Source organism: Alligator mississippiensis, chromosome 1 (genome assembly GCF_030867095.1).
Source record: "Alligator mississippiensis isolate rAllMis1 chromosome 1, rAllMis1, whole genome shotgun sequence".
Lineage (NCBI taxonomy): Eukaryota > Metazoa > Chordata > Crocodylia > Alligatoridae > Alligator > Alligator mississippiensis.
Window position 1 is genome coordinate 453,453,056 of NC_081824.1, and position 576,716 is coordinate 454,029,771.

Genomic DNA, 576,716 nt, shown 5'->3' on the forward strand with positions numbered 1-576,716 from the left:
TTTAGTGTAGATTTTGCATTTGCAATCAGCACATTGCACAATATGGGTTTGATTCCGTGCTTCCAATTCAGAACTTTTATCATTTAATTTTACTTGGTTGGTGTTTACTTGTGTGCAATTATGCTTGGTACACCGCATGGTGGGTAAAGTACCTGTATGTTTTCCTCCAATGCGGGTATGTACTGTCCAACCCATTAGTGGGTTCACTGAACAGAGTCATTGTACACTTCCCTGATTTTCGTGACTAAATAGCATAATTATTTGACTATGACATTCTACATGAGGTATATGTCCAGCATCTGTGAATTTCTTCTTTAAATTTGTTACAATAAGTTGTTCAAAGGCGCTGGATTCATGAAATTGTGTACAGGTGATGAACTGTAATCTAGCTTGGATTTTCCTCATGTTAGAATTAGTGATATTTTCATTTTGTTCAGTTAATGTTATGAAATTTTGCATTCTTTGTGTAATGTTTTTTGTAATGGTCACATGTGTAGTGGCAAATTCCAAAAGTGACATGAATTCAGGTTTTACTGTTTCTTCCCATTCTTTATCTTGACTTTTCTGTGCCCAGTCTGTCCAGACTAACCTGCGCTTTTTTTGTGGTTGCATGCAGTTAATGTTATCTGTAATGCGCATGGCAGTGCGGGAATATTCAGGAGATTTTAAATGCCAGGCTACTGTGCTTTGTTCTTGGTGCGGTGGATCCCTTATAATTAAGAGATAAGGTAATATCCCTTTTCTAGTATGTACTATAGTCCGACACCAAGTGCTAGTGGTAAGCTGGCCACTGTTCTGGACAATGTTAGGTTTCCAGAAAAGTTTATTCCACTTGCATTGGATGATACCATAGGGGTCTATTGTAGCATTTTCAAATAACCCTACTGGGATAATAGTTAATTTTACCCCAAATACACCCTTTTCTGGGTGTGTTCTCACAAAACCCCATGGTGTTGGATAGTACTCAGTTTCATTTATCCCTTCTTCTGTTAATTTAATGCCATATGAATATGGTCCATTAATTATATCACGAGGATTTAATAATTTGGAGGGGTTCCATGGTCCTTCCCAAGGAATATTACATTTAAAGGAATAACCTGGTATTGTGAGAGTCCATACGTCAGCATTATATCCCAGAATCACGTTGGGTGGTCTATGTACTGGTCTGCATAATGTTGCATTGGTTCGCCACATCCAGTTTTCATCTCTGGGATCATTTTCATCCTTGATCTCCCACTGTTGCCACTTCAATCCTTGACACCTGTAACAAAATTAAATGATTGCTTAGGTCCTTGTGAGACCTAGCTTCATGAGGTTAGTGTTTGATTGTTTTCAGTTAAACAAAAATAAGTGTTGGGATGTTTCCCCAGTTGATCGATTGCACCTTTTGTTACTTTTTCTTCTTTGGGTAAGTGTATCCACACTTTATCATCTTTTTTATACTTATATGTCCACACTGGAAACTCTTTCTTTTCGTGTTTCAACCACATGGTTTTATCATTATTGCACTGAATTAAGGTTACATGCAATACTGCATCCCAGTTTTTAAAGGAAATTGATTTTAAATTTGTTTTCAATTGTGTCTTCAAAATGTGTCTCTCCACAACCCCATTAGATTGTGGATGATAAGGAGTGTGCACATGGTGTTGTATATTATTAATTTGGGCTTTTTCTTGATTTCTTCCTCCTGCACTATGGTTCCTATTTGATCAGCTACCTCCCAGGGTGTCTGCCCCACCAGCGGCAGTAGCCAGGCTTTTACTCCTGGAGTTTTCAGTACATTTGCTGCTACCTCTAACGACATCCTGTTGCAAGTTACTTGTTCAGGAGTGCTGATAAACAAACAATCATTCCTTAATCTCTGTTGTACTGCCGCTAGGGTGTTTGGGGGTGCTGTCCAATGGGCAAAACTAATTCCCCATATTATGTACCTGATGTTATTCATACCCCCTTCTAAATTTTGGGGAAAGTTTAGAGCTCCCAAATGATTTTTTACCCCGGTGGCAATTAATCCAGCTAAAGTTATGGGATACATGCCTCCCAGAATTATATTCATGGTATTTATGAGAATTGCCCCCTTACTGCTTCCCGAATTTCTCATTAGTGGAAGGGCCTCCTCTGAACTTAATAGGGTCTCTATTCCGTTTTCTTCCTCTATAATCCTTCCTAGCCACACATAGCAATTTTCATTAGTACGTCGTGCTGTTCTCCTAGCCAAATCCTCTATTTCCTCCCTGTTCCTTTCTCTATAGATATTCTGCCTAATTGCAGGATTTGTTCCTTGTTGTTTCCAGCTGATAGTTACTATAGGACATGCCTCCAGTATTGGCTCTGCTCTACCTTTAGCTACTTCTCCTACCTCATAGTCAGCTTTTAATTCTTCCAATTCTACTGTAACTTCTGCATATGGGGGTGGAGTGGATGGAGCAATTGGAGAGGGTGCAGTAGGTTGCACAGATATTTTACTTGGTTTCTCTCCATGCTCCTCTGTTTCATTTACTTTACTCTGGTTCATAACCAATTTTAAAACATTATTCTCGGCCACTAAATTTTCTACCTCATGCAATAAGTGAATGATTTCCCGAGCTGCCTCTCCTAAGAGGGACGGGTAATTAGGTTTTTTCAAAGGACCTCCTGATGCTTGTTTCCAACTTACTTCTAACTCTCTTAGTATCTCTCCTGCCCTTGAACGCGTTATCTCCCTTGCTAGTGGCAATTTTAACTGATCGTAAACTCCTTTCGCTACCACCTTTCGCATTCTCTCTCGAAAACCTCCCTCTTCGTTTCTACTTTCTTTCTTCCTACACACCTTTACTTCTGGCTTTACTTCCTTATTTTCTGAACTCCAACTTGTGGACCATATGATTTCTGAATTCCTCCCAAACAGCATCTTAAACTTTCTTGTGTAAACATAAGACTATACGTGATTGTTTCATCCTCATTATTAAGATCCCTTATATTTACCTTCCAAGTTCCCTCATTATCATTGTGGAACGTGCAATGCTGCAACACATTCATCCCATTTTGAAATGGGCAACCAGCGCATCCTGTTCGTGACGCCATGTCTCTAGTGGGTTATGGAATAGAGAAAATCCCACACAATTTACTGATTCGTTTTGATGCGCTGGCTGGGTGAGTAGTTAGCTGATTGCACGATTTCACAATGATTACACACTTAATTTATACAACACAATTTTATTTTAAAACTCTTTGCTACGTATATAACACTGCTTAGCTTTAAGAAATACCACAAATGTTAAAAACACAATAACTACATGTATCAGAAACAACGCTCCGAATGCACTTCCTTCCCAAACAATGCTATAAGAATTAGTATTACAAAAACAACTACAATTACAACTAAAAGTTAAATTTGAATCAATACTATTATTTTCATAACATACTTACAATCCTAGAATTCCGAGAAGCCAAACACCTAAATATGGTTTCGTTCCTCAGTAGTACAATGTAATGGGTTGGCCTCAGTAGTACGGTTCAATGGGCTTGCCTCAGCAATACGATTCAATGGGCTGGCCTCAATACTGATAGGACTAAGTCCCCTTCTTTCAGTCCCTTTTGGGCAATCTGCAGCTTCAGCGTGAACTAAGAGATTCGTGTTCACGGAGAGGGTGGTTCAGGTGATCAGTCTGATCCGGCCTACACTTGCGATTCTTCCTTTGTTGTTCCGCAAGTGTAGTCACCTCCAATTTGGGAGAGTAAGTTACAGTTTTTATTGAGTGAGTTGCCGTCTTGGGCCACTCCTACTCAAACCTGTCATTACCCCCAAATTTGGGCTCGGATCTTACTCAACAGATTCTTTTGCTTAGTAATTAGTTTCTTTTGTTGATCATTTTAATTACTTCGGGGAACTTCCATACCACTGCAAGTGACCTTTTCTTACCAATCTGGTCAAAAGGCCCTAGGGTTTGATCTCTCGGAACTCAGGATATTTGCTTAAGGGTCAATTTTCAGGCTCTCTTTGTAAAAGACTTCTAAAGATAAAATTCAAGAGTTAAAACTTTAAGCAAAGTCTGGATTTTCCACATGTAGTCCAAAACAATGACCTAGATAAGGAGATAAATCTTATCTTCTTCCTGAAACTGGCTAATGGGCAACCATCACAAACATTCAAACTATTTCATTCAATATGACAGACCTCTAAATCAGTGCACATTAAGAGTGATAGCATGCAGTGGAACATGTATGTACAACTGCCAGCCAGCTCCACAGATGCAATGGAGAATCAAAACCTTAACTGTTCTGTGGCTCAGCCTAGTCCTTTTCCTTTGTCACCTCTTTTGTCCTTTGATAAACTGAGTTTTTTGTCCATTGATAGACTGATTGCAATGATGTCTCTCTAGACTGAATATTTTTCGATCTCATTTCATTCAGCACAACAGAGCCCTGCTCTCAGATGGGTCTCCGGGTACTGTTGTCATACAAAGAATTAACAATAGCCATTATAACTGGACTCTGTCACCCTAGGCTGGCCAAGAGAAGTGGAAAGAAGGGGTAGTTTGCAAAGAGGTTTTGGAAAAATGTAACTTCCTTTCACCTAACAGACACATCGTTTGTGGATCAGAGGTCTATAATAGGGATGCTATGGGTGTAAAGTAGAAGAAATCTGGCAACCCCCCCCAAACTAGAAATCTATTTATTTTAAGCAGGTGGGGCAGCCATGGGTGGGGGGGCTGGGGGAGTGGGTGGAGGTCAGGGGGGCTGGGGGAGCAGGCAGAGGATGGGGCCTGGCAGGGGTCCCCCCATGGTCCCCTCCCCCTCCTGCCGCCCCCCTCCTCCACCCCTACTTACCAGCTCAGAGTTCAGGATCAGCTCCCTGCTGCAGTAAGCAGGGACTACCCAAATCCCCGAAGCTCTCCAAATCTTTTCCAAATTGATTTGGAGAGCTTCGAATCTATTCAGACCTTTTAATTCATCCCCTGATTGAATTCAGATTTGGAGATTTGGCCACTGAATCAGGCCAAATCTCCTCTGAATCGAATCAGCACACCCCAGGACACAGGCAAGCTTTAACATCTCCATGCTGCAAAGGAGGAAACTATAGCACAGAACAGTTAAGCGATTTCTCCCACTGTTGTGGGAGCAGCACAGCTAGGAGAAGAACCCACGGCCCCTGTTTCCAGACTTACCTTTGCCATCTCTGACTTTAAATACTTCACCAGGGAAAAAAATGTTCAGTCATGATGTTTGTGACCCGCTGTGAACATGACCAGGTGCAGTGGTACCAGGCCAGGTTGCCAGCCTAACTTATTACTAGGGGTTTTTTTTAGTGTTATGAGTTCAGAAGTGGGAAAGCCACCTCCTCCAGAGGTGCATGCATTCATGAGGCTATTCAGTTGAGAAATGATAACCAACCAAAAGCTGCTTCTCCTGTCTCTCCTCTTACTCTGTCCTCCCAACACAGGGCAGGCATGACAAAAAAATGTCATGTGCAAAACAAAACAGGCCACATAGTCTTCTCTCTGCACATTTTCTGTGCTGTTGTAACTTAACCAGAATTATCCCTGCTGATGAGCATCAGTCTGTGGGAGTGGAGAAGCAGGGCATAATCCAAGGCAGACTTCTGCAGAAGTCTATGGGCTTGGGAAGGCAATGACCACAGGAGGGGATGGGGCACAAGTACTGATGTGGGCAGGGGTGTGGATGAGGTATGCTGAGAGGGACTGAGCTGGGTTTTGATGACCTGAGAGGGCAAGTTGTCGGGGAGACTGCAGGCAGGAAAGTGTTCCTGGCCCAGAGAAGAGGGCTCCCAGAGGGCTCCTCAGCAGCCAGGCCTGCAGTAAGCCTCAGCTCCTGACCTCTGTGTCGGGTTAGGAAGAGTGAGCAGCTTACTTGGATGCTGGGAGCTCTGCCTATCCATGCACCAGCTGGAGTCCTGGGTTTGCATGCCAATCAAAAGCTCTGAGCCACTTCTGCTGGGACAAGCCTCCTGGTTCCTGCACTTTGGTTTTGGCTTATTTCTGGACTTCAGCTTTGGATTTCCCTGTGGTTCTGCTCTCTAGCTCCTCAACCCAATTTGGCTCTCAGACTTCAACATGTGGATGATCCCTTGGCATCTGATCCCTGGATCCTGACCCTGGACAGTGTTGTGTACTCTGCTCCTGGATTTCCCTCTAGATTTTAGTAATATGGCTCCCATCCTCTGCCTCAGCCTCAGCCCTCTGCTTTCCATCCGTGGTCTAACCACCAGGCCAGACCTCCTACCCCCTGGTCCCTTACAGTGGCTGAGCCCTGGGATGCTATTTACAGAGTGGCATCCTGAGATCAGTGTACACCCACATCTCCCACTGTGCACCGAGGTGGTAGGATGCCTTCCTAGAAGTGCAAGCTCAGGCTGGTGGCATTGTCTCCCCCAGCTCTTACTTGGACTTCTTGGAAATCTTCCTCATCTGCCAAGATAGCCCGAATACCAGTGGCCCACCATGGTGTGGAAAGGACAGCAACTCACTGCCCTCACCAGCCTGCAGCAGTCTCTGGACGTCCTTTTCCTTCTCCTCCATTGCTGCTGCTGTGGCACAAAACTTCTGGAGAGAGTTTCACACGCACAAGTATTCTCAAGGGATGGGGAGTGCACAGTGCAGGTGAAATCCTGGCTCTGCTCAGGTAAGTGGGAACTAACTTTGCCCTTAACTGCTGTGGGGCTGAGATTGTATTCCACACACCCAAAACCAGCCTCAGCTCCTTCCATACAGCCATCCCCTCCCACAGTCCTAGAGAAATGCGTCAGGGGGAAGCCTAAAAACAGGGAGACCTGATCTGATATTTAGGTCAAATTCATCAGTCACAAGATTGTGATATTTGAAATAATAATAACCACATAGACACAAGCTGGCCTTGTTTGGTATTTTCCATGTCCCTGAGAGCAGAACTGGACCCCTTGCAGGATGTTTAAAACATCCGAATGCCGTTGGGTACCCAACTGCTATGGGACAGGCCTTATCACGTGACTTGCTCCTCCAAGCTGTATTTAATACGTACAGCTATATTCATACGGTTGTACCAGACCAGGTGATGACAGAGTATTGAATCCAGGGCATTAGTTTCTGACTTCTTCCAGTACCATAAATTGTAAATATGCTAACTGCCTCAATGTAAAGTCAGCAGATTTTCTGCAAACAAGACCTTGCTGACTTGAAACTTCAGGTGGAAGCTGGAGAGCAAAGCACATCACAGCCCGCCGTCTCTTTCCAAGACTTTTCCCCAGTGATTGTTAGGTAGGAGAGTCTACTTGTCTGCTTAAAGGATTCCAGACATTTGCACAGCGGCGCCCAGGTGTTTGCATACCATGACCTGCCTGGTGAAAACTTGGGGCCAGCTTCTCACTGTGCTGCTGCTAATCACCCCCTTTCTCTTGAGTGTTTTTTTCCTAAATCCTAATGGAATTTTCTTTGTCAAAGGAAAGGCTGCAGAATTGTGCATTAAAAGTCTGTAAATGCACCCAAGGCCTGACCCTGCCTTTTCTGAGTACAGAATTGCCCACACTGTGAGGTAAGGGGATGGCCCCGGGAATAAAGAGCCTTTCCCCTGTCTGGTAACCAGGGATCCTGGATTTCTCTGATAAAAAAAAAAAAAATCCCCAATTTTTGGATGTAACCTCCCCACCTCAATGGCTCCCCCGGGGAGCAAGGAGGCACGTGGTGCCAGGGCCAGGGAGCGGAGCAGTGTCCTGGAGCCAGAGGAGCTTCACTGGGGCAGGCAGTGGCTCCTCCCCAAGTTGAGACAAGGCAGGGATGGAGGCTGGGGCGGGGAGCTGGCGCGGGCTCCACCAGCTCCGGGGAAGTCCTCCATTCCCCACCCCTGATGCAGGGGATCGGAGCACTTCCCCGGAGCCAGCGGAGCTTGTGCCAGCCCCCGGCTCTGATCCCTGGCCCCCGGCCCCAGTTTCCAGCATCCGGCCCCCAGCATTCAGGCCTCAGCCCCCTTCGGTAAGTGTCCAATGCTAGACCAAGGCAGCACGCTGACGGACCGAGGTGGAGCGCTCACAGACCGAGGCGGCATGCTCGCGGACCGCTACTGCTTGGAGGGAACGTTGGTAGCCAGGCTGGCTCATGCGAAGGTGGAGCTTACAATGGGGGAGACAGATTTGAAGACCTGGTGCCATAGAGATGGGTCGAGCCCTCAGAGCAGAAGGAGACAGGGCATCTTGGCTGCATTGTGCTTTTTTCTGCAAATAGTACAAAGTTCACAGGACTTGCACGAAGGAGGCTTTGAAAGCAGAGCTGTTGAGGAGCACAGATCTCCAGGGGAGTGTGGAAGAGCTCTGTACGATGGAGGACAGCTTGCTTGTGCCCGAACTTGGCAGCTGAAGACAGAGAGCCTTCTCTCTAAGAGCCCCCCAGCACAGTGCTCAGCCTGATGCACTGAGTAGCATTAAGTGGAAAAGGGCTTGGAAATGGCCACTTCACTGCCAACACCATGTAGACATGGCTGTGATTACTGAATGTGCTGAATGACTGGTGAAAGCCTGAATTAAAACAAAGATGAGGGAGTGGGGAGTGAGGTGGTTCAGTTTTTGCTGATTATAGGATAACAGATCAGAAAGCCTGTTGGATCCTCCCTGCCCAGCACCCTGGTAGTATGGCCTGGCAGGACACACCAAAGACTCTGGTGTCATGGGTAATACAGAGTGCACTGATCTGTGCAGACCCCACAGCTTTGTGTCGTTGCAATGGAGGAAAGTAACTGCAATACCTCTGTTCCTGAATGAGTCAGTTAAGGAGGATCTCACATTTTAAAGCCAGATGTGCAACCTAGTGAAATGCTCTGTCTCAGGTGAAAAAGGCCCCTGTCACAGGGTTGCTAGTGCTGGGAGGGAGCAGGTGCTGCCCATCTGGCCCTGAGGAGGAGGCTGGGGCAGCAGCTGAGAGCGGATAAAGAGGGCACAGGAAGGGCTACAGCTCTGCATTGCTGTAGGAGGAGGTGATGGGAGCAGCTGACTGGGGCTGGGCAGGGCTAGGTAGGAGTTCGTGGTGAGCAGCAGCGGACTCTGGCCTTGGCTTTACCTGAGTTGTGAGCTGGAAGTGGCAAAGGCAGAAGGGAGGAGAGGCAGCAGTGGGACTGGCTTGTTGATCTGCCCTTGCTGGATAGTCAGAGCTGGACGCTTGGGGCCAGGAGAGCAGCAAAGGGTTTATCTGCTGGCTTCTCTGGGGCTCAAGAGGGTTGAGAGGCAGGGACGAGTGAAGGGGCTTGTGTCCCTGGGCTGGGGAGCAAGAGATGGAGAAGACTGTGAAAGATTGCTGCTAGGTCAGGGACTGAGGAGCTGTGCTTGGAGCAGGGGAAGAGTGTGTGCAGGGCAACAGGACTGAATAGGAAAGAGATCATTTGTACAGTGTCAAAGGTTAAATGGAGCCTTCCTCCCCAGTAACATCCTCTTGTCTTTCTCCATGTCTGAGAATTGCAGATGGGGATTTTATCCACCCAGAGAACAGGAATATCGTGTGCGACTTACATGACATATTGGCATCATTAATTACTCAAGCAGTTACAGACAATTGTTAACACTGTATTGAAAGAAAGAAAGAAGAGTGAAAAAATGACATTAATAGCAGTCTTCGCTCCTCTTCTTCAGTCCTCTGAGGTCTCTACGATAAATGTGAAACTTGAGGAATAAATCCCAAATAAACACCAGGAACCTGATTTTCCTCTCAAAGCAGGGAAAACACAAGTGGTGCTGTCAAGGCAAAAGGGGATACATAAGGTTGCTTGTAGTATGGAAAAATGACAGCCTTTAACTAGAAAAGACAGAAATCCTGAACATTGGGAACCCCTTGCATGAAGAAGGCAGGTGCTGCAGTTATCCTGGGAGGCACTAGAGCGTACTTTCTAATAGGCATTGCTCTTGGGAGGAGAATGAAAATGTTTCTATTTTTTTATGTTCTTAAAAAAAAAATAGTGGGGAGGGGCAGGACGAAGAAGGGAAATTGTCTGCAATCAGGAAAGGGTCTTCTAGTAAACAGTCACGTGGAAGGGCCCCGAGGGTCCCAATGAGCAGTACCAATGAGCAGCAGTCAATAGGCTGCAGCTGCAGGAAGAAGTTGGGAACAGATGTCAGGGCCTGCAGGAGAGGAAGGAAATGCCCAGTTCACGCATAGCAGAGGCATGGCCATGACAGCATCCCCGTCCAGAGCGGAGTTGCTGTGGCCACAAGTCACATGCCCCGAAAGCTTTCTGGGGAGTGCCAACGAACAGCTTCCCCTGGAAGAGGCTGATTCCTCACATAAGCTCAGAAGTGGTAACTTCAAGTCAGGGTGGGATCCTGAAGTTTGCTTGCAGGTCTCAAGTAATGAGACACAATGGAGCCAGACAACCATCTGCCCCAACTTACTGTAGAAGTTGAAATGCAAGCCATTGGGAAAAGTTAAACAACTGTGTGTGGTTAGGGTGTAGAAAAGGAGATGCAGGGGAGGTATTATTGAAATTTATGGGACGAGTCATTGGACTGAACTTTTAAAATGACCAGTTGGTTGAAGGATAAAGTGGGTACCAGAGCAGAAGGAGGGCACTGAGCACAGTGCCTCGGTTTACAAGAAGTGATGGCTCCCAACAGCAGGACCTTGAACGTGTGTCAGACAAGATGGGACACTGGCAGGAACCTGTTACGCTCCCCCAGATCAAAGGAGAGAACCGACCGAGTTGTTCCTGAAGTGCCGATCTGCAAAGTGAAGAAAGGGAATCAATATGAATTACCCTCGGGATGTACAAAGACAAGTAGGAAAACTAGTTCTGAAAATTTGCAATCATTTTCTAAAACACAAGATATCTCATCCATTATAGGGTAACATGGTTTTAGACCACATTGTGATGATGGCTGGAAAGAGGTTGTTGGAAACATGCTGGCTACACACCATGACCTGAATACCATGATTCTGGAAGAATGGAAAACATGTGCAAACAAATTGACTTTCTTCAGCTCTGGGAATTATGTTTGGAAAATGTGGGAAAATGTTGGGAGTTTTTCAAAAAGGGTTACTGTAAAGTCTTGTAATCTTATTTCCCCATTACTTTCCTTAAAAGTCCAGCTCAGTTAAGAGGAGAAACGGATAAGACAGGTGGCAGGGCAAAAGAATAATAGAGAGATTTTAATGCTCAAAGGAAAAGAAAAGAGAGAAATGATGACTCCATTATATGACTGTTAACAATCACGCAGGGAGCTGGAGGCAGAGGGAGCCCTTGGGCTTTAAAACTGTATTGACTTGCCCCGGCTCCTGTCCATGCTGACAGGAGCCAGGGGCAGTAGGACCAGGAGAAGCCTCAGCAGGACCGACTAGTGCAGCCCGTCCCACCCCCAGCAATTGCACTCCCTGCCTACAGCAACCCCCTGCTAGGGTGTGTGTGTGTGTCTGGTGTGGGTGTGTCATGGGGGTGTGTGTGGGGTGTGTAGCCAGGGACAGAATGGGTGGGTAGGTGCGGTTGTGGAGCAAGAAGCACAGTGTATGGGTGTGTGTAGGTGTGCAGCCCAGGGCACAGTGGGTGGGCGAGTGTGTGTGTGTGCAGCCAGGGGCAGAGTGGGAGGGTGGGTGTGCAGCTAGGGGCATAGTGGGTGGGTGGGTGTGGGTTTGCAACCAAGGGAAGGGTGGGTGTGGTTGTGGAGCCATGGGCAGAGTGTGTGGGTTGGTTGTGGGTGTGCCGGCCCGGCTGCAGCAGGGCCCAGCCTGGCTCCATCGCTGCACCTCAGACCGGCCCCAGGCACCGCGTGGGGGTTCAGATGGGGGCAGCCAGTGTTTTGTTGGGGGCATTGAGCTCCTGTTACGGGGTCCCCCCACATCTGGCCCTGGGGGTCTCGGGGGTCACCAGTGTCGCTGGTTTTGGGGGGACCTTGAAACAAAGACAGGAACAGGATCTCAGGGCTCAAGTGGTCACCGTTTCTTCCTGTATGGGAAAATATGAAGCTTTCATTTCAAAACATCGATATCTATAATTCGATATTTTCCATATGTCAGGTATCCACCTTGTAGCCGTATTGGTCTAGAGGAAAAGGCAATCAGGACTCGTAGTAGAGATGATCTCTTTTATTAGATCGACAAGATTTTTGCAAAAAGTGTCTTTAATTGCAAGCCCGACCATCCCACACAAGCGCTTGTCTAGCCTATTCCAAACGCTGCACAAATGACCCTCTCGCACAGGTAAAGCGTGCGCAGCCTGAGGACCCCAGGAGCTGCCTTACCTGACGTAAATAAAGCAGGGGACAAGGACGCTCGCTATATCCTGCCACTGCAAGGCTGTTAAATACACTTCAGAGGTCCAAAGAAGAGAGCTGTGCCCTCTGCCTCCCCCCACTGTCCTGGGGACGGGAAGGCGACCCGTCCCCCCATGGTCTGCACCATTAAGGTCCCAGGGGAAACTCCTTCTTGACCCCAAAAGAGGGGATGGATTAGACCCTGAGCAGAAGGGCAACACCCTCCAGCCGGGGACCGGGAACTATGGGATTCTTGCGCCAGTGACCATGATGTTACTGCGCACCCAGGGAGCTGCACCCCTGAGTCTCCCAGTCACCCAGAGACCCTGTGTGCACTGTGGGGCTCTGCAAGGAAAAGCCTGAGTGCACACAGGCAGCGGGGAAGGGTTCAGGTGGCTGTGGAGAGTCCAATCTGACCCCTTTTAGACACAGGCATTTATAGATGACCTGGTTTTCCCCTGCCCTGAGCCCAGCCATGCAGGTCCGACTAAAGCAATACCGGTGCTTGGCTAAAGCCTGTCATTGAGAAGCACCTCCTGGCTGGAACAGAGCACACCTGGAGAGGAAGGATCCAGGTCATCCCAGGGGAGAGCATCCTACGGCTTTGTCCTGCCCTGCTCGCATCTTGCACCTCCTTTCGAATTCCAGCTACTCCAAGTTGAAGACTCTGCTCTGGACTTTCATGTTTTGTGCAGTCCTTACAGCAGCAGCAGTGACTCTGGACACTCAGCCTGGGACACCCCAGAGGTTCTGGGAGTGGAGATGTGCTGAGCACCTGCCTTTGAACACCAGGCTCCCTCAGGTGTCTCTGCTGGGGTGCCCAAAGCGGAGGCACCCGCAGTCCGAAGTGGCATTTGCAAAACTTGTGCAGGACTCACTGCCTGACCCCACCTGGCTCACCTGGGCTCAGCTCTCGGCTCAGCCACAGGGTGCTTGGCCTGAGTCCTGATGTCGGTGGCGCTGCAGACTCCTGTGTCCCCGTAAGCCCTGCTGAGCGCAGAGCAGACAGGCTGTTGTGCTGCCTGGGGAAATGCCTCACTACATGTCAGACACATGAGCAGTGATACCCCCTCCCCACCCTAACGCCGTGCTCAAAGTGCGGCAGGCACTGACCTGCAATACTGATGGTCCCTGTTTTCTCCTGGTTCAGGAACAGGCTCCTGACAGAACAGGTCATGTTCTGGTTCGACTCTGCCATGAACACAACTGAAACCTCATGAGAAATAGCCCGGCAGTGTCTGTGAACATCTTCTCAGAGGTGTCCTGTCCTGAGTGGTGCTGAGTCGGGGGCCAAACTTGTGGGGGGCACATGCCCCCCGCCCTGTGCCCACTCTACCAGTTGCCTGTGAACACACCGCATTTGTCTCAATGTAGTCTTTTCAAAGGTGGTAAGTGTGGAGACCAGCAAACATCCCCTGGGCTCAGCTAACGGCATGTGAACTGGCTGATGATTAGCAAGACAGGTGCCGAGTCCAGAGCCCCCAGTGTTTCACCCTTATTACAGAAGGGTTGGAGGCTGGCGAGAAAAATCCAGCAAAATACTCCATGCAGAGATTAGGACTCTCATGTCTGCATCAATACATGGGAAAAATCCCCACACTCCTCACAGCTCACTTTCCATAGGAGTGCAGCTTTGTATTGCTATGTGAGAGACAAGGGTTTGCATCTCACCTCAAAATCAATATATGAAAAATCACATCAACATCAGTCTATCCAAGATATAGACAATTATCAAAATATATCCAATATCATCAAAATTGCAGAAAGATCAATATAACCAGGAAAGATATCAACCAAAAAATCCTTGCCTCTCACGTTGTTCCTGGACCACAGCTACAGCATCCCTCCACCACCGCCATTACATGTGACATGTCAATGAAATGAAGCGTTAAAAATTCTGTCCAACACAAAGCTTCTGCCCCAGCCCCATGGTCCTGCCCCAGCGTGCGCCAGCTCTCGACTGACCGCAGCCTACCCTGAGGACAGGATGTGAATGGAAACCCCCCGGGGCTGCTCTAGGGAGCACACGCTGCAGGAACTGGAGGCTGAGACGGGACTCTGGGGACTGATAGGTGAATTATCATCTGCTCCCATTAAGCCCTCCAGCCTCTTTCAGTGCACCATGGGCAGGCCCAGACTGTAACAGGAGGTACCCACCTGTCACCTGCAGCTCCAGGACAGCTTCTTCAGAGGAGACACGGGACTGGAAGAAGCAGGTGTGCTGCCTGTGGGCAGAGGGTCGCACCCTATCTATTCTTAGGGAGACACTCCCAGAGGTGATGTTGTCCTTCTGCACCTGAGTCCTCCGAAACGTGCCTGCAGCTGCTCTCCAGGCTGATCCTGACCTCCCCGGTACAAGTGCACCACTGAAGAGAACCGGGACCTGAACCATCGCACCTCCATGCTCTCAGCGCTCGTCGCAGGGGAGAGGCGGCAAGGAAGGGCTGCGACTTCTCCCACCGATGCAACAACTGGCTGGGCTGGGCTGGTCCAGTCACTCTGAACTGTGCTGGGCAAGAGTGCAAGGCCAGAGGGAAATGAAACTGGAAAGAAGCCATGAAGGGTGTCAATGCCATTTCAAAGGCAGCATGACATAAAGATGGACACAGGCAAACATGCATGCAGAGCAGCCTGGCTGGAGCGGGCAGAGGACAATACGGCCTCCCTCGGCCTCCCTCTGCTGTGGGTCAGCTCTTCGGTCCTGGGCCCAACAGTGACAAAGGAGAAGGGACGGGGCCCCTGCACATGCAGGGACAGGAAGCAGCCAGGTATATAGCTCTTGCTTTTGGATGTGGGCAAGATGGCCCTGTTGTGCTGAGGCAGAACAAGTTTGTAGGACAAAGCTCACAAGTCTCTGCCCTGCCTCGTTCGAGCCTAGCATGGCTGCTTCTTCCAAGTTTTAGATGAGAAGAGATGGGGAGGATCAAGGGTGGGTGAAAAATGGCCTTGTGTCCAAGTGCAGAGGAAGGAGGAGAGCTTAGTCCTCACCAGGGATATAGGAGGCAGATAATGACTCCACACAGAAGTCTGCAGCAAAGCTGTCTAACAGGAAACTCCATTTATTTTCTGAGACAGACAAAAGCATAATGTTCAACTAGGCAGAGCAACCCAGCAGGACCAACGGTTGAGTGCAGGTACATCAACGCCACGTGGCATGCTGAAGACACAGAGAGGAAACGTGTCCGAGGATGCTGCGTTGTTCTCATGATCATTCTTGTCTTTGAAGAGCTGCACCAATATCAAGCCCCCTCCAGCCCTGCAAGCCAGCACTAGCAAGCACATTTTGCAGGTGGAAAAGCTGGGAAGAAAAGCGGCAAGCCAGCAGCAGAAGCCTGGATAGGAGCTGAAACCCCTTTCTCTCTCTCCTTCCTCTCAACAGATTGCTGACTTACACCTCTTTCTCAGCTGATCAAAATAAGAGCTACCTTGGTCCTTATATCTGCACAGCCACACACACACATCTACACGCAAACAATTACATAGATACCCAATTATAAAGTGTGGTTTATCTGTGTTTCTAGGCAGAAGTGACTTGCATCTCAAATGTGCTCGGTCCAGGCCAGGATGAAACACCATCTACCCTACACGTCTCGGTCTGCACGTATTTTGAGCAGGGACAGCAGGAGGCATTTTCATTTGTACCGACAGCAGAATTGGAGCAGGGGAAAGGAGACCTTGCTCGGTGTAAACTCGCTTTGCTGAAAGCAGCTGCTGTGAAGGGCTCCATAGGCAGGACCCCATGACGCCCTTTGCATCCCGGGCAGGCGGGCGCTGGGCCTGGCAACAGCCCGCAGGGGATGCTCCGCCGTTGGTTCCCCGCGACTTCATGCTCCCTTGTCATGGGCGCGCGCGGCTGCCGGCTCACGCGGTCGTTTGTATCAGCGCAGCCGGTGCCTGGGGGGAAGAGAGAGGCTCTGGGGGGCTGGGGAGCGAGTAGGGCATGGAGCGAGGCCAGGGGACGTGCAGGGGCACAATGACGACGGGTGTCTGGAGCCGCGCAGTCGCCGTTCTGTTTGAGACCTCAGTGCTGACACTCCTGCCCTGGAGCTGACGAACTGTTGGCTGCGGATGACCAGGGGCAGAAATCATACGAATCAGAGAGAAGTAGGGCTGGAAAGGCCTCCAGAGGTGGGGGCCAGGGTCTCACAGCCGGAGGCTTGCCCCTCGAGAGGGCATGCCAGGGCTGGCTTCAGGGGGTCTTTGGGAGAGGAGTCTGGATACTGCAATGTGCAGCCATTTGCTATATCATCCATTATATGTCAAGACACAACAAACTAGGCAGAAAAGAATCCAAAGAGGTTGTTTCTTTACTCCTGATGCCACGATAATTAAAAGAACGTCTCCCCCAGATTCAGAAAAACCAGTCTAGCCTTCGTGAGTATCCTCGTATATCTAATGCCTCACCAAACGTTATTTCCACACCTGCACTGATGTCCACATGACTTAATGTTTGCAGGTTAACCATAATACTACTACAGTAAAAGCCCTGTTATCTGGCCCGAGTGGGGAATTGGGGTGCTGGGTATCTAAAAATTCCTGTTACCTGAGGCCAGACACGGAGCGGGGGGAGGAGACGGACAGGGGGTGGTGGCCGGACGTGGAGCACCGGCAGCACAGGATGGACATTTTGGCTGGACGTGGAGCAGCGGCAGCACAGGGTGGTGGGTGGTGCCACTGACCGCCCTACGCATACTTCCCTCCCCTCTGCATCCGGCTGGCCAGAAATTCTAGTGAACAGAGTATTCTGGTTAATGAAATGCCGGATAACAGAGCTTTACTGTGCTTTCACAACCATGATTGCCCTGGGATCAAGAAGCATTATATGCATTGTATACACTATTTACAATGCGCTTAATAATTTGTACAACACTGATTGCTCATGCTGTTAATCGCATAAGGACCTTTCCACTCATTCAGTTGCCAAGAGTGGTACCATTTGATCACCTTTTTCTTCTTTCAAGGCACTTGTACCCCATACACCATTTTATCCACAGTTAGGAAGGGTCCTTCCCACAAGAGCAACAAGCAAAGTTGCTGCTGTTTATAGCACTGCACCTTGACTTTAGTTCCCACATCCCATTCAATAACTCTAAAAGGTACAAAGTGCTTGTACATCTTCTGCTGTTTTGGTTCAGATTCCTGGTGAATTGTAACTGGATTTATTTAATACTTTTGAGCATGGCATTAATCCACTGATTATTACAAATTGCAGGGTTGAATTCAGTTGGTTCATCATTAGTAACGAACCATGCCCCTGGCATTCTCATCTCTCATCCAGTATTCACCATGTGCGGAGTGTAACCACGAGCAGCTAGAGTTCCTCATAATGCCATTAATATTTGTGGGAACTTTATATCCCAATCCTTATCATTTGCATTAATAATCTTTCTAAATGCCATTTTGATGGTCTGATTAATTCGCTGTACCAACGCTGATTATTGCGGGTGGTAGGCGATGTGTAATCTTTGGTCAGTATTAAATACCTTACATGTTTGGCTTGTAATTTCCCTGACAAAATGCAGTCCCTGATCAGATTCCATTATTACGGGCATTCTCCATCTTGTGAAGACTTGATGAATTAATGTCTTAGTGGTAGCCATTGCAGTACATGGTCTTAACGGGTATGCTTCAACCCACTTGTTAAATATGTCTATAATTACCAGGCGGTACTGGTTGTTAGGTTGCGTGACAGGCAATGGATCACTTAAATCTATCTGGATTGTATGCCACAGGTCTATAATCCTATGGTGACATAGGGGTCCCTTCTGTACCTGAAGATCAGCATTATTAGCTGCTCACGCAATGCAGGTATTAATGAAGTCCTGAGTATCCTTTACCATAGCAGGCCACCATCCAATTTTGAGTAATCTGGGCACTGTTTTCTCCAAGCCAAAATGACCAATGCTAAAGTCTTTGCAGACTTGTTCTGGAGGCACCCACACAGCGGGCGAGCCGGGGCACTGAGCCATCACTCCACGGTCACGGCATAGCCCAAGGCACAACACCACACCATGATGTTACCAAATTTGCCTATTACTTTGGGGTGTGCTCATTTATTAGGGATAGTTTCTAGGGTCTTGGTGATTCTGTCAGTGTGCTGCTTGTGTTACTGTATGGAGCTGTATCGCTCCCTTCTGCAAGCCCTCACCCCCAATGGAGCTATCTTGCAGGACTCCATCTCAATGGGACTGGGTTCCTCCAGTCACCAAATCAGTCATACACAGAAACACACACAAATTAACGTGACACGCCTGACCTGGCTGGGCTGATCAGCATGGACAGTTTGACACCCTCATATGCCAAGAATCAGTTCATAAGAGCAACAATAAAATGCAGTCAGACACAAGCACACAGGTGAACAGAATCCCTCTGAATCCAGCTGGGTGTCCAGCTGACACCCTCACGGCCCAGCATTCAGTTCATAAGGGCATGTCTGAGGCAAACTGGGTCAATCAGCCTGTACAAGCTGATCCCCTTATGTGTTTCAAACTCAGCACATCCCAATCTTTGGCCTCTTGATGAGCAGACCCCACAATATTTTTGGCCTTCACAGGGATCTTTAGCTTAGGTAAAAGAAGCATTGCTGCAGAGCACAGAAGGAAAGAGAAGCAGAGAAGGAAAAATATACCCAGTTACTACCAGTTTGACTATAAAAGTTATTTATTGCTAAGCATATGAAATATATAATGGTACTAGTAGTAATAGATATGCAAAAGAAAAACAAACACAAACAATTACAGTACTACCCTGGTTTCACTAAGTAATTGGGGAAACTTAGCTCAAGCTTACCTAATACAGTTCAGGTTCAGAAGTTTATGCCTAGACAGAAAAGAGAGAGAGAGCGCTGAGATCTCACCAGTCCAAGGTACTGAGGCTGCAGAGCTGACGGGCATAGTTCGTAGCCGAGTTCCTGAAGAGAGAGACAATCTGTTCTTCCAGCATCCCAAGAACGACAGGGGATGGTGTCAGCACAGGAGTTTTCTTCTTTCTTTCTTTCTTTCTTTCTCTCTTCTTCTTTGTCTTCTTCTTCTTGAAGCACACACAGTTTTTACAGATTTTTATACCCTCAGTTCAGCTGCTTTAAAGCATCCTTAATTGTGTAAATCATTGTCTTTTCTATTGACAAGGGGTTATCTGGTTTGGAACATCTCAAGAAACTGATTGATAATCAGGAAACACTTAAAATTAGGGAGTAACCAAATGCTTGGAAGCCAGCTTGAGATTCCTATGGATGGCAGATATACTGATGGGATATCTCATGGTTTCTTCAGAAATAATAGATAGCTTGCAGCATCAGGATTTTGGATTTTTACTTGTTGTGAACAAGCCTCAGCTTAGCATGACTTTTCCAGATTTTACTAGAGTCTTTTAACAGACTTAAAGCAATTATTGGAGTGCTCATAACCTTTTGTGGAGAGGACTCCCACCAGTCGTCTCGGGAAAAGTATGACAGCACCTGTGATTAGGGTTCCAACAGGCTGGATGTTGTGATGAACCCTTAACCATTGTTCAAATGTTGCCCATATCCCCTCTGACTCCGTCTCTTGCCTCAGCATTCCCTAACCAGGCAACCGAGTTTTAGTCAATCAAGTTTAAATAAGCCTCCCATAGTGGGACCGGGGAATGTACGGCCCGAGATGCCTATTCAACTTAGAGGTGTGTGTGTGTCTGGGGGGTGGAAAAGTCCTTAGTAAATCCAGATTAGAACTGGTCTGATAAATGCTGAGCTGGGTGTGTGTGAAGATGGGTTGATTAACATTTCGAGCACAGATTCCCCATCATGCAGTGCTCCCCTGCTTCTCTGGTCCCAGAATTCACTGCAGTCTCTGCTTCAGGCTTTCTGTTCTCCATCTCTCATGTAAATGAATCATCATCTGGTTCCATCTCGGATGCAAATGAGACCTAGGGCAGTTGGTTCACTCTTGTCACCCTTATCTGGAGGGTCTTAGGTATGTCTCTCACTGCATCTTAATCAGTTTCGTTTAGGTAGAGGAGAGGAGGGGGTGGGGGTGAGTCATTTGTGAGTGAGACAGACTGCATCCTGTGCCAGTGTTGGGCCCCAGCTCAAGTCTGGGATCGTGCCCGCTATGCAAAGGCCAATAAAGATACCAGGGGTGAAAGTATAAAGAAGGTTTATTGCTAGCAATAAAAGGTGCGAGCGGAATAATTTCACCTAACAAGCACACCAGATCACTACCACTAAGCATCTTTTATACAGGAGTTTTCAAGTTCTCACCAGCGTATTTGTTTGCTGATTGGTTGTAAGGTGTGACGCAAGAAGTTCTTTACTAAGCATGTCTCTATACCTGTGTTTTAGCTATGTATCTCATTTACATACATATATGTTTCATTAGCATACTTTTTCCCCACCTAGAGGCGTGATTTTTAGTATTTTAATGAGCTCTTTAACCCAGTACCTTGGCTTCTGCTTTTGTTTTCAAGCCCCCTTTATCTAGGACTGTCTCCTCCTTATCATCGCAGATGGGCATTCGTCTCATAACATTCTCTTTTGCTTCGTCTCCGAGTAGTGGTTTCTAGGTCACTCCTTACACCAGGGTTCCCAAGAACACACAGCTGAGACATAACAATTCCCCCCGTTGATGGGATGCTTGCATTGAGCAAGTATCCCCATCACGTTCTTGCTCCATAGTACTGGTTCTGGCCTTCTATCCATTGCAATCGTCGCATCAGTTTCTGGATCCAGCAAACTAGTAGCATCAGACTAATTACTAGTATAATTTGAAAACTAATGATTACTACAATGGGGTGAAGCATGACATTTAAAAGACCTGTTGCATTGAGGCTCCACCCAAACAAAACCTCCCACCAGGAGTGATGGCCTGCATTTTTAACTGTAGCTGCTAGCTTAGAGATCTCCTGACTGTGGTGTTGAATCTTGAGTTTGCCATTCTTTCCCAAAGCTTTGAGTCTTTGCAGTTCAGCTTGTAAGGAGGGATGAGTTAATAGTTCCTTAACAGTGATGAGACCCATTCCTAGTAAAATGGGGGACACCTCTTTGTAGAGCTCAGGGTAGGCATTCAAACGTTGTATGGTCCATATACGTACAGTAAACTTAAGATCACAAGTAACAATAGTGGTTACATTACAGAAACAGCGATGAATATAAGGCACCATAGGTTGAATCCAATATCCATTAATTAATACAGTATCACATCTTGTTCTCATGCACACACATGCTTTACCCACATAAACAATAGCAGATTCCCTTTCTTGGATAACATCGAAGGAACAGTGAGACTTTTTCCCAGGTTGTGGGAAAAAACATTCATCATGCTCCTCCAATGCTTGGTCTTCACAGATGTAACCTAAACCTTCTTTTCTCCTACACCCTTTTACATTTACTGTTTTCCACGCACTATCTTTCTGCCAGGCCCAAGTGTTATGATCCCTGGAGTACATCACTGAGCTATCATCAATTTGTAATCCCAATGGGACTACTGGGTGGATTGTTCTAATTTCCTTGCCTGCCACAGTTACAAGGAATAACTGCAAGCTTTGCTGGTGGTGGTTGTATGAAGCATTAACTTATCTCCACCAGGGCTGGAGGGCTAATTCTTCCTCCATTACATGGGGCCGAATTAGGTTGATTGCTTCCATGGGAATTTTTCCCATCATGGCTTGCCGAATCATTCCCATGATGACATTTTGGGTGAGAGCCTGAGCTTGCTCACACGCTAAAACCAATGATACATTATTTTGGAGGGACTGTATACCAGACAACATTAATTTTTCATCCCCTTCTATGAGTTTTTCCCACCCAGGAAATACCTTACTTATTAGCTGCTGTTCTTCGCTTAACATTTTTAAAGATGCAGTTAATGGAGTTCCCATTTTCCCCATATTTTCAGTGGCATATGACAGCTTATTAGCAAGAACTTCTATATTTGCAGCATCAATTAAAGAGACTCCTGCTCCTACCAGTGCAATTTAATAACTTATGGTACAGGTTCCTCTTGAGTCCATGATGGCTTACAGAACTGGTAGCAATGCTGTAGGGCCAGGGGGGTGCTTCCATTTCCATAGAATCCATGCATATGGCACAGCCATTTTATTTCCCAGGCTCCAACTGGCAAACACTTCCAGAGTTTCAGAGGCATTGCAGGTTCAGAATAGAGTCTGGACATCAGACTCCAGATACCTATGCACAGCAATGCTTTGGTGCAGCTATGGAATGTCATAATTCGTGTTTGGAGACCTGTGAGGGGACAGAGAAGAGAAAAACAAACTCCCACACTCCCCCCATATATACTGGGAGAAGCTGGGATCAACCTTGCAGGGGAAAAGCGGAACATTGATCTACAAGAGGGTGGCCATAACAAGTTGAGCGTTTCTCTGGCCTTTTCCTGCCTCAACATCGGGGTAGGCACTGACAAGCCTATCTGATGCATATTTTCCAACAGCTCAAAGCCGTTCCTTCCTGCTAACCAAGAAGGGTGGCCGGCAGGATAGAGAAGACTGTTTACCCTATTCCTTGAGGGTCAGGTGGTTTACTCTTCCATTCTTTGAGGTGTGACGAATGAAACCATTTTTTCCAAGGTTTTCTACCTTTTCCATTCAGGATTTCAACCTGATAAACATTGGGGCTGGCTCGATTTACAATAAAGCAAGGACCATCCCAGGTGTGAGTCAAAGAGTGTTCCTTTGCTGAAAACTTCCTATACATTACTGGTTGGCCTATTTCCCATATTAAGGGAGGTTTTTCCCATCCTAGCTTCTTGTCTGTTTTGCTGTACTAACCCTAGCTGTGTTGCCACTTGTTTGTGTAGAGCAGCTGTTGTTTCCACAAGAGTCTGTACCCATTCATCTGTCACCACCTTCCCTTCCCAGGCATTAGGCAGTTCTATTCCTAACCACCAGCTTTCAGGCATGCGCATGTGCCTTCCAGTCATGACCTCAAAGGGAGTGTACCCATGTATTGCCTTAGAGCCTCTTAGGGCCATCAAGATGATTGGTAACTTTTCATCCCAATCTTTTCCTGAGCTTTTTACCTGTTTTTCAAAAGCTTCCTTCAGAGTGCGATTCGTTCGTTCTACTTGTCCAGAGGACTCAGGGTGTCCGGCTATGTGGAAACGTTGCTTAATGCCGAGAGCCTTACATAGCTCTTGCATAACCTCTCCCACAAAGTGAAATCCTAAATCTGAATCAATTACTCTGGGAATTCCCATTCTTGAGAAAACAATGTTGAAGAGCTGTTTAGCAGTGACAGAGGCAGTGTTGGTTTTAGTAGGGATGGCTTCCACCCATTTGGAGAAGGGATCTACTATTACCAGACAGTATTTATTCCCTCTACTAGTGGTGGGCAAAGGACCTATATAATCTATCTGAATTCGGGACCAAGGACCCTCTATTCTTTGATGCCCCAATGCATTCTTTTGAACTTTGTGATCAGCATTAACCATGGCACACTGTAAGCAATTATCACACCATTGGTCTACATCTGCTTTCATGCCTGGCCACCAGCCTGTATCTTTAATCCTGTTCAAAGTATCCTGTTTTCCTTTGTGCCCTTGCTCATGCACAAACTGAATCAGATCCCCCCGTACCTGGCTGGGGATTATCCAGTGCCTTTGACCATCTGTATTTACTGCCCACCAGACATTATCAAACTGCTCAATCTTGTATTTGCCAGTAAGATCTTTTCCTGCTTTGGCTAAGGACTGGATTTCTGTATCCCCATGCTGAAGGGTACTTAAGTCTAAGGTATCTATTCCTTTAGTCCCTAAAGTTTGTCTCTGGGTAGTTACTGCATCTATTTTCTTTACCTGGTCTGTCTTCAGTGTAGTTACTAGTAGCAGCATTTTTGGCTAAGGCATCAGCTTTATTGTTCCTTTATTGTTCCAATGTGCTTCTTCTGAGTGATTTTTCTGGTGCCCCTTTGTGCGAGTCACCCAGGTGTCCCCAGTTCTTTCTTTGATCAGGTTGGCAATTTTTCTCCATTTGTCTGAATGAGAAATGGGACGCCCATCTGCAGCTACCATTTCTCTAACTAACCAAAGTGGGAGCCACACAGTGATTGCTCTGGCTGTCCAGTCAGAGTCAGTATAAATAGCAACAGAAGTGTCCCAAGATTCATAAGCTAGGACAGCTTTAACTGCCTCTACTTCAGCTGCTTGGGCAGAATGAGGGCGAGCTGGTCCTTGGAGCACCTCTCCGTCATTTATGCGGATGGCTCCATACCCTGTTAGGGGATGCCCTTTATGATAGAAACTTGATCCATCTGTAAACCAAATTACAAACCCCTTCTGTTGTGCATCTGCAAGCCTCTTATCTCCCTTGACAGGCCATTCAAGGTGTTTTAGAAGAGGGAGGGGGCAGGTATGCTCCTCTCCTTCTATGATTAATCCATATGGGGCTGGTGAAACAGCTTGCTCTTTTTTAAACTCTACTCCTCGGTTTACTAGGGCGAGGGTCCACTGAGCAACGCGTGGGTTAGAAACCTGGCCGTCTTGTATTTTCCCTGATATGATATACTTAAGCAGGGAATGCACAGTCTGAACAATGACCTTTGACCCTCCAATAATAAAATTCCCCAATGTGCAAGGCTCCAGACCAGAGCAAGACACTCCTTTTCACAGGGGGTGAAGCTTTGCTCTGTTCGATTAAGGAGCCTGGAGGCATATGCAATGACTCAGAGCTTATCACATTGCTTTTGACTAAGAGTGGCTCCAATACTTGTTTTTGAAGAGGCCAACTGAATTACAAAAGGAAGGACAGGATCCGGATAGCCCAGAGCTGGAGCACAAACTAAATCTTGTTTTAAGGTAGCCAGAGCAGTTTGTTGGTCTGCTCCCCATTCCCAAATCCTGTTTTTCTTTAATAATTTATACAGAGGCTTAGCTTTGTCAGAGAACATTTCAATGAACTCTCTGGAGAAGTTAAAAAGTTCCCAGAAGAGCTTGCAAAGAGTGTGTATCTGGGAGAAGGCAGCTTTCCTACGGTTTCTACCCTTTGCTGATCTGGAGTCCTGCCATCCTCTCCAAGACATACACCCAGGTATTTCACTTGTTGCTGCACTAACTGAGCCTTTTCCCTATTTACCTTAAATCTAGTTTCCTGTACTATAGTCAGCACCTCCTTAGTGATTTCTCTGTTCATTTCTGCAGTGGGGGTGTGTATCAAAATGTCATCCACATATGAAATTACGTGCGAGTGGTGCTTAGGGCTCAAACGGTTCCACATTTTAGTGACATGGGCATGGCAAATACTAGGGGAAGAATGGAAACCTTGGGGAGTTCGGCTGAAGGCATATTGTTGTCCCCTGTAGGTGAAAGCAAAAACTTATACCAACATGAAGGATGGAGAGGTATAGCCATGAAAGCATTGGCCAAATCGATTACAGGGAACCATTTGGAGCCGGCTGCTACTGCTGCTAAGATCTCATTGTATTTAGCTACCACAGGAGCAGCGGCAGGGGTGGCTGCATTTCAGGCACGGAAGTCTATTGCCATTCTATAAGTGACCCCGTCCGCTTTAAGGACTGGCCGTACTGGCGCATTGCAAATACTTTGCATAGGCACAAGCACTCCTTGTTCTAAGAGACTATCTATAGTAGTTCTAATGCCTTCCTCTGCTGCCGCTGGGTATTTATACTGTCTTTGAGGAGGGGGAATCTTTTCCTTCAATCAAAACTTCAGCATTTATTTTTCCACACTCTGCCTTATGTTTAGTCCACACACTGGGAAATTCCTGTACCCATGGATCACTAATGGAGGTTAGGGTGGCAGTAGGTGCCTTTATGGTAGCACAATGATGCACAGCAGAGACTTCTGCAGGTCCTCCTTTTAACTCCCTTAACACCCCATTAGCTAGCTCTACAGTTAGCTGAAATGCCTGGAGGAAAGGAACTCCTAGGATTCCCTTCTCATTTCCCTCATGAGCACAGCACTCTACTTTTCCTTGCAATCTGTCAATTTGCAAGGGAACATCCTGCCAGACAGGAGCTTCCTGAATTTCTCCCCCATATCCGCTGAGCTGAACATGTTTCATGGTGGGTCTCCCTCCAGAGATCCACCGGGGACTTAGAATATTTACCGAGGATCCAGTATCCACTAGCAATTGGGCTAACATCCCTGGGTTCCCCACTGTAGCCCTCACAGTGGGTCTCCCTCATGCATCACACTGAAGTCTTGTGACCAGTTGGGGAGGCCCGAGGAGAACCGGGCACCTCTATTGATCAGCAGACTCCCTCTGGAGCCTCCACTCAGGAGAGGAGGCAGGGGTCTGGCGCTGACAGGGAGCGGGCACATGGGATGCACTCTGTACTGGGGCAGTGGGCTGAGGAGGTGCTCCCTGCATTAACTCTGCTTTCCACATGGCTTGAGACAAAGCATTAATCAGGACACTAATGGGCTGACCATCATATTTTCCCATATCTTCCCCTAAATTCACTAGCTCTTTCCAAATCATTCTCCTAAGGGTCTCTTTGGGCTGTCGTTGCCCAGGGTTGTGAGGCAAAGGGGGATTAGAATTGGGAGGGCGACTGGCAGAGTGAGGACCATTATTTGCAGAGGTGATAGCCTGCACAGGCTCTAAGTAATCTTTTTGCCTGCTTGTCTCTCTAAAACACCAGTCTCTCGCAGCAAATCTCCTGCTTGTTTGATTTTTGCCACTAGTTCATTCCATCTTATGTGTTCTAAATCCACAACCCCATGGTCATTTTCATCTGGGAATTTAACCCTGCATAGGTGCTCTGTATTAATTCAAGTCCCTGATAATGGAAAGTGATGACTCCATTCTGTTCTGTCTGGGGCAATGAATCAGAGAGAGCTGCTAGCATTTTCTTTCGGATCAGGTAAGATTCTGGGGCTTCTCCTGGCTTCTGCTCTTCCATTACATACAATTTCTTAAGGGAAGAAGCAGGCAGTAATATTTGAAGAGCACTTATCATCCATTCCTGGGGTCCAGGAGCAGTTCGCTCCCAAGAACTTATGCCCATGTCTAAAGCATCTGCATCACAAGGAGAAGCACATAACTGAGCTACTTGAGTTAAGTCTGTGCCATCAGCAGAGGGGTACATTTGCCAAACCCGAGCCAGCCATGCAATAGCAGTGTCTCAGTTCAGTGGCCCCAGTCTCTCAGCAATAGCCTTGGCTTGCCTGGGAGACCATCTCACTATGTCAGTGACTATTTCCATTGTGGGAAGATCATCTCCTGCAACTAGGCGTTTAACCTCCTTTGTGGAAACGGGCAACATTATGCACATAGGGCCAATCGGGGTTGATTGGGCTCTTGGGGACTGCTTCAGGGAGTGCCTCCATTTTCCCAGGGGACTCAAAATCACAATCCTCTCTCAGCCTTACAGCTGCTATCATTCCCTTATGGACACTAAGTTGGGCATGCAATTTACTGATCTCTGCCTCACACTTCTGATGGCTTGCTGCTGTCTTTGCTGCCTTTTTTTCCTCTGCCAGGAAACGAGTTGCTGCTCTCACTTCTTCTAACAATACATTTGTGTGCGCTAATTCTTTCTTATACAGCTCTAACGTCTTGCTTACCTTGTCTCTGTCTTCCTGCATATCTCTAAGTAACATTACCAGTTTAAGCTTTTCTGCTACAAAAATCACACCCGTTTATCTCACAATCTTTCAAACGCTGTTGTAACTGTTCTTTTTCAAGCTCCATCTCAATTATTTCCAAACATGCATAAAACAATGCCCAGGCAGCAGCTTCATCTTTTGCACTACTACATGGCTTAAGAATGGTGCAATACTGTTCAAAACTCAAACCTGCCTTAGTCAGGGGATTCTCACCCTTGAAGCACCCTTTTTCCCAGGGACATTTTCCCTTCTTCATTACCCATCTCTCTAACCTGCAGGGTTTCTCCTGCTTCAAACCAGCAGCTAAAGGAGTTTTACCAGACATCTCCATTTCCCTTATCACACTAATGATCACTATCAAGAAGCCTCTTTTACACAGTCACTTAGATTCCACACTGCCACAGTATTACTCCACAATCCTAGTTCTAAAGTACAACTCTTAACTCTACAGCATGGTCTTAAAGTTATTCCACAACAGTTCTTAACTTAAAAGTTACAGGAGGTCTATGAGAGAGGGACCTAGCTGAAGGAGCTTGGTCTGATAAGAAAGAAAAGAGAAAAAAGGAAAAGAAAAAGGAAAGTAAAGCTTTCAGGTAGGTGCCTCAGTTTACCACTTTGCAGCAACTACTCAACAATTACCATGTGATTAGGGTCACATGCTGCCAGCTATCTCCACCAATTTTGTTACCAGATTTGCCCATTACTTTGGGGTGTGCTCATTTATTAGGCATAGTTTCTAGGGTCTTGGTGATTCTGTCAATGTGCTGCTTGTGTTACTATACGGAGCTGTATCTCTCCCTTCTGCAAGCCCTCACCCCCAATGGAGCTATCTTGCAGGACTCCATCTCAATGGGGCTGGGTTCCTCCAGTCACCAAATCAGTCATACACACAAACACACACAAATTAACGTGACACACCTGACCGGGCCGGGTTGATATGCATGGACAGGCTGACACCCTCATATGCCCAGAATCAGTTCAGCAGAGCAACAACGAACTGCAGTCAGACACAAGCACACAGGTGAACAGAATCCCTCTGAATCCGGCTGGATGTCCAGCTGACACCCTCATGGGCCAGCATTCAGTTCATAAGGGCACGTCTGAGTCAAACTGGGTCAATCAGCCTGTACAAGCTGATCCCCTTATGTGTTTCAAAATCAGCACATCCCAATCTTTGGCCTCTTGATGAGCAGACCCCACAGTAATTTTGGCCTTCACAGGGATCTTTAGCTTAGGTAAAAGAAGCGTTGCTGCAGAGCATGGGAGGAAAGGGAAGCAGAGAAGTAAAAATACACCCAGTTACTACCAGTTTGACTATAAAAGTTATTTATTGCTAAGCATATGAAATATATAATGGTACTAGTAGTAATAGATATGCAAAAGAAAAACACACACAATTACAGTACTACCTTGGTTTCACTAAGTATTTGGGGAAACTTAGCTCAAGCTTAACTATGACACTTCAGGTTCAGAAGTTTATGCCTAGAGAGAAAAGAGAGAGAGCAAGCACTGGTATCTCACCAGTCCAAGGTACTCAGGCTGCAAAGCTGACAGGCACAGTCCTTGAAGGGAGATGTTCTTGGGACGCTGGAAGAACACATCAACAGAGGATGGTGTCAGCGCAGGAGTTTTTCTTCTTTCTTTCTTCTTGAAGCACGCACACTTTTTTTTTTTTTTTTTTATACAGACTTTTATACCCTCAGTTCAGCTGCTTCAAGCATTCTCAATAGTGTAAATCATTGTCTCTTCTTTTGACAAGGGGTTATCTGTTTTGGAACATGTCAAGAAAATGACTGATAATCAGGAAACACAAGGTTAGGGAGTAACCAAATACTTGGGAGCCAGCTTGAAATTCCTATGGGTAGCAGATATACTGATGGGATCTCTCATGGTTTCTTCAGAAACAATAGATAGCTTGCAGCATCAGGATTTTGGATTTTTACTTGTGCACAAGCCTCAGCTTAGCATGACTTTTCCAGATCTTACTATAGTCTTTTAACAGACTTAAAGCAATTATTGGGGTGTTCATAACCTTTTGTGGAGAGGACTCCCACCAGTAGTCTCGGGAAAAGTATGACAAGACCTGTGATTAGGGCTCCAAGGGGCTGGACGCTGTGATGAACCCTTAGCCATTGTTCAAACGTTGCCCATGCCCCCTCTGACTTGGTCTCTTGCCTCAGCATTCCCTAACCCGGCAACCGAGTTTTAGTCAATCAAGTTTAAATAGGCCTCCCATAATGGGACCGGGGAATGTATGGCCTGAGATGCCTATTAAACTTGGGGGGGGGGGGGGGGGGGTGTCTGAGGGCGGGGGGAGGAGCTCTTAGTAAATCCAGATTAGAACTGGTCTGATAAATGCTGAGCTGGGTGTGTGTGTGAAGATGGGTTGGTTAACATTTCGAGCACAGATTCCCCATCATGCAGTGCTCCCCTGTTTCTCTGGTCCCAGAATTCACTACAGTCTCTGCTTTAGTCTTTCTGTTCTCCATCTCTCATGTAAATGAATGGTCATCTGGTTCCATCTCGGATGCAAATGAGACCTAGGGCAGTTGGTTTACTCTTGTCACCCTTATCTGGAGGGTCTTACGTGTATCTCTCACTGCATCCTAATCAGTTTCATTTATGTAGGGGGGTGGGGGGGAGAGTCAGACAGACTGCATCCTGTGCCAGGGTTGCCCAAGAACACACAGCTGAGACATAACAACCTGCTCCCCTTCCCAAATGTCCTTCAAACCCTCCTCCCGTATCCAATTTCTTAACCACCTCCCCGTGCTGTCCATTGTTCCCCACCCCCCCGACACCTCCCTCCCTATCCCCCTCTTCAATAATACAATTATAATCCCCAACAAATACCTTGTTCCCTCCCCATCCCCCACATATCCCCAGCTTCCAGAAAAATTCCCTGTGCTCAGCCCTCACTGCAGGTGCATACACATTAAAAATCCCGACCTCCACCCCCACCTTCAGGTGCTGCAAGAAACCCTCAACTAGCGTTTCTACTGCCAACACCCTCACCTGTGCCTCCTTAAGTAAAACACCCACCCCCGCTATCCTATTCCCTTCTGCCCCTGCCCACCAAGATTGCCCCTTCTCCCATTGTTTCCTTAAAAACCTATAATTCCCCTCCCACCCTATCCCACACTCCTGCATGCAAATTATATCTGCTGAAATCGTTTTCAAACACTTCCCCTCCATCTCCCACCTCTTCCTCATCAAAAGGCTCCTCATGTTTAACGAGGCCACCCTCAACATCATTTCCAAAACTTTCAAAAGAAAAGGAACACCCTTATCCCCTTACCCCTCCTCCCCACTCCCACTCTCTAACTCACTCTGACCCTTCCGCCACAGACGGAATCCCTTGTCTCCATATTCCCGTAGTCGCCACCAAACCCTCCACCGCCCCAGGGCTCAAAAATCCCACCCTCTCCTCCCCCTCCCCTGTTCTGTCTCTTCCCCCTTCCACCTTCTCCTTCCGTTTCCCTTCCCCCTTCCTCCCCTCCCTCTTTCCCCAACTCTCCAGGTTCGTCCACTTCCACTCCCACTCTTTTCTTACCCCCTTCCCCACTCCCCCCCCGCTGTTTCTTCCTTTTCTTTAAACCCCCCTCCTGCCCTTGCTCCAGGGCTTCCATTCCTTCTGCCCAATCTCCCCCCTTGGGCTTTTCTGCTCCCCCTAATCGCTCCACCATCCCTCTCAGTTGTTTCAAAGCCTCACCCCCACCTTCTTTCTCTCCCTTTTGTTCTTCTCCCTTCCCTTCCCCCTCCACTTCTTCCTCTGAAAGCCCCAGCACTGCTTCTTCAATCCCTTGTTGACCCCCGTCCCCCTCAGGTGTCTCCTCTACAAATGATCTCCTCCTCCTCCACCCGCACCTCCAGCTGTTCCTCATTCCCTCCTTCCTCCGCTCCCCTCTGTTTCTCCTCGTCTCCACCCACCCGTACTCTGTTTGCGTAGGAGTACGGGCACTCCTGCTGAATGCGACCCTCCTGCCTACACCCGGTGCACACCAGTTTTTCTGTACAGAACTGTGCTCTGTGCCCCATTCCCCTACACCGAAAACAAACTGTTAACAAACAAAATGCAGCCAAGTTCCCCCCCAACCCACACCTGCTACACACCTTCGGCTGGTCATGGTATGTAACATACCCCCTGCAAGGCCCAATTTGAACCACCAGCAACAAATGCCTCAGACCCCCAGGGTTCCCCACCTCTTCATGTAATAAAACTTGTGCCCTCCACGACCCCGTCCAGACCCTCCATCCGTCAAAAACCCTCTCCACATTCAGCACATGCTGCACCTTTCTCTCCAGCCAATCCACCACATCCCCTTCCTCCAAAACATCAGTGTACAACTTAATAAACAACACCCGCTCCCGTGCTTTCTGGCCCACTTCAAAATTTAGCCCCTCCAACTCCCCACACTCCACAGTTGCCTTATACGCTTCCCAAAAAGCAAAGTAGGCCTTGCAGTTCCAAAAGGACACGTGCCACTCCTTGAAATTATCAAATGCCACCACACAACTCAAGTCCACAGGCTCCACCTTCAGTGTGGCAAACAGTACCCGCGCCATAAAGTCCGCCCGGCTCAAAGTCTTTGAGCTGTTAAACCCCTTTCTAGCCAAAGTCAATTTGACCCTCCATCTTTTGTCCCTCCTCCGGTCTCCATCTTCCTGCTCCGGCCCAGAAGGTACCGCCGTCCACACCACCATCTCCTGCCCACAAGCCTCCTGCCGTCCGCCCTCTTCGGGGGTCTTCCTCCTCCCCCCCGCACTCTCTCGGCTGGTCCTTCCCACAAAGCTCCATCCCTCCTCCGCCGCCATCCACTCACCTCCGTCTCTGCTCCGCTCACCTCCTCCCGTCTCCCGACTTCTCTGCCCTCTCTTGCCTGGATCTTGCTCTCTTTGCCTCCGCTCCGCTCCCGTCTGCTCCACCAACTCCATTGCCACCGCCACCTCCATCATCGCCCTCGCCGTCGCCGTCCCTGCTCTCCTCCCAGCGCCTGGCCTCCCGAGGCCCGACCAGGCAGTGGCCGGACCTGCGCCCGACCGCCAAACTGATCTTGTGGTAAAAATATAGCATAATCTATATTTTCCTGCTTTTATAATTGCTTCTGCATATTTTCATAATTGCTTTTGCTAAGGCATATATGCTAATGATAGATTTACGAGTATGCACAAAGACTTCTACAGACAGAGCCAGGAACAGATGCAATAAATAACTCCTTACGAGAGATAAGAGAAGAGGGGCAGGGAAGATGCTGAGGTGGAGAGACCAGACCCTGACCGAAGGATGACCGCGAGGGGCTTAAGAACTGCCCCTGGGAGGGGATTTAAGATGTAAATGAGACATGTATGTAAACCATCATAGAACATGTAACTGCTAGACATACGATGCAAGACGTAATGCTAAGTCTGCCAATAATTGCACGATACGTTGAAATCTATTGTTTACCTTGGCTATAAAAAGACGTTTCAGACCCAGTTTGTGGTCGACCCTTGATCCGAGTGGCACAACTCCTGGGTCGGTCTGTTTGCAAACAAATAAATCTGAAATTGGACCTAGCCTGTGTGTGACTCTCTCCTGGGGTGGATTGGACAAGCCTCCAGGGGCACGAAACTAGCCGTTTGTGCAACAATCTGAGCCTTCAAGAGGCTGAGAAACGATAACCCACCCAGGGCTGGAGGGGGAGCGGACCCCCCGGGGCCAGCAGCCTGGGGGGCCCTGCAAGCAGGGCCAGGAGTGGCCCCAGCGGTGTGGCGACTGACTGATCAGCTGGCTGGCTCTCCTGCAGGAAAGCCACCATGTGGGCGGGGGCTAGCAGATGTGTGCCGCTCCTTCCTCGACTCGACTCCTTGCTTCAGTCAGTGTGCCTGGGTTTCTAGCATCTTTTTAATCCTCTTCCAGGTGATCCGTCCTGTGGCGGCGTGGTGACTGGTCGACTGGCTGGCTCTCCTGTGAGAAAGCCACTGTGTGGGCAGGCCGGGGCTGCCAGGTCAGGTGTGTGCCGCTCCTTCCTCGACTCGACCTTGTCCTCAACTTGACTCCTTGCTTCAGTTTGCCCAGGTCTCAGTCTACTGCTTTCGTTCAACTGGACTGGACTGGCCTGGCTCGCACCCCACTGCTGTGTCTTTCATCGTTGTCAACGACAACACTCGACGAAGGCAGCGTCTGGTCTTAAGGGGCCTTGCGGGCCGAGCCAGGGAGCAAGGGGGGGAATGGGGGGGGGGGAAGCTGCAAGGCCTGCCAGTAGCGGGGAAAGCTCCAGCCCCCCAGCCTCCCCGGCCCTCCGGGTGCCGCCACCCAGGCCATGGCAGGCCCCCTGCAGCGTGGGCCAGCTCCCAGCCCGTGTGCCCTGCCCACCCGGGCCCGGGCCTCACGGCCCCCCGCCACTGCCAGCGGAGTAGGCCCGCCAGCAATGCCGCCCGGCAGGCCGGGGGGGCGGGTGGGAGCGTGCCCACCCGCACCCCTGCTGGCCTCCTGGCTTGCTGCCCAGTGGCCTTTTGCATAGGGCACCCCCCCAGGGTTGGCCTGGGGTCACCAGCTCCAGGAGGCCCATGCTGCTGCTGCTTTTGGAACCGACAGAGGAGAAAGGCGCTCCCCCCCAAGAAGGGGAGTGGGCACCGGGCCCGGAGGCACTGCAATACCGGGCCGATGAGCGGAGGCGCTGGAGCAAGCTCTGAGGCCCGCTCCCAGCACCAAAAATGCGTTTAATGCGTCAGTCCTCATAAATTGAGGACATATCAGCAATTAAACTGATAAGAACAGATTTTTTTTTTTTTATCATCAAGTACCAAAAATATTTGAAAACTTTCAACACAAACAACAAGATCTCCAAACTTTTCTGATTCAAAATACAACGTATACATTAAACCCCGTAACATAACATTCCTTTCAAGACAACCAAAACACATTACTTCCCCCCCCCAAACAACCAAAATAAAACACTTCAACATATCCCTCCCACCTTCGCCACCACCAATTCAACCTCTTTTTCATTTCAATCACTCCCTCTTTCATTATTTAACACAAAATCATAATATATACATTCCCTTTTAGATTCCCATTTTCCTCCTTCCCCTTATCCCAACTCTCCCTCCTTCTACTCAAATAACCTCCTCCACTCAATCCCTTCCCACTCCCCTTCCCCTCTATTTCTGTAATACCCCAACTCCGCATTCAACAAATAAATACTCTTGTGACATAAATTAAAGCCCCTTTTGCACTAACAAACACCTCACCTTCCATACTGCCACCCATGTACAAAGTAACAAAACCCTAATTTCCCATTCCCTCTCCTTGTGGTTCACTAACCCATACCAAGCCCCCTCAAAGTTAACGAAAGCCCCCCACCCTACCGTTCTACAAAACCTACTCACCCTCTGCCATACCCTTTGTGCAAAACTACATTCCCATAAAACATGAAGAAAAAAAATCGCCTCCTCCCTCGTGCACAATTCTCGCGGACACTCCGCCCATCTCAGCAAACCCCATCGCCGTTGCTCCACCCTTACTGGTAACACCCTTCGCACCACCCACCAAGCAAAATCTTCGTGCTGCCCCTTCCACCTCTTTCTCACCATTCCCTTCCATACCCTCCCCACCTGCGCACACAACAACTCCCCTATATCCGTCATCCCATCCCTTCCCCTGATCTCCCTCAATACCCTCTTAGCCTCCCCCAACCCCTCACACCCTAACCCCTCCAACCCCTTTACCCTCAAGAAATTCCACCCCCACGTGTACCACTTCACCGGTTTATCTGCCCACAACTGCCTCCACCATCCGCCATACAACCCCAACCTCCTTAAATACCTCCCCGCCCAGTATCTACAAAACTCCCCCACTTTCCTCCCCTCCAACCTCGCTACCCTAACCACCCCCTTCCAAAAATACACCTAAACAAAGGCTTCCAAATCAGGTAACCCCCACCCTCCCAACTCCTCCCTCTCGTACACCTCCTGCCTTGCCACCTTCTCCATCTTCCTCCCCAGAAAAACAAACAGACTTCCCTCTGTACCCGCCACCAGGTGGGTGGGTACACCACCACTACAAACAACACCATAGGTAACAAAAATTGTTTAATTATCCCCACCTTCCCTCTAAATGATAATTTCCCCATGCCCCATATCCTTAACACCTTCTTCACCCTCCCTCTAACCTCCTCCCACGCCCGTTCCCCTTTCCCTCCTACATCCATGTACACCCCCAACACTTTCAACCCCTTCCTCTCCACCTGCCACCCTTCCTTCCCCAACCCCCTCCAATCCCCCACCACCAGCAACTTGCTCTCCCCCCTATTCACCCATGACCCCCCCATACTCCCTAATTCCCTCTACCACCCTCCTCAAAGACCCCTCATCCCAAACCATAAATGTAACATCATCCATATAGTGTCACACTCAACTCCCCTCCCCCTGGCACCGGTATTACCCTCACCCTCCCATCCCTTCTCACCCGCTGAGCCAACGGCTCCATCCCTCACACACACAGTCCTGGAGAGAGGGGGCACCCCTGGCACACCCCTCTCTCCACCCTAAACTCCCCTCCCAAAAACCCCTTCACCAATATCCTACTATGTGTCCCATCATACAATGCTCTCACCCACCCCACAAATTTCCCCGGAAACCCCATCCGCCCCAAAACCGCAAACAAAAACCCGTGCTCCAAACTGTCATATGCTTTTTCCAGATGCACACTTCCCACCACCACCCTCCAACCCCTCTTCCCCACATACTGCATCATATCCCTCCAAACCCACTGTGTATCTACCATTCTCCTACCCTTCACCGCACATGTCTGGTCCTCCCCCACCACCTTCCCCATTCGTGTTGCCAACGCTTTTGAAAATAACTTGTAGTCTACGTTCAATGACGTGATCGGCCTCCAGTTTTGCAGCACCTCCGTTTCCCTTTTTGTGCAACAGCACCACCACCCCCACCACAAACCCCTCCCCCACCACCCCTGACCCCATGATCTCCTGAAACACCCCCACCACCTCCCAAAACCTCTCATAGAATTCCACTGGTAACCCATCCACACCCTGTGTCTTCCCCTTTTTCAACCTCCCCAGCACCTCACCTCCTCCTCCCTTATATCCCTCTCCAGATCTGCTTCCTCCCCCTCCCCTAACCTCTTTTCCAACTCCCCCAAGAACCTCTCCCCCACCTTCCCATCCACCTCCCGCTTTTTATACAACCCCGCATAGAACCTCGTCACCTCCTCCAACACCTCCCCTTGCTTCTCGACCCACACTTCCTCCCCCATAACCACCGCCCCCACTTCCCTGCTCCTCTTCTTCACCCTTTCCGCAAAATACTTCCCCCATTCCTACCCCTCCCCCACCCACAGTGCCTGTGCTAGAAACATCCTCTTCCTGCTCCCTACTCCGAAACCATTCCTCCACCGCCCGCTTCGCCTCCCCCAACTCCCACTTCACTTCCCTCCCCACCCCCCCACCCCCAATCACCTCCCAGATCAGATTTTGAACCCTTCCCTGCAGCCTCCCCAACTCCCTTCTCTTTTTGCACGCCTTCCATTTCCCCACCCGTATAAACCACCTTCTAATCTTTTCCTTCGTCACCCTCCACCACTCCCATTTGGATTTAAACAGCACCCTCATTGTTCTCCACCCCTCATATTTCCTCCCAAAAGCTCCACATAATTGTTCATCCCCCAGCACCCTTGTATTTAACTTCCACACTCCCCTCCCTAACCTGTAAATCCACCCTCAACACCTTGTGGTCACTAAACCCCACTTCTTCTACTTTCTTACCCTCCACCCTCACCCCCTCAGAAACTAAGACAAAAAAATCAATTCTCGACACCCTCTTTCCCCCCTCGGATCAATCCTCATTCCCACCCACTCCCCCTCCCAAACATCCTGCAACCCCTCCTCCCGTATCCAGTTCCCCAACCACCTCCCCGTACTATCCAGACACCCACCCCCAACACCCCCTTCCCTATCCCCTTCCTCAGCAATACAATTAAAGTCCCCCACAAAAACCTTCTTCCCTCCCCCCCCCCATATCACCAACCTTCAAAAAAACTCCCTGCATTCAGCCTTCACCGCAGGCGAGTAGACGTTGAACACCCCCACCTCCACCCTCATGAGTTGTAAACAACCCTCAATTAACCTCTCCACCCCAATCACCTTCACCCGTGCCTCATTAACCAATATTCCCACCCCCACCGCCTTCTTCCCTCCCACCCCAGCCCACCACCATCTTCCCTTATCCCATCTCTTTCTCAAAAACCTATAATCCCCTTCCCACCCGATCCCACACATAATATCAGCTTGTACCATTCTCAAATACCCTCCCACCCTCTCTCACCTCTTCCTTGACAACAAACTCCTCACATTCAGCGAAGCAACACACAAAGCACTCTCCATTTTAAACATTTCAAACCACAAACTCCTTCCCCTTCACACCTCTTCCCCACTCCCACTCTCCAAAGACTCCACCGAGGACTCTATACCCTTCCTCCATATCCCCGTTGTTTTGACCAGGCCTTCCACCGCTCCTGGACTCAAGAATCCCAACCCCTCCTCCCCTTTCCCTCCCTCTCTTCCATCTTCTTTCCCTTTTTCGTCTCTTCTTCCCTCCCACCCTTTCCCCTCCCCTTCCCTTCCCGTTCCTGTTTCTAACCCCAACATCTTCTTCCCCCCTTTCTCATCCCTCTGTTACTTTCTTTTCTTTAAACCCCCCTCCTGCCCTTGTTCAATCGCTTCCATTTCCTCTGCCCACTCCATCCCCTTCTTTTGCCCCATTCCCAATTGCTCCACCATACCCTGCAGTTGTTTTAACACCATGTCCCCCCCTTCTCCCTCTTCCCCCCTCTTCTCTTCCATCTCTATTTCCTCCTCCAACAACTCCATCACTGCTTCCTCTATCCTTTCTCTTCCTCCCTCACAGGTGTTTCCTCCACTACCATCTCCTCCCTCTCCACCAGCACCCCCAGCTGTTCCTCCTCCTCCATTCCTCCCTCCTTTTCTTTCCGCTCCTCTCGATTTCCCGCCATCCGCACTTTATTTGCGTATGACAACCGGCACAGCTGTTGCGTGTGCCCCTCCTGCCCACAGCCCTTACTAAAAAAACTCTCTTTGCAAAACTGGGCCGTATGCCCCATCCCCCTACACCAATAACAAATCGTCAGCTGGCAAAATGCCGCCAGGTGCCCTTCTTGCCCTCGCCTATTACACAATTTAGGCTGGTCACTGTAGGTAACATACCCTCTATAGGGCCCAATTTGCACCGTCGACATTAAATGCTGTACGGCCCCAGGCCTCCCCACCTCCTCATGTAGTACCACCTTTGCCCTCCATGCCCCTGTCCAAATTCCCCACCGGTCTCGCTCCTTTTCCACATAGAATCACCCTTTGCACTCCCTGCTCCAACCAAAACTTCATCTCTCCTTTCTCCAGCATGTCACTATACATTTTTATATACAAACACGCGTTCCCACGCCTTTTGCCCCATATCAAAACATAACCCCTCCAATTCCCCACGCTCCGCCGCCTTCTTATGAGCTTCCCAGAACGCTGCATAGCTCTTTTCGCTCCAGAAAGGAATATTCCAAATCCTCCTGTTCTCAAACGCCACCACACAACTCACGTCCTTCGGGCTCACTTTCAACGTGTTAAATAACACCGAAGCCATGAAGTCCCATGCCTCAAATTCTTACATCCCTTATGGCCCTCATGGTCAAAGTCACCTTCACCCTCCATTTTGTCCAAAATCCTCTATTTTCTTCCTCTGATCCAGCAGCTTTTGCCGCCCCTGCCATCTCCTTCTCCTGCCCCAGGGTCTCCCGTCGACCTCCCTCCGCCGCTGCTGCCTCTCTCTCTTTGGGGGTCTTCTTCCACCCCACTCCCGGCTGGGCCTGCCCTCGCCGCCACACTTGAGTCCACCCCTCCTCCGTCGCACTCTCTTCCAACCTCCTGGCTCCCCCTCCGATCTTGCTGCTCCCGTCCTCCGCTCTCCTCAGCTCCCGCCTCCGCCGTCGTCTCCGCCAAAACCGCCGCCTTGGGAACTGCAATGGCTATGGCGGTAACAGTCTCCTCCATCCTCCCCGGCACCCAGCCTCTCAAGGCCCGACCAGGCAGCGGCCGGACCTGCGCCTGACCACCAACCTGATCTAAGCCTTCAAGAGGCCGAGAAGCGATAACCCGCCCAGGCCTGGAGGGGGAGCGGGCCCCCTGACTTGGCAGCCCAGGGGGCCTGGCAAGCAGGGCCGGGGGTGGCCCCGGCGGTCGGTCCTGGGGCCTGGCGACTGACCGACTGGCTGGCTGTCCTGCAGGAAAGCCGTGTGGGTGGGCAGGGGCTGGCAGGTGTGTGCCGCTCCTTCCTCGACTCAACACACTTTAAAGTTCTCATGCGCAATTACAGAGCTCAAGTCCTTCAGGTCCACACCACAGTCCCCAAAAAGGACCTTTTCCATAAACTCTGTCCTTTGGAGCCTTGTTGCTCCCCCAATGCCTTCATTCAACAAAGTCACTCGGACCCTTAACTTCACCCACCACCATGGGTCTTTCTCTCCCCACAGGGATCCTGCATAGTCTCCTTCTTCTTCTCCACGTTCTTCCTTTTTCCCCCAGCCTCTCCCTCTCAATCTTTCCTTCCTCTCACTGTCCTGCTGGTCCCACCGCTCCTTCCTTTCTTCCTTCTTCCCCACTGATATGACTCTCTCTGCCTCCTCGGCCTCCTTTTCTCTCAGCCGCTCCTCCTGCTTCCTCTTCCTGTCCACCACAGACCAAATGCCCTCCTCCATTGGCTCACTGTTTTTCATCGTCTCCGTCCTCTGCTCCTCACCATCTTCCGACATGCTCCATGGGCGTGAAGAGGGAGCCTGGTGAGGGCTGGGGACATAGGAATAGAGGAGCTTTCCCCCACTGTCACCCTGAGGAAGAGGAAAAGGAGGAGGCACAAGCTAGCTTTGTGAACAAGGGGTGAACGAGGGATGCCTCTGAGGGCCAACCCACCTCCTCAGCTGCTGCTGCCACCACTGTTGGGCAAGGACAAGTCCTGTGGTGACTCTTCTGCAGCAGACAGACTAGAAACCAACCCTCAATGCCCTGTAATCGTTGTCATCATTGCCAGCTGCCTGCCTTTGCCTGGCTTTCAGACTGTGGCAGTGGCTCAGGAGGCCTCCCAACAGGCAAGCAACTGGTGCTGCTGCTTTCTTCAGCCTGCTCTTTGGAGATTTACCCCCTCCCTATCAATTGACATTAGCGGTGGCAGCAATGACAATGCTTGATGAGGGTAGTATCTTGTCCTGCCTTCCTTGCAAGGGTCTGTCTGATGCTACCCCAGGCTCTGCTAAGCTGATGGAGAACAAAGGGCCTGGAAACAGGGCTCGCCTTACCCTGCCATCTGCCCCACTGTGGCCTGCTGCTCCCAGCAGTGGGCCGGGCCCCTGACTGGCTGCAAGGACTTGGCCAGTGGCTTGCACCACTCACTCATCTGCCTGTCACCTGCCCAGCCTACCTGGGGCCCACCCAGCCTGCCTGCAGCTGGGCCTCGCTCCCCCAGGTGGGCATGACTGCCACAGGCGGGTTCTGGGCTCTAGCTTGCACTTGAAGCAAGTAGGCAAGCCTGCTTCCTATGGTGCTTAATAGGCAGGGTGAGGGTCCTGGCTGGGGCTAACCCACCTTTGCACAGGGCCTGCCTCCTGGGGTCAGTCAGGAGTCATAGCTCAGGTTCAGGCTCAAGCTCCTTCAACCTGAGCAAAGCATCTCAGGAAGCTGCTGCTGCTGCTTTTACAAATCAGTGGGAAGTCACTCCCCCAGGGGGAAGAGGGCAGCAGACATGGAGACCCTGCAGTACAAGGCCGATGCATGGAGCAGCTGGAGCAAGCTCTGAGGCCCCCTTCCAGTGCCAAAAATATGTTTAATGCATCAGTCCTTCTCGGATTGAGGATGTAGCAATGAGAAAAGCGATAAGAACAGAGTTTTCATAGCAAAATATACTCATAACAAAATAAAAACAAAACCAATGTCACATATCACCGAGACTAAACACAAACTCCTATCTATCCAACTCAAACACCATCTTCAGCTTCAGATTTATACCTATACATCCATAGTGCCAACATAAATAGCATCGCATAATATTGACATGCATACTAGGGCTGTGCAAAGCTTTGGATTGCGATTTGGATTTGGAGATGATTCAGAGGCCGAATCTAAGAATCCAAATTGAATTGCTAGAAGCTTTAGGCTTTCCGAATCGGTTTGGAGCTTTAGGAAAAAAATTGGCATTTCAGCCATAGGGTGTAATGGGGAATCAATAAAATATCTATAACTTGGTTGTCTTTTGGATGATTCGGATGAATCTTGAAGGATGGTAGCTGCTGCAGAGGGCATGAAGCCTGCCATGTTTCAGGGTGATAGGCACAGGGGTTTCTGGGAAACTGCACCTCAAAGTCCTGAAAGCAAAACTCATGTCATCTGTGTGTGTTAAGGCACAGGGGGGTGAAAACTGCAGGCCTGCTAGGGCCTTCTGAGGCCTTGGTGCCTGCCAGCTGTCAAAGAGATAGGTGCAGGGGGAATCTGGGTACTGGGGCCCTGCACCTCTGGCCGCAGGCAGGCAAAACATGTGACATGGGTGCTTGCGGGACAGTGTGTGTGTGTGTGTGTGTGTGTGTGTGTGTGTTCGTTCAGGTGCGCCCTTCCTGGTGCTGGGGCCTCTGCACAACATGGCAGTGTGCCCCTGTGAGGTCTCCTCCTCCCCTGCAGATGACAGGTCAAAGTAACTTAACTGGCTCAACACCAATAGCACCAGCAGCATCAAAGAGAGGGGGAAGTGGGATGTAGCAGCCCAGGTAGAAGTGCAGAGGTGCCTGGGGAGTCGCATGTCCGGCAGGAGGCGGCGTGCCAGAATTCCCCTGTCTAATCTATATTGAGCCCATGAGTTTCTGTACCTAGGAGACTGATGAGGTGTAGTTCATAGGCCCGACTGTGAAAAGTGGTTTGTAATCTGTTCCCTCTCAGGTACAGGCCTGAGAGACCGGAGGCAGAGTATTTTTCTGGTGAGGAATGTGCCCCCACAGGTAGTTGGGTATTGTTGTCTTGGATCCATCCAACTCCCCGGCTACCTCTGCACTTTTACCGGTGCTGCTACATCCCATTTCTGCCCCTGCCCCCACCCAGCCTGTCCCTCCCCCCACGACGCCTCCATTTCTATTTCCACTGAGTGGCTTTCTTGTCTGCATTGCATGCCAGGCCAGGCTCTGGCTTCTTTACTATTCCTTCCATCCAGGGCCAGGAGACACACCAACTGTGTGCACTTCCTCAGCCTGACAAAGGGTTTTTCAACCCAAAATCCCAAGATAGATTTTTTATTTCAGTTTTTTCATTATAAACATAAAACATAAAAACACAATAAAAGCCATCATAGCTTGAGAGCTGCAGCAGGACCTAGCAGGCCTGCAGTTTTCACCCCCGTGTCTCAACACACACACAGTGTCGCCTGTGTCATGAGTGTTGCTTGTCAGCAGCTTAAGGTGCAGTTTCCCAGAAATCCTTGTGCCTACCACCTTGAAACTTGGTGGGCTTCATGCCCTTGGCCACAGCTACCACCCCTGGAAGATTGATCCAAATCAGCTGAAGAACAACCAAGTTATAGATATTTCATTGATTCCCCACTATACCCTATGGCTGAATCTCCGAATCAGCTCCACATCTTTCCCGAATCGATCCCAGTGCTGGGTAGGGAGGGCCACCCCACATGCTTTACTCATCCTTCCTTCCAGGTACTGCCACTCTGCTCTGGGGACTCCACCACCTACACCAGGCTCAGTAGTAAGTACCGATTAGGGAGGCCAGTGCTGGAGTTGCTGTCCCTCTGACACAGGGCAGTGCTGCTCTAGTCAGTGGAGAGCGCTACTGGGGAATGCTGCTCTGACCATCCTCACTGGGTCATCATCACCACCCCCAATGCTTGTCACTACTCCACTACTGGCTCTCTTCAGCCTCTCTGTGGAGCCCCAGGCCTTTCAGACGCTGATTACCCTCATCTGCAAGTGCACAGAATTTCAGCTCATTTAGCAACAGGAAGTATCAGGTGTAGCCCTGGACCCACTACAGGGATTTTTATTGACTTAAAAAGACCACACAGGAAGTGAGTGGCTCCTATCTGGGATCTCCCCTCTTTCTCCCACGTACATAGCAGCTTTCTATTAAATCTAAGGGTCACCCCATTGCAGACCTGGCACTGCTTAGAGGAGGGCTGACCCATCAGTGACCTTTGTCTAACTTTGTGTTACCAACTGGTGTGTGCCTACAGGTGTCACTGATTTGGCAGAAAAGGCCAGTGGACACAAAACTTGATCCACCTGCCCTTTACAGTAGCCTGTTTTAGACCTCGAGCAGTAAACCCAAGGCCACAAACAGTGAGAAAAGGTGTGAGAAGCCCCCTCCTGAAGCATGCATACTAATGAGGGTGCAGATCAGGAATACACTTAGTTGCCATTCTAGCACATAACCAGAGTCAAGCATGGAAAACATGAGTAGAGTGACCCTCACATAGTCAGGTAAAAAGAGGTCATTTTTACAATCAGTTTCTGTGGACAATGCTGAAAGTGTGTTGTAAGTAAAACCTCAGGAAAGTCTCTGAAAATAGGTTGGTCTTCCCTTCTTTGTTAACAGTAGTTGGGACACAAGTTCTGCCAGCACCTGTTCACTCCTGCTCTCTGTTTTACAGGTAACAGAAAAAATGACCCCTTCACTGGATTTATTCACTTGGGGCCATAATTGTGGAAACTGTAATAGAAGCATTAAGTTACAGAGGATTAGGAAATCATTAAGAGAAGTTTTAATAAAGAATCAATTTGAGATCAATAAAGGTAATGAGTTGTGGTACTTGTAACTACTTAAAACACTTTCAACTAATGTACTCATAAATTCCCAGAACACATACTGCTCCTGTCTGTGACATGCTGATAAACTAAGTGTTTGTAAACCATTTATATGAACCATCAGACTAAGCAAGCAAATTTCTATGCTACAGAGTTTGTGCTGTGAGATACCTGGTTAAACTGTTTCAGTGATCACTGTTGTTGAAGGTTCATCTCAGCTGGGCCATTTCATGAGATTAAAGTTGTTAAAAACAGTTTCTGCTGGTGCTGCATGCACAGGAGCAGACAAGCATACAGTCTCAGTGGTCTAAAGACCTTTTTTTTCCCTCTTTTTCTACCTCCATGTTCTCACTGGAAAATCTAAAAACTCTTCCTTTCTTACAGCACAAACATCTGGCATCACAAGAAAAGACTTCCTGGCATTGCCTTTGTTGCCATAACTGGCAGATCCCCAGTGAGTGGAAGCCTCTTGTAGAAAAGACTTGGAGGCTGATTGCTTTGGTCCAGAACATTTACAGTGAAAGCCCTGAGGTTAATTGTGTTCAGCTGTGGTAGATAACCACAGCCTTGCAATGGCCCGCTGTAGGAACTGCTAACTAATGTTCTTGGGGGTGATGGGGCACTAGCCTAAGGGAGACACTCCAGCAGTAGCAGAGTGGGGGGCAGATGGGCTGCACCTATGCAATTTCTTATTTCTATAGGGGGAACCTTGGGAATCTGTTTATTCCTCCTGCTAGTGTGGACTGATGGTCCTAGCCCCTTGTACTGTGTGGTCAGAAAATGTGTTTCAATTACCAGCCCACCTAAATCATGCCATGAGACTAAAGCAGGTCATTAGTTAATTTGTAAGTTGTTTGACATTAGCCAGAAGTGAACAAGAGGGCAAATAATGCCTAATGTATAAGTGCAGCTCAGAAATTTCACAAAGAAAATAAACTAAGCACAGATTTGGTCCTTAAACAAGGAACAAGAAGTATTAATGCAATTCGCCAAAGGGATCAGGCAGCTTTAGAAGTGCGGGCAGCCCTAATTGCTGATGAGGTGCAGGTGGAAAGGATCAGGCCGCGGGGTGGACCCCGCCCCCTCCCCCGCAGTTGAAAGAGCCTAGCTGAGAGCGCATGAAGGGGAAGGTTGTGGTTGTTGTTATAGTTAATACGGGGGAAGTGGTTGCTTGTTTTGCATCTAGAAGGGCACTGTTTCTGTTTGTTAAATTTGAGGGACTGGGGTTTTTATGTTTGCCTCTTTTCTGAGGGAGGCTTAAAATAGGTGGTGTGTTAAGGGGCTTGGAAAGACATGTGATTGTGTTTTGGCAAGCCCAGTTTGCAGGAGTTGTAGTTCCTATATCTTCAAAGCTGTGTGGACCGTGTGTTTGCCTGCTGGTATGTAGCGCTCTCAAATATTTATTTTGTTTATCTTGGTTTAGAAAAATGTGCGTGTGCTAGTGCCCCTTGTTTCTTGTTGTCTTAATAGTTGTACATGTGGTGTTTGGTCACTCTAGTCACTGTCACTAACTTTTCTGCCCAAGTATGCTGTGGCAACTTGATGCTTTTCCTCTTGAAAGGAGGAGTACTTCTGGGCTCTTCTGTAGTTACAGCATGCTTAATGTTGAACTGTATGATTTTTAACTTGACAAGAGTCTTGAAACTTGCTTCTTGCAAAGAGGCTGGGACAATTGGAGGTATCTAAAACAGTCTAGACGGTATCAATGAGCAGTTTTCAACTCGGTTTAGTGGAGGTGGCTTCAGAACTGGTTGGAGCACTCCTCCAGTGTAACTCTGGTTTTGGAAGCCCCAGGAGCTGAACTAAATGCTTTGCTTTATGCAGCTGATTTGGAAAGCCTGTGTATGTTATGTTTAGTGTAGTCGGCTTTGGACTTTCTGTACTTCCATTTGCTCCTCATGTTACTACATATGCATATATCTTGAGAAGCTTAATTCCTAAGCTTATAAGGTGGGTTGAGACCTGTGGCTGCAAGGTGTACTAGACTCCTCTGCATACTAACCTTTTCTGGAGTTGCTAGATGCCATTCAGGGTTAAAGAAGGGAAAATGGGGGCTTAGGATCTGCACACAATGGAGCGTCTGGAGGGCCAAAGCTCGGTGTAGGCCTAAATGCAGAACAGGCTCAAAGCAATAGCCCATGATCCTGGTGATCTTCTGAACTATTCCAGGAGGTTTAGATCACTGTCAACGGGCTTGTACACCTAGACACTTGTGGTTCATATGGCACTGGAAACTGTCTGCCTTTTGTTGTGTCCATGGCCAGCAATACCTGTTCTTATGGTTGATTGTGATGGCACAGTAGTCTTTCCCCAGGTGCTGCTGCTGCAGTTGAGGGAGTGGGTAGAATGAAAGCTTCCAGTCCACGCAGCCCCTCAAATCTAAATCTTCTGCCTATGACTGCCCTGCAGTTAATGCTGTAAGGGCTCTAGCTCACTTGCTCCCTGTCATGCCAAGCAGTCTTGAGTGTACTCCTAAGGTGAAGTAATAAGGTCCTATCACTAGGACGCTTCTGTGACCACCTTTGTGACTGGAGAGCCTGTGAGCTAGAATGGACCAAAGCAGGGTGATGTGGCCCACAAAGCTGTGTTTTAGTATTATTTACTGTCCCGTGCCCCTAGACCTTAGAACCACCACACTTGGGAAATATGAAGCATGGTACCCAGATGTAACTAGCCATGCTTCGCGGTACAGGTTGGAAATGCCTTGTTTAGGGCTGCCCAACTGGGGGCTAAAATGTGAAAATTGGGACTGATGGGTGTGGGGGTTGCTCAGCCATTTTAGTACTGCTACTGTAGCAGGTATTTCTAGGGCTGCAAAAGATGTCATGTGGTGTGTGGAGATGAAGTGGTTTGCCACTGCTATAAATCAAGTTCTTCCTCTGTATTTGCTTAAGCATGGTGCTTGCATGAAAGCCTGAGTTGACCCAGGGTTGCATATTTGGGGGTGGGAGGGAAGGTGCTGCTTGTTGGTTTTCTGCTCTCTCTGGCTTTGGTTTTATTTGTTTAGGGCTCTTCCCCTTGCCTGGAGTTAGGTCCACTCCTATCCACTGAGGCATTTTGAGTCTTGAAATGCCTCCTTAACAATAAGAGGGAAATGTTTTTAACCAGTACCAAGCCCTATGTAGCACCCATCTCTGGTAGTAGCTAAGCAGGCTACTGTTGACCAGTGAACTACCAGCATGGCTGACCTCTGCCTCTATGCCAGACAAGGGATGGGGCACCCTCTTTGGAGCAGAACTCGCTTGAGCTCTATGCTAGTGGAAGCTGGGAGAGTAAAGCTAGTTAGCTGGGTAGCAAGTAGGGTGGCCATCCTAGCAGAAAACCAGGATGTCCTCTAATCGGTCTTCCATTGATACAAAACTGGATGCCTTTATATCCTCTATTTCTCTCCAAGTGAAAAATAGAGGACATAAAGGCATCTGGTTTTGTATCAATAGAGGACAACTGGACTGTTCTCTATGATGAACACCCTACTAGTTAGCCCCTGGGGTTGTCCTTGCTTGTGCTCATGCAACCTTGCAGAACTCTGCTTATCCCAGAGATTGTAGCACAAGTAGGTATGTGGGTTCAATGTGAAGATGAGGGTGAGAGACAGAATCTTTTGCCTGTGCTGGAGAAGTGGTCAGGAACACTTGCAAGGCTGGATTAAGGCCTGAAAGGCCAGGGCTAAAATGCATTTTGGGATGCAAGATCATCTGTCGGCCTTGGAAAAGAAAGCAAAGCTCTGTGAAATCCAGTTGCTTGGCCTGTTTCGTCATCTCTGTTCTTCCTAGTTCTGTGCACACCACGCTTGGCTGTCCAATTCTGACCTAACCAAACTTGGGACAAGACACTGAGGCTCTCCACAGTCTTTCTGGCTGCTCCAGCAAAGCCTGCCTAGACTTGCATATAGTTATCTTCTCAGCAGTAGCTGAAGAAGTATTGGGTGTGGCTTGCCTTACAACCTCACATCTGCAAATCCTTGTATTTGCCAGGATTTCTCCTGAGCATTCTTTGCCAGCCCTTCGAACTCTGGGCTGTCTGCTGCTGTGGCTGACTAGGCTGCCGGGAGTTGGGGGAGGCAATGTTCTAGGCAGGAGCTCTGCATCAAGCAGAGAGAGGAAGAGCAAAGCTTGAGGGGATATATGTGATCTCTGTAGTCTGGAAGAAGTTCATTAGAAATGCTTCTTCAACCATCTTTGCATGGCAGGGAGGAAACCTGTAGCGAGTTGAACAAGTCAAGTTGACTTGTCATGGGCAAGAAACAGTTGAGTAAAGGTTGTATATGGAGGTAGTCTGCCTGTGCAGGGCTGGGTTGTAACAGTCCCTTGAAATTGACTTCTCTTCCCCAGCGGAGCTAGCTGTGGAGCTAGTGGAGATCTTGGAATGAGTAGCCCTGGCTGGCTGCCAGGGGAGCACAACTCGGCTGCCCAGAAGTACACAGCAGTGACGCATCCTCTGTCTACTTATCAGCAGGGTTCCTGCAGAGTGAGCTACTGTCTTCTGGTAGCATCTTCTCTTTACTGGGGGTTAATTTTGTCCCGTGTCCCCAGGTGTGCCACCTTACCAAGGCTTGGCATAGTGCAGATGGCACCTCCCTGCAAAAGGCAATGGCCTGATGGTCAACTAAGTAGCTTCCTGTTTGGCAGGGTTTAAAATGGGTGTTGCCAATAGATGTGAGAGGCGGTTCTGCCTTTTCTCAGCTATTGCATCCCTCCAGTCTATATGATCCTGGGGTAGGGGTGGGGAGGGGGTTAGAGCTCCAAGCTTCTGCACATGGGGGTGAGTTGTAGTATCAGCTTGTAGAGGATGAAGGACAGCAGAAAACCTGGTGCTGCTTGTGAGGCAAAGCTAATACCTCCTTATGGTACACCTCTGACCATTAATGCCTTTTACAAGAGCGAACCCAGTTTCTCTTCTAGCTTCTCAGGTGGTGTGTGTTACTTCAGTGTCAATGTTGTTCCCGTAGCTTAAACCAGGGCAGGGAATGCTCTCGGTACAGTTGAGCAAGAAGAGAATTAACCCAACCATCCTGAGATCAGCATCTGGATGGATACTCCACCAAACACCTGGAGATTTTTATAGCTCTCTTCTCTGCAGACTGTGACCACTTAGAAGAGGATGAACATTTCACCTTCATCCTGTGCTGCTGCTTCCCTCCTTTCTTTCATGTCAGTTGGGCCATTTTTTTTTTTTCTTTTTTCTTCCAGACGGTTTCTAATATGGTCAAATCAAGGGTGGGGTTTTGAGTATAAGGCCAGGACTTATATATTCTCTGAGCCTCTCTCTCCTGTGTTTAGTTGCCAGGGCATGGACAGAGGAAAGATCTTGGAGCATCCAAAGAGGAACGGGAACTTGCAGTGGATCTGCTTGGAGGACAGTGACTGTTTCTGTATGGCTGCATGGTAAGACCAAGCTAGGTTATGATGTGGAGGGGTAAGTTGTTGAGGTGAAGGTTCAAGTTGCTGTAGGGCACCCATGGTGATAATATCAGCTGGTGCATGCTTCCAGGTAGCAAGTCTTCTTCCCCCTTCATTTGGTAATGATGGATGAAGTCATTATACCAGACATATGACTCAATTCATGGGAAGTGACCTGTCCTGCCAACTTGACTAAGATGTGTAGTGCTTGTAACGGAACAGTCCCCCTCTAAGAGGGCTTACCAAAGGAGGTTATAACCATAGGCAAACATGGGTACCTCTTCAGTCTATGCCTACACAATTTGAGGCAAGTGCAAGGATCTATACATGGATGAGATGCCTTGAGATCCAGTAGTGATCATTTAAAAGGAACTGTTCAGCCGTGGTTGTACTCTTGACCCTACTGGAAATTCCATTAGTCTTGTTAGGAACCGGCTGAGGGACAAGACTATCAAAATATGGTGAAACCATCTTCTAATGACTAGTGAGAGAGGCATGTTGAGACGCTTCCATGGTCTAAGGTTGCTGGCTGATTATGTTAGTTTCTTTCCCTAAGCCAATAGCCTCCTTGGTCTTGTCTGACTGGAGAGAAGACTTGTGAAGGGCTGGAAAGTTACTCCAGAGATCATCTAGTCTAACCTGCTGCTTGTGGCTGGAACATCCCTACCCTGACCATCCCTTTGAGCCATAATCTAATCTCTACACGAGACTACCCTCAACACAGACCTAATGCACTGACCTGCTGCAGGTAAAGCAGGGGAGCCATGGCTGCCCATGTCTTGCCCCTAGAAGGTGTTGTCGATACAGGCTGGAGAGATCCTGACCAGAGGGTTGTGCCCTGCAACACAGAGGAAGGCGGCAACCCCTCTGCCCCACAGCCCACACCAATCTAACCCTGGGGTAAACGTCTTTCCTAGAGACCCATGTGTCTGACCCTGAGTGGAGGGGTAAAGGCCTTTATCCAGGAGCCTCCAGCTTTGCTCCTAGCAGGAGAACTGGCACACTCCAGGTGAAGTCCCCAGTCTTGGCTTAGCCAACCCCCAATGCCTCTGGGGAGGCTTAGAAACACCCTGATATACACAGCAGAAAAAAGAGGTGTGGAAGATGGGGATGGGAGCAACAGGTAAAGCACAAGCATGGAAAATACCCAGAGTAGAAAATGGGCATGTGTATGCCTAGATTATCCCCGCCCAGTGGCTGCCCCACCTCTTCTTGAATGCCTCCAGGGACTAAGAGTCCACAGCTTCCCTAGGCAGGCTGTTCCACTGGCTGGCTTCTCACGGTGGCTTTCTCCCAGATATCCACCCTAAACTTACTTTGCAACTTAAAGCCATTGATTCTTACATCCTTCTCCCTGCAGTGAGTGAGAGAGAAGGTGCTTTTCCCTCCTCCTTTCTGGCAGCCTTTCAAGTAATTCCTTCAAATGCCACTTGGGTCAAACTGGTCCCTCTAGATTATGGATAGGACACAATCTCTGTCTTGAAACCTTTGCTGAAACAACATGCCGTCTCTTAAGAAGGAATGGGGCTTCAAGCCAGTGTTTCAGTAAGGCAGTGAAATGATCTTTCTTAATGACATTGGCTTGCCTGTAATCCTCCGTATCGAATTGGGCATGTTGGAAACATGGTGCTGAACCTCCCAGTCTTATCATTAATCCCATGATACAGATTTCTGTAGACCTGTGTGACTGTATCAGCTCTGTTTGAAGAAACAACACCCAAGAAGAACCCTATTTTTCTGCAGTAAACCTAGATGAAGAAAAAAAAATAGCTGGGACACCTTTTAGAAGCTTTGAAACCAGACGGCAAATAAAGGTGTTTTGGAATTGCTTGATTCATAAAGCCCCTCTCAAGGATGCTTGTGGGAGCTGACTTCTTTCCATGTTTTGGAGTGGTCAGTACTACAAAAGCAACCAGGTTTTCATGGATAATGGAGAAGATGGGTGCATCTATGACCCTCTGAAAACAGGTTGGTCTTCCCTTCATAATTCCCAGTAGTTGGGACACAAGTTCTGCCAGCACCTGGTATTGTAGCTACATTTGCCAAGAAAACCATCTTCATTGGTGTGCAGTGATGCTTTTAACATTGGTCTCTTGGCTCACAATTTTGTGTGAGCTACAGCTCATGATAATGCTTGCCAGTTCTTCCTTGTTCTTCAGTGTGGTGGCCTCTCCTTGAGCTAAGCTTCCCGCAAGGGAATGGTAACCATCTTGCCTGCCTCTAAGGGTTTGGGAACATTGGTTGTCAGTCCTACTTGAATGATGGCCCTGAGCAGAGATGTCCAGAACCTCAATCGGGGCCCGTCTGAGAAGTGGCCAACTCGTAAAGTAAACACAGGTTTTCAAGGCAAGTATGAAAGCATGATATAGTTTAGCTACTATGAGCCCCTCGGGAGCCAGACTCCTGGAAATACAATTTGGTGGCTGTCAATTTAGCCATTTCTCAGGACTGAAGGGTTTGTTTTTTTTGTCCTCACAACAACTCCACCTTCAGTACAGGCAACCTGCTAAGGAAGTGGTCTCTTTGTAAGCAATGTGCTACTCTGATAGATTGTCAGGTCTGTTGTCTTCAGTGCTGAAACTTATTCTTCCCCCAAGCCCTTGCTATCTGTCAAGCAGTGCAGCTAGGGCAGGCTGGTCTTGTGTAATTTGGTAAAATTCAATAGTAATCTTCTCAAAGGTTGCAGTGATGACGCCTGTGCAGAACTACTGCAAGAGAATGCCATTGCGCATATTACCCAGCTGGGAGAGCTCCCTCAGCCTGACTAAGGGTGTTTATACCCTGAAGCTTGCAAAGAATTTTTTCCAACTGTTGGCTTGTCTAATAAAGGATGGGTAAATGTGATACAAAGAACCTTGTCTGCCTGTCCTTAAACTAGCATAGCTACAATCTAAACAGCCTGGAGAGCTGCTTTTTCACCTAGGGTGGAGCTGAGGGGGTTGATTTAACTTAGTGGCTCAGTAGCTGCCTGATGCCTCCTAATCCCTCCTCTCCACAGGTGTTAATGGCCCTTGACCTTGACCTACTTGTGGTAGCTTCTCTTCTAGGGATTGCCTTGTCTGTCATCCACTCCTGGTACTGTTTCTTGCTCCCCCCAGCATGTTCAGTAAGGGTGTGCAGCTCTCTAGGAGCCGGCACCTGGTGGCGAATGGGAACAGTTGGGACTAGGGAGAGGGGCAGGGCTAGAAGCAGGCTGAAGTGGGTAGTGGTGCAGCAGTGGGGAGGTGGAGGGAGATGCCAAGGTGAGGTGAAGGGAGCTCCTGCAGTGACCCTTTCTTGGGTTACTCCTGGAGCACATGATGGAGCCTGAAACAGTGACACAACCAGGGTGGCAGAAAGCCCTGCAGAGGTGGATGGGCAGGGCTGTCTCCTGGGGTCGGGATGCTGCCAGCAGCTGAAGCAAGTTCTCCCCTGGCAGTGTCATAGTCTTGGTCTGTGGAGGGTGGAGGCCAGATGGCACGGTGCAAGGTGGGGTGGGGGTTGGGTGGGGCAAGGTGAAGCTTTTGGTGCCCTGTATCCACATGCCTTGTGGTTGGGGAAATGGTTTTGGAGGGCTTTGAGGAGAAGGGACCTGCGAGGCCTTAAGCATCTAAGCGGGGGGGGGGGGGGCAGTTGTAAGCAAGGGGCCTTAGGGGGCAGTGGGCCTTGTGGGGAGTGCATGGTGAGTAGGGTTGGAGCCTAGCCAGTGCAGGGAGGTGTGGGGGCAGCTGGGTTTTGGGGGGGAAGCTGGGTTCTGAGAAAATGGAAAAAGGTTTGTGGGCAAGGGGGGAGCAGGGTATGCAAGGAGCAGCAGCGAGGTTTGAATATGTGGAGGTGCCTGAGGCCCCAGAGAGCTGGAGCTGGGTAGTGAGGAGTCGGGCAGGCTGGGCATGAAGGGTTGCATCTGTGCAGGATACTGTGGCTTGAGAGGGTAGGGAGGAGGCAGGGTAGGACTTGGAGGGGTGTGAGGAGATTGATGGGTGGGAGAGGGAGGTCAAGGGGCTCTTGAGGTGGCAGGGGCAGCATAGGAAGGGCAGGGAGAAGCACTTCAGGGCCTTGCAGAGGGTTGGGGTGGGGGGTGGATGAGTGTGAATGCTGGGAGCAGACCAGGCTGTGGGCTCGGGCAGGTATATCTCTGCCTGACGGGCATCATGTGCTCCACACCACTGGAAGAAGCAGTGAGCAGTCAGGGCCTGGATGTCTTTTCCTGTTTTTGCTAGGCTGACAAACTGAATAACGTATCTCAAGACCCCTAGCATAGTAGTAAGGCTTTTATTTCCTTCATCACTGGTGGGGGAAAAAATATTCATTGTGTTGATAGAGCAATGCACCAGACAAGGTAACTGCCCATGGAGTCCAGTGATACCAAGTACCCAGCTGCTCTCTTCAAATCACAAGTGTATGACATGAGCTGCCCTGAAATACCTACCTTGAATTCCTCTTCTTTTACACTGTCTCCACACCCTATGAAGGTGGCTGGCCCTGCATGCATGTATTATAGGGTTTGTATGCAGCCTGCTAAAATTTCAACCAACACGTTCTCATCCCTGGTCCCCAATCTCGGAGAATGGGGCAGACGCATGGATGGAGCAACTCTTCTGTAGCCCGGTCAGTAGAATCAGCCCTACCTCCAAGTGAGCCTGCTGGTTCCCTGTGTAGGAAGCGGCCAATATTTGAATGCAGTGGAGTCAAAGGACTTGATGGTGATCCAACAGGCTTCACCACTTCTCCTGAGATTGTGTGGATCAAATATTGAGACCTTGGGGCCTTCAAAATTTGTAGCAGCTCTAGCATCTCGGGGGCAGCAGTGGCTCTTGGCCTTGTCAGACACGAGGCATCCCTCAGTAAATGTCTCAGCTCTCTTTCTTCTGCTTTTGTTTTTATACTCTTGGCAAGAGAGCCCGCTTCATTGTTTTTCCCTACTTGAAAAGAAGTAGGGAAGATGGTAAGAGGTCAGGATGTTTTTGATGCTGTCCTATTTGCAATCTGTGGCACCTATTTCTCTCCTGAGATGCATGTTTGCATGCTTAATGGTGCAACCTTGTGAGGTCCCCTGTGGCAGCTGTGAGAGGATCTCAAGGCACTCTGCCATGCTATAGCATCCTGGTAGAGAATCACTGCACTAAGGGCTCTCCAGCTTAGTTCAGGAGCTTGAGACCAGCATCACACTTCCACAGCTTGGTGCTGTATAGTATTGCAGGTTAGGACTGTCCTGGAACAGCCCCCATCCCAGTCCACTCATGTATTGCCTTCCTTATAAACAAAGGATGCTAAGTTTCTCTTTTTGCTGGGGTGGGGGCAGGGGCATGACTGTGTGTGTGTGTGTGTGTGTGTGTGTGTGTGTGTGTGTGTGTGTGTGTGTGTGTGTGTGTCCACGCTCATTGAAGGAAGAGAATATAATGGTATTTACAGTAGTGTGTATGTGTGTGTGTGTGTGTGTGTGTGCGCACACCTATAGTGGTGCTTGGATGAGCCCAAGTCAGAAACCCTGTGTTTGGGGGAACTTCAGATCAACAGCACAACTTTGCATCTGTCTTGTTCTGGTATGCAAAGCTTGCTCATGGTTCTCCTGGTTGGGATGCTTTGGGTTTTGGGTACAGAACAGACTTGACAGCTTCTATCCATCACCAGTGAAGGGAATCGCAGTAATTGTGGGCAATAAAACTTGTGGCTCGTTCAGCTTTATAGGCATATAGGTCCTTCATCTTTTGCATTTGTAAGGTTTTAACTATTGTCTTGATGCCACTTACACCCGTGTCTGTGTCTGTCTCTCTCCAGAGCCTCATGCCCGACACTGCAGAAGTGTGAGGCCCAAAAGAGGCTTTCCAAGCTGGTGACCTGGATGAAGAGATGTGGGAAGTCTGAAGCCTGCAGGAAGTTTGAAGCCTCTGTGAGCAGATTTACCAAAGACCTGTCAGCTGTTGCTCGACTAAGGCAGTGGAAGATGGAGAGCCAGCCCAGCTGCCTTTAACAGCGGACCAGAGTCCCATGGCACTGCTCTTCTCCCCAGCAGTGGGCCAGCCTCCTGTTTTCCCCAAACCTTGGGACTTGCCTGATCTCTTCACAGCCTGACAACAGCCCTTCTGCTATCAGGGCTTCTTTTGCAGGCTTGGACAAAGACTCAAGGTACAGTCACAGTTCCCATAACTATCACTGCCCAGTTGAGAGAAGCAGCAGGTGACGCATCTTCAGCCTGATGCCCTATTGTCACATACCAGAAGCAAGAGAACATGTGCTTGCTCCAGCACGTGTCCAACAACCCACAAGAGCGCAATAGAGACCCTCGCTTAAACCAGTGGGGGAACTTGGGAGGGAGGTAGCACGCACTGGCAGCAGCTGACTTAGAATCTGGGAAGTTCTCCAACTTTCCCTTCAGTCTGCCCTGTGTTTTGAGGTGGCTTGTTCCAGTACCATCACAAAGGCTGTGACCCCTTCTTATTCACACTGCTTGGTTTCTCTGGAACTTTTTGCAACTGAACCAAAGCAGTTCTTGTTTGGATTGCAAAGGTGTCAGTTAGGTGGGGTTTTCCCCTTCCTGTGCAAGATGCAAAATCCTCCCTTCCAGAACTGTCTCTTGTATACCATCATGGAACGCTGCTGCTGCCTGTGGCTGTCGTGTTTCCTTTTGACCTTGGCTTACGGTCTGTGCTGACATAGCTGCTAGTGGGGTGTTTTGATTTTTAGCTTTTTTATATGTGGGCAGGGGGAGGGGAACTGTTGCAAGGAACCTGACGCATGTATAGAGAGATGTTGGCTATAATAGGAGCATCTGGTTAGATCAGTTCCTGCTACTAACTTTTCCATGCCAAAGGGCTGATGATCTGCATTGGGATGATCTGCTTGATCATGTTGTCATGTTGGCTTTGCTCCATTTGCTCTGGCTTTGTTGGCCAGCAAAGGAAAGGAAGAAATGAGTACATCAACTTACAGGTGTGACCATCATACTTGCTTGGTGGTCTGATAGAGACAGTCTATTAGACATCTCGTGCTTCAGCCACATGTCTGTAGTGTGGCATAGGATTTGAAAATGGCCAAGAGTGGCAAAAGTAAGGCTTACAATAATATCTTCTCAAAAGATGAAATAAGGTACTGCTACTAGTGCTTTCCAAGAAACAACTTTTTTTTCTTTTTCCACCGGACCAGTTCATGGTATCCTTGACCAAGAGAGTTCCTTCTGTTTCCCCAGGCTGTGGCTTCTTAGTGCATAGACCATGCTGATCTAGACTAGCATAAGCACATAGTATCCCTAATACCAGCTCTTGCAAGGTCCACAGTCTGCACCTGTAACTCTGTGGCTCCAGTTACTGACCACGGCCCTGGCTTGCTAGACTGCTGTTGCTGGTCTGCTTCTGGATCCTGGAGCCTCACTCTGCCCCAATGCAGTGAGATCTGACTGGGCTCAGGATGTTGTATACAGTGCCTGCAGGAGAGACTTCCTACTACAATGGTGTCCTCAACTGAGAGGCAGCAGGCCTGTAGGGCACTGGGTGATGATTGCATCGGGAACCCTTCTGCCACTCCCCTCAGCAGAGGGGCTTGAGGCTAAGCTCCTGGTGGAGGCCAGAGTGAGACGTGGACTACAGCTTCAGACCAAGATGGCACAGAGTCCAGCCTGCAGGGAAGTGGGACCCAGACTGCCTTGAGCTGATGTATCTGGCTAGCTGAAGCAAGTTTTGGCTGCATGCCCAAGTCCTGGAAGAAGGTAATAACCTGGCTTCTCCACAAAAACAGTGAGCCTGATCTTCTACATCCCTGGAGGCCCATCATCCTTTGCTCTGCCATATGTGTAAACAGTATGCTGGGCTACAACTCGGCCCAGATCACCTACTAGGCAGTGAATGGAAGGGTCACTGGTCTGAATCGGGAAGCTTTCATGTCCCATGAGGGCTGTTGAACAAAACTTTGCTGCTGGTGACCCACAACCGCACCCAGAGAGCACGGTGTCCACATGCAGGTTGGTGCAGGCTTCTGGCGCAGTCCCTTACCCAGGCATCTTCATCATCTTCCAGGAGCTTGGGATGTCAGGCCCGACTTCCCCAGCTGGTCCATAAGGTCTACAACAGCTACAGTATCACTTCCTGCAAATGGGTGTGAAACACTGTTCCTGACAGACACTCGGCCCATCTTTTTGTGCAGGGGTCCCAGGCAAAAAGGTAGATATCCAGGTCTCTGAGGATGACTTGATGAACTCCTGAAGGTGCTAAGCAAAAGCAGTGAGGCAGCTGACTGAGCAGAGCTTTTGTTTCCATGCAGTCCAGTGTGTTTCACTGTCACCTTTGGAAATAAATTGTTATGGCTCCCAGTATCGCGATCCAGTGTGCACCCACAAGACAGGTGGCAAGTAGTTAGGCCTACCTCGGCCTTAGTTCATGCGTGGGTCATTGAGCATGGTGGGTACAGAAGGACACCATGCTGGGCATGGGGCAGGATGCCTACCACCTGGACCAATTTGTGGGTACCCTGGCCAAAGACGGAAGGAGTACCATGTCTCTGGCTGCAGCTTTTGGGCTTGTTCCATCTCAGCTGCAGCTTCCAATTCCAGAGCCAGACCCCTCTATTCACAGTTTGTAGGAAACCATTTTGGACTGCCCTCGTACTCCAAGCATCTAATCGCTTATCCAGACCACCAATGCCTTGGTCCCAAACAGTCTACCAGGACCAGTCCTTTCAGAGCTGTGGGGCAGGCCCCAAAATGGACATGCAAACTGCACTCTGCTTGAACATCCCCAAAAGCCCTTTGTAGCTCCTGACTCCCAAGAAATGATGGTCCATCTTCAGCAGGCAGTTCAGCAGCTCCAGGCCCTGATTGAATCCCTGAAGGGGAAAAACGACCTGTTTGCCTGCCTGGAAGAGGCACAGGCCAAGGCTGGGTAAGACCTGGCAAGAAGACAAACCCACATGGGCAGTAGCAGCACTTGCTTCTGGCAGGAGGGCTTTAGCTGAGGCTCAAATCCCACTCCCTGAGCACTTGAGCAGGAGCCAAGGAAGTGTTCTGGGATTCCTGAATCAGTGCTGCCTTCTGTTCCCCCTGCGCCCCATCATTTGTTCCACAGACCAGGCCAAGATGGGACTAATCATCAGCCTGCTTGCAGGGGGGAGTCCTGGCCTGGGTCACCTGCTGATACCATGGAACCTCGCTACTGATTTTTCTGATGACCCCCAGAAAACCTGTAGGCTATGCCCTAAGTTGGGCCTCTGGGGGCATGATAGCCTTGTGATGGGGCATCTCAAGCAGGCCTTCCTCAGCAGTCCCATCCTTGCACAGACTTCTTACATTTGTGATGGGGGCAGTGTTGTGGGGACAGGTGTCCCAATATAGCGGAGCCTGAAGATCTTTAGTACCCTTCTACCTGCTACTGAAGATAAATAGCATCCGTATGATCTAGTTTATGGTATTTGGAATGAGGAGGCCCTTGACATGAAAGCAGGCTTTTCACAGTGGTGTCCCAACCTGGAGGGGGACCGCACCCCATAGAGGTCCTCATGGATAAGCACCACCTGGAATCTCTGACCTGCAAGAAGCCTGAACCAGAGACACTGGGCTGGTTCCTAGCTTGCTAATGGCTTCAGTTCTTCTAATTGTGTAGCAGCCAGAGACGTGCATTGGCAGGAGGGATGCCTTGTTGTGGAAGAAATACCGCTCCATTGCCCACCACAGCACCTGTCAATTTTTCTGGGGCCACAGAAGTTCTTATAGGCAGCACTGGGGGGAGGGATTGGATGGAAGTGATCCAATCTCCTTGTCAAGACCTTCTGTTCACTGAGTAGTGTATTTGACTGGCAAGGTTACAGACTGTCCGACTGCTTCTAGAAACGTGCAGGAAATGCACGTGTCCCCAACCTAGTCCAAGCTTTCCATCAGAGTTACCCAGAGAAGGCTGTCCCAGAAGCCCTTGTCCATGCATTGTGCTAGGAAATGTACTGTAAGGAGACCAGACTGGAGCCCTGGAGTCGGGGGCTCCGTCGGAAGACCAGAGCTACTCATCATCTCCTGAGCAGGTGCCACCTGCAGCAAGCCCAGAGCAGAGGCCTGGTCCCGCTGGGCTGAGTGAGGCAATGCAGGCAGCTAATCCCCCTACAGTCAGTATCTGGCCTTAGACAAACCAAACGACAAACAGTAGGCCTGTTCTTGCTTTTGTCTTGTTGTTAGTGGTCCCTGCTTCATCCCTGTGGATGGTGGTTTTTAAAGGGTTGACGAGAAGGGGAAAGAATGAAGATGAGGGTGGAGGTTGGGGCCCAGGAGTGGTCATGCATCTTTTTCTACTTTAGCTGGTGCCCAGGATGTTTTATCCTTGGGTTTTACAGACCACTTTATGCTAAAAGGGGTGGTGTATATGGAGAAATGGTGTGTAACGATGTGTCTTATGGAAATATAAATTTGTGGCTTTTAGGGGCTGTGGAGAGCTCTTGTAAGGGGTAGCAGGCACTGAAAATCTGTGTTAGGAACATGTGGGAATGGTGGCACACGGTAAGGAAAAGAACTGAGCAGTTTGTCATGAGAGCGGGTGGTAGAGGATGAGGGCAAGGTGGAAGAGCTTGAGGTGAATTTGTGCTCCAGTGCTGCTTAATGCCTGTGGAGTGGGGCAGGACATTCAGGACTGAACTAGATCTCATCAAGAGGGCCATGGAAAAGGGTTGCGTTTTTTTTCTGTTCGTGTCGCATGGACAGAGAAGGGGAAGGGCTCATCCTGCTACTGTTAGATAGCCAGAAGGACTTGGCTGTTAAAAGGGTGCAGCAGTGCACTAGACTGCCGAGGGAAGCTGTGGAGCCTTCATCAATGGGGGTGTGGGGAAAAAGAGGTTAGATAAACACGGATCAAAAATGATCTAGGAGTAACTATACCTATGGTCTACTCTGGCTCTGTCCCATTAGGCAACCAGCGAAGCCCAGAAGCAGGCGGCTGGCAAAGAATGGTTTTCTTACCCTTTGTGTGTGTTGTGGGAGGTATTTTCATTCCTCGGAAGCACTGGGTGTTGACTACCACCAAGGCTGGAGATTGTGCCAATGCTCCTGCCTCAAGTGAAAAGCAGAAGTCCATGGCTAAAGCATCTTGGCCCCTTGCTCATGGTCATACTGATTTGCCACATTTGGAGTGAGGAAGGAATATTAGCCCCTCATAGGGATTGACCCATATTGTGGGCATAGGTGCCTTCCTGTAGCAGGGGCACGGCTCTCTTGCTTGTTCATCGTTCTGCATCTTCTAACAACCCTTTTAGGAAAAGGACATGGGTTACTTGCCATGGCTTCATTTGTGGCAAGTTAGGGTTTTATATGTGGGGGTAGTTCTAGAAAATAAGGTGGGGATAGGCATGATCCTGCTTCAGGCCAGGGTTGGACTAGAGGACCTCTTGTGGACCTTGCCAGCTCTTTTTCCTCCTTTTGAGGAAGAAGGGGTGCAGTGATCTGAATATCCTTGTGGAGGAAGGGATGATGGTTGGAAGGCATGCAAAGATTTCACATGGGAGTTTGAGAGGAGGGAGTGGGGGGTGGTAAGCAATGGGCTACTGTGCTTTCGTGTTAAACCTGCTGCTTCCCCAGTTGCTGTGGTGTGCTGTAATGGTTATTCTGATGACAGCCTGTCTCTTGCTAGAATATTGTGTGTGCTGTTCAGACTACATGAACAACTTCCTGCTCTCTCCTAGTGGCACTCCAGCTTTGGTTCATACTGCTTTCAGTTCTTTCCTTCTCCCTCAGTTTCATCAAGAAATAGTTGCACTATCCTTCTTCCTTCTCAACCCAAGGTGTCTTACCTAAAAAAAATAAATAAAAGAAGGTAATTTTATATCTTCCTTTTAATGCAATTGACAGAGGAATGGTTGTCTTCTAGACCTCCTACTTGTGCACCTTGTACAGCTTCCTCTTAATGTCTTGCATCCTTGTCTATAATTCCTCTAATTCTTCAGTCCTCTTTATCTTTTCCTGGCCCAAAAAAACAGAAAATTCTCATGGTTTTTTTTTCTGAATCGTCTTCCACTACTCTAGCATTCTCCTCAGCATCTTCCATCCTTCATATAACTTCATGTTTCTTGACAAGCTTTCTCATCCTGCAGTGTTTAACCATGCAACTTTTTTATACGCCTTTCTCACTGCTTGCACATTTGTCCAAGCACGCTTGAATTCTCAGGATACGATCACTAAAAGCTACATCCCAAATCTTCTTCCCAATCAAAATTCATTTTGATGCCAGGACAACCTCTCTTCTCAACACCTTCCTCCCACCTGGTTCCTCTCGTGTGGCCACTTTCTCACCTGTGTGTGTGTCAAATGCGTCTTTATTGATTATTTCATATAACGGGCTCAGTGAGCTCAAACATCCCCTCCCCTAACACTTTTCTCCAATTCATTTAATTAAAGTCCCCCACAGTGTCCCCTGTCTATCCCCACCTACATACCCTTTTTGGGGAGACAAGAACCCCAGAAGATGGGTAAAACTGCGAGTTATAGTTACTCTAGTGCAAGTAGGGACTTGTGGGGCCACAACCATGGGCAAAGCAGAGTTCATCTACTGTTTGAAGATGGCAAGATGGATCCATGGGACTCGAGTGTTGTTGTAGCCCATGATAATTTCAAGCTGTGGATTGTGACTTTTTTTTTCTGGAAAAGAGGGGCATATAAAGCTCTCTGGCAAAGATGTCTGTGAAAATAGCTGATTGGGCTGAGATGAAGGGCTTATGTTTTTGATGTTGGAGAGGAAGCACCGGAAAGGGTGTTTTCCCCCTCCCCCATCCGCTTTGAATGGCTACTGATGTGTTGGAAATGGAGGACCTAGGAAGATTGCTGGAGAGTTGGGTGCAAAGGATATTATGGGTGGAAAGGTTTTTTGTAAATGCCAAATGTGGATGGGGTCTTGGTCGGTGAGGGTTATTTTAGAGGAAGAAGGGAATTTGGGGGGGGCAGTGCATCACTTCCTTGCCATCTACTAAATTGGGTCCACACGGGGGGGGCGGGTATGTGAATTACTATGGGAAGCCTAAGTTGTGTAGTAAATGTTGGGTTGGGGGTAATCTTGTTGCTTTTTGCATATATACAGTTGCTTTCAGTGTGTGGAATGGGGACACAAGGTGAACACTTGTATGAGGAAAGTTTGAATGCGTTGTTCGTGGAAGGGAGGGATGCACTTGGAGAGAATGTCCTTTACCAGATGCCAATGTTGCATGGCCCAAGGGGGATAGGGAGGAGGATGAAATAGAGGAAGGTGAGAGCGAGTCACAGCCTGCTATAGAGGAAACTCCCCACATCCAAAAAAAGGCTTCCATATATTAAAAGAAACGTGGGGTGGTGGGGGGGACTTTTGAGGTGAGGAACAGTTGTTTGGTTTGTTTGTTCGTTTGTTTTGTTAGAACGATTAGGGGAGGTGGGCATTTTATCTACTGCCTCAGTGGGATAACTTGATGGAGCAAAAAAGAGACGGGAAGAAGTCTGAGAAGGTTGTAATTGGGGGCGGGGGGTACAAGGATGGAGGAGGTTTGGGAAGGGAGGAATTTTCCACGCGCTGTGACAAAATCAGTTCGTGGTGCCCAGAAGGCCCGGGATGCCGGTGAGCTGGGGCCTTCTCTGCTACTAGCAGGCCTTGCAGCCTCTCTCTTCCCCGTCCCTTAGCTCAGCTCACAAGGCTGCTTAAGACCACACGCTGCCTTCGTCCAGCGTCGTCGTCTTTGACGATGACCAAAGCCACAGTGGTGAGGCGGGGGGCACGTCCAGGTGAAGTCAAGTGAAATGAAGGCAGTAGACCGAGACCCGGGTGAACTGAAGCAGGGAGTCGAGTTGAAGCAGCACACACCTGCCAGCTCCCGCCCACACGGTGGCTTTCCCGCAGGAGAGCCAGCCAGCCAGTAGATCAGTCACCATGCCACAGGACCGGCTGCTGCCCCCAGGGGTCCCACTCCCCCTCCAGCCCTGGGTGGGTTATCGCTTTTCAGCCTCTTGAAGGCTCAGATCGGGGGGGTGGCTGGGCTTAGGTCTGGCTGCTGCCTGGTCGGTTGTTTTCCACGCTCAACGTGGACCCAGTGGACTTGAGTTGTGTCATTGTGTTTGACAATTGTAGACAATGGCACATGTCCTTTTGGCACGCTAAGGCTTATACAGCCTTTTGGGAGGCGCATAAGGCGGCTGTGGGGAGAGGGGAGCTGGAAGGTTTAAATTTCGAAGTGGGCCAAAAAGCGCGGGAGCGGGTGCTGTTTGTCAAGATGTACAATGATGTATTGGAGGAGGAGGAGGACATGGTGCATTGGTTGGAGGAGAGGGTGCAGAGAGTGTTACATGTGGAGAGGGTATTTGACCGGTGGAGGGTTTGGACCGGGTCGTGTTGCTGCACGAGGAAGTGGGAAGCCCTGGGGGAGTGCGGCATTTGCTGCCCGTGGTACAGATTGAGCCTCATAGAGGGTACATTATGTATTACGATCAGCCCAAGGTGTGCAGTAGATGTGGGCTGGGGGGGCACTTGGCAGCCTTTTGCCAGCTTACTGTTTGTTTCCAGTGTAGGGGGATGGGGCACAGAGCCCAGTTTTGTAAAGAAAAAGTGTGTACTGGTTGTAGGCGGGAGGGTCGCACGCAGTGGGAGTGCCCATACTCTTATGCTAATAGAGTACGGGTGCAGGAGGAACAGAGGAGCGGACGGGGAGGTGGAGGAGGAACAGCTGGAGCTGTGGTCAGAGGAGGAAGAATTGGTCATAGAGGAAATACCAGATGGGGAGGAAGGGCAACAGGGTATTGAGGAAGTGGTGCTAGATTTATCGGACAAAGAAATTGAGGGGGAGGAGAAGAGGGAAGAGCAGAAGGGAGAGGGGGAAGGTGGGGATCTGGCATTGAAGCAGCTGAGGGGCATGGTGGAGCAACGAGGGGACACGGGGAAGCCCAAGGGGGAAGACTAGGCAGAAGAAATGGAAACACTTGAGCAAGGACAGGAGAGGGGTTTAAAGAAGAGAAAGAAACAGTGGGGTGGGAAAAGGAATAAAAAGGAAGTGGGAGTGGAAGCAGAGGAACTGGGGGAGTTGGGGGGGGGGGGGAAAGGAGAAAGGGGAGAAAGATGGAAGAGGGGTAGGGGAGGAAGGGGTGGGATTTTCACTCAACAAGGCATGGGTGTGTGGGGTAGGGTGGGAGGAAAATTATGGGCTTTTAAGGAAATGATGGGATAAGAGGCAATCATGGTGGGCGGCGGTGGAAGGGAATAGGGTGGTGGAGGGGGTGGGGGGAATTTTACTCAACAAGGCACAGGTGAGGGTGCTTGCCTTAAACTCTGATAGAAGGTTGTTTGCAACACCTGGAGGTGGGGGTGGAGGTGGAAATTTTCCATGCTTATGCACCTGTGGCGAGGGCAGAGCAACAGGCGTCTTTTTTGTAGGTTGGAGGGGAGGAAAGTGGGGGAGTTCTCCCTACCCAATAATCAACAGATACTTGAGGAGACTGGGTTTGTATGGGGGGCGGTGGACATGGTTGTGGGTAGATAAACTGGCAAGGTGGTACACGTGGGGGTGGAATTTTTTGAGAGCAAAGGCGTTGGAGGAGTTGGGGTGTGAGGGGTTGGGTGAGGCAAAGAGGGTGCTGAGGGAGATTAGGGGAAGGGATGGGATGGCATACATAGGGGAGTTGGCCTGGGCACAGGTGGGGAGGGTATGGAAAGGAATAGTGGGGAAGGGATGGAAGGGGGAGCATGAGGATTTTGCTTGGCGGGTGGTGCGGAGGGTTTTACTGGTGTGGGCGGAGCAACAACCGTTGGGACTATTGTGGTCGGCGGTGTCCGTGAGAGCTGTGCACAGAGGAGACAATTTTTCATACGTTATGGGAGTGAAGTTTTGCACAAAGGGTGTGGCAGAGGGTGGATAGCTTTTGTAGAGTGGTAGGGTCGGGGGCATGTGTTAATTTTGAGGGGGCTTTGTATGGATTAGTGAAGTACAAGGAGAGGGAATGGGAGATAAGGGTATTGTTACTTTGTACACGGGTGGTGGTGTGGAAGGTGCGGTGTTTATTGGTACAAAAGCATCTTTATTTCACTTCATGGGAGTGTATTCAATTAGCATATGTGGAGTTACACTATTATAAAAATAGAGGGGAAGGGGGGTGGGATGGGATTGACTGGTGGTGGCTATTTGTGTAAAAGGATGGAGGGGCCGGGACAGGGATAATGAGGAAGATGGGAGAATGTGGGAAGGGATTTTACATTATATTATGTATAATTATAATATATGATGGCTTGTGTTATGTATTGTTACTCAGGAGTGAACAAAATGTAAAAGAGGGTTGATAAGTGGTGGTAATGGTGGAGGGTGTAATTAGAAGTGTTTATTTGGTTGTTGGAGAGGGGAGAAATTGTTCAAGCTGGAACGCTTGTGACAGTGTGCTAAACGTATAGTTTCTAATCCTGGAATGGAGAATGTTTGAGTTCGTTGTTCAAGTTGAAAGGTTTTGAAATATTTTTGATACTTTTGTTACTAAAAAAACAAAACTGTTCTTTATCAGTTAAAATCGAGGACCGACGCATTAAATGCTCTTTTGCCGGGGGCGGGCCTCGGAGCTTGCTCCAGCCCCTCCATGCATCAGCCTGGTATTACAGTGCCTCCAGGCCCAGTGCCCACTCCCCTTCCGGGGAAGCGCCTTTCTCTTCTGTCGGTTCCAAAAGCAGCAGCAGCACGGGCCTCATGCAGCTGGTGACCCCAGGGCGACCCGGGGTGGGGACCCTATGGAAAGGGCTGCTGGGCAGCATGCCGGGAGCCTGGAAGGCCCACAGGCAGGTGCGTGCCCGGGGGCCCGCTCCTCCTCCGGGCCTGGGCGGGTTATCCCTTCTCAGCCTCTTGAAGGCTCAGATCAGGTTGGCGGGTGGGCCTAGGTCCGTCTGCTGCCTGGTCAGGGCTTGAGAGGCCGGGAGGGGAGCGGAGATGGCGGTGGAGATAGCGAGAGCGGTGAAGGAAGCGGCGAGGCGGATGGAGGTCGTGGAGCGACATGAGAGCGGAGCAGAGACAAGGAGGTCCAGGAGAGAGCGGGGAGAGGAGTCAAACCAGCAGAGGAGGGGAGTGGAGTGGAGAAGGAGGTGAGCAGACGGCGGCGGAGGGGTGGAGTGTTGTGGGACGCTGTGGGAAGGTTCAGCCGGGAGCAGGGGGGGGAATGGGAAGACCCCTGAAGAGGACGGACCAGCGGTGGCGATGGAGGGCGGATGGAGGAAGGAGTGTGGGCAGGAGAAAGAGGCAGCAGGGACGGCAAAAGTGGCAGGTCCAGAGATGGAAGAGGAAGACGGGAGAAGGGACGCTTGGTGGAAGGTTAAGGTGACCTTGGCAAAAGAAGGCTTCAAGGGAGCAAAGACTTTGAGTCGGTGGGACTTTGTGACACAAGTTTTGTTGGGGGTGCTGAAGGTGGAACCTGCAGGCTTGGTGTGCGTGATGGCATTTGATAATTATAAAGAATGGCACGTTTCCTCTTGGAGTGCAAGAGCCTACAATGCGTTTTGGGAAGCCCATAGGGCAGCGACGGAACGGGGGGAGCTGGAGGGGCTGAATTTTGAGGTTGGCTGGAAGGCACGGGAACAGGTGGTAGACATTAAGATGTATACGGATGTTTTGGAGGAGGGGGATGTGGTGGACTGGTTGGAAGCAAGGGTGCAACGGGTGAAAATGGTGGAAAAGGTGTTTGACCGGTGGAGGGTCAAACCGGTGGAAATGGTGGAAAAGGTGTTTGACTGGTGGAGGGTTTGGATGGGGGCTTGGAGGGCATGAGTAATTTTGCAAGAAGAGGTGGGGAATGCAGGGAGGGTGAGGCATTTATTGCCAGTGGTGCAAATTGGGCCGCACAGGGGATATATTACATATTCTGACCAGCCAAAGCTGTGCAGTAAGTATGGGTTGGGGGGGCACCTGGCTGTGTTCTGTTTGTTAATGATTTGCTTTCGGTGTAGGGGGATGGGGCACAGAGCACAACTTTGTGTTGAGAAGTTGGTATGTGCCGGGTGCAAACAAGAGGGGCATTTTCAATGGGACTGCCCCTTCTCCTACGCAAACAAAGTATGGGTGCAAGAACATGGTGGGGAGCAGAGAGAAGTGGAGGAACGAGGGGATGGGAAACACCTGGAGGTGTGGGTGGAGGGGAAGGAGATGATGATGATGATGATAGAGGAAACACCAGGTCTTCAATTTGTTGTCGTTGGCCTCCCTCCCCCTCAGGTATTAGAGCTGGTAGAGGAAGATGTAGAAGGAGGGACAGAAGGGAGAGGAAGAAAGAAGGGGGGAGGCTCTGGAACACCTGAGAGGGATGGTGAAGCGGGGAAAACCTGAAGGGGGGAGTTGGGCGGAAGAGATGGAAGCCCTGGAACAAGGGCAGGAAGGAGGCTTAAAAGGAAAAAGCAAGGGTTGGGGGGAAGAGGGTAAGAAAAGAGTGGGAGTGGAAACGAAGGGGGGGATTTGGGAAAGGGGAACAGAAGGGGAAGGAGGGAAGAGATGGAATGGGGAGGGGGGGGAGATTTTTGAGTCCTGGAGCGGTGGAGGGTTTGGTTGCAAGAACAGGAATATGGAGGCAAGGGATGGTGTCTCCAGGGGAAGGGTCAGAAAGTGAGTTGGGGAGTGGGAGTGGGGTAGAGGGGTGAGGGGACAAGAGTGGGTTTGTTTGTTTTTGAAAAATTTTGAAATGGTGGTGAGAATAGCCTCACTAAAGGTAAGGAGCTTACTAATGAGGAAAAGGTGGGAGAGTGTGGGGGTGTTTAGAAACGTTTGCAGCAGATGTTATTTGTGTTCAAGAATGTGGGATAGGGTGGGAAAGAGGCTATGGGTTTTTGAGACAGCATTGGGGAAAGGGGCAGTCCTGGTGGGCGGGGGCGGAAGGGAACAGGGGCGGGAGTGGGTATCTTGTTGAATGGGACACGGGTGAGGGTGATGGGGGGTGGAGACATTAATTGAGGGGTGGCTACAGCACATGAAGGTGGAGGAGGAGGAGGTGGGGATCTTTAATGTGTATGCACTGGTGGTGAAGGCTGAGCGGAGGGAATTTTTTTGGAAGCTGGGGATATGTGGGGGAGGGAAGAAGGTTTTTTGTGGGGGATTTTAATTGCATTATAGAAGAAGGGGATAGGGAAGGGGGTGTTGGGGTGGGCAATTGGACAGTACAGGGAGGTGGTTGGGAAATCGGATACAGGAGGAGGGGCTGCAGGATGAGTAGAAGGGGGAGTGGGTGGGAATGAGGATGGATCTGGGGTGGAAAGAGGGTGTTACAAATTGACTTTGTTTTTGTGTCTGAAGGAGTGAGGGTGGAGGGGAAGGAAATGGGAGAGGTGGGGTTTAGTGATCACAAGTGGCTGAGGGTGGATTTACGGGGAGGGGAGTGTGGAGGCTAAACACCAGGGTGGGTGTGTGTGTGGGGCTTTTGGGAGGGAATACGAGGGGTGGAGAACAACAAAGGCTCTGTTCAAGTGGAAATGGGAGTGGTGGAGAGCAACAAAAGAAAAGATCAGAAGGTGGTTGATACGAGTGGGGAAGGAGAAGGGAATTGGGGAGGGTGCAGAATTTGATTCAGGAGGCGATGGCGGGGGAGGGAAGTGAAGCAGGAGTTGGGGGAGGCGAAGAGGGCAGTGCAGGAGTGGTTTCGGGGGGAAGGAGAGGGAGAGGATGTTTTTGGCACGGGCACTGTGGGTAGGGGAGGGGGAGGAGTGGGGAAAATATTTTGCTGAGGGGGTAAGGAAAGGGAGGAGGGAGGTGGGGCGGTGGTTACAGGGGAGGGAGTGCGGATAGAGGAGCAAGGGGAGGTGTTGGAGGAGGTAACGGGTTTCTATTCGGGGTTGTACAGGAAGCGGGAGGTGGACGGAGAGACGGGGGAGAGGTTTTTGGGGGTGTTGGAAAAGAGGTTGGGGGGGGGAGTGAATTTGGAGAGGGATATGAGGAAGGAGGTGGTCAGGGAGGTTTTGAGGGGGGATGAAAAGGGAGAAGACACTGGGGTGGATGGATTGCTGATGGAGTTTTATGAAAGGTTTTGGGAGGGGGTGGGGGGGATGTGGAGGTGTTTCAGGAGATTATGGAGACAGGGCTAGTGGGGGAGGGGTTTTCAGTGGGGGGTGGTGGTGCTATTACATAAAAAGGGAAGCAGGGAGGCTCTCCTGAATTGGAGGCCAATCACACTTTTAAATGTGGATTATAAGCTATTTTCAAGGGTTTTGGCAACATGGATGGGGAGGTGGTGGGGGAGGACCAGACATGTGCAGTGAAGGGTAGGAGGATGGTGGATACACAGTGGGTGTGGAGGGATATGTTGGAGTATGTGGGAGAGAGGGGGTGGAGGGTGGTGGTGGGCAGTGTGGACCTAGAGAGAGCTTATGATAGTTTGGAGCATGGGTTTTTGTTTGAGGTGTTGGGGCGGATGGGGTTCCTGGGGAAGTTCGTGGGGTGGGTGAGAGCACTGTATAGGGGGGCACGGAGCAGAATTTTGGTGAAGGGGTTTTTGGGAGGGGAATTTAGGGTGGAGAGGGGGGTGCGCCAGGGGTGCCCCCTTACACGAATAGCCCCAGAGAGTGGCATAGAGCCATTGGCGCAGAGGGTGAGAAGGGATGGGAGGGTGAGGGGAATTCCGGTGCCGGGGGGAGGGGAATTGAGGGTCACGTTATACATGGATGATGTGATGTTTATGGTTTGGGATGAGGGGTCTTTGAGGAGGGTGGTGGAGGGAATTTGGGAGTATGAGGAGGTGGCGGGGCCACGGGTAAATAAGGGGAAGAGTAGTCTGTTGGCGGTGGGGGAGTGGAGGGGGTTGGAGGAGGAGGGGTGGTGTGTGGAGAGGGAGGGCTTGAAGGTACTGGGAGTGTATATGGATGTGAGGGGGGAAGGGGGAATGGGCGTGGGAGGAGGTTGGAGGAAGGGTGAGGGAAGTGGTAGGGATATGGGGGACTAGGAAGCTGTCATTTAGAGGGAAGGTGGGGATTATTAAGCAATTCTTGTTGCTAACAATTTTGTTCGTGCCGAGGGTGTACCCGCCCACCTGGTTGCATGTGAGGCGGGTGCAAAGGGAAGTGTGTCTATTTTTTGGGGTGGGAAGATGGAGAGGGTGGTGAGGAGGGAGGTATATAAGAGGGAGGACCTGGGAGGGTGGGGAGTGCCGGAAGAAGAGGTTTTTTTGTACGTGCACTTTTGGAAAGGGGTGGTGAGAGTTGCGGGGCTGGAGGGGAGGAAAGTGGGGGCAATATGTAGGTGTTGGGTGGGAAGGTATTTGAGAAGGTTGGGGTTATATGGGGGGAGGTGGTTGGGGTTGTGGGCTGAGAGACCGGCCAGGTGGTATACGCGGGGGTGGGGTTTCTTGAGGGCAAAGGGGCTGGAGGGGTTAGGGTGGGAGGCATTGAGGGAAGCAAAGCGGTTGTTGAGGGAAATGAGAGGGAGGGATGAAATGGCAGATATAGGGGAGTTGGCGGAAGGGCAGGTGGGGAGGGTGTGGAAGGGGGAGCATGAGGATTTTGTGTGGTGGGTGATTAGAAGGGTGATACCGGTGAGGGTGGAGCAGCGGAAATGGGGGTTGGTAAGGTTGGGGGAGTGTCCAAGGGAACTGTGTGTGAGGAAGGAAAGGGTGTTTCACGTGTTGTGGAAATGTTCATTTGCACAGAGGGTTTGGAAAAGGGTGGCGGGGTTTTGTAAAGCGATAGGGTGGGGGGATTGTGTGAGTTATGAGGGGGCGGTGTACGGATTGGTGAGGCATAAAGTGAGGGAATGGGAAATTCGGGCATTATTATTGTGTACACGGGTGGCGGTGTGGAAGACGAGGTGTTTATTGGTTCAGAAGGAGCTTTGTTTTACTTCAGGGGAGTGTGTTTATTTAGCATATGCAGAATTGGGGTATTATAGGAGGAAAGGGGAGTGGGAAAGCATTGATTGGAGGAAGTTGTTTGAGTAGGAGGGAGGGGAAGGGTTGAGAGAAACAATGTTATGATTTGTGTGATGTGTTGATCAATGGGACCGAGTCGAAATGTTTGAGTTGGTTATGTAAAGGGGGGAGAAGCGTTTCTTCGTGGTTCGGGAAAGATTCTTATGTTATGACGTGAATGTTACTGTTTTGAGACTTGAAGCGAAAAAGCTGGTGTTTTTGTTGGTTGTGTTGAAAGGCTTATGGTTCTGATACTTTGTTAATTAGGAACAGATTTTTTTTTTTTTTTTATCAGTTAAATCGCTGATATGTCCTTGATGTGAGGACTGACGCATTAAATACATTTTTTGGTGCCTGGGGTGGGCCTCGGAGCTTGCTCCAGCCCCTCCACGCATCGGCCCGGTATTGCAGTGCCTCTGGGCCCGGGGCCTGCTCCCCTTCCAGGGGAGCGCTGCCTTCCTCCTCTCTGGGTTCCAAAAGCAGCAGCAGGGGCGGGACCGCGACCCCAGGGGGGCAGACCGTATGCAAAGGGCTGCTGCTGGGTGGGCAGCACACTGGCAGGGGAGCAAGCGCGCCCTCCTGCTCGGCAGCACTACCCCCCCCCCCAGCCTTCCACTGGGGGGGGCTGGGACCCCGCCCAGGGCTGCAGGACCCAGGCCTGGGCAGGCGGGGGGTGCGGGCCGGGAGCCCGCATGGCCCCACTGCGGGCCCAGAAGCAGTGCCCGGAGGGTGGGTCGAGGAGGCCGGGGCCTTCCTTGCTACTGGCAGGCAGGCCTTGCAGCTTCTTTCTGTGTGTCTCACCCTCTGGCTTGGCCTGCAAGGCCGCTTAAGACCAGATGCTGCTGCCTTCGAGCGTTGTCGTTGACGACGACCAAAGCCAGAGTGGCGGGGCGTGGGCAAGTCCAAGTCGAGTCAAATGAGAGCAGTAGACGGAGACCGGGGCAAGTGGAAGGAAGCCCGTGTTGAGTTGAGTGCGACGGAGGCCCGCCAAGGGTGAACTGAAGCAAGCCCGAGTCGAGGCGGGCGGGGGCAAGTTTGCTCAAGTCTAGTCCAAAGAAGCTGCAGTAGGCCACTCCCCGGGTGACCTGAAGCGAGGAGTCGAGTCTGCAGCGAGCCTGCAATGCGATGCTGCGGCAAGTCAAGCAACCAAAGTGCTTGCTTGCATCCTTAGATGCTTCTCAAGCGAATCCCGGGACGTCTTTCTCCCCTTGTACTCAGCCTCAGTGAGGCCACAGCTGGAGTACTGCATCCAGTTTTGGGCTCCACAATTCAAAAAGGATGTGATGTGGAGAAGCTGGAGAGAGTCAGTCCAGAGAAGAGCCACACGCATGATCAGAGGTCAGGGAAGCAGACCCTACGATGACAGGCTGAGAGCCCTGGGGCTCTTTATCCTGGATAAACCCCAGGCTTGCTCAGGGGTGATCTGATGGCCACCTCCTAAGTTGATCAGGGGTGAGGTGACCACCAGTATCTGGGGGAACGCTTGTTCACCAGAGCGCCCCAAGGAATGACGACTAGGTCGAATGGTCATCGACTACTACAAGGCCGTTTCAGGCTGGACATAAGGAAGAATTTCTTTCCTGTCCGAGCCCCCAAGGTCTGGAACAGCCTGCCCCCGGAGGTGGTTCAAGCGCCTACCTTGAACACCTTCAAGAGCAAACTGGATGCTTACCTTGCTGGGATCCTATGACCCCAGCTGACTTCCTGCCCTTTGGGCAGGGGGTTGGACTCGATCTTCCGAGGTCCCTTCCAGCCCTAATGTCTATGAGTCGAGTCGGGAGCGGCACACACCTGCCAGCCCCTGCCCACCCACACGGTGGCTTTCCTGCAGGAGTGCCAGCCAGTCGCTCAGTTGCCAGGCCCCAGGATTGACCGCCGCTGCCCCGCTGGGGCTGCCCCCGGCCCTGCTCGCCTGGCCCCCTGGGCCACCGGCCCACGGCGCCCGCTCCCCCTCTGGGGCTGGGCGGGTTATCGCTTCTTGGCCTCTTGAAGGCTCAGATCAGGTTGGCGGACGGGCCTAGGTCCGGCCGCTGCCTGGTCGGGCCTCGAGAGGCAGGGCGCTGGGGAGGACGGAGGAGATGGCAGAGGCGACGACTAGTATGCAGATGATGGCAGAGGCGGGAGCTGAGGAGAATGGAGGTCGGGAGCAGCAACATCAGAGGGAGAGCCGGGAGATTGGAGAAAGAAAGAAAGAATTGACGGAAGAGGTGAGCGGATGGCGGAGGAGGAAGAGGGGTGGACCCGAGTACAGCGGAGAGGGAAGACCCAGGCGGGAGCGGGGGGGAAGAAGACCCCCGAAGAGAGAGGAGCATCGGCGGCAGAAAGGAGTCGTCGGGAGGCCCCTGGGCAGGAGAAGGAGGCGGCAGGGGTGGCGAGACCAGAGGAACCAGAAGAGGAAAATGGAGGCCGGGGAACAAACAATGGTGGGTAAAAGTAACCCTGACCTTGGAGGGTTACAAAGGGAACAAGACTCTGCGGCGTGGGGACTTTATGGCAGAAGTGCTGTTTAAGACTTTGAAAGTGAACCCCAAGGACTTGGACTGTGTGGTGGCCTTTGATAGCAGGAAGGTTTGGAATTTAACCTTCTGGAAGGAGAAATGCTATATCGCCTTTTGGGAGGCGCATAAGGAGGCATTAGAGCGGGGGGAATTGGAGGGGTTGGTTTTTGATATGGGACAGAAGGCATGGGAGAGGACACTATACTAAGATGTTTAGTGATATGTTGGAGAAAGAGGACATGGAATCCTGGCTGGAGCAGAGGGTGCAGAAGGTGGTATTTGTGGAAAAGGAGTGTGACTGGTGGGGGATTTGGATGGGGGCATGGAGGGCGAAGGTGGTTTTGCATGAGGAGGTGGTTGGGAGGCTGGGGGCTGTTAAGCACTTAGCTTCAGCTGTGCAAGTTGGTTCCTGTAGAGGTTACCTGACCTATTTTGACCAACCCAAATTGTGTAACGGGTGCGGGCAAGCAGGGCACCTGGCGGCGTTTTGCCGTTTGACTATTTGTTGTTGGTGCAGGGGGATGAGACACAAGGCCCAATCTTGTAAAGAGAGTTTTGTGTGTAAGGCTTGTGGGCAAGAGGGGCATGTGCAGCAAATGTGTCCCTTGATGTATGCCAATAAAGTGTGGATGGCAGGGCGTGGAGAGGGAGGAATGGAGGAGGAGAAACAGCTGGGGGGGATGGGAGGAGATGGTCATGAAAGAAACACTGGTGGGGGAGGAGGGAAAAGAAGAGAGAAAGGCAGTGATGGAGTTGGTGGAGGAGGAGTTAGAGACAGAAGAGAAGTGGGGGGGGAAGGGGAGGAGGGCAAGGGGGGGGGACACGGCTTTACAACCATTGTGGGGTATGGTGGAGGAACTGGGAGCGGGGCAAGGCCTGCCGGTAGTGGGGAAGGAGGGAGAAGGGGTGGGCAGAGCAAATGGAGGCAACTGAACAAGTGAAGGAGTGGGGTTTAAAGAAAAGGAAGAAGTGGGGGGGGGGGGAGAAAGGGGGGAAGAAGTTGGGGTTGCAAACTGAGGGAAAGGGTGGGAGGGAAGAAGGAAAGGGAGGAGGGATTGGGATTTCTGAGCCCAGGAGCGGTGGAGGGGTTGTTTGAAACAACCGAAATATGGAGGATGGGGGTAGAGTCCTCAATGGAGTCACTGGAGAGTGGGAGTGGGGAAGAGGGTTTCACGGATTGATTTTGTGTTGGTTTCGGAGGGGGTGAGGGTGGAAGGGAAGGAGGTGGTGGAAGTGGGGGTTTAGTGATCACAAGATGTTGAGGGTAGAATTACGGGTTGGGGGAGGGAGTGGGAGAGGAAGCAGGGTGTGGAAACTAAATACAAGGGTGCTGGAAGATGAAAGGGTGTGTGGGGAGTTTGGGAGGGAATATGAGGGGTGGAAGACGACAAAGGTGCTTTTTAAGTCTCATTGGGAGTGGTGGAGGGTCACAGAGGAGTGTCACAACCCAAATGAATCAGTGCCCATGTCACTTGCAAGAGATACCATTCAGACCATCTGATCAACTAAGGGTTAAAACAAAATCCTGGTGGAGAGCTGTATATAATTTATGCCCACGTCACCAACGAGAAACAAAACTTAAGACTGGTCAGGGTGAAAGGGGATAGCCCTGCCATAAATCCCTGCAATTGGTCAAGAAGCAAGCTCAGACCCCTCTCGTGTATTGGACAGGAAACCTGACCCACTACCTTGTAACCTGAGAGCACAAAGAACTGCTGCTTGCCAGATAATTAAAGATTCAATTTAGCAGTTCATCATTGGATACTTCTGAGAGACCTCTGTCTATAAATAGTTTAACAACTTCCGCCTAAGTCGGAGACCTCTGCCGGAATCTCTAAGGAGAAACCTAAGATCATCATCAGAGTAAATTGACAGCTTGATCACCTGTCAATATCTTCCTGTCAGCGTAATTATTGACGTATCAAAGCCCTGCAGGCACGGTAACGCGTTCCCGGTGCCACGTCCATCATTGTTAGCTGTAACCTGAAACTACGCTTGATCGTAATTGTTGTATCGTTAGCTGTAACCTGAAACCATATGCTTGATTATAATCACTATAACTGGAGAAACTGCAACGGAGCAAAGGCTCAGCCTGTGTCACATGTCATGGCGACGTAAGTAAACAATCTCCTGTAACCAACACGCGTCTGTGCCTGGTTAATTTTCGCCCCATCCATCACTACCTGCCTGTCAGGTGGAAGTTTTATTGCTCCGGTGGTGAGGGGGTCAGCAAGCAGCTACCGGCGCTGCTCTGATCTCCGACAAGGAGAAGATCAGGAGGTGGTTCATTTGGGTTGGGAAGCGGAAGGGGTGGGAGAAGAGGAGGGAGTTGAGGAGGTTGCAGGGAAGGGTTCAGGGGTTGATTTGGGAGAAGGAAGTGAAGCAGAAGTTGGGGGAGGCGAAGCGGGGGGTGGAGGAGTGGTTTTGGGAGAGGGAGAGGATGTTTTTAGCATGGGCACTGTGGGTGGGGGAGGGGGAGGAATGGGGGAAGTATTTTGCAGAGAGGGTGAAGAAGGGTAGCAGGGAAGTGGGGGAGGGGGTGCGGGTAGAGAAGCAAGGGGAGGTGTTGGAGGTGACGAGGTTCTATGCGGGGTTGTATAAGAAGCGGGAGGTGGATGGGAAGGTGGGGGAGAGGTTCTTGGGGGAGTTGGAAAAGAGGTTAGGGGAGGGGGAGGAAGCAGATCTGGAGAGGGATATAAGGGAGGAGGAGGTGAGGGAGGTGCTGGGGAGGTTGAAAAAGGGGAAGACACAGGGTGTGGATGGGTTACCAGTGGAATTCTATGAGAGGTTTTGGGAGGTGGTGGGGGTGTTTTGGGAGATCATGGGGTCAGGGGTGGTGGGGGAGGGGTTTGTGGTGGGGGTGGTGGTGCTGTTGCACAAAAAGGGCAACAGGGAGGTGCTGCAAAACTGGAGGCCGATCATGTTACTGAACGTAGACTACAAGTTATTTTCCAAAGTGTTGGCAACGCGGATGGGGAAGGTGGTGGGGGAGGACCAGACATGTGCAGTGAAAGGAGAATGGTAGATGCACAGTGGGTTTGGAGGGATATGATGCAGTATGTGGGGAAGAGGGGTTGGAGGGTGGTGGTGGGAAGTGTGGATCTGGAAAAAGCATATGACAGTTTGGAGCACGGGTTTTTGTTTGCAGTTTTGGGGCGGATGGGGTTTCCGGAGAAATTTGTGGGGTGGGTGAGAGCATTGTATAAGGGGGCACATAGTAGGATATTGGTGAAGGGGTTTTTGGGAGGGGAGTTTAGGGTGGAGAGAGGGGTGTGCCAGGGGTGCCCCCTCTCTCCAGGACGGTTTGTGTGTGGGATGGAGCCGTTGGCTCAGTGGGTGAGAAGGGATGGGAGGGTGAGGGGAATACCGGTGCCAGTGGGAGGGGAGTTGAGGCTGACACTATATGGATGATGTTACATTTATGGTTTGGGATGAGGGGTCTTTGAGGAGGGTGGTAGAGGGAATTAGGGAGTATGGGGGTGTGGCGGGCCCATGGGTGAATGGGGGAAGAGCAAGTTGCTGGTGGTGGGGGATTGGAGGGGGTTGGAGGAGGAGGGGTGGCAGGTGGAGAGGGAGGAGTTGAAAGTGTTGGGGGTGTACATGGATGTAGGGGGGAAGGGGGAATGGGCGTGGGAGGAGGTTTGAGGGAGGGTGAAGACAGTGGTAGGGATATGGGGCACCAGGAAGCTATCATTTAGAGGGAGGGTGGGGATAGTATAGGCAACAAAAATTGTTATGGTTTTGTTTGTGGTGATAGTGTACCCGCCCACCTGGTTGCAGGTGTGGTTGGTACAGAGGGAAGTTTGTTTGTTTTTCTGGGGAGGGAAGACGGAGAGGGTGGCAAGGTGGGAGGTGTATAAGAGGGAGGATTTGGGAGGGTGGGGATTGCCTGAGTTGGACGTTTTTGTGTATGTGCATTTTTGGAAAGGGGTGGTGAGGGTAGCAAGGTTGGAGGGGAGGAAAGTGGGGGAAGTGTGCAGGTATTGGGCTGGAAGGTATTTAAGAAGGTTGGGGTTGTATGGGGGGAGGTGGATGGGATTGTGGGCAGAGAGACCAGCAAAATGGTATATGCAGGGGTGGAATTTCTTGAGGGCAAAGGGGCTGGAGGGGTTAGGGTGTGAGGGGTTGAGGGAGGCAAAGCGGGTGTTGAGGGAAATGAGAGGAAGGGATGGAATGACAGATATAGGGGAGTTGTCGTGGGTACAGGTGGGAAGGGTATGGAAGGGAATAGTGGGAAAGAGGTGGAACGGGGAACATGAAGGTTTTGCTTGGCGGGTGGTAAGAAGGGTGTTACTGGTAAGGGTGGAGCAGTGGCGATGGAGTTCAAGGTCGGGGGAGTGTCCACGGGAATTGTGCACGAGGGAAGAAATGTTTTTTCATGTTCTATGGGAGTGTTGTTTTGCACAAAGGGCTTGGCAGAGGATGGGGAGGTTTTGTGGAGCAATAGGGTGGGGGGATTGTGTTAATTTTGAGGGGGCGGTGTATGGGTTAGTGAGTCACAAGAAGAGGGAATGGGAAATTCGGGTGTTGTTACTATGTAAACTGGTGGCGGTATGGAAGGTGAGGTGTCTGTTAGTGCAAAAGGGGCTTTATTTTACAGCACATGAGTGCATTTATCTGGTGTACGTGGAATTGGGGCACTATAGAAGTAGAGGTGAAGGGGAATGGGAAGGGATTGAGTGGAGGAGGTTATCTGAGTAGGGGGGGAGGGGGTAAAGGAAAGTAAATGTTATGTTTTGTGTGGGATATTGAAAGCGGGCGAATGTAAAAGAGATTGATTGAGGGAGGTAAGGTGGGAGGAGAGATTGAAATAGTTGATTTGTTTGTGTAAGGGGGGAGGAATGTGTTTTGGTTGTCCTGGAAAGGAATGTTATGTTACAGGGGTGAATGTAAACGTTTTGTGGTTTGAAGCTGGGGCCCTGCCTGGGGCTGTGAGGCCTGGGCCCGGGCGGGGGGTGCGGGCCGGGAGCCTGCCCAGCCCACGGGGGGCCTGCTGCGGCTCCAGGGACGGCACCCGGAGGGCCGGGGAGGCCGGCGGGCAGGGCCTTCCCCACTACCGGCAGGCCTTGCAGCCTCTCTCTCTCTGTCTCTCTCGCCCTCTGGCTTGGCCCGCAAGGCCGCGTAAGACCAGACACTGCCTTCATCGAGCGTCATCAACAATGACGAACAAAGCCACAGCAGCGAGGTGTGGGCAAGTCCAAGTCAAGTACAATGAAAGCAGTAGACAGAGACCGGGGCAAACGGAGGCGAGTCAAGGAGAGGCAGGGGCAAGTCCCAGTGGAGTCGAGTGCAACGAAGGCAGTAGACAGAGGCCCACCCAGGCAAACTCAAGCAAGGAAGCAAGCCCGAGTCGAGGCGGGCGGGGGCAAGTAAGTCCGAGTCAAGTCCAATGAAGCTGCAGTAAACCGAGCCCTGGGCAGGCAACCTGAAGCGAGGAGTCGAGGAAGGAGCGACACACACCTGCCAGCCCCCGCCTGCCCACACAGTGGCTTTCCCGCAGGAGAGCCAGCCAGTCGGTCAGTCGCCAGGCCCCAGGACCAACCGCCGCCACCCTGTCGGGGCTGCCCCCTGCCCTGCTCGCTGGGCCCCCCCAGGCCGCCGGCCCCAGGGGGCCCGCTCCCCCTCAGGGCCTGGGCGGATTATCACTTCTTGGCCTCTTGAAGGCTCAGATTGGGGATGGCCGGGCGGAAGCCTGGCTGTTTCCCGGTTGGGCTGACTGGAGACCGGGAGTGAGGAGGAGATGGCGGCTGGTGGAGTGGTTTCGGTGGCAGAAGGATCAGTGGTGGCGAGGAGTATGCTGACGGACGGGGTGGAGCGGAGCACAGCGACAACAGAGTGGTGAGCCAATGGAGGAGGGCGTATGGATGGTGGTGGGCAGGAAGAGGAAGCAGGAGGAGCAGGAAGCGGAGGAGGCAGCGAGAGTTGAGGCAGCGGGGAAGAAAGAAGATAAGGAGCGGCGGGAGCAGTGGGACGAGGGCTCAAGAGGGAAAGGTTGGGGAGAGGAAGAATGCGGCAGAGAAGATACAGGACCCATGTGGGGGGAGAAGGACCCACGGCAGTGGGTAAAGCTGAGAACTAAAGTGACTTTGCTAAAAGATGGCTTTATGGGAGAATCGAGACTCGAAAGAGCTGAATGTATGGAGAGAGCGTTATTTGGGGACTGTGGAGTGGACGCAAAGGACCTGAGCACAGCAATTGCGCATGAGAACAGAGCGTGAACTATTACTTTTTGGAAGAGGGGGGCCTATGACTATTTTTGGGTGAGACACGATAAGCTGATGAGGGCAGGGGCACTAAAGGGGTGTACCTTTTGAGGCGGGAGAGAAGGAACGGGAGGGGGTTTTGGTTATTCGGTTGTTTAATGAGATGGTGGAGCGGGAGGACGTGTCACGGTGGTTAGAGGGGAGGGTGTAGAGGGTGATGTTGGGGGAAGAGTTGGAATCAGTATTGAGAATGGAAATGGGAGAGGGGGAAGGTGAGGAAGATGGAGGAGGAGAGTGTGTCCTGGGTAGCCTCCATGGAAGAATTAACAGAGGTTCAAGAAGGGGAGGGTATGAGAGATAAGGGGAAAGTGGGGAAAAGGGAGAGCTTGAAGAAACTTGAGAAGGGGGGGTAAAGGAAGTAAGCGGGGAGGGAAAGTGGGGAGATACTTGAGACAGAGGGAAAGTGCAGAAAGTGGTGGGGGAAAGGAGATGAAGCAAGTGGGGGGGGGGAGAGGGAGGTAAGAAGCGGGAAGGGGAAGGAGATGTGAAAGGGAAAAAGGTTGCTGCATAGGAGGGAGGAAGAAGCAAAGAGTTGTGAAAGGTGGGGCAGGGGGGGTGGGCAGAAGGGTTTCTTAAGCCCAACAGCCATTTTGGCCCTGGCAAATGCTATGGGGATGAGGGCAGAGGGGATGAGTATGGGGGGAGGGGAGGGAAAGAAGATCCGAAAGGGAAGTGGGCGGGGGGGGGAGGGAAGCTGTGGGTTAAAAGAAAATGCTATGGATAGTATTGCTGAAAATGAGGAGCTTGTTACAAAGGAAGAAATGGGAAAGGTTGAGAGGATGTTTAGAACAGCACGAGGTGGACATTCTTGTAGGCAAATAATGTGGAATTGGGTGGGGTAGGGATTACGGGCACCTGTGGAGAAGGTGGGGTTGGGGGCAATCATGGGGGGCAGGGGTGGAGGATAAGGCAGTGGGGGTGGGAGTGTTGATGAGGGGGAGGGGGGGATTTTCAGGTGAAGGGTGTTACAATGCTGGTGGATGGGAGGTTGCAGAGGGTGAGTTTGAGGGTGGGAGGGGAGGAAGTTATTTTATGGAATGTATATGCACCTGCGGGGAAGGCGGAAAGGATGGCGGTTTGTTGTGGGGGAGGACGGCATAAGATAGTAGTGCGGGATTTAAATTGTATTATACAGAGAGGGGATTGAGTGGGGGAGAGTGGGGAAGGGAATATGGATAGTATGGGGAGATATTTAAGGGATTGGGTAAAAGACATGGGAGGGGGTGCAAACAAGGATGGACCTGGTGGGGAGGAAGCAATTGCAGATAGATTTTATGTTTGTTTCACCAGGGCTGAGGGGTGTGAGGAAAGCGGTTGGGGATGTGGGTTTTTCAGACCATCAAATGTTGAGGGTGCAGGGGGGAAATGGGGGAGAGGGATATGGAACTTGAATTTGAAATTATTAGAAGATGAAGGGAGGTGTGAAGAGCTGAGGGAGTTATATAGAGGGTGGAGGACACTTTTGGGGTTTGTTTGCAACACGATGGGGATGGTGGGTGATGGTTAAAGGGAGGGTTAAAGAATTGTTCATCGAAGAGCGGGGAAGGGAATTGAAAGACAAAGGGTTGTGCAGGAATTGTTGAAGAGGGCAGGGGAAGGGAGGGAGGTTCGGGTGAAGTTAGGGGAGGCAAGATGGAGAGTAGAGGAATGGTTTGGGGAGAGGGAAAGGGTTTTTCTGGCTAGGGCACCGTGGGTGGAGGAAGGGGAAAAGTGGAACGAATACTTGGCATCGAGGGTGAGGAAAGGGAGGGCAGAACTGGGAAAAATAAAAACAGGGAAGGGGAAACGGTTGGAAGGAACAAAGGATATATTGGAAGAGGCGACAAATTTTTACGAGGACTTGTATAAAGGGGGAGCAGGGAGGGGACGGGTCGCAGAGGAGGACAGGGAGGGTTTGGAGGGGGACATTGGTGGGAGAGGTGGAAGGGTGTTTGAAAGAGATGGCGGGAAGGAAGGTGCTGGGGTTGGATGGGTTGGGGAAGGATTTTTACTGTAAATTTTGGGACCTAATGGGAGGAGATATGGTTATGTTGTTTAGGGAAATCACGGAATTGGGTATGGTGGGTGAGGGGTTTTTGGATGGGATGGTAATTCTGTTACATAAAAAGGGGGAGAGGGGGGATCTGAAGCTGGAGGCCAATTACATTATTAAATGGAGCTTATAAGTTCATGAAGGTGCTGGCAGGGCGGCTGAAGAGGGTGTTGGGACAGGTGGTGAGGGAAGGACGGACGTGTGCGGTGGAGGGAAGGAAGATTTATCAGACACAATGGGTTTTGAGGGATATTATAGAGTATGCACGGGTGAGGAAATGGGATTTGGGGATAGGAAGCTTGGACTTGGAGAAGGCTTATGATTGGGTGGAGCACGGGTTTTTGTTTGAGGTATTAGAGGGGATGGGGTTTCCAAGGAGGTTTGTGGGGTGGGTGAAAGGGGTATATGAAGGGGCACAGAGTAGGATGTTAATAAAAGGATGTTTGGGAAGGGGTTTTAGGGTGGGGGTGGGGGTTTGTCAGGGATGTCCACTGTCACCGAGGTTGTTTGTGTGTGGCATGGAGGTTTTAGCACAAAAGATAAGGGGGGATAGGTGTATTAGAGGGGTGCAAGTTCCTGGGGGGGAGGTTAAGGGTTTGCTTGACATTACGGTGGTGGTAAGAGACAAGTATTCGTTAGGGAGGGTGTTAACACAAGTGAGGGAGTATGGGGGAATTTCTGAGGCAAGGTTGAATAAGGGGAAGAGTATTGTGTGGGTACAAGGGGTGTGGGAGGATATAGAGGGATTTGGGTTGAAGGTAATTGGGGACAACTTGAAGGTTTTGGGGGTTACTTTTGACAAGGATGGGAAGGGGAAGCGGGCATGGGAAGAATTAAAAGGGAGGGTAAAAAAAGTAGTAGGGTGGTGGAGCACAAGGGGACTGTCCTTGGGTGGTAAAGTGGAAGTGATTAAGAGATTTTTATTGCTAGTGGTGTTATTCATGGGGAGGTTATCCCCCCCCAGTCGTAAATATGAGCAAGGAAGGTGCAGAGGGAAGTTTGTGTTTTCTTTTGGGGTGGGAAAGTGGAGAGGGTAGCAAGGAAAGAAATATATAAGGATGGGGAGAGGGGTGGATGGGGGGGTTTGTGTATGGGCATGTGATGGCAGGGATGGTGAAGGAAGCATTGAGGGGGGAAGAGTATGCAGGGAAGTTTGGGAGGTATTGAGGGGGGGAGGTTCTGGAGGGCTTCAGGGTTCTTTGGGGAAAGATGAACGGGGATATGGGCGGAAAAGCCATCTTTGCATTATGGGACAGCAGGAAGTTTCATTAGGGTTAGGGAACTGGGTGGGTTGGGGAGAGAGGGGTTGCAAAATGCAAGGGGGATGTTTCAAGTGATTAGGGGGAAGGATGGGCTGACAGATGTGGGGGAACTCTCCTGGGCACAGGTATGGCGGGTGTGGAAGGGGGTGGTAGATAAGAGGTGGGAACTGGGGCATAGGGAATTAGGGTGGAGGGTTGTTAGGAGGATATTAATGGTAAGGGAAATTACAATGTAGATCAGGATTGGTTAGGTCACGGGTATGTCTGGGGGAGTTGTGTCAAGGGGAGGAGTCGGGACACCATATATTTTGGGAATGTGATTATGCACAAAAGGTGTGGGGGAGGGTGGGGAAATTTTTGAGGGAGTTAGGGTGGGTGAAGGGGATTTCATATGAAGGGGTGTTACATGGATTAGTGGAGGAGGGGGAAAGAAGCTGGGAGGTGCAAGTAATTTTGATGGGGGTGAGAGTTGTGTTGTGGAAAGTGAGGTGTTTATTGGTCAGGAATAGTTTATTTTTTTGCAATTAGGAAATGCTTACAATTAGGGTGGCACGAGATAAAGGGGTATATAGAGGAAGTGGGGGTAAGCAGACAGGATAGGGTTAAGGGGGGCTATGGCATGGGGTAAAGTGGAGACATTTGTTTGAGCCAGCAGGGATAGGGTAGTGGGATAGAGGGAGATGAATGGGTGGAGGAGGAGGAAGGGTAGTGGAAAGGATGAGAGAGGAGAAGAGAGACATTTGGGGGAAACATGGATGAGTTTGGTTTTGGTAGTAGAACTATAATGGGAATAGATGAAAGGATCAAATATGAATTATAAGATGTAGACGGCATGGGGTGTGTTTTGTGTTGCGTCGGAAAGATATAGGGTTTGTGTGAATGTTGGCTATGTGTAAGCTCGTTGGTTTTCTCTGTTATGTATATGGTGTTTAAGTGATTAATGCGTCGAAATTATACAAAATATAAAACGCATTGTTGGCGTCGGGAGCAGGCCTCGGAGCTTGCTCCAGCCCCTCCATGCATTGGCCCGGTATTACAGTGCCTCCGGGCCCAGTGCCTGCTCCCCTTCTGGGGGAGTGCCTTCCTCCCTCCTCAGTCAGTTCCAAAAGCAGCAGGGGCAGGGCCACGGACCCTAGGCAACCCCAGGGCAGGTGCATGCTGGAAGGGGAGCGTGTGTGTGCACCTGCCCGCCTGCCCTCCTGCTAGGCAGCACTGCCCCTGCCCCCCACCCCCGGTGGCGGGCTGGGGCCCTGCGGCCTGGGCGGGCGGGGGTTGGAGGCTGGGAGCCTGCCCAGCCCGCGGGGGCCCGCTGCGGCCCTGGGGGCGACTCCCAGAGGGCCGGGGAGGCCAGTGGGCTGGGGCCTTCCCTGCTACTGGCAGGCCTTGCGCGTGTGCGTGCGCCTCTCTCTTTTTTTTTTTTTCCACCTTCCCCCCCCCCCCCCGTTAGGCTCGGCTTGCAAGGCAGCTTAAGACCAGACGATGCCTTCAATGAGCGTCATCGTTGTTACCAACGATGACAACCAAAGCCACAGTGGCGGGGCGTGGTCAAGTCAAATGAAAGCAGTAGATGTAGACCGGGACAAACAGAAGCAAGCCTGAGTCGAGGCAGGGGCAAGTCCCAGTCAAGTCAAGTGCAACAAAGGCAGTAGACGGAGGCCCACCCAGGGCGAACTGAAGCAAGAAAGCAAGCCCGGGTTGAGGCGGGCAGGGGCAAGTAAGTCCAAGTCAAGTCCAATGAAGCTGCAGTAGACCAAGCCCCAGGCAGGGGACCTGAAGGGAGGAGTCGAGTCGAGGAAGGAGTGGCGCACACCTGCCAGCCCCCGCCCACCCACATGGTGGCTTTCCCGCAGGAGAGCCAGCCAGTTGGTCAGTCACCAGGCCCCAGGACTGACCGCCGCTGCCCCCGGCCCTGCTCACCGGGGCCGCCGGCCCCGCTCCCCCTCCGGGCCTGGGTGGGTTATCGCTTCTCGGCCTCTTGAAGGGTCAGATCAGGTCGGCGGTCAGGCATCGGGAGGCTGGGCGCCGGGAGGTGAGCGGAGATGGTGAGAGCGATGAAGGAAGCGGCACTGCAGATGGAGGGCGTGGAGCAGACGACAGCAGGGTGGTCTGGGTGAGAGTGGGGAGAGAAGTCGAACGAGCGGAGGAGGTGAACAGAGCAGAGAAGGAGGTGAGCAGACGGTAGCAGAGGAGGGATGGAGTCTTGTGGGATGTCGTGGGAAGGTTCAGCTGGGAGTGGGGGGGGAATAGGAAGAGCCCCGAAGAGGGCGGCAGTGACGGAGGGTGGGCGGCAGTGACGGAGGGCGGACGGCAGAAGGATCGTGGGCAGGAGAAAGAGGCGGCAGGGACAGTGGAAGCATTGGAGTGGGAGAAGGAAGATGGAGAGCAAAGGAGGGACATAATGTGGAGGGTGAAAGTGACTCTGGCGGAAGAGGGGTTGAAGGGCGTAAAGACTTTAAGTCGGATAGACTTTATGACGAAGGTGCTTCTTGGTGCGCCGAAGGTGGACCCCGCAGCCTTGGTCTGTGTGGTGGCTTTCGATAATTATAAAGAACGGCATGTATCTTTTTGGAGCTCGAAAGCGTATTCGGCCTTTTGGGAAGCCCATAAGGCAGCTATGGAGTGTGGGGAGTTGCAGGGGCTGAATTTTGAAGTAGGCCAGAAAGCACGGGAGCAAGTGGTGCATATTTAAGATGTATACGGAAGTTTTGGAGGAGGGGGATGTGGTGAATTGGTTGGAGGGAAGGGTGCAGGGTGTGTTAACGGTGGAGAAGGTTTTTGACGGGTGGAGGGTTTGGACGGGGGCTTGGAGGGCATGGGTTCTGTTGCAGGAAGAGGTGGGGAGCCCTGGGGGTGTGAGGCATTTGTTGCCAGTTGTTCAAATTGGGCTGCATAGGGGGTATGTTACATACACTGATCAGCCAAAGCTGTGTAGCAGGTGTGGGTTGGGGGGGGCACTTGGCTGCTTTCTGTTCATTAACTGTTTGTTTTCAGTGTAGGGGAATGGGGCACAATTTTGCATGGAGAAATTGGTGTGTGCTGGGTGTAAGCAGGAGGGGCATATTCAGCAGGAGTACCTGTATTCGTATGCGAACAGAGTACGGGTGCAGGGAGACAGTGAAAAACAGGGGAGTGGAGGAACGAGGGAATGTGGAACAGCTGGAGGTGCGGGTGGAGGAGTAGGAGATGATTATAGAGGAGACACCTGAGGGGGAGGGAGGTCAACAACAAATAGAAGAAGCAGTATTGGAGCTGTTAGAGGAAGAAGTGGAGGGAGAAGGAAAGAAAGGAACAAAAGGGAGAAGAAGGAAGGCGGGGCGAGGCTCTGAAACAATTGAGAGGAATGGTGGAACAATTGGGGGGAAGCAGGGAAAATCTGAGGGGGGAAGTTGGGTGGAAGAAATGGAAGCCCTCGAGCAAGGGCAGGAGGGGGGTTAAAGAAAAGAAAGAAGCAGGGTGGGGGCATGCTTGAAAACTCTCAGCAGATATAATTTGGGTGCAAGAGTGTGGGATAGGGTGGGAAAGATTATGGGTTTTTAAGAAAGCAATGGGAAGAGGGGCAATCTTGGTGGGTGGGGGTGGAAGGGAACAGGGTGGTGGGAGTGGGTATTTTGTTGAATGAGGCACGGGTGAGGGTGATTGGGGTGGAAGCTAATCGAGGGTCGTTTACAGCACATGAAGGTGGAGGTGGGTGCGGGGAGGAGGTGGGGATTTTTAACATGTACTTGCAGTGAAGGCTGAACGGAGGGAGTTTTTTTTTTGGAGGTTGGGGATGTGTAGGGGGTGGGGAGGGAAGAAGGTTTTTGTGGAGGACTTTAATTGTATTATTGAAGAAGGGGATAGGGAGGGGGATGTTGGAGGTGGGTAGCTGGATAGTACGGGGAGGTGGTTGGGAAACTGGATACAGGAGGAGGGGTTGCAGGATGTTTGGAATGGGGAGCAGGTGGGAATGAGGATTGATCCTGGGGGAAAGAGGGTGTCTAGGATCAATTTTGTTTTTGTTTCTGAGGGGTGGAGGGTAAGGAAGTAGGAGAAGTGGGGTTTAGTGATCATAAGTTGTTGAGGGTGGATTTACAGGTTGGAGAAGAGAGTGGGATAGGGAACAGAGTGTGTACAAGGGATTGTGTACAATTCGGGGTTGTACAAGAGGTGGGAGGTAAATGGGAAGGCGGGGGAAAGGTTTTTGTGGGGAGTTGGAGAGGAGGTTAAGGGAGGGGGAGGGAGCAGATCTGGAAAGAGAGATAACGGAGGAGGAAGTCAGGGAAGTGTTGTGAGGGATGAAGAGGGAGAAGACACAGGGTTTGGATGGGCTACCAATGGAGTTCTATGAAAGGTTTTTGGGGGGGGGCGGGATGTGGTGGAGGTGTTTAGGGAGATTATGGGGACATGGGCAGTGGGGGAGGGTTTTGCGGTGGGGGTGCTATTGCACAAGAAGGGAAACAGGGAGGCTATCCAAAATAGGAGGCCAGTTACACTGCTGAATGTGGATTATAAGTTGTTTTCGCAACACGGATGGGGAAGGTGTTGGGGAGGTGGTGGTGGGGTGACCAGACGTGTGTGGTGAAGGGTAGGAGAATTGTAGACACGCAGTGGGTTTTGAGGGACATGATGCACTATGCGGGGGAGAGGGGTTGGAGGGTGGTGGTGGGTAGTGTGGACCCGGAGAAGGCGTACGATAGCTTAGAGCACGGGTTTTTGTTTGCAGTTTTGGGGCGGATGGGGTTTCCGGGGAGACTTGTGGGGTGGGTGAGGGTGTTGTATGATGGGGCACATAGTAGGGTGTTAGTGAAGGGGGTTTGGGGGGGGGAGTTTGGGTGGAGAGAGGGGTGCACCAGAGGTGCCCCCTCTCTCCAGGGCTCTTTGTTTGTGGGATGGAGCCATTGGCTCAGCAGTTCAGAAGGGATGGGGGAGGGTCAGGGGAATACCAGTGCTGGGGTGGGGGGGAGCTAAGGTTGACATATATATATATATATATATATATATATATATATATATATGGATGATGCCACCTTTGTGGTCTGGGATGAGGGGTCTTTGAGGAGGGTGGTTAAGGGAATTGGGGAGTATGGGGAGATGGCGGGGCCACAAGTAAATAGGGGAAGAGCAGGTTGCTGGCGCTTGTGGAGTGGAGGGGTTTGGGGAAGGAAGGGTGGCAGGTGGAGAGGGAGGGGTTGAAAGTGTTGGGGGTGTACATGGATGTAGGAGGGAAAGGGGAATGGGTGTGGGAGGAGGTTCGAGGGAGAGTGAAGGTGTTAAGGATATGGGGCATAAGAAAATTATCGTTTAGAGGGAAGGTGGGGATAATTAAACCATTTTTGTTACCCATGGTGTTGTTTGTAGCGGTGGTGTACCCACCCACCTGGTGACGGGTACAGAGGGAAGTCTGTTTGTTTTTCTGGGGAGGAAGATGGAGAAAGTGGCAAGGCAGGAGGTGTACAAGAGGGAGGAGTTGGGAGGGTGGGGGTTACCTGATTTGGAAGCCTTTGTTTATGTGTATTTTTGGAAAGGGGTGGTGAGGGTAGCGAGGTTGGAGGGGAGGAAAGTGAGGGAGTTTTGTAGATACTGGGCGGGGAGGTATTTAAGGAGGTTGGGGTTGTATGGCAGATGGTGGAAGCGGTTGTGGGTAGATAGACCGGTGAAGTGGTACACGCAGGGGTAGAATTTCTTGAGGGTAAAGGGGTTGGGGGAGGCTAAGAGGGTATTGAGGGAGATCAGGGGAAGGGATGGGATGATGGATATAGGGGAGTTGTTGTGTGCGCAGGTGGGGAGGGTATGGAAGGGAATAGTGAGAAAGAGGTGGAAGGGGCAGCACAAAGATTTTGCTTGGCGGGTGGTGTGAAGGGTGTTACTGGTAAGGGTGGAGCAACGGCGATGGGGTTTGCTGAGATGGGCAGAGTGTCTGTGAGAATTGTGCATGAGGGAGGAGGCAATTTTTTTTTTTTTTTCCATGTTTTATGGGAATGTAGTTTTGCACAAAGGGTATGGCAGAGGGTGAGTAGGTTTTGTAGAACGGTAGGGTGGGGGGCTTTTGTTAACTGTGAGGGGGCTTTGTATGGGTTAGTGAACCACAAGGAGAGGGAATGGGAAATTAGGGTTTTGTTACTTTGTACACGGGTGGCGGTATGGAAGGTGAGGTGTTTGTTAGTGCAAAAGGGGCTTTATTTTACGTTGCGAGAGTATTTATTTGTTGAATGAGGAGTTGGGGTATTACAGAGAGAGGGGAAGGGGAGTGGGAGGGGATTGAGTGGAGGAGGTTATTTGAGTAGAAGGAGGGAGAGTTGGGATAAGGGGAAGGAGGAAAATGGGAATCTAAAAGGGAATGTATATATTATGATTTTGTGTTAAATACTGAAAGAGGGAGTGATTGAAATGTAAAAGAGGTTGAATTGGTGGTGGCGAAGGTGGGAGGGATATGCTGAAGCATTTTATTTTGGTTGTTTGGGGGGGGAAGTAATGTGTTTTGGTTGTCTTGAAAGGAACGTTATGTTACGGGGTTTAATGTATAGGTTGTGTTTTGAATCGGAAAAGTTGGAAGATTTTGTTGTTTGTGTTGAAAGTTTTCAAATATTTTTGGTACTTGTTAATAAAAAGAAAAAAAAATCTGTTCTTATCAGTTTAATTTCTGGTATGTCCTCGGTTTATGAGGACTGATGCATTTTTGGTGCTGGGAGCGGGCCTCAGAGCTTGCTCCAGCCCCTCCGCGCATCGGCCTGGTATTGCAGTGCCTCCGGGCCCGGTGCCCACTCCCTTTCTGGGGGGGAGCGCCTTTCTCCTCTGTCGGTTCCAAAAGCAGCAGCAGCATGGGCCTCCTGGAGCTGGTGACCCCAGGCCAACCCTGGGGGGGTGCCCTATGCAAAGGGCCACTGGGCAGCAAGCCGGGAGGCCGGCAGGTGGGCATGCACCCACCCACCCCCTGGCTTGCCGGGTGGCATTGCTGGCGGGCCTACCCCGCTGGCAGTGGCAGGGGGCCGTGAAGCCCGGGCCCAGGAGGGCAGGGGGTGCGGGCTGGGAGCTGGTCCAGGCTGCAGAGGGCCCGCCATGGCCCGGGTGGCAGCACCCAGAGGGGTGAGGAGGCTGGCGGGCTGGGGCCTTCCCTGCTACTGGCAGGCCTTGCAGCCCCCTCCCCCCTGCTCCTTGCTCCCTGGCTTGGCCCACAAGGCCCCGTAAAACCAGATGCTGCCTTCATGGAGTGTTGTCGTTGTTGACGACCAGACACAGCAGTGGGGTGCGAGCCAGGCCAGTCCAGTCCAGTTGAATGAAGGCAGTAGACTGAGACCTGGGCAAACTGAAGCAAGGAGTTGAGTTGAGGACAAGGTTGAGTCGAGGAAGGAGCGGGGCACACCTGACCTGGCAGCCCCGGCCTGCCCACACAGTGGCTTTCCCACAAGAGAGCCGACCAGTCACCACGCCGCCATAGGACGGATCACCTGGAAGAGGATTAAAAAGATGCTAGAAACCCAGGCACACTGACTGAAGCAAGGAGTCGAGTCGAGGAAGGAGCGGCACACATCTGCTAGCCCCCGCCCACATGGTGGCTTTGCTGCAGGAGAGCCAGCCAGCTGGTCAGTCAGTCGCCACGCCGCTGGGACCACTCCCGGCCCTGCTTGCAGGGCCCCCCAGGCTGCTGGCCCCGGGGGGCCCCCTCCCCCTCCGACCCTGGGTGGGTTATTTCTCAGCCTCTTGAAGGCTCAGATCAGTTTGGCAGTCGGGCGTAGGTCTGGCCACTGCCTGGTTGGGCCTCGGGAGGCCAGGCGCTGGGAGGAGAGCAGGGATGGCAACGGCAAGGGCGATCATGGAGGTGGCGGTGGCAATGGAGTTGGTGGAGCAGACGGGAGCGGAGGTGAGGACAGCAAGATCTAGGCGAGAGTGGGGAGAGAAGTCGGGAGACGAGAGGAGGTGAGCGGAGGCGAGGGGACAGCGGCGGAGGTGGGATGGAGCTTTGTGGGAAGGACCAGCTGGGAGGGGGGGGGGGGGAGAAGGAAGACCCCCGAAGAGGGTGGACCGGCAGCGGAGGGTGGACAGCAGGAGGCTCGTGAGCAGGAGAAAGAGGCGGCATGGATGAATACGTTCTGGTCTGGAGCAGGAAATTGGAGACGGGAGGAGGGACATAAGACGGAGGGTCAAAGTGACTTTGGCTAGAAAGGGGTTTAACGGTGCAAAGACTTTGAGCCGGGGGGACTTTATGGCGCGGGTACTGTTTGCCACACTGAAGGTGGAGCCTGTGGACTTGAGTTGTGTGGTGACATTTGATAATTTCAAGGAGTGGCACGTGTCCTTTTGGAACTGCAAGGCCTACTCTGCTTTTTGGGACACGTACAAGGCAGCTGTGGAGCGCGGGGAGTTGGAGGGGCTAAATTTCGAAGTAGGCCAGAAAGCACGGGAGCGGGTGTTGTTTATTAAGATGTACACTGATGTTTTGGAGGGGGATGTGATGGATTGGCTGGAGGGAAAGGTGCAGCGTGTTGAATGTGGAGAGGGTTTTTGACGGGTGGAGGGCATGAGTTTTATTGCAGGAAGAGGTGGGGAACCTTGGGGGTGTGAGGCATTTGTTGTCGGTGGTTCAAATTGGGCCTTGCAAGGGGGTATGTTACGTACCATGACCAGTCGAAGGTGTGTAGCAGGTGTGGGTTGAGGGGGCACTTGGCTGCATTTTGTTCGTTAACCGTTCGTTTTCGGTGTAGGGAAATGGGGCACAGAGCACAGTTCTGTACAGAAAAACTGGTGTGCACCGGATGTAGGCAGGAGGGTCACATTCAGTGGGAGTGCCCGTACTCCTACGCAAACAGAGTACAGGTGCAGGGGGACGGGGAGAAAGAGGGGAGCAGAAGGAGGAGGGAATGAGGAACAGCTGGAGGTGCAGGTGGAGGAGGAGGAGATGATTTGTAGAGGAGACACCTGAGGGGGAGGGGGGTCAACAAGGGATTGAAGAAGCAGTGCTGGGGCTTTCAGAGGAAGAAGTGGAGGGGGAAGGGAAGGGAGAAGAACAAAAGGGAGAGAAAGAAGGTGGGGGTGAGGCTTTGAAACAACTGAGAGGGATGATGGAGCAATTAGGGGGAGCAGAAAAGCCCAAGGGGGGAGATTGGGCAGAAGGAATGGAAGCCCTGGAGCAAGGGCAGGAGTGGGGTTTAAAGAAAAGGAAGAAGCAGCGGGGGGGGGGGGGGGGGGGGGCGGGGAGGAAGGGGGTAAGAAAAGAGTGGGAGTGGAAATGGACAAACCTGGAGAGATGGGGAAGGGAAACAGAAGGAGAAGGTGGAAGGGGGAAGAGACAGAACAGGGGAGGAGAGGGTGGGATTTTTGAGCCCTGGGGCGGTGGAGGGTTTCTCGGGCCGTACATTCCCTGGTCCCACTATGGGAGGCTTATTTAAACTTGATTGACTAAAACTCGGTTGCCGGGTTAGGGAATGCTGAGGCAAGAGACGGAGTCAGAGGGGGTATGGGCAACATTTGAACGATGGTTAAGGGTTCATTACAACATCCAGCCTATTGGAGCCCTAATCACAGGTGTTGTCATACTTTTCCTGAAACGACTGGTGGGAGTCCTGTCCACAAAAGGTTGAGCATCCCAATAATTGCTTTAAGTGTGTTAAAAGACGATGGTAAAATCTGGAAAAGACATGCTAAGCTGAGGCTTGCAGCATCAGGATTATGGATTTTTACTTGTGCACAAGCTATCTATTGTTTCTGAAGAAACCATGAGAGATCCCATCAGTATATCTGCCATCCATAGGACTCTCAAGCTGGCTCCCAAGCATTTGGTTACTCCCTAATCTTAAGTGTTTCCTGATCATCAGTCAGTTTCTTGATGTTCCAAACCCCTTGTCAATAGAAAAGACAATGACTTACACAATTAAGAATGCTTTGAAGCAGCTGAACTGAGGGTATAAAAATCTGTAAAAAGTGTGTGTGCTTGGAGAAGACGACGACGACAACAAAGCAGAAGAAAGAAGAGAGAGAGAGAAAGAAGGAAACTCCTGTGCTGACACCATCCCCTGTCATTCTTGGGATGGTGGAAGAACAGATCATCTCTCTCTTCAAGAACTGTGCTACGAACTGTGCCTGTCAGCTCTGCAGCCTGAGTACCTTGGACTGGTGAGATCCCAGCGCGCGCGCTCTCTTTTCTCTCTAGGTGCAAACTTCTGAACCTGAACTGTATTACTTAAGCTTGAGCTAAGTTCCCTAAATACTTAGTGAAACCAGGGTAGTACTGTAATTGTTTGTGTTTGTTTTTCTTTTGCATATCTATTACTACTAGTACCATTAATATATTTCATATACTTAGCAATAAATAACTTCTATAGTCAAACTAGTAGTAACTGGGTATATTTTTTCCTTCTCTCCTTCTCTTTCTTCCCGTGCTCTGCCGCAACGCTTCTTTTACTTAAGCTAAAGATCCCTGTGAAGCCCCAAAATATGGTGGGATCTGCTCATCAAGAGGCCAAAGATTGGGATGTGCTGAGTTTGAAACACATAAGGGGATCAGCTTGTACAGGCTTGTTGACCCAGTTTGAACTGAATGCTGGCCTATGAGGGTGTCAGCTGGACACCCAGCCGGATTCAGAGGGATTCTGTTCACCTGTGTGCTTGTGTCTGACTGCATTTTATTGTTGCTCTTATGAACTGATTCTTGGCATATGAGGGTGTCAGCCTGTCCATGCTGATCAGCCCAGCCAGGTCCGGCATGTCACGTTAATTTGTGTGTATTACTGATTTGGTGACTGGAGGAACCCAGCCCCACTGAGATGGAGTCCTGCAAGATAGCTCCATTGGGGGTGAGGGCTTGCAGAAGGGAGCGATACAGCTCTGTACAGTAACACAAGCAGCACATTGACAGAATCACCAAGACCCTAGAAACTATCCCTAAAAAATGAGCACACCCCAAAGTAATGGGCAAATTTGGTAACACAGTGGTGTGGTATTGTGCCTTGGGCTAGGCCGTGACTGTGGAGTGATGGCTTGGTGCCCCAGCTCGCCTGCTTTGTGGGTGCCTCCAGAACAAGTCTGCAACGACTTTAGCATTGGTCATTTTGGCTTGGAGAAAACAGTGCCCAGATTACTCAAAATTGGATGGTGGCCTGCTATGGTAAAGGATACTCAGGACTTCATTAATACCTGCATTGTGGGAGCAGCTAATAATGCTGATCTTCAGGTACAGAAAGGGACCCCTATGTCACCATAGGATTATAGACCTGTGGCATACAATCCAGATAGGTTGTGTGACAGACAATGGATCACTTCAATTACCAGATGGTACCGGTTGTTAGATTTTAGACATATTTAACAAGTGGGTTGAAGCATACCTGTTAAGACCATGTACTGCAATGGCTACCACTAAGACATTAATTCATCGAGTCTTCACAAGATAGAGAATGTCCGTAGTAATGGAATCTGATCAGGGACTGCATTTTGTCAGGGAAATTACAAGCCAAACATGTAAGGTATTTAATACTGATCAAAGATTACACATTGCCTACCACCTGTGATAATCAGTGTTGGTACAGCAAATTAATCAGACCATCAAAATGGCATTTAGAAAGATTATTAATGCAAATGACAAGGATTGGGATATAAAGCTCCCACTGCTATTAATGGCATTATGAGGAACTCTAGCTGCTCATGGTTACACTCCGAACATGGTGAATACTGGACGAGAGATGAGAAGGCCAGGGGCATGGTTCGTTACTAATGATGGACCAACTGAATTCAAGCCTGCAGTTTGTAATAATCAGTGGATTAATGCCATGCTCAAAAGTATTAAATAAATCCAGTTACAATTCACCAGGAATCTGAACCAAAACAGCAGAAGATGCACAAGCACTTTGTACCTCTTAGAGTTATCGAATGGGATGTGGGAACTAAAGTCAAGGTGCAGTGCTATAAACAGCAGCAACTCTGCTTGTTGCTCTTGTGGGAAGGACCCTTCCTAACGGTGGATAAAATGGTGTATGGGGTACAAGTGCCTTGAAAGAAGAAAAAGGTGATCAAATGGTACCACTCTTTACAACTGAATGAGTGGAAAGGTCCTTATGCAATTAACAGCATGAGCAATCAGTGTTGTACAAATTATTAAGCGCATTGTAAATCGTGTATACAATGCTTATAATGATTCTTGATCCCAGGGCAATCATGGTTGTCAAAACACAGTAAAGCTCTGTTATCTGGTATTTCACTAACCAGAATACTCTGTTCACTGGAATTTCTGGCCAGCTAGATGCAGAGGGGAGAGAAGTTTGCATAGGGCAGCTAGTGGCACCACCCACCACCCTGCGCTGCCGCTGCTCCACGTCTGGCCACCACCCCCTGCCCGTTTCCTCTCCCCGCTCTGTGTCCGGCCTCAGGTAACAAGAATTTTTAGATACCCAGCACCCCCATTCCCCACACGGGCCAGATAACAGGGCTTTTACTGTAGTAGTATTATGGTTAACCTGCAAACATTAAGTCATGTGGACATCAGTGCAGGTGTGGAAATAACGTTTGGTGAGGCTTTAGATACACTAGGATACTCACGAAGGCTAGACTGTTTTTTCTGAATCTGGGGGAGACATGCATTTAATTGTCATGTCATCAGGAGTAAAGAAACAACCTCTTTGGATTCTTTTCTGCCTAGTTTGTTGTGTCTTGACATATAATGGATGATATAGCAAACAACTGCACATTGCAGTATCCAGCCTCCTCTCCCAAAGACCCCCTGAAACCAGCCCTGGCATGCCCTCTCTAGGGCCAAGCCTCCGGCTGTGAGACCCTGGCCCCCACCTCCGGAGGCCCTTCCAGCCCTACTTTTCTCTGATTTCTATGATTCCTGCCCCTGGTCATCCTCAGCCAACAGTTTGTCAGCTCCAGGGCAGGAGTGTCAGCACCGAGGTCTCAAACAGAACGGCGACTGCGTGGCTCCAGACACCCATCATCATTGTGCCCCTGCACGTCCCCTGGCCTCGCTCTGTGCCCTACTCGCTCCCCAGCCCCCCAGAGCCTCTCTCTTCCCCCCAGGCACCGGCCAGGCCGATACAAACGACTGTGTGAGCCGGCAGCCGCGCACGCCCATGACAAGGGAGCGTGAAGTCGCAGGGAAGCAACGGCGGAGCATCCCCTGCGGGCTGTTGCCAGGCCCAGCGCCTGCCTGCCCGGGGTGCAAAGGGTGTCGTGGGGTCCTGCCTATGGAGCCCTTCACAGCAGCTGCTTGCAGCAAAGCGACTTCACGCCGAGCAAGGTCTCCTTTCCCCTGCTCCGATTCTGCTGTTGGTACAAACGAAAATGCCTCCTGCTGTCCCTGCTCAAAATACGTGCAGACCCAGATGTGTAGGCTAGATTGTGTTTCATCCTGGCCTGGACCGAGCACACTTGAGATGCAAGTCACTTCTGCCTAGAAACACAGATAAACCACACTTTATAATTGGGTATCTATATAATTGTTTGTGTGTAGATGTGTGTGTGTATACATACGTGTGTGTTTGTGTACAATGTCTATATGAGAGAGAACAATGATTTTAGGGAGTATTTGGGTGTACGTGAGAGTCTGCCTCTTGTCTGTACTGCCATGATTTTCCTGCACCTATCTTCTTTTTAGCTCTCTCAAATCTCCCATGACTTTCTTGGCATCCCTGCTGGTGTAGGAAAAGCCATGAGAAGGTCCTCAAAAAGCTGGCTGTGCAGATATAAGGACCAAGGTAGCTCTTATTTCAATCAGCTGAGAAAGAGGCGTAAGTCAGCAATCTGTGGAGAGGAAGGAGAGAGAGAGAGAGAGGGGTTTCAGCTCCTATCTAGGCTTCTGCTGCTGGCTTGCCGCTTTTCTTCCCAGCTTTTCCACCTGCAAAATGTGCTTGCTAGTGCTGGCTTGCAGGGCTGGAGGGGGCTTGATATTGGTGCAGCTCTTCAAAGACAAGAAAGATCATGAGAACGACGCAGCATCCTCGAACCCGTTTCCTCTCTGTGTCTTCAGCATGCCACGTGGCGTTGATGTACCTGCACTCAACCGTTGGTCCTGCTGGGTTGCTCTGCCTAGTTGAACATTATGCTTTTGTCTGTCTCAGAAAATAAATGGAGTTTCCTGTTAGATAGCTCTGCTGCAGACTTCTGTGTGGAGTCATTATCTGCCTCCTGTATCCCTGGTGAGGACTGAACTCTCCTCCTTCCTCTGCACTTGGACACAAGGCCATTTTTCACCCACCCTTGATCCTCCCCATCTCTTCTCATCTAAAACTTGGAAGAAGCAGCCATGCTAGGCTCGAACGAGGCAGGGCAGAGACTTGTGAGCTTTGTCCTACAAACTTGTTCTGCCTCAGCACAACACGGCCATCTTGCCCACATCCAAAAGCAAGAGCTATATACCTGGCTGCTTCCTGTCCATGCATGTGCAGGGGCCCCGTCCCTTCTCCTTTGTCACTGTTGGGCCCAGGGCCTAAGAGCTGACCCACAGCAGAGGGAGGCCGAGGGTGGCCGTATTGTCCTCTGCCCGCTCCAGCCAGGCTGCTCTGCATGCATGTTTGCCTGTGTCCATCTTTATGTCATGCTGCCTTTGAAATGGCATTGACACCCTTCATGGCTTCTTTCCAGTTTCATTTCCCTCTGGCCTTGCACTCTTGCCCAGCACAGTTCAGAGTGACTGGACCAGCCCATCCAGTTGTTGCATCGGTGGGAGAAGTCGCAGCCCTTCCTTGCTGCCTCTCCCCTGCGACGAGCGCTGAGAGCATGGAGGTGCGATGGTTCAGGTCCCGGTTCTCTTCAGTGGTGCACTTGTACCGGGGAGGTCAGGATCAGCCCGGAGAGCAGATGCAGGCGCGTTTCAGAGGACTCAGGTGCAGAAGGACAACATCACCTCTGGGAGTGTCTCCCTAAGAATACATAGGGTGCGACCCTCTGCCCACGGGCAGCACACCTGCTTCTTCCAGTCCCGTGTCTCCTCTGAAGAAGCTGTCCTGGAGCTGCAGGTGACAGGTGAGTACCTCCTGTTACAGTCTGGGCCTGCCCATGGTGCACTGAAAGAGGCTGGAGGGCTTAATGGGAGCAGATGATAATTCACCTGTCAGTCCCCAGAGTCTTGTCTCAGCCTCCAGTTCCTGCAGCGTGTGCTCCCTAGAGCAGCCCCGGGGGGTTTCCATTCACATCCTGTCCTCAGGGTAGGCTGCGGTCAGTCGAGAGCTGGCGCACGCTGGGGCAGGACCATGGGGCTGGGGCAGAAGCTTTGAGTTGGACAGAATTTTTAACGCTTCATTTCATTGACATGTCACATGTAATGGCGGTGGTGGAGGGATGCTGTAGCTGTGGTCCAGGAACAACGTGAGAGGCAAGGATTTTTTGGTTGATATCTTTCTTGGTTATAGTGATCTTTCTGCAATTTTGATGCTATTGGATATATTTTGATGATTGTCTATATCTTGGATAGACTGATGTTGATGTGATTTTTCATATATTGATTTTGAGGCGAGATGCAAACCCTTGTCTCTCGCATAGCAATACAAAGCTGCACTCCTACGGAAAGTGAGCTGTGAGGTGTGTGGGGATTTTTCCCATGTTATTGATGCAGACATGAGAGTCCTAATCTCTGCATGGAGTGTTTTGCTGGATTTTTCTTGCCAGCCTCCAACCCTTCTGTAATAAGGGTGAAACACTGGGGGCTCTGGGCTCGGCACCTGTCTTGCTAAACATCAGCCAGTTCACATGCCGTTAGCTGAGCCCAGGGGATGTTTGCTGGTCTCCACACTTACCACCTTTGAAAAGACTACATTGAGACAAATGCGGTGTGTTCACAGGCAACTGGTAGAGTGGGCACAGGGCAGGGGGCACATGCCCCCCACGAGCTTGGCCCCCGACTCAGCACCATTCATAGATTCATAGATGTTAGGGTCAGAAGCGAGCTCAATAGATCATTGGGTCCCCTGCCCTGCATAGGCAGGAAAGAGTGCTGGGTCTAGATGACCCCACCTAGATGTATATCCAACCTCCTCTTGAAGACCCCCAGGGTAGGGGAGAGCACCACCTCCCTTGGGAGCCTGTTCCAGACCTTGGCCACTCTAACTGTGAAGAAGTTCTTCCTAATGTCCAATCTAAATCTGCTCTCTGCTAGCTTGTGGCCATTATTTCTTGTAACCCCCAGGGGCGCCTTGGTGAATAAAACCTCACCAATTCCCTCCTGTGCCCCCGTGATGAACTTATAGGCAGCCACAAGGTCGCCTCTCAACCTTCTCTTGCGGAGGCTGAAGAGGTCCAGGTTCTCTAGTCTCTCCTTGTAGGGCTTGGTCTGCAGGCCCTTAACCATACGAGTGGCCCTTCTCTGGACCCTCTCCAGGTTATCCGCATCCCTCTTGAAGTGCGGTGCCCAGAATTGCACGCAGTACTCCAACTGCGGTCTGACCAGTGCCCGACAGAGGGGAAGTATCACCTCTTTGGATCTATTCGTCATGCATCTGCTGATGCACGATAAAGTGCCATTGGCTTTTCTGATGGCTTTGTCACACTGCCGACTCATGTTCATCTTGGAGTCCACTAGGACTCCAAGATCCCTTTCCACTACCATGCGACCCAGCAGGTCATTTCCTAGGCAGTAGGTGTGCTGGACATTTTTCCTCCCTAGGTGCAGCACTTTGCATTTCTCCTTGTTGAATTGCATTCTGTTGTTTATTGCCCATTTGTCCAACCTATCCAGGTCTGCTTGCAGCTGTTCCCTGCCCTCCGGCATGTCCAGTTCTCCCCACAGTTTTGTGTCATCCGCAAACTTGGACAGAGTACACTTCACTCCCTCGTCCAAGTCGCTGATGAAGACATTAAAGAGTATCGGTACAAGGACCGAGCCCTGCGGGACCCCACTGCCCACGCCCTTCCAGGTCAAAACCGACCCATCCACCACGACTCTCTGGGTGCGACCCTCTAGCCAATTCGCCACCCACGGGATTGTGTAGTCATCTAAGTCACAGCCTCTTAACTTGTTCACCAGTATGGGGTGGGATACCGTATCGATGGCCTTCCTGAAGTCTAAGTATACGACATCCACCCCTCCTCCTGTGTCCAAGCGTTTCGTAACCTGGTCATAAAAAGAGACTAGATTAGTCAGGCACGATCTGCCTGCTACGAACCCATGCTGGTTGCCCCTCAGCATAATTTGTCCTGCTGGGCTCTCGCAAAAAATTGGGGGTGAGACTGACTGGCCTATAGTTGCCTGGGTCCTCCTTCCTCCCCTTCTTGAAAATGGGGACCACATTGGCCCCACTCAGGACAGGGCATTTTTTTTGCCGTTCCGGCTGGCAGCATTTTGGGAAGCGGATATGGGGTGGGGGACACTAAGACACAGCACAGAAGTATAGGAGTGGATGTGGGGCTTTTGGCCAGCCCCTGGGCCCTCCCAGAAATTGTACCCTCCAGACTCAGGAGGCACCAGTCACCCTGAGTGTGTTTATTAGTGACAAGATAACACCGCTAATCCAGAGACCCACCCAGGACACTCTTCTTAGACCAGTAGCTGTAGCCTGAGCCAAGGCTGCTGGAGCGGAGGCCAGTTCATCTCTCCCCTTCAGTGCCTGCTGCGTGAATTGTCGGGCCCTTCACCACCCCTTGTCGGTGACCACGGCACAAGCCTGGATGCAGCCCAGACCGAGCACCCAGCCTCTTTCAGAATAAGCTCAGAGGAAAGTTGCACAAAGGCTGATTCACCGGTACAACCTGGGCATGGACGTGCTAGACATGTCTTGGCTGCTGGGCCTCCTTGCCTGTCCTTTGGTCATCCTGGCTGTCCTTTGGCTATGTGAGCAACAGGGCTGAGCAGCATGTGTCCGTGGCAGGGGTTAAGTCTCACCACTGCTCGCCCCACCACTGCCATTACCTGTAGCGTGGCTGCTGCTCCTGCCATTAACCCTACCACCACCACTGGTTGCCCCACTGCCACTGCTGCTGCCCCAGTGCTGTGTCCAGACCTAGCCTGCAAGGATCCTTTCAGTCAGCATCTGGCCCAGGGCGTGGGCTGAGTTTGAAGCCCTGGTCTCGACCTAATGCAGGATTTGTCTCTTCCTCTCCAGCACTGGGCTCTGACCCCCAGGGCTCTGCTGATGGTTGCCAGGACGCAGGGATCCGGATCGTGTGCCGACCAGCTGGGTGGTACCCAGAGCCCGAGGTTCGGTGGAGAGATCACTGTGGGCAGCTGTTACCACCCACCTCTGAGAAGATGTTCACAGACACTGCGGGGCTATTTCTCACAGAGGTTTCTGTTGTGTTCGAACCAGAACATGACCTGTTCTGTCAGGAGCCTGTTCCTGAACCAGGAGAAAACAGGGACCATCAGTATTGCAGGTCAGTGCCTGCCACACTTTGAGCACGGCGTTGGGGTGGGGAGGGGGTATCACTGCTCATGTGTCTGACATGTAGTGAGGCATTTCCCCGGGATGCACAACAGCCCGTCTGCTCTGCGCTCAGCAGGGCTTACGGGGACACAGGAGTCTGCAGCGCCACCGACATCAGGACTCAGGCCGAGCGCCCTGTGGCTGAGCCGAGAGCTGAGCCCAGGTGAGCCAGGTGGGGTCAGGCAGTGAGTCGTGCACAAGGTTTGCAAATGCCACTTCGGACTGGGGGTGCCTCCGCTTTGGGCACCCCAGCAGAGACACCTGAGGGAGCCTGGTGTTCAAAGGCAGGTGCTCAGCACGTCTCCACTCCCAGAACCTCTGGGGTGTCCCAGGCTGAGTGTCCAGAGTCACTGCTCACTGCTGTAAGGACTGCACAAAACATGAAAGTCCAGAGCAGAGTCTTCAACTTGGAGTAGCTGGAATTTGAAAGGCGGTGCGAGATGCGAGCAGGGCAGGACAAAGCTGAAGGACACTCTCCCCTGGGCTGGCCTGGATCCTTCCTCTCCGGGTGTGCTCGGTTCCAGCCAGGAGGTGCTTCTCAATGACAGGCTTTAGCCAAGCACCAGTATTGCTTTAGTCGGACCTGCATGACTGGGCTCAGGGCAGGGGAAAACCAGGTCATCTATAAATGCCTGTGTCTAAAAGGGGTCAGATTGGACTCTCCACAGCCACCTGAACCCTTCCCCGCTGCCTGTGTGCACTCAGGCCTTTCCTTGCAGAGCCCCACAGTGCACACAGGGTCTCTGGGTGACTGGGAGACTCAGGGGTGCAGCTCCCTGGGTGCGCAGTAACATCATGGTCACTGGCGCAAGAATCCCATAGTTCCCGGTCCCCGGCTGGAGGGTGTTGCCCTTCTGCTCAGGGTCTAATCCATCCCCTCTTTTGGGGTCAGGAAGGAGTTTCTCCTGGGACCTTAATGGTGCAGACCATGGGGGGACGGGTCGCCTTCCCCTGTCCCCGGGGGAGTGGGGGGAGGCAGAGGGCACGACTCTCTTGCTTGGACCTCTGAAGTGTATTTAACAGCCTTGCAGTGGCAGGATATAGCGAGCGTCCTTGTCCCCTGCTTTATTTACGCCAGGTGAGGGGTGGGGGGCCACGCGGCAGGGGAGCAGGGCCAGCCCAGAGCCGGGCGTGGGGACCCCAAGACCCCTGAGATCTGGGTGTGGGGGAGCCTGACACCTCCCCAGTCCCAGGAGCAGGGGGACCCTGAGACCCCCCCAGAGCTGGCAGCATTGGGAATCCCAAGTCTCCCTCCAGAGGCAGGGGTGGGGGGACCCCGAGACCCCCACAGTGCCGTGTGCAGGGGGACCCTGATACTCCCCCCCCCCCAGAGCTGGCAGCACCGGGGACCCCAGTACACCGCCAGAGCTGGGGGGGGACCCCGAAACCCTCCCCGGAGCCCGGCGCTGCGGGACACTGAGCCCCCGAGAGCCGGCAGCACCGGGGCCCCCTCGCCCCGACCCCGGCGCGTCCCCCAGCCCCGGGCGGCACGGCCCTCCGCACCGGGGCGCGGGCAGGCGCCCGGGGCGTCTCCAGGCACAAGGGAAACTGCGGCCGGGCTGGAGGCTGGCGGGGGAAACTGAGGCAGGGCCGGGCCGGGGCGGGGCTGGCGGGAGCGCGCGGGGCAGCGCGGGGGGAAACTGAGGCAGGGGCCGGAGCGGGGCGGTCCGGTCGGGGCGGGGGAGACCGAGCAGGACGCTGCAGGTCCGGGGGAGCCGGGGCCCTGCCTCAGTTTCCCCGCGGAGCAGGCCCGGCCCCCTCGCGGGTCTTGCGGCGGCGGCTGCCACCAAAGGGTTAACGCGGGGGGCGGGGCAGTAGCGGGGTGCCGGTCGGTGACGTCACGCGCGTGACGTCGCGGGGGGAGGTGGGGTGCGTGCGGGTCGGGGGTGCAGGGTCACGAGTTCGGGGCGGGGCCGGGCAGGGGCTGCGGGCGGGGCTGTGGGCCACTGCGGGGCGGGGCGGGGCCGGGCAGGGGCTGCGGGCGCGGGGTTGGTTGGGGAAACTGAGGCCGGAGCCGGGGTGGGGGGAGCAGTGCTGGGGCACAGGGGCTCCGGGTGGGAATGGAGAGGTGCCGGGCGGGAGGCCCCACTGGTGTCTGGGACACGCTGCACAGGCCAACACCGCCACCTCCCCAGGCGCAGGCGCAGGAGGTTCGGAAGAAACTGAGTCAGGGGCTGGAGGCATGGGAGGGCGGGGCCGGGGGCGGATGGGGGTCTGCAGCTCTTGGAGTGGCACCGCCCCAGCCTGCAGATCCTGCGGCAGCTGCTGCCACCACAGGGTTAATGGGGGGGGCAGGAGGAATGACGCGCACCTGATGGTCTCTGATGTCACCTGTGTGACATGATGGAAGGAGCCAGGGCAGCTGTGGGTCGGGAGTGGGGGGGGGAGGGGAGGCGGCTGGGGGTCAGGTGTGAGGGGCTGGGGGCTAGGTGGGAGCGGGTCGGGAGTGAGGGGCACAGGGGAGGGTTGTGGTGCAGGGGCTGTGGGGCAGGAGTGAAGGGCAGTGGCAGGTCTGGGGGGCAGGGGCTGTGGGTGGGAATGGAGAGGTGCCGGGCGGGAGGCCCCACTGGTGTCTGGGCTGTTGGGACACGCTCAGGCCAACACCGCCTGGCCGTGGGTGGGGCTGTGGGGCCCGGGGCCAAGCGCAGGGCACTGTGGTGGGGCTGGGGGGCAGTGGGGGAGCCGTGTCCCCTGTGGGTGCCGTGGGGGAGGGGAGTTGGTGCTGTGGGGACAGTAGAGGCACCTAAGGGCAGGGACCTGGGCCGCGATCTGGCTGCCATGAAACCGTGCTGGTTTCCCCTCAGCATAATTTGTCCTGCTGGGCTCTCACATATGTGAGCCTTGATAATCTTTTCAAAGACTTTGCCAAGGATGGAGGTGAGACTGACCGGCCTATAGTTGCCCAGGTCCTCCTTCCTCCCCTTCTTGAAAATGGGGACCACATTGGCCCTTTTCCAGTCCTCCGGGACTTGGCCCGTGCGCCACGAGCGTTCAAATATTCCCGCCAGTGGCTCTGCAACGATGTCGGCCAGTGCCTTCAGCACCCTCGGATGGATCTCATCCGGGCCTGCCGACTTAAAGTCATCCAGTTGTTCCAAGTGACTCTGCACCATCTCAGGGTCTACGCATGGCAGTCTGGCTCCTTGCTGCTGTCTCTCTACAACCCCAGTGAGGGACTTGTCGTGCCCCTCGCTTAGGAACACTGAGGCAAAGAACTCGTTGAGGAGTTCATCCTTGTCCCCCCCTGTCCGTCACCAATTGCTTCTGCCCATTTAGCAGGGGTCCTATTCCTCCCTGGGCCTTCCTTTTACTCCCTATATATCTAAAGAAGAATGTCTTGTCCTTTACTTGGGATGCCATCCTCAGCTCCATGGTAGCTTTGGCCCATCTAACTGCCTCCCTACAAGCACGAGCAGAGGAGGTATATTTGTCTTTGGTGATCTCTCCCTGTTTCCACTTTTTATGTGCTCCCCTTTTGGCCCTTAGGCTGCCCTGGATTTCTGCGGTCAGCCAAGGAAGCCTCCTGGCCCCTTTCCCTCTTTTACCCCGCATGGTGATCGTCTCGCTTTGTGCCCGAAGGATCGTTTCCTTAAGGCACAGCCACCCTTCTTGGGCTCCCATCATTTCAAAACTACTCTGCAGTGCGTCCTTGACTAATCGCCTGAGTTCACTTAAATCAACTTTCCTAAAGTCTAGTACTTTCACCCTACTAGTTACCTTACCCACTCGACGTCTTATGGTGAATTCTGTTATTAGGTGATCACTGTCCCCCAGATGGCTACCGATCTGTAGGTCCCCTACCATGTCATCCCCCGTTGCCAATACCAGATCCAGTGTGGCATTCCCCCTAGTGGGACCATGTACCTCCTGTGTCAGGTGGAGGTCCTGTACACAGGTTAGAAACCTGTGTGAGTGGTGGGACTTTGCCGTCTGTGTCTCCCAGCAGATGTCTGGGTAGTTTAGGTCCCCCATGACTACCGCCTCTTTAGCTTTTATGGTCTCTGTGAGCTGCCTCAGGAGCCCCGCATCTATTTCTTCCCCTTGATGTGGGGGTCTGTAGCAGACCCCTACCGCCAAATCCCTTTCTCCTTGCCCCCCATGTAGCCTAACCCACAATCCTTCTACTTCCTCATCCTTGGATTCCGTCTTGATGAGGGTTGACGTATATTGCTCATTGACATAGAGTGCGACCCCTCCCCCCTTTTTCCCCACCCTGTCCTTTCTGTACAATCTATAACCCTCAATATGTACCGCCCAGTCGTGGGACGAATCCCACCAGGTTTCCATTTCCCCTACTAAGTTGTAGGTGTTTTGTGCAAGCAGGAGCGCTAGTTCATCCTGCTTGTTTCCCATGGTCCTAGCATTAGTATGTAGGCACTTGAGCCCTGCGACAGGTGCCTTTGCTGCCCCCCCCGCTCCGAGTCCCAAGGGGCCCCTTATTTCTTACCTTCTCGTTGCTTACCTGTGCCGTAGTGCTGGCCGCCCCACGGCTTGCAGGTTCCCAATGTTCTCTTTCTTCAGGCTGGGCTGTCCTTGTGGGTGCCACATGGTTTGGTGGTCCACAGCTTCCCCCGCCCTCATCTTCCCCTCCCCCTGGCAAGCCTAGTTTAAAGCCCGCCGGAGGAGATCCGCCAACCTAGAAGAAAACACATGCTTACCTTTGGGGGACAGGTGAAGCCTGTCAGCACACATCTGGGCCTTTAGTGCCAAGACATTGTCCAGAAGGCACCGCTTCAGATCCCACTGATCCCAGCACTGCTCCCGAGGGGCCAGGACTGGGGTGAGCCCGGCCACCTGGTGCTCAGCCCTGCGGCCAGAGCTCTTGCTCCCCTTACTTCTCACCATCTCTTCTCTTGGCAGGGACATGCACGGTGGGGAGGAGCTGCTTTTGTGGGGAGCACAAATGCACCAGGGTGGAGCAGTGGGTGAAAGAGCACAGGGAAGAAGACCCTGGCACCATGGGGGTGCGGTGATATGAAGAGACTGAAAGAAGGCAAGTGCTAGATGGGGAGAAGAACAGAGAAAAAGACCGCCCCCCCCCCCCCACACACACACACACACGTGAGGTTCCCAGTTGTGACCTCTGGACGCTGACACACGAGGGTGCTGATCATGGTGATACGGTAACTGGCATCAGCTGCAGCCTCTCAGCTGACCCTGGGCTCCCTGACGAGCTCCTCGCTCCCAGCAGAGCTTTGTCAAGGCACCTAGATACAAATGACAGCATGGGCCCCAGAAACCAAGGTCTTGCCATTCACCGCCATCTACAAACAGTCAGGTGTGAATGCACACAGACACATACACCTGCACGCCTGCACACCCAGGGATCGGTGTGTACGACCCCCTTTCCCCCCCAACCCTATATTCCATGGTTCTTTGGGGCATAGTTGCAGCGTGGGTATGTAGACCTCTTGCTTGGAGCATATAAGTCTTTGGGCTGTCATTTTTTTTTAATGCAGCTTGAAACCCTTGGCAATGAATCAGATTTTAGAAGCTATTTGAATGGCATGCTATTTTTATTATCAATGCTTTAGTTTGTTTTTTTTTTAATAAGGCCATCACTGTGGTACTTGGATGCACAGCAAGTTAAAACAGCCCACAATAAAGAGACCTACTTCAGGGTAGCAGAGAAAACAAAGGAGCTCAGTAATAATCACCAAGTAACCATTTGATGGAAAAGGCTGCTCTGCATCCTCCACTGCAGGTCAACAAGCGTCTTTGCTCCGATACTGCATGCAAACTAATATTGGACAGTTGGTCCCTTTGGACATGCTCCTTTCCGGTTTCGGTGCCCCCACATAGGAACTTTTCAGCGAAGCATCCGTTAGTCACCCACTATAGGACCCCTCTTTTCCACACACTAAAAACCAACCCAAACTGCCCCCCAAGTGATTTAATCCAAACCCCAGCGCCAGAACATCAGTGGCAATTCAGCAGCAAGGCCATTAGGAAGTGGCTACAGGTAGCAGCCAGCCTCAGCCCAAACTGCATTATTTCAGCACACCGCTCCTAAGTGGTTGCTGGCCCCTGAAGCAGGAAGATCCAGGTTAGATCAGTGTCTCTTAACCAGGTGCTGCAGGATCCTGTTAAAAGTGCCATGCCACCTGGCCAGGGTGGGAGAAGGAAAAAGCTCTCCTCCCTCAGTGTGGTGCCCTGTGCCTGCCCCGGCTACTTAGTGGCCCCTGCAGCTCCTCCTCTGGGCACCGCTGCCACGACTGCTCTCTCACTGCATCATCGGTTGCTTCCTTCAACATCAGCACCAGCTTGACTACACACTTGTTCTCTTCTTGCCTTCCCACCAGGACTTTCATATTTTGCACTCTGTCTTTCATGTTTGGAATAATGTTCCCCCCACAACTCTCCCAAGCCATTTCTCTGTCCGTAAATCCCTCTTCTAATACAATGCCCACAAAACATTGCCAATTGAGAACAGACATACGGGTACAATCAATTTTTTTGCCTCCATTTATGTCAAATGACTTGTGTCAAATCTTAGCAGAAATTCTGGTATCCAGTGCAAGAGGTATTTAAGGAAAAGAGCGGGGCCATCAGAAGAATAAACACGAAGCAGGTGGAAGCAATTGGAGATGATTTCCTCCCTCTCAGAAATTGCCCCTTATAACAAGACTTTCTTCAAGAAGTCCATTCAGATCTTTTGAACTCTTCTTTACCTTCCTTTCTGTATTATAGCTGTATAACTCATCTGAATGCCTTATAAAGCTGTGGGAAATAGGATGAGAGTTTCCTAATTTCAGACATCAAGACAAATAGCAATAAATAGCAGCAATAAATAGATAGCAGTGTTTTACAGAGCTGTGTGTTAACAGCAAGTTTCTGCTTAACATGTAGCATCAGCTTTTCTCAGTGTGTTTCATCCATAGATGGCTATGAGCATCTGGCACATTGTGGTCAGCTCTTAGATCAGGGGTGGGGAAAATATGGCCCATGGGCCATATCCAGCTGGCCAAATTCAGGGCTTGGTCCTGCTCCCTCCATCACAACACTGCAGGAGGTGCAGGGATGGACGCTTGGTAGTGCCTGGGCCCCAGCAATCCTTTTTGGAAAATGTGTATTTCAGGTGGTGAAGAGAGAGCTGGAGAAGACGCTCATTATTGAAGATGATGTGGGCTTGGAGCATCAGTTCAAGAGGAAGCTCCTAACACTGAGGGATGATGAGCGACAAGCGCAGCTAGACCAGGAGCTCGTGGGAGGGATGTTTGCTTGGAGAGCTTTCACTGCTGCCGACCAGAAGGGAGTTCTCCCCTGCTTCCCCTGTCCAGTCCTGTGCATAGTGCAAATGCAGCAGAGCTCAAATCAGAATTATAATCAGAGACACCTGCTTGTGGCTTGCTGGGAGCGCACACTGGAGACATAAGTTTGCAGTCAGCAAACGGGTTCATCTTCAAAGGGGCTTGTGTAGATACAACTTTGATCAAACAAAGCACATTGCAAGCACTGCCCTCTTGAACGAAGAGCTGCATCCTGTGCTACAGGAGGGCGCTCAGGAAGGAGCGGAGCTCCCACTGAAGCATTCCCACTTTGGCCTAAGCTAATGTCCATTTAGGACAGGAATACATTTGTTCACGAAGGCTGGGAGAAGAAGAGAGGGTTTGAATCCCTTTGTTTAGTCAGATTAGAAAAAGCCAATTCCCGAAGAGCATCAAGGGGGATGCTGCAAGCTAGCCAGCAAATGCACTTTGACAGAGACCTGCTCCAGCCTGAGCTCATTGCCAGCGATGTTCAGCACCAGCGTGCAATCTCCTGGCGAGAGGCTCTGCACTAGGCCATGTAAAGAAGAAGCTGAAGACTGTACAGAATTGCTCCTCTCTCAAGACATTTTTTATCAAAGTCCCTCCATCACCCTGGGGACACAGCCATTCCTGGGTGCAATCCTTGCTGCATACCTTAGGCAAGAAGAGATTTGTTTCTGGATAAACCATCTCTGTCCCGTGCCGCAACCCTTTCACACTTGACCCACGGACCAGGAGCCAGAAGCTCCTGGGAACCCCCAGACAGTCCCCACTATATCACTGGGCACATCTCAGTGAAGGGGGGTTGTCTTCTCTGTGTTTCCCTGGATTCATCCGAGGCCAGTCATGTGGTAGGAAATCCCATGAGCTGCCCTTGCACTGGGAGATGCACTGCAGTGAAATGACGGTGCAGGAAGGCCTGAGGTGCTTGGCATTGTGCACTTGCACTGTGGAGCCAACCTTTATTTTCATGGCCCTCAGTTTCTCCCTTTCAGCGACATCAGGCAGAAAACAATGCAGGGAGAATGGCCTGAAAAGGCAATTCCAGATGTAATGAGCCTTGTGGGAGCAGATTATTCTTACTGAACATGGGGATATGTAATCTCGTTGCAAGGGGCTTGGAAGTTGATTTGAGCTGAACCTTTCTGCAAGGTGCTACCTGTAGATGATTCCTGCCAGCGCCCGGTGCAAGTAAAGCGTGCTTTCAGCTTGTGACACCTACCAGCTTTGTGTGCACTGTGTCTGGCTGGAGGATCTTGAGTTGGATGCCATGTGGCCATTTTTATAGTACATCTCCATGCTGACCCAGTTGGTGGAGAAGGGGACTGGATATTATGGTTCTAGGATATCATGGCCCTTGGATACAAAAGCTGGGTAAATTAATTGATGTTTTTTGTGAAATGGGTATAAAAATGCCTACCTCAGAGAAGCCGTGTGAGATTGTTGAATTGATTTTGAATCTGGTCTTCAGTTGAAAGGAAATGAAGCAGTAGGGGGTTAAGGTTATGTAGGTGATACCTAGTTTTGAGCCTCAACCTTGCCCACGGGGCCTGGACAAGATCTCTGGGCAACCAGAGCATTGAAAAAACTACCCAGGCATAAAAGTCCTTGTGGGTGTCTTTTGATTTCATTGTGCTACAGTGTTCAGTGTTTTTATTGCAAAGTGTGTGTGTGTTTGTGTGTGTGTGTACAGGAGTAGTCATGACTGTGAACCAACTTTCAGCCAGAGTTGGAAACATTCCTCATTTGTGTGTGCAGGATGTGCATTTTGTGATCTCGAGGCAGTCAGGCTGTCTAAGTGTCTTGGGACGTGATGTAGGTCTGAAGGGGCAGGGGGACTCTCTTTAAGGATGGTCCACATTTTGTAGACATTTTCTTTCATGTACCATAATGCTCCCACTGAGACATCTCACCCAAACAATATGCAGTGCCACATCTGTGGTCTTTCTTCTCAACAAGTAGAGCTCTGTCCCTGTGACCACACATTTTTGTCTTCTCAGAGCACGTCTAGGACAGGCCGTTGTTCTCCTTTTGACACCTACTGCCCATCGTTGGGTATTTGGTTCATGTGACATTGGCTGGGTGCATCACTTGGCCTTATCTACACCAGGAACAGTTCCTCTGATGGGAGCAAGTCAGGCTACTCCTGGGTTGTCTGGACTGCCTGGAAGCAAGGTTAGCACGTGTCACTAAAAAACACCAGCAGACAGTTGATGGCAGCATTTACACTACTGTTAACATCAGGAAGCTTCCCTAGGGAGTAGTGGGAGGCAATTTTAACCCCATCTGTCCAGCTCTAGCCTTTTCTGTCTGCTTTCTCCAAGGGGATTTTTTGAAAGCCTTCAGGGCTGGCCTTTCTTGGTTTCCCCTGAAGTCATTGGTCTCAGTCTCAGTCCTGGGAGACTTGGTTTACTTCAGTGGAAACACTTCTTTTAGAAATCCCATACACAGGTCATTTGGGGATGTATGTAAAGGATTCAGAAGCCAACTTGCATGCCCAGAGGCTTTGACAACTTGCACTGCCCCAGAGGTCTCCATTGCCATAAACACTTCTCCAAACGGAGCCAATAAACAGCTTTGCTTCCAGCCGTGCCGGTCTCATGGCACGTTGCCCAGACTGTGGAAAGAGAGGCCGTGTCCCCCTGCAGAAAGGGGTGGTGATTAGCGGATGGGGAAGTGTCTGATTTCTGAAATGCCTCAGTGCAAGGTTGTCCTTATCTGACCAGGAAAGATCATTGTTTCCAAGAGCGACCATCTCTTGGCACATCTTCCTTGAGGGATGAGCTAGGACTCCCCACCTTGGTGTGTGACTCTAACCACTGCCGATCTGGCCTCAGACTTGAGGTTTGTCCTAGATGCTTGGAGAGCTGTTCCCATGGTCTCCTTCTTACCATCTTTAATGCAAAAGCAAGTGGAGTGGGGCCTGGCCTCCTCTTTATGGGTTTGGAGTTGAGCCAAAATGTTCCCGGCTGGCAGAAGAACAGAGACGCCTAAAAAAGCATAAGGCAAACTGCAGTCCGTCCTCACGTGGGCTTGTGCTGGCGACACTGCCGTGGGGCAGGAAGCTGGCTCCACGGCACGCTTCCCTTACAGGAATAATCACAGCAATTCCTTGAATGACGACTGTCTGCCATTCCTTGTGTAGAAGACTGTATTTGTAAAGATGAATATATAGGGGCTATGGGTGGACAAGCGTAACACCTTTCCACATTGTTGTTACCATGCTGCTGTGTAACACTAAGTCTTGTAGGTTTGTGGGATTTGTGCCCCTGTCTCTGCAAGAAGCTGCAGCTGTCGCGTGTGTGTGCGTGCAAGAGGGAGTGGGGCGTCCTTTCTTTTTTCCCTTTCAAAGGATCAGAGTGAAGACGAAGATGACTTGCCAAAGCGGCCACCTCTGTGTCAATACCAACACTTCTCAGCTTTGTCTGTAGTGTGCCCTCCCCCCAGTTCAGGTTTTCTTTCCTGTAAAAGTAGACATTGCTGAATCCCACGTACCCAGGGGAGGAGGAGGGTGTTTGAAAACCCTGAAACACGTGTACAGGCTCTGGAGCCAATGCCTTAGCTTGAGAACCGACGCCTTTGCTTACTAGAACTGAAAGGTATTTAGAGATCCAGTGTGCTTGTCGCCTCTTAGGAAATTTGCTTGCTTTTTTAGACTCAAGTCACCCCTTGGAAAATCTCAGCTTATGCTTTGATTGTGGAAAGAAAAAGCAAATCTCCTGTAAAGACCTCAGACAGAGCACAGCTGGTCAGAAAGCTTTTGCCGCTGTTATTTCCTATTTGAAATCTGGGTTGCTCCTGTGCTGGTGCCTGCACAACTAAGTGTGGTAATACTGAGTCACCCTCCAGACCCCTCCCAGGATCTTCTGGCACCTTAGCTGAGAATTGCTTACACGGGGCAGAAGAGTAGGGGGTCTTCCCTGGGCCGTACGCTATGATTTTGGAGAGGCAGGGGGTTCCCCTTGGGAAAATCTCCAGAGCCACAGTCAGGTCTCTGTTTTTCAGCCAGCTGTGCTTGCATCAACTCCATTTACAGCCTGGGCAGGGAGCAGCTGTCAGTGTTCAATAATAAACAGCTTGCCTTGTAGTGTATTAGAGAACCCAAAAAGCATGAACATTTATTCAGAAAACTGAAATTGAAGTTAGTCGTCTTGCTAATCATCAGAAAGGGCCTGCATGAAATCAGTAGGAATTTTAACGTGGTCTTCAGGAAGAGAGGATGGAGGCATTTTTGTGCCATCCACTTTTTAGCAGCATTGAACCAGAATGTCAGGTTGGAGCCCGAATGGGAGCTGAAACTACGGGGAGGTATCATAGCCTCCAAAACAGATCATAGCCTCCAAAACAAGGGGCAAGCAGTGCAGAACTCAGCTTTTTTGCACAGAATTGTAGGTATGAATATGGCATCACAAATATTTCACTTAATTTCAGATTTCCCTCAGAAATGGGATGCCTGTTCAATGTAGGTGGCTTTGCACAGGACATGTATGGAAATCTTGAGATCAGCACCTTTTACATTGGGACCATCTCCATTCCCTTTGGCTACAGATGTCAAGCTGCCCTTGGTGGGAACAAAGGCTAGGACACACTGTAGGTTAGACACATCTCCCCTGTACATGTCCAGTCCTGGCACATCTCCTTCTTGAGGACAGTGAAAAAAACAGACTGGTGTCTAGTGCTCTCCCCACTGCTCCCTAGGACAGTTATTTCCAAATTCCTTGCAATGACCACTGTCAACCATCAGTATTTTTCAGTTCACCTTTCACTTCATCATGAAACTTTTAATTGGCAGGGAAGGAGGTTTTTTTGCATTTGTGGATCATGTCTGGGGAACCATTGCTCTAAGATAAGCAGCACGTCCTCTGAATATAGCAGCTGCTGTTGTGAGTACATATGAGTCAAGTGTAACTCTTATTCTTCCCTAGCCACATACCTTTTCTCACTGTGTTTGATGACAGCTCAGGCCTGAAGTGCCATACAGCCATAGCCCCAAGTTGAAATGTTTATGATGAAGGCTTTAACAAATTATATCCCATAGGACAGTGCACATACAGATACTGCTTTGCAACCAGTGGAGACTAAGCTATGTGCACTTATTTCCCAATGTTTTGCAACAACCACTGTCAACCTTCAGTATTTTTCAGTTCAACTTTCCCTTTTCTCATTCTGCATTGAGGCTGGCGGAGCTTCCCATGGTTTGATCCACTCTCTGGTGAGCTTAAGACACAGGCAGGAAGGGCTGGGGTATCCGCAGGGGCTGTGCAGGCAAGAGATGAAGCATGGCACAGGCATGTACTGCAATGAATGGCACCCAGCAGGAGAAGGACCCTGGGGTGCCACCTCAGCGGCCCCTGCTGCCATGTGCTGCCAGTGCCCCCCAGGTCCTGCAGGCTGGATCCCAGCTCTGAGCATGCTGGAGGCTGTCAACCCCTGTCCTGAACACCAAGACCCCAGGGGCAGGTTCATGATGAACACGTAGTCAGTCCCCCAGTTCCTGCACAGCAGGAGACAAGCTCCACAAGGATGGCTGCTGTTGTGCGTGGATGTACAACAGTGATTCATGCCCCTTTTAAGGCTTGATGCCAGAGCTCATCCTCAGTGGGAGTTTTGCCTGAGTCAGGCAGCAAGATGGGGCTCTTAGTGAGACAGCAACATCACTGTGTGGGCTGTACTAAATACAGTTGAGAACAGAGAAAACTGCCTGGTCATTTCTTTGGCCGTGATGTAAGTACCTGCCTTACACACTCACACACACAGCACACTTCACGTGGAGAAGGGAAACAAGGTGGGATAACATGAGATTGATGAAGACCAAGCTCTTAGATGGGTGAGGAGGAGTCTTAGTCAAGCGTAAAATTATAGCTGTTTGTAGTGTTTCAGCTTTTAAAGCAGTAGTGCCTTCTTAAAAACAGAACTTCTAATGATCCTTGAGAAATGTCTGTTCCCTATTCCCATTACAAGGACGGGAAGGACATGGGACTGTTTAATGCCAGAAAATGAAAGATCTAACCTTGTATAAGTTAACACAGAAAAGCACTTCTTCTGTGGCAATTTGATTAGGGAAATCCTGCAGTGCGTCTCCACCTCTCCCTGCAGAATGGCACCGATTCTTCCTATACTTCTCCCTAGTTCATCTACTAGCTGAGTGGGAACAGGGACATCTCCAGTGATGATGCAGTGCCAGGATGCAGGACAGGGACGTTTCTACCTGGGAGAAGTGGTACAATCTGTCCGTTCTCCTTTGCCTGAGGAAGGGTGAGGGAGCCCAAAAGCTTACAAATAAAGACATTTTTTTGCAACGATTTACTTGGTCTAATAGAAGATACCACCCTGCAATAGCTGGTATAAGCAAGTCTTTTGGGCCTGGACCTGTGGTTCTGGTCATTAGAGACCTTCATGTAAGCACCAAAGTTCATCAAGGACGAGCCTTTGTGCAGGTATGAGGACATGTATTTGGGAATTGTGGGTGGGTGCAGCAACCAGGCCACACTTTAGAGGTCAGCTGAACTTTGAGGTGACTTAAGAGTTCAACATGTCCACTCCAGACACTTCATAGATGAGAAAGGGACATGATGTGGTGGGGACAGAAGAAAGGGAAGGTGACGATTTTACTCATTCCAAAACTAGGTCTTACTTTGTAAAGCTGTATTCCTGCTGGGAGTCCCTTCCCTACTCAACCTTGAGTATATCTATATCTGTATCTGTAGCTATATCTATATCCTCCATAATGGTCCAAAGAATTTTGGAGAAAACTCAAACGAATTGGAAATCGCTGGGTATTCGTTTCTCTGAAGAGTCTCACAAGTAGGCTGCTCGTTCTCCATGCACGCTTTCTGCTGGACTTGTTTCCCCAGTACCAAGTGTTATCTGTGACAAATCTGATTAGGAACAAATTGTAAAAACGGCTCTCTATTTTCTTCATTTCCTATTGCAGTTTTCTGAGCAGCGGGTTGGGGTCCTGACGCCAGAGTCATTCAAGAGCTAACTGTCTGCTTTCCTAGCAATTATTTTCACTTTCCCGAGGGATGTCTGAACACCTGACGGCTGCTTGAGCATCCCAGGGCCAGGCACGTAGAAAAACACCAGCTAATTCCTAATGTTATCATAATTTCAGTAAAATATTAATAAATGTTGAATCGAAGAAGCCTTTTGAAAAGACATCTTGTTCAGGAGAGTACAACTGTTTAAAAAGATGACCCTTACCAGGACTTTTTAACTAATAAATATTTAATTGTCTTAAATAATAGGAACATAAACGTTTTAACTATATACATTTTGTCATCTCAGGAATGGAGGTTGTACAGCCATTCTGCAGACACTGTCCGGGTGCACGTCCGTGCTGTTGCCATGTTTAGATGAAAACTGGAACTGACACAGGCTGGGGGCTAAAAACCTGATCCTGCCAAACCTTCCCAGACCCCAGAAATCCCCTGCAGATCCTGCATCCCCATAAACCCTCCCATGGATTGTGCTTAGCCCGCATCCTCCCACAAATTGTGCCAACCCATTCCCCACCCACCCCTCCATGGCTTGCACCTGCCCCCCCACCGCCACCCCCCTGCAGACACCCTCTGCCCCCCGCCCCTCTGCCGATGCCCCCCTATCTAGGGTTACCGGGGGGAGCAGGGAGCTGTGGGTTGGGAATGAGGAGCACCAGCGGGGCTGGAGGGTGGGAAAGGGGCTGTGGGTTGGAAGTGGGGGGCACGGGCAGGGCTGGGGGAGTTCAGGAGCGAGGGATGCTGGGAGGGCTGGGAGGGAGCAGGGAGCTGGACACCTGAGACACCTGAGATGGAGCAGGCATTTTTCAGTTAAAAATGCTCTATGCACCCAGCCAGGGGTGTACACCGGACTTCAACAAGCCATTTATTTGGCAGACGGATACCTCCAACGTGGCGTTAGGTGCGGTGCTGTCCCAGACACAGGAGGTGGGGGAACATCCAGTGGCCTACATTAGTCAAATTTGTTCTTGGGTCTGCTTCCCGGGGGAGACACGTGGGTTCATGCCCATTGTGTTCCTGGGAGCCAAAGACCCGGACCTCCCAGTGAAGAGCCAGGAGGTAGGAGCTGGGCTGAGAGAGAGGGTGAGTGAGCACAGGGGAGCTTGTAGGGGGCTGAGGAAGTGTGAGCATGTGTGCGAGATTGTGTGTGCATGTGTGCATGTGGGGCCGTGCCGGGCAGCACATGTCGGCTGAGTGGAGCCCGGGAGGGAAACCCCCCTGCCCAGGTCCCTCCTTAGCTGAGCCCCCCGGGAGCCCTGCGAACAGAGCGCACAAGCAGGCGCAGCCCAACTAGGGAGCAGCGGTTTGCACGGGAGTTTGTGCAGAGGGGCGCGCAGAAGGCGCCCAGAGGGCTGGTCCGAGCAAGTGGCCTGAGCCCAGAGGCCTGAAGAGCAGCTGCTGAGACCAGGTAAGTATGAGACGTGGCTCACAGCCGTGGCAGTGACTCGCCGTGCCCGTCAGCTTCAGCTTCCCCGCACGGAGACCCCACCCAGACAGAGCGTGCAGCCCTGGCCCTGGACTGCGGGGGCTGCCTGGGGTGGCAGCGGCTGCTGACCCTGAGCACAGGCGCTCCCCCACGTGTGGGATGTGCTCCTTGGTGGAGCCCCTGGAGCGCCGAGTGCGGGAGCCTGAGCAGGAGCTATGCCAGCTACACACATCAGGGCCCATGAAGGCTACACTGACATCTACCGCTGGGCCCTACTCCAGGGAAACGGCGCAGAGAGGAAGGATGTGCAGGAGAAGGGGGAGGAGGTGGCCACAGAGAAGACTGGCAACAAAGACCCCCTGCAGCCACCTGGAAAACAGTTGTCTCCAGGTCCAGAGCATGCAGAGCTGGGGCCACTCCTCCCCGGCACGGCACATCAGCTAGCTCCACGCACTATGCAGGAGGAGACTCCCACAGAGACGCCAGAGGAGGAGATAAGTGTTCAGGAAGTAAGTATTCCCACCCCGAGGAGGACACACCGGGTGGGGATGGGGACTCTCTCCTGAGGGGCACGGAAGGACCTATCTGCCATCTGGACCACTTATCCCAAGAGGTCTGCTGTCTCCCTGCTGCCCGCATCCAAGATGTTGTGGAGAGGATCCCCAGGCTTGTCCATCCCTCTGACTATTGTCAGACTATGTTCTCTTCTGTGCTCCCTGTTGCAGCCTCCTCTCATCCAGGGCACAGATCTGGGAGGGCTACTGGGCTGTGCTGGACTCCTAAGAAATCATGTTCACACTTGAGCCCGGCCTCTTCAGCTTCATGCTCGTGCTGGGCCTCCTTGTGCTGGCGCTGGGCCTCCTTGTCCACCATCTGCATCTGCCTCAGCTCCAGGTCATGCTTGAGGTTGTGCTCCTCAGCTTCCAGCTGCAGCTGGTATTTGCACAAGTCCCACTCAGAGGATGGCCCCTCAGGGTCTGGATGGACTCAAGGAGGTGATCTTGCAGCCTAGTCATCATCGCACAGGATCTTAATCAGGTCTTCTTTCTTCTGCTCCTCCTTCTCTCTTTCATCACCTCTTTCAAGTTGACCACAGTCATGTGGTCATACTCGTCAGTCACCCCAGCTATCTACACTGTCCACTTGACCAAGTGCCAAATGAGAGATTGTTTGCTCAAGGGTTTCCAGTGACTCTGTTCCCTTCCCCAAATGATGCCTTCAAGACAGCAGCTTGTCAGAACCCACCACTACCATCACACGTGGTGGGCCAGTAGAGGGTGCTCCTGCATTGAGCCATGTGTCTCACTGCACCCAACCACCTTCCAGGCTCCAAGTGCTTCTCTGGGGGTAATGAAGCCACCAACCATGATCTGGTCTGATCTTGGCACTATGCCCCATGGGCAACACAGGCCTAGTAGTCCTTGATGGTATTTGATCCACTGCAAGAACTTGGGGTGCTTCTCTGTCTGAAGCAGAAAGAGTGGTTTCCCTTACTCAGCCGAACCAAGGGGATCCCAAGGCGTAATCTACACCCTCTCCCAATGAGTCTCCCTTGCTAGCTACACAGGAGAAATGTATTGGTTACAAGAAGTAGGTTAGGAATATGGCACAGGATAGAGCAATATCAGAGAAGTCCCTTAGTGCAAACGGTGGCATGGTAGCCTTTGATCACGCATGTGAGTAAATGCTGGCTATCTATTTAGTTAGTGAGGCTGTGCAAAATTTTGCCAGCTGTTTCATTTCAAAGCTGTTTAAAAATGTTTCAAGCTCAAAAGAGTGAAATTGAAACACAACTAAAGGAGTCAAAATGAACTAAGGGCACTTGTAACATTTCAAAAGCTTGAACCGATTTTGAATTTTGAAACAGGGCTTACTTGGCCTCAGCGCTGGTCTCCGACAGCAGCAGCAGCCTCATCTTATCCAGCTCACAGATCTAGGGGCTTGCATACCTGGGAGGAGTCTGGCACAACCCAGCAGCCCTGCCAGGGGTGTGAGCGCCCAGATCAGTGTATCAGATGAGGGGAGGCTGCAGCTGCTGCCTGGAACAGGAGGCAGCAGCAGTTCTCTCTGGTGCCGGGTACACTCCATGCCCAGCAGAAATCCAGGGGCTTGCACCCCAGGAGGACTGCTGGGCTGTGCCACACTACTCTTGGGGGACCAAGCTCCCGTATCTGTGCTGGATGAGGGGAGGCTGCAGCTGTTGCCTGGGACAGGCAGCAGCAGCATTTATCTCCAGTGCTGGGTGCAGCCTGTACCCCGGGGAAGGCTGCCAGGCTGTGCCGGACTCCTTCCAGGGATGCGAGCCCCAGACCTGTGAGCTGGATGAAAGGAGGCTGCCCTGTCACCTGTGACTGGTGCTGAACCCGAATAAGCCCAGCTTCGAAACTTAAAATATTTTGAAACTTTCGAAATGTTCTGAGTGCCCTTGTTTCATTTCGAAGCTGTTTCAAATCCTTTTGTTTTGTTTCAGTTTCACTGTTTTGAGTTTGAAATGCATTGAAACAGCTTTGAAATGAAAAACCCAGCAAAATTTTGCACAGCCCCACTAACTAAATAGATAGCCTGCATTAACTCAGATGCGTGATCAAAGGCTACCATGCCACCATTTGCTGGAAGGGATTTCTCTGATATTGCTCAATCCTGTGCCATATTGCAAACCTACTCCTTGTAACTAATACATTTCTCCTGTGTATCTAGCATGGGAGACTTGTTGGGAGAGGGTGTAGTTTATGCCTTGGGATCCCCTTGGTTTGGCTGAGTAAGGGGGACCTCTATTTCTGCTTCAGACAGGGAAGCACCCCAAGTTCTTGCAGTGGATCAAATACCCTCAAAAGCTACTAGGCCTTTGTTTCCCATTGGGCATAGGGCCAAGATCAGTCCAGATCGAGAACGGTGCCTTCATTTCCCCCAGCCTTGCAGGTGTGGTCCAGGAGTGGGGGTGCCTGGACGTGAGGTGCCCCCAGGGACGCACTTAGAGCCTGGAAGGTGGTCGGGCTCAGTGAGGTGGGTGGCTCAACGCAGGAGCAGTAGCCACTGGCCCACCACGTGTGATGGTAGCTGTGGGATCCGACAACCTGCTGTCTTGAAGGCATCATTTGGGGAAGGGAACAGAGTCACTGGAAACCCTTGAGCAAACAATCTCTCATTTGGCATTGGGTCAAGTGGACAGTGTAGATAGCTGGGGTGACTGACGAGTATGACCACATGACTGTGGGCAACTTGAAAGAGGTGATGGAAGAGAGAGGAAGGAGCAGAAGAGAGAAGACCTGATTAAGATCCTGTGTGATGATGACCGCCTGCAAGATCACCTCTGCACGTGCAGGCAGAACCCAAGTGGCCATCCTCTGAGTGGGACTTGTGCAAATACCAGCTGCAGCTGGAAGCTGAGGAGTGCAAGCTCAGGCATGAGCTAGAGCTGAAGCAAATGGAGATGGTGGAGAAGGAGGCCCAGCGCCAGCAGAAAGAGGTCCAGTGCCAGCATGAGCATGGTGGCCAAGAGGCCAGGTTCAAGTGCAAACACCATCTCGCAGTACTCAGGATGCAGTCAAACCCTGGAGCTGCAGGCGCTTAGCGAGCCCCAGCTGCTCCCTCAGGCTGAACACACCAATCTCCCCTCACAACAAACATGGAGATGATCCAGAAGCCTTCCCAAAACAGTTTGAAAACCATGCATGCCAATGAAAGCTGGGAAAGGTCTTGAGCATATAACTAACCTCATCTCCCGAGAGTGTTTGTGCATCACAAACTGTTGGGGACCAGGCTGTGACCAGGGAGCCAGCGAACAGGGACTGCCAACAGGGGAGCAGTTTGACTGCAGTTCACAGGCCAGGCATGGGCAGGAGCACATGGGGGCTTATGCCAGAGACTTCAGGGAAGTGAAGGAGGAGGGGTGCTACTATGGGGTGGTGACACGGAGCGCAGCCAAGGCCCCTGCCCTGCTGCTGCCTCCGGCCCGCAGCTCCTGTGAGGCCTCCACCCAGACAGGCCCCTTGGATGGGTGGGCAGTGCCCTGAGCCCTGTCTGCGGGGGCTGCCTGGCGGGACCTCTGAGGCCTGGGGGTAGCGTGGGGGCCGGGAGTCTCTTGCCTGTCCCACCTGTGCCCGGACTGAGGCCCTGGAGGGGCAGGTGAGGGGGCTCCAGGCAGAGGTGAGCAGGCTGACGGGGATCAGGGCAATTGAAGAAGGGATTGATGGCTACTTTCATTCTCTGCAGGATAAGGGAGGAGCACCAGGAGGTATGGGGGTGGGTGGGAAAGGGGCTGTGGGTTGGGAGTGAGGGGCACCGGCAGGGCTGGGGGGGCAAGGGGAAGGGTATATACCCCTTCCCCCACCCAGGGGTCTGCTTTCTTGCAATTGCAAAACCCTACCCTTATCCCTGCCTTGTAACAAACCTCCCTCCCATTTTCCCCCTCTCCCTCCCACTCCTTGTGCCCAACATCCCTCCTGAACATAAATTATATTCCCTTCTGCTCCCCATTCCCACCTGACCCCATCCCTCCCATGCCTGCACCCTAACCCCCCACAGGTTCCCAGTCTCCCCCAGCCTGAGAATGGTATTCGTGTCAGCTCCTTGTCAGGATGCTTTCATTCAGGTCTGACCCTGCTGCCTCTAAAGAGGCGAGGTAGGCGCCTCCTCTTTTTCTTGTCTGCAGCAGACAATGGGGAGGCACGGAAAGCTGGCTTTCTTCTTTGGCTGATGTCTGCGTTCCCCTGGCTGTTCATATAAGAAAGCACATTTGCTTCCTGTGGGAAGACTAGCTCTGCAGAAAGAGAAAAGCAAAGAAGCGTCGAGTGATTGACTCTGGATAGTAGCACTGCAAGCAAGCATAGAAAACTGGTGAGCATTCAGAGGTGCATGCTGGCTGGACACGTGCCACTTAGAAGTCTAAATAAGGTTCTTTAATTTGGTTTTTACTAATTATAACATCTCCTTTCCCACCAGCAAAAGTATGAGAAGATGTTGTACTGTCCAAAATTATGCTTCTGGAAGTCTCATAACACCAAACTTACCTGTGCACTACATGAAACAGTTTTCTGGCTCTGAGATCACTGACTACAGACAGTAGCATGACGTATACACACAGGGCTGTACATTTAGGTTGAAAGGCAATCATTTGACTTGCTTCCTTAATGCATCATTTCCATGTGTGGTTTTCTACGGTTTGCATGTGTTGGGTCCTTTATTCAACAAAAAGGTCAAGGCAAATTCTTTTCCATTCAGCTGAAACAACCCCTTTGCCTCATCATTAACCAAGAGCAGGGATTGAAATTTGCCTTTTGGCATCAGAGGAGATTGCTGCTCCCTGAGCTCACAGGTCCCTGTCTGCTAGCAATGGGAGACAGCTGTTTTCCAAAAAGGTGCCTGTGTGGGGAGGGGGGACACTGGGGTGTTGGGTTGCTGGGTCCCAGAGGCGAGCAGAAAGAAACCTGCTCAACCTGGCTTTCTCCCCTCCCTTTGCATCCTCCCTCTCTTCACTGGCTCTGAAAGAGGGCTGTAAATCCAGTGCAGGGCCTGATACTGCTGCTGATTTGATGGTGATGATAGTTTGACCTCGCAATGGTCAGGGATTGATGGTAGACTCTCCTCCTGCCACTCAAGATACTCAGCAGGCTTAGGGCTTGCCAAACACTGCAAGTACAATGCCTACAATCCAGTAGCCTTCTGTGAAGGTGAAGCTATTCTGTGCGTGATGCTCTGGATTTATACAGTGCTTTCCCCAGTAGGGTCTTTGACCATAAGTATGGCTTTTGGCATGACAATAGTTCAAATAAATAGTAAAGATTAGCATGGGCGTGCAAAACCTCAAACAACTGGTGGCCAGGGTCCCATGGACAGTAAGTTTAAAGGAAAAAGGAATCGGGGAATTCGGTTGTACCTTCGAGAGAATATTAAGGGCACTAGGATATGCCATCCCTGTGTAAGGAAGGTTAAGAATCACATCAACGGACTGGCTTGTCTAAACAGCAAATGCTTTTGTGACTTGAAACTTAACAAGGAATCTCTCCAAATGTAGAAACATAGCTACAATACTACAGATGACAAGAAAGGAAAACTCCAGGCAGACCAAGGCACTGCAATACAGCTAGTCCGAGACACGCAAGCATCCTGTGAAGTTAGATGTTAAGGACCAAAGGAAGTGTAGGTCCATTACTGACTGGGGAAAGGGAATTAAAATTGCTCGATACGGAAAAGGCAATGTGTTTAATGACCTCTTATCTCAGTCCGCATAAAATGTGTCCTAGAGGTCTCAAGGAACTGAGCGTACACTTAGGAAATCTGCAGATGATGCCAAGCGAGGTAGGACAGCAGATGATCTGGAAGATAGGTTGAGGATTCTCAATGACCTTGACCAATTGGAAAAAATGGTCTTAAATTAATGAAAGGATAGTATAATAGTTACAGGAGTAGAGCACAAGCTAAATATGAGTCATCACTGCAATATTCTTACAAAAACTGATAAAGAACAAGAGCATATGGGGCTGTATTAACATGCATGTTGTGTGCAAAGTAGGGGAAACCATTTTTCAATGATATCAGCATTGGGGAGGCCTTAGCTGGAAAACTGTGGCCAGTTCAAGGCATCGTGCTTTACGACAAACAGATGAACTGGAAAGAGTCTGGAGAAGAGCAACAACAATGAGGAAGGGTCTAATATTGTCCTAGACAGGAAAGTTGGAAGACCTGGATTATGTAATCCTGAGAAAATGGAGCGGGTGTTAGAAATCTTCAGAAAGGTTGTTACTTGTAAAGAGGATCTCTAGTTGTCTGTGATTATAGCAGGTATAGTAACGGGCTTCCATTGCAACAGGGGGCATTTAAGCTGGAAATGAGGAAATACTTCCTAACTCTAGAAGGTGGGGCTAGGCCCTGGGTGTCCTGCTCCCTGGATGAGTAGCCTTCCCATTAGCTTAAACATTAAAGTATGGGAGGGCCCTCATTCTCCTCCCACCTCTCCAATGAGCTTTTGGCCAGCCAAAATGTCATGACTTATAGTACGGCCTAGTGAGCGCATCTGACCTGTTCATGGCTCCAAACATGCTGAGCTGCAGCACAACCCTATCCAAAACGGCAGCTATGTGGCTGTGGCCACGCTGGTTAGGCACACAAGGTGAAGTGGGATATAGCCCTGTGACTCAGTTTACATGCACGAGGAAAAAAGGAGCTGTGCCCATTTGAAACATCTAGTAAACTTCAGTCTTCTCCAGGAAGTTATTGAAGTCAAGGATGTAATCACTCACAAGGAGACGGGACATATCAGGACAAAAAACGGCTTCAGCCCATACTTAACTAACTGGAGGAGAGGGAGGCTGTACTGTGCTGCACCAGAATTAATACCGTGATGCGGAGATTACACAAGTCATCACAAATTCCTGGTGCAGAGGTCGTAGATTTTTTCAAGCAGGATGGATTTCAGGGAGTGGATCTGGACTGTGTCGTCCCTGTGGCTTTCTGGGCACCAGTCAGGGTACAGGTGACGCTCCCAGACCTTTCTTCTGTTTCATTTGGCCCTGACTTCAGACAGCGGGACACATGTCAGCGCTGGATCTCTAAGTGTCAGTCTTCCCTAGCTGCATGCATGACATCCCAAAGGGGAGTAGAGGTGTGCTGACTCCTACCAGGTAATCAAGAGGGAGGTCTACTCCACCTGGCTATGAGATGAAGCACTGCACTATTTCTAAAATGGATTCATAGGCATGTTCTTCTGCAAATATGAGGAGGATATTTGAACCAGCAAAAAGTTTTGCTCTCTTACCTTTGTGTTCTGAAATGACCTGCACAAGTTGGTAGTTTCCAGCTTCCTCCATGTCCAGATCATATTTTCTCATAATTTTTGAGATCACATCTCTAGTTGTGTCTTGGCTCATTAACTGGAAAAAGCATTTTGCAGTGAATAATTTTACTTCCTTGTTTCTTGACATTTGTTTTCACTTTATCTATCTGGCATGTTGGTTTGGTGTCTCATCGCTGAGGTACAGACAGTGCACAAATGGAAATTACAGAGAGATGGAAATAGTGTTGTGCACAGAACATCCTAGCAAAGGGTGACGGTTTCTGTGTGTATTTTACTCTACCAAGCTGCGTCTCTAGATTTGGTTTGTCCCTAGTGTAAAAAAGACCACTATGAATGTTCTTTTATTTTGCCTCTGTCTCTCGGAAATCTTTCATCGCAGCGTGGTCACCCACACGTAGCAGAGTCTCAGAAGCCACTAGGCTGGTCCTATGCCATCAAGGCTTTACTTGCCTAAATCTACCTTGGGCCAGTGAGATGGCACAAGCAGCATTTCCCTCACCATGCATCTGGCCCAGGGTTTCCCTCTAAACGGTTTCCCTTTCACTGGAAAGTCCCATACAACCTTCTCACAAACAACTGGGAGAAACATGGGGAAAAGCAAATGACTCCAAAGCAGATAGACAACTGGCTCAGCAGCCACAAGCAAAGGTCATTCTGCATGGATCCAGGTGGGAACGGCAGGAGGCTTTGAGTGGACTCCTACAGGGATCTGCCCTGGCTCCGCTGCTGTTCAGATGATTTGGATGCAGGAATAAAGAGCTTCCTGAGCAAATCTGCAGAGAACTCAAGACTGGGAAGGACAGCAAACGCACTGGGAACACTGTCTCTTGGCTGGGGATTTGGACTCGGGTGTGCTGATTGCTCTTGTTAGAACTAAAAAAACCTACAAGTTCCTGGGTTTTGCTTCTCTGCTCGGGGTCCTACCAAGCACCACATTTGGGATTGGACCTCCGCCTCCTTGCTTTAACTGTAGCGGGTTATGGTTCTTCTTGGTGTTTTGGGCATTGAAAATAGTAGTTGTGTGGGAGGTTGGTTTCTGCAGTATTAAGAATAGGTCAGACATAACTTGAGTGGAAAGGTTTAGTTAGGAATCATCCTGCCTTCAGCAGGGGGTTAGATTAGATGGCCTCCTGACGTCTCTTCCAGCTCTACTTTTCTATAAGAGAAAATGAGGGGTAATACACTATGATATTTAGAAGTATATGCCCTTTGGGATCCTAATTTTCTAGTGCTATACAGCATCTTTCGGTGACTTGCCTCCAAGCTGCTGTTCAGTGTATCTGTCTGCCTACCTGTGCACACACGCCCATTCATACAAATGGCGTGCATGGTTTCTTGGTACCTTAGTCAATGATTGAGGACAAGTGGTGGATATTATCCAGCTGAAAGCCCAGAGAAAAGTTTGGGAGGTGGAATGTACTTTGACTACTAAAATAACCATGTCAATTCACCTAAGAATCAAGGGCATGAGGTGGCCCCTAATATTTCAAAGCTTTGTCTTGGTGTGAATCAGAGCAGCAGAGAATTTACATGTAACTTGTCATCCCGAGTGAAAAAACATCCTGTAATAAATCTACACAGCTCTTCCACATCACTTACCAGAATGCCTTTGTACACAGCACCTTGACTGTTCGGCACTGAGCAGTGAATGATGTAGGCGTCTTCGTTCTTCTGGGAGTAAGGTGCAGACAGAGCAGATCAGAGGTGGAGGAAGGAGGAGGTGATGAACACGCAGCCATGGAAGGTACGCATGAAGGAGATGATGAGCATTCAGAGAGGTAAATAATGAAAAATAAATGAAGGGAAAAAGTCAGAAACATGATGGAAGCAGTAGAGATGAAAGAGCAGAACCAGAAGCAGGTATTTTGGGTCTATGCCTGGTTCTTGAATGTTGTTAGTGGTGGTGTCCTACCTCCAGGAGAAACTTGGTTTGGTATTTGTAATGAAGTATTCATATTTAGTATTCCATCTACAACTAACACCCCTGAAACACGGAAGATATCGATTTTTGCCGTTTGAAATGGGTGTTTAGTTGGTCTAATAAAAGACAGCACTTTTACCCAAAGAACCTTGTCTGCTGAAAGAAACGGTAGCATTCCTGACTACACAATGTGCTTTGCTCAGGAAGGAGCTCCTGCAGGGCGGATGCGCCTACTGACCTTTCTCTGCCATTACCTATTGGGCAAGGTTGTGATATGGAAAGTAATATTCCAAAACCCTGGAAACTTTGCTTCCATCTTCTGCACTCCTTTGTGTTTACAGACTCCTCTGACTTCTGCCCAGCTGGGGAGGGAGGCATGGGACAGGGGCAGGAGGGCAGGGGAGCTTGGGATGCGGGCACAACAGTGCGGGGAGTGGGGGATATGCCTCGCTGCCTCTTGCCCAGCCAGGACGGATGGCAGGGAGGGCCACAATGCAAATACAGCTTGCTCCAGGTGGAAGGGGGCAAGCAGTAGCAGGACATAGACCCCACTCCCAGCACTGCTGTGCCCACATCCCATGCCTGTCTGCCCCGGCTGGGTAAGTGGCAGTAGGGCATCGCCCGCCGGTTGCCCATCCGGGGTGAGGGGGCACAGGATGCAAGTGCAGCAGTGCCGGGAGTGGGGGCTATGCCCTGCTGCTGTTTGCCCCCTTCCACCCAGAGCAAGCCGCGCCACCCCCAACCCCCTCCCCAAGTCCCACATCCCCCTGCCCCGGCTGGGCAGCTTGTCCCAGCCTCAGCCCTAGCTCCCGCCCCAATCCCTTCCTCACTGGGGGGCAGTGCAACTCAGTCGAGGCCTGGCCTGGTTTAGTATAGCACCATGCGCTTTTGGGTAGCTCTGGGCCACTCATGCTGTCACTTGGGGGTGCCCCGTGCCCCTCACGGGGACTGTGTGTTGAGGCGGGATGGGTCCTGCATGCATGAAACAGGCCCCACCCGATGGCACGTGGTGCCCATGCACACAGGACCTGGGCCAGCATGACAGGTGGTCTCCGGGAGTGGGCCCAGGTGATGTGGCAGAGCAGCGGCCGGTGCCGAGCCGCACTGCTGTGCCACATGGGGGGATGTGCCAGGAGGCCCCAAGTGCCCCAGTGCTCACTGCTGCTCCCAGTGAGCTGCGGGCTGTGCACGGGGGGCTGAGGTATTGTGGGGGTAGGCTATGTCGGGGAGCTGTGGGCCCTGCAGGGGGCATGTGGGCCTGGCAGGGGGGGAATGCTGTGGTCCTGGGGGCGGCAGTCCATGTGCTGTGTCGGGGAGCTATGCCCTGTTGGGGGGCAGAGGACCCACCCTACCTGAGCAGCATCCTCCCACAGTCCCCGCTCACCCACAGCCCCCCCCACAATCCCCCCCACACCTATCCCCACCCCCTGTCCCACCTCACTCCTGCAAGCAGCTGCTGGCCCCAGGCTCTATCTCCCCCTCGCTGCAGATCTGGGAGGAGCTGGGCGGGCTTATTTTGCCCCAGATGGCACAACTTGCCCCACACCAAAGGGTGTGGCCAGGCATTTGGTGAGGCAGAAATCCCCGGCTCAAATATGTGCCGCTCCTATTTGAGCTGCTGCAAGCACACATGCTGCATGTGTGGACGTGCCGTAAGGGTGCAGAGAGAAGTGGAGCTCCCAGCTCTAACTCAGAATGATTTTTGCAAAGCGTTCTGAGTTCCTACATTGCCCGAGACCAAACAGAAGTTCACTGTTGGTCTGGAGGGGTGGGGATCTAGCTGCCCGCTGGGAGCCTGCAAGCAGGTTTCCACAACAAGGGCCAAGCTCTGTGCCAGTGTTGGCTGTTTCAGAATGGGAGGGGGGAAAGGCAGTGGAGGGAGCTTGTTCTTGGGGCTCTGCAGCTGGTGTTGAGGGGTGGAGTGGGTGAATTGGAGCCACCCCACTTTGGGGGGCCTGTAATACACTGGCCCCACTCTGTAGGGGGGGCTGAAAAACCCTAAGACTCAACTCCTTCTGCTCCCTTGTCCCCCTCCCATTCTGAAAACACCCACAGGTTGGGAGCCCCAGCAGACACACGTTACACAAGACACTACGTTTTGAAACATCTTTAGCTGACACCACATGCAATGATGGGCCAGATTTTCACCCAGTGCGCCATTTAAGCTGTTTGCAGCCATGCACTTGTGTTTGGTCACAGCTATGAACAGCTTTCTGGGGGACAGGAGTAAACAATGCATGTGGAAATTCAATTTTCATTTATAATACAAATATTGGCAATTCCTCATCCCCTTTTCATATTGAATACTTTGAACAAAAGGTTCTAGACCATACCTTTTCCTGAGGCAGGTTCCTGGGCTGGTCCCCGGACAGGTCCCTGGGCTGGCCCTTGGGCTGGACTCTGGGCAGGTCCCCAGGTTGGCTCTCGGGCAGGTCCCGAGGTCGGTCCCCCAAATGGTCCTCGGGCTGGTCCCTGGGCTGGCCCTCAGGCTGGTCCCCAGGTTGGTCCTCCGGCTGGCCCTCGGGCTGCACCCCGGGCTGAACCTTGGGCAGGTCCCCTAGCTGGCCCTTGGGCTGGTCCCCAGGTTGTTCCTCCCTCTGCTCCCCGGGCTGGCCCTCAGGCTGCACCCCGGGCTGGACCTCGGGCAGGTCCCCAGGCTGGCCCTCGGGCTGCTCTCCAGGCTGGCCCTTGGGTTGGACTTCGGGCAGGTCCCAAGGTCGGTCCCCCAGATGGGCCTCGGGCTGGTCCTTGGGCTGGCCCTCGGGCTGGTCCCCAGGTTGGTTCTCCGGCTGGCCCTCAGGCTGCTCCCCAGGCTGGACCTCGGGCAGGTCCCTGGGCTGGTCCTCGGGCAGGGCCCCTGGCTGGCCCTCGGGCTGGTCCCCCGGCTGGTCCTCGGGATGATCCCCAGGTTGGTCCTCCGGCTGCTCCCCTGGCTGGCCTTTGGGCTGCTCCCTGGGCTGGACCTCAGGCAGTTCCCTGGGCTGGCCCTTGGGCTGGTCCCCTGGCTGGTCTCCTGGCTGGTCTCCTGGCTGGTCCCCAGGCTGGCCTAGATACACCAGTTTATTTTGAGCTAAATGAGGTGAGTGAAAATGGCTGTACCAGCTTTAGTTATGTATGGATAGTTTATGAAAAGAAGCCACATAAATAGAATTTTTAACAATTGTTCACAAAAATCAGCTCTCTGTCCTCCATTTCTGATTCCTTCCCTCCCCAACTGGCATCTCCCCTCTCTCTCTCTTTATCTTAACTCAGTAAAATCAACTCTAAATCTTGTTCTACAAGATGTTAACCTCTTAATTTCCACTGGCATTTCCCCTATAGTCTAACTCATTGACACTTCTCAGTCAAGTGAGGTGTCTGTCACTCAAAGTTTAAGAACCTTTTTCAAATATTACTACAAGAAATAAATGCAAGAACAAAACCCCTGGAAACTTCTGCTTGCTTTGAACAAGAGTTGGATCGAAACATAGACCTGAACATTTTCTTGGCCCACTGGAACCAAATCCAGGACAGAACCTCATTAGACACCTATTAGCAACCTTGGAGATATGAATGTTTTTGGGGCTGAAGAAAAAGTTGGCTGGGGAACTCCCTTTTTGAGGGATGCAATGCATCTTTTAACCACCTTTAAATGCCTGAGTTTATCTGGCGGTGAACCCAATTCTAAAATAACACCTTCTTTCTGGAACATCCACCAGGTCAAGTTTATGGGGTTAAAATACTGCTTTGCTTTTGTATCCTCTATTTCATATAGCATTTTCTTTCACTTCTGTGCGAAAGCGAGACATTAACACATTGCACCAGGTCCAAGAAGCATACCCAGCAAGTGATTTGCCACAGGAAAGTTTCTAACTGGGTTAAGGACCGTGTGTCAATTTGACGCTGGACATATAGCATTCTTGTATTGCCACAGCTCACCATTGTTTCAGCAGGTCTTTGACCTGGAATGTAAGTTATTTCTCTGTCCTTGGAGGTCAGAAGCCCATCACTCAAAGAGGAAACAACAGTCACACGCACTTCCTGTGCTATGGTGGTCACTAGCAAGACATGCTTCACGACAAAAAGGCTTTGCCTGAAGCTGCCTTTGGTCAGAGCACGGTAACACCTGATGAGATTTTTCTCTTTGCAAGGGGAGAAGTAGGTAGAGAGCAGCTTTGGCCATACTTCCAAGGTGCTGAAAATGCAAAGGCAATTTGCCTCTTGGCTGCTGCTCTGACTCTTGTGCGCTGGCAAATTCTCTGAAATGCCAAGTTGCCAGTTTCCAATCCGCACGACCAGGCCTGTGATTCCCCACTGCAGATTTGTGTTTCTACCCACTCTTTACCCACTCTCCCAGGAGAGATTCACCAGGGACAGAGCCAGAAAAACCCAAAAGTCTACAGGGCCTGATCCTGTCGTGTAAGTGATATCAGGATTAGGCCCTAGCAATATAATTGTTGCTAACATTTACCTCTCAAAATGCAATTCTTTAGTGCAGTTTCGGAGATGATGAAGTGATAGCTTGAAAAAAAATATAACTTACTCTCATTTTCTGCTTCGTTTTGAAACTGGTGGAGGAGGTGTTTGGCCTCCATTTCCATGTCACAGCCAGGGACGTTCTTGTTCAGGTGTGCTATTACTTTCCGCAGTGTGTGGTACTTCGGCGGCTCTCTGAAGTCTTCAGGGCTGAAGCGCAGCCAAGTTTTCAAGAAGAAGATGATTGGACTGAAAAGAAATACATTGACAAAATCCAGTCATAATCAGTCTTTGTAACAGTGATATTTGTCATTCAAACTTGTATAAAAAGATGAATCTATTCCTTCTGCTATGAGCAAGCAAGGAATTCTGATCTGGGCACCTTTTTCCGTAATCCTGGTCTAAACTCACTGACACACATTTTACCACTCTTAATTACTCATCAAACTAGTGAATGAACACTGAATTGTATCCTCAAGATGCAAAATATGGGACAATTATAACTATTTTTAGCTATATCACCATCCTCCAATTTGATCTAGTATTACAGCAAACAAAGTAAAAGAGACACAGGAAAACACGAACATCCTGCCCCAAACACAACCTTTACACAACACACAAATTGCCTGGCTTTCTCGCTTTCTACTTTTCTTGCTTTCTTTTTTTCTTGCTACATTTGGGCCACTTTCTGCAGTGCTTCTCTCCTAGTGTCACACAAAGAAGAAATGCCTACTTGAGTGGGTAAACTTCAGCTAAGCCACTACCACAGCTTTTGAGGTCTGCCAGTCTCTCCCCTTGCTCTCCCACAGACAGGCAGGAATAATGCCCATTCTCCTGTACAGACATGATACATAGGACCGTAAGAATCACAATCTGGCTCAGAGCAGAGGCCCGGCTATCTCACAACACTGTCTCCACAAGTGGTAAGGAGCAAATGTTTTGGAGGACAAGTAGGAGAAAGTGAATAGAGAGATGCATCCTCCGTCTCGATGAATGCTAAGTCACCACGCACGTGGACATCCCTAAGCCCTATGACTGACAGCCCCAGATTGACAACTTTCGAAAGGGTAGTTGCAATCTTTTCCTGAACCTGGTTATAGTACTGGCCTCCACAACATCCGGGGGTGATGTGTTTCACAAATTAGTGAGGTGTGAAAAAGTGCTCCCTTTTGGTTGTTTCAAACCTGGTGCCTCATCATTTAATGAGGTGGCCCTAAATTCTTGTATCAGGAGACAGTAAATACAGGTTTCCTTCGATTTCTTCTCTACACGCATTCCTGGAGCACGGCACATCAGTCAAATTTGCAGAATGCAAACCCACTTTACAATTCATAGATTCATAGATGTAGGGTGGGAAGGGACCTTGTAGATCTGCTAGTCCGACCCCTGCCCTGGGCAGGAGAGAAAACTGGGCTCAAATGACCCCAGCCAGGTAAACGTCGAGCCTCCTCTTAAAGACCCCCAGGGTAGGAGCCAGCACCACTTCCCTTGGGAGTTGGTGCCAGATCCCAGCCGCTCTGACTGTGAAGCAGTGCCTTCGGATGTCTAGTCTAAACCTACTCTCTAGCAACTTACGGCCATTATTCCTTGTTACTCAGGGAGACCCTCAGGGGAACAAGGTCTCTCCCAAACCCCGCTGGTCCCCCGTAGTAAGTTTACAGATGGCCACCAGGTCCCCCCTCAGCCTTCTCTTGCAAAGGTTGAACAGGTTCAGGTCCCATAGCCTCTCCTCATAGGGTCTGCCCTGCTGTCCCCGGATCATGCGGGTGGCCCTGCTCTGGACCCTCTCCATGCTGACCACGTCCCGCCTGAAATGCAGCGCCCAGAACTGGACACAGTACTCCAACTGCAGCCTGACCAGTGTCGCATAGAGGGGGAGGATCCAGCTGTTCCCCCATCCCCCATATCCGGGCCACTCTTCCCTTCCCCTCCCCCACACATCTGGATTGGGGTTGCCCTGACCCAAACTGCCCCTCCCCATGCATCCAGATCAGGACTGGGACCAAGACTGGCTGCGGCTCCCCTCTGCAGTTTCCAGAGGCTCTGATAAAGCCTTAAGCAAAGTATATAGGGGATTAAAACACATCTGTTCCAGAGTGGCCAGTAGACTCAGGAAGTCCTGGTTTCCAAGGCCATTACTTTAGCCACTAATTCATATTTCTTCCCAAGTAAACCCAAAGACAAGCAGGTTATTCAGCACTTTATTAACATCAGACTTAGAGATAAGATCGAGCTTCGACCATCTCAGGTCCAGACTCAACACCTGCTGCTTCCCAGAACATGCCATACTCGCATTTCACAACCCCACAGCCACCCAGTTAAGAGGATTTCCCGATGGTGGGACTGGTAGGTCAGATATTTTATAATGTGTAATGGTAAGTATTAATAATCATTTTGTAGTGTGGTTTGAAAACCTGTGGCTTTCTCTGTAACACCCCCCTGCCAGAATGTCTTAGGAATGAGCAATGCTAAACTTCGGAAAACTAAAAACCCTATTCATGAAACTTTGTAGAAAGGTTGTTTCTGGGAGGGAAGATGCTGTGTAAGGGCTTGGAAGTTAGACTCTCATCTTGGATTTACTAGTCCTGGGGTACTGACGAGATGGCACATGACAGAAAAGGATGTGGAACTTGTTTTTCCCCAAAAGAAATGAAAGAATTGAAGCTACTTGAACCCTTGCTTAAATCCAGTCATTGACAAGCAAGATCATGGGAGTTAAGACAATTTACTTAATGTGGGAAGCTGTGTTAATTTACTTGCCGGAAGCTGTGCTAGCACTCTTATAGAGAAACTCAGAGCCGTAAACTGCCGAGAGCTAAAGGGAGTCAGCAGGATCAACAAGGGGGGGATCAAATATAATCCTTCAAGTCCTTTATACTGCCAGTGCATACCAAACCTCAGAGCATGCAGATGACAATGTATAGCTGTGCTGAGGGAAGGTTCATTAGACTCCTGCCTCTTAAAAACTAAGTAATGGTCCGTATGGAACTAGAGGCAGAAGAAGACATCTTCTTTTTTCATTTAAGAAAGGTTCAGTTTCACCGTTTTCAGCATCCAAATGTAAACACAATTTAAAAATCCACAAGGATGAATGATAAATCAAATGACCAATTAACCAATGCTTAAGCAATTCCAGCATGTAGGATTTTGGGGACAGGCACCTGCATGCACACAAACACATGCACGCAGACATACACACATACATGCATCACATGCAAGCACACAGAGATACAGTCATGCAGAAACATGCATGCAGATACATGCACACTTGTGCATGCACAGACACAGGCAAGCACACACTTGTGCATGCCAAAGATGTGTGCACACACATGCATGTACACATGCACGTGTGCACACAGGCACATGCATGCACAAACACATGCTCACAGACATACACACATGCATCACATGCAAGCACAATCAGGGCTACATCCCCCGTAGAGTATGTTGGCATTTCCAGAATAGAAAATGAAATCCATAACAGACAATAACATGCATATTTGCATAACATGTAGTGAAAAGAAGCAAGGGCAACAAGCATGCTTTGTTTGTCCCCCAGAAATTAATGACCCCAAAATAAAGGACAGTTTCTGTTCAGTTTTGGGGCAGCATCCCAGTCTGTGTCAATTAATGTAGGCATGATACAGTGAATTCTTTGCTGATACCAATAAGGTTGGCTCTGTGTGCATGTGTGTGTGTGTGTGTGTGTGTGTGTGTGTGTGTGTGTGTGTGTGTGTGTATGTATATAAAAGATGATTAGTTTTACCACATCCCTTGAATCCTGACTGAGGTTTTGCTGTACAGCACACTTACTTCCCGAGGACTGCCCTGGAGTCCGCTGAGAAATCTGGACTTTCATCTCTGCAGCTCAAGGTCTCCAGCTTTCCATGCCTAAACATCAAAATGGATATTTTAGAGAGTTATTTAAAAAACAAGCGCAACATACTTGGAAGGGCAGCACCACTAGACTCTTCAGCACCACTAGACCGCACAGCCCATCAGGGTAACAGGACCAGCAGGTGTGATCAGAGATCACGACGGACAAGAACGTAACTACGCCTTAGTAAAATGTCCTTGTCATATTCATTTACATTCTTATCACTATTCTGATTAGTCTGCAAAAGCACAAAAGAGCAGCAGGAAAACCACTCCCCAAGTCAGAGAGGAAACCAAATCTGGCCAGTTTGGGGGGACAAGGATCACGTTGTGACCCTGAGCAGAGTAAAAGATGTGAGAGGTTTCTCCAGAAATCCCTGCCTTTCCCATAATTACTGGACTATCATGGCTACATCACGCTTTCACTGAGACTCAAATAAAATGTTTTTTTTCTAACAGTGAGGCTGGACAGCAAAGTGGGGATCTGGTTAAATGGAAGAGCTAGATTAGCAGACCTCGTCGTTGGAAAGGTGGGAGGGCTTGGAAGAAAGGAGCAGACTGCATATAGATCGGTGATAACTAGACCTGCTCCCACCCCAGGGCTGCTGGCTTAGTCCAGCACCAAAGAGAGTGTGTTGCACATCGGGTGCATCTACATGTGACATTAAGGTGAGCCATAAACTCTGGTGCACTTGGCGCCAGAGTCAACTGCTCCCAGGCACAGCATCTGCACGTGCACCCAGGACCACAGCACTTTGTGCCAGGGCAGAAGAGTCCCAGGCTGAAAGGAAGCATCGGTCCCAGTTTGGGGGCAGCACTGGGCAATGGAGGGACTGGCCGGGCACGAAGGTGCTACAGAGTGGAGCGAGGAGGCAGGCAGCCCCTGTAGTTAGCACCCTTGTGCCCCAAGGAGTCTCTTTCTACAGGACTTTGGTTTAACATAATTTCTTCTCCGGCTGTCAGCCCACCCTCATCCTGCTGAGGACCAGATTGAGACTGCCCTTTGGGGAAGGACTGCTGTGATAAGATTTCCCCTCCACCCCTCATGTTCTCCATACGCGGAGAGGGGCTGTTGCATTTTCTGAAGTTGTGAGAGTATTGAGACTGCTCTCGCTGTTCACTCTCAGATGGATATCACCTTTCAGTGGCATATCACCACAAAGAGGACAGGAAGGAGGTCAAGTCTTAGCCCTGTCCCCCTCCCTCTTCTGCTTCCTTCTACAACAGAGCATTTCCAGCAACTAAATGGTACAATTTGGCCCACCCTTTCGTGTTACATTACATTAGAAGAATTAGTTGCAAAATAAAGATGTTAATTATTTGCTGCTAGGAAAAATAGAAGTCTTCTTTACCGACTGTTGTAGGGAAAAACTTGGCCATTGCAAATCTATACATATTAAAGGCTGCCCACATTTTCCTTTGAAATATGCTTGTGGGAGAATTTAATGCTGAGACATGGTGCCTAATGGTATGCTTTATACCTGTTCTGGAGACCACTGCTAGGGGCAGGCAGGAGGCAGGGCAGGGTGGCACTGAGACAATAACTTGTTCAGAGAGCCACAGACTTTTGTCGGCCTTCCTCAGACACTATGAACGGACTTGCAGAGAGCAGGGGGACGAGATAGAAAGGTCCTGATCCAGCACAGGCCGATTCATGCGGCAAAGAGTTACGCAGAGGGACAGCGAAAGCCTGGATTTGTTAACTCTGGATTTTCCCAGCAGTGTGTTGAGCTGTTTGGAGGACTGCTTGCCTCCGGCTGTCCTCTCTTTCCACTAAGGAACCAAGCAGTCCAATTTACTTATTGGTCTCCTTGTTTGAGGAAGTACTCAGCTCTGAGGAGGCATTTTCAACCCTGTTTCAACTGAAACACTGACTTTTTCAAGCTCGTTAGAAATACATGCATAGCATTAACTTCTTAAGTATGCCATCTTCAAAACTATTTGAGATCATTTCTTGCAATGTCCCACCTCTAAAGGCCATCACAGTTTCCTCCATAGCTCTTGGCTCTTACCTGCTGAGGAGCATTTCTAGGACCTCACCAGGAGAGGCAAAGGTCCTGTATGTTGTGAAAAATGTATGTATGTTCCCAAAACCCTCCAGAAGAGCATCTACATTTTTCTGCATGGCCTGTGAAACAAAAGATGAAAATCATGACATCAGTCATGAAACAAGCAGTCTCCCCACTCTGAAACTCCAGTTCAATTTTGCCTTTTGAGAACACAGCAGATCCTATAGCACAAATTACTGAAATGTCATTATTTGATTGCCTGTCTAAAGATGGCTCCAATGATGAACTCGTTAAAACAGCTGATCTTTCTTCACAGTATTACCTTGACATCCTCCCTCCACCGTGTCAGTAGCTAACTGCAGCCCAGAGACAAGCAGGTCTTTCCTCTCCCAACCACAGCAGCGCTGGGACGCGCTAGCGGGGAGAAACATGTCCGGGAGAGAGGAAACAGCACGAGTCCGCAGTGGCCCTCCTCTGAACCAGTGCCAAACCCCACGTCCACCCAGTGCTGGAGGGGGGAGGTCTGTTACCAGAAGCACATGTCGGTAGAGGAGACAGAAACGAAGTCTTGACCATGTGGAATCAGACACGTTTTGTGAAGGAAGAGTGTTAATCCCACGAGTCAGGCATATCCCACAGGTAGCAATGTATTTTGTCTCCCTTTGTCCCTCTTCAAGTTTTACATCTGGATGCAATATTTCTTGTCACTTTTAGACTTGCCCTTGCACTGGCTGGAGCCTGATCCAAGCCCAGGCAAGTTAAAGGGAACAAGCCATCATTGTTATTCGAGAGGCAAATATATGTTATTAGTGGGAAATGGTCCCTGGGAGTGATTCAGGTACTTGTGTGGAAAGACAGTGGGGATGGAAAGTTCTGGACAGATAAAAGATGCAAATAGGTATGTTGACAAGGACAACTGGATGTTTCCCACGTTGTCTTTTTCAATAGTCCAGTTATAAACAGGAATATTCATAGTTTCATAGTTGGTCGGATGGGAAGGGACCTGTGCAGATCATGAAGTCCAAACCCCTGCCATGACTACTGGGGTCAAATAACCCCGGCAAGGTGTTCATCCAGCCTCCTCTTAAAGACCCCCAGGGTAGGAGCCAGCACCACTTGTCTAGGAAGTTGGCTCCAGATCCTAGCCGCCCTGACAGTGAAGTAGCTAGCGCCTCCAGATGTCTAGTCTGAATCTCCCCTCTGCCAGCTTGTGACTGTTATTTCTAGTCACTCCTGGGAGTGCTCGGGGGAACGGGGACTCCCCCAATGCCTGCTGGTCCCCTGTGTCCAGTTTGCAAATGGCCACTAGCTCCCCGCACAGCCTTCCCTTGTGGAGGCTGAACAGGTTCAGGTCCCTTAGCCTCTCCTCGCAGGGCCTGCACTGCTGCCCCCCGATCATGCACGTGGCCCTCCTCTGGACCCTCTCCATGCCGGCCACATCCCTCCTGAAGTGCGGTGCCCAGAACTGGATGCAGTACTCCAACTGCAGCCTGACCAGTGCCGCATAGAGGGGGAGGATCACTTCCTTGGACCTGCTCGAGATGCATCTGTGGATGCATGACAAGGTGTGGTTGGCCTTCCTGACTGCGTCCCCACACTGTCGGCCCATGCTCATTTTGGCATCAATAATGACTCCAAGATCCTTTTCTGCCTCTGCACTGACGAGAAGGGAGTTCCCCAGCCTGTAGGTATGCTGCTGGGTCTTCCTCCCCAGGTGCAGCACCTTGCATTTGTCTGTGTTGAAACCCATCCTGTTCTCATCCGCCCACCCCTGTAACCTGTCCAGGTCCGATCACACCCTAGTCCTCCTTCTAGCGTGCCCACTTCTCCCCACATCATAGTGTTGTCTGTGAATTTGAACAGGGTGCTTTTTACTCCCTCGTCCAAGTGGCTGATGAAGATGTTGAACAGTGCAGGCCCGAGGACCGAGCCCTGGGGGACCCCACTGCCCACGTGCCTCAAGGTTGAAATGACCCGTTCACCACCACTCTCTGAGTGCGGCCCTCCAGCCAGTAGTGACCAATCTGACTGTGTAGCTGTCGATGGCACAGTCCCCTAGTTTTTTAATGAGACTGGTGTGAGAGACAGTGTCGAAGGCCTTCCTGAAGTCCAGAAAGACTACGGCCACTGCTACACTTGTGTCTAATGATTTTGTGACCTGGTCACAGAAGGCCACCAGGTTAGTCTGACAGGACCTGCCTCTCATGAACCTGTGTTGGTTGCCCCTAAGCATAATTTCCCCTGCCGGCCCCTCGCGGACATGCGCCAGAAGAGTTATCTCAAAAAGCTTACCCAGGACCGAGGTAAGAGCTTACCTCAGTCCCTTTCTCTACACGTTGTCATCCCAGTGACCTCCTGCCAGCGTTAACAGACTTTTATGAACAAAAACACTTGTTTCCCTGGAGATACCTAGATAGTTCACATGAGTCAATGCAAATCTATAGCCCTCCAGATAATGCCTGCTCACAGTCCCCAACAGGCCTCCTTGTTTGTAACGTCTGGACATCCACAATTCCTGGTACGTGTGTATCTCGGGCCCCCTCGACACATGCAGGTAAAGGTGTGATTAGCACTGTCGTGTGTGCAAACGCCTGTACGTGATCCACACGATACATTCAGAGATTTCAAATAGGACTCTAGGGAGTCAAAAATATTCTCAGTTGTTGCGGGCCGTGTCCTTTGAAACAGGAGAAGGGGTTTACAGGTTGCCCTCGCTGCATGTGCTAGATGCGTTCCTGAAAACCTGCACATCACTGCAATTTCCAGAATGGGAACCCACTTTCCAAGGGAACAAGTGGGGACCCATGCCAAGACCTCGACTGCATCGGCACCAGCTAAGTCTGCTAGGGACTGGGCAGCGCCGGGCTCATCCCGGTGGGGCGCTGGGCCAGGATGCTCTTGGGGCAGGCAGCGGTGGTGCTGAGAAGAGGGTTACGGGGGGCCCTGCAGCCACCCCAAAATTCAGCATGGCCCCCCCAGCCCCCATCCCAGCTCCACTGCCACCCGACCCGAGTGCAGCACAGCCCAACTGGGAAGAGCCTGGCCCAGGGGTGAGTGGTGCCGCAATCTGACCCGCTCCATGGGTGGGTAGACAGGGAGTGGGGCTGGGGCTGGGGCAGGTGCTGCACAGCTCGGGGTGCAAGTCGGGGGGTGCCGCTCCTGCTGCTATGGGCTGTGGCCGGGGGCCGTGCCGGGCTCTTCCTGGCGGGGCGCTGAGTTGCGCTGTGCTTGGGGAGGGTGGCAGTGGTGCTGGGTGGGGGGTCGGGGGGCTATGGTGAATTTTGGAGTGGCTGCTGTCCCCCATCCCCAGAGCCCTACTGGGGCCTCCATCTGCCCCCAACCCACGGCCCTGTCCCCTTCCTCCACAGACTTACCTGCAGCTGCAGCTGCTGCCTCCATAGAGCCTGCAAGGTCCTCCAGTCTCCGCTGTCAAATAGCTGCTCCTGCCCTTCCTGGCTGCCTGCTCGGGGCCTCGGCTCTCGGGTGCGGAGGCGCTGGAGGAAAGAAGGCAGAGGGATGCAGCTGCACCCATAGCCCTCCTCCTGCTCTGCCCTGTTGAGGAGTTCAAAACCTGGTTAATTGGAAGTTATTACTTCCAGTAGTGTAAGGAGCCAAGATGATTAGGTGTTAAGATTCATAGACTGTCGAGTCGGAAGGGGCCACGAAGGATCATCATGTCCGACCTCCTGCCCCGGCAGGAAAGAGGGCCGAGGTCAGAGGACCCCAGCCAGGTGCCTATCTAGCCTCCTCTTGAAGACCTCCAAGTTGGGTGAAAGCACCACCTCTCTTGGAAGCCAGTTCCAGATTCTGGCCACCCTTACTGTAAGAAATGCCTTCCTAATGTCAAACCTGAATCTACTCTCCGCTAGTTTGCACCCATTATTCTGAGTTACTCTCTGGGGTGCTCTGGTAAACAGCGCATCACCAATTCCCTGCCATCGTCTCTGATGAAGTTATAGGCAGCTTCGAGGTTGCCCCTCAGCCGTCTCTTGTAAAGACCGAAGAAATCCAGATCTCTCAACATCCCCTCACAGGGTCTTTCACAGAGAGACCACTAATTATGCGACTGGCCCTCCTCTGGACCCTCTCCAGATTCTCCGCGTCCCTCCTGGAGTACGGCACCCAAAACTGGACACGGTACTCCAGCTGCAGCCTGACCAGTGCTGCATCAAGCGGGAGCATCACCTCCCTCCATCTGTTGCTCATGCATCTGCTAATACACGACAAGGTGCGATTGGCTTTGTTGATGGCCTCGTTACACTGCTAGCTCGTGTTCATCTTGGAGTCAACTGTGACTCCAAGATCCCTCTCAGCCTCTGAGCCACTGAGGAGGCCATGCCCCAACCTGGCGGTGTGCTGGGGATTCCTCCTGCCTCGGTGCAGTACCCTGCATTTATCTTTGTTGAACTCAATCCTATTTTGTTCCGTCCATTGATCCAACCTGTCCAGGTCAGCCTGTATCTGCTACCTGCCCTCCAGTGTATTAATTTTTCCCCATAACTTAGTATCATCTGCGAACTTGCAGAGGGTGCTTTCCATACCCTCATCCAAATCACTGATGAAAATATCAAGGACCAAACCCCACGAGACCCCACTGCCCACCTCCATCCGGGCCAAGAATGACCCGACTACCACCACTCTCTGGGTGCTAAGCACATCTATACCTTTCAAAAGAAAACAAAAATAAATCAGAGAGACAAAAACAGAAAAATAAATCAACATGCATTGTGCCATTTCTTTGCATACATCAATCGTGTCCCGATGAGTGTGCACATGCAGTTTGTGGTACTTCAAACCCGTTTCAGGCCCCATAGACCACACATGGCACACATGCACTCCTTTGCCATGCTGCAGATTTATAGTGTGGTGCCCAAATTTGACACTGGGAGCTCCTGGTGTCAAAAAACAAAAGAAATCAAAGGTGGCACAGTGCACATGGCACCTACGTGTGGTGCCAGAAACAGAGCCTGGCTGGACAGAGCTATGCTCTGGTGCCTGGGCAGGCTCCAAGCAGCAGGATTGCTGCCACTGCTGCCCTGGGAGGCCCCAAGTCAAGTTGCTGGGGCCAGCACAGCTGCTGGCTCCAGCCTCCCACCCCCACCCAAGACAGCTTGCCCTGCACCAATCCCATGTGCAAGGGCTTGCACCACAGCATAAAGGAAATTTATGTCACCTCTATTTTTGCTGTGGCAACCGCATGCCCCTGCATGTGGAGACACACTCCTAATGACTGTGCCCTGCTTTTATATCCATGCATCGTCATTCATCCTGAAAGATTGCGAAGTGCTTCCCAAAATACAGACTGGACAGACCACTGACCTTCGGCCACCCCTGGCAGATACACAGACACGTAGCACACCTGATAGCTAGGGCCTGGGGGAGAAGAACGAGGGGGAACGATGGAAAGACGTTATCCGGGGGACAGGTCTGAAATGACGGGACAGTCTCTCCAGGAGTGAAGGACTAGTGCTGAATTATGTCCACAACAAGTGACAGGGGAACCACAAGCATTGCAGCCAAGGTGGCAGAAGATCCATGTCAATGGGAGAGGGAGAAGTTAAAAAGAAAATGCGAGGATTATTAACTTAACTTCATTTCATCTACTTTACTCTGTGTCCTCTGAGCTGAGATATGTTGAATTAAGTTTCAGGAAGACTAAACAGTGGTGAAGATTTCCGTGTTTTGCATTTCCATTGTAGGCAGGACAAAACACTTCTTGCATTGCAGGGAAATGAAGTTCTAGTAACTGCTGTCCTGATCATTTTTTCTCATGTGAGCAATGGTCTGAATTGCCATAAGGGGGTAACATGGACGGGAGGGAAACAGCCTGTGCCACAGCAACCTGGAGGGGAGGAGTCCATGAAAAAACCTCTCATCCAAACTGCTGGAAGATGTGAGATTCCCCCAGGATTTATGAAGTAGAGCTTTGCGCCTAGGCAACACTGAGAGGATGACGAATTAGAAATGCCTGCCTAGGACACAGTATGTTTCTGTCTTCGATTGAAAATCTCCTGCAGCATCTCATGAATGAATACTGTTTTCCTCTTAATGGCATATAGTCTAATTTTGATAACTGATAGATGAAATGTTTCATTCTTAAGACAAAAACCCTTAAAATGAAAGCTGAAGAAATGGACACAGAAGGTGAGCACAATACTGCTGAAAGCATGCATTACTAAAAGCAAAATGCAAAAACTTTTCTATTATTTCAGTGACTCACTATGAGCTCCTATACACGGGCAGGGAGCCTGCTCTGACATGCTGGAAATGCAGCACGTTGGAGCAAACTATATGAACCAAGTCTGCCAGAGCCTGGACATCATCGCGCTCCAGCAGGCAGTAGAAAGACGGACACCCAGAGTTAGTCCAATGGTATTAATACCACAGGATTCATAAAGAAGAATATTTCAACTTAGTGCCGTGTTCGTGTGTTTTAGAAAGAGGAATTGTGTGAAGAAAAATGGGGAAGATCCTAAAGTTAAAATTAAATAAATGTATATCCTTACTTTAATTTCAAAAGCATGCCATAATGGAGACACGGACCATGAGCACACTGCCACAGAGCCAGACCTCTTAACAAAAAAAGGAAGCAGGAAGGCATGAAAGAAAAGTGTTATGATATTAAATAGCAAGTTTTAGGAGACTGTTTGCATCAACTCGTTTAGAAAATGGAAATTGAAATCCAAAAGAAGCCCACAGAGCCTGAAGTCCAGCGTGAGAAGGGGAGACCAGGATGTTACGTGGGGAGCAAACTGTTCGTCGATTCATGCACTGTCAGGCCTGGAAGGACCTTGTCGATCCTCGGGTCCACCCCTGCACCAGGCAGGACAAGACACAGGGGGTTAAGTGACTGCGGCGCGGTGACATTCCCGTCTCCTCCTGAAGATTTCCAAGGGAGGTGACTGCACCCCTCAGGGTCACAGTCAGGGCGGCCAGGATCTGGAACCAGCTGCCAAGGGAAGTGGTGCTGGCTCCTACCTTGGGGGTCTTTCCAAGGAGCCTGGATAACTACCCAGCTGGGTCACATGAGCTTCAACGTACCAGGGCTCATATGAGCCCAGTATTCATTCCTGCCCAGGGCAGGGGGTCCGACTCGATGATCTGCTCGGGTCGCTTCCCACCCTACATCTATGAAGCTATGAACCACCACTGCGGGGAGTTTATTCCAGTCTGGACACCCAATTAAACACAAAAAATACGTTTTAAAAATAAATTAAAACAGGAAACTTGTAAGAGAAACAGTGCATCGATGGGACTACTAAGGCATTAAGGAAGAAGAAGACCCCAAAGAAGATACTTCAAGGTTATCATCCAACACAAAACACTTTAATAATCAGGTTTTGCTTATGTAAATCCCCCAGAGTCAATGGACGGCAACCAATGAAACTGGAAGCAGAATTTAGGGGCCAGTTCAATTACCAAAAAAGCCAACAGAAAAACTGTTCTTGTTGGGTTGAGCCCTCAGCCCTTTTCCTCAGTGCTCAACCAGGGCCAAGTTAGCCTCAATAGCATCTTCTCCTTCCCTAGAATAAAGAGGGGAAATGAAAATGAAGTAAGGCTTCATTGTCGTCTGCGGGCCTCAGGGGATCTTTTCTGGCCCTGCTCCAGAGCTCACTCCACCGCTGTGCACAGACACCTGGCTGGGCCATCTTCTTTCCAGTGCAGCTCCCTGCCCTTCCCCTCGCCATGAAAACAGAGTCGTTACACGGAGATGGCATTATCACATTTAACATCACGTGCTGCTGTCGACAGCGACAGGAGTGTTTGACCACACGCACTACTCATTTCCTTACCACGCATTGTGAAGATCTGCTGAGCACTGCATTCTTCAAGTAACACCTGAATCTCTCAAATTCGGCAAGGCAAAAAGAGCGTATAACAGTGAGAATTGACATCTCTATTTGATTTACCTTCCTGTGTCTCCAAAGGATCCCATGGTTGTATCCTGGGATAAGAAGCTCTCCAGTTTTCTGTAGCTGTATGAAAGAAAGAAGGAAGAGCAAGTTGAAACCACAACCAGTAATTCCCAGTTACTTGATGTCTGGAGTGAGGGGCAGCATCATGGCCCGGGGGGCAGGGTACTGCAGTTTGGGGGTGAGGGGCACTGGCAGGGCTGGGGTCAGTGGGTTGGGAGTGAGGGGCAGCAGCAGGGCTGGCGGGGGCTGTGGCTTGGCACTGAGGGGCAACAGCATGGGCAGTGACAGGGCACTGGCATGTCCCTGCCCCCACGCTGTCATATCCCCCCGTCCCCCCTCCGCCATGTGACAGGTGTCCTGCATTTTGGACCCGGAAATATGGAAACCCTAAAGCAACCATCCACATCCTCACTGCCCCCTCCGCTGCACCCCTCACCATGCCTGCCCCGCCAAACATCATCGCTCCAAGCACTCCCCCCGCCTCCCCCCATGTCAGGCAAGCACACCTAGTCTTCAGTCCTTGGCTTGCTACTGGAGCGGACTGAAGTCATGTTTAGGAAAGAAACGAAAGCATAAAAGTGACAATACCCCCAGCCACAAGTCACCCACCCTAGGACTCCCCAAGTGTGGGTGCAAACACCCCCCTCATTTGCCCACACTTACCCTTGCGGTCAGGGTGATCTCAAGGACACGGGTGTGACCTGACAACAACCAGTGTCGGGTCGGGAGCAGTTGACCTGCTGTGTGCGTCTCCAAGAGCCGCACGGCGACGAGCCGGTTCTAGAAGGGGCCATTGTGATGCGTGTCACGTTCTCCGGGTCTGCCCACCTGCACGTCTCGGCCGTGTCCGGCCGCACCGCTGCATCAGCCGCCGGATGTGAGACAGGGCTTGGCTTGCACACGACCTGATGGTACTCACAAGGAGGGACTCCAACCAGGCCTGGACCCTGCAAGGGTTTCCCTCCAGGGCACTGTGACAGCGGATGAGGAAAGGGACTCCAACAACAGCTCCTAACGAACACCATTTATTGTGTGTGCACAAGAACATACGGCCCAGGTCTATCTCACACGTGTTCCCTGCAGTGACGTAACCTCTATTTCTGTAGGCCGGGGGGCTCCCGCTGGCTCCCAGCTGTGAGCTGGGGGAAATACACTGTATTACTTGCTGCCTACTGTCGGCCCTTTGACGGTGTGGATCCTCCCAGTCTCTCAGCATTGCACCGCTTTCATGGGCAACTTCCCTCAGTTTCCCTTCAAGCCCTTTCCCTTTCTGGAGGGCGAAATGTTTAACCAGATCCATGCCCTGGATCTCCCTCTTCTGCCTTTGGTCAAACAGCCCTTTCACCAGAGCTGCGGCTGAAGAGGCTCTTTCATGGATATCATGTGCTTACTGCGCCTTGAGGTAATGCTCCTTCTCTGCCATCCTCATGTTACCTTTCCTGCCTACTTCCTTAACGATGATAGCGCTATCTCTTTCATTTGAGATGAACGGACTGGAAGATGGACGTATCTTGGTTGAACGACTGTGTTGTGAGATTAGTCCTCGAGAGCTCGATGTCTTCAAATCCCTGAGAGGTGGCCATGGAGAGGATGGAGACGTGCCCTGTTTTCTTCAGCCACAGAAACAGACTCAGAGTAAATCAAGTATTGCAGCAGGGGATATTTTGGTTCGATATAAGACCTTTCGCACTATATGAGGGTGATTTTTTTTAGGTTTTTTGGAACATGGAAACGGGCTTCCCGGAGAGTTGTGCAATCTCCATGCTTGGCAATGCGTAAGAGCAGGGTCGATGCATGGCTGGACGGGTTTATAGGACGTGCTCCTGCCTTGAGTAGGGGGTGACTAGACGGCCCCAATGTCTTTTCCAGTCCCACGTTTGATGATTCAGTGCGCTCTTGGTGTGCTACTCCAGGGACAGAAGCAGCGGCATAAGAAGCTTATATAAAATCCCTTTTGTGACATAAGAGTGAAACAAAAGATACATTTGTTATAGCGGCTCCATGGCCTTGTTTGGGAAAGGGAGGTGAAGTAGAAGAATAAAAAGTCATTTTGTGAGCTTGGGGAGATTAGTTTATGCAAACATTTAAAAAAATAACTATAAGGCAGTGCCCACGTGCTAACCACCTTGGATATTGGTAGTGTGCTCTCATGAGAAAATGTGAAGTCTCCTGGTCTGAAGGCTGATAAAATGGTATACTTTAAGCATGAATTCACAGATTCACAGATGCTAGGGTGGGAAGGGACCTCAACAGATCATCGAGTCCGACCCCCTGCTCGGGCAGGAAGGAGCGCTGGGCCAGATGCCCCCAGCCAGGTGCCTATCCAGCCCTCTCTTAAAGTCCCCCGAGGTGGGAGACAGCACCGCCTCCCTTGGGAGCCCACTCCAAATTTTGGCCACCCTTACTCTGAAGGAGTTTTTCCTGATACCTAGCCTAAATCTGCTCTCTGTCAGTTTGTGACCATTGTTCCTTGTGTGACTCTACTTACCACAGGGGCAATGTGTAGGGATGCATGCATGTACACATGCCCCCTTTGAGCGTGGCACTGCACCCCCTACAAAAATGCACCACCGACATTGCTGGCAAGGTCTCTGGGTGGTTGCTGCCCCCTGGTCAGCGCTTCCTACCTCCCCACCACCCTCTGACCGCTGACAGCGCCAGTGCCGCCTGCGGGAGCTCCCACTTAGCACTGCCACTCTCCCGGCACCACCGTCGTGCTCCCGTCGCTGCCGTGGGCACATGTCCTTCATGACGCACCATCTCTCTGCACATGGGCACGCAGACACAAACATATTCTCCCGGCCATAAACACAGACACACATGCATGCACGCAGAGACAGGTGTGTGCTCTACTGACTCACTCTGCACGTGGACACATTAACATGCTCTTCATGCCATGAACACAGATGCATGCACTCACGCACACATGCAGATGGGAGCACACTGTAGACACTCACTCTCTGCACATGGACACAGACACAAATATACGCTTCCTGCCATGTGTCTCTAGTGGGTTATGGAATAGAGAAGATCCCACACAACTTACTGATTCGTTTGGTACGCCTGGATGGGGGAATATCTAGTTGATTGCACGATTTTGCAATGATTGCACACTTAATTCATACAACACAATTTTATTTTAAAATTCTTTGCTACACATATAACACTGTTTAGCTTTAAGAAATACCACAAACATTAAGAACACAATAACTACATATATTAGAAACAATGCTCCAAATGCACTTCCTTCCCAAACAATGTTATAAGAATTAGTATTAAAAAAAATTACAATTACAACTAAAAGTTAAATTTGAATCAATACTATTATTTTTATAATATACTTACAATCCTAGAATTCCAAGAAGCCAAACACCTAAATATGGTTTCATTCCTCAGTAGTACAATTTAATGGATTGGCCTCAGTAGTACGGTTCAATGGGTTGGCCTCAGCAGTGATAGGAACAAGTCCCCTTCCTTCAGTCCCTTTTGGGCACTCCGCGGCTTCAGCATGAACTAAGAGATTTGTGTTCATGGAGAGGGTGGTTCAGGTGATCAGTCTGATCCGGCCTATACTTGTGATTCTTCCTTCGTTGTGCAAGTGAGGTTACCTCCAAATTGGGACAGTAGGTTACAGTTTTTATTGAGTGAGTTGCCACCTTGGGCCCCTCCTACCCAAACCTGTCACTACTCCCAAATTTGGGCTCGGATCTTACTGAACAGATTTCTACTGAGTTCAGTTTCTTTTCTTGACCATTTTAATTACTTTGGGGAATTTCCACACCACTGCAGTGACCTTTCTTTTCCAATCCTTTCAAAGGCCCTAGGGTTTGATTTCTCGGATGTGGGATATTTGCTTAAGGGTCATTTTTAGATTAACTTTGTTAAAGGCCTCTAAAGATAAAATTCAAGATTTAAGACTTTGAGCAAAGTCAGGACCTTCCGCACGTAGGCCAAAACAATGGCCTAGATAAGAAGATGAATCTTGTGTTTTTCTAAACTGGCTAATGGGCAACTATTACAAACATTCAAACTATTACATTCAATATGACATTAAGCTTCTGATTTTTTTAGCAGGGGGAGGGGGAAGTGGTAACACTTGGCCAGAACAGCAAATTAGAAGGGAAGAGGTGCTGGAGATATTCTCTTAACGAGATTTTACCTGTGACGTGCTTGCCGTGCTGGTGATTTTGTCACCAAAAATAAATGGTGGCATCCTCTCCTTCTGGGTGCATGCTAACAGCAAAAAAGATGCCTAGGTATATATTCTTAGCAATTAGAAATGTTTCTTGGAGTGTTTAAAGCAGGGGTACTCAAGCCCCAGCCTGTGGGCCAGATTCAGCGTGCGGAGCCAGCAGGACTCCCCACATCAGGAAATTTGGCAGTGGGGGAGCAGTGGCAATTAATACTGGCACTCTGGCTCTGCGCAGGGCCACATCTCCTCCAGCACACAGCCTGGTCCAGGTGGGCTCTTCCCCCTCCTCCTCGCACTTGGATTGGGTCCCACTATGCACCAAAGCAGGCCCACAGGCCAGATGGACCCACAGCACTGCTCATGTGGCCCACAGGGCAAAAATTTTGAGCACTGCTGGTTTAAAGTCTTTGAAGTCAGTGCAACTCCTAGCAAGTCTCATGGTACAGTTATGTAGATAGAAGTTAGAATATGCTTTATTTTTAATATCCAGTGTTAACATTATACCCGTTATTTTTACATTATGATATAATACTCTTATTTCTCACAGTATTCTTTCATCTGTGGAAAATCCCAAAACACATGTAGGTCCTGGATTATAATTTTGAGCCCTTTCAAAAGAAGGAAGCTCATAATAAAGGTGTGACTTTTTAAATGAGATTTCATCTTTTGTCTCATGCGCAGTGTTTCAGAAAAGCCTCAAACACTGCTTAAGAGACTCTAAATGGATTTTTTTTACAGTTGGTTGTTTCAAAATATATATTTATTTGTGAAAGCTAAATATTCTCTGAATCAGGGCCTACAATTATTTTGTAACTGTTTTGTCTTATTTCACTTTTCAGCTTGTACTTTGAGCCTAAAGTTAGTACTTGTGATGCACTGCATGATGTGTTTTTCTTTTTCCGACTACAGTTTTAAACACCTGGGAGGATGATGCCAGCTTTTGGCTTGAAAAAGGAAATGTCCTAAAGGTGATCCAGCTGCTTGATCTGTTTTAACACAGTGATTCTTAAGTTAACAGCCTTCTTAGCTTTCCCACTGAGATTTGGATGCAATTGGAAGAGTACCAGTAGTATCTTATGCTGATTTAATGAACACTGTTGTTATTTACCTCTTTATTTAAAACAGGAATGCATGCAGGACTCAGAAGAGAAGCAGACCTCCCCCATGTGAGCGTTAGACCCACTTCCTCTGCTAGAAGAGCCCACAGTGAAGCTAGTATGTGCAGATGTGTCACACTGGATTTTCAGTGCTTTGTCTTTAACAGGATTTAACTTAGAGCACACCTGCTTCTCACTGGCTGGTAGCTTTTTCCCATTTTGGAAAAGTCTTTTCTCATGTTAAATTTACTGCTGTAAAAGGTGTTGATCCACATTCCTAGAACCGAGGTGCTTTGCTCCTCTGCAAAGCCAGTGCAAGAGGGCACTGCTGGGCCCCCAGGCACAATGCCATGCTCCTGATCTTCCAGAAACACCCTGAGGGGCGGAGGGGAACTTGGTCTTAGTGCCCATTTAATACACAGGTTTTTTGACTGATGCCACTACCAGGCGTGTAGCAGTTATACTGTCTGCTGGATGTGACTGTCTTTTTGTACCTGGCTGATGCCATTTTTTATTTATTTTTGGGAAAAAAAATTGTATTCCAGGTCAAATTAGCTAAATCAGTCCTTTCAATTGAGCAAAACTCAGCTGTTCAAACACCATATGTGGTGCTACAACTGGCAAGTATTCTCCAACCCAGACTTTTCAACTTGTGGCTTTAGGGACTCCCAAATCCTTTGTTAGGCATCCTACATGCAGGCCCAAGCCCAAGGCTTGGAGTTCAGATGGCCTCGAGTCTCACTTGCTCTCAGCCAACGGCCACAGAAGAAAGCTAGGGAGGACCCCCCCCCCGTTTCCATAAAGTTGGCGCATAGCTGAGATCCTCCCACTAGAAGCTGGGCACTGGAAAGCTAATGACAAGACTCACTTGGGATAACTTTGTAAGCAGCCGCCAGATGATAAAAGTTGTTGGCTGTTTGCAAGCAGCTCTGTGTTTGATTCAAGTTGGGGGCATTGGTCTGAGTTCTTTGCAACAGAGGAATTGCTCTATTATTTTTCCATAGTGAAATCACATGAAAATTTAACAGCTGGCATTTTCCAGAGGTTTTAAAATTGCATATTGAAAAATTTAAAAAAAAGACATTCTTTTAAAAATACCCATGTTCCAGTACATTTCATACCTATACCACAAGATCTTGCAACTCTGTGGGGAGTCTGCTCCAGACCCTGGACACTTGGACCATTAAAAAAGATTTTCCTTATGTCCAATCTAAAGTGATCTTCTAGCGGTTTATGACTTATTCATTGTCTTCCCCTGGGGACCTTGGTGAACAGTTGCTCCCCCAGGCCCTGATGTGTGCCCCTTAGATACTTATAGGCTGCCACCAAGTCCCCGCTGAGTCTTCTCTTCTCCAGGCTGAACAGGCAGGATCGGCTGAGAGGTTGGTGAAAAGTGGGGAGCAGTTTTCTTCTACTTTTCTTACTTCTACTGCATCCTCTTTGAGATGAGGAGATCACAACTACACACAGTATTAATATGCGGATGGACCACAGATTTGTATAGTGGCAGGATAACGATCTGTGATTTGTTTTCAGTCCCCTTCACAATGAGGCCCAGTATTTGATTCTCATTTTTTGGTTGCAGCTGTATGCTGAGCTGATATTTTGAGAGAACTACCTATAAGGATTTAACTACCTGGAATAGTTTAGTATGATCTGCAAACATAGAGATTTCACTGTGCACCCCCATTTCCAGGTCTTTAACAAAAATCTCGAATAAAGCTGGGTCCAGCACAGATCTCTGTGAGATCTTACCTCTGGCCTCTCCCAATCACAAAAAGATATCATTTAGCCCTATCCTTTGCTTCTATCTTTTAACCAGCTCTCAATCCAATCTCCAGGTTTGTTTGGGTTTCTTGGAGGGTTTTTTTGGTTTTTAAGCCTTTGGCGAGGAACCTTTTTGAAAATCCAAATATGATGTCAACAGAAACGCCTTTGTCCATGTGCTTAGCAGCAGCCTCAGAGCAGCGGATCGAGCGAGGCAGGATTTCCCTTTAGAAAAGCCATGATGAATCTTCCCTGCAGATCATTTTTGTCTACATCACTGCTGATTGTCACCTGCATCCTAGATTCTGTCAAGTTGCCAGTAACACCAGGGACACTCGCTGGTTGGTGGTTCCCCAGATTCCCCCGGAGCCCTTTTTGAAGATGAGTCTTGTGTTGGCAACCTGCCAATCCTCTGGCACAGAGGCTGTTGGCAATAAGAGTAAATCGGGTTGTCTAACTATTTACAACAGTTCTGCAATTCCCCACTGAGTTCCTCCAGAGCTCTGGGGTGAATGCTATCCAGCTCTGGCAACTTATTGAATGTATTGGTTTGTTGTAAAATGTATTTTGTTTTCACTTCAGTGTGCTCCAGCTCTTCAGACCTATCTACTAGAAAGGATTGATCTGGTATGAGAATTCCCCACCCCCACTATCTTCTTCAGTAAAAACTCATGCAAAGACTTCTTTTAGCTTCTCTGCTATGGCTGTATCATCCCGGAGTGCACCTTTCACACCCTGATCATCTAATGGTCTCACTGATTCTCTTGCTGGCTTCATTTCTGATGCCTTTTTTAAAGTTTTACACTTGAGCATCTGTTGCTAGATGCTTCTCAAGTTCTTTTTTGGCCTGTCTTATTTGCTTTTTCATTTGACCTGTCAGTTTGCAAGCTTTCCTGTTTTCCTTACTTGGACATGCCTGCCTTTTTTTGAAGGATGCCTTTTCACCTTGGATGGCCTCCTTAACTCTGCTATTAAACCATTCAGGGATTTAATTGGACCACATGGTACCCCTTTTGATGTACAGTATAATTTTTTTTCTCCTCAAGACTCTAATATAGTATTTTTAAGCAACTTACAGGTTGCCTACAGGTGTTTTATGTTTTTGACTGCTTCTTTTAACTTCTTTCTATCTTCCTTGGTTTTGTGTAAGTTGCCTTCTTAAAGTGTAATTTCCCTTCCTAGAGTTTCAGGATTCTTTTTAAACACAAGATTTAAAATATTTAAGTTATTCTGGAATGAAAATTCTATATACTTTCTATTTTTAATTCCTGTCTACAGCTCAGATCTGAGTGGAGCTGTCATCCAAAATAGTCTGAAGCCCTCTAACTATGGTGTGGTCACTTATAGGGCTGCAGGTGACTTTAAGCAGAGTTTCAGTTTTCGTTATGTATGCAAAGTGCAGGGCAAATCCCTCTCTACAATTGCAATTCTCACTTGTTGACTGTAAAGAGAAGCATTTTATCAAGACATGTATCAGTTATTTCTTGAAGTGAAAATGTGTTAGGAAATTCTAGAGTTTGATATCAGGCTGTTTTGTGTCAAGTCCTGAATAATAGTCAGTCCATAGAACTTAAACTTACTCATCCTCTGTGCTGTGTCACTTTTGAGGAAATCCTTTCAAAACTGAAGGTCCCTCTCAGGTTGTTACATCAATGAGAGTGCGGCTCCTTCCACCTAAAGAAGGAGGTTTTAGAGCAGAGTGCTGCAAAGAACTGCAGTCCTGACATGGCTCTGGCACCTCTTTGCAGCGGTACTGAAGTCACAGACTGCCATCCGCTGGTCATTTCAGAGATGAGCATCTATATCCCATGGTCCTGAGCAGTGGTGCTTCACTATCCAGCCCTGCAGGGTCAGTCCGTGGTGACAGTCCACAGGTACGATTCAATCCCGTCAACTCTCTGGGTGTGACCCGATGCACCAGCCTGGCTCTGGAAGCGGTAGCAATTAATGCTGCCACTGGTCCCCCATTGCCAAATGTCTGGATACTGTGGGAAGCCCCACAGGCTGGATGACAGATTCAGTCCATGGGCCAGAGGTTGAGTAAAGTTTTCCCTGTCTCCTGACCATGTAGAGACACCAACTTGCCTTCTTCGTGCTTGGGACTGGCGGGAGGCCCTAGGTGCAGGTTTAGGACTTTGTTTCCATTAGGAGGAGTGGAGATAGTAGCTCTTGTGAAGCCATTCACAAATTACTCTGAGGAGTTTTTATGTATCAACTTCTTTTGGCAGATAAACTTTGTTAAGAAAAGTAATGGTAGAAAATGAACACTAATCACAAGTATTTATCCATACTGTTTGGATGGAGAAATAAAAGCTTGTCTAGACTGTAGTGAGCTACCAACACTAAAATGCACTTGTGATGTAGCAGCATTAAAATTGGACCCACATGAAGGGATAGAAAGGGCTGCCCTGCAGTGGGACAGAGTGCAAAGGGACTGAGTTTGTCCCAGGAGGACACCGTTTGCCCCGAGGGCGAGTGAAGCTGTTTTGGAGGTCGCCCTCTGGGAAGTGGGGGGAGGGGGTCATGTAACCCCAGCAGGGTTTAGCAAGAGCCCAGGAAGAGCCCTGGCCTGGGGTTGGCTGAGAGGTTGGTGAAAAGTGGGGAGCAGTTTTTGTGGTGGGGAGAACAAAGGAGAGAGAGGGCGTGGGAGACAGGCTGGGGGCCAGGGAAAGGACCTCCCCACGACCACCCCTCCAACAGACCCTGGCAGAGCCCTGCAGAAGTAGCAGCAGAGGCTGCACGGAGAGTGCTGCACCATGTCCCTTCTCTCTCACGTCCCCTCGAGCCCTGTGGGGCAGGACCAGAGAGGAGCTGACTCTGAGCCTGGGAAGAGCCTCCTGCAAGCCCTGTGTGACTGGGTGGGCGCAGCAGAGGAGGGGGCCGCAGGGCCAGGGGCAGAGGCTGGAGACTGCCCTGGTGTTTCCCATGAGTGAGAAGGGCCCGGTGAGGGGCAGGCTCGGGTGCTGGAGGGAGCCCTGGGCTACAGGGGCAGGGACTGTTCCAGCCACCAGAAGCCCCGGGGCAAGCAGGGCCTGTGGGGTGGGGAGCTGCATTTGCCAGATGCTGTGAGGCTGTGCTGGGCAGGGAAGCTGCTGCAGCCTGCAGCCCAGACACTGCTCCCTGCTGAGCCAGGGCAGGGGTCTGGACAGGAACCAGCTCTCTTACAGGGACTGCAGGGGAGGAGCCACCGTCTGCTGCACCGAGACCCTGGGAGCTCATGCAAGGGATGCCAGCACCAGGGACTGCCCACAAATCCTGTGCAGTGGCACGGACAGCCCTGCTCCCCAAGACACCCCGCCGGGGCAGTGTACACAGGGTCCTCCGTACACACTGTACGAGTTATCGACTGTATGAATAAGTGCTGGATAGTTTATTAGTTGGAGTATCAATAAATTTATGTATTGGCTCCTTATTTATCATGGGTAATGTGTATACTTTCCCCCGGTGTGAAGTGTATCCAAGAAGCATTAACTCTTAAGCCACCATCACCAGGTCATGCATCATGACATTTGTTCTATTGCATTGGTTATATGTTACCTTGTAAATAATTAAATCCTGTAAATAGTTTTATAATAGTCTGCAAGGTTGTTTGATTGTAAGGGGAGGCTCTCTGCTTGGGGACCCTGCAGCAGCTCCCCAGGATCCCGGTGAAGGTGTGGGTAGTGTTACACATTCATCTGAGCAACATGGGCAAGCTTTCCTAAGTCCAAGCTCACTTCATCAGATGCAGTCAGGCAGTTGCCTGCTGTGGGGGGAGGGGAGGGGGGGGGAAGATTGCAGGTAGGTGGGAAATCCTAGAGAAGCGGGGCTGGAAGGGACCTTCATAGTCCAACCACTTCTTGAAGCAGGATCAGCCCTGTCCAAACCATCCCAGACACATCCATTGTCCAACCACAGAGCAAAACTACCATCTACCCTCACTGCACCAGGCATCGCACTTGACCCTGTCACAGGGAAATGATGGGGACCACAGCAGCCAACTCCTGCTGCTGCAAAGGTGAGTAATACTTACCTGGCAGGGGAAACAGCATGACAACTAAGGCAGTTTTCCTACTGGAAGGGATAACTGCTTTTCTGGCAAAGGGTAGTATGCAGGTGGAGGTAACGCATAGTTCATCTCCCACTTTATCTTCCATTGACAGGATCTCAGCTACATGCCAACTTTATGGGAATGGGAGATTTCTCTCTAGCTTGCTCTTGCAGCCTCTGGGCCTGCACGTAGGACCCCTGCTAAAGGATTTTGACACAAGTGAAGCCCCATGAGGGGGTGGAGGGTGTTTGCCAGTAGCAGGGCCACATGTGGTTCTTGAATGACTCATGGATTTGCAATTGATTTGGCTGATTTGGCTTGGGACACAAACTATTAAAAAAAACAAACTTAGGTTGGAGGGGAAATACCATGATCACTGAGGTGGCTTCCCAGTGGCAAGGGAAAACCATGAACGTGGCAGGGGGCAGGATCCTGACCAAGGTAATGCAATTAAATTGGCACTGTGTAGTGGAGGGCTGCACTCTTGTCTGCGGATAGAACTCCCTACGAGAGCCTCATAGTTAGCTTCCCACTGTGACTTCCACTGGGAGGATCTTGGCTACACGCCGACTCGATGGAAATGGGAGACTCCTCCCTAGCTTGTTCCTGCAGGCATACGGGGCCATCTGAACCTCAATCCTCAAGGCTTCAGCCTGCATGTAGGAGGCTCCCCAAAGGATCTGGAAGTATCTGAAGCCCCAAGTTGGGGTGGAGGATGCTTGCCGGTAGCAGGGCTACATGTGGTTCTTGAATGACTCATGGATTTGGAATTGATTTGTCTAATTCAGGGGTGGGCAAAATGCAGGCCGGAGGCCGGATGCGGTCCACCAGGCCATTCTATCTGGCCTGCGGGGCCCCTAAAAATTTTAGAAAATTAATATTTATCTGCCCCTGGCTGCCTGTCATACAGCCCTCGATGGCTTGCTAAAACTCAGTAAGTGGCCCTCTACCAGAAATAATTGCCCACCCCTGGTCTAATTTGACTTGGGACATGAACAATTTTCCTTAACCCCCTCCCCACCCAAAAAACAGTCAAGAGATCCCAGGCAGAGGCCATGACCCCACTAGAGAGGAAGGCAAAACCATTTTTGCTTTGTAGCCTGCCCCACTGTGCCATCATGCCCAAGGGGATGGTTCTCAGGTGACACAAGCCTGGAGGCATCTCAGGGAATGGGCACACTTGCAAACACAATGTGCACTGGGACTGCTGAGACAGCAGAATGCCCCCAAAAACCCACTTCTGGAGTTTCCTGTTAGACCATGACTCCATGCGGTGTCCAACGACTAGGGAGACGATGATCCAATTGCTCATGGGTCCTGTTACTCATTAGCCAGAGAAAGCAGGGAGCAAGCACCAGAACACATTGCTCACAACAGCTTTATTCAAAATGGAGACAGCTTCAGGCCAGGTCCCAAAAAACCCAACAAACCAGGGGCCTGCAGTGAACATTAGTTTTTTTCACATTTTATACACCTTGGTTCATGCACATTAACATTTACTCCACCTGCACCCCTCCTTTGGTTCCACCCATATCTCCTCCACTCTCAAGCTCCACCTCTGTTTACTGTTTACTTAATTTGCATGTTATTGCCTATGCATTTTATTAATTTACATGCCTTTTTGCTATGAGCTCATGTGTAAGACCGTGAACCCGGCTTCATGGTCACTTGCAGTTTCTTGCTGACTCCTTCTTCGTCTCCAAGGTCTTGCTTCTGCTTTATCTCCTGATGATAGCTGGTGGGCTGCATCCTGTTCCTCTTACACAGTGAACTATATATCTTTACAACACTACTCCATTGTTAAGAAAATGCTTGCCTAAGCATTTTGCAATGTTACATTTAATATTAGGCCTCTGAGAATAGGGAACTATTCAATTCAGGTTCAGATTCAGCTGATTCAGATGTCAGTGATTCGATTTGGAGCTCTGAATTGGTTTCCCACTTCAATTTGGCCGAAATGGCTCTGAAGTTTTGGAGCTTATTAGGAGATTTGGCCCTAGCGTATAATGGGGAATCAATGAAATATCTATAACTTTGTTGTTTTTTGTCCAATGTGGATGAAATGTGAAGAGATGGTAGCCTCTCCTGAGAGCATGAAGCTTGCCAAGTTTCAAGGAGATAGATAAACAGGTTTGGGGGAAACTGCACCCCATGTTCTTGAAAGCAAAACTCATGTCACGTGTATGTGTTAAGCCACAACAAGGTCAAAACTGCAGAGGTGGTAGCCCCTGTGGAGGCCACAAAGTCTGACAAGTTTCAAGGAGATAGGTGCAGGGGTTTGGGGGAAACTGATTATTTCCTCTCCTTAGTCTGTGGTTTTGTAGGTGTTAATCCTTCTTCATTAATTTAAGTCATTATCTAGTAGCTACTAGCTAGCTACTGAGTATTGAGCTGGTTCCTGAGTGAATCATGATCAATTAGTAACTGGTAACACAGTAGCCTAGCAGCCAGGCCGGCAGTAGTATCTCCCACGCCCCACCCCCCAACCCTGTGCCCCAAGACAGACACAGTTGCACAAGCACCCAAACCACGAGTTTTGTCTGTCAGCAGCTAGAGGTGCAGGGTCCCAGAACCCCCTGCACTGATCTCCTCCACAGCTGGCAGGTGTCATGGCCGCAGCAGGGGCCACCATCCCTGCAGCTGTCATCTTGCTCTGCCTTAACACATGCAGTGTCACCCATGGCACCAGTTTTGCTTGTCCTCAGCTTGAGGTACAGTTTCCCCCAAACCCCTGCACCGATCTCCTTGAAACTTGGCAGGCTTTGTGGCCTCACCAGGGGCTACCACCCCTGTAGTTTTCACCTCACTGTGGTTTAACACACACGCGGCATGAGTTTTGCTTTCAGGAATTTGGGGTGCAGTTTCCCAGAAACCCCTGAACCTCGAATAATGGCACATATGCTCTCAGCAGAGGCTACTATCCCTGCAAGTTTAATCTGAATTAGCCAAAAGGCAACAAAGATGTAGAGATTTCATTGATTCCCCATCATACTCTATGGTCACATCCCTGAATCTTTTCCGAATCAATTTGGAAGCTCCAAAGTAATTCAGAAAGCCTAAAGCTTCCTGCAATTCAATTCAGATTCATAGATTCAGCCTCCAAATCATCTGAATCATGTCTGAATCTGAATCATGATCTGAAGCTTTGCACAGCCCTATTTAATATCTCATTCTGCCTTATGGTCAGCAGCTTTGCTGAAGCCACAGATTAAAGCCTTAATTCAGCTGCAAATCCAGTGTTCCCCAAGATCCAAATACAGTCACCCTAACATTTACCATGGCAGGTTTTGACTGGCCAGTCCCAAGCTAACTGGCCAGGAGGGGCTCGAGTGTAGGGCAAAGACACAATTGCATTAGGAATGAAACAGGAAGCGGGGAGGGGGGCAGGGGAGACCCCCCGTGAGCACTCTTGCAACCGACTGAGGGAATTGCAGAGCCATGGGATGCAGAGGCCGTGAGCTTTGGGCACCATGAAGACACAGGAGTCATTCTCCAGAAAGCACCTGTGTGCACACATCACAAGGGGCGTTTTGTGTCACAGAGCGCACAGAAATGCCTTGCAGCCAGCACCGAAACCGAAGTGCCATGTGCACTGCCAAGAGCCTGCACTCACATGATGATCCCACAGAAAAGCCCCAGGAATTTCTGGAGCAACAGGGTCACCTGGGCACAGGAAGAGGAAAGGAGGTTTCCTGATCCCTCCCAGCGTGCAGAGATACCTGAGCAGAGACTTGTGTGCAGAAGCCCAAGCCTCTGGGAGGCAACAGGTCCAATCCCCAGGAACTGCTCTTGTACCTGCCCTTTGAAAAATAACAGCTCTTCCCATTACCTCCAGGCTTTCCTGCCCTCATGGGACAGGTGCAGGATGCTCTCCCAGCATCAGGGCCATGGCAGGAACATAGCTGGACTCTGACTTCCTTAGCTCATGGGGCTGGGAGAGACACAGCTGGGCAGGCTCCTGAGGCTGCCCGGGATGAGGGGGAGTGTGGATCAGAGAGGAAGGATGGGGAGTGGGTCTCTATTCACAGAGGGGCTGTGAGCACCCAACCCTTCGAGCCAGCACAGCAAGGCCTTGCACCTCCAACTCTCCCACAGACACCTTGGTCTAGTGTCGCAAGTCCCAGGCCTCAGAACACCAGGGTTCAATCCTGGCTCTACCACTGAACTGCTGAGTAACTTTGGGCAAGTCCCTTCCATTCCCTGTGCCTCAGTTCCCCTCCCACACCTTACCTGTTCATAGAAGGAGCTCTCTGATCGCCTCCTCAGTGTCTGTGCAGTGCCTGGTGTGACAAGGCGTGGAGCACAGCCTGTGGGTCCAGGGCACAGGGGATCTGGGGCCCACAAGCTGCGAGGCACCGGGGCTCCAGGGTAAAGCACCATTCAGACCACAGGGCTTGGGGCCTGGGGGTGTCCAGGGAGGTGCAGGGTCAGGGGAGTGTCAGGTCCTGTGCATGACGTGTCCAGAGTGCAGGGCTGTGCTTGGGATCAGCAAGCAGGACACCTGCCTGGGGCCTGTTCTGTCTCACAGAGGCAGCACCCAGTTCTGGGACCTGACCAGGTCCTGGGTTGGAGAGGAAACCACTGTCTGTCTGTCTGTCCATCCTTTAAAGCAATGGCTCTCAAACTTTTTGCACCAGGACCCGTACAACATGGATGGCCAGTCCCGATGCAGTGCCCCTCACTACTGACCCACTGCTTCCTGCCCCATACCCCAGCCCCCCAGTATGTGGGACAGGGGGGTGCGGGGCCTGGAGGGTCCCGAGTAGCCCCCTCTCGATGCTGGCCACATCCTTCCTGAAGTGCGGCACGCAGAACTGGACACAGTAATGTCCAGCCTGACTAATGTCGCATAGAGGGGGAGGATCACCTCCTTGGACCTGCTCATGATGCATTTGTGGATGCATGACAAGGTACAGTTAGCCTTCCTGACTGCTTCCTTGAATTGGTGGTTCATGTTCATCCTGGAGTCAACAATGACTCCCAGATCCCTTTCAGCCACTGTGTTGTTGTGAAAGGTGTTCCCCAGCCTGCAGGTGTGTTGCTGGTTCCTTCTACCTAGATGCAGCACCTTACACTTGTCTGCATTGAACTCCATCCTATTCTCATCCGCCCACCTCTGTAACCTGTCTAGCTCTAGTTGGGTTCTGTCCCTCCCTGCTAGTGTGCCCACCTTGCCACACATCTTTGTGTCATCAGTGAAGCTGGACAGTGTGCTTTCCATGCCCAAGTCCAAGTCACTGATAAAGATGTTAGACAATGCAGGCCTGAGGACCAAGCCCTGGGGAACCCCACTGCCCACATCCCTCTGTGTCGAAAATGACTCATCCACCACCACTCTCTGGGTGTGACCAATGAGCCAGTCTTTGCATTGGGAGGCATTTGCAGACTCTCTTAGGGGTCAGCTTGCCTGCAGTGCAAGCAATAGACCTTCAGCTCAACTACACTAAATCATTCACAGCCGAGGAGAAGGGAATTGCCCTTGCCTGATAAGAACAACCACCTGGGCTGAAACCAATCATGGGAAGTCTCCTGCCAGGTAAGTGTGTGTCTGTGCAATGGGCTTTCCTAGGTCAGTGGTGTCACCTACCTGGTAATTTTTGGCAGCCTCCTGGATGGGGGGCACTGTGTAACTGTGGTGACTCTGGGACTCCCTGCAGATCACACAGATGGCATTTCCATCCTCCTCACAGAAGAGCTTGAGTTTCTCCTCGTGCTCCACACACTGATTCTCCATGTGCTCCTTTCCTGGTTTCAGACTCTCCTCTTTAATCTTCTCCACCGGGTTTTTGAACTGAGTGTTGAGCTGGAAGCTCCCTCTCTGGAACTCTGCTCTGCAGCTGGGACAGGGGACGGCGTCACCTGAATCATCAACAGGGTCCTCACAGTATCGGGTGGTGCAGGCTTGGCAGAAGTTGTGCCCACACTCTATGGTCACCAGCTCCTGCAGGAGGTCCAAGCAGATGGAGCAGGTGGCCTCTTCAGCCATAAGGGTCTGGGGGGTCCTGGAGGGTCTGAGGCCCCATCTTCTGCTGATTGTTCTTCATGCTCTGTGCAGGCTGGGCTGATCCTGGGTGGTGCCTTCCTGAGTCAGCAGCTGATTTCCTCTAAGTCTGCTTCTAAGAACAGAGAGGAGGGGCCGTGGGGGCAAAGGGAGAGTAAATGGGAGAATCAACCTGAGTGGAGAGAAAGGAGGGATGAGGGCAAGGGAACAATAGAAGCAGGGAGGAGAAATGGTGGGGGAGACAGGTTGTTCACAGGCAGGGGAGCAGAGATGAGAAACCACCCGTGACTCACAAACACATAGGAAACAGTACACTCCATCAGTGTGTTCTGCAGGGTGCCTTCAACGTGGTGCAGGATTTTTTAAATTTCAATTAATTTTAATTTGCCATCCTGCAACCAGTGACTCAAAACATGGATTTCCCAGTTGTTGCTCTAATTCCCACCCTTTAAGACCCACCTGTGCCAGGCCAGCTGCATGCCATTCTGCCCAGAGAGGACACAGCTTTGGAGGCAATGCTTAGGACTAACAAAAGCGGAAGATGATCACAGGTTCTCATCAGGCCTGTGACACAGGGAGCTACTGAGACACCACACAGTCCCTTAGAGACATCCTGACACTAACGGGGTCCATCAGCCTTCCCAGGCATTACAGAGAGCTGGATCCAGCACCCACACAAGGGAAGTGAGCCCAGACCCCAAGCCATTGGGGCAGGAACCAGCCTGTCACAGGGCTGTTCCCTTCATTTCTCCCCTGTCGACCCCTGCATAGCTGTCCTCACCTTATGGGACCTCTCTCAGCTGTGATGCCCCTGATCTGAAGGCATTTGTTATCACGCCAGGTGCACCCCAGCTCTGTGGAAGCAGGGCTAGCTGATAGCCCCTACAAGCTGAATGAGGGGGTTAGCAATCCTGGTACAGGTGCCAGAGTGTGGCACATAAAGGCATTTTGCTTGGCACGTGTGCCTCAGGGCAGACAGCCGGGAAAGGGCTGGGTCGGCACTGCCACAAGAAGGACTGGGCCCATCATGGCTCCCCTGCCATCTGCCCCTGGCACACCAACATCTTACAAGTAGAGTTTGCAGATGCTTCTAGCACTCTGCCCAAAAACATTGCTGACCCCTGAGCTAGAGACAGACCAGCTTTCTGCAGCTGGACAAGCCAGCCACTGGGTCACACACCAAGCTCAGGGATCTCAAACCCGCCACGCACTGGGAGCAGCAGGTGCCCAGAGAAGGAAGGAAGGGTTTGAGGTCCCGTTACTGCAAGGAAAGCTAGAGTGTGAACTTGGGGTCAGTTCCTCCACCATGGTACCTGGCATGGCATGGTAACTGCCCCTGTGCGTGCCCTAAGCACATGGTAGATGCAAAGGAGCTTGCTCCATGTTCATGGAAGCACTAAAAACTTGCCAACAAGTATGCAGAGAGTAATAGGCCTTGGACTGATAAGAGTGAGTGCTTGATTAAACTTCTCTGCCTTATTTCTTCTGGGTCTAAGGTTTGCAGCCCATTCAAGATGGATTCAAGATGGTGAGTTCAGTGGTAAATGTGGCCAACTCAAGGCACAAGATTAAAGGTGCTTTTTTAACTGTTCAATAATGAGATCATAGTTCATTGCCTAGAAAAGATGGTATAAGAAAATGAAAGGAAAATAAATTATATAAATATTATCTATTATTAAAATATTATAGAATACTAGCCAATTGCCCATCATGAATGATGGATTTCAAAGGAGTGTTTACATGGCCATCCCCAAAGCGTGGCCCTGCCTCTGCCCATTCTGCTGCCCCTCACTCCCAACCCACTGACCCCAGCCCTGCCAGTGCCCCTCACTCACCAAACTGCTGTACCCTGCCTCCCTGGGCCATGATGGTGTCCCTCACTCCTGACCTGCAGACCCCTGCCACTGCCAGTGCCCCCTGCACTCCCAACCCACAGTCCCCCACCCCCCAAATCCCCTTACTCCCAACCCACAGCCCCCTGCCCCCACCAGCCCTGCCGGAGGGCCCCGGCTGTCCCTGTCCTGACCAGGCCTGAGGGCGGTGGCTCCGATTCATGCAGGCGGCGGTGGAGCGTGTCCAGCCCCAGTACAGGCTGAGGGGAGAGGAGGGGAGGCTAGTGGCATCCCCTGCCCTAGGATGGGGCTGAAGTGCCCTGCGGGCAGCCTGGCCAGGGCAGCCCTGCTCTCCCCCTTCCCTGCACAGCGGCTCCTGGCTGCTCAGCCCCTCTGAGCACAAGCACTGACCCCTGCATGGCCGCCTGGCCACAGAGTTCCCCGCTGCCCCCTGCCCCTTTCCCCACTGAAGAACAGGCCACTCTCCTCTCCCCCCACCCCATCACAGCTGCAGCCCCCGCTCCCCCTGCCCCGACCACGTCTGCATTTCTCCTTTGCTCTGGGGGTGGGAGAGGGAGGTGATCGCAGGCAGCAGGGAGCACCGCATGAGTCTGCTGCCTCCACAGCTGCAGGCAGGTCTGTGTGTACTCCCCGTTGCCTCCGATTAGCCTCTCCCTGCTCCCACCCCCAGGGCAAAGGGAAATCCCAGACAGCCCACCTGGATGGAGATCAGAGGACTTAAGAAGACCAGAGATACATCTGGGGAAACCCAGATGTATGGAAACCCTATCTCAGCAGCGCATGCACATGAGCAAAAGCATTATGGACAGACAAAAATATAAGACAGATTAAGCCCTTTATTATATTGGAATTTTATTAATATATTATTTACTCTTTATTAGTATATACACCTTTAAAAGTGGGGGGATGGACATGATGAGACTCTTCTCATTCAGCTCCAGCACTCTCAAGTTGTAGGGCTCTAGAAGAAGCCTTCATCTTTCTGAACTTTTCCTTCTCATGCCTGCACAATCCATTGCACACCACACAGACACCAGGTCACAGCTCTGTCATTCATACATCAGCAAGGGTCCCTTACTGTTGGAGCATGCTGTGTAGGTATCTGAAGAGAGGTGCAGCATTTTGATTTGTGTCATTACAATTTTAGTACTGCCCCAGCCAGGAAACCTTTCTGCTCATTTTGCTTGGGAATAGAGATAAAAGCTCCCACAACATTTGATTCCCAAGCCATCCTGAAGTCTGCAGATTTTAGCAAGAGGATACCTAGGAATTTAGATCTCATTGGGTCCCTGCTTTCAGCTGTCTTGAGTGTAAGTGAGGAGATCATGGCAAAAAGGGCAATCTAATGGCAGCCTAATGCCTTTTGTGTTTGCAAATTGTACCATCAAAAAAGGGAGCAAATCTACGGCCTTGGTGTGAGCAAAAGAGGTCTGGATCCCAGGGCCTCTGGCCTAAAAGCACTACAAAAAACCTAAATCTAGGTCTTGGATCTTCTCCCCACCACCTTTCTGAGGCACTCACTGGGTGGGCTATTGTGAGAGTGGACAACTGTTTGGCTGTCTCCATTCTCCTCCTTCACTTTCTCCATGAACATAGGGTAGGGAGTCAAGGGAGTCTGCTCCTTGCCATTAATAGCTTAGGCAGGACCAGCCCTAGCAGCAGACAGGGGCTGAAATCTTCCAAAAATGGAAGTTTGACACTACAGGAATATCAGGGAGCCTTCAAGTGTCTCTGGTGAACACTGCAAAAACTGGAGTTCCCTGAATGGTGATTCTTAATTGCAGGGCCCCTGGGCTCCATGCATCAAGGGAAAGGTGATGTGACAGGCTAGGTGGTAGTGACTTAGCCCAGGGGTTTTGAAAGGGCAAAAGATGACTGGAGGACTTGGGATTCCCTTTCCTCACCAATCAGGCCCCAGAGACTCACCCTTTATGTCCCCTGATTGGCCCCTTGGGTCACCTGGAGGGGGATAAAAGGGGCAGCACAGCTGACTCAAGGGAGAGACCAGCAAGGGACTACAAGGAAGGACTCTCAAAGAGCTGGCAAGAGCTGAGCCAGTGGAGCGGGAGCAGTTGCCCCAGAAGCACCTGAAGGAGTGGGACCTGCAAGCAGCAGTTGGACCCTCAGCAGTGTGGCATGTGGCCGGTAGGAGAGGCTCCCCTCTGGGCTCCAGGATCCCCTATGAGAGGCTGTGGCCAGCAGGAGAGGCTCCCCAGCTCCAGCAAGGATCTGAGCAGTGACCTGAGAGGTTCCTAGCTCTGCTTCCAGCTCCTCCAGCAAGAGGCCAGGCAGCTTGATGTGAGGCTGGGGCTCCGGGAAGGCCAAGACCCCTAGCAGCTTGGTACAGCACTAGCACTGGTGGCTGCGTGGTAGAGTTTCTGCCTACATGTAGGTGATCTGAGTTTAAGTCCCAGCTTGGGTGACTTGGGGTGAGTGAAGTAAGAGGGAGAAATTCTTGTTGCAGTGGAAAGGGGTCATTGTGTTTTCCTCCTTTCTCCCCCTCCAGGTACCTAGGCCCTATATTCCTTATTATTTGACATTTTGTATTTTGTGCCTTCTTTATATTTCACCAACCAGTATTGTTTGTTCTGCTGTTTGTGTTTTATATTTTGGTTAACCCTGTCTTTTGTCAACTGGATGAATATGTCTATGATTGTAAGTGTCTAACCTTTGTTGAATCCTTCCCCCTCAGGGCATTGTAGTGTCTCCTGTACCCCTGGGTTTATGCCTGTTATGTTCCCAGTACTGTTCTCTCATTAAAAGGCATATGGTTAAGTCCCCATTGGTAGTCTGGCTCTGCTCTATACGGAGAGGAGAGTCCCTACACCTCCCACAGCGCTTGTGCACCTGCTTTGAGCCATTCAATTGGAGAGGGTGTACCTCTTGGAGTACCGCCCTGGTTACATTTTGGGGGCTTATCCTGAATCCCTGCGTAGCAGGTGCTAGAATATTATTCAAGCGCTGTGTACCCCTGTAGAGAGAGAGAGAGAGAGAACCACCCAGAGACATGTCCAATGCCAACCAGTCTGCTGTATCCTCTGGGAGTGGTGGGATGGTACAGGGGGAAGCGGGGCAACCTGCTGGTACTGAGGCTACCCCGGAATGGGGTGACCTGATGGTGTGGGTATGCTATAGGCCTCCCTCCCAAGAAGAGGAGAATAATTTGTCATTCTCCAGGGAACTGGCTGAGGCAGCCACCACTAAATACCTGATTGTCATGGGTGATTTCAACTACCGTGACATCTGGTGGAGGGACCACTAGGCAAGCTCCAGCAAGTCAGCTAATTTCTTGGCAACTACTGATGACCTGTTCCTGTCACAGGTTGTTGAAGGACTGATTAGGGGGAAGCCACTCTGGACTTAGTAGTTACCAAAGGGTAGGACATGGTAGGGGATCTGAGGATTGGTGGTATTCTGAGTGACAGTGATCATGATCTGATTAGATTCACCATCCATCAGAAGGCTAGGATTTCAGTTAATAGAACAGAGGTGCTAGATTTCAGAAGGGCAGACTTTGACAAACTCAGGAGTCTAGTTAGAAAGGCCCTCTGCAACCAGCAACTGGAGAATTTGGGGGTTCAGGAGCAATGGTGCCTTTTCAAGAGAGCAATCCTCTTTTCTCAAACAGATGCCATTCCCATGAGATCAAAACATGGGAATGGAGCCAAAAATCCTACTTGGCTCAGCAGGGAGATTAGAGAACTTTTGAAAAAGAAAAAGGGCACACATAAGCTATGGAAAAAAAGGATCAGCAACCAGAGAAGAGTTCACTTATATAACCAGGGTCTGCAGGTATGAGATACAGAAAGGCAAAACAGGCATGGAGATCAGGCTAGCATCCAAAATTAAGGACAACAAGAAGTCCTTCTATAGGAATATGGGAAGCAAGAAAAAATCAAGCTCTGCTGTGGAACCTATAATGAACTTGGAGGGACAGCCTACAGTAGATCCTCACAAAAAGGCAGAGCTCCTATATGGCTACTTCACATCAGTATTCCAGAAAACTAACAAGAGCAGTGCACCTGTCCAGAGGTCCAGGGAATATGGGGAGGTCAACAGAAAATGTGAAATCAGCCCCGACCAAGTGAGGGCCCTCTTAGAACAACTGGATGTTTTCAAGTCTGCTGGGCCAAACCTACACCCAAGAGTCCTAAAAGAACTGGCTGGACTCCTAGCAGGGCCCTTGGTGAAGATATTTGAAAAGTCATGGAACCTGAGAGTAGTCCCGGATGACTGAAATAGGGCCAATGTAGTACCTATCTTCAAGAAAGGGAGGAGGGACGACCCTCCAAAGTATAGACTGGTCAGTCTGACTTTGGTCCTAGGAAATCTTTTAAAAAAATTGTTAAGGGGGCCACCAACCACAAGCTTGTAACTGACAGGTTATTAAGGAACAACCAGTACATCTTTGTGGAGTGTCATAGGCCAACTGGGCACTGTGAGTGTATCAATTTAGCTGCAGGTTGACTGAGCGCTGCAACTGTGTCAGCCACTGGGCTGTCTGGTTTGGGATTGAGGAGGCAGAGTTGGGACTGAAGCAAAAACAAGTTTCACTTATAACGGTAAAGATAAATTTGACTTATAGCAACAAAATAGTAACAAAAATATGTTTTATCAGCAAAATATGGTTTACACATATAACAGTTAATCAAAGGTTAAGCTAATAAACAGACAATATAGCAATAAAAGTTAAAAATTGGCAGTGATAATAAAAACAGACAGACAAATTGACAAAGAGTTCCCACTTGGTTGGCAACATATCGATAGTCCCTCAGTGCCAGGTACACATCAAGTTGATCCAGCAAAGTCAGGTGTCCCTGATTGACACTGTCGGAGGGAGCACCGGGGAAGTTCCCTCAGTCAGGATCTGGTCCTTGCTCACGCTGGGAGTCTGGAGTCCAGTCTTGGAACAGCAATGACCATTCTGTTCCATCCTTCCTACTGGTCACCTGACATGCGTGTTCCTTTATATCTTGTCCTATGCTAATCTGTTGGCTTTAGAGCCACTCACAATCTTACCCTACAGCTGTTACCCTATGGGGTTAAAAGGTGTTAGAAATTATTATAATAGGTTACTGCCTAAACTTGGGTTTACCCAATGAGCAAATCACACCACATTATTTTGGGGTTTGAGATTAGCATTTTCCCTGCCTAAATTCAACCCACTTAGTTACTTACTTTTGGAATTTTTTGAAATGTGTTAATTATACCTTGTGGTCAGGTTTGTCATTTTTACTGACCTTTAAGCAAAAACTGTTAAGTCAGCTAAAGTTTGCAGTTTTGTGTTCTAGTTCCACTTCTTGGGGCCCATGTTAGTCTTATGATTGGTACAGACAGTTAATTTTAACATTACGGTCATGCTTATGACATACAGGATACGTCTATGGGAAACAATCTTGCAAGCTTTGCCTTAGCTAATATTAACTATATGCCATTGCTAGATGCTCTCACGAAGCAAATCTTTTTTGTTATAATTTGGTCATTAACCCCTTTGGTTCTGGCCATCACAGTGGAGGGTAGATCATGCCTAACAAACCTGGTATCCTTTCACAACCAGGTAACCTACCAACTGGACAAGGGGCATGAGGTAGACATCATTTACCTTGACTTCAGTAAGGCTTTTGACTCAGTCTCCCATGAAATGCTCTCAGTAAAACTGGAGGGTATAGGCCTGGACCAGCCTACAGGGAGGTGGGTGGAAAACTGGCTTAGAGGCTGGTCCCAGAGAGTTGTAACCGATGGGATGGCCTCATCCTAGAGGGCTGTCTCCAGTGGTTTCACACAGGGATTGGTGTTTGGACCTGTGCTTTTTTACATATTTATAAATGATTTGGATGAAGGGGTTGAATGCTCTATGATTAAGTTTGCCAATAATACCAAGCTGTGGGGCAATGTGGGCACACCTGAGGACAGGGTAAGGATCCAGGATGACCTAGAAAACTGGTTCTGTGGGCTGGTCAGAATCAGATAAGGTTCAACAGGGAAAGGTGCCGGGTCCTTCATCTCAGTAAGAAGAACCTTTCTCACATCCGCAGGATAGGTGGCAGTCCACTGGCTGGCACAGCATCCAAATGAGACCTGGGGATCACAATTGACCAGAGGATGAATATGAGCCAACAGTGCAATGATATCACCAGCAGGATGAACAGGACACTGGCGTGGATCAGCCAGTGTGTTGCCAACAGATCCAGAGAGGTGCTTCTCCCTCTAGACTCAGTGTTGGTGAGGCCTCAGCTGGAGTACTGTGCCCAGTTTTGGGCACCACACTTCAAGAAGGACGCAGACAAACTCAAGAAGTTTCAGAAAAGGGCCATCCACATAATCAAGGACCTGGAGGATAGGTAGTATGAGGAGAAGCTCCGAGAACTGGGCTTGTTCAGCCTGAGCAAGAAGCGGCTGGGAGGTGACCTGATAGCTGTCTACAAGTATGTCAGCAGGGAGCACCAAGATATGGTGGAGCAACTCTTTAGGAAGGCACCTCTCAAGAAGACAAGGACCAATGGTCACAAACTAATGGAGGGAAGATTTAGACTGGACATGAGAAAGAAATTCTTCTCTGTAAGGGTAACCAGAATCTGGAAGACGCACCCAGAAGAAGTGGTGCAATCACCATCCTTGGAGGTGTTCAAGAGGAGGCTGGATAAACACCTTGTTGAGCTAGTTTGAGCTCATTATCCTCCTGCCTATGGTGGGGAACTGGACTTGATGATCTTTCAGGTCCCTTCCAGTCCACTGATTCAATGATTCTATGATAATTTTGAAACTGTTCCCATCAGTCAGGATTTTACCCTTTGTGTATCATATTATGCTCTTCTATTAATGGATATAACAAAAGGTGCAACAAAGTAGCCAGTCTTGGAGATTGAATAGTGCCATATTTGCCCATAGTGCCCTGACCCATGTGTGGTATCATGGCAGCTGACATCTGTGGGGCATACAGGTTAGGGTGCCTCTAGCTCTGGGGGAAATGGGGTGAACCCCCTGGCCTCTGCCCCTTCCAAAGCAACTCTTTTGCAGGGGGTGCATCCCCCCAAAACTGGGTGTATTGCATGGGGATTCATTCCCCATCCCAACCTGTCAGAAGTCTCAATTGCCTTCACTAACTGCACCTCCCTTGGGATCCTCTTGTTTTTCTTACCTCACCTCCCTCCTCCTCCAGCCACAGGACAAGCAGTGCCCCCCAACAGGAATCACTCATCCCTGGGGGTGAAGAGCAGGAGGAGACATATGGGCAGGGGCGGAGGCAACCTCCTGGCAGCTGCCGCTTCCTGGTTCCCTGGGGATTGAGCAAAGAAAGCCAGGTAAACTTAGGTCTCCCTTTGTACTGGCTAACTGTAACGCACTCCCCAACCAAACACGTTTCCCCTGCCACGATGTTTCAGGGCATCTGGTGAAGTGTGAGGGCAAGCCCCTCAGAGGCATGGAGCAGAGGGCTTGGCTCCCCACTGCCAGTACAGGACATAAGGCTGTCACTGCCCTGCCCTGCCCACCTGGCCCCAAGCTCCCAGCCTCTCAGAGCTTTCCCTGGAGCTGTGGACAGCTACTCCCCCACCCCCTGGAGCTGGTAGCTAAGCTGAACAGGAGTTGTGGCCCCAGGTCAGCATCTACATGTGAGTTCAGGTGCATTAATGTAAAGCTCCATTGACTGGTACCTGCATCTGTCAGTACAAGTAAATGACAGTTTACATTAATCTGTGATTCAGTAATTGCTGCATGTGTGTAGATGGTGACACTTTACTGCACATTAGATTAGTCTAATGCATAGTAAAGCGCATGTGTAAATTTGCCCATTTTGCACCTGGGGCGGGGGGAGGGATGGAGGCAGGAGTATGTTGATCACAATAGATTGGGGGGGGTGGAGGGAGAGCATCATTCTGCCTACTCTGCTTGCTCCTCTGTACCTCAGATACATTGGTGTGGCACTGCACTGCTGAGCTCTTGAGGCTGGCCAGAGACAGCACAGAGATCCTCCTGCTGCTGCAAAGGTGTTTGATGGTGGGGAGCTGGGGCAGTGTGGAGTGGGAGCGGAGCACCATTCTGCTCCGTCCACTTGCCCCTACCACCCCTGCACTGGTTTATGCAGCACTGTGCTGCCTGGTTCCTTTGGCCTAGCAGGGCATGTTCCTACATGCAGGGGCATGCACTTACAGCACTGAAAAAAGTAACAGCACAAATTTGTATCACTACGTTTTGCTGCTGTGCACACCTCTGGATGTGTTCTTTGGTGCAGGAAAAAATGCTCCACTTCAGGGAAACTGCCATTTCCTTGCTCCTCCTGGCTCCCAGCATGCTGGAGAAGCCAGGGAAGAACTAGAGGAGGGGAGACAGTCTGGCTGGCAGCCAGAGTGTTTCCTGGGAGGACACAGCCTCCAGTTGCTCCAGTGCATGCTCCTGGGGTGTGCACGTGCTGCTTGTTTTTGCCACGGGTCTTTTTCTTTTTTTATACTGGGAGTTCCCGGTATCAAATTTTGGTGCTGCACTGCAAATTGAGGGCAACAAAAATGGTGAGGGAGCTGTGGGACATGACTTATGAGGAAAGACTGAAGGAACTGGGCTTATTTAGTTGAGAGAAGAGGAGAGCAAGAGGGATTTAATAGCAGCATTCAACTACCTGAAGCGGGGTTTGAAAGAGGATGGAACTAGACTGTTCTCAGTGGTGGCAGATGACAGAACAAGGAACAATGGTTTCAAGTTGCAGCAAGCAAAGTTCCTGTTAGATATCAGGAAAAATTTTCTCACTAAGAGGGTAGTAAAACACTGGAACAGATTACCCAGACAGGTGGTGGAACCTCCATCCTTGGAAATTTTTAAAACCCAGCTAGACAGAGCTTTGGTTGGGATGATCTAGTTGGGAATGGTCCTGCTTTGAGTAAGGGGTTGGACTAGATGACCTCCTCTGCTCCCTTTCAACTCTAATTTTCTATGATTATATGATTGTATGAGTCTATGAAATTTGCAGTGCAGCAAATGGTTACACATGCACCACATGCTGTTTTCAACACCTAAAACCACATGTGCATGCTTGTCTGGATATACCCGCAAAGGCTGTCAGGGCTTCCCCTGCTGTAGCAAAGACTTCTGGTAGGGGTGAACCCATTGCCCCCTCATAGCTGATGCCCTAGTGATGCTACTGTAAAAATGGTTGGACAGTTATATTATCTGTAAGTAATTAACAAAAGAAGTCCTGACTTGACAAATAGCTAAGGGAAAATAGTCCTGGAGTGCATGAGAATTCATTATAGTGTGGTTTATTTAGGGATGGAGGCTGCTAGCTGAAGCAGATAAGCCTCCAGGGAGGCAGCTTGATGTACATTAAGTGGTAAGTTATCTTGTTATTCTATAAGATGGCCAGATAGAATAAGATGTCACATCTCTATTGATTGCAGTGCAGTTTGTCTGACTTACAGCAGCTGTAGGTCTGGCATACAATACCTCAAGTGAGAAATGAGGCAAAGTTATATCTGGAAAGGAAGCATAAACAGATCAAAGGAAATGGGAGCTGAAAGGGGAGATGTTTAGGAAGAGATAGAGTCAATGAGGATCGCTAAAAGAAAGATGGAAGACCTCAGATTTAGTACCTTAATATTCAGGCAAGAATTTCTCAGGGTGATATCTTTTATTAGAGCAGCTGACCTGATGAAGAATGCTTCGCATTTGAAATCTTGCCTAACTCCATCCCAACTATACAGTTGGTCCATTAAAGGATATCACCCTAATAAATCCTTGCCTCTTGCTTAATTTCTGGACCATCACAGCTAAAACATCACTCTTACACTACCTAATATAATGTTCAACACTCCAACTTGAGAACTTTACCTACTAGATAATTGCTATAGTAATTTGATAAATGATTCACTTTGTAAGTGCTTGAGGAAAAATAAAGTGATAATTATGTAAAATGGATTGGGTTAATTTAGCAACTTTGTTTTAGCCAATGGCTTCTTGTGACAAGGTGAGCTGTTTGATAAAGGAACAGCAGTGAATGTATAAAAACTTGAGTGTGGAAAGAGATCTCCTACAATTCCAAAAAAGGTTTGCAGAAGGGAAGGAGAGATGTGGAGTAAATGGAACTGTCTGTTGAGGGTAGAGAAATATGTTGCCTAACTGGTTAAAATGAATAAACAGCATTTTTAAAGGAGGAGAATCTAGTCTTAAAGCCCTAGATTGGAAGTTAAGAAATCTGGGCTCTAATTGCAGTTCTAATGCAGTCTTGGTGGTCTGAAGACACTTCTCCATCTTAACTTACTGTTCTGTGAAAAAAGAGTAACATTACTTCCTTATTTCGCAAGTATGCTGTAGGGTTCATACTGATGTTTATAGCAAGCTATGAGTTCTTTGCAAGAAAGTACTATGGAAGCGTAACATTTTTACTATTAATGTTGGCTAGTATTAGTACAGCAAGGCTTTTATTATTAGTATTGACTAGAATCTTTCAGGGATCTCTTCTGGGCCCCAAATAATTAAACATTTTTATTAAATGGACAATGGAGAAGAAAGTGTGCTTCTCTTTCAGACAGAGTGAAAATGTCAAGTCTTCTTTGAAATAATAATATTCCATTTTGTGTATTTTGTTGAAGTGGAAACATTTTGCTTGGAACATTTTTAAAATGAGAATAAGAGAGTGGCTTGCATAGGAAAGAATAATCAAGCACACATAGATTAGGGGATGAGCTTACTGTTGGATCATCATTGCAGTCAAAGAACTTACTAATATGGGGTATGGGGGTAGTAGATGAAAGATTCCCCTGGCTCATGGGAGTGATACCAGCAAGTGTGCACCCACTGCTACTGGCAGAACTCCAGTCATGATCCCTTTTGATCATACACTTTGTTTCTCTTCCTCAGCTGCTCACCATTAAGATCACAGGTAGCCAAATGACGTTTCTGTGGGTATGGAATTAATGGTTTAATACTCAAGATTGGAAGGGGAGTCGCCCTTTGATATATGGGCAGTTGTATAAGAATTTGTCATTTATTTGCTTAGTGTGGCTATTCCAGTTGTCAGGAGGAGGCACTGAAGCCTATTACTGTAATTGTGGTATTGCCTGTAACTGGTTAATAGGCATTCAGACAACTTGGCAAATCTCAGGAACTGCTAGTGGCTTTGGGGAGACATAGATAGTGGAACTACTGATGGAAGAAATCAGAAGGAGGAAGAATTAAATCATGTACTTAACTAAAACCAACTACAAATATGGAAGCAGGCCAACCAGGGGAAAGGCACTCCTGGATTTGGTTTTGGCCAAAGAGGATGATCTAGTGAGTAACCTGAGGACTGAGGGTAATCTAGGTGATAGCGACCATAAGACAATTACCTTCACCATCTATCATAAGGCAGGGAAATCAGTCAGTAGAGTAGAAATCCTTGATTTTAGGAAAGCTGACTTCTACAAGCTTCGGAGATTGGTGGATGAGGCCCTGTGGGACCATGGTCTGATGGGGAAGGGAGCTCAAGAAGAGTGGTCGTTCCTCAAGGATACGATTCTTGGAGCACAAAGGAGGTCTATTGCTGTTTGTAAGAAAGGTAACAAAAGGGCTGAGAGGCTGCCCTGGCTCAATAGGAACATCATGAGCCTCCTGAAAACAAAAAAGAGAAGCCTTTAAGAGATGGAAGCTGGGCATTACCCCCAAGGAGGAGCAGGCAAGGTTCTACCCAAAGAGCATTACCTGCCTATGTCCTTAGATCAACACGGCTACAACCAAAAACCCAGCCCCAAGGAGGAGTACACAGGAAGGGCCCACACCTGTAGGGAGTGGATTAGAAAAGCAAAGGCAGAAACGGAATACAAACTGGCAACTGTAATCAAAGACAATAAAAAAAATCCTTCTTTAGATGCACAGGAAGCAAGGGGGGGAAAGGGAAACAATGAATGCAATGGGACAGTTGATATCTGACACTCAGGAGAAAACCAAACTCCTAAATGAATACTTTGTGTCGGTATCCACCAGACCAACAATATTAAGTTGCCTGACATGAAGCAGGATGGACAATGTGGGGGTGACTACTCATCTATAATCAGCAAAGATCTCATGAAGGAATACCTAGAGAGGGTGGATATCCACAAGTTAGCAGGACTGGATGAACTATATCCAAAAGTGCTGAGGGAACTGGCTGACACCATTGTACAACCAATAGCAAAGCTGTTCAAGAACTCATGCCACTCAGGAGAGGTCCCAGAAGACTGGGAGAGGGCCAATGTGGTACCTATCTTCAAGAAAAGAAGGAAGCAGGACCCAGGGAATTATAGTCCAATCAGTCTGACCTCAATCCCTGGAAAAATCCTGGAAAAAAATTATCATATAATCCATCAGTGATAGGCTAACTGAAGGCAGTGTTCTAAAAGACAGCCAACATGCCTTTGTTGCAGGCAGGTCATGCCTGACCAATCTCATCTCCTATGATCAGGTACCACCTGAATAACGGAGATGAGGTCAACATCATAAACTTCGATTTCAAAAAGGACCACCCCCTACTGGCCCACTACAGTCCTCATGGTTGAAATTTAGAAATTGTGGCCTCAACAACTTCACAGTTCAGTGGCTGTGGAAACTGGCTTCGAGGTCAGACCTAGAGAGTGATAATAGATGGAACTGAGTCAACATGGCAAAGTGATGTCCCACAAGGCTAAGTACTTGGACCGGTGCTTTCTAACATTTTTATCAGTGATTTGGATGTGGGTATAGAAAGCGTACTGGCAAAATGTGAGGATGACACCAAGTTCTAGGGGACTGCTGTCACACTGGAAGACAGGCTGAGGATACAGGCTGACCTGGACAGGCTTGTAAAATGGGTGGATCTAAATGTGATGACGCTTAACACTGAGAAATGTACAGTGCTTCATTTGGGAAGAAATAATCCACAAAATACTTACAGGCTCAGTGATGCCACACTAGCCAGCACCACAACTGAAAGAGACCTGGGGGTCATGATCAACCACAAAGTGAACATGAGCCACCAGTGAAATGCTAAAGCTGACAAAGCAAACAACACTCTGGCATGCATCAACCAATGCATCTCAAACATTAAGGATGTCATCCTCCCTCCCTTCTCAGCATTGGTGAAACTGCAACAGGAGTACTGCATCTAGTTCTGGGTGCTGCATTTCAAGAGGGTTGTAAAGAAGCTGGAAAGAGTCCAGAGGAGGGCCACACAAAGGATTAAAGGTTTGATGAACAGACCATACAAGGAGAGGCTGAAGGACATGGGACTGTACAGCCTGGAAAAAAGAAGACTCAGGGGTACTTGGTGGCAACCTTTAAGTATATAAAGGGTGAACATCAGGGGTTAGGAAAACATCTGTTCACCAAGGCACCCCAGGGGAAGACTAGAAATAATGGTCATAAACTGATAGAAGGTCACTTCAGATTAGACATAAGGAAAAATTTCTTTACGGTCCATGTGTCTAGAATCTGGAACAGACTCCTGCCAGGTAGTACAGTCATCTTCCCTGGAGGTCTTCAAAAGATGACTGGAAGCACACCTTGCTGGGATCATCTAACCTCAGCAGTCTTTCCTGCCTTAGAGCAAGGGGACTGGACCTGATGATCTCGTGAGGTCCCTTCTGACTCCTAACTTCTATGAATCTATGAAAATATGTTACTAGCTATGCCCATCACCAGCTTTACAGATCTGGCTCATGTACCTTGCCCACAGGAGCAGGAAAATGTCTAGCATTCCCCTGCCCACCCCGTTCATTTAATCTAATACAGGGTCTTTCTAGTAGGGGTGTGAGAAGGGGGCCCTATTCTATTTGGATTTGGCCTGAATCAGGGACAGTGATTCAATGTGTTGATTCGTATCACTGTCCTGATTCGATTTGATCAAATCCGAATCTGAAGATTTGATGCTGATTCAGAGAATCAGAGATTCGGACACAGGCACGGCTTTAAAAGTTTTTTCTAATTACCTCAAGGTAGCAGACGCGGCTTGTGAACGCTGCAATGCTGGGGCAGATGGAGCGTCCCACAGGAGTGCGGTGGGGCCCTCCACATGCTCAGCGGTGAACTCAGAAGTGGACTGGAAGTACTTCTGGGCTACTTCCAGGGCCCCTAGGGAGTGTGCTGGGAGCCTACCCCCCCAGGCCTTCCTGGCTTGGCAATTGTCCATGGGGGAACCCTGGGTGCCTTCCCCCCCCCGACCCAAGAGGCACCAGTCACTGAGCTGAGGGGAAGTGGGGGGGGGGGGGTAGTGTACTCCCCAGAGGACCTGGAAATAGACTGGAAGTGCTTCTGCTCCACTTCCGGGTCTGCTGCTCAGCATGCTGGAGAGTCCCCCGTGCTTCTGTGAGACACTCCATGCACCCCAGCATCACAGCACTCACAAGCCCCTGCTACCTAGAGGTATGTAGAAAAACATTTGAAGATGTGTCTATGTCCGAATCTCCGAATCTTTCCGAATCTCTCTGAATTGATTCGGAGGGTTGCTATTCAATTCAGAGAGATTAAAGTGTCCTCTGATTCGATTCAGATTCAGAGATTTGGCCACCGAATCGGGCTGAATCTCCACTGAATCAAATCAGGGACTGAAGCTTCACATAGCCCTACTTTCTAGCCACCTTCTCCCATCTGGATCCCCCCAAAAAGAAGCACATGGCTCTCTGGATTCTGTGGGTGACATGCATAGAAGTGCAGAAGACCAGTGCATTGTACAAAATCACTGGTAGCAACACTACCTTCATATCATAAGCACCACACATCCCCAATAGAGAGGCAACAAAAGTGCCACAGACCCAGCCTCTGCTTAACCTTAGCCTCTATTTCTCTCCCTCACCTTCCTTCCACTCAGCTTAGGATCAAACTCTACCTTGAGGATCTCAACCCTCTCACAGGGAACAGAAACCCCCAGGGAATAAAGAAAAAATAAAAATGTATACCACCATACCTGCAAAGAGAGTCAGCACTGAGAAAAACTGAGTTGAATGGATGATAAACAGAGGAGCAATTTTTAAAATTAAAATGTATCTATCCATCTATATATTTAAGTGTGTGTGTGTGTGTGTGTGTGTGTGTATATATATATATATGTGTGTGTGTGTGTATGTATATCCTTTATCATAGACTTCTACTGCACCTTTTCTTTTCCAAACCACCTTAATAAACCTGTCACCTGTTACAATAACTGCACTTGCTCCCCTGTGCCCACGCAAACCTGCCCTCTAACCTTCCCTATCCCAAACACAGTCTTTTAGTCCTGGCCCCAATTTGGGGTTTCCCTTCTCAGTTCATTCACAGTCCTTGTCGCTGTCGATGTTGTGGTCTCTTCCACTGCTGCTGCTCCTGTTTTTGTCCTCCTCGCTGTCTTCAGGTCCAGTTGTGTCACTGTCCTCTTTGTTCTCTCTGTCCACTTCCTTTTCCAGAGGGACTTTGAACAGCCTGTGCCATATGTCCCTTTTCCAGGTGGAGTTGGCTGTGTTCTCTCTGTACTCTCCCACTGCTTTCCCGTAGTAGGACTGGAGTTAGCTCAGAAACATTTTAACACACTCCACTTGCTTGAGCATAATGCAACTGTACATCAGAAAGTTCCTGCATTGCCACAGGGTGCTTCTGATGTAGGACACAAGCAGGTTGTCTGGGACCCCTGACACTTCATCAGGTATCCATACAGCACCACCACCCTTGTCATCCGCCTGACCCCTGCCATTTCCTGCAGGAGCTTCTACACTCCCTCGGCAAAAGTGCAGAGCTAAAACAGGAAGTTAGTGATTTCACCCATACCTTAGCAGCCTTCCCTAATACAACTGAGTTTAGAGTAGTACCTCGCTCTGTGCCTCCACCCGTTTATCAAGGGTATAAAATATGCCACAAGGCAGTTTGTTTTTATAATATAGAAACACCAGCATGCATCTTATACGCAAAAACATGCTAGTGCTTCTATACCCACTACCCATTAAACTCAGTCCCCCTCAAAGCTGACTCTCTTTTAAGGCAAGGTGAATATACATTTTGACTTCCTCTTCACTCCTACAGCTGAACTACATCTTTTTTTCCATTGTAATCATTCTTGTTTCTTCCGCAGCCTTAAATGCCTGGCAAACATCACCAAACAAAGCCCCAAACAGTTCACCCAGAATCCATCTCTTGCCCTCTCTCAGCCTGTTGCATATGATAAGTGTGGCCCCGCCCTTCATGAGATGGAGCCAGACCAAGTTGTCCCGTGTCTCATCTGCATATACATTTTTGGAAGATCCCAGGACTCCTGACAAGAAGTCCTTACAAGGTATCTCTAAAGCCCCAGATCCATGGGTGCAGGAGGGAAGATGCTTGCCTGGTGGCAGGGCCACAATCTTGATGATGAGCTCTGCTCAGTCAAATTTTGGAACTTGACTTTTGGGTGTTGCCTGATAGAACTCGGAACTGATTTGGCCTTGATGAAGATCAAAGAAAAAAAAAAAAAGAAGTGGTAGGTTCCTATCAGTATCTTTACTCCATGTTGGTGACATGTTTTATAGTCATGTTCACTGTCAGCTGAGTTTTAACAACGTTATCATTGGTTTTCTTTACTGAGTGTGTGCTGTTTTTTGCAGCAGTGGAGCGATGGCTGTCAGTGGCTGCTGCTTCCCTGCTGCCAAATTTCTGGGACTCTGGGCAGCCCTGTAGGCTGCCTAGCATGGCTCTGTTGGCCAGATGTGGCCCATGGATCAGGGGTTTCATAGTTTCATAGTTTTAAGGGGCTGGAAGGGAACTAACAGATCATCAGGTCCAGCCCCCTTGCACTTGGGCAGGAAAGACTGATGGAGTCAAATGACCCCAGCAAGGTGGGCGTCAAGACGCTTTTTGAGGATTGCCAGGGTGGGTGACTGTACCACTGCTGCGACAAGGTTGGGCACCCCTGCACTGGGACACCTGAAGAGAACAGAGGGAAGGGTCCAGTATTACTTTTGTGTTGCTTTTGCAACAATATATACTGCCATTTGTCTAGGGTTGAGAGGAAGTTGTGGTGGTTGTTGTGGCCATGAGGGACTTGGTGATATGGGAGAAGCAAGGATGCTTGTGGCAGGTGTCTATCATTGAACCAGCAACAGGGCTGCAGGCAAGCTCTGTGCTGTGGCAGCAGCCTGCCTCCTTCACTAAAAGCCTCCCTTGCAGCCCTAGCTGCAGTTCCCTGAGGCTCTCAGCTGGAGGAGGATTTCCTGGCCCCCCCCCCCGGTCCTTGAGAGGAAGGAAACCCGCCTGCAGTGCCAGGGGATGCAAGGCCAGGAGGAGGCGCTGCACCAGTGTTGCCAAGTCTTATATATGAAATTATTGTATTGGAAGCACATAATGATCACATTTGCTGAAAAACTGGCTATATATGCAAACTGAAAATATATGCAAATGAGTATGCAAATAACTATGGATTATTATTATTATTTTAAATATATGTCTTTATATAGGTATCCAGGTTGTAGCCGTATTGGTCTAGAGGAAAAGGCAATCAGGACTCGTAGTAGAAATTATATCTTTTATGAGACTTTCATTTCTACCCAGGAGAACTTTTACAATCTTTTCTGCAGTGCCTGATGAAGGGTATTTGTGCCCGAAAGCTCGCAATTAAAGGATTTGTTTTGCAAAAATCTTGCCGGTCTACTAAAAGATATCATCTTTACTACGAGTCCTGAATGTCTTTATATATAGATCAATGTTAAATATAGTTACACGTTCTATGCAAATACGTCTTATTATTTACTTTGCATTGCTTCCTGTACCTTCCAGTGAGTGAGTGAGACGTGGCTCATCGAAGTTGAAGCATTTCTTTATTTAGGGGCAAGCAGTTGCAAGAAAGAGCTGAGAGCAAACCCGACAGTCAGTTAAGATGTTCTCAGAGTGACAGGGCTTTGCATATGTCATCGGGTATTTTGATCACTTTTTTTTTTACTATTATTAATCGTACTTTGCAAAAGTTGAAGTTATCGTACAAATACGGTAATTACCGCACACACGGTAACGCTGCGCAACACCTCGCAGCCGGGGAGCCTCCTACTAGCTCCGGAGGAACAACACTGCCCCCGCCCTCCTTGCACGTCCTGTCTATCTTCCTGGCTGATGTCTATGGTATATTCGAGGAGAAAGGGAGGGGGAGGATGGTACTGAGCATGCGCACATCGCGCCTGCGCCGGCCGGCTCCACATCGGGCAGGGCGAGCAGAGGGACCGCGGGGAGATGGAGGCGGCGGGCCGGGAAGAGCTGGGTAGTGTGCTCGGGGCTGGATGGAGATGGCGGAGGGGCGGGTGGAGGCGGAGGGTGGTGGCGTCTTACGCACCGCGGAGGTAGGGCGTCAGGGGGAGCTGAGGAGCTTGGCTCCCCCTCCGCCCGGCCGGGAATGGTTTGCGCTGCTGGGAGGTGCCGCGGCGCTGGGCGGGCGGGATATACCATTGCACTGCGGCATGGGGGTGCGCCGTCCCCTCCTCAGCGGCCGGAGCTTCCCCCTCCCCCTGGCGGGGATGCGCGGGGGGCGGGGCGTCTGCGAGGCTCCGCCCCCTTCGGCGGGGTGGGCGGGGCGCGGGTTCTAGGGGGAAGGGCAGGGACAGGTGCTTGGATGCCTGAAGGGGGGTGCGTGGGGCAGGGGCTGTGCTCCTTCCAACCTCTTTCACAAAGGACCCCCTGCCCATGAGGATGTCCCTAAGACACAGCCATGTCCCGGGTCCTTCCCCAGGGTGAGCTGGTCCCCAGAGACTTTGCACGTGTGGCCTGCTTCCAGTGCTACACTCCAACTCGATGGAAATGGGAGACCCTCGATGGAAATGGGAGACCCCCTCCCTCGGTTGCTCCTGCGGCCGTATAGCTGAGGGCGAGCAAAATTTGGGGGGCATCTGAAAGGCCTGCACGTAGAACGTGTGCCAGAAGTTTTGGAAGTATCTGAAGACCCAGGCGGGGGTGGCGGGGAGGATGGTTGCCAGTAGCAGCGCCACATATGGTTCTTGAATGATTCAAACAGATTAGGATTTGATTGGGCTAACTTGACCTGGAATAGACATTTTTTCCAAAAACAAACAAAGGTGGGGGGCAGGTAGGGGCAGCCGCACAACCCACGAGGCAGAGCTGTTATGGAGGGAATGAGGGATAATGCAGAGTCTCAGTGTATTCCCAGAATAAGAGGCAGCCCTGCATCCCAGCACTGGCTAAGTGCTTACCTACAGGGGGGTTGTACGGCTCATTTTACCATGTCTGCACAAAGCCTGAGCCCACACCGTGCAGGTACCACTCAGTCGCTCCTCAAATGTCCCCAGGTTGACTGACCTCTCTATTTATTCTCTAGATTTATATCCTGCCCTACAGAGAGACTGGTGGTGGCTTGACATTATATTGCAAAATGTAATCTTCTTCTCTGAGCTTCAATTTAGCAACTTAGACAGAAGGAGAACATCCCTTTTCAGATGGTTTCTTTTTTTTTTCATACAGAAGTAGGGCTAGAAGGAATCTCCTGAGGTTATCTGGTTCAGCTCGTTGCCTGAGACAGAACCATCCCTATCTAAACCATCCTACACAATCCCTAATCTAAACTCTACATAAGATGACCGTCAGCCCTGACACAACACAGACCTAATACCCTACCTGCCATAGGCAAAGCAGGGGAACCACAGCAGCCAGTGCCCTGCTTCTGTGAAATGTTGTCAGTATATGCTGAAGAGATCCTGGGTAAATGGCCATGCCCCCTGTATAGAGGAAGGCAAAACCCCCCACAGTCCATACCAGTCTGACCATGGGGTAAAATTCCTACCTCACTCTGGCTATGGCATCAGTCTAACCCTGAGCAGTGGGGCAAGACTCTTTAGCCAGAAACCTAAAACATATCCTTCCTCTTCTTTGCTGTTGTAATACACTATTTGAATCAATATTCTGCTTTCCCCATTCTTCAAATCCCCATTTAATTCTCTTCCAGGCCCTTTTGCAATAGGAATTTTGCACTGTCTAGATATTTTCTAACTTCAGACTGGGAATCTGAGCAGACTGTCATGGGCTTTAGAGCAAGGAACTTTGAGATAAAGTTCATTACAGTTGGTCTCCAGATCTCACTTTTTAGATATTAGGCAGTTTAACCGTTATTGATAGTTTCCCTTGATTAACCCTTATCTCTTTTGTGTCACAAGTGTATTATCATTTGAAACATTTAAGAAGCTTTATGTGCATATAGTAGCACACTGTTTCCACTTTACTTAGATGTGCAGTGGGGATTTCATTAAATGTCCAAGTTACCATATGCTAGATACGTTGCAGGATATGTCACATTTTGTGATGTGTCATAGGCTAAATTAGAAGTTTGCATCTTCATATATAGGTTTAAAGGATTACATACATATTTGTTTCAGTGCTTTTATATGCAATCTTTCTGCGTAAAAATTGTCAGTAACTTAGCTCAGTTAAAGTGAAATTCTACTGCATTACTTCCATTGTCAATAAGAAGTATTTCCTTCTAAAGTCTTTTCCTTCTAAAGTCAAAAGTTTAGAGAAAGTTCATGCATTTCATGTGATGTGGAAGAACAGGTTCTACTGTGTTTAACTGTAGCCAGCTGGATAAGGGTTTCTCCAGTAAACCTTTACAGAGAAGAGCAGAAGAAATTTAGATTCCTTAGATCAGGGGGTTTTCAACCACTTTTAGTCTAAGTACCCCCGGCGGCCGCACACTGAGCCAAGGGGGGAAGCGGGTGGGGGAAGGGAGTGCATGGCTGGATGTTGAGGGGGAGGGATAGCATGCGGGCAGACACAAAGCAGGGAGGTGGGGATGGCGCGTGGGTGGGTGGGGACGGAGCACCACCAACTCCCAGGAGCAGGGCTGGGGCAGGGTGGGGAAGCTCACCAGGCTGGGGTAAGGGCAGTGGCACCCCTCTGCAGGGCAGGGAAGCTCACCAGGCTAGTGTGTGGCAGCGGTGGCCACTGCATGTGAGCTTCCCCGCCCCGCAGAGGGGTGCTGCTGCCCTCACCCTGCCCTGGCCCTGCTTCTGGGAGGCGGCGGCATTGCGTCTCCACCCACCTGTGCATACCCCTAAGACCAGTCCAAGTACTCCCAGGGGTATGCATACCCCTGGTTGACAACCCCTGCCTTAAATGACTATAATAGTCAAGTAATAAATAATATTTTTATTATGTAACTATTGTATGTTTTCAGAAGTATTTTTATTTAGTAAAATCTAGATTTGGCTTGTATTTAGCGAAGGTTACTTTGCCTTTATAATCCTTATAAGCAGGTGTAACAAGTCTGTCTTGTACTGCTGGTTAATTTGACTAACCAGTTGAATGGGATGCCTCTGAGTATCAGGTAGGGGCAGTGTGAGGCCCGTGGAACCTGATCCCACCTGGGAGGAATTGGGCTCTAGCTAGGTGCGAGGCCTGGTCTGGCCCACAGGCTGGCTCCATACCATTCACCTGGCCTGCTGAGCTAAAACTGTAACTGGCTTACACTGTAACTAAGTGCACACTAAATGTTGTAACTAAGTGCACACTAAATGTTGCCATCTACTTTAATATATGTGCTACATTTAAGTTCACCGGAAACAGTGAAGAAGAGGCAGCTGCTATTGAAAGCATTCAAAATGGTGAGAAGTTGTTTTAGGGTAGCTAATACTGCAGTACTATAAGCAGCACTTAAGTACACAGTGCTTTCAGTAGTCACAAAACTAACTAGCTCTCTTCATTTTCAAGGCTTCAGTTTTGTAACAATCTATTCCAGGGGTTCCCAAATTGTGGTACATGTACCCCTTGGGGTATATAAGACATCTCTGGGGGGTATATGGGAGAAATTTGTGTAATGGCGGATTTAAGTTATTATAATAATGGGTATTTAAGGTGTTAAAATAAGAGATAAAAAGTATGCTGGTAGGGTTATGTGGGCAGCTGGTAAATCTGCAAGTGGGTATGCAGTAAGAAAATGTTTGGGAACCTCTGATCTATTCAGAGCAGACATGTATGCATGAGTCAAACTATTTCCTTTGAGTAAGAGTTTTAGGTTTATAATCTGAATTAGTAATTCTGAATTCTGATTCAAGTTCATTCAACTAATCTTTATTTATGTGAGAGAAATTTCTTCTTCGTTTCACAATTTTTTTTTTTTTTAATGTTATATGGAGTGTTGCTTTATAAGTTGGTAAATGTACTGTGCTATATGTCACCCAAAGTTGTGATTTTTTTTGTTTGTGTGTGCTTCAGCACTGCTAAATTATTTTCCCGCCGATTGTAGCTTTCTTTGCATGATAGAGTTCTCTGCTGCGGGAGAGAACTCTGGTGCAATGGGGGATTTCCCGCCAAATTACAGCTTCTTTGCAGGGTGCATTTCTTTGCATACTAGTGATGCACGTTGCAAAGGAGTTCCCGCCATTTGTATTTGGATTCGCACCACATTATTGGCCAGTTCCAAATGTAGGCACACGTGGTGGCTAGCTGTTGGCTTGCTAGCCGTACAAAAGGCTTGAGTGGTTTCCGCCCAAGTTGGAGGACTTCACGAAAACCAGGAGGAGGAGACTTCATGCTGTGTGAAGATCTCTAAGCGCTGCGGATCCTTACGGACCCAACGCTTTTCTTAAGCAGGCAATAGAGGCTTAACAATCGGACCCACGGAGCTTTAACTACTCCGGAGGGGAAATAAAAGAACGAACCGCGTCTAGCCTCTCTCCGTCACCGAGCGCAATCCAAGACGTATCCCTTTCCTGTAAACCCAATTTTCGAACCCACGGAGCCTAAACAACTCCGTGGGAAAGAATTGCCGAACCCGTGGAGCCTAAACAACTCTGTGAAACAGAATTTGTCGTAGTCCTCTAGCGAGGATTTAAGCGGAGCTGCGCCTGGAAACCTGTCCAGCCTACACCACTACCATCTATGGGTGTAAGTAAACAATCTTTTCAATCAACCACTACGTGTTTGTGACTAATTCTAGCTCGCCGCCGGTTTTCTCCGACCCCGCGTGCCCGGGCTGCTGGCCACAGCCCGCGTGTGCAAAGGTGGGCCGCGGATCGCCCCTCCCGACTCGCACTTGGCGGCGGGATCGGGGCCCGGCCTGCACACTATACAAATTCTTTTTATGAAGATACTAGTGAATTGCCCATGAAGAATGATGGAGGGGACAGAAGGGCAGGTGTGGCCAGCACCACGCCGCCAGCACCACGCCACCACCACCCTGCGCCTCTGCTGCTACCGCCTCCAAGGAGCAGGGCCCTTATATAATGGTGATGTAGATTCTTACATACACCTGAACATCAAACTCTACCAAGAGGACATTTCTTTAGAGTCTACTTATCAGGCTCTGGATTTTCACAGTATTTGTGCTGATCAGTCGATAGATGATGTATGTTAGGACATGTTTTGTACTCTTATATCCTGAATCTTTTTGAAGTCCTATTTTGATGTATACAGGCAAAATATATCCCCTTCCAGTTTAGTATAGTATTTAACAACATGATAAAGATAAGAAATGAAACTCACATTTCATTGACAGTGAGAGATGGCTGGAGCTGATCAAGAACTTTCTGAAAAGCACAATTTCTTTAGAAACTGCTGATTTGTCAAAACAAAAATATTTTGCAGAAACTTTTTTATTTTGATAAATGTGTGTTGGACCACAGGCAGGATTCAGAGTGACTGGTTTCCTAGCCCCATGCCTGAATGAATTACTTGGGAGGCCAGGCATTCAAGGTCACAGATCCAGTGCATGGCCATTCTCCCTCACTAGACTGCTCTTGGCTGGACACCCTGGGGCTTCTAGCCTCTTTGTTGTAGAGTTGGGGAGTTGGGGCCTGGAAGTCAGTTTGCTGCTCCCAACCACAGCTTTGAGGCAGGCCATTCTCCTCACTAGATTGCTCTTGGCTGGACACCCTAGTGCTTCTAGTCTCTTCACTATAGAGTTGGCGCCTGGAAGTGTTGAGAACTCTGCCTTTGGTAGGGATTCAACTTCTGAGATTATAGCAGGGTGTCTGAGGCTTTGTCTGTAGACAGAAACAAAATAGGCAAAAATCATGTTGATTTCATTCAATAGCTTGCACTGGGAAGCATTTGTCATTCTGGAAACACTGTCATTGTTCCCAAAATGAGATTTTTCAGAAATTGTTTCACAGGAAATCTCATCCCCCTGAAATTTCCTGTCTATCTTGTCAGGTTCTCCCAACTGTAGAGGGGAAATTGGATAGGCTTCTTTAGGTATACCTGGCCTGCTTTTTTAAAGGGAAAACTGGTAAGTTGATATTTTACTAGTCGTGTGCTCAGATCATGTATGTTACATATCCATTTGTAATAACTGGAGTAACATAAATGCTTTGGCAAAGTAGGACCAGAAAACACAGTGGTAGAGAATGGTTAAGTCACGTACCATGTTCTACTTGCACCTTGCTTCTACCAGTGCTGCCATCACTAGAGATACATTGGTAAAAATTACAGGTCCAACCCTGATTTTTGCCACTGTGTAGCCAAAGAGTTTGTGCCCAAGTTCATATGAACCAAATGGAGCATGGTATTCTGAACAAAAAGAGACTGAGGATAATGTGTGTTGAGGCTGGGTAGTATGAGACAGAAAGGTAGAAGGAGGTCAGGGGATCAGACAAGCTTGTAATAATAGCTCTGTAGTTTGGAAGGTAAAATTACCCCTGGGAATATTGGTGGTGCTGCTTTTTGCCTTTTTTCTTTCAGGTGAACTGGACTTGTGTATAGATTAAAGGTAGAACAGCCTGAGGAATATTCTGAAGCTGTTCCAGTTGTACCTGTATTATCATAGCTTGTTAGATAGAATAATACTGAAAGGTAATTGCAAAATGGAATGACAAACAACTAAGCAGATGAGCTTAAAATGTTGCTTTGAGATGTTAGTCTGTCCTCTGACTTTGATTGAACTGTTATGCCACTCAGTTATCTAGATGGGGGAACAGCAGAAGAAAGAGACGATTGTCCATCAGTCATTTTTTTTCTCTACTAGCACTTTCCTTGTGTCCCTCAGAAAAAAATGGCATCAAAGCTTCCTTAAAGAAAACTCCTTGGAGCAGCTACATTTTGCTTATCCAGCTTCCACCTTAAAACTCACCTGTCTTCATCCACATTTGTCAAAGACAAGGCAGCTTCTGTATTGTGTGTGCTGCTTATTATGTTATTCATAACCATCTCTTACCTGGTTTTTTATTTGTGCCTAAACATGTCTCATTCTCTAATTAAATTGTTAGCTGTTTGGAGCTGTCTCTTTACCTGATGTTTGGTGATTAGCACAATGGGGTCCTGATCACAAATTAGAGCTTCTGGACATTCCTGCAGTACAAACTGATATTTGCCTAAGCTCAGTACCTCTACAGGCAAGGGGCTCCATCAACACCTAAGGCTGAGCTGTTTGTTGGTGTCTGCAGAGGTGTAGAAGTGGAACTGTTACTAACGTATGTTTAATTTGGATGATTAAATAGATCACACATGGTGTCCTGAGCCACAGCAAACCTTTTTTTTAACCTTTTTTTGCTAAGAAAATGTCATTGACCTGCTACAGGGGCAAAGGAGCAGTTGCAGTTTCTCTGAATGTGGATTATGGAGCATTGATAACCAGAGGGAATGTACATTTTTTATTGTACTTCCATCAAAATTATTCAAATTTGTATTGCTTTGATCTAAAACTTGTGGAATGGGGGCGGGGGGAGTGTAGCTCATCATTCAGCCTGTTGTCTAGTCCAAGATTTTATACTTTAGGGGAATGTGATGTTCCTGTTGGCCACGAAGCAGCATTATTTCACACTTCCTCCATCAGAAATGCCCCTTTCCTCCCTCTGAAAAACTACATGCTTCTGCTGTCTTTTACAAATGGTCTGTGCCTGAGAACAGTACGTACACACAGTCTGTCTCAATCCAAAGTGTGCAGGCAGAGCAGCAGTGCAGGCAGTAGACTTACTTTTTTGAGTCAACATACTTGATTCCCTTCCTTTATATTTTCCTTGCATTTGCATAACTACACAGTGGCATCAGGAATTATGTGCTCGTATGCAGTGCTGTTGGTTGCAAGGGAAACAGACTCATGTAAATTACAAGGAGGATAGAAGTATTCTGAATTTATTCTTAACGGGAACATCATGGGGGTCTTCTCACTTTGAATGTACTTTGCAATGCTAGAAGCTGTAATAGCGGCTTTAAATTGCTTGACTTCCTGCTGGGTTTTTTCTTTTGTGGTCACTATAATTTGGGATTATTTGTGTAGGTTATTTTGAAATCATTGCTTTTGTCATATTAAGTCTCTTTGTACTCCACTGAAATACCTCTTGCCAAAATCTCTTATGACTTTTTCTTAGTCAAATCCTTAGAACTAGTACTCAGCCGTCATATTTAATGAACTGTCAGATTCCTTCAGCCTTCTCAGCCATATACTTTTCTTCCTTGGATCTCTTGAATGTATTTTAACAACACATGCAGCAGCAGGACGTTAACCACTGTTGTCCACTTGCTTTACCTGTGGCAGATTAGATTGCTTTGTGGCTGTGTGACAGGTTGGCCCGTGTAATTTTATTAATAGGTTAGTTAAGGATTTGCTTGGGATGCTTTGGATAGGGCTGATCCTGCTTCAGGCAGGGAGTTGGACTAGATGGATGCTTGTACATGTGACAAAACTGGTGTTTAAAGTGGCTTAATTGCCCTTTTGCATCGCTTTAATGGCGTTATTGTTTACACATTTGGTGGCATCTTCCGCTTTAATTACATGATGATGTACACCTTTGACAGTGTATTTCACTTTAAATTACTTTGTTACATAGCAAGGTAAAACCGATTGGAGGTATTTTAGTTTGCTACATAATAAAATGCAATGGTGCATGGGGTGCTGGAAGCCCAAATGTGCTCGGGGAAGCTTGGGCTTGGCGGGCTTCAAGCAGCCCATGCATTGTCCCCGCCACCTTCTACTGCCAGCACACCCAGCTACCCTCCTACTGCCTTGCCGCACTGCCCTAGGGACAAGCCAGTCCATTCCCAGACAGTCCCAGGTGGCTGGGATAGTTCACGAGGTGCTGGAGCCTACCTGCCTCTCAAGTGGCCAGGGGGGCTAGCTGCTGGTGGGCCAAGTGGCCCCTGAGCTGCGGGGGACCCCGGACCTTCCCTCCATGGCAGTGATGCCCCCAAGGTGGCACCCGTGTGCTAGCACCCAGCCTGGGAGAGGCAGGTAGGCTCTGGGGAAAAAAAAAAAAATCAGGCCCCTCACCGTTTTTTTCTGATGGAGCCTGTGGCGGGGGGGTGGGAGCAGGCAGGGGAGGCAGGAGAGCTGATGGGGAGCTGTGATGTATTTTGACGTCACTTGATGTCATGGAAGTCCCTAAATTGAAACGGTGGGTTTTTTAAAATGACACAATTAAAAACCCACTGTTTCAATTTAGGGAGAACTGTACCTCTTACACGTGTACAAGCACCCGATCACCTTCAGAGGTCCATTTCAGCTCCACTTTTCCATGATTCTGTGGGCACATCTTAACATGCCCCTTTTAGGCATGATTAGCCTAAAATCATCATTCTAAGGCACATTAAGGGTGCGGGTCTACACATGCGTTCCCTTAATATGTCTTAAAAATGGCAAATTTTAGGCTAGTCATGCCTAAATTTGATATTTCCATAAAGCAGATATCAAATTTAGGTGTGAATAGTTGAGGCACCTTAAGGGATGTGTAGATGTCTTAAGGCACCTTAATGCTGTGTATGTCAACTGAGCAAGCCAGAGCTGAGCCTGTGGGGCCCCTCACTGCCTCTGGGTGCCACCAAGAAAAAGAAGCAGGGTGTGCTATTTTCCAAGGTGCCGACACTGAAGCTGGAGCAGCGGTTCTGGCAGCAGCAGTGCTTGTCAGTGTGCCGACTGACTTGGGACACTGACAGCTCTGACAGGATACCTTCACAATGACTGCAGTGATGGAGCTGACGATGGGAAAGCCATGCTGAGAAAACCCAAGGGCAAATTGAAAGATGAATAATTTCTCTGAAGCCATGTCCCCACGAGTGCTTCAGCTTGCCTGCCCTGGCTCTGCTGGCTGACTTCTCTTCCTTCCACCCTGCTCCCACCACCCTTTGCTCCCCTCAAAGGAGACAGACTTGTTGGCACAATGACAAATACCACTGCTGCCAGAACCACTGCTCCAGCTCCAGCGTCTGTGCCTTGGAGAAAAGCACCTGTTGCTTCTTGGTGGCTTCTGGCAGCAGTGCAGTGCTCTGTGAGCTTGGCTCTGGCTCATTCTCAGTTGGTGCTGGAAAGGCAGGAACATGGGCTGTCGCAGGCCACTAGAGACTGTCCAGGGTACTGTGGTGTGCATATATAGGTGTGGGTACAAGTCTCTGAGGGTTCTCCAGCCCACATAATGCTCCTTGTAACTGTCTTGGGTCTTCTTGTTTTCCAAGAAGATGCACTCATCTTCTATAGTCCCCTGCCTCTCTCTAGTTATTCTTCCATGCTAGCACTGAATAGTTTGGAAGCAGTGGTCTGACAAAGAGACAAAAGAGGAAGGAGCATTTTCTGCCTTCTACCTGTTAGCGGGAAAAGAAAAAAGCAAAGCCTACTTTGCAGATTTTAAAAAGAACTAGCATTATGGAAGACTGAACACAATGGACAATAATCACAGGAGTTTTTTACAAAAAAAAAAAAAAAATATATATATATTTCTCTCTCTATATATGGTTATATATACCTAAACTGATCCCGTTACATTAGAACCACACCTGTGCTCCCGTGCACTTGCGCACCTGTACAAAGGTCTGCTGGCCACCTGTACCTGTTACAATCTCCACAAACCATGCACAAAACACACAAAATATACACTCAGTCCTATCTGGTCTCTCTGACCAGTCTTCCCTTCACATCTATTCATACCCCACTTCCAGGGTCAGGTACTCAGTTCATAGGGACTCTTCACCATTGTCACTCTAGCTTCTGCTAGAGGACCCACTGCTGCTACTGTTGTCACTGTCTTCCATTTCACTTGTCTGTTCCCCTTTTCTGCTGTCATCACTCTCTTCTTCCCTTAGTAGGGGTTATAACCCACTAGGTAATTATCACAGGAGCGCTACCATGCATCTGTATATTCACAAGACACATGATAGTTCTCCTGTACTTAGTCTTTGTTGTTCTCAGTCCCCCTCAGTGCTGACTCTCTTTGAAGGCAAGGTGAATATACATTTTTTACTTCCTCTTCACTCCCACAGCTGAGCTGCACCTTTCTTTCTATTGCACTGATTCTTGTTTCTTCCCCAGCCTTAAGTGACTGGCAAACATCACCAAACAGAGCCCCAAACAGTTCACCCAGAATCCATCTCTTGCCCTCTCTCAGCCTGTTGCATATGATGAGTGTGGCCCCGCCCTTCATGAGATGGAGCCAGCCTAAGTTGTCCTGTGTCTCATCTGCATATGTATTTTTTGAAGCTCCCAGGATTCTTAACAAGAAGTCAGGACAAGGTGTCTCTAAAGCCCCAGAACTGGTGCAGGAGGGAAGATGCTTGCCTGGTGTTAGAGCCACAGTCTTGACAATTGAGCTCTGCTCAGTCAGATTTTGGAGCTTGACTGCTGGGTGTTACCTGATAGAATTCGGAACAGATTTGGCCTTGACAAAGATTAGAAAAAGAATAACAAAAAAAGAAGGGGTAGATTCCTGTCAGTATGTTTACCTCCTGTCGGTGATGTGTTTTATATTCACGTTCCATGTCGGTTGTGTTTCAACAGTGTCATCAGTGGTTTTCTTTACTGAGCACATTCTGCTTTTGGCAGCAAGGGAGTGGTGTCTATGTCAATGGCTGCTGCTTCCCGGCTGCCAAATTTCTGGACTTCGGGCTTGTAACATGGCTCCATTGGCCAGATGTGGCTGTGGGCCAGGGGTTGGGCATGCTGCACTGGGACATCTGAAGAGAACAGGGGGAAGGGATCTGTATGCCCAGAGAGCTTTTGCAACAGTATATACTGCTATTTGTCTTAAGGTTGAGAGGAAGCTGCAACGGTGGTTGTGGCCAGGAGCTATGGGAGAAGCAAGGATGCTTGTGGCTGGTACAGACACGGGCAAGCTCTGTGGCGTGGTAGCAGCCTGCCTCCCTCACTAAGAGCTTCCTGTGCAGCCCTAGCTGTGGTTCCCTGAGGCTCTTGGCTTGAGGAAGATTTCCTGCCCCCTGGTCCTTAAGAGGAAAGAAACCTTTGATGCAGCAGCTTGCTGGGGCTGGCAGTGGCTACAGTGCCAGAAGCTGCATGGTCAGGAGGCAGTATGGGGCTATGCAGGCTTGGCTCCAGCCCACTCTCGACCAGTGCTGGGGCAGGGGGGGAGAGTTAGAGGCAGGGCTGGGGCCAGGCCAGTTGCATCCAGGGGGACTGGAAGCTCTCATCCCCTTGGCTGGTGCTGGGCTGCACCACCCGGCTACACTGTTGTGGGCTTCCAGGGACTGCTCAGGGTGCTGCCCAGGGCAGGCTGCAAAGGCGCATTAAGTTTAGGCACATGTAAATTCATGTGTAGATGTGACTTGTGGTTCTCAAAATCTTGTATTCTCTCATTTCTTGATTTTCCTTCAGAGTGTCCTTCAGCTTCATTTGGTGACCCTACTGAGCTCTATCTTTGATCACTATTTTCCCTGCATAATCTTATGCGCAAACACAAATTTAGCTACCTTCTCTGTGCAAAGGTAGCTGCATAGATCTGCTCCAGAGCTGTGTCCTACTGTCCAAACTAAATCTTGGTGTATGTCTCTGATACCTTGAAAGTCTTGCCTTCAGCTCAAGTTCAGTGTAGCAAAAATAGAATTTTTAATTCTCTTCTTCCCATCCCTTCTTTGCATGAGAGGTGATAGTATCGAGAAAAACCTCTTAGATGACCAGGTGGTTTCATGGGGAGGTTAGGCAGTAGGAAGGGCTACATTTTAAAGGGACAAATAACTCATCGTCATAGTTATTCCATTTCATTCAAAACTAACAGAAGGTTCTTTTGAGGATGTCAAACCAAGTGTATCCAAACTAAATGGTTAAAGATTTTTTTTTTGGGGGAGGGGTAGTCAAGCTGAAGGACAGGCAAGTTCAGTCACAGGTAAAATGTCTATGTTTTTATAGCTTGAGCCTTTTAACTCTGTTGCTGATGACCCAATGCTAAACAAGTTAAAATGTTAAACCTTGCACTGGAACCTGTAGTTCAGGTACTACACAAACTTTTAGCACTGGGCGTGGTTTAAAGAAAAGTTCTTTTTTCCACTCTGATATGCGCTAGTGTCAGTAGAAGATTGTCCAAGATGACAAGACCAGGAATTTTACAATTGGTCCCAAGAGGCTGAGCTGACAGTTGGAAGGTTAAGGGTAGAAATGCTTATGACAGTTCTATGAAAAATGCTAGGAAATGTCTGTAGAGGCCAAGCAGCAGCAACACGTAGGTGAGAGAATATTACTGAGAAGATTCAGCTTAATTGGCACATCATACAATTTATGGGCAAGGATAGAAAGTGCAGCTATATTTAGTGCAAATTGAAATGTTCCCGGTTGCAAAAAGAGATTTAAGACTTTTTTCTAATACTAGGGATTAAGGAGTATTTCCATGATCTTCTGTCTTATTCATAGGGGATCCCTTTATCACAACATGGCAGGCACACAGGATTGAAATGAGTTTTTGCTTGTCAGATGTATTTGCTCTGGCATTTCTAACAGGGAAGGGGAGGCCTTCACAAGGCAGGAAGATACTTTAATTGATCTAGTTATAACAGCTCAGACAGGCTCCCTCTAGGCTGGGTGTAGGCCCCTTGAAGAAGATGCTGGAGGTATTTGAACACCAGTCTCAGAAGGCCCCTCCCGTGGGCTGATATGATGAACCTCAGGTGAAGCTGCCTACTAGAGAGGAATAACAGGGAGCCTGGGGCTCCTGTTACTTTGAAAAAGAGACTGCAGCAGAAAGAGCCCCAGGCAGTTGAACAGGAGTTAGCTCCAGGAAGGAAGGGAGCAACTGCAACCTAGGTGCAGTAAGCTGCCCATTAAGATGAGAGGGCACACCTGCAGCTTGTCGGGAGCGGGAGAAGCCCAGGGGATATAAGCCTGGGTTTCTGAGCCTTGCAGGAAGAAGAGCTCCTGCCTGCTCAGACTGGTGGGGAGGGGGGAGCTGCAGGCCATGGCAGGTACTCCCAGGGCTGGGAGAGCTGGAGAGTGGGAAGACTGTCCTATAGTGGTATGATGGTCCAGAGGGGGGACTTTGAGTTAAAGCTGTTGCTTGTGTTTTTTTGTTCTAGTTTTAGATCGGAAGACTGGACGTGGCTGATAGGGGAGGAAAGGAGGTCACAGGGGTACCCAAGGGGCCCAGGAGGTTTTGTTTCCCCCTCTGGGATCAGGCTTCAGCCCCCTCAGCCTCATCCTGCCCCTGTTGCCCCCTCTGAGTGCATACTCCAGCCCTCTCAGTTTCAGCCTGTCCCTGTTGTCCCCTCGGGGCTCCAGCTCTGGCTCCAACCTGCTTGGCCTCAGCCTTCAGAACAGTCCTGAAATGGGCTATTAATTCCTAGTCCCAGGCTGAATGACTCTGGGATGGCATTTGTTCTAGACTCCAGTATCGCTCAGGGATCCAGGTTTTCTGTTTACTGTGAAAAAATGCAGGAAACGGCAAGTTCCCCCTTGCAGACTGGCAGAGTTTCAGTTTGCAAGGGGCTGCTTGTGGGAGTGGCAGTAGCGGGGGCAGTGGTGGCACAGTGTTGGGCAGGCAGGGTGGGCCTTGCCATGCTGGTGTGGCTGGTGTGGGGTCCTAGGGAGAGGGCAGCAGGGCGGGTAGTCCTGAGCCCACAGCAGGCAGCCTGCATTCTCCCTCACCTTCCATGGGCTCCGCTTGTCTCTGCTCAGGCTGTGCCACTGGGGAGAAGGGAAGTGGGAATAGGCGGGCATGTGCCCCACCTTTCCATTTTGAAAAGGTGTTCACCCTAAACATGGGTGTGGCTATGGGGGCTGCAGAAGGCCACAGTTAAGAGCTCTAAAATACTCTTATTACACAATTACTTATGATGCCACTAGGGTGAATCTGATGTAGATGAACAAACCATTGTGTAACTATAGTATGTCAGAACATGTTCCAATATGCTGTATTAGCATTTAAAATAAATAGTTTTGAAGACTTCTGCATTGTTAAAATGTAAACCATGATGAAAATGGTGTTGATGAGTTTAATCTTATTAGAGCTAATTAACAAAACCAGTTCTGTACCTGTGATCACAAAACAAGCTGAATGTGAGGAGGATGAACATTGATTTTTTTTTTAAGTATATGGTGTATACTATATACTTTTTTATTTTTTTTTTAAGTGTATATGTGTATACTATAGCAAATTGCTCTTAGTGACTTTGCAGGTAAAGTTAATGACATTTTAAATAGTTCAAACCCAGTTTTACTTTTAAAACATGTAGATTTACATAATATTCCTAAATTTGTTTATAAAACCATACTCTGTTTTATTAATGTGCTACACAGACATGGAAGTAATGAAGCCTTTAATTGAAGAACAGAATTCGGACAGCATCTCTGATGAAGAGCATGAAAATGAATTGTTGCCAGTTGAGAAGCATTACCAACTTGATAATCAAGAGGGCATTACGTATGTACTGTTCTAAATGTCATCTTCTTAAAACACAATACCTCTAAGCTATTTATTGGAAATATTTTCCTTACTTTTAATGTTTTTTTCCTGTGAACTGTAATTATATATGTAATAATTTATATATATTATACTACATTATAATGTTTGTTTGTATATGTATACACGCTATATATATTTACGTATACTACATAATTATTATGTATGTTAAATATATATAGTGTGTGTATATGTATGCATATAATACTATTATAAATATATACATGCTACACCATTACACACACACACACATATACTCACACTATACTGTTCTAGATACTATATATAATAGTGTTTATAGTGCATATTGGAGAGCACAAAAAACAATTGTGCATATATTATACAGTGCTTCTCATTACAAGTTTTTTTGGAGGCCAGCCCCTGATGCAGGCCTGATTTCAGTAGGTCCTCCTTTTTTTCAGAATGTGACAGTGCAATAGTGATGAAATAGATATTTGGAATTATTTCACTATGCAAAAACTGTTTTGAGTTGTTCAAAAAACAAGCACCATATTTCACAGTGTACTGGTTGACACGGTGTATAAGTCGACCCCATTTTTCTGATCCAAAAAGTTAGGAGTTTCATAGATCTGGTGTATATGTCTACCTAACTTTTTGGATCAGAAATATGTGGTGGATTTATACTGGACCCTGTGTGCCCCCACTGTGGGCTGGGCACCCAGGGAGTGAACACGTAGTGCAGTGCCATTCTCAGGGGACAGGGTTGGGCTTAGTGCTTGGCTAATGCAGCCCCATCCCCTGTGAGTGGTGCTGCCTGGGCTATACCAGCTAAGCGCTAAGCACAGTGCTGTTCACCAGGGATGGGGCTGCGCCAGCCTAGCACCGAGCCTGGCACCACTCATAGGGGACAGGGCCAGGCTCAGCACTTGGCTGGCATGGCCCAAGCAGCACCACTCAGGGACAGGGCTGGGCTTGGCGTCCAGCTGAGCAGTGTCTCCATGGTGATGGCAAGGCCTGAAGGCTGTGCTCGGGCTGGGCCTGGGCCCCATGGCCTCTAGCAACAGGGATGCTGTTGGTAGGTGAAGAAGGTTGGATCAGGTCGGGGCCAAGCCGGGGCGGCACTGGGGTGGGGGTCAAAAGTATTGATACAGTGTTTAAGATGAGGTGGAAATTTAAAGGTAAATATTAGAGGTGCACCGATACAATGATCCAATATTGGATCAGTACCGATATAAAAAAATTTTTGCTGTATTGGATATCAGCCTAATGGGGCTGATAATTTGGCTGATAAATGCCCGTGCTGTACGTAGCCACAGCGCAGCACAGTGCAGAGTCAGCAGCATGGAGAACTGCCTCCAGCTGGTAAGTTGGAAGGGGTGTGGGGGGGGGGGGAGGGAGGGGGCAGGGGCAGGTACTGCCCAGCCAGGGTGGACATGGGATGGTGGCGTGGCTTGTGGTGGGGCGGTGGCAGCTCCCACCACTGCTTGCATCCTGGGAGGGTGGGGGGGTGCCCCCTGGATCTACATGGGACGGGGGGCAGGCTGGAGCCGGCGCTGCGTGGCTCTTCTCAGTGGGGTCTGGGCTCGGAGCGGGGGCTGGTGGTGCTGGAAGGGGCAGCAGCCACCCCAAATTTCACCGCAGCTCCGGTCCCAGCCTCATGCTGCCAGTCGCAGCCCAACTTCATGTCTCACCTCCACCCGTGCGCTGGGAAGATCCAAGGCTGGGCCAGGCAGCTAGTGGCAGCAACAGCACTGGGAGCGGAGCTGTGGTGAAATTTGGGGTGGCTGCCGCCCCTCCCAGTGCTGCTGGTGCCTACTCTGATCTTAGTCCCTGCCAAGAAGAGCCACGCAGCTCTGGCTCCAGCCCACCCACCCGCCTGCCTGCCCCACGCAGATCTGGGGGGCATACGCTCCTGACCCCCGCCCTCCCAGTGTGCAAGCAGTGGCGGGAACTGCCCTCTCCCCACAAGTGGTGTCTCTGTCCCACACCCCCACCCAGCCTGGGTAGTGCCTGCCCTTGCCCCCTCCCTCCCTCATCATGGGGGGCATGGATCTGCCTCCCATGCCCCTTTCCTCCCCCCTCCCCTTCTACCATAACAGACTTATCAGCTGAAGGCAGCTGTATTGGAAATTGGGTCGGTATTGGCCGATACACCTCCTTAAATATTGGCTATCAGTATCAGCCCCCAAAATCTCTATCGGTGCACCCCTAGTAAATATTTTGGCTCCAAACCTCGACTTATACACTTTGAAATATGGTAACTCTTTTTTGTTTTTGGTTTTTTTTTTGGTTTTTTTTTAAAGACAAATCAAAGTTCTTGGAAGACAATGTCAGTTATACTGGACAACCCAGTAGACCTGAGAAATAATATTCAATTAATATGAATGCTGAAAAAAAATCTTAAATTTTTTTCTCAAATATCTCTTTTTATATTTATGGTTGCTCGAAAACTACTTAGGGAGGTATTGGTTCTAAAACAGAATAGGCAAAAAACAGCATAGTTTCAAAACTTCGCTGTTCCTCTGTCAGGCCTTTATTTTTACAAGACTTATCTTGAAATTGTTAAAGCATGAAGTTATCTTCACATTCTGTTAGGCGACATTTTTTCAACAGTCTGATGTTGTTCAGTATCTCCAGTGTGGCTCTTTCTCTTTTTTTATTTCAGATTTGTACAAACACTTACACATCTCCTCAAAGGAAACATTGGAACTGGCCTTCTAGGACTTCCACTTGCAATAAAAAATGCAGGCGTTGCGGTAAGAATCTTTTTTTTTCTTTAGGTGGGAAAAGAGATGCTTGTAAAAGTTTCTGATGGTACAGAAATTCAGGCTAACACTTACTTATCTTGTCAATAATGACTTAAACAGGGTGACATCTTATTTTTCTTTTCTGGAGTTTGGTTGTTAGGATGAAAGATTGAGAATTGGAATTCTTGGTTTCTTTTCTTTTTGTCACTGGTTCAGTGTAAAGTTTTAATTTCTCTGTTACAGACACGTGTGTGTGTGTGTGTGTATGTATGTATGTATGAAAAATTTTGATTCAGAAATTGTTTCTGAATCATGGCAGTTGTTTGGGTGAATTTTGTCCTCCTCCTCCTTTATGGGCTGGGGTCCCTTGCCAGACCATGGGCTTTACATCCTGTTAACATCTTATACACCTAAGTGGAGCTTATGTAGCTTTGTAAGCACAGTTTTTGCTATTTATGCAGAGGTGGTTTCCATTAGATCTTGCATAGTTATGCTTGCCCTATACTTTTTTTCTGAGTGTGCTCAAAAGGCTCCATTCTATATAGGCGGATTAATGCATGGGCCAGCAGGGCCTGGGCCCAAGGACCTCTGCTAATTAGGGGGCTCTGGATGCGTAGGTTTTCTTTTCTTTTCTTTTTTTTTTTTCTTTTGATATCTAGGTTTTTGTTTTTGGGGGGAGTTTTTTGCATACACTCACACCTCTTACAACCTGTCAAGTGACCACTGTGGTTCACTTGGCAAACCAAAGCATACTTTGACAGTTAAACTATTTTAGTTCTGTTACACAGTTCACACCTGTGCAGCCATCACTATTCCAGTGCTTTCACCCACTGTCTTTTCAGAGAATTTACCTCTGAAAAGTCTATGCCAGTCCTCTCTCCACCATATATGGTCTGCTGTTTCTTTCCTATCGTCCTCTTGTGTCTTTTTGTAGCACCAATATATTTCAATTGGACCCATTTTAATACAATTTATTTTTTTTAATAAGGAAAATTTTTCATGCCTCTGTCAAATTAGCCAGATCAGTTCCAAATCCTTTGAATCAGTCAAAAACTTCATGTGGCCCTACTACCAGCGGGTATCCTCCAACCCAGGCTTTTCAGCCTGGGGCTTCAGATGCTTCCAAATCCTGTGGCAGGCATCCTATGTACAGGCCCATGTCCAGAGGCTTGAGGTTTGGAGTCCCCTGAGTTTCGCTTGCCCTCAGTCGTATGGGCTCAGGAACAAGCTGGGGACGACTCTCCCATTTCCATAAAGTCTGCCCAGTTGTTGCCTTTAAAATTGACACTCAGTTCTTCAGGAAGAATAGGGACTTTTAGTGTTTAAACTGTTTCTCTGTTCATCATGTTTATTTTGAACCTGCTCATAACTAGCTCTTATTTAATAAAATGTGAAATTGCTGATAGAGAGACTTGTCTATGACAACTAGTTCTCTTAAAGTACTTCATATATTTACAACCTATGACCTGCCTTCTCTCTCCATACAGATTGGACCCATCAGCCTTGTATTTATAGGAGTTGTATCTGTTCATTGTATGCACATCTTGGTACATTGCAGCCACTGTCTGTGTCAGAGGTAATTGTGGAGCTCTTTGTTCTGCTATAGAATTGTAATTTGCTCTGTTTATTTTTATTTTTAATCTTTAGCCTGCAAAGTGTCTTGATGTTGCAATATTTTCAGTCCTGATTCTGAGAGCAAAAGAAGGGCCACAAAGGTCTATGTTCAACAACTAACATCAGCTTCTAGGTATCATACAGGGATGCTTAGCTGTTTGTCATCCTCTGTTCTACAGTGCTTTGAACAATATTTGCTTTTAAATACTTAAGAGTGCTTTGCTTACTGCTTGTGTACCAAACTGGGCTTATTTACAATTAAGTGTTACTTGCTTCTGTTTCAATTGTTCAGCCTTGTTTTGAACCCAGAGGGCAAGACAATATGTGCAAAACAAAGGAAGAGGAGTGTGGAGAAGAGAGAAGCGTATGAAAGGAAGATTTACAAAATTGGGCAAAAGATGAAAGTAGAAAAGAATGAGTAAAAAATTAACAGTGAGAAGATGAGAAATGTGCTTTGAGAAGGGTCTATAAGCAATAGCTTTTTTGACATGTATATGAGATTAGCTGACCCACTTCTTGTTCCTTTCCTGAAGCATTTTGAAAAAGGGCACACGTTTTGGCAATGTGAATAGAGAAAGTGAAGAGCTGAGGGTGTTGCAGGATCTCATTCTTGTCAGGGACCATTTCCATTCTGTAAGAAGGTTTGCCTTAAATACTCCTTGTGTAAAACAGTAGAGAGGAAAACGTATAGTGGTGCAAGACCTTCCATCAAATCAGTTTTTCTAGTGCATACAGGAAATGACTTTTAAGTAAACCAGGGAGATGATTTGGGTTAACATACAGCTGTGTTGTTCCAGTGTCCTCTGTCTACCATCTTTATTCTCTTTGCTTCTGATAGGAATGGTAAGTGAGGAAGGGTTTATACTCTAATGACAGGCAGGTGCACTGGTTAGAAGAAAACATGATCCAGCAGTCTGTCACATTAAATAATATGGGAATTGATTAAAATAGGAAATTGCATGTCAAGTGCAAAATATTGCTCCCCTGCCCCCCATGTAGTTTAATAATTGAGAAAGGTATTTATTTTTTAAATGACCATGTTAAGACAGTTGCATGTGAATTTCTGCTAAATTTCTTTTATGTTAATATGGTGCATCAGTCTTTTTGAATTGAGAAAAACTCAATTTTTAACAATTTAAAAGCAGGAAAAAATACATTTAAATGATACTGTGGAGGAGGCAAATGTCAGACTTTCCTATGGGGTGAGATGCATCTCATCTTTATTTTAATGTATACTTAGAATTCTAGCAGATGTTGTTTCTGTAATACTATGAAGTTTGTCAACCAAGGCAATGATAGGAAGATAATGTAAAACCTGGTCTAGAAGGAATATGCAAAGAAGCAACAACATGGAAGGAGATTGCACAAGATAGAAAGGGCTGGAATTCTAGGGCATTTATACACATGCTTCGGGAGTGTGGAGCCAGGGAGTGCTTTAAGTAGAGCAGCTCCAAGAATCACTGTAATTAAAGCGCCTGGAGTGATGTGTATCACCATCCCCACACTGAAAAATGGTGGCAGGGTGCTTTTCAATATAAGCTCAAGAGATCTGAGGAGGAGGGCCATGTCCTCCACTACAGAGGAAGGCAAAAAACCCTTACAGTACATACCAATCTGACCATAGGGTAAAATTCTTTCCTAGTCTCAAATATGGTGGTCAATCTGACCCTGAGTGGAGGGGCAAGACCCTCTAGCCAGGAACATCCAACCTTAATTCCCAGCAGGAGCATTGACACACTCCAGTCAAAATCCCTAGGCTTGGCTGCAGCCAACACCCAGTGCCTCTGAGGAAGGTTTAAAAAAACCCTGTAAAACATGTAGTCGTGGTGGGGAGGAAGGGAGGAGTGCAGGATTTGTTCCCTTCTCTGTGTGACAACTAGCAAAGCCCAGAAGATTGGGAAATACCCATAGTAGAACATAGGCATACCTGTGTCCAGATCATCCCAGATCAATGGCTTTCCAACCTCTTTTTGAAAACTTTTAATGATGGAGAGTCCCCAGTTTCTCAGGGTATGGGTTGGAGGCAGCTGCAAGGGAGAGACTCCCTACCCCTGCCCCCCCTGCAGGAGAACCAGGGCTATGCTTGCTGCTCTGGCTAGTGCTTTGGGACTGGGACTGGGGCAGCAGCAGTTGCTGACAGTCCCTGCTCATTTGTGGGGGGATGGGGCCTTGCTGGCAGCCAAAGTTGGTGGCCCAGGACCTGTCTGGGTAGCAGGGCACAAAACAGGGCTCAAAAGCTCATTCTGCAGCTGCCTGCAGGAGAGAGAAGCCTGCCCACCATCTCACACCCCGAGGGGTAAGATAGCTGTTCCCACAGGGACTCTAGCAAGGGAAGAGCTCTCAGAGTGCCCATGGGAAGAGAAGCTTTCCCTGAAGCTCTTTCAGGGTGGTTGGCAGCTCTGGTAGCCACCCTCTGCCCCACAGGAATCAGAACTATTCCTTGGGGCTTTGTGGGGTAGGGGGCAGCTCTAGTAACTATTGCCCATGGCACAGAAAGCAGGGCTGTTTCCAAGGTGTTAGGGTGAATGTTGTCTTCCTGGACTTTAAGAAGGCCTTTGACATGGTTTCCAACCACAATCTCTTAAAAAAAAAAACTTGGTGACTGCAGCATTGATGCCTACACAGTCAGATGGGTGGTAAATTGGCTAGATGGTCACACCCAGAGAGTGGTGGTGGACGGGTCATTTTTGACCTGGAGGGATGTGGGCAGTGGAGTCCTGCAGGGCTCAGTCCTGGGGCCTGTACTGTTCAATAACTTTATCAGCGATCTGGGTGTGGGTATGGAAAGCACGCTGTCCAAATTCGCTGACAACACCAAGTTGTGGGGCAAGGTGGGCACACTGGAGGGGAGGGACAGAATCCAGCTAGATCTCGACAGGTTACAGAGGTGGGCAGATGAGAATTAGGATGGGATTCAACACAGACAATTGCAAGGTGCTGCATCTAGGGAGAAGGAACCAGCAACACACCTATAGGCTGGGAAACACCCTTCTTGTCAACACAGTGGCAGAAAGGGATCTTGGAGTCATTGTTGACTCCAGGATGAGCATGAGCTGCCAATGCGAGGAAGCGGTCAGTAAGGCTAACTGCACCTTGTTGTGCATCCACAGATGCATCACAGGCAGGTCCAGGGAGGTGATCCTCCCCTTCTATGCAACACTGGTCAGGCCGCAGTTGGAGTACTGCGTCCAGTTCTGGGCACCACACTTCAAGGGGGAAGTGGCTAGCATTGAGAGGGTCCAGAGGAGGGCTACTTGCATGGTCAAGGGGCAGCGGGGCAGGCCCTACGAAGAGAGGCTAAAGGGTGTGAACCTGTTCAGCCTCCACAAGAGATGGCTGAGAGGGGATCTGGTGGCTGTTTACAAACTCACCAGGGGGCACCAGAGAAAATTGGGGGAGACTGTTCCCCTGGCCACCACCTGTGGCTACTAGGAATAACATCCACAAATTGTTAGAGAGAAGGTTCAGGCTGGACATCAGGAGGCATTACTTTACAGTTAGGGCTGCCAGGCTCTGGAATGGGCTCCCAAGTGAGATAGTACTCTCCTACCTTGGGGGTCTTCAAGAGGAGGCTGGACAGATATTTGGCTGGGGTGATATGGCCCTGGCACCTGTTCCTGCCCGGGGCAGGGGTCAGACCTGATGATCTGTTTAAGTCCCTTCCAACCCTAAGCACTACGATACACTATGATACTATGGTTGCCATGGCCAAAACACTGGCTCTTTTCACAGAGACAGTGCTTCTCCTCTGGCTGTTGGCATGGGCAAGAGCCTCTATGGCCATACTGCTGGGGTGCCCTTTTCCTAGGCTGGACACTGAGCAGGGGCAGTTGCCTGGCTGTGGCAGAGGCCCCCTGATCATCTGATCAGGAGGACTGAGTAGGGAAAAGTAGGCTGAACACCCTGACTGGCTATTAGGGAGCCAGCCACTCTCCCTTCCTTTCTGGGGCCTCTGCCACAACAGAGGACTATGGGGAAACCAGCAGTGTCTCAGAGTGACACACCTGTTAAATCTGTAGTGCTGTTTCAAGCAGCAACTTTTTTGTCCTGGATTACTTTTGTGTCTATTCAGCCATTTTCTTTAAATGGAAAAACAGTGTGAATGTATGGCTGTTTGCATTTTGTCCTATTAAGCTTGCACATAAATGGTAACAAAAATAATTTCTGTTAAAGCCCTTAGACTATTGGTCCTCAACCTTTTTGAATTTGGGGCACCCCTCATTGAACTTAAGGAACCCATCCATAACTATTGTGAATTGTGGCATCCTGATTTAAAAATTCATTTATATACAATAGTATTTACATCCTTGTAGAGGGGCTGGGCAGTGGGAGTGGGGTATCACCCAGGTAGGGACAAACCTGAGGCTGCACTTCTCTGCTTATCTCCTCACACTTTGCAGCACTCTTCACAGGCTTTGGTGGCACCCAGGTTGAGAATCATTGCGTTAAGGCACCTTCACACCTGCCAGATCCCTATTCCAATGTGTGCTAATTGGCATGCATTGAAGCAGACTAGATTAATTGAGTTTGCTGGAGCGTGCTAATTAGCATGCTTCAGCAACTTTGGCGTCATGTGTATTCAGCATCTCTGCACTTCAAAATGGCTGCAGAGGGGCTTTAACTAAAGCTTGTTGAACGAGTGAATTAGCATGCATCAGAGCAGGCATCTGGCATGTGTGTAGGTGCCCTCAAGACCAGCTGGTTTAGAGAGCCACAGGTAATTGCACACTCAAGTTGACTTTAAGAGTTTTTTTTGTTTAAGAACAACTACTCTGAGGTCAGTGATGGAATGTCCAGGAAAGTTCAAGTATTTGCTGTGGGCTTTTCTGTGTTTCTGGAATTGAAGCTGAGTTGGTGTCTGTTCATTCTTCTGTGTAGGGATTGTCCTGTCTGGACAGCAGAGGGGCACTTTAATTAGGGTGGTATATATGATGTCAGTGGGTGAGTAGATGAATGAATGACAGATGTTAAATTTTTGTTGCTTGGTCCAGTGATGAAGGGAGTCTGTGTTGATGAGGGGACACAACTGGCATCTTTTTCTACCTTTGACTGATTTCAGATGAATGTGCCTTACCACCCCTGCCTACTGTATGATACAGACATTTTCATTGTGATCTTGTGGGTCTGCTATACTTGTCAAGGTATGGCATAAGAGATTAGCCTTGGTGTATTATTGCAACGCCTCTCCATTCTGTCATTTCAGGTTGAAAAAGACCTCACTAGGGTATAGTGACACAGTTAGCTTTGCCATGGAAATAGGGCCCCTGAACATCCTTCAGAAACGAGCTTCTTGGGGAAGGTAAGCTTGTTGTAGCATTTAAAGTAATAAATAACATTGAAAGTAGTGAAATTAAATGACTTTAAAAGTAAATAAATGACATTAAAAGTAAACTTGGAAAAGTTATGGGGTTGCCTTTCTACCTAATGCGTGCATTAGGACATGCGATCTCTGTGTTAAAAATGTTTTTACACTGTGCTATTGCTCTCTAGTACTGTAGTTCTTGACCAGGACTCCACTGTGCTCTGTAAATGCAGGACACAATATGGTCCCTGGCCTAAAGGCCTTACAGTCATAATAATGTGGGAGGGTTGAAAAGTGGAAGTCTCACAGCTAATTCATTTTCTTATTTGAATATAAAATGCACGTTGCAGAGTAATCTTTATTTTTTTTTCACAATAATGAAATTAATAATGAAATTAAACAGATAAGAACACTGAAAGAACAATAGTAAAATGAAAGTGTTAACAGCTTGTCTGTCTTTTGACTTTCTCAAAGAGAAAAAATATTTAATAGTTTGTTTTATGGCTGTGTAAACCCTATGGAATGGTTGTGATCACTTCACAATAATAATATCCAAAATCTTGGAGATCGTTTCAAAATAAATTCTAATTTTAATAAGGATTTATAAGAATTTTCTTCTTTTTTAATACTGGATATGATTTGCCCATTTTTTCCAGGATACAATATGTTGTACAGTGTATCTTGGCTATTATTATTCAAATAAAGCAAATTCATCTTTTCAGATCTCTGGTGATTACTTTATAGGAACGCAGTGTAATTTAATTTGGAGGAACTTGGTATATGGTAATAGAATGAAAGCCCTGTAACTCTTTGTACATTGTAATGTACACATTACCATTCTAAATTCTAGAGAAGCTGTACGGCACAACATTTTCTTCTGCAAAATAGAGTCCTATTGCACACACAATTCTTTAAATTGACTTCCATTAAAACACTTCTTCAGGCTGCCAAAGCAGCCTATAATATAGGCCTTGCAAAATAACTTGAACGACAGTTAGAGGGGGAGAATCGGAGAAGGAGGGCTGGAAGGCACCTCTGGAGATCATCTAGTCCAAGCCCCTGCCTAAAGCAAGATCATCCATATCCAAACCATCTTATATAAATCCATTGTCTAACCTGTTAGCAATACTGCAGAATCAATCCTGACAAAACCACAGAACATAACACTCTAGCCTGCCACAGGTAAAGCAGTGACCACGGCAGCCAATGTCCTGCTGTTGCAAAGTTGTTAAAAAATGCTTGTGAGATAAAAGGAAGAGGGCCATGCCCTTTGCTACAGACGAAGGCATACCCCCCCACAGTCCTGAAAATCCCCAACCTTTCAGAGATTCACTGTGTGGATTCTTGGTTAGGTACAGACATTCAAAAAGCTTGAGGAGGAATTGATCTAAGTTATATGGTTTTCTGTAAGCAATGCAGTTTAGATTGGTAGCAAACAGAACATGTGTTTGCCCTTTTGGGGGTGAGGGCGGTGCAGATCTTAGACTGGGTTCCCGCCATTTTTAAGCCAGTCGCGGTGTGACAAAAATCTGTTCTGTTACAGGTATAGACCAGTTTCCAATCACTTATACTGGTAAAAGTATAATGTCTGTACTTGGCCCTTGTGACTGAAACAGGATCATATTGTAATCTACCATTTGGTAGGAACTGAAGAAAAGTGTTCTTATCTTTTGCTGTTGAAACCTTCTCTAACTTTAGACTGCTTAAGGCATTTCATCTTCTGGTTTCAGCACTCCTAATACCAGTCCTATTCTAAAACATTGAAGCATATATTAAATGAACATTTGAATATAGATAAGTATTGTACTCCACCTACCATTCTTTAGGAAAACTGCTTTTCATTATATGGAATTTTAGAATGAAATACTCAGTTTATGCATTTCTAAGAAACTCATCACTTCAGTATTTACTTGGTGTTAGCTAAAGAAATAATTTGTCTCATCCTTTTTGAAGAGGAGCCCACACTTCAGTGTTCCTGAGTTCCTTTTGGTATTCAAAATAATTGCTTTCACCTTTAGGAATGTTTACAAGGTGTTGGACCATGCTAGGAAACACTGCTCTGAAAACATGCCCCAATCTGCGTGTCAGATAGTGGAAAAATAATACACCACCTTTTTGGTGTGTTCCCAGAGCTGCTCTTAGTCTTGGTCATGCTTATTAGAGTGGCACCAGGTGAGCGAATAGAGCCAGCAAACAGGGCAGTTTGCAAACAGTTCACTAAAAGCAAGAGGGGGAAGAGGAAGAGCCAGGCACCAGATCCTCCTCCAGAAAGGTAAGTGAGCCAGGGCTGTCTGTGTGTTTGCCTTGCTGAGTATTTGTTTGGTGGGCTGTACGTGTTTTGGGTGTGTGCTTTGAGCAGCTGAGAGTGCTGCAAGTTGAGTGATTGGTGGGTGATTACTGCCTGAGTCTGACAAAAGCCCTAACAAGGGGGTGGAGACAGTCCAAGCAGGGTATAGAAGGAGACTCTAGGAAGCAAGGAAAAGAGCAGCAAACAGGGCAATTTGCAGGTAGTTTGCAGGTCAGTTTGCTGCTACTTTTGTCACCTCCCTTTTTAAAATGGAGTCATAAGGTAAGCCTTTTCTTTTTATAAAAGTAGCCAACCCACATATATTAAGTCAGGGGCGGGCAATTATTTTGGACAGAGGGCTGCTTACCTGGTTTTGGCAAACTGTTGAGGGCCCCATGGCTAGCCCCGCCCCTTGACAGGTGATAGTGTTCCAGTGTCTTCAGACCGATGTCCCAGGGCCAGAGCAGGGCGCTGGCAGGGGTCTGTGGAGCTGGGTTGTACCAGTAGGGAGAGTGGGGAGCTGGCCCGGGTCCATAGAGCCCTGCCAGCTGGGACCCCATACCCCTGCCACCCTGCTCTGGGCCCTGCTGGCACTGGCCCCAGGACACACCAGTGTGGGTCCCATGCTCCCACTGACTCCCTGCCTGCTCACTCCCAGTGCCCCCCAGCCCCATGGTACAGGTGGGGGGCAGCGTGCAGCCCTGACTCCCTGCTCGCCAGTAGGGAAGGAGCTGGTGCTGAGCACGGGGAAAAGCAGCCCTTCCCCTGCCCTGTGCCCAGTGTTCCCTGCTGCAGCTGCTCACAGCCCACGTGCAGCTGTCCTGAGCAGGCACAGGCAGACCCATGCAGGCTGCAAGCAGCTGCAGCGTGGGGCGCCAGGCATGGGGTGGGGGAGGGGCCACTTTTCCCCACACTCAGCACCAACTTGTAATCTGCCCTCACTGCCAGCCTGGTCCTTGCGCTGGCTGCGCGTGGTAGCAGCAGCTGCTCGGCATGTAGGAAAGCGGTCCCCTGTGCCAGGCAGTGTTTGCTGCTGCTGCCCACTTGGAGCTTGTGTGCTGGGCAGCACAGATGCAGCAGTGGCAAACACTGCCTGGTGCGGCAAGTGGGGGGTGGGCTGCAGCTGCTGCCACAGCATGCAGCCCTGACGGGTGAGCCTGGAGCTGGCGCAGGGCCCAGGCTGGTAGCAGGGGTGGGTTGTAAGCTGGTGCTGAGCATGGGAAAAGCGGCCCCTCCCCCGCCCTGGGGCTGGCACCCCACACTGCAGCCGCTTGTAGCCTATGTGGGGCTGGTGCCTGCACAGGGAGCGCTGGCGATGAGGTGGGGGAGGTGCTGCTTTTCCTTGCGCTCAGCTTTTCCCCGAGCCACTTTTCCCTGGGCTCTTTTTCCCTGCCTGGGGTCCTCCCCTACCCCACCCTGCCCGTTCCTTACCTGAGTTTCCAGCACCAGGGCAGCCATGTGGTCCCAGGCCAGAAGGCTTCCGGCTTGGGGGTCAGGGTTGGGCAGTCCCTGCTGTTGCAGGAGTCCGCCAGGGCTTCCCCCAGGTCCTACTGCCCCGGCTTCTGTTATTTTTGATGGGAATGAAGGGCAGATAAATATAAATTTTCTAATTTTTTTAGGGGCCCCATGGGCTGGATAGAATGGCCTCCTGGGTCAGATTCAGCCCGCGGGCCATATTTGTCCCACCCCTGTATTAAGTACAAGTAGCTAAGTGTATCTGAGGGTGCTGAGAGAGTTGGCTGATGTGATTGCAGAGCCACTGGCCATTATCTTTGAATACTCATGGTGTTTGAGGGAGGTCCCGGACAATTGGAAAATGGCAAATATAGTTCCCATCTTTAAGAAAGGGAGCCTCACCAGAAGAGCCAGTCATCTCACCTCAGTCCCTGGAAAAATCATGGAGTAGGTCCTCAAAGAATCCATTTCTAAGCATTTAGAGGAGAAGGTGATTAGGAATAGTCAGTATGGATTCACCAAAGACAAGTCATGCCTGGCCAACCTGATTTGACTTCTGTGATGAGATAACTAGCTCTATGGATGCAGGGAAAGCAGTGGACATAATATACCTTGACTTTAGCAAGGCTTTTGATACTGGCTCCCACAGTATTCTTGCAAGCAACCTGAGGAAGTATGGGTTTGATGAATGGACTGTAAGGTAGATGGAAAGCTGACTGGATTGTCAGGCTAGTAGTAGTTAGCAATCAATGGCTCAATGTCTAGCTGGCATCTGGTATCAAGTGGAGTGCTACAGGTGTTGGTCCTGGGTCTGGTTTTGTTCAGTATTTTTATTAATGATCTGGAAGATGGGATGGAGTGCACACTCAGCAAGTTTGCAGACGACACTAAGTTGGGGGGGGGGGATGTAGTAGATACACTGGAGGTAGGGCTAGGATTGGACCTATGTCACCAGAATGACCTAGACGAATTTGAAGATTGGACCAAAAGAAATCTCATTAGTTTCAACGAGAACAAGTACAAAGTCCTGCACTTGGGACAGAACAATCCCATGCACTGCTACAGCTTGGGGAGTGACTGATTAAGCAGCAGCTCTGCAGAAAAGGTCTTGGGGTTACTGTGGACAATAAACTGGATATGAGTCAGCAGTGTGGCCTTGTTGCCAAGAAGGCTAACAATATACGGGGCTGCATTGGTAGGAGTGGTGCTAGCAGACTGAGGGAAGTAATTATTCCTCTCTGTTCTGCACTGGTGAGGCCACATCTGGTGTACTGCATCCAGTTTTGAGCCCCCCACTACAGAAGGGATGTGGACTAGTTGGAGAGAATCCAGTGGAGGGCAATGAAAATGTTTCAGGGCCTAGGACAAATGACTTCTGAGGAGAAGCTGAGGGACCTGGACTTATTTAGTTGGGAGAAGAGAAGACTGAGCAGGGATTTAATAGCAGCCTTGAACTACCTAAAGTGGGGTTCCAAAGAGGATGGAGCTGGACTGTTCTCAGTGGTGGCAGATGACAGAACAAAGAGCAATGGTCTCAAGTTGGAGCAAGGGAGGTTTAGGTTAGATATTGGGAAAAACTTTCTCACTAGGAGGGTGGTGAAACAGTAGAACAAGTTACCTAGAGATATGGTGGAATCTCCATCCTTGGAGATTTTGAAGGCCCAGCTCGACAAAGCCCTGGCTGGGATGTTCTAGCTGAGGCTGGTCCTGCTTTGAGCAGTGGGTTGGACTAGATAGCCTCCTGAGGTCCCTTCCAGCCCTAATTTTCTGTGATTCTATGAATGTAAATCTCAGCAGTTACACCAATATTTAAGATCCTTTCTTAACTAGAGTCCTGAGTGAGGGGGCGTTTGCTAGAGAATTTGCCTGGAAACTCCCTCACCTTCCTTCACTGTATGCTTGGTGAAAGGAAGCAAAGAAAAGGGAAACTTTTGGGACCAAAGTTCCAAACAGACCAGCTTACAGGGGAGTTTGCTAGTGAAGGTCTTTTTGGAAAGGGGCAGGAAGATGTAGGTGGTGGATTACGAGAAAATCCTAGTTTTCTGTGAATCTATGATTCTGTGCTTTGTGCTGCTCTGACAGTGGCTATATTCCTTTTTTTTCTTTGGCATTTGGGGAAAATGGAGTGTGAGGGGCATGTTTTCATGGCAGTGCTGTCAAGTATATTTGGACAAAGTGTAGACATGCCCTTAGTATAAAATAGTGCACCAGTTTTATCATAGGAAATGGCTTAATTGGCAACATCTTAATTTTATTGGATTTTTTTTTCCCTTCCAGGCATATTGTTGACTTTTTTCTTGTGATAACACAACTGGGATTTTGCAGTGTATATATAGTGTTCTTGGCAGAAAATGTGAAACAAGTGAGTAAAACAGTTTTTTATTTTCAGCATTACAGGCAACCCCCACTTAACGCTATTTCACTTGAGTGTTATAGCGAAATAGCACTATTTTAAACTGATACCTGATTTCACTTGGCGCTCAGCGAGTTTCGTTATAATGCTTACAGTTGCCATGTTGGGTCATTAGAAACAATTGCGGTTGCCATCTTGGGACATCAAATACTTTTGGTTTCACTTAATGCTCGGTTTTTCAGGAACCAGTTAAGAGCGCTAGGTGGGGGTTGCCTGTACTTCCTTACTTGCCTGTATATTTTGTGTATGCTATTCACAGAATGCAAAGCTGAGATGCTATACAAAATAAATTTGTTTTCCCTAAAAGGTACTTGGAAAAAGTGATCCATTTGCTTTGTAGATTGAACCAAGTTCTTGTGTAAGTGCTTGCAGCTTCATTGGCCTGTGATTGTCTGTCTTAAATTTTAACAGTGTCACAATTCAACTGTGGTGTATACTTACTTTGCACACAGACAGATAGTATTAGAAAAATAAAGGAATTTCAGCTAAATATTACAATAAGATAGTGGATTTTTCTTGCACAAAATCAGCAATGCACTGTTAAATATGTTGAAACAGAAACCATATAATCTCTTCAATAGTCTCTACATATTATTCCATATCCAGATTATGGGGCCTACTTTACTCTCAAAAGATAGCATTGTTGTTTGTTGTTATATTACAGTGATATGCAAAACAGTTCTAGGGAACTTCCCAGGTGTAGTGGATGCATAGTTTCTACCTTCAAGACCAAGGAGTGAATTGTATTTGTGTACCACATGCGAAAACATGTGGACCGTCCCCGTGCAACTCATCAGGCTGCAGGACCAAAAGATTGAGGACTACGGCTGTAGACTACAAGGCAGTGTTGCTTCAGGAAGTCTAATTGTTATTGTAGGTTTATTATAATATGCTACGATCTTGCCAGCTTCCAAAAACTAGGAAAAGGAAGGCCACCTTATTGCTAGGAGGGGACCCCACAGTAGGACATCTCAGAGGTACAGGTGATGCTCAGCAAATATATTGTCCCTGTTCAGAGATGTTTTGGGACCCTGGGCAAAAAAGATTGGGAGGCCCCTGGTGGGGATCCTTTAGCTTTTTATTTATTTATTTATTTATTTTTTATGACAATTATTTGTGTTCCAAGCCAAATCAGCCAAATCAATTCCAAATACTTGACTGTGAGTCCATCAAGAAGCATAAATGGCTCTACTATTAGCAAACGTCCTCCACACCCATGTGGGGATTCAGATGTTTCCAAGTCATTTGGCAGGCATCCTACATGCGGGCCCAAACCTGGAGGCTTAGGGTTCAGATACCTCCAAGTTTTACTTGCCCTCAGCTGTATGGCTGCAGGAACAAGCTAGGGGGAAGGATCTTTTCATTACAAAAAAAAAAAAAAAAAATGTTCACGTTCCAATCCAAATCAGTTCCAAATCCGTGAGTCAGTCAAGAACCATAAGTGGCCCTACTAGTGGCAAACGTTCTCCATCCCAGCTGGGGCTTCAGATGTTTCCAAATATTTTGGCAGGCATCCTATATGCAGGCCAAAGCCCAGAGATGTGAGGTTTGGATGCCCCCAAGTTTCACTTGCCCTCAGCCCTAAGGCCACAGAAGAAAGCTAGGGAGGAGTCCCTCATTTCTATAAAATGGGCATAAAGCCAAGTTCTTACCACTCGAGCAGCAAATGGGAGGTTTACCTTACCTCCATGGGTACTACCCCATCCCAGAAACGTGGTTACCCCCAGATGCAACTAGGAAAACCGCCCTGATGGGCTGGGGGGGGGGAAACAAAACATATATATGTGGTATGATAGATATATATCATACCACAGAGAAAAAACCATAACCCGTTACAATATCTGAACCCATACAAAGGCCCTCTGGTCACCTGAAATGGTTACAGTATCCATGCCCACATGCCACACACAGAAATGCCAGACCAGGCAACCCATTCCCTTCATTCCCACCCCGCTTGCAGGGTCATGGACTCAGTTCACCTATTGTCCTTGTCACTGTTGTTCCAGGTCCGGCTGGAGGACTTGCTGCTGCTGTCACTGTCGCTATCCTCAGTTCCGTTTGTCTCTTCCTCTTCCTCACTGTCACAGCACACTTCCCTGCTAGGGGGGAGTTGGAGGATCCTGTGCCAAGTGTCTCTGTGCCAGGTGGCTTTGGCCACATCCTCTCCATCTTCTACTACTGATTTCTGGTAGTAGGTCTGGAGTTCTCTCAGAGCCATTTTCATGCAGTCTACCACCTTTACATCCGTGTGACTACAGCAGGAGCTTCCTGGCTTTCCAGAGGGCACTCCTGACACAGGATGCCAACTGGATGAAATGGCTGACGGGCTCTCCTGGTGCTTGCTGAGGTGCCCGTACAGTGCTGCTTCTCTGGTCAGCTGGCTGGTACGGGATACTGCTTCACAGAGCTACTTCACCCTGTTCCATACCTCCTTGGCACAGGTACAGAGCCAGAGGAAGTGGTCAATTGGCTTGGTGGCTCCGTGGCAGTTGGGTCACAGGCAGCTAGGTCTCTCCAGCTGTCTCTCTCTATACTTCCCAACCCTCACTGTCAGGGCTTGGTGAGCTATCAGCCAGTTCAGGTCCCTGTGATCTTTGCGTAGGTCCTTGTGGTTGATGTGCTTCCACATGGTCTGGCAAGCGTCACATGATGTCCCTCAGCCTCCCTGGCTCCTGGATCTTCTTGTGATTGCTCATGGTCACAGGGTCTGTGCTCCTCAGGCCGTACAAACTGCAGAACTGGTTTAGGATCTCGTAGAACCGCGGTGAGGCCGTGATCCATGGTCTGTGGTCCCCTCTTTGCTCATGGGATGTTGGATTATCCTGTGCCACGTGTCTCTGCACCAGGTGACTTTGGCTGCATTCTCTCCATCCTTCATTACCAATTTCTGGTAATAGGTCCAGAGCTCGCTCAGAGCCATTTTCATGCAGTCCATTACCTCTCCGTCCATTTGCCTGTACAACAGGAGGTTCCTGGCCTTCTACATGGCGCTCCTGACACAGGACGCAAACTGGTCAAAATGGGGTGACAGGCTCCCCTAGTGTTTGGTAAGATGCCTGTACAGTGCTGCTTCTCTGGTTAGCTGGCTGACTCCGGTCACTGCTTCGCAAAGCTGCTTCACCCTTCTCCATACCTCCTTGGTACAGGTGCAAAGCCAGAGGAGGTGGTCAATTATGTTGGTGACCCCATGGCAGTTGGGTCATGGGCAGCTGGGTCTCCCCAGCTGCCCCTCTCTCTGTCTCTGGGCCCTCACCGGTAGAGCTCAGTGGGCTCTGAGGCAGTTCCGGTCCTTGTGATCATTGCACAGATCCTTGTGGTGGATGCACTCTCACACGGCCTGGTACGTGTCACCCGGGAGCAGGTGCACGGGTCATGTGGTGTCCCTTAGTCTCACCATCTCCTGGATCTTCCTGTGGTTTTTTATGGTCGCTGGGCCTGCGTTCTGCAGGCCGTACACACTGCGGCACTGGTTCAGGGTCTCGTAGAACCACAGTGTGCCCAGGATCCACGGTCTATGGCTGGTCAGGGTGAATACTCCCCAGTGTCTCAGGATGTGCCCTGCAAAGTATCTCACAAGGCAAGCGGTTTTGGATTCTGCGTCCATCACCAGCTTCAGATCAGGCTCATATACTTGGCCCATAGGAACAGGAGGATATCTGGTATGCCTCTGCCCCTGGCCCTCTTATCCTTGTACAAGGTTTTCTGGGTGACCTTTTCCCATCTAGAGCCCCAGAAGAAGATGCACACGGCCCTCTGGATCCTGTGGGTGACACGCTCGGAAGGGAACACTGCCTTCAAGAGCGCGACGCATCCCCCCGTGGAGAGGGGACGCATGCACCACAGCCCAAGTCTCTGCTTTACCTTTGTCTCTGTCTTCTCCCATGCTGTCCTGCCACACAGTTCAGGGTCAAAATCCATCCTGATGATCCTGACTCCCTCATGGGGAACAGAGACCCCCAGGGACTCCAGGTCTCTGAGCTCACCCATGGCCAGGCAGGTGCCCTTGCTCACATTGAGCTTGCCCCCCCAAAACCTGTATGTGTACCAGGGTTTTCTCTACTGACCCCGTTTCAGCAGAGGATGTTTAAATCATCCATGCATGCTAGGACCTTTGCCTCTTGGTTGCTGCTGCCCAGGATGTGGACTCCGTGGATCCCTGGGTCCTGCCTCAGGTGGTGGGCCAGGGGCTCGATGGTGCAGATGAACAGGATCGGGGAGAGTGGGCAGCCCTGCCGGACTCCCAACTCCGGGCACTCAGGAAACTTGATCTGCACTTTGTGGCTCACTTCTGTGTAGAGGGTCCTGATCCATCTGACAAAAGTCGAGGAGACTCCCATCTGCTCCAGCATCTGGAACAGGAACTGTTGGGACACTATCATAGGCCTTCTTCAGGTCCAGGTTTAGGACGGCAATGCTCTGCCTCCTCTCCCTCTCCAGTTGGAGCGTGTCTCTCAGTTGCACCTAGGATGACTGCACCTAGGATGGATTTAAATTGCTCAGCCAAGACTTTGGCCAGCAGCTTATAGTCCAAGTTCAGGAGGGTGATCGGCCTCCAGTTCTTCAGCTCCTCCCTCGGTCCCTTTTTGTATAGGAGGATCATGAGGCCCTGCTCCATCCGCGCTTCCAGCTGGCCCTCCTGCAGGCGCTCTTAAAAAAGCCCAGCAGGTCTGGGCCCACCAGGTCCCACAAGGTCAAGTAAAATTCCTTGGGCAGGCCATTCGACCCAGGAGTCTTGCCATACTTGAAACTCCAGAGGCTCCTCTCAAGCTCCTCTGGCGTCCAGTCCTCTTCCAGCTACTGCTGTTCATCCTCCCTGAGGGTCCAGGTGAGGCTTCGAAGACACAGCTGCACGGCCTCAGGGTCCACCGACTTCTTGGCATAGATCTCCCGGTAGAAGGCAGCCACTGTGGCCAGCATGCCATCCTTCGACTGGTGCTCCACTCCCCCTTTGTCTTTCAGGCACGTCATGACCTCCTCCTTGCTCTTCTTCAGCCTGGAGAAAAAAGCAGACCGCTCCTCCCCCTCCTCCACCCAGGGAGCCCTGGCCTGGAAGATCTTTTTCCTGGCCTCCTCCCGGTATTAGGCACCGAGTTGGGCCTTCACCTCCCGTATGGCCTCCCTCACATCCTCGCCCGCCGCTGCCTGCCTGTGCAGGTCCTGTAACTTACGGGTCAGGTGCTCGTGCCACTTCCGGTGGAAGAGGGCTTGCCACTTGTCCGCTTGCTGGAAAAAGCCCCAGGTCCTCTCTTTCATGCTGGCCCACCACTAGGTCTGGTTCTGGTATAGGTCACGAAGGGTCCTCCAGCCTGCGTAGTGTTCTCCGTAGCTGTGCCTGGTCTGCTCATTTTCCAGGAGGCTGGTGTTCAGCTTCCACACTCCTCTGCCTCTTTCCAGCTGTCTCCACTCCCAGGTCAGCCCAGAGGGTGAGGAGGGAGTGGTCCAAGAAACACACGGGTGTGAAGTGGGCCTTCTCTGTCTTCCACCCCATGAGCAGGAAGACAAAGTCAGTTATGGATTTGGTGCTGCCTGTGGGGTCCGCTCGGGTGAAGTGTCTGCTAGGGCCCTGGGCCTCTTTGGCTGTGTCCACCAGGACATGATCGCAGACAAGTTGCTTCAGCTGCCTGGAGGATCTGTCCATGCCTGTCCCGCTGCCCCTGCTAACAGTGTCCTCCTTGCTGATGGTGACACAGTTGAAATCTCCCAGAAGCGTCACTGGGCAGCCGGTGGGTGTTGTGATGGTCACTCTTTCAAGGAATGGGCCCCGGGCTTCTCTATTGGAGGGTGCATACATTGCCAGCAGCTCAAAAACAGTTCCTGGTGTCTCCAGGGTGGCTTGTTCCTGCAACAATCTCGTTGTGCTGCAGGGGGCATATGGTGTCTCCTTTCAGGAGGATTGCAACACCAGCAGCTTTGTTGTCTCCTGATCCAGAGCATGTGGCCAGCGTTTAGCGTTTAGCTAGTAAAGCCCTGTTTCTTTGGCTGGACAGTTCACGTTCCTGCAGGCAAATGATGTTTGCCTCAACCTGTTCCAGGGTTTACAGCACCTGGTCCCACTTGTCTCATCCTGCCAGGTTTGTGACACTTACGGACGTGATTTTAAAACTTCCCATGGCACTTGGGTGCTTGCAGGGTACAGATAAGGGGTAGCTTTTACTTTCTGTTCCTGACTCTCAGTTCATCTCTCTGTCCTGCTCCTCTTGTGATCAGAGGCTAGGCTTTTTCCCAATTTCTTTGCATTGGTTGGGTTTTCCTTTTCCTGGAAGGTAGCCCTTTTTCGTCTTTATCAGGTTTATCAGTACTGCATCTATAGCACTCAATTTCTCTATTCAGAGGTAGAGTATTTACAAAACAGGCCTTTTTATTTTTTTGGTAAAAATATGTCTCATATATATATAAGGTTGTATATATCTATGCTCTACCTATTACATCACAAAAGGAGGATTAAACCTTTCCCGTTAAAGAAATCCGCACCTGCACACACATACACAGACCCGCTGGTCACCTGAACCCATTACAATATCCACAAATGGACGCAACACACCCAGAACAACATCAGTCCGTTCTGGTCCCTTGGACCAGCCCTTCCTTCGTTTCCACCCTTGTTCCGCTTCTGGGGTCACATACTCAGTTCAAGTTGTCTCTCTGTTGTTGCCACTCTAGCTTCCACTGGAGGACCTGCTACTGCTGCTGCTGTCGCTGTCCTCTGTTCCACTTGCCTGTCCCTCTTCTCTGCTGTCTTCGCTCCCTTCTTCAGTCGCAGGTGGGTGGGAAGGGGGGGGTGTTGTATGGTCCTGTGCCATGTGGCATTTGCTGCGTCTTCTCTGTTCTCTGCTACTGATTTCTGGTAGTAGGTCTGGAGTTCACTCAGTGCCATCTTCACACAGCCCCCCACTTCTACGTCCATTTGTCTGTACAGCAGAAGGTTCCTGGCCTTCCACAAGGCACTCCTGACACAGAACCCAAACTGGTCGAAACAGCGTGACGGGCTCCTCTAGTGCTTGGCAAGGTGCCCATACAGTGCGGCCATGCTCACCGTTTTCCATACCTCTTGGCACAGGTGCAGAGCCACATAGCTGGGTCTCCCCAGCTGTCCCTCTCTGTGTTTCTGGGCTTCCACTGGTAGGGTTCAGTGGGCTATGAACCAGTTCAGGGCCTATAGCCCTTTTTTTTTTTTTTTTTGTAAAAGTGTATTTCTCTGTGTATGGTTATATGTATCTAAACCAATCCCATTACAGGAAAAAAAAAACCGCACCCATGCTCACGCGTACCTGTGCACCTGTACAAAGGCCCGCTGGCCACCCATACCTGTTACAATGTCCGCAAACAGCACACAAAACACACAAAATACACTCAGTCCTTTCTGGTCTCTCTGACCAGCCATCCCTTTATGTCTACTCGTGTCCCGTTTCCGGGGTCAGGTACTCAGCTTAACTGGTCTCTTTGTCATTGTTGCTCCAGCTTCCGCTGGAGGACCCACTGCTGCTGCTGTTGTTGTCACTGCTGCTGTTCTCCATCCCACTCGTCTGGTCCTCTTCTCCGCTGCCATCGCTCTCTTCTTTCCTCGGCAGGGGTTGTATGGTCCTGTGCTACGTGTCCCTGTGTCACATGGTGTTCGCTGTATCTTCTCCTTCCTCTGCTACTGATTTCTGATGGTAGGTCTGGAGTTCACTCAGCGCCATCTTCTCTCAGCGCACTACCTCTGTGTCTGTCTGTAGAGGAGCAGATTCCTGGCCTTCCACACGGTGCTCCTGACACAGGATGCAAACTGGTCACATCGGAGCAAGGGACTCCCTTGGTTTTTGGTGAGGTGCCTGTACAGCACGGCCTCGCTGGTTAGTCGGCTGACGCTGGTCGTTGGTTCCCAAAGCTACTGTACCCTCTTCCATACGTCCTTGGTGCAGGCGCAGAGCCACAGGAGGTGCTCTATTTCTCGGTGGACCCGTGGCGGTTGGGCCACGGGCAGCTGGGTCTCCCCAACTGCCCCTCTCTGTGTCTCGGGGCCCTCACCGGGAGAGCTCAGTGAGCTATAAGCCAATTCAGGTCCCTGTGATCTTTGCGCAGTTCCTTGTGGTGGATGCGTTCCCACACGGCTTGGCATGTGCCTCATGGGAGCAGGTCCATGGGTGACGTGGTGTCTCTTTTCCACACTGTCTCCTGGATTTTCTTGTGGCTTTTCATGGTTGCTGGGCCCGCGTTCTGCAGGCCATACATGTTGCGGCATCGGTTCAGGGTCTCGTAGAACCAGGGCGGCTCCGTGATCCGTGGCCTGTAGTTAGTCTGGGTGAAAACCCCCCAGTGTCTCAAAATGCGTCCTACAAAGTATCTCACGAGACATGCTGTTTTGGTGTCTGCCTCTGTTGCCAGCTTACAGATTGCACTTACATACTTGGCCCACAGGAACAGGAGAATATTTAGCATGCCTTTGCCCCCAACCCTCTTGTCCTTGTACAGCATTTTCCAGGCAACCTCTTCCCATCTGGAGCTCTAAAAGAAAATGCACACAGTCCTCTGGATCCTGTAGCATTCAGAAGCACTAGTAACAACACTGCCTTCATGAGCATAACATGCCCCTATGGAAAAGAAGCACAAGTGTACTTTTTCTAATTTTTATCAAAGTCATTTGTTATTGCATTATTGCCAGAGCAGTGTGAGACCCAGTTCTCACTGACTGAGTGACAGGTCATAGTTAGCAATGTGGACTAAATGAGGAGATGACTTATTTGCCTATTCATTTGTATATTCATAATTTGTGCAAAATAGATCTTTTTGTTTGCTTTTTATTGCTCAGTGTGGCTTAGCAGTGAGTGAATGAGAACTGGGTAAGAGATGAATCAGCAGGTGTCTCACAATGATGTTTGTCTTTTCTTCACTAGGTGTTACAGGGAAGGAGAATATATTTTGATTTTTCTGGTGCGTGTGTGTGTTAATTCGCTTTAACTTTGGCTAAACTACAGTGAAGTGTTGTCTTATAGTAGGAGTGGTTGCAATAGTGCAATTATATTTTCTTCTTGTAGATATGTCTTTGTTTTCTGCTTGGGGATGGTTTAAACATCCACTAATGAAAACGCCATAGATATGTAAAGTATTTGTATATACTGATTATGTATTCTTTGATTTGGATCATGATATATAGTAGTTGTGAAACAAGATAGTTAGAATTGCAGTGTTTTGTCATTCTAACACCTACTTATCTCAATTAGCATATCATTCTTGAAAATGTGTCCATCACTGTCTTTTTCTCTTCCCCAAGCGTGAATTTTTGCTGCAGTGTAAAATTTAAAGTGCAAACAGTGGCCACTAGATAGGCAAGCAGACCCAGTTCAGTCAGCTACTGACACTAGAAATTGGGAATAGGCTGTTGTCTAGAAAAGGTCATGCCTCTCTAAACCAGTGCTGCTTTGCCCTGCCTTCTGCCTAGAAACAAATTACAAAGTAGGAGTACGTCAGGCATTAGTTCCTAGGTTCAGGTTCTTTTTTGGTTTCTGGATCCGTAAGAGAAAATACTTTGCCACTTTTCCACAGGAATTGAATTGTACAGAGATCCAGTAGCAAGATCATACTAGCTACCAGGAACAGACATACAGAAATAAAAATGTACTCTATGAATTGTGTCAAATTCTTAAAAAATTCAGAGGCTTTACTTACCAACGACATGTATTTGGATGACAGTTCTGTAGGGAAAAGTGCTGTTTCTTGCCCAGTCGTAGATTTATATTCCATAAAATGCCCTGTAGAGGGCACCAAAGGACACAGATTATTACTATTGTGTAAATATATAACACATTCCCTCAGTTTATTAAAAAACAGTTAAAATTTTCATTGACATAAGCATTAAAAGGTCAGGAAGTAATTAGTTCACACCTAACCTTTGTAACCTGCCACCATAATTTCACCTCTTCATTACTTCACTCCCAGCAGTGCATTGGTGTTTGAATAGGGCGACTATATGGAGACAATGTGAAGTCAGGAAAGTACCTGCCTGCTTGCTGGCCCCTCTCACCCTCTCACTGAGGCTGTTCTGTCTCATCCGGGACATATGGTTACCCTGGCTAGGCACAGAAGTTGTATATAAACTGGTTTAAGTGATCAGAAATTGGTTTAAACTTGTAAGAGAGCATAAGTTCAGTGCATATAGACCAGTTTCAAAATGGCCAAAACTGGTTTAAGATAAACTTGGTTGAATGTAGCATCAGACATAACTGATTTGGGTCAAACTGGTTTATACAACTTCTGTCCCAGACCCCTTCCTGGTTTAAGTTAAACTAGAGTCCCCTAGCATCCCAGCATGCTTTTCAGCCCTGGGTTGTGCTGTGCTGTTTGCTGCAGAGAGCAGGGCTGGCCCCACCACTCTGTTCTCTAGCCAGAGCAGGGGCTGGGTATGGCCAGACACTGGCCAGCATTGGCCTCCTGAGGCAAAGGGACTTATTCTTGCCTCCCTCTCCTTTTCCATCAGGGGGACTGCAGCCAGGGTTTGTCTGCCTGGGGTGTAGCAGCTCCTGCCATGGGCAGCAGGCAAAGGGATTTAATTTCCCCCTCTGTGCTCTGTCCCACCAGCAGCCTGGGTCTGCCTGGCCAAGGTGGAGCAGCTCCTGTGAGCTATTCCTCCCCCCCCCCGCTCCCTACTCCAGTGGCCAGAACTGGCTGGGAGGGAGCGTGGCCAGAGCTGGCTGGCATGGCCCCACCAACCACCTGTCTTGCTGGGCTGGGCTGCAGGGGCTGGGTCCTTTCCAGTGGGCTGCGGTTTGGGCAGGGCTACACAGCCAAATTGCTCCTGGCTCCCTGTGCCAAGGCCAGGTGGGGCTGTTGTTTAGGCACGGTTGGCTGAGAAGGGCTCTTCCCAGCAGCTGCGGCTATGATACCTTGGCCTGGTGGGGCCTGGCCAAGCAGTGGGCAGTTCAGAGCCGCCAGTGGCCCCTGAGCCTGGCAGTTGCCTGCCATTGCCACCACAGTGCTCCCTGTCCTGTGCAGCCCCTAGCAGCTGGCCAGAGCTGGGCAGGCTGTTCTGCTACTACTGCCCTTGCTGTGCTGTGCTGTGTTGCTCTGGGTGGGCAGGAAGCTTCAGCCCAGCAGCTTCTGCATGGAGCTCCAGCTCCATTTATCTTCTACCCACTGTGCCCACCTGCAGGGGCTGCTCATTGCACTGCAGCCGAGAGCTGGAGCCACTGGAGGCAAGAGGAAGCTGGCTTGGTGTCCAGCAGAGCTGTTCTGCTCTCCTCACTCCAGCTGCTGTTCCTGCTCCTGCCACCCTGCACGGTGCCGCTCAGGTTAGGGTGGAAATTCAGCCCTGCAGCTTCCTCCCAGAGCACGGAGCTCTGGCTCCAGCTCTGGGTGCCTTCCATCCCCTCCACCCACCCAGCATGATAAGCAGCTCCTGCAGACAGGCACTGCAGGTGGAAGGCAGCCAGAACTGGAGCTGGAGCTCGATACCTTTGGCAGAAGCCACTGGGCTGAAGCTTCTCACGCCCACCCAGAGTGGCGTGGCACAACAGGGGTAGGGGTGGCTGCTGCAGTGGCTGTGGCAGTGGCAGCTTAAGGTGAGGGGGTTAGAACAGCCTGCCTGGCCCCAGCCAGCCTGCAGTTTGTGATGCAGCTGCAGCCGAGTGCTGCACAGAGTGATGCAGCTGCAGCCGGGTGGCTGTAGCTCCATGACAGCCCTGCCCAGCCTGGGTGCGGGGAGCCGGGAGCAGTCTGGTCGCGCAGCCCTCATGGCCCCAGCCTGCTCCGCAGCCCACCGGGAAAGGCCTGGTCTTCACAGCCCAGTCCAGGCTTGCTGCTCTGCCTCCACCCTCACCAGCACCCACAGGCCAACTCTTCTCAACCCCACAGACCCAGCTCCAACTGCAGCCACAGCCTCAGTCCAAGTGTTGGGTGGATAGCAAGGCCATGCCACCCGAGCAGGAGTTGAGGGGTGAAAGCGGTTGCTGCTGAAGGGAAGGGAGGGCTGCTGTAGCACCCCCCAGTTTCTAGCCTGAGGCACTGCAGACATGTGCCTGCATTTCCGAAATCAAAAGTGAATGTCTGTTCACTTGAAAATTGGTTCAGTCTTTGCAGGTTAGACTTATCTGCAAAGATTGAATCAATTCAGGCTCTGATTTTTTGACTGTCTGTCCCTAGCCCGTGTTTTTGAAGGATTTTGCAGTCCTGACTTCCCTGAGTCCTGGGACAGCAGCATCAGAGAGGGAATGCTTAATAAGATAATGATTCAGAACTCAGATTCTTGGGCTCCCTATTACTAATGGAGAACTGAGGTTGCAGCATGGAGTAGCCAGGACTGCAATGACGTGTCAATCCTAGACACTGGAGTTTCAGCACAGCTATGGACTCCAAACCTATCCAGCCCCTTCCCTTTATGTACAAAGCTCTTTATTTGTTTTCTTGTAAGAACTGGGATGGTCCAGATCTGTTCACCTTCTGGGCAGCTAGGGGCCACATGTCCCACGAACCACAACCTCCCTGGGCCATATTTGTAGTGGTTATCATTGCCTTCAGAATAAAAAAAGTGGCCTGTTAACCAGAGTCCACAGATTTTAAGTGACCCACTTCAAATATTTTGAGTCTATCATAGCACTGGCATGTAATATAAAAGAAGAAATTAAAGGAAGAATGGAAGCAAAGGATACAGCTTAGTTTGCATTGTAGAAAGCTCCTGTCATCCAAGATCATCCCAAGGAAAACTAAGCTTTAAGTCTGTAAAACTGTGGTTTTGCCATTGGCCTGTGGCAAATTACTGGGCTACAGAGTCAGGCAAATTTGGCAGTCAAACCTGGGTTCTCTCACAAACAAACAAGATACTGCTAGGTGCTTTTGAAAGGAAAAATTTACAGAAAATATTTGGTGCACAGTATGATTCCATAACACAGGAATGGAGAATAAGAACCAATAATGGTAACAATTTTACAGAGACCCAATCTTGACACAGGAAATCATAACACAATGAGTATAGTGGCTGGACCATGTTGAAAGAATAAAAGCAATCTGGACACCAAAGAAAGTGCTCCTTGGGGCATTGGAGGGGAGAAGGCTGCCTGGACGACTGTCATGAAAATGGCTAGATGATATAGTGTCAGATCTACAGAAATTAAATGTGGATGACTGGAGGATGAAAGCACATAACACGTGGGAATGGATGAAGATAGCGGAGGCAGCCAAGTGTGTCTTTTCATTGTGAACAAATAAATGTGTCTCCTTACAAGATAACTACAGTTCTTAACCCTTAACTACTATTCCAGGAGGGCACAGCATTTTGCCCTGGATGGTCTTGATGACTTACATAATGGTGTATCTTCTTGTCAAAGGTTTGGTTCCAAAACCTATGGGTGACTTTGTCAGTGTTTTTCACCAAGTAGCACAGTCCTGGGGTCCCCCATAGGATTAAGCATTTAATAGAATATGTGACCTATATAGTCATGTTTACAAAGTTTGATCTCAAAAGTCAGATGTTTTCCCTCTGAATCTTTCTTTGCGTAGAAAAGCATGAAGCTTTTTCTGGAGGGAAGCTAATGGAATATTATATACATTTATTGATAAAGGGAGGCTAATGGAGTCAGCATATTTATTTTTATTTAAATGCTTTAAGAGTCTTTTAAAGTTTGGGTCTCAAATTTTTGCACTAAATTCATATTTCATTTTAAACAAGTTTGTTTTCCAAAGAAAACCTTATAACTTAAACCACAAAATAAAAAATCTGATTTAAATTAAAAATCAAATTAAAAAAAAAATCAATTCTTATCAAACCTGATGATTCACAAAACTGATGGGGCTTAACTACTTTGGAGTCCAGCTCCTGGATTAGTGGATGAAAAATAAATGTATGAAGTAAGAAGTGTGTTCTAGGGACAATGTTTAATGCTGCAGCTTCTGAATGCTTTCATTTGTACGACTGACACACCTTTGCTTTCTATTTATATTTAAGGCTTGGGGCTTCAAACCTGTATCTTGCACTTCCCAGAAGAATGTCCTAACCACTAGGTTTGACTAAATTGCATTGGGAGAACTCTCTACTTTTTCTGTGTAAGCTGGGTTACTGTGCAGGAGGAAAGCAAGATTCATGAGGCCACAGAAACTCAGCAAGTTTTGAAAGATTCGAAATGTTTTGAGTTTTGAAGCAGCCCAGTGGCAGGAGGTAGAGGAGAGCCAGGGCTGCGCTCTGAGCAGCTCCGCCAGCCCAACAGAACTCAGCTCAGTGGTGGGAGGCGGTGGAAGAGCCAGTGGTGGAGCTGCTCTGAGCACATCCCTGGCTCCGAGCGCAGGCCTGGCCTGTGGCTCTCCCCTGCCTCCCGCTGCCAGGCTTGCCTCTGCGGGGCTGCAGAGCCTCCCACCACTGGGCTGTGCTTGCCAGGGCTGTGCTCCGTGTGGCTCCACCATTGGCTCTCGCGCCACTTCCCACCACTGGGTTGAGCTCCATGGGGCTGGCGGCGCATGAATATATTGTATAAAGGTAGCTTTTTATCAAAATAATTATCCCGTACACAACCCATATTGTGAAGGCAGGTATCTTTGTATGAAAGTATACCAAGGTTGGTTATTCTTTTTGATGTTGTTGTTGTATGTATGTATTTATGTATGTATGGGTAAAGCACATTTATACCAGTTCAGTTGAATTCATGCTAGTGGGTAAGTACTTCTTTAACTATTTTGAAATAGTCACAGCAATACAACTCATATGTAGAGGCAAGGCAAGTTTACCATGGGCATCACAGAAGAGGTTGGTTCTGAAAGCAGACATCCCTGAATGAATAAAGGGATGAGAGAGCTGCCATTACTAGAGAGGAAGCAGATACAACACACTAAAATTCCAGAGTAGACAAGTGGTAAAAAGCAGTTGTTTTTCATTTTGCTCCTAGGAGTGGAGCCATATGGTTTAGAGTCTGGAAGCAGTAGACCAGCAAAGGAAAGCCTGGCTGAAAATGTAATTGAGGGTTTGTTTGGTTTTTTTGTATTTTGTATTTTTTTTTGCAAGTAGAGATTTACTGGGCTTTAAAACACGGCAGAACATTTGAATTTTTTCTATCCTGTTAAAAAATATGAAAGATTAATGCGAGTCTTTTCCTCACCACCTCGCATACATCCCTAGGGTGGCAGAACAGTTTACTACTGGGAAATAATGTATTGAACATGACTTATAATCTAGTCTCTTCTGGATCATTATACTCTAGAATCTTAGACTGCTTTTCCTGCTAGCGATCTTGAAGTTGCTACTCCTGCTGCTACATTTAAGTTAGGCAGTGCCAAGGCACAGCAAGTTATACCTAGTCATTAGGGCTGTGCGAAACAGTACCGTTTCATTTTGACTTCTGTTTCGCCATTTTGAAGGAACCGTGTTTCATTTTGTTTCATTTCGAACCACTGTCCCGTTTCGTTTCATCGAAACTGTTTCGATGCATTTCGACATTTTGCCCATAGGCTATAATGGGGAATCATGAAAATGCCTATAACTTTGTCATTTCACGCCTGATTCAGATGAAAATTTCAGAGATGGTAGGCCCTTCTGAGGGCATGAAGCCTGCCAAGTTTCACAGGGATAGGTGCAGGGGGGTTCTGGGAAACTGCACCTCAAACTGCTAAAAACAAAACTTGTGTCACTTGTGTAATACAGAAGATGATTCTCATAGATTCATAGACGTTAGGGTCGGAAGGGACCTCAATAGATCATCGAGTCCGACCCCCTGCATAGGCAGGAAAGAGTGCTGGGTCTAGATGACTCCAGCTAGATGCTTATCTAACCTCCTCTTGAAGACCCCCAGGGTAGGGGAGAGCACCACCTCCCTTGGGAGCCCATTCCAGACCTTGGCCACTCTAACCATGAAGAAGTTCTTCCTAACGTCCAATCTAAATCAGCTCTCTGCTAGCTTGTGGCCATTATTTCTTGTAACCTCCGGGGCGCCTTGGTGAATAAAATCTCACCAATTCCCTTCTGTGCCCCTGTGATGAACTTATAGGCAGCCACAAGGTCGCCTCTCAACCTTCTCTTGCGGAGGCTGAAAAGGTCCAGGTTCTCCAGTCTCTCCTCATAGGGCTTGGTCTGCAAGCCCTTAACCATGCGAGTGGCCCTTCTCTGGACTCTCTCCAGGTTATCCGCATCTCTCTTGAAGTACGGTGCCCAGAACTGCATGCAGTACTCCAGCTGCGGTCTGACCAGTGGCCGATAGAGGGGAAGTATCACCTCCTTGGATCTATTCGTCATGCATCTGCTGATGCACGATAAAGTGCCATTGGCTTTTCTGATGGCTTCGTCACACTGCCGACTCATGTTCATCTTGGAGTCCACTAGGACTCCAAGATCCCTTTCCACCTCTGTGCCACCCAGCAGGTCATTCCCTAGGCTGTAGGTGTGCTGGACATTTTTCTTCCCCAGGTGCAGCACTTTGCATTTGTCCTTGTTGAGCTGCATTCTGTTGTTTTCTGCCCACTTGTCCAACCTGTCCAGGTCTGCTTGTAGCTGTTCCCTGCTCTCCGGCGTGTCCACTTTTCCCCATAGCTTTGTGTCATCTGCAAACTTGGACAGAGTACATTTCACTCCCTCGTCCAAGTCACTGATGAAGACATCGAAGAGTATCGGTCCAAGGACCGAGCCCTGCAGGACCCCACTGCCCACACCCCTCCAGGATGAAATCGACCCATCCACCATGACTCTCTGGGTGCGACCCTCTAGCCAATTCTCCACCCACCGGACTGTGTAGTCATCCAAGTCACAGTCTCTTAACTTGTTCACCAGTATGGGGTGGGATACCGTATCAAAGGCCTTCCTGAAGTCTAAGTATACGACATCCACCCCTCCTCCTGTGTCCAGGCGTTTCGTAACCTGGTCATAAAAAGAGACTAGAAATGATGGAAAAAGCTGAAGTGATAAAGTTGAAACTATGCCCTTTGACAAGTTGTTTTTTTTATGTAAAAATTCAGTCACCACAGCATTTTCGTACAAAACATCTATATTTCCCAAATCTTAATATTCCCTTAGAAAACTTTTTTTTTTTTTAAATGAGAAAATATTTTACCAGTTTTACATAGTATTTTGGGTTAATGGTTTCAGGTTTTTATAGTTTTTATTTGAGACTGTTTATGTTTTTATTACATCTTGCTCTTACTTTGTATGTGGGGAAGATTGACTTAGTCTTTTAGGAAAATAAAACTTGAGAGATGCAAAAGATGTTTGGGAGGTTAGATTAGTCCTACTTTCAACTTGAATTAGCCCAATTTATAATACTGATAAGGTATCCACTGTCAGTGAGGTGGGTTGTAAAAGGCAATGGTGGGCAGCTGTTTGGGGAGATGATAATAGGACCAAGAAAAGATAAGAGTTGGCAGTGGGGTTCAGTGACAGGGAGGGATGTATGGAACAAGAGTTTGAATATCCTGGAATACCTAAATGTGCCTCCCCATGGTAGAGGTTTTTAATCTCCGTAAGCAGCAGGTGGATTTAATGAGCAAGCAGAAATTGTCCTGAATTTCTTCCTGGCAATAGATTGCATTTATTAATGGTGTACACATATTGACTGGGGGAATATCTGTGTACCCGCCTCCGTTCGACCAGGAGTTCGCGCGCCGCCTTTCCCTGGACTCGAGATCTTGCACACCTGGGCTTCGTTGGTACACCCCAGGGTTTACCCCTTCTGGTATAAAGGGGGACCCCAGAACTTGCCTGCCATGACTTTGATGACTCTTTCAGTGGGGGGTCTTCCCTTGGGGTATCCCCCGGTGCTGGCACGCTTCTTCGCGGGTACTCTCGGGGCTCCGTCCTCCCCTACACCCCGGCCATACGCCACCTCAGGTCTTCTTATCCTGGCCTCTAACCCGTCCTCGTCTCGTCCTCTCTTGGCTCAGTCCCCCTAGCCACTACCAGCGATCTTCGGACCGGGTATGCCTCTCCCAGTGGGGATGCTGACCTGGTCCCTCCTTCCTTGGGATGCAGATGTCCTCTCTGCTTCCCCAATAGTCCCTGTCGCAGTTACCCACGCCGTCGGCTCCGTAGTGCAGGATACAGCTGGCCCCACTCTTGGCGCAGCTGTCTCGCCTCTTGCTGCCTTGGGTGTCGGGTTCCCCGCTGGCTGCTGCCCCGCTTATGGAGCTGACTGCTCCCCTCATTGTCTCACTCCCGGGTGCTCCGCTGCACTGCTTGCAGCCTGCTCCGCCTCTATGCGGCGGCGTCCTGCACTCTGCAGGTGGCAACTGATCCCCTGCTCGCTGGGGCTCCAGCTCTCTCCCTTCAGCTGCCCCGCTGCCTCGGCGGGGCCACCTTTTGTTCCTCCCGGCCGGTGTGCCCCGCTCAGCCGCAGCCGGATAAACGCCCGGCTGACGGCCCGCGCCGGCGCTGCCGGCACGTGGAGTTTCCTCGGCTCCTCCGGCCCTGCGGGAGGTAAGCAGACTCCTTGGCCGCCGCGGGGGTCTCCCCGTGCCCCCGCTCCCCTGGGACACTGAAAAATATCAGCTGAGGGAAAATAGCATATAAAATTATATATTGCCCTTCCTTATAGTCAAATGAACTGTTACATTTATGAGTACAAGTAGCACCAGCTTTATTAATCTGAATTTCTTGCAAATATTTTATCTATTTAGAAGATGAGGCACCAGGGCCTCCTGCCTCCATGGTAGAATCAGTCTTTATTAATAGTCTCTCTCATTCCCAACAGCAGTAGTGGGTATCCTTGCCCTCTTATCTCTTGTCTGTGTAAACCACATTATAAGGTGAAGGGAAAAAATAAGGCTTCTACTAGGAATAGAGATTTTTGAAAATCCACCAGACCTTTGCTCCCTTGGTTTTGGAAAGATGTCAGAGGTTCAGCCCTGCTGTACTTTAGACAGACTGAGAGAATCTGGAGCAGCAGAAATCAGGTGTCTTGACACTTGCTACTTGTGGTGATTGCTCTGGTCAGCTTTAGATTTTAACTCTTTAAATTTAGGAGTCCCAAAATGTGGGTATGTGTTAGCAATCACTTTGGAGATGTTTACATCAGTGTTTGTTTGATGACATATATGGATTATTTGTGGATTTAGGTGGGGGCTTTGTACTTCCTGTGTGTGCTTTCACTCCCTATATCTTAGTATGCCAAATACAAGATGAATAAAAATGAAAGACCTTTAATAATAATGTTTTATGAAATATAATGTATTTTAAGCTCAAGTAAAGTTTTGATGTAACTTGAAGTTACAAATCATTTTAATTCCTTACAGCTAATAGAAAACTTGTGAATATTTCTGTTTTTAGGAGCTCCTTACTGAGTTTTTCTGTATATACTGAAAATGCAGGTGTGTTAAAAGAAGAAAGTTAAGATGTAAATGAAATGGTACCAAAAATTAGTTTGGAAGAAATTGGATTAAAACTGTATGGGCTTATAAAGTATTTCAGGAGCAGAATTGTAGCTTTATTTAAATGTAGGATGTTTCTTGACACTGTGTAACAGACTAAGAATATTGATGTACAATTTAAGGTAAATTAGCATAATGAACATGTCTTTGCTCCCAACTGCTGTATGTTAAATTAACTATTTATGGTGGCTGGAATTTTTAAAGAACTGTGAATTACATGTCCATATCCCATTGATATGCACAAAAAATCTAAGCCTGGATCTTTATGTATAAACTGTTTTTACCTATGCATATGTCAGTGAAAGACCAAGGAATAAAACTTGTGTAAAAGTCACTATAATGCTTGCTCTCCTTTAAATGTCGGTGGGAAGTTCATTTCAAGTAACTTTGGGAAATAATAGTTTTACTACTTGTTCATCAAGTTCATAGTTGTATTTATCTTCAGGGGCTTTCTAAAACTTGGGTCTTAAGAGGTTTGGAGAATCCTTAGTTCTTATTGATTTTTAGTGAAATCTAATGGATGCTTACTACCTTCCAAGTGATGTTCAAATTGTTCAGGATCCAAGCCTTTGTGTCAGTAATGGCCAGCATCTTTTGTAATCCATTATCCCATGGTCCAAAAGTTTCTGGAAAGCCCACCGTTGCTCTGGATCTTTGCCTTCCCCTAACAAGTAATTCCTTTTTGTTGCTCTTTTTGCTGAAAGCTTTTTGTCCCAGGGCACTAAGGTGCCTGCTCCTATCAGAGCAGAGATTGCCTGGGGAGGGAACACAAAGGGCCAGATAAGAGCCCAGGTGCAGCTTGCCATGACAGCTGGCTAATGAGGGAATTGGCCGTACCTGCACCTGGTTAGCTGGCCAGAAGAGGCAGGGCCCTAGGCCCTTATAAACCCTAGGGCTAGAACCCAGCAGTTCAGTTCCCTGCCAGAAGCTGAAGGGGAAGGAGCCTTTGGGAAGGAAGGGCTCAGAAATGCTATAGCTATCAGATACTCCACCCTTAGGGCCAATGGGGCACCAGGAGCCCATAAGGTACCCTTGCCTAGAGGCACCCAGTATTAGAGAAGAGGTTTTACTCTTTTAAAGGGGAAGAGTATGCCTCAAACTTTGTGTTACGTTATAGCCCTGGGGCTCAGGTTTGACTGCTGTTTGTTTGCTGTCTGATAACACTGGTGGCTTGAGTGAGGCTATTCAGGGAAGCAGGAGGCCTCATTGGGGGCCCACTGCAGTGTGGGGACCCCGGCACCAGAGAGGGCGCAACATTTGAGGGCACAGACCCTGGTGCCAGAGAAGGCGCAGCATTTTGCAGAGAGCCCAGCGCTGAGGGGTGCAGAGACAAGGGGCCGAATTATAATGAGGCCTAGGTAAAACAATGCCAGTACCATGTGCGAGGCTAGAGGCGTGGTAAAGGGACGGTTGGAGCCACGCATATAGCCCATAAAGCTGGGGTGTCCAGGGACATCTATTTTGAAATGGGACCCATGGGGCCCAGGGAAGTGCATCAGGACCGTGCTCAGATAGGATTGAAGGCAGCCTCCCTATATCAATTATTCCAACAAGGCGTGGCGGGTGAGAATAGTGGGTGCCTATCGGGCCGAATTGGTACGGTTGAGGGGCCTTAGGGGTAACACGGCCATCCTTAAGGACCCCGTCCCGTGACACTTTGTTGTAAAAAAAAAAAAAACCAACAATTTTTAAAATATGTTTTGTCTTTTGTATTTCAGACAACCCAAAATAATACTACTGAGAGAAATGTACTGTCCGTTCATCTCAAATAGACCATTAAATCTGAATCTTGATTGGACTGACAGTTTAAATGTAACAGTTTCTTTTTTTCTGCAGCCTCTTGAGCTTCTTGAGTTGTTCAGAGTCCTTACCCTGCTCGCCTACCAAAATCTCAATTTCTCTCTTTCTCCCTGTAGCAGGTTGCTGCTTCAGGGCGTTTTGTGGCCAGACTTTTGCCCCTTTCCCAAGCATCTCTCAGCTAGCCTCAGTAGTATGCAGTCTTTCATCATACTAAGTAAGGAAACCAAAACCTTATGCATTGGACCCTGAGTTGCATCTGCTGTAGCCTCAGCCTTCTTTTCCTAGGCTTGTCCTTCTTATAGCCCAGAGGTCTCCTGTCTCTAGTTTTTTTTCCTCCATTCCACCCTCCCACCTCCTTTTTGCCTGCTGGGGTTTTTGTTTCTTGGGGAGCATGCCCTCATTAACCTCATAGCTACAGTCTAAATAGCTGCTTTCCCTTAAGGGAACAAGCCACTCTGTTACCGCCCCCCCCAATCTAAAAAATTCCCATCCAAAAAAACAGTAAAATGTGCACTGACTATTTCTAACTGTAGTGTTTTGTTTGTACTAATGGGACTACATAGAAATTTAAAACATGCCAGTTTTGTATGCAGTTTCATTGCAAACTGATTAATGTGTTTTATAATGCAACACATTAACGTAATGTATGTTTTATAATGTATTATTGTAAGCGCATCTTTTTGTGAGGCTAGAATAGCTATTATTTCCTAGTACAGTGAGGACCAACCTTTTTATCAACAAATTTATATACCCCTCTGAGTGCCACTCCAATCCCTTTCCTCTGCCTGATCTGCTCTGCTTTCTGCTCCCTGCACTATCTAGCTGGGCTCCCTGTCCCCTCCTCTTCTCAACCCACTGAATGCCACACAAAGGCTGCCTGTGCCACTTGTGGCATGTTTGCCACAACTTGTCTGTACCTATTATAGTACATCCCCTGAGCTATAACTGTGCAAGTTGATTAGTCGTTGACTACAGTAATCTTGTTGTCTCACTTGCATTTTAGAAAGCCTTTAATTGTTATTTCAGGCCATTAACTTTCTAGTTTTGCTTATATCTCTGTATAGAGAATTCATTGTTTTTTATAATTTACATAATGTTAGGGCTTTTTATAATGGAAACAAACTAACAACATCAATATCGGATGTCTAGGATGGACAGATGTGATAGAGTGCATGAGCTTTTAATTTTTTCTAACAGGGAAAAGCACAGGAGTGGATACAAGGAGGGGCAGTGATGCAGCTGTTGTTCCCCTTTTGGATTGGAGTGTACCATGGGAACCTCTGGGGACTTTTTAAAGTCTCTGAAGCAGGCAAAAATCCTCTCTCCTTCTTCCTTCCTGCTCGAAGTCATACCCAGTCTCTGCTCCTTCCCCCCCACTCTCTCTTTCTGTGTTATGTGGGTGGGGAAGCACCAGAGCCATTCCTGCCTCCTGTGCAGGGGCTGGGCTCAGCTGGAGACCAGGACAGTGGCAGTGCCTGCTCCGGGACTGGGGAAGGTGGAAGGAACTACTCTCCAGATGTCCTGTTGCTGCTGTTCCCTTTCCAGCTGAGTCCAGTGCCTGCTCTGCCTGGTTGACTGTAGCTTCCCCACCTCAAACCACAGATAAAGCAAGAGCAGCTGGCAGGGGGTGTGGAAGAGAGGGGGGGGGGGAAGGGAGGAATGTTCCTCTGATCAGGAAGCTGAAGGGAGGAGGGGTTTTAACCTGCTTTAGGGACTTTCAGAAAGTCCCCAAAGGCTCCTGCGACTTGGTATGTCCTTGCTTGTGGGGGTATAGGAGGCTGGGAGTAGGGGGTGCAGCCCCCGTGCTAGGTGGTTGGCTCTTCCACACTACCCCCTTTGGGAAATCCTGGATCTGTTCCTGGAAAAACACTATAGCATTAAAAAATAAAAAATAAAAAAAATGAAATGACATTTTGAGGCAGATGCCTTCTGATTTAACCAACCAGTGTGTTTGATCTCAGTGTACATATAGTTCACATGTAGTGAAATTTTCATAAAAAAAATCATCAGCCTTGATCATGTTAAATATTCTCTAAGGCACAACAACAGATGTAAATTTTTATATGCTCAGTCTTTTGAATAACGTGGCAAGTGAATACTGTGTGATTACGACAGAACATGTAGGGCTCATCTATATGGACAGTTGCACTTGCTGAGCTGAAGGTCTGAATTTAAACCAGTTATGGATTAAAACCCGTAAAATGGGGTTTTATGCAAGCATTTCTATGGACTCATTTCATCTGCTTGGCTTTTTAAGTTTGGCTTAAATTCCTTGGGAAAGATGTGTTTTAAGTTGAATGAAAATAAGCCAGTCTCGAATTGAAATAAAGATGCTTTTTAATATATTTTAAAAACATTTAACTTTTTTTTTTTCCTCCTCTAGGTCCACGAGGGATTTTTGGAGAATAGGACAAGTTCCATGAATGACACGGTTACTAGAAGTCTCTCTGAGAAAAGGTGTATTGATTTACGAATATACATGCTGTGTTTTCTCCCATTTATTATCCTTCTGGTCTTCATTCGTGATCTGAAGAGCCTATCTATACTTTCATTCCTTGCCAACATTTGCATGGCTGTCAGCCTGGTAATTATTTACCAGTATATTGTTCGAGTGAGTATAAACAGTTTTTTTTTTTTTCCCCAGTTATTGTGTGATAATAAAGTCATTAATTACTATTTTTTTTTTATTTATATAATTTTTGGACATCTTGGCTTATTCTATAAAGTACTAAGTTGATGGGTACCTTTCAAATTGCTACCTTATACCTAAGAGATAATTTTAAAAGACATTTATGGGATGTAGGATTTTAAGAAAGGAAGGAGAATATCCACTGAAGCTCCTTCCATTAAGATGATTAAATAAAAACAGTATAAACTATAAAGAACTTTCAGCCTTGGGGAAAGTGTTTTTCCAGGCATGATGCCTGTGGCTTCATGCGTTCTGTCTTTTGACCAGTAGTTTCCCTGTAATAAAGCACTGATTTCAATAGTATCCTGTTGAACAGCCAATTAGTTCAGTTGGTTGGAGTGTAGTGCTAGTAACACCAAGGTCAGAGGACGGATCCCTGATTCCCCTACTGGACCCTTCCTGGCTAAGCCAGGGTGTTGGACTAGATTGGGGCGGGCAAAATACCCACCCTGTGTCGGCCCTGTACCCATGGATGGCCCCACTGCTGGCTACTGCCGAATCGGCCGAGTTTCCAAATCCAACAGGCCTCATTCTCTGCCTGCTCTCCTAGCACCCCTCAATGACTGCCCTGCCTGGCCCCAGCGCCTTGGCTCTTTAAATAAAAAAAAAATTAAAAAGCCCCGCAATCACTGGCTCCTGCCAGGTGTGGGGGGGTGATCTCTCCTGCATCCTTCTGCCCTGTGCTGCATGCTGGGGCTCTGCCATGAGCCCCCAGAAGCCCTGATGGCTGCTGCAGCATCCAGAGAGTGTGGGGCTTTTTTTCTCTTTGAAGAGCTGGGATGCTGGGGCCGGGTAGGGCACCCATTGAGAGGGCTGGGAGAATGTGCTGGGGTCGGGGCTGGGGGAGCATGCAGGGGATGGGGCCTGGTGGAGGTCCTCCTATGGTTCCCTCCCCTCCCCTGTGACAGCGAGCGGGGACAGCCTGAATTGCCAAATCTCCAAATCTTTCTCTGAATCTCTTCTGAATAGATTCAGAGGCTTCAAATCAATTTAGACCTTTTTATTGGTCTCCTGATTTGATTCAGATTTAGAGATTCAGCTGCTGAGTCAGGCTAAATCTCCTCCAAATAGAATCAGCACCTGAAGCTTCGTGCAGCCTTAATGCTTTCCACTCACTCAGCTCCCTGGTGTGATGGACAGCCACCTAAGGGCAGCTGAGTGGGTAGAAGGCAACCCCACTGGGAAACTGTACATGTTGGCCAGGGCTTGGGCGGTGCTGTTGGTGGGTGCAGGAGGGAACATGGTGCAGGCCACCCTGTGTGGGAATGGGCAGTGCTTGGTCCCATGCGGAGCACTGTGAGAGCAGCCCCAAGCTAGGTAGGGGTAGGGGCAGGGGCAGACTACATCTATACCTCACTGCACCACCCTGGCAAGCTCTGCTGCATGTGCCCCCTGCCCCTGTCCATCCAGCTCCCAGGACCTAGTGCATGGCCAGCCTCCTACACACATGTGCACACCTACCCCACCCCCACATATGTATCTCCACCCCTCCATACACAAACCCCCACACAATATTCAAGAATAAGACTTTATTTTGAGCTATTATGCAATCGGCTGCATATACACCACTCAAAAAACCATACATCAGGACAAAAATTATTTTGAAATAAAATTAAAATGTGTTATAGTAGGTATTTGATTTTAGTATGATTTATTTTTGTATCCATTTGTAAAATACCTTCTGAAAGATTTTGTGGCCCTTGATAGCTCATCCAAACTCGTTAAGTGACCCACCAGCCAAAATAACCACCTGCCCTTCGACTACATATCTTGAGGTCCCTTCCAGCTCTATTATTCTATGTCCTAATAATGTCTCTTTATAATACAGCAGTGAAAATGTGTTGTGTATACTGATTTGTTGGCAAGAAAGACAGTTGCTGAGAGGGAAAAATCAAGAAAAACCTCTTAAATATTATTCAAAGTTTTACCTTTCATTTTAAAAAGTTGTTAGTTCTTATGGTTGTGAAAGGTACTTCAAAAACATAAAACCAGAGCAGGAATGTCTGCCTGAGGGTATATCTACCCCATAACGTACATATTGCATTGGCAGTAAAGAGCTTCAGGTGGGGAGCTGGATGCAGGACTAGGTGAAGGTAAGTGAACTTGGAGGTATAGTGTAGATTGAGATGATGTGTAAATTAAAGGAATAATAGCACACGTGAACTTTGCAGACAGGGTGTGATTAGTTTTACTCTTCTGTGAGAAGCTTTCAAAACGTTTGGAATTGCTGAGGCTTTGTTTTTCTTACAGGATATATCAGATCCTCGAAAACTTCCTCCTGTGGTTGGTTGGAAGAAATATCCTCTTTTCTTTGGCACTGCCATATTTGCTTTTGAAGGAATTGGTGTGGTAAGTCCTTTAGTTTTTATACGCATGTAAATACTGGAGCCAGTTGTAGACAATTTTTATTGTTGTTGTTAAAGCTTCAGCCTTCCTGAATTGACTCATTTCATCCTGACAAATAAGGCAAAAGGGAATTTAAGAGAGTGTGGCCCATCCAGGGGCCATTTCAACCACCTACTTCATTTTAAATTGCCATTTTTATTTTTTTATCTCCCAGCTGCTGCATTGTCTCATGGAACTGCTGGGAAAATTGCATTGCAAAGAACTGCAAAGTCATGAGAGAGACTTCTCTACTACATTGGGTCCCCAAATCTCCTAATGTATACTGATGTGTCAAAACAGGATGTGGCTGACTACTGTACATGTTCATTAATATAGGTGGTGAATTTTTAAGGGCAACTATAGTTACTTAGGCTCCATCTTACGTGCATGCTTAACTTTAAGCATTTTGAGAAGTTGTGCTTGAACACCAAAATGGACTTTGAAGCTGGTCACAAGCTTCAATTTAAGCATGTGCTTGATTGGGTCCTTAATTACTGATCAGTCATCTCTAATAGGGAAGCATTTGCCTAAGTGTTCAAGAGCCTATAGATATTATTTCTTTAAGTGCTTATTTTTAAACTATGACTAAAAAGGCATCAAATAATATTACTTTGAGGTAGTAACAATACTGTAATTGATTTTTTCTGTTTAATATGTAAGTCTGTCTCATTTTACTACTTAGATCACATTTCTTTATTTACTTTTTTTTAACAGCTAGAATACATCATACACTTCTTACTTTGTTAATTGATAGTATTAATTGGTCTACAAAATGTGTGTATATTTATTATGTTTTTGTGTATTGTATGATCCTGTGTACAGTGTGTGACAGTATCTAAAACTGTTAAAATTGCAAATTAAAATTTATGGCTGATTTTGCAAAAGTTGAATTTAATCTATCTGTTCCTTACCTGTAAAATGGAGCTTTTAAAGCTGTTCTTTCGTATGTTAATGAATGTGTCACAGATATTAAGAGACTATGGTGATAAGCTACTTTTAAGGGCAGAAATATCCAAATGGTTTGTGCTTGCACAACAGAACTCAGAATAAAAAATAAATTCTTTATTTTATGGGCTGAGCAGTAAAATAAAAAATATAGGTTGCAGACCAAACACAGAACATTTTAATCTGAATGATTAAAGACTGGCAGAATTTTCGTCAGCTGGAAACTGGAGGCTTAGGATGGAAAGTGGTACAGCCAGTATTAAGTACAGGTGTCATTACTGCTCTTCCTGTATTACGTATATGTACTTAAATTAGTCTGGTAGTATAAAAAATTATTAGTGTGGATCCTTAGTTTACTAGTACCCACTACTTTACAAGGACCCACACTTAGCCACTCAATTAGTGTGGGTCATTAGTTTACCCTCTCTCTAACAGCAGGCTATCAGTGTATCATATATTTTCATAAAAAGTCTTATAAGAGACTTAATTCTGGTAGCTCTTGCTGGGCAATGCTTATTTCAACTGAACTCTCTGAAGACTAAATTATAAACTGAGGCTTTGAAGCCTTTATTTCATCTTCAAGGGGCACATTGTTGAATTTCTGATGCTACTTATGCAGTAAACTAGCTTCCAAGGGAATGATTATGCCATCCTTTAAAAAAAAAAAAAAAAAAAAAAAAAAAAAAAATCCCCCTCCCCTCGCAGATATATGGTTTGCTAGTTAACAGTGTTCTCATCTGAGAGCTGTCAGAATTATCAAATGTCTTCAATAGAAACCCCATGCGAGTTCTGAGTTCTCAGCCAGCTTAGGTATTTTTGAATAAAACCTGAAATGAGAGGAAAAGTATTCCCACTGGGTTTTTCTACCAGAGCAGTTCTACCTAAATGGATTTCATTTTCTCCAGGGATGTACATTAACCACATTATGACTTAGAAAAGTATGAGGAATAAGATCATCTTTACTGCAGTGCAGAAAGCACACTCTAGTAGTTAAAATTATGAGAGTGGCTGCCCAAATATAATTTTCTGAAATTTTATTCTTATTAATAGAGGTTTTGAACCTCATGATGAAACATTACCTGTGAGCACCTGTTGAGAGAGAGAGATAAATAGATAGATACACACACACACACACACACACACACACACACACACACACACGTAATCCATTTTTGAGCCAAACATTCAAACCAATGTTTTGGAAAAGTTGAAGTAGCTTTGAATTCTCTGAATTTGTTGAGTTTTCTAAAATAGCTTTGTGTACTGATTTTTTTTTTTCTTTGAATTTGTCGCGTATGTCCATGTTGCGTATCTTACTCTATACATAGCTGTAGTCATGTTTAATGTAGTAATGATGCTTGAATTGGCTCACTCTTATTTAACTTAAAAGTTTCAAGTGACCCTCCAGTTCAGGAAATTCCTACTGAGATTTTAATTTCATGTACCCCCACCAAAATCAGAGAGAGAACCTCTGGTGAGTTCTTGCAAGTGTAAACCATTTGGAGATTTCTGCCCTTTAGAGTTTCCGTGGGTATTGACTGAGCGCTGCAGGGATAGGATACTGATTAATGAATTGCAAACAAAAATGCTCCAGAGACCAGTATAATGTCTCAAAACTTTCCTATCCCCAACACCTCCTTCTTTGAGTGTCAGGTTGTTTCAGCAATTTTGAAAATTCTATATGAAGTATTAATTTTATAGTGCAAGCTTGTTGTGGTATTAAATGTAATTGGCCAATTTGCATGACAGTTTTGAGATGATCTCAGGCAAATCTACTTGGAATCAAGATTTCAGTTCTCTGGGTTCCTGATAAGGCTTTCATTTGAATTTTGGTTTACATAAGCCACTTTCCCCTGTGATGAATAGTGTCAGTATAGTTTGTTGCTTTTCACATGAGGAGATTATGGTTAGTGCGGAGAAACCATTTATTGGTAAAGGGATTGAAATGGGAGGCATAACATGACAATGGGACTTACGGAGGGCACTGCCAGAGGAGTGCAAACATTCCTGTTGTGGCATCTCAAACCAGTTTGAGATGCCCAGGGCTGTTCCTGGGGGGAGGGGGGGATGAATTGGGGTGACTGCCCTGGGCCCTGTGCTTTGGGGGGCCCCTTGGAACTGGGCTGAACAGCTGTGGTGACTCCATGATGCAGCTGGCTTCATGTCTGGCTGCTCGGCACCCTTCTTCTCTGCCGCTGAATCTGCTGCCAGCTTCCTGCCAGCTTGGGGCGGGGCCCCACACAGGCTGATTTGCCCTGGGCCCACACCCTGCTCAGATCGTCTCTGGAGATGTCACAAGAGCCACGCTAAGAATGAAAACATGTTCCCCACACTGCATATTTCCAGGTATCCAAAAACCCCAAAACAAACAAACAAAAAAACCCAGGGGGGAAAAAAGCAGCGCAGGGCACAATTCTGTAGTGTGCCCTGAGGTAAGCCAAGGTTGGGTCCTCCAGAGACACTGTGGCATCAAGCCAGAGCATCTCTATGGTGCTCCTGCTGCCTAGTATGCTGCTTCAGCATGTGAGGCAAACAGAAGCGGGGCAAGGCTTCGGAATGACCTGGCCCCAGGCACTGTTCCGGGTAAGTAGGGACTGGTGGTAGGGAGCTGTGTGATTTCTGGGGCGGGGAGGGGCGGCAGGTTGTGGGTGTGTGTGGGATGTGGGGAATGGCAGGAGGTGTTGGGGGGGATGGGTGAGTGGGGAGTGGCAAGGGTTGTAGGGTGTTTGGGTGAGTGTGGGGTTTGTGGGAAGGTTGGGGGGGCACCACCCCCCCCACCCCCGACCCACCTCCAGCAGCACACCACACCTGACACTGGCAGTAGCAGCCAGCGTGGCTATGCCCACTGCAGGACTGCTTCACCTGTGGTCCATGCATGGAAAATGGGCCCGACCTAGCCCACCCCACTGGTGTGCTTTTGGACAGGACTGGGATGGCTCCTGCCACACCCCACAGCTCCTGTCCAAAGGTGCGCATTGGCAGGATGGGCCAGGCCTGTTATCCATGAAGGTAAGGTGGTGATGTGTGGCCACAGGACTGTGCCTGCAAGCAGGCCATGGCCCTGATGGCCTGGCTGGCTGCTGCTTCCAGTGCTGGGGGCTTTGTGCCACAGTGGATGGGTGGGGAGGTGGGTGTGTGGCAACCCTGATCACACCCCACATCCACCAACACATCCCACATCCCCCCCACCTCTCTCTTGCAAATGCCACATCCCCCCACACCTATCTACACACCCCATGGCCACCCACATCTACCTATGCACTGCGCATCTACCCCCCCCCCGCCCCAATCGCACAGTGAGCATGCCCAGCTGCCAGAGAGTGAGACCTGCTGGCAGGAACTGTAGCTGGAGGGGCAGCTGTCCCCACATCCTGGTTAGTGAAGGGGTCAGGGAGAGTTCTAATTTTTCTGTGATAAGAAACCCAAAAGCAAACATCAAAACATATAGATATTTAAAATGTATTTTATTGTGATGATAGAGGCACTGGTAGGCTTCCAAATTGCTTGAAAATTGTAAATGTATCAATAAAACATTGTCCACCTGATCCCCGCTCCTCATAGGTACTGGCCCCAGTCTTCAGCTCCCCCTGCCTGCAGATCTGGGAGGAGCTGGGCAGGGTCATTTTGCCCCAAGTGGCACAACTTGTCCCACACCAAAGTGCATGTTCAGGCACATGTGCTGAGGCAAAAATCTCCAGCATAGATTTGTGCTGCTCCTATTTGAGCTGCTACAAGCACACGTGCCTGCATGTGTGGGCATGCCCATGGGGGAGTGGAAACTTGCAGCTCTCACCACCTCTTGGCACAATCATGTGGTCTGGTGGCAGCTGCTATTCCCCACAATCTCCCTAAGTCATCTTCCAGGGCTGCTGCCAGTAGCACTAGTTATGCTACTGATGGAATGAAATAGGCTGTGTACTTGCAGGGGTTCTGAATAGATGCTTTTGGGATTGGCTCTGAGTTTTACTGGCTTTGTTTTTGAAGTACTTGGCTGGCCCAGTTCTAGTCTTAGTACGGGTTTGATGCATAGGCTGATAATGTCATTCCCACAAAATCTGTTGAAAGTAATTTTTGTGCTGATTTGAGTAATTTTGTCATTCAGTGGAAGCTGAATAACTTGGCTGGATCTTGAGCTAAATCGTGTGCAGAAAATGTTCATGTAATCAGCCTATTATGTTGTTGATTCATGCAGTTTATGATATAAGCTAACTGGTGTTTGTTAATGGAGGAATGTAGCTATACTATCTTACTGCTTGTTGCTTGTTTCCTATTTGAGTCAAATGGAGAAATGGGGTCACTGCTGACTGGCATAGGTTACTTGCTGAGTTCAGATGTGCTTCAAATTGGGAATGTTTTCACAACACTTTGTTAATAATCCATGCACAGTGACAGCACGAGTATGCAAAAATCAGTTCTTAAATCCTTCCTATGCATACAAATCTAGGATTTAGAAAATAACGAGATAACAACTTTAACATGGGAAAGAGTACAGATCTATCAGGATATACCACATAAGGATGCTGACAAATGTGGTGAAGAAAAACTTTTTTTTTTTTAAACCACATCTTCCATTTTACCAGAAGGGGAACTGAGCCAGTTTGACTTGGCTCTCCAGCAACTGTGTAGATTGTGGGCTTCAGTGGGGCTTTTTGGCACTGTTATCTAATAGCTGATTCTAATTTAATTAGTTAATTAATTCATTCTAATCTAATATCTGATCTAATCCAATAGCCAATTTATCTAATAGCTTTCATCTAATAGCTGATTAGCTATTAGATAAAAGCACTGAAAAGCCCCACTGAGGCATGTGATCTATACAGATGCTGGGCGAGCCGGGTCAAACTGACATGGTTCCTTTTATGGATATGAGCTGAAAGTAAAGCACCATTTCCCCCCCCCCCCCCCCCCCCCCCCAATCTGTTGGCAGCCTTAGTGATCAAAGGGAGACCATACAGTTATCAAAATCATTTGGGGGCCCTTAATACTGCAAACTAGGATTTGTAAACCTTCAAAATGAAGATTATCTCGTGAAAGTTTGGAAAGGTATAAATACAGCCTATGTCAGGGGTGGGCAGTTATGTCAGGTGGAGGGCTGCTTACTGAGGTTTGGTGAGCTTTCAAGGGCTTCATGGGCAGCCCCACCCCTTGACAGTTGCCCCGCCCCCTGGTTGCCATCTTGGGTCTGGAAGTTCCACCCCCTAACCCTTCACCTTTGCCACCAGAAGTCCCTCCCCTTGCCCCCTGGAAATACTCCTTTTGGGAGGGGGGAGTGCCATCTTAGAACCAGAAAAAACCCCAAATCATACGCTAAAAGTCAAAAACCTACTAGAACATATTTTAATTTTATTACAAAAAATATTTTTTTTTTCATGATTTGTGTTTGCGTAGTCTATATAGAGGTGATTGCATAGTTAAAACATTACTTCTTAGTCATATATATATTGTGTGTATGGTGGAATGTGGTGGGGTGGGTGTGTGGAGGGGGTTGTGGGGGGGGCATAGGGTATGTTGGAGGGCTGTTTATATGTTGAGAGCTGGGGCAGGGTGTGGGCGTGTGGTGTTTGTGGGGTGTGAGGAAGGGTAGGGAGGGTGTGGGGACCCCCCCACAGACTCCCCACCATGGTGCAGCAGCAGGCAGGCACTCTCAGGGTACTTTTGCCCAGTGCTGGTACCCAGTGGTGCACAGCTCCAGCCATCATTGCATATAACGGCAAGGAGCACAACAGAGGGCGGGGAAGGCAGCCAGCTTCAGTGCATGGGGCTTCTCTCCTGCACTGGGCAAGTGTGGGGGCTGCACTTGTGCAGCAGGGAGCACCAGTGATAGAGGCAGACTGGTAGGCGTGCAGCACTGGCTAGAAGTGCGTGTCACTGGGCACCAGCGCCTGGTGCAAGTGCCTCAAGCACTTCTGCCTGCTGCCTCTGCTGCATCCCATGGGGAGAGTGCTGGGGGGAGGAGGGGTCCCCACACCCCACCACCCTCCGTTTACACCCACCTGCTGCTCACCTGGGTTCTGTGCTACTGCCACCCCCTGGGTGCGGGATCTGCGCTGCCACCAGCCCCAGCCCCATGCTTTGCGCTCCCACCCAGCTGCAACTCCTGCCCCCAACCCCACCCCACCCCGATACTTCCCTATCTGCTGCCTGGAGCAAGTGGGATTCTGGGGAAGCTGAGTAGATCTCTGGTGGCAGCAGCAGCCCCATCCGAAAGCAGCGTGCTGCCTGGGCCAGTGCCTTTCGCCCACGAGGGTGGGAGTGAGGTGCAATAAGGTATATTGGGGGCATGTGTATATGTGGGCACCTTGCTCCCACCCTTGTGGGTGGAAGGACTGGGCGGGGTACAATTCGTTGGTGGGTGCCACAGGCCAAATGCAAGTGCTTGGCAGCCAGATTTTGTCCTGCCCCTCCCTGGTTTATGTCAAACAATAAAGCCAGTAGGAATCCAGTGATTTCTAACCTTCCCTCTGTATCTCTGTTTTGAACCAGAAAATATATTTAGTTCCTATCTGGAATAAAATGAATCATAGAAGTAGGGTTGGAAGGGACCTTGCAGATCTTCAGGTTCAACCCCCTGCCTGGGCAGGAAGAAAACTGGGCTCAAATGACCCCAGCCAGGTAGGCATCAAGCTGCTTCTTAAAGACCTCCAGGGTAGGAGCCAGCACTGTTTTCCTTGGAAGTTGGTTCCAGACCTTAGCCAGATCTTAGGGCTAAGACTAAATGATTTTAGTCTGAAGTGATACATCTGTGTTTAGTAATAGGTTTGCACAGAGCAAAAAGGTAAATTTGTCTTTAAAGCCAGTTTATATTTCTTTGACAAAAAAGAAGGGAAGGTCTTTCTTTTTTGATGTGTTAAAGAAAACTGGTAAATAGCGTAATCTCAAAAGTTGACCTCATGATCACATTTTGTAATGCATAATCGCATTTCAATAAATGCACACACATTTAAATGATTACAAATGTAACTATGCTGTGGATATTTGCATTTAAAATTTCAGTTCATTGCTTGAATTTAGATTAGTTCCACTGCTGTTGAAACATACACTCAGCAATATCTGTTAATCACTTTTTGTGGAAGTAGGCATGTTCTGGACCTTGTTGATGCATGCCAGGCTCAGTGGCATTTCTTAAGCCAGCACCAAGTTTGCAGGAAAACTCATGTGCTATCTGTGCCACTGTTAAGCAAACTGAAACCAAATTTTGTTCAATAGTACAAAACTCATGAGACTTTGTTATTGGTTGGCTTCAGCTTGTAGTACAAATGGGATCTGAGGCAAGAACAGAATTCTTGTCCATCTCTGCTGGTTCAGCGCTGTAGCTGGGCCCTGCTGCATTCTTATGTTGATATAGCTTCATGAGGCCCAAAATATGTACATCCCTTAATGTTGTGCATGCACACTGGCTGCTTACAGACATAAAACAAACAAACATGGTGCTTTACTTTAAACTTGGCACACCCCCATGCTGAGCCCAGCACATGCCCAGAAGAGGCAGAGCATTAGTTGGACCCAGGTTGCCCAACATCTGTATAGATCAGGCACTTCAGCAGGGCTTTTTTTGGCGCTTCTATCTAACACCTGATTGAATCAGCTATTAGATAAAAGTGCCAAAAAGCCCCGCTGAAGAGTCTGACATAGTTTGACCCAGCTCCACAGGGTCTGTATAACGTGCTGCCTCTTTGGTAAAGCAGTTGTTGGGTTGTTTTTGTTGTTTTTTTCCATGTCTGGAAGCAGCCATTGTGATTAAGAAAATATTCACCAGATGTGACTGAGAAGCTCCTGTTGTATTTTTCATCTGAAAAAAATGATACATTACTGGACATTGTTGGAAAAAGAGGGAGAATTGATTTTATATTGTTTATACAAAATAAAATGATTTTCTGTTGCATTGCATGTAAATCAGTGCAATTCAGCATTTTTCCCATTGAGTCTCATAGGCTGATTAGTTTAGCAAAAAAGAATGTTATATTGCTTCCAACCATCAACTTACGGATATGAATGTAAAGGAACCTGATTTTTTTTTTTTTAGCCTATTTCCTCATGATGCCTATACTTGCTTTTATACTTGAATGTCATGATTCTGTAGTAAAAGGTAGAGTGGTACTTCATATACAAAAAGGCACAGGATCTGGAAACATATTAAGGAGCAGTTAGCGAATTCCAGGAGTTAAAATGGAAAAACTAAGTGGATTATCATTTTAAAATGTCATTTTTGGATTTTGAAAATGATGCACATGAGCTTGTTAGAGGTATGCCTTTCAGATAAAAACTACTCATTGACAAAAATTCTTTCGCCATTTTAACATCCATTTAAAAATACCAACATTTTTAGCATGTTTTATCTTTAAGACCAATTTAGATTTGTCAGGGGTAGATTCTTACCAGTTAGCATGATATCATTTAATTGTATTTGGGCCATTGCCAGGTCAGGGTTCCTCTGTTGCATTAGTATCTTCCAGCTCTGTAAAGGCAACAGAAAGGATGAAAAGACTTCTGGATCAAAATATCTTTTTTTTTTTTTTTTTTTTTTCCTTCACATACAGCATGTCCCAGATCATACTATGCATTTTGTTTTAGAAAGCCATTATTTAAAAAAAAATAAATAAAAAAAAAATTCCAAAATTTAGGCTGTCTCCCTGCTCTATGCAGCCATATCTTCTGCTGACAACCTAAACAGGAAAAGAAAGGTAATAGGAGCAGCTAGCAGACAGCAAAATTACTGTAAGAAAGGTTAGCTTGTTTAGTGGTACATCAGACTATTAAAAAGAAGAGCCAGTCGTTAACACCTGTGAAGAATAACGGGGTCATTAAGTCAATTGACTTCCTCAGCTGCTCTTATAGTAATGTAGCTGCACTGTGCAGCAGGATCCTTCTATCCCAGGTAAAAAAATAGCTTTCCCACTTAATACATGCATCCCAAATTTGAGGGTCTGATTCTGGGGGAAATGTACATTGTATGCGAGAAAATATGGTAGGAAGTACACATTCTCAGGGGTATGTTTTTGGATTTTGGCTCATTTATTGGCATGTGGTTGCTTTTAGTAATAATAGGGAAATGGACACAATGGGGTCCAGGAGTGCATCCAGGATTTGACAAAGGGGGATGTGGGAACAGTAACCCATGCTGCATGTACCCCCGGGGGTACTTGGGGAAAGCCCTAGGATAGTGGCTCCCAACCTCAGGGCATGACCCAAATCAGGGTTGCAAGGGGTCTGCCCTTCGCTCTGCCTCTCCTGCCTGCAGGGGTATCCTGGCGCATGGTCCACATGGCTCTCACCACCACTGCCCCCTGCTATCTCAGCCTGGCCTGGGCTGTGCTGGCACCGCTGGGCATGAGTGAGCTGGGGGTGGGGGTCGTGACCTGGATTTAGGGTTGCAGCAAAAAAAGGTTGGGAGTCGCTGCTGTAGGGGGTATGTGTGGGCAAGCCAGGAGCAGGGCCATGGTGGGGTGAGGACAACCCAGCTGGTGGAATGCGGGGGAGGGGGCAGTTTGCATGCGGCAGCAGCTGCCGCCACCATCCACCACCCTGTGATGCCAGTCTGTGTTCAGCTGTGTACCATTTCCACCCCGCTCCATGTCTGGCTGCCAGGGGTACACTTATTTAAAAAGGTTGAAAACCCCTGGCATAGGGTACTAGGAGAACTGGTAAGGTGGTGCCAGTATGTGTAGATCTGTCACTCATTCTATTCTATCAGGTACATGTGTTTTGGTAAGCAGATAATTTGCACATGACTGTGCCACATAATCTGTTTCTCCAATTTTTTGGACATGGCCTAGGTAACTTTGATTCTCTCAGCTCACAGACAGCTTGGGCACTCCCTGGCCGGGCACTCTGGCTGGGAGTGGGGTTTGCAGCTGGCTGGAGGCAGCAGGGGTTTGCAGCCGGCCGAGCACCCCAGCCAGGAGAGGGTGGGCTGCAAACCCTCTCCTGGCCGGAGTGCCTGGCCAGGGAGTGCCCAAGCTGTCTGGGAGCTGAGGGAGTGGGGAGGTTTGTAGTTGGCTGGGCAGTCTGGCCGGGTTAGGGTTTGTAGCCTGCCCGCTCCTGGCTGGAGTGCTCGGCCAGCTGCAATCCCCTGCCGCTTCTGGCCAGCTGCACACCCCACATCCCAGACGGAGTGCCTGGCTGGGGAGTGCTCAAGCTGGCTGGGGGCTGAGGCACACAGGGAGGTTTGCAGCCTGCCAGAGTGCTGGCCTGGAATGGGGAGGCTGCAAACCCCCTCCTGGCCAGAGTGCCCAGCTGGCTGCAAACTTCCCCGCTCCCTCAACCCTAGCCAGCTTTGCCCCCAAGTCCCACTTACCTCCAGCAAGAAGAGTGAGCCTGAAGCAGCAAGTATCGGGCCCCGCCCTTGCCCCTCTCCCTTTCCCTCTGGGCAGGGTTTAGGGTTTCCCCACCCCTTTTGCAAATGGCTCTTGTAAACTGGAACTCAGCCAGCCTGCAGAGCTCTCTGCAAAAGGAGGAAATCCATGGGTTTCTCTTCTAAAAGGGAAAATCTGTGTTTTCCTTGATAAAAATGGGAAATCTGTGGTTTTCTCTATTTTTCTGTGAGAAACGCAAAAGCCAATTCCCAGTCAGATACCACTTTGTTCCAGCCTTTCCCAAAACCTATCCAAAGTGTCATCTTCCTTGGCTTGGCTCTCTTTTGCAAGAATGCTGTTTGGCTGGAGTAATTTTGTTCTTTGCTGCTGGTGAGTCTCAAAGAGCCCTTCCCCTACCTTGTAATGGGAGTCAAAGGAGGCCCTGGTACACAGCTCAGTAACACCACTTGTATCTGATAAATGGTTTAAAAGCACATGTCCAGTTGCACGATTGTTGAGAGTAGAAGGAGACCATTTAAAAAGAGTTGGAAGGTCTTGAAAAGAAAACTGTTCCATTTGTTAATGGAAAACAATATTAAAAAAAAGAATAAGAAAGCTGACTGTAACTAGTTGATTTGTCAAAAAAGCCATCCTACTATTTTACACTTGTTTTTGTTTTTTTGTTTTAATGGAAAGGCTGACAAAGCGCATACGATTCTTATGAGCTTAATGGAAAAAGGTTAAAAAATGTTAGCAATATGGAATCAAAGTGTTACTCTTTAGTGTATGTTGAAAGCCATCAGTAAGACCTAAAAGTATTTTTATTCACAGCTGTATATAAATGAAGTCAGATAACATATGATGGGATCCAGAACAATCTGTTAAATTACCTGCCCTTATTACAAATCTGTGGAGATATCAATAGCACAAGAGGAAATATAAGCTATAATTAGAAAACATGGCACAGATAGATATCCAGATGCAGATGGCCTTTTAAGTGAGATTAGTAAAATGCCATTTATGTGGTGATTTAATAAAGGCCATCAATTATTGGACAGTTAAATGGATCATACCTGCAACATACATTTGTTCTGATCAAAAAAGGGAGGATATACGTCTTTCTTTTAATTCTGAGAGAGCTTTCTACTGAACTCCTGAATGACTGCTTTGCTTCGATTTCTTTTTTTCAACCAAGGGGCAAATCATGCCAGATAGGGTACAGAATGAACAAGGTAGGAATGACTGCCTCCTACTATTGCCATAGAACTGGTATGTGATCAATAAAAAAAAAAAAAAAAATCGGACACATGTAAATCAGCAGGACCGGAATAACTTAATCCAAGAGTGCTGAAGAAGCTGGCCAAAGTCACTGCGGAACCCCTGGCAAAGGTCTTCCAAAACTCATGGCATTCTGGAGAGGTCCCTGAGGACTGGAAGAGGGCCAGTGTTGTGCCTATCTTCAAGACTGGGAGGAGGGAGGACCCAGGTAACTATAGGCCAATTAGCCTAACTTCTATCCCAGGGAAAATCCTGGAAAAAGTCATTAAGGAGTCTATGTGCAATAGGCTTGCAGATGGTAGGATTCTGAACAGCAGCCAGCATGGCTTCATCACAGGCAGGTCTTGCCTTACCAACCTCATCTCCTTTTATGATCAGGTAACTCACCACCTGGATAGGAGAGAGGAGGTTGACATTATATACCTCGATTCCAAAAAGCCTTTGATCTGGTATCCTATGATGTTCTCACAAGAAAATTGGAGGATTGTGGGCTTAACTGTGAGACAGTTAGGTGGGTAGGAAGCTGACTGTGGGGTAGAACCCAGAGAGTTCTCATGAATGGATCTGTGTTGTCCTAGTGAGAAGTGGCCAGTGGTGTCCCTCAAGGGTCGGTGCTTGGTTCAGTGCTTTTCAACATCTTTATCAATGATTTGGATGTGGGGGTGAGGAACTTGCTGGCCAAGCTTGCAGATGACACCAAGTTATGGGGGAGTGTGGTCACACTTGAAGATAGGTCCACCTGCATTGGTAGTCTAGACAGGCTAGCAAGTTGGGTGGATCAGAACCAGATGAAGTTCAGCATCAAGAAATGTAAAATACTCCACCTGGGGATGAACAATCCCTTACACACCTACACGCTTGGATGCACCAAACTGACCAGCACTACGAATGAAAAGGACCAGGGGGTAATAATCGACCATAGTATGAATATGGGCCAGCAGAGTGATGCTGTAGCCAGCAGGGCAGATAATACTCTGGCATGCATCAATCGATGCCTCGCCAGCAAAACCAAGGAAGTGATTCTTCCACTCTACTCAGCATTGGTGAAGCTGCAGCTGGAGTACTGCATCCAGTTCTGGGCACTACACTTTAACAAGGTCATGATAAAGCTTGAGAGAATCCAGAGAAGAGCCACCCGTATGGGCAGAGACTTGCATAGCAAGCCATGTGAGGAAGGGCTGAGGGACCTGGGACTCTTCGGCCTGAAACAGAGAAGGCTAAGAGGGGACTTGGTAGCAGCTTACTGCTACATCAGGGGAATACAACAAGGGCTCGGTGAACAAATGTTCACCAGGGCACCTTTGGGGAAAACCAGGAGTAATGGCCATAAACTCCTGGAAGACTGTTTCAAGTTAAAAACCCTGCTCTATTATTTTTTTAGGCAAAAAAAGAGTGAAAACTAAGAGCTGCGTTTTCTAAGGAGTGCCTAGAGTCTATTCAGGGGTGCTTCAAGTCTAAATAGACTGAGAACCACTCTTGCATCTGAGAAATGCTTTAGTGTCCTTGGGATGCAAGAACATTGCTCAAGAATTTAGGATGAAAAGGCAAGGTATAGGCAAAACACATGTAACTGAAATGGCGGGGTCTGGTATGACCATTATTTTTTTTGTATCAAAACATATCCAGTGGAAAGCTGCCAACTCTGGAAATGCTTTTTCAAGAATAGTTGTCCAGATCAGCTGTGGGTCTGTATATCCACTATTCAGTGACTTGTTTTCTTTCTGTTTTTCTTCTAAAAAGGGTCAATAGAAAGAAAGAGGCAAGTAAGCAGTTGTGGTGGCATTGGTTTTCTTGTGAACAGTATTTGTGTTAATGACAAAGGGGAATTAATCGGCATCAAAATAGACTCGAATCCATGACCTAGATGTGGTTACAATGCCTTATCCAGGCTGAGGATCTGCCTCTGTAATTAAGTAGTCAAGTTGATAACCATTCACCTAAACATGAATGAAAAGGGATTTTTCTGGCATATGAGTCCACAGTTGTAGAAGTATGTCTTCTGAGAGGGAAGTATGCTGAGAAATATAATACATATTCTTGTTTGTTCAGCTGTATTTTATTCATAGTTTGGGCAGTTGGTGAGCAGTTTGTATATGAAACCAAACCAAAGCAGCTGTCAGTCTGGCTTTTAATGGAAGGTGTCATTTAAAATGAGAAGGAATGGCATATTGCTACATTCTCATCAGGAAACTTCAGGGCAATGATCTGAAAAAGAAATATGAAACAAGAATTTATTAATCATTAACACACACCCTACCCTTCCATTGCTTTTGAAGAATCTGTTGCAGGATTAATTCTTGCCGGCTACAGGAGCTAAATCTTTGCTCTGTGATCATCTGTACTTTGGGTTTTGCTTCTGTTTGTATAGTTGGGCCTGATCATGTGACTATGCAGTGGAGATTTTAAGTTGTAATCAGACAGTTTCTTGCAGTTTGGCTCTAAGATGCGTGATTGTACTGTAGTATTCTAGTCAGGTGCCTGGAATTGGACTTTTCCCTGCAATCTGACTTTCAGAAATTTGATTGTATCAAGATATTGTAAACAGGGAACTGACTTACTTTTTTGGTAGTGATTCTACCTACTGCACAGTTTGAAATATAAGGACAGATACTTGGCATAACTGATTATACCTGACCACTTAAGTTATGTCAAAGGTTAGAGTATGTATGGTTCCAAGAGAGGGAATTATGGGCAGTTTGTGGGTCAGGATTTTGGTTCCTCATGTGAATTACAAAGAAGTGGTCATGTCCTTAAGTTTTGTAATTTAAAAGGAATAGATATTCAGAAAAAAAAATATTATACTTAATCCAGAAAAAAAAAAAATAGCATAGGAAAAAGTCTCTATCCTAACAGAGGCCATGCAAAGCTGTAGGGAAACAGATTTTTTTTTTTTTTTTTTTTTTGGCCAGAATATAGAAACAAAAGACTTGCAGCGGAAAGTAGAGAGCCTAGAAAGTAACTAATATTTGGTAAATTAAAATCTGACCTTGCCTGGTTTGTGTCTTACAGAGGAATATGAAGGGAAAGACAGTAAAAATGAAGCCAGGCAAAGATCCAGAACAGGCATCAGTACTGTTTAAAAATTATAAGCGTTTTCCCCCCCCTCCCCCCCTGCAATATCCTGCCTTTCCTATTCCATCTGAGAACCCAATTTGTCATGTCACTGGGTCACACAGTGGTTGCACAGATAAACTGCAAGACTGAAAATTTAGGGAATCACAAGACTAGATTATTGAAGCCTTCATGTATCAATATAAATGTATTGCTGTTTGTCCTTCGAATTCAAAGATGACCATGACATTAGTGGTTGGGTTAGTTTCTGTGAGCATGTGAGTGGCTGATCAGGCCAATTTGTGCTTTGAACGGTCTATTGAGCAAGAGGTACCTCTTTGGGTTACTTGATCAACAGTGGACCTGCTGCTGTTGCAGGATTTATACTGTTTGTGCTTCTGCTCTGCCTCAGCAGTTCTCCTCTGCTTATAGACTGTAGCTCCAATATGGATGAGGCTTCGCCAGGTGGAATGATCATGAGTGAAATCTTCCCAAGGCTTTGGGTCAATGTTGAAACATTTCAAGGATGACTTGAGGGAGTCCTTGAAACATTTCTTCTGACCTCGCTCAGAGTGCTTTCCCTTCTTTAGCTTGCTGTATAGTATATTTGGCAGTTACTCATCTGACATCCTGGTGACATGGCCTGGTCATCTCACCTGTGATTTCATCAACAGTGTGGGTGCTTGGAATGCCTGCCTATGTAAGAACCTCAGTGTCTAGGATTTTGTCTGGCATCTTATCCTCATCAGTTTCCTCAGACAGCCCATGTGAAAGTAGATCAGCTTCATTGTGTGGCATGTGTACAATGTCCACATTTCACATCCATACATCAGGATTGGCAACACTGGCTTTGTAGACCTTTGGTTTTGTTTGTTGATTGATGCCTTTGCACTCCCACACACTTGCATATAGTCTGTTGAAGGCCACACTTGCTTTGGCAATTCTGGCATTGGTTTCATCATCGATGTGAACTGCACATGATAGTGTAGTGCTGAGATAGGTGAACTTGTCCACTGCCTGGAGGGCTTGACCATTCACTTCCTGTAACTTAGTCTTCATCTGTAGTCTCCTCAAATTGAAGATCTTGGCATCAGTCCAGTATCTGATGTCAATCCTGGTGTCACTTCCATGGAAAGCATCTGTGAGCATGGCAGAGAACATCATTGCGAAGAGGGTCAGGGCCAACACACAGCCCTGCTTGACTCCATTGGTGACTAGAGTTCACATGACTCTCTGCCATCCACAGCGCAAGCTAGCGTGCCATCATGGAATTGCCAAACTATTGTGATGAATTTCTCTGAGCAACTGAATTTTTTTTTCTTCCAAAGGCCCTCCTGGTACTGTATCAAGTGCTTTTGTCAGGCCAATGAAAATCATGTCCAGGTTGGAGTTCTGTTCCTGGCACTTATCCTGAAGTTGAGCTGCAAACATGAGGTCTGTGGTCCCACATCCTTTCCTAAAGTCACACTGACTGGCAGGCAGGAGCCCTTGTTCAATGTGTTGCACAAGGCAAATCAGTAGAATTTTGGTGAGGATTTTACCAGCTATTGGCAGCAAGGAGATGCCCCACTGGTTATCACATGATTATCCATTGCTTGTACAAGTGGATGATGGATGCATCTTTATATGCCTGAAGTATAGTTCCTCGAATCCACATTGATTGGGAGAGCTCAGTCAGTTTAAGAACCACATGTGAGCCTCCAGCTTTGTAGACCTCTGTTGGTATAGTATCTGGTATATCCATCTGGTATAGCCTTCTGTTGTTAAAGGCTGCCTCCTTAGATGTTGAAGAGCTGTCTTCTAAGCAGGCCTAATGGAGCCAATATTTTTCATTCAGTAGTCTCCCTATGTCAGTATCATTTTCATCACACACATCTTGATGTTTATGTGTGGTGGGACTGAGGGTATTGGATGAAGCCAGTTACGCAGAGTCCCTGAAGGATGCCCGATTTTCCTTGATGTTATTGGAGTTTACACCAATTGTTACTAGCTGGATGTGCAGTTCTTCAAGAAATCCCTGTTTCACATTCTCTTATTTCAGTTTGGAGACACTGTGCTTTGTTGGTGCTTTTTTTCCTTGTGGTCATCTACTAGGATGTATATGGATATTCAGCTTGGAGACAATGAGCCTGTGGTCAGTCCAGCATTCTACACTTCTCATGGTCTTTGCCATTCTGATATCCTATCTGTCTCTTCTCCTCATGGTGACATAATCAGTGAGATGCCAGTGCTTGGAGCTCGGGTATATCCAAGGTAGAAGACTGTGTTGGTGATAAGGAGATTGTTTTAGCGCATTTCCTCCTCAGGAGGAGCCCATTGTTGTTGCATTTCCTAAGGGCGTTTCTGATGACATCTTGCTATGCTGGGTGATCTGCACCAACTCTGGCATTAAAGTTACTGAGGCTGATGAGCTTGTCTGCCTTCGGCACTTCTGTGATAAGAGACTTCAGGTCTTCATAAAATTTGTCCTTAATCACATTTGGATTGGTGGGTGCATAGGTGCTGATGATAGTTGCTCATCTTTGCCCAGACAGTGGGAGTCACATTAGCACAAGTCTGTCATTCACTCCCTTTTGGAAGATTTGTAAGCTTGCTGACTGGCTGTATTTGGATGGCAAACCTAATACCAGACTTACATCGCTCTTTTTTTATTACGGCCACTCCAGAAGGTATAGCCGGCTCCTTTTTCAGTGTGTTGCCCTTCTTCGGCTGGGTGAGTTTCACTTGGGGTAATTTTCTGAATGTTGAATCTGGCCAGTTCTCTACCAACTAGAGCTGTTCTTGTCTCTGGTCTACTTGCTGTTGTACAGTTCATTAGCGTGTGCATGTTCTAAGCACCAACTGTGAGTAGTGTCACCTTTTGTCTTTTCTGTGTTTTTGTGTGAATTTTGACTGCTATAGTGGGATCCCATTAGCTGCAGTATATTGACCAGGGCTAAGGTGAAGCAGACAATGTTTAGGGTACCTTTTCTAATCCTTTCCCCATGCTACAGAGGGGAGCAGTGTGATCCTAAATAGGGCTGCTCAGTCATCCAGGGGGCTGCTGCATTCCACTGCTGCTTTGTGCTGTGCACAAAGCTCTTCCCCCTTTTGGTGAAGCGGTGGGGGAGCTGTCCAGAATGGATCTGGCGGTGAGCAGCCAGGGTTGAGAGGCAGGTGAAACTCTTCCCACACTTGGCACATACATGGGGCTTCTCCCCAGAAGGGCTATGCCCTGAGCCACCTTTGTGTAGGACTGCAACTACAGCTCCCAGTGTATCCACACCTGCTGCTTTGCTGCTCCCCCATCACCACAGGACTTGAGTGTGTTATGGGGAGATAAAATGATATGACTTGCGTATGAGTTGGATTTAAGTGAGGGAAAATTGCACAGAGTCACCCTCACTCTCTCATCCAGACCTGTCTGAATCCAGTGGCACGACAATGTTGAGACATCTGGAGACAAGTCTGGATGCAGTAGATGGCCATCAGGTCTTGCTGCACCTGAACTGATGCCCTGCTCTGTCCACATAGCTCTTGCCACCTGCCTTCATAGCCCAGGAGATGAGCATATCTGCTCGGCCACCTGATCCATCAGAGAGGACTTTACAGAGAGAGCCACATGTAGCTGTCCACCTTGGTCAACAGTCTGTCCTTGCCATTTCTTTTAATTCAGGGTCAGCTTCCCTAGCCTTTCCCTGCCAGGGTAACTCTCAAAGCAGCAGGGACTGGAGTTTTAGGGCACCCCAGACTTGTTCTTCCCTGGTGTTTGGCCCTTGTTGCACTTTCTAGGGGCTGCTCTGCCATGAGCAGTCCTACCACAGTGACCTCAAACCCCCGTAGGGTGCAGTTTTTACTTACACCCAGAACCAATTTGTCATGGCCCAACCCAGTTTGTCATGTCGGTGGGTCACATAGTGGTTGCACAGGTAGATTGCAGGACTGAATTTTGGGAACCACAAGACCTAAATTATTGATACCTATATGTATCAACATAAATAGCTGGTTGGACAAGCACAGAGTAGCATGAACATATCCAACATGAGATACTGAATTAGTGTAGCATTGCCCTTGAGAGGATATCTTTTGGCACAGGCATCTTGTAATGCTAAAATTATAATAAAGCAAGTTAGATGAATATTGTAGGCCTTATTTCCTTCAAAAAGCCATTCAGCCATTCATTTTGATGTAAGAGTCCTATTACTAATGCTTTCAACTAAAATGTTAGGCTGTTGTTAAAAAAATTGCAGTTATGCTATATCACAGCTCTTAATATGGGAGTGTTCACACATTAAAGAGTGAAAAATAGTGCTAAATGACCTCAAGGGGTCTTAAAATTATGCTACTTTGGGCGAGATATATCTTTCAGCTGTGTTATCCAGCTCATGTTACAGCAACATGTAACTGCCCTGTGGAGATAAAAAAGCTAATTTTCAGTCCTGCAGCATTTAGTCTTCTTATAGGTAGATCTGGACTGCCTGGGAATCCACACTTTGGCTTCAAATAGTGTTTAGATCCAGAAAGGCTTGGAAAGTAAATTAGGGTTTAAATGTGACCGAGGGTGAGCAGTGGCAACATTATAAGAAGAAGCAGAGAGAGAGGAAGAGTAGATTTTCTTGTTTTACAGGCATTTGCTGCACATACACAGACAGCTCAAGCTGGGACTCAATAACAGCAATTTATGAATATGGCTGAAAGATCGGCAGCCTTATGACAGTTACTAAATAAAATCAGTAAAGTCCTCATTCAACAGTCCTCCCAGTGAAATCAATGGGGGTCACTCATTTGCTTGAAGGTAATATGTACTTAATTGCTTAAGTGCATAAAAATGTCTTCTGACAGTATCATTGGGCATGTGTACACATGCTAGTAATGTAATTGAATAAACTTTTATGAAGTTTGTGCTACAGTTTATTACTCCTGGGCGCAGCATTTACACATGCTTCTGTGACCACAGCATATTGAGCTGGGTTGGAGCAGCTCCGGCTGCCAGAGGGCCCACGGGGTGAGCCTGCCAGCCTGGGGCTGCTTCAACTCAGGTGAGCATGCTGCAGAGGGGCTGGCTGGAGTATGGCAGGCAGCCTCTGCACTGAAGCACCCTTTTGCCCCAGCCAGCCTTGTCAGCATCTACATTTGTGTTCTAGTGCACTAAATAATGCCACCACAGGATAGTACTTATATTTACAAGTACTAACCCATGGCAGTGTTTATTAGTTTACTGTGGCTTAATAGGGTTGCACATGTAGATGCTGAGACTTTACTGCAGAGCTAATTAGGCAACTCCACAGTAAATGTCTTGTGTAGATGTACCCATTGTCTTATATTTCTTCTTTGGAGTATGTTCCTTAAAGTCTCAGTAATGGTTGTAGTGTTAAAGAAAAGATTTCATAGACATTTGGGCTGGAAGGTATGCTGGAGGATCATTGAGTCCAGCCCCCTGCCCCAGGGTCAGGAAGTCGGCAGGGATTATAGAATCCCGGCAAGATAAACATCTAAGCATGTCTTGAAGGTGTTTAAAGTGGGTGCTTGAACCACCTCTGGCAGCAGTCTATTCCAAACCTTGGAGGCTCGGACAGTAAAGAAGTTCTTCTTTATGTCCAACCTGAATCGGTCGTGGAGCAGTTTATGACCATTCGATCTTGTAATGCCTTGGGGTGCTCTGGTGAATAGGTGTTCCCCCAGATCCTGGTGAACACCCCTGATAAACTTATAGGCCACCAGATCACCGGTGAGCCTGCGCTTTTTCCAAGCTGAAGAGTCCCATGGCTTTCAGCCTCTCATCATAAGGTCTGTTTTCCTGACCTCTGATCATGTGCATGGCTCTCCTATGGACTCTCTCAAGCTTCTCCACATCCTTTTTGAATTGTGGAGCCCAAAACTGGACGCAGTACTCCAGCTGCAGCCTCACTAAGGCCGAGTACAACGGGAGAATGACATCCTGGGATTTGCTTGACAAGCATCTATGGATCCAAGCCAGCGTTTTGTTCGCTTTACTAGCTGCGGCATCACATTGAAGGCTCATGTTCATCTTGTAGTCAGTCTTGACCCCCAAGTGCCTTTCATCTGTAGTGTTAACCAGCGTAGCACTGCCACGCCTTTAAGCATGCTGCGGGTTTTTACTCCTAAGGAAACTTGGACAGTTTGCTTCTGACACCAATGTCTACATCATTGATGAAGATGTTAAAAAGTATAGGCCCTAGGACAGAGCCTTGAGGGGACCCCACTGGTCACAGGGCACCAAGACGATTGACTTCTTTCAATCACCACCCTCTGGGTCCGTGGAACCAATTCCCTAGCCAGCTGATTTGTGGTGAGGTCAAGGCCACAGTTAGCCAGTTTTGCCAAGAGGTGATCGTGGGATACCAGATCAAAGGCTTTTTTGAAGTCAAGATATATGACATCAATCTCTTCTCCCTTGTCCAGGTGATTGGTCACCTGGTCGTAAAAGGAAATGAGATTGTTGTGGGTAGGTCTTGCTTGACCAAACCCATGCTGGGTATCTCTCAGGACATTGCTGTCAGCTAGTCTGTTAAGGATGGCCGCTTTTGATAATTTTTTCCAAGACCTTCCCCTGGAAAGAGGTCAGGCTGATGGGCCTGTAGTTTGCTGGATCTACTTTCCTCCTTTTCTTGAAGATAGGCACCACATTGGCCTTCTTCCAATCTTCAGGCACTTCACCAGAGCACTAGGAGTTCTCAAAGATCCGTGCCAGGGGCTGAGCTATAATGCTAGCCAGCTCCTCGAGTACCCTGGGGTATAAACCGTCAGGGCTGGCTGACTTGAAGGTATCCAGCCTGTCAAGGTGTTCCTTCATGAGGTCAGCTTTGATGGAGGGTAAGGAATCTCTCTCACCCAGTCCTCCCTGTCCCACAGTGGGCATGGGTGTCCCATGGGACTGGTGAAAAACTGACACGAAGTACCCATTTAGCAAGTTTTGCTTTTTCCTGGGCACCAGTTGTCAGTTGTCCCATCTGGTTTATCAGGGGTCCAATGTTGCCCTTGCTTTTCCTCTGTCTCCCACATATCTAAAAAAGGACATTTTATTGTCCTTGATATTTGTAGCTAGCTGGAGTTCCATCGCAGCTTTGGCTTTCCTGGTTTGCTCTGTGCAGTTCCGGACCAGAGCAGAGTATTCCTCCTTGGTGGTGGTTTCAGTCCTCCATCCTTTGTAGGCCTTCCTTTTAAGAGGCAGGAGGTCCGCTAGCTCCTTGGAGAGCTAAGGGAGCTGCTGTGCCCTTTTGCTGCCTTTCCTCCAAGATGGGATAGACTCTGCTTGTACATCCAGGATCGCTTCCTTGAGGAGCAACCACTCGTCCTGAACTCCCCTCCCTTTTGGGTTGTGGTCCTTTAGGGCCTTGCTGACAAGCCGCCTTAGCTTGTCAAAGTCAGCATTCCTGAAGTCGAGGACTTCCGTATTGCTGACTGACTTGCCAGCTTTATGGCGGATGATGAAGGTGATCACCTCATGGTCACTGTTGCCCAGCTTCCCTTCGATCATTAGGTCGCTGATTAGGTCGTCCCCGGTTGCCAGTTCCAGGTTGAGCAGCGCTTTACCTCTCATCGGCCCATAGACCTCATGCATCAGATAGAGGTCATCCACGCATGAGAGAGAGCTTTGTGACCACTTGGATTTGGCTGAGCGCTCCTCCCACGAGATGTCTGGGTAGTTAGTTTCCCATGACAACCATACACTGGGAGCGTGCGGCCTCAGCCAATTCCCTGGCAGACTCCCGGTCAAGGTCTTGATCCTGGGCAGGAGGTCTGTAGTAGACTCCCACCATAGTATCCCCTGTGCTCTGTTCCCCATGGATTTTAATCCAGAGGGTCTCCAGTCGTCCACCATGGGTGCCAGTGTCAGCTTGCAGGGAAGCGTAGCTTTCCTTGACAGAGAGAGCTACACCCCCGCCCCTTTTGTCCAATCGATTCCCTCCTGTACAGGGTATAGCTGTCTATACCTGTGGTCCAGTCATGGGTGGAGTCCCACCAGGACTCCCCTATCCCTAAGATGATGCTTGAACAGAGTATCTAATAGCACTGACAGATGTGTGTGGGGGGGGGAAAAACATGTTCTACTGGAAGCAGCAGCACATTACTTCAACCCAGCTCTGCAGCATCTGTAGAGATGGGGTGCTTCAGTGGGGCTTTTTTGGCATTTTTATCTAATAGCTGACTGAATCAGCTTTAGTTAAGTACCAAAAAGCCCCACTGAAGCATCCAATCCCCAAAGACACTGGGAAGGCTGGGCATAACTAACACGCTACCTCTTTTGGGCATGTGTTGGGCTCGGTTTAAAGTAAAGCACTGTCTGCTTCTTTTTCCTGGTGTCTGTAAGCAGTCTAAGTGTAAGAGTCTTTCACCTGTTCATTAGTATATATGAAAAGTTACTTGATATAAGGTTATTGAGCTAGGGAGTAACCAAATACATTAGATAGTTTTGCTCTTTAGCTATCAGTTTATTTAAATTAACAGTTCTGATATTTGGTCCACTTATTTTTTACGTTAACTTTTTTCTGTTAGTGGAACTTGGGTCCTTTAGATTGTGATCATATTGTTAAAGCATGAAGCATACGTGAGCTGTAGACTGTAATTCAATATTTCCTATTGAATTCCTATTTTCGATAGAAGATAAAAGTGAACATATGAATGCTGCTTCTGCAGTGTAACAGTATATTTCTCTGAAATGCTGTTTTTCATAATGTACTATTCCTCATTCAGTCAATTGCCATGATCTCATTTGTGTAGAGATTTGAAAAACAATTGGTTAAAATACATCTTTAAGGTTAGAAAATAATTTTGAAAAAATCATGGACTGAGTAATTGAGAATGGAATAGTACATCAGTTGCAATTTACTCAAAATAAATTGCAGTTGATAGTAAAGGGAATAAATCCATTTAACTTGTTTCCAATTTAAATGGAAGACTCAAATTGCATTTCTCATTATAATTTCTTTGCTAACTGCTTCAAACTTACTGTGTGATCTTTGATCAGTCCCATTGCTTTCTTGGGGATATTGCTGACATCCATAGTTTATTAAAAAGTACAGAATATATTGAAAATATTATTACATTCCTGTTTGTTTGATCTACTTTGTATTGTTTTGTTCACTACTAGATATTCTGTGTTTTCTTAGAAATTGCTTTAGGGTGACTACATTTCTGTTTATCACTCATAGCAGCTTGCCATGTTGATTTAAAGATTGCTCTCATTTCGGCAAAAGAGTAGGCAGGTTCTTCACCTGCTGGCTAGTAAGGAATAGAGTTGGAGCCATGTGACAATTCCTTTTTTTTTTTTCCTCTGAAAAAATAAATAATTTTTCCTCTGGTGTTAGCAGACAGTCTCTGAGCTGAGCTCCTACAACTCATTCTTGTGCTTTGAAGTGATAGGATAGCTCTTTACTTAGGATGGAAAGCTTGTAGAAGAAGAGTCCAGAATGATGACAATATTTCATTCTCATTCCAGCTGAACAATGCACTTAAGCTCTCTGGCAGTCCTCTTCTGTGAAATAACAAGGAAGAGGAAAAGTACCCCTCCTCTTGCCCTCCTGTCTTTGCAGAGTTCTGGGAAAGGCAAGATGGTTTTCCTTCTGCAATGTATGAATGTGGAAGTTGTGTGAACTAAAGGTCAGCATAGAAACTGAAGTCATGGCCTGCCTTTTGCAAGAAATGTTTGAAGGGAGCGGCCTTTAAAATTGACAGTGGATCTGATGGAAGGATAGTTTTATTAGTATAACAATAGATCAATACACAATATATTTAAGCAATGCATAGCTTACTGCATGATATATACAGCTAACCATAGGGGCTAGGGACAGACATTCAGAAAGCTTGAGCCTGAATTGATTCAATCTTTGCAAGTTAGTGTAACCTGGCTAGGCTGAACCAGTTTGTAATCATACAGACATCTCCTCTGGACTGAAGAAATGCAGACGCATGCCTGCGAGGGGGGCGGGGCGTGGTGCTAGAGCAGCCCTCCCTTCCCTTCTTTAGTGCTGAGCTAAGGGGGAGCATGGCCAGGCCTAAGCAGGATGCCCGGATTAGGGAGGGGTCCCCCCAACTTGCTGTTGGTAACAGAGCATTTAGTTACACACAGGGAGTTGCACAGGGAATTGTTAGCATTTATCAGCACATCAAACAAAATAAAAAGATCTCTCATTAGTTCAAGCTCTTCTTAAACAGCTTTTTCAAAGGAAGGGGTGGAGGGACATTACCAGCTACCTGTAGATTAGTGCCAAAAAGCCCTAAGCAGACACTGTCCTGTCTGCCTTTGTCTAGTCTCCCACAGTGTGTACTATAGCCAGCATGTGGTGTGCTACCTAATGCTGAGAGGTGTCTGTGTAAGGCAGAGGGAAGGGGGAAATTACTACTTGAGTAGGGAGGGGTGAGGGGGAGGAAGAGGCAGGAGGAAGCCAGAAAGACACTGCTGTACCTGCAGTCACTGCTGGAACTCCAGCCAGGGAGCAGAGAGGAGGAGCCAGCACAGCTGTCTGGAGCAAAGAGCTCCTCCCAAAACTGCAAAGCCTCTGGGATGCCTGGGGACTCTGGTTTAAGATAGACCAGCAAGGTGTCTGGGACAGACATTGCATAAACTGTTTTGAACCCAATCAGTTAAGTCTAATACTGCATTCAACCAGGTTTATCTCAAACCAATTTCAGCCATTTACAAACTGGTTTATATGCACTGAGCATCTGCTCTTTTACAGCTTTAAACCAGTTTTTAAGCACTTAAACAGGTTTATGTATAATGTCTGTCCCTAGCCCAGTTGCCTCCATGAGTTAATATGTTCTTCTTTAGTCTGTTGGCTGATCTTTGTTGCCTTAATATCTTTTTTTTTTTTCTTTCTTAATTCAATTTTAAGTACGTTTTCTATGATGTCCTATCCTTTTATGCTCTGTCCTTCCTCTCTTTTTAAAAAATATCATTCTTTATAAGTGGTGGATGACACATTATATTCTGTCCTCTTTTTTTATTTATATTTCTTGTATTGAAAACAACAAATAGTCATGTAAAAAGTATTCTGTTTTTAAAGTTTATAATCATTCTCTAATGAAGTATGAGGTTTGATATTGTTGTCAGTAAAAGAGGGAGCGCACAGGCTTCTTGTAGTTGCTTTTCAAACCTTATCCAGCAGTATTTTTACTAAACAAACTCTGGACATTGCTAACTACTAACTGAATTATATTGACGTGTCAAATGGGCATGTGCTGTAAACGCATCTGCTGTCAACTTAATGCCTATGACTCTAAAACTGTTTGTTGTCCATGTGTGATCTGAACCGGATGGGAATCAGAGATGATAGGCTAGTTTAATTTACAGAGCCATACTGCCAATCAGACATAACCTGGAGGCTAGATTATAAACTAGTGTTAGTAACTAGGCAAGGCAGGTACATTCTCATAGTTATGTGATTTTTATTAGGTAATTCTTTTCAGTAAACTGAAGTGTATTAGGTATACTTTGGTATAAAAATAACCAATATTAATGATTACACATACAAAAGAAGACGATCAGTCTAGGAAACTTCACATTACAGTGAATCATTTAAGGATAAATACTAGGAGATAAGTCTAAAAATATTTCCAATGTTGTCCTAATAACATCTTGGTATAGGTAATATTCATTTTTATTCATATTCATTATTCATTTTCATCTGGGCACCATTGTTGTCTTTACCCCTACCTGACCTAAATTATAGTGTGATTTTACTTTTTCTGAATATTGTTTTCTAACACAGGGAGGTTCTTTTCAGTGGTTGAAGTGGTTTTTACTTTATGTATATAAATATAACTAATGTGTAAAGTACTTTAGATATTGTGGGCTGAAAAGGTGTTGTTAGTATATTATTATTTATTATTAAAACCTTTTTCCCCCAGGTTCTTCCACTGGAAAATAGAATGAAAGAAACCACACGTTTCCCACAAGCACTGAATATTGGCATGGGAATTGTTATGACCTTGTATATCTCACTAGCCACTCTAGGATACCTACGCTTTGGGGATGAAATCAAAGGCAGCATAACCTTAAATCTGCCACAAGATGTATGGTAGGTGGATATATGACTTAAAAGTTTTACTCTACAGGAGTTTTAGAAATTAAATATACTTTGCAGGGGAGTTTTATGTTCCATATACAGCCCTTTGTGGTATTTTATATTGGGTTTTAAAATACTTATGCATCAATCACATCACTTCTCTGACCTGTTAATAACTTTAACATATTGAGCTCTTGAAACATGTGTGGTTCTTCCCTGAACCCTCTCCAGTTTTTCAATTTCTTTTAAAAATGTGGACATCAGATTGGTACACAATATGTACCAGCATGTACCAGTGCTGTATACCAAGGTAAAATCATCTTTCCATTAGTCATGTCATTCTCAGTGGTGTCTACTTTTTGAGTGTTGTCAGGTATATAGTTCTTAATCTATTTACACTGGCAGGTAAAAAAACAACATGTGAAATATTTTGTTCTAGTTCAGCTTTAGTTACCAAAGACGCATATTGGTAAGCTATTTCTGTATAACATGAAGTCCTGTGAAAAGAGACCCTGAGTGAGCTCTGTATATGCTAGCTCTGGAACTGGAAACAGCATAGCCATGTTAGCATTAACAAACATTAGTTGAATAGTTCTGCTGAGAAGTGGGACTTACTAGGTAGAGCACAGAGCCATGCTGATGTGACTGTACTGCTTCCAGTTCCCAAGCCAGCATGGGCAGAGCTAGGTCAAGTAACTCTGAATGGCATTGCCTTCTGTTATATGCACGTTCCCTAAAGGATTTTTTTTATCCCCAAATTTTGGGTTCCTTCTACCGGTGATACAGAAAAAAATCTGTAAATGTGCATAATCTTGCAGGATGTTCTTTTTTCTGTTATCAAATCCACCTCAGTCTTTCCTTCTCCAGACTATATAACCCTTGTTTTTTTCAGACTTTCCTCATAAGTTTTGCTTCCCAGGCTCCTAATAATTTTTGCTGCTCTGCGCTGGACTCTTTCCAAAATATCCACATCCTTCTTGAAGTGTTGGGCCCAAAATTGGATGTTACTCCAGGTGAGGCCTCTTCAGTGATGAATAGAGCAGAAGAATCCCTTTCCTTGGTTTGCAAGTGGAATTCAGAGAGTCATAGAAGGTTAGGGTTGCAAGGGACCTCAGGAGGTCATCTAGTCTAACACTTTGCTCAAAGCAGGACCATCCTGAACTATATCATCCCAGCCAAGGCTTTGTCTAGCTGGTAGGACTGTGTGAAGCTTTGGTCCCTGATTCGATTCAGCGGAGATTCAGCCCAATTTGGTGGCTGGATCTCCGAATCCGAATCAAATCAGAGGACGCTTTAATCTCTCCTAATCGATTTGGACAGATTCAGTGATTCGGACGTAGATAGAGCTTTAAATGTTTTTTCTACATACCTCTAGGTAGCAGGGGCTCCAAACACTGCAGTGCTGGGGCAGATGCAGTGTACCACAGAAGCACAGGGTGCTCCCCAGCATGCTCGGCAGCTGACCTGGAAGTGGACCAGAAGCACTTCTGGGCTACTTCCTGGTCCAGCAGGGAGTGCACAGTCGTGCCGCCCCCTGTGCCCACCTTGCTCAGTGACTGGTGCCTCCTGGGTCTGGGGGGGACACCTAGGATCCCCCCGCGGCCAATTGCCGAACTGGGAGGGCACAAGTGAGAGGCCCCCAGCGTGCTCCCTGGCAGACCCAGAAGTGGTCCAGAAGTACTTCTGGTCCACTTCCGGGTTTGGTGCTGAGTATGCTGGAGAGTCCCCCACACTCCTGTGGGACGCTACATGTGCCCCAGCACTGCACTGATCATGAGCTGCACTGCTACCTCAAGGTATGTAGAAAAAAACTTTGAAGGCTGTGCCTGTGTCTGAATTGCTGATTCGGTGAATCGGCATTGAATCTTCAGGTTTGGATTCAGCCGAATTGAATCGGGGACAGTGATCCAAATCAACAGGTTGAATCACTGTCCCTGATTTGGGCTGAATCCAAATCTGAATCGAATAGGGCCTGCTTCACACAGCCCTACTAGCTGGGTCTTAAAAACCTGTTTGTATAATTCAGTATACTGTTGGCTATTTTTGCAATGAGAGCAAACTGTTGGTTCATATTCAGCTTATGGTCTACTGTAATCCACAGGTCTTTCTCTGCAGTAGTGAAGCCTGGCTTGTCATTCCCAGTCTATATTTGTGCATGCAGGTATTCTGTTCCAAGAGCTGGACTCTGCACAAGTCCTTCCTGAATCTCATTAGATAGGTTGCACACCATTTCTCCAGTTTATTCAGGTCATTCTGAATCCTAGCTCTACCTTATGAAGTATATGAAACTCTACCCAACTGTGTGCTGTCCACAAATTTGCTAAGAGGGCACTTGGTCCCATTGTCCAAATTATTAATGAAGATGATAAAGAATACCAAACCCAGGACAGATCCCTGGGAGCCCCAATTGATATCTGTTCCCACCTAGATATTGAGTCAGTGATTACCAGGGATCCTGGCTTTCTCTTAAAATAAATAAATAAATAAAACCCCCCAACTTTCGGATTAAAAAAGACCCCAAATCCACATTTTTTTCTGTGATCAAAATGACACGCCACCACATATACATATATATATTAGTAGTGCTTCATTTTAATCATGGAAAAATGTGGATTTTAGGTTGTTTTTTTTTTTTAATCCAAAAGTTGGGAACCTTTTATTTTTATCAGAGAAAACCAGGATCCCTGGTGATAACTACACACTAAATGTGATGATTCAACAAATTTTCTACCTGCCTTACAATACTTTGATCTAGTTAGTATTTTTTTAGCTGGTTAGTGAGACTGTCATAAAAGACAGTGTCAAAAGCCTCATTAAAATCAAGTTTATCACATCTGCCCCCCCATGTAGTAATAGTAATTATTGAGGTATTATTATTATTGCTAGGAAAGACATTGTAATCTTAGAATAAATATTTTTCCTTTATGAAATTCACAAATAAATTGTATGTCAAGATTACAGGATGACCATCACCAGTACAGATATTAGCAAGTCTTAACAAATTAAATTCACAAAGTTGTACTTGAATCCAGTGAGTCATATCACACCACATAATGTGCAATATGTTCTAGCTCTGTTAAAATTTATTATTTGTCTCCAACTTAGGGTTCAAAATCTTTCTCTACTTAAATTCTATCCTTGTAAGTGATATGATCTGACCATTTGAGAAAGAAATATATTGTAAAATAGTGATTTAGCCTTTTATATACTTTTTCCTAAAAACACTGTATACTTATTTGGGTATTAATTATCAGAGAAATGGGAATAGCAGTTTAAATGGATTTGCTTTTTATCTTAATTCATAGTGCTATTTCACTTGCTTACTAAACCATATCAGAGCATCACTTCTTTTTTTTAAATGTAATTCTTTTTTAGATAGGTTAATATCAGATTTGTAAATTCTAGTAATAATTTAAACTGTACATGTACACACTGCAGCAATTAATGGTTTTCCTTATGATAGGTTGATGATAAGGCATTTGTGTCATGGCCATTGATTACTGCTTCCTGAGTGCATAGGAAAATCTGCTACACTCCTGGAGGTACATCTTATTAGCTTTTTAATTCTGATTCTTTGCTTTAGCACACCAGGACTTCCAATTTCTAATCCTTGAAATAAACTTCTGCTTTAAATCTGTTACTGATTAACCAAGAATAATTGTTTGATATATTTTAAATCTTAATAAATTGTTACCTTTTCATATTCTAATCCTCTGGTGCCTTCAGAAAATATCACTTTATTTGGTACTTTATAAAGTATCAAAATGTAGATGAAGCCAATTCTGTAAACTCTTATGCTGTTAAATTCTGATATTGCAAATTAAAAGTACTTCTCATTCTTCAATTCAAAGTCATCCGTAATTTTCATAGATCCAACCTGCATCTTTCCTTTTGTCCTGATGCAAAGTCAGCTCCTTTCCTTCCTTCACTACTGATGTTAGTCCTGATCACCCATTTTTTCCCAACAAACATTTTTTGTATTTTCTTTCATGATGTCCTTTATGAAAAGAAGAAAACTCTTAGGAAAACTTAGTTCGCCGCCTTCTCTTCCTTCAAGCTCTTCCTCAGAACTTACCTCTTCCAGCCTAGAAATTTCAGTCTGGGTATGGGTGGCCCAGTGGAGAGCTGTGATCTTCACCACTGCCTGGAAAATAACTTCTTTGTCTCCGCCATCTGATAAGACTTATCTTACAGATTTTGAGACCTGTGGATAAGGAACTAAAGTATTTTTATATCTCTGTGGCCTTGAAATATGACTGCAGGTAAACATTTAATAAAGTGGTCGGCTGCATAGAGACTGATAGGTTTGACTCCCACACTTCAGTTAAGGTCACTGTAAGAATTGAGCATGTCTTCTGCCCAAAACATAGATGCATGCAAGGCTTCTTGGAAATGTGAATGATCTGTACAGAGGGGTTATGGCAGGATTTTGTTTTTGGAAGGGGTGTTTGTATGTAAAAGAGAAGGAGGTAGTAAATACAATCCCACTGATAGGAAAGCCTGATGCCACTGAACAGCACTAAAGTGTCACCCTGGGAGAAATGGGATTGCTGAATGATAGTGTATAGTGGAAAGGTATTTGAACTGTGAGCAGAGAAATTCTCTGGTTGTACAATCCCTCATAAGTTCAAGAAAACAGGGCTTTGTACATTCCTGAGAATAAATAGACTGCATCAAAGATACCTGACTTCATCACTGAACTTGCCTCCTAACTAAAATAACCTGAGGATGCCGACTCTTGGCTAAGCATTCGGGTAAGAAGAGGCAACACTACTAAAAGGACTTCTTGGAATTCATTCTTTGTAGAACATAATAATTATAATACATTATATAGGGTTAGCAATTACCATTTGCTTACCAAACACAAGGAGGACACAGATTTTGCCCTGAAGATCACAGAATCCAAAAATATTTTGTGTTGTGCTGAGTGGTTTATAATGAAGCCTTTTGTGTATGGACTTTTTAAAGTCAAATGGTATTTTATTCAGGTTTCCTTCCATACTACTACAGTTTTCATTACTGTTGTTAGCTATCAGATACAGAGCATTAGCGTGCAGAGTCCTCAGTTGGCCTTGGGTTCCGTTGCGCTAGGTACTGTCCCAACTCTTAGCCAGGTGCAGTCCCTGTCCCCCAAAACATAGAACCTCTGCAGTTCTGTAGACTGTTTAAAATTTCCTAAATACAGCTATATTTTTTTACCTATCTAGGTTGTGAAAGTCACCTTTGCTTAATGTAAACTTCTTTCTTTATGACCTCATTTGCATGAGAAATTATACCTTAATAATTTAATTGATCTAATAGTAATAATTTTATCTAAACTGGTACAGTGTCATACAACCACCTCCTTGTGCGGATATAATTTCTGGTTTTAACTAAAGTGATTTCAAACTGATTTAGTAAATTTTGTACATTTCTTCATGTAAAATAAAGCCTAAATAATTTATAGGAGGATGAAGGAGGAATATTATAGAAGCTTCAAGAATATTAGTCACTCCTTTGGTAGTCAAAAAAACCTAAAATCTATTTTAATATTCAGCTATCAACATTATGGAATGACTAGAGTAGTAACGGAACAAACACAAAAAACTGGAAAGACTTAGTCTGTTTGGAAGATTAACAGCCTATAAAGTGTCTGTTTTAGCCTAAAGCTTGAGAAAATGTTTCAGAAGCTGTAATGCCTTAAGTGAATTAAATATCCGTCATAAAATCCTGAGATCATAAAATACCGAAATAAAAGTTGCTGTTGCTTTTAATAAAAAGCCAAGCCATTTGTTAGGAGTGCACATTCAATAAATGTTCCAAATTCTAGAACTTTTGAGAGATTCCCACTCAGGAAACTTTCATATACCTACTTAGTGCCTGCAGGAAGGTGGAAAACCCGAGTTGATTTACCCCCTTCGGGTGCCCTGTCCCACCCTCTTTTTTTCAATCAACTATAGTGATAAATATGACTACATTAAATAAAATTAATACATAATCAAGGCACTATTATTTTGCTCAAAATCCTATCTTGATCATCTAAAATTTGATCAGAATGAATGCTGATATAATAAGTTTAAACCCAGGACAAGATTTTTTTTTATTTTTATTTTTTTCAAAAGCACTTTAAGGGACTAAAATGCCCGAATACACATGGGGACATAAATGAAAGCTGGGTTCCTAACAGTGTTAAATATATTTGAAATCCTCTCCCATCCCACCAGCCCATAACTCTGACTGCACAGTCTTTTGCTCTTAAGCTTGCAAATAGGTTTTATTCAGAAATGATGTCAGCAGTTCTAAGATATGGTGGTTATGGAGCTGATGGTGATTTCCTGACTTCCCACCTGAAGCAAGTAATGATCTGGTAAGGGAGGGATATGTCTTTTCCCCTAAGCCACCGTTTTTCAGTCCCAGTGACCTCAGCTTCCAAGATCTAGATGCTTAGTTGTGCCTCTGTATCCAAGATCACACTAAATCAGGCTTTCTACATGGTTTTCCAGCAGGACATGATAATTCACTATTATATTCGATGCTTACTGCTCCTGGAGAAGGAAATGGGGAGAACACAAACCTTGTTCATGGCCATTTTCCAGCCAGACAAAACACTTGTTTTAGGTTTGGAATTAAGAATTCTTCAAGCTATTCTCTCCCCAAACTTGTCCCTGAGAAGACTTTTTTCATGTGGGGCATGTCAACAATTTGGATTAACCTGGAAGGTACTTTAGGATTTTTTAAACTAGATTCAGTGTATAGAATGTGTTTGACCTGATTTTGAATCTATATTCTCTTGATAATTTGTCCTGTGTGTAACTTGTTACTTTTGTAATAACATTTTTGTTAAACTTTTGATGTTGTTGTGCCTATTATTTGATAAGATGTTGTTAGATTTTGTGTTTGTTTGCTTGTTTGTCAGTAGCTGAGCAGTACAGATATTCCGTTGAGTTTTGTAAGAAATTGTGATTGCAGCATAGAGATAAGTCTATCTTTTTCTTTACTGGGAATCTTCCTACCTCTTTACACTAATGTACTCCTACTGATTCCTGGTGCAGTAAATGAGACCTACTAATCGCATAGACCTTTCCACCTCTTCCCCTCCGTCACTGTAATTAATCATGCTAATTATTAATTTATAGCACTCCCTTTGTGTGTTATGATACTTCCTAATAGGATAACAAAGCAAAGCACTGAATAATTAGAATGCATTTCACACAAATAACAAAAGAGTGAATGCATCATTAGTCTAGAATGAAGTTTGAAATAACTAGACTTCCTGGAGCCATTGCCTCTACTTTCAGAAGTGACTAGGGATTTTTTGGGGGGGTACTTTAGTTTTTGGATACTCAACTTGATACATAATAGGGTCTTGATTTTTTCAGAGGATGAATTTAATGACATCTGAAAACCAGGCTCCTCTAAGGTGTGTTTTTTCCCTTTCAAATTAGTTATGTAAAATCACCACTTTGAAACCTTAGGCCCACCTGTTAAAATCAACTTCATTAAAGCCATGTGTCCTGATGGTGATGCTACCTTTTTGCTTTTGTTTTCATTAAATGTTTGTGGTGGCTCAGTGAGACGTGTTGGCACTGTAAAGTCATGGTAGTAATAGTTCTTTGAAGTTCTTTCTATTATCTGTGAGTAAAACTCAGACTTTTCAAAAGAGTAAGGGTTAGCTCTAGGGCTGAACTTCCTTTCCCCACAACCTTGCCAAACTTCTGTGTGCTTTGTTGTAAAGTATGTTGCAGGGGAAAAGGAGAAGAGTATAATTGTAGCAATTAAAATATTCTTTACAACTGCAGATCTTTGCTTTGAGATGTAATATTGGGAACTGGGGTCTTAAAGTGTGGCTGCTTCATGGAAATTGGGTCACATTCATCAATCACAGATGCAGGTTTTATGGCTCTACATACACTCACTGAACTTCTACAAATCTAAGTAAAATAAAAATGTGAAAACATTCTTCAGAAAAAGCTAGTCACTTAACATTACTAAAATCCCATTGATTATTTATTTATTTGCTGCCTAGAATTACCAAAAAATGTAAGTAGTTTTAGTAACTGTTACTGGAATAGATTACTAGTTCAAAAGTTACTAATGCAAAAGGTCTAACCATTTTGCTAGTGCTTTAGTTTTGTGACTGTTATGCAGAGCCAAAAACTACAGAGAATTATTATCAGGCATTTTTTTTTTTTTTTTTTAGAAGAGAAAACCAGGATCCCTAATTATTCTGTACTGCTTATGTTATGGGGACTACCTAAATATACATATTGGGTGTTGGGCATAAAGCATTAAGTGATAAGCCCCAATGTAAAAAAAAAAAACGACACATGCCTAATTTTAAACAAGTAAGAAGTGCTTACAAGGACTCCCAGGAAGGTGGAAGCTGGAAGCTTGTGACCTCTGGCAGCAAGCAGAAATCTTTTATCTCCATGCACAGCAGTTTGTCTGGAAAATAGATGTGGAGCCCTAACAACAGAGGGCGAGGAGCATGTTCCATTGGTGCAGGAGGATAGGCCAGGCCTCCCCAAGGTGGGAAGGATTAAGATGACTGTCACCAAGAAGAAGTGATGGGTGGTGATGGTTGAAGACTCCATTCTGCAGGGGATGGAGGGATCCATCTACCAACCTGACCTGTTGTCTCTGGAAGTCTGCTGCTTGCATGGAGCCCAGATCCATGATGTCATGGAGATATCGCTGAGACTCATTCGGCCCCATGCTGCTCATCCACGCGGGCTCCAGTGGTACTGCCTGGGAAGACCCTGAGCAGATAAAAAGTGACTACAGGGCTCTGGGTGCAAGGATAAAGGGGGCAGGGGCTCAGGTGGTGTTCTCTTCAATCCTTCCAGTCGAGGGAAAGGGCCTGGGCAGGAGCAGGTGCATCCTGCAGATCAATGCCTGGCTATGCAGGTGGTATCACCAGCAGGGCTTTGGCTTCTTTGACCATGGGATGGTGTTCCAAGAAGAAGGATTGTTGGGAAGAGATGGGATCTACCTGATGAAGAGAGGGAAGAGCATCTTCACAGATAGGCTCCCTAACCTGGTGAGGAGGACTTTAAACTAAGTTCATCATGGGATGGAGACCAAAGCCCTGAGGTAAGTGGGGAAGAGGGAGATATGGAAGAAGAGCAAGCAGAAGGGGGCTTCAGGGGAGGTGCTCTCATATTTCCTGGGAAATCAGGGTGATCAACTGGTCACCTCAGGTGCCTGGACATGAAGGCACAGAGCCTGGGAAACAGGCAGGAAGAATTGGAAGTCCTTGCACAGTTAGGGAACTATGATGTGATTGGAATAAGAAAGCCTTGGTGGGAGCTCACCTGATTGGAGCAGTGTCATGGATGGATACAAACCTTTCAGGAAGGACAGGCAGGGGAGAAGAGGAGGAGTTCCACTTTATGTAAAAGAGTCATATGATTGCTCAGGGCTTCAGTATGAGACTGGAGATAGGCCTATTGAAAGTCTCTGGGTTAGGGTCAAAAGAGAGAGTAACAAGGGTGATGTTATGGTGGGGATCTACTGTAGACCACCAGACCGGGAGGAACTGGTGGATGAGGATTTCTTCAAACAGCTAGCAGAAGTTTCCCAATCAGAGGCCCTGGTTCTCATAGGGGACTTCAATCACCCTGACATCTGCTGGGAGGGCAATACAGCATTGTGCAGGCAATTCAAGAGGTTTTTGGAGTGTTGAGGTCAAACTCCTGGTGCAAGTGCAGGATCGGCCAAATAGGGGCCATGCTCTTCTTGATCTGCTGCTCACAAACAGGGAAAAATGGGTGGGGAATGGAGTAGCGGATGGCAACTTAGGCAGCAGTGACCATGAAATGATTGACTTCAGGATCCTGAGGAATGGATGGATGGAGAGCAGCAGGATAAGGACCCTGGACTTCCAAAAAGCAGACTTTGACTCACTCGGGGAACTCATGGGCAGGATACTCTGGGAAGCCAGTCTGAGGGGGAGAGGAGTCCAGGATCACTGGCTATACTTTAAAGAAGCCTGACTGAGAGTGCAGGAACAAACCATCCCGATGTACAGGAAGATTAGCAAGTATGACAGAAGACCAGCTTGGCTTAGCAGTGAACTCTTTAGTAAACTAAATCACAAAAAGGAAGCTTATTAAGAAGTGGAAACTTGAACAAACAACAAGGGAGGAATATAAGAATATTTCTTGGGCATGCAGGAATGAAGTCAGGAAGGCCAAAGCACAATTGGAGTTACAGCTGGCAAGGGATGTGAAGGGAAACAGGAAGGGTCATTCACAAGAGGAGGATCAGAGAAAGTGTGGGTCCCTTACTGAATGGGGGAGGCAACTTAGTGAAAGAGGATGCAGAAAATGCTGACATACTCAATGCCTTTTTCAGCTTATTTTTCACCAGCAAGATCAGCTTCTAGACTAGTGCACCTGGCAGCACAGTTTTGGAAGGAGGTGGTGAGCAGTCAGCAGTGATGAAAGAACAGGTTAGGGACTTTTCAGAAAACCTGGAGGTATACGAGTCCATGGGGCTGGATGGAATGCACCCAAGGGTGCTGAAGGAGTTGGCTGATGTGATTGCAGAGCCCCTAGCTATCATTGAAAATTCATGGCTATCAGGAGAGATCCCAAATGATTGGAAAAGGGCAAACATAGTAACCAAATTTAAGAAAGGGAAAAAGGAGGATCCAGGGAACTATAGACCAGTCAGCCTCACCTCAGTCCCTGGAAAAATCATGGAGCAGATCCTCAAGAAATTCACTTTAAGCATTTGGAGAATGTGATTAGGAGCAGTAAACATGGATTCATCAAGGGCAAGTCATGCCTGATGAACTTGATTGCCTTCTGTGATGAGATGACTGGCTCTGTGGACGAAGGGAAACCAGTGAATATGGTATACCTTGAATTTTTGCAAGACTTGATATCCCACAGCATTCTCACAGGCAAGCTAAGGAAGTACGGGCTGGATGAATGGACTGTAAGGTGGATAGAAGACTGGCTAGAGCATCGGGCTCAGAGCATAGTAATTAATAGCTTGATGTCCTGTTGGCAGAGTGCCCCAGAGGTTGGCCCTGGGGCTGGTTTTGTTCAATATCTGCATCAAAGACCTGGAACATGGCATACAAATGCACCCTCAGCAAGTTTGCAGATCACACCAAGCTGGGGGGAGTAGTAGATCTGCTGGAGGGTAGGGCTAGGATTCAGAATGACCTTGACAAGTTGGAGGATTGGACCTCATGAGGTTCAACAAAGACAAGTGCAAAGTCCTGCACTTAGGACGGCACAATTCCGTGCACCAGTAGAGGCTGGGGGCTGACTGGCTGGGCAGCAGTTCTGCAGAAAAGGACCTGGGGGTTACAGTGGACAATAAACTGAATATGAGCCAATAGTGTGCCCTAGTTGCCAAGAAGGCTAACAGCATACTGGGCTGCATTGGTAGCAGTGTTGCCAGAAGGGCAAGGAAAGTATTTATTCCCCCTTATTCAGCACTGGTGAGGCCACATCTGGAGTACTGTGTTCAGTTTTGGGCCCCCACTACAGAAAGGATGTGGACAAATTGGAGAGAGTCTAGTGGAGGGCAATGAAAATGTTGAAGGTGCTGGGGAAAATGACATGAGGAGAGGCTGAGGGAATGTCTTATTTAGTCTAGAGAAGAGAAGACTGAGAGGGGATTTTGTAGCAGCTTTCAGCTACCTGAAGGGAGGTTTGAAATCTAGCTGGGGTCATTTAGACCCAGCACTCTTTCCTGCTTATGCAGGGGGTTGGACTTAATGATCTATTGAGGTCCCTTCCGACCCTAACATCTATGAATCTAAATTGGATGGAGCCAGACTGGTCTTACTGGTGGAAGATGACAGAACAAGGAGCAACAGTCTCAAGTTGCAGCAAGGGAAATTTAGGTTAGATATTTGAAAATCATTTCTCATGAGGAGGGTAGTAAAACACTGGAACAGGTTACCCAGAGAAGTTGTTGAATCTTCATCTTTGGAGGTTTTCAAACCTGGCTAGACAAAGCCTTAGCTGGGACCATTTAGTTGGGGATGGTCCTGCTTTGAGCAGGGGGTTAGACTAGATGAGCTCCTGATGTCCCTTCCAACCCTATTTTTCTATGATGTCTATGAATCCAAGTAGTTAGGATGTTTGCTGTGTTAGACTGAAGCCAGGCAGAAGGCAGAGCAGCAGCTTATGGACTAATTGGTTCAGAGGCATGTCCTTTCATATGTGTCAGCTTACTTTGTCAGATGCTGAATTCTTCAGTTTCATTGCATCTGATGAAAATTGTTGTCTAAGAAAGCCTCTCTGAACAAGTTTGTCTCCAAGGTGCCACCTGCCATACCTTCTAAGCCAGTGAAATAATCATGTTGAAATTGGTGATAGCCAAGTGCTTAAGCATGAGCAAAGTGGGGCCACCCTCCTTCTCCCTGAAGTTCTGAATCTAGGAAGGTGAACAGTGGTAAAGGGATGGGCAAAGAAGGATAAAACATACAACCAACCATGTACATAAAATTGTATATCATAACAATCTGCAATATTTTATTTTGTGAGACGATCCTTTTTGCTGAAAAAAAATCTTTGCAACTAACACATCCTGTAAAAATGTTTTTAACAGGTTGTATCAATCAGTAAAAATTCTGTACTCCTTCGGGATTTTTGTGACGTACTCAATTCAGTACTACGTTCCAGCAGAGATCATCATTCCAGCCATCACTTCAAAAGTGCAGCATAAATGGAAGCTTTTCTGTGAACTAGTGGTGAGGATTCTCTTAGTCTGCTCAACCTGTAAGTACACATGCAACCTTTATTGAGATTCTTGCTGTTAAATGTCTTAGAACATGCATTCTTGAAAGGAGGTTTCATTCTGAGCTATTGTTAGAGGGGAGGAGTGGGCCAATACAAGACTTCATTGCAAGTGCTTATTTTCTGGATTTAATTAAAAAAAACAACCATCAGTACCGCAGTCTTTGGTTTGATTTATGGTATGACAACATCTGGGTGAGTCAGACTGATGGAGACTTTGACAATGTAAGTCTCTCTTGGCAATAAATTTGCCATCCTTATTACAACACAGTGGCGTAACAAGAAGTATTTGCACCTTTAGCAGTAGCAGTTAGCATCTACTAGGATATGCTGTGTAATGAGTGGGAGATGGGTCAAGTTACATGTCTTCCATTTTCAGTCTTGGATCCTTTTTCTATAAGGAAGATTTTGCAGATTTTTTGGATTACTTTGCTATGAGTCAGTATTTTGTCCATTTACATGAAGGCAAGGTAAACTCTTCAAACTAATTTCAAGTAAGGAGATGGGTTTAAATTCCAAGCCTCCCTCCCCCTATCCACCCTTCCTCCCCGTAGGGAAAAAAAATAGTTGAAGAGAATGAATGAGAGATTGTATAGCAGGACCACACTGCTGCTTGCTACTCTCTAAATTTCAGTGATGGGATATGGTAGAACAGGTGCAAGGAAAGGCCAAATGTTTTACTGGAGTATTTGAAAATGTTAACTTTTTGATTGTAGCAATGCACTTGATGAAAAATCATGTGATAAGGCTTTCCTCTCTTAGCAGCTATGATATTTATGGCTCTATAATGGGAGCAACAGTGGTTCTTTTCCTTTGGTACTTGGCATTACATTATTTCTATGCAGATTGTACAAATGATATGCATTTGGCAAGCACATTATGGGTAAGAGGCTCATTCAGTAATGTCCCTGAGCTCTGGAGGAATCCTCTGATTTGTTGTTTCTGCACCAAAAGATAACATTGGAGTAGAGGAAAGAGGGAGGAATTGGCACCCATTTTCTCTTGGATGGTTTCCACCTCTATCTTGTCTTCTTGGTTTCACTGCTTGCTTTTTTATTTCCTCTTCTTTCTCTTTCTCTCTCCTTTTTCCCCTTCCTATCCTATGTTCTTTTTCCCCTCCTATCCTATGTTTGCCTTTCAGCATCCTGTAGGCTTTGCATCCTGTTTCTTCCATGGTTCTCCACATACAGAAACGTTGGATGACACTCCTTTCACTCCTCCCAAGTCTCCAGTTATTCTTACCTTCACTTCCCCTTCTTGGTTTTTTTTTTTTTTTTGAACATTCAGTTGTGATGCTTGTGGCACTACCCCAGCTGCCTTTGTCCTCTTTTAAACCATAAAATATGTGGCTTCAAAGTATTCCTACATTGGTACTCTTCTCATTTTTACATCTCTATTACTTCCTTACCTGGTGTCATGGACCTTAACAGGCAGCCAAGCCTGGAGTAATTGCCCAGCTGGCCAAACCTGCCAGAAGCCATACATAATTAATCAGGTGGCCACTGTTGAGGCTTTCTGATTGGCTACTGGGGAGAGCAGACTCCTCATTTTAAGTCCACCTGTGGCAACAGACTGCAGGCTAGATAACAATTCTGCCTGAAGAGCTGATGTGGTAGGCTTCTTTGCATCCCATGTTTTCTGGTTTTATGGCTTCCTCCCCTGCTTTGTTCTGCCTCTAGACTTTTGCTTTTGGGAACTCTGCTTTGCTTTGATAATTTTGGTCTCAACCCCTGAACCTTGACTTGGCTTTGGGCTCTGCCTCTGGATTTTGCCTTTGGATCTGGTAACCTGATCCCTGATTCCTGACTCTGACCTGGCTTGTGATTTGGACTCTGCCCCTGGGTCCTGCCTTCCCTCAGTGGTCTACATACTAGGTCAGACTACCTACGTCCAGGTCCTCACACCTGGATAGTTAATACAGATTTGTTTGCCCAAGAGCAAGGCAATGTCTCTTGTACTTACACTGCAGTAACTTTTAACCCATTGTCACTGCTGTGCGTTTACACCCATCTTCTAGTTTTATCCTTTTTTTTAAAATCAGGCACTGGTTATAATCAGGAATTGGTTACAACACTGCTTCACTCTTGCCAAGAACTAGACATGCTTGCTAAAGCAATTTAGAAAGAAGCTTTTTTTAAATCCGGTTAACAGTAACAATATTTTTAAAACATTTATTGAATGGTATCTGTGACAAAATATATTGTAATGTCTGGACTGTGTAGAAGCCCTAAAGGGGCTTTTGCCAACTTAAACCCATCTGCTAGAAACAAAAAAAGAGTTTATGATAATTATAACACATTAGATTTTTAACTGAGGATTTGAGAAATCCAGTTAATCTTTCATGATGGCATTGATTTTTTTTTTTTCTTCCATTTTGCATTTCTCAAATCAGAATCAGACAAGTCATCATTTTATTGTTTTACAAGTCTACTAGTGTTAGAGTGATACTGTAGCCATGATAGTCCAGGAATTATGCGAGACAAGGATTTTTTTTTTTAATCTGATATTTTTTTTATTGAACCAACTGAATGGTTGGAATAAAATTAGACAAGCTTTTGAATGCCATAGATTCACTTCCAAAAAAAGTTACAAATCTGCTAGGCATTTAACAGAGAACTGGCATGTGGTCACTGCCCAAAGAAGTTTGTGTTAAGTGAAGGATTTGACAAACAAGTACAGAGAAGATACATCATGAAGAAGAAATAACATGAGGTGAGGGACACAAGATTGTGCAATTAGACCATCAGACCTACATGCTTCCAGGTGATACAGATGGATTTTATTTTTAATATAATGTGTAGTCCCTTGTAGGATTCAAAACCTCCAAAGTCTATCACTGAGCACCTGGAAGAAAAAGCAAGCATATTTACTTTCTTTTGTTCTAAAACCCTTATTTAGCTGGAATTTTTGAATTATTGGAATATTCCCATTAGTGATAGATCTTAAGAAGCATGTATTAAAATAATATTGATCTGCATGTATGTAGGCAGTACTCATTTAATTGGTAATATTGTATTGAACCTTTGACTTCATTTTTGCAGCATGATACAAAAACATATTTTTATGCTGCAACAGGTTTTCAAGTTGTAACTTATGGTGAGTGTATATATAATGTATATTATCTATTCAGATAAAGATCCCAAGCAGGGTTACAGGCTGTCCTGCATATTTAACTAGTTACATTGTAAACTTATATTTTCCCTTCAGAACCTCTCTTTTCTACAATTGCATCTGAGGCCATGTACAGATGTACTTTTGAAGCACTCCAAATTCAGCTCCAATTTGGAGCACTTCCCATTTGAAGCATTTCAGCGTAGTGCAAATGTGCAGCCTGTAGCCATATCCCTCTGCCAGAGTTAATTTCAAGTTAACTGTGGCAGCTTGCAGTGGCAATGCTCTTTAGCTTGGGGTATGATAAGGTGATGATACTCATTGTCCCAGCATCCCACAGTGCTCTGTTGCCCCACAAGCTGTCTATAGCAGGGGGTGTAGCCTTCTTCTTGGATCTCTCAAGTGTATTTTAACAACTTTTGCAGCACCAGGACACTGACCACCATTGTCCCCCGCTTTATCTGTAGGATGTTAGGATGCTCCGTCTTGTGGTTGTGAGACAGGGTTGACTGTGTAGGTTAGACATGGATTTGTATGGGATAGTTTGGATAGGGAGGTTGGTCTAGATCAGCGGTTCTCAACCTTTTGCACCCTGAGACCCACCAACCATTTTGTAAAAAAAACCCTGGTCCCACCATGATAAAAACAAAACCCCATTTTTTCCAAAAAGTGTATTTTTTACATTTTTTTGCTATAATTGTGCAAACAATTTTGATTTTTTTCAATTGGGCAATGAGTTCCACGTACACGATGCGTCCCACTGGTTGAGAAACACTGGTCTAGATGATCTCTAGAGGTCCCTTTTGAGCCATACTTTTCTGTGATTCTGTGAGAGAGAGGTTAACTGCAAATGAGTACAGTACTCTCCTATATGCTGGGAAGTCTTTCGTAACCCCTGTAGCCTGTGAGGCCTGCAAGGATTCCTACTCTCCAGCCCCCTGGCTAGAGACTGGGAATGCTTTGGCCTCTGATCTCTTGAAAAGATGGGAGCGGAGCAGTGTGAGATGCTGTAGAACCAGACAATCCCTTGTCACATTTCATGGAATTTCAGGAAGTGCTTCAAAGATGTTCCTTATTCTTTTGAGGATCATTTTTGAAGTACTTCTTAGGTTATGAACATTTGTATGCTTGCCGTATGGAGTTCCTCAAAACATTTATGTGGGTCCAGGGCCACTTTACTTTCCATTTTGGTGAAGGCAGCTTTTATCTGTCTTGGAGACAGGATTATAGACCCTCTGCTAAAGTCCTTTTCATTGCTGCTTTGTGGATTGATAGGCACAAGCTGCTATAGTTTTTTCACTTACAGCTTTGTTCACAAAGTACAAAAGTCTGGTGATCATGGAGTGGCCATTGAAGGATTTCTCCAGCTTAATTTTTTCTGATGGTGTTCTGTGTGCAGTTCTCCCCCTTTCCCCTTCCCCCCCCCCCCCCAAAAAAAAAAAAAAAGGTTCAGCATATTGAAATCAACAAGAAATGCAGGAGTCCACCACCTTTGCCAATCATGCCACAAGCCCATATAGACTTTTAGAGAGATCCAGGGCACATATTAACAAGCACAAGGAAAGACTTTGCAATTCATTTTCTACCAGAAGAGTCGAAAGATTGAGTTGCTTTTGCTGCTGGTGTTAACTGAATTGCCTAAAGGTATAATCCTGAAATAAAATATCTTGATGGAAGCAGTTAAGCTACATGGAAATAAAGGAATGAAAATACCATGAGGAAAAAATGTAAGCAATAGTTAGTTTTTAAAGATCAATGATTGTTTGATACCTTGTTTTCAAAATAAGTAATGAATTTTTTTTCATGACCCAGTGAGGACTGATGAAATGCACTTTGCAGCATATGATGAAAAGGCTGGAGCTCAGAGCTAATAGTATCTTTTATCTTTGTGAGAAATAAATATGTAAAAATACCTTGTATGAGAGATTTGTTGCAGAACTGTGAAACTGCTCTTAAAAATGAGAGTAAGGAAATATTTAATTGAATTGCAGACTTTGAGGAGTTAGCAGAACTAAGGGAAGTTTGGATTAAACTAATTGAACTGTACTTATCCAATTGTATTTGTGAAGTGAGATACTAAAAAATTACTTTCCTAAAAAAAATCAGTGTGAGCTGCTGCAGTTTTACTAGGTGATCACCATATTTACCCAAATCCAAGATGACCTTGAATTTAAGATAATCTTCCTTCCCCCCCGTTAGATTCTATACTTGGAAAATTTTATAAGTTTGTTATAAGTGGTGGAGAAGCAATGGTTGTATGGGGGGCAGGCAGCCTGACCCTGGCCTCTTGTCTGCCTATACATTATCCCCCAGGCCACGTGCCACCCCTTGGTGCCTTCCCCTCTGGCCACTTTGCCCTTCTGGTGCCTGCCATCCCTGTCCCTCGCTCTCACCCACTGCTGCATGCTATGCAGCTGGGTGCTTCTGTGCTGGGTCCCATGGTGCCCCAATGCCTCACTTTGGATTCCCACTGTCTCTTGTGACTGCAGGTACTACATTGTTACTTGATACTCAGTTCTAATATGAGGTTTTATTTTCCCCATGTTGAATGAGGGGAGATTTGAGTAAATGTTAAATTCATCATTCTGTTTAAATTCAGTTAGTTTCTGTCTATTTTTTTCCCATTTATCACAGGCCTCATTTAAACCATGAAAACTTTTGGCTTTGAATATTTGGGAATCAGACCAGATGGAATACAGTCAGGTTTTTGATGGGTGTCTGGTGAAAATGCCAGTATTTGTGACCTGAAATATATCCACAAAATACTTCTTTAGATTAGTTACAGCACAGGTCAGAGAAAGAAACTAAACTAAAATTCAAAGCCTTAAATGTTCTACAGAAGATTTAGCCTGCGTATATAGAATTAAGCGATTAAATCATTTCCTTAGATGTTGCATGTGCATTAATCATGGATGGCATTTTTGAGTAACAAATGTATTTCCTAAAGGCAAGAATGAGGAACAAAAAATAAATTGAATCATTACTGTAGTAAAAACAAACATATTTGTGCATGAATAGCAAATGGAGACTATAAACAAGGAAAAGTTTATGAAGAGTCAATAAAAGGAAATGATATAGGGCTGCTATAATGCCATTAATTGTTTCATGATATTTGTAATTTTGATTTTCTTTTTTTTTTTTTTTCCTTTTGGATTTGTGTGTGTGTGTTTTATTGGTTACACAGGAAGCATAAGAATACTTCTACTTCTTTATTTGAAGGTTTGGATTTAAATTTCATTTAAGAAATAGGAACATATTCTTAACATGTTTCTAATTCTATACTGAGTTGCCAAAGATGAGAAAAAGGTTACTTCTACTTATTCTGGTATCTTTGGAGAAAGAATTAGCCTCTTAATGCCAAGTCTGTGTCCTGACCAACATTTCTTTTTCTAGTAATAGTAACATATACATAATCACTAGCATAGTTATTTGTTGCAGTATATGGAATATTGCTGGAATATAATAGCTCTTGTACTTTATAGCAGTTTGCGCATTTAACATTTTATAGGTGGATTTGGCAGATATATAGCAAATACTCTAGAGAGCCCTTTATTATATTGATTCAGGCTAGAAATGTTTTTCATTGTAAGTTGATGTAGGGAATGTATCTTATGGAATCATTTTTTAGCAGTATATGGATTTTTTTTTAATCGCAAAAATAATTTTAAGACTACTCACAAAATATCTTGAAATAGGTTGAGCACCACTGCTCTAGTCCAGGAGTTGTCAACTGGGTACTTGGGAAGGACCTAGGGGGTGTGGGCAGGGACGGAGCGCTGCTACCCACCGCCCTGCGTTGTCACCTACCAGGAGCGGGGGGGTGTGGGGGGGTGGGGCAAGGACAGCAGCACCTCTCTATGGAGCACACAGGCGTCACCCAGCCAGCTGGATACGGGGTCAGGGTGCAGGAAGCACGCACATAGCGGCTGCCATCCACCACCCCTTGGTGCTGCCACTTCACATTCAGCAGCGTGCCACCCTCTTTCCACCTCCCCCCACCCTCCGTGTCTGGCCACTGGGGGGTACACTTATTAAAAAAGGTTGAAAACTGCTGTTCTAGGCCATCTGGCTCCCTTACCAGATGAGTGGTATGGGACAGGTCTACAGGCCAGATCCCACATACAGGACTTGCACATGATGGCTAGTCTTCAGGTGCACTCCAGCCGTGGAGTGACTCTATATGCTGGCCTAACCTTGCATGTCCTGTATGCCTGCATCCCAACTGTGCTGGCCCAATGGCATGATCTGGTGCACATAGTCATGTTGTCTGGCTTCAGGATTTCCCCATGGGTCTAGAAATTTAGTGACAGGGGAGTGGTGATGGTGTTAATTGCTGCAGCTCTAAGCTCTACCACTACTCTTCTGCTGTAAAATTTCCAGATCTGTGGGAAGTCCCATAGGCTAGATTAGCATTTCTCAACCTGTAGGTCACAACCCAAAAGTGGACCACAAGAATATATGAAAGGGTTACAAACAAACTTTAAAAATGGATCAACAAACTTTTAAAAGTAGATTCTGCTTCAAAGGAGAAAAACATGGAGAACCATGGCTTTTCCCTTGCAGGCTGGAACTGACAGCCTGCAAGGGGCTGCTTGGGGGCCTCCAGGCCCTACAACATTCTCCCCCCCCCCCCACACACACACTCACTCACTCACTCACTCACTGCTCCACACACAGGGAGCTGGAGTGTGGGGGTACAGGCAGAAGGTTGGGAGTGAGGGGTGCTGGGTTGGGACTGGTCCTCAATGTTTACAAATTGGTCCTGGTACAAAAGAGGTTGAGGACCACTGGGCTAGATGACATGGCTCCAAAAACTGTATATGGCTCGTAGGCCAAAGGTTGAGCAACACTGGCCTAGGATGCTGGCACTGCGAGTTTAGTCCTGGTCTATTGTTCTACCAACAGTAAGAGTTTGGGAGTTTCTCAGTCTTTTCAACAGCCTATTGGCTCAGATTGTACTAAAGATGTGTGCTATCACATCCAACCTTTTGTGGTAACAAACCTATTAAAGTTATAAATCAAGCATTGAAAAGTGAGGAAATACCAGTTCTAAAGTAATCCAAGTCCATATGATTTTGCACCCTTATGTACTTGAATTTTTGTAGTCCTTCATTACCCTTTTTTTTTCCATAGAAATATTCCTTCATTTAGAGCACATAATGGGTAGTGTTCATTGAATGAATTGGGTATATGTTGTGAGGTTGTTATCCCTAAAACTCTTTGTTTCTGCTTAGGTGGGGGACTGCAGATGTTTTCCTGGTTAAGCAGAGTTTTAAAAGCTGTCCATTCAGAAACCTGTAATTCTTTTACTATAATGATGATGCATTCTTGTCAAGCAGATGTTCTGGGTATTTCTGCCTTTAAAATACATGTTTGTGGCTTGTGAGATTTTTTTTTTTTAAACCCAGTTCAATGAAATCAGTTTAACAGTGCACTTCTCAGCTATACTGTGTTTGTTTGTCTGGTGCACTCCTGGAGGGGATAAAAATCTTATCTCTGAATTATATTCAGGTTTTATTACTCACCCCCAGTTAGTTATTATATCGTTTTAATATAAATACTTGCTTTTCAGTTGTTATAGTAGGAAAATCCATGTTTTACAGAAAACATGGAAGGAGGTTTCTTCTATAAACTTCTTTAGCTTTGGAACTTCGTTACTGCTGGAGCCCTGATTTGTTAACTACCTGTACAGAGAGTCCTGGTAGTTAGCCTGGGCTAAGAACTTTGCATAAAGTAGTGAAATCTTTATAATAATTTTATTATTATAGTTTACTTTTGTTGCTACTCTATGTATTCCAGAATGTGGGCTGCGTATCAACAGAAGTTCTAAAGAAATTAATGAAATATGGTTTAGGTAAATGTCAGTAACTTGCAAATTAGTTTTGTGGTAGACAAGCATATCAGATAATGATGAAATATCAAAGTGAAATTTCATTTTTTGTAGAGGAAAATATGGCAAAGTATTTGGGGGCATGATTGATTTTATTTTATATTTTGTTCATTTTGCAAAACCGCCTGATCCATAATATTGAACAGTGGTATTCAATTTAAGAAAGTAGCAAGCTGATTGATATGGTAGTGGTGGTTGTTATTGTTGTTGTTTACAGCCTTATGACTTGTTTTAGTGAAAGCAGAAATCTCATTGACAGGATTTCTCCTTGATTCTACTCTAATTTGTAGAGTTTAACTAGGCATCTGGGACAAAAGGAATCACTTTGTTTGTACTTTCACAGGTATCTGTAGTTGCAATACTCAACAAATAATATTTAACATAACTAGTTATCGAATTCATCTTGATTCTGTTCACTGTTTATCTGTGATTTGTACATAATTAAAATATAGCACATTATAGGCAAAAATCAGAAAGTATTCAGCACCTCTTTGCAGTACATTTTATACAGGTATCTTTAAAACCTCCAAAGTACCAAGGGAAAAAAACTTCACAGAACTTCTGCCTTAAATAGTGTTATCATTCCTTAAAAAACACATTTCAGAGAGTAACTATAGAAGACATGCTTGTTATTTTACAACAGCATCTATAGAATGAAAGCTCGGGATTTGGCTCCAAGATTGGAGGCAGGATGACTGTAAGGTTATAAGGTGGGCTGGGCTGGTATTTAAGAAAAAACTGTCATGTGTTTCCTGGTTCTTTCACTGACTTTGTGGGTTGTGAAATCACCTTCCATATTTTCTCACATACCACATGCCCCCAAATAGGACATACGCTTTGTTTTTGGAAGGCAGAGTCACGGCCGACTACCTACAGCAGCTCCCTTGCCCAGACCCAGCTCCAATGGTGCTTTGAACACAAGCAAGTGTTTAACGCTTTCACAGCTGCTTAGGAAGTGGCAGCAGTTTTTGGCTGCTCGGCCAGAAGCTACTCCAAATTCCCTACTGGCTGTCAGAGGTTAACACTGAACTCTGACTTTTCTGCTTCCTGGGCCAGAGAGAAGTGGGAGCCATCTTTGGAGCTGTTAGAGTAGAGAGTCTCATCCTTCTGATCCCTGAAGAAAAATCAGCACTTTGGTTTTGTAGAACTGGTTTGGGGGAAAGCATGAACCCAGTTTTGGAGGACTGATTTTTAAGGAGGGGAAAGGTACATCTGTTATGTGAATAATTATGATAATTTTTGTGTTCCTTGTCTGTGAATGCACACCACACTTCCCTCCTATTCATGAGCCATAGGAAATTCTACACAGAAACAAAGCAATAGGCCTAGAGAGGTGTGTTTTGTTGTTTTTGTTTTTTAACCTGCAGCCACTATGCTTAATATATAATGCGCTATGGGTGCATCCCCACATGCATGGGTGCATGCTTGCAGTGACAAAAATAGCAGTGCCACTACTTTTTGCCACAGAGCACACCCAAGCATGTGTGCATTGGTGTGGGGCAAATTGCCCTGCTTCAGGGAAACTACCTCTCCCCCACTCCTCCTGGCTTCTGGAGGAGCAGGGAGGCATTAAAGGAGTGGAGCCACTGGCTGGTAACCTGCGTCTCCCAGGAGGAATAAGTCTCCGTGCCTACTGGTGCACTCTCCTCTCACGTGCACCATGCCACTTTTTTTGTCCTGTTTTTTTATTTATTTATTTTTTGATTTTTTGCTACCAGGTAGCAAAATTTGCCCCTGTGCTGCAAATTTGCAGTGTGAGGCATGTTTTAACATTCCAGACATGTGGCTCACAGAGGTGTGCGGCACCACAAACTTCATGTGTCTGCAAGTCGGGATGCAGCCTATGTTTTTTCAAGTTGCATGTTTTGTAAATATACACATTGTTTGAGATCTTTTAAATGTGCTGACTAGTGTGTGTTATTCATTTGAAATGTTCTGCTCAAAAACATCAAATAAATGACTTGATTTGTGCTGTTATAAACTGAATGTAGTTAGTGCACGGTCACAGAAATATGGGAATTTTATTTATAAAGACAATCGAGAAATATATTCAGCTCTTGAATTATCTAGATAATCTTGCTTTTGCCATTAAAATGAGTAAAAATAACTAAACCATGCTTATTTATCTATGAGTAGTACCACAATAGTGTCTACAAACTCCCCCAAAGATACAGACTGTGTAATGATACACTGAAAAATAAATGCAGACTGTGTCACAAAGAGCTTGAAATATAATAAGTCAAGTCAGTGACTTGGCAAAGATTATACAGGAAGTCTGGAGAATGATCCCCAGTCTCTTAAGTCCCACAAGTGCTACAACACTATAAATAATAAAGTCACTCCTTTTTTTTTTTTTTTCTTCCTATTCAGTCACTATTAAGCCACTCCTAAGTTTTCTATTCCTCCATACAATGTGGGTTCACACAAACAGTACAACTTCAGTATAATGTGCCCAACTTATTATAAACTGCCACTTTTGCCAGTCCCAGTACAGGAACTGATTTATTATTTTCATTACTGTGATGCAGCAAATTGACTAGATGCAAGGATTTCTTAGGGTGACATCTTATTGGACCAACTGCATAGCTGGGATAGAGTTACACAAGCTTTTGAATGCAAGACATTCTTCATCAGGTTGACTAGTCATATAGTTAATACCGTACTTTAATGACTTTTTTTCTTGTCCCATGGAGGTTCATTATAATGCGGGTATGCTATAATTGTGTCCATTAGCATGCCATCCACACTAGTAATCGTAAACCAAATGTTTCTAAAAATAGCCACATGGACTACTAAGCAATAAACTTGTTATACCACGTTTGTTATTTCACATTATGTTGTGTTTTGACATATTATGCATGTATAGGTTATGTCTGTATCCACCAGCGACTATAACTTAAAGGATGACTTCTTAATGCCAAACAAAGCAATGATCATGAGCTGGTAATCTTTGCTGCCCTGCATAATGAATGCAGCACAGACATGATGTGCTCTCTAAGCATTTTCATTCACATCAGACAGTTCAGAGGCTTGGTGAGTCCTGAGTTAATCATCCAGAGCTAAGATTTCTTCAGGTGACAGCTAAGGAAGAAAGCAGAGAGGAGCAACATCCCTTCCGCATAGGATGGTTCCAGGAAAGGGGAAGTAGATAATAGTGATTAAAATGATTTAAAGACCTTTTCATTGCACTGTGGTGACTATATGGTAGAGGGGTTTTTGTCTCAATATCTGATGATGCAGAGCTGAAGCAATGTACTGTCAGGATGCACACATGATACATCAACTTGATGTTACGCCATCCTACCATTCTTAAAAGCTGAATATCATTGGATTATTTGTCTGTGTTCTCTTCACTTGGTGTAAATTCCTTGATTCTTTGTAAAGTTGACTGAATTACGTGCTGCACAAACATGACAGTGCATTTTTAGACCTGTGAAGGCATCAGGGGAAACTGGTTGAGGTGCAGGATGAATAAATTTAAAATTTGGCATCCTAGTTCAGCTGGGATGTACAAGCCTTATTGATGTTCTTGCTAACTCCTCTTTGTATTTTTACATTATGTGTGGGAGTCCTAAGAAGTGTGGGTCACAAATGAAAGTGCATAAGTTTTTTACCTCTTTGTTTTTGAAATTTAGGACTAGAAGGCATGTTCCAGCTCTTGAGATTTAGTCCCCTGTATTTGCATGTAGTCACTTATCTAAAGAGTTATAGATATCCTTCTCTCCAGCCCCTCATGCATCTGGAAATCATGTACATGGTTTTATTTTCATTACAGCATGCCTCGGGTAACAAGCAGTGCTATAATCAATATTGTGCTGCTGCAAGTGGTAGAGAAGTATTTTGATTAAGATATGATTTGAAAATCCTAAGGAAGAAGCAAAAACCTCCCCAGTTCTTGTTAATCTGAGGTAGGAGAATAAAGCCCTCCAGGATCCAAAACTGGTGATTGATTTGACCCTGATCAGAAGAGCAAGACCCTCCAATCGGGTACTTGAGAGGTTAAAGCACCAGAACACCTCAGTCAAAACTCCCACTTCATGGCTAACTACAGACAGTCAAAAATCCTGAGGCTGCATCAATTCAAACTAGGCAGTTTTTCATTAGGAAAGGCAGGTGTGCACTGACCCAGACCAGTAGGCAGGGGGTGCCGGAGGACATCTTCCTCTCTGCTGGCCATTGCCAGCCCAGCCAAGTGTCCCCAGGCCCCTGGTGTCCCCCCACAGGGGGTTCAGAAGTCTCTTGCCCAGGTGCTGGCCCACCTTGGGGGAGGCAAGGAGAATTCCCTCCACCACCTCCCTCTTCCCAGCTTCTGATCACTCCAGCAGTTGCCACAGGAGCGAGGGAGGAGCCCTCCTGGCCATGTGCCTGCCCCTGCAACCCAGAATGGGAGTACCGGGGAGCCCCTGCCTTTTGGGGGGTGGGGAGGGGAGGGGAGGAGGCTTCCTCCTCCCCTCCCCCCTGCCCAGGGTCTTCCAGCCCTGGGCAGCCCCAGGAGATGAGGGGAATTCTTCCCAACCCCAACCTTTTGAGTTAGATGCTGGAGTCCCAGGGAAATTCCTCTGTTCCCCTATATCAATTTTGCCTCAGCCTCACAGCCACTAATGCAAAATCGGCTGTAGAGGAACAAGAGAATTTCCCTCCATTCCCTCAAGCTGCCTGGGACTCGCAGGGGCTGAGGCGAGGATCTAAGGCAGGGTTTGGGAGGGGAGGATTCCCCACAGCTCCTGGGGCTGCCCTGGGCTGGGGTATCCTGAATCACTCCCTATACGTCACCAGTGTAGGCACCCAACGGAGAGGACTTCTCCCTCCCTTCTGTGGCAGCCACTGAAGCAATCAGAAGCTGGGAAGGGGTAGGGGACAGGGATGCCAGGGTCTGAAAAGCCCCCACCACAGTGGCTTTCCCTCCCCCCATGTGCTGTGTAGACCCTGGCTAGAAGGACTGGGGGGGGTGTTGCCCTGCCCCTCCCCTCCCCTCCCCTCCCCTCCCTGTGGGCTGGCGAATACAGGCAGGGAGCAGGCTAAGAAGCAGAGGGGTGAGCCAGCCCCTTCTCCACTGGAGCAGGCAGCATAGCCCAAGGGTGCAAAGGATTCTGGGGGACTGTGAGTTAACTTGCACCAGGAAGGGGTCTGGGGCAAAAGTCCCATAAACCAGTTTGACCCAAATCAGTTAAGTCTGGCACTACATCCAACCAGATTGATCTTAAACCAGTTTTGGTCATTCTGAAAGCAGTTTATGTGCACTGAACTTCTGTTCTCTTACAGGTATAAACCAGTTTCCAATCACTTAAACTGTTTTTTGTGTAACTTCTCTCCCTAGCCCAACGGTTACTCTGTAGTTGTGGCCAACCATTCAGAGGAAGGTGTGTGTATATGTGTGTGTGAGAGACACCCAGAAGCCTATTACAAACAAACAAACAAACCTTGTTAGAGAAAGTAATTTATTGCTGGGCCCTACAGGCAATGACAATAAGCCCTGAACCATGGGATTTTCAAACACTTCTTGCACAGCATTGCCTCTCAGCTATAATATGGGCATTGCCAATGTGTGAATCCAGTGTCACAGATGAAGCAGCCATCCCCTCCCCCTCTATCATACCATTCCTTCTGTACTGTTGTTGAGCTCAATTTCAAAGTGATTCTGGTTCTTTATTTCCACTTCTCTGTTCAGAAGACCATTCCAAGACTTCACTCCTCAAACAGAAATATTCTAATTTCCAGTTAAATTTGTTTATATAAAATATATAGCTATTTAAACATGTGCTGATATTACTCTTTAGTTTAAGCAGCTCTTCTCTTTCATGCATTTACATATAAAAATATTCATATCTCCTCTCAACTTTTATTTTTTAGCTAAACTAAACAAGCAACAAGTTCTCTTAATCTTCTTTCATAAGAGAAGCTCACTATTTCCTTAACCATGGTAGTAACCCTTCTTTGTACATGTTTCAGTTCAGTTAATATAACTTTGTTTGAACTGCACATAATATTTTAAACGGGTCTTTTTAGTACCTTGTTACCATAATGCAGGTGACCCTCACCATTCGTGGGGGATATGTTCTTGTATCCCTCGCAAATGGCAAAATCTGTGAATAAAGCACTGCATTCATGAACTCAGTGCCCCTGGCAGCTGGGGGGCACGGCTCTGGTGGCGGCATCAAGCGCAGAGCTCCTGTGGCGATCCAGTAAGTGTTTTAAAGTGTATTTAAAACGCGGGTTTGGCATTCACAATTATATGAAACTGAAAATGCTGAACCCGCCAATAGCGAGGGTTTCCTGTACTAGGGTTTTCTTGGTTTTGCTTTTTTTTTTTTCTTTACTGGATATACCCCACCTAGTATACCCTGGAATTGATTTAGTCTTTTTCACAGAGGCATCGTACTGGCAGCTCATGGTCATGCTATGATTAACCAATACACTGAGGTCCCTAACTTTTTCAGTTTGCCTCCAGAATGAGCCTCCATCTTATAGCCAAAACTCTTGTTATTAATTTCCAAATACAGGAGGTTGCACTTCATACTATTAAATGTTGTACCGTTTCTACAACTCCACATATGCTATAACTTCCTGTATAATGATCTGTTCCTATAGGAATATAGGGTACAGGGATTTATTAACCTGAGATTCATTCATAATGATGGGAACAAGAGTTGATTTCCCCCCCCCACATTCCCCCATCCCCCCCGTTCAAAAACCCTGCAGTTTTATTCCTGGCTTATAACACAAAATAGCTCAATTTTAATGATTACTTTTACATTCACATCCGTGTTGTGTTGTTTGTTGTTCTTCTGGTGCCTAAAGATCCCAAATGACATTAGGACTATGTTGTGTTGGATATATACCAGGCCAGATTGAGCTCCTTCTCACATGCATGTCAAACACATAACTGATCATCAATCCATTTAAATCAATGGAGTAAGTACTTGCTCACTAGTGAGAGTGAGGGGGTTCAAAATTTAGCATTATACTAAGACCCTCTCTGCCCTAAAGAATTTAGAGTCCATGGGTAAAGACAGATGTCAACAAATGAAGTAGATGAATTTTAGTGGAATGAGAATTCCTGGGGCACGCAGCATTGGGTCCCTGAAGCCATTGGAGTGCCTGCTCATGGTGGCTGGAGAGCATGGGCAGCTCTGGGCTGCCTGCATACTTCCACCTTAAAGCAAATGGATGTCAGCTGCAAAACAGCAGCACAAAATAATACTACCTGTGTTGTCACCAGGAATTTTGGGCATTTGTGGCATGACAAGGGGCACGGACATCTGTTTGCTTTGCTTTTGTGCTGCATAAAAAAAAAAAATTATGATGGCACAAAGGCTATGTCTGTTCATACCCTAAGGCTCCAATACTGTAAAGATCTATGCATGGGTGTAACTTTATACACAGCATGGGTCTCCTTAGCACTGGGGCCTAAGGAGATGAAACGGGCAAAGGATTGGAGAAAAGTAGTAATTTCTTCATGTTGCAGAAGGGGGAACTGAGACCCAGAAATTAAGTGACTTTCCTTAGGTCACTCTGGAAGTCTGTGGCAGAATTGGGAATGTGAAAATGTTTCTCTTCATTGCCAGTCAAGTGCCTTAGCCAGAAGGCCAACTTGCTGCTGTACAAAGGGGTTCTATTCAGATAAATCAGCCATGTGATCTACTGTACCAGATTGCTTTCCTCATCCTCAAACACTTGAGACAATATTAATTACTCTTTTCACAGTTAGTTACTCCTCAGCAGAGTTACAAAGAGAGTAGAATTTGTTCCCCCCTTTACATTCTTCATTTACGGATGTTGGTTCCAGCAAGTACCAGAGAGAAGTAGGTTGTATTCTGCTTTACAGTAAGTAGTCATTGATCAATAGATCAAAATACAATTCTGCGTCTTTGAGGGTTCTACATTTTCCAGTAAGCTTTACTAAGATTATATCGTGAACCTCAATACTGTGGTATAAACTGACATTCATTAGAGTCAACTTTCTCTTAAAGCAGAACCTAAATGACTATCAGGTTCACAATACCACACAGTTCTCCTTTTAGTTTGTCACTCAAAATAGATTGCTTTTGAATTTGTACATACTGTAAGAGAAAATTCTGAACTCCTTCAGTTGATGTGTCAGCTGGGAGCATGCATTCAATTTTGACAAAGTGATTGAACACAGACCACCTACAGTTCACTTGAATAAAACGCTAGGGGGTGCCAAAAGATGCTTTTCTGTAAGTAAGTCTCTGGCTGTAACTGTTGATTAATACTAATACAGTCTGTCTTGCCTAACCTTAGTGCTCGTTGTTATACTGGATGTAGTTCAGCATACCATGATTCTGTATTCAAACTTGGGATCTTCACTTGTGTAACATGTTTGGCTGACATTTGTGGCAATGCCTCAGAGAGATCCTACTGAATAAAATTAAATGAAAAGGACATTTTAAAAATCTCAGTTCTGTGCTGAAAACCAGTATTTTATAGAAAAGGTAACTTTCTAGCAACAAAAGATGTAGAGGAATTTTTGTCCAGAGAGAACTTTTCTCCTATGCTACAATTCTTTTTACCAGGGAAAGGGCTAGTATAGAAAAGCTTTTTTGTGGCTAACCTGCCTTTTAAAAGTTTTTTTTCCCCCCCTTTTCATAATAAGTAGTAGTGGTTGAGAAGTGGAGTGTTAGGGTTAGTTTATTCCTTCCTAGCCTCGTTGCTTCCAAATTTATTCACATTGGGTAGTTGAACTGGTTAGTTCTGTGCATCTCACTTATTCTGTGATTGCACACTGTCATACACCAAAGCTACTGAGTTTGCTCCTGAATTCAGGAGACAGAAAGGAAGGAAGGTAGTACAAAAGAGTACAGAAGTGTGGTGGAGCACCAGCGGGGTGCTTGCCACTCTGGGGCTGTTACAAGCTCTGTGGGAGCTTGCTTGCAGAGCAGCGGGGAAAAACCTCCCCCTAGAACAATTTTAAGGAGGAAGCTGGGTGGCAGAGCACATTTGGTGTATTCCGCTTTAAGAGCTGGCAGCAGGTGATGCCCCATCTCTGATGAGCAGCCGTTTTAGATTCAGGCCAGCAGATCTGGAGGCAGCGGTTTGCTGCCAGACACTGAGGAAGGAATATCTCCTGGTGGAGCTGCTGCTCCTGTAACAACTAGGAGGTAAGGGCAGGAGCTTATGGGGATGGCTTGGAGGCTCCTGGTCCTGGGCATGACCTGAGACTCCACCCTGCTGGGGAAGAGTGGCCTGGTGGAGCTCCTAGTGGCATAGGAGCCCCCAGGAAAGACCAGGCCAGTTACCTCCCTGGTGAAAGTCAAGGAGGGGAACCTTACTCCCAGCCCCTGCCTTTGGGTGGGTTATTTAACACCAGAGGCAGTAGTGGGGCCAGGCACAGCTGTGGCCACCTGAGCCCTGTGTGGGGTGTGAGACCCTGAAGAGTGGGTAGTGGGGCCAGACATGGCTGCGGCTACCCGAGCCCATGTGGAGTATGGGGCCCCGAAGAGTGAGACATGTGGGCCAGGCATGCCGACGAGTGGCACCTGAGCCTGTGGGGGTGTTCAACCCCAGGCCCCAGGGTAGAGGGCAGAGTATGTGCCTCAGTGGAGGTGGTAGTGCAGAGCACAGTGCAGATGTGCACCTGAAAGTCTACATGAGAGCAGTAGTTGTGAGGCCCTGGAGAGAGAGGCAAGTAGAGAGTGGTAGTGGTGAAGCCCTGCGAACATGGGGGCATGAGTTAAGGCCCTGCAAATAAGGGATGTGATTTGGGTCCCTGTGAGCAGGGACTTGAGTGTAGGTCCTGCTAGCATGGGGGCTGAGTTAGGTCCAGGTAAGCCTTAGGCACCTGAGGCCTCAGGTGGGCCTGAGGCCAATGGGGAGAGGGGGCAGCAGAGGAGAAACTGCGGAGAAACAACAGGGCAAGTTAGGAGCCCCTTGATTGGGAGCAGCTGGGTGAGAGACCAGAGGCTGAGTCAGACCAGTGTTCTGCAAACCACCCAGCACTCATTCAGATGAGAGCAGCTGGGACACGCCCAAAAGCCTGTGCACTTGCTGGCTGGGGAGTGATGGGAATCAAGCCCAAGGACCCCTCTGGGATAGGGCAGGATGAGTGTGGCCTCAGGGAAAGGAGGGGCGGTATGAAAGAGACCAGGTGTGAGCTGGTGGAGTGGGAGAGGCCTGAGTGGGAGGGAGACAGTATGAGTGTGGTCCGTAATAGGGCAGAGCACGAGAGGCCTAACACTGTGCTGAGTTGGGCCTGGCTGTAGGCCGGAGCAGAGCACAGCTGTTAGAAACATCTGTGAGGTATGGGACACATGAAAGTGGTGGTAGGAGAGTGTACTTTTGGCCCTTAGACATCAGGGCCCTTGAAGGGCAGCATCCCATCTAATTACCAACTAATTACTTAACAGCAAGGCATGGCAGGAGAGAGAGGCGGGCAAGGTGCCCAGAGGCAGTGGAAAAGTAGCACTGTGGTTGCTTGGGGACCTCCCACTTCACCACAAGAAGGACCTTATTTTTTTTCATTTCAAGACTGTGATCAGTTGGCACAACTCTGGTCCACTCCTCAAATACCCTTTGTAAGAAGTTTTGTTTCTTGTTAGTTGGGTTGGTTTTTAAATTGCAAACTTTTCTTATAACCAATTTTTAGTTGTGGAAACAAAAATGGCCTAACATTAGACTTCATACAGACCACACTTGTCTTGTCTCTTTGCACCTACCATTGAGCCCTCTGCTTATGATTTTATTAATTAAATGTGAGTTGCATGTGGCTCATTAGGAAACCATTGTGGTGCAGATTTGTTAAACCAACCACTAAATCAAACACAATGTATTTTAATTAAACTTTCAGTTCCATTAACTTGATCTTCTAAATGTTTCCATAAAAATCAACAGTTGCAGAGTACCATGACTTCTAATTTATATTGATTTTAGTGTTGAACAAACTTTAGATAGAAATGTTATTCTGTGAGATTTGAACTTGGTTTTAGTATTTTTAAGAATATATATTTTCAGTTTCTCAACATCCAAACATAGTGGAAAAAGAGGAATAAACTACAAAAGATGTGTAATAATTTTGTAGCTGTTTCCTATCATGCCATTAATAAAACATAGGGCTCCCAGCCACATCAGCTGATCAGAGTTCCCAGCTCGAGGAGCCCATGTGCACTTTTGAGCTTGGGAGCTCCCAGGTAATGCTGGCTAGTGCCTCATGCACCCCCATGGCTGGGAGACTGAAAATGACACAACTCTCACAACTGGGAGCCCGGCTGATGGGGCTGCAGGAGTGCATAGTGCATCCCGTGGCTGGGAGTCTTGTCAGCTGAGGGGGCTCCCAGCCATGGGAACTTGCTTGTTGATGGAGCAGGGGGAGCCGGGTATCGGACTCCCCTCCACTGGCAATAAGGTGTGATAGGATCTGATTCATGATGCCACACCACCTGCCAGGCATACAGTGGGAGAAGCCTGTGTGAGAGAAGCTAGAGTGTGATTGTTTTACCTGAGGAGGCCGTTGCGCATCAGCAGCTGCATGGATCTCGAAGGAAGAGAACCAGTGGCAAGGAGATCTAAGACGATACTAAAGTCAAGCTCTTCCAGGGGAGCTTTCATCTACTTCCATAGCTGTAGAGAAGGATGCCATCTTTATTCTTCTGCTCCACTGTTGAGGTCTTTGTTATGTTGGATTGCTCTTCATCTGATACCTCACCTTTGACCTGACTGCCATGGGTGCCCCATCAGAAGTACAGTACTCCTGACAGTATTGTTATAATCATCAGTGGCATTCATGTGTAGATTGCCCATTAGATCCCACTGTGCCTTTATCTGCACTGTAAAGGGGCCCTTATATGCCTATCTGATAAGTGCATGAACTACTTATGTGTATAGTATCAGTCCTGTTGTCTAGGGGTAGTAGCTGTTAAACAGCTGGTATTAGAAGGTTTACAAATAATGGAAACTATTTCTTTTCACACCTGTAATCTGTCCTCATTTTCAAGTCTTCTAAATAGCAGCCCTAAAACTCATTAATTCCTGATATTTTTTCAAGGCGCCTAATAGGAGGCCCCAACTCTGTTTTGATGCAAGTCTTGGCAACAGACACGGCTGGATTAACCCTTTAGTGGGCCCTAGGCAAACAAACTTGTGGGCCCTGGGCTGGTCAACATGCCTTCCCTTTCCCAGCACTGCTGCTCTTGGGGAGCGGGGCTCAAAGCTGCTGCTAGGAAGCAGCTGTGGCAGCGGCGGCAGGGCCAACAGAGGGTAGGGGAAGGGAAGGCAAGGGAGGCAGATGGGGTCATTCATGCAGCTGCTATGGAGGGAAGGACTGGGCCCCCCTGCAGCTCAGGACCCTAGACATGTGTCTAGTTCGCCTATGCATTGATCTGGCTCTGGCAACAGACACCTTCTGTTTGTCTAAAAAGCAGCATTAGAACAAGTAGTAGGAGGAGGAGGACAAACCCAGATATGGGCCTGCACTCTGAGGAGGACAGCATCTTTGAATCTACTGATTCATCAGAGCAGGGGTGTCAAAGACCTGGTCCTAGCCAAGAGCTGTCCCACCCAGCCTGCCGGACTCCAGGCAAGCTACTGAAAGTTTGTGGGGCAAGGCCAGGGGTTGGAGCCTGCCACAGAATTTGGGGCTCCTGGACTTCAGTTGATATGGTCATTGGCAGCAGTGGGGTTAGGGTTGTGCAGATACAGCCCTGCTTGCCCTGGGCCCACTGGACTGCTCCTACTGCTGTCCCTGGACTCTCGCTGCTGCTGCCGCCTCTGGTCCCTCCCTGCTGTTTGGGAGGAGCCCTGTGGTCTGGATCCAACTGTGGATGACTTTGACACACCTGTTGTAAAGCATAGGGTTGAGTTTGTGATTGACATTAAATATTACCGTATTTTCTTTATTAAGCAAGCCCTATCTTGGTTATTCCATTTTTTTGTGTGGGACTGATGTCAGACTAACAGGCCTGTGGTTGCTCAAGCCATCACACCTATCTTTTTTAACATGAACAATCCCTTACATATATTCTAGTCTTTTGGGGCTTGCCCAGTGCAGTGTTCCATAACATATTGAAAATCAATAGTAATTGTCCAGAAAGTTATTTGGCCAGCTCTTTAAAAATTCTTCAACATAGATAATCTGCACTTGTTGATTTTAATAAAAATGTCTAATTATACAGCTGTTTAGTATTCTCAGTTACTCTGGAGCAGGAAGTTCTTTATCTTAGCTTCCTGGTAGCAAACCATTGTCTGCTTTTTTTCCCCACATATGGAACAGACCTGTGTTTTGGGTTGTTTTTTTTTTTTCTTTTAAAAACCTTTTATGCATTATTACTGAAAATTCTATCATATTCATTGTCTGGACTTAAACCATTACTTGGATTCTTTTTCTCCTTGATTTACCTACAACCCCCTTCCTTTCTGCACTGAGCTTAACTGTGTATGTCATAGATTTTGCTGTACAACTTTTTGGTTTCTTTAAACAGTTTTTACACTTACTAGAGTCTAATGTATATCCTTTGCTGTCACCTTCCCCTTTTCCACAAACCACTGTAGAACTGAGGCATGTAGTAAAATGTTAAGCAGTTTACAATAATCAATGTCATTACTACTTTTGTTTTTAAACTCTTTCTGCCTTCTGATTTGTTTAATAATTTGGTCCTCTTAGAGCACTAAATATGTATGTTACTGATTTATTCTGTTTGCACATAATGAATCAAGTTACATTTACTTGTATCTAAGCTATGACTAAATTTTAGTTCAGAGATCAATTTCTCTTAATATATTAAGTTGCGGGTTAGTATTCTGCTATCTTGGATGCAACACTTTTTTGTATTGGGGAAATTTCATCTTCAATTTTTACAAATTCCACAGTTTTGTTAGAGCTGGCAGCATTGAAACATCTGGCATTTGCAACTCTGATTTAAGTCCTCCATTTTAATGCAGTCTTTTCTCAACACAAATATGATTTTGTATATTTGTTTAGGCTGTGATTTGGTACTCAGAGAAGAAGTCATCTAAGAATCATTTTATGCATAATTAGTTAGAATGTTGCTCATTTATTTCAGAGTTTCCAGGGACTGAGAAGCAAGCAATGCCATTTTTGCTGTAGACAACCTGTCCCCTTCCCTTTTGCCCACTCTATCTTTCTTAAATAAGTAAAATCTATTTTTTCCCTCCTTCCTCTCCCCCCTCCCCCCCACCCGCTTCCCTTTATTTTCATTCCATTCATGCAAATAATACCAACTGGGTTGAATTTATACTAATGAATGAGAAATTATATTTCTTCTATTTTATTGTCCAACCTATGAGTGTAAGTGTATAAGCAGTTAAATAACTTCATGCTGTTTTGTTCCTAGGTGCTTTGATTAATTTTATATCTGGCATATTGATTTAGTGTTAAATGATATTGTTTCAGCCTTCCCTTTTGTTGGTTTTAAAGCTCTCCTGATTAGTTCAATCGCACTGCTCCCTAGATTAGCTGCTTGTGCTGAGAGGAGGGCAGTTTATAGTGGCTTAGCGTCCAAATAGCAAGCAGGCTATACAGTATTCTACAAACACCAGAGCCCCCAAACTTAACATATCTTACTTAGCTCATGGTCCATTTGCTGCATCATTTGCCTTTATATCTTCTTTCACCTAAGGGTTATGTAGAATCTCCAAGAAGATCACTTAATTCTCTCCTGCAGAATTTTTCCTGGAATCTCTGAAGTTATCTGTAGTACATGAAGCATTGTGAAACTGGCCCCTGACAGATGTGCAATTAGAGGCACAATGGTATTTGATGCGTGATTCTCACAATCATGCTTCTTGCCATGGCAGGAAGTGTGACTGTGGGATCAAGCATCAAACAATATTCCACTATATTGCTGGTACAGGGGGAGCCCAGGCTTCTGAACACAGACTCCCTTGTACCAGCAAGCAGGGCCAGACACATGCATCTGCAAACTAGGCAGCTACCCAGGGACTGGACAGAAAGGGGGCCTGAAAATAGTATTTTGTTTTTTATTATCATTATCATTATGTCTGTCGAAGAGGGGCCCGGTACTAAAAGTTCACCCAGGGCTGCCAGGAGTCTAGGTACGGTGTTGGTAGCAAGCTTCTGAGGCTGGGAGCCCTGTCAGCTGTGCTAAGAGTCCCTGTGGCTGGGAGCCTGCATCAGTTGTTAGCTCCCAGCCTGGCCGCACATTCAATTAATGGCATGTTGGGAACCAGCCACAAAGTTACTGTGCACTTTATGTAATAACTGCGTAGTTTATTCCTTGTTTTATCACACCATTGACTGCAGTAACATGTGGCCAGGTAGCTACTTAAGACACACCTTAAGTGTAATGTGTGCTGGGGACCACCATGTCATTAGTGCCAAGAGGGAGCATCAGCAACAGATTCTTTGTCACTGACTTCAGAAGCCTAGGCTATTTTGTAATCCTATTTCATATTTTTTTTCTGAGTTGGACTAAGATACTGATGAGCATTGCACGGCAGAGTGAAATTTGGCAGATTTGTGGTATACCCCATGCTGGACTGCTGGACCAGACTGTCTTTTTTCTTGTTTTTTTTTTTTCCCATCCTCATCATGCCTTAATATATATACTCTGTCGTTCTATTACTTGTTTCCACTGGCTTGTAAACTCTTTTCTAGTAGGAACTTCTTTTTTTTTCTGTATGTAAAGTGGTGTGCATGTTTATGGCCCATAGAAATAAAACTGGCAATAAATAGGAATATAACTGTGGGCTTTATTATGGCCTATTATGTACTACATTCAGAGATAACTCAGCTCTACATACTGAATTAGGAAGTATAAAGCTGTGACTTCGATGTGGATCATTCCAGGACTTTTTTCATATAAAGGCTTGAGTCTAGTTTATAAAACAGTCATCTTAAAATATGAAAACTAATATTTTTCATCTAAATCATTCCACATAGGAAGCATTTGATCGCTCAGGAGTCATGCCTCTTTTCTTTTGGGGCAAAATCTCTTTGCTAATGGTTCTCAACTTTTTTAGTTGGGAAACCCCTCCACAACTTCTTTGAAAGTTGTGGCAACCCCAGCTGAGAACCACAGACCTACAGCAGTGTGTTCCATGTGTTAACCATGGGAGGTGGTTTAGAAGAGGCATAGAGGAGGCCATGAAAAACCTTCCTCCATTGAAGGGGGGAATTGGAACTGATTGACCAAAATATATCTGAATCACCCAGCCTTAAACTAATAGTATTCTCTCTCCTGCCCTGCAGTGCTTCAAGACCCCCCTTTTGATGAGATTTCTTATTTTTAATCAGCTGAAACAGTGCTGAACTGAGGAGTTAAAAGCAGGCTCAATATGTAGTCTTTCATTTTTCTGAAAACTGCTACACTAACATTGACCAGATTGAAAACAAAAGTCCTTATTGAATCGGGGATACTGAGTCTCTGTCTGCCTGTTTGAATAATGAACTAATTGATTCTGTTTGGGGAGTTAATACAGTTATTTTCATGTCTTATTACTGATTTCTTTTTGAATTTCCTTCAGTTGTACTGCATAGCTTCTCCAGACTGAAGTCTGCTGCCTCAGCTTACCTTAGTAGTTCTCAGCCAGGTGCTGTCACTGCCGCTGTGACTAGGTAAAAGTGCTGCACACACTTGTATATAGCCAGACTGGGAAGGGCTGCGGAGTTGCAGCTCATGTACTCTCCTGCCTCATTAGGGATCTCTGATAAATCCAAAGTAGGCAGGAGAGCTGGCTGGTGCTGCTGTCCTTCCCAATCTGACCCTGTACAACGTCTCCTGGAAATAGTTCCACCTGGCTAATATGCTTCTGTCCCATGTGCCTCTGTTTCCAGGAGGAGCTTGGTAGAGCCAGACTAGGAAGGGCGGTAGCACCACCCAGCTCGCCTGCCAATGTAGGCTTCTCACTGTCACCTGGGGCACTTTTATTTTGCTGTCGTGGCAGCACCTATGTTGTGATGTCTCTGGGGGAGTCTCATGGCAGCCTAGGAGAACCACTGTTGTATGATCATAGCCAAAGAAAAATGGGGAAATAGGTGGGTAGGCTGCCACTGATACTTCTGATGCCATGCTTCCCACTTTCTTCAAGGCATTAATAGTGCCTGAAAATGCTCATAATTCTTTATAAGAGGTAGAATGATAGACCTCATGAACAGATCTTCCCTATTTTTTCCATTTTAATTTTAGTAAAAAGCTGATCTAGAAAGTATTAATTTGTCAAGTGTAGTCTCCTTGTGATCCTTCTTCTCAAAGGTTATATGTCAACTTGTTAAAATTCCTAATTAGGAACTTGTACTTCCTTTTCCTTCTGTTTTTTTTCTTTCCATAAGTCCATCTGTGTTAGCACCTTCCCTGGGCTGAGAGTATGACCTTCTGGAAAGAAAAGCGGTATCTTCCAGTGTGCTGATTTTCTTTTTTTTTTTTTTCTCTACCCCAGATTTCTCAGGTCAAGCCCTGCAGCACAGACATCCAACCCTGCTGACTGCACAGTAGGATTACGTACATGTAACTGGGCACAACATGGTCAGATAATTACATAATTCCTGCCATTACCACTGTGAACAAACTTTTCAATACAGTTCATGGGGATTAAGAAACTCTAATATCTGCCTCATTTGATTTTGCTACAAAGCAGGTGGCAACAGGGGAACAGAACAGTATTGTACAATAAGACTTAACACTCAGCATTTATCAGGTATAGATCTTAAAGTATTTTACAAAGGAAAATAAATATAAGCTCAAACAAATAAAGAAACTGAAGAGAAAAATGATGAGTTTGCCCCAGATCATACAGCAATTTAGTGGCAGAGCTGAGAATGGAATAGTGACATCTTCATGATTGTTGTACTGGATGAGAATTGATAGTTGCTGCTTTTTCCCCCTAAAATCTGATTTTTTTATTTTTGGCAGTCACTACATAAAGCCAGACTTTTATGTGAAGTTACATGCCTTGCTAAACTGGATTATGGGAACAAACTTGAACTTTCCCTTTAGTTTGCAGGTGGTGACAAGACACGGGTAGTTTTCAAGCTTTCAGAGTCAGCTGCAGAATTTTTCCAGGGTACAAAGTAAGTTTTGCCTTCTGTGGTTTATAGAAATTATCACATACCAATATTAAAATATATCTAATAGCTTTCAGGGCCCTCTTTGTGTTGAGAGAGAGGCTAAGACCACGTGCATAATTTTAGTTATGCCTGTGTTTGCTTGTTTTTTAAGGTGTTCTTCACTGTAGTGTCCAAGTGATGAAAAACTAGTGAATTTAACCTCTTTACACCCCTGGGAGGAAGGACGTATATACTTTCCATTTGCAAATGTGTGGATAGAGAGTCAGAAAGGTTAAGTGAGTTTTTCAGGGTGACACAGGTAATATATGACAAAGCCAGAAATGAAAACCATAATTCAATTCCAGTACTTTAGCAGCAAGACAGTCCTTCTTGTCTTGAGAGCCATTTTTGGGATGTCAGTTTCAGTCCCACTGTGACAAAATCTGGACCTTGCTTGGTAAAATCTGCATGAAAACATAAGAAATACATATGTCGCTATAAGTGTCACAACCCCTACGATGTTGCGTAGTTTTCAAAGGGCTGCTAGCCAGCCTTGTTGGCTGGTAAACCTATTACAGTTCTTGGCTGTGTTTTTAATGATGCACATTCATTTGAACAGACCATATTCCCCTGGATGAGCACATGGCAATATAAAGAATTCTGTTTAGGTTTGTAGGGTTATTAATTGTTATCAAGGAGAATGTGTTGCACAAATAGGCCTTCTAAAAATATTTATTAATTTGTTGCTCTTTGAGGGAAACACTGCTCTTCTTAGAATTACCTCAGTCTAAATAATAATTTTGAAAATTGTGCCATTACTTGCGTCTTATTTATGCTTGCAGATGCAATGTATTACAATTGCATATATTGGTATGGTTAATTTCTCTCCCCTCCCCACCCCCCTTGCCCCATGGTACTTCACAATTTATCTTTTTTTTTTCATTGAGCAGTTGATGAGCTATTCTAGCTCCATTTACTGAACCTGAAATTATACTGTTGCCCCACAACTGCTTCCCAATAGTATAAAGCTTAGATAGTGCCCTCCATATGAAGTTACACCTCTTATTAATGTTAATGGGAGAGCTGTGTGTCTAATTCACTGAGTGATGGACTGAGAATACACCAGTTTAAAGCAGTTGTATGTAGCATTTTAAATACATTCTTGAACATTGTTCTCTACTAATGACATTTTAAAAATCTTTAATTATCTGTGGCAGTAGAAAGAATCCTCTGTTACTGAGTTGCTGCCTGTGATGTTTTCTTGAGTGTAACATCTGCAATTACTTAGGAGTAGGCCAGGAAAGAATTGCTGCCCAGTTCAGAGGTACTAGTACTCTAAAAATAATTTTATCTTGTGTCTTAGTTAATGATAACTTTAATTTTGTCTGATTGTAGCTCTACTATACTTCTGTGTTTAACATTTACATATAATCAAATCCATTTTACTGTCAAAAACTCAAAACCATTTTTACTCTGTTCCTAGCAAAATGATGAAAATTGTATGTGACATCTTCACCCTATCTTCTGCTAACATATTTTAAAATTAATTTCTTATGGTCAAGAAATATCCTACAGCTCAATCATGCAAGGTATTAAAAAGGAGCAGAGAAAAGATCCAAGAAGTTAGTCAGGGCTGAATTACAATTTAGGAGGTGAAGGAAAGAATAATTTAATTCTGTATCTTTTTCATTCTTACTTTGTTCCTGTTGCATGACTCACCTAATAGCCCATGCTGTGGAAGGTGGAAAAGACACTGCTCTCCTTGTTTGTTCTGTAACTTCAACTATTCCTGTTATCTTCTACAAAGTTAATATGGGCCATGCACTGTGAGAGATTTGCAGGCTTTCTGGTAAGCAAATCTTGAGTTACAACTTTATCTACAGCCGCTAATGCCAGGAACCCTTGTGTAGCTCCATCTGTTGTTGTGAATTGTGATAGACCTTTTTTTGTTAATATAAAATTCTTGGCTGTTAGATATCTACATTGGAACACCTTGCTGGCTTGTGGTGTGGCCAGAAATTAGCACTAAGATGCAACCTTGTATTAGTACAAGGAGAGTTGATACAATAAATTGTCAATTATGCATTTCCTGTGAATACTAGAATTACAACACTATGGGTGTGTCTGCACGTGTCACTATGGCAATGTTGTTACCACACCATGATTTAGTACTTCCTTTGGAAGTACTAAATTGTGGCACAGTAACAGCTCGTACTGTGCCAAATGAGCGGTGCACAGTCATTTTTAGCAGTTACTTTGCCATAGCAGCACACTATACCGGGGGAGTGCATTGCTACAGCAAGGTAGCTGTGGGTCATGTGTAGACCCCTGCAGACGTTACATCACCATAGTGCGTTGCTACAATGATGTAGCATCACGTGTAGATGCACCCTATGTAAATTCAGCTATGGTGCATAGCTGACTACGCTGCATATCCATTTGTCTCAAATGATTCTGTAATATACAGAGGGTGGTATGGTTCTGTGAATTTGCAAATTAAATAAAAGCATATTTAATGAGAAATAAATACTACATGGCAAAATATTAAATTAGATATGGTATAAAACATTAAGCCTTTTATCTTACACTAGCAAAGTGCCCATCAGTAATGACGGGTGGGTGGTGGGTACAGAGCGCCACCAGCCCACGCTGCCGTCACTCCACATCTGGCCGTGCACAACCCCCCCGCTCTGTGTCCAGCCCTCTGCGCCCTGCCCCACACCTCAGCCAAGCACATGCCACACACACATACCCAGCCACATGCTGTGCACATACCTGCACCCACATGCCATGCATGTACACACACCTGTGCGAGGAGGGGCATGGTGTGTGGCTACAGGGTGCTGCGTGGGAGACACTCTCTGTGACCACATACTGCATTTGGCAGGTGCTGCCTGCGTCCTCCTACCCGTGGTCCTCCTGGCACCCTGCAGCCATGAGCCACACCCGCCCCCCACCACCCTGTGCTGGGAGAACCTGCCAGCTGTGGGTGGTAGGATGCACGGGGGGGGGGCAGGGGCAGGGTGTAAAGCTGCAGGGTGCCGCGCAAGGAAGGGGTATGCAAGCCATGGGCAATGCCCACTGCCTGTAGCATGTGGGGCGGGGTGACTGCACGACATGCCCTGCCCCGTGTGGGGAGTGCCTGCCTGCTGAGGGGGCATGACCCCGAGGGGAGTGGGCAGCAGGGCATGGGGAATGCCTGCCAGCTGCAGCATGTGGCCACAGGGTGGGGCATGCCCCTCATGCCTGCTTCACACATGGCACCCTGCAGCCACGTGCCATGCCCCTGCCATGTTTTGGTGCTGTTGGTGTTGGAGGAGGGGTGTGTGGCCACAGGGTGCCATGCAGTCAGCGGGAGGGGGGGTTGCCCTGCCCCATGGCCGGATGCTGCATTTGGCAGGCACTGCCTGTGCCCCCACCCCACCCCACCCCACCCCTCGCGGCACCCTGCTGCAGTGCACCCCGCCCCACCATACGGGCACGTAGCATGCCCCTGCACAGCTGGTCCCCACACTGGGGAGCAGAGGAACAGAAAGATTATGGTCAGAAGCGTCCACTAAATTTTGGGTGCTGAGTTTGAAATACCTAAGAGTTGAATTTTTCTATGTACCTACTTCCAAAATTCAAAGCAGAGCTTCCATTGACTTCATTTGAATCTGTGAGTGCTCAAGTCAGGCAAGAAGGAACACACAATTAGTGACCAAGCATGAAAAGTCTGGCTTAAGTGTCTAGTCTAATTGTACTATTAGACTACAGACCCCCACACCAAGGGGAAGAAATAGATTCGGGGCTCCTGAGGCAGCTCTCGGAGACCATAAAAGCTAAAGAGGCAGTAATCATGGGGGACCTAAACTACCCAGACATCTGCTGGGAGACGCAGACGGCAAAGTCCCACCGTTTATGCAGGTTTCTAACCTGTGTACAGGACCTCCACCTGACACAGGAGGTACATGGTCCCACTAGGGGGAATGCCTTACTGGATCTGGTATTGGCAACAGGGGATGACATGGTAGGGGACCTCCAGATCGGTAGCCATCTGGGGGACAGTGATCACCTGATAATAGAATTCTTTATAAAACGTCGAGTGAGTAAGGTAACTAGTAGAGTGAAAGCGCTAGACATTAGGAAAGCTGATTTCAATGAACTCAGACGATTAGTCAAAGACGCACTGCAGAGTAGGAGTTTTGAAGTGATGGGAGCCCAAGAAGGGTGGCTGTGCCTTAAGGAAATGATCCTTCAGGCACAAAGCAAGACGATCCCGATGCGAGGGAAAAGAGGGAAAGGGGCCAGGAGGCTTCCTTGGCTGACCAGAGAAATCCAGGGCAGCCTAAGGGCCAAAAGGGGAGCACATAAAAAGTGGAAACAGGGAGAAATCACCAAAGACGAATATACCTCCTCTGCTCGTGCTTGTAGGGAGGCAGTTAGACGGCCCAAAGCTACCATGGAGCTGAGGATGGCATCCCAAGTAAAGGACAACAAGAAATTGTTTTTTATATATATATAGGGAGTAAAAGGAAGGCCCAGGGAGGAATAGGACCCCTGCTAAATGGGCAGAAACAATTGGTGATGGACAGGGGGGACAAGGCTGAGCTCCTCAACGAGTTCTTTGCCTCAGTGTTCCTAAGTGAGGGGCATGACAAGTCTCTCACTGGGGTTGTAGAGAGGCAGCAGCAGGGCGCCAGACTTCCATGCTTAGACCCTGAGATGGTGCAGAGTCACTTGGAAGAACTGGATCCTTTAAGTCGGCAGGCCCGGATGAGCTCCATCCGAGGGTGCTGAAGGCACTGGCCGACATCATTGCAGAGCCACTGGCGGGAATATTCGAACGCTCGTGGTGCATGGGCCAAGTCCTGGAGGACTGGAAAAGGGCTAACGTGGTCCCCATTTTCAAGAAGGGGAGGAAGGAGGACCTGAGCAACTATAGGCCAGTCAGTTTCACCTCCATCCTCGGCAAAATCTTTGAAAAAATTATCAAGGCTCACATTTGCGAGAGCCCGGCAGGACAAATTATGCTGAGGGGAAACCAGCATGGGTTCGTACAAGGCAGATCATGCCTGACTAATCTGGTCTCTTTTCATGACCAGGTTACGAGACGCTTGGACACAGGAGGAGGGGTGGATGTCGTATACTTAGACTTCAGGAAGGCCTTCGATACGGTATCCCACCCCATACTGGTGAACAAGTTAAGAGGCTGTGACTTGGATGACTACACAGTCCAGTGGGTGGCGAATTGGCTAGAGGGTCGCACCCAGAGAGTCGTGGTAGATGGGTCGGTTTCGACCTGGAAGGGTGTGGGTAGTGGGGTCCCGCAGGGCTCGGTCCTGGGACCGATACTCTTTAATGTCTTCATCAGCGACTTGGACGAGGGAGCGAAATGTGCTCTGTCCAAGTTTGCAGATGACACAAAGCTATGGGGAAAAGTAGACACGCCGGAGGGCAGGGAACAGCTGCAGGCAGACCTGGATAGGTTGGACAAATGGGCAGAAAACAGCAGAATGCAATTCAACAAGGGCAAATGCAAAGTGCTGCACCTGGGGAGGAAAAATGTCCAGCACACCTACAGCCTAGGGAATGACCTGCTGGGTGGCACGGAAGTGGAAAGGGACCTTGGAGTCCTAGTGGACTCCAAGATGAACATGAGTCAGCAGTGTGACGAAGCCATCAGAAAAGGCAATGGCACTTTATCGTGCATCAGCAGATGCATGACGAATAGATCCAAGGAGGTGATACTTCCCCTCTATCGGGCGCTGGTCAGACCGCAGTTGGAGTACTGCATGCAATTCTGGGTACCGCACTTCAAGAGGGATGCGGATAACCTGGAGAGGGTCCAGAGAAGGGCCACTCGCATGGTTAAGGGCTTGCAGACCAAGCCCAACGAGGAGAGACTAGAGAACCTGGACCTTTTCAGCCTCCGCAAGAGAAGGTTGAGAAGCGACCTTGTGGCTGCCTGTAAGTTCATCACGGGGGCACAGAAGGGAATTGGTGAGGATTTATTCACCAAGGTGCCCCCAGGGGTTACAAGAAATAATGGCCACAAGCTAGCAGAGAGCAGATTTAGATTGGACATTAGGAAGAACTTCTTCACAGTTAGAGTGGCCAAGGTCTGGAACGGGCTCCCAAGGGAGGTGGTGCTCTCCCCTACCCTGGGGGTCTTCAAGAGGAGGTTAGATGAGTATCTAGCTGGGGTCATCTAGACCCAGCACTCTTTCCTGCCTATGCAGGGGGTCGGACTCAATGATCTATTGAGGTCCCTTCTGACCCTAACATCTATGAATCTATTGTGACAGATGTGTGGACATGCTCCAGATTTCCAAGATAATATTCAGTTTGCCTGAACCATGAGAATCCCTTCCCTTGTTCAGTACCCTGCCCCATTCATCTCCAGCTTCTGCTCTCTAGATACACATTCCTCTTATCAGCTACCTTTTACTTCAGGTAAACAATTAACTGTTTATAATGTTCTGCTGAATCAGCATACCATTTTAAAGTCTCGTAACTGATAACTATATATTAACACAATTATTTATAGGAATTCCTAGCAAGAAAGGAAGAATTATATTGCTTAGGATCTCAATTCACATCAACACTTGAAGATGATTATTTTTAAGCTTAATATAATCACCTGGATAAAGACAGATTTAAGCATGTACTCAAGTCCTTTGTTGAAACACAATGTAAGTACCACATTTACCTGAATATATAAGACAACCCTGAATATAATATGACTCCTTTCCCTGATAATTAGATTCTATACATGGAAAATGTATAAATTTGTTATAACTTTACAGGTATGGAATCTAATTATTGGAAGACTGCCTTGAATTTGTCCCCCTTCCACTACTACAGTAGGGAAAATAAATTTGGAGGGTTGCCTTCTGTCCCCTTCCTCCAACTTCTGCCCCTTTCTTGCTGTCAGACCCTGCTCTTAGTGAGCCCAGGGGCAAATTTGAAAACGCTCACCTTGAAATAAACATACCTGTAATAACTTGCATACAGTCAAATAACTACAGATACCTACAGACTTAATTCATCCAGAATTAATACATTTTGCCTTTTTTGACGCTGGTACAAATTTTAGTGTAAGTACTCAATAAACACATTTTTAAGTGGCACTTTTGTACTTGTACATGGCACAGACTATGCATGATACTAGTTCAAAGCCAAAAGGTTCATGATTTACCATATAGTTAATTGGGCTGGGCCTCATCCGAGTCAACAGCGTTTCAAGGCACTGTGACTCCAGAGCTCAGGACTGCTCAATATGTGTATGTACTCTAGATACCGCCCCTCCCAAAAGAATCCCTTCTTACCCTAATTTTGTATGATTCTAATCATATGCCACAGACTGATAGCAGGTGACAGAGGAGGATTCTGGATTAACTATTTGGGGCCTGCCTTGGTGATGTTTGCCAGACAGTTAAGGCTGGTGAAGAAACAGGAATCATTGGAAATGGGGAAGAAAGGTTCAGCTCAGTTGTAGGACTGAAGAGATAGTTGAAATGTATGCAATGTGGTGGTTCACCATGACTTGAAAAAGAGATGGTGCTGAGGGAGGAACTGTGCTTCCTGGGCACTACCATATATATTATTTAGATAGGCTACACTAACCTATCTTTGTGGGGCAAGTGAGACTTGAGGGTGTCTAAACCGGATTGGGGCTTGCATGTAGGATTCTTGCCATAGATTTAGGAGTATCTGAAGCCCTTGGCTGATGAGTCTGGGAGGTAGGATATTTGGCGGTGGTAGCACCACACAGACTTGAATGATTGACCTCTGCTCAGTTGAAATTTGTAACCAATTTGGCCCTGGAAATGAAATTTAATTAAAAAAATAATAAAATATGATAAGTTCGCACCAGGGGAGTGGTGTTGGAGCTTGCTTCAGCATCTCGAAGTGCTGGCCTGGTATTGCAGTACCTCCAGGCCTGGTGCTCGTTCCCTCCTGGGGGAATGACTGTCCGTTTTTAAGGGCCACACAAAGAAAGGTTCTCTTTAGCATACTTGCTCAATCTGGGCTCTGTGTTTTATAGTCGTGCTCAGTGTTGGCTGCATTTAATCAACTTCATAGCTGTTTTCCATTACTGAGCACATGCTGGTTTTGGCAGCAGTGTAATGATAGTGTATTTCATCAGATTTCCTTTACCCAAATGAGAGACTTTCCTGCCTTGCTCATTAGGACAGTGGTTCCCACCTTTTTAGACTGCAGACTGGCAAACTGCAGACCAGCATACTGCAGACCAGAAGTGACCGGCATACTGTGGACTGGCAGCCAACTGTTTTTTATACTGAGTATAGAAGAGAGTTGGCTGCTGGTCCTCAGTATACTGGCACTTCCAGACTTGTAGTTTAGCAGCCAGTGCTTCTGAGGACTGACAGCCGACCCTTTGCAGCCTGGTACCAGGCCACGGCCCAGGGGTTGGGAACCTCTGGATTAGGGGGAAAAACCCTGTTTTGTGTTTGAGTAAATATGGTATTTTACAAATACTTCATAATTCCATATACAGTTTCCTGGTATTATTTAGCATAGAACAACAGTATCGTAATTCAGCTGAAAATAAATACCTATATGAAAGTGTTTTTGGTATTTCAGTGCATACCAGTTTCCCTTGTCAAATATTCCAGCTCTCTTTAATAGTTCAGAGCAGCTGGTGTTTTGAGATGGGTAGAAGTTTTGGTTTAAGAGGCCATGTATTGTATCCCCTTTCCTATATCTGACAGACTGCTTCTGTCTCTTTTTTTCTTTAAAAAAAAAAATAAAAAAAAATTAAACACATAAGGGCAATATGTATGTCATCTTGCATCTGTAGTAGTTAGTACACTGTGACTGTTGCCATAATGTAAATCGTTTAAAAAAAATCCATGTGGGTAAAATTCAAACGGGTGAGCTTGGGTTTACAGGCCCAGATTCAGAATTAACATTTAAGTTAAATATTCTTGTGTTTCATTAGTTACCTCTGCCTCAACTCTTCCAGTATCTGATGTAGTCTAAATTGTTGAAAGTAGACATGTCTTTTTTTACTTATCTTTCTATAAAGGAAAGAAAAGGCCTCCTATCTTTTTATAAATGAATATGTCCAGTTTTTTCAAATGAAGCCAAGCAAATACACATACACATTTCCTGGGGAAACTCAGTTTACGCGATTCCCACGTTCCCAAATTCAACATCACTAATCTGTTTCTAGCCAACTCACAAACTTCCTCTGACTTTAATCCATGATACCAGTTCTCTGCTACAAAATGACCCTGAGTCATATCTCTCCACTGTGGTTGTTGCAAGACGGTCAATGTATCTTACTGTCTGCTGTAAAATCAGAGTAGAGAAAGTTACTGTCCTTTTACTGCACCATAACTAAATGAGGTCAGCTGTAGGTGAGAATTGTATACCGTTATAGCTACATAAAGGCAAAAACTGCTTGTATCTCATCTCCACTTGAATTTTACAACATGGTAGCCAGTTTCTGAGTTATTGCAGTGTTGAAAAAGGAACCATACCTTGGCTGTTACTGAAGACCATAGAGTCTTGAAAGTGAGGCTTTTGTAATTGCAGATAGAGCTTAGATGACCTAGAAATAAGTAGAATGTCTCTGCTATTATACTCTGTTTAGGCTCAGTAAACACCTTGTATGCTCACATTCTCTCAGTTCTTCTAAGTCTCATAGAAAGGCAGGGCTGGAAGGGACCTTAGAAGGTCTCTAGTCCAATCCTTGGCTACATACAAGGTCATTCCTCTTTAAGCCATCCCAGACAAATGTTTATGTAACTGGGCCTTTAGGAATTTACAGTGATAGAGATTCACCGCCTCTTAAGGTCATTGGGCATTTTTACACGTGTAAGTGCCTCAGCGCTGGGTGCTTTGAAAAGCGCCAGGCGCTGCAACACTTGCAGTTGTATGAATGGCTAAATGCACATTAGCACGAAGAAAATGGCAGTGGTGTGCTTTTGAACTAAAACACCATGGTGCAAGGATACAACTGCAAGCAGTGCAGTGCACATCAGCTCCCCTGCAGAACAGACTCAATTAATGCGGCAGATCTCCAACACATCTGAGAACGAAAAGGTATGTGTATAAATGCTCATCCATTTTAATGATTAGTCAGCTTCACAGTTGCATACTTCCTAATGTCTGAATAAATACCTATTCATTTTATTTCCTTATGTAAAATGAGAATGCTTCAAACAACCCAGAACCAAAACACAAGTCACAGGCCTAAACTTTCTGAAATCTTTCCAAACTTGTGAAATTACCTAAACCCAGACTTTACATGATTTTCTCTCATGCTGTTTTGCTATAGCAGAGGCTGGCTGTCCTTTCCACATCAGAGCCATTTTATCTTCCAAATAGCTTGGAAAAACTCTAAGGAATGGCTGAATCTGCAATCAAAAGATCATCAGACACACCAGCCTGAAAACCATCTCTCACAATTCTAGTTCTTAAAAGCTTCTGTGGTTGTGGAGAAAAAATATGGCGGGTAGAAAAGTCAAGAAAATAAATTGGCTCTTATATTAGTTTGACAGACTTCTTTAATAAGCAGATTAAGTCCAAAGATGAAAATGGGCACTTAGTGCCTGTGAATAAGTGAATGAGCACTCTGCTTTTCATCTAAATAAACACTGACAATAGTTATAATACAAATAAACACATACATTATGCTCAACAATTGTTTTAGTCCAAATATTTTTTCTTCTACATAACATTGCCGTTATAAGAGATTCACAGAAAAGAAATAATTATTATAATTAAATGTGAGCATGGTGCTTTGTATCAAAAATAAATTGGGAGTATCTTTCTATGGAATATGGTTACCAAAATGTAGGGTTTTTTAAAAAATATATATATTTTTTCCAGTTATTTAAAATGTAGACCAGTGTTTATCATAGGAATACTTAGTCTTGACAACATAATTGGAGAGGCTTGGGTAAAATATTAAATGCTGGAAAAATCACACCAAGATTATTCTAAATAAGATGTTTTGATATCTTCTGGATGATGTTCCATTGCTGAAATAGTACTGATATGGAAGGAAAATGAAGTGAAAAAGAGGACAATTATTTTATTTCTATGTCCTTTGCTACCATGCACTGTTCTTTTAGTTCAAAGCCGTCTCTCTGTTTTAAAAAATATATCAAGTCTTATTGCATTTTAACATATTTCCCAATGTGACAAGTAGATTATTGAATTATATGCTTGGCATGAAAACATAATGGACATTGATTGTTTTGGTGGTTAAAAATGGCTGAAAGTTTCTGGAAAGGTAAAAGTCAGAAATAGAGGATTGGGTGTTCAGTTACAGCACAGAGATCTTTTCTATACTTTTTAGAAGAATTATAAAATGGGATTTTTAGGAGGAGAATGTAGAGGGGTTTGGACTGAGACAAACAGATTATTCCTTTAGCCTTAACATCTTGTGCTTAGTTCAGATTCCCATTGGGATACATTTTTGGAATAATAGATAAGTATTTTCAAGGGCCATAAAATATACAAGTTATAGCTTAGTTTAGTTACTTGCACGGAGTAACAGGGAGACATTCTAAGGCTGACCTCTGTGTCAGCCTATCCACCTGTTTAGGGTAGTCTGCCCACCTATCTCGCTTGCTATGCCTTGTTAGTAGATAACTAAGTTGTTCATTAGGTGGGAAGCTGCCCTTCGTGTGCCCAGCTATACTGGGCGGTGCTTACATGCTCTGACCTTCCCTACACGTGTCCCATGCCTCACAGTTGTTACTACCATCATTAATTCTATACGCCCCTGGCATTGAACCCTCTGGCTCCTGTCTCTGCAACACACAGGCACCGAGTTCTCTAATGACTGGCTTAATGTGCCTTTCTCTTGGATACATGGCTCTGTGCCTCTCTCCTGGGCACCTGGTCCTGCATCCGCTTAGCTGCGTCTGTCTGATGCTATGGGTGCTGTGCCCCTCCGGTTGCACCCCCTGGCACTCTGGGCTCACTGCACCCCGGTAGCTGCACCTTTCTAGTGCTGTCCTCATTGTGCCTGCCACTGGGTCTACCAAATCATATACCCTCTCTCTCCAGGCACTAATGAGGCCTCCAAACTTTCCCTTCTAGCCTCATCCTAATCCTCCAGGGTAAACATGAACACAAACACAAGCCCTTAGGTTACAACATAAATTCTAATATAATAAAAGCCGTAGCACATCTGGTTGTGTGTCTGTCTGTTCGTAATGCTCTGGGCCAACTGCACATGCACTATTTAAGTTGATCTAATAAAAGACATCAGATTCACTGAAAGAACCTTTTCTGCTTATAGACAGAGACACACAGGCAAGGTGGAGGTGGTGGGGACCAGGGTGTTCTCTGCCACGCAGGAAGGAGGGGAGGGGAGGCGAGGCAAGGGGCACAGCGTGTGGCCATGTGGGGCCATAGCATGTGGCTGTAGGGAGCAGGTGCAGAGTGCATGGGCAGCATCCTCTGGCTCCAGCACATGGCCATGAGGCGGGACGCGCCCCCCACACCCACTTCCTGTGTGGCAACCTGCAGCCATGCACCACACCCCCCAGGTGGCTCGATGGGACCCTAGATATGTGGTATGCTAGATAATGCTGAGAGAGGTGTCTGTGCATGTCTCCAATTTCACTGGGACAGGACAAAGGCAGACAGGAGAGTATCTGCTTAGGGCTTTTAGGAGCTAATCAGCAGGTCAACTGGTAATGTCCCTCCATTCCTTTCTTGGAAGAAGCTGTTTAAGAAGAGCTTGAACTAATGAGGAGAGACTTTTATTTTGTTGATGGGCTGATAAACACTGTGTTATCAGCTCCCTGCTGGCTCCCTCACCAGTCAGGTTTTCAGACAGTATGAAGTAGCAGGCAGAGGAAGATTGAAAAGCTCAGTATCATCACCAGATGCATGCACTACACCCCATCCCCTTTTGCCTCAGAGTACTAGCTGGGGCCTGGGGTCTAGTAACACTCCTGCCCCTTGAGCAGTGAGTAAGGGAAAAGCCTTGGACTATGTACGTAGGGTCAGGGTTTAAACCCTTCCCTAATCAGAGCATCCTGCCAGGGCCTTGCCATGCCCCCCTCATCTCAGCATTGTGATGGGAAGGGAGGGCTGCTTTAGGGCCCCCTGGCTTCTAGCCTGAGCCACTGCAGGCATGCACCTGCATTTCCTCAGTCTGGAGGGAATGCCTACACAGTTGCAAACTGATTTAATCTCGGCAGGTTAGATTAACCTGCAAAGATTAAATCAATTCAGGTTTAGTCTTTTTGAATGTTTGTCCCTAGCCCTATTGTTATACCAGACAGACATGGAGGAAATGTCCTTCCCAGCCTCTAAATCTATTAATCAGTATGACCCTGAGCATGAGATACTGCCAGCAGATAAGAAAAAGGATCATAGAAAATTAGGATTGGAAGGGCCCTCAGGAGGACATCTAGTCCAACCCCCTGCTCAAACCAGGACCATCCCCAACTACATCATTCCAACCAGATTTCACTGTACCAGTTAAGTATGCAGTTCTGTCTAGTCTGAAGGCCCATCTCCAGCCATAGCAAATTTGATGCTTCAGAGGAAAGTTCATATTTAGTTTAAAAAAAAAATCTTGCCGATTTTATATATATATATATATATATATATATATATATATATCTATCCAGGGAAAAAATCCTTCCTGACCCTTGCAGCAATCAGCAGAAGTCCTGATGCATCAGATTTGAATATAATTTTGGTTTTGATGTGATGGATCCTGGAAATGTTACTCACATGTAGAAGACAGTGAAAGCACTGCTATTCTTCCCATGGCCCATGAATGAAAGATGAGCAGGTGATCTCAAAGATTTACAGATTACAGGGCTGGAAAGGATACCAGAATGGGCATTCTGGTTTGACATACCTTACTTCCCACTGCACACCTAAGCTGTAGAAGTTCTTTGAAAGATGTACTAGAGCATGTCCTTAAAAAAGATATTTGAGTAGTGATGAGTCCATTCTTTCCCAGCAAGCTTCTCAAATATTTAAATATTCTCACAATTAGGAAATTATCTTATTTCATGGTGGAATATCTAACTTCAAGTTCCAGCCTTTGAATCTCATTTCCTTTGTCTGCAAGGTCAGACTTCTGTGTAGCAGCAAACTGTCCTATTTTTCTGCTGCTTGCAGGACATCATTTCCTTTATTTTTGTTTTGTTTTGTTTATTTTAATGTCCCAAGTTAAATCGGGCAAATCAATTCCAAATCTGTGAATCATTCAAGAACCATATGTGGCCCTACTACCAGCAAACTTCCTCTACCCCTGCCTGGGGCTTCAGATGCTTCGAAATCATTTGGTGGGTGTGTGAGCCAGGAGTGATCCGAGGCCCTCGGGGGCGCGCAGCGGGCTGTGGCCAGCAGCCCTGGCACGCGGGTCGGGGAATGCAGGCCGGCGGACTAGAATTAGGCATGGACGCTTAGCGGTTGATTAAAGATTATTTTACTTACACAGTAGATGGTCGCGGTGCAGGCAGGAAAACTTGCTTGAGTCGCAGTTACAGACAGGAAAGAAGAAAAGCGGACAAGAGTTCCTTCCACGCGAACCTCTAGCCCAATCCAGTTGAAGGCTCTAAAAACCGCGAGCCTGTCGTGTCAACCGAAGAAAACAACTCAGAGAAGAGCTCTGGATACACTCACACGAAGTTTGCTAGGCTTCGTGGAGCTTGCGCGTAGGGAAGGGGTTCGTCGAGGGATCGTTCGGCGACGGGGAGAGGCCAGAGGTTGATCAGACCCCTATAGCCTTCTTAAGGTACGCGCTGGGTTCGATAGGCTCCGCAGCGCTTAGAGTACTTCACAAGACGTGAAGCCCTCCTTCTCTTCCAGATGGTTGTGGAGTCCTCCCTTGCGGGGTTCTCCTCGGAGTTCTCCAACTTGGGCGGAAACCGCTCAAGCCTCTTATACGGCTAGCAAGCCAATCGCTAGCCGCCACGTGGGAATAATTTAGAACTGGCCAATAGTGGGACACAAATTTGCATGTGGGTGGCGGGAACTCCTTTGCACCGTGCATTTCTCTTTGCAACTAAGAAATGCACCCTGCAAAGAAAACTCCTCGTGGCGGGAAATAATTTAGCAGTGCCGAAGCACGCACAAACAAAATCACACCCTTGGGTTGTGACAGTGGGCATCTTACATGCAGGTCCTAGCCTGGAGGCTTGGGGTTTGGATACCCCAGGGTTTTGCTTGCCGTCAGCTGTACAGCCGCAGGAGCAAGCTGGGGAGGAGTTTCCCATTTCCATAAAGTTGGTGTAAAGCCAAGATCTTCCCACTGGAAGTGAAAGTGGGAGGCTAATGATGCATTACCTTAGCCAGGGACTACCCCTTGCCAAGAAAGTGGTTTTCCCCTGCGATGAGGAAAGCCACCTTATTGGTCAGGGTATTTCCCCTGCTGCCGGACATCTTGTCCATTCTTCTAAGCATGGTGTTCACAATGAGGATTGTCCATTTTCTTTGATCAGTTCTTTAGGCTCTCTTGGGTTTGTCTGAGATCCATCTGGTTAGCAATTAGCAGCAGCTCTCAGGTTTTAATTCTGCTATTGCGAGTCCTTGTCCTCATGCTGATTCTTGGTTCTTGCAGGGTGTTCCCTTCATAATTCTAACCACACCTGGTGGCATTTCAATTAAATAAATACTTGTTATTATTTAAATAAAGGTGATTTGGAGCAAATCAAGTAGTAAATGTTTATGATACAACATGATCTAATTTTCTTTATCATATTGTTATGCTTCTGCCTTTTTTTCCCCTTTGTTTATTGTACTGTTGATTGTCAAATACCCTCATGCTGTGGTGATTCACAGCATTCCTTTTATATTCCAAGCATCCGGAGACTCCAGAAATTAACAAAGATCACACTGATTACAACACTTAATTTTTTTTTTCATTTCACCAAGGTAAAAACTGGCTCGTGTTTTAAAAACCACACATCCAGAGGTTTCATTTTTCGTAGAAACTTGAGATTTTCAGTAATAGTGAATAAAAATGGGTCTTGACCCTTATAATACATACAGTTCCTTTCAACACTTGTCTGTGAGCAGATTATTTCCTGCCCTGATTGCTTTAAAACTAACATGCTAAGGCTATTATTTAGTCTTCACAGTTGACAGAGATGCTTTGATATTAATAGGGATACATTTGTGCTGTTTTTTTTGTCAGTTCCACTTACCAGAAACTTGCCAAAATTATTTAACATAACTCTAATTCTTCATCACCTGGCTCAAAGCTGATCTTTCCAATAGTGCAAAGCAAAGCATAATCTGTGATAAAGTATAATCTACTGAGTATTTGTCAGTAGTACTCTTGTCATCAGTAACAGAGAAAAAATATTTCAGATGTAAATATGTGTAAAAAAGATAATGCTTCTAAAATATGTAACTCATTTTTTGTAAGAAGTACAATGATGTTGTGTGTCCCTGTAAAGAATTCCCATTTGGGTTCCTGTAGTATTGCAATACAGTATATTCCAACCAATAGTTGTGTGTTCCCATAAAATATATTTCATTTTTATGTAGTTACATAATTATTTTGATATATATGGCACAGTAGTATTCAGCAGTCAACTGAATATCTAACTCTGACTCTATATACCATAGAGCACATAGATAAATCTGACATTCACTTTCATTTTGAAAGGAAGAATGAAAGAAAAGATTTTTCCAGAGTTATGGTTGTGTAGATCAGGGAAAGAACGTAATCTTCAGCTGACTCATGCTAAACTAAAGTTGCTGCTAAAGACTGTGCTCTTAGTGGATCTTTGATTCTGAAAAAGACTAGAGTCTGAGCTAAGCGACTGTGGAATAAGAGAAGAGAAGCTAGGAAGGAGCTAGCAGGCTGCAAAACTGCTATAAGTATAGCTTGATTAGCAGACCATCAAGACCATTAAAAAGGAGAGATGATTGTTAATGTCTGTACAGTGAAAAACAATGAGCCATTAAGTCAATTGACTCTCTCAGCTGTCCGAATAGTAACACCACAGCTGCTGCAGTGGGGGGCAGGATGCTTCTATCATGGGCAGAAAATTAGCTTTTCTGCTTAATCCATACACATGAATTTTGCAGGGCTGTTTGGTGGAAAAGGTGCATGCTGTGTGTGAGAAAATTAGGTACATTCATTCATGTGGAATTGTATATACCATAAGTCAATGTGGGGTGGAAATGGAAACAAAGGAGTGTAAAAGGTAGTATTTTAGTTAAGTTTAAACTCCCATGTTTATTCATTTGGAAAAAAAATATGGTCATTCTTTTATTTGTTTGCAAAAGGAAAATAGTGTAGGTTTTAGAAAGGCAGAGATGATTCCATAGTAACTGCTGTGGTTTAGCTGTTACAAAAATGGGAAAAAGACACTGTAGAACTGAACAAATACAATCTAAACTTCTGCTGTTTTCAGATCGCACTACAAAAGCTTAATGCTCTGGTCCCACAGAGAATTTGTAAGGGATTAAAATAAATCATTTTAATCTATCACACTTTCCTAAGTAAGAAAACCTGAATGAAAATATCCTGCAATGCACTGGCCTCTGTAGTGTTGTTTAAATCTTAGAGCAAATTAAAGCTGTTTGATTGGAATTTATAATCTTTTTCTATATAGACAAATGTGACCTTTAGTGATTGATAAATTAAAGTCAATTAGCTTCTGAACTCTAAATTTACATCTGGATCAAGTGACTTGGTAAGAGTAAACAAACAAACAAACACTTTACTCAAAATGTAGATTAGTTTGACCTTAAATGAGCCTTTAATGTATGTTGGATTGGTTTATTTTATAATACTGAATTGTTGATTGTGCTAAACCATAAGATCTGGCTATTTTGCATATTTAAAAAAATGGCTTCAGAACAAACTGAACACAAATTGTTTAAAAGGCACAGGTTTGGTTCTCTTAAGAGGGAAACGAACATTTTCTACTTCAGAGGGTTAGAAGTCTCTGTATAAATTTGGTCATAGCATCAAGTATCAGGATAAAGACTCATTATATAAAATTATAATGGAAATAAAAGAGCAGAAGTCTGTCTCTTTTTGTGCCAGCAGCTGGAAGTAGTTTCCCCGCCTTGCAGTGCTACTTGGAATCAGGGAAATGTTGTTATCCCCAAGGTTTTAAAGATGGAAGCTGAGGCAGAAAGATGGACTTGTGAGTGGGAGTGCTGCACTGCCCCATGCCTAAATTTTAGGCACATGGCTCTGGGAACAGAAAATGTAAATCTGAGTTAGGCATTAAGTTACTTATACTTCACATGGGGAGAGTTAATTTCCTATAATTTGCATTCACAGTCATTTGTGCATTGAGCAGGGGGCTGCCTACACCAGCCAAAAGGAAGCATGGAAGAGGGGTGATGTGGCTGAAAGCTCATGTTTTCCAGACACAAGGGTCCTCCGTGTCATCATGACTTAAGTGCCTACGTGAAACTGGGAGCCATAGCCTGCACCTAAATCATCATTCCTTTGTACAAATACCTGGCTGTGTCAAGATGCGGTGCTAGCACTAGTCTTTTGGTTTGGATACTTTCCCAGGAAGCAGGAGAACTGGATTTCAGGCCATCTTTAGCCTCCTAGTTCTTTTACCACCAGGCTGTGTTTAGGCTGAGTTACGTCACTCTCCTGTTGAAGCTAGGCTGTAGCACAGAAAGGAATGGGAGAGTAATGGGGCCACAGAGAAGAAGTGAAAGGGAAGCTAACTCTCTAGCCCAATAAAGAGGGCATTGCCCTGGAAAGATTCTGGGAATTGGGGAATCCTAGGTTTGATCCCTGCTGCAGGACTTGGTACATTGTGCACTGATTGGTTATTGGTTAAAATTCATACACAGTGTTGGGAGTGGAGAACAGAGCCCAGGACTATCTACTTCCTTCCCAAGTTTCTCCACAGCCAGCAACAGTGTATCTCTGCTTTACTACCACATGGTTGCTAGAATTGTGTAACTAGTTAAACCAGAGGTGTCACAGTCAGGAGGACTTGAGAGGGAATTCACCTGAGTATTCATGAGGGCTGGAGCAGGTGGTGACTATTGCATTTTTTTTCTTAAAGCATTTTTCCTTGCATACATTCATCCCCCAAATAAGGCATGCACCCTGTTTTGGGAAGGCAAAACAAAATGAATTTTTCTAAAGACATGGCTGAATGTTGGCCATGTGGGGCAGGGGCAGAGTTTACTCACTCTTTGCTGCTCAGCCAAAGGCTAGTGATTTAATCCTGCCACAGGCACTGCCAAATTGGCAGCAGCTTTTGGATCAGCAGAGAGACATGAGAAGTTATGTTCAACAATCTTTCAGAACCAAGGAGCTTGGCAGAGATCTGCTTCATTCAGTTTTTGAGTTCTAACTGGACAGTATTTGACTCCAGGACAAGTACATTTTTTCCCCTCCCATCATAGACAAATGTGTATCTACTTTTCTCCCCAGGAGCAGTTGTTTTTTTCTGTCCGCAGTATGGAGCTTACCTAACTGGTCCTCAAAATTGCTATTTATTTGAGACCAGCAAAAAGTGTCTGTGGGCCTTGTCTTAGGTTTTCAAGCCGTAACTGACTTTTCTGTATCCTTGTTATGCATCTAAGTTGGTAGTGACAGAGAGAAACCTCTAACTTTTGACTGAACACCAAGAGGAGGGCAAGTGAGTTTGGGAACTGCACTCTGTCCTACCTGCATGTAGCTGGGAAGGGAGCATAACCTCAGGAAGCCATTCCAGTGTTCATTTGCCTCCATTCTGGCATGGAAGTCATCTTCCTTGCTTAAAACATGCCTCCTAATTCTGGATGGATAGTTTTTGGGGAAAAGCTATGTGTGGTATGTGAGTAAATGTGTTACTTGAACATGTAAAACTGGTAAATATACTGCAGCCAGGCACTAACTGATACAGTTTCTTACTAAGAATGAACAAAAGTGGATTTATATGAGCACAGCTTTTACCACCTTCTTTGAAAAGCAGTCCTTAAATTTGTTATCTTGTAGCTTTCATTTGGAGATTCACAACCAACTTACATGATATAGTTATATGTAATAGAACAGTATTAAGGCCTTTAAGGGGTAAATTATTTGCAGATCTGATACCAGTTGATTTGCACCCTCATAGAGGTTGGCCCTTACGTTTTGTAATTGGGTGTCTGGGACATCTGGGGAACTAGTCGAGAATCAAAGACTTGGATGTTTGAACTCTTATTTCTTGGATAACAAATCTGTTTATTACCTCATTCATGTGCTCAGATAAACTTTACTTCTCATATAACCCCTGTTCTGGGTTGGGTCAGCATTGGGTTGTCCGGGTATATTTTCCATCTAATGTACCCTAGCGTGCATGAAGAGTTCAAAGCAAAACAATTCCATTGTCTGCATCATGGGTACAGTTATTTGAAGAAGATAGTCTGGTTTTCAACAATATTGTAGCTGAGAGACTGCTGGGCATCACTGGAACAACGTGTTCCTTTTGTTTGCAGTGGGGTTTTAGCTGCTCTTGTGATGCTGGACATTTATGTTGCATTTTTTATTTTAGATTGTGCAACCTAGCCAATTCCTCTGGAATCTTACACTGGTTTGAGAATAAGGGCACCTATTTGCCTTGGATCATGTTCATCTAATCAACTATAATCTCTCACTCTTTTTTCATGTGGTTGCTTTTCCAGTTTCTCCTGGCATCCTACAAGGTTCTGTCTTAGATCTGTTGTTATCCAGTATATTCATGATTCCTGGGGGTAACGTGAAATCATACATAGATTATCATTACTTTCTTATGCAGATAATGCATACATTTGTTTGAAGGTTCTTTTGTACTAATTCAGTAAGATCTTTTCTCTGATATTTCCCAGCTTCAGTCAGTTAACTCCATCTAGGCTAGTTTGTTCATAGTATTAATAGAAAACCAATCATCCAAAGATGGTTGTTTTCAAGAATGGAGCACCTTTTCCTCTCCCATTCTACCTCCTGCTATAGTCTACTGCCTCTGCTCCTTTTAGAAGCTCCTTAGCCTTGTCTTCCTGTTTGCGAGCAGGGTTGCAGGAATAATCAATAGGGTGGGTGCTCAGTTCCAGGAATCAGTTCCTTGTCTTGATTAGCCTAAAATGGCTTGTAGAGTAGAGTTTTCTAATGGTAAGTTCCTCTGGCTAGGTTAATGTCATTTAATTACCTACTGATCATCATATACTGACACTCAAGGGGGACCAGCCCAATATAGCAGATTTTGTCACTTTACAATTACAATTTCAATGCAATTTTTAACAATGGTCCAGGGTGTAACTTCATTTTACAGGGAATACATTCTTTAAGGGTTTAAAAGTATAAAATATAAAATACAAAATACCATCGTAAAGATGAGGCAGATGAAATATAAAAATGCACTGTGAGAAAAAATATGAAAATGGAATTTGAGGTAGTGAGGATCAAAGGCTACTGGGGACAGTAAGTGAGTTAGGTTAACACCATTTGAAGTGGATATTTTAGTTCATTTTCTTTAGTGACACTGAGCTTAATTGATATATAGATGTAATTTTCTAGGTTTCTCCTATAGAAAGTCACTTCAGCTTCCTGGCTTGCTCTGAGCCTTGCCACACCCATGCAATGAGTGTGCTAGGTCTCTGCCAGTACTTAGAAGGAAAAAGAAATGCACAAAATAGGAGGGCGGGGTGCAGGCAAGAAGGGGCTTCTGTTGTATTAATGACTGTACAACGGTGGGTTTCTGCTACAAACAGTCTAGCTCCATCCTCTTTTGAACCCTCCTTCAGGTAGTTGTAGGCTGCTATTAAATCCCCCTCACTCTTCTCTTCTCTAAACTAAATAAGCCCAGTTCCCCCAGCCTCTCCTCAGAAGTCATTGGTACACAGTCATTTAGTACTTGTATAAACAAGTACTAAGTGAGTGTGGAGTAACCCACATTATTGTGCAGTAGCACCGACGAAAAGCATTTTGTGATGCTGACTGCTCAGTAGCCTGAAACTACTGTACAGTAGCATCACATCACAGTTTCTGCCACATGCTGCTACTGTACAGTAGTCTCAGGCTACTGCACAGTCAGCCTCTAGACACAGGCACTGTGGTGGGCCCAAACACCCCTTTTTATATAGTGCTGGGATTGAGATATATAGCTAAGCCTCACAGACAATCAGTGGACACATTCTGCACCAGCAAACACATTGAGAGGTGGAAAGAGAAGCTGAGAACAGGAAAGGGTGTGGAAGAAATAATGAGAGTTGTTTTTTTAAAGCACAAGGGCGGGAGAGGGAGGACATCTCAACCCTCACAGAGTTCACTGCATGGTCTGTGCTTTAGCTTTCCATGTTGCTAACAACTAATTCAGTAGTTCAGAAGGATTTTAAAAATAGCCTTATGAACTCTTCCTAAAGTACTAAATAACCCAGTCAAATTAAGTAAGAAATTTCTTAACAGTTTTTCATCAAATAATTTATATCAAACACAGAACATTTTCAGGGTTCTTAAAACTGAGGCATTTTTTCATTTTAAGGCCGTGTTATCCTTTCATTTGGAGAGAGATCAGTGCTTTTACACAGCTCTGCACTCCAGAGACCCTAGTGTATACAGTGGTCTAATCTCTCTGCTTTTTAAGGGCCTACTTGCACACATAGGACCCATAGGACAAAAAAGAATGCTTTGGAAGCTTATGCTGGTATAAGAATGTCACTAACTTTCAGGGCACATATGTGTAAACATGAGACATTATGTTCAGAAATCACATAGAAACAGAGTCACAGAGATTGGCTTCACTGAGTATTTGAATTCTAACTGAACAGGACTGTGTAATAGCAGTGTAGGACAAGGACATAGTTTTCTTCAGCCAACATAGGCAAGTGTATACCTACTTTTCTTCACAGGAACAGTTTTTTCTGTATCAACATGAAATCTTTTTTTCATAGAATTCATAGAAAATTAGGGTTGGAAGGGACCTTAGACCAATCCCCTCTCAAAGCAGTACCATCCCCAACTAGATCATCCCAGCAAAGGCTTTGTCTACCTAGGTCTTAAACGCCTCCAAGGATAGAGATTTCACAATTTTTCTGGGTAACCTGTTCCAGTGATTTACTACTCTCCTTGCGAGAGTTTTTCCCTTAATATCTAAACTAAATTTCCTTTGCTGCTACTTGAGACCATTGCTTCTTATTCTGTTATCTACCACCACTGAGCACAGTTTCAACTTATCCTCTTTGTTAGCCCCCCTTCAGGTAGTTGAAAGCTGCTATTAAATCCCTTCTCAGTCTTATCTTTTCCAGGGTAAATAAACCCAGTTCCCTCTGTCTCCTCAAAAGTCAAGTGTCCCAGCCCTCTAATAATTTTTGTTGCCCTCCACTGGATGCCCTTGAATTTATCAACATCCTTTCAGGAAGGGGGGGGGGCAAAACTGGGCACAGTAGTCCAGATGGAGCCTCACCAGTGTAGAATAGAGGGGAAGAATCACTTCCCTCGATCTGCTGGCAACACTCCTACTAATACAGCCCAGTATGCCATTAGCCTTCTTGGCAACAAGGGCACACTGTCAGCTTATATTCAGCTTCTTGTCCACTGTAACCCCCAGGTCCTTTTCTGCAGAGTTTCTGCCTTGCCATTCGGTCCCCAGCCTGTACCAGTGCATGGGATTGATCTATCCTAAGTGCAGGACTTTGCACTTGTCTTTATTGAACCTCATGAGATTTCTTTTGGTCCAATCCTCCAATTTGTTCAAGACTCTGAATCCTATCCCTGTTCTCCAGCATATCCACTACTCCCCCCAGCTGGGTGTCATCTGCTAACTTGCTGAGGGTGTACTCCATCCCATCATCCAGGTCACTGATGAAGATGTTGAACAAAACTGACCCCTGAAACACTCCACTTGACACAAGCTGCCAATTAGAAATCAGGCCATTGATTACTACCCTCTGAGCCTTATAATCCAGCCAGTTCTCTATCCATCTTACAGTCCATTCATCCAACCTGGACTTTCTTAGCTTGCTTGTGAGAATGTTGTGGGAGACCCTATCAAAAGTCTAGCTAAAGTGAAGCTATATCACTTCCGTGGCTCTCCCTCCTTCGATGGAGCCAGTCGTCTCATCATGGAAAGCAATCTGGTTGGTCAGGCATGACTTGTCCTTAGTGAATCCATGCTGAGTATTCTTAATCACCTTCTCCAAGTACTTAAAAATAGATTCCTTTTGGACCAGTTCCATGATTTTTCCAGGGACTGAGGTGAAAATGACTGGTCTGTAGTTCCCTGGATCGTCCTCCTTCCCATTCTTAAAGATCGGCACTATATTTGCTCTTTTCCCAACATCCAGGAGGACCTCTCCCAATCTCTGAGTGTTCAAAGATTGTGGCCAGCAGCTCTGCAATTACATTGGCCAACTCCATCAGCACCTTTGGGTGCACTGCTTCTGGCCCCATGGACTTGTACATATGCAGAATTTCTAAATAGTCCCTAACCTTTTCTTTCATATTTTGCCTGATTTGTCCTCAGAATTGTTCATTCGAGGCCAGCATAAAATATTTGTGGGATTTCTCAGAATTTTCAAACTGTAACTGACTTTTATGTATCCTTTTGAATATATTTTTCCATAACGCTCCAGGGATTGTAATGAGGCCTGAGCAGAGATCCAAACTTAGTCAGCCTTTATCAGGGTAGTCCATTCCCTAAACAGGCACCACTTGCAGCAAGCCCAGAGAAGCATCCTGATCTTTTCTAGGCTGAGCAAGACAGTCAGGGTGGTCAGTCCTCTGAAGCCACAGGCAATAGGCCCCACCAGCTCCAGCCCTTAAAACCCAGGCCCAGCCCGCAGTATCCTTGTCCCAGTACAGGCAAAAGGTCTTGCTCCTGACCTTCTCTGTGCTTCTTTACTGGCTCTCTGATTTTGAAAAAGTACAAAGAAAAAGCAGGCGTATGGACAGTGGAAACAAGGGGTAGTCACCAAGGAGGAATACACAAGAACAGCTCCCATTGATTGGTGATGCATAAGGGGTGCACGTGGGATGCTCCTGAGGTTGGTAGTGCACTCCCTGAAAGAAGTGCTGCCAGCGGCACCTGTGGGCAGTTGCTGCTTGCCAGCCCCCGGCCCCCTTTGCCACTGCCACAGCCACCTGCAGGAGCTCTTCACTCGCCACTGCCTGCAGGTGGTTGCCATGCCCGCCCCCCCAGCCTCCGGAAGCACATCATTCATGCTCATATTTGTAGGGAGAGGATAAGGAAGGCATGGGCGGCAACTGAGATCAGGTTGGCAATTGAAATCAAGGACAATAAGAAATCCTTCTTTAGGTATATAGGTAGCAGGAGGAGGACCAAGGAAAATATGGGGCACTTCCAGAATTGGATGGGACAGCTGATAACAGACAGCCAGGTGAAAGCTAAACTCTTTAATGAATAGTTTGTGTTGGTGTTCTTGCATGCAAATAGTGGTTACCTGCCTGGTTGGATACTGGATGGATGTGGGAGGGGAGGGAGAGCGATTGCCAGCCAATGGTCAGTGTCAAGCTGGTGTGGGAGCACTTAGAGTGGCTGAATGTCTTGAAGTTGGCAGGACCGGATGGACTACAAACCGAGAGTGCTGAGGGAACTGGCTGGAGTCATTGCGGGACCATTGGCAAAGGTATTTGAAGACTTATGGTGCTTGGGAGAGGTCCTGGAAGACTGGAAAAAGGCCAGTGTGGTACCAATCTTTAAGAAGAGGAGGAGGGAAGATTCAGGAAACTATAGGCTGGTCAGTTTTACCTCAATACCAGGTAAAATTTTGGAAAAAATTATCAAGAAGTCCATTTGTGAGAGGCTGGCAGGAAGGCATGATGCTGAAAGATAGCCAACATAGTTTTGTTGTGGGCAGGTTGTGTCTGACCAACCTCATCTTCTATGATCAAGTAATGAACTGCCTATGTGGAAGATGTTGTTGATGTCATATACTTGGATTTTTAAAGGGCCTTCGATATGTTTTTCATAGATTATAGAGTCAGAAGGGACCCAATGGATCATCATGTCTGACCCCCTGCCCCTTGCAGGAAAGAGAACCAAGGTCAGACAACCCCAGCCAGGTGATTGTCAAGCCTTCTCTTGAAGACCTCCAAGTTAGGTGACAGCACCACCTCTCTTGGAAGCCCATTCCAGACTGGCCACCCTTATTGTAAAAAATGTCTTCCTAATGTCTAACCTAAATCTACTCTCTACTAGTTTGCACCCATTATTCATAGTTACTTCCTGGGGCACTCTGGAAAACAGTGCATCCAACAATTCCCTGCTGTCAGCCCCTGATAAATTTATAGGTGGCCACAAGGTCACCCCTCAGCCATCTTTTGTATAGGCTGAAGAGATCCAGATCTCTCAGTCTCTCCTCATAGGGTTTTTCATGGAGACCACTAATCATGCGGGTCCTCCCATGATGCTGTTATAAAAAAAAAAAAAGGAGATTGAGGGTGTTAGACTCCATGGTCTGGTGGGCTAGGAACTGGCTAAGGGGTCAAACCCAGAGAGTGTTAGTGGACAGGTCTGTGTTGCCTTTAAGGACATAGAAAGCACTTTAAAGCTGTAGCTGAACAGATGTTCATGGCTCTTACTGTACAATCCTCCACTTGTAAAGTGGGCTAAATTAGCCCTCAATGAATGAGGTATTGTACTAAAGCACTTTCTGTTGGAGCACTTTATTGAATGCCTCTGCCAGATCCTATCAAGGGTTAACTTAAAGTGCAATTGCTGCCATCCCAGGCAACATTGCGTAGGGCTGTGCTCCAGTCGGGCAGAGCTCATTTGCTTTGCCTGAGTGCTGGGCTGGCCCTGCCCCCTAGTGTGCTGTAGCCTGGCTGTGGAGGCTGCAGGTGGAAAGGTCCTGGCTCTGTGCCTCTGCACCAGCCCCATCCCTGTGGTGCACCTTCTGCCTGACCAGGGCTGCTGCAGGGACACAAAGCCCAGATTCCTTTCTCCTGCAGCACTCCCCCTCCCCCTCCTCCCAGGCTAGTTGTCGGGAAAGGAGTCTTGGGCCTCTCTCTCTGCAGCAGCCCTGGCCCCGCAGTGTGCTGCTACCTGTCCAGGAGGGTTGTGTGGGATGAGGTTTGGTGTGTCTTCCCAGCAGCAGCTGCTGATAGTTACCAACTGGTGCAGGGGGTGGGAGGGAAGAGTGTGAATGGGCAGGGGAGAGGAAACACTCCAGCAGCCTCCTTAGAGGCATGTGGGAGCACCCCCAGTGGCCCATACATGTAGGCTCTGATTTCCACCATCCTCCACCACACAGTAAATGTCTGTTTGGTTTGCTCACACTCTAACTTATAGCGCATTAAGTAAAGTGTGATAGAGTACTTCTGCCAGGGGCTTTTTGAGCATCTGTATTTAGCTTAAATGTCTAATTTCCTGATCGTAGTGATTAAATGGGTAGAAATGCTGCAGCTGTAGGCGAGTGCAGATTTTGCTTATCCAAACTATATATTCTTTCTATTTAAATGCTTGATTTTTATCTTAAGAAACACAACTTCTAAGGACAAGAGTTTAAAGTTGGGTTCAAGAATCTTGGCTGACTTTCAAAAGTGCTGATCCGCTCACCAAGCCTAGCTGAGGTCCACTGGAGCTAATGGGTGCTCACCACTTCTGAAAATTAGGCAAGTGTATAGATTTAACTCTTATTTTTTGACTCCTAGCCAAGAAGTTTTTAGAATTATTGTTAATTCATAGGAAAGTTGTAGTCTCTTGGCCCAACACAAGTGCTTAAATTCTTGACTGATCAATGTACAATTACAGTGAGAAACAAATGTAATGAAAATACTTATATTCACAAAGCAGTTGCAGCTGAAACAATGATTAGTTTCAAAAGTATTTATATGTACATGCACATATAAATATGAATCCTTATTTATAAATCTGTATATCCTTCTTGAACTCTCAGAAGTTTCTTAGGTATTGAATGGAAGGCATCCCAGTCTTTCTTTGTTTTCTGTCATGTGACAGGGGTTTTAACTCTGTACATAATGTCTGGGTTCCTTATTTCAAGAGTTCTCTCAGTAGCCTCTTCTCTTACTGTAAGCCACTCTGAGCCTCTGTTGGGAAGGGCAGCATATAGAGTGAGTGAGTGAATGAATAAATAAATAGCCTAGTGGCCCACCTGTTATTGCAAATGCTCTGGTTACATTCTTAAAATATGTCATAAATATTTTCCTCTTCTCTTTTAATGTATTTGTGTAATGCACCTTTGGAAATCAGTAATGATTTTCATGCAATAATTTGGAGAGTTCTGTTAAAAGGAAATTTTTGTGTAATTTATCACAGGCATAAGACTGCATTACCTGCTCATTAGCTTATCCCCAGGGATCTACCCTAATGCTCCTTGTTTTCGTCTCCCAAACCTGGAAGGAATTTCAACTACAAACTTGTCCTTACCTGAGCTTCAAAGATGGGCAAAAATCAGTCCCAAAGTTGATTCTGGAAACTTTTCCATATGTAAAAATGCCTCAGCTTTAAAGTCCACCTTTGCAAGGCAAGAACTGGGAATGTTTACTAATGGAAAAGGAGATTTCATCATCCTGACAAGATTCTGTCCTCTCCATCTTTAGAACAGTTCAAATACTAGATTTTTTAAGTCAAATGTTGTAATGTCTCTTAACTAGTTTAGGTAATTTTTAAGATGTTTCAAATTTTAGTTTCCAAGTTTTTTCTCCTAAGCCCTGCACAGTTGCACTCACAATTACAGTTCAGTTGCTTGTATGCTTGAGAACCCTAGCTGTCATACTGACTAGTATTGTCTCATTGTTTCCTTGTACTTCCCCATCTGTTTACATTCATCTGTTGTCTCTTATACATAGATTGCAAGCTTTCTGCATCCCAGATTGCCATTTTTCTTCTGTGTCTGTACAGTACCTGGCATAAGGGTCTTGATCCATGACTGAGGATCTTAAGTATTATGATAATACAAATAAGAACAATGAGAGTGTGGCAGATGACTACATATGTAGTAAAACACATAAAATAATAATTTTTTTTTTACTCTTTAAAACATTCCTAGTTTTCTTTTTTCCTTTGACAAATTTTATATGTGTATGGAACAGCTGATGGTGTGACATAAAACGTTTATCAGTATTTCTTCAGGTTAATCTGAATTCTGGCTGCTACAAATTCAAGTCAGTAAATCTTCTTATAACAATATATACCATAATAGAACAGCAGGTATTCATCCTGTAATGATTCTTGCTAAGGCCTTGGACACAGATTACTTTTGTAGCTTTCTATGGCTAAGTACAGACAGACAAGTATTTCTATAGCTAAGTACAGACCAGTAAGCAAGTGAACAGACATTCACTTTTGATTCTGGAAATGCAGCCGCATATCTGCAGTGGCCAAGGCCAAAAGCCAGGGGGCACTAGAACACAGCTCCCTGCTAGTCTGAAGCAGACAGCTCAGGGAAGGCTAGTCTGCCCACCCTGCAAAGGGTGGGGTTGAGGAGTTTTTTTATCGATTTCATAGACATTAGGGCTGGAAGGGACCTTGGAAGATCATTGAGTGCAGTCCCCTGCCCCAGGGGCAGGAAGTCAGCTGGGGTCACAGGATTCTAGCAAGATAAACATCCAATTGACTCTTAAAGGAGTCTGGAGTAGGGACTTGCACCACCTGCCAGAGGCAGTCTGTTCCAGGCCTTGGGGGCTCAGACAGTAAAGAAGTTCTTCCTTATGTCCAGCCTGAAACGATCTTGGAGGAGTTTGTGACCGTTTGACCTTGTCATCCCATTGGGTGCTCTGATGAACAGGCATTCCCCCAGATCGTGATGTACACTGTGGTGGAAGAAACCTCCCTAAGGTCCATTGTCTAGCTGTAATTTTATTGACAGACAACGCGGGTAAAGAAAGACAGCTGTTTATTTGCTCGAGCAAAGACCATAAAGCCAGCAAAAGGCAAAATGGCCCCCCCTCAAGGGTGAGGCGATCTTTTATACTTCTTATAACAAAGCAAGACTAAATGGTTAACAAAAAGCAATACTTGGGGCGGTGCTCTACAAATCTTTGTAACAGCATATTTCTATTAAGCTGAACTAGCACTTTTTAAAAGCTAAAAGTTAAGTAACAGTAACATTATGTTAGCAAAACCTTACACAGTAGAAGATACTTCTCAAGGACACAACCAGTAAGCTCAAACAATGGTTTCTCTGTCTTATCTTATTTCTAGCTGTAGCTGATTTTTTTTAGCACACAGACACAGATTCACTTTTCAACTCAGAAAATGCTTGTTGCAGTTAAAATGATTACTTGACACAAGCAAAGGCCTAGCTATCATTCTGCCTTGTGGTCAGCTGCATTGCTAGGCCACAGGTCATGCCTTGTATTCAGCTGTAAAGCTAATACTTCTTAAAAATCCAAATTATTGTAAACCTAACAGTATGCTTTCAGAAAACTATTCTATTTCAGGGTAATGACAAACCTGCGCACTACAACTCCCCACTTTGTTTTAATTTTTTAGAGGAAATTTTGGAACACACTTTTAGGTATTCAACTTCTTGTGGGGTTAGGTTTTGATGATTGATGCTGGATATTTGTACAAACTGACTATATATTTTTATTTGTCTTTGCATAAACTGTTGTCCTAAAGAGCATAGACACTGAAAACAGCACAACAGGCAGATTATAGTTATAACAATTTTAATTAAGCTTAATACAAAAGGTCTAAGCCATCCTGTAAGGGAAGGTAACCAATTTGTGAGCCAACGAAGAGATGTATCTTTGGGGATTTTTGCTATATCTTCGGCTTTTTGGATATGGACAGCTGCATCATTGAGGTGGGTTTGTACTATTGTAAAAGAACTGCTAACCCAAACGCAACATTCTGGTCCGATAACTGCGCAAGCTTCCCCTTGAGCAGCGAGGAGAAAATCAAGGGCTATATGGTTTTGAATTATCATTTGTCTGAGTTCTTCTTGGGTGTCAGCCAAGGCAGCAACGGCCTTTGAGAGTTTTTTGTGACCTTCACTGAATTTATGAGCCATGATTTCTATCACAGCTTGTAGGCGAAGTGTAAATCTTCCAAGACAAGCAGTGTCTACTCCTGGGAGTATACCTGCTAAAGAACACCCGACTAACACTCCTTTGGTAAGCGGAGTTTTTTTTATATTTATTTATTATATCACGGCTTTCTTGCAAATCCCTCTTGTTTCGCCACCTGCCCCGTGGAAGGTGCGTGGTAAAGGACGTAGAGGGTTTTAGCATCGCTGGATAGCAGATACCTTTTCCTTTGGCAGGGATTTTATGGTAGGCGTGGGAGCCACAGACCCAGTATTGTCCTTTTAAAGCAGCGAGGTTTGAATACTTAGGAGGTTTCGGCCCCCGTTTCCTAACCCTAGCATCCCGCGTTTACCCTTTGATTTAAAGGAAGGATTTGCAGTTCCATTGAAGAAGCATTGTCCCCGGGAGGTATCAGTGTATAAACAATATCACAAGGTATTATTTAAAGAGGAGATGGGGGTGTAGATAGGATTAGTGTCTTTGGTTAAATTTTTGCTGCTGTAGAAATCATTGTAAGAGCTGCAATAGGTAGGAGTTGCTGTGTTATTATTATGCCAGTCTCCTCCACTAGAACTAGTAAAATAGTGGTGACATATGCTTGTGTCTAAATTAATGCAGTCTGATACTGAGCAGTTTATATAGAAACACCAATCTCCAACAACAGGCTTTATTAAAAGGAACTCTTGTTGACTTTGGTCCCAAGCTTGGTTATTAGAGGGGTTTAAAAGTGACTCGATGGGGCCCAAGGGGATGGGAGTCATAGGAATGTCTCCTTGGGTGTGTAGAGGAAAATGACTGCACACCCAACAATCACTTTAGTTTTCTGTTTTAGCGGCTCTCTCAACGTATTGAAGGTATATATTATTATTAGAGATGTGGGCAACATTAGGTTTAAGAGTAGTCTTAGCCTGAGGAGACTGCAAATTGTCTGAAAACTGGGTGGCTAGGCTTTACACAATATTCTGTTTTATAAGTAAATACCCGAACTTTTGTTGAACTACAGCAATGTGAGGGAGGATACCAACGGGCAATGTTGACCTTCCCGTCTATATCAGAGAGTTCGATTGAATCGCTTATCCAGACAGGAAAACCTCGGGCACCAGGATTAGCACATCTGCAGCAACTGGCAGCTATAGCCGACCCCTGTGAGAGACTTATTTCTCCAGCAAAGAGAAAGATTAGAAATAACATAGTTATAAAAACCATATTGTAACCAAAATCAGCACAAACAGTATGTATAACCCTGCAGCTCTAATAACTGATCTTCTGGGACATGTTACAGTCTCAAAGTGCTCGGTTTCAGCTGATCCAAAAGTGTCTAGAGGATGCAGTACTTGGAGTTTGGTGCTTTCTGGGCTGGGCAGGACCTCAAAAGGGTGACAGTTTATTAGTGGACCTTGGTTAGTTTGAGTTTTATATTATTTAACGGGCTGCAGGTCCAGGAGGTGTTTGTTTTTATTTTTTTGTCTGCTTCTGGCTCACCCTTGTTGCGGTCAGGTGGGCGTGCGGTGTTTTTACGAAGTCCGCAGTCGTCTTCTTCTGGCTTTCCCTTTTTTAGGTCAGGGAAGCTCGCGTTGGAGCCGATCCTGAGCTCTGGTGAAACTTCTGTCTTTTTTGTATGAGTATAATGAATCCAGTTGTCTTTTTCTGCTATTTTTACGGCGGTGTGGGAGGTAAGGAGGACTTGATACGGTCCTTGCCACCTAGGTTTAAGGGGAGACCGTTTCCAAGTTTTTATATACACCCAGCCTCCAGGCTGGATGTGATGTGCTGGGACATCGGCAGGGAGGGGTTGGCTTAAAGCAGCATATCTATGGAGAGATTTTAATTGAGACTGTAGAGATAAAATATAGGAGGTGAGTCCTTTATCGCCTAAAAGAGAAGAAGTGTGAGCCGGTAATAAGGGGAAATGTTGGGGAACAGGGTGTCCAAACAGCAGCTCGTAAGGGCTGAGCTTTAGTTTTTTCCTGGGGGTGGTTCTGATGGACATAAGGGCCAGTGGGAGAATCTTAGTCCATTTTAACCCGCTCTCAGCACATAGCTTTTTAATTTTTTGTTTTAGGGTCTGATTTATTCTTTTTATTTGTCCTGAGCTTTCTGGGTGCCAAGGGGTATGGAATTTTTATTTTATTCCTAGGCAGCTGGCCAGTGTTTTATTTATGTCAGCAGTAAAATGCGATCCTTGATCGCTTTCAATGATACGTGGAGGACCAAACCTGGGTATAATTTCATTAAGGAGTATGTTTATTACTTGTTGTGCTGTAGCTCTTCTGGTGGGGAAAGCTTTTATTTACCCCGTGAGTTGGTTAACAATTATTAGGAGGTTTTTGTATCCATTGTCTTTAGGCATATCAGCAAAATCTTTTTGTAGTCTTTTAAAGGGAGTATAAGCCCAGGGGCGGGCCCCAGGGGGTCCTGATTTTTTTCCTTTGATATTAAACTTTTTGCATATGCTGTAGTGTTTTAAAAGCCTTTTTGCTTCCTGGTAGACTCCGGGTGTGTAGAACAGCCTGTTAGTGGTAGTGGCAAGTTTTTTATAACCTAAATGCTCGCTTTGATGGAGTTGTTGTAGATAGGGTCTAAGAGCTGCTTTAGGTAACACTATCCTTTCATCTGGCAATTGCCATATTCTGTCTTTTTCACAGGTGGCTCCTGCCGCTTTTCATCTCTGTTGTTCTAAAGGTGGTGCAGACTCGTACATTTTTGGCTCTAGCAATATTCCCAAATATGCCTTTGACTGGGGAATTTGAGCTTGGAAGGCTAGGGCGGATAGTGATTGTAAGGCTGCTGTTTGAGCTGCAGCATTGGCCAGGGCATTGCCTTTTGAGACTTGATCTCCCTTTTTGGTATGAGCTGGGCAATGTATTACCGCTAATGTTTTTGACAACATTATAGCTTGTAGGAGATCATTAACTTGTTTAGCATTTGATATTTTAGTTCCAGAAGCTGTCATAAATCCACAATTGTCCAGTGGCATGACAGATTCCAAAGGCATACTTAGAATCAGTCCAAATATTTACAGAGTGGCCCGATGCTAATTGACAAGCTCGTGTAAGGGCAGTAAGTTCAGCCGCCTGCGAGCTCAACTGCCCAGGCAGTGGTTCAGCTTCAAGTACTTCAAATGGAGTTACTACTGCATAACCCGTTTTTCTAACTCCATTTACTAATTTTGAAGAGCCATCTATAAAAAAAATCAAGTCAGGGTTGTCTAAGGGTAGGTCACTAAGATCTACCCTGAGTTTGTCTGAAAATGCTGCAACTTGAAGGCAATCGTGAGAGTCTGGTTCCCCGTCGCTGGGTAGAGGTAATAGAGTAGCCGGATTCAGGGTATTGCATCTCTCTATGACCAGGTTTGTAGCCATTAAAAGTGTGGTTTCATACTTGTTTATTCTCTGATGAGAAAAATGTTGAGTATTTTTCTGGAGTAGAAGTAGGGCAACTGCATGTGGAGCCTTGAGGATAAGGGGATATCCGAGGACTAATTCCTGGGCTTTCTCGACTATGATTGCAGCTGCTGCCACTGCACGAAGGCAGCCTACTCCCCCCTTTGCCACTGGATCTAATTGTGCAGAGAAGTAAGCTACCGGGCGTTGGGTGTTGTCTAAGGGTTGAGTAAGTATCTCAGAGGCTACTCCTAGTCGCTCATGGACAAAGAGCGTGAAAGGTTTTTGATAATCTGGTAGCCCTAGGGCAGGGGCAGAAGTTAAAGCAGATTTTATATTATTGAAACTACGGGCAGCTTCATGATCCCAAAAGACTGGCTCTTCTGTCTATTTTGTAGTACGCTGTATAAGTGGTTTGGTTAACTCTCCGAAGGCTGGAATCCAGGAGCGACAGAACCCCACCATTCTCAGCAGACCCCGAACTTGACGCTTTGTTATAGGCTTGGGAATATTTAGGATAGCTTGGATTCTGTCATCACTCAGGCATCTTTGGCCAGACTCCAAAATGTGGCCCAAGTATTTAACAGTGGATTTATAAAACTGAAGCTTATTTGGTGATATCTTGTGGCCTTTGGCGGCTAGTGTAGTGAGTAAAATGATGGTGTCTTGAATATATGCTTCTGATGAGGCAGAGCATATGAGTAAATCATCCACGTATATTAGAAGGGATGAGGAGTTAGGAAAAGTAACATCTTGCAAATCTTTGTGAAGAATTTGAGAAAAAATGTTGGGAGATTCTATATATCCTTGGGGTAACCTTGTCCAGGTCAGTTGAGAAGAACCCCAGGTGAAGGCAAAAAGATATTGGGATTCAGGGTGGATGGGGATGTTGAAGAAAGCAGAACAGAGGTCTATTACAGTATAAAAAGCAGTGTCAGGGGGTATTGCAGTTAAAATAGTATTGGGGTTAGGAACAACCGGGTGTCGAGGAATGACATACTTATTAATTTGTCTGAGATCTTGAACCAGACGATACACAGGTTTCCCGTCTGGACCAGGCTTGGGTTTTTTTACTGGAAGTATAGGTGTGTTACAGGGGGACTGACAGGGAATTAAAATTTCTTGTTTAGAAAAATCTTCAATTAAAGGCTTGAGTCCCTTAATAGCTTCTGCTTTCAAAGGATACTGGGGCACTTTAGGTGGCTCAAGATTGGTACGAATTAGAATTTTGACAGGATCTGCAGATTTTAGGAGTCCCACCGAGCTGGAGGTGAGGCCCCAAAGCTCTGGGGGTACCCTTTCTTTTAGAACAAGGGGAAGAGACTGTAAGCTCGAGTCTTCTGTAACTGTAAGCACTGTGGCTATCATTGGGATCAGGGAGGACAGAAACGTTAGAATAATTCTGTCAGGTGAGCACTGTATGGTGGCTTGTAGTTTGTAAAGAAGATTCTGTCCAAGAAGGTTAACAGGGCCAGTTGCTAGAAGAAAAGAGTGCTCTGCTGAGAGGGGGCCAATTTTTATATTCGTGGGTTGTGAAAATGAGCAACGGAAGGGTTTTCCCTCAATTCCCATAACGGTGACTTGTTTTTTACTTGGTGAAAGATGTCCTTTGGAAATACTGGAAAATGTTGTCCCTGTGTCTAGCAGGCACTCGTAGACGTGTTCTCCTATCTTTAAGGGTATTAGGAGATCTTGAGCACTGCAGTTTAGGGTGACTTCTTTAGGTTGGACAGAGGATAGTTGCAGAAAGTGGCATGTAGAATCTCCCTCATCACGTCAGTCGTCACATTGGTTTTGAGCAAGATCTGGGGTAACAGTAGTGAACTGAGGGTTCTTGAATTTTTGATTTTCAGGGTTATCACTTGGGGATCTTTTTGGTCTTAACTTGCACTCTCTTTTCCAGTGTCCTTCCTGTCTATAGTAATGACATACGTTGGACCCATACGGTTGGTAGGTATGGCCCGGTTGCCTAGGCACAAAGGGCCTCAGGCCACGGGGCAGATTGGTTCTATAGGCATTTGTGGGCTGTATTACTGCTGCCAAGATGGGAATGTTGGACTGATCTTTCTTTTGTTTTTCTTTCTTCTTTTTTTTTTTCCTTCCATTAAAAGTTTTAGTAGCAATGGCTAAGATTTCTGCCATGGATTTGCCCTCAACACCCTCAGTGTTATGTTGAAGCTTTTTTTTAATATCTTTGTTAGCCTGACTTATGAACACAAGTCTTAACACAGGCAAAGTGGCAGGTGTCTCGGGGTCCATGTTTCCATACTGACGTATAGCTTTACAGAGTCTTTCAAAATAGTCTGAAGGGTGTTCTTCGGGACCCTGAACAGTAGCTGTCACTTTGGACCAGTTTGTAGTTTTATCTCCTGCTTTTTTTAATCCTTCTAAAATGCTGTCTTTCAGCATTCATATTGAATTTTGCCCCCTTTCCTGATTGTAATTTTAATTCGTATTTTGCCTGGGTACGCCATTAGGCATGGGGTGGTTTTCATGGGGCTGATCGGCTAGAAATTGGTCAGCATGGCGTAGTACTTGAGTCTTCTCGTCCATAGTTAAGAGGCTTTCGAGAAGCTGCATGACATCTGACCAGGAGGGGTTATGAGTCATGAAAATGGTTTTGAAGCGTCTTAGAACTATTTCGGGATCATCTCTGAGCCTGGGGGTGTTTTCTTGCCAGTTTAAGAGGTCTGTGGTGGAGAACGGAGCATGTGTCCAGTGACTGATAACTTCTCCACCCTCACCAGGCACAGGGTATTCTCTTAGAGGTAACTGAAGTTCAGGCTTAGACAATTTTTGACAAGTGCAATTTGAAATCGGAGTGGAACTGGAATCTGGAGAGGCATCTCTTGACCCCTCTCCAGATCCGGGACTCGGGGATTCTGAGAGAGACAATCGAGGTGATGCCTCCCGAAGACTTCTCAGTCCCTCAGCCGGCCCAGGGGCAATGTTTTGGGGTTTAAACATTTGGGGTGGTATCAATGGTAGGTTAGGGGGCCTAGGCATGGGTCTGTGATCATCTTTTGAATATGACGGTGGTGTAGCAGGTTTTGGATATAGAAGGGGAGCTAACAGATTTGGAAAAGGTGCAGGGGTCTGGGAAGCTAAAGGTTTTAATTGCTTGCTAGCAACATTGTCCCATAAATACCAATAACTAATTTGGCCAGGGCGGAGGTCCTCCAAGATCTTTCGTAAGGCAGCCAGACGATTTAGGTCAAATGATCCATTTTCTGGCCATTGTCTTCCCAAATCTAACTGAGACGTATGAGATGTCTAATTAATTAAACAGAGTTCTGCCATACGAGACTTAGACAGTTCCGCCCGTCCCTCCAAATGTTTCCAATTCTTAAACATAAAATCAAGGGATGAATCAGGAATAACTTTCCCTAGACCGGAACCCATGATTATATCCAAGCACAAGCAGTCTTATTTCCCTAAGTTCTACCTGCCTAGAAGCTGTTTCGTCCACGTACAACAACCGGTGTTCTTGGACCCCACTGGCTTTCTCCGTGAGGAGGGGCGTCTTGAGTCCGAGCCCTAGTCATTGGCCGTTATAACAGCATTTCTACCTTATATCTGTGTCTTTTGCCTTTCGGCCAGGCTGCTGGCTCTATCAGCGTTTAGATCAGCAGACAGATACCCTCAAAGACTGCTTCCAGAGACCTCTAGAGGTAAAACCAGAAAACCAGAAACCAGATAGAAACCAAAAACATACCTGACCTGAGGTACTCGCCGGTACCGTTCCTTTACCCGACTTGAGGATCCCGCCTTATTGGTCGTGAGGGGACCGTCCACCTCCCGAGACTAACCCAATAGGTGAACTCACCTGGTGCGCGCTGGGGTGTCGGGGGATGGAGGTCTCCAAAGGCGTCAAGCTAGACGGGTCCCATCTGGGGTGCCAAATTGTGGTGGGAGAAACCTCCCTAAGGTCCGTTGTCTAGCTGTAATTTGATTGACAGACAACGCGGGTAAAGAAAGACAGCTGTTTATTTGCTCGAGCAAAGACCATAAAGCCAGCAAAAGGCAAAATGGCCCCCCCTCAAGGGTGAGGCGATCTTTTATACTTCTTATAACAAAGCAAGACTAAATGGTTAACAAAAAGCAATATTTGGGGCAGTGCTCTACAAATCTTTGTAACAGCATATTTCTATTAAGCTGAACTAGCACTTTTTAAAAGCTAAAAGTTAAGTAACAGTAACATTATGTTAGCAAAACCTTACACAGTAGAAGATACTTCTCAAGGACACAACCAGTAAGCTCAAACAATGGTTTCTCTGTCTTATCTTACTTCTAGCTGTAGCTGATTTTTTTTAGCACACAGACACAGATTCACTTTTTAACTCAGAAAATGCTTGTTGCAGTTAAAATGATTACTTGACACAAGCAAAGGCCTAGCTATCATTCTGCCTTGTGATCAGCTACATTACTAGGCCACAGGTCATGCCTTATATTCAGCTGTAAAGCTAATACTTCTTAATAATCCAAATTATTATAAACCTAACAGTATGCTTTCAAAAAACTATTCTATTTCAGGGTAATAACAAACCTGCGCACTACAACACCCCTTACATACTTATAGGCAGCCACCAGGTCCCCCCTGAGCCTGCACTTTTCTAGGCTGAAGAGTCCCATAGCTCTCAGCCTCTCATCATAAGGCCTTTTTTCCTGTTCTCTGATCATGCGTGTGGCTCTCCTCTGGACTCTCTCAAGCTTCTCCACATCCTTTTTAAATTGTGGAGCCCAGAATTGGATGCAGTACTCCAGCTGCGGCCTCACCAAGGCCAAATACAGTGGGAGGATGACATCCTGGGATTTGCTAGAGAAGCATCTATGGATGCAAGCCAGAGTTTTGCTCGCTTTGCCAGTTGCAAGATCACATTGGTGGCTCATATTCATGTTGTGGTCAATCATGACCCCCAAGTCCCTTTCGGCCGTGGTGCTAGCAAGCGTAGCACTGCTGAGCTTATAAGCATGCTGCAGGACTTTCTTCCCAACGTGGAATACCTTGCATTTTTTGGTGTTGAAGGCCATCAGGTTTTCGTCTGCCCATTTTCTGAGCCTATCAAGGTTGGCCTGGATCACCATCCTGCCCTCGGGTATGGACTCTTTACCCCAAAGTTTGGTGTCATCAGCAAACTTGGCCAGCCCACTTCTGACACCAGTGTCCACATCATTAGTGAAGTGTTGAAAACAATAGGCCCAAGGACTCCACTCTCTGGGTCTGACCTTGGAGTCAATTCCCCGGCCAGCGGACTGTGATGTAGCTGAGGCCACAGTTGGCCAGTTCTTCTATGAGGTGATCGTGGGATCCAGATCGAAAGTTTTTTAAAAATCAAGATTTATGACGTCAATCTCTTCTCCCATGTCAAGGTGATATGTCACCTGGTCATAGAAGGAGATGAGATTGGTCAGGCAAGACCTACCCGCAACAAACCCATGCTGGCTATCCCTCAGGAAGTTGCCTTCAGCCAGTTTGTCAAGAATGATCTCTTTGATGATTTTTTCCAAAATCTTCCCTGGGATAGAGGTCAGGCTGATGGGCCTGTAGTTCCCCGGATCTACTTTCCTTCCTTTCTTGAAGATAGGCACTACATTGGCCTTCTTACAATCTTTGGGCATTTTGCCTGAGCGCCACAAGTTCTCAAAGATCTGTGCCAGTGGCAGAGCTATGATGCTTTCCAGCTCCTTAAGTACCCTTCCCAGCTCCTTAAGTAAGTACCCTGCCAGCTCCTTAAGTACCCTAGATTGCTGCGGAGTTGAGGAGTTGCAAATCAGCTCAACTCCCTAGGAATTGCAGTGCATCCTGGGATGCTGGTGGATTGTAAGTTAACTTGAATCTGGAGGGGATCTGAGATAGAAGTTAAATAAACTGATTTAAGCTAAATTAGTTAAGTCTGCTACTGTATCCATCTAGGTTTATCTTAAACCAGTTTTGGCCATTTTGAAAGTAGTTTATGTGCATTGAATTTCTGTTGTGTTACAGATTTGAACCAGTTTCCGATCACTTACACTGGTTTATATGTAATTTCTATCCCTAGCACTACAAAAAGCAAGTGTCCACATGTTCAGGCTGTTTGTGGCGCCACAGAAAAGCCTAGTTTGCCACAAAAAAAGTTCCTGTTTTCTCTGTGGCACTATCTTTTGAACACCAGGATCCCCAAGTGCTCTGTTCTCCCTGCCCTCTACTAGGGGAGACGAAAGAAGAAATGCTGACTCTTTGACAGTCTATGGGGAGCAGAACTGCAGCTCTGCTTGGTGGGCTGGCTGTTACAGAACCACTGCTGGTCCATTCCAGTGGGGCAGTATCAATGGCTAATCAGGCTGGGGAGACCACTTGTTGCCACTACTGCTTGCAAGAACTCCATCAGCTGTTGCAACTGGACAACAGCCATTGATGATGCCCAGCAGCAAGAGCTGATCAGATGCGGGAGATCACCTGATCTGATCTTGTCTCTGCAGCTTGTGGGCAGCCCTATCAACTGAATAGGCAGGTGAGACTATCAGATCAGTTGTTGCCACAGACAGCTTCAGCTGATAATCCTGCAGCAGTGGCAATAGCTGATCAGGTGATGATTAGCTGATTAGGTGGTTGTTAAGTGTTGCCACTGCACGTGGCTTTTAGACACTCTGAGATGATCAAGTGAGCCTGTCCTGCTGACTGACAAGCTACCCTTGGGGTGAGGGGAGCTAATGAGCAGCCCCTGTTATGTCCTGACTAGCAACCACACCTTTTGAGGGAACTCTGTAGCACTCCAGCCAGTGGGGTGTATACACCTCCATAGAGCCCTATTTTTATAGCACAATGAATGTGTGTCCAGGGCCTGAGTTTTGAGCAAGATACATATGCATATATTTGAACCAGAAGAACTTACTCCACTTTTTTCATTTTTACGAATAAAATGTTCATGTTTGTAATTTTGTCTAAAGTGATTCATAAAATACTTTCAAATGTTTCTGAATCATGTCTTGATTCTGAGAGTGGCTGCTTTTACTAAGATACAGAACTATGAAGAAGAGCACCGAACTCATTATTTGGGATCTCGGGGTCTATTTCTGCATTTGTGGAATGAGATTAAGACTCCTAAATGAAGAGAAGAGTGCTTTGTGGCTTACTTTAGTAATGTCTGCAAAGTGCTTTTTAATTTCTCTGATGAAAGCTACTTTATTGTATAATTGAAAAGTGTTCATGTCACTATTGCATGCTGAAACCTCCCTTTCAAATCATGCCCATTGCTATATAAAGGCTGTTCTTGATCACTCAGAAAATTGGGACATAGATGCTAATAAATGTTGAATGAAACACTGAACTTCAGCTTTAGAACACTTGCTTCAGTAAAATTAAGGACCAGAAGTTTGCTCAGTAAAATAAGCAGCCAGAGGTAATTAATTCCAAGTGGCATAACACCATGCAGAGGAAATGCATAGCTGTTATGAAAAGGATATTAGGAGTCAGGGCAATAAAAATGTTACAGAAGCAGACTCTTCATTATTGACTGAATTTACCCAGAAGGTGAATGCATAAGATAGCTATCAAGTTTATGAAGAGGCGTATAGTTTACCAGGTATAACGGCCACATCTAGATAAATAGAATTTAAGAGGATACAAAATGCAAGGACAACGTGGAAGATTTTGGGATGTGACAAGTAATCTTGAGTGTCTGATATTCTGGCAACTGAAAACACTTCAATTCAAAACATCTGATTTTTCAGAAAGTATTGAGCCACTTCCTTCTGAAAAGGAGCCCTAAGTTGAATACCCAAAATCATTTAAAAAAAAATCTTGGCCAGTGAACTTAAATTAATATCTGTAATAAGGTAATAGACAATCAGACTCAGTCTTTTCAGTTCAGTTTCTCAGCTGGACCATTTATAAATATATTTACCCAAAATAATTATCCAAATGGATCTCCCTTTCTTGGTTCCCTAGTTCTTTTCCTTTTATCACTGACTTGGTAATTTTTTTTAGTTTCCTCTTTTTTTTTTTTTTTTTAACTTGCATGCTTTCTTTCACAAAGGTCATGAAACATTAATCATTTTAACATGCCTGTAAGCTACCAGTAGATAATATCAGTGAATATATATTTTTAATGGCAAAGCCCTTTTGTCAAAATGACTCGAGCAATGTGACTGTAATGTTACTGATTTAAGTGTAATAATATTTGTATTCTTTTATAAAATTTTCTTTTGGTTGCATGGATGTTTTGTATTGAAAATGTAAATGAAAAAGTATTGTCAGGGATCATAATTATTGGTGGTGCTTCTAGAAGAGGTATTTTAATGACTGAAGGATTAGGAGAGAATTTAAGGTGTTCAGGAAGAACAGAATACAAATTGTTGGAATAATGCAGCTAAAATGCTGCTTTATCCCAAAATTCCATTTCTTCCTATTTGGAAACACTTGAACATCAGACTGGAAGGGGCCCTGGGTCCAAACGTCTTCATTGTTCAGTTATAGACAATTATTAGGTATTGAGCACTCATACTTTTGTGAAAAATGTGATATGAATGTCTGGATAGAAGAAAAAGAAATGAGAAGGAAAATTGAATGTATATAGTCTTGTACTCTGGCTGCATCTACACGTGCATTTAAGCGCAACTACATTTAATGTGCATTAAGCATTTTTGGCAGGTGGCTGCACATGCAGGGACTTGGCACTAAAGTTAGTGCTGGGTCACTACATGTGCATTAATGCACTTTAACTAATTGTGCCTAAATTTGATACCTGCATTTGCATGTATCAAATTTAAGAGTGATTAGCCTAATTTCTATCATTTTTAATTTGCATTGAGGGCACGTGTTTACATGCTCCCATAATTCACATTGAATTAGGCTAATGTGCATTAATGTGTCTCCTATAGATGTGCCCTCTTAGAGGTTCCTTTTTCCTGTCAGCAGTAGCACTTGATCCTTTTTCTTAAAGAAAGCAAGAACCAAGACAGAGAGACAGGAGGGTGGCTTGCCTTGTAATCACAGAGAGTGTTTTTCTTTCTGAGATTTCAAGTCTCAACTCAAACATGGCCATTATGTCCTGGGAGTAGTTGTTCATTTTTGATTGAGGAGCTGACAGAACGTCCCACAGACCAGCTGCAGAATCAAGATAATCTTCTAAATCCTCCATATCTGACTTCCCCTTTGATGTGGAATTTTCACATTGCTGAGCACACGTAACTATCATGGAAGAACTTAAAGCCATCATGGAAGAACTTAAAGGACATGCTCAGTCCTGCAAAACTGAAAACAAATGGTGGCAATCCAGAAGGCAGCACATGTGGAAGATGTCCAGATTTCAGGCTTTGAGCAGTTTCTTTTGGAAACATGCAGCAAGGCCTCTGAGGGGTGGCATTATTGTGAAATCCGGGCTTGTTTATTACGTTTACTAAAAATGACACTTGGGTTGCTGCTTTGAGAGCTGATTTCTGCTCCCATGTGAGACCGTAACTAGCTACGGTTTTCACAGGGTAGCTAAAATGAGGCACCAGTAGAGGCATTTTCATCTAGATAAAAATTTCAAGTTTAATCATAAGGTTGGTGGGATGAAAAATGCTACAGAATCTTTCTGTTTCTTGATCTGACCTTGAGGTCAAAGTTACCATTATTATTTTTAATATAATACTATCTTGTGAGTAGGTATGACCAACATACTTGCCATCTCACCAGTACCCCTGTCATCTCTCATCTTGTCTGTGGTTTTTTGGTCTCTCCTTTTGTCCTCTGCTGCACCCTCATGTTGTAACACTTCACTGGAAAAGGAGGTCTTTTTCCAAGCCTCTTGAAAAACATTGCAGGTATGTTGTAGAGTCATTTTTCCTTACAAATTATGAAGTCTTTTGTTCTTCAGGGGTGCTTGCATGAAATCACCCATGCAACAGTAAATGGCATTCTGACCAAAGCTAAGATTGAGTAAAAACAGAGTAAAGGGAATTACAAACCTGCCTTGCTTGTTCACTGTATTATTTCATAGGTAAATTAGATAAAGCACTCCCATTTTAGACCTGGCTGCTTAAGGAAATTTTTGTATATTAAGGTCTCATTAATGTTAACAAAGTTGTACTTTGATCATGAGTTTCCTGTGAAAGAAAGGCCACACAACTTCACTTCCTAATTATCGCTGCAAATTTCCCTCCCAGCCTTCCATTCTCCAAGGTTGCCATGCAAAAGGTATGGAATTTCTATGGTTTTTAAACCAGGACTGGTGATAAAGTTTTCCTGTGTGCCACTGTTGCATTATCTGGTAGTGAGTTTCCATGCTTCAAGATCCCAGTTTCTCTGTCTGTTGAATACAGAGAATGAAGATGCACGCTTTAAAAAAACCCAATATTTCTCTTGCTATGAAACAGAAATTTGTGATGCAGCGTAGATCTTCTGTCCTGTTAGACCAGTTGTACCCAAACTTCCAGATGTGTGGTGCAGGGTTGGTCTGTGAGCTGCATGAATGTTGCATGCCTTCTGAGGCTGGGGGGGGAGGGGGCGTGGTGGTGACCACCCACAGGCAGTGGTGGTGGTGTTGGTGGTGCAGGTGCAGCAGCAATGAGTGGGGACCTCCCACAGGCAGCTGCAGTGGTGTCAGCAGTGGGGGGGTGACGAGTGCTGACCAGTGATGGGGGGGCGGATGACAGGTGCTGACCAGTGATTGGCGACCACCTGCAGCTGCTGCTGGCAGCATTGGCAGTGGCCAGTGGCAATCAGCAACTGCCCGCAGATGCTGCCGGTGGTGTCAGTGGTGAGCAGGGGGGTGGCGAGCAGTGACCGCCTGCAGGTGCTGCCAGCAGCGGCAGCCAGTGTCAGGGGGTGTACTGCCAATATCAGGGGGTGCATGTGCACCTGTGTGCACCCCCTACATGTCACCAATGATGAGCTGGATATAGTGCACAGGAGCCCATGGGCCTGATCCAGTGTGGGGTCAACGCTGTCTACTGGAATGGGTCTACTGTCCCATCCCTATGCATGCTGGACTGGGTCCTGGTCCCATGTGTGCCAGATCAGGCCCCACATGCCAGCCCAGTGTCGTGCACAGGACCATGTCAGCTCTCTGCTGGACTTGGAAATTTGGTGACATGGATATGATGACTGTTCATTACCACTTCCCTGCTGCCATATCTGGACCTGTGAGAAGCCCTACGGCCCAGATGACATGGCTCTCTGGGTCAGAACTGGCTTGCAGCTGGAGGCTGAGCACTGCTGCATTAGACTATGAAAGTTGCTCTCCAGACAGGCCTTTTGAAAAACTGTTCAGCAACATCTATGTTTTTACTTCAAGCTTGATCTATTGAAAGGGTTTTCATCTTGATAGTGATTATAGGCACCTGCCAGCTAGGGAGGTGGTAGTTACAATAACAGTGGCAGTTAATAGGAGGTGGAAAAGGCAGTATGTAAGCAAATATATAGTCCTGCTTGTCCTATGCACTGATAAGAAAGCCATCAGAAAAGTCATAACTGCAACTGTCTTGTGTATGTGTATAGTAATATTATACCCACAAAAATAATTGGAAAAGGAGCAAACAAAACTGACAATAAAAGAACAGTAAAGTTGTAAATTCAGGTATTCAGAAGTTAGGAAATGCCAGAATTTGGGCTGCCAGTGATAGCACAGGGTGGCTTCACTACATGGCAAAGATGTGGATGGAAACTAGTTTCCTAGTGTGGCATCTAACTTCTTTAAGTGAAGAAAGGCTTCTAGTTCTACAGGTCCCTACCTCATCCGTTGCATAGCTTGCAAGTTCTGTTACAAATGAGGCAGAGTTATTATAGACAGGTTCATTGCAGAAGGGATCTAGAGTTTAACATAGGATGCAATCATTTACATAAATCATTATGTCCACAATGTAAACCTGTATACCTTGACCAAATACAGAGACTGTTAATGTAAATATATTCATCTGACTATGGTATGTGTTTGGAAGTCTGTATGAAAACAAATATCCCATCAAAAGTTTAATAATCTTTTAAAAAGCCAATTTTATTTAAAATGATTGCTAATTATATTTTAATTCAATGCTAATTGGGTCCTACATGAGGCAGCATGTAGTGATTTGCTAGTGTTTGTCAATACCTTAGCAATGTGTATTTTTATAATGTAAAATCATTCTATATATCAGCGAATTAGATGGTATTTGAGGCCTGTGTTTGTGGAATATTTAAATATGATAAAGATGGATTGTGGTAACTTTGAGTGACAGATGTTGCAGTTCTCTGTTGTTATGTTAAATGCCCACTGAGCTGATTTTAACGAGCTTTTAAATTTCAATAATAATCGTAACATTTTTGCTTAATTTGTTTTCTAGGACCTTTTTTTATCCTTATGGCTCTTCCATAAAAACTCTGCCCTAACAAAGCAGTTAAACTGGGTCTTTCAGGCTAGGGACAGACATTCAAAAAGCCGATGCCTGATCTGATTCAATTTTTGCATGTTAATCTAACCTGCGTAGATTAAACCGATTTGCAAGTGAATAGACATTCACTTTTGACTCGGAAAATGTAGGCACGTGCCTGCAGTGGCTTAGACCAGAAGCTGGGGGGCATGAGAGTATGCCCTTGGCTGCAGGGAAGCTGTGCTGGGTGGGCGGGTGTGTGGCTAGCCCCAGCAGTAGCCTCAAGTAATCTGGCAGGGTGGGGGTTTAATTCCGCCCTTGTCCCACCAGCACAGACCCGAGCGCGGGGTCTGTCTGGTGCTCCCCCCTCATCGCTCCAGGGGCAGGGGCAGGGGCATGGGCAGAGGCTGGCCAGCATGGCCCCCTGAGGCAAAGGGGGCAGGGAGGGGGTTTATTCCCCCCTCTGCCAATAGGAGACTGCAGCTGGGGTCTGCTTGCCCCAACCACCACCTCTACTGATAGCTCCCTGTGCTAAGCGAGCGGTGAAATAAGCCCCCTCCTTGCCCCCTTCGCCAGATGCTGGAGGGAGTGGGGAAATAAATCCCCTCCCTGCCACCTTTGCCTAAGGGGGCCATGCTGGCCAGCCTCTGGTCATGCCCCTGCCACTGGAGCGGCAAAGGGGGAGGGACCCTGACAGGACAGCAGCCCCTGTGATAGTGTCCTGGGAGCATAAGCCTCTTCCCAGTTGGAAGGAGTTGCAGTATAGGCAGGAATGGGGTGGGCAGAGCTGCTGCATACTGCATGGGGCAAGTGATGACACAGGGGCTCAGAGGGGTGGCCATAGCACCCCAAGCCCCCGCAAGCATGCCATCACTGCTCGCCCTATGCAGTCTGTGGCAGCTCTGCCTGCCATGCTTCTGCCCACAGCACAGTCTCCCTGCTTGGGGGCTGAATTTGTTTTTTTGTGCAAGTTTTTTTGACCCCTGAATATCCAGGGGTCAAGCTCCTCTCCCCACAATGCTGCTCCCTTGTAGCATGGAGAACAGCTTAATGTGTGGTATGTGGCACTGCAGACGTGTCTATGGCACCACATACTATATGGCCACGTTCATGTAGATGCAGCCTTATTGTGCATTGCTGAACAGCCGCATATTGAATTCTAAAGGTGTGTCCATTTTAACAGTAATACTCCCTGCATAGATCTAGTACATCAGTTTAAGTGTTTGAAGATAAACAAGGACCAAAACGGCTATAGAAATATTTTGTACTTACATCAGTGTTCTTCCACTGATGTCCAGGATTTATACCAATGCAAATGAGGTCAGAGTTATCCTACAACTGTAGTTTTCATTGTGGAATTTCCCAGATTTAGGTAGTAATACTTTTAAATTGCTTCTTAAACATTTCTGTCTGAATGACCTGTTTGAGCAATTCATAAAGAGCGACAGAGCAAGATACCAAGGAATTTTCCCAACAGAGAATTGTGCTGTAGGACAGTAGTCTTCTCTTTCTCTGCACAAAACCTTTATTTTACTAAACCCTTTCCTGTATTTGCTAATATGCACATTGACATTTTGTAACTCATGCATCTTCTTTACTAGAGAATTGGTGCACATGGGGCTTAACCTAGAGGCTACTGAAGTTAATAGGAGTTGTTTTTTGTGGGGGGTTTGAATTGGTCCTATGGTGAAACACTTGAAGCAATTCTCCCATGGAAGTAATAGACAAATTGGAAAAGCACAAATATATGGCAAGTGAAGAATTTAAATTGAATGTCTCACTTTCAGCTCTGACATTTTGCCTCTTAATAAATTCCTTTATGGAAAACTATGTAGGAAGTCTGTGCTTAAAGGATACAATTAAATAAATAGTTCTTTTCTTTTTAATACTCCTGAGAAAGCTATTATGAAACCAGGATATGCCCCAAAAGCAAGATAACTGTATGTATCAGTTCACATTATATTTATCTAAAATGACATTTCCCATTTTAACATAATTTTTGTTGGAATGAAGAAAGAAAACATAACAAATTTAATGTGAATGAAGTAGTACATTTTAATTCAAACTAGCTCTCAGAATATAAGGCATATTGTTCAATAATCACAGAAAGAATTTCAAAATAAATAATTTTTTCAATGTACAAATGTTGCTAAGTTTTCTTCCTGTTCGTTAAATAAATTTACACAGCTGTTATAATTATTTGTGACCTAAAATTTATTTAGGTCACAAATAATTGATACATTGCTTGTATGCTGAAAGCTTCAAAAATTAATGTATTCCTGTCTACAAAAATTGGTCAAGTATTTTCAATCCTTGTGTGTACTTTCAGATTCAGTTCTGTTTTTGACTTCTGTTAATTTGTAGAGTTCCTTGTTTTCTCTCTTGAACTCTGAATTCAAGAAATCACAATATTAAGGTTGCACGTACATTTTTTCCCCTTGTGGGTTTGTTAGACTTAAAGGATTTATCAAGTAATAGGGTATATTGTCCAGCTGTATATCTTATTATGCATGTATTTTAATTTGTATATGTGCTACTCTCTATGGCAGAAATCTGTGGAAGTCATTTATATAAAAGTCATCGGGTTTACCCCTGTACTTCAGTTAAAGTATAAAATACAAGGCTAAAAATGAGCTCACTTTGTAATTGTAGATGTGAAGTTTTATCATAATTGTCTCATTTAATGAGTCACACTTAAAAAATAAATATGCTGATAATTGACAGGAATTTATGTAGCCTATTTGTGCCTCAGGGTGAAGTTACATATTTGTAATGGGACCTGCCACTAAAGGCAGGTGTGGCGCCTCCTTCTGGCCACTTTAATCCTATCTCTTCTCCACTCTAGCTAATCAGGGTCTCTCCCTGTACTTTCCTGCCATGCCTTGGATGCCATTTTTTAATTTTTGAAGGCTTACCCGGTCCACCAGGGTGATACCTTCACCCCTCAGGTTCAGGTTAACTCACTAAGCTTGTACCGCTAAGCTTAGCTCCCAGTCTAACCGTCTGGCACAACCTTCCATAAATGCACTCATTGGCCTCCTTCTACCCCTTCAGCCACTCCAGTGCCTCAAGCAGGTAGCAACAATATAAATCCATCCCAAAAAATTATCAATTGCAGCTGGGTGCCTTTCTCTGAGCCTTTCCTCCAGCTCATACTTAGTCATACTGGCTTCTCCCAGCTCAGGCCTGCCTGGGTCTGCTTTCCAGCTCCTTCAGTCTCCAGTGTTGCTTCTTCACTTAGTGCAGGGTGCTCCTTCAGTGAACACAGCCTGGGCCAGTCTGCAGTTCCCAGTGTTGTTTTAATCAACTCTCACTAGGGAATGCCTGCCCTGCTCTGCCTCTGGTGCAGGACTTATATAGGCCCTGGTTCCTTGTCCTCCTGAGAGAGGAACAATGGAAAAAAACCTTGGTCATACCCTGTTTACTTTTCCCTCTCAGCACCTACTCTCTGCCACTGTGTCACACAAGACAATGGTCAAGATAGACTTATGGTCTGACCCAGTAAATAGCAGTTCTTATGCTAACTGAGGTCACCTAAACAGTTTGTTATGTAATTAGCTGCTAGCTGCTTATTATCTTGGCTCTGCAGCTTTCTAACTTGCTGCCTAACCCTACTCTCAGTTATAGGGCTTGGCCATACTACATCTGTATGATGTTAGGTGGTGTTAAAGTTAGAACATTCTGTGAGCAGTCTCACATTAAGGGTTTATACTGTTTCTTGCCTGTAGAGCTCTGACTTGCCACTAGATGGCTGGTGAGCAGGGGCATGGTTAGGAGCCAAGACACCTGGACTATATCTGTTCTGGGGTGGGGGGGAGGGGGGAGAGAAGGGGGGAAACTTGGAGCAGTGAATTCTGGGATGCTGGAGGACTGCAAATTGCTCATTTTCTCTGTGGAAGAGAGTTAAGTTACTGTAACACAAACTAGGTAGCATGGCCCAGAGTTAACCCTCACCTAAAGTGGTATTACTTTGGGATGCTCAGAGGTCACTTAGCACAAGTTAGTGATTTTTAACATGCAGATGCTCACATTTTAGTGCCCTTAGTATGGTCTAAGTGTAACATGTAACTTCACCTTAGATAGAGTTCTACACAAATGAAAATATACTGGGCCATGCTACTATACTTACAGTAGATATACTTTGTTTTTGTGTTGGGGTGGGGTGAGGGGGGTAACCTGCAAAAAAAAAAAAAAATATATATATATATATATATAAAATAAACTCTTAAAATGAAATTTTGGTTCAGATCTTAATTTCATTGGTGTATCTTTCAGTTTTTAAATCCGGATTTCTTTAACTATTCTTGACAGAAAATCAGACTAGCCAAACTACTTCTGAAGGAGCAGCTGATTGCATGATCATAGTGAGATAGCCACTGTTTTTCTGGGAAATATTATGTTAGTTGCATGTTCTTTTTAACTCATTATTTAGGCAATCACTCTTCTCCTAGCCATATGTTCTATACTTGTTCTGGAAATCTGAGTTCCTTGAAGCAATCCGGCTATTTACCTTTCCAGTTCAGATTGCTGAGAATAACGTCATTATTGGCCAGGTTGTAGTATCCTGTGGGGCTCACTGTATAAGTCACGTTAGCATCTCATTTCTTTTAATGGCTTTGAAAATCACGAAGTTGTAACTAGGAAATAGCAAGTTGGTCATAGAACAATATTTGACAGCCTACATCTGCTCCCAATTGCTCAAGGTCTGCTAATTTTATTAGCAGACCTTGAGTAACAGGGTCCTGAAGGAACCTATTCCCATATCTTTAGCAGCTGCTACTCAAATGCTGGAAAGAAGGTGAGGTACCATAAGACATGCGAGGTGCAAACATTATCACTCGATATAAAAAATAAAGGATATAAGGGCAACTGTAACAACTGCAGAGGTATCTTGCTACTAAGTAAAGCAGGAAAAGCTTTTGCATGGGTCATCTTGGTGCACCTACAACAGCTGGTGAGTCATGTCTACTTTGAATCTCAGTGTGGATTCAAGGCTGGAAGATCAACCATAGATATGATATTTTTCCTGCAGCAACTTCAAGAAAAGTGCAGAGAGAAAACCGACCACTGTACATTGCCTTTGCGGATCTAACTAAAGCATTAGACACTGTCAGCAGAGCAGCCCTATTTGCTAGAAAAGATAGGATGCCCACCAATCCTATTAAGTCTTATACATTCCCTCCACAACATGAAAGCAACTGTTCAATTTGATGGGTCCACTTCAGACATCTTCAGGAGTGAAAATAACCAGAGACAAAACCAGAGTGAAATAAAGGATGCATTCTTGTCCCTACACTCTTTGGAATCTTTTCAGTACTCCTGAACTGTGCATTTAAAGACATGGAAGGTGGAGTGTACCTTCACACAAGTTTGGATGGGAAACTCTTCAAGCTGTCACAACTTAAGGCAAAGACCTAAAGTTAGAAAGGTGCTTGTCAGGTAGCTTCTATTTATTAATGATACTGCCCAATACCCCACAACGAAGACCTACTACAAGAACTCTTGGATCGCCTCTCAAGAATTTGCCATGCATTTGCTCTCACCATGAGCATAAAGAAAACAGTTTTACTAGGACAGGGAGTTCCACAAGATCCATCAATCATTCTTAATGAGAACCAGCTAGAAGTAGTCCAGAAGTTCAGCTACCTAGGCTCCACAGTGACCACCAACCTCCTACTGGATGAAGAACTTAATGTCCGCATAGGAAAGGCTGCCACCACCTTCAGCAGACTAACTAAAAGAGCATGGAATTACTGAAAGCTTACCACCAAGACCAAAATGCTAATGTACAAAGCTTATGTACTCAGCACTCTCATGTGTGGTAAGGAAACATGGACAACGTATACAGATCAAGAGAAAAGGTTAAACAGTTTCTACCTATGCTGTTTATGCTGCATACTCAACATCAAGTGGCAGATAAAGTTACCAATGCAGAGGTTCTTCAAAGGGAAAAATGTACCAAGTCTGATAGCCCTACTCAAACAGAGACAATTGTGCTGGCTAGGCCATCTGAGTAGATTGGAAGATAGATGTCTATATGGGACCCAAGGACATGCTATATGGGGAACTATCTGAGAAAAAAGGATCAGGACATCCCAAGCTTCGCTACAAAGACATGTGCAAGCGAGATATGAAGGCATTTGGAATTGATCCTGACCAATGGGAAACCTCGGCAAGCAATTGGAACAAGTATTGTCACTGTCTTCACAAGGGCATTGAAGTCCATGACAGGAATTGGCTCCAATAACTTGAATAGAAGAGTCCACAGGAAGCAAGCAGCTCCTGAACCACTCAATCATGAGACACACACTTGAAACCACTGCCACAGATCATGCAAATCTTGGCTTGGACTATTCAATCACATGAGACACTGCAAACTATCTATGCCATAAGCTGCAGCAGTGCTGGGAGGTGTAGCTTTGTGGGAACTACAGGGAATTTTGGAGTGACTATAGACCCCCCACACACTCCCCAGTGCCGCCTCTGCTCGGGGCACCAGGGCTCCTGAGGGAAAGGCAACAAAGCGGAATGCCCCAAGCAGGGGTGGTGCTAGGGGGGTGCTCTGGGGGGCTATAGCCACCCAAAAATTCCCTGTAGCTCCCCTTTAGCTACCCCTTGTAGTGCTGCTGCCACCCACCCTGTGCAGTTGAGCCCTCCCCACCCCCACCTAGAGTGCAGCCCCAGCCCAGCCCCCCCACCTCCAGAAGAGGCTGGATCAGCTCTTGGACCAGAGCCAGCAGCAGGCAGCCTACCCTCATGCCACAAACAAATCCAGGGGGGTACATGCCCACCATGCCTTCCCCAGGGGTGCTTGCAGCATCAGGGAGCAGCCTTCCCTCCTGTGCCCCCTGGATGAACCACCTGCAGCTCTGTCCTACCCCTAGCCCCAGGGCCCTATTCACTGCTGTGGCTGGGCAGCACCTGCCCTGACCCGCTCCCTCACCATGGGGGCCTCAATCTATACCTCCCATGCTTCTTCCCCACCTCCCCCTAGACCAACTGGCAGGATGCTGCTCTCCAAGCCACTGGGCTTCATTCCTGGCCATGTGCATGCTGTGGCTGCGCAACTGCATGTGGCATTTATCGGTAACATTATTGGCCAAAAAAGCCAATTGCTAATAATGTTAATTTTCCTGTTATTGATGCCAGTCTGATATGTGACTGATATATCAGTGCATCTCTAGTAACTATATGTATAACTTTGCATCTAGCTGTTTAAATTAAATATATTCAAATGAAACACATTTCATTTGAACTGGCCCAGGTTACTATGCTTTATATGACTGCCCTCTTAATTAATCACTTTACCAACCTTTATTCATCAGCAAATGTCATAAGCAATTATTTTATTTTAACTTTCATATTATTAATAAAATATTTAATAATCCTCAAAATATGAAATTCATAAGTGACCCAGTCTATATTGAGCTGAAGAAATAATTCAGTGAAGATAACAGGACCAGAGATAACAGGACTTAACTTCATCCTTAAGTACTGCTGCCTGCCAGGCCCCATGGTCAAAATTTGCCAGCTTGGGTGCCCCCACTAGTAACAGTTCCATTTCATTAGGATTCCCCATTGACTGCTCTTTATTTAGATTTGTCACTTAGCTTGTTAATACAAGTGAGCGTGTCATCCTAGCTTTTTGTTTATGACTTAGTTTTAATGCTAAGATGAAAAGATGTTACAAAAACAGATTCATTTAATGGATGTTTAGGGTCTTGAACAGAGTAGAATAGGATTATACTTTGGCACTTAAATCCACATAATATTCAAAGCGGTGTCATGCAGTACTGTCTAAAGCTCTGCAAAAAGTGTGTTATGTCTATACAGTCACCTTACCACAACTGAATTTGTCATCTCATTAAATTCTCAGATTTGGAACTCTGTGTTTCCATCTTGAAAAATGGTCTCCTTTTTATACTGTTATTTATTATGATGGGCATTTTAACACAGAAAGTCTGAACACTATTGCACTGGAGCATAACTTGAAATGTGAGTATCATAGTTGGCCAGATCTATATTGGGCTGACCAAAAAACCTCAGATCCTAAAAAGTTTTTAAACTTGACAAAGTTTGGATCTTGATCCTATCACCTCTTGTCTTCTTTTTTTTTCATAAAGCCAGCCAGGTCCACTTTGAAATCCCACAGGAGTTCTTTGTTTCTAGAATAATGCTGTTCTGTCTTTATACTTCGGTTAGATACTACCATTTAGAGATGTGTGTATCAGTGCTACGATGGTAATGGAAATCACAAGTTATTTTATATCCAGGTTCCCCCCAGGAAAGTAATTTATGATTTAATTAGGTGCTTAAGTGGTATTTATTCTTGAACATATTAAAAAGTCCTGATTTGCACATTTAAACAAACTAATATTATTTCTGTGCTATGTGTCATTAATAAGATTAGTTAATTCATTAGTGCTAAAAGTCTGTGGGAGCTGTGGGTGGTCAGCCCACCTGAAAGTCAGTCTTCTTATGTAGATGCTGTACAGGGCTATAAAACTGAATATTTAATATAGAGCAGAGGCAAGCTTTCCTTGCAAATATTGACCACAGGGCCTGGCATGTGGCAATACTTAAGGATAAAAATCTGGTCCTGTTCATTTCAGTAAATTTTCTTCTGTTCAGCACAGATTAAGTTAGCTATAAATTTCATATTTGGAGTTTAATTTTCTCAGAGTTCAGCAGTGTTATTTTTTTTCCTTTTAAAATACCCACCCTTAAAAACAACCAGTACAAAAGTAAAACCATTTTAAGAACAGAATAAGGCTATCAACCCAAGATACATTTTTATTACTGACAATCCACAAACTTTTTACTGATCACTTTTTTACTGACATGCTTTTACTGATGTATGTTTTGCAGAATGTAAATGTAACCTTTCTGCCAGACCCTGGACAAGGGCTTGGTTCAAATTTAGGGTTTAACACTAGTCATTGTGAAAAATAAATAAAAAGTTTGGTTGTAAGTTTAAAAAAAAAAAAAAAAGGTGCAGTTTCTCAGTTAAAAAAATAGGTCAGTAACCTTGTTTGACTGCAGCAATGGTTTTATATCACGCTGCCCTCATCCCAGGGTTATCTACTCCTCCCTGCACCTTGATGCACCTGCCTCCTACCCAGCCCTGGCCCCCATCCCAGCATGGACCTCCAAGGAAGTACTACTCTTTGCCTACCTGCAACCAAACAATGTTGTAGGCAATCAACCAAATGCAGCAGCAGCACATGGTTGATGGGTAAGGATAGAGGGACTACCTTTTAAAAATGAAAAGGTGGGTGTGGCAAAGTGGGGCTCCCCGCCTAGCCACAGTGCTAAGTTCCCCACTTGCCATTCAGCACACCACCCACCTGACTCGACTGCCACACCTTGTTCTTAATTAATTAATAGTTGTTAATTAAGGCAGGAGGCTGCCCATTTTATGCCCCAATGCCAGGGGGCGCTATCTGCAGCTCTGAACCTCACCTACACTGCAGCCCATGCCTCTCAGATGGCATCCAGATATTACAGTGCTCCCGGCCTACAGTTGGCCCAAACTTAGGCCGTGCCATCAGGCCTCAGTCACACACACATTCATACTACCCTCCTCTCACTAGGGCCTCTCTCACTCCACCCTCTCTCACAGGGTCTCTTTCATACATCAGCGACTCATCCTGCCTTGCTACCTCTTGGAGCGGGCCCCTTAGGCCATAGGCTTAGCTACTCCATCCCTTGGTTGGTAGACGTACTGTCTTTTGGGCCTCTCCCACAACCCTCACCAGGGTAGTGGCCAGCCAATTACCCAACCGGGTCTAAGCTTGCTCTAGCCCCTTCCGGGGGCAACTCTACATACATATACATACTGGGCACTCAGCCCCCTGATTTTCCTTTCTCCCCTCCCCCCCCACTGGGGCTCTTCATTTCTGCCCCTTTCTGGGGCCACCCCTCACCAGGGTGTTCTTATCCCCTCATTTGGGGCGCCACACTGCCCCCTTCACTTGGGGCTATTCATCTCTGTCCCCTTCACTCAGGGCTCCACACTGCCCCCTCACTTGGAGCCACAGGCTCCCCAGTGGGCTCAGGTGGCCACAGCTGTGCCTGACCCCCACTCTCCCTCCTTGGGCCTCTTGAGGTCTTGCACCCCACAGGGCCCAGGTGGCCTCAGCTGTGCCTGGCCCCCAACTACCTCTGGTGTTACGTGACCCACCTGAAGGTGAGGGCTAGGGTTAAGGCACCCCTACTCACCTTTCACCGGGGTAATAACTTGCCTGGCATTTCCTGGGGGCTCCCGCACCACTGAGAGCCCCACCAGGCCACCCACTCCCGGCAGGGTGCAGTTTTAGGTCATGCCCAGGACCAGGAGCCTCCAGACCATCCCCTACAGCTCCTCCTTTACCTCCAGGATGTTATGGAGCCTGACCAGTCAGCAGGGAACTGAGCTGTTTGTATAGGCAGCCAGGGATCTAAAATGGCTGCCTCAATCAAGCACCTGCTAGTGCCCTGCCACACATCTTCCCCCTTTAAATGGTACCAGGGGAAGGTTTCCCCTGCTGCTTCTCCAAAACAGGCTCCCCTTGGAGCCTGTGAGAGCCCTCAAGTGGCGAGTACCTACAAAGGTGCTCTGCCACACACCTCCCCTGTTAAAATGAGATCTGGGAGGCTTCACTTGGCTGCCTTCCCTGGTGAGCTCTGCCCCAGCCTACTGCAGCCCCTGCCATGTCATGAGCACCCCAAAGGTGCTCTACCACAGTGGGACACAAGCCCATCCCCTCTCCTCCCCCTTCCCCCTCCCCCCCCGCCCCCACAGCATGGCTAGAACAAAGCTGATCTGAGCCCATGGGGGGCAGGGATGGATGCGGGATCAGGGCTCCTCACCCTGCTGCCCTCACCCAGGAGCCCCACACCATCATAGCAAGGTGCTTCCTACCCACCCAGCAGCAGCAGGGGCACAACTCCTCACTGCCACCCCCGCTGCTACTGGGTAGGCAGGAGATGCCTCACCATAGTGGCATGGCCAGTGGAAGGCTCCCAGCAGCAACAGTACCAAGCCTCTCCACCCTCCCATTCCAGGTCCTGCCTGCTGGGTCACAGAGGCCTTGCAGGGAGAGCAGTAGGGTGCAGAGCCCCAAACATGCAGTAGGTAGCTTGCATCCACCCCTGTCCTGTGCACAAGTCTGGGGGGGCATGTACCCCCCCCCATGCCCAACTCCCCGGGAGTTCACACATCAGCAGGGAGCCACACACCGCCTGCCCACCAGATGAGCCTCATGTGGCTCTCTCCCACTTCCTGGCCAGGCAAGGCCAGGCTGCCATGCATTCCTGCCCCAGCCCCCAGGCCTCATGTACCGCCCCAGCTGGGCAGTGTTCCCAGCCCCAGCTGCTATCCCTGCTCCACTCCTTCCTTTACTGTGGGGGACTCAATCCGCCCCCCTCCCGTAGACTTACTTGCAAGGAGCTGCTCTTCATGCTGCCTGGCTGTATCCCCACCCACGTGCATGTGTGCACATGCACATGGTGCCCCGTACATCCAGCTCCCACAGCCCCAAACAACCTCTTGCAGGCTGGAATGCTACCAGAATCTAAGGGAAAACCCACTGTTTCCCATGTTTTTCCATGGGGAATGGAAAACCTGGATCCCTGCATGATGCACTGAATCCGGGACAAATGCTGTCCCAGAATCATGTAGCCAAGGACCACAACTTGATGTTCCCATTTTGAGACTGTGCTGCCCAGTTAGGGATGGGTAGTCACCCTAGTTGGGCAGAAGACTGCAGACTACAGAGCCTTGAGAGAGTCTTCCTGATAGTGTTTTGTGCTCCCATGCAGGCACCAGGTGGAGCTGCTGTGCTCTCTGTATGTATCAAGGCTTGTCTCCAGTCTCATTTTGATGAGATTCAATCTCAGAGCTGCTTAGTTTTTTGTTTTTTGGTTTTTTTTGTGGATGGCTTCATTTTTTTTTTTACAGACTCTATGGACAAGCGTTGTTAGGCTTCTCTTTTTATGGACTGCCTGTAAATGTACAGAAATTTGACAACCCTGGGATAAAACCAAGATATATAGGGTTCATTCATTATTTCACCACTCTCTGCAAGCAGAGGTTAGAGGAGTTAGATCAAGCAGCGTACTGTAAATTGACAAACAATAAGGGATGCTAGAACTTGGAGAAGTAGCAGGAACCACAATAGTAATTTAGAGTGTTTTAATAGCATGTGACATATAGTATGTGCTCCATTTTAGAGGGTCTCAAGTATAAGCAGATGTCTGTATGTGGATATAAAAGCTGTTGGTTTTTTACCTCTGATTTAATTCCTTTCATCTTTCATATGGTATATGTAGCCATGTTCAATAAAATCTCATTTAAAAATAAGTTTAGAACCTTCTCATACTTATCCATTGAGAAAATAAATTGATGGCACACATTTCTATTAATGCTCAAAAACGAACCTCCCTATGTTGTGCATGAGTGTTGCATGAATTACGAATTATGTTTACACGGAATCTTCCTTCTGGGCAGATATACTAGTTGTTATTTCTTTAGCTGAAATTTAATGCAGTCAACAGGAAACAGAAGACACAGGATATAGTCTCATCTCTAAAAGTAATTCTGAAAACTAATTTCTTATTTGACATGCTTGATAACTTAGTATTGAATTACAGTTCAGAGGAAAGCCAATAACAGGACTACTGTTCTGTACTCCAAACTTCTCAAGCTCTACATTTGTAATATTTATTCTTTCTCTTCCTCCAAACTTCATACTTACCTGGCATAAGTATAGACTATTAACTTGTGCTGTTAAAAGGAAATAAGCTTGAATAGCACCTAGAGCTATATACCTGGTTGTGGGGCCAACTGTTCTAATATAAAAACAATGGTTATACTACCAGTTTTTAATTGACACCACTCTAGAGTACTGCATGCAGTGTTATGCATACTGCAGTTCAGACACAGCCGTGCAACTCAAACATGTTGATTACAGCTTGCCAAGCAATTCAGGTGGATTCTTTTTTATCTGTGTAGAAGTATGTAGCAACTTCACTGAATTTTTAGGTTTTTGTTAGGTTTGTGGCTGACTGGACTATAACTTGGATGCAGAAACTGGCTTTTGTTTAGGTTTGTGGCTGACTGGACTGTAACTTGGATGCAGAAACTGGCTTTTGATTTAAAATTGATCTTTTGATTTTTAGAATGGGAAAATGAAATTGTTTTGAATACTTTTCAGTGTAATGTATAAAATGCTTAATATTGAAATGTAAAGTTTTACAAGCTGTTGAGTCATACTGTGGAATATGAATCTTTTGTTTTTCTTTTTGGCATTCAAACACAACATGTGAAGATGCTGAGTTCTAGGCATATGAAAAGTATCTTATACTGATGTGGAGTCTTTCAGTGGAACTGACCGTACATTTCCTTCCAGACTGCATGATACTCAGTTTGAAAATTTAAGGGCAGGTACATTTATAGATTGGTAGTGTGAAATACAGGATCTTCAAGTGTTCTGTAGAGAAGGATGATGTCCATTTTAAATTATCATCTGTGAGCTAGGTAAAATCAAGGTTTGCAAACATCTGTTGTCTGTACCAAGTCCTCCATTTGACTTCCTTGAAATGAGTGGCAAAAATCCATTTGACTTTCAGTGAGGATCTCAATCCAAGGATAGAAAATAACCTTACAAAGTAATTATATAGTTAGTATGTATAATAAATTATTCACTTGCATGGTACTTAGCACACTAGAACCTTTATGTAGTCAATACTATTACAATACAAATGTTAAATAATAATATGGATTTATTAATTGTCCCTGTATTTGGGCTCACTGATGTATATGCCTTCCTTTACCATTGCAACTATTTCTTTTCTTTCTCTTATTTTCTTTCTTTCTTTCTCCACTACCATTCTCTGTTACTTTACAGCTAATTCATCTACACAGTGGGTGCATAGACACATGCAAATGCTGCTGGGTGAGTTTATTCCACAGTAATTTACTGTGAAGTAAATCCACCCAGGGCAGGCATCTACATGAGTGGGCATTTGGGAGTAGATTTCCTCCAACCCTGCTCTGCCTTCCTGCAGCAACCAAGAGCTCCCAGCCCTGGCTCTGCAATTGCAGAGCCAGGACCAGGAGGTCCCTGCTTCTGGGGCAAGGGAACGTTGTCCTGGCCCAGGCTTTGCCACCAGAACCCACCACAGCAGCAGGCAGCTCCCAGGTGCAATGAGCAATCTCTCAGCCCCCACTCTACAATCGCAGAGCCAGGTCAGGAGCTCTCTGCTACTCACATTGTCCCCGCCTAGGCTCTGGGGGCACAGAAAAGTCCTTCCACCCCCTTCTCCCAGTCAGCCATCTACATATGCCTTTCTGTACAGTAACTACTCGGCCCTTAATTTGCTACCTACATTTGGTAGCAGGTAGCAAATTAACTGCTGAGTAGAGCAAACTACCACACAGTAAGGGTCTGTATACGTAGATGGTAATGTTTACCGCACAGTAATTTGCTTTTCTGATCACCACCTTGGTTTCTTCCATCTGTTCTTACTCTCATGCCAATTCCCCTATCTTGAAACCCTTTTCTTACCTGTTCCCCTATGCCTCTGGTTTCTTTTTAAGCCTCCTCTCAAACAATGTTTTCTCGAAGTTTGTACTATAGATTTTTTACTATGATAAGTTGATAAGTTACTACATTTAATATATATTATATGTACACACATTAAATATACATATATATATTTGTGTATGTATGTGTATAATACATATAGATATGCGTGCGAGTGTGTGTGAGGGGAATGTAACATAATGAAAAATCTATAGCGCAAACATTTGAAAACGTGTGGATAATTTGATCATTTATGTGGGCAATACAGATGTTTTATGGAATTGATTTTATATATATATAAAATTAATTTCATAAAACGTCTGCATTTCTCACATAAATGATCTCATTATCTTATTATTTGTCATGCATATTTTCCCCTGAACCTTATCCTTGAGTTTATTATACAAGCAAAGAACAATGTTTATTCCCTCTTTACTTGGTTTGCAAAACATCATGGGGTTTTTTTGCAGTTATTTAAATTATATTTGGCAGGTCTGCAGTTCACTGTCTCTACTTCTTATAGCTCCAGGTGACTCTCTAAGATGTGTTTAATACAGAAATGGCTCATTGCAATTTCAGAAAAATTGAGTAATATGGTTAAATGCAACTCCAGCCTTTGTGCCTGTCTCTTATCCCACAGGATCTGTTCTGATGGTTTTGTTAACACTCCTGTGTGTATTCTACCCAGGATCTGATTCAATCACTGTCTACCTAGGAATGTTAGCTTGGATCTAGGAAGCTTAGAGATTAGGTACTTAAAGTAAGATCAATGCAGTTTAAGCACCTAAATCCAAAATTTCACAAACCCTGCTCAACTGCCCCCTAACCTTCATGGCAACCTAAACTCCACATGCACTTCAAATTTTATACTTCAGTTCCTATGATACTTAAAAGCTGATTCTGGCCTTGGTCTTTGTGCTTTCCACTAAGAAACCAGAAACTTCATAGATTCCATAGACATTAGGGGCTGGAAGGGACCTCATGAGATCATCGGGACCAGCCCCCCCCCCCCCCCCCCACCATATGCAGGAAGTCAGCTGGGATAAATTGACCCCAGCAAGAAATATATCCACCTGTTTTTTGAAAGAGTCCAGAGTAGGTGCTTGCATCACCTCTGTGGGAGTTTGTTCCAGACCCTGGACACACGCACTGTAAAGAACTTTTTTCTTATGTCTAGTTTAAATCGGCCTTCCTGGAGTTTATGGCCATTAGACCTTGTTATCCCTTGAGGTGCTCTGGTGAACAGCTGTTCTCCCAGGTCCTGATGTCCCCTCTTATGTAATTGTAGGCTGCCACCATGTCCCCCCTGAGACTTCTCTTCTCCAGACTGAAGAGTCCCAAGTCCCTCAGCCTCTCCTCGTACAGCCTTCCCTCCAGGCCTTGGATCATACGAATGGCTCTCCTCTGGACTCTCTCAAGCTTCTCCACATCCTACCTGAAGTGCGGGGCCCAATACTGGATACAGTACTCCAGCTGCGGCCTCACCAGGGCCAAGTAAAGCAGGAGGATGACTTCCCTTGTTTTCCTTGAGATGCATTGGAGGATGCACACCAGAGTTTGGTTAGCTGTGCCAGCCACAGCATCACATTGGTGGCTTATATTCAACCTGTGGTCAATCAAGACCCCCAAGTCCCATTCGGTCATGGTATTAGTGAGCATAGCACTGCCGAGCCTATAAGTATGTTGGGGGTTCTCCCTACCAACGTGCAGCACCTTACACTTCTCTGCATTGAAGGCCATCAGGTTTTGGTTGGCCCACCTTGAGAGCATGTCCAAGTCAGCCTGTATCCCTAGCCTGTCCTGCGTTGTGACCGTCCTCCCCCACAATTTGGTGTCATCCGCAAACTTGGTCAGTTCACATCTGACTCCTGAATCCAAATCGTTGATGAAGATGTTAAAGAGTACCGGCCCAAGTGCCAAGCCCAGAGGGACTCCACTGGTCACCCTGCACCACATTGATTTGCTCCTGTCAACTAGTACTCTTTGGGTCCGGTCTCATAGCCAGTTGCCTAGCCATCGAACCATATGATGATCAAAGCCACAGTTCCCCAGCTTAACCGTGAGGACATCATGGGGAACTAAGTCAAAGTCTTTCTTGAAATCCAGATACAGGATGTCCATGTCATCTCCCTTGCCCAGGGTACATGTTGTCTGGTCATAGAAGGCGATGAGGTTGGTCAGCCATGATCAGCCAGTCACAAAGCCATGTTGGCTGGTATTCAGCAGCTTGCCTTCCATTAGTCTGGTGTTGATGGATCCCCCAACAATTTTCTCTAGGATTTTTCCAGGGATGGACATCAGACTGATTGGTCTATAATTCCCTGGGTCATCCTTCCTCCCTTTCTTGTAGATAGGGATCACATTGGCTCTTTTCTAGTTATCTGGGACTTCACTCAAACACCACGAATTTTTAAATATCTCTGCCAAGTGGGGTGCAGTGATGTCTGCCAGCTCCTTCAAGACTCTCAGGTGCATCCCTTCGGGGCCTGTGGACTTGTGAATGTCTAGTTTCTCAAGGTGTTCCCTCACCTTATCCACATTGATTTTTGGGCCTGTTGCCCGCTCCCAGATTGGTTTGTGCCATTCCTGACAGTGTGATCCTCCTGGGAAGGTGAAAAACCAATGCAAAACGTAATTTAGATTGGCCCTTTCTTAGGTGTCAGGTGTCAGTTGCCCCATTGGATCTCGCAGGGGCCCAGTGCTATCTTTGTTCTTTTTTCCGACTTCCTACATATCTGAAGATGGACTTTTTGTTGTCCTTGATTCCTGTAGCTAGCCTGAGTTTGGTTTGTGCCTTGGCTTTTCTCAACTTCTCTCTGCAGGTATGGGCGAGTGCAGAGTAATCCTCTTTGGTAATGCTTTCTGTTTTCCAGTTGGTGTAGGCTACTCTTCTGAGCTTAATGAGGTCTAACAGTTCCTTATTCAGCCATGGGAACTTCCTTGCCCATCGACTGCATTTATTGCAAGATGGTATGGCTTTGCCCTGTGCTTCAAGAATTATGTTTTTGAGAGATGACCATTCCTCATGTACTCCCTTTTCTTGGGTGGGGGGTAGGGGGGGTATGGCCTCTGATTGCCTGACTGACCAATTATCTCAGTTTGCAAAAGTCAGCCTTCCCAAAGTTAAGAACTTCTATTTTACTGAGGGATTTGCCTGCTGTTTGGTGACTTAAGAAGGTGACCAATTCATGGTTGCTGTCACCAAGCTTCCCCTCAATCTACAGATCACTCACCAGGTTCTCCCATTTGGCCAGGACCAGATCAAGCAATGCCTCTCCCCTAGTTGGCCCATAGGCCTCCTGGGTTAGGTAGAGGTCATCAATACATGTGAGAAAGCTACATGACCTGTCAGATTTGGCTGTCTGCTCATCCCAAGAGATGTCAGGGAAGTTGAAGTCCCCCATGATGATCATGCATTGGGAGCACACGGCTTCGACCAGGTCCCTGTTGAATTGCCGATCTAGTTCTTCCTCTTGGTGGGGAGGTCTATAGTAGACTCCTACATGTGAGTCACCTTCCCCATGTTCCCCTCGTATCTTGACCCAGAAGGTCTTAAGACGCCCTTCCTGGTTTGGAAGCTCAGTCTGCAGGGAGGTGAACTGATCCTTGACATAGAGAGCAACTCCCCCACCTCTCTTCCACATATGGTCTCTTCTACACAAGGTGTAACTTTTACTGCCACTGACCAATCATAGGTGGAATCCCACCAGATCTCTGTAATCCCTACAAGGTCATAGTCATTTTCACATAGGAGAAGGGCCGGTTCCTTATTTCCCAGGCTCCTGGTGTTTGTGTACAGGCAGTTAAGTCTGCCATGAGAAGCCCAGTGCTTCCCTGAGGGGTGAAGTGGGAACTTTCCTTAGGCTGTCGCCAGAGTGGGTTCCCTTGAGCTGTCCAAATTATTCGTGATGGAGCTGACATGACCTGGGCTATAACTGTTAGTAGACTGCGGTCTCAGTTTAAAGCCCTGTCAAGAAGGTCAGCCATTCTGGCTGAGAAAAGCGTCTTCCCTTTCCTTAAATGGGAAGACTTACTTAATATCTAGGTAGTTCAGTGCTCAACGTGTGGTGTTTTAAGTCTTGTTTTTATCTGAGTCTTTGTGAAATCATTTTCAAGAAGAAGGAAAGCTTTGATTCCTTCTCTATGGATGTTGCATGTGGACATGTTTTGGTAAACAAGTATGTATCTCCAAAACACTGTTATCTATTTAACTGTCTTTAAACCTTGAAAAGGTATTGTACCTAGAATGCTACCTTTTGTCTATAGCATAATTCTTCAAGAGAACCAGTTAGTGTTGCTCGCTATCATTTCCAATGTATCTGTCATCCTGCAATGCCTTATTGTAACAAACAATAAGATACATGAGTTTTCAGCTGCTTTCACTGATTACTCCTGTTTGAAGCCTGGCTCTAATTTTTCCTTTTAGTGGGACTTGGCATGTCTCTCAGCTTGCTTAGTCACCAGACTGAGATTTCTTTCTAGCGAAGTCTGAGTCAGGAGAGGCTCTTATAAATGTATCATAGAAAGTGTTCAGCCAGCCAAGACACTTCCCTGATGCTGCTCCAGTTTTTCTTCCTCCTAAGACAGTGGTTCTCAACCTTTTTAGACCAAAGCTGTGGGAGCAGATAGATGAATGAGACAAAGAGCTGTAACCTGATATCACCAGAATCTACTCATTCCTCCTAGAACTATTTGCTGTGTCTTTAGTAAAATATATGGATCTTAGATTGGCCTCCTCAGTTTTCTGCGGACTCACCAATGACTTCCTCATTTACTGGAATGCTGTCAACCTTGTATCAAGAGACTGTCACTGAGACCCAAGGCACCCCTCCATAAATTTTCTGAATTACATTGCACCCTAGTTAAAAATGACTGCTTACCATAATGGTTTTTGACTGAGTGCTGTCACTGCAGCTGTGGCCAGGTGAAACTGCTGCACACACCTTCTGTGAAGTTATATTGGGAAGCACCTGTAGCAGGAGTGCGTGTTCCTGCCTGCATGTATTAGGGCTATCTGATAAGCCTGAATCAGGCAGGAGTGCTCTTGCCATAGCCCTCCCAATCTAATCTTGCATGCTCCTCATGGAAATGGAGGCACACTGGGCAGTCCCACATGGCTGTTGTACCCCTGAGAGGGTCTTGCAGTACTCTGGTTGAGAACCATGTCTTTTAGAGCTGGAGCTGGAGACTTTGTGTCTAGTTCCAACCAGGCTGCACAAGATCAGGTTGGACTCTTCACAAGCCATGCACTCATAGCATTTTAATTCCTGGATCTAATGCTTGTTAAGTTGAAGACCATGCTGGAAACTCTCTTCTCTACACCTGTTCCTGTAAGTTCCCTTTTTGCTCGACAACCCTCTTGCAACATCATTTTAGAATCTTAAAAAAAAGGACCAGCTTCAAATCACAGGTTTATGAAGCAGCCTACTGATTGGCATGTTCCCTTTTGCTCACTTACTCTCATGTATGGAATACTTTTTATACTGTGTCAAAATAAGTTTTTTCTAAGTTACTTGTCTCAGCTCAAGATAAGGACTTGGGTGTCTTCATAGGCAGCTTAGTGAAATCCTCAGCTCCAGTTGCTGATGCAGTCAGAAAAGCTAACAAGTTATTTAGACACACAAAGAATGGGCTGATGAAAACTATCAAAACCATAATTCCTTTATATGACCTCAAAAATTTTAGTGTCATGGCCTTTGTGGCCTCCCTTGGAACATGCACATGCAGTACTTGGCTGCCCCATCACAAATAGGATATTGCAGAACATGTGTGTTGGGAGAAGGATTTGGAGAAATGCAACAGGAGGGAGCAAAGATATAGAGGACAGTCATATGAAGAGACTGAAAAGACTGCTGTTTTTTTTAGAAAGGAGAAAAATAAGTCAGAACGTGATAACATTATAAAATAATGAATGGCTTGGAGAAGGAGGATAAGAAACTCTTGTTCTCCATGGGCCCTGCTACACATTCAAGTTAAAGCTGGATAGAAGCCAGCTATAAAGTTGTTGATACATACCAAGGAGGAGAAAACCAAGAAAAACTTTACTCATCACTTTATTACTGTTTACCATCTCTTCTATCTCCCTTCTCCCTCTACCTGCTCTCTCTTTCCATTAATTTTGCAAGTAATAAAAATGTTATAAGATTTCTACCACTGGTGAAGATACATTATTGCAGTTCTAGACTTAACAAAGTTCCCATACATTAGTGATTTTGCAGAGTGCTTGGGATGCCCAAGAGTGATAAAGTAACAAAAAGTGAGCAATTATCTTTATAATATGAAACAGCACTTCCTGTTTCATCTTATTGCATTTTTATAATCTATACTTACACACTGTTTTATCATACATATTTAAAATGCTGAAAAAAATTTAACATAGAGATTTTGCTTTGTTGTTGTTTGGCAGGTGAAAATGAACTAATAGATATCTGACTGGAAATGTATACGAAACAAGGGTTTTTATTAGTGACTAAATTTCTTATAGATATTGTGGGCATGTCTACACATGAATTTATGTGAGGCTAACCTTAATGCGCCTTAGCCTAAGGTGAATTAAGGCAAATTTAGGTGTGCGTCTACACGTGGGTGCCTTAAGGCACCTTAACACAGCACACTCGGCAAAGGTTTTTTTTGCAGCCTGAGCTGCTCAGCACGCTAGACAGCTCCCTGCATTCCCTGGCTCTAGGCAAAGAGGGGACAGCCAAGTCAACCCGGCCATACACTGTCACCAGGAAATAAAAAGCAGTGGGTACTTTTGCAGCCTTGTTTCTCTCACCCTGTGCCTGTGCCTTGGGGCGGGTTTGGTTGCTGGGCAATGCAGCCCCTGCAGTGGTGGGACACCTTGCTTCCCACCCAGGATTCAGGCGCCCTTAGAAGCTGGCGCTGCAGCCCGCACAAGACAACACGCGGGCTGGGCCTGCATCTGACCCCAGTAACCAGTGCGGCATTGCCTGCTCCAGGTGGCTCAGCTCGAGCATCCAGCACCGCTTTTCTCCCACCGACACTGCACCCAGCATGTCTGGGCTGAGACAAGTAGATCCCCAAGGCTCTTTTTACTTCCTGGTGGCAGCGCGCAGCCATGCAGGCTCTGCTGTGGCCAGTGCAGCCAGCATGACATTAAGGTACCATACCACATCTACACATGGCTTACAGCACCTTAACTAATCAGGCATAAATTTGATACCAGTTTTATGGAAGTATCAAATTTTGTTCCAAATTGCTGTAAATTGCCCCACTTAAGGCAGATTAAGGAGGGGCACGTGTAGACCCACCCTTAATGCACCTCAAATACGGTGACTAATGCACTAGTTAATAGTGGCACATTTCATGTGCTCAGTTCAATTTAGATGGTAAGATGTACCCTTGTCTTACCATCCTACATCTTACAATCTAAATAATAGCCAGGGCCCCAGGATCCTCTCTTTAATGAATGTATATATATACACTGCTTAGCAGGCCCCTGAGCCCGATTGAGACTTCTGCATCTTTGACTTGCTCATCTGTAGCTAGGCACAATGACCTCCTTTGTAAAGTGCTCTTGGATGTGTGGATGAAAGTTGCGTATCAGAACTAGGTATCATTAGTCCTTCAAGATAAATATCAAACAACAACAGACAAGGAACTATATTTCTGTGTGCCTAGAAGAAGGGGTGGCAACTGAAAGAGGGGATGGTAACTGAAAGCCAAAGTTCAAACAGCACTTGAAATAAAAGGCAGGGTTGCAAACTTGGCTAGAAATAGACATTGTAAAATGAAGCAGATCAGCTTTGCCAGGCTATGCCCCAGCACAACTGATCCACTTCCCTGAGTGAAACACACATCACCCATTTTTCTGCCCACTGGTGTTGCAGGACAATGGGTGACCTGTTCCCCATTTCCAGAGACATGCCCTAGAGATCCCAGGGGTGCATCTCTGAAAATGGGGAAAGCTGGGACATTCTGGTGCAATCCCAGGGCTGGGGCCACCAATCAGCTGACTGGCTGACTCAGCCTTTGGACTGCACTGGAGTGTACCAGTTCTTCTTGCTTCCAGAGACGTGCTCCTAGTGAATACAGTTTCAGGGATCTGAGAGAAAAATCCTCAGATCCCACTGCATGAGTAAGTTAATGCCTGCCTAGGGCCGCAGTGATTCCTTACAAATGAATGATCAAAAACATGAGTATTCAGTTTCACGTTGTGGCAGGGCACCTTTCGTGCCTGCCACTTTAAGGGCAGAAAACAGGCAGCAGCCAGGTGCCTGATGAGGCACCTGGCTCTTCCCCACCCCCAACCTGAAAGAGACATCAGCTGGTCAAGCTAAGGCTCAGGAACAGCTGGGAGGTAGGGGCAAGAGCTTATGGGGATGGCAAGGAGGCTCTTGGTCTTGGGCATGACCTAAAACTGCACCCTGCTGAGGATGGGTGGCCTGGTGGGGCTCCTGGTGGCGTGGGAGCCCCCAGGAAATGCCAGGCCAGTTATCCTGGTGAAAAGTGGGTTGGGGCACCTTATAATCCCAGCCCCACATCCCTGGTGGTGTTCTAATGAGCAGGGGGGGCCCAGGGCTCATTAAGAAGCCCTTAGGCAGACCTCAGGCCAGAGGAGGGATCTGGGGCCATGTCCAGGTGGCAGGGAAAAGCCGGGGGGTGAAAGAGAGACCCTGAATGAGAGGGGCCGTTTCACCAAAAAATGGAAAGGTGACGGTACATGCAGAGCAGAAGCACGGGCTTCTCCTCTAATGAATACAGGGTGGTTGTTATAACTCTTTTCAGATACCATACAACTGTACAGCACTGCATATGCATACACAACAGCTAGTTGAACTACCCTTCAGTTTGAGGCGTTTTGGATTCCCATATTATGCAAATTAGCCACTTCAATTGTAATTATCATATGAGTTCTAATTTTATGCTCTGTTAACACTCAAGTACATGTGTGATCCATGAAGGAAATGGGGAATGCACAACAGTAACATGAGCAGTTTCCAGTGCAGATGTATATTTTTTCAGATAAGCTTGTAAAAATATGCTGCTGCAGATATATTCTTGCTAAGGATAGATGTTAATGTGTATTAGATTCTTGAAGCATATCAAAGGGGCAGATGAAGCCGTAGAGTTGTTGGAGGCAGAGGAAGCAATATCTAATATCTCCTGTAATCCACAATTTATATTAGTAACTGCTACTGATGAAATTTTTAAAGGTCTTGATGCAAATAAAAAAATATATACTTTTTTTTTTGTATAATGTTCCTTAGTTTCACTGATACATATTGGATCCTCCAGTGTGTGCAGTCCCAAACTTGTTTATGAAGGAGATGGCAAATGAGAGCATGGTGATGGTTAATAATGTGAATTTGTACTGTAGTGGAGCATGGGAGCCATAGGTGTGGAAGGGGCCCTATGTATTCTCCTTTATGAATATATAGGGAAAATAAAATCCCAAAGAGCTTTTAAGAAACACCAGTGTAAATTAGATTGCATTCCTGCAATTTCTTAAATCAGGAACTGGCAAAATAATAACAAATAGCTTAATCATTACATTTTATTGGCACTTTAATTTTGGTCTGTCACCCCCCTTTTTTGATTGTTTAATTGTAGCACAGCTTGTCAGCTCCTACCCTTTGTAGGTTGACCTTACATACAAAATACACTTTCAGTTTGCCCTGTTTCCACTATCAACTGAATTTCTTGTTTCCCACCACTGACACTATGCCCAGCTCCCCTCCATTGCTCCTCAGAATGGGAGTTGCTAGTTGCTTCTTATGCGCACACAGCACATTTTATTCCTGCATCTCCTATACACTATCCATTCCACTGACCCTGTCCCTTACTGCCTTGGCCATTTCTTTTGTTGCCGTTGGTCCTTTCCCTTTTGCTGTCTCTCCATTCTTCCCCTTCCCCTCATCTGGTCCTTACTGTGATGCAGGAAGGAGAGGTAATCTAGTATTTAGATGAGTTGCTTCTTATAAGCCAAGGAAGGGGACAGTACTTGATGCTAATATCTCTTCCCCCACTTCCCCCTCTGCCTACTTAGGTCAGCATTGAAGTTGGAATGGCAGCCTTGGGTTCCCTGAGTGTCACTCCTTGCAGATTTCCTTGCCCAGGCCTGTTTTTGACATGCAGTAGGGGCACAGGCTTTGCATGAATGGCTAGTAGAAGAGCCACTACTGATTGAACAAATGTTTTAGTGCAGACCAGACCAACAAGCCAAAATTATTAACATTAGTTTTCTAATGGCTTATAATTCTAAGTGGATCTGTGAGAAGCCTTTGATAATAACAGAAAAGTTTTGTGCTCGTAAACATTTCATGAGGCTGGTATTAACCCCAGCTAGCCGTCATGGACAGCATTTTGTCTATGAGCTTCTTTGCTATACCCAGAAAATGATCTCAAGCTTTGACTTGTTTTCTTCTCTTGAAATCATCCTTGTTGTTATACTCTCCCAAATATATCAAACCTGAGAAGTCAGTTGAAAGATTTTAAAAATAGAAGGGACTACTATATTGTATAATCTGACCTCATGTAGTTTTGTCAAGACTTTTCCCCCTCCTATCCCTGGTTCCAGCTGGCTCCTCTCGGCTGCAGAGTGAGGGAAGCCACAGCCTCCATGGTGGTTTCTCTGTCTCTGAGCTGCATACCACCTTCCCCCCTCCTCTCTTGCCCCAGAGGAGGGATAGAGTCCTGGTTCCCAGGCTATGCCCCTGCTCACCAGGCCATCTAGTGGCAAGTCACAGTTCTATAGATCTGAGCCAGCACTAAGCCTTAACCTGTGACTGCTCTGAAACTGCTCTAATTTTATGATGGCACAATATTCCACAGATTTAAAATGTTTTAAAGGTAACCTGTAACAATACCTACAATCTGTTAAGTTTCACTCAGTATCTCTGTATTCAACTCAATGACTTGTGTTAGACAAAAACATAATTCCCAAAAAAGTATCCTTGAAGAGATTAAGAGATGGCCAACACTTCCTTTCATACCAACATTGTTCGTACCAACATTATTTACCCTCACTTTTAGTCACAAATTTTTAATTCCTAATTTGAACTTTTCTTTAGCTTTCAGCCACTGGTTCTTGTTTAAACCTTTGTTCACTGGAGGGAGCTTTCTAGTGCCCAGTATTTTTCCCTCTGAAAGCACTGATACAAAACACTTCCTAGTTTTCTTTTTCACAAGCTTAACAGATTTCACTCCTTAAAACTCTATGGAGAGAATCTGCTCCAACCCTGGAGTCATAGCTGTGGTTCTCTTAGGCAATTTCACCATTTTAATACCTTTTTTTAAAGGTGGATGCCAGAACTCTATGCCGTATTTTCTGTCTCTCACTAGTGGTGCTCATAGCTGTAAAATCATGTCCTTGCTTCTGCTCACTACTTCCTGATTTATATTGGCCAGAGCATTATGTTTGATTATTTGTTCATTATGATCCCTACCTCCTTTCAGATTTGCTGCTCTCCAAGTTACAGTTCTCCATTGTATAGGAAGGACCAGATTACAGTCATGCCGAAATTTTTCATTGTGCATATTTTGGAAAGGAGAAATTAAGAATTAGTTGATAAAAATTAAATTAGGCTATATAAATAATGCAAGTGGGAATTCCATATTCTAGCTGAGAGTCACTGAAGGATGCCCTGGGGGTAAATAAATCTAAACATATAGTAACTTGAGTATCAAATGAGCCGTAGGTAGTGGAAAGGATATGGGTGAAAGAGAAATAAAAGGAAATGACTAGAAGCTCTAGAGTGATCAGGCAAGTATAGAAGTGAATGCTGCAGGAGAAAGTGCATCTTTCTGTGAATGTTATAAGAGCTAAAAGGATGGATTTTACCAGAACTCAATCTTCCCTTTAGTTTTTATTTTATTGTAGTGAATAATTGCCATTTTATCCTTTTCACTGGAGGCTCAAACTTGCATTTCACGAATTTTTACAAGCCATTTACCTTCTTGATAATAGAATTTCCAAAAATACCTAGTTTTATTTTGCACCCTATATATGGACATACATATATATCATAAATGTGTGCTGTATATATTTTACATTCAGAAGAATATTAAGATTGCAAAGGAAAACTCAAAAGGTAGGAAATGGCAGAATGAAAATTGTCCATGATTATATCAGGGTTGTGTGGTAAATGAGGTTATCACTAGGGTTTCTGCCCATTTGTCTTAGAATACAGGCAAAAAATATTTTCCAAAATAGCTGACATAGGTACCAAATGAAATAAGTCTTCCCTTTAAAGCTATTTTCAGTATGGACAAACACTACTTATAATGCATATAAAAATAGATGTGTCCTGTGTATTAGAAAACTGAGTCTGAAGGAGTTATTTGTCCGAGAGTCCTTATCTTGATATCATGTGACACCCAAATCTGTTTTCTACAGTAGAGGCAGAGGAATTCACATAGGCTTAGCTCACCTTTGGGAATCTCCACTTTTTCTAGCTCTTGCATTGCATGTGGACTCATTTCTTTCAGTTAATCCCCTCATGAACACAGGGGAAACTCTTCAAATCCAGTAGAGTTGTTTGTCATCCACCTCCCTATCCTCAAGCTTTACAGAATAATGCGCACATCCTAAGCAGCAGCCTGTCAGGTTGCAATGACTTGCCTTGTTCAGTCAAGTTCTTTTTCCTGTGGTTCCAGTATAAAGGGGAGTAGGAGTACCTAGTAAATTTTTAACACCTGTGGTATCTACATCTTTTCGCCCCATGAGCCATACGTGATTAGTGGGGCTCCTTGTGGGATTTCAGCAGCGGGACAAATCGCAGTGATGTAGTGTCTGGCTCAGGGATCCGGGGGGTTAAATGCTGCCACCAGTAACTGCACTGCCAAAATCTCAACCTGTCCAGGAGCCCCATAGGCCAGATCCAGCTTCCTAGACATTTGAGTGATGGTCCTGTTTTACAATGAGCCAAATCTCTTTAGCCTGCCCACTTATTTAGTGAGCACAGGCCTATAGGCTAGTGGAAAGTAGCTGGAAGATGCAAAGCATTCCCAGCCCCCTGTAACCTTCATCCTGTGATCCTGGAAGCTGTGGATATTCATCATCTTTCAAAATCAGGCCACGCATGATTAAGAACTGGGCTGCAAAAGATATACAAATTAGTTAAGGAAAATCTTAACCTTTGATAAAATGTAAGTACAAAGAAATTCAGCTGCAGAAACAGATAAGCAGCATTTGTTCAAATGAACCCCTATGATTAAACAACAGTGATCTTTATTTCAAGGAGTACAAGACTCAGTAAAGAGAGCTATTATGATGTTACTTAGTATACTTTTGAAAGTCACTTAGCCACAGTTAAATCCCAAGTTGTTTCCAGATTGTATGCTATAAATAAGGTATGTCAGATTTGTGACTGCTCAAGGGAAAGTATATGACTAGGCAGAAAAATAATTCTATTGGCAAAAAGCTGTCAAAAACCCAAACTCCCCAAATATGGTGTTTTTCACTTTTGAAAGCATACATAAAGTACAGAGCCCAATACTAAGAGATGCTATAGTTACTAATCTTTATAGGAGGCTTATAGTTGCGAACTTTTTTTTTTCTGCTTTGGAATATTTTTCTTTTAATTGTCAAAATGAAATGTGTAAAGTGGGTGATAGCAAACTGATATGTTTATCTGTGGAACGATTTCCCGTTCTGGAGAGATGTTACCCTGAGGCAGAGCAGCTGCTATGCTGGCTGACTGTTACAAGTCTAAAAGGAACAGAGTCCCTTCAGCGATAGGGTACACAAGTTGTCAGGTCTTGGTAGCCAACCCAAATCTCAGAAATACATGATCACAGAGGAACAAGGAAATGCCTGAATTATAACCATAGGAAGATCCCTTTGTGCTAAACTGCCTTGGGTATGGTTAGGGGCTGGAGCCTGCCATGGAATCTGGGCTCTGAGCACCCCCTGGGCCCAGCCCCGCTCACCCTCTGGCTGCTTGCCTTGCCTGCCATCGCTGTTTTCACTGCCTCTTTTGGGGCATGCAGCTGCTTAGCCTGCGGCTCCTTTCCCCACCACTTCTGTAGCCACTTCTGGTCTTGCAGCTGCTGGCCCCACTGTGGCTTCTGCTTGCCAGCCCACGAGGAGCCCCATTGTTTGGATCCAGCTCAGTGGACACAGTGGGTGACACAAAAGAAAATAAGGACCTGCTCATGGGGGCAGGGGAGGGGGTGGGCAGTGTTTTAATTAGAGCAGCTCTCAGAGTTGCTCTAATTAAAGCACTGCTGTGTCTCATGTATCAGTATCCCCGCACTTAAAAATGACAGCGGGCATGTTTGAACTAAAGCTCTTTCAACGAGCTTTAGTTCAAGTGCCCTCACCACCATTTTTAAGCATGGAGACACTTATACATGAGACGCAGGAGGCGGCTGGGCTGCGGTAATTGCCACGCTTCAGCTGACTCAATGAATCGAGTCTCCTCCAGCAAGCTGGAATTCCAGGGCATATGAGCAATCTCCATGCTCGTCTATAGGCACCCAATATGATCAAACCAGAGATAAAATATTGCCTGAATTTCTAATTGCTTACAGGGCTAGATCCATGTGCATGAAGATCACTGCACGATTATGGCCCATGCTTGTACTCTGAATTCCCATTGCTGCTCACCTCTTACCCAAGTAAATAGGATATCAGCACATACCTCTGATGTGGTTAGACAAGATCTCCCTAAAGCCAACCAGATGGAAGTTGTAATAAAAAAGATTCTGAAATCACATTCTCTCCACTTTTACTACTATTAATGAAATACCATGTTTAGTGTTTACTAAGTAAAAAGTCTTCTATAGGAAAACAATATGTAAGTTGATCTTTTCAATCTCTTTTTAAGGGGTTCTAGTACCAGAGCTGCTACAAATGCTCAAACCTTTTAGCAAGGTGGCTGTCACCAGCACTGGGTTCCAAAATATATATTTTTACTTAAAGATCCTTTTATTTTTTAAAGCATTTCCTCCTTCATACATTTTTTCAGGCTATAAGTATTTAAATTCATATAAAGAGAGCAAAATGGGCAGTTTTCTGTTTGAAATGGTAGGTAGACAAAAATTCAGCTCTTTGAAGTATGTGAAAACTGTTGGTAGCAAAAGCAGAGACTGAAAATATTTTAAGAGCTTGTCACTGTGACTATTGAAGTCAATTAGCAAAGAAGTTGATACTCAGGATCATGAAAATGTAATTTTACAGCCTGCCTGTACACTGCTTTGTTGTGTCCTTTACTTCTGAACAAAAAAGAAATATTTCTTTCCTTTAACGTTCCTTCTTAATTATTTTATAGCTAGAATTAGTCACCCCAAGCATTTTCTCTGCCAGTGTTTAGAATAAGAACAAAAACTGCCAAATTAATAGCACCTCTGTGTTGTTCATGATTAGTGGCTTGATAAGCAAACTCCCACTGTTCCACAACTGATTTTTCAAATGTTTCCTTTTCATTTTTTTTAAGGTTTAGAAAGGAAGGTTGTTGAGGAGGGAGAGCTTTTTGTTTGATTCCAAACTGCCTTACAGCCTACTTTGTTGTTCTTTTTTGGTTCTTTTATTCACCTACTTCTGCCAAGCATAATGGGCATAAAAATTAATATTTTAAAGTTTTGAGATACTTAGGAAAACATATGAGACTGACTCCTCTGTGACTTAATTATAATAGCTTTGCTAGCCTGCAGGAAAGTTAAGGCTTTGAAGAGATGCTGTTAAAAAAAATAGGGCTGATTTATCGACTCGGAGGAACTAGCATGAAATTGGCATTTATTGATCAAATTAAGAAATATATATATATAATTTTAAAATTAAGTATACCCTTGTAATGCTAAGATATTTGCATAAATGTTTAATTTTTCTTTTTATATGATTTTATTTTCCCTTCTTCAATCAAAATACTGCTACTTGCTCTGCTAGACCCCTGTGAATACCCAGAGCTCCACTGAAATGACTGTAGGCACTCATGCAAAGCGACTTGCAACATCTAGACACTGAAGATAGAAAAGAGTTACTGTCATCATTTAGTTCTTCACTTCCTCCTCAGTGTAGGGCTGTTTACCATAGTATGTTGAGTGCTTTGTCCTAATTAATATACAACAACAACAAGATTTCAGTAGACTCCCTTGAATGCACAACTGTCCAAAAGATCTTGTGATTAGGAAATGAAGGTGAAAGGTTAGCTTTGGCTGTACTTACAGATAGCTATTAACCTCATTTTCCCCTATGATTTAGAGTCTTAACCCAAGGAACTTTGACGTCATTGGAAGGAATCTCATAGACTTCTCTGGGATTTGAAATACGCATAAATCACAATTCAAAGAGCACAAAATGACTTTGTTATTGTTCAACTTTAGCACATGTTCTTAAATCCATCACTTATTTAACAGAGCAGTTTAGTGCACAGAAACATAGAAAATTAGGGTTGGAAGGTTGGTCACCTAGTCCAACCCTCCAAGAGAAGGTTGAGAGGCTACCTTGTGGCTGCCTATAAGTTCATCACGGGGGCACAGTAGAGAATTGGTGAGGCTTTATTCACCAAGGCGCCCCCGGGGGTTACAAGAAATAATGGCCACAAGCTAGCAGAGAGCAGATTTAGATTGGACATTAGGAAGAACTTCTTCACAGTTCGAGTGGCCAAGGTCTGGAACGGGCTCCCAAGGGAGGTGGTGCTCTCCCCTACCCTGGGGGTCTTCAAGAGGAGGTTGGATATGCATCTAGCTGGGGTCATCTAGACCCAGCACTCTTTCCTGCCTAGGCAGGGGGTCGGACTCGATGATCTATTGAGGTCCCTTCCGACCCTAACATCTATAAACCCCCTGCTCAAAGCAGGACCATCCCCAACTATACCATCCTAGGCAAGGCTTTGTCTAGCCAGGTCTTACAAACCTCCAAGGATAGGAATTTCACCGCCTCTCTGGGTCACCTGTTCCAGTGCTTTACTACCCTCCTAGTGAGAGAGATTTTCCTAATATCTAACCTAAATTCCCCTTGCTGCACATGCTTTGGTTCTGTATTGAACTGGGGCCTAAATGAAGGTTTGAGTGGGACTCCCCATGCATTTGGTTAGTGTATTAACCCATATTGCTACCTGGCCTCTTTTTCATGTTCATTTCTTTGTGTGTTTTTGGACATTTTAACATTACAAGTACATAGTAGGCTTTGCTGTTTGATCATAATACTGAATAAAGCTGAGTAGATTTAACTTATTCTATATCTTGTTTCATGCAAACACACACATTTGACCCAAAAAACAGCTATGGAAATTGGAGTGCACATTATATGCAGGAAATATATTAAGAGCAGTTTCTGCACTTACCTGGTAAAACCCAAAGTAAAAACTAAAGTAATCTACAGGGAGGAGAACAGTGAACTGGCTTGGCTTCCGCTACTCAGTTACTTAGCATAAGGAAATATCTTCTTTTACTCATTCTGCTTTTCAAAAACAAGGTGTATATTAAATTCCAGGGTGTGTTTATGCAAGAAAATATGGTATGTGGTATACTTCTTGGCTTGTTTGTGGAAGTGTTTAAGGTGAATTGGCTGCCAGCTGGATTGAGTTAAAGTGTCAGTTTTTAGTTAAACAACAGTGGGTATCAAATACAGAGAGGTTTCCTTATTCTTTCTTTTCCTTTTTTTCTTAAGCCATATTCCTTAACAGAAGTCTTTTGAGAAAAGTAGAGTTTTTATCTGAAAGATGCAATTTAAAAAACTAACAACCACCACCAGCTTGTTTCATAATTTTATTTTAGTCAAATCTACAGTACATATTTGTCAGTGCCAAAGTGGATAATAAATGCCTTAGCTAAGATGTATTATGTGCTATATTGTATCTGTCTATTTAAATGTTGTAGCCAAATAAAGTAAATTCTATCCAATCTAATTATTTGAGATAGGAAATGATCTAGTGATTTGATCTACCCAGCTCCTGTCCATGGGTCTGTGCTCCACATTCAGCTTAATAAAATTTTCCATCCAGAATTTCAGTTCTGTATGAAGTTACCAGTCTGCTCAGCAGTGAACAGTAAAAATAACTCGGCAGCCCTTGAAGCTCCAATTAAGCCATTATAAGCTTTATAGCTCTACAACTGAAATGCTGCTTTTCCAAATGGTTGCAAAAAGGAATAGTCTTTGCAGCTTGTCCAAAAATGTTAAAAAATCTGAGAAAAACTACTTTCCCAGAGACCACCCTGCTTAACAGCATTCTCAGTCATGCTGGGGTTGAGTCATTGTGGATGATATCATACTTTCCTCAGGTCAGTTAAGAAAGGCTGTGTCAATTCCTGGCCCTGCCTCCAGCCCTAAGCCTAGGATAGGACCTCTGTCCTGGTGCTCCCTTTTGTTGGGTTCCTCCTGGCAACAAAAGCTGCTACTTTTGTTTCCTTCAGGAAAACAACACGGGAGAGAGCCTCAGTAGTGATTTAGGCAGGAATCTTTTAAAAGCTTTTTTTGACACTGTTTAAGAAAGGATCCACTGCTAATTCTAGCTGAAAGTTAGGGAGCCTTTACAGCACAAATACTCTTGTCTGCTCTGAGGTGTACCCAGTCCTGCCACTTGTCTGCTCTCCTGTTCGATTGTGTCTTTCCTTGAAGTACAGGCAGAGCTGCAGATAGTTTACTACCTGCAAGGAGCCCAGAGGCAGCAACCAACTTTCTTTTGAGTTATGCCTAAAGAGTGAACACAATGTTACATTACAAACCTTGAAGTCTCTCTTACTTGCAGGGTTGTGGGTAAACAGATTACATGGGTAGAGATTAGAGAGGCTTTTCTGTGTCTCTGAAAAGTTCACCAAAATAGTTCTTTTCATGTATATTTCACCAGTTCCTGTCCAGGAGGTGAGATCATGTTCCCAAAAAGATAACAGAAAAGTATAGGAAATAGGACCATAAAGAGTCTCACAGGTCTGGTTTGCTGAAAGGGCAAACAGAAAAAAACACCAACCTGGGAAAAAGAAATCTCTTCTGTGTACAACAAAATCAAGAGAATGGTGGGCAAGGTAAACAAAACCAAAGGGGAATGCAAACAGAGTGCAAAGTAGAGTCAGGCTGGGCAATTTTTTGTGAATATAAATGGCTTGCTGAATTATACCATTTTGGTTAACTCAGAACTAGCTATTACTTTGAGTCAAATGTGTGAAATGACCTCATCAAAAATACAGGTGGTAGGTTCACAAAGTGGAAGAGGATGAGGAAGTAGTAGTCATAGTTGGTATTCCCATTTTGCCCAACAGTCCAGTGCTTAGGGCACTCAGTTTTTAATTTTGTCTGAGGAAATCTGGACCCACAAGTCCTGCTGGGCTTGAGTCACATTAGTCACGAACAAGTATTCATTTTTGCAGGAGACGCATACAGGCCTTCAGCCTACAGCTGCCCTCTCTCCCCTGCTCTCAACACCTTTGCCATACCAGTCTCAAGGAGGCATGAGAAGCAATGGCTGTTCCATTCTTTCCGGTCTCTGGCCTTCTCTGCTTTGCTTCTGGTCTCTAAAAGCAGAGTGGAGGGACCAGTGAGGCTCCTCCAGCCTCTTCCCCAAAGGGAAAGTGCCCAGTTTGGGGAAGAGGCAGTGAGTAACCTGCTCCCCTTCCCTCCTTGAGTGGTTCTTCAGCCTCCAACTTCCCAATCCAGGAGGAATCAAGCAGTGGGGAGTTGTATAGGTGTTCTCATTGAAAGAGGAATTTTTTTCTCCCACAGGAGATGTTTTTTCTTGTGGGAGAAACTTAATGAACATCTCTATGCTTCTGGTTTATATCAGGAGAGCAGTGATTCTTCTGGTAGAAATGTAATGTTTGTACATGGCTATACTTTCTCTGTCTCAAAGAATACTGAAGACTTCATACAAAATGGAACAGGAAAACTTGAAGACAAGCCACTCAGACTAAGTTCAAAGCCACTTTCTGCTTGATTTAGAACAGAAACTTGAACCTGAGTTCAGACATTAGCTTGCATTTTTTCTTCGCTTCTCTTTCTCTAGCAAATTCCTTTAAGGCAAAATTTATTATACTTGGTTAGATGTGATTTTCTTTCTTCTTCTTTTGTTTCTTTTAAGTCCCAGACAAATCTGATGCATTCAATTTTGTGTTATGAGGTTGTGAAAAAACCCTTTGCCTTTTCTTAAATCATTCTGACTGTTTTTGCACTTTTTAATATATTTTCAAAATATTTAAAATGTTCAGACTTCTCCTGGATTTAAACCCGATTTGGCCAATAAAACTTGTTTCAGTTCCTTAGCTTACTGAACTGTATCTGATACAATTACAGTCCTTTGGTGACTGTGCAGGATATCTTTTAATATGTCACACTGCTGCCAATATTTGTTTCCTCTGAATCTTCTTCTTACTCTCCTTGCCTTTGTTATGCTTACTGCTTCGGTAGCACAGTAACACCTGGTAATACATTTTTAATTTGTATTTGCTTACTTTAGGATTGTTAAGCCTTTTAGGAAAGTTACTTTGTATTAGACTCTTGGTAGAAATAGAAATGTGTTGTTTTGGGGAAATGGCAATTGTCAGGGCCCCTGGGATTCAAACCCTAGCCTATGAAACCCCAGCCTCTGCAAGCAGAGGACCAGACTGCCATACTACCAGGAGAATAGCCAGGTACCTACTGCAGCTCAGCTGGGGCCCTTCCATGAGGAGTTTCCTAACAAGGGAGCAGATGACCTGGGAGTACCAGGGAGTACCAGTGAAAGCCTCATGATCCCAATGGGAGGTTTATAAAACCCTGCATTTCCTGGAGGCCCTTGTCTCTGCACTAGCGTTCCCAGTATTCCTGCTGTGGACTTCCTTGCTGGGTTCCTATATTCCTCCTGACTTGGACAACCTGTCTTGGACCCCCGCGTCACTCCTGTCTCACCTCTGCCTCAGACCCTCCTGCTTCTAGCCTTGCTCTGGCTTGGTTCCTGTCCTGGACCCCAGTTCCTTGCTCTTGCCTACCCTATCCTGTCAATTGGATTCCCTGGCTTCTGACCTCTTGCCTAGCCCTGACCATAGATTCACTTGACTCCTGGCATGATCGGTCAGATTTGGACAGACACTGGCTATTGTGACCCTTGGCTTAGATTCTGGATATACATTATTGTAGACCTTCAGGGAGTGTTTAGACATGCATTTAAATGTGACTAAATATAATGCACATTAAGCTAATGCTCACTAAGTGATTTTTGGCAAGTGTCTACGTATGCAGGGACTTGGCAATACAGTTAGTGCCAAGTCCCTGCAGCCCTGCTTTGTGTCCCTAGTGGCTGGGCAAGCCTGGCACTAAAGTTAATGCTGGGTCACATCTACACGTGCATTAATGCACTTTAACTAATCATGCCAAAATTTGATAGCTGCACTTGCAGGTATCAAAGTTAGGTGTGATTAGCCAAATATTGACATTTTTAACATGCATTAAGGACATGCATGTGTATTCGCTTGCCCATAACGCACATTAGATTAGGCTAATGTGCATTAACACATCTCATTTAGACATGCCCTCAGTTTCTTAACTTCTTTGCTTCCCTCCCCTCCCTCCCCCCACATTCAGGTCATACCCATGACAGTCTAAGCCACCTTGCACCAGGACTGCAAATCCAGATTTTCCTTGTGCATTTGAATGACTGGGTCATGGGCTGCTGCAGGAGGGCTACTTACTCCTTGAGGCCCCCAAGGCCTCTGAGTTGGGGACTGCAAAAATGGAACGTGGTCCATAACTCCACCACCTAGATTTAGCCCATGGAGTATGTAGTCCCTGCGTACTGTCACGGGTGTAACTCAGACGTGGGGGGAGGTTAGGGTTCAGAAGCTGTGGGTTGACAGTACCATAAGTCCAGAAGCCAAGCCAAGGGTCACAATAACAGGTGTGTCATTCCAAATCTGACAGATCATGCTAGGGATTGAATGAACCTATGGTCAAAGCCAGGCCACATGTCAGGAGCCAGGGAAACCAATACAAAGTATTGGGTAGGCAGGGACAATGTAGTGGGGTCTAGGGCAGGAATAAGGTTGGAGCAAGGCTGGAGGCGCAGGGCAGGGGGGTCCAGGGCAAGAGGTCCAAAACAGGAGCAGGAGTACAGGAGCCTCTTGGTAATGCTGCAACCTAGTTCTCTGCCTGTGCTTGCCATGGGTTGGGGTTTGAATTCTAGGAGCCCTGACACTTTGTTTTTGAAGAATATGAATAATTCCTCTTACAAAATAAATAAATATCATTGTTGCACAGTTAAGGCTAAGGCAGTATAAGTCAAGTGGAAGGCAGGACAAGTTGGCACTGTATGGCATCTATACCCATGCTCTGGGGTGGAGGAGTGGGGGATGCTTTAATTAGAGTGGCTCTAATTAAAGCACCCGCATCAGCATGTGTATTTAGTGTCCCACACTTCAAAATGGCTGTGGGGGCGCTTTAACCAAATCAAATCTGCTCTGATGCATGCCAATTAGCACACATCCGAACACAGCTCTGTTATATGTGTATAGGTCCCCTTCGAGACTACCTTAGAGGTGCCACTCTACTCTGCCTTCTGCCTAACATCAGACTAATGCAGATATTACCCGTCTCCAGTATAAGTAAAATTTTCTAAGGTTTTTTTAAACTCTAGTTCTTCCTTATTTTACATGTGATGTATTAAAAGTCTTCCAGCTTATGACTCTACTGCTATTATGAGCCTGCTGTGGAGGGTTTCATCTAACACAAAAATCAGATACAAATCAGAACTAAAGAGGTTGGATTGCTATGTGTTTCAAGAATATTCTTAGTGGTGAGGGAAAGCAAAAGATAACATAGTAAAATACTATAGGCATGTACTGAAAGTAGTACAAATGACATATTATGTATGCAGTTTTTTTAATGTATTATATTATGATGGTCCCCATTAAAAAGAAATCATATGCTGAGGTCAGAGCAATACTGTTGTATTGCACAGTGTCTCATAGGATGACAAATTCATGCAAGTTAAAAAAATCTGTTTATTAGGTAATTTGGTCCATGGTTCAAATACTATAGATTCAATAGTGTATAAATTGAGTATTACAACTACATCACATATATGCTCATGGGAACAAGAGCATAAGTTAGCCTCATTTTATTTTCTGACCGTGGTACTTAATCTTTCTCCCTTTTTTTACTGGTGTTTACAGGCATTCCTAATCAATGAGGATTAATTTCTTTTCATGCTAGTTACACCTTGTTCTAAATCACAAATGAAGACTGGGTCAAATTTCAGTTTCTTACGTGTCCTAATAAATCATGCCCACCATAGAAGCCCTGCAACATTTCATTAATCTTTGTTTACTCTTTTAGTTTTAAGTCCACATCCAAGCTGTACTGATGTTCATTTATTTTTCATGCGAGGTGACTTCATTCTATCTATTTCAGTGGTAGCAGTGTTGCTGTGAGTCTACTCATTAATACCTCTTTCCTGTCTACTTGGTACAAAAAATATTGTTTTGTAACAAAGGCAGTGCCAGTTTCAGCCCTGTGTGTAAATCATAGAAAATTAGAGTTGGAAGGGACGTGAGGAGGTCATCTAGTCCAACCCCCTGCTCAAGGCAGGACCATCCCCAGCTAGATCATTCAAGCCAAAGCTTTGTCTAGCTGGATCTTAAAAACCTTGAGGATGCAGATTCTACCACCTCTCTGGGTAACCTGTTCCAGCGTTTTACTACACTCCTAATAAGAAAATCCATCTTAAAACTTAATCTAAATTTCCCTTGCTGCAACTTGAAACTGTTGCTCCTTGTTCTGTCATCTGCCACCACTGAAAATAGTCTAGCTCCATCCTCCTTTGAACCCCACTTCAGGTAGTTGAAAGCAGCGAAATCCCTTCTGTCTCCTCTTCTCTAGACTAAAGAAGCTCAGTTCTCTCAGTCTTTCTTCATAAGTCATGTTGTGTAACTAAATATTGTGTAATTGAAAGGGGAAGATGAAGCCAGATGTTTTATCAAAATTTCTGATAAGTTATGATGAATTTATTGTTATACTGTAATTCACCCCATTTTTGATTGATTATACCATTTTATTATAATGTGTAAATAATGGCTGTAACCTTCACAAAATAATTTCCACAATCATTTTCTAATATATTTTAATTGACACAAGTTTTGTCTCAAAATCTGGAGACACAATATTAACCAAGCTTTTAAAATGACTTACTTTTTTTTATTATAGTTAAGCCATCTAATTTTATTCTTGGTGGAACTCCACTGTTTCCTGAATCGAGATCCGTACCACTCTTCCAGCCTGTTTTATAATGGGTAGAAAATATAGTGTCCCAGGAATAGTCCTGTTAAAAATCCATATCCTGTTGGGGGCAGGTTTCCCTAGGGCAGACACTGTGCTCCAAACCCCCTGAAGCTCTACTCCATAGTCAAAGGTATATTGCTGCAGAGCCACAGCCCACAGTACTACAGATGCTGAACAGAGCTGCAATACACAGGGAAGCCCTGTAGGATGTCAGACAGGCCTCTGTAACTCTCAGAGCAGCCTAAAGCCCTTTCCTCTCTGTGGGCTACAAATACAATACTGCATATTTTACAGGCACAGCAGAAATGACTCATAGAATCATATGGCTGGAACGGACCCCGAAGGATCATCAGGTCCAGCCCCCTGCATGAGCAGGAAACACATCTGGGGTCAGACGACCCCATCCAGGTGACCGTCCAGTCTTCTCTTGAAGACCTCCTAGGGTAGACGATTGCACCATCTCTGGGGGGAGCTTGTTCCATAGTCTGGACACCCTAGTTGTAACCAAGTTTTTCTTCCAGGAGTTTGTGGCTGTTATAACTAGTTTTCCCCCAGGGCGCCCTGGTGAACAGTTGTTCACCGAGCACCTGATGTACACCTCTGATATAGCAGTAAGCCACAATCAATTCCCCACCCCTCAGCTTCTTCTCACATGGCTTGCCATGAAAGTCCCTGATCACGCGGGTGGTCCTTCTCTGGACCTTCTTGAGCTTTAGCACATCCTTGTTGAAGTGCGGTGCCCATAACTGGACGCAGTACTCCAGCTGTGGCTGCACCAATGTTGAGTAAAGTGGGAGAATCACTTCTGAAGATAGTGGCGTTGCATCTCAACTCATATTGTTGTGATATTGTACCTCATTTTTGTTTACAACTATCAAGAAAGTAATAAAAAAAAAACAAAGTAAGGGCTAGACCTACACACTGGGAAACTCCCTTCTCATCAGTGCAGAGGCAGAGAAGGATCTGGGGGTCATTACTGAGGCCAATATGAACATGGGCCGACAGTGTGGGGACGCGGTCAGGAAGGCCAACCGTACCTTGTCATGCATCCACAGATGCATCTCAAGCAGGTCCAAGGAGGTGATCCTCCCCCTCTATGTAACATTGGTCAGGCTGCAGTTGGAGTACTGCGTCCAGTTCTGGGCGCCGCATTTCAGGACAGAGGTGGACAGCATAGAGAGGGTCCAGTGGAGGGCCACTCGCATGATCAGGGGGCAGCAGGGCAGACCCTATGAGGAGAGGCTAAGGGACCTGAACCTGTTCAGCCTCCACAAGAGAAGGCTGAGGGGGGATCTAGTGGTCTGTTACAAACTAGTCAGGGGGGACCAGCAGGCATTGGGAGAGTCCCTGTTCCCCCGAGCACTCCCAGGAATGAACAAGAAATAACGGTCACAAGCTGGCAGAGGGTAGATTCAGGCTAGACATCAGGAGGCGCTACTTCACTGTCAGGGCAGCTAGGATCTGGAACCAACTTCCAAGAGAAGTGGTGCTGGCCCTGGGGGTCTTTAAAAGGAGGCTGGATGAACACCTTGCCAGGATCGTTTGACCCCAGCTTTCTTTCCTGCCATGGCAGGGGGTCAGACTTGATGATCTGCTCAGGTCCCTTCTGACCCGACCAACTATGAAACTATGAAACATAAGTGAAAAAAGAAATCTAAGCAGTGGCATAGCTGGAGGCAGTAAACTTGTTGATAATGATGAGAAAAGATGCACAATTTGAGGTCTGTTAGTTTTCTAATGTGGAAGGCTAGAGACCACCAACATGATTTTCTGGAAAGCAGATCTTGTCAAACAACCTGGTTTAACTACTGACTAGTTAGGTCAATGAAAGTAACTGCCTAAAATGTAATATACTTACAGTTTCTGTAAGTTATTTAAAATAGCACCAGCCAATGTTCTCAGAGGAAAGAACAGTGTTGAACAGGGGGGCAGCAACCTATGATGACTGGATCCAGCCTGCAGAGCTGGGACATCAGTGATGTTTGGTAGCAGGGCGCTCTCCTATGCTGGGACAATGGGGACATCTCCTGTACTCTGGTGGGGAAAAGCAGCAGCTACAGGAGCTTCCCAGTGCCATGTAGAGAGAAGCAGTAGGGGGCATCATCCATGTCCTAGCACTGGTCTGCCTTGGACCTGAGCTGGGTCATTCCAGTCTGTGGGCAGGATATGAATAAGCCATTTTAAATTATTGAAGAACTGGCTAACTGATGGATGTCAGCGGCTGTCACTAGGGGATCTTTTTGAGTGAGAATGGTTATACAAGTTGCGATTGAAACTAATAGTAAACCTGACATTTAATTTTTTTTTTAATATGGGTATAAATATAAAATTATTGTTGACAGAATTTGCCTATGATCAGGGATTGTGGCTTTCTCTGATAAAAAGAAAAATCCCAATATTTGGATTTAAAAATAACCCGAAATCCACATTTTTCCATGATCAAAATGAAATACCAGTAATGTATAGATACTTTTTTTTTAATCTGAAAATCGGGGCTTTTTTATCAGAGAAAACTAGCATCCCTGTTTATGATGCAAGGACTGGCAGTGTAATAGGTAATGATTACAGAATAGTCATACAGAGCAGTGGGGGCTTCTAAACAACATATGTTTTAATACAGATAAATGTAAAGTCATACATCTAGGTCCATACGCTGCAATCTGTACCTTCAGAGTGGGAAGCTGTCTCCTGGAAAACACTGACTCTGAAAAGGACTGAAGTGGAATGGGGTAGGGAACCAGTTGAATACATATGAGATGCTAGTGCAATATTCTGACTGAGAAGGTGCACACGGTCATCCAGTAAAGGAAGGGGGCAGCTATGAAGTAAGAAAATAGAACTATGTGGCATTAATTCAGAAGCTTACAGTGGTACAGGCAGTCCAAGAAGACATGATTTGACTGAACAAAATGCAGGTCAAGTGTACATGATTCCATGATAAATGCAGTTTGTTACTGGACTGTCATCAGCATGATGTGGTGCAAGCACAAGCAAAAGAAAAATTTAAAAGATTTTAATCCAAAAGCATAATGCTTTCTAACAATTGTCTTACACTTGTTGGACAGATGGCATTTCTTGATCATTGCCTTTTCTTCCAGGAATTTTGTGTTATAAGCTGTAATTATTTTCTGCTTGTGTTCAACGTTTGATATTCTCTGAAAGTTTTAATTCATTTGCCCTAATGTTTAAACAACTAAAATGAAGCTAAATAAAGGTTCCTTTAATATGACCTTTTATGTTGACATTGAATTTCTGGGTAACACCCTGACTTATATCAGCAAAGGGGAAAATCGCATTACCTTTTACTGCCTGTTCATTGATTAATTATTCAGTAAAGTAAATCTATAATACCAGATTTAAATTAACATTTAATGAAAGATTTGTATCTCAAAACTTCCCTCTTTTGGGTCTCCTAATATTCTTAAAGAGGTTTACAATTTAAATATTAATTGGATTGTAGCTGTTGGAAACATTTCCAGGCTTACTTCTTGTTCACATGGAAGGATAACTAATATTTATTCAAGAGTAAAAGTATAGATATGATTCCCTTTCCATGCTCACCACTTTTCATATGTGAGCTATATCCACAGACATACTTACTTCATCTATCAGATTTTTACATCATTATGACACCAGTTCCACCAGGCACCATTTCTGCTTTAGTTAATGCTTCCTAACAACCAGAAAGATTCATAGAATCAGAGAAAATAAGGGTTGGAAGAGACCTCAGGAGGTCCTCTAGTCCAACCCCCTGCTCAAAGCAGGACCAGCCCCAACTAGATCATCCCAGCCAAAGCTTTATCTAGCTGGGTTTTGAAAATCTCCAAGGATGGAGCTTCTACCATGTCTCTGGGTAACCTGTTCTAGTGTGTTACTATCCTCCTAGTGAGAAAATTCTTCCTAATATATAACCTAAACGTTCCTTGCTGCAACTTGAGACCATTGCTCTTTGTTCCGCCATCTGCCACCACTCCATCCTCTTTCAAACCCTGCTGCTTGTAATTGAAGGCTGCTATTAAATCCCACCTCAGTCTTCTCTTCTCTAGACTCAAGGCTGTGACTGAACTCCAACTAGCTACAAATATCAAAGACAATAAAAAGTCTTTTTTTAGATATGTGGGGAGCTAGAGGAAAAGCAAGGACAACATTGGACCCCTGCTAAACCAGATGGGACAACTGACAACCGACACCCAGGAAAAAGCCAACTTGCTAAATGGGTACTTTGCATCAGTTTTTGACCAGTCCCAAGGGATGCCCCTGCTCATTACGGGTTGGGAAGGCCCGGGTGAGGGAGATTCCTTACCCTCCATCAATGCTGACCTTGTGAAGGAACACCTTGACAGGCTGGATACCTTCAAGTCAGCTGGCCCTGACAGTTTACGCCCTAGGATACTCAAGGAGCTAGCAAGCATCATAGCTTAGCCCCTGGCATGGATCTTCGAGAACTTCTGATGCTTTAGTGAAGTGCCCAAAGACTGGAAGAAGGCCAATGTGGTGCCTATTTTCAAGAAAGGGAGGAAAGTGGATCCGGCAAACTACAGGCCCATCAGCCTGACCTCTATCCCAGGGAAGGTCTTAGAAAAGATTATCAAAGAGACCATCCTTAACAGACTGGCCAATGGCAACATCCTGAGGGATAGCTAAAATGGGTTTGTTGCGGGTAAACCATCCACACCTGGGGACAGGAGAGCGATCCAGGCTGAACTTGACAGGCTCAGGAAATGGGCGGATGAAAACCTGATGGTGTTTAACACCGAAAAATGCAAGGTTCTCCACCTTGGGAGAAAAACCTGCAACATGCTTATAGGCTTGGCAGTGCTACACTGGCTTGCACTATGGACAAAAGGGACTTGTGGGTCATTATTGACCAGAAGATGAACATGAGCCATTAATGTGATGCTGCAGCTAGTAAAGCGAGCAAAACTCTGGCTTGTATCCATAGATGCTTCTCAAGCAAGTCCCAGGACGTCATTCTCTTGTTGTACTCAGCCTTGGTGAGGCCGCAGCTGGAGTACTGCATCCAGTTTTGGGCTCCACAATTCAAAAAGGATGTGGAGAAGCTTGAGAGAGTCCAGAGGGGAGCCACGTACATGATCAGAGGTCAGGAAAACAGACCTTATGATGAGAGGCTGAGAGCTATGGGACTCTTCAACCTGGAAAAGCGTGGGCTCAGGGCGATCTGGTGGCTGCCTATAAGCTGCCTATAAGTTTATAAGGGATGCTCACCAGAATCTGGGGGAATGTCTGTTCACCAGAGCATCCCAAGTGATGACAAGGTCGAATGGTCACAAACTCCTCCATGACTGTTTCAGGCTGGACATAAGGAAGGACTTCTTTACTGTCCGAGCCCCCAAGGTCTGGAATAGACTGCCACCAGAGGTGGTTCAAGCACCTACTTTGAATGCCTTCAAGAGACATTTGGATGTTTATCTTGCTGGGATCCTATGACCCCTGCTGACATCCTGCCCCGGGGCAGGGGGCCGGACTTGAAGATCTTCCGAGGTCTCTTCCAGCCCTAATGTCTATTAAATTTATTAAGTAATCCCAGTTCTTCACATAAGTCATGTTCCCTAGCCCCCTCCCCATTTTTGTTGCCTTCTGCTGGACTTTTCAATTTGTCCACATCCTTTCTGTAGTGGGGGGCACAAAACTGGACACAGTACTCCAGATGCAGCCTCACCAGTGCTGAATAGAAGGGAAGAATCACTTCCCTTAATCTGATGCAAAACTGGCTACACCAGTCCTGCCCAGTAGGCCTGTGCGAATAGGGAACTAATTGATTCGGATTCAGATTCAGCCAATTCAGATGCCAGAGATTCGATTTAGAGATGCGAATCATTTGCCTGATTCAGTTTGGCCGAATCGCTTCAGAAGATTCAGAGCCAATTCGGAGATTCGGCCGTAGAGTATAATGGGGAATCAGTGAAATATCTATAACTTTGTTGTCTTTTGGCTGATTTGGATGAATCTTGTAGGGTGGTAGCCTCTGCTGAGAGCATCATACATGCTAAGTTTCAAGATGATAGGTGCAGGGGTTTCTGGGAAACCGCACCTCAAATCCTGAAAGCAAAACTCATGCTGTGTGTATGTTAAGCCACAGTGGGGTGAAAACTGCAGGGATGGTATCTCTTGCTGAGGCCACAAAGCTTGCCAAGTTTCAAGGAGATAGGTGCAGGGAGTTGGGGGAAACTGTACCTCAAGCTATGGACAAGCAAAACTTGTGGCATGGGTGACACTGTGTGTGTTAAGGCACAGGAGGGTGAAAGCTGCAGACCCGCTAACCTCTGCTGAGGCCACAGAGCCTGCCAGCTGTCAAGGAAATGGGTGCAGGGGATTCTGGGTTCTGGGGCCCTGCACCTCTGGCTGCAGGCAGGCAAACCTCATGACGTGGGTGCTTGTGCAACTGTGTCTGTCTTGGGGCATGGGGGGGGGACTACTGCAGGCCTGGCTGCTAGGCCCTGCTGTGGCCACAAAGCCTGCCAGCTGTTAAGGAGATAGGTGCAGGGAGTTCTGGGGCCCCTAGCTGCTGACAGACAAAACTTGTGACGTGGGTGCTTGTGCAACTGACTGTCTCTGTCTTGGAGCAGAAGCAGTTCCCAGCTCTGTATTGAGTCTTTCCTCTCCTTAGTCTGTGGTTTTGTAGGTGTTAATCCTTCTTCATTAACTCATTATCTAGTAACTAGCTACTGTGTTTTGAGCTGGTCCCTGAGTGAATCATGATTGATAACACAGTAGCCTAGCAGCCAAGCCTGCAGTAGCTTCCCCCCAACCCCCCTCCCCCCCACCCCACCCCATACACGTTAACTGAGAGAGACAGTTGCACAAGCACCCATGTCATGAGTTTTGCTTGTCAGCAGCTAGAGTTGCAGGGTCCCAGAACCCCTGTACCTATCTCCTTGACAGCTGGCAGGCTCTGTGGCCTCAGCAGGGGCTAGCAGGCCTGCAGCTTTCACCCTGCTGCACCTTAACACACACAGTGTCACCGTATCACAAGTTTTGCTTGTCCACAGCTTGAGGTACAGTTTTCCCCAAATCCCTGCACCTATCTCCTTGAAACTAGGCAGGCTTTGTGGCCTCCGCAGGGGCCACCATCCCTACAGTTTTCACTCCACTGTGCCTTAACACACACACGTGACATGAGTTTTGCTTTCAAGAATTTGGGGTGCAGTTTCCCCCAAAACCCCTACACCCATCTTCTTGAAACTTGGCAAGCTTTGGGCCTCAGCAAGAGATACCATCCCTGCAGTTTCCACCCCACTGTGGCTTAACACACACACACGTGACATTGAGTTTTGCTTTTGTGACTTTGAGGTGCAATTTCTCAGAAACCACTGCACCTATCTCCTTGAAACTTGGTGCGTGTCGTGCTCTCAGCAGAGGCTACCATCCCGACAATGAAGTTTTAGATATTTCATTGATTCCTCATTATACCCTATGGCCAAATCTCTGAATCTTTTCCAAATTGATTCAGAAGCTCCGAATCAATTCAGAAAGCCTAAAGCTTCCAGTGATTCAATTCAGAGCCATAGATTTGGCCTCTGAATCATCCGAATTATCTCTGAATCCGAATCATGATCTGAAGCTTTGCACAGCCCTACTGCCCAGTATGCCGTTAGCCTTCCTGGCAACAAGGGCACACTGCTGTTCATATTCAGCTTATTGTCCAAGGTAACCCCCAGGTCCTTGTCTGCAGAGCTGCTTCCCAGGCAGTCAGCCCCCAGCCTGTATGATACATGGGATTGTTCTGTCCTAAGTGCAGGACTTAGCACTGGTCGTTGTTGAACCAAATGAGATTCCTTTTGGCCCAATCCTTCAATTTGTCTAAGTTGCTCTGAATCCTAGCCCTACCCTCCAGTGTATCTACTACTCTTCTCCTCCCCACGCCCAGCTTGGTGTCATCTGCAAACTTGCTGAGGGTGCACTCTATGCCATTTTCCAAGTCGTTAATGAAGGCATTAAAGAAAACTGGCCCCAGGACCAACCCCTGGGACACTAAATTTGATACCAGCTGCCAACTAGACATCGAGCCATTAATTACTGCTCTCTAAGCCTGATGCTTCAGCCAGTTTTCTATCCGCCTTACAGTCCATTCATCCAGCCCCTACTTTCTTAGCTCATCATAGAAGGCAATCAGGTTGGTCAGTTCTTACTTTCCCTTGGTGAATCCATGTTGACTGCTCCTAATCACCTTCTCCTTCAAGTGCTTAGAAATGGATTCCTTGAGGATCTGCTTCATGATTTTTCGAGGGACTGAGGTGAGGCTGACTGGTCTATAGTTTCTTGGATCCTCCTTTTTCCCTTTCTTAAATATAGGCAGCACGTTTGCCCTTTTCCAATCATCTGGGACCTCTCCTGATCACCATGAGTTTTCAAAGATAATGACCAATGGCTGTGCAGTTACATCAGCCAGCTCCCTTAGCAACCTTGGGCACGTCCAGACGTGCATAGATGTTTGGTTCCCTGGGGACAAGTGGCAGCAGCACACCTTGTGTTACCAAATTTGCCCGTCACTTTGGGGTATGGTCACTTATCAGGGGTATGTTTCTGGGGTTTCTGTAATTCTATCAATGCGCTGTTTGTGTTACTTGTGTTTCTATATGGAGCTGTGTCTCTCCCTTCTGCAAGTAAGCTCCATTGGGGGTGAGATCTTGCAGGGCTCGGGTTCAATGGGGCTGGGTTCCTCCAACCACCGAATCAGTCAAACACAGATATGCACGTACATATGCAGATTATCAGGGCAAGCCTGAGCCAGGCTGGGTTATTCAGCATTGGCAAGCTAACACCCTCATATGCCTTGAACTCAGTTCATCAGGGCAACAATAAAATGCACTCAAACACAAGTATACAGGTTAACAGAGCACGTCTGAGTCAGGCCAGGATATTCAGCATTGACAGGCTGACACCCTCATGCACTTTGAACTCAGTTCATCTCTTATTTCAGCAGGACAATAGTAAATGCAGTTTATTATTATTAGACACACATGCTAACGGAGTGTGTCTGAGCAGGCTGGGTCCAAGCAGCACTTTCAGCTGATACCCTCATGCGCCTCAAAACTCAGTACATCCCAATCTCTTGTCACAATGGTCCTAGTAGTAACTCCCTTGATGAGCAGACCCCACCATAGTTTTGGCCATTATAGGGATCTTTGGCTTAGGTAAAAGAAGTGTTGCTGGAGAGCAAATGGGGAGATCAAGGGGAAGGAAGAGTAAGTGAAATTCAGAGAGAGAGTATAGCAACCATCTTGACCTTAAAAGTTGTTTATTGCCAGGCATATGAACTTATGATGATACCAGTAGTAATAGCCATACAACAGAGACAAATAAAACAGTTACAATATTGGATAGATTCAGTTAGGTATTTTGGGGAAGTCTAGCTCAAGTTTGATCAGCAAAAGTCATGTTTAGAAAGCTGTGCCTGGAGTAAAAAAGCAAAAGTCAGGTTCCTGGAGTCTGAGAGAGAGAGAAAGGGTTGGGGTCTCACCACTCAACCACGCTTGAACCAGTTGAGGTTCCCAAGTGTTTGTTGGAGCTTGCAGATAGGCAGAGCCCTCAGCACGATTAGCGGAGGGATTCCAGGCAGAAAAGGAGTGGAGGAACTGGTGCAGCTTTTGGATCCAAGCACCAGGACATAAACTTGAGCCTGGGTAGGGGGTTTTGTAGAGAACCAACAATGGCTCAAGGGAGAACATTAGGCTTGCTTATGGGGAAACACTGGCTCGTATGCTGGATAATAGGAACTGATCACTCCTGGCTATGGGTGGCATTACTCTGAGGGAGCTCACAATACAGACGGGCAGATTCAGTGTTTTGGGTACCAGTAAAGGAGTCGTGACTAGAATTGGTCTGATAAATGCTGAGCTGGGTGTGAGTAGACGTGGATTGATTAGCATTTGGAGCAGGGATCCCCCATCACGCAGTGCTCCCCTGCTTCTCTGGTCCCAGAGTTCAGTGTGGTCCTTGCCTTGGAATCTCTGTTTTCCATCATGAATACTAATGAAGGTGCTTTCCTGTCCCATCTCCTATGTAAATGAGACCACGGGAGTTGCTTCACTCCTATCACCCTTGTCTGGAGGGTCCCTCGTGAGAACCAGGGCTCCTGATCAGGAAACTTCTGCTAGTTGTTTGAAGAATGCCTCATCCACCACTTCCTCCTGGTCTGGTGAACTCTGTTTTTTGTTGCTGCTGGTAAAATGTAGCCTAACTCTGGTTTTTGTGGAATAGGTCATTATATATTGGAGTATTTTAGTTAAATTGTGTAGATTAGGAAGGGACAACCAGTAAGAATTTTTCCTTGGCTTTAAGTTTTCAAATGTAATTAGTAAATGGAGATTTACATTGTTGTGAAATTAGTCTGTAGTTCCTTGATGAGGCTTGTGGTGGAGAAGCAACACTTTTATTATTTATAGGAACTTCTATAAAGGACTGCTTACAGCAATGAAGTAGCAGCCTTGTCACTGTCCTTGCAAGGGTCTGGGGCCTAGCCTTGTTGCTGTCCTGACACACCAGGAAGTTCCTGCTGCCTCATCCAAACTGGCTCCTGGGATGCTACATTTCTTGGTTGCTTTGTATTCCCAGATGGATTTACTTTGTCACACAGTCAGCCATGACTCTGGAAAAACAACAACTTCAAAAACAAGTGCGTACTATATGTGGGGGACAGAGGTGACCCAAGCAGGGTGTGGGGCCCAGGGCAAATAAGCCTGTGCAGGGCCCCACTCCTGGATGCGAGGAAGCTGGTGGCAGATTCGGTGGTGAAGGGGGTGCCGCCGAGTGGCCGGGTTTGGCGGCCAGGAGAGGGTGCTGAGCGGCTGGACGTGAAGCTGGCAGCAGCGCGGAATCACCACGGCCACTCCATCTAACTCCACGGGGCCCCCCAAAGTGTGGGGCCTGGGGCAGTTGCCCCAACTCACTCCTCCCACCCCCCAGGATGGCCCTGTATGAGGTCATGGTGTATGTGAAAAAATATGGTAGCTATAAGGCTGGCAGTTAGTTAGCATGCAGTTAACCACAGTACCATTTGGTTACAAAGTAGACAGCAGGGCTAAGAGTTTGTATGCATGTAAGCCATTTTGGTTCTTAGCCAATATGCAGGGAACCAGAATTTCTTATATTGTAAGCAGTGAACAAGAACTTGGCATTTGGTTATGCACATAAGCAGACTGTGCATATGTCTTACATGCCTGTAAGTGAAGTACACTGTACCCACATGTGAATAAACTTCACAAGCCTAACTTTATGCACTTAAGAAGGGATTAATACAATTGGATTCAGCTGCCCCTGTGTATTAGCTAGTTACACATGAACTAAAGGCCAAAATACAGGTCCCTGTAGATTTTCTGATTAATTGAATATTTGATATTCATTTTCCTTCAAACCATTCCATTTGAAAAGATTAGGGACAGAGTTCCGTTCTGCTAAAATTAGGTCAGTGACTAGCCACATTAATTCCAGTAGCCGTTTATGACATAATTGATCAAAATAATTCTTTAGCAGCTTATTAGCAAGTTCCTTCCGAAGTGCTTGACCTTATAACAAGATTTCTGTCCTTGATTTGATATAAAGCAGAGGGAAAGACTTTTTTCTTGTGGAGAACTTTAGCTATTAAAATACTTCATTGGTATTTAATATTGCTGGGCATTTGTAAGCATTTTTGCTATTTGTTTCCCTTGGTATTGTCCCGGTTTAGTTCTGGGACTGCTATAGGTGAAATGGATTAGACTTCAAATAATGTGTCTTGTGTTGATAAAAAAACAAACATCTGTTTTGTTTTCCTTTTCTGTTATTTTGACTATTAGAGAAGGTCCTCAGATGATAAACCTTTATATAAAAAAACTTGGAGAAGACCAGAAAGTAACCTCCCTTCAACACTTGACACATCTCTTACCTCTGTCCTTTTTCATCTCCCCTTTAGTCTGTTCTTTACACACTTTACTTCTACAAATTCTTATTTATTCCAATTGCATTAGTCATTTTCCCTGGAGAAATTACTGTATCAGATAGGTGAGATCTACCACTTTTCCAAAATCAGTTATCTTGTAAAAAAAAGTCAGCTTTTTATGGTATGAGCTATCTTCATTAAGCCCATGTTTCCTGTTCTCATATTTTCCGCTTACCTTCTTGTTTATTGTAAGTATTTTTTCTTACAAGCTTTGCCTAAAACACTTGCATATTATTGAGACCACACTAAAAGACCCATAGTTGCCTGGATCACCTTTTTTGCTTTTCTTAAAGTGTACATTATACATTTGCTATGTTCCCATCATGTGACTTGTGATTTTGTGCAAGTTCCTTCAGTATTCTGTGATGGACATTAAATAGCTAGTCATCCCAACTTGAACAAGTGGAGCTTTATTTTTACCTGAGTTGTAGTATATCTGGACTAAAAATTGAGAGAAGGCGAATGCAATAAAGCAATCATCCAGGGGTTAATCATTTTAGCCAGTGCATAATAGGATGGAGTCATGCTCCACCTCTCACTTACTTTTTCTTTATCAGTAGGAGGTTTTCCTCCGCTCTGGGAACTTGTGCTTAATTTTAAATACTTCACAACTGGAGTGTGAGTATGCTTTATTTTTGTTGAGTTAAGCAGTGCTTTTACAAGATTGGTTCACAGCTTTCATTCTTGGCACAGAATGCATGGTAAAAATTCTCATACGAAATGTTAAGATTATGAGCAAATTTGCTTTCTTGTCTTAGTGATCCCACTGCTTTGGAGGAAGTTTGGGTGGACAGGTTGTAATGTACTGTGACAGGCACACCTATATATACAACAGACCATGTTATGTAGCTGTCAGTCTCTGTGTAACTTTGTGCATTGAAGACACTGTGTAGGAAACCTTACTTCAAGCTTTGGTAAAATGGAGGCCTCCTATGCTTTCAGTCAAAAGGGCCTATGGAGTTTTCCTGTATCATTGTTGATTAATAGTGGTTCCCTTCAACATTGCATGCAAAGTTACACAAACTATTGAGACCACATCCAGAAAAGGACTTAAGTGCCTAAATCAGAACTCAGGCAGACATTAAGCACTTTGGAGGACCATGTGCCTAAAAGCTAGGCCCTGGATCCCCTCATTTATAGGTATCTTGGTCCCTTTTTTGTGTTTAGCCCAAGGGTGGGCAATATTTCAACTGGCAGGCCACTTAATGGGTTTTGGTGAGCTGTCAAGTGTTGCACACAGAAAGTATTTCAGAAGATATCAATTTAACAAATTACAGATAAAAAAAACAAATTGTTCTAAAAATCAAACATCTGCTGTAACATATTTTTTAAAAAGTCTTATCCTGATTGTTTTTTTTATAGAGGCAATTGCCTAATAGCTCAAAATAAAGTCTTACTCCTATATCTTGTGCCGGGGGGGGGGCAGTGTTAGCAGGGGGCTGTCCACTTGCTAGGTCCTGGGAGCCAGCCAGAGGTGGCAGAGGAGAGGGGGCAGAGGGCACACGCGCCAGACTTCATTCACATAGTGCAATACAGGGGCATTCCACCCCCCACATTCAGCACATGGCTGCCCCCGAGGTGCTCCACCACTCCTACCTGGAGTGGCCTGTGCTGTGCTCCCACCCAGCCCCACCCCAGTCAGCATGCACAGCTTCCCAGTGGGGATGCTGTCACTGCTGCTGCAGCTGCCTGAGTACTGCTTGGCTCCCCTTGCCTCCAGCGGCCACCCTTGCCTCCAGCGGCCACCCTTGCCTCCAGCGGCCACTCCAGGCAGGGGAGAAGGTACAATTGTACAATTGTTGTACAATAATACTAACATTTTTCTTAGTTAAGATACTCCACATCTTTTCAGCTCAAAGGAAGGACAACAGTTCAAGCATTTAAAAACAGCATGAAAATCCAGGAAAGATGGTATGGCTTTTATAAGAACACTTTAAGCAATGTCTGAAATCAGAAGTATGGCTTGAGATTTGGAAATGGCTTTAATTACTTTGGGAACTGAGTCCTTGTATTGGTAACATGCCTGTTACAATGGGGCCTCAATACCTTCAATCTGATTGAGCCTTCAGGATACTAATATAAGTTTTAGGTTGTTGTTGTCGATTGCTATATTTTGGTAGCACTCCTTGTGCTAGGCGGTGTACAAACACATACAATTCGTGGCGGTCAAGGGAGGTCCCAGACAATTCAAAAGGAACAAATGTAGTGCCCATCTTTAAGAAAGGGAAGAAGGAGTGTCCAGGGAAGTACAGACCAGTCGGCCTCACATCAGTTCCTGGGGAAAGCATGAAGCAGATCCTCCAAGAATCAATTTCTAAGCACTTGGAGAAGAAGGTGATGAGGAACCAGCAGCATGGATTCACCAGGGGCAATTCATGCCTGACCAACCTGATTGCCTTCTATGTCAAGATGACTGGCTCTGTGGATGCCAGGAAAGCAGTGGATGTGGTATACCTTGACTTTAGGAAGGCTTTTATAGTCTCCCACAACATTATCACAGGCAAGTTAAGGAAGTATGGTTTGGATGAATGGACTGTAAGGTGGATAAAAAACTGACTGGATCATTAGGCTCAGAAGGTAGTAATCAATGGCTTAATGTCTAACTGGCAGCCAGTACCAAGCAGAGTGCTCCAGGGCTCAATCCTGGGGCCAGTTTTGTTCAATATCATCATCAGCAACGTGGAAGATGGGATGGAGTACACCCTCAGCAAGTTTACAGATGACACCAAGCTGAGGGGTGTAGTAAAAATGCTGAAGGGTAGGGCTAAGATTCAGGGAGACCTAGGTAAATTGAAGGATTGGACCTGAAGATATCTCATGAGGTCCTGCACTTAGGATGGAACAATCCCATGCACTGCCACAGGCTGGGGACCAACTGGCTAAGCAGCAGCTTTGAAGAAAAGGACCTAGCAGCCTTCGACTATCTGAAGGGTGATTTCAAAGGAGATGGGACTTTGAGTTTGTGGGGTAAATATTATGCACTTCTGTTAAAAATAAGTCATTTTTATTTTATTTCTTATTTAGAGTAAATACATGTTTCTTAAATTTAAACCTTTTTTAAATATGTATAGCCTCTTTACTAGGTCAGGACTAGGGTCAGGCCACCAGCTTATAAAATAATATGGGCAAAATCTAGACTCAGAATGTTTCCCTGATTTCCATCTATTTACATTCTCACTGACATCCTGTCACACTTTTAGCTTCTTTCATTCCTTGGAGTCTCAGAACAGCAGAGAATTCCTATGTCTGAAGAAGGGTGGTTGTACCTGAAAGTTTGCAAATAACGTTTTTCCAACTGCTCAGTCTAATAGAAGATATCACATTTACCCAAAGAACCTTGCCTACCTACAAAAACAATGCATTCAAAGTAACATTAAAGATACCAGAGAGCAGGGTGATTTTTTTTCCATTAACACACTATAAGCCAGGGTATATTGTAATTTAAATTATCCTTTATCAAGGCACTTCAGAATATCAATTCTTAATGGGCTATAATCTTAGTTCTTTAATGGTTAGTTATGTAAATACCCCACTGACTGAAGTAGGAGGTGCATGCAGTTAAAAAAGCCATTTGCCAAATAATTTTAACTAAGGTCACTTTATATGCTTGAGTAAATTGCCATTCTCTAAGGTTGAGCGGGGAAGTGAGGGTTAGGTTTTGGTGGGGGAGAGGGCAGGTTGTTTTGGGGTTTTGTTGTTTTTAAATCATTTCTGTTCTTTTGAAACTCCTTTTCCTGTGTATTAACAGCTGTGTCTGGCTGTGGAAACTTCTGGTTTTGCTAGGAGTAGGTAAAGGAGGGAGGAATGCTACATATCTTCACCACTTTGTAGAGCATCTGGGAAACAGAGACTTACCTATTGGGTGTCTTACTTCCAGTATCCTAGATTCCTGTACTCACCCACTCAGCATCCCCAAATTGGCAGAGGGGCCAGGAATTAGTGAGACATGCCCTTCAGCTTCAAGGTTTGCTTGGCCAATCTTGAGTAACGGGGCATTGTTCCATCCTGGGGTATCGCTCCATTCATCTCTCCAACCCAACAGTTATTCTTATTAGTTTGGCTACCTTACTGTGACTCTTGTCTTCTTACCCCCAAGCATTCTCCTTTCTGTTTACTCAGAGGTACAGTTATGGGCTTGTTCTGTTGTTCCACAGGCTACTGGAAACTTTGGAGAGGACACTGGTTATCATCTCCCACACCTGTGCACATCTCAGCACTGTTGCACACAGCAGTAAGTTTGTTTTTAGGCTGCCTTTGCTCACCCTGCCTTTGGTGCAGATGTAAGAAAGTAACCTGAGCTTAGGTGGTGGCAGCACAGCTTCTTGCAAATAATTGAGAAAGGCAGAAGTTAAAGCAATGCCATCAAAGAGGAGCCTGGCTTCCCTTCATCTCTCTTAAAAGTCTATAGGATCTTTCCTTCTTCTTCTCCTTTGCTCTCATTGGTGGACGAGGAAATCATTTTGTGTCCATCTGCCCTAATCACTGGAAAAAGCAGATACAGACCGTAAGAGGTACAGAAATCACAATAACAGTTCAACTGCATAGTAGAGAGAGAGAAATTGCTTATCTGTGCATTTGATCCTGGAGTCATTAGGGGCAAGTCAAGCTCTATATTTCATATCTCTCACTATCGTAAAAATAAAAAGATGAGGAAACTCATTAGTAGGTGCTGAGTAAGGACTAAAAACAATAATACCAAAACACAGCAAGATAGATATCAGTGTTTAAATCTTCAACTTCTGAGTTTTACTGTTTTCTTTGAGTTGAGTAGGTACCTTTACCTTGTTTTCATGTAAATCTAATTCCCATACCTGTTTATCTCCCATGAGTTTGTAAAATGTTAGTGACAAATCTCAAGATGTTGTGTTTTCCATTCTAACCATTACTAAATATTAATGCATGCTGGGGCTGGATCCTGTTCTCATCAGATTCAGTGGAAAGGCTCTAATTAGCTGCAGCATGAGCTCCAATATTTCCCTTCTGAAAAGGGACATGCCTGTACATCAGAGCTGTGGAAACAAAATACCCAGAGCCAGTCTGTGATAAGATAGTTAAACTTAATTTCACTAATTTGCTAAATATAATTTAATGATGCTTTTGAAATGAGCCATCTCGTTTTGTGTTTCCCAGTCATGCGTCAATGTGCACAATTCATTCTACTGCAATAAATCCTTCTGTCCTACTTCAGCATTTAGTATTACACAAATATCCTCAGATTCACGATCCCTTTTTCAATAGCTATATGAGAGTTTCACACTCCCATAATTTATCGCTGCAAGACTGCTAGTCATATAGCGCTAATAGGTAGAATAAAAGTAAAGATCTATCCTTTTGACAGCTCTAATGCATGCACCTATAAGCTTCAAGGATAATTTTTTATATTTTCCCAAAGGCCTAAAATAAGCAGACTTGGATTGTTCAATATAGATCACCTGGGGTTTGTTTTTTTTAGAGAACCATGAGAAAAAGGGATTGGACTATTCAGGAAACGCGGAACTCTTTTGGATTGAAAATCTTGGACAACTTACCATAATAGTACAGAATACTTAAATGAACCTTCTCTTAGGAATGAGACAAGCTCAGTGCACACTCCCAAGTGAACATATACACTGTGATGTAGTCATGCTTGTACATTTTGCAGATTTTAAAATGATAGTTTTTTGCTATGTAAAATTTCTTTCCTGGTAAGGGAGGCTGTAGGAAAAAAATAAGTAGGCTATAAGAAATGAGAGATGTTTAGACTTATACATGTTTAACACGTCTTATTTTGTAGGGTCAGGGAACTAGTATGCTCCAAAGAAAATGTATTCAGAGAAGATTCCAAGTCTATATATCCCCCTAGGTTTGGAAGTGATAGTGTGATTTGGGGAAGTATTGGAACGTAGTAGAGTTTTATAAGGTTCTAAAACTACTTCTATTTTCTGCCTAACAGGTAGGGTCTTAGAAAGAAATAAGTTGCTTTGATAGCTGTCAGAAAAGAGAGTGACAGCTTTGTCAACTTGAGGAGTAAGGACAGCAGAGGTTGTAGTAGTTAGTTACTGAATATTCTTTACACTGTATGCTCCCAAAGCTGAAATGAGTGCAACTCTTCAAAAGCCTTAGTGGCAGACTCTGATCTGGTCTGGAGTTGGAGAGCTCACTAAGTTAGAGAGGTTTGCATAGGACATGATATTTTTGAAGTGGAACTGCCATCTGTCTTTGAAATTCAATTAGGGTTAAGTGCCAAAATCCATTATAGTCTTTTGAAAGTCCCAATCTTTACTTTCCTTGCTTAATGGGAGCAAGTGATTCAACTAATCATTATGGTTAGACACTTAAAGTTATTTAAAGTACTTTAAAAATAATCTGACTTCATTTTCTTATGAAGTTTATTTGTGACCACTTGATATTCAGTCTTTTGGGACTAGAACAGTTGTGAGGGAATTATTGAATGTTTCAAGTGATTTGACTGGCATGAGTGTGACAGGGATCTGAACACCTTGAAGAACCTCTGGTACACTTATCTCAAAATCTCAGTGAGCAGATTTGTTGAAAGTTTATTGAACAGCTGTTTATCCATAGTCTTCTGGATATTTTAGCGTGAGTGGAAAAGATGAGGAGGAGTTAACCTAAATATCATCCTTATTCTTATAGGCAAGAGTGCTTACCGTTCATCCTTTGATAAAATTCTATGTTGAAAAGCATTATCACATATTGCTATATTTGGATATGGCTACTTTAGGAAGCGAATTCTTGTTCCTAAGCAGAAATAGGAGGGCTGCGGTAGTATAGGGTTGAGGTGCATTGGAATATCTGTTAAGGGACTTGAACCAATAGCACTTGAACTATTGTTACCAAATTTGCCCATTACTTTGGGGTGTGCTCATTTATTAGGGATAGTTTCTAGGGTCTTGGTGATTCTGTCAATGTGCTGCTTGTGTTACTATACGGAGCTGTATTTCTCCCTTCTGCAAGCCCTCACCCCCAGTGGAGCTATCTTGCAGGACTCAGTCTCAATGGGACTGGGTTCCTCCAGTCACCGAAACAGTCATACACACAAACACACACAAGTTAACGTGACACACCTGGCCGGGCTGATCAGCATGGACAGGCTGACACCCTCATATGCCAAGAATCAGTTCATAAGAGCAACAATAAAATGCAGTCAGACACAAGCACACAGGTAAACAGAATCCCTCTGAATCCGGCTGGGTGTCCAGCTGACACCCTCATGGGCCAGCATTCAGTTCATAAGGGCACGTCTGAGTCAAACTGGGTCAATCAGCCTGTACAAGCTGATCCCCTTATGTGTTTCAAACTCAGCACGTCCCAATCTTTGGCCTCTTGACGAGCAGACCCCGCAATAATTTAGGCTTCACAGGGATCTTTAGCATAGGTAAAAGAAGCGTTGCTGCAGAGCACAGGAGGAAAAAGAAGCAGAGAAGGAAAAATATACCCAATTACTACCAGTTTGCCTATAAAAGTTATTTATTGCTAAGCATATGAAATATATAATAGTACTAGTAGTAATAGACATGCAAAAGAAAAACAAACACAAACAATGACAATAATATTCTGGTTTCACTAAGTATTTGGGGAAACTTAGCTCAAGCTTAACTAATACAGTGGAGGTTCAGAAGTTTATGCCTAGACAGACGAGAGAGAACGCTGGGAATCTCACCTAGTCCACGGTACACAGGCTGCAAAGCTGACAGGCACAGTCCGTAGCACAGTCCTTGAAGAGAGAGATGATCTGTTCTTCCAGCGTCCCAAGAATGACAGGGGATGGTGTCAGCACAGGAGTTTTCTTCTTCTTTCCTTTTCTCCCTCTTTCCTCCTGCTTCTTCTTTTTCTTTCTCTCTCTTTTTTTCTCCTCTTAAGCACACACAGTTGCAGATTTTTATACCCTCAGTTCAGCTGCTTTGAAGCACCCTCAGTAGTGTAAATCATTGTCTTTTCTATCGACAAGGGGTTATCTGGTTTGGACCATCTCAGGAAACTGATTGATAATCAGGAAACACTTAAGATTAGGGAGTAACCCAAATACTTGGGAGCCAGCTTGAAATTCCTATGGATGGCAGATATACTGATGGGATATTTCATGGTTTCTTCAGGAACAATAGATAGCTTGCAGCATCAGGATTTGGGATTTTTACTTGTGCACAAGCCTCAGCTTAGCATGACTTTTCCAGATCTAAAGCAATTATTGGGGTGCTCATAACCTTTTGTGGAGAGGACTCCCACCAGTCGCCTCGGGAAAGATATGACAACACCTGGGATTAGGGCTCCAGCAGGCTGGATGTTGTGATGAACCCTTAACCATTGTTCCAATGTTGCCCATGCCCCCTCTGACTCGGTCTCTTGCCTCAGTATTCCCTAACCCGGCAACCGAGTTTTAGTCAATCAAGTTTAAATAGGCCTCCCATAGTGGGACCGGGGAATGTACGGCCCGAGATGCCTATTAAACTTAGAGCTGTGTGTGTGTGTCTGGGGGGCAGAGAAGTCCTTAGCAAATCCAGATTAGAACTGGTCTGATAAATGCTGAGCTGGGTGTGTGTGAACATGGGTTAATTAACATTGGAAGCACAGATTCCCCATCATGCAGCGCTCTCCTGCTTCTCTGGTCCCAGAATTCACTGCAGTCTCTGCTTCAGGCTTTCTGTTTTCCATCTCTCATGTAAATGAATGGTCATCTGGTTCCATCTCAGATGCAAATGAGACCGAGGGCAGTTGTTCACTCTTATCACCCTTATCTGGAGAGTTTTAGGTGCGTCTCTCACTGCATCTTAATCAGTTTCGTTTATGTAGAGGAGGGGATGGGGGGGGGGGAGTCCTTTGTGAGTCAGACAGACTGCATCCTGTGCCAGGGTTGCCCAAGAATACAGAGCTGAGGTATAACACTATGCTGAGCTGTTTTTATTCCCTCTTTATTATCCTTTGTGTGAGTGACAAGGTGACACTATTTTTAGTTGTATTAGGGCATTCTGTGTTTTAATATGTCATCAGGTTGGGAATGTGCAAGAATGGAAAGCTCAATGGGAAGAGAGCTCATTTTGTTGGTTGATTAGTCTGTTGGGCAGAGTAGACAGCACAAGAATGGCCTTAAGTAGCTCAGGGTAAACCTGAATGCTCCTTCTCTCTTACTCCCAACATCTCTCTAGGGCTTTCCTGAGAGAGAGTGTGTGAAAATGTCCCTGAGGTGCATACTTAGAGCACCCTAAGCTGTCTACTCTGCCTAATTGCTACTCTCTTATGTGCCCTGTGGGGAAGAGTGGGCAGGAGTTATTTTGTTAGCAGTGGACCCAGGATTGGGAGGCAGATATATATACATGGCCTAGAGCCTTTGAAAAGGGAGCAGCCACCAGGTTATTTTAATTTCTTCCCTTTAAAAGCCCTGTGCCACTCCCACCAATCAGTAAGGAGGGGAGATCCAGGCCAGTGGATTTTCAGTATTTTCTGGCTACCTTGTGGCCACTGGGCAGAGGAGGATGAGGTTTGGAATATACTCCAAGGAGCTAAGAGATTACTGATCCATGTCCCAAGCCTCCTGTCTGATCCTGTCAGGAGCAGATTAGAGGAGTCTGAATATCATTATAGCACAAATATCAACTAAAGGCATTCAGCCTCACCTAGATCACCAAATGTGGCCAGTATTTATATTCAGGAAATTTATTTGTTTCAGTCATTCGTGTCTATGGGCTTTATATTAAAACCTTAAGTGTGCATAATATAATTACCTACTTTTTTTAAACCTAACTGTGAATTTGAAGTCTCTTCCATTTTTCATTAGAAGGCAACATAACGAGGCTTATGGATGGGATTCTTCATTAAAGATACTGACTTTTACTGTCTTCATCAGTTTTTGGACACCACACAGCAAAGCTTTCTGCCAGTTACAAACTATAACAATCCATACAAATACCATCAAAGAGGTTAAAAGATGTAGACAGAAGTTAAAACAATGCTATTTGGGCTTAAGAGATGTAGCAGGCTCACTTTCTTGGGGCCCATCTTGTTAGCTTATAAGGCAAACTTTCTGCTTACCTGCAGTTTGACCTTCAGCCTAAAGCAGTGCTCACAAATGAGTTTCAAGGTTAATGGATCTTTAATGGATCTTCACTTTTAGAGAGATATTGCTTGGCATGTACCATTCATTCATGTAATTTTCCTTTGTTGATTCTACATTTTCTGTCTTTCCAGGGGGTAGAAAATACCCATTATTTATGTTTTTATCAAAATCCAATGTCTTTTCCTTAATGCAAGTCCTATATTAACATTCACTGTATGATATCCATAAACTCCTATTAATAAAAGCATTATGGAAGTGTTGATTTTTGCAGATGCAGATTCAGTAAAATATTTCAACAGCTTTCTTTTCAAAATTAAAGAGCCTGAATGTGTTCTTTTCCATTAAAAGACAAGTCCATACCCAAAAATGAGGGATCTCTTCCATACTGCACTATGGGTTAAAGCACCTGAACCTTGTTGTCATCAGCGTTTAGGCAATTATCACCATCAGGTCATCTGCACCACCAGCATCAGTTTACTTACTTAGGCCAATGAAAGAGCCCTATTTACCATGGGGTTTTTTTAATCTATTGTGGTGTAAAGGTGGGCACATAAGCAGTTACCACAGAACAGTTGAGATGAAGAAAATCCATACTCTTACATCCTCAGTAGAGATATCCTAATCAAGTCAATATTTTTTTCATATGTACATAAGGTCAGAGAGAAATCCAGTGTCCCTTAGAGAGCGTTCTCATTTGTAAAAAGACATAAACAAGTGTCCTGGACCACAAGATTTAAAAATCATATGCCCCTTTAGAATCTACTTCAGAACCACTACTAAATATGCTAGTACAGTTTGACCAACAGAAAGAAGTAAAATTCCTTTATCCATTGCTGTTTTCTTATTTACTTGACTTTGCTCTTCCTCAGGAAGTTTGCAGATGACTCCAAGCTGGGGGGAGTAGTAGATATGCTGGGGGGTAGGTATGGGATTCAGAGAGACCTAGACAAATTGGAGGATTGGACCAAAAGAAATTTCATAAGGGTCAACAAGCACAAGTGCAAAGTCCTGCACTTAGGACAGAACAATCCCACACACAGGCTGGGTACTGACTGGCTAAACAGAAGCTCTACAGAATAAGGACTTGGGGGTTACAGTGGACAATAAGCTGAATATGAGCAACAGTGCCCCCCCCTTGTTGCCAAGAAGGCTAATGGCATGTTGGGCTGCATTAGTAAAGGCACTGCAAGCAGATCTAGGGAAGTGATTCTTTCCCTCTATTTGGTATTGGTAAAGCCACATCTGTGGTACTGTGTCCAGTTTTGGGCCCCCACTATACAAAGTTTATAGATAAATTGGAGAAAGCCCATCAGAGAGCAATGAAAATAGTTAGGGGGCTGGGGCACATGACTTCTGAGGCGAGGCTGAGAAAACTGGTTTTATTTAGTCTACAGAAGTGAAGACTGATGGGGGATTTAATAGTAGCTTTCTTATGAGGTTCTGTGCTTAAGACAGATCAATCCCATGCACCTGTAGAGGTTGAGGGTACAGTCTGGGGACTGATTGGCTAAGCAGCAGGTCTACAGAAAAGAACCTGGGGGTTATAGTGAACAATAAGTTGAACATGACCCAGTAGTGTACCCTTGCTGAGAAGAAGGCTAATTGCATACTGTGCTACATTAGTAGGAGTGTTGCCAGCAGATCAAAGGAAGTGATTCTTTCTCTCTGTTTGGCACAAGTGAGGCCACATCTGGACCACTGTCCAGTTTTGGGCCCCCCATTACAGAAAGGATGTGGACAAATTGGAGAGAGTCCAGTGTAGAACAGTGAAAATTGCTAAGGGGGCTGGTGCACATGACTTGTGAGACAAGGCTGAGGAAACTGGGCTTATTTAGTCTGGAGAATAGAAGACTTGGGGAGGTGGGATACCATCAGCTTTTAATTGCCTAAAGGGTGGTTCCAAGGAGGATGGAGCTAGTCTGTTCTTAGTGTTGGAAGACGACAGAACAAGGAGGAATAGTTTCAAGTTGCAGCAAGCAAAGTTTAGGTTAGATATTAGGAAAAAAATTCTCACTAGGAGGGTAGTAAAACACTGGAATAGGTTACCCAGAATTGTTGTGGATTGTCCATCCCTGGAGATTTTCGATACCTGGGTAGAAAAAGCCTTAGCTGGGATAATCTAGTTGGGGATGGGCCTACTTTGAGCAGGGGGTTGGACTAGATGAGCTCCTGAGGTCCCCTCCAACCCTAATTTTCTATTATTCAATTATTTCTGTGCATAAAATACACATACAGATTACACAGATCTGTCCCCACCGTCTTCCCCATCCTCCTCCTCCTGAGTGTAATGCTTGTATCAGTTGTGTCAGCCTCACAATAGACCTGGAAAACTATTACTCCAGAGCCCATTTGCCAAGATGAGCATTGTATCAATGAATGGCATAATAGTCAAATGTTGAAAAATCTTCATAGCACTAATTCTTCAGCCATGCATTGATTTTTGTCATTCCTCTTCACTAAAATTTGGCAGACTAACTGAAGATCTCTTGACACTTCTTTGAGTGTCTTAGTTAGCCATAACCATCTATAATCCATTTCAGCAGAAATGTTTTAAAGCACAGATGTCAAACTTGCCTGGTTATGTGGACCTGAGGATTGGTACAGGAGTGGTCCACAGACTGAATTAATAGGGTGGGCGCTGGACTGGCCCAACTGAATGTGCCTCTTCCCCACTGCATGCTGGATCCAGCACCCACTGAAGCCATTCCAGTACTGTGCTGCACACAGCACCTGATCTGGCCAGTCCAGGACCTTTGCTGCTTGCCCCAGACATGCTGGAGTGGGCAACATATGGGGCTTGTGTCTCAAATTAACTGGAGCAAGCGCCACATGCTGCTCACATCCTAGACTGGGCCACAGCCACAGCAGGCATAGTGGGTGCTGAATCCAGCAAATGGTTGGCAGGGCATGTCCCAGACTGGCCTTGTGCAGGTGCCATGTGCAGTGCATGCCCCAGGCCAGTATGCAGGGCTGGTTTAGTGTCTGCAGCATGTGGCTTAACTTGAGACCCAGGGCCAGCATTGGGAACCAGAAAATGGGTCTCAATGGGCTGGACCTGGGTCTCAAGTTGACCCATATATGGCACCTGTGCCCCTATATCTAAAACAATCACAGGTAGAGGGGTTGTGTCTCAGAGCACTTCCTCATCTGTGAAGTGAGTGCTTTCACAGAGGGTCCATGCTCTCTTCTGTAATTCTGATGTATTAATTTGGACTTTTCTATACATCATTAGTTTTATTTTCAGCTGAGCTGGGAGGCAGTAGCTTGGACTGAAGTCAGTTGAGTTGTGGATGGCCTGAAAAATTGGTCTAAATGATGTAAATTCAGTTTCCTGCTGTGCAGGAATAGGATGTAAACACAGAGGATGCTTTGCCTCTAGAATGAGAGGTTTTGAAAAAAAGATGAGTAGGCTAACAAATTCTTCCTCTAAGTGTACTTTACCAGATGGATGTGTTCTTGCTAATGGGAACTGCAACATATAGAAAAAACAAACAGTTTAAAGACTCTTTAACAGGCATGAGAAATCTTACCAGCCATACCCAGGAGAGAACTTCCTTGCCCTATAATTTATCTGATATCTTTGCTTGTTATTTTCCTTGTTCTCTTTTAACATAATTTTTAGTCCTTGGGTAATAATTAGTAAAAAATAATAAAATTAAACACAATATTTTTTGGCAACCTGGTGAGTTCTACTGAATGCTGAAAGGACTGCACAGAAAAAAATACAATTCTTTTATCCTCAGCATTAGGTACTTCAATGTTTAATAGAAAAATAAGAAAGCAAACATCAAACAATTCTACAGATACTTCTGCACATAAGCTGCTTGCTTTATCATTTCTTACATTGGATCAGGCACCAATTCTTATATCAGATGTGTGTGTGGGCAGCTAGCTTGAGGTCTAAATGATGAATGCAGAACAAAAGCTGCACTTGGAAATCCAGAAAGGGGGGGTAGTTTGGGGGTTTTTTTGGTGGTAAGAGAAAGGATATTTAATTGTGAACTACCATATTTACTCAATTCTAAGATGTGGCCACCCCATTTAACATGATGGGAAGAACTCATCTAAGAATTGAGTATGAAGGGGTAGATGAGAGGAAGGCAGTGGTTGCTGTGGCTTGGGCTCCAGCCCCTGCCTGGGGTTGGGGACATAGCTGCTGTTTGACCCAACCACCCACTTCTGCCCCTTCCCCCTGCCCCCCACCATCTTCCTCCTTCAGACTCTTTCCCTCCCTTCCCCCCCCTCCCTCCACAGGCATCCTCTACTCCCCCACCTGCCCCTCTCCTTCCCCCCTTAACTTTGCTTCATGTCAGTATGGTCCATCCCTTTTCTAACCTGGAGCACAGAGCATGGCTACAGCCCGGCAGCATGGCAGTGGCATGCAGCCTGCATGGCTGCTATGTGGCCTGGGCTGCAATCATGCTCTGCCCCAGGCTGGAATGGAGATGGAGCCTGCCAGTGTGGAGTAAGGGTAAGGGTGGGGGGAGCAGAGGCTGGAGGAGAGGGGGAGCAGGAGTGGAGGGGTGTGGTGGGGGCTAAGGCTTCAGAAGGAGATACAGCAGGGGGCAGAGGTAGCAGGGGGGCAGCTATAAGCAGGGGACAAGATGCTTGACTTCCCCACACCACCTGCTACGCCTCTGCCTGCTCCCTGCAGCAGTGGGGAGGATGAATTTAAGATGACTCCAGTAATAAGTTGCTATACATGAAAAATTATACCAATATTATAATGTTCCATGTATAGAATCTAATTATTGGAGGATCATCTTAAAATCAAGGTTGTCTTAGATTAAACTAAATATAGTAATTTCTTGTGAGCTTCATAGAATAGGATTTCTAACAGTGGGGGATTTCAATCTGCCAAGAGTTCTAGGTACATTTGTTTAGAATTCAGTTCTGGTAGATTTTGTAGCATGTATTGTCCCTTCATATACTTAGATTCAATAAACTGTCATTTAAAAAGATCTCACTTAAGTATGTCTAAATTGATCTTTACTTTAAAGCATCAGAAACCATCCTGAAGGAATTTGGTTACAGAGGCAGATGAATAAATTCGAAGTTTTACAAAAGATAGTCCTGCCAGTTGTGAGAAGTGAGTGTACAGAGTTCAGTCCATTGGACAGTGGTCCGCATTTGCACTTAATTTGCTGTATATACCTTTGCACATACTACTATTATGAAAAGTATTCAAGATAAAATTTTCCTGCAACCCACCATGAGTAACTATATGCAAGAGACATTGTTATCATAGTAGACACTGGGAGAGCCACTTTAGTGGGAGCTGAGGGAATACTTCTCCATCAGCGGGACGGGAAGACAAGGGCCTCAGTAGGAGGATTCAGGTGCCTGTATACTAAAGCCAGTAGCATGGGGAACAAGCAGGAGAAGCTAGCCCTCCTACACTCCAGTGTGCATTATGATCTAGTAGGGATTACAGAGACCTAATGGGACTCGTCACATGACTGGATTGTAGCTATAGCGGGCTACACCCTGCATAGAAAGGATTGGGTGGGGAAGAAAGGTGGAGGTGTTGCTCTCTGTGTGAAAGAGCAGTACACCTCCTTGGAGTACATCAGCTCCAAAAATGGACAACTTGAAACCCTCTGGGTCAAGTTGCCGATGGGGGGGAGGCACGGCAAGAAAGACCTAACTGCAGGTGTATACTACAGATCGCCAAAACCAGGGGGAAGAACTCGATCTGGAGTTCACTTCAGAATTGACTTGAGGCCACATGTGCACATGACATGGTCATCTTGGGCAAATTTTTAATTATCCAAACATCTGGGAGGAACACTTGGCCAAGTTGGATCAGTCATGAATCTTCCTGACCTGTGTTGAGGAGCTCGTCCTGATTCAGCAGGTGCACGGGCCAACCAGAGGTGGTGCTCTGCTATACTTGGTCCTGATCAAAGCAGACAAACTGGTGACTGACTTAGATATAGAGGGAAGTGTGGACGACAGCAACCATGAAACTATCATGTTCACTGTCCAACAAGGCAGACAAATTAGATAGCAGGATTGAAGTCTTGGACTTCAAAAATGCAAATTTCAACAAGCTTAGGTCACTAGTAGGACACGTGCTGCGGGACCAGAGACCAGAGGCAAAAGGTGTGCATGAAGAGTGGTTGTTCCTTAAGGACATGATCCTTGAAGCACAAAGGAAGTCCATTGCCATGTGGAGAAAAGGTAACAGAAGGGCTGGGAAGCCCTCTTGGCTAAACAGGGAAATCATGATCCTCTTAAGAAAGAAGAGGCTTATAAAAAATGGAAGCTCAGGGTGGGCCCCAAGGAGGACTATTTCATGATGGCCTGCATTTGCAGGGAACAGATAACACAGGCTAAAGCAGCGACTGAACTTAGATTAGCAACAGGATTCAAGGAGAACAAGAAGTCCTTCTTTAGGTACATAGTGAACAGGAGGAAAACAAATGCAAGTGTGGGGCCATTGCTCAACAACTCAGGAGAGCTGGTTACCAGTACCCAGGAGAAAGCTGAACTCCTGAATGACTACTTTGCCTCAGTCTTTCACCGGACCAAGGGGAAAACCACACCAGGTACAGTAGAGGATGAGCACAGTAGGAATAATCACCTTCCTACTATTGCCATAGAATTGGTGTATGATCAGTTAAAAAAAAAATAGATGTATATGTTAGGGTGACAATATTTGGATCTTGGGGAGCACTGGATTTGCAACTGAATAAAGGCATGACCTGTGGCCTAGCTAGCTGCTGACTGCAAGGCAGAATGATATATTGAAAGTATATTGGAAGACGCTTGCAAGCAGATTTTGCTTATGAATCCTTATGCTAAGCCAGCCATTTGCTTATGCTAAGTAACCATCTTAACTGTGTCAACCATTTTCAAGTGAGTCTGTGTAAGTCTGCATGCTGTGAATGAGGTGCAGCTTTAGGAATGTGGAAGATCAAAACTGGTTTAAGATAAACCTGTTTGAATGTAGTATCAGACTTAATTGATTGAAGTCAAACTGGTTTATGGAACTTCTGTCTCAGACCCCTTCCTGATTTAAGTTAAATCAGAGTCCCCCAACATCCCAGCATGCTTTGCAGACCTGGGCTGGGCTATGCTGTCTGCTCCAGAGAGCAAGGTTGGCCCTGCCTTCTGCTCTCTAGCTGAATCAGTGCTCCTCCAACTTCTGGCCTGAGCCATTGCAAGCATGTGGCTGTGTTTCCTGAATCACAAATGAATGGCTCTTCATTTGCTTATTGGTTCAGTCTGCGCAGCTTAGGTTAGCCTGCAAAGACTCAATCAATTCAGCCTCCAGCTTCTTGACTGGCTGTACTTAGCCTAAAAGACTTTTAACCCACATTGTCTCAAAGAAAAGCTTGAGAATGTGACTAGGATGTGATGCTGCAGAACATGCATCCTGAGCTGGTAGCATGACACAGTAGCTCTAAGAGGTATGAGCTACCCCATTCCTATTAATAAGTTGTTGGCTCGGAAACCAGCTGCCCTGTGGACCCTCAACTAGCACTATAGGAGAGGACTTTGTGCATGGAGTGCCCTGCTGCCACCCTTCAACTGGGGTTCTGTTTTGATGCTGTCAGCAGGAACACACATGTCCTGTCACAGGCACATGAAGCTTTTTGGTGAATAAACATTAAGGAGAGAGATCAGTACCATAGCAAGGAAGTTTGGCGCCCAAGGCAAGCCTGCAGCAGCAGCTCACCCTTGCCCCATGCACAGATCTGGGGGGCACATGCTCCCCCCCCCCATGCTTCATGCAGCAGAGGGAGCTGTCCCCAGATTCACCCAAATGAGCCACTCACAGTTCTATCCTGTGCCCACCCCGGCTGGGCAGCACCTGTTGGTGCCCCTTCACTTTGGCGCCCGAAGCGGTTGCCCTGCTCCCCCACCCTTGCTGTAATACTGAGAGAGATTGTCTTTTTTTCCCCTGTAACCTTCAAGATTCAGAGGCTTTGTGTTAGGTTCTTAATTTCATATTTAAATCAAACAGGGCCTGGTTTTGAGGAAGCTGTGCACTTGGAGTTCCTCTGGACATCAGTGGAAGCTGTAGACACACAGCATCTCTATGAACCAAACCATTTTATCTGATTCTGGTGCCTTAGCATCTGGCCAAAATACTTCCCTGTGCTGGTCTCTATAATGATTCCTTTGTCAGAGAAGCCTGAACCTGTATAAGTTCAGTGCAAACCTTGAAAGCTAAAGATTGAACTAATTATACCACTTCGTTAATGAGGCTTGGGTGCAGCACAGGTAGCTAGAGAGCATTCCTCTTTGAGTATATTGTAGGAAAGTCTGATACAGAGGGAGTTCTTCCATCAGATCAAGTGAGCTTAAGTGCCTGGCAGGGTTGGAGCTGAAAACACTGGTCCTGACTCTCATTAAGTTGCTGTGACCTTGAACAAATAATTCACCCTTGCTATACTTCAGGTTCCTTGTTTGGAAAGTGGAAACAATGCGAACGATCCACCTTTTGTAAAATGCGTTGAAATATATGGGGCAAAGTATGTGATCTAAATTGTTTATTATAATACAGCCATCCCTACCCTTTTACTATAATATGTAGTAGGGGACAGAGGGTGGAGTGTGACCCATTTCAGGGAAGTGTAAGAGTTAACATGCTTTAGTTGGTTAGCAGATAGGATGTCCTTGATTATAAAAGACAAGCAATGCAGTTTTAGCCATTTTCTATTTTTTGATTCTAATGCTTCCTGCTAACATAGGCCAAAGCAACCCTAAACAGTGGGTAGCAGCATAAGGGCAAGTGAAGCAGTACAGTTAGAGGAATTTCAGTCCCTCACAGCATAGTGAATGCTGCTGGAAGATAATGATGAAAGAGTTATTCACTCTAGTGGGAATACAACACAACAATACGGCATGTGTTGATGTCCTAGATGCCAGCCACAGCTTTCTTTCTCAAGCTTAAAAATATAATTTCTCACCATGTGTAGAATGTCTCCAATTTATTGTCTGCTTTATTCCTTTATATGCTTTGTTTTGCTTTTGATATTGCACTGCTACTTTTTGTATTATTTTAAGAGATGTGGTATTAGTATGTCTGCCTGTTTTTGGCCAAGATAAAATTGGAATAATCCTTAGAGAAATCATCTGTTGAATGTATCATAGGTTATTTTGATGCCTTCAAAAACAGTTGAAATAAACATTTAAAAAAAATCCAAGCCCTTTAACTACTGCTTGTTCTCCAAAGCAGTAATTTTCATAGAATTATGGAATCAGAAAATTAGAGTTGGAAGGGACTTCAGGAAGCCATCTAGTCTAACCCCCTGCTCAAAGCAGGACCATCCCCAACTAGTTACTCCCGGACAGGTCTTAACCTCCAAGGTTGGAGAGTCCACAACCTCTCTGGGTAACGTGTTCCAGTGTTTTACTAGTGTCCTAGTGAGACAGGTTTTTTCCCAAAATCTAATTTAAACTTCCGTTGCTGCAACTTGACAGCATTGTTCTTTGTTCTATTATCTGTCAGCACTGAGAACAATCTAGCTCCATCCTCCTTGGAACCACCCTTCAGGTAGTTGAAGCTGCTGTTAAATCCCCTCTCAGTCTTCACTTCTCCAGACTAAATAAGGCCAATTTTCTCAGCCTCACCTCAGAAGTCATGTGCACCAGCCCCCTAGTCATTTTCGGTGCCCTCTGCTGGGCTTTCTCCAATTTATTTATAAACTTTGTATAGTGGGGGCCCAAAACTGTACCCCAGATGTGGCCTCACCAGTGCCAAATAGAGGGAAAAAATCACTTCCCTAGATTTGCTTGCAGTGCCTCTACTAATGCAGCCCAACATGCCATTAGCCTTCCTGGCAACAAGGGGGGCACACTGTTGCTCATATTTGTCCACTGTAACCCCCAGGTCCTTATTCTGTAGACCTTCTGCTTAGCCAGTCAGTACCTAGCCTGCACTGGTGTGTGGGATTATTCTGTCCTAAGTGCAGGACTTTGCACTTGCACTTATTGACCCTTATGAAATTTCTTTTGGCCCAATCCTCCAATTTGTCTAGGTCTCTCTGAATCCTAGCCCTACCCTCCAGCATATCTACTACCCCCCTCAATTTGTTGTCATCTGAAAACTTGCTGAGGGTGCACTTTGCCATCTTGAAGGTCACTGATGAAAATATTGAGCAAAACTGGCCCCAGGACCAACCCCTGGGGCACTCTACTGTATACTGGCTGCCAACTAGACAGCAAGCCATTGACTCCTACCTTCTGAACCCGATTATCTAGCCACTTTTCTATTCACCTTAATGTTCATCCAACCCAGACTTCCTTCATTTGCTGGCATGAATATTATGGGAGACCATATTAAAAAAAAACTTTTGAAGTCAAGGTATACCACATCCACTGGTCTTTCCGCATCCACAGAGTCACTCGCCTCATCACAGAAGGCTATCAGGTTGGTTAGGCATGACTTGCCCTTGATGAATCCATGCTGATTGTTCCTAATCACCTTCTTCTGCAAGTGCTTAGAAATGGATTCCTTGAGGAACTGCTCCATGATTTTTCCAAGGTCTGAGGTTAGGCTGACTGGTCTGTAGTTTCCTGGATCCTCCTTCTTCCCTTTCTTAAAGATGGGCACTATATTTGCCCTTTCCAATCATCCAGGACTTGTCCTGATCGCACTGAGTTTTAAAAAATAATGGCCAGGGGCTCTGCAATTACATCAACCAACTCCACCAGCACCCTCGGTCTGGCACTATGGACATGTACAGGTATGCTCTGTATTTAAAAATCCCCTATATAAACCACATTTCCAAAAATGAATAACTTTTATAGCCCCTGAAATTATTAAGAGGTATTTCATCTTCATTGATGGTACTTTTTATTTTATTATGTGAACTGCATGTTATACAATTCAAATAGACTTGTCCATTTTACTTTACGTTAATAATCAGTTTCTATGCAATTAGACACAATTGCAGTGGTTGGACTGCAAAGATGCAGGAGATGATTATTCCTTTAAAAATAAAGGTCTTCTTTTAAGAGTTACATTCTCAATTCCATTTTGATAGAACTTAGATGTTGGCCATAAATTGTCATAATCTGTTAAATATATACGTGTATGTGTGTGCGTGTGTAAGAAAAATGATAATTGCATGGCCTCACAGTGACCCTTTAAGTATATCTCGTTTTGCAAATAGTTGTCATGGTGTTCTGTGACTGTAAGCCTGCATCTGCTGTCACACAGTCATATCCTGTGAGGATATGGAAGATCCACCCACTGACCGTGTGCATGGATAGACTGGGAGAATAAGCATAGCAGTATAGCAGCATATAATTTTAACTTTTGTGAAATGTTGCCAGTAAGGAACACTGATAGAAAAATGTATGTATGTTTATATAAACATCCTAAAGGAATTTGCCTTTCCTTGGGGTGGGGAGAGGCCTAATTTATAAACTTCCTGAATCTGCTCTTCTGTCAGGCACATCAGTCACAGGACCCATGATCTTAGCTAGTTTTACTATGGGTGCTCAAATTCTTGTCAGCCATCTTTGTAAGGATGTCTCATGCACTTAGGCTAGTGAATATCTGAATACCCTTGGGCATCCCACAGATTTCTCCACACTTCGGTTAAGATCTTCCTGATTTTTGTCTACTTTTAGTACAGTCTTTATATGGCATGAGAGTGTCTCTTTAAATGTTTGTAAGTATAGCGTATTATATAAGCCCATTCTGTTTCTAGTACTTTCCTATGCTGAACGTCACAAAAGTGACTTGAACCAAATTACCAAGTTAGGAAAATAGAGAATTATCTATAGAGATATGTACTTGGGTACTTTTGCATAACACAATGGCATTCCAACAACTGGCATTCCAACTCTAGTATGCATCAATTGATGCACCTCCTGCAAAACCAAGGAGGTGATTCTTCCTCTCTACTCAGCACTGGGGAGACTGCAGCTGGAGTACTGCGTCCGGTTCTGGGCCCACAGTTTAACAACAACACAGACAAGCTTGAGAGTGTCCAAAGAAGAGCCACCAGTATGATCAGAGTCTTGCACAAGAAGCCATACAAGGAAAGCCTGAGGGATCTGGGACTCTTCAGCATGAAGAAAAGAAAGCTGAGAGGGGACCTGGTAGCAGCTTACCGCTACACTAGGGGAGCACATCAAGGGCTTGGTGAGCAACTGTTCACCTGGGCACACAAGGGGAAATCTAGGAGTAATGGCCACAAACTCCTGGAAGGTCGATTCAGGCTCAACATTAGGAAAAACTTCTTCACAGTCAGGCTGTCCAGACTGTGGAATAAGCTCTCTCCAGAGGTGGTGTAATCACCTGCCCTGGAAATCTTTAAGAGGATACTAGACAGTCACCTTGCTGGGGTCACCTGACCCCCAGTTGTCTTTTCTGCTTGGTACAGGGGGCTGGACTCAATGATCTTCCAAGGTCCCTTCCGGCCTTACAGTCTAAGAATCTATGAACAAGTAGAATTTAATTTTTTGGTGCTTTCTGTATAGACCGCCTCACTAGCATTATGTATTTAAATTATTTAAACTAGTGCCTTTATAGAACCACATTCACAAGCACCATCTTTCATCATCACTGTCATTGAATTGCTTTTTTTTTTTGCTTTTATATCATAGAACCAAACCACAGAAAATCACATTAATCTAACCTCTAGTCCAAAGATATAAAGGTAAAAGGAAAATGGAATAAAGCACAACATGAATTTACCAAGGATAGAAAGTGGCAGATTGACCTAATATCTTTCTTTTATAAGAATATTGATTTACTGGACATAGACAATGCAGTAGATTTAACATGTCTGGACTTTAGTAAAGCATATGGTACTGCAGCATTCATTCACCTGGGGAAGGTGGAGATGATTACAAGATTTTCTGGGTGGATAAGGATCTTGCTACAGGGGCACAATAGTAGTTGTGATCTGTTGTGCTTAAAAGAGAAGCATAGGCTTGGAAAGTTCACTGGTTGAGTTTCTTAAATATTGGTTTTGGGACCCGTCTTAATATCTTATATTTAATTAATAACCTTGGCACAAAAAGTATGTGTGTGCTACTGAAAACTATATATTACACAAGGTTGTGAAGCATCATCAATATAGAGGAAGATCAATATATTTTACAGGAAAACTAGATGACCTTGAGAACTGGAGCAATAGAACTTGAATTAAATTTAATCATACCAGGTGCTAGTTCCCTATTTAGGTACTGATAATCAGAAATTCTGGGGCTGCAAGCTGAGAACTCTTCCATTGGAAATAGCAGATAAGGAAAAGAGTGTATTAGTTGACCACAGAATGACTAGAAACCACTGAGGTAATAAGGCCATGAAAAAGTAAATGTGATCTTGAAACGTATCAAGTGAAACATTTCCAGTAGAACCAGGGAAGACTTATTGCCATGTGTAAGGCATTTGTAAGATCACATCTGGAATGCTGTGTATGATGCTGGTCTGATCACTTCTGTGTAGACAGATGAACTCAAACTGGAGCAGGTGCAGAAGAAGACTGACAGGATAATGAAGGGGATGCTGATCCTGTTTTAGGAGAGGAGAGGAGAGAGAGGAGAGGAATTTAGATATAAATTCCACTGAAACTTGGGGAGATGGGGAGGAGCTTTCAAAAAGCTCCCCATTGGTGACATTAAAGTATCCATTGAAACAAAATAAAAATGTCTAATTTTGTACTGTAAAGGTTTTGAGTTCAAACCTTGTTGATCTTATATTTTCATGGAAAGAAATTTGCATTAGCTACCTTTTCCATCAGCATGATTATATATTCAATTCTTACTGCATTTCTCAAGCAAATGAAAAAAGACCTAAATCAAAACATTTCTAATTTAAAAGAGCCACGTTTCAAGAATGCAATCTTGAACAATATAAATGGTGATGATATATTTAAAACACCAACTCTGAAAATATGGTTTGCTGTTTAAATACTCAAATTATTCATGTTGTAACTCATTACCTCCCTCCGTGTTACATTCTCACATACCAAGAGTGAAATGTATTCTTTTCAGTTTACATTGTTTTTATTTCAAATGAAGGAAATACTAAAAAGAACTAATGCAAAGTCTTTGGAAGGGAAAGAATGCTGCTGTTGACTGTGTAACACTGTCCCCGAGCTAAAATGAAAAATGAAAGCTTCTTTGCTGTCAGACCCTCAAAAGGCACAGGTGTAGGAGGCATTACTTTCACCTGCATTAATACTTTATATTAAACCCCACAAATAACAGAATTATATAGTTTTTTTAAATTTATACTGCTCTACATTAAATACTTTTCAGTACTGCGAAGCTGTAGGAGGTTATGAGCTGTTGGATAAACGTCCATTTAATAATATATATATCCCACAGATTTACATGGCTAACCTGTTGGTTTTAGCTTATATTTAAATATGATTTGTTCCACTTCAGATATGTGCCTGCTAGGCCAAATCCACTGTGTCATGTCCATCCTGTAATCAAGCAAAAACACATTCAGGGAGGGATTTAAAAGATGTATCACATTAGCTTTACTAAAACTCCATTAAAGACAATTGGGAGTTTCACCTGTCACTTGAACAGCACAATACTCCTGGAGTTATGTACTCCCAGAGGTGCATTGTGTTTTCCTTTCTATCTTGTTCTCCATGTTCCTCCACCTGTTTCACGTTCATACTTTTCCCCTGTGCACACTGTCCAGAGTACTCCTTCCTCTTGTTTTTCACGTTCTTCTGCACATACCTTCTGCCTGAACCCAAATGTCCCTGCATTCATATACTAATTCCTAATTCATATATTGCATTCATACAGTAATACTAAACAAATTGAGTTTCTGTTTCACTTCTGCTATTTTAAGACTTTTTCTTCAGTGTCATGGTAACTGTGTGTCCATCAGAGTGGATTCATACCTTTTGGACCCAAAGTTGACACTGATATAAATTTTCATTTAGACTAAAGATCAAATGCTGATTGCTGGTTCATTGATTAATATATGTACAATAAATCATAAAATTTCCATATCCTATTGTATCTAGAAAAAATGTAAGAGCTGTTTTAGATGGGTGTTGCCAAGTGGGTAATGTTAGCAATGAGTTATGGTGAGGTGGAGAAAGCTGTTAAATGAGAAGGTGTTAAATGAGAATCTGGGGGATTTAGTGCAAGACAGTCTTTAAAGTTAAACCACTGCTGCTTTCGTAGCTTAAATACGGGAACAGTAATTTTTTTGTTCTAGTAGGATTCTTAAAGAGTATTTGTAGGCTCGTTGCATTAGTGTTGAATGCATCTTTAACAGTGGGCTGTGTTCATGCCTAATTTATGTCAGTTGAAGAATAATGACAAGTGGTTTTCCCCAAAAAATCTGAGTGCGGTAGTCAGAGACTGAAGCCACTGGAAAAAAAAAGTCTTAGATTTGTATGAAAATATAAATCTATTTTACAAAATAGTTACAAAATAAATACAATTCTTGGTCAAATGTTTTGATTATCCACCCATAGCAATTCCCAAGGATCTGAAAAATAATTCCATACTATGGTATCTCTCTGGCGTCAAATGCAATTTGGTTTTATGATACAAGATCCTTAAGGACATTTTCTGAAAATATCTGTGAAGGTCTCATTGTTCATAAATGAGTACTACTGGGTGCACCTACATGAGATGCTTAGTGGGTGCATCTACACGTCCTAATTTATTGCACAGTAATTAAAATTACTGTGCAGTACAGGCATGCACCTACTTGTGCACATCTGTACTACACAGTAAATATGGTGACTTATGCCCACTTGAGTGTAAATTTGATACCTGCATCAAGCAGGCAGCCTGGAAAAACACAGGCTTAGGGGTGGTAGCCTATAATTATATAAGGGGAGTGCATCAGGATCTGGGGGAACGCCTGTTCACTAGATCACCCCATGGGATGTCAAGGTCAAAAGGTCACAAACTCCTCCAAGGCCATTTTAGGCTGGACAAAGGAAAAACTTCTTTACTGTCCGAGCCCCCAAGGCCTCAAATAGACTCCCTCCAGAGGTGGTGCAAGCACCTACTCTGGACTCTTTTAAGAAATGTTTGGACTCTTATTTTGCTGGGATCCTTTAATCCTAACTGACTTCCTGCTCCTGGAGTAGAGGGCTGGACTCAGTGATCTTCCAAGGTCCCTTCCAGCCCTAATGTCTATGAAATCTATTAAATTTATGCTTGATTAGTTACTGTGTAGTAACACGCATATAGACGCAGTACTGTGCAGTAACACTGTGTGTGTGTTTGGACTGACATGGGACTAACTTTAGTTCCAAGTCAGTCCACACACAGAGTTAATGCGCTTTAATGCCTGCACGTTTAGACACCAGCTTATTCCCACTTACTGCACAGTAAATTTATGCTGGCGCAAATGCATGTCTAGACATGTCCACTGTGAAGCTGCCTAATTAGGTCTGTAGTAAAGTGTCACCATCTACACTAGAGGCACTATTTGGCTGGAGTAAACTAATTAACTCTGCAATAGGCTAGTACTACTCAATATAAGTACTATTCTATGGCAGAGTTATTTACTCCCCCACAACATGTGTGTAGATGGTGACTGGGGCTGGCTGACCCCCCAAAACCCTCTGCTGGCTGGGGCTGCACCCTCCCAGCTCAATGTCCTGTTGTCCTGGGCACATGTGTAAATGCTGTGCCCAGGATCAATAGGCCCCAGTGCAAACTCAGCCAGAGTTTATCCGATCACATTAATTTCAGGTGTAGACATGCCTACTTTCTTCTTGTTTGATGTTGGAGAGTTGAAACAAATAAATAACAGGTTTATGTTGCATGGACATAGTGCAGGCCATCCAAATTACAACTTAAGCTATCCTGTACTTAGCTTAAGCATCTTGTTGTGATAAAATTTGACTTTTGGTAAATTTTAGACTCAGCAGCAGGAGCAGCAATTGCAGCAATTTCACTAGCTGTCATTAGCATTGTTCTAACTGCATTCAAGTCACAGAAATAAAATCCAAACAAAATGTTTTATATGTACGAAACATTTCTCTTACATATGTTTTATGACACTAAGGTATTAGAGGCTGAGTGCTTGGAAATCAAACTGATTAGGTTTCTCAGGGTAACTTAATTATGTGTATTACAATAGTGTCTAAAAACTCCCACCAAGGTCAGAGCTCCATGTGCTAAGCACAGAACAAACACATATTATGGAGAATGGGTGGTGGTTAGGAATTGTACCAAAGCCACCTGAGTCCAGAGTTTTATACACACCTTCATTTTACCTCCAAATTTTACTTCTAAATTTCTGTCTCTGTCTTTCTTCCCCCCGCCTCCCAAAGACTTAGTTTTTTAAGGCATTTTACATTTCTGAAGTGCTAGGCAGCCACTAAGATGATTACATGCTATTTGCTTATCCCGTTACCTGGACTGACTGTTAACTCTGGTGTCCCTCCAGGGGTTAACTACCTTTTTCATCTCAGTTAACCTAATAAACTCACTTACTACATCACGGAGCAATATCTCTTTTCCTTTCTGTATAAAAGTTTTTCGTTCTGCCATTTTCATAGCATCTGACAAAGTAAGCCGTTGCCAATAAGCTCATGTCTTTCTGAACCAGTCAGTCTTGAAGGGTATAGACAGACACAACAACTGAAACTTTTCTAAGTGAAATGTATTTGGAAACTCTTTAAAAAGGGAATGTCACCCAGTGGGCGCACACATGCCCCGGTGCCATTATAGCTGCAATATTTCAGTGGTGCAGCCCTCACTAGTGCCTGTCAGGGCACACTCACAGGGACTTCAGCTCCAAGTCTGGATCTGCATACTGGCTCCAGGATCATGTGCAGGGTTGGAGTCACTGTGCGGCTTCAGTGCTTGCATAGATGGATTGGGTCCTGCCACACTCTCAGTTTCCAAGCCCCCAGTCTTGGTGTGCAGCCCGCAAAGTCTCTGTCCCAAAGGTGCAGCCGCCAGATCTGGTGCATGGCTCCAGCCCCCAAGACCCCAACCCTGGCATGCTGTCCCCAACTTCAGAGACCCCAGGCTTAGGTACTCACCCATACTCCAAAGTAAGATCTTTGTTCCTGCTTGGCACCTTCCAAAAATAGCATGCATGATATATTTGGGGGGGTGTTATATGCAAGAATATATGGTAATTACTACTTATGTGTATCTGTGGGTCCACCACCATAGGTGCCACCCCTTCCCTGTCTTATGCCTGACTTCAGACTAACACAGATAATCACCTCTGTGCTTACCTTTTTCCCCCTCTTGTTCCAGTTCTTTAGTAGAATATTTATTTTCAGGTGTACATTTTTCTGGTTGTTGTGACAGAAGTGCGTAACTTGGTTTTAAAATATTACTTGCTACTGGGTAGATGTGTGGATTAGGGGAAATAAACAACTCAGAACCTATCGTTTTTTCTTATCTGCTCTAGTATTTGCAGCTAGGTTCTGCCTTGACCCATACCACGTTCATCCACGTAGTGCTAAGCCAAGAGGCAGGAGCCCACTTCTTCCATCCGTTCTTGGAGCAGTTATGCCTCTGTCTTTGTGCCACCAAGAAAAGCACCTCCAAGATATACAGAGCATTCATGTCCTCTTGGCCTTTACCGTAGTCCATCAAAGACCCCTCTACCAACTGTTAAATTTCCATCCTTCATGATATTCACGATACCAGGAAGTGATTTTCATACTGCTGCAACAAGGCAGGCTAAACATTTAGGATTCAAGGCCCGTATGATTACCCAGTCTCTTTGAAATGTATATTTGAGCATGCTAATCTGGATTGTAATGAGTTATGCCAACAGTGAATTTACACAGAGGATTACATAAGAAATTAAACAGCTAGTTTATGTGCACAGGCTACCAGAACAGGTGATGGGAGAGACTGTGAATATATTAAGAACACTGTGGTACGGCTGGGGATAGAAGAGAGGGGTACCATCAAGGAGCTGCATAAATTCAAGAAAGGTCCCAAACTAAAATAATATTCCAAGGGAATATTTCTTATGCATATTAATTACATAGAAAGAAGCTCCATCCTCAAAATGTCCTCTAATAACGCTGATTCCACATTATATAATTACTTGTGGGTCCCTGTGGAAGCCAAGAGAGTAAGTGCAGCATCATGTTGTTTATTTGCAACTGTTTTTCTTCCACACAGCTAAACTTGAGGGATGACATTCTTTCCACTCAGGTGGAACAGTGACATCTTCTATACCAACACTCCTTTGAAAAAAGCCTCATTGCATGTACCATTGGAGCAGTGTTTCAGTCGTCCTGAAATCATCCACCTCCCCAGTAATATTACTCTCTTTTGTTTCTCCTGCTCACCAGCTGTAATAGTGCTTTGTCCAGACCTATTTGTAAGATCCTTTGGGAGAGTCCCCTTTGGATACAGCAGTGTTCTGATATAGCTGCATTAACATTTTTACTAGGGCCAAATTTTGATTTCAGATGCAGACATGAGTACCTTTGACTTCACTTCAGTTGGAGTTATACGTGAACATCCAAAGAGGAGTATGTGCTAAACTGCTAAATTTGATAAGTGGTGTGTGTGTGTGTGTCGTTCCCCCCCCCCCCGGGCAATCCTTGGGAATCCATCTCTTCTGGCACTTGAACAAAATAATTTAGTCCTCCCACTTGTGCTAAAATACAATTTGTCTGTAGGTACCAGTTTTAGTAGCCCTGATTGGTGTATTTTAGGCCTTTAGCAACTAAAGAGGAGAGATTGCTAGTTCCTTTTAAATAATAAGTTTAATCTCTATTAGTTTGGTATAGATCCTTTCTTGTGTTCCTAAGCAATAACCAGCCTATATATGTAGGTATTGTGAAGACCTCTTGACCAAATCTGTTATAATGAAGATTTGTTGCTTTATATATCTAGACAAGACCAAAGCATGATTCAACCCTTATGTACATGGGACACAGTCAGCAGACCTCATGTCATTTATGATGATATAGGATTTGGCATGACAACTTTAATAATTTTGATATACCATATTTACTTAAATAAAGGATGAGGTTCCCCCCCACAGTTAGCATGAGGGAGACAGCCCCTCATCTTACATTTGCAAACACAGAAACTGAATTAAATACATTGTCCAGCTTTGAACTGCTGCTAAAAGCAGCATTTGCTCAGTAATAGAAACCAACTATGAAGTTGATTAAATGCAGCTAACACAGAGCATGACTATAAAGTACATGGGCCATATTGGACAAACCTATTGATGGGAACCTATTTTTTTGGTGACCTTTTAAAACAGTTGCCCACCCAGAAGGAAATGTGCACCAAGCCTGGAGGTATTCCAATGCCAGGCTGGCACTCAGAGGGCCACCTCCACATGAGACATTTACTGCAGAGCTGACTAATTAGCTCCTCAGCAAATGTCTCAGCATCTACATGTGCACCCCTATTAGGGCACATGAAACTAATAAACCCTGCAGCAGGTCCCCATGCCAGCTGGGTCTGCTCCAGCCCAGCTCGCTGTGCAGTCTAAGTGAACATGTACAATCCTTCAGGAATAAGCTCCTGGAAAAGTTCCAAGAGTGCTACAAGAGTTGGCTGGCATCTTTGCATGACCAATGGCAAGGATATTTGAGAACTCGTGGTCCTCGGGAGAGGTTCCTAAAGATTGGAAGAAGGCCAGTGTGGTGCCTATCTTCAAGAAAGGAAGGAAGGAAGGTCCAGGGAACTACAGGCCAATCCATTTGACCTCAGTCTCCAGAAAGACCTTGGAAAAAATCATCAAAGAAACCATCAACAACAGGCTAACAGAAGGCAACATTCTGAGAGACAGCCAACATGGCTTTATTGCGGGTAGGTCTTCCCTGACCAACCTCATTTCCTTATATGACCAGGTGACACATCATCTGGACAAAGGAGAAGAGGTTGATGTCATATATTTAGATTTAAAAAAAGCCTTGGGATGACCTCATGAGGTCCCTTCCAGCCCTAATGTCTATGAAACCTATGAAATCCTTGTAGCAGATAATAAAGGAAGGGCAGGAACATGAGCTATGTTTCTGTTTGATTATTAAGTGATTTAGAGGAGATGCTAATCAAAACCCATAAAAAGTTCCCAAACCTCCCCACACATGAACTTCCAGATTTTTATAAACTGAGACCACAAGCCAAACCACACTGGATTAAGTTCTGATTTAGCAAAATCCAAATCAAAGTAAAGTCAGTTCTTCCTTCCATCAATTTGAAGCAGTGATTATGTACACATATTTTAATTTAAGACATTTCCATTCTTTAAGTTACTGTTTAATAATTACCCGAATAATATTTCTCATCCTTAATTTTAATCAAACAGAACATTTTCATTCATAAGTATGAACTAAAACCAATGAATAATCACATGTAATTGTGGACATTTATGGAGAATTGAAAGAGGTGTATTAGAGATGTTAAAGAATCTATAAGGAATGCATCCAAATAATCCATTTAACTAACTCGCAGGATAATAAATGTGCAGTTCTCTCTCCATTGCTTCAAATCCTTCAGCACATTCATTAATTGAAAGCATTAACATTCAGCATGTTTGTGATCAGTGTTCACTTCCCTATTATGCAATTCTCTGCAGTTATTAAATACAATTGCCAATTAACCCAATCTGAGTTTTCACTTCTTTGGCTTCATCAGAAGCTTTAGCTAGAGTAGAAATGTTGAGTTATGGAACGGTTGGGAGTCCCATATCACTCCATATGTCCAGCATTTCATGTTATCTATAGCTTCTGAAGATGCTTTTCTTATTTGTTAAAGTGTCTGAAACTGTCAGGAGCCAGGCAGCAAGCAAGCTGTGTTGCCTGCTACCTGGCCCTGATTACCTAAATGGGTCTGGCTGCCAGTAACCTAACTACCCCAGCTGCCTGCATGGGCACAAGTGCCTGGTTACAAGCGGCAGCTCTTGCCGTACCCAGTAGGTTACTCACCAAGACTCATGCTTTGGGTTCTGACTCCTTATTCTTACTTTCCTGGTTTCTGCCTATTGATTCTGAGTTTCCCAGTCCTGCCTATTCCTACTGTCATCAGTTCTGCCTGTTTGTTTCTGGTTTCCCATTGCTTGGGTCCTGCTTTATTCTCAGTGGTGGTAGATGACAGAACAAGCAGCAATGCTCTCATGTTGCAGCAAGGGAATTTTAGGTTAAAAATTAGGAAAAAAATTCTCACAAGGAGGGCAGTAAAGCATTGGAACAGGTTACTCAGAGAGGTGGTGGAATCTCTATCCTTGGAGATTTTTAGGACCCATCTAGACAAAGCCTTGGCTGGGATGATCTAGCTGGGGATGGTCCTGTTTTAAGCAGGGGGTGGACTAGAAGACCTGCGGTTCCTTTCAACCCTAATTTTCTATGATTTTATAATTCATTCTTGTTCTTGGTTTCTTACTTACCTGGTTTTGTACTTTGGTTTCTTACTTACCTGGCAGGAGAGTCACCATAATCTAGAAGGTGGTCACCAAGATAGTTTTCCTACTGGCAGGGGAAAACCACAGATGTGACATGGGGTAGTACCCTGGCCAAGATAATGCAGTTAAAATGGCACAGTGTATTGGAGGGCTGTATCCCTGTCTCCTTGTAGACAGGGCTCCCTACGACAGCCTCATAATTAGCCTCCCACTTCAATTTCCAGTGGGATGATCTTGGCTACATACCGGCTTTATGAAAATGGGAACTCCTCCCTAGCTTGCTCCTGTGGCCATACGGTTGTGGGCAAGCAAAACTCGGGGGCATCTGAGCCTCAAGCCTGTGGGCTTAGGTCTGCACATAGGATGCCCACCAAAGGATTTGGAAGTATCTGAAACCCTAGGCGCGGTGGAGGATGCTTGCCAGTAGCAAGGCCACATATGGTTCTTGAATGATTCACATGGATTTGGATTTGATTTGGCTGATTTGACTTGGGACATGAAAAATTTTCCTTAAAAAGCAAAACAAAATATGGTCAGGTACATGCTGACTTTATGGAAATAGAGGACTCTTCCCTAGCTTGCTCCTGCAGCTGTTGGCTTAGGGCAAGCAAAACTCAGGGGCATCCAAGCCCCTGGGCTTGGCCCTGCATGTAGGATGCCTGCTAACGGATTTGGAAGTATCTTAAGCCTCAAACTGTAATGCCTGGGGTGGAGGATACTTGCCAGTAGTAGGGCCATATGTGATTTTTTGAACAATTCAAAGCATTCAGAAATGATCTGGCTAATTTGATCTGGAACATGAAAAATTTTCCAAAATATAAGAAAAAAAATCATACTCTGTGTTTGTTACATTTTATCAACTTCATAGTTGGTTTCTGTTACTGAGTACATGCTGTGTTTGGCAACAGCTTAATATTGGACAGTGTGCTTTTTACCTTTGCTGATATGGGGGACAAAACTTTTGTTTTATTTGATTAAATATGGTATATGTTGCACGGTAACTATTTGCTTTAATAAATTGTAAGTTTTGCTTTTTAGTTTCAACTGTCCTTACAATTCAAAACAATGTCTCTGTTTGAAACTTTTAAAGTTCAATTTGCAATCAGTGTTCCATGTCAGCTTGAGGATTGAGAAGACAGGTATACACTATTTTAGATTTTCCCCTCACCTGTTACATGAGGGTATCTTCTGCCTTGTTTACTGTGGTATACTGTACATATTACTTCACTCATGCTTTTCTTCACGGTCAAGAACACAGGTGTGTGTGTGTGTTTATATTTATAGAACGAGAACACTACTGCACTCAACCTTTCTGATTCATTGGGTGGGGTGGGAGGAATATGGAGTTACATAGGAAATAAAGCACAAAATATTTTGTGCTTGATTCTTGTCTTGCTGGAGGTTTTTACTTCAAGTTTTCCTTTTCCCTTCTCTCCACTAAGCTGTTTTCTTCCAGACAAGGAAGTAAACAATCAGCTCACGATAATACCAATGTTAATCTCTGCCAGCCAGAAAGTAAAGCATTTAAAGTAAAGTAAAGAAGGCTGTGTTACAATAATAACAGAACTGAAAGCATTACACAAGATACTCATTTGATTAGGTTAACATTGTGACATCTTGGTGAGCATTTCCAGCCAAAGGAATTGTCCACATCACAGGCTGTGTGGTCAACTTGTAGCAACACATTTAGCTTGTGTAAGTTTACAATTTGGAGAGACAAGATCTAGCTTCTTGCATTGTAAGACTCAGCAGCTGCATCAACATGACCCGAGTTTCCACACAGTAGCGCCGGCGAAAGCCTTTTTTGTGACACTCCTGCTCAGTAGCCTAACTGTACTGCACAGTAGGATTGCTTTACACTTTTTGCCACATGACGCTACTGCACAGTCAGCATCTCATGTAGATGCGCCTACCATGTCTGAACTGAAGTCTGGCCTGGAAAGTTACCTAATTACAGAGGGGCATTTTGTTACCTAAGTTACATACAGGCATTTTACAAACTTGACATAGTTGTAGTGGTTGATATTTTCAAGGAACAGATTTCCACATAAACTGAGACTATACATTGTGAGAACCTAAGGGGTTGGAAGGTTCTGTGCCCAAGGTGGTGCATGTAGTGGTACTCCTGTGTTATTTGTGGGGGTTGGTTTTTAGTCCAGTGTACAAACCGTACTTTTCTGCCCTCTTTGTCTTCACAGAAAAAGAAATGGTGAACATTTTGCCATGTAATTTTGATCTTTCCTGATATCAAAAGCTAACTCATTTAGTCCATAAGTACTTAAAATATTTCCTCTACTGGCCAGCGTTTTACTATTGGGATCTGAAAGCCTAGCTAACTACCTTCTATTAGCAGTATTATTTTTTCCTATTTATTTTCTTTATGTATTGTATACATTTTTTGTGTGTTAGCAAAGGCTGGGAACTATTCAAATCACTGTCTTGAACTGGAAGAGGGTGACAGATTGCTGAAATAAATTAAAGTTTTTGATTCGTTTGGTTACATATTTTTAAGATTTTTTTCATGAATATATTGAATTTAAAATAGCAAGTGATTTTCCTCTGTCTTTCAGGTGCAGTAGCTATCTTGATCCCACGCTTGGACCTGGTGATATCTTTTGTTGGAGCTGTAAGCAGCAGCACGTTGGCGTTGATTCTGCCACCTTTGGTTGAAATCCTCACATTTTACAAGGAAAACTTAAGTTCCTGGATAATATGTAAAGACATCTTTATAGCCATAATTGGAATTGTTGGATTTTTAACAGGGACATATGTGACAGTTGAAGAGATCATTTATCCTGCTTCTACAGCCTTAGTTAACACCACAGAGAGTCCCTTTGACGGTTTGAACACTACAGGTTTGACAGGTAGTCTCAACTAGTAGTCAGACAGCCAAGAACCATTTTGTTCCCAATTATGGGTTCTGACTGGGAGCAAAAGATCATGGAAGAGCCTGAAGACCTACACGTGGAACACATTGAAATAGATTGAAAATTAGTTTTGGAACAATAACACACATTTCTTACTGTTCCTTCTTTGCCCATTTCATCACTCCTTCAGACCTGATCTTTGGATTAATGCCCTATCTGTCTAGCCTTCTCTGCTGCATGTATTAAATAATAGGGCTGGTTATGGGGCAGAGTCGTTTTGGTTTTTTTTAATTTATATATTGTAAGGGAAACCAAAACGTAATCAGAAAAGCAAAAAGTCCTTCTGACTCGGAGAGAGTGAAATTGCTGCACAGGTGGGTTTCACAGCACTTGCCTCTCACAAAAGCTCTGTTTTAAGGGCTGGAATAGGAGTTAATTGATATATAGACTTTCTTTCAGTCCTCTATGAAGGGACAGATTGCAGCCCAGTGAACTCTAGGTACCATGTGTATAGGAAGGGGATAGGTTTTACTGTTATTAATGATTCCAGGGACCTGATTTTTCTTTTTTTTTTTTTTACCTCTGAAATCTGGAAGAGTATTTGCTTAAATTGTTCTTAAGTAATTGTAGGGGATTAGTGCTGGTCACAGTGAATTTGTACATCTTGAAGCAAGGTGTTTTTGCAAAATTACTGCAACTGTTCCTATACTCTTTTCTTACTGGCTTCAGTGTGAGTTCTGCAACCAAGAAAGTTGCAGGATCAGGCTTAGTATGGTAGTTGAATACCACCAGTGTTGTGAAGTCATGTGCCATTAGGCACAAGGCCGTTTTTTTCATACACGGTAAATCAGTAGCAAATGTTGTAGGTGAAGCATGTAGAAAATAACAAATGGCTTTAGGCAAATCCTTCTCCAGTCCACTGGGCCTCATGTCTTAGAATCTGGCTTTTCCAGCTGCTCAGGTGTGGGTACGACCAGGCTCCACTGAAGAGCCCTGTTGCCCTCACAAGGGCTCCAGGCTGACACAGGAGTCCAACTATATCAAGCAGCTTTCAGGATTTAGCGGAAAAAACACACTCGTTTTAAGTACATATATCCTCCTTAGAATTGGAAGGTAGTGTTAGAGAGTGCTGTTGCATATCAAACAATGTTACTGTCTTCAGTGATTCAGAAGTAGCAGATACAAGATAGCAAATGATGTAAGTAGTTTATTTTTCTACATTTTGGTAACTGCTGTCCTAACCATTGAACCATTTTTACATCATTAATCTATCCTTAATTACACTGTACAAATATATAAAATGCTGTATTTTTCTACCTGTTACTAAAAGTTCACAGATTGGCTAACTATATTTGTATTGTGGCGCCATGTAATTAATTGCATAACAATTATTTTTGCATTGTTCTGCCTTAAGTAGAATTTAACATACACATTACTGAATTTTGCTGCTTTCTATCCATTTTTGAGTGAAAAAAAAACAGTGAACTAGTAACTGTGTGTGAAAATCAGGGTTCCGCAAGAGGCCAATGAACCATTTAAGTTTCCAAAATGGAAAGCTATGTTGGAGTAGTTCTGCTATGTATTGTTGTGGCCCCTACATCCAACACTTTGATGAATTCCACTCCGAAAATCAAAGCCAAAGTCTTTGTTAAAAAGACTTAGATTATTTTTAAAAATAGAGTTTATTGTGATGGATCCTATTATACAGAGACTTCTTTTCTAAAATATATATTTAAGTGTATACTGTCTTTAAGAAATATATTGTGCCAAAAATCCTCCCTTTATGCCCCTACACATATTCTCTTTTTTAGAATACTTCCCAGCTATCTACCATATGGTGTTTGCATTATACTGCTTTCATCTCCATATTTACATGTTTCCAATAAGGCAGAAAGCAAGAACTTCATGTTATTCTTCAGTTGTTCTTAGTAATGCTCTCCATTTCATTTCAACACAAGCAAAATTAAATACTTGGCAGGCACTTTAAAGGAGTAAGTCTCCATAGACATAACACTAGGTTACTAACTTGCCCAGCACTTTTAATATTAAAGTGCTGCTAAGATATATACAAATCTAATCATTGGCGAAGGACAAGGTAACTTCAGTTTTGCCGTGTAAAGTCTTTCAGACTTCTTTAAGTTGTTTCTAAAGACTATATTGAAGCTAATTTTTCTGTGTATGTCTGGAAAAAAAACCCCTTGTTTACAAAAGAGGTACATTAGCTGGTGAGAGGATTTTTTTTCTGTGAAACTTATTTTAATTGCTCTGGAATATTTTCTATATAGAAGTTTTTAAACCAAACTGGTAAATAAAATATAGATTTCTGTCTCTCTTCTGAGTTTTTGTACCTCTTTTCGGTTTGTGTGGGTTTGGAGGATAAATAATTGCCAAATCAATCCATATTATCTGTTCTCAGTTGACTGCATCATGGCAAAGGCCTCTTAAATGATTCTTCCACCAACATGCTGAAGGATTTGAACTAGAAACACTTAGCTAATTCAGAGCTTAGTGCTAATCTTTGGCCATGGGCATTAGGGCTGTGCAAAATTTCAGTAGCCAATTTGATTCGGAGGAGATTCAGCCCGATTCAGCAGCTGAATCTCTGAATCCAACTTGAGTTAGGAAACCCATTAATCTCTCCAAATCAAATCAGAAGCCTCCAAATCGATTCAGAGAGATTCGGAGATTCGGTCATAGACTATACAGGCAGTCACTAGGCAGTGACAGCAGGAGCAGCCGGACAAGCCCCAGCTTGAGTCGGCAGCCCTGGGAGAAGCTGCAGCTTGTCCGGCCGCCCCCCTACCGGGTCAAGGCAGGCAGTGTTGGCAGCCCCGGGAAAAGCCACAGGGGCTGAAGGGAATGATCAGGGAGCTAGGGAATCAAACCAGGAACTGGGGAATTCAACTGGGAGCTGGGGGAATGAACAGAGGCTTCCCCCCCAGCTCCCAGTTTGATTCCCAAGTTCCTGGTTCGATCCCTCAGCTTCCCAGTCATTCCCCGCAGCCCCTGTGGCTTCTCTCAGGGCTGCCAGCACTGCTTGCCTCGCCCTGGCAGGGGGGCAGCTGGATGAGCCGTGGCTTCTCCAGGGGTTTTTGGCTCAAGCCGGGGCTCATTCGGCTGCTCCCCCAGCTGCTCCTGCTGGCACTACCTGCCTGTATAGGCCATGGCCGAATAAGATCCGGCACCAAATATCTTCAGATTCGGCTGAATTGAATTGGGACTGTGATTCGGATCACCAAATTGAATCACTATCCCTCCAAATCTGAAGCGAATGCTTCGTGCTTCACACAGGTCTAGTGGGCATGGCATTATTAAATAAGACAAAAGATTTCCGAAGCTGGGTGCCTTAGCTGTCTAATAAATTATTCATTTTTAGAAGTGATCCTAGCCGTCTTTCCAATGATCTGTAAGGTCCCTTCCAGCCCCTAACAACTATGAAAGTACTGAGTATTCAACATCAATGGCTCAAGTGAATTCAGCTCAGTCTTTTTGAACACTAAGCAGCACGTTTAGGAACCTACTTACAGACTTCAAAATCTAGCTTTTGGCTCCCAACTTTAAAAATCTTGAGCCAAGTGTAAAACTAAACAGATCCCAACCACAGTGTATCTCATCTTCCCAGCAATATTTTTTCAAACTTATTGCCACTTGACCCACCGTGTGTGAAGGAGTCTGTCTGTTTCCTAGGTTGGTAGTGCTGTATGTAATGGGTGTCTCAACTAAGTGTCTTGAAAATGTTTATCAACGCATTTACATTGTACTATTTTATATATTTTACTTCTCCTACAGTGTAGGATATTTATTTTAACAGACATGAATTAATGTGTTGTCCTGCTCAGTCACAAACACAGAATATCTATGTTATTAATATATTTCATTTGAGAGGGGACTACATTGTCATAAATTAAACTACTGGGAGATCATCACATCTCAACACATGAGAATGTCTTGAAAAGACATGAGCAAAGATTTAGAACGATACAAACTGTGACAAACATCTCTATTGAAAGTTAAGAATTTACATTCTGCTTTTAAAGTACTGTAATGAGCATAGCCAGTTGAGATGCAGGTTGTCAAACATCAGAATTAGTGGATATAATTTGCATGAATATGCACTTAAGATGGAAAATATAGTTTATGACCAACTAAATTAAACTGAAGAACTTGACCCATTGGAATTATTTTTTGATAATGAGGAACAGAGAATGGTTGTATTGCATTGATGTACTATATGTGCACTTATATTTTACAGGATTGCATTGTTAACGGTTTTAATGTAATGTAGTCATTGGTTGCCCTGCGAGTAACTGGACCATTTTCTTGCCTGTGCCCTGGGACTCAGACACTGGGCAAGGGACGACTGTGTCTAGTGTTGTGTAACTTAATGTTTCTGTTTCAATAAAGATAACAATAACATTATCTTGCTTGCTTACTTCTATATCACCTTTCACTTGACTGCAGCCTAATGAGAGCATACCTCAGGAAGGAAGGGAGCCCTGGCTTTCTCCTGGGGGTGCTTATTCCTTCTGTGTTAAATAATTACTGGATGAAATACACGAGCAGGGGACCCACTCCACCCTAGGTGAATGCTTTCCTTGCTGGGCTACAGGGTCAGGCTCCCTGTTGCTTGCTTTTCTGATTCCATGAAACTTGTCCTGTTGACTGCCTGGTGGCTCAGTTTTAGCCAGAAGCCCATAGCCTGTTGGTTTTGGGCAGCTGCAAGTGACTCAGGCAGCCTCTGTGTGGCATGTGGTAGACAACGGAAGGAGCAGAAATCAGAGCAGGTGATTGAGCAGGGAGCAGAAAGAGATGTAGTTTCAAACCCCAGGCAGAGGTACACTTAGATTAGATCACAGGTCTCCCATTTCCTCAGCACGTGGTCTAACCACCACCCTCTTGGATAAAAAAAGGTTGGCTCCTCTTCCCCCCCAATTAGGTGTACTCTGAGATGACACCACCTACATCCCCTTTCAGAATTTGGGCTGTGATTTTCAATGACATTTAAACTCCTGAGTTCCTAAGTCTTTTCTGAGGTTCTTCAGTCACTTGAGTGCTTTAAAATGTTTTATCCTTGGCCATTTTTTCTTAAATCCTGGCCCTAAACTTAGTAATCACAACCAGAAAGTTCCCTCATTGTCCTCCAGCATCCAGAGAGTATGTCATTTGCAAATAATACAGATATTTATATGCATTGTCACCAACCACCACTTACCATTTATAGACACATTTGTTTTTGTCTTAGAAACTGTAAGACCAATTGAATTACTACTCTGCAAATATAAAACATAAAGTGAATCCAAGGACATAACTGCCTTTTTCAAATAGTCATATGAAAGCTAATACCCATAAATTACAAGGAGGAAAGTTAATTCTCTTAAAAGCTATGAAAAGCCTAATTGAAAATATGCTTTGCACATGAATATTTATCAAGGATTCAGAATGTTGACTTCTTTCCACACACGTGCAGTTTCTAGTCCTGATCTTCCAGCAGGTGTAAAGCTATGACCTCAAGGAACACCATTGACTTCACTGGATCTGCGTATGGATCAACGAGAGAAACCCACCCATTCAGACTTAAATGCAGGATTTGGGGCCTTATTCTTTACTAATTATATGAATCAGGTATTGTGATTTTTGTTCAGGTTTTTTAATCCTAATCCTCCCTAATGTCACATATCTTGACTTCAAAAAAGCCTTCGATCTGGTTTCCCATGATCGCCTCTTGGAGAAACTGGCCAATTGTCGCCTTGGGTCCTCCACAATCCACTGGCTGGAAAATTGGCTCCGGGGTCGGACCCAGAGGGTAGTAATTGATGGAAGTCACTCATCATGGTGTCCTGTGACCAGTGGGGTCCCCCAGGGCTCTGTGTTTGGACCCATACTGTTCAACATCTTCATTAACGATGTGGACACTGGAGTCAGAAGCGGACTGGCCAAGTTTGCCGATGACACCAAACTTTGGGGCAAAGCATCCACACCAGAAGACAGGCGGGTGATCCAGGCTGACCTGGACAGGCTCAGCAAGTGGGCGGACGAGAATCTGATGGTGTTCAACGCTGATAAATGCAAGGTTCTCCACCTTGGGAAGAAAAACCTGCAGCATCCTTATAAGCTCAGCAGTGATATGTTGGCTAGCACTAAGGAAGAAAGAGACTTGGGGGTCATCATTGACCACAAGATAAACATGAGCCTGCAGTGCGATGCTGTGGCTAGTAAAGCGACCAAAACACTGGCTTGCATCCATAGATGCTTCTCAAGCAAATCCCGGGACATCATTCTCCCCTTGTAGTCGGCCTTGGTGAGGCCGCAGCTGGAGTACTGCGTCCAGTTTTCGGCTCCACAATTCAAAAAGGATGTGGAGAAGCTTGAGAGAGTCCAGAGAAGAGCACCGCTGTGGATGCATGACAAGGTGTGGTTAGCCTTCCATACCGCGTCCCCATATTGGTGGCCCATGTTCATCTTGGAATCAATAGTGACTCCAAGATCCTTTTCTGCCACTGTAGTGATGAGAAGGGAGTTCCCCAGCCTGTAGGTATGCTGCTGGTTCTTCCTCCCAAGGTGCAACACCTTGCACTTGTCCATATTAAAACTCATCCTATTCTCATCTGCCCACCTCTGTAACCTGTCCAGATCTAGTTGCAGCCTGTCCCTCCTAGCATGCTCACTTCTCCCCACACTTGTACCAGCACCAACCCCACATCTGCCAGATGGCCCTGGCCCTGGCCCTGGCTAGCATGCACAACTTCCTGGTGGGGCTCCTGCCATACCTGCCCAGGTACTGCTCAGCTCCCCTGCCTCCAGCAGCTCCACCTGCTCTTGCCCCTGCTGCGCCATTCTGGGCAGCAAGTAGCACAAGGGAGCTATGGAGACGTGCTGGGCAGCAGGTGCCCAGCAAGGCAGGGGGGAACCTGCACCAGGCAGTTTCTGCCCAAATGTGCAGGGCTTCAGCTTTAGCTCTCAGCCACCTTCCACCCACTCGGCCACTTGGCATGATGAACAGCCATCTGCAGACAGCAGAGTGGGTAGGAGGCTGCTGGGACCTGGAGCTGGAGCCCCATGCACTAGGACAGGAGCCCCCCAAGCTGCAGCTTCCCCACTGCTTGGCTGGGTGTTCGATGGCTGGCATATGCCCCCACAGCTCCCCTGTGCTAGCTGCTGCCCAGAGCGGCCCAGCAGGGACAGGAGGAGGAGGAGCCAGTGGAGGTGGGAGGAGCTGAGCTGTACTCAGCCAGCTGTGGCTGTTGTCCCTCCAGGAGCTGTGTGCACTGGCTGGGGCTGGGGCTAGGGTTGGGGCAGGGACAATGCTGTCTGGCAGGTGTAGAGTGGGCATGGGCAAGAGTGGGTGGGGCTCTGCCCCTTGCTGGTGGCAGCCATGGATTGTACCTGCACCACCCAGGTGAACTCTGCTGCGTGCACACCCTACCCCTCCTCCTTCCTCCCCACCCCGCCAGGTCCTGGGATCTAGTATGTGTGCAGGCCCCCACACATGTGAATACCCTCTGCACACACACACACTCCTTACACACAATATACAAGAGTAAGATACTGTTTGGAGTGATTATGCAATTGCCTCTATACATCACTCCAAAAAACTATAGATCAGAGGGAAAAATTTGAAATAAAATTAAAAGATGTTATAGCAGATATTTGATTTTTACTATATGAGTTTTTTTTATCTGAGATTTGTTAAAATGATATATTCTGAAGGTTTTTTATGTGTGCATCCCTCAACAGCTCACCAAAACTCATTAAGTGGCCTTACACTCAAAATAATTGCCTACCCTGCTCCAGATGGTAGAGCTTCGTTTTTGGCATTTGAATTTTTTCTCAACCTACCATTTTAAAATATTCCATTAAAAAGTTTCCAGGCAGTATAAAATACTTTGCTGCAACTTTGTCTGAAAATCCTCCATTCTTCCTTAAGTCAGAAACATGCCCACATTTACCTATTGATTCTCTTTAAGGCTATACATCTTCTCTAATGACAAATGGAAATAAAATAGGTGCTATGTCAACATGCTTGCCAGCAGAGAAAAATGTTACTTGGAAATGGACCAGCTAGAAATCAGATTAGAGGATGTAATGGCTACAAGATCCCACGCAAATAATGTTAGTTAAATCAAGGGGCAGTTGGAAGAAGATGATTTTATACATCCATATACAAGGGTTAAAATACTTCCTGATCTATCAAGTTCTTCACATAACTAGCCGTATGTAAGTATTTGAATTGATTATAGTTATATTTATCAATCCCTGCTTTCCTTCAGTTTTATTTAATCTACTCAATGGAGATTCTTATGCCATAGTCCGGTACATTCCAATATCTAAGCATCCCCTAGTACTGCATTAATATGGCAAACACCTGTCATCAGTTTGTTTTCTTAGCATTTCCCCAAAGGAAGAAGCATGTGCAGTGTAGTGTCTTGCTTTGGTAAGGATTTTTCTCATTTCATACGTTCCCGTTGCTCTGTATTTGCTACAGAAAACAAGAGCAAAGGAATGTGCCCACACAACCTGCAGATCCCACCATCGAATGTCATACAGATGGAGACCTTGAGACCTTACACTTGATTCAAAAGCCTGTTGGAACAGCAAAAATAAGCTATTGTGAGGAGCCCTGCTATATCATTCTATCCTACAGAGATGGAGTTTCCTGAGCACTGCAGGTTTGATGCTTGCATATATTGCATTGTATTGTAGTGCAGCAAGACCTCCGGGTATGAAATAACTTTTTAATCAATTGGAGATGATAGGAACCTTGACTTATAGATGCTTCTGTGTGAGAGCATGCATTGGGGAGGAGCCCAAATACATGGTTAGCCTTACGTAAATCTATGAATTGCTTCACTATACAGTGCTATGTAGACATACCCCAAAAATATTTCTGCACTACTGAGTTGGCTGGTTGTGGATATGTGCCTTCAATCAAAGAAACCATACCATGCCAGTGAACTCTTCAAATTGCTATTCTCTGCTCACCAGCCTCATTTCTGCCTTGTTCAGGGTCAACTTCAGGGACATTTTATTCATTTGTGATTTCATTTTGTTCAAGGACTATGCCATTTTGGTGACAGCAGTGTGGCCATATGGGAGGAAGGAGAGGTTGAGCTGTGTGCCATGTGCTTGCTGCTGTTTGGAACAGTATTCTGCGCCTTATTTCTATTGGAATCAGCTCTGAGGGGCAATGTCTGTCATTTTATATGTTTCTTACACCCCTAGCATAATGGGGTTGGGTATCCACCAAGAAGGGGTGATGGGTCCTGGATTCTCATCCCTGCTTTCAGAATTGTTTCTATTTTTAATCAGTGACTACTGAATGTAAACTGCTTAAACAGGCTTCACACAGGGACTAGAATCTGACTGTTCTTATTCAAGCTGAGCTCCCTAATCATAAAGCTACAGGCTCTAAATGGCTTCTCCTCTTTCTGGGACCAGAACTGTTGAAGGCTTGGCACAATGGCTCAGCCTCAACAGGAGGATGCAGGTGGTTAGCAGACTCTTGGGAAGGTGGGAAATAGGGCATTGAATCCCCTGATGCTGAGAAGTCTCCTGCTGCCTGAACAAGTAACATTAGGTATTATATAGATGATGGGGTTTGACCCTTCTTCCCTCTCCTTTGGCTCCATTCAGTCCTTTGAAAGAACATGTATAGGGACTCACCCTTGGGAGTGGGCTAGGATCCCTCGGGAGGGAAGCACTTGCTTTACAGACCTTCCTCAGTTGCCTAAGCTCCAGGGAGGGGCAGGGTGTCAAACCCCCCTCTTCCCCCATCAGGTCTGTGCCTGTCCCTGCTAGCTGGATTTTTGGATCATTCTTTTGAAACAATTAATTCATGCCAACATGACTGGCATAGGGAAAGTGAATACCTTAATCTACAATTGGGATTCCACTCTGGGGGCCAGGCACCAAAACTATCAGTGCTAAAGTACCTAATTTGTAGATACATTTAAGTCTGTTTTTTGGAACTGGCCCAGTTTTCAAATATAATAGCAGACATGGCTCAGCGCTCTCATTTATCCCTGTTTAACTCTCCTAAAGACAGTGAAATGTTATAGGTATAAATGGGACTGAAATTCACAGCAGGAATCTTTTTAGTGCTGGTAATGCTGTGCTAGCCAGAGGGAATTCAACTTGACTTTCAGTTTCAAGGCCTGCACTGAAGGTGGGGGGAGGACGGGGAGAGAAATAATTTACGTGTATTCTGAGCAAATTTTACAGTGTGCCTTGGAGCAGCAATAAAAAATGGAACCCCGTAGTGTTAGAAACCTTTTTCAAAACAGGATTATACAGTTAGGGTAGATCAAATGTAGATCAAATTCATTCCACTCCATTGAAAATCTCAGCATTGAATGGGGTCTCCTATGCCTGTTCTGCCACGTTCAGTAACTAGTGAATGTCATCAAAACTTGAACATTCCACTTAAAAAGGTGCAAAGAGATCGAGTCTTCCAAAGGTTGCAGTTAAACAGAGGAGGCCTCAGTAAATGTTTTGGAGGACAGTAAAGTAGTGGATATGGTTATGGCAAAAAGCTTTCTCTGCAGTGGGTCCTGGCCCTCTTCCTTGAATCTCTTGCTTGTTTTTTAACCACCTTTGCAGCAGCAGGACATTAGCCACAGTAGTCCCCCTGCTTTACCAGTGGCAAATTAGGATGTTGTGTCAAGATTGCCTGTAGTTTTGCTAATAGGTTAGATAATGGATTTGTGTCGAATGGTTTGATAGGGATGATCCCAGTTCAGGCAGGGAGTTGAACTAGTTGAGCTGTGGGGTAGCTTCCAACCCTACTTCTCCATGACTTCTGTGACTCCATCTAGAGAGAATCCACTAGAAGGAATGGAAGAGTCAGATAAAATATCCTTCACAAAGAAGGGCATGGAAATAGTTAAAATAAAAAAATAAGTAACCTAATGTCTGGAAATGATAAAGAAATAAAGAAAAAGAAGAAGAACAGAAATAAACCAAAGGAATAGTCTCACAAATAAAAAGTATATGCTATGTATTTTTAGGTCTAGGAAAAAAGTAATAACAAACGGAGATGCTACCAATAGCATATTATTTACCATGTGAAGACACTGAATCTTCTTGGGCTGCATCATATCCCATTCCATCTTTAGTATTAATTTACTAATCCTACTGGCTTTTTACTGGACATCTGTTATGGTTATGGGATTAGCTGCACCTCTGCTATGTCACTTCCAGTTTCTCTGAGAGCTCATTTTTACCCCTTCCCTACTTTAGAACAAAAGTTTGGGAAGCTTCCACTCTTAAACCAGAACCTGGATACATTATTACTTGCTTCTTGCCATAAAAGCTTAGCATTGTCATAAAAGCTTAGCTTGCCATAAAAGCCTAATATGAGTAGCTGCTTGATCCTCCTGTCAGGGATCTTTGACCACTGATATAGCAACTAACAATGGAACAACTGAAAGGAGGCAGCAGAGAAAAAGGGCCTGCTAAACATCAAACAGCACACCCACACGATTAGTCTCATCCAGTCTCATGCTTCCCTGCAAACAAAGTTAGATAGCTTTTCCTCTACCTTCAGGCTGTCCAATTTATAAGCCCCCAGGGAAATCATGGGAATGGATCTCACTCAAATTCCCTTTGAAAATAAGATGCTCCCCCCAACTTCTCTCTGAGAGTCCCTCAGGCCATTTCTGCAAAGTAAATTTACTGTCCCCCTTTGTAATACCCTCAAGCATGCTGCTCTGCTCTGAACTGGAGAATCTGGAACTGATGGAGCATAGTTGTATTGGTAGGACTTATTCACCCAGTGGGTGGGCTAGTTGAAAGTGGGTGTGTCTACATGTGCAAATGCTGCTGGATGGGTTTACTCCAGAGTAATTTACTCTGGACTAGATCTACTCTGGGCAGATATCTACACGTGCATGCATTTGGGAGCAAATTTGCTCCCACCCTGCTCTGCCCCCCTGCAGCAGCCAAGGGGAGCTCCAGGCTTCCCCTAGGTGCTAGCCCAGGGGCTGGTAGGGAGCACGGGGCCAGGAGAAAGCTGTCTCCTGACAGGGGCTGAGAGATTTCTCCCATCTCTGCAGAGCTGCCTGTTGCTGGGGTGGGCTCTGGTGGCAGAGCCTGGGCAGAGACAATGTCCCCCTGCCCCAGCAGCAGGGAGTACCCAGCCCAGATACCTGATTGGGGGCAGGGGGCATGAAAAGAGCTGTGGTGAAGGGGCAGGTCCCAGGCCCCTGCCCCAATCTGTTGGTGAGGCAGCTAGCAGCAAGCCTCCAACTGAGCAGGGATTCCTTGCTGCCAGGAAGGGGGACATTGTCCCCACCCGGGGTCTGGTTGCAATCTCCTGCACCCTGCTGCCCAGCTGACCGGGAGCAAATTTGCTCCCAGTCGACCATCTACACGTGCCTTACTGTGCAATAATTACTAAGCAGTTAATTTGCTATTTGCATTTGCTGTTGGGACAATGAGACTGTTGAGAATGAATGGGTCTTTTACTGCGGGCCTGAGGGCCATGACTTACCTGTGAGTAAGCAATGCTCTGTGTAGCTGAGGTTCCTTGACCTCCTCTTCATTTAGTTTACCATATAGTCGAAGCATCTAAGTCATATTTTGGATAAAGATCAGCATGTACAATTCATGCAGGTGCTTATGATCATTTTGTTACAGTGCTGTCTGGTACAGGAGACTTAAATATTCCTTTGGTATAAGGACATCGAACTGAAGATATTTTTGGTCCATCTACAGTACGCAAAGGCAATCATTGGGGCAGGTAAACAATAGACAATTTTGTTTTTCAAAAACCGAAGAAAAGTCTAGAGAGCAGAAAAAAAAGTTCTTTAACATTATGTCAAACAGCAGCAACAACAAGATACAGAAAGTAAATGCTGCTCTGAATGGCTGTGTACACTTAAAAGGAGAAATCCTTAAAACAGACATTGCGTTGGCTGCTTGTCATCCTTTAAATGGCCATGTGTGACTCCAGAGACATCATGCTGAGTGAGTAGAGCAAGGCTCTGTTGTCATGTCTGTGTCTCAAGGGCCCATAAATCCCTCAGGGTTCTTTCGAATGACTTCACATTCCATTTTGTCACTGAGAATCTCTTCATGTCCAAGGATTTGTTTCTGTAAAATATTTGACTAGATCCTCAACTAGAATAAAGTTCAGTGACTTAATAGAGCTATGTATCCTTGCTCCAGATAGGCATCTAGCCCTGCAAGTTTAGAAACTGCTTGTGCAATTTTGTGATTTCTCTGTGGCATCCCAAGCGTGGTTCCCTCTGAAGAGTGACTATATAAAAATCCCATTCAGACGTTCCATGGTTATTGAGTTTTGATGATTTTCATGTCAAACATGCTTATTTTATATTAGGAAGCTGCTTTAACTGCCCACCTTGTGAAATCGAACCTTGTCTATGAGAGTCAAGCCTGATTTTTCCTTGGTCACACATGACCAAGAATAATAATGATCAATAAATAATGTCAGGTTAGTCTCAGTTTCACTGGTGCAACTATACTCATTTAGTGTTCCCGCAGTGACACCATTGTCATTAACGTCTTCACACTGATGAAAATAGTAGGAACAATTCCGGTGATTTAGAGAAAGGAACAGACTCTAGTCTCTAGTCTCTCATAGCTGTGCTGGCTGTTGTGTGATTCGAACAGAGATACTGAACAGTAAAATATATTCTTATTTTCACAGTAGTCACAACTTGGTTTTACACCGATAATAGATCTGTTGAATAAAAAGGTGCCTTTTGTTCAACATAATCACTAAATAGCCTATACTTGAAGGACTCCCTGAGAAAATATCCTTCATGTTGGCTGCTCTATAGACATGTAGGTTTTATCTTGACATGGCTAGTACTTCAGTTGTAATCTCTGATTGATGAAACATTGAAAAATATTTGCCTGAGTAGTTTGGTCAGTTCCAACTGCTCATTTCCTTGTCTTGTCAAATCACCCCTATGCCATAAATGTATGATCTGAAGCAAATTTCATCATGATCCTCAAATGCCTGCTCATTGTTGTTTAATTAGTTTGAAAAAAATCTTTCGGGTCTAAATAGTTTGCTTGGAGCAATTTCTTTTTATTTAATAGTTTCTCCATTGAGTAAGTATGTCCACTGACTCATGTTCAAGAATAAATCCCTTTTCCAAAGTCTCTGGAGGCAGCTGGATCCATTACTTTGTGACTGATACTTGGTAGTTAAGGCCCATACTTTTATTTCCTAGCCAGAAAGGCTTCCTCTATAAGTTAAAATTACCACTGATATTCAGTAAAACCTGTATGAACTGACCAAGTAATTATATGTCCCTTGAAAGCTGATCACACAGCCTGATTGCTTAATGCTGCTGAAGTTATAGTTTTTAAATTAATTAAATATTAGGGCGCACACAGCCATTAAGAGACATCAGTTTTACCATTAAATTCTAAATAAACAAATAAGTATCTAGTTTTAATTTGAAAGGGAAGATCTAGTGCTCATATCTCTCAAATGAGGGAATTTGGCTCATTGGACATGCCTTTTTCAACTTGGCGGGTCAATTTTTGTATATGTTTATGATTATAAAAGCAGCCAGAGCTATAAGACAGGTTGTTTCATCAAAAATGAATGCTGCAGTGCTTGGTGATGTAGATTTGCACAGCAACTAACTCATTATCTTCCACGTTTAGTATTTTTACATCATTCACCCAAACCCATATAATAAAATCATGCTTCTGTTTCTTTAGTTTTTGCTTCCCCATTCAGCACACCAATTTAGTTATCACCAATGTGTTGGCAGCAGCAGCTGTTTTTTAGCCTATCTTAATACTCTTCTGCTATGTTATATTTTATTTGTCTTATCACCCTGTGCCTTGTACCATCACAGGCAGGGCCAAATGCTGTTTTATGTCTGAGTTTATCCAAGTAACGTCCATCCTATTATTTTGGGGGAAATTTTACAGTTTGTAAGCAGCTCACCAAAAGTTTTTTATGAGGTCTTTGGGCATCTGATTAAAAGTGCTATTTGCAGAACATATTCAGCTGTACTTCTTAGTAAGGCAGAAACTTCAAGTATCTGAAAGGCAATACATTGATATGTATTTCCTTTCTCTCTCTCATGCTCAGAGAAGAAAGTATGATTTCTAAGGCAATATAGAGGCATGAAGCACAGCTCTGGCAGAGGCTAATTAAACACTACGTTTTCATAGCTATATTGTTCAGGAATGGGGAGAGATATGATCCCTGACTAATTTATCTGGGCCAACAAAAGCCCATGGCTTAAATATGGTTATACTGGTAAAATCATGCTTTTTCTGGTATGACCTATTCCTTTCAGGAAGAAGTCCTAACTTAAGCTTTACTGGCAAAAGCTTTTGCCGCTATAAGCTGAATCTAGACCCAAGGAACATTTTGCTAGTATAATATTGGATAGCAATACCAACAAAGTGATCCTTCTATAGCCGTAGGTTAACTCCTGAAACCAAATAGTATCTTTTTTCAGGGAGAGAACTATCTAGGTACCTGTAGGATTGCCAGGTTTCATCAGTGTTCATCACTCAAGAATGATTGTTTATTTGGCTGTTATGGAGGTTACTTTGTTTCTCTACCCTGAATTAACAATAGCTTCAGAGGTAAAGAATGAAAAGGACTGAGTGCTGACAGCACGCAGTATATTTTTAATGGTGTAATGGTCAAAACCAAACAAGATACTGAGAGTAGGAAAGAAAGCCTCACATAAGCAGGAAAGATAAGATATTGCATTCAGTAGACTGTTGGTGTAATTTAGTGCATGCTTTGTATGTTTCCAGTCCCATTACAAGGATGTCAAGTACAAGTTTTCAGTTCCCTCATTCCAGGCACTTTATAGACATTCTATTTCACTATGACCCTAAAATGTTCTTGCAGGTCCTTTTTAGAATGGACTTCTTGGCTAGGGACAGAAATTACACTTGCAACAGTATAAGTGGTTGGAAACCAGTTCAAATTTGTAACACAACAGAAGTTCAGTGCACATAAACCACTTTCAAAATGGCCAAAACCAGTTTAAGATAAACCTGGATGGAAAAAACCATAGTTATCAGACTTAACTGATTTAGGTTTAATTGGTTTATTGAACTTAGGTCCTCTCCAAGTTTCAAGTTAACTCACAGTCTCCCAGCATCCCAGGATGCTTTGCACCTCCTCTGCAAACTTCTTCTTTCAAGGTGGGCAGACTATCTTTGGCCCAAGCTGGCTGCCCCAGCCAAGCTGGGAGATGTGCTCTAGTGCTCCCCAGTTTCTGGCCTGAGCCACTGCAGGCATGTGGCTGCATTTCTAGAATCAAAAGCAAATGTCTGTTCACTTGCTTATAGGTTCAATCTATGCAGCTTAGACTAACCTGCAAAGACTCATGCATTTCAGGATACCCATGACATTTATTTGTATTCATTTGATTTCTTCTGAACACAATCAAGACTTCTATTAAAACTCTGCTGAACAAATGTCAGAAACATAGGTTCTGATTTTCAAAGCAGCCTACGAGATTTATAAACATCTTTTATTAACATGAATGAAAGGTGTGTGCTATATTTCCAAAGCTATTTTGAAAATCTTCACCCTATCCTTTTTTAGCAAAGAGCATTACACTCGTTTTATCAAACGTTTAACTGGTCTTTCATGTTCAGCTTTAAGGAATGGCAGCCTTTGGATTTCAAATATTTAACCCATTTAGAGTACTATTTCTGATTTATAAAGATATTTAGATATTAAAATGCCAGTGCTAGAATATTTCATACCATATAGGCAAGTCAACTGTTTTATCAGTGAGTCTGGGCTGAAAAGGCTGTTTTGTCAAGTGCAGCAGTGATCTGCTCATTTTGGGCATATGAGTCCCTCATAAATATGTTTTTGCAGAGACTAGAAATGTTCCAGGTTGTGCTGCACTTGAAACACAGTAACAGTGGGCTGCAAAAATCAGACCTTAACAAGTGTGGCTGGTTGGCTAGAGAAGTATTGGGCAACATCCTCAGTGTCCTGTCAGCACTCTTCTTTGATGTGGAAACCACATATCAGGTGCAACCTCCTACATAGGAAGAGGAAGAGTCATATTGAGAAATTATCTGGAGGGGCTGCGTCCTGATGTTTTCTTACCTCAGACAACCTCTCTCTCTGCCTTTGCAGCTCTTATTAGTCTCAGTTAAGGTTACCTCATTCTTTTCCTCCCTCCAGTGTTGAGAATAGAGTATAAGGGAAACAAAGTTAAATTAGGAATTTTTGCTCAAAGACAGATAATCTGATGTATGGCACGTTTCCCTTTCAGCTGCCAATTTCAACTTGCCAGCCTTATTTGTTTTTGTCTATTCAGCTTGTTTTTGTATATTCAGAAAGGCCATGCTTCAGCCTAGCTAGCCAATCCTCCTACTCAGCTGGTAAGTAGGGTTGCTATTCACAACCGCTTGTGCTTCAAAGATTTTAAATCGGGAAAGTGTCTCTGTACTTTGTTGCATGAGACCGTGGATACTGAAATATTGACCATGGATAGAGCACTAAAAAATCTTCTGAGACTTCATATTTTAGGTACCAGGGGCTTCATCTCCTTTGGATAAAGAGTGTAAAAAACCTCAAGGGGTGAACAATAATATAGAAAGGTAAAAAAGAAAAAAAGTAGACAAAATCCTCCAGCCATTCATGTTTTTCTGCCATCTCTTGTACAAAGGAACAAACCAGAAGCTTTATTTAATATATTCTTCTATTTTTTCTCTCTTTTATGTCATAAATACTTACATTTCTGGTAACTTAAACTATTAACATTGAGAAAGGGATGCATATTACCTAGAGGCAAGTTTAATTTTATTTGTCAATTATGCAGAGCTGACAGATTGTGTAAATGCATGTGTTCTGTTTTCAAGAGGTGCAGTTGCATGAGGATCTCAGCTAAAGTTGAACAGAAGGATTTTACTGGCAGTGTGGACATTTTTTATTTCTCTGTAGCCATTCAGCATATGAGGCTAAGCATCTTGCAGTATCTCCGCAACAGAATCAGTACAATGGAAACCTAGGGTGGAATTCAATTTCACCTAGGGGATGACCAAAATGCAGCTTGTGACCAAATCTGAGTTAAACAAATAAAGTGTAGGAGTATTACCCCCCACTGGGTGCATAAGTGTCCCCATTACAGATATAAGGAAATGTTTGTGCATTTCTTGATGGTGATCTTATTCCTATAATGAAGCCACTTGCATGCCCAGAATGAGTAGACTTACTCTTACACTTTAGTTGAGTAACTTAGAGTTGGTCACAAGTTACACCTTCATTGTCTACTAGGTGGAGCTTTATTACTTATAGAGCTTTGTATCTTTATCTGACAGTGATTGAGGCCTTGCTGCATAAAGCACTGTTAAACACATAGTGAGAAATATTTTCTGTCCCAAACAGCTTAGATTTATACACGTGCTTCAGGAGGTCGGGGAGGGGGGGGGGCGGTGCTTTAATTAGAGTGGCTCTTGGAGCCTCTAAGTAAAGTGCGTGGAGCTTCACGTATATCAGTGTCCCAATGCTGAAAAATGGCTTTAACTAAAGCTTGTTGAATGAACTTTAGTTAAAGCACCTCTGCCACCATTGTTCAACACAAGGACACTGATATACATGTCACTAGAGTCTGCTGAAGTGCGATAATTACCATGCTCCTGCAGACATGATTAACTGAGTCGGCTTCAACACACTGTAATTACAACATGTCGGAGCAGCCTCAACATACATGTGTAGGTGCCTACTAATGGACAAGACAGAGAGACAAATACTGGAAGGGGAAAAAGAGGTACAAGGCAGTACAGTGACTTGCCCTAGATCAAAGGGTGCCAACAATATTTTTTTTAATACCCTGCTCTATGGGCAGTCTGCCCCGCTCTCATCTGCCACACCTTTATGTTAATAGTTATATATATATAGTATGGGAGGCTTTCCTGATCTTATTATAATGACCACCTGAATTGTGGTGATGGCCTTATGGGCCAATCACATGGCTCTGTACCTCCCCTACATCATGTCCCATGCTTCACAGATGGCATCCTTATAGATGTTCAAGGAATGAACCACAAAGTTATTACACAAAACATGTATAATAACTTTGTGGCTGGTTCTTATTATGTCTTTAACTAAATGTGTGGCCAGTTTCCAGCCTCTGGAGCACATGGGAGCCTTTCAAGCTGAGGAGCACTGTGTGCTCCCACAGTTGGAAGCCCAGTTAGCTGATATGGGTTTCAAGCCAGGGGAGTACACCCTATGCTACTGCAGTTGGGAGCCAAGCTTGCTACTTGCTAGTGCAGGGGCAGCACAGGATGATGAGCAGTAGTCTGATCCCAGGCTCTCCTGCACTAGTAATATGGTGCAATAGGATCTGATGCAGGTTCCCACAATTGCACCTCTTACCATGAATGTGTGGCATGGTAGGAAGGATGATTGTTGGGATCCCATCACATATTTACTTTAATGTCTGTCAGGGGCCTATGTTTCTCCCCAACCTCAGGAAAGCTTTCTTACAGCCAGGCTTCCCTCAGAAACTCCTCCATGACCTGAGTCTAGGATTAGGGCAGTTTGTTTAAATTATTCTGTAGCTCTCCTAAACAGCTGTAAGTTTTACAAGCACTTTCACTCTCCAAATTCAGAGTTCACATTTCAGCTGAAATCTCCAAAGTTCTCTCCCTGTGTTGATAGATTTTTATCCCTTTCCAGTTTTACTTGTGCCCATTCATAAATGCAGTATTGCCTGCACTTACCTACAAAATAACAAGTTAGAATCTAAGAAATGTTAGCTCAAGCAGGAACATTGACCCATAGGGTATTTTTCTAGCAACGATTTAGTTAGTTCATCCATCTGAATGAATCACTCAACCTTAGGATTTATAACCTAACCACCTATTACTGCTTTGGATGATGCTCTTGTTGTACAGCTAAAGATAAGCAGGGAAATCAGAGATGGAAAAGCTCTATATCCTAGGGCCAACTCATCTGCCAGAAGTGAATTGCTGCCTGAAAAATATATTCACCTGGGTTTTGTCCAGTACAGTTTTAAATGCTGGAAGCTATCCAAGATTTTTTAAGAGGCTGTTATATAGACAAATACAGGGTAGCCAACAAATGGCATAGGCAGCTTCTGTGTTTGGCGCACAGCAGATCTGGGAGGGAGCAGGTAGCACAGCAGCAGAAAGGGGTGGAGGCAGAAAGCAAAGCAGCAAATCAGGCAGGGAATACAGGAAGGAAGCAGAGAGAATAGGAGCATATTAGGCAGGGAGCACAGGGCTGGGAGCAGAAAGATAAGGTAGGGAAAGGGGATTGGAGTGGGACTTAAGGAGAATGTGTGGCTAATTTGTGGCATGCCTGCCTAAAAGGTTGACCCCCACTGGTCTAACACATCTTTCTGTCAGGAAGTTGATCCTGATTGGGCACATCTACATAAGACATTTACTGCAGAGTTGCCTAATTAGTTATGTAGTAAAGTCTCACCATCTACAGGTGTGGAACTATTAGGTTGCAGTAAATTAATAAATGCCATCATAGTTTAGTACTTGTAAACATAAGTACTATTCTGTGACAGCATTACTTAGTGCACCAAAAGGCACGTGTACACACTGATGGGGCTGGTTGGGGCACAAGGGTTTTTCATTGCAGGGTTAGCCACCAGGCATCCCCCACACTAAAGCACCCTCATGCCCCAGTCAGCCCCTCCACATGTTGAGCTCGGTAGGAATAGCCCCAGGCTGGCAGGCTGACCCCTGGGGACCCCTGCCAGCCAGGGATGCTCCAACCCACCTCTCCATGGTATGGTCCTGGGCGTATATATAAATGCTGCACTGGAGAGCAGTAAACTCTAGCACGAACTGCACTGGAGTTTATGCACCCAAAATGACTTTGATGAAATGGAAAAAATTGTCTGAAATAAATTGAATGAAATTCAGTATGGACAAATGCAAAGTCCTTCACTTAGGACAGAATAATGAAATATGCATATACAAAATGCGGAGAAATTGGTGAAGCTGAAGAACTGCAGAAAAAGATGTGGGGGTTGTCATGGACCACAAGCTGAATAGGAGTCACCAGAATAATATTGTGGCAAAAAAGTTAATAGCATACTGGCCTGCTTGATGAGGCCTCATCTCCATATCATGTCTAGTTTTGGACATCATGCTGTATGAGAGACATGGAAAAATTCAAGACTCCAGCAGACAGACACCAAAATAATAAGTGGTCTAGGAAACATGCTTGTGAGGAAAGGTTGGAAGAATTGGAACTGTTTGGTCTTGAGAAGGGAAGACTGAGAGTGGATAAGAGTCTTCAAATACAAGAAGTATTATTACAGAGAATTCTTCGGTGTGTCTGCAGGGTCTTATATTACAAAAAGGGCAATTTAGATTAGTTATTAGGAGCAATAAGGTTCGACTTGTGTGACCTGTGGTCCCTTTCTGCCTTATTTGTCTATGAAAAGCAGGGCAAAACACAGAAGCTTAGCAGAAGGGAAAGCATGTAAAAAACGAAATCTGGGTGAGGATTCAGTACAATGTGGTAGAAACAATTCTAGTGTAATTTGTGATTGTATATAGGGATATGGCATCATAGAGCAAAGAAGTTTCTGCCTTAAGCAGGTTGCTGAAATAGATGACCTTGTGAGGTGCCTTCCAGCCCTACTTTCCTATATGATCCTTATTAAAGGTCTAAATAGTTATGGTACAACCACAGCTAGTATTCTGAGTCTCTTTCTGGGCACTTTGTTCCCTGTAAGATGTAGAAGAATTAAGGCAAGTTGAATTTTTTGTTAGCTTATGAGACCATCCATAGTATTTGAAAGCCATGAACTTTAAGTATGGAAAGGAAAGCTGGTCCTGTAATTAAGGCCCTGGTCTGACACTGAAATGTGGTAGGTTCAATTCCTTGTCCTTGGGCAAATTACTTGTTGGGGTTTTTTTTAGTGTACCTCCATTTCCTCCTTTGTGAACTGGAGATAAAAATCCTTCTCTACTACATGCTGGGATTGTGAGACTGAATTTATACTCAACATATTGAAACCGCATTAGCTGCAGTGAAGTTACAGAAACAGTGGAGGACAGTCCCTGCCTGGAAGATCTTATCATTGAGATATATAAGGCAGAAAGTAGGAAGCAGAAGCACAGAAAAGTAAAATATCTAATCCAGTCACAATGCTGGTCCATGGAAGTACTGGAAGTAGATCCTAGGACCTTAACCACCAGATTAGTGTATCTGTTGTGTGTTCTAAGCATGACCCTATTGCTCCTAGAAAAGCTAAGTGGGGAAATGGATATTCTTGAAAATAATTAATTGGAAATAGAGAGTTTCTGCTTCAGTATCACAGGCAAAGGAGTTTCATGAGAGCTGCAGAGAATATTTTCCAAGTATTTGAAGGCTCATTTAGATCTGGAGACTACTAAAAAGTCCTTCATAATTAAGTGCATTTAAGAGGAGTGCACAGTAGAAACCTTTTCTCTATCAATTCAAGTTTTAACATGAGACTGCAGCCCTTTCATATTTGTTTCCCATGCATCTTTGCTTGGTTAAAAGGGAATTTTAAATATGAGCACTTTGCAGACTGAATTTTGAATACTCATTTTGAAATGCAATCTGTGTCTGTTAGCTCTACAAATCACCCATTTAGAGAGGGAAAACAAAGCTACATATCTTATATAACTCACTGACATGCAGAGTTGCTAAGCTTGAATACAGAGTAGCTGCATTAAACTGTTTGTGTGAGCTACTCATGTAGGAGTCACATTTTTCATTTAAAAAATAGTGAAATTTCTAAGGAGTGAATTTCACAATCTGCTTCCAAAGTTTGCAAAGCACAAGGTGAAATTCAGTAAATGAATGAACCAGTATGAGTTACATTTTGGCTCTGACGCAATCCTTTTGCAGATTGGGAGCCAGGTTTTTTCCTTCTCTTAAGTCAAGGAGCAGCCTAAGATAGCAAGACAGAGATCATGGACTAATCCTTTATACTGCCTGGCCCTGGTGTCCCTACACAATAACTACCTGTTTTCTGCCTGTAATACTGTTTTCAGACTCACGCTTACACAATTGTCCCAAGCCATAGATACTCACTTGCCAGTATTATGCAATAGCACAGTTGCACACAGCATGGTCCTTCAGATTGCTTCCAAGATTGCACACAGCCTCTCATTAGTATTTACTGTTTTTTTTTCCTTTCTTTCGATCTAATTAAAAAACAAAAAAACGATGTTTGTCACAGTTCTATACTAAGACATTTCAGTGTGGGAAATAACGAATCTTTACAACATCCCCACAATTGTCTCAGAAAGGAACAATTGCAAAAATGTTTCATAGTGGGAAGTTTTAGAAAAAGCTTCTACTTCTTTTCTTTCACCTGGACATCTCTGCCTTAGATGAGATTATGTTCTCAGTAACACAGGTAACGCTTTAGAATCGTTCCACTGAAATGGTGCTGACATCAGTGGAGTTACTCTGTAGACACTGAGTTTCCTGCTTGAAGCTGATTAAGAATATCACAGTAACTCAAGTTCTGCCATCCTGTCAGGCAGACACTTCATCTAGCTAATTATTTCAGTTGTATAATATCATGGGCAGTACAGTAGAAGTGCATAGTTACATCCCAGTGCATGCAGAAGTTATCAACAGAACTAGGGAGAATTCTCTGCCAAAAATAGAAAAATGAGTATTAGATCCACACAGCTGGGTTTTGCTGTCAGATCCTGGATTAGTTTGGAGCACTTTAAATCCCAGCTGGACACTTGCTTCGCAGAAGGGGTTTAGACAGTAGTACTGTCACTCTTGCTGTAGACACTTAAGTTGGTCTTTTAGAAGTTACATGCTCTGGTGACAGGCTTCTTGTAAGTTTTATTCACATCCTTTCTCTGAGGCTGGTTTAGCTGGGTCACATTTTCATTCAGATATTGTACAGGTGTAATTTCCCATTAGTAAAGAAATGGTAATTCATTACTACAGTGACACGGAAAGATAGATTACCTGGGAATTTATGGCCAAGTAATACTGTTTCTTATAACTATAACAATTAATCATTATTTCCTCCCTTCCCCTCTTTTGGAATATACCCATATGTCACATTCAAGTGTGCTGTCTTTCACTCTCTTGCTAAAGTGTGATTTTTACAATGTCAGGGGCATAACAAGATAAGCCAAGAAAGGCTTGGGTTCTCTCTCCTCACTATACATTTACAGGTTTCCCTCACTTTCTGCCAGTTCTGTATGTGCGATTTCGCTCTTATGTGATGACCCTTTTTATACCAAAAATGCATTATATGCGAGGTAAATTCCCTCTTATGCGATCGGCGTGGTGGAAGCCCACAGGCAGGGGTACAGTGCAGCCCAGTGGCACTGCTCCTGGAGCAGCTGCAGCTGGGCAGAAAGCACAGCATGCAGCAGCAGCTGCCTCTGTTGGGCTGTGATCCTGGCTGCATGCATACCCCTCCCTACCCCTTCTGCAGCCACCTGGAGCCTGTGGCCCTATGTTTGGGAGGAGCTGAGTCCCCTTAGCCCTGGCCTTCTGCTGCCCCTGAGTGACACACACCAAAATATAGTCTTCTGTGTGGATCTGTGCTCCTCGCTCATTGTCTGTGACACCTGTGTTTCTAGAGTTTTTTTGCATAGGCTGAGAGACCCTTCACCACCTTCTCTTCACACCAACTAAACAGTCAGCACCACCCTGTGCTTGTGTATACTGTCTGCTATTGGCAAGTACCAAAATTGTCTTGTAAAGGTGGTAGAAATGGGACTGGGAGTCAGTACAGTCGAGGTCTTGGAGCATATCCCTAATTTGTTACATTGTAAAGTGGGTTCCCTTTATGTGAATTCTAGTTATGCGCCATTTTCCAGCAATGCATGTACAGAAAACCCTCACCATTCGTGGGTTCAGCATTTGTAGTTTCAAATATTTGTGAATGCCAAACCCACATTTTAAATAGATTTTATACACTTACAGGAGCTCCTCGGGAGCTCTGTGCTTGCTGCTGCTGGGCTCCTGCCACCACCACCGGGCTCCACCCCCCAGCCACCGGGGGCACTGTGTTCATGAACGCAGACTGTGTTCATGAATGCAGTGCTTTATTCGCGGATTTCACCATTTGCGGGGGATACGAGAACGTATCCCTCGTGAATGGTGAGGGTCGCCTGTACAGCATAAAGTGAGGGAAACCTGTATAGCAATGCACAACTGCTAATGTGCTGAATACTTTACTAGCCTGATCTTCTGATTGTGTAAATTCCAATAAAGTCAACTGAGCCGCAAGCACTTTACCAGCTGAAGACCTGATCTTTTATATATAATAAAGTTTCTTTTTTAAAGAGAGAGACAGAGAGAGAGGGGGCTTTGCCCACTAAAAAGTCTTTGTGCACAACACATATTTCAGGTATCATCACCCAAATAATAACCTGCATTCCTGTCGTATCTTCCAAGTGACAACTCCAGGCCCAAATCCTTTGGATATAATGAAGTATTAGGTTGTGTGTTGCACTCAAGGTCACAGAAGAAGGCTGTGGCAGACTCTGGAACAGCACCAGAGCACCAGAGTGTTAGTAAAAGATAAAAGTAAAGGTGCCCTGTTTACAGGCCATTGAGGCCATTGGGGCAGTGGAGGCAGGGCTCCACTGTTTCTTTAACCTCGGCATAAGAAGGAGGTGATGTGGTCATGCCATACTCTGTTCAGAGAGTAAGCACTGCTTTAAGTAGAAGATCTTCTTTCCACTATAATTCAAGCAGTTGCCAGAGTGGGACAGTGTCAAGGCCAAGTGTTAGGTGAGAGACCTGTCCAGATTCAGTGTAACTGGTTTAGGGTGTCGCGACCAAGCCTCAGACATAAGGCAAGATCAGGAGCCTAAGCTACCAATTCAAAAACAGAGAAATGGCAGTAATGAAAAGGCTGTTGCTTTAAATGTTCCTCAGATTGCTCCTTCCTGTTTAGCATGTGCCAATGAAAACCAACAGGAAGATAGCCAGTCAGGCCTCAGGAGTCATCCTCTCTGTATGAAGGTGAGTAATGGGTCAATACTGCCCAATATTGTGGCCAGCATTCATTCCTGCCTGTGGCAGGGGGTCAGGCTAGATGATCCATTCAGGTCCCTCCTGACCCTAGCTACTATGAATATGTACAGAATAATACCACTTCCAGTCTGTTGTAACTGTGTGAATATTTTGGTATTCTAGAATTAGAATTATTATTTTACAATTATGTCATCATTTTAGTCTGCCGATCCTAAAAGGAACAGCTGTTGATGTGCTCATGAGACAGCTCATGATTATCTGGTAGCATTTTGTGACATTTAATACAACTTGTGCCCTCCTGCTTGTGCTTCCACCGGGTCATCCACTTCCCCATTTACCTCAGGGCCTGGAGACCAAAGCCCTGAGGTAAGTGGGGAAGTAGGTGACCTGGATGAAGTGCAAACATGAGGGGGCAACAGGAGAGGCTTTCTCATTCTTTCTGAGAAAGTAGGGTTAGTTACCTCAGGTGTCTGTACATGAATGCTTGGAGCCTAGGAAACAAGAAGGAAGAACAGAAAGTATTTTTCATGGAACTATGGCATGACTGGAATAACAGAGACTTGATGGGAGCTTGCATGACTGGAGCACTGTCATGGATGGGTACAAACTATTCAGGAAGGACAGGCTGGGGAGAAGAGGAAGAATTTTACTTCATGTAAAAGCCATATGATTGCTCAGAGCTCCAGTATGAAACTAGAGATAGGCCTGTTGAAAGTCTCTGGGTTAGGGTCAGAGGAGAGAGCAACAAGGGTGATGTCTTGGTGGGTATCTGCAATAGATCACCTGGCCAGAAGCATGAGGTGGATGAAGCTTTTTTCAAACATATAGTGGAAATTTCCATCCTTGCAAGTTTTTAAAGTCTGGCTCGACAAAGCCCTAGCTGGAATGATCTAGTTGGGGATGATCCTGCTTTAAGCAGGGGGTTGGACTAGATGACCTCCTGAGGTCCCTTCCAACATTAATTTTCTATGATTCTATGAACTTTCTGGTGCAGGTGTTGGAGAGGTCAACTAGGGCTGTGCTCTTCTTGACCTGCTGCTCACAACCAGTAGTGGATGGCAACTAGGGCAGCAGCAACCATGAGATGATTGAGTCCAGGATACTTCAGAAGCTCAAGTACTTCAGAAAAGCAGACTTAGACTCAATCAGGGAACTGATGGGCAGGATCCCATGGGAGGCTAGTTTGAGGGAGAAACAAGTCCAGAGAGCTGCCTAAACTTCAAAGAAAACTTACTTGATGGCACAGAAAAGAACCATCCTTCCTCACAGTAAGACTAGCAGAAGATGGACTTGGCTTAGCAGGTAACTCTTCAGTGAGCTAAAATGCAAAAAGGAAGCTTACAAGAAGTGGAAACTTGGAAAAAAAACTAAGGAAGAGTATAAGTGTTGCCTGGGCATGCAGGGGTGAAATCAGGAAGGCCAAAGTGCAACTGGAGTTGCATCTAGCAAGGGATTTGAAGGGTAACAAGAAGGGTTTCTGCAAGTATGCCAGCAATAAGAGGAAGATCAGAGGAAGTGTGGGTTCCTTACTGAATTGGGGAAGAAACCTTGTGACAGATGATGAGGAAAAAGCTGAAGTACTCAATGCCTTTTTCACCTCAGTCTTCACAGGCAAGTTCAGCTCCCAGGCTACTACACCTGGAAGCACATTTTGGAGAGAAGATGAGCAGCCAACAGTGGTGAAAGAGCAGGTTAGGGACTATTTAGAAAATCTGGACATGTACAATTCCATGAGGCCAGATGCAATGCACCAGAGGGTGCTGAGGGAGCTGGTTAATGTGATTGCAGAGCCACTGGCTATTATATTTGAAAACTTATGGCAATTGGGGGAGGTTCCAGATGATTGGAAAAGGGCAAATATAGTGTCAATATTTAAGAAAGGGAAGAAGGCCAATCCAGGGATATACAGACTGGCAAACCTTACCTCAGTCCCTGGAAAAATCATGAAGCAGGTCCTCAAGAAATCCACTTTTAAGCACAAAGTTGAGAAGTCTAGGACTTCTGTATTGCTGACTGACTTGCTAGCTTTGCAGTGAATAGAGAAAGTGATCAACTCATGGTCACTGTCTCCCAGCTTCCCTTCAGTTCTCAGGTTGATGACTAGATCGTCCCCTTTGGCCAGTCATTTAGCTTGACCTCAATCCCTGGAAAGATCCTAGAAAACATCATTAAGGAAACCATTACCAACATCCTAACAGAAGGTAATATTCTGAGAGAGAGCCAACACGGCTTTATGGTGGGTAGATCCTGTCTGACCAACCTGATTTCCTTCTAGGAAAGGACAAAGGAGAGGAGGTGGATATCATATTCTTGGACTTCAAGAAAGCCTTTGACCTGGTGTCCCATGATGTCCTGATGGAAAAATTGGGGAATTGAGGGCTATACAATTTCATGGTCTGATGACTGGGAAACTGGCTCCATGGACAGACCCAGAGCATGATAGTTGATGCAACTAAATCAACTTGGCATACTGTAACCAGTGGCATCCCCCAGGGCTCTGTTCTCGGACCTGTACTCTTCAATGTGTTTATAAATGATCTGGCCTAGGGTGTTATAAGTGGACTGGCTAAGTTTGCTGATGACATCAAACTATTGGGAAGTGCAGCCACCCCAAAGGAAAGGCTGGCAATCCAGGTCTAGCAATCCAGGCTGACCTTGACAGGCTTACAAGATGGGCAGATCAAAAACCTATGGCATTCAATGCTGAGCAATGCAAGGTGCTCCACCTCGGGAGAAGGAACCCACACCACACTTAAAGGCTCAGCAGTGCTACACTAGTTAGCACTGCATCTGAAATAGACTTGAGGGTCATGATTGACCACAAGATAAACATGAGCCACCAATGCGATGCTGCAGCTGGCAAAGCAAACAAAACTCTGGCCTGCATCTTCCAATGCATCTCAAACAAGACCTGGAAAGTCATCCTCCCACTTTATTCAGCCTTGGTGAGACCACAGCTGGAATACTGTGTCCAGTTCTGGGCTCCACAATTAATAAAGAATGTGGAGAAGCTCAAGAGAGTCCAGGGGAGATCCATGCGAATGATTAGAGGACAAGAGAGCAGGCCTTATGAGGAGAGGCTGAGAGACATGGGACTCTTCAGCCTGGAAAAGTGTAGGCTTAGGGATGACTTGGTTGCAGCCTATAAGTATATAAAGCATGTGCACTGGGAACTGGGAGAACATCTGTTCACCAGGGCACCCCATGAGAAGACCAGGTCCAATGGTCACAAACTCTTGAAAGACCATTTTAGGCTGGACATAAGGAAAAACTTCTTTACTGTCCGAGTCCCCAGGAACTGGAATAGACTCACTCTGTAGGTGGTGCAGGTATCTACTCTGGATTCCTTTAAGAAACACTTGGATGCCTATCTTGCTAGGATCATTTGACCCCTGTTGACTGCCTGCACTTTGGGCAGGGGGCTGGACCCGATGATTTTGCAAGATCCCTTCCAGCCCAAATGTCTATGAAAACTATGAAAAAACAGTCAGCATGATCTACCAAGGGAAAGTCATACCTGACCAACCTGATTGCCTTCTACAATGAGATGACTGGCTCTATGGGTGCAGGAAGTGAAGTGGACATGATATACCTTGATCTCCCACAACATCCTTGCAAGCAAGCTAAGGAAGTATGGGTTGGATGAATTGACTGCAAGGTGGACAGAAAACTGGCTGGATCATTGACCTCAGTGAGTAGTAATTAATGCCTCATTGTCTAATTGGCAGCCAATCTTAAGTGGAGTGACCCAGGGTTGGTTTTAGGGCTGGTTTTGTTTAATATCTTCATCAATGAACTGGAAGATAGGAGGGAGTGCACCCTCAGCAAGTTTGTAGATGACACCATCTTGGGGGTGTAGTAGATATGCTGGAGAGTAGGGCTGGGATTCAGAGAGACTTTAACAAATTGGAGGATTAGACCAAAAGTAATCGCATGAAGTTCAATAAGGACAAGTACAAAGTCCTACACTTAGGACAGAACAATCCCATGCACCACTATAGATCGGAGGACTCATTGGATAAACAGCACCTCTGCAGAAAAGGACCTAGGGGTTAAAGTGGACAGTAAGCTGAATTTAAGTCAACAATATGCCCTTGTTGCCAAGAAGGCTAATGGCATACTGGGCTGAATGAGTAGGAGTGTTGCCAGTGGATCAGGGAAAATGATTATTCCCCCCTATTCAGCACTGGTGAGGCCACATCTGGAGTACTGTGTGCAGTTTTGGGCTCCCCAACTACAGAAAGGATGTGGACAAATTGGAGAGAGTCCAGTGGAGGGCAACAAAAATGGGGCACAAGACTTATGAGGAAAGGCTGCCAGAATTGGGCTTATTTAGTCTGGATAGGAGAGGAATGAGAGGAGATTTAATAGCAGCTTTCAACTATCTGAAGGGTAGTTCCAAAGAGGATGGAACTAGACTGTTCTCAATGGTGGTAGATGGCAGAACAAGGAGCAATAATCTCAAGGTTTGGCATTGGAAGTGGAGGTTAGATATCAGGAAATAACTTTCTCACTAGAAGGGTAGTAAAGAACTGGAACAGGCTAGCCAGAGAGGTGGTGGAATCTCCATCCTTGGAGTTTTTAAGGTCTGGGCAGACAAAATCTTGGTTGGGATTGTCTAGTTGGGGATGGTCCTGCTTTGAGCAGGAGGTTGGACTAGTGGTCTGTTCCAACCCTAAGTTTCTATGATTCTATATAAAAAAACCCCCAACAGATTTTTAGGTGTTTTAAAGACAAAAATGGTGGGAGAAGACTCATCAAGGGAGCCCCAAGAGCTCAGGTAACTGTTCACTATGATGGGATGGCTGTTCAAGAAGCCAGGGAAGGTTGAAAAAAATAACAACCCAAACCAGAATCTTCTAAGGACAAGTTAGAGTTTCCAGGAGATCAAGTCTAAAGGTCTCTTGCTACAGTTCAGCTGAACTCCCATTTGAACTCCTCTGTGGCACGGTGCTAAACAAAAGCTTTTCTGAGGAGGTTTCGTGGTGAATGGATAGAATACAAATACTTATATTTTAACTTCAGTAGAATAAGTGGTCTCCTTAGGGGCAGGAAAAAAGGAAATACATCCACAAAGATGCAAGAAATGAGACTGGATGACTCGAATAGTCTTTTCTGGGTCTCTCATATGAGTCCACATATAAATCCAGGATAAATCCACTGGTGTATAATGAGTACAACCAAATGACCACTAGGATCCCAGGAGAGTGCACCTCTCACATCAGGATGAATTACTTGAATTACAAGAAGACTGAACTGGAAAATTAACTGATAATGTGGAAGCAGCACTCACTCTCCTTGATTTTAGTGGGGATTTGAATAGGCCCCACTTCCTGTAGACTCTAGCAATGAAGCGGCCAGATTCTGCACTTAGAAATACCCTGTACAAACCAAAAGCATCTAAACTCTCTGTTGTGTCCATGAGATTCTGCTGCTAGATAATAGGATTGAGTAGAAGTAACTGTGGGATTTGATTTGTTCAGTTTGCATTGTGTGTATATCATCTCAGTCATCGATGTAGAGAGCTGTATAAGTTCACATTTTAGAATAGTTTTAATCAGGGCCATTTTATTTATCCAAAAATGCCCATCAATCAGATTTGAATCAAGCAATCTCCCTACTACCCCTTCTTATTTCCAACCAAATAAGAATTAATAATATCCTACTGATTGAGCATATTAAAATAGCTTGCTGGGGATGACACAGCAAGCTGTGGAGGTGTTACCCCTTTTTCATTTTTCTATTCTTCCATCATAATTTTCCCTCCTACACCTTTATCTCATTGTCTCTTGAATGATTACTTTGGATGTGCATCGATTGAATGTAGCATGTTCTGAAAGCTGGAAACTCCTCCTTTTGTGTTGGAGTTACTATTAATACACATTACCGTAATCAATGGTAATCTGTTCAATGTAATATTTAATTTGGTTAAAAGGGAAAAGAGGTAAATCAGGGTGTTTATTCCTTGTTCTAACCTGGGCAAGACTTTAGCTATGGCCTTTGTTGGAAGAGGCAGTACTATCCATGGGTTCTTTCTTGAAGTGTCTACTATGATGTCTTAAACAGTTAAAGCAGTGCTACCAATGTACTGGTTTTACCAGTCAGAATTGTTCCCAGCAAAATAAGTTGTCCCAGGTTGAGATTTGGAAAGTCCACCTTTCACTCTGGCTTTATTTGAATAACTATGCAAGTTGTGTTCTGCAGAAAGGCTTAGTAGTATGCATGAATCCTGGGGAAGGCAAATGGTATTTTTTGTGTTTAACACAATAATACTAATATAATAATATAAATAACAAACAGGCCAGTTCAGCATAAATTACTAAGTTTTCTATAGCTAACATGCAAGGCTGAACAATGTAGACACCGCTGGTCTGGCAAACTTCTAAAACATAAGAAACAACAAGCACTACTGGAGGGCTCATAAACTACTTAAAGCAGTAGTTCTCAAACTGTTTGAAATCAAGGCACCCCTCAGTGGACTTGAGGCACCCCTCCATGACTTTTTTGAGTTTACTGGCACTCAACTTCAAAACCTAATTTATATATTTGTGGCAGGCTTGCTGATCCTTGCCTGGTGTGCTGGGCTCAGAGAATCTCAAGTCTGATTGGTGGACTACTTCCATCAATCAGGGAACTTGCGGAGAGGGGATCACCCCACCCCTACCCAGGGCGAGGTGAAGAGTCTGGACCTGGTTGTGAACCATCTCCACCTCACCCTGAGTGGTCTATTTACAATCTGGGTGCAGAGCCTCCAGAAGAGATAAAAGGACAGCATGCCCAGCATGCAGCGGCTGCTGCAAGGGATGGAGAAGAGGATGGATGAAGAAGAGTTGGTGTGAGCTGGCCGGTGGGGCAGAGCCAGCACCCTGAAGAGCCCAAAGACCCCTCTTCACTAGATGGAAGAGGCGAGTGGCCACCTCCCCAACCCCACCATGGGGAACATGGTGTCAGTGCATGGCTTGGTGAATGGACTAGCAACCCTGGGAGCTGCTCAAGGCAGCTCAGGTCTATAGCCCCTGGAGTGCAGCCAGGATCATGGTACACAGGTCATTGCATGGAATGGGTCAGGAGCAGGCTGGGACCCTGGGAGCTGTTTGAGACAGCTCGGGTCCTCAACCCCTGGCAAGTAGCCAGGACGCAGTGTCGGCAGTGTGGCCCAGCATGATCTGATCAGGACCAAGATCCTGGGAGCTTCTCTGTGTGGCTCAGGTCTCTAGCCTCTGGCATGAGGCTGGGTACTCAGTGCAGAAGGTGCTGCACGGTGGGTCTCTGAGTCGGACTGGGCCCTGGGGCTGCGCTAGGTGGCTCAGGCCCCAACCCTGAGCAGAAGGCAAAGCCTCCAGGAACATGTGATGGTGCTCGAGGCTCCAAGCAGGCGGGCAGCCCAGAAAGGGTCAAAGGCCCAGGAGGCTCCTGTAAGTGAGGAGCAATGTGCTGGAGGGGCCTAGGACCACTCTCTCAGGACCCCAGAATCTGAGTTACCTGGGAAAAGGATTTCCCACAGGGGAAAAGGGAGTCACCCCAGGTATGTGAGGCTGCCTACTGGATGGGAAGCCTAAGCAGGAAAAGGGCTTCCCGGGTCTGGGTTTTCTTTTGGAGGTGCCCCTTTGGGGTTGCAGTAGGCCTAAAGGTCACTGGGAATATTCCCCTCCCACCAGGTGCTGGAGTGTAGCCAATGCCCCAGGACCAGCTGTGGCCTTGGGGGGTTAAAGAATTAAGTTTAATTTGTTGATGATTTGCCTTATATTTTGTGAGAGAGCACCTTATATTTTGTGTATTTTTATATTGGTATATTTGTAGTGGCACATCACTATGGGATCCAGACTGGGTCAGGGGCTCGAGCAGGCTGCCTACACTGTTGTACACAGAATAGATGTGGCCTAGGTCCAGGGATCTCTGCTAGCTGCTACATAAAGTTCATGATCTTGCACTCCCTGACCTATGATTGTGGTTGAAGATGGAAACACACTATGCCTGTAAGGCCTTGAACTTTATGCAGCACCACCATGCCATCCAGTTGTGCCCATGCTCCCACATCTGGCCTAACAGCCCCTCACCCACATGGGTGTTGAAGTTCCCACCCCATGCGAACTGCTGCTATACTTCTACCTCACCCCACAGTGCCATGAGGTTGCCATTCTCCTTCTGTGACCAGTTGTCACTCCGGGCGGCAGGGTGTGGCACCAGCAATGACGAGGCCATCAGGGCTCCTGTGCCAGCTTTCCAGGCCTGTGCACAGCTATCTCTGTGCTGCCAGGCCTGTGCAGTTGCTTACAGCACTCAGCACAGGGACTGGCAGTGGTGTGGCTGGACAATGCACCACAGCACCTGCAGTTTCCAGGCAGGCTGCTGGAGGTGGGCTGTGGGCAGCTGGAGCTGGCCGTTGTGGCCAGGAGCTAACTGCAGCTGGGTCTGGGTGCTGACAGGCCTGGCAGGAGCCAGGAGCAACTTGAAGGCCTGGACAATGTGGGCTGACAGCTGCGCAGCACTGCAGTGGCAGGCAGCAGCACTGGGGTGCAGGCAGGCTGGTGCAGCTAGCCAGAAGCCTTCACAGGGACACAGAGGCCTGGAGTGACCTCAGGCTGCCTGCTTGTGGCCCAGGTTTCTAAATGCTTACAGGCTTTTAAGGGCCTGAGGCTGGGTCAGGCATAGAGCCAGCCCAGCCCTGGGGCAGGAGAGGCTTCCAGCCCCAGAGTCCTGGGGACAGCCTCATGCTGGTCCTCTAGTGGCAGGGCTTCCTGGGAGTAAATTTTCTTCCAGTTGGTGTCTACACGTGCATTACTGCACATTTATTACTCATGCATAAATTTGCTACTTACATTTTCAGGTAGCAAATTTGCTCATGAGTAGTGTCATTTATTGAGCAATACACATGTGCAGGTATACATGCACACTTACTGTGCAGTAAACTATGCTACTGCGTAGTAAAGCATCTTGTATAGACATACCCACTGCTGTATAAATCAAGCACAGCTAATAGGTTATTTTCTTATTATTCAATTAAAACTGGATTACATGTAACTATTACTTTTTATTTTTTACCTTTGAAAGTTTTCCAGCAGTAGGGTATACATGTGAAAGGGAAGTATTTTTATAGTATTTTATATCACAGAATTTGAAATGTTTGACTTACACTGTAGCAAAACTGATGATCAGTAGCCTAATGATGGGTGGATGAAACGGTGCTGCCTAAGGAGGTGGAGGGTGCTGGAGGGAAGCTAGGAGGGTGACTCCGCATCTCATGCCTTCTCCTCGCCTCTCACCCTGTACCTTCCTGTGGCAGATCTGGCTTTGGCTGTGACTGTGGCAGTAGGGAGGGCAGAGCAGTGGCAGTGGCTGGATGTTCCTTACTGCTTGTGGAGATGTGACCCCCCTTCTTTTCTGATAATAGATATTTAATGGCTGCTTAACTTGTGCGTTAGCGGCCAAGAAAAGCAACCTCTCTGCAAACAGCAGTGAACCTCCAGCCACTGCTGCTGCTGCACTATGTGCCACTAACGCCCAGGGCACAGCACTGCCCACTTAAGCCTTTGCTGCTTGCTTCCCTCTGCAGTTCTCCAGTCTTCAGAGAATACTGCTGCTGTACTACAAATAGTGATCTGAGGGTTCAGTGTAGAATTATTCAGATGTACACAATGGAAGATCTGAAGACTGGTATTAAGAGCCTAAGTGTTACCTGTATGACTTCCAAAATGCAAAGGGGCTTTCTTGAGAGTGGTGTGAACTTGAAAACTCTCATAATCTACTGAATTTAAAATACATTTGGGGAAACTGATCCCTCCTGTTAAATATTTTGCCAGACCTGGTAATCAAATAAGAGAGGTGCTTTATACAGGAAATTCTCCTGCCCTCAAAGTTTTTCAATCTTCTAGGAAAAGTTGTTAGTTTTCAAAATGCAAAAACCCCTCAAAGTGTCAACAGGAAACAAAAGTTCCACATACAGTTTCCTATATGCTAAGAAGGAAACAAAAGGGAGAGAGAAGCATTTAAATTCTGTAACTTTAGAAGTGATTTGAGCAGCTGGCTTGAACCTAGGCAACTTAATGAATATTAATAATCTTACTTTTAAATTGAATCTCCTCTTCCTCTCTATTTACCAGAGTTAATTATGTCTCTTCTTAGGGAATACATAGTCTGAAGCGATTTGGCAAAGCTGTTACTATCTTAAATTACAATGGTAGTTTAATACCTTGTTTAAAATCATTACAAAAAGAATTTCAGCCAAAGTCCTTGGCAATGCTTTAGAAAGCTTTCTTTCCCTTTTCATATTGAAGTCTTGATGATGTCCTTATGTAGCTGATACAGTGTTCTACTGCAATATCACTTCTTCTTGATGCTGGATGGTGGCTTCTTAATCTTCTCTCTGCTATTTAATTGCTTGACAAAGATAAAAAAACTGATTGAGATGAGCCTGAGAGAAAAGTGTCTTTGAAGTGGAGAATCCAGAGCAGCGAGTGCTTCTTGCATAATTCAGAGAGGTTTCTACTCTCCTTTCATAGTTTGCTAGAGTTGCAAGACTTGCCTTTCTTAGGGTGTGGCTAGGTTTAAATATGATCTGTTGTCACCCTTGCATTCACTCAATGCCATCATAGTATAGTCCTGACACATAGCCATAGGCTGAATATGCCAGGTTTTTTTAAATATATATGCAACAGATGTTGAAATTTTCTTTATTCTTGTGGTAGGAACTTTCAAAGCAGCTTTGGAGTGTACAGTTATAACTTCTTCTTGTACTCAGTCCATGTTCTAAGATTTTCCCTTTAGTTTCATAAGGGCTTGAAATTCCATCTCAAATAAGTTCAAATGCATTATATATGGCTTTTAGTTCTCAAAACAGACTTCCAATGCTTGAATAAGTCCTTTTTATCTATATAATCAAAGAAACTATTATCCTTGTTCCTACATTTTTGGATGTCCCTTTTGTATTTTAGAGTTTGATGGAGAAGTTGCTTAAGCTCTACCGGTAAGTGGCGAAAGAACAGGTTAGGGACTATTTAAAAGAGCTGGACAGATACCAGTCCATGGGGCCAAATGTTATGCACCTGAGGGTGCTGAGGGAGTTGGCTGATGTGATAGCAGAGCCACTGACCATTATCTTTGAAAACTTGTGGGAACTGGGATTGGTTCCAAACAATTTTAAAAAGGCAAATATAAGGTGTTTATACACAGGCTCCAGAAGGCAGGGGTGGGGTTAATTAGAGTGGTTCCAAGAGTTGCTCTAATTAAAGTGCTTGGAATGTCACATGTATCAGCCTCCGTGCCCTGAAAAATGGTGGCAGGGGCACTTTAACTAAAATTAATTGAACGAGTTTTAGTTAAAGTGCCCCACTGCCATTTTTCAGTGTGGGGACGCTGATACACGTGACACTGGAATCTGCTGGAGTGTGGCAATTACCACGCTCCAGCAGACTTGATTAATTGAGTCTGCTCTGATGCACTGTAATTACACTGCGTCAGAGCAGCCTCAGTGTACATGTATAGGTACCAATAGGGCCTAGCTTTAAAAAAGGGAAGAAGGAGGATCTGGGGAACTAGACCAGACTGCCTTACTTCAGACCCTGGAAAAATCATGGAGCAGGTCCTTAAGGATGCATGTCCAAGCACTTGGAGGAGAAGAAAGTAATTAGGAACAGTCAACATGGATTTACCAGAGGCAAGTCATGCCTGACCAACCTGATTGCCCTCTATGAGGAGATGACTGGCTCTGTAGATGTGGGGAGAACAGTGGATATGATATACATTGACTTTAGCTAGACTTGATATGATGTCCCACGACATTCTTGCAAACATGCTAAGGAAGAATGGGTTAGATTAATGGACTGTAAGGTGGATAGAAAACTGACTGGATCATTGGGCTCAGAGGGTAGTAATCTATGGCTCAATGTCTAGTTGGCAGCTGGGATCAAGTGGAGCGCCCCAGGGGTTGGTCCTGGGGCTGGTTTTATTCAATATCTTCATCAATGACCTGGAAGATGGGAGGGAGTGCACTCTCAGCAACTTTGCAGATCAAACTAAGCTGGGGGGTGTAGTTGATATGCTGGAGGGTAGGGCTAGAATTCAGAGAGACCTTGACTGATTTGAAGATCGGATCAAAAGAAATCTCATGAAGTTCAATAAGGACAAGTGAAAAGTCCTGCACTTAAGAAGGAACAGTCCCATGAACCAGTACATACTGATGACTGGCTAAGCAGCAGCTCTGCAGAAAAGGACCTGGGGGTTACAGTAGGCAATAAGCTGAATATGAGCCAAGAGTCCGCCCTTGTTGCCAAGAAGGCTAACAGCAGTACTGAGCTGCATTAATGGGAGTGTTGCCAACAGATTGAGGAAAGTAATTATTCCCCTCTCTTCAGCTCTGGCAAGGCCAATCTGGAGTACTGTGTCCAGTTTTGGGCCCCTGCTGCAGAAAGGGTATAGACAAATTGAAGATAGTCCAGCAGAAGACAACAAAATTGTTAGGTGGCTGGGGCTCATGATTCATGAGAAATGGGTGAGGGAACTGGGCTTATTTAGTCTGGAGAAGAGACGACTGAGGGGAGATTTAATAGCACCCTTCAACTATCTGAAAAGTGCAAGTTGAGACCAACAAGCGATGGACTCAAGTTGCAGCAAGGGAAGTTTAGGTTAGGTATTAGGATGAATTTTCTCACTAGGAGGGTGGTGAAGCACTGGAACAGGTTACCCAGAGAGGTGGTGGACTCTCCATTCTTGGAGATAAATTTTTAAGCTCCAGGTAGAAAAAGCCTTGGCTGGGATGATGTAGTTGGGGATGGTCCTGTTTTGAGCAGGGAGTTAGACTAAATGACCTACTGAGGTCCTTTCTAACCCTAATTTTCTATCATTCTCTGATTCTAGGTACTTAATTTCCAAATTGATAATCCTATTTCTATCCTCTAATAGCTTTTTGAATTGCTAACTAGCTATAGCATTAAGTAACCTTACTGCATTTCCGCATAAAATTACCAGTTATATAACAATAGTAACAGGCATTTATTTAAATACAAAAAAAAAATTGCAAGTAAATCTCTCTGAGGTTTGTTCCATTTGCTAAGTCTTTAAGAAATAAACGATATTTTTTTCTAGAAAACACTTCCCCATTAGACATGGTTTTTTCTAAAGTTGTATATTTTAAATTTTAGTGTTTATAAATGGAGCAGGTTTTTAAATAAGAATATTCCTAGAGTTCTTTGTGCGAGTTCATAACTCAAGTTTTTCTTTATGAAAAAAGACAAAGCTCATTTCCAGCTTTTGTAGTCTCCACAAACTATTTGCTATACAACACTCCTCTCTGAGAGTAGAAAGTGATGCCACTTTTTATGACTTTTGTGCCACCATAAACATCTTTATGTAAGTGCTGCATGCCCCAGGAATTCCCATACAGGATTCATAGATTCATAGATGTTAGGGTCGGAAGTGACCTCAATAGATCATAGAGTCTGACCCCCTGCATAGGCAGGAAAGAGTGCTGGGTTTAGATGACACCAACTAGATGCCTATCTAACCTCCTCTTGAAGACCCCCAGGGTAGGGGAGAGCACCACCTCCCTTGGGAGCCCATTCCAGACCTTGGCCACTCGAACTGTGAAGAAGTTTTTCCTAATGTCCAATCTAAATCTGCTCTCTGCTAGCTTGTGGCCATTATTTCTTGTAACCCCTGGGGGCGCCTTGGTGAATAAAACCTCACCAATTCCCTTCTGTGCCCCTGTGATGAACTTATAGGCAGCCACAAGGTTGCCTCTCAACCTTCTCTTGCGGAGGCTAAAAAGGTCCAGGTTCTCTAGTCTCTCCTCGTTGGGCTTGGTCTGCAAGCCCTTAACCATACGAGTGGCCCTTCTCTGGACCCTCTCCAGGTTATCCACATCCCTCTTGAAGTGCGGTGCCCAGAATTGCACGCAGTACTCCAACTGCGGTCTGACCAGTGCCCAATAGAGGGGAAGTATCACCTCTTTGGATCTATTCGTCATGCATCTGCTGATGCACGATAAAGTGCCATTAGCTTTTCTGATGGCTTCGTCACACTGCCGACTCATGTTCATCTTGGAGTCCACTAGGACTCCAAGATCCCTTTCCGCTTCCATGCCACCAAGCAGGTCATTTCCTAGGCAGTAGGTATGCTGGACATTTTTCCTCCCTAGGTGCAGCACTTTGCATTTCTCCTTGTTGAACTGCATTCTGTTGTTTTCTGCCCATTTGTCCAACCTATACAGGTCTGCTTGTAGCTGTTCCCTGCCCTCCGGTGTGTCCACTTCTCCCCACAGTTTTGTGTCATCTGCAAACTTGGACAGAGTACACTTCACTCCCTTGTCCAAGTCGCTGATGAAGACATTGAAGAGTATCGGTCCAAGGACCGAGCCCTGCGGGACCCCACTGCCCACACCCTTCCAGGTCGAAACCGACCCATCCACCATGACTCTCTGGGTGCGACCCTCCAGCCAATTCGCCACCACCGGACTGTGTAGTCATCCAAGTCACAGCCTCTCAACTTGTTCACCAGTATGGGGTGGGATACCGTATCGAAGGCCTTCCTGAAGTCTAAGTATACAACATCCACCCCTACTCCTGCGTCCAGGAGTTTTGGAACCTGGTCATAAAAAGAGACTAGATTAGTCAGGCATGATCTGCCTGCTACAAACCCGTGCTGGTTTCCCCTCAGCATAATTTGTCCTGCCGGGCTCTCGCAAATGTGAGCCTTGATAATTTTTTCAAAGACTTTGCCAAGGATGGAGGTGAGACTGACTGGCCTATAGTTGCCTGGGTCCTCCTTCCTCCCCTTCTTGAAAATGGGGACCACGTTGGCCCTTTTCCAGTCCTCCGGGACTTGGCTCATGTGCCACGAGCGTTCAAATATTCCCGTCAATGGCTGTGCAATGACGTCGGCCAATGCCTTCAGTACCCTCGGACGGAGCTCATCCGGGCCTGCTGACTTAAAGGCATCCAGTTCTTCCAAGTGACTCTGCACCATCTCAGGGTCTACGTGTGGTAGTCTGGCACCTTGCTGCTGCCTCTCTACAACCCCAGTGAGAGACTTGTCGTGCCCCTCACTTAGGAACACTGAGGCAAAGAACTTGTTGAGGAGTTCAGCCTTGTCCCCGCTGTCTGTCACCAATTGCTTCTACCCATTTAGTAGGGGTCCTATTCCTCCCTGGGCCTTCCTTTTACTCCCTATATATCTAATAAACAAGTTTTTGTTATCCTTTACTTCGGATGCCAGGATTGAGCCAGTCAAGCCCTGGGAGTACCCACTTGGCCTTTCCTCACTTACTGACATGCTCCCCTGGATCACCAGCGTGTCTCGCTAAGTTGGGAAACTCTGACTTTCCCTGCTTCCTGAGACATGCCCAAGAGACCCTAGGTACATAAGAGGGGAAAGCTGGGAAAGCACTCATGGGGCTTGCTGGACCCAATCTTGCATGGGATCCCAGGGCGTGCAGGACTGGACCCCTCAAGCCCTTGAAGAACACATCACCTGTTTCCAGCAGCATCGATGGGAGGGACAACTGGTGACTTTAGCCAATGATGCTGATCAGTCGTGTCACCATGTGTCCTGGCACAGCTGATCTGCTTTATTTGGCAATATCTATTGCTACTCTGAAATCTGAGGGGAAAAAAAATACGTTCACATTCTTTAACAAGGGGGAAGATGTCTCTTTGCAGGTTGTCATGCCCTTCTGTTGCTAGGGAAAGAGTATTTCCTTGGAATGTCTTCGATTAACCTAAAAGCTTCATTTAATAAAACCAGCAACTGACCCCATATAGAGGTAAGTCAGTATTTTCCAAGTATGAAACTGAATGAAGTACACACAAGTTTGTAACAACCTAACAAACTAAGAAGTCATGCTTTGTTAACAACATTTTTTGCATCACTATTGAGGTTTACTTTTATATGATCCTATTCCTATGTACTCCACTAATACATTACTCAATAAGAGTGAGAGGATACAATATTTGTGTGGAATGTCATTCATTTGGGGGCTAAAATGAATGAGGGGTATTGGACTTCCTTTTAGTAAAACAGAGAGAAGCTAAATTGACTTCTACCTGTTCTGCAGAGCTTAGAGTATATCAATTGTTTAAATTTAATAATGAAATCTTAGAAATGGGAAGCAAACAGATCTTCTGTGCTGTCACAAAGAACACTGACTTGTATTTCATGCTGCAGAATGAAAAGATGAATTACGCAGAAAGATAGTGTTATTGCCCCGAGACTCTGAATGTGGTACCAGAGGAAGTCTGAGTAAAATAAATGGGATAACAATTAAAGAACACATCCGGTCTCTGAAACTAATCCTTTCTTGATGGCTATTCACTATTATGGTTGAAAACCTGGGGGAAAAAGTGACTTTCAAACCACTGTGTGTGGTTCAGGAGCCATGGATTGTAATGCTGGTCTTTGCAGGGCCATTTGAACCCACTTAGAAATTTTTGTTGGAAGTTTTTCAGCAATCATTGAAAAATCAGATACAAGGTTATAAAAAAAATGAGATTAGATATTCCACTTCAGTGGAAACTACTGGGTATTTTGTATTCAACATTCAGACTTATTATTTGGTCCCTCAAAGAGGATGTAGACTTATGTGTTCATTCACAGCCAAGCAGCCTGACAGATGTCTGGTTTGTGCAGCATGTCAGGTCAAATTGGTCATTACGGCTTAATGTGAACCTTTGTATAACAATGACTTGTTGCAGCTGGTTTGTGCCAAAGTGCACTGTGGTAGGCATCATTCCTCACATCCATCTTCCTTTTGTTAACCAACAGCTAACACCCATAATTGATATGCTACAGAATTTCTTACATTTCTAACTGATATAATAGCCAAACTCATAAGCTCTGTGCAATTAAACTCTGAAGTACCATGATCTATTGCATGGACCTGCAAGACTTTCCTGAGATTAATCAGCACCACTGTTTTCAGGGACAGTAAATCCATTAGTTCTGTTTGTGCCTGTGCTCAAACTCAGTTTTCAGCCTGTTTTGCCTGAGTTTACTGAATCCTACTGCAAACATCAAGTTGTCCTGAACCTGCAGCTCTTAGAAGTGCAGTCACCTTTTGACTCTTTTCGTTTTTGCTGGCATCCATCAGTTGCCAATAGAGAGAAGCTCCATTTAATTTTTTTTGCTCATGTGTTCTCCACAATTCTGGAGAGTTTGGGCTGCCATGAGGGTTTAAGCGGTTTCATACTCCTCCTGAGAGACTTCCTGTATTTGTCTTAGTTGTAGTACTGTTTGGTGATCAGAAATCACTTGGAATCAGGGGCTGAGAAAGGCCTACTTCCCTCAGCATCTGAGTTCAGATTGATTAGCATTGTATAACACTGGCCTCTGCACAACAAAATAAACTGTCCCAGCTGGCTTGGGCTGGCTCCTCTTAGAGTTACACACATACTTCAGCCACTTATTTTTAAAAATACTAGACCAAAAGTTTATTTCTGGTACTTAATGGTGTTTACAATACATTACATAATAGTGTAAGTCTGGGTCTCATGGTATGCAACATAAAATTTTTCCATTTATTTATTTGGAAATCCTATATGGTTTTGTCTGGGTTTTTTTTTCAGTTCTTTGGGCCATATAGTTTAGTAACAGAGCTATCTGAAGGATATGCAGAAGTCAGTTTAAAGTGAAGTGAATCCTAATCTGTTATGAATGGCTATCATAAGGCTTCTTGTATCTTTAAGACCTGTCTCAGATGCTGAAGAGCAGAGCTATTTCGATAATGTGGGGGCATCTACATAACATGCTTTACTGCACGTCAGACTAATGTGCAATAAAGCATCAGTGTCTACATGTGCGTAGCAATTACTGCACAGTAGATTAGGCTAATGTGCTGTTTTTAGTACTGGTAGAAACAGGTACTAGAAAACAGCACATTAAACTAATGCACCAAAGTTCATGTGTAGACACTGACTGGGAACAAATTGCTTCCAGTCATCCCAGGCGGTAGTGGTCCCACAGGTTAGTCCCAAGCTCTGCAGGGCAGGCAGGGAGCTGCCAGCAGCTTCCCATCTGCTCTCTGGAGCAGCTCCAAGCTGTGCAGAGCTTGGAGCTCTGTGGGGCAGATGGGGAGCCCCCAGGAGCCCAGACCTGACACCCTCCTACATGCCCTCTGCCAACCTGGGGCTGGCATCCAGGGGAGCCTGGAGTTCCTCTCTGTGCATAAAATCCAGACACATTAATATTCACAAGACATGTCTACATGTGTAATCATAGAGAACTTTTAACCAAAAACCCAGCAAATTGAGACTTTTTTTTGACAAAATATTAAAGTTTTCTAACCTCCTACCACCCTCAAACCACATTTAGTGTGAACTGTAGTTTTCAGACACAATTGATTATTATCTTTTCCATTTTACAGACAGGCCATTGAGGCACAAACAGATTAACTAAAACTTCATTCCAAAATGAAAGATCAGAACATTTTATTTTGAGAATGTTGAAAAAAAAATTGTTTTCACTTTACCAATTTTTTCCTCACTTCTTACCTGGACCATTTTGCTGATAGTTTAGCTCCCTTCCTGCCCCGCTTCCCCCTCCCCATAGTTCCCCTACTAGGAGCAACAAAACTATCCACTTAACACAGTTTCCTGAAACAGAAGACAAATTTTCTTTTACCTTCTTGTAGTTGATAAAGCTTTCCCATAAAGGTCCAGTAGTTTTTAAAGGGCACATCATTTTGATCCCAGACAATATCTTTTCAGACACTTATAAATAAACAGAATAATCTTAAGGGCAACATTGCAATTTGTGATCACACACTGTAAAAAGATTTAGTGATTATCAGAGATACAGTTTGAACTGCAACAATTTTATGATGAAAAATACTTTTGATAGCAGCCAATTTAAAGCAAATTAATTTTCCCTGCAGCAAAAAACCAAACTAAACAAAAATAACAACAACAAAATGCTGTCATCACTGTAGTAAGGCTTCTTCTATGTCTTTTGCTGCAATACTAATAAATAAGCAGTAGAGTCAGCTTTCCCAGCCTATTCATGTGCCTGAACCCCGACTCATTCAGCCATTTGCTGTTCTGTTGCGATTGTTCTTCATCCCCACACTTTGCAACACAGGAGCAGGGACAGGACATAGATAGTGGACCAGGACCAGAGGTTACCTGGATGCAACTTGAATGGGTGTCATGGCTGACCCTGAGAGCCTCCAGAGGAGCTGAACCAGGTCCTGCAGCCCTTTCTGCACAAATCTGACTGTGGAGAGGTTTGTCCTCAGTGGGATGACTTGCAGAGCAGGACTGTCTTCTGTGGGAAGAGTCTTAAAATCTGGCTTTTGGGCTGTGGACAGGCATTACACTTGTAGCATTAAATATACCCTGATTGCACCACAAAAAAAAGGCATGTACAACTGTTCAAACTCTTTCTAGCACTATAGGGGGGGGGGGTGAAAGTACAACAAAATATTACCCCTTTCAAAGAGTAACTTCTTGGTAGGGCTGTGTCTTGTAGTCCTAGGTGTAACACCTACACAGTTACACATAGATCTACAGATGTATATAGCTGGGAGGGAAGGAGGGCCCCCCTGATAGCCTACCCAGTAGTGAGCCAGGGCTCTAGCAGTCACTTACAAAGGATGGTTGGAACCAGGAGAGCAGTTCTTCTTGCCCCCGGCCACCCCACAGCTGGTCATTGACAGCAGGTTGCCTTCCACAGCAGAGGAGTGCAGGAACTCAGTCATCAGGCTGCCCTGGAGCTGATGGGATGCAAAAAGCAGGCCCCTGTTGCCCACAGGCTGAAGATCTCATCATCCAGGAGACTTTTTAGCTTTCCAGTCAGGGGCTGGAATGCCTGTGTTCCCCCAGGTAGCACTCTGCCTCTGTAGGGCTACCAGAGTGTAACGAATGCCTCTTCGCACCCTTGTGTCTCTGGCTTGTTTCTCATTTAAAACAGTGCCCTGGAGTTGTAAGCTCCTCACATCATTGTCCAACTTTCTGAGCCTTCCAGATTATAATGCTTTACAGACCTCTTCTTTCAATGTTACAGACAAACAGTGTAGCTTTCCTTACCATTATAAGGCATTTACTTGTACGAGGGCTAGAGTGCATTGTTAACTCTTGCATCTCTAAAAAGCACCATTTACCTACCAGCTGCTAGTTCTCCTCATCTGACCCCAGTTCACTCGCTAAGACAGTGATTCCTAGAGGGTGTCCCACAGCATGTTAGAGTGCCATGAGAGCAATGGAAGCCTGCCATGAGATCCTGTTAAGGGTGTCATGACACCTGGCCCCTGTGTGAGGCAGTCAATGCACTCTTTCCCCATCTGGCACCTGCACCTGCCCCAGCTACTCCAGTGTCACCTGTGGCTTCTCCTTTAGGGACTGCCATGATGCCAACTTCCTTTGCCCCCAGGCAGCCCCTGTACCTTCTTCCCCCCACCATTCTCTCATCAGCAAGCTCTGCTGCGAGCTGGCAGGCAGACATAGCCCGAGCTGCACTTTGCAGCATCCAGGGTGCATGGACCCCAGCACCAGTGTGGGTGCAATATCCGGGGTGCACAGACCCCAGCACCAGTGTGGGCACACAGAGAGAGAAAGAGACAGGGCCATGGAGAGCCCAGTGATGACCAGAGGCCAAGTGAAACCAAGGCCTCAGAGGGACACTGTGTGAATGACATCTGCATGGCTTGGGACATGGTAAAAGGGGCAGTTTTGGAGCCACGCATCAAGCCCATACAGCTGAAGGTGCCCAGAGAGGCAACCATTTTTGTGCAGGTCCCAAAAGGGGTCCAAGAACACACAGGGTCCAGCAGGACTGTGCCCAGTGTAAACTTGAGGGCAGCCTCCCGATTCATAATTATTACCAACAAGGCGTGGTGGGCAAGAAAGAGGGTGCCCATGGGCTGAATTGGCATGGTCAAGGGGCCTTAGGGATCCCACAGCCATCCCTGGGGATCCCGTCCCATGACACTTGCTTAGTTCTTGCTGCTGTGTTACAAAAATCATTCATTCATTTTATTCTGATATTCCAACTGCTGAGAAATCAGATTCTATGAGGGTTATTTTTCCCCATGGGAATAAATAGTGCAGTTTTTCCCCTAGAGCTCTGTGAAAAAAATTAACTATCAGGAGAAATACTATAGACAACATGGAAAAACCTTTACTCTTTAAGACCCTATTTGAATCACAATGCAGAGAAAATGCTTAAATCTGGCAACAACTGATTTTCTTTTCATCATTGTGATTTTCACGAGGAAGAGAAACCGGCAGTGCAGTCAGGGATTTATTTGATGCAAACCTTTTTATTTACAAAGGTGTGAAGTTCTGTTTTTGTGTCCACAATAGGAATCAAAAAGGAATCTACATTTTTTTCCTGCCAGTCCCTGTAGCTCCCAAAACCTGTCTCTTGACTTTCTCAGTGCTTTAATCCCAGAACTTCTTTTATGCACTTTATCGTGCATCAGCAGATGCATGACAAATAGGTCCAGGGAGGTGATACTTCCCCTCTATAGGGCGTTGGTCAGACCGCAGTTGGAGTACTGCGTGCAATTCTGGGCGCCACACTTCAAGAAGGATGCGGATAACCTGGAGAGGGTACAGCGAAGGGCAACTCGTATGGTCAAGGGCCTGCAGACCAAGCCCTACGAGGAGAGACTAGAGAAACTGGACCTTTTCAGCCTCCGCAAGAGAAGGTTGAGAGGCGACCTTGTGGCTGCCTATAAGTTCATCACGGGGGCACAGAAGGGAATTGGTGAGGATTTATTCACCAAGGCGCCCCCAGGGGTTACAAGAAACAATGGCCACAAGCTAGCAGAGAGCAGATTTAGACTGGACATTAGGAAGAACTTCTTCACAGTTCGAGTGGCCAAGGTTTGGAACGGGCTCCCAAGGGAGGTGGTGCTCTCCCCTACCCTGAGGGTCTTCAAGAGGAGGTTAGACGAGTATCTAGCTGGGGTCATTTAGACCCAGCACTCTTTCCTGCTTATGCAGGGGGTCGGACTTGATGATCTACTGAGGTCCCTTCCGACCCTAACATCTATGAATCTATGAATCTATGTCCTTGTTTTTTTGCTCTCTCTCTCTCTCTCTCTACAGCTGTTTAATGTAGAGTTTCACATTGCTTCTCTCACTCACATATAGACACACACAGCTCTGATAGTGACCTCGTCCTGTGTTTGCTGCATCAGTCCCCAGGGAAGCCATGTAGGCCATATGGTTTGTCATCCTGACTAAACTTTCCTTGCTTCTGTGTTTTAGGTGATGCCCCTTCTGTTTCACTTACCTGGTTCCATAAAGGAATTTAGCTGTTTACACCTATTCTGAATGAAAGGCAGCTCTTCCACACACCAGGTAAAATGAAATGTGACCCAATCTCTAACATTATTTGTTGTACGATAGAACCTAAAGTGTTTAATCAAAAAATGGGCTGCATGATGGGAGTCACAGGACAAGTACATAACAAAAGACAGGCCCCGTCTCAAAGAACTTTTGGCATGAATAGATGAGACAATCAAAAGGTGGGAGAAAAAGAGCATTATTATCCCAGATGGGGAATGAAGGTACAGAGTTTAAGGGTCAGATTTTCAAAGGAACAGGGTTCCCTGCTGGGCACCTTAATGGCCAAACTACTCAAAGCAGCTGGGAGCAGTGTGTCTGTGAAAATACACCCTTTGTGACACACTCAACATCAATAAATCACTGGTAGAGCTGAGGATTGAAAATGGGTCTCCTGAGTGAAGTGTCTAGTTATAACTTTTCTGGGTGAAATTGCAGTCAATGGCAAAGCTCCCATTATCAGCGATAGTTTCACCCTAGGTATTTCTACTTCTGTAAAATAAAGCCCAAATCTTTCAACTACAGTTTCTAAAAGGAAAGAAAGGAGGAAAATCAGTCCTGGAATGGAGTCCAGTACAGCAGGTTTCTTAATTATCTGAGAATCAATAAGCCAAATTGATCTGATGATAGAAAAATCTCACTTTTAAGTTAACTAATACAACTTTTTTCTTGCGTTTCGAAGCTAGCCTCCCGCAGTCAGTCAGTCTCTGCTGCATGTACTCCTCTTGTTACACTGTTAACATGTTTATTTTACACTTGGACAAACAGGAGATCACTGACAGTGCCTACATCTCTCATTCATCTTCTGAAGCACCAACTTCAAAGCCTCTCTCCTGGCCTCAGTTTTTTCCTCTTCTTGCGAGAGTCTCGTCATAGTGACAGAAAGCTGTGGATAAGTCTGATCAAAACCAAGTGCTGTACTAAGCTACATTTCATCTTTTAACTTTCACTTACCTCCATTTTTGGCAACTGTCTCATTCTGGGGAGAGTAAAGCAGCTCTTTTTTTCCGTCAAAGAAACTGCAGAGGTTCTTTATGCAGAGAACAAAATGAACCCAGCTGCTACTGGCAAAAAACAATCTTTCTCCCATCCAGAAAGCTTCCAAAATATCAGATTTTCCAGTTCAACCAAAGCAACAACAACAACAAAAAATTATGAGATCTCTCTCTTGGAGCTTGCTAGGAGAAGGGAAGAACATTTCTTAAAAGGGAATAGAGGAATAATAAAAATAACCTGGAAGTAAAGGCTTTGGGAATTACAGAAAAGTTAATCTGAGACAAAACTCAAAGAGCAGGAGTTTTGATTCTTTACTTGATCCTTGAACAGCTTCTTTATATAGCTTAGCTGGTCAAAGGAGTAGAAAGCCCTTACCACCAGCCCACGAGGGCTTTCACCAATGAAAAGAAATCTGTTGAATGTGTAAGGTATGTCTGCACTGCAGTCATTGCATCTGTAGACATAGCCAAGCTAGTTTTAAAGTACCCAGCTTGGGTAATGCTAGCACTTAGATGGTCAAATACTCAATACAATGGTTAGGCCACTGTAATGTCACAGTGTAGATATATTCAAAGTCACTATGGCTCAGGAATGGTATACCCAACAAACTGCAGTTTGCTCAAAAGGCTTACAGCTGGTGGAAGACAGAGCACACCTCAGCCTGGTCTGCTATATAATAGGTGCCAACTCTCAGCCCCAGGGATTGGGAGAGTGCAACAGTGACTAATAACAATGTTTGTTCTCCATTTCCCCTGGCTCTTAGAGTCAGTAGACTCCAGGTTGGGGCCACTTAAAACAAGTGATGAAAAGAAATAAATCAGTTAGGAAGGTGTAAAATGGAAAATAGATAAAAAGGCAATATAATGCAGGACAGCAAGGTACATATTTGCACAAATTCATTGCCAGAATATTGTATGTTTCCATAAATTTATTTTTCCACATATATCCCATTAACTGTTTTCCTCCATAGAGAGCTCATTACATGTGCAGTAATGCACCATAGTTACTGCACATTAAGTTTAGTACCTGTAATAACAACTACTAACTAAATGTATAGTAGCTAGCACTACTGCACAGTAGCATACATGAATGCCTTTTAAACTGACAGGGGTTTAGGTTGTAGCCGTGTTGGTCTAAGGACATAGGCAGACGAGGTTCCTTGGGTTAATTTGTTATCTTTTATTAGACCAACCCAAATAGTTGGAGAATAGTTATTAAGCAAGCTTTCGGGTTCAGAAACCCTTCATCAGGCGAAGGAAGCTTCAGCAGTTGGTGTGTGCTCTTCCTGGATGGGATGAAAAGTAAAGAAGCCAGGGGCTGGGCTGGGCTGGGGAGTCAGTTGCCAGGCAGATTGTCATGTATCATAAATCCAATGTCTATGTTTAGTCCCTGATCTCTAGTATCCAGCAGGTTGATGAAATGGAGCTCATAGGCTCGTCTCTGGGAAGTGTTGTGTAAGTTTCCCTTGAGGATCAGGACTGAGAGACTGGAGAGAGAGTGGCCCTCCTGTGAGAAATGTGCCCCCACCGGTAATTGAGTGTTTCTGTCTTTGATGGATTTCCGGTGTGCGTTCATTCTGGTGTGCAGTTGTTGTCTGGTCTCTCCTACATATCTTCCACCAGGGCATTTGGTGCATTGGATGAGATATATCACATTTCTGGAGGTGCAGCTGCAAGGTGCAGGGATGCTGATGGCTCTGTTGTGGGGTGTAGTAATAGTGGGGGTGGTGGAGATGTGTTGGCAGGTTTTGCATTTCTTGTCCTGGCACGGTCTGGATCCTTTTGGTGTGTTTTGGGCTTGAGGAAGTTTGCTTCTGGTGATGAGGTTGGCGAGGTTCGGTGCTTGTCTGAAGGCTAGGATGGGTGGCTCTGGGAAGATCTTTTTTAAGAATAGGGTCTCTTTCTAGTATGGGTTGCAATTTTTTGAGGATTTTCCATACAGTTTCAAGGGATGGGTGATAGGTCATAACCAGCGGTGTGCGATTTGTGGGGGGGTTTTCTTCTGTACTGCAGCAGTTCTTCACGTGGTATCCAGGTGGCTCTTTCAAACGTGCGATCTACCTCTCTGGAGGAGTGTCCTTGCTGGGTGAAAGCCTTTTTAAGATTGGTGAGGTGGCGATCCTGGGTGTTCTCTTCAGTACAAATTCGGTGGTATCTGAGGGCCTGGCTGTATATCACAGCTTTTTTGGTGTGTTTACGGTGATTGCTGGTTCTGTGCAGATATGTATGTTGGTCTGTGGGTTTCTTGTATACTGTGGTCTGTATTTTACCCTTCTGGATACTGATCGTTATGTCTAAAAAGGAGATGTTGGTGCTGGAGTATTCTAAAGAAAGTCGGATGGAGGGATGGTGACTGTTGAATTTCTGATGGAACTCAATCAGAGATTGCAGGTTCTCAGTCCAAATGATGAAGATGTCATCGATGTATCTTAAGTACAGCAAGGGTTTGGTGGTGCAGTTCTTGAGGAAGTCTTCTTCCAGGTGGCTCATAAAAAGGGTGGTATACTGTGAGGCCATTTTAGTGCCCATAGCTGTTCCCATCATCTGGAGGAAGTGTTGGTTATTAAAAGTGAAATTGTTGTGTGTGAGGATGAAGTGTATAAGGTCAGTAATATCTTTGGGTCTGTATTCCGAGTTGTAATCTTGTTCCTGTAGATATGCAAGGCAGGCTTGGATGCTATCCTGGTGTGGGATGTTGGTGTATAGGCTGGTAACATCCATGGTAGCTAGGAGTGTGTTGCTGGGAAGGTAGTCTATGTTTTTAAGTTTCCATAGAAAGTCTGTAGTGTCTTGGACAAAACTTGCTCTGTTGGTGACGAGCAGTTTTAGGATTGATTCAACGAAACACTAATGCACAGTAGACTAGTTCTATTATGCATAATAGCATGGCTTTTGCCATGATGTACTAATGCACAGTATTATTAGTCTACTATGCATTTAACGTCTCATGTAGACACACCCAGAGATTTATAAAAAGTGATTTATATTACTTGAAATCAATACCATATCAGATGTGGTCTTCGTTAGTCAGCTGAACCAAGGGGACCCGAAGGCATAATTTAGACCGACTCCCAATAAGTCTCCCATGCTAGGTACAAAGGAGATCTTTATTGGTTAGAAGGAGTAGGGTTGGAATAGGGTACAGAGTTGAGTAGTATCAGAGAAATCCCATAAAGCACACAGGGTGGCTGGAGTAGCCTTTGATCACGCATCCGAGTTACTGCAAGCTGTATATCTAGGTAGATCTCAGGTAGCTTACTCACAAGTATCATCCAGAGGCTGGTGGAGATTCCCTTTGGAGGCAAGCAGTTCCCTGATTAGGAGGAGAGAGACAGAGAGAGAGAGTTTCAGATGGTCCAGCTCCTCTCTGTTTTCCTCATGGCTGCTGCTTCCTTCTGCACAGTCCTTAACTTATCTAGTCCTTATGACCTCATTTACCTGGTCCAATGGAGGCCAGCACCTGTTGGCTGTTAAATAACCAATTTGAAAATGCATCACTAGTTTCTGGGCAGACTGGCAGTCTCTAGCCCACCAGGGTGCCCAACCCCTTCACCCAGGTATGTGATGCCAGTCACGTACACGGAGGGAGCAGGTTCCCCCCCCTGGAATGTATCCAGCTCAGGTTACCTAACGTGATAGGGTAAGATATGTATCCTCTGCAGGGCCCACCCTAATCAAATTGTCACAGAGCAGTTTTGGGGAGGAATAGAGGGAATTTGGGGAGGAAACTGCCACACTTCGCACATGGCATCATAAGTTCTTTACAGCTCTGGCCCCGCACAGGTCCCCACAACATCCCAATCTGGACCCCAACTAGATCCCTCCTTTTCAGGCAATCTACTCTGCCTTCATCAGGCAGCCAGGCTTCTTGAACTCTTCCCTCTTAGGTGTTTCCCACTCCCCAGGACCTTTGGCCACACAGACCCTGGCCTCACCTCCAGGCCAGCCAGAACCCCTGGCTCTGGACATCCCTCATGGTAGACTCCTGGCCCTTTGACTATCCTGGTCCTGGCTCCACCATAGACCAGTCAAAGGTACCTTGGGTCAGGTCAGAGCTGCTTGCCCCCTCCCTCCTGCAGGTCTGTCTTCTTGGGCCTCTCCAACAACACTAGGCCCTACATCACATAGACCTCAGGCCTCTGATAATCATGACTAGACCCCCAAACCTGTCCCTACTATGGGGTTACCTACCAGGTTGTGGGGGCTGGGACTATAAGGCACCCCTTACTTACTTTTCACTGGGAGGTGACTGGCCTAGCATTTCCAGGGACTACCCTGCAATGGACTGTCTCACCAGACCATCCTATTCCAGCAGGGTGTAGTTTTTGGTCATGCCCCAGGACCAGGAGCCTCCTGCCATCCCCATAGCTCCTGCCCTTACCCCCAAGGTGTTGTGAGCAGCAGCCCCAGCCAGGTGATGTTCTTCTGCCCAGAGCCCTGCTTTTATGGAGAACAGCTGGGCCCTGGCCCCAATCAGACAGTTATGCCTAATGGAGATTGTAGCCAGCTGCAGGCTGCCTGGCTGCTTTGATACTGCACACACCCCTGTGAGAGACAGACCCCACCCTGTGCTCTGTTACAGACACAACCTGGAAGTAGTCTTGCTGCAGCAGCATAAGAAGTAAGATATACGAGCCTGTCCCGAGGAGCAGGGTAAATTAGCTGACTTAGAATTGTGCTGTAACAACTAGACTGCTTCTGGTAATTAAGCTCAGTAGCATAACTAAGGTGGGGTGACTGGAGCAGCATCCCTGGGTGCCAACTTGGTGGGGATGGTTGCAACATGGAAGAATAACAGCTGCCACCACAGCTGTGTGGCCACACCAACAACCAAAACTAACCACTGCCCCAGGTTCCAGCTGCCCCTCTACACCTCTGTCTGGGCTAGTTTGTTTAAAGTTAGCTCTAATGCTGCACTACAGTATCAAGTGTGGACATATCCTGAGAGTTCAGAGTAACACAAAGTAATGGCAGATGATGACTATGATTAATGTGACAAGCATAGATCACAGTTTGCTGCTTAAGCATACTCAGCAGGGTTAGCTTTTTCCTCTGGGCCATCTATGGCATGCTGATCTAATAAAACCCAAGTTCTATTGTGCTGCATGCTATATTATAACTGGACAGAGCTGTTTGCAGGTAAGAACTTGGGTACTCCTTTAGGGACTGTGCCTATTTGGATAACCAGTGTTGGATTATTATTATTTCATTAATGTTTTCATGGAGACTAAAATAGCTTTGATGAAGTATCTTGGGCTGAGTCTTCAGAAAGTGTAAGTCAGCATGATTCAGTAAAGCCAGCAAAGCTGTAATGCATGGTATCATACACCCCTTAAGTTTGAGCAGTCATTCGTAAGAACTTTCTCAGCGGTGAAAAAATTCTAAGCATGCTGAAGTAGTATTTCTCAATACACCCACTAATACTGTAAGCTGGATCATATTTCATGTCATTAGCATTTCATACCCACTTCTTTATTATATTTTAGGCAGTATTAACTGGACAGTAATTTAATTTTAATGTTTTAATTACATTAGATATTGTCACCTAGGCAATGCAGAATGTTTCACTAACATTGCCTTTTCCCCTGATTCTGTGAAGTTATCCTAACAATATGATTTTAACTTAAAGTCTTTTAACATAAAAATTATGTTCCTATGCCTCCCTGATATTAGACTCCAGAGAATTTCCTTCTGATAAATAGTTCTCATGACTAACTTAATTTGCAATAAAAAATAATTTGGCTGCAACTAAAATTGAAAATAAACACTGCATTAAAACAGGAAATGAAAATGCAATTATTTTGATTGTGCTGCTGTTATATCTTAGTGTTTGTAATTATGGACTGTGCTCAGCATAATGTTGCCCTGAACTGTTTTCACCCACATTTTCTGTATTATCTCAGATTTTCTGCTTCAGAAAGAATATTTACTGTCAGTAGAAGGCAGAAAGAAGTTTAGTCTCCAAGAGAAGTACTCATATCTACTCTACTGAGATTTATGTAAGTGATGCACATCTGTTTCTCTGGGCAAAAAGGAAGCCACTCTGTAGTATGAAGTAAGAGTGTGGTTTAAGGACACCTGATCAACTTAAATTCCTTCTAAAGTGACAAAGTGATGAACTTGGTAGATGGGAAATGAACAGTGGATGTAATACCCTTGACTTTAGCAAGAGTTTTTACTGTCTCCTGAGAGATTCTCATCAGTAAGTTAAGAAAATATAGTCTAGATGAAGCTACGGTATGATGAATATATAATTCCTTGGGTTATTGTGCTCAAAAAATAGTTAACAATGGCTCAAACTCTAATTGGGAAGAGGTATCAAATGAGGTTCCTCAGTGATCTGTCCTGTCTGGGTCTGGTACTGTTTAATACCTCCAATAATAAATTAAAGGATGGGATTGAGTGCACACAGCAAATTTATAAATTACACCAAGTTGGGTGGAGGTAGAGACCTCTGGTGGGTAGAGTTCAGATTCAGAATGACCTAGGTAAACTGGAGAAAAGGTCAGAAATTAATCACATGAAATGTAATAAGAACAAGTACAAATTCTTGCATTTGGGATGGAGCAATCAGATGTATAAATGCAGAATGGAGAAAAACTGGCTAGGGTGGACTACTGAAGTCTAATTTGGGGGGTGTAGTGAACCATAAACTGCATATGAATCAGCAGTATGGTGTTGTTGCAAAACATGCCAATAACATCCTGGTTTGTATTAACAGAAGTGTTGCTTGCAAGTCAAGTGAAGTTATTCTTTCACTCTATTTGCCACTAATGAGGCTTCATATGGAATAGTGCATCCACTTTTAGCACTGACTTAAAGGAAGACACAAACAAATTAAAAAATGTCTAGCTAAGAGCAATAAACATGATTAGAGGTCTAAAAATGTGATTTATGGGGAAAAGTTGCAACAACGGGGATTATTTATTCTGGAATAGAGGAGACTGAAGGAGGAATTCATAGCAGTCTTTAAATACCTGAGGTGCTTATAAAAAAAGATAGCGGTAGACTCTTGTCTGTGTCTGCAGGGGACAGGACAGGAACATTAGCCTTAAATTGCCACAGGGGAAATTTAGATTGGATATTAGGAAAAACTTTCTCAGTCATCAGTACTATCTTTATTCCAGGATGATCTCTAGTATGGCTCATTGAGGGGTTTTCAGGTGACTTAAGAGTCCAATCCTTGAGCCACAGATCTGTCTGCAGAAATTGCAGGTCTTTCCTCAGTATAGAGTAGGCTGCAGACTGGGATTTCTCACCTTTTCCTTTCTCTGCTCTTTCTTCTCTGCTTCAAGGCCAAGACACTTTGCCTCAAAACAGAATGCTCCTTGATTGAGGTTGTGGCACCATTGAGGTCAGTTGGTAGCTGGCTCCTCACAAGTCTTGATGATGGCATCTGTTTTCTTGAGGTATGCCTTCAATGTGTCCTTGTAGCATTTCCTCTCGCCACTGCGAGATCTCAGGCTGTTACTAAGATGGGAGTGGAGCACTTGTTTTGGGAGATGAGTCAGCATACAATGTCCAGTGCAGCAAAGTTGGTGCTTGAGGATCACTGACTCAATGTTGGAAGCATTGGTTTCAGCAAGGATGCAGGCATTTGTGCAGCAATCTTCCCATTTGATGTGGAAGATTTTCCAGAGGCATCGTGGTTGATACCACTCCCAGCTCTTGAGATGACAATGGTAGGTCACATTTCTTATACATAGAAGAGAGTGGAGATGACGACTGCACTGTAGACCTGGATCTTGGTGTCTTTCTGGAGATCATGATTTATAAAGAGACACCAAAGCAATTTCCCAAAGGAGGTACTTTCACACTAGATGCTGTGCTGGATCTCCTCATCAATGATGACTTTCTGAGACGGGTGGCTACCAAGGTAAGGGAAGTACCTGACTACTTCCAGGGTCTTTCCCTTGATGGTGATTTGGGAAGTGCGGGGTCATATTCATGGCCCAGGGTAGGCTAATAGAGCAGTTTAGTCTTTTTGATTTTGAAAGAGAGGCCCAAGTTTGGTAGGCTTCTTCTAAGCGATCCAGCATGATCTGGAACATTTACTCAGCATGTGGAAGTATGGCACAGTTGTCAGTATATTAAAGGCCAAAGATGGTGGTTTTGGATACTTTGATCTTGGAATGGAAATGCCCCAGATTCAAAAGGCCTCCACTCATTTGGTATTCAATGTCAGTTCCAGAAGGAAGGCAGTCCTTAATGAGAACCAGGATGACTGCTAAAAAAAAATGGAGAACAGAGTTGGGGCAGTGATGCTAGACCCTGGTTCAGATGACAAAATGGACCTGTCTCTGATCTGCTTCTTAGAAAAGTCATGGCCATCGGGTTGTGAAGAAGTCTCAGGACCTTGATGTACCTTTTAGGACATCCAAATCTAGCCACTACTTTTCATAAGGCTTCACAATTGATGGAATCAAAGACCTTAGTAAGGTCAATGAAGGCCACATACAGGTCCCAATGTTGTTCCTAACACTTCTCTTGGATCTGGTGGGCAACAAACATATCAATTGCCCATGGGATGGTCTGAAACTACACTAAGATTCTGGAAGGACTTCCTCAGCAAGAAGTAGAAGACAGTTCAGGAGAATGCAGGAGAGGATTTTCCCTGCTGTAGGAAAGAGGTTGATACCTCAATAGTTCCCACATATATCCTTATCTCCTTTCTTGAAGATAATCATGATTTTGGCACATCTTGGGTCCCCAGGGATCTGTTTGTTGTTCCAAATTTGGAGAATAAATTCATAGTGTCTCAGAACCAGTTCCTGGCCACCCGCCTTGTAGATTTCAGCAGGTATGCCATCTGGTCCATGAGCCTGGTTGTTCTTGGCTTCCTCGATGGCACTAGACTTCTTTTAGAATAGGAGAGTTGGTGAGGAAACCATTTTCAGGGTATTAAGGGATGGACTTGGTGGTGGTATCCATCACTGTTGACTCATGGCTCAGGAGTACCTCAAAGTTTTCTCTCCATCTAGCTTGGATAGATTCATTGTCTTGGAAGAGTGTTAAGCCATCCTGCAATCTAAAAAAAAGCAGGATTGTGGGAGATTGGGCCACAGATGACTTTTGTTGCCTGGAAAAAGCTACGTATATCATGTTTGTCATCGTAGAGCTGGATCTCCTTGGCTTTATCTTGCCACCACTGATTTTTGATTTCTCACATCCCCCTTTGAGCTTTGGCTTTGAGAAGCTGATATGTCTCCTCCTTCTACTGAGATGAGGTGTTGTTTTGCCAAGAAGAATGAGCCCTTCTCTTCCAGCTGAGGAGAGCTTGGATCTTGATGTCACTCTCATCAAATCAATCTTGGTGTCAATAAGTGGTCTAGTAGATGGATTCAGCACAAGTCATATGGATGGTGGGTTTTAAACCCTTTCCAGAGTTCCTTGATGTTGCCTTCATCTGTGACCAAGGCAGAGTGCTTTTCATGGAGACACTGTTAGAGATCCTTACAGACCTATGGATCTCAATGAGATTTCGTATTGAGAGTCCTTCACACTGCTTTTGTCTGTTTTTGGTGTTTCAGAGCAAGCTGTATATTCATAATGGATCTGACAAGACAGCAATCTGTCCAGCAGTCATCAGTTCCTTGCATGGCTCATGTGATATGGACATGCATTCAATTATGGAATCTAAAATAACATAGTTGAGGAGGTGCCAGTGCTTAGAGCAGGGTCTCTCTAGGTAGTCTTGTATTTGTCACTCTGTCTGAATATGAAGTTTATGATGGCAAGACTGTGCTCCCTGCATTTGCTCAGTAGAAATATGCTGTTGGAGTTGGCCTTCCCTATCCCTTTCTTCCCAATGGTGCCACAACAGAGCTTCAGGTCATATCTGACTCTGGCACTGAAGTCACCAAGAATGATCTTTTTTTTCTTGCAAGTATTAGTCAGAATGTGGTCAATGTTGGAATAGAACTGTTCCTTGACATTATCATCAGGAGCTAGTTTTGGGCCAGATGTAATTATGATGGTAGCATACTTATTGTTGCTGAGCTTAAGATGGAGGGTCATAAGACATCTGTTAATGCCTACAGGGAGCTCCATAAGTTGACTGATGATCTGCAATGTTGATGTTTTATCTAACTAGTTCCCTGAAGGTGATGGCAGTTCTTCTTTTTGGTTGTTCATTGTATTCTATAAAGGTGCTAATGTTGTAAAAATCATTTTCTTCTTATGATGTTTTTGATTGCAGAGAAAGTGATCCTGCTGTTATCCAGTTAGGAGCAGATAAGGCAGCCCAGGTACAGGGCACCTTTTCTAGCCCCTTCTCCATGTGGGGTGGGCACAGGGGATCCTGAATAGAACTGCTCAGTCACAGTAGCAGCTGCTGAACTGCACTCTAGTCTCAACCCAGGTACAAGATGACTATCAGGCTACCTCTGCCTGTGTGCAGATTCATGGCTGGAGACTGCCAGATTCACTAATCATCTTGGTCACCACTGGTCCATTGCTGCAGGGCTTTTGGAGTTTGGTACAGGACAGTGTGTTGTTCCCTGTGGTAAAAAGCCTGCATGTGACTTTGTTTAAGTGAGGAAGCTGGTGTGTGAAAACAGCAACCACACAATCTGGGCAAGATGGAGATTTGTGCCCAGTGGCAAAGAAAAACCCTAGATGACAGGAGACCTCCACCTTGCTGCAGCCTTCTTTTGTCTTTACAGTTGCTGAGGTCCTGATATCTTCTTCCACCTGATCTTTCATTGAGGACTTGGGGTTGGAAGGTGTTTTTTCTGGAACCTCCCCTCAGGCCTGCTCTCATGGGTGACCCGGCCAGGAGTGTGAGAGATTCTGGGTGACATAGCTCTGAGAATCAATGGGACACACCTCTACAAAGTTTCAGTCCATGGAGAGGCACTTTCTCAGTATAAAGGCAGTTAAGGATTGGAACAGGTTACTTAGAAAGGCTATGGAATCTCTATCCTTGGAAGCTGTCAGGAACTCATTAGAAAAAACACTTGTCAGAAGTGGTTTAGACAGGATGTTCCTGCCTTGAAGAGGAGTTCAGACTAGATGAACTCTTTAGGTTCCTTCCATTCCTACTTTTCTACATTTCTATTAGGTTTCTGCGAGGCTTTGGACCTGGCTTTGGATCCTGAGAGCTTCAATAGCTTTGGCATCTGGATCAAAGCACTGACTTCATTAGGCTTTCCAAAGTGGTTCGGAGCTTCTGAAGCACTTTGGAAAAGCTTTGGAGCCGCTTCGGAGATCCGGCCATAGGGTATAACGGGGAATCAATGAAATATCTATACCTTTCTTGGTTTTCGTCTGATTTGAATTAAATGGGCAGGGATGATAGCCTCTACTGAGGGCATGAAGCCTGCCAAGTTTCAATAAGATTGGTGTAGGGGTTCAGGGGGAACTGCACCCCAAATTCTTGAAAGCAAAACTCATGCCATGTCTAGGTGTTACAACACAGTGGGGTGAAAACTGCAGGGGTAGTAGCCCCTTCTACGGCTACAAAGCCTGACAAGTTTCAAGAAGATCAGTGCAGGGGTTTGGGGAAAACTGCACCTCAAACTACGGACACGCAAAACTTGTGAAATGGGTGACGCTGTGTGTGTTAAGGCGCAGCAGGGATGGTAGCCCCTGCTGCAGCCATGAAAACTGTCAGCTGTCAAGGAGATCGGTGCAGGGGGGTTCTGGGGCCCTGCACCTCTGGCTGCTGACAGACAAAACTCGTGACATGGGTGCTTGTGCATCTGTGTCTGTCTTGGGGGGGGGGGGGTTGGGAACTACTGCAAGACTGGCTACTAAGCTACTATGTTGCCAGTTACCAATCAGTCATGATTCACTCAGGGACCAGCTCAATACATAGTTGCTAGCTAATGTAACCAGTTAATTAGCAACAGTTAACACCTACAAAACCAGGCTAAGGAGAGGAAAGAATCAATACAGACAATCAACTGCCCCAAGACAGAGACAGTCAGTTGCACAAGCACTCATGTCACGAGTTTTGTCTGTCAGCACCCAGAGGTGCAGGGCCCCAGAACCCAGAAGCCCTGTAGTTATCTCCTTGAAACTTGGCATGCTTTGTGGCCTGAGCAGGGGCCACCACCCCTGCAGTTTTCAGCCTGCTGTGCCTTAACACACACAGGGTCATCTATGTCATGAGTTTTGCCTGTCAGCAGCTTGAGGTGCAGTTCCCCCCCAAACCCCTACACCTATCTTCTTGAAGCTTGGCAGGCTTTGTGGCCTCAGAAGGGGCTACCATCCCTTCAGTTTTCACCCCCCTACGGTGTAACACATACAAGTGACATGGGTTTTGCTTTCAAGAATTTGGAGTACAGTTCCCCCAGAACCCCTGCACCGATCTTCTTGAAACTTTGGAAGGCTTCATGCTCAGCAGATGCTACCAACCCTACACATTTAGTTTAAATCAGACAAAAACCTCAAAGTTATAGATATTTCATTGATTCCCCATTATACCCTATGGCCAGATCTCCGAGGCGGCTCTGAAGCTTCTGAGCCGCTTCAGCTGGATCAAAGCAGGAACCCAGTCCAGAGCTCCAGATCAGATCCCTGGCATCTGCAGCGGCCAGATCAAATAGCTGCCTTCTCACACAGGCCTAGTTTCTATGATTACTAAGCTCATTTTCCAGTATGTTATTCCTTGTACTCAGCCTGCATCTGGTTGTACAGTGGAACATTGATTATCTGGAAGTTGATTATCCAGAACGTCAATTAACTAGACATTTTTGTGTTAACAAATAACAACAACACATTGTGTCACCAGTGTACTAAAAGTTCTGTTTCTGGTAATGTACCTGCACAGTGATTTCCCCCTGTACTCCATGACTTGAACAGTCACTAATCTTGATTTCATGCTTCTTGGCATATGTTTGCTGTACAGTACAGTAATTAAAGTATAGTTTTCAGCACTTCATATAATGATGTTTGATTTTTCTGGAGAGAAATACCTAGATTGATGGTGACACTAATTTTTCTAGAAAATTGACATTTTATTCAATTTATTTTGACTGCAAGCCTTCACAGCAGGGACTGCCTCCTATTGGAGCTTTTTTTTTTTTTTGCAATGAAGTTAACTTTAATTGACATCATAATTTTATAATATTATATGCGATAAAATATTTACCACAAACTGTTAAATTATTTTACAGTATGATTTAATAGAAAAAGATATGCCTTTTGCAACACGTGGAGGGGAATTTTAAATTTACCAAAAGGAAATGCAAACACAACAAACCTCTTATTCTATACATCTTATCTCAATAGTAATAGTTTACAAGAGCACTTAAGAATATGCCCTCCTGATTCAGAAGAACACTTAGGTGCATGCTGAAATACTTTTCTGTATAAAGGTGAGCTCCTGAACAGAAGTTCAGGACCTTAGGCAGTGATTGTTTGTATTCTCTGCGCAGTTAACATTTTTCAGAGAAATAAATTCTCATTCTCACTGTCTAACATGCAACAAACAAACAAAAAATTAAAATCATGAGACCTTTCTGCATATAAATAACAAGAGTTGGAAGGTAGTTTACACCAGAATTGATTTTTTTTTGCATATGAACATTATAGCCACTTTCAGAACATTCTTTTTTGTAAAGTGTATTAATAATACATCTTAAAAAAAGAGATCATACTTATTTCTCCTACAGTTAACACTTTAATTTTTATTCTTTGAAGAGCAGTGAACGATCCTCATCCCTTAGGTTGTATGTCTATATTATTGAACTTTTCATAATTTCTGTGTGTAATGAAATGCCTTCCATCAAGGTAAAGAAAGCTGAGTTTTAATTAGTTCTCTCAGCAGGGATGTCACATCCCTTCACATATTCATGTCCTTCACAGAAACCAATAGCTATAGAAAATATGTATCAAAACTAATAATACCAGGCAAAAATGTATACTTTAAATACACTGTTAACCGTCAGCACCATGCTTCAGAATTTGACTGTTACATAATATAACATCCCAGAAGCAACAGGGTACTGAATTATTAATCAAAAAGTTCTTGTATGAAGTAAGATTGAAAAGACTTACCTTATTTACTTTCAAAAGTGTGTGAATAAGTAGAACATGATGAATGTATGTTTTATATTATTCTATAATATAATAAAGAGATTTAGTGATTTAAGGAAGTCAGATCAGAGATTTTATTTTCTTTGGGTATGTTGAATGGCAGGTTTTCACCCCCAAACCCAACCCCTATCTAGGGTAGAGTTTTGTCTCTATCTTTCTATGTTTTCGTCCATCTCTGGTGCTCATCGCCTTGTCTGAGCTGTTTTTCTCTTTTTGTTTTTTTTTGTTTCTTACTCTGTCTTCTGCACCAAGACAGTTTTAGCACCTGAGCTCCTGGACCGAAGTCCACTTTAATATCTTCCTGGACTCTCTCACACATCCACGATCTCGCCTGCCATGACTTGTTACTGGAGAAAATAGAATGCCGGGGCGTGTGGGTTTTGATGCTTTTGCTCTTGAAATCTGTCTTAGTGTGGTGAGGGCTCCACCAACCCCTATGCCCTTGCCTGTTCTACTGGGTGTTAATTCAGTTGTCTCGGCAATCTGCCTCTGAGCAGCACAAATGCTCTGTGGGTCTCTAGGTCTGGCCAGTCAATAGCCCTGATGGGCCTGGTTATACTTCACCCAGCTTGGAGCCTGGCACAGACTTGCCGTTAATCCCAGCCAGTTCTTTTACTAGCCTATTGTCCCGATAGTTACAAACGCACTATCTGGGATGATTTCCCTCACCTGAACGAAAACAAACTGGCACTTCTCCTGCCCTTATATTTCCAACTTTATGGTATCTTTTTTCTTCAGCCCTGCTAACTGCCTTGTGGCAGTTTCAGTTTCTCTCCGGGCATTTCCTTCAGGATTCTCTCCCCTGGCAGCTTCCCCCACACAGTTGCTTCTTTTAGACCTGGTCTCCATTACTTTCTCAGTGCCTTCAGCTATCTCTGGTATCTCTGGTAACTTCCAGTTTCTGGTGTCCTCCTTTTGCCTGCCCTGGGTCTCCTTTTATCCTGGCATTCCGGCTGACTCCCCCTCCCCTCCTGAAACACCGGGTGAAGGAGGAGCCCTGCAGTGTTCTTTGCAATTCAGGTGGGGCCACTTACCTTCTCTGGGGCTCTTCTCTTTCCACACAGGGTGCATCTACATGTGACGCTACATCGCTGTAGCAGCATGCTATGGTGATATAGTATCTGTGGGCAAAAACTATGATGCTGCTACTACATCACAGTAGCAACATGCTCCCTTGGTATACTGTATTGCTATGGTGATGTAGCGGCTAAAAATAACTGTGAGCTGCTGGCACAGCAGGGTGCAGGTTGTTACTGTGCCGTCATTTAGTACTTCCAAAAGGAAGTACTAAATGACGGTGCAATAACAACAGCATTGTAAGGTCACAAGTAGATTTGCCCTTTGTGCCATAACACAAGAGCAAAGGAGCATTCAATAAAAAAGGATAGTAAATTACGAAAAAAGCTATTAATCTTAAGAATATATTGGGAATAGGGTGATGAGACCCTCTTTTACTTTCTGTGAAGTTTTGTGCAACTTCCATTGAGGTGTGTGTCTGACAAAGCAGGGCTCTGAACCAGACAGGTGATGGGCTGGATGTAGTTTGACCATTCTTATGTTCCCATGATAACCATCATTATGGTGTCTACCTGCAATTAGTAAAAGCAAGAGCAATCTTATTTCTGTCTACAAAGCACTGAAGTTCCTGCATCCCATCCTGTTTTATAGTGCCTTCCAAATAGGATAATTGTTAGTAGCGTATTTTTCTGAAACAGAACTGTCCAACTAGCAGCCTGTGAAGGATAAATCTGCATCTCCTGGGTTTCCACCAGGCTGCTACTCACCCTGTTGTCCAGGATATTGCTGCAGCCAAGGTCTCTGGGCTTCTCCTTCCTCTCCCAGCTTCTATTTTTTGATCATGCCCCAGGGGTGGTACAGTGTGGTACAGCATGTGGTACTGGGGAAACCCATTTTACAGAAAAGTGGAGGAGCCCATAGCTGATGAACTGAGGAGGATGTCACCTGTGCTGCCTGGTGTAGTGGTGGGGAGCCCATTCAGTGGCAGCCCCAGTGGGCCTGTGGTTCACACTATTGAGGCCCCAGCTAGTGTGGCCTGTGTGGGTGCGTCCACACATGCAAGCACATGCTCTTGCAGCAGCTCAAATAGAAGCAGTGCAAATTTGAGCCAGGGCTTTTTGCTTCAGTGCATGTGCTCGGACATGCACTTTGTTGTGGAGCAAATCATGCCACTTGGGGCACAATCACCCTGCCTGCCTCCTCACAGATCTTCTGCCAGGGGGAGCTAGAGCCCAGGGCCAGCACCTGTGCTGTCCCCAGCAGTATAAAAAGCTGCCCTGTCCTGTCCCCAGTAGTATAAAAAGCTGCCCTGGCAAGTAGATCAGGGCTACTAGGTCTCAGGAGCTTCTGGGGCCCAGCCAACTGGTACCTGGGGACATTACCCCTTGTGCCACCTGGACTGCTGAAGCAGCCCTGAGAGTTCCCTGAAGCCTTTACCCACCGCAGCAGTCTGGCAGTGGGGGCTGCTGCCCAGCTGTGACCTGCTGTGCACCTGGCAGACTTGGATGGGGACTGCAGAGCCAGTAGACGCATCTGCCCCTCTGGGCCAGCTGCTAGTGGACTGCGGTTGCAGGGTTGGCCTTTGTGCAGCACTACTGCCATGTGTGCCCCTGCCCGGCCATCTGGGCAGCTATCACCCGGAAGATGTTCTGGGTGTGGTGGCCTGCTTTGAACTGTCAAAGCATGTCTTCCTGGCCCCATTTGTCCAGGAGGTCAGCCACAGCCAGCTGGGTCCAAGGTGACAGCTCTGAGCAAGCAGGGCCCTGCCACTGGCCTCCCTAGCAGGAATTCTGGTGGTCCCTATTGGAAAACTGAAAAATCCCTGATAAAAAAAATCCCAAAGTCACTCTGTAAAATACCCCGAAATCCATGTTTCTCCACAAGTAAAACTAAAGACCACTATAAAGACAGAGAGCAAGAAAGAGACAGTGATCACTTGGACAATGTTTTATTGATATATCTTACAGTGTTAAAGCAAGTCTCTTATCACAATAATAAAGTGAACTCTAAATACATGTTTCATGAATACATGTTTTGCTGCCCTCCCACAGGGCGATGGTCCCCACACAAGGGGTTTGGCCCCCCCTATCAGGGGCTTTGGCCATCTCACAAGGGGTATGGCCCCCCAACAGGGAGTTCAGCCCCCACACAAGGGATATGCCCCCCAACAGGGGGTTTGGCCCCCCAACAGAGGGTTCAACCCCCAAACAAGGGGTTCATCCCCAACAGGGGTTCAGCACTCTCACAAGGGGTACATCCTCCCAACAGGTTGTTCAACACCCACACAAGGGATACGGGCCCCCAACAGGGGCCAAATGGGCTACCACCCCCCTTAAAAGTCCCACATGTCCCACCCCAGCCCCCCAATTGATGCCCCACCTGGCCCCATCCCCCATCAGTTGCTGCAGCCCCCCCAATGGCTGCCCCACCCATCCTCACCCCCCCAACTTGCACCCCCAGGCCCCCAAAGTGACCCAGGCACCATCACTTAAAAGAAAACCAGCTCAAATTTGCCCCACTCAAAAACCAGAAAAAAAAGACCAGAAAAAAAAAGGGAAAAAAAAAACCTTTGCTTACCTTAGTAGCAGGAGTGGGGGGGGGGGCTCCAGGCACTCCTGACAGAGCACCCTGGGCAGCACAGGACAGTGGAAGGGCAGGAGGGCTCAGGCTGGGGCTGCTGGGGCTGTCACTCTGCCCAGCACTGTGTCAGCAGGTCCCCAGTCAGACACATGGCAGCTCCAACTGCCATTAAGTGCTGGGGTTTATTTATTTATTTTTTTAAAGTATGGAGTGTGGGGGCAGGGATGGGGGGGCTTGGGGGGATGGGGACAGCCAGGCCAGGGGGAGGGGGCCTCAGGGCGCTGGCAGGGGGAGGGGCCAGCCCCAGCAGGGGTCAGGGGCCTCAGGGGGCTGGCGGGGGGACAGGCCAGCTATGGCCAGGGTCGGGGGCCTCTTGGGGGGGTTGGGAGGGGGAGGGGCCAGATCTGGCTGTGGTTGGGGGCCTTGGGGGGGCTGGTAGGGGGAGGGGCCAGCCCCAGCAGGGGTCGGGGGTCTCATGGGGGCTGGCAGGGGGAGGGGCCGGCCCCAGAAGGCATCAGGGGCCTGGTGGGGGTTGGGGGGATTGGGAAGTCCCCCCCATGGTCTCCTCCCATCTCCTCCATCCCTCTGACCCCTTACTCACCGGCACCAGAGCCCTGGTGCTGAAAGACACAGCCTTGCTGGCCACGTATTTCAGCACCAGGGCAAGGGCCAACCATAGAGATGCTCTGGCAGCCAGAGTGTTTCCATGGAGGACCAAGCCTCTGGTTGCCTCAGGGCATGGTCCCTGCCCCGCTTTTTTAAATGCCAATTTTTTTAGACCCCTGGATATCTAGGGGTCTCATTTTCTCCCTGTGCTGCAAGTTTTTTTGTTCTTGCACGTGCCTGTTCCCCACCTCAAAGGGGTTGAGGCAGGGCAAGAGGCACGTGCATGCTCATGTGGATGCGCCCTGTGCTCTGTGGCCCCCAGCTACTTAGAAGTTGAACAGCCCTGTTCTAGAAGATTGTCAAACCATTCTGCAGTTAACACTATGGGGTATGCCCACACATGCAGGCACGTGTGCTTGCAGCAGCTCAAATAGAAGTGGTGCAAATTTGAGCTGGGGCTTTTTGCCTCAGTGCACATGCCTGGACATGCACTTTGGTGCGCTGCAAATTGTGCCACTTGGGGCAAAATAACCCTGCCTCGCTCCTCCTGGATCTGTAGCCAGAGGGAGCTAGAGCCCGGGGCCAGCACTTGTGCTGTCCCCAGCAGTACAAAAAGCTGCCCTGGCAAGTAGCTCAGGGCTACTTTCTCTCAGGGACTTCTGGGGCCCAGCCAACTGGTATGTGGGGAAACTACCCCTTGTGCCTGATGGACTTCTGAAACATCCCTGAGACCACCCTGCACCCTTTACCCACTGCATCAGCCTGGCAGTGGGGGCTGCTGCCTGTCTGTGACCTGCTGCACACCTGCCAGACACGTATGGGGACTGCACAGCCAGTAGAGGTATCTGCCCCTCTGGGCCAGCTGCCAGTGGGCTGTGGCTGAAAAGTTGGCCTTTGTGTGGCACTACTGCCATGTGTACCCCCTGCCTGGCCATCTGGGCAGCTATTGCCCAGAAGATGTTCTGGGTATAGTGGCCTGCTTTGAACTATCAAAGCACATCCTCCTGGCCCCATTTGTTCAGGAGGTCAGCCACAGCCAGATGGATCCAAGGTGCCAGCTCTGAGCAGGCAGGGTCCTGCCACTGGCCTCCCTAGCAGAAATTCTTGTGTTCCCTATTTGAAAACTGAAATATCTCCAATTTAAAAAAAACAAACAAACCCCAAAGTCACTCTGTAAAATACTCCAAAATCCATGTTCCTCCACAATTAAGACAAAAGACTACTATCTATATATCTATATATCTATCTCTACAGTGGTAAGGCAATTTGGAAGCCTACCAGTTTCTCTATCATCATAATAAAGGGAATTCTAAATACCTCTATGTTTTGCTGCCCCCTCCCCCCAACAGGGACCACAGCCCCCGCAACAGGGGCCAAATAGCTCCTGCAGGGGCCATTAACACCTCTCCTGCAGGGCCCACATACCCCATCCCCACTTGCTCCCCCCCGCCCACTCCCTCAGACTGCCAGTGGCTGCCCTGCTCACCCCAGCCTCTGGCACTTAAAAAAAAAAAAAAAAAAAAAAAAAAAAGCCTTTACTCAGTGGCAGTTACAGAGGCTGTGGGGGCTCTGGGGTTTCCTGGAAGAACCCACCCCCCACACACAGCACAGGGTAGCATGGGGCAGTGGGGAGCAGCAGGGGCCGGGCTGGGGCCGCTGCAGCTGTCACCCAGCTCCGTGCTGTGCGGGGGGGGGAGGCAGTGACCCCAACGGCAGCTGCTACTGCTGGTGAGTGTAGGGATGGGGCTTGTTTTGTTTTTTTTTAATTGCGGGAATGCTGGGGCCTGGAGTGGCAGCAATCAGAAGGCTTGAGGGGTTGGGGGGGATGGGGCCTGGCGGGGGGCCCTATTGAACAGTTGTTCACCGAGCTCCTAATGCACTCCTCTGATATAGTGGTAAGCCGCCATCAAGGCCCCTCTAAGCCTTCTCTTCTTTAGGCTAAAGAGACCCAGGTCCTTCAGCCTTTCTTCTTATGACTTACCTTGCAAGTCCCTGATCACATGGGTGGCTCTTTTCTGGACCCTCTCAAGTTTTTCCACATCCTTATTGAAGTGCGGCATCCAGAATTAGACACAGTGCTCCAACTGCGGTCTCACCAATGCTGACTACAGCGGGAGTATCACTTCCTTAGTTTTACACGAGATGCATCGGTTGATGCATGCCAGTGTGTTTGTTTGCCCTGCTGGCCATCACATCACACTGATGGCTCAAGTTCATGTAGTAGTCAGTCATTACCCCTAGGTCCCTTTCAGGCATGGTGCAGGTCAGGCTGTCACCTCCAAGCCTGTATGTGTGTTGAGGGTTATTGCCCCCAGGTGGAGCACCTTACACTTGGAAGTGTTAAACTTCATCTGGATCCAGTCTGCCCAACTCTCTAGCCTGTCCAGGTCTGCTTGTATTAGCAACTGATCTTCTGGTGTGGTCACACTGCCCATAACTTGGTGTCATCTGTGAACTTGGCCAGTGAGCTTTTACTCCCCCATCCAAATCATTGATAAAGATGGTGAAAAGCACCGGTCCAAGCACAGACCCCTGAAGGACACCACTGGCCACTTCATGCCAAGGCGACACGGATCCATTCATGAGAGCTCTCTGGATCCTATCTTGTAGCCAGTTTCCCACCCACTGAACCATCGAGCAGCTGAGCCCACAATCTTCCAGTTTTCCCACAAGGATATTGTGGGATACTAGATCAAAAGCCTTTTGGAAGTCTAGGTATATAACATCTACCTTGTCTCCCATGTCCAAGTGCGCTCTCATCTGGATGGGCCCATGGACACAAAACTGACCAAGGATTTGGGATTAACTTTATGTCCTGAACCAATACTTTGTTTTACTCTGATCTCCACTAGCAGGCAACTCCCCAACTGGGAGTCTTCCAGCAAGAGCAATAAAGCCCATTAAAACCTGGGTGAGACTTCCTTGGGTTCTGGATCAGGCCCATCATCCTGATGAGTAATGGAGACCAAAGATTTGTTTTTACAAACATTGTCACCAAACTGTGGATTGAAATCTCACTAGACTCCAGATTTGGGATGTGAGGTACATTCTGATGTATGGGAGCAAATTCCATATTTTTACAGAGATTATAGCTTGTTAAGTAAAGAGGATAATCTAGTGATCAGAGAAGACTCAGGAGATCTATTTTCATCTGTCTGTTGCTTACTTGCTATCTGTGTGACTCTAAACTGTTCCCTTAAAATTTCTCTCTCTCAATTTCCCTGTCTGTAAATAGGGATTATACTTTTTACCTGGGGTTTTGTGAGGCTTAATGGGAGTGAGTACTGAAGGATTCTAAAAGTCTCATTTGTATGAAATCTTAATCAGAAATGTTAATTAGATTAACACCCAAAATGCCATTACTTACCCTCAGGATCCAAAGTTGTATGTTATGGGTAATGTTGTTATAAAAATAAAACGTGTTAGTGGAGGGAGGCAGGGAGGAGATTCTGTGCCTCTAGCAGATTTGTACTGTATTGAAAATTCGAAGAAAGTAGGTGGGGTCAGAAGGTATTTCCTTGGCTGCCTTATGGCAACAACAGGAGCAAAGAGGAGTTTGAGTCCTGATCCTGGGGGTAACCTGAGATGAGACATTTCCAAGTCAGTTCTCTCTTATAAATCCAGCATGAATGTAAAAAGGAGACAGGACTAATACAAAGAATCATCCTCTCATCTGAGGTCCTTGTATAAAAAAAGAGATGAGAAAGAAAAGAAGAATCCAGGAGTCCTGAACTATGCCTGAACAGACAGGAAGGAAAATAATGTATGAGACAAATGGAGGAACAAAGAATGAACAAAGAACAGAAAGTAAATGGTTTTGTGTGCATCTCATCTTCCCCTTTACTTAATGGACAGTCAAGAGGAGAAATCAATGAGCAATTCTGAGACCTTCTATTTTTGAAAAAGTAAGATTAATAAAATACAAATTTATTATGCTTGTTAAAGTGAAACTTTCAGACACCATGTTTCAATGAGTAGATAAAACTTGGCTGAGCCCAAATTATTAGCTAGTTATTTTGTTTTAATTTTACTCATTGTAATACATGAGTTCCTTCCGTCGCACTGCTTTTTTATTTAGAAACATGTAATGGCATCAATCATGTGGTTATTTTGGATAACAATTGCCATTAAACTAAATAATTACCATATAATTATACATTAAATCCATTCAGTTGAGAGCTCAATACAATCTACCTTGATTTATAACAAATAAACCATGGCTAATTACTAAACTAAGATACCAATAAAATGGTTGGCTGAACAAACATGCTTTTCGCTATGCCCCGATGCTCAGTTCTTAAGCTCAAGGGGAGCAGTTCCCCAAGGCTTGGGTCCTCTAACATCAGTATTCTGGCTCCATAGCTATGACAAGTTGCATTAAAGGAACAGCACCAGACAACAAGAGCAGTCCACCAAATTGTAACACATATACTGGGTCACAGATGAGCAGATAGACCAGGAGTGAGCAATTATTTTGGCTAGAGGGCCACATACCAAGTTTTGGTGAGCTGTCAAGGGCCACAAGGGTAGCCCTGCCCCTTGACAAGTGCTCTGCCCCCTGATCGCCACCTTGGGACTGGAATTCCTGCCCCCCTAGCCTCTGACCTTTGCCACCGGAAGTCCCTCCCCTTGCCTCTGCAAGTACTCCTTTTGGGAAGAGGGTTTGCCACCTTAGAACTGGAAAAAAACCAAATTATATACTAAGAATCAAAATCCATAATAATATATTTTAATTGAATTAAAAAATATTTTTGTCCTGATTTGTGTGCTTGTGCTGTATATATGGAAGTGATTGCATAATAGCTCAAAATGAAGCCTTACTCTTCTATATTATGTGAGGTGTGGAGGAGGGGGGTATGGGTGGGTAGGTACGGGGTTTGTGGGGAGCTGTGGGTCTGTGTGTGGATGTGGGTGGGTGGGCATGGGGGGTTGTTGGGTATTTGGAGGGGGAGGGTGGCCGGTGGTGTGTGTGCATGTAGCAGTGAGCAAGGCTCCCCTCAGAGGCACATGGGTGTGTGATTGTGTGGGGATGGTGTGGTTGTGCGTTTTGTGGGGGAGGGCTCAAGTAGATGTGGGGTGTGTAGGTGTATATGGGAACCTCCCTGTATGCCCTCTGAGCCGGTCAGCACCTGCCTCCACCCCACAGCAGCCCAGAGCCCAAGCACCTTACTATACCTCCCCACTACTGCCAACAACGCACAACCCCAGCACACCCCACACCTGCTCCTTACTGCCTGGTTGTGGCAGGTCCTGCCACCCCTGGACATGCAGCAGGGGTGGGGTGGTTCCTTTTGGCTGCCGCCACTGCTGGCAGCCCCAACCCCATGCACCCCATGCCAGCTCTGGGCTTGCCCTTCCAGGCTGAGCAGCAGCGGCAGTGACAGCACGAGGCAGAAACTATTGCTTGGCATGTAGGAGGAGAAGTGACCACTCCCCCTCACTGCCGCCAGTCAGTTTTTGTGCTGCTGCTGCTGCTGCCTGGAGCCTGTGCTGCATGGGGCTGTGGTGCAGCTCCATCACCACCACCTGTGGACTACCCAGCACAGCAGCAGTGACAGTATGGAGTAGTCTCAGGACAGGGCAGTTCAGAGGTGGTGGTCATGGAGCTGTACCGCAGCCTGGTGTGGCACGGGCTCTGGGTGCCTGCACCAAAAATTGCCCAGAGGCCATGAGGGAGGGAGGCCACCTTCCCCCCTGCACCATGCAACAGTTTCTGTCTGGCACTGCTGCTGCAACTGCTGCTCAGCCCAGAGGGGCTAGCCCAGAGCCAGTGCTGGGGCCCAGGCTCAGCAGTGGAAGCACAGGAGAGAAACTGCTGTTCAGCACAAGGCAAAAGCAGCCCTTTCCTCTCCCCCTCACCAGCACTTTCAGGTGCAGCCCCCTGAGCCTGTGCAGAGCTGCACTGTGTCTGCTCTGCACTGTCACTGGTGGCAGTGATGCAGCAGAGACACACGGCAGCCCTGCATGGGCTCTGGGCAGCTGCACCTGGAAGCACCAGGGAGGGGGAGGGGCCACTTTTACCCTGCACTGAGCAGCAATGTCTCTTCTGCGCCTCTGCTACTTAGCCCGAATGGGTGAGCCCGGAGCCAGCGTGGGGCACATGGGGTTGGGGCTGCACATGCTGGTCTCTGCCTGTACTGCAGGGCTGGGGCCAGTGGCAGCAGCAAAAGCGCTGCAGCAGCTGGGCTGCCTAGAAAGGCAATCCTGCCATGGAGCAGCCCCAGCCCAGCTGCGTGCCCAGGGGGTGGCACCTAGGCCAGGCAGGATGAAGGCACTTGCCATGGGCCAGACAAAGGCTGTCCATGAGCTGGATTTGGCCCATGGGCCATATTTTGCCCACCCCTGAGATAGGCTCTCAAAAGATGGGTTCCTTATACTATATAGGAATTGGGAGAATTTGGGGAAATTGAGAAAAAAATTGTGTAGTATTAATTCAAATATTTTGAGAGACTAGTGTTCCTCACTGTCTTCTATGTTTTAACAGCTACATAAATGCAACCAGAACAGCAGTGAGCATATATGCAGCTAGGGCTTTCATAGTTAGTGTACATATTTATTGACCTCCCACGTTGTTGTTGTATGACTAACAGTACAAGACTATGAAGGCCATGTAAATTATGGACAGAATGCTGAACTGCAACATGCAGTGAATGAAAGCGCATGGCACTGGAAGTATGAGTTCATGATTAGTTACTCAGCTCAATCTGTGAGTCATCTCATCTTCATTGGATGAAGTTTGCAGGGTGTTTCATCTGTAGTCCCTACCAAAGTCATTTCAGTAGCTTAAATTGAAGTTAAAATGACACAAATTATTTTTCAAAGTCCACTCCTTAGGTGAACTGCCACTGCCTCAACTGCAGATAGAAAAAGGGAGCACAGTGCCACAGCTGTTTGGTGAGAATCCAGAAGCAACCCTGGATGCTCAATAAGCCTAGAAGCACAGAGATTGGGCATGTGCTTTCAGTTGAATGTTCACTAACAGCTCTCAGAAGTTTTAACACTTTCTGATTTGGACTGTGTTTTAAAATTTGCAGTGGGAAAATATTGGGCTAGTTTTAGAATGACATATTGCCCAAACCTATGTTGCTCTTGGTTGTTTTTATCTTTAGTTTACATATCCATTCAAATGTAATTAATGTCTCTACCTTTCTCTCTGACTAGAAGGACAGAACCTTTCATCCTTATCAGGTGATTATAAGATCCTGGAAATTTGCTTCTGCAGGTTGCTTGAAGTCCTTTAATTTTCAGAAACAGTTGGCTTCCCAATAACTCCTAACTGTGGAGGTCATGGATGACTGGAAAAGGGCAAATACAGTGCCTGTCTTTAAGGGTATAAAGAGGATTCCAAAAATTATAGACCAGTCAATATGACCTGATTACTTGGAAAGATCATGGAGGAGGTTCTCAAGGAATCTCTTTTGAGGTATCTATAGGAGAACAGGGTGATGAGGAACATCCAGCGTGGATTCACCAAGAGCAAAACATGCCTTGTTTTCTTCTGTGATAAAATTACAGGTTGTATGGATGCAGGGAGAATGTGATATACCTGGACTTCAGTGAGACTCTTGCCACTGTCTCTCATGACATTCTCATTAACAAGCTAAGGAAATACAGTCTACCTGAAAGTACTGCAAGGTGGATAAATAGCTGGATGGATCATAATGCTTATTGAATAATCCTCAGTGGGTCAGTGCCCAGTTGAGAGGATGGATCAAGTGGGGTTCCCCAGGAATCTGTTTTGGACCCAGCATTGTTTAATATCTTCATTAATGATTTGATGATGAAATCAAGTGCACATTTAGCAAATTTGTGGATGACACCTAAGTAGGTGGAGCCACAGGCACTCTGGAGGACTAGGACTAGGATCCAGAATGACCTGGAATGGAGAAATGATCCCAAATAAATGGGATGATATTCAACCAGGACAAGTGCACAATCCTGCACTTGGGACAGAGTAACTGCTTGCACAAATACAGACTGGGGAATGATGGGCTAGGCTACAGTTCTGCAGAGAAGAACCTACAGTTGACCATCAGCTGAATATGAGCCAATAGCTGCAAAAGAAGCCAGCAGCATTGTGGGTTGTAGTAACAGGAGTGGCATTTGCAAATCAAGGGAAGGGATTCTTCCACTCTGTTCTGTGCTGGTGAAGCCTCACCTGGAATATTTTGTCCAGTTTTGGGCTCCACGCTTTGAGAAGGATATGGATGGTTTGAAAAGAGTCCAGTGCAGAGCTATAAAAATGTTTAGTGGCCTGAGAGGCAAGACTTATGAGGAAAGGCTGAAAGAACTAGGGTTATTTAGTTTGGAGAAGAGAAGACTGAGGCTGGGGATGGGATCTGGTAAGTCTTCAAGTACCTGAAGGGCAATTACAAAGAGGATGGAGATGGGCTTTTCTTTGTGGCCATAAGGGACAGGACTAAGGGCCATGGCCTTCAGCTGCAGCAGGTGAAATTTAGGTTGCGTATTAGGAGAAACCTTATGACTATGAGGATGGTTCCCCCCCCCCCGCCCGCCCGCCCGCCCGCCCGATCAATAAAGGAATTGGGATATAGCATGCCTTGCTGTTTCACTGTGGAGTGGGGAGAGGCAGGCCTTTATTTTTTTTGCTCCCAGTTTGGCCAGCTGAGCTTGTCTGTTTATGCTCCCTCAGTCTTACCTGAGGTTATTTTGGGATGCTTCAGGCTATAAGAGGCACCCAGAAATACTACTGTGGGCAAAGCATACCCAAGGTTTGCAAGGGTCGGTGTGCCCCAGGCTGCACAGAGCCCTAAAAGAGATCAGTGCCTGGGTGGTGGTAGCATTATCCCAGACTTGTGGGTGTTCTCCAGGAAGTGAGACAGCCGACTGTAGGCACCCTGTGGGAGACACTTGTAGCAAGGTTTTTGGGCCTGGCACAGTGAGGTAGGTGGCTCTGCCCCCTACTCTGTTGCCACACTGATCATCTGCCCTCCTCCAGGCTGATTCTGCATGTACCAGGCTGATATATTATGATTTAGATTTCACTCTGCCTCTAAGTCCCCTGGCACATGTTACATTTATGCTGCAGACATTTTGTATAGCACCTTAAATTGAATGTGTGGTTTGCCACACATTGCAGTTTGCCTAACAGTCAGCCCTGAATTGGCAGGATCAGCTCTGAATAACTCTGAGTTCTCCAAATGAACCTGGGGCTGCACTGAAGGGAGGCAGGAGGAGAAAGCGGGGTGGGAGCATATGGCTTGGGAGGAGGCATGGTTGTTGGGATAATAGATCAGATCCCATGACATTATTAAATGTGCTATAGGGGCCTAAGATGTCTAAATGTTGGTGGATACTTATACAAAAGCTATGTACCTGCTGCATGAATACAATCCTATTCCACACAGAGGGATGCATACCACTTCCATTATCTCAGTGGGAAGTCTAGTGAGTCCACAGAGACAGATCCTGTTTTAATTCACTTGAACTATGTGGTTCTCCAATTCAGGCAATGTGACTTTGGAGGGTAATCCTGTTCTGTCCAGGAAGGCACATAGCTCTCCCATTCTCTAAGTGGAGCACCATGACATGCATCTTTCATGCTAAGATCCCTCTTCATCCAGCCTGTTGGGATCTAACATTCTCAGAAGGAAGTGATCAATCTGAAATAGTTTATCTGAGGATGAGGAAGAGAATGCACTGACCCCTTGCCCAATAATTTAGTGGTCAGGAAGTGGATACCCACTTTTAAGGGTAATGGTATGTATGGGTTGAGAGACTGTGGCCAGCAGGAGAGGATCCCCAGCTCCAGCAAGGATCTGAGCAGCGACCTGAGAGGTTCCCAGCTCTGCTTCCAGCTCCTCCAATAAAAGGCCAGGCAGCTTGACATAAGGTTGGGGCTCCAGGAAGGTCAAGACCCCTAGCAGCTTGGAGCAGTACCAGTACTGGTGGTTGTATGGTAGAGTTCCTGCCTACCACGTGGAAGATCAAACAGGGAGGGTGAGCAAACAGGGAGAAAGTCTTGTTGCAGTGGGAAGGGGCCATTGTGTTTTCCCCCTTTCTCCCCCCTCCAGGTACCTAGGCCCTATATTCCTTGTCATTTGACATTTTGTATTTTGTGCCTTTTATATTTCACCAACTAGTATTGTTTGTTCTGCTGTTTGTGTTTTACACTTTGGTTAACCCTGTCTTTTGTCAACTGGATGAATATGTCTATGATTGTAAGTGTCTAACCTTTGTTGAATCCTGCCCCCTTGGGGCATTGTAGTGTCCCCTATACCCCCTGGTTTATACTCGTTATGTTCCCAGTATTGTTCTCTCATTGAAAGGTATATGGTTAAGTCCCCATTGGTGGTCTGGCTCTGCTCTACAGGGGAAGGAGAGTCCCTACACCTCCCATAGCGCTTGTGCACCTGCTTTGATCCCTTCAGTTGGAGAGGGGGTACCTCTTGGAGTACCGCCCGGGTTGACCTTGACCTCTACATTGACTGCTTCAGGGAAAGAATGAACAATGAAATGATCAGCAACACATGCCACCACAACAACCTCTCTCTACCAGAGAAAAAGGCCATTGAATCTCTAAGACCTAACCACCAAATAGTAATAAAAGCAGCAGATAAAGGAGGAGCCATAGTCATCCTAAACCGTGAAGACTACATAAAGGAAGCCAACAGACAGCTCTCTGACACCACTTACTACAAAGAACTACAAGAAGATCCTACTCCCTTTTTCACCAAGAAACTCAATAATACCATCAAATCATTTCCATCAAGACTACAAGAAAAACTACAGACCTTGATCCCCCCACTACCTAACCCAGGGACTTTTTACATGCTCCCTAAAATCCACAAACAAGGGAACCCTGGCAGACCTATCATATCCAACCATGGGACTCTAACTGAGGAAATATCAGGTTTTGTTGAATCAATCCTAAAACTGCTCATCACCCACAGAGCAAGTTTTGTACAAGACACTACAGACTTTCTACGGAAACTTAAAAACATAGACCACCTTCCCAGCAACACACTCCTAGCCCCCATGGACATTACCAGCCTATATACCAACATCCCACACCAGGATGGCATCCAAGCCTGCCTTACATATCTACAGGAACAAGTTTACAATTCAGAATACAGACCCAAAGATATCACTGACCTCGTACACTTCATCCTCACACACAACAATTTCACTTTTAATAACCAACACTTCCTCCAGATGATGGGAACAGCTATGGGCACCAAAATGGCCCCACAGTATGCCAACCTTTTTATGAGCCACCTGGAAGAAGACTTCCTCAAGAACTGCACCATCAAACCCTTGCTGTACTTAAGATACATTGATGACATCGTCATCATTTGGACTGAGAACCTGCAATCTCTGATTGAGTTCCATCAGAAATTCAACAGTCACCATCCCTCCATCTGTCTTTCTCTAGAATACTCCAGCACCAACATCTCCTTTTTAGACACATGATCAGTATCCAGAATGATAAAATACAGATCACGTTATACAAGAAACCCACAGACCAACATACATATCTGCACAGAACCAGCAATCACCCTAAACACACCAAAAAAAGCTGTGATATACAGCCAAGCCCTCAGATACCACCAAATTTGCACTGAGGAGAACACCCAGGATTGCCACCCCACCAATCTTAAAAAGGCTTTCACCCAACAAGGACACTCCTCCAGAGAGATAGATCATACATTTGAAAGAGCCACCTGGATACCACGTGAAGAACTGCTGCAGTACAGAAGAAAACCCCCCCCACAAATCGCACACCGCTGGTTATGACGTATCACCCATCCCTTGAACCTGTATGGAAAATCCTCAAAAAATTGCAACCCATACTAGAAAGAGACCCTATTCTTAAAAAAGATCTTCCCAGAGCCACCCATCCTAGCCTTCAGACAAGCACCGAACCTCGCCAACCTCATCACCAGAAGCAAACTTCCTCAAGCCCAAAACACACCAAAAGGATCCAGATCGTGCCAGGACAAGAAATGCAAAACCTGCCCAAACATCTCCACCACCCCCACTATTACTACACCCCACAACAGAGCCATCAGCATCCCTGCATCTTACAGCTGTACCTCCAGAAATGTGATATATCTCATCCAATGCACCAAATGCCCTGTTGAAAAATATGTAGGAGAGACCAAACAACAACTGTACACCAGAATGAACGCACACTGGAAATCCATCAAAGACAGAAACACCCAATTACCGGTGGGGGCACATTTCTCACAAGAAAACCACTGTCTCTCCAATCTCTCAGTCCTGATCCTCAAAGGAAACTTACACAACACTTCCCAGAGACGAGCCTATGAACTCCACTTCATCAACCTCCTGGATACTAAAAATCTTGGACTAAATATAGACATTGGATTTATTACACATTTATAACCTGCCTGACATCTGACTCCCCAGGTATCTCTCCACTTTCATCCCCCTTCTCTCTCTTCCCCTCCTCCTTCCCCCTGCCCCCCGCCTGTCTCTCACCCATTGACTCCTCAATCTACATTTTCACTGACTACCTGTCTTGTATGCAGACCAGCCCAGCCACCGGCTTCTTTACTTTTCATTCCATCCAGAAAGAGCGCACACCAACTGCTGAAACTTCCTTAGCCTGACGAAGGGTTTTTGAACCCGAAAGTTTGCTTAATAATTGTTTTCCTACTATTTAAGTTGATCTAATAAAAGATATCAGATTCACCCGAAGAACCTTGTCTGACTATAAGTAATATAGACATTTTAGCAGTTTTAGCAGTTTATGCCTGCCTAGCAAGTTAGAATAAGCTCATGTACTGTGACACCTAAAAGCTTGATAAGTATATTGAAGTAGCTTTAAGGCAGAGTAAGATCTGAGCTCATGCATCTGTTTGTTAGTATGTGAGCTTACTGTAAGTCACAGCTGGAGCTCATACATTATTCAGGCAGAGGGATTAAGGTAATGCATTACCTTAAAAAAAAGTTTGCACCCCAACTGACAACCCCCAGCCTTTTTCCAGGATATAACTATCTATGCATTCAGTTTAACAGCTTGAAAGGTTATCCAGTAAAACATAAAGTGCATGATGAAAAGAAAAATAATTGCATTTGACACAATCTTTTCTTTTGCCTATTAGCCAGCTTAGCAGGCAGGGAGTCCCAGCCCAAAAACAGTATCACAAATGGTGAAAATTAGAATCATTGTTGGTGATTGCAGCAGAGAGGGAAAAGGATGATTTGATGCAGAGAAAGAATTGTCATTGTGGTGTCTTCTTCCCAATTAAGGTAGAAATATACTGGAAGTTTGAATAGTTGCTGTACTTCAATATAGTATATCATTCAGCAGTGTTAGCAATCCAGAATCTCACAAACATCACATTCATTTTTAGAGGGCGTGTGGTAGTTTCCATTTTATGTCTTATGCAATTAGGTGGCCACCTGTAAATACACATGGCTCAAAAATCCCATTTGTAGAAAGCTAAGCAAATAAAATGACTTGTTGTTTAGCATAAATTGAGGTGATTAGATGGAAACTGGAGGAAAGCACCTCTTGATAGAAAAGTAGATTTAAACTAAGAATTGGTACAAAATACCTGAAGGCTTAAGGAAGGCTTTTAACCACAAGTGTTCTAGAGCAGTGGTTTTCAGCCTGTCATCCATGGATCCCTGGTGGGCTAATGGGCCCATGAAAGATGACTATGATCAATCAAAAGTATGTGACTGCCCAATTCAATGGGATCTGCACCTCCATTCAATTTTTTTAGGGGTTTGCAAATGAAAAAAAAGATTGGAAACTACTGGTCTAGAGGTTTAGATCTTATAATAAGAAAAGCCTGAACACTTCAGATGTATGAAGTCAAGGTTGCTGTGGATGACAAGGGTGATTCTTATCCTTACTCTGGCCATGATAAACTAAAAGAACATGTGACGCAGTTTAATACTCAAATACATTTGCTGCATTAGCTCAGAACACCACAGAGCGAGTCCAGTTTTGTACTGAGGTTCCTAAACTATCCATTGACTTTGGGATACAACAAAATTGAAATCATCCATTTGCAGTCAGGGGACCTGACCTTGACTGGGGGATGGAAGTTTATTTTGTCTATAAAAACTAATGAAAAATTGTCTAACGTTTTCAACTGATCATCATCTACAGCTGTTAACAACATCAAAGGGTATAGCTTCCCATTTTAAACTAGCTACCATAAGGGCATTTTGCAAATCACTTACGATGACTGGTGGAAATTTGATTTATGTTTGGAGGGCAAATGGACCAGATCAATAAAGGAACTGGAATACCAAATGGCTCCCCAAAGACTTGTCTTATTCAAGTAAAACTAGACATTATAAGCAACTATGGCTAGAGATGTGAAGGCCTGGGAAAAAAAAAAACCAACAGAAACATTCGGGGAGGGGCATGAGGGGAGTTTTTTTCCTTTTTTTCCCAAGGACTTGATTTTAGTTTTTTTCCCCCAAAATTGGAAAAATTGAATTTTTTTGAAAAAGTAAAGAAACCTCTTATGAAATATTTTATTTTAGAATGATGAATAAAATGTTTAAGACAAGATGTTCCTATATTGCCACCCTTTATTCCCCCCAAATTTTTCTAATAACTATGTAATAGGAAGACTTTTATGTACGATTATCTACAGTATCAGATCATTCCAATTCCTGTACACTAAGGATAAGCAATACAGTACAACTCTCAAATGCAAAAGCAAGATGTATTTCTGCCCCCAGGGGGCACTGCCATTTTCACAAGAGAAGGAAGAAGGATTCGGTGCCTTCTTTGCTTGTGGACTTCCTCTATTGTTGACTTTTGATCTAGAGGTTGGTGGATCTGCTCCTGTCTTCCTGACTAGGCCTCAAAGGAGTGGGAGTGGACACTGGCAGCAGCATCCATTCTTTCCTGTAGAGATTAAAAACAAGGAACGTATTGCCCTGCTTGCTCAAAAGCCTCAGGAGAGGAGACAGAGCAAGTCTAAAGGTTTTTGAGTTGGAAGAACCTGCCTCCTCCTGGCCTTGTGACCTTGAGATCCACAGCAGTACAAAAGCAGCACAAAGGAGCTGCAAGAAAGTATACTTCTTTATTGAAAAGTAAGAGTTTACATTTCTCTGAATTCAGTATATTAAACTATATTTTAGATGCATTCCTATATTTTCATAACCTATGTATTTCATAATTGAATTCCTACTAATCTGATGTTTTGTGACAAATCGCCCAACCTTAGCAGTGAGGTGAGACCTGCAGGGCAGGTGGGTTGTTCATAGTTAACTATGAGAAGGCCTCTCCTTCATCCATTACAACATTTGTACATGCTGTTGCTTATTGTTTATATATGCAAGGTGGCCCCTAAATTATATTTTTTCTTTTTTCTCCCTCAGCAAAATGGTGCAACCAACTTTTGGCATATGGAAGCATTTCCACACTGCAAGTTATTCTGAGAAAAAAATGTGATTTGTAAATACTATCAAATGAAATATGCATTTCCAAATGCTACTGGGATGAGCAAACACATCTTTGTGTACAAGGAGTATTCTGTAGACATTAAAAATTCCTTCATGGGTGTAAGTGAGGAGGAGGTAGATCATGATGATGAAAGTGCAAATAGCTGTTTTCAACGTTCTCGATCCAGAAGTCCTCTTACTGCTGCTGCTGGAGTAGCTTGTCTCAATCCAGGCAAACCTTCAGTTTTCAGAAGTCCATGAAGATGATAAAAATGAAGGATCAGAAGAGTCAGAAGAAGCAGAAACTGCTGATAGTGATAGCTCAGAAAAGGAGGCTGATTAGACAAAGTTTCATGTAGCAAAATTTGTATTCAATGAATCTTCGGGGTTTTTTTCAGCTCTCTTTCTAAAAACGAGTTAGTTGTATCTGCTCGACACTGTGGAGGAGACTAAGTCCAGAATACCTAATAACTTTCTTTGTTTTACTATAATGTTGATGGTTTCTTCTATTTTCACCTTTAATGTTTGCCTGATTCTCATAAACTGGCTAAAAGTAGGAGATGCTAGGTTCCTTAGAGTTTATCAGATTGTAGCCACATTTGTAACAAAATTAAAAACTTTTTAAAGTAAATTCAATTAGTAAATTTGTAATTGTCTGAATAAACTATATTTTTAAATGTAATAAATATACCAAACATGATCATTTTTATGAGCAAACCATGTTATAAATAATACATTTTATGTTCTTAAAGTAACAAAGTGAATTTAGATCTGTAAAGGGTGCTAAGAAAATAAGTATTGCATATATTTCACTTTCCCCCCAAATTTCCATTTTTTTCTGGAAAAAAACCCAACAGAAAATTTTTTTTTCCATGATTTCAAAAATTCCAGAAATGTTACATCTTTAACTATGGCACTGGGAAACCCTGTATTATCTCCTAGCATATGGTATGATGGGAAGCAAATAGTTTGAGGAGCTGCCTGGTCTAGAATTATGTACAATATGTCTTCCAATGGTTATGTTTTTGTTGTCTGTAGAGGGGAAGCCATCAATGCTGTGGTAAAGGTAAAACAATAACTAAGAAAGTCAGTTCTTAATGGTATCCATTGTGAATAGTCAGGTAAGTAAAATATACTCCACTTCATAATAGCATTAGTAAAAAGATGTGTCTCCTGCTATGTCCTGTCTTATGAGAGACATAACGATCTAATGTCTTTGGTAGACCCTTTGAGACTGTATGACTGCTTAAAGTGCTTTCACCCTTTTAATATTTCCAAGGTTTTGGGGTTTTTTTTTTAATATTGCTTGTTAATTCAGGCAATAACCAGAAGCTACCAATGTTTTTTTTTTTTAAAGGCAGTTTAAAAAACATTAACCATTTCACCATTTTGTAACAGCTTCAGCATGTGCTGTCCAGTGTGCATTCTGATAGACAGGAATAAGTCACCCAAAGAAAAATTGAATGTGGCATTTTCCCAACTTTATTCTTGGTCAAGTATCATAATAAGATGAGCAAATTGAGTAATCATCTGAAAACACACTGGTCCTGCAGCACACTGTTTTTACAGAGACCTGAATCTCTATAGGTAATTTGAAAAAGTTTCTATTGCATATTTAAATTGGAAAAAAAAAAAATTTCTAATTTATTTTACACAAATTGGATACTTAAAATGTTGACAAGAGCTGTAACATCTCTGGTTTGGGCTTTCCATGGTGTCTTGTGATACTCTGGAAAATTGCTTTCTGGACAAATTTTTCTGCTTCTAAACATTAATCCCAACTCCCCAGGGCTCTCTTTGTGAAACTGCTTTATTTCTACCCAAACATTGTATTGTATCAAAACTTTTCTTTTAATTAAATAACACAGGAGAGAATCTAGATATAATGAGAAAACTGGTGCATGCTACCGGGTAAGCAGGAGACCGGGGATTCAATGTACTAAGCAGCGCATCATCACATTCTTTAAGTACTCAAAATTCATGAAAAACCAGTACATTGCTTTCTAAGTTTTTGCCTCTCATACAAAGACTATATGCAAGTTGCATAGCACTTATATTGTTGTGCAGCTGGAATGCAGCTTAACTCTCACATTAATTTCTCTTGAAAATATGAGCATAGGAGTCATAGTCATAGGAAGGGATATCCAGAGGTCATGTAGTCCAGCCCTCTGCCTGAGGCAGGATTACCCTTTTCCCAACCATCCCACACAAGCATAATCTAAATTTGACATGAGAATATCGTTAGCCTTGATACAACATAGATCTAACACCCTAACATGCCACAGATAAAGCAGGGAAACCGTAGCAGCCAATGTCCAGCTTCTATAAATGTTGTCAATATATGCTGCTAAGGTGCCAAGGCACAGGACCACATCCCCTGCTATAGAGGAAGGCAAAAACCCCCATAGTCTATACCAATCTGACCATGGGGTAAAATTCCTTCCTGACCCCAAATATGTTAATTGGTCTCACTCTGAGTGGACAGGCAAGACCCTCTAACCAGGAACCTCCGGCTTTGCTTCTAGCAGGAGAATTGGCACACCCCAGTTGAAGTTCCCAGCCTTAGCTATAGCCAATACCCGATGCCTCCAGGGAGACTTAAAAACACCATGACACATATAGCAGGAAAAAAAGGATGGGGGCAGGTGGAAGCAACCTGCAAAGCCCAGAAGCATGGGAAATAACCATGGTAGAAAATATCTACTTTATCTATAGCTTTAAAATATTACCATTTATATAGCTGTGCCTAGATCATCCCAATCAGTAACTGCCCAGCCTCTTCTTGAATACCTCCAATGGTAGCAAGTCCACAACTTCCCTTGGCAGTCTATTCTACTGCCTTACTATTCTTGTTAGACCCCGACTCCATGCGGCACCCAACGAGTAGGGAGATGACGATCCAATTGCCCATGGATCCAGTTGCTCAGGGAGAAAGCAGGGAGCAAACACCAGCACGCATTGCATGACAACAGCTTTATTCAAAATGGAGACAGCTTTGGACTAGCTCCCAAAAAACTGGGGAGCCACAGTGAACATTAGTTCTTATCACATTTATACACCTTGGTTCATGTTCATTAACATTTACTCCACCTTGGTCCCTACTTTGTGCCACCCATCTTTCCTCCTATCTCAAGCTCCACCTCTGTTTACTGTTTGTTTCATTAGCATGGAATTACCTATGTATTTAACTTATTTACATGTCTTTTTGGCTATGAGTGCATGTCTAAGACCTTGACTCCACTCCTTTGGTCACTGGGCGGACTTTGACCAAAATCTGGAAACTTCTGGAGGCCTCTGTACCAATCACCATTCACTTTCTTGCATATGTTTATTTTGGATTCTGTTACCAGTTACATGTTGTTTTTCACATTCTAGTCTCTTTTTCAGTTCCAAGTTGTACCATCTTCACATTCCTAAGGCTTCACCTCATTCACAGCACACAAACTTACACAGACTGACTTGAAAATGGTTGACACAGTTATGATGGTTACTTAGCATAAGCAAATGGCTGGCTTAGCATAAGCATTCATAAGCAAAATCTGCTTTATCTTCTAATGATGCATAATGAGCTATATATATATATCTAACAACACTACTATATTGTTTAAAAAATGCTTGCCTAAGTGTCTTGCAATATTACTTTTAATATATCATTTTGCCTTGTGATTAACACCTTTGCTGATCACAGGCTAAAGCCTTTTATTTGGCTGCAAATCTAATGCTCCCCAAGATTCAAATGCAGTCACCTTAACAGTTCTCACAATGAAGAAGTTTTTTTCTGGATATCCAATCTAAATTTACTTTGCTACAACTGCAAGCCATTGCTCTGTGTCCTCCTCTCTTCAGCAAGAGAGAAAAGGTATTTTCCCTCTTTATGGCAGCCCTTCAAGTATTTGAAGACTGCTATCATGTCCCCTCTTAAGCACATGTTCATAGATTCATAGATGTTAGGGTCGGAAGGGACCTCAATAGATTATCGAGTCCGACCCCCTGCATAAGCAGGAAAGAGTGCTGGGTCTAGATGATCCCAGCTAGATTCTCATCTAACCTCCTCTTGAAGACCCCCAGGGTAGGGGAGAGCACCACCTCCCTTGGGAGCCCGTTCCAGACCTTGGCCACTCGAACTGTGAAGAAGTTCTTCCTAATGTCCAATCTAAATCTGCTCTCTGCTACCTTGTGGCCATTGTTTCTTGTGTCCCCCGGGGGCGCCTTGGTGAATAAATACTCAACAATTCCCTTCTGTGCCCCCGTGATGAACTTAAAGGCAGCCACAAGGTCGCCTCTCAACCTTCTCTTGCGGAGGCTGAAAAGGTCCAGTTTCTCTAGTCTCTCCTCATAGGGCTTGGTCTGCAGGCCCTTGACCATACGAGTTGCCCTTCTCTGGACCCTCTCCAGGTTATCCGCATCCTTCTTGAAGTGTGGCACCCAGAATTGCACGCAGTACTCCAACTGCGGTCTGACCAGTGCCCGACAGAGGGGAAGTATCACCTCCCTGGACCTATTCGTCATGCAGCTGCTGATGCACGATAAAGTGCCATTGGCTTTTCTGATGGCTTCGTCACACTGCCGGCTCATGTTCATCTTGGAGTCCACTAGGACTCCAAGATCCCTTTCCACCTCTGTGCCACCCAGCAGGTCATTCCCTAGGCTGTAGGTGTGCTGGACATTTTTCCTCCCTAGGTGCAGCACTTTGCATTTCTCCTTGTTGAACTGCATCCTGTTGTTTTCTGCCCACTTGTCCAACCTATCCAGGTCTGCCTGCAGCTGTTCCCTGCCCTCCGGCGTGTCCACTTCTCCACATAGCTTTGTGTCATCTGCAAACTTGGACAGAGTACATTTGACTCCCTCGTCCAAGTCACTGATGAAGACATTAAAGAGTATCGGTCCCAGGACCGAGCCCTGCGGGACCCCACTGCCCACACCCTTCCAGGTCGAGACCGACCCATCCACCACGACTCTTTGGGTGCGACCCTCTAGCCAATTCGCCACCCACCGGACTGTGTAGTCATCCACATCACAGCCTCTTAACTTGTTCACCAGTATGGGGTGGGATACCGTATCGAAGGCCTTCCTGAAGTCTAAGTATACGACATCCACCCCTCCTCCTGTGTCCAGGCGTTTCGTAACCTGGTCATAGAAAGAGACTAGATTGGTCAGCCACGATCTGCCCACCACAAACCCGTGCTGGTTTCCCCTCAGCATAATTTGCCCTGCCGGGCTCTCACAAATGTGAGCCTTGATAATTTTTTCAAAGACTTTACCAAGGATGGAGGTGAGACTGACTGGCCTATAGTTGCCCGGGTCCTCCTTCCTCCCCTTTTTGAAAATGGGGACCACGTTAGCCCTTTTCCAGTCCTCTGGGACTTGGCCCGTGTTCCACGAGCGTTCGAATATTCCCGCCAGTGGCTCTGCAATGATGTCGGCCAGTGCCTTCAGCACCCTCGGATGGAGCTCATCCGGGCCTGCCGACTTAAAGGCATCCAGTTCTTCCAAGTGACTCTGCACCACCTCAGGATTTACGTATGGAAGTCTGGCGCCTTGCTGCTGCCTCTCTACAACCCCAGTGAGAGACTTGTTGTGCCCCTCACTTAGGAACACTGAGGCAAACAACTCGTTGAGGAGTTCAGCCTTGTCCCCCCTGTCTGTCACCAATTGTTTCTGCCCATTTAGCAGAGGTCCTATTCCTCCCTGGGCCTTCCTTTTACTCCCAATATATCCAAAAAACAATTTCTTGTTGTCTTTTACTTGGGTTGCCATCCTCAGCTCCATGGTAGCTTTGGCCCGCCTAACTGCCTCCCTACAAGCACGAGCAGAGGAGGTATATTCGTCTTTGGTGATCTCACCCTGTTTCCACTTTTTATGTGCTCCCCTTTTGGCCCTTAGGTTGCCCTGGATTTCTCTGGTCAGCCATGGAAGCCTCCTGGCCCCTTTCCCTTTTTTGCCTTGCTCGGGGATCGTCTTGCTTTGTGCCTGAAGGATCGTTTCCTTAAGGCACAGCCACCCTTCTTGGGCTCCCATCCCTTCAAAACTCCTACTCTGCAGTGCGTCCTTGACTAATCGCCTGAGTGCATTGAGATCAGCTTTCCTAAAGTCTAGCACTTTCACCCTACTAGTTACCTTACCCACTCACCGTCTTATGTTGAATTCTATGATTAGGTGATCACTGTCTCCCAAATGGCTACCGATCTGGAGGTCCCCTATCATGTCATCCCCTGTTGCCAATACCAGATCCAGTATGGCATTCCCCCTAGTGGGACCATGCACCTCCTGTGTCAGGTGGAGGTCCTGTACACAGGTTAGAAACCTGCGTGAGCGATGGGACCTTGCTGTCTGCGTCTCCCAGCATATGTCCGGGTAGTTTAGGTCCCCCATGACTACCGCCTCTTTAGCTTTTATGGTCTCCGAGAGTTGCCTCAGGAGCCCCGCATCTATTTCTTCCCCTTGGTGTGGGGGTCTGTAGCAGACCCCTACCACCAAATCCCTTTCTCCTTGCCCTCCATGTAGCCTAACCCACAATCCTTCTACTTCCTCAACCTCGGATTCTGTCTTGATGAGGGTTGATGTATATTGCTCACTGACATAAAGTGCAACCCCCGCCCCCTTTCTTCCCCGACCTGTCCTTTCTATACAATCTATAGCCCTCAATATGTACCGCCCAGTCATGGGATGAATCCCACCAGGTCTCTGTTAGCCCCACTAAGTCATAGGTGTTTAGTGCAAGCAGGAGTGCTAATTCATCCTGCTTGTTCCCCGTGCTCCTAGCATTAGTATGTAGGCACTTCAGCCCTGCGACTGGTGCCTTTGCTGCCCCCCCGCTCCGAGTCCCAAGGGGCCCATTGTTTCTTACCTTCTTGTTTCTTACCTGTTCTGTAGTGCTGGTCTCCCCATGGCTTTCAGGTTTCCAATGTTCTCCTTCTTCAGGCTGGGCTGTCCTTGTGGGTGCCACATGGTTTGGTGGTCCACAGCTTCCCCTGCCCTCGTACTCCCCTCCCCCCGACGAGCCTAATTTCTGCAAGCTGAAAATTCCTAGTTTCTTCAGCCTCTCCTCCTACAACTTGCTGTCCAAGCCCTTGATCATCTTTGTTGCCTGCCTCGAGACCCTCTTTAACTTTTCCACATCCTTTTTAAAATGTGGAGCCCAGAACTGCACACAGTACTCCAGATGAGGCCTAACCAGTGCCAATTAGAGAGGCACTATCACCTCCCATGTTTCACTCCTAATGCATGCACTGATGCAGCCCAAAACTGAATTGACTTTTTGTGCAGTTGCATCACACTGTAGACTCATATTGACTCCCAAGTCCTTTTCCATAGAGCTGCCATCCATCTCAATGTTCCCTACTTTGTATTTGTGTTTTTGATTATTCCTCCCAATGTGTAGCACCTTGCATTTTCCACATTGTGCTTCATCCTGCTGGGTCTAGCTTAACTTTCCAATTTGTTGAAATCCTTCTGAATTGCATTTGCATCCTCCAGCATGTTCATAGTCCTTCCCAGTTTCGTGTCATCTGCAAACTTGCTTAATAAGCTTTCTGTGCCAGCATCCAAATCATTAAGAAATACATTCAATAGCACTGGGCCCAAAACAGACCCCTGTGGGACTCCACTTAAAACCTCCTGCCATTCTGACATGGACCTGTTGATAATTACCCTTTGCTTATGGCTATTGAGCCGGTTATCTACCAACCTTGTAGTAGTTTTATCCAGCAAGAAGAGCACACTATTGGCTCATATTCAGCTTATGGTAACCTTTAGGTTATTCTTTGCAGTACTGAAACCTAGCCAGTCATTCCCCAGTCTGTATTTGTCCATTCAGTTATTCTGTTCCAAGTGCAGGAATTTGCACTTGTCTTTGCCTAATGTAATCTCATTCATTTCTCCAGTGTGTCCAGGTCATCCTGGATCCTAGCTCTACCCTCCAGAGTATCTGTGACTCCACCAAATTAGGTGTTATCCACAAATTTGTTAAGTATGCACTTATATCTATTCATCCAAATCTTTAATGAAGATATTAAACAATACTGGAACCAAGATAGAACCCCGCAGGGAACCCCACTTGATACCTCCTTCCAACTAGATATTAAGCCACTGATGACTATTTGTTGAGCATGATGATCCAGCCAGTTTTATATCTACCTTACAATGCTTCCAAGTTGTCTTTTTTTCCTTAGCTTGTTAATGTGGCTGTAAGGGAAGATGGTGTCAAAAACCTTTCTAAAGTCATGGTATAGCACATTCAGTCTTGTCCCTCATCCACAGAGCCTGTCACCTTATCACAGAAAGAAACCAGGGTGCTTAGGCTGACTTACTCTTGGTGACTCCATGCTGGATGTTCCTTATCATCTTGTTCTCCTCTAGATGCCTCAGAATCAATTCCTTGAGGACCTGCTCCACAATCTTTCCAAACCAGCCATATGGACTGGTTTATAGTTCCTGGAATCCTCTTTCTTCCCTTGCTTAAAGATTGTATATTTGTCCTTTTCCAGTCAACTGGGTCACTTGACCTCTGTCAGTTCTCAAAAAGGACAGTCAATGTATGCAAGTAGTCAGGTAAAATTGATCAGGCAGGTTAAACAGGTTAAATCAATCAGGTTAAACCAAGAGCAGAATTTGGCATACTATTTTCAGTGGAGCTATAACCCAGGATGAATTTGGCTTGTTTGGTTATCTATATACATTCTCCTTGAAAAAATATTGTCAGTAATAATGTTTATTATTATCTATATTAATAAAAATGTGATTCTTTCCAGATCATTTTCCAGTTTATGATCTCCCAGTTCTTCATGAATGCTGATGGAGTTAATCTCCTAACACTCTTGGGTACTGGTTTCTAAATGTATTTAACATTATGCTTTCTTCACAGAGAAGATGAAACACAGAGCCATTAACTAATTATCACAAGGAGAAAAAACAAGTCTGTGGTAGAGACAGAAGTAGCATGTAGGGGCACCTGATTCTCAGGCTGAAATCATTTCCATTGCACCACACAGCTGGAACATATTCTCTCTTTCATTGTACCTGCTGAGGATATAGCGATTAAATACGAACGTTAAGAAAACAAAACAAAACAAAAAAAATCCACTTTCCATGGCAATGCATAAATGCATTGGAATATAATTTGTCATGATATTATTTCCCCTTTTTTGTTTCTAGGAGAGGACCCCTTTAAATTGATTCAGGTTCTTCATAGTTTCATAGTAGTTAGGTGTCAGAAGGGACCTAAATAGATCATCTAGTCTGACCCCCCACCACTGGCTGGAGTACACGCTGGGATCACATGACCCCAGACAGGTGTTCATACAACCTCTTTTTGAATTTACCCAAGGTAGGAGTGAGGACCACTTCCCTAGGAAGTTGGTTCCAGATCCTAGCCACCCTAACAGTGAAATAGTGCCTCCTAATCTCTAACCTGAACCTATTCTCCAGCAGCTTCTGGCCATTGTTCCTCGTCACCCCAGGTGCTGCTGGGGAGAATAGGACCCTTCCTATTTGCTGCTGATCTCCCCTAACGAATTTGTAGGCAGCCACCAAATCCCCCCTCAGCCTCCGTTTCCTGAGGCTGAACAGGTTCAGGTCCCTCAGCCTCTTCTCATAGGGCCTGCCCTGTTGCCCTCCAACCAAGTGGGTGGCCTTCCTCTGGACCCTTTCAAGGCAGGCCACATCCTTCTGAAAGCGCGGTGCCCAGAACTGGACGCAGTACTCCAATTGAGGCCAGACCAATGTCACGTAGAGGGGGAGTATCACCTCTCTGGACCAGCTTGAGATGCATCTTTGCTTTCTTCTACCTTGCTCTCTTATTTACTGTCCTGCAAGTGTCCAATGAAGTCATGAATTCAGCTGAGTATTAATGTACATAAGGAGTATGATTATTCCTCCTATGATGTATATAAGAACAGCTTACAGCTAAGAAAAATTCTCCTACTTGATGCTTTCCAGTAGCACACCTAATAAAGATGTTCATGGTTGGTATTTTGAGGACAGTCCCCTAAGCAAGTTCAGCTGCTGCCGGGATGGCATTACTTTAATTGGCTGAATCTGTATCAATGGTTCAACGTTTGGGTGACATAAAGGAGACATTCATTGGTAATACATGCAAAATTGTATGTAGGCCTGAAAAGGAAAGGCCTGTAGGTGAAGCAACTTCCATCTGAGAGAAGTTTAGCACAGATCCTAAGCTGTCTCAAAATGGGGTGGGTGGGTGGGCGGTGGGGATTACAGACATTTAGTTCTCCTACAAGAGAACATTCTCTTATCTGGATCTTGGCAATTTAGTGTTAGTCTCAGCTCTGTTGTTTTGCAAGTCATAAAGACACTGGGTCTAGTGCTGTAGTCTTATAGGTTGGCATAAATTGGGAGAAACTCTGCTGAAGCCAGTGTGTAAAGAGTGAATCATCTCATAGGACAGAAAGAGGCTTCTGCTCAACTCCTAGGAAACCAGAACATAGGTAAGGTATTTAGAAAGACAATTCACGGTCACATTGTGACAAACTATATAGTATTGTTTGTAATATTTCTGGGTTAAATGGGTTCATGACATCATAATATTGCAGGCCTGAGTTTCCCTGACTAGCTTAGCCCTCTGGGAAAGAAGAATGAGTTAATTGTGTTTTGAAGCAGATCTGTGAGGTTCTGCCCAAGTGCAAAGCAATTTCTCTATGTGGACCCACCAAGTGGACTCAAGTTCTAACACCTGCAGAGGCTCTATGTGGTTTCTAGTGCCAAGAAAGGACTTCAAAACAACTTCAGTGTGAAAGACTGTTTTGAAAAGGAAGGTCCCAAAGACAAGGAAGGGGAAGAGAGAGGCGCGTGAAGAGCCTGAGGCATGGATGAGCCTGGGCTACTACCTACAGAGCTGTCTGGGGCTTGGGGCCCAAGGACTCTGCCATTATTGCAGTTGACCAATAACTAGTGCTGCTTTTGTCACCCCCCTGAAGTGCACCATAGTTCTCCAAGAACTATGCTAGAAGGTAGCAACATGGAAGGGGCGGTAGAAGCAGGGGCAGTACATCGATAACCACAGGACCAAATGGCTGGGTCTTGGAGTCCAAAGAACCAGGTCTCCAAACCACCCCCCCCCCCCAACTAGCTATGCCTGGGCTGGCTTCAGCGGGCTTCAAAGGGCTTCAGACAAGTTCCCTGAGAAATCTGTGACAGGGGATTCAAGATCATATGGAGGACAAGATTTTATCTCCATACACTGCAAACTATGTAGAATATGATGATAAAAGTGGAAGAGATGGAGAGATTCTTTTTTCATTCTGGCTTCTAAATTTATCTGTAAAGATATATTAAGGAACATTTACAGTAGTGATAAGGCATACTTGTGCATCATAATAACCATGCTTCAGGGGCCTAAAAAAAGCAAGGCTGCACAATGCAGGTGGGTGTGTTATGATAACCAAATAAAACAGGCCTGTTTGTGCCTTATTACTTAGTTAAATGCTAAATAAACTGTTGAAATAGAGTTAAGTCACTCAAGGGAATAATAGAGTATGACAGGAAGTCATCAGCCAAACCAGTTGCCTCCTGGCACAGATTATGGAGCCCGGTGTTGGATCTGTGGGGACCCTACATGGAATTTAAGGCCTAGGGCTGTCTTTCCCCTATGTGGACACTGAATGATTAGCACTGATTTACTGTGGAGGCACTCTGAGGCCCGGGACGTTGGGCAGTTTCCCAGGTTATCTGCCCCTCCAAAACCAGCTATGAAAAGTTACCTGTTGACACTTGAAAATGGTGCTTTTCAGTGGTGGTTCTCTTAAGCTTGTGGTTAAATATGTGAAGAGTCTCATTGACTTCAAGCAAAGTGGGAACTTAAGTACTCTGCTGATTGGGACTTGAGAGCTAAGATCTGAGGGGGTGCAGTGGTGTGGCTGCACCCTCGTTTTGGAAGGGGGTGCATTGTGGGAGCCTCTGGGGACTTTTTTAAGTCCCTAAAGCAGGTGAAAAACCTTCACCTCCGTGACGAAGGGCATATCCCTGGCTGGTTTGCCAATAGCATGAAAGTTTTTTAAAGGAAGGGCTCCAGAATAGACATAGAAATGAGGCTAGAAGCAAGGATTGAAATGGGTTTATAAATCAGTAGCAGAATCACAGTAGAGAAATAAGATACTAGCCCCAGGGGCCATTTGACAGCAAAATGGTAGTCCCTGGGGAGCTTATGTTACCTTTTTATGACTCGGAGTTTTTGACTATAGAATAGGAATAATTTAATATATTTTCAGTGCCCCAGGGAATGTATAATGACCACAGTCCAAAATACACAGAGGTTTCTGGCTACATTTTCCCACTTGTGTTCTGTGTAGAGAAGACCACAGGGATTAGCAATGAATACAATGCTCTCAGTTGTTCCCGAATGCTCCATGCTGCTTGAGTTTGCGGGGGAGTGAAATTGATGGGAATTCTGCTCCCGGAGGCAAAGAGCTGAATTCCCTGCTCCTGCTATCCTCATTCAAGTTTGCAAATTTTTTGCTTTTTCAATAACTCTAGGGAACATTGGGGACAAGGAGGGCTGAATGGTTATGTAGGTCTCACAACACAGTCATTATTTTCCCTGAAAAAGCCAAACAAAAGCAGGTGTAAGAAGTTTTCTAATACATACTATTCTGCCTCCACCAGGCAGAGTCATAGGACATCTATACATGTGCTCTGGGGTGGAGGTTCCTTATCTAGAGTGGCTCTGAGAGTGGCTTGTTCAAGAAGCTTTAGTTAAGGTGCCCCTGCCGCTATTTTGAAAGGTGGGGACACTGAATACACGTGATGCAGAGTCTGTTGGAGCACGCTGATTAGCATGCTCCAGCAGACTGGCAACAGACTTGATTAATCAAGTGTGCTCCAACATGTGCTAATTAGCATGCATCAGAGCAGAGGTCCACCCTGTGTAGAGGTGTCCATAATTAGGTGTTCATCACTTGAAGAGTCTGACACCATTAATAGTGCTGGTCAGGAGTTTCCAATGGGAAATGAGATTTCTTCAAGTCAATGTTTGTCATAGGAAAATGGACTTTAATTTTTTTTCCTAGGAAAATTTATCTGATTTTTTTTTTTGTTTCATGTCATTTTGACACTAATCTGATCTTGTTCTTTGAATAGACCATTACTATTTTGTTCCTTGAATTGACCTGCAACTTTTTGTTTTGAATCATCTGAAAAAGTTAAAGTGCATGTATCTGTATAACATCTCCTTATCAGAGATATAGGGTGCTTACACAAGCAACATTTTTTGTGCAATCGGGCTCCTGAAAGTACTCTACAGCGTGACATAATAGATGTGCACAACTGCAGAGCACTTAAAAATGGCTGATCACACGAAAAATTAACCCTGGTCAAATGACCAAAGCACTGTTGTGGATCATTTCAGCAAACTGACACAAAACAGTTACATTTTGGGAAAAACTGAACTATATAATTTCAAATGAAAATATCAAAATGAATGACTCCAAACAGTTCCAAATTAAATTTTCTTCTGGAAAATCAATCCTATGGGAAATTAAAATTTTTTAGCTTTTAGCTTTTTCAATCGTTTGGAGGTAAAAACAAATGTTGAAATATCAGAGTTTCAAGTAGTGTAAGTTTCCTCTTTTTGGTAAGAGGGAGGATCAGTGATTTGAACCTTAAAAAAGAATCTTAGGAAAAGAGGAAATCTGGTGATATTTTAAGGACGAAGATAAGAATATAGTATATGCACGTAGGAACAAAATCAGAGATCAAGGAACAAATTGAAATTCAGTTCGTAAAGGACATAAAAAGCAACAAAAAGTGTTCTATAAATACATCAGAAGGAAGAGCATGACTGAGAAAAATATATCTCCCTTACTGAATGGTGAAGGGAGTCTAGTAATGAATAACATGGTAAAGACTGAACTGTTCAGTGCTTTTTTTACTTTAATAAAATGCATCATTTCTTTACTCGTCGACTTTAATGCTCTTCATACTTTAGTCTTTGCATGAAAGGTCAACTACCAGATGATGAACACAGAATCAAGGGGAAAAGGATGAATTGCAGACCTGTCAGATTGATGTCTTCAGCCTGGAAGATACTGGAGCCTCTGATCAAACAATGGAATTGAAGAGGAGTAGAGGAAGAGTGTATCTTTAGGCCTATCCCCGTTTTTCTGAGAGGCTACAAATTGAAAATGAAATATCTAAATTTACATGGCTGTGGTGATTACAAAAAATGATGGTGGCACCAGCTACTGCAACAAAAAATGTATTGAGTATGAATCTTCCATACTAAGTACAGAGTGCACATGAGCTAAAGGACAACTTAGTTATATTGACTGTGGCCGTCTCCTACACACCACCATGTGCACTGAGTCAGAATATTATATGGGTACTGCAGCATATATTCTCCTAACTCAGTGTTTTGAGTCCTGTGGTTTTCAGCCAAGAAAGGTCCAGATTTTGTTCTTGTCACCCACAGACCACAATATACAGTGTAGTGATATACATAATGCTCTACTTGTCTAGTTCTGGCTATATTTTAACTGAGTTATGGTTGGATTCTACCAATAGAAGTTCAGTATGCTGTGATCATACATGACTGGGACATCAATAGTTCATTTACTTTTCTCTGTCTTTTTTTATTCATTACTAATTATTGTAGCAGATTTGTTTTTGCAATGAAATATTTCCATTATAGGCAGCTTTCTCTTTCATTTTGTTTTCAGAACATTCAATAATGTCCCAATCCACTGACTGAGACTTTAAAATTAAGTAACACAGAATCAAGTGAAATGTCACTAGAAATGTGATTTTGCCTTTACTCACAGAGACAGGGAGAAGAGAAAACTTAATGATGATAATGTTTGCCAACCATTGCCTAGATTTTTGTTTGTGCAATACTTATCCAAATGAAAGAATAGTGCCATTGAATAGAACATCACATGAGAAAAAGGGCTGCAAAATATGGCTCATGGAAATCAAAAAGAAATGCAAAAAGAATGATCATAGTAAGATGCAGGTTGGGGAAAATACGATAACATTGTAAAATTGCTGGCTGCATTGCCAGCTCTCATGCATTTCTTGCAAGTCTTATTATACCATAATATTTAATGCTGTTGTTTAAGCTGCAGCTCCTGGAGACATGTATTGACATGAAAATCTCATCTTTTACTTTAAAAAAACCTGGGCAGATGACACATTTATACTGCTATAATCAGTGCTATTATCTTGGTGTGAAACTCTAGTGACCAACTGGGGCAAACCCCTAAACCAAGGTAACTCTGTCCAATCCAGTGGACAATTAACCCTGAGAGAATCTGAGGCAAAACTATATCAGTTCTCTGCCTGTGTCTTATCCCAAGCTAGCTCTTTGCTTAAGGCAAAAAAGGCTTCCCCCACCCCCACTTGGTGGAAGCAACTTATATAATGAATGGACATGTGGTTTGCCCTGTATGTAAGCCAAGGTAACTAACTGGTGTTTGAAATCCATGTAAGTTAGACTGGGGGATGTGTTCATTTGGATCTCGTGGTTACAGTTAAAATCTGAAATACATCAAACAGTAGGCAAAAAAGACCATGGTATTTATTGTCCTTTTTGAAGCTGATTTCACAGTTTTGGGGGCCTCACTCATTTTTTTTAATGGTTTGGATTAGCAATACTACTGTTGTCAGATGTCACATGTACAAAGACCCACTATGCCATGAGAAGGGCAAATAGTTGCATGACATTTATTTCTTGTTAGAATAAACGCCTCTAGCAGCTTGTGTATGTAATGGCAGACAACGGCCACCGAAACTGGTGAATTAGCGACTCACAGAAGTAGAGCACCAGATGTGGTCAAGAGAGAGAGCCTAGAGTATATTGAATTCTCCATGTATGTCACAAAGAAAACAAATTGCCTACTGATGCCCGCTGGTTGAGACCTTGAAGTTTTCTCGGGGTTATCTTTGCTTGAAGTTGTTCACTTTTTGCCACAATTACTTAGCCTGAAGGACCTGTCATTGGGGATGCCCTGCTAGGAGTGTGCTTTCCCTGTTATTAATACTTGAAAATAGATGAGATCTTCAGAGAGCTACATAAATCAAATATAAAGCATTGCTGCCTAAGATGTTTTAACTTACAAATCCTTCAAGCCTTATAACCCATTGCAAATAATATCATTCCATGAAGAGACTGTTCACTTCTATCATGTTACGTGAAAATAACATTTTCTACAAAGCTTAGAGCTACCTTCAGGGCATGGTGAAATAAAAGACAGACATGTGGTTTTCAGATCTGCTGGCTACTTTCCCTTGCTTCTTGATTCCTGAAACAGTTTCCTGGAGGTTATCTTCTTGTCTCCATGAATTCAGTGAAAGCTTTTTCATGTGCACATTATCTTTTCCAAAGTGTAGTTACAAAGCTTTGAAAAACAGAAATAGCATCAAAAGGAATTTGAACATCATAGCTAATACCTTGTCAAAATTCACAGCAAACAGAATATGCTCTTAAGTCATTTGAAACTATTCTTCATTAGGTATTGTATTTGGGTATAATAACCAGAATAATACACTAGCAACCATAAAAATCCCCCTAATTTCTTAAGAGATATATAGAATGACTATATTAGGATAGAAAAATTAAATAAAAACAGGTCATAGGGCAAAAAGGTTATCATTTTCTGGTGGTGGAGACTTGTGACCCCATAATAACAATATATTTCCATAATTATCTGAGGTCTGGGCAGTGTTTGTAGAATAAATACATACAACTAAATATTAAAAAACCCCCAAACAACTATTTTCATGATAGATGCAAGAAAATGATAGATTGCCAGAAAGACTGCTAGGTAACCAGACCTGAGTTCCCTACAAGCAAAGACAATGCTGTAACAAACCGCTGGGCTATTAGAGATAAAGGTATAACCCTCAACAGCTGTTTGTGTATGAGTCATGATGATGTTTTCTGTGCCCTTTTCTGTAAGAGGGAAGTGGGAGAATACCTTATTTGAAATCATGCCAGGACTTAGATAGTTTTGTGTATGCCTGATGGAGAACCCTTAGGTACCTGGGGACTCAACTGCATGTACCATTAGGGGGTTACTGAGCAAGGGTTTTGTGAATGCCCATGGTATCTAAATTTTGGATTTAAATGTTTAGGTCCCTTTCAATACTTAGCCCCAGCTTCCTGAAACCCTTCTGACTCCTCTCAGGGCAGTTTTCCTATCTTAAACACTTACCTACATTTCTAAGCCTGGCCCTTTAAATTGGCAGCAGACAGCAGCTGTAGTCCTACAGAGGCCATTTTGCAAATGGCTGGTGCTTCATGCAAATGAAGCAAATGGCTGATGCTACCCCTTCTCCCAGCTGGTAAGATCTGTCAATGCTGTTGGGTTTCCCCTCATTTTCTGCATTTTATGGTTTAACAGGAAGATGCACACTTAGAGGGAATGTACTGATAAGAGCAAAAGGAAGGGCAGCGTCCCTTCTGAATTATAGCTGTGTTAGTTTGATCAGAGAGAAAGTATTTGTGTCCCTTGGAGTATAAGTGATTAAGGCAGGAGAGGGGAACACTGCCAACGTGAGATATGACTTTGCAAAACCAAAGCCAGGAATAATTGGGGTTGGGAATACTGTCTCAGTACCCCACAGGTTGGGATGTTGAGATAAATGGCTCTGGCTTGCCTTCTGTCTAAATTAAAGACCTTAGGTTACCCCCACATGCTTAAGACCCAATGAGCTTGTGGCGTGATAAACATTTGTGGCCATTCTGTGAAGGTGAAATGAATGCAGCAAGGTCTTGGAGCCCCAAAGATGACAGCTGTAGCCCAACAAAAAGGCTGCTCAATTCTCCCTTGGCAGTATGGCTTGGGAAGGATCTGTGCTGCTGTTGACTATGTGGGCTGTGTAGGAAATGGGACTAGTTGGTAAGAAAATGTGTTTGCTAAGATTCAGAGTGCAGTGCTAGCTTCCACTGGCAAGCTAGTAGCATTTAGGGGGCGGGAGCTTGTGACAGAGAGCCACTGTGCCATTGCCCCACACTCCCCAGCTCAGCATCTGATTTAAGGATCTTGGAATCTCTTCTTTATGGAGCAGCTCTTGGATTCGGTGTGTTGGAGTAGGGAGGCCACTACATTACTTCCCTCCTCCACATTGTAAAATAAGGAGCTTCTTGCCCCTTTATTCTTCTCAGAGTTAACCACTGTCCTGTAGCTTACCTTGGAGATAAGTGCAGGAACCCAAATGTTTTTGACCCAAATTTTAATGATCTGTTAGAATGTAAGCTCTTTGAAAGAGCTTTGCCATCATTTTCTTACGCGTGTACACATGGTACTTCTATGCAAGGCAGTGCCTTAGCCAGTGAAGCCCTAGTTCCTAAGTGGAACCTCTTGTTGTTACCAAGAGACAGGTAAGAACAGTATGAATTGAATAGTCTATTTCCGACAGCTCTTGCGCCTGCATAATTTCAGCATCGTGTTTTCTTCCTGTGGTATCTTAGTTGCTCTTTGAGTTGATCTCTGAGTCCTGGCAAAGTCCCTCTGAACACAAAAAAATAGGATGATAAAGCCTTGAGAGTTAGCATATGGCTTCAAAATGTCACTATCCAGCGTTGCCAGGCATGTACAAGTCACATTACTATAATACAGTGGTTTTCAACCCATAGCTTGTGGGCAGTATGTTGCCTATGAGTCCCCCTTGATGCTGCTCATGGCCACAAGAAATGATAAAGGTTGCCAGGGAGAACAGAGTGCAATGTTGCTCACAGCATGTTACATGTTCAGTATTTGCCCATGGATCAGCAAAGGCTGAGGACAACTGCCACAACATAGCTCCTCAAATAGCACAGTGTGGCATACACATCATTCAACTTTGTCCCTCAGGAAAGGAAAATAATTTTGCATGAGTCAATATCAACTTCAAGTCTCATACATGATGTCTATTACATGTGGGAGATAAAACATCAGCTACATACCCTGCCCAATATAAACTGTAATTGGTGAATAGATGAATCCCCTAGAAAGCAATTCAGCAAATGCTGTGCTCTCTTTTTTGCAGCAGACTATTATTTAGTCATCACTCGAATGACAATATGCTGACAATATATTGAATTCATATTGATATTGGTTAGTATTTCTACTGCATAACAGTAAATTGTTAGTGCTTGAATATTCTGCAGGTCCTGATATCCTCCAGTATTAAAGTTAATGATTATTTTGTTTTGGGCATCTGGCAATCAGTGGCCCTTTTAGGTGTCAAAATCAAACTGAGATAGAATGGGGTGGGAGTCTGCTGAAACGAGCACTGAGCAAAAACATTGGATATCTGGCTCTTCTTTTGCTGAGCAGACCACCTTGGGCACACCGCTTCCCCTTCTTATACCTTGGTTTCTTTATTTGTACAACAGATATGATAATATTGACTTCCTTTGTAAAGAGCTTTGAGGTCTTTGGGAAGTGTTAACTAAGAGTTGTGTTTTACTAACGTGACAAAGCATCAGATCAGTGGACAGTGACAAATGCTTTTTGAAATGCTGAATTTCATTTTAAATGAGATAACCTTGTGTGGACAGATGGGACTCCAGTGATCCTGGGAGAGAGGTATTGTCCTTTCTAATGCCATATTGCCTTGAAGTTTGAACTATTCTGTTCTTTGACAATAACTGAATGGGGTGTGGTGTTGGGAGTCATCATTAACTGTAGTGGGCCTAGTTCACTGTTAAAGCCATCGGGCACAAACTTACTTTATGCTTTGGTATGCAATCAGTGTAGGAGGCAAGGCAGAAGGAAGAAATCTCCTTGGTGCATATCTGCTGACAACTAAACTACTGATTTCTGCACCAGCTGCAGCCAACCAGCTTTTGGGATAGTCTACAATGGAAACAGCATGCACTGCATAAGTCCTTTCTTGATGTTAACACAGCCATATATCACAGTTACTGCAGTGTGAGCAGTGGGGCTACAACTTGGCAATAATCTCTAAGTGTAGTTCTACTCTGAAAAGTGGTGAAGGATCTCTAACCTATATGGACTTAGTGGTATTGTTTTTTTCTTTCCAGTAAGTGGGGGAACATTATAGAGTGTAAAACTGTTTCTGTTAGCCCTGCAGAGCCAGCAATTGGGCATCCTCAGCCTAATCGGTTCCCAATCTCAATCACAGCTGTACTAAAGTGGTGGAAGAAAATAGAATTGCACAGATGTTATTGAGGGCTGATTTAATGACAGCAGTATTCTTCAGGTGAAACTGGGAGCACAAATGCACATGAAAGAAAGAGCACTGTTTAGCTGTCGCATCTCAGGTAAAGTTTCCAGAGCTGTTTGTCAGAAAAAACCCATTTGATATAATCATAGTGAGAAACAAAGAAGATGAAAGCCTTTATACCAGACTTGCAGTGCCACTTTTCAGAGGTCAGTTATTGTATGAGATCATCAGAATTTTCCTAGCAGAGATGAAATGTGACATCAATCATGACAGTCTTGGTAATGGACTGCTTGCCCTAAAGTACACATTTGGGGAACCGTGGCCTGATTTACTAATACATAATGGAGTTAAGGATCATCTGTATGTGGTTAATTAGTGGTGTTTCTGTCTCTGAACATAATAAAGGGTATTGAATACACAGTCTTACTGACCTTGCCCAGAGCAAAAGCCCGTAAGAAGCTATAATAGCACTATTAAATCCCTTGCCTGGATGAGTTGTAGCACAATTTTAAAGTCATTAAATTACCATCATCTTTCTTGAGAGCAGAATAGGAATCTGAACAGGAGAAACTGAATGGGGACTGAAGGCTGGGAGTGAGCTGGAGAAATAAACAGAGTGATGTAAGGGAGCAGCTTACATTGTGCAAGGTGACTGGAGCATGAAGCAAGTGCTTCCTTGATGAGTCATTTTGAGTGAGCAGGTTCGAGGGTGAGAAGGTACTGACAGGTGAGGAGTGTGTTGGGCTTATGATGAAATATCTGCTGGAGGAGGGAAATTGCTCCGTCCTGCAAGAGAGAGAATGCAAAGAGTATGATGGCATTATTACAGGCATTAATAAAAATAGCAGTTTCAACGCTGACATTCGGTACTGCAGAAATCTTTCCTATTCCTAGCCTCTGAGCACTGGACAGCGAAAGAAATGAACCTGATTAAACAGCATTCCATCACTCTGGTAGTCAGCACAGTTTTTATAACCTAAAGCCAAAGGTCAGCTATGAAGGACAGAATCATTAGTTCTGGAATGCTGATTCCACAGAAAGCATTTACCAGGGAAAGTTTGAGCAGATGAGAATATTCATAAATCTGCGGGCAAGGCCGTTGGGCACCAAAGGTTGTGGATGAATAATTGTTTTAACTCTACACATAATAAATGATTCTTCATAATGGGTGTTTGGTTTGCATTGCCTCAGTTAACTTTCCCTTTTAGCTGCTCAGTGTAATTTTCTTGGTATATGCCAAAAAGTTTTGGGGTTTTTTTGTTAAATTTCATTTCTTGTGATTTAAAATATAATGGCAGGAAAATGGATGGGTTGTTATGAAATCACTTTTCTTATTAGACAAGGATGCATTTCATCTCCCCTTCCAGCTCCAAATAGAGGACTAAAAGTTTAAAGGCATACTTGGTTAACGCATATTTTGCTTTGTTAGAAGTGATGGCTCTACGTACTTATTTATAGGCTTTTCCATAGTGTTCATCTTCATAGAATCTGAGCAACTGAGAAGCTTTCATGAATTTATTCTCATAATGCTTCTGTTGCATATACACTTCCAAATTTTGTAAGTGCTTCTATACAAATGGTAGAAGCCTAATAAAAGGTGTGTAAACTACAATGCCTGGTATTCAGCAATGACATTGACATAGACTTGATGAACAACTAAAATCAATGGGATACTGAAATATTTGGATATAAATGTTATAGGAATGGCATGGTAGGTTATAAGGGGAATAGCACTGTCTATTAAAGAAAGTATAGCATCAAGCAAGGTCCCTTCCAAACTCATTATTCTCAGTAAAATTTTTAACTGGAAACAGATGATAGAATGGAAATTCTTTGGATAGAAATTATTTTCTTAAATAACAGAAGTATATAGGATTGGGACTGTACCATCAACCACCTGAGGGGGTAGTGAAGATGATCCTGGACTTCTGAGGGACAGTAGAGAAGCTTCAAAAGCAGGATACACAGGAATAATAGGTGACTTCACTTACCTTCCTATAAACTGGGAAAATGTCTCCTTAATGCTTTTTGAGCAATTAGTCCTGGAACCCATAATAAGAAAAGCAACTCTTGATTTAGCCCTGAGTAGTGCATAATAGGGCTGTGCGAAATGGCACCATTCTGTTTCGACTTGCGTTTTGAGGTTTTGATGGAGCAGCGTTTCAAATTTTGTTTTGATTCGAAACTGCTGTTCTGTTTCGTTTCATTGAAACAGTGATGCTGTTTCAACATTTTGCCCAAAAGCTATAATGGGGAAGCTCGAAACGGCCTTTCTCATCTGGCAGGCAGATCGGGGCCCAACCCCGGGAGGGCTGCAGGGCTGTGCCAGTCCTCCTGCAGTTCCAGGCCCCCATTTGCCTTCCAGATGAGGGAGGGATGCTGCCTGGGACCTGGGAGCCCCCATCACTCCCCTTCCCAGTGCTGGGATCGTTTTGGGGAAGGGAACTGGGGCTGAGCTGAGTGCTACCATTGGGCTGGGGAAAGGAACTCAGCCCAGCTGGGCTGAGTTCCCTTCCCCAGCATGACCAGCATGCTGGAAAAATGAACTCAGTGCTGGGGAAGGGAATTCAGTCCAGCTGGGCTAAGTTCATTTTCCCAGCCCCATCGTAGTGTTGGGGAGGGGAACTGAGAAGTCCAGCTCAGTTCCCTTCTCCAGCCTGATTGCAGCTGTGGGGAGGGGAACTGAGCAAGGGCTCAGTTCCCTTCCCCTGCACTGTGATTGCGGGGAGAGCCAGGGCTGCTTTCCCTGCCTAGCTGAGCCTGAAGTGCTGGGAGCACAGCTCTGGTTCTCCCCCGTCTCCCACCTGCCAGCTGCTTCGAAACTTGAAAAATTTTGAAAGTTTTGAAACATTTTGACTAGCCTCCTTTTGTTTCGAGGCTGTTTTGAAGCCCTTCATTTCATTTTGATTTCACTGTTTTGAGCTTGAAATGGGTCAAAACAGTGTCTAAACAAAGCAGGTGGCAAGATTTCGCACAGCCCTAGTGCATAAGATCTGATTCATGCAGTAACTATAGCTGAACTGCTCTTTAACAGTGACCAAATGCAATTAAATTCAACAACCCTGTAGGTGGGAGTATGCCAAATATCCACCATAGCAATACTTAGCGTTAAAGATGGGAACCATCTAAAAAATGAGAAAGCTAATTTGATAGAAATTAAAAGGTGCAGCCATGAAGATGAAATGCATACAGGCATCAGGGTGACTGGCTAAAACAACAAAGCAGAGGCCCAGAGTAAATATATGTATATCACAAATCCAAAGGGGCACTAAATTGTACAAAAAAGCCAGTATAGTTTCACAGCAGAGTCAAGGATGCAATTAGAGACAAAAAGCCATCATTCAAAAAATGTAAGTCATGACTAAGTGAGGATAGTAAAAGTATGTACAAACTTTGAAAAGAACTAAAACCATAAGGTGAGCTAAAAAAGATTTTGAGCATCAGCTGCTAAAGATATAATAGCAAATACATTTTTTAAGGTTCCAGATTGTTGATGTCTAGATAACTCAAGATGTAAAAGGTGCCCTCAGAGAAGATAAGGCTATAGCAAATAAGCTAAACAAATTCCCTGTATTGTTTTTTACTGCTGAGGATGTTAGAGATATTTCTGTCCCAGAACAGAACCAATTGTCTAGGATTAGATGCTGTTCACTGAAGAGTTTGGAAGGAGCATTTGCAAAGTTTGCAAACATTACAAAATTGTTTCAGGTAGTTATATCTAAAGCTGGCTGTAAGATCTTTCTGTAACTTTACTAAGATCTCAATGGACAACAGAGTTGCAGACAAAATTTAACACTGATAAATTTAAACGTCTTTGAAGTAATGCACATAGGGAAAAATAACCCATCATTGAGTATTTATAGGTAGAATTATGAATTATCTGTTACCACTCAGGAAAGAGACAGTTGGAGGGAGGAGTCATGAGAAACATCAATAAAATCAATGAATGGTATTGAAAAAAATAAATGAAGAACTATTTGATATGGCACACAATATAAGAACTAGGAGGCAGCCAATGAAATTATTGGAAAATAGGTATCAAACAAACAAAAGGAAGTATATTTTGATACCATGAAAAATGGACTTCATTGTTATAGGACTATGTGTGGAGGCCATAGTAGAACCAGGTCCAGAAGGGATTAGATCCACAGAATAGTCTATCAGGGCTGCTGAAAACAATACTTAGGCATATAACCAAAGTCTATAACCATAATCCATAGGTGAGGAGGTTATGGAAAGTGAGGACATGACAGGGAACAGACCACACTGTGTAGACTAGATCTTTTTATTTACTAATTTTTTAAGCCATAATGGACAGTTATGAATATCCAGTCTGAGCTCCAGCTTAACACAGACCAGAAAACAGTGTATTTCAAGGCGACGATTCAGTCTTCCTCAAAAACATCCATCTGTTGGATGCCACTGTTGGAGACAGAATACTGGGCTAAACGAACCTTGGTCTGTCCTAGTCTAGCAATTCTTTTATTCTTATGTGTGTGTTGGAGTAAAGGGAAAGAAATCCATATTGTTCTTTACTTGCATCATGGTAATGTCTAGGAGTTTGTCATTAACTAAGACTCTATTGTGATATGAACTGTAAAAGTACAGAGCAATAGCATGGTATCTGTCAAAAGAGTTTATTATCTTAGCCTGGTCATAAGGTTGGAACATGCTTTAAATTCTTTGTCTCATTATGGTGATAATCAGGGATCCTGGTTTTCTCCGATTAAAAAAAAAATCCCCAATTTTTGGATTAAAAAAGTAACCCAAAATCTATGTTTCCCCATGATTAATATGAAACACCACTAATGTATAGATGTATATATAGTGGTGTTTCATTTCAGTCACAGAAAAATGTGGATTCTGGGTTACTTTTTTTAAATGGAAAACTGGGGATTTTTTTTTATCAGAGAAAACCAGGATCCCTGGTGACAGTTCTAGAGAAAGTACCTTTAGCTTGCATGAGAGTAATGGAGCCCAATGGACATTTCATATTGTGTGTCTCATAATGCTCCTGGCTGTAATACTTAACTAATGTTGTAAATCATATCCTATGATCTGATTTCTTACATCTCTCAATGTTTCTTTCTAATACACAGAATTGAAAAGATGATGCCTGAGATCTGTAAATTAATTTATCTGTCTCACTAGTAAAGGCTGCCTGAACACAGAATTAAATTTCATTCTAAAATCTGCCTCAGGTAAAGAATTAAGATATTACTACTCTTAGAACTGGTATTTTGCGCGCGCGCATGCGCGCGCACACACACACACACACACACACACACACACACACACACACACACGTCACAGTCTTCCTCCTTCCCTGATGTTTCTGCTTGGAACTGACATTCTGGGTTGATGATACTAACTCCTCACCAAGTATATTTCTGTCTGAATCAGAAGTGTGAGGGATAGGTAGCTTTGAATTTGATAATCCCATTAGGTGCCTATCTGCATCTTCAAGCACGTAAATAGATGAAGGTCCTGAGTCACAAAGGTACTTGAGCATGTATCTAAGGATTTGCATATTAGGCTCGGCTAGCACTACGGGCAAAAGGGACTTGGGGGTCATGACTGACCACAAGATGAACATGAGCCTTCAATCTGATGCTGCAGCTAGTAAAGCGAGCAAAACGCTGGCTTGCATCCAAAGATGCTTCTCAAGCAAATCGCAGGACATTGTTCTCCCCTTGTACTTGGCCTTGGTGAGGCCGCAGCTGGAGTACTGCGTCCAGTTTTGGGCTTCACAATTCAAAAAGGATGTGGAAAAGCTTGAGAGAGTCCAGAAGAGAGCCACACACATGATAAAGGGTCAGGAAAACAGACCTTATGATGACAGGCTGAGAGCCATGGGACTCTTCAGCTTGGAAAAGTGCAGGCCAGGGGTGATCTGGTGGCTGCCTATAAGTTTTTTCAGGGTTGCTCACCAGAATCTGGGGGAACATCTGTTCACCAGAGCACCCCAAGGGATGACAAGGTTGAATGGTCATAAACTCCTCCATGACCATTTCAGGCTGGACGTAGGGAGGAAAGTCTTTACTCTCCAAGCCCCCAAGGTTTGGAATAGACTGCCGCCGGAGGTGGTTCAAGCATCTATGTTGAACGCCTTCAAGAGACATTTGGATGCTTATCTTGCTGGGATCCTATGACCCCTGCTGACATCCTGCCCCTGGGGCGGGGGGCTGGACCTGATGATCTTCCGAGGTCCCTTCCAGCCCTAATGTCTATGAAATCTATATATGCAATCTTACTGAGGTCTCACTTGTGTGTAAATTATGTGTGTGTTTAAGGACCATGCTGAAATGAAAAGCAACAAACTGTCTAACCTGTTAGACACCTGAAATCTGTAGGTCACTACTTTCCAATACCAAAAGTTCTGCTCCTGGGCATACCCAGAAGTATCTAATTCTTGATCTTGCTGAACAGCTTGGTGCCTATTTCCTGCCTAAACCCTGTCAGGATTCACAAATTAAGTGTTTCTCTACTTACCATGTTTCCTTGACTATAAGACGACCCCCCCCCCATAATTAGATGTAATATATAAATTAGATTCTATTTGTAAAGTTGTTATAAATTTCCAGATATAGAATCTAAATATTAGAGGGTGGCCTTGAATCTCACCCCCCACTGCCACAGCAGGGAAAGCAGTGGCCAAGGGAGAGGGGTAAGGTAGCCCACTTGACCTCTGTCCCACCCACGTTTTTTCCCCCTGCTGCCTTGCTGCCTCCCCCACCACCTGCATCCCCACCCCTCAGCTCCCCACAGCTTTTGCCCTCCCTGCACCCCCCCCCAGTCTCTGCCTTTTCCCCCTCTGTTCTCCCACTCTCTGCCGTTCAACTCCCCAGTCTCTGCCTCTTCCTCCCCCCACCTTTACTATGCATCCCAGAGCAGAGCACATGGAAGCTCAGTCATTGCCTGGCCATAAAGCAGTGTCAACGCTGTTGAGTGGCCAAGCAGCAAAACGAGCTTCCATGTGCCTTGTGTCTGGGAGAGAACCCAGCCTGAACCTGTTAGTAGGGGGAGGAAAGAGGGTGTGTGGAGGGGAAGCAGAATAGTGGGGCAGGAAGCTGCTGTGGGTCTGACTCTGGCCCTGGGCTTACAGAGTTTATGCCACTGAAGTTAGCTGATTAACTGATTATACACAGGTCAAGATGACATCACAAGCCATCTGGTACTCTGTCTTAGAGCAATGACCCAGGTCTTAAGGTGTCAATGCAGCTGTGCAAGTTATCTGCATCACGTGCAACAGCACTGACTCTTTGGGTTGGGGAGAAGTAACAAATTCTCCTGAAGTTATGCAAAGCTAAAAAATCAGAAATGCTGGTGTGCCAGCAGCACTGATGTTCTGTACATCACTTACCAGGGCAAGATAATTCAGGGCCGAGGTTTCCACGAGGTGACAAGGCATCTATGTTATTTGCTGAATCAACATCTTAGAGCTGAGAGAAATGCAGTGTTTCCGTCCTGCAAGAAATTCTGGTGTTTCAGCATTTGTTTTAATTTCTGACTAGACTATTAATTCCCCCCAAAATGTTCTGAAAAACATAGATTGATTTAATAGATTTCATAGATTTTAGGGCTGGAAGGGACCTATTAGATCATTGCATCTGCCCCCCCTGCCCTGGGCAGCAAAGAGTGCTGGGGTCAGATGACCCCAGCCAGGTGTTTGTCCAATTTCCTCTTAAATACCTCCAAAGAAGGGGACAGCACCACCTCACTTGGAAGCATAGTCCATATTTTGGCAACCCTCACTGTAAAGAATTTTTTCCTTGTGTCCAATCTAAATTTGCTTTCCTTCAGTTTGTTTCTAGTTACCCGATGGACGCTCTGGTAAACACCCCTATCCTCCTGTACCCCCGATGAGTTTCATTTTAACATTTTTCAACTGAATTAAAACACAGGAGCATTGGAAAGTACAGTTGGAAGGTGTTGACACTGGATTTGGATGCAGCTCTTATACCTTTGTTCCAGGCAGGCACAACCCTCAGACTGACCACAACACCTGTCGGTTGATAATAGGCAAATCTATTGATACAGAGTAATAACAAAAAAACAACAATACAAACAATCAAGCAATTCTATATCTACCAATCCTAGGGCTGTCATCAGGGTTAAAGTATATCAGACCCCTTGTGTTATGGGACATTATGGTACATGCTTCTTAAGTTCCCAGGCGGTGTGTCCCTCCATTGGCTTTGTTGTTCTAGATAACCTGTCTGCTTTCAGGGCCATGAGAAGCTGTGCGTGTGTCTCCCAAGCTCTTTAAAAATCTATTTAACACCTGCTGCCCATCTTGACCCCTTATAATGCATATATCTATGCCTATAAGCCAATTCCCCAAAAAACAGGCTTTTAAATACTGTATCTAAGCCAACAGAAGGGACCTCATAAGGTCATCTAGTTCAGTCTCCTCCCTGAGGCAGGATCATCCTGATCTAAACCATCCCATCCTCCATTGTCAAACTTATTAGCAAAACTACACAGTCAGCCCTGGCAGGAGTCTTTGCCACAAGTAAAGCAGGGGATCCATGATGGCCAGCATCCTCTTCTGCAAAAGGTTGTTAAAAACCATATTGATGTGGGATTGTGGAACCAACCCAAAACACTTTGTTCCTAGTCTCTGATAGTCATTTGCTATTGTAACACCTTGTCTCATGGAAATTTCTGTCTAATGCATTTTGGGGCATGTACTACCCCAGGGTGGTACAAGGGAGGGAGATTTTTAAGAGATTCAGAGATTTTTAAGGTTGGGAGGCAGGGCCAATTAAACTTTCTTTTTGGACAGAAAATTGGATTTTTCTCTAAATTGGTTTTCTGAAAAAATTCTACATTTATCTCATAGTAGTTAGGGGTCAGCAGGGACCTGAATAGATCATCTAGTCTAACCCGCCAAATTAAAAAAAAAAAACTCAGTTTTTTAAAATTGGAAAACAACTGAAAACATAAATGTCTTGTTTTGTTTTCCTCTGAGTTTTCTGAGAAGAGATACATATTTTGACCTTTGTAGCTAGAAGAAAGTTTTATGATCAACTGGTTTGTAAGAAATTTAATAGTGATTCCTAACTATATTTCCAAACTTCTTTTATTTATTGCTTTGATATTATATTCTTTAAATGCCATGAAAAGATCACCTTCAAAAGTGACTAAAACAGCTTTTATTTCTTTTATGAAGAAAATCCCTCGAACTATGGTGCATGCACACACAAGTTATAAAGAAACTCTTTAACTATAGCATAATTATCAGAAGCTGCTGTAATACTCTTAACATTTATGTTCCAGACCAATCTGTGAAGAGAAGCAACGTTTTTCTCTTTCATATTTGATAGAAAACAACAAGCATTAAATCTGAAGAAAAGGCTGCAAAACTTAGGTATAACAAGACTTACATTTCCCTGTACCTAGGTTATATCAAAGCTATGCTTAAGATCACAGATTCATAAATGTGCTTTTCCTAAGAAAATTCCTAAGAAAAACAGGTTAGGTCCTGGTTCCGACTGAAATTTTGACAGTATAAATCTTTTAACTTCCATGGCATTACATCCTTTGTACACTTGAGGCCAGAACAAGGTCCTTAGATCTTGAGTGTTTCTTACTTTATCTTACCACTGAGCCTCTGTATTCATTTTAGGGGATAAACTTATTGAAATTTTACTGCAGAAGTAGAAGTCTTTCTTTACTTGGAATTCTAATAGGTAGCTCAGGAAGTGAGGAAAGAATAGAAGTCTATAAAGATCTAAAAGTTTTGTACAGTTTGGATTTTTTTATGTGTCTTTTTGTTTTGGGAAGAAAAGGGCATTGCTGAAAGATATTGATGCAAAAACAAAGTGGGCAGACATAGCAGAATATTATAAAGAAAGATAGAACCTGTAATTTGAAGTCTAGTCAATTAAATGACCTCTGGAAAAGGGTTAGAGGAAGGGAAAAAATGGGCAGAATTCTTTCAGCATTTTATCCTGTGGCATATGAATTTTTTTGATTCTAACTGTGGGCATTATTTGGCTATGAGTCCATGTAAGTGAGAATATGCTTCTTGGTCTGTATTCCTCTTTTTTTTTTTAATTGTATATTTGTTTATTTTTGCATATTCATTGAAAACATTGATCTATTCTACAGTATCAGGTAGATGTATCTATTCAGTGTTAATATAAACTTATTTTTGCAATTTACAAAATGAACATTATTCTTATTTTAAATATATCTCGGTTTTTGGCAAAGTGTTGGCCCAATACCTTAGATGGTAATTTGAGAACCTTTGACCAAATATTTATTTGTGTGAAATAAGATAATTAAACATCTGGCTTTCTGATTGTTATGCGCCTGTTTAGACACACAAAATACAAATATGCAGTTTTGGATGAAAAAAAAATTGGCTTTGTATTAACTGAAACCTCACCAGAAACACTCTTTGTAAATGAGGGTGTTGTAACAGTGTCATAAGCAGAAACTGTAACATGAGATTTTTTTGGAATTCCTTCAAAACCGTAATTTTCATGCTGTATTTAGACACCATACCTGTCTCAGCTTCAGATCAAAAACTTGAGACAGAGAAACTAAGACACATTACCTGAGTAGAAGGCCCCTGGCTTTAGTATGAACTTATTTTCATAAGCCCCAAAACATTTTGGTTTTGCCTTAGATTTACTGGTTATAAATACTAATACTTCTTTCTTTACGCCTCTTGTTTCACCAAATAATATTTGTTTGTACCCATTTCTGTTCTGGGAAAGTACCAGCCATATATATGTCTCCACTTTCCTTCTAATTTAGTATTGAACTATTAGGTGCTAAGGGTGGATTCCTGTAGGATACTAATGCACCAAAAGCAGGAATACCTATGCCTGTACTTCCGGTTATACGCTGACGAGATTCTGATGTTATTTCAACAGATTATTAGTTCCATTACTGTTATTTTCCGTAAATTTATGTTGCTTAATTTTGGAAATGTCTGGAATTCAACATGGCATCTAGTCTAATAATTATGAAATACCTGAATATCGAACTCAACATTATAAGAACGTATCAACAGAGAATGTATTCCATTTCTCAAGAATGACGTTAAAGAGTACAAAGCAACCTGAATCATCGGCTATCGTTCCATTTATGTCTACTTGAAAAAGTGAATATTCTGAAAAACAACCTTCCCCACAACCCCGCTATGCAACATTACCTCTCTAGGTACCTCCTACCATGGAGACAGAGCATGGGTGCAATCACTTTGCCAGCTAAGAGCAGACAGATCTTCTGTTTCCAGCAATGTCAGCAACCCCTTTGCCTTTGATTGGTACAGTAGTAATTTATGCCCCAGTTTTGAGGCTTTGAATAACAACCTTTAGCATCTTTTGGGGCCTACATAATAGAGACACCCTCTCCTTACAAACCACATCCCAGAACTCGATTCTGAGAGAAAAACAAAGGAGTTCTGAAGGAGAAAACATAAGAAAACAAATGAGTTGGGTGAAGTTGGGGTACTTTATTACCTTACATGTGTGGAACAAATGATCCAAGCATCTAAATATAAATAGATGAAAAGTGGATGATTGCAAGGGTAATTAACTACTGGCACACCCTAACTACAGTGTTAAGCAATTCTTCCTCGCTTGAAAACTTTACATCAGCCTGGATGTTTGTCAGTAAGTTATGCTGCACATGTCTATATGTAACTACAGCACATAAAGTTTAGTACTGTACGTTAGTGCATTTTAACTTATTTGTGATGCTACTGCGCATTAGACTAAATCTAGACTAAATTAGCACATTAGTATGAGCTTTGCCTCTCACACTAGGAGAATTAGTCTTCTGCACATTAAGCGTCTTGTGTAGATGCGCCCACTGTTATTGAAACAGAATGGACTTACTGCAGAAATTACAAGGTGGTGTTCTCTGGCTGGTGTTATTCAGGAGGGCATACTGGATGATCAGAATAGTCTCTTGCAGCTTTAAAAAAAAATCAATAAATAAGAAAGCCTAGGCTAAGAAGTATATAGAAACCCATCAACTCTTAACTCAGGGAAGTGGCCAGTTAATTCGAGATGAAGACAAGATTAATAATTTCCAGGTCTTGTAGTAGTGAGTTATAAAAGTGTCCACGTGTTTTGTGGGTTTTTAAAAAAAAAACAGAAAAGCTAACACTGTTTACCTTTAATGTTCCCCCTTTTTAGAAAATAGCCATTTTTTTGGTCTCTGTGACAACTTTGTAACCCACTTCAGAAGGTGATAATAGCTTACTTGTTAAAAAGTCCTAGAATTTCCAGGGCAAAAAATTAGCTTCTACGTCCTGTTTGCTCTTTATGGTACTGTCTCCTAAGCAGCTCCACAGGCTCAAGAATTTCCAGGCTGCTGTGTGGCACTGTAGACAAATGATGCAACTGTATCCGTGGCAACACAACTGATTGGCATCCTGTCATTTGTGAGAGATGGTGGATATTGCAGGCTATGACATAGATAGTTTGCAGTGTCTCATGTGACTGAATAGTCCAATCCAAGATTTGCATGATCTGTGGCACTGCTTGTAAGTGTATGTGTCATGACTGGGTTATGTGGGAGCCGCTTGCTTCCTGTGGACTCTTTTGTCTTCAAGCTCTTGGAGCCAATTCCTGTCATGGGTTTTAATGCCCTGGTGGAGATGGTGACACCACTTGTTCCCATCTTTTGCTAAGCTTTCCCCTTGGTCAGGATCAATTCCAAATGCCTTCATACCTCACTTGCATGTGTCTTTGTAATAAGACAGTATGTCCTGTTGTTATTGTTTCCTCTGATAGTTCCCTGTATAGTGTGTCCTTGGGTATACATCCATCTTCCAGTCTGCTCAGATGGCTCAGCCAGCACAGTCATTCCTGTTTGAGTAGCTGTCACACTTAGTAGATGTGCCCTTTGAAGAACCTCTGTGTTGGTTACTTTAATCTTGCCATTTGATGGGAGTATGCAGTGTAAACAGCACAGGTGGAAGCTGTTTAACCTTTTCTCTTGATGTGCATAAGTTGTCCATGTTTCCACATCATACACAAGAGTGATGAGTAGACAAGCTTTGTACACTATCGTTTTGGTCTTCCTAGTAAGCTTTGAATTGTTCCATGCCCTTTTAGTTAGTCTGCTGAAGGTGGTGGCAGCCTTTCTGATGCAAACATTAAGTTCTTCATCCAGTGCGAGGTTGGTGGTCACTGTGGAGCCTAGGTAGCTGAACGTTTGAACTATTTCTAACTGGTTCTCACTAAGAATGATTGATGGATCTTGTGGAACTCCCTGTTTTAGAACAACTGTTTTCTTTATGTTGATGGGGAGAGCACATGGCTTTCAGCTCTTGCAAGATGATTCATGAGTTCTTGTAGTAGGTCTTTGTTGTGGGCTATAAGGCCAGCATCATCAGCAAATAGAAGATCCCTGATAAGTACCTGTGGCAAGGCACTGTTTATGCCTGCCACTTTAAGACCTGAACCAAGCAGCCTCCAGTAAGGCAGGGTCCCCCAAATCCTGGGCAGGGCCCCCTTATTTGCCTTAAGAGCAGCTTCCTCGACAGCAGGCCCACTGCGCAGGAGTGCAGTTTAAAAGGGCCCGCCGACCGGGAAAAAGCCCAGTTAGACGCGGGAGCGGCGAGAGACTCGCGGGTGAAAGCTCGCTGCACCCCCGCTCCCCCGAAGCCCCCCAGAAACCTTCCAGCAGCCGCGGAGCCCCCCGCTGACCCCCAGCGCAGCCGGGGTAAGCGGGGCCCGTGGAGAGAAGGGGCTAACCCCCTTAGTGTGTGTGTGGGAGGCGGCAGCTGAGTGGAGCTGGGCTGGGTCAAGCCCCGCCCAGGCCCCTACTTCGCCCAGCCCCCCAGGGAGCCACGCTACCGGAGCCGCACGAACAGGCTGCACAAACAGGTGCGCTTCTCTGCCAGCGCGTGAGTTAGCGCAGAGTTCGCGCGGGAGGGCGTGCGGGAGGGCGCCAGACCCTGCCTGCACACCCCCCAGGGTAGACAGTCCCATCTGTAGCCAGCCTACCTGAGGCATGACACGGATGGGCACGCGCCGCACCCCGAGGGTCCCCTCGGGCTCCACGGCCCCCCCCTCTGGCACCTCAGAGACGGCCACCCAGACGAAGCCCCTGGTTCCGGGCTCCACGCAGACGGAGCCCCTGGCTCTCGGCTGCGGGGGCTGCCTGTCCCTTTTTCAGGCTCTGGGGCCTGGGAGCATGGCGACCTCCCCTTGCGGGGTCTGCTCCCTTTTGGGGTCTCTGGCGCGCCAGCTGGAGGAGCTCCAGGCCACAGTCCACAGACTGCGTGCCATCAGGGACTGCGAGCAGGAGATAGACTCCTACTGCCAGGCCCTTCTCCCCCGGGAGGCAGAGGGTAGATCACAGTGTCCCTCCATGCCAGAGGAGGACTCTGGGACCTCCTGCTGTGTCCAGCCAGGAGCATGGACCAAGGTGGTCAAGGACCCTAAGGCCCGCCGCACCAAGGCCCTACCCCCACCACAACTGAGCAACAGGTATGCACCTCTTGCTGCCCCAGCAGAGCCTGCTGAGTTGCCGGCCCCCACAGGCAACATGGGCCCAAGTGCAGCTCCTGCCCCTGCTCTCCCCAAGACAAAATGTAAGGTGTTTGTTGTGGGAGACTCCCTCCTGAGGGGGACGGAGGGGCCAATCTGCCACCCTGACCCCTTAGCCCAGCAAGTCTGCTGCTTCCCAGGGGCCCGCATCCGGGACATTGCAGAGAGGATCCCCAAGCTCCTCAAACCCACAGACCACTATCCCATGCTCCTTATTCATGTGGGCACCAATGACACGGCTCGGAGCACTCCCAGCCAGGTCATGAGGCGCTACAGGGATTTGGGAGCGGGGCTTAAGGGTTTGGGGGCACAGGTGGTGTTCTCATCGATCCTCCCAGTCTCAGGCTATGGGCTGAGAAGGGACAGGAGGATCTATGTGGTCAACCAAAGACTGCGGCGCTGGTGTCGTCAGGAAGGCTTTGGCTTTCATGACCACAGCCCGCTCTTTGGCGAGAGAGGCAGCGAGCTGCTGGGAAGAGATGGTCTCCACCTCTCTCCCCTAGGGAGGAGGCTCTTCTCAGCCAGACTGGCTGACCTGCTCCACCGGACTTTAAACTAAGCCCGCTGGGGGGCGGGGGGACTACTGCCACTGCTGGCCCGCTGAACAATCCTTGCAAAGCCAGCAGACCATGGCACTCAAGGGAGCCCACCCCAGCCCCAGCCCTGGTAAAATCTGTGGGCAAGGAAGGAGCCCCCCAGGGGGCACTTGCCTGCCTGTACACAAATGCCAGGAGTTTGGGGAATAAGCAGGAGGAGCTCATCCTCCTGCTCAGTACAAACAATTACGATGTCATAGGGATCACGGAGACCTGGTGGGACTCCACCCATGACTGGACCACGGGGATAGATGGCTATACCCTGTACAGGAGGGATCGTGTAGAGAAAAGGGGCGGGGGTGTAGCTCTCTATGTTAAGGAAAGCTACGCGTCCCTGCAAGCCGATATTGGTGACCAGGGTGGACGGCTGGAGACCCTCTGGGTTAAAATCCGTGGGGAACACGGCACAGGGGACACAATGGTGGGAGTCTATTACAGACCTCCCACCCAAAGTCCTGAGCTAGACCAGGAGTTTGCCCAGGAACTGGCTGAGGCAGCTTGCTCCAGGACCATGGTTGTCATGGGTGACTTCAATTACCCAGACATCTCGTGGGAGGATCGCTCAGCAAAATCTGAGTGGTCGCAGAGCTTCCTCTCGTGCGTGGATGACCTCTACCTGACTCAAGAAGTCTATGGGCCAACGAGAGGCAAAGCGCTGCTAGACCTGGTGCTGGCTACTGGGGAGGACCTAGTCGGCGACCTAGTGATCGATGGGAAGCTGGGTGACAGCGACCACGAGCTGATCACCTTCACCATCCGCCGAAAAGCTGGCAAGTCAGTCAGCAACACGCAAGTCCTTGACTTCAGGAAAGCCGACTTCGACAAGCTCAGGAGGCTTGTCAGTGAGGCCCTAAGGGACTGTGACCACAGGGAGAGGGGAGTTCAAGAAGAGTGGTTGCTCTTCAAGGGAGTGATCCTCAATGCACAAACTAAGTCTATTCCATCTCGGAGGAAAGGCAGCAAGAGGGCACAGCAGCCCCCCTGGCTCTCCAGGGACCTAGCAGACCTCCTGAGGCTAAAAAGAAAGGCCTACAAAGGATGGAGGATGGGAGTCACCTCCAAGGAGGATTATTCTGCACTGGTCCAGTCCTGTAGGGAGCTGACCAGGAAAGCCAAGGCTGCAACTGAACTCCAGCTAGCTTTGAGCATCAAGGACAATAAAAAGTCCTTTTTCAGATATGTGGGGAGCCGGAGGAAAAGCAAGGGCAACGTTGGACCCCTGCTGAACCAGATGGGGCAACTGACAACTGACGCCCAGGAAAAAGCCAACCTATTAAATAGGTACTTTGCGTCGGTCTTTCATCAGCCCCATGGGACGCCCGTGCCCGCTACAGGGCCGGGAAGTCTGGGTGAGGGTGATCCCCTGCCCTCCATTAATGCTGACTTTGTGAAGGAACATCTTGAGAAGCTGGATACCTTCAAGTCAGCCGGCCCTGACAATCTTCACCCCAGGGTACTCAAGGAGCTGGCGAGCATCTTAGCCCAGCCTCTAGCACGGATCTTTGAAAACTCTTGGCGCTCTGGTGTCGTGCCCGAAGACTGGAAGAAGGCCAACGTGGTGCCTATCTTCAAGAAAGGGAGGAAAGTGGATCCGGCTAACTATAGGCCCATCAGCCTGACTTCTATCCCGGGGAAGATCTTAGAAAAGTTTATTAAGGAGGCCATCCTTAATGGACTGGCCGACGCCAACATCTTAAGGGATAGCCAGCACGGGTTTGTTGCGGGTAGGTCTTGCTTGACCAATCTCATTTCCTTCTACGACCAGGTGACCTATCACCTGGACAAGGGAGATGAGATTGATGTCATATATCTTGACTTCAAAAAAGCCTTCGATCTGGTGTCCCATGATCGTCTCTTGGAGAAACTGGCCAATTGTTGCCTTGGGTCCACCACGATCCACTGGCTGGAAAATTGGCTCCGGGGTCGGACCCAGAGGGTAGTAATTGATGGAAGTCACTCATCGTGGTGTCCTGTGACCAGTGGGGTCCCCCAGGGCTCTGTCCTTGGACCCATACTGTTCAACATCTTCATTAATGATGTGGACACTGGAGTCAGAAGTGGACTGGCCAAGTTTGCCGATGACACGAAACTTTGGGGCAAAGCATCCACACCAGAAGACAGGCGGATGATCCAGGCTGACCTGGACAGGCTCAGCAAGTGGGCGGATGAGAATCTGATGGTGTTCAATGCCGATAAATGCAAGGTTCTCCACCTTGGGAAAAAAAACCCGCAGCATCCTTATAGGCTCGGCAGTGCTATGTTGGTTAGCACTATGGAAGAAAGAGACTTGGGGGTCATCATTGACCACAAGATGAACATGAGCCTGCAATGCAATGCTGTGGCTAGTAAAGCGACCAAAATGCTGGCTTGCATCCATAGATGCTTCTCAAGCAAATCCCGGGACGTCATTCTCCCCCTGTACTCGGCCTTAGTGAGGCCGCAGCTGGAGTACTGCGTCCAGTTTTGGGCTCCACAATTCAAAAAGGATGTGGAGAAGCTTGAGAGAGTCCAGAGAAGAGCCACGCGCATGATCAGAGGTCAGGGAAGCAAACCCTACGATGACAGGCTGAGAGCCCTGGGGCTCTTTAGCCTGGAAAAGCGCAGGCTCAGGGGTGATCTGATGGCCACCTACAAGTTTATCAGGGGTGACCACCAGTATCTAGGGGAACGTTTGTTCACCAGAGCGCCCCAAGGGATGACGAGGACGAATGGTCACAAACTGCTACAAGATCGTTTCAGGCTGGACATAAGGAAAAATTTCTTTACTGTCCGAGCCCCCAAGGTCTGGAACAGCCTGCCGCCGGAGGTTGTTCAAGCGCCTTCATTGAACACCTTCAAGATGATACTGGATGCTTATCTTGCTGGGATCCTATGACCCCAGCTGACGTCCTGCCCTTTGGGCGGGGGGCTGGACTCGATGATCTTCCGAGGTCCCTTCCAGCCCTAAGTCTATGAAATCTATGATTGTAGCAGCCATTTTAGATCCCTGGCTGCCCATATAAACAAACTAGTTCCCTGCTGACAGGCCAGGCTGCAACATTGCCTGGCTGCAAGGCTGCTTACAACAACCTGGAGGTAAGGGAGGAGCTGTAGGGGATGGCTAGGAGGCTCCTGGTCCTGGGCATGACCTAAAACTACACCCTGCCAGGAGTGGGTGGCCTGGTGTGGCTTTCAGTGGTGCGGGAGCCCCCAGGAAGTGCCAGGCCAGTTACCACCCTGTTTAAAGGTGGGTTAGGACACCTTAACCCCAGCTCCCACAAGCAGGTGGGTCACCCACTAGTAGGGTCCAGAGGGCAGACCCCAGAGAGAGAGTGGGGCTAGAGGCTCAGAGGCCTGATGTAGAGTACCTTTGACTGGTCAACGCTGGGGCCAGGACCAGACTGGTCAAAAGAGCCACGGGCCCACCGTGAGGGGCGCCCACAGCTGAGGGTCTGGGATTGCCAACTGGCCTTGGAGGCGAGTCCAGGACCTGTGTGGCCAACGGTCCTGGGGGGACCACGCCTGAGAGGGGAAATAGTTTCAGGGAGCTAGGCAGCTCTGAATGAGGGTGGGGTAGGCCGCTTGAATGGAGGGATCTTAGAGGGGTCCTGATTGGAGGATTCTGTGGCCCAGTGTGGGGCCAGTGAGAATAATATCTGTGGATGCCATCTGTGAGGCATGGGCTGCGGTATAGGGAAGGAACAGACCCACAGATAGCACCCCCTGGCATCGGGGCAAGAAAATGGGCAGCCTCCCACCTAGTTAAGGTCATTAACTAAATAACAACAAGGTGTGGCAGGAGAGAAAGGTGGGTGGTTGGCTCAGAAACAGCTGGGTGGGCCAAAGACAAATTGGACCCGAGAAGGCCCCCTGTTACAGCACCTTTCTAACTTTAGTCTTTGCCTTAAGTTATGACAGCTTGAAGAGTTTCCTATCCAATCTTGTGTAAAGGTACACTCCATCTTCTATGTCTTTAAACGCACAGCTCAGGAATACCAAGAAGAAGATTCCAAAGAGTATAGGGGCAAGAATGCATCCTTGCTTCACTCTGCTATTCATCTCAAAGCTGTCCGAAGTGGACCCATCAAACTGAATGGTTGCTTTGATGCTGTTGTGGAAGGAATGTATAAGACCTAACAGGTTTGGTGGGCATCCTATGTTTTCTAGGACTACAAATAGACCTGCTCTCCTGATGGTGTCTAATGCTTTGGGTAGATCCACAAAGGCGATGTAGAATGGTTGGTTTTGCTCTCTGCACTTTTCTTAAAGTTGCCACACAGAAAATATTTTGTTATGATTTATGTCTCATATTTTGTCTATGAGATTCAGGGTAGACGTGACTCACCAGCTGTTGTGGGCACATCAAGATGACCCTTGCAAAAGCTTTTCCTGCTGCACTTAGTAGCAAGATACCTCTGTAGTTGTTGCAGGACCTCTTATCTCCTTTATTTTTATACAGAGTGACGATCTTTGTGCCACTCATGTCTTGTGGTACCTTACCCTCTTTCGAGCATTTGAATAGTGGCTGATGAAGATATGGCAGTAGGCTTTCTTTCCCACACTTGAGAATTTCCACTGGGATGCCATCTTTTCCAGGAGCCTTCCCATTTAATAATTAATCAATGGCCTTGTGTCACAGCAGGGTCCTTCAGGAGGGCCGTGATCTCCTCAAGGCCCTCTCTCCACGCTAATTCGGCCCCAAGGGCACCCTCCATACTCACCCACCACGTCTTTGCTCTTAAGGAAAATGTAATAGGGAGGCTGCCTTGCGTCTCCTCGGGCACGTAAACTCCTGGACCCCTCGTAGGTCTCCCCATACGATGGGTGCTACTCAAACACCCTAGCCTTGTGGGCTATGCGTGGCTCCTACCACCCCTAATACCACGCCCCAAGCCTCGCTGATGTACCTGACGTTGGTGTGTCCTTCTCTATATAGTCTGCCCCCTCTCTGGGGTCTTCTCTCACAAGGCACTCCCCTCTTCGGGGCTCGCTGTGCCCTCTTTGGGCTTCCTAAAATGCTGCCCCCCTTCTCTGGGGCCTTCTCTAACACTGCCCCTCTTCTCTGGGGCCTCTTCTAAAAGTGTTGTCCCACTCAGGGACCTTTGTCCACTTTGGGACTCTTACCTCGAGCCTCCGGTCTTTCAGGCCCACCGCGCTGCTTCCCCTCTTGCAGGATGCTGTGCTGCTATCCCCTTTCCATGGGGACCACCGCAGCACCCTGTCCTTCTCTTGGGGCGCTGTGCTGCTAACCCTTTCTGTCTGGGGCCACCGCAGCACCCTGCCCCTGTCCTGGGTTTTTCCCTGCAGTGCTAGCTGATTACCGGGCTCGCTACGCCCGTCCTGGGCTTCTCAATCTGGCCCCTCTTGGGCCTCTCACATATTGCCCCTCTCGGGCTCCTTGTGCCCGCCTTGGGCTTCCTAGTAGTGCCGCCCCCTCTTTGGGGCTCACTGTGCCCACGCTGGGCTCCCTAATAAAATCGTCCCTCTCTCTGGGACCTGTTGTGACCACACTGGGCTTCTCCACAATGCACTCCCCCCTTCCTGGGGCTCGCCACGCCCACGCTCGGGCTTCCTAGCAGTGCCCCCTCCTGGGGCTTGTTGTGCTCACGCTGGGCCTTCTCAAAACGTCCCTCTCTGGGGCTGGGGTCTATGCACCCCGCACACAACCCGGGGTCTCAGTTCCCCGCCCACAACCCACTGGTTGCACTCAATTGCGCCTCCACTGGCGCGCAAGCTGCGCCTTCACTGGCGCTAGGGCACCCCGCCCCTATGGGGTCCCTACGAGGCCTCCTCCAACCCCTACAGCCTCACCTAAGCCTCCGGTGTAAAATACACAAACGCAAACTCAAGCTGCCTGGCTATAACTAAACTTAAAGCCCTATGGCTCCAACAACATTGCTCCATATCAGCGGTACTTGCTGCTAGGCTCCTCTCCACATCCTCACTCCTGGAGCTCCTGCCTCCCTGGCTGCTGGGAGGCAACTCCCAGCCTGGCCTTGACTCTTAGCTTTATAGGAGCCAGGCCCTGCCCCCTACAGGCAGCTGATTCTTATTAGTCACCCTGGCAACCCGCAGCTGTACTCATTATGGCTGCTGGGGCTTTTCCCTAGCAGCTTTCCCCTCTCTAGGGACAGAGCAGTGAGGTGCGCCACGACACCTTGCTTAACTCTTTTATAGTGGGCTCCACATCTAACTCTGGCATGACCTCTAGAGTTGGTATTTGGTCCAGTGATTTGCTGGTGAAGTTTCTTTCTTGTGAGTACAGCTTTGAGTACTGTTCAACCCAATGAGATATCTGCTTGCTTCTATTTGTAATGACTCTACTGCTGTATGACTTGAGATGGGCACCTTGTTGACACTAGGGCCTAGAGCTTTCTTCAGACCAGACAATTCGGCAGCACAAGTTACCATTTTATATATACATGCATATACACACACATGTATGTGCACATGCACACATACACACATACTTGTCTTCAAAGACTTAACAAAATGCGACTTGAATCAATCTCCCTCTTGGTTGTTGGGCGGGAGGGTTGTTTTGTTTTGTACTATTTTTTGGAAATGACCAGAGGAAAGACTCCTAGGAGCTCCTATATGTATTGCCTGTCCCATCAGCTAATTGCTCAGTTAAAGGAGTACCCAAATCAAGGCCATGTAGTGTGCAAGTTGACTACATTCCTCCTGGATTGTAGACTCTTTGGGGCAAGGTCCATTTTTCTTTGAACTCTGGAAATTGCCAAGCATTCCATGTGGGAGTCATTTACCAGGCATAACAATGAGGAAGATAATCTTCTTACTGCTGGCTTTCTCAATCCAATTCCCAAAAGGGCAGGATACATCTTAGATCTCCTGACATAAGCATAATGTCCCCCTCCCCCCCGCCCTGCACCAAGTGTGTGGCCCATAGTATTCCTGTATTACTAACCTGTGCCATGCATCCCCAGCATCTGATTTCAAAGCATAGCAACTATTAATGGAAGGAAGGAAATCTAAGTATGTGCTTTAGGGGGTAATGTCTTTTTAGGCACAAAGTGTCCTTCTTCAAGCTTGGAGGGAAAAGAAGGAACAGACGAAGCTAAACAACAGGTAAAAAAAATCACTTGGGGAGTTAGGTGCATTCGAACAGGATTGAAAACTGAGCAGGGAGCAGCCTAGAGGTGTGGCTAATGGGAAATGCTGAACACAGGGGAATGTTTTAAACTTTGTCCATCTGCAGGGGTCAGGCACCTGCTTCAGGAAAATATTTCCTTGGCATTCACAGCCCAGAATCCTCTCCTGAGGGCCAGGCTCTACAACCATCTTTCAGGAACTCAGTAGGGTTTACTCTTTTCTTGTAAAACACAGGAGAGGCTGGTTGTGATGCCCTGCTTTTAGATAGTGATCCAGGGGTCAGGTCAGTTGCCCAGAAAACGGAAGTCCTAAATTCAATTTCTTTCTTAGCCTGAGGGGGTTCTACCTCACATCCCCACCCTCCTAGGAGAATGTCTTACCACCAGGCCCTGGTCCTTTCCTTGGGAGTATGACACTCCAGGTCCAGGTGTCTCAATGGAGTAGAGAGGTAGAGGACACTGGAACTGAAGGGCCCAGTTTTGGTAGCAGGGATGGGCCTGAGAGTTGGCAGGGGTCTGGTGTGTGTGTGTGTGTGTGTGGTGTGGGAGAGAACCAGTGTGGTGGGGTAAGTCTAGCTCCAAGTCTTGCAGAACCACTGGTCCCAGTGGGTAGAGCAGGTGTCCCAAAATGGACTTGTCCAGCTTCTAAGCCCTACTTCTGGGGTGCTGTCATGTCCCTCCCTCTCCCATTCTGATGTAACAAAAAGTGAAACACTTCAAAATAATACTTCATGTAAAGAGGCACTATTTTGCAGTGTTTTTGGCCACTTTTAGAACATTTCAAAGGGCTTATATTTTTGCCTGGCCAGTCCTTTAGAAAATTTTAATCATTACATGTGCATGCACCCAAAGCAGTATCCTCAGTTGCTCTTCAAAGGAATGTTTTGACAGAGCCTTAAATCATCCTTGCCACCTTCCCCTGAACCACTTCTTAATTCTGGCTTACCCTTTTTGTGATGAGGACTTCTGTGCTCTTGGTGCACCTCATAAAACCCCTTACATTTGCTAGCCTGTAACAAAAGTTCCCTCTACATGATGTTCTCAGAAGGAATCCTCTAAAGATTCTTTAATGACCATCTGAAACCTACAGGCCATAATCCTTTAATAACCCAAAGTTAATACCTTCCCAAAAGTCCTAGATCCTTTCTTTACTGACATGGCTGGGCCATAATCTTCTACTTAACTAGTGTTTTACTGATCTCAAAAGCCAATCATGTGACCTGAACTGCTGAACCTACACCTAGGGTGAGTGTATGGGACCATGGGAAATCTGTCCCCCCACTCCTCCACTCATGACCTCAGCAGCGCAGCACCTGTTCTTGCCTCCAGTTTAAGCACAGAAGAGTGAGGAGGCAGGAAATTGGGGGGATATCCCGCAGAGAACAAGAGCATCCCTGTGCCCCCAGTGTGACCCTACCACCCAAGGGGACTCAAGTGATGGTGCCCAGGTTCCACATCTGTTTCAGCCACACAGTCACAGGGTGGGAGGAGGGGCAGGCAGGTCAGGCAGCATGGAGCTGGCTGGGGCCACAGTTTTAGGGCAGAGCCGAGAGTCAACCCCCAAACATGGGTCCCTGCAGCCAGGTGGGTAGAAGGGGGTGGGGAACCCCACTCCCCTCAGATCAGGGGTCCAAGCTGCCCTGCCCCCCAACCCGGGGAAGCCCCTTTCTCACCTGGGCTTTGCACAGCAATGGTGGTTCCCTGGTCTCAACTCTGCTGGGCTGCAAACTTGTCTCATGTGCAGTATAGTCAGTCAGGGATGGGCTATGTGGGCAACTGCCTAGGACACCATGGTTGGGGGTGTGCCACACACATGTGCACACACACACACATATATACATGTGTAAGCAGTCTGTGTTTAGGGGGAGCTGGGCTGGGCAAGTGCAGGTGTGTGGGGTGGCGCCAATCTGGGACTTGTGTTTGAATTTTTACCTACTGGCCAGGACACTGGGACAGCCTATGAAATTCAGGACTGTCCCAGCCAAACTGGGATGTATGGTCATCTAAACCATACCTATAGTAACCAGTAGCTTTTCTCTGATACTATCCCTCAGAAGAGCGCAGTTCCTCAAATGCTTGATGCTTCTGACCCAAGAGTTGCTGAGAAATTTGCCATGTGCAAGACCTGTTTTCTCCTTCTTACTGCTGCTCTGTGTGTTGGTTGACAGCTGCTGCAAGTCTGTGTAAGGGTGATTCTTTTTACTTTCTTTTATCTCTCGGCAAAGCCAGTTTTGGGAGTTGCACTGTGTCCCTGACCCGCCCAACCCTCAGTTTCTGATGGCTTTGTCTCATAGCAACCTGTCAGATACTTTGTCTGTTGTTTGTCTTTTAATTAGATTCCCCTTCTCCATGTATCTTCCATCTGCTCCCTCTCCCACTTGATCCAGTGAAGTTTTAATGAAGCTTTCTCCTTTCACAGAGATTTAATCCAGGTCTACCATTGTAATGCATTCTGCCTCCTGGGCACACACACACACACACACACACACATTTAAAGGGCCTGTAACTTTGGGCCAATGCAGCACTAACTAATAGGGGAGGGCAGGACTCTTGTTCAAAAGTCCAGGTGTTGCTGCTGCTTCCACCATAAAGGAAGGAGGAATTATAGCCATCTGAAATGGGTTTGAGAGGGTGAAACTACTAAAAGAACCTGAAGAGCCACAGAAAATCTAAACTTGGAGCCTCCTTAGGCTTTTTCCCTTTTCTAACCCTTTTCCCATGGCAGTGTAGTACAACACCCTCTTGATGTGTCCCACCTTCCTATGAGGGGGGCTGGTGTAAGTCCATAATGACTGTATACTGTAGAGAGAAGTTGTTACTTGCGTTAGTCTGAAGTTGAGCAGAAAGCAGGGCAAGGTGGCACCTCAGGGTGCCTATACTCATGCTCTGATGTGTTCCAATTAGAAAGCATCAGAACAGACTCAATCAAGTCTGTTCCACTATTTAATTAGAATGCTCTAGCATCACATATATAAGCCGCTGGGGGGTTAAAAATGGCCGTTGGGGCGCTTTAACTAAAGTTTGCCAAATGAGCTTTAGTTAAAGTGTCCTGCGGCCATTTTTAAATGCACAGGGACTTAATACATGTGACACTGTGGCATTTTAATTAGAGTGACTCTCCAGGAACTGCTCTAATTAAAACGTCCTGCCCCCATCCCTGAGCACATGTATAGGCACCCTTGAAAACTAAGTCATTCGAGAGGCATGAGTTTTGTAGACCGAGGCCTACTTTGTAGCTTGTCCAACTCATTTCTCTCTTGAATGAATTAGACTCTAAGGCCATGTTTGGTTCTCTGGTAACAACTAGCAGCGGCGTATCTTGCGCTGCCACTACTTGTCCCCAGGGAATGCCCGTGCCACATGCGCTCTGGTGCACGGCAAGTTACCCTGGGGGGTGGTAGGGGAGACTGGGGCCGGCACTGGGCTGGCTATAACAGCTCTATATAGTGTGTTAATCAAGTCTGCTGCTAATTATCGCACTCCAACAGACCCCAGTGTCACATTAATCAGCATCCCTGCGCTGAAAAATGGTGGCAGGTGTATTTTAATTAAAGCTTATCTAATGAGCTTTAGTTAAAGCACCCCCACCACTATTTTTCAGTGTGGGGACACTGATACATGTGATGCTCCAGGCGCTTTAATTAGTGTGGCTGTTGGAGCTATGCTAATTAAAGTGCCCCCTCCCCACCTCCTGAAGCACATCTCTAAATGCCCATTATTTCTTCCTTTATACTTCTTAGCACATTATTACTGAAGTTTTGCCATTGTTTAGTGCTCAGCACATGTTGAAGGGGAAACAGGGCCAAATGCAGATAGGTGTCTAGAAGGAGCTAGATGTTTTATTGTGCAGCTTCCTCCCTGCATGTTACACTCATAAAGATGTAGATTTTGAGAAATGCAGAAAAAGAAACACAAAAAAAATAGCATAATGATTACAATCACAGTAGTGGTGTTACACTGAATCACACATCATTGTTCAGATAGACACAGTGTCCCATGACAATTGTCTGGTTCCCAGTCAGTGACACTTGGGAGTGTTTGAATTGTTATGTGTGTCCAGTTGACTTCTGATGGTGTCCAACTGACCTGTGTTGACGGTGGACCAGACACAATGTATGAGAGGTCTAGTATATTTTGCTTTCCAGAATTTGTCTTCTTGTTCACCTGTGGAGGAAAGAAATTTGATCTGGATTGCATGAGGTTCCCTTTGATCTCGTTTTGCTTCATGCTCATTTTCTCTGTGGATTTCTGTAACCTCTCCCTGCCCAGAAATTGCTCACATGTCACCTTGGCTGTGGTGCAGTCCTTAATGACCACTAATTTCCCTTAACTCTAAGAGCTAATTAGGTGCTGAGTTTCTGTGTAACTGGGTATGTGTTGAGGTCTGTAATGAAGCCAGGCTGATGATTGCTAATAGGTCTGCTTTAGGATTTGTTTGGATAAGTTTTGGTAACGACTGTGTCTTTAATAAATGAAAAATGGTGGAAATTGCTTGTGTACCTGCCATTAGCACCTTTGAAAAATCTAATTCCTTGTAAATCTGTATGTGGATATAGTAATTGCAATCAGGAACTGGCACAGTCAGTATAGTGTATTCCTGTGTCTGAAAAACACTTTGATGGGCTTTCATGCTGAAACATACTTTTTTCTTGATAAGGGATTTTCCTGGATGGAGTGGCAGCTGATATGCCTTCTCAAAGGGATGAAATTAAGTGCTGTGTATAAAAGTCCTTCTTGGCTGGTTATTCTAATCAAAGCCTGTTTAGCAGAGCTTCAGTAGTGTTACTTTTGTTATGAAAAATCTGCTGCATGAGTAATATGTGGAGTACAGCTAAAGTATTATGACTATATCTTACTTAAATTCACTTCTATGGAAATGGGAGTTGTATCTGGGGAAGAAATAATGTTAACATGACTGCAGGAAAGAAATCTCTTAGAAAACTAATATTTTTGTGCTATGTGACCTGATCTAGTGCCCACAAAAACAGTACAAACCCTTCCACTAATTTCAGTGTGTAGCATACCAGGCTTAGCCCATATGTACAAAGCACTAAGGACTAAAGGGCCAAATCCAGATTAGCCTCCATTTAGGTTTTTATACACTTAAAAATAGATATCTTGCCTTAAGGAGATGATTCCAAAAGGCAGGTTTAGGTCCCTAGGGCAGGAATCCTACTGATGGTGCATGTTGGAGCCGGGTGTTTCAAGCTAGCAAGCAGGAAACTCTGAGCACAGGGGCATGTCTGAACTGGCGCTCTTTCTTGCAGCATAGGCCTCTGGCTCATGGAGACATATCAGGTGCTTCCTTAGGGGCTATAACATGTAGTTCCTCTTCTGAGGAGAGTCATTTATCCAACTGATGGTGTTTCTGCCACTTGTCTTTCTCATGAAACAAACACCTATGAGTGGGAGACCTGTATTCAAGGTCTTCCTCAGTCTGAGGGGATTCATAGACTCAGCACCTGGGCTGGCCCCAGCAGCCTTACCTGGGGCCCTGGGGGTCTCCTAGAGCTGCAGCAGCAGTGATGCAGGTGTACGGAGCCTGGCTGGCAGCCGGAGCATGGCTCTGGCCCGCCATGTGTGCCGGCCCGCTTTTTTTTGCTGCATTTTTTTTAGACCCTGGGGGTTCCTAGTCTCTAATTTTGCCTCCGCACTGCAATTATACAGCACAGAGAAACCTTTCACATGTGTTGTATGCATTTTTTGGTGCCTCAAAAGCCTTTGAGGTGCCACAAAACGCATGTGTGCGCTTGTCTGGCTGCACCCATATAGTTAGAAGGGACCTCAAGGACTACCTAGTCCAGCTGCTGCACAGATGCAGGGTGTGCTATTCCTAAACTGTCCCAAACAGATAGCTATCCAGCCTCGTTTTCAAAGTTTGCAGTGAAGAAGGTGCCACTAACTTTCCTGGTTAGTTTGTTCCCTTATCATACTGTTCTTTTCCTAAGGAAGTTTTTGTTCCTGAGGAATTTAATCTAAATTAACATCTGCATGTTTCACTTTCCAGGAAAATACTCTGGGGATGCAAGAGCCGTGGAGCAGGACAGCCAGCAAGACAGATCCTTTCTTTATAATCCAGTAATGAGGCCAGTCCTTTGGGAGGTAGGAATACAGGATTCTAGTGCCTGTTACCAAGAACAGAGATTGAAACGTTGCTTTGATTTGTCCTGCTCATCTTTTGCCCAATGTTCCTATTGTGTAAGACATTGGTATTGTATGGTGTGTGGTAGTGGCAGTGTATTTGTCTTGGCGCTTTTATATAATGGTGCAAACCACTTACCTTCAGAAGCAGTTTAGCTAGAACTAGGTAAAGTCTGACTGGAAGCTTGTACAGATGGGTTTTTTTCAGTATTGCATGCTGATCTGTAAATGAAACAGCAGGGTATACCTATATGTCACACCCTGTGGCAACATATGCAGCATCTACAATGAAGCTGCTTTGCAGATATCTGAATGGGAAGAAATATGAGCCTTACCATATGATTTGGTGACTCTGATGTCTGAGTTCTGTTTGTAGCTATTTTTATTCATTTGGAGACAAATCCATGGCCTGAAAAGTGGAAGCAGGGGAGGAAGATGCAGAAGAAACATTTGCCAAATAGCACAGCAGCTGCAGGCCTGTCCTTAAACTAAATTGAAACTCTGAAGTAGGAATAGCCTGAGTGGGGCTGGCTTCCCACCTCAGTGAAGGAAGAAGGATGCCAATGGAAACTGGATGTGCCTGGGTCCCTGTACACTTCAGTAAAGAGCACTGCTATGAGGCTGAACTCTGTGCAGACCCTTGAGAGATTTCCTGCTCTGTCCACTGCAAATCTTTCCTGTTTTTACTTTCTAGGACTGGCTTTGGCCATGACACAAGGATGGGATTGACCCCATAGGGAACACTTCAGTTAAATCCTAGCCTCTAAAACCTACATCTCCCAGCCCTGATGCAGTAGATTAAAAGTCCATGAGTGGATTTTACCTGCAAAGAGGATTTTTGGAAGGGTCTGAGAAGGGAGATGTGGCAATACCCATTAAGGAGCCTTGAAATAGCCACTATATGCAGCAGGTTCTTCACTGCCTGCACCCAAGTGCCATCTCCATGTTGCATATGAAATAATGCTATTGACTCATTTGTATCCAGAGGTTCCACTGGGCTTGAATTTCACTGCTTCTCGATGGTTCCAGCTGATCTAGCTTCTTGCTGAGTCCATAGGTTAATAGTGTTCAAGGCTAGAAGAGTGCATAAAATAACGTGAGTCATCTCGTGTCACAGAGGCCACAGAATTTCACTTTCCCCTGTGTTTTGTTCAATATTTTTGGTTTGATTAAAACCTAGGATTAAGTGTTTGATTAAAACATGTCTTCCAGAAGGGCGTATGTTCTGAATGACCCCTTGTTGAGCCCAGGATGCTGTCTGATCCAATTGAAAGGGGATAGGGTGGGGTTGGGAAGTAGACTGGGACAAGAATGGGCACAGTGGGTGAGGATAGGAATTGTGACTGGAGGCTGGAAGTGAGGATGATAAATGGATATTGGGACTTGGAGTGAGGAAGATACTGGAACTGCCTGGGTAAGAAACATTCCTTTCCTTTCTTGCATTACTTGGCCTCATGCACTACATACATTTCATTTTCTGCAACAAAACAATCAGAGTCTCTATATATAATAGCCTCCTCTACTGCATAACACTCATTCATCCAAAGATCTGGGGTCCATTTGATCATGTCATTTAGGACCGTGTCATAGTTCTTATGAACAAAGGAGTTGAATTAAAATTGTGCAGGCTACCATAATTCTGGCTTTTCCTGACTTCTGCCTACCTGACATCTTAATCTTAATGCACTTTTTTGGGGATTGTAGTGTATGCCTGATTCTACCTCAAACAGGCCAAAATAACAAAAACAGGTGATAACTTTGCTTTTTTCTCTTCTATTTCATTCTTTTTCATTGTGGGAGCTTTTAAATTGTTTTTGGCTGCTACTTAAGGAGATAATTGAGGCAGACAAAGAAAGCATGGTTAGCAAAGGAAGCGTGTCTTGATGCTAATGATATGGTTCTTGTATATCTATTTAATTAGAAGATTTTATCATGTTTGAGATAAGTATTTGACTTAACAGTATCAGGTAACAAAGTTGTAATTGACTATTATGTAACTAACTTTTAAAATGGTGTGTATAAGTATAAAGGGAAACAGAAGGGGACTGAGAAGTGAATGAAATATTTAGCAATCCTGACACTCAAAGATGATCGTCTTCCATGATTGTCTTCCCCGGGAGTCCGAAGATGTCTGATGAGGCCAATCCAGGATCAATGGACTGTGTTGCATGTGTTTCTATGTAGGGTGGGTGGCTCCAGATTTTTGATTTGGTCCATAACATGATGTTACTAACCCTCTTGCTTTACCATCTCCTGTTGTCATCATAACGTTTCAAAGTACTAAGGCCCTTGCAACAGACTCTTCCTCCATTCAGGGTGGTCCTGGGCAATAGTCTCCCACAAGTTGATGTTGCATTTTTTCAAGTTGCCCTCAAGGATCTACTTTAAGCGCTTTCTCTGCCCTCCTCTTGAATGTATTCCTTGACTGAGCTAAAAGAATAACATTTTCTTTGGGAGTCTGGAGTTTGACATCTGGATGTGACCAGCCCAGCAAAGTTGATGTTTTATGATTATCACCTTGATGCTCACAGTGTTTGCTTGTGAGAGGATGCTAATGTTGGTGCATCTGTCTTCCTACTGGATTTAAAGGATATTTCACAGGTAGCATTGACAGTACTTTTTCAGTGGATTGAAATGTCTCCTGTATGTTGTTTGCATCTCAGCTCCATACAGTAAGGTGGGTATCATGACTGCTTGATCAACCATGAGCTTGGCTTTGAATCTGATGTCACAGTCTTCAAATACCCATTTAATTAGATGTCCAAAGCCTGCACTTGCACTTTTGAGGCAATGTTGGATTTCTTCGTTAATGTCCGCCTTCTGCGAGAGATGGGAAATAGCATTCTCCAGAATCACCTTGTGCATCTGGAGCCAGGGACTGCTCATTAAGACCTTGCTGATGCAGGACTGTAACCTTCTGAATGTTAAATGTTAGTCCTATTTTCCCATGTACCTTGGTAAAGATGTCAAAAATTGCCTGAAGGTCTGCTTCCGAGTGAGCACATACTACAGTATTATTGTACTAGATCTCAGTGATTGAGGTCGGGATGGTCTTGGTTTTCACTTGAAGTTGGCTGAGATTATCAAAGAATCATAGAATCATATAAAATTAGGGTTGGGAGGGACCTCAGGAGGTCATATAGTCCAATCCCCTGCTCAAAGCAGGACAATCACCAACTAGATCATCCCAGCCAAGGCTTTTTCTACCTGGATCTTAAAAATCGCCAAAGATAGAGACACCACGACTTCTCTGGGTAACCTGTTCCAGTGTTTTACTGCCCTCCTTGTTAAGAAAATGCTTCCTAATATCTAACCTAAACTTCCCTTGTCACAACTTGAGACCATTGCTCCTTGTTTTGTCATCTGCCACCACTGGGAACAGTTTAGTTCTATCATCTTTGAAACCTCTCTTCAGGTAGTTGAACAGTGATTTTAAATCCCCTTTCAGTCTTCTCTGGTCTAGACTAAATAAGCCCAGTTCCCACAGCCTCTCTTCAGAAGTCATGTGTCCCAGCCCCTCATCATTTTTGTTGCCCTCCTCTGGACTCTCTCCAATTTGTCCACATCCTTTCTGTAGTGAGGGGGCCCAAAACTGAACACAGTACTCCAGATGTGGCCTCACGAATGCTGACTAGAGGGGAAGAATCACTTCCCTTGACCTGCTAGCAACACATCTACCAGTGCAGCCCAGTATGCTGTCAGCCTCCTTTGTAACAAGGGCATGCTGCTGGCTCATATCCAGCTTATTTTCCACTGTAAACCCCAGGTCCTTTTCTGCAGAGCTGCTGCCCAGCTAGTCAGCCCCCAGCCTGTACTGGTGCATGGGATCCTTCTGTCCTAAGTGCACTTTGAACTTTGCACTTCTCATTGTTAAACCTCATGAATTTCTTTTGGCCCAATCCTCCAATTTGTCTAGGTCACTCTGAACCCTAGCCCTACCCCCCAGCATATCTACTACACCTCCCAACTTTGTGTTGTCTGCTAACTTGCTGAGAATGAACTCTGTGCCATCTTCCAGGTCATTGATGAAGACACTGAACAATACTGGCCCCGGGACTAACCCCTGGGGCACTCCACTTAAGAGTGGCTGCCAACTAGACATTGGGCCATTGGTTTCTACCCTCTGAGCCCAATGCTCCAGTCAGTTTTCTTTCCACTTTACAGTCCATTCATCCAATCCATGTTTCCTTAGTTTGCCTGTAAGAATGTTTTGAGAGACCTTATCAAAAGCTTTGCTAAAGTCAATGTATATCACATTCACTGCTCTCCTCACATCCACACAGCCACTCATCTCATCATAGAAAGTAATTGGGTTGGTCAGGCATGACTTGCCCTTGGTGAATCCGTGCTGACTGTTCCCAATCACCTTTTTCTCCTCCAAGTGCTTAGAAATGGATACCTTGAGGATCTTCTCCATGATTTTTACAGGGACTGAGGTGAGACTGACTGGTCTGTAGTTCCCTGGATTAAATAATTTACCATCCACTTGGTAGTTTAGCTCCACTCCACCTGGGAGTTTATTGGTGGTTAAATAGTTTCATAGATGTTAGGGTCGGAAAGGACCTATTAGATCATTGAGTCTGACCCCCTGCCCTGGGCAAGAATGAACGCTGGGGTCAGATGACCCTGGTCAGATGACCCCAGCCAGGTGTCTGTCCAATCTCCTTTTAAATACTTCCAAGGAAGGGGACAGCACCACCTCCCTTGGAAGCTTTTAACATATTTTGGCAACCCTCACTGTAAAGGATTTTTTTCCTGATGTCCAATCTGAATTTGCTCTCTTCCAGTTTGTGGCCATTATTTCTAATTACCGCAACAGGTACCCTGGTAAACATTGTATCCCCTATTTCTTGCTGCCCCCACTGATGAGTTTGTATGTGGCCATGAGATCACCTCTCAGCTTCCTCTTGTGGTGGCTGAAGAGGTTCATGTCTCCCAATCAGTCCACATAGGGTTTTTTTCTAGAGGCCTTTAACCAGATGAGTGGCCGTCCTCTGAGCCCTCTCCAGGCCATCCACATCCCTCCTGAAGTGCGGTGCCCAAAACTGGACACAGTACTCCAGCTGCAGGCTGACCAATGCCACATAGAGGGGAAGTATCACCTCCCTAGACCTGTTTGTGATGCACCAACTTATGCAAGAAAGGGTTCGGTTAGCTTTACTTATTACCTCATCACACCGGTGACTCGTGTTCATTTTGGCGTCGATTACGACTCCGAGATCCCTTTTCGCAGTTGTGCTACTTAGAGTGGTCCCTCCCAGGCTATAGGAGTGTTGGTGATTTTTCCTCCCCGGGTGCAACACATGACACTTATCCTTGTTAAACTGCATCCTATTCTGTTTGGCCCATTTCCCTAGCCTGTCCAAATCAGCCTGGATTTGCTCCCTGCCATCTAG

At 45.9% G+C, this 576,716-nt stretch overlaps 1 protein-coding gene and 3 non-coding genes across 4 annotated transcripts; 3 read left to right on the forward strand and 1 right to left on the reverse strand.

The window, feature by feature from the left end:
- Nucleotides 1-34,355: 34,355 nt before the first annotated feature.
- On the reverse strand, nucleotides 34,356-34,545 carry LOC132247894 (U2 spliceosomal RNA). The gene has a single exon (XR_009459296.1). It is a non-coding gene; the product is annotated as a U2 spliceosomal RNA (small nuclear RNA).
- Nucleotides 34,546-72,042: 37,497 nt separating this feature from the next.
- Nucleotides 72,043-72,227, forward strand: LOC132247926 (U2 spliceosomal RNA). The gene has a single exon (XR_009459318.1). It is a non-coding gene; the product is annotated as a U2 spliceosomal RNA (small nuclear RNA).
- An 18,180-nt stretch (nucleotides 72,228-90,407) lies between these two features.
- On the forward strand, nucleotides 90,408-90,590 carry LOC132247914 (U2 spliceosomal RNA). Its single transcript, XR_009459310.1, has one exon. It is a non-coding gene; the product is annotated as a U2 spliceosomal RNA (small nuclear RNA).
- Nucleotides 90,591-182,830: 92,240 nt separating this feature from the next.
- On the forward strand, nucleotides 182,831-444,379 carry SLC36A4 (solute carrier family 36 member 4). Its single transcript, XM_019496431.2, has 11 exons — nucleotides 182,831-182,912; nucleotides 198,087-198,210; nucleotides 200,876-200,966; nucleotides 202,445-202,533; nucleotides 207,775-207,870; nucleotides 213,893-213,977; nucleotides 237,514-237,741; nucleotides 240,070-240,168; nucleotides 267,621-267,790; nucleotides 280,334-280,503; nucleotides 439,664-444,379. Exons 1-11 carry the CDS (start codon nucleotides 182,885-182,887, stop codon nucleotides 439,969-439,971), a joined length of 1,488 nt encoding a protein of 495 aa, XP_019351976.2. The 5' UTR covers nucleotides 182,831-182,884; the 3' UTR covers nucleotides 439,972-444,379.
- Nucleotides 444,380-576,716: the final 132,337 nt, after the last annotated feature.

Coding starts and splice junctions, on each gene's coding strand:
- SLC36A4 (XM_019496431.2), top strand. CDS start 182,885: ATGGAGGCGGCGGGCCGGGAAGAGCTGG. Junction 213,978..237,513: donor TGGCAGAAAATGTGAAACAA/GTGAGTAAAACA, acceptor TTCCTCCTCTAG/GTCCACGAGGGATTTTTGGA. Junction 267,791..280,333: donor AATCTGCCACAAGATGTATG/GTAGGTGGATAT, acceptor TGTTTTTAACAG/GTTGTATCAATCAGTAAAAA.